Source organism: Mauremys reevesii, linkage group 8 (genome assembly GCF_016161935.1).
Source record: "Mauremys reevesii isolate NIE-2019 linkage group 8, ASM1616193v1, whole genome shotgun sequence".
NCBI classification, from domain to species: domain Eukaryota; kingdom Metazoa; phylum Chordata; order Testudines; family Geoemydidae; genus Mauremys; species Mauremys reevesii.
This window is the reverse complement of record NC_052630.1, coordinates 55,447,580-56,024,295: the sequence shown is the minus strand read 5'-3', so window position 1 is coordinate 56,024,295 and position 576,716 is coordinate 55,447,580. Positions and strand designations below refer to the sequence as shown.

Genomic DNA, 576,716 nt, shown 5'->3' with positions numbered 1-576,716 from the left:
CTTTAGAGTCTATAAATCCACTTAGTCCTACTTCTTGTTCAGTCAATTGCTAAGACAAACAAGTTTGTTTACATTTACGGGCGATACTGCTGCCCACTTCTTATTTACAATGTCACCTGAAAGTGAGACCAGGTGTTCGCATGGCACTTTTGTAACTGGCATTGCAAGGCATTTACGTGCCAGATATGCTAAACATTCGTATGCCCCTTCATGCTTTGGCCACCATTCCAGAGAACATGCTTCCAAGCTGATGATACTGGTTAAAAAAAGAATGTGTTAATTTAATTTGTGACTGAACTCCTTAGGGGAGAATTGTCCTGTTTTGTTTTACCCGCATTCTGCCATATATTTCATGTTATAGCCGTCTCAGATGATGACTCAGCACATGTTCATTTTAAGAACACTTTCACAGCAGATTTGACAAAATGCAAAGAAGGTACCAATGTGAGATTTCTAAAAATAGCTAAGCCACTTGACCCAAGGTTTAAGAATTTGAAGTGCCTTCCAAAATCTGAGAGGGACGAGGTGTGGAGCATGCTTTCAGAACTTCGATGCGGAAACTACAGAACCTGAACCATCAAAAAAGAAAATCAACCTTCTGCTGGTGGCTTCTGAGTCAGATGCCGACAATTAACATGCATCAGTCCGCACTGCTTTGGATCGTTATCGAGCAGAATCCATCATCAGCATGGACGCATGTCCTCTGAAATGCTGGTTGAAGCATGAAGGAACATATGAATCTTTGGTGCATCTTGCAACGCCGGCTACAACAGTTCTATGTGTACACCTGTTCTCACTTTCAGGTGACATCACAGGTGCTGACTCCGTGGGTGCTCCAGGGCTGGAGCACCCACAGGGAAAAATTGGTGGGTGCGCTGCTCTGCATGCCCGCTTTTTCCCCCTAGCTCCCAGCGCTTGTGCCACGAAACAGCTGTTTCGTGGCTGCAAGTGCTGGGAGGGAGGGGGGGAGGGCGAATGCAGAGCGCTTCTGGAAGAGGCGGGGCTGGGGCAGGAATTTGGGGAAGAGGTCCAATAGGGGCAGGGAGGAGGTGGAGTTGGGGCGAGGACTTTGGGAAAAGGGTTGGAATGGGGGTGGGACAGGGGTGGGGAAAGGGTAGAGTCGGAACGGGGCCGGGGCAGGGGGGCACGAGCACCCACCGGCACCAGGGAAAGTTGGCGCCTATGGGTGACATTGTAAACAAGAAGTGGGCAGCATCATATCCTGCAAATTGTAACCAAACTTGTTTGTCACAGTGATTGGATGAAGTAGGACTGAGTGAACTTGTAGACTCTAAAGTCTGACATTGTTTTATTTTTTAATGCAGTTATTTTTTTGTACCTAATTCTACATTTGTAAGTTTAACTTTCATGATAAAGAGATTGCACTACAGTACTTGTATTAGGTGAATTGAAAAATACTATTTCTTTTGTTTTTTACAGTGTAAATATTTTTACTAAAAATAAATATAAATTTTAATTTATAATCAAAGTGTTGTAATTTAAATGAATATATTTGAAAATGTAGAAAACATTCAAATATTTAAATAAATGGTATTATATTATTAACAGCACAATTGAGTTTTTTTTATCACACAATTAATCGCGATAATTTTTTTTAATTGCTTGACAGCCCTAGAAATTTCTTAACCTGCTTTTGATGATGAAATAGCAATATATAAAATTGTTGAGGTATCAAATGCATTAATACAGTTGGTGGAACAAAAGTAGGCTTAATTTGTTCAAACAAAATTGGAGCTTGTGATCAATGTAGAATGGTTAAAACAAATGTATTCAAATGTCTAAAATATGCAATTTTCAGTTACTGGAAATGTGCAATACATAATTAGTTTCTGTTCAAAGGAACTCACTTCATATAAAATTATACACTTTATACACAGAATTAAGGTGAATTAATTGAAATAGTGTGTTCCCCCCCCAAATTCCTTGGAACGTGTGCGGGGGCTTTTCCTCTGATACCGCCTGTGTGGGGAACATATAGTGTTTGGAGGAGCTTCAGTCACCACGCAGCCTGGGTCTGCAAGCCGCACGCCTGCCGGTTACTGTGAGGGCTGCAGCCAGGCTGCCTTGGGGGCGCGCCTGCGGGAGGTCCGCCGATCCGAATTCAGGGGCAATTCGGTGGCAGTACCCCGAATCCGCGGGACCCGTGGACCTCCCGCAGGCGCCGCCGAAGGCGCGGGACCCCCGCAGTCCCCGGGAAGGCAGCCTCACTGCCATGCTTGGGGCGGCAGAAAAGCTAGAGCTGCCCCTGCCACGCAGGAGAAGCTTCACCTGGTGCAAGCGGGTCTCCCGAGTGACATTATCGTTGGGTTTCCCCTTGTTCTGACCCAGGCAGCGTGTGACGGGGGTGGCGGGAGCGGGAGGCCACAGCTGCTTGTGGCTGCGCTGTGCGGCTTCACACGGGCTAAGGCCCCGCTACCTGGCGCCGGGCGGCAGTTGTTTCCCCCTTAGCGGGCTCCGCTCCGAGGCTCGCTAAGGGGCTGGCCCCGGAGAGGGGGACCCCCGAGCTCCCTGGGGGGGGCAGTGGCGCTGAACTGTGACAGCCCCAGGCGGGGGAAGCCGCAGGAGGGGCGGGGGAGCAGGAACCGTGAAGCCTGAAGGGGCAGCAAGAAATGGAGGGCGGGAGAAGGGCGGGAGCAGCCCGCTGCGGGAACAGGGCTGAGTGAGGACTGGGGGGAGCCAGCCCAGGGGCGAGCGGAGCTCCCCCGCCCCGCCCGGGGAGCGGAGGAGGCGGTGCCTTTCGGAGGAAGTTTGCGCTGCGACTGAAGAGGAGGGAGAGAGAAAAACACCCCCCCGATCCGAAGCGGCCAGCCCGGCTGAGCGGCTCTTGCGAAGCGGCGCGCAGCTCCCCCACGCCAGCCGCCTCTCCTGCAGACCGGCCCCGGGAGCGCTCGGAGCCGCTCTCGCCCTCCCGCAGCCCGTGTCCGGCGCTGTAGCCCCTGCCCGCGCCATGGGCGGCTCTGCCTCCAGCCAGCTGGACGAGAGCAAATGCAGCTACATCCGAGGTACCGTACGGCGCTGCTGCCTGCCGGCCCGCAGACAGTCGGTACAAGTTAGGCAGGGGGACGCGGCGATTCGTGGGCGGTTCTGAAGTTGCAAAGTATTTGGCGGGTGGCTGCCTCCCAGGCTGGATGCTCCCTGAGACCCAGTGACAGGAGGCAGGCAGCGGCCACCACCACGTTTGCATCTGAATTTTAATCCGGGGAGGGAGGAGAAGGGGAGGGGGAGAAGCTGGCTGCTTTGCGGAGAAACGATGCTGCTTAAAAGTCTAGCAGTGTTCGGGATTTGTAGAAAGTGAAGGCAGCGGGCAGACAGGACAGTGACCACTGGAGAGATCTGAGAGGTAGGCAGGAGAAGTTGATATTTCTGGGTAACTTATTGTAATGAGCACCGACCCTGCTGTATCTGCCGGCCAACGAATCAGGCAAAGCCTGTTCTCAGGAGCCTCCAGGACCAGACGTGCAGAAAGCAGAACAGCTAGAGTGGCAGGTCACTGCATGACAGAGTGTCTCCCAGACCTTTCTGCCTGGCAATGGGACAGGGGACTGAATGAGTGGGTTTGTGTGCTAGTGCCCTTTTACAGAGGGACTCCCAGTAAACTAGAGTCTCAGCCTGAAGTTAGTGTATAAATTAGGCAAACTCGGCAAGGGGGAGCGAAGCAGGGCAGGAAATTTACCCGGTGGAGGCAAATATTTTTGTTTTTGAAAAGTAAATACATCTGCTTGCATCGCCCTCTCCAGATGGAGGCTTTTCAATTTTAGGGGTAACCCAATAAAACCAGGCAGTTGAGACTGGATAATTATCAGTTATACATTGAAAGTATGTGAACTATACCATCTTCCCATTGTTGAAAATATCTTCCATGCTGTCTGGGTCCCATTAAAGTTGTGGGACTTCAGCAAAGCATTTAACCATGTGCTGAATTGAGGAACGGGGCAGATCACTTCAGAGAGGGCCAACATGATTCAAAGCAAATGATTTTTCACATGTCAATAATAATGCTTTTTTACTCTTAATGATTGGCCATGCTTTGCCTAAAAATAAACACATGAAATCAGAGAGGGCCAAAATTCCCTGAAACTGGAAAGAGTGTCCACCTGATGTCAATACCTCAACTCTGTGGTCCTATAAATGGCACTATCAGCTTTGTATGCTGGCCCTAAGAGCCCAATTTTACAAAGTCCTTTGAAGCCAATAAAGTTTCCTCTGGGTTTTGGATTAGATAGATAATCCAGAAAGGACTTGAGTTACCCAGACCAGTAAGGGGTTCTGTCACCACCTGCCTTGTAATGTTGGATACCTTAATACTATGCCTATGTGGCTCAGAGTTCTGACACCAGTAGCCAGCCTACAAGCATAAAGGGCTCAACTCTGCCTTCCTCCAACCTAATTATTCCTTGCAGAATGACTTCAACAACTCCTGTTCTGGTCCAGAGTTCCCCCAAATCTGTTTCCCTGAGTTCTTAATGACCAGACATTCAGACTTTTCCACTTCGGCTCATCATCCCTCAAGGAATGAAACCTCTCCCCACCTATCAGTCCACTTTGGCAAACACACGCCCCACAGTTTGCACAGCAGAGGTCAGTTTGGGGTAAAATAAAAGTTTGTTTAATAGAGAAATCATAGACTCAAAGGTGAAACAGTAAGGAAAAGCAAACAGACAAGTTACACAGAAAATAAACATAAAGATGCAGTCTCAGGCTTTACACTTCTATATTATCTAAATTCCCCTTTCGCCTTTCAGACTATGGTAATTTGTGTTTATACAGAGCAGGGGAAACTCCCTCCTTCCTTAGTTATCCAAGACTGGGATTTTCTTTTCCATTTCAATGTCTTTCAATTAACTTTAATAGTCCACTATTGTCTTCCCCTGTGTTGTGCCATAATAGGTTGTTGGAAGGGAAGCAACTAGCCTGTGAGATGTCCCTCCTTGCCTGATTACTTCCCAACACTGAAGTGATGTGGCAGTTGCACCCAAGTTACCATTAGTGTTCTACGCAAAGGGCTAGTCTGCACTAGAAGCACCACATGGGTGCTCTATATTGACAGGAGAGAGCGCTCTGGTGGGCATAATAAATCCATTCTGTGAGAGGCAGTAGCTATTCACACCTGCTTTTAGTTTGATGTAACTTATGTTGCTGAGAGGGGTGGCTTATTCACACCCCTGAGCAATGTCAGTTATACTGAAGTAAGTAGCCGTGTAGACCTGGCCATTTATGCAAGCATACATTCATAGCCATAGTCTGTAAACATGTTTCCCCAATGACCAAGTTTTTATTAAAAGACCTTACTTGAGGTATATTTATACACAATAACATTGTATACAACCAGTTGATTCAACTGCTTATTCTTGGGGTTCAACCCCTCTTGTTCTCCACTTAGAGTGTCTGGACCTGGATTGTCACACCTGCTACAAAACTTGTGTTTATATGCTTATTGTTAAAGTGATAAAGAAAATGACAGCTTAATTTTCCAGAATATATATATTTGCTTGTAAAGGGAAACAGATAAAAAGGTGTCAAACCCTTTGTTACTATCTGTCTAGATATATATATGCCCCCTCACTGTAGTAACAGCTGATGTTTATGTGACCAATTTAATGTCTGAAAATCTGTTTTTGCTAAACAAAATGTGTATAAAAAGGTGGTGGGGGGGATCATATAGTCAGTACTGAGATAAAATTTCTATTGAGGCTAGTATGAGTCCTACTGGTTCAGGGCCAACTGAGTCGAAACCTTTTTGGTACAAAATGCAGTCTGACTGCTCAGTGATGTTTACTATTTTAGTTGGCATTCACTGCATTATTTTGTTTGTGGTGTGATCTGTGCTGGAGTAAGAATGTAGAACTGCCACTCCTTTAGGAACCTCATGGAAAATGAATGAGGAACTATGTCTTTCATGAGTCTGCCCAAATTAGAAAGATTTAAAATGAAAAAATCACTATCAGATGAAGAATGATGGGCCAAATTGTGGAGCCTACATGGGAGATCTGTATGCTGTTAGTTTCCTTCAGACTGTGGAGGATAGACTCAGCACAGGACAGAACCAGGAGAAACATGTCAATAGGCTCCACCTCCTTGGCTCCCCTTCCTGCCATTCATACAGTGGGGAAGGACAAGAGGGCAAGATTTGTCCCAGTATAATTTTCAACTTCAAGCCAGTATCTCAGCTTCTTGGTCATTGAAATCTGATGATGAGAGTTGAGAGTCTCTTAAAGGACCAATACCTAGTTACTGCAGATACTAAGACGACTGTTTTATACTAGCCCTTTAGATGCATGAAAGCAAAAACTTTTGCAATTTCCTGCTCTTGGCACTCTTGTCTGTGAGGGGAATGGAGAGAGCCATTGCCAGACAGTTAAGAAGTAAATATTTATTTAGAATGTGTCGGGCCATAATCCATTCAGTCTGTGTACTGTGATCTATTGGAAAGGGTCTTTGTGTAACTAAACAGTCCCTGCTTCAAACGCCTGCTACGAATAATGGTTGATTTTTATTTTTTATTTGTTTTAATTTTGGGAAGAAAGCAGCCTACAGTACTATTTTTAGTGGGAGAGGGGAGGAAGATGGAAGAGTGTCTTTAATTCTTGATACCTATTTAGGACCCAGTCCAACAAGTGCACCCCAAACAATACTCCAGTTGGCTTTGGTGAGGGTTTGCAAGATTCAGACCTTGTTTATCAATGGCTATCTTTTGGTAGAGGTCATGAGACAAGTTCTTCTAGAAACCAGAGAGGATGTGACAATGCTTCTCTTTCGAAAAGGGAGGAGGATAAATTAGTGTTTATGTTAGAAAGGCAAGCAATTAAAACAATCTTGCTTAATTTTAGAAAGTCAGTTGAATGTTTTTCACAACAAGGGTAATGGAGGGCTTTAGAAATAACAGCAAAATGAGAAGAGACAGCTGTTTTTCCCCTTTTTTGTTGTTGTTTCTTTTTTGTCAGTAAAACTATATGCCAGTAGCATGTGAATTTCTAAATAACAATAAACCCAAACACTTATTCATGTTACCTCAGTGGAACTATTCACATGAGTAGTCTTGCAGGATCAGGCATAACAATAGTACTTCATATTTCTTATTTTATTTAGAAAATGCATTCAGCTACATATCTTAGATTGCATGGGAATAACTTAGAAAGGGGGAAACATTGCATTGGGGTAAAGCCCCAGTGTCTGGTGCTCTGTGTAGATGGAGTGTACCATGTTCAATAATTATGAATGTCATTTCCACAACTGCCCAAATTGGTGTCAGGGAGCTAGGCTACAATTCCAGCTTGCAGGCCTAATTAGTATCTGCAGCTCCTGACCTTCCATACCAGCCCCATAAATTTCTGTGCAGAGATCAGTTTAGTATTTTGAGGTGGTTCATCGGTACCCTGATGTAGCAGCTCCACTCATCTGTCACTCATACAACTCCTATGTTGTATGAGTGACAGATGGCAAATTCATGGTGGCTAAGTCCATAAATGGCTATTATGGGTGGGATGGTGAATGGGTGTCCCCTAGCCTCTGTTCGTCAGAGGGATGGAGATGGATGGCAGAGAGAGATCATCATTCATAGCCTGTTAGTTTCACCCTCAGGGGCACCTGGCATTGGCCACTGTCGGAGACTGGGCTAGATGCTGGAGCTAGATGGACCTGACCTGACCTTTCTTATGTTCTTATATTCTATGTGAGGTTAAACCAGTGCACGGGGCTTTGCCAGACCTTTGCACCAGTAGTGAATTTGGCCCATAATGGGCAAATGTGCGTGGTTCTCGACAGATAAAAGATGAAGTCTCAGCTTTGAGGAGTTTAAAACCTAAAGACAAAATCCTGAGGTTCTTATCCATTTTTATTGCATCCCTTTTAAAGTCAGTGGCAGTTTGACTAAGTAAAGATTTGTCTACATGGACAGTCAGGAAACTTAATCCAAATTAACTGCAAGTGTAAATTTGAAGTGGATTAGTAAAACTGCATTATACCCTTCTGTGGACACTCTCGTTCAGAATTAAAGTGGCCTTAATTTAGTTTACTTAATTCACAGTGAATTAAGATAAACTGAATTAAGACCACTTTAATTCTGAATGAGAGAGTCCTCAGAGGGGTTTAATGCAGTTTAACTAATCCACTTTAAATTCACACCTTTAGTTAATTTGGATTAATTTTTCTGAGTGTCTTCATTTAGAGGAGCCCCTAAGTAAAGACTTTGGGATCTGACTCTAAGGGCTTATCTACACTGCTTTGTGTTCAAACATGGTAATAAGATAACCCCGTCTCACATTTTTACTTGATATGATGTGTGGTAAGGATGAATGAGATATGCAGTAACATCATGTGGTTACTTTGCTTACAAATATACACATCTGGTAGATTCCACGGTTCCGGGCTTTGTTTGTTCCTTGTGTATTTGAGGGGCGTACTAGAGTATAGCAACTTCCAGGAAGAAGAATATTTTAAGGAGAGTTTGGCTATGTCTATGCTATCACTTTTGTCGGTAAATCTTATGTCGTTCAGAGGCGTGAAAAAAACACACCCCTGACTGACGTAAGTTATACGGACAGAAGTGCTGGTATGACAGTGCTATGTCGGCGGGAGATACTCTCCCGCTGACATTGCTACTGCTACTCATTGGAGGTGCTTTAATTATGTAATCAGGAGAGCTCTCTCATCTCAATTGATTGGACTCTTACAGTTGGTATGCGTACTTCCACCTTTTCATGTTCTCTGTATGTATAAATATCTTCTGTCTGTGTGTTCCACTCTATGCTTCTGAAGAAGTGAGCTGTAGCCCATGAAAGCTTATGCTGAAATAAATTTGTTAGTCTCTAAGGTGCCACAAGTACTCCTGTTCTTCATAAAACCATGAGGGCCTGGATCACCATGCTGAAGTCTGGGTCAGGGAAAGAAGGTCACAAATGTCTAACAAGATGCATATGGAAAAAATATATGTATAGGGCCTTTCATGTGAGGATCTCAGTATTTTGCTTCATGCAGTAATGACTTCACTCACCAGGATTTTGTGAGGGTAAAGTAACAGAAGTGTATAGAGTAGAGTTTTCAATGCCACTTCAGAGATCCGGCTGTTCAGTTTCCATTTGAAATTGATGAGAATAGGGTATTCTTACAGGGCAACTGGCTCTCTTAAAGGGTTTGGGCTCAGCTACACTTGCCCAGCTGTAGTCTGACACCCCAGGGAAAGGGAATGAGTCCAGGATGAATATGATGGGAGCATGTGAGTCAGAGCCAGGCCTTCAGGGAGATGAAAAGGTCAACTTGAGTTTGGTGAGGGAGACCCCAGAGAGAGTGAACCTGGAAGGGGATGCTCTGTTAAAGAGCAGGAGGATAGGCAGGAAAGGGTCAGTAAGAAGGCCAGGCTGAGCATATAGGAAAAGGCCAGGGAAGAAAAGACAGGGCAGCTTGCAGTACAGGGGTGGATATCCCAGTTGTCTAGGGACACCGAGTTAGGAACCCACAATAGAAGGTGAGGTCCCTTATGTTGCCATGTTCTGAGGGGGGTACATTTATTCCCATCAACAATGGGGGAAAAGAGACTGATTCCAGCCCAGGAGGACTGAAAGCTGAGCCGAAAAGATGGGCTAAGGACTGTTGAAGAAGAGGCAGACCCTAAAAAGAAGAGGGGCTGTATCTGGCAGTTGTCTAGTGTAGAAGATTTATTTTATTTATTCTGTTATTTACATTTCCTTTGGATTAACTCTGGACTGTTGTGATTTAGCCAGATAAGTTGTCTCAGAAACCTAATTGCTGGGAGCCCCAGAATCACCTGAGTGGTAGTGGATGACCTGAAACCAGAGTGGGTTAGTCCCTGGTGCAGGCATCCAAATCCCCTAGGTGATTTTGAAAATCTCTCTCCAAAGGAATATTTTTCTCACTGAAAAGTAGTAATCTCTGGGCTGAAAAGCAGCAGCTGTATAATAGCATACAGCAACACTTGATAGTGGGTTAGGGCTGTGTATCACAGCCAATTATGACTGCAGGTGGAACGTATGTATGCATGTGTATTGCCCTATTTGGAATTTGGACAAGACATCAAGGTTAACACCAATGTTAATCTTACAAAAAGTGGCATAGGATCCTTAATGAACACAACCATCTAAAACATGGCACCTCCAGCAGCACAGTGTCTATTGACGTATTAGATCAGTACTGACTCAGAAGGAAGAGTGCAACACCGCTGAGCTGCCAACACCACTTCCTGTACACATGTACACTTAAGAGATTATATGAACTGAGAGTGGAATTAGGTATTTATCTCTCTTCACTTACCTGTTCACTTCGATATTTTTAAGGGTTTAGGGCTTTAATACTGTAAGATTTTTTTGTTGAAAATATGTAGTTGCAACCTCTGTGTAAAGGCTTTGTCCATTTTGTTGTTTCTTAAACTCTGTATTTTTGGGCCTTTCTTTGTTAGTAGCTCACTGGGGTCCTGACTTCCCCTTACCTTGTAGAATGTTGGAGATCTACAGGTTTCCTTGAATCCAGCTCCCCCATACCTCACACTGCTCTGCTGAGTTTGGGCACTACCATGGCTTACAGTCTTGGGAATTGGTAGGGTTTTCTTGTTACTTCCACACAGGAAGGGGGTATTTAATTTACTATAGGTTTAAAAGAGTTGATTTTTAAAAATTCAATAAAGCTTTAAGTTCCCCAGGATGTCAGAATGACAAATATATAAGAAATGTAAATGCTAAGGGCTTAACCTAAAACCTGCCGAAGTTAAAGTCTTTCTATTGACTTCAATGGATCTTGGATCAGGCCCTAAAAGAAGGAATTGCAGATTGTTGTCAACAAGCTGGAGGTAGTTTAGAAAAGAGTGACAATGATAAGTAGGAAGCTGGAGGGATTGATTTATGTGGAAAAATTATAACATTTTATAAATCTAACTTGACTAAGCATGAACTACATTTGTAGTGGTGGCTGGGTGTGTGTAACATAATTTGTCTAATAGTGCGTGCAACACCCAACAGGGAAAGGCATTATTTAGGGTGATACTAGGGAGTATAACTAGAAGTAATGTGGTGACATTAAGGAAAAATTTCTTGATAGCAAGATCTAATAGACCATGCCATAGATTTCAAAGGAAAGTAGCAGAAGCCTTATTGTTTGAGACATTTAATATTAACAAGGAAAAAATACTTGTGTCATGTCTAGGAAACAATTCTACATAGCTGGAGGATGCACAAGATGACCGGGCAAGTCTTACCAGTTTCCCAATTTAGAGTTAATGGGCCAAATTCTGCTCAGTAATCCATATGCAGCTTTATAGGGCCAGATTTTTGAAAGGGTTTAAGAGCAGACTTCAAGTACCCAGCCCCCTATTGGGGCTAGACTTTCAAAGTAGTTCAGCACCCAGAGCTGACTCTAAATGTAAGCTGAGCTCTTCTTAAAATTTACCACCAATTGTTAGTACCAGCAAAGCTGGTAAAAAATGACAGATGGTCATTTTTATGAAACTTTTTGCAAAATACTTTTTTATGTATTTTTAAAAAAGAATTTTTTTAAACAGCTCTAGTGCTAAGCCCTTCTGAAAATTCTGTCCGTGGAATGAAGTGTGGGTGCACAGTTGTAACTGAGTAGAATCTGGCATGAAGTAATGAACCATATAGAATACCACATTTTTGACTCTTCACTATCAAATCTTCCCTATAATGCTAATTATCTTTCAGCTGTGAAAACTATTAGTTATTTCTGTTTGTAATGGGCTCCTAGTAATTGTTTTTGTCTATAAGGTTAGTATGTAACTAATAAAAGTGTAATTTACAATTGATGATTAATTAATCATTAAATGATTAATTAAACACAATTAACTTCTGAGGGTTGTTGGACACCCTCAACTTCCAAATAGAACTATGTTCTGTGTGTGAGGGTTTTAGAGACTAGATGGGGCCTATTTTCCTCTTTACTCACAAGGAAGAAATAGGGAAATCAGTCATTTATTGAAGGGGGAAAATAAACAACGAGGAGTCTTTGTGGCACCTTAGAGACTAACAAATTTATTTGGGCGTATATTGGACCTGAGTGTAGGGTCACTACAAAAAGTAATTTTCCCTCTGCTGATACTCATACTTTCTCGTAAGCTGTTGGAAAATGGGCCACCTTGATTGCATTGGCCTCGTTAGCACTACAAAAGTAATTTTTTGTCCTTTGGTAATCACCCCTTCTTGTCAACTATTGAGAATAGGCCACTTCCACCTTAATTGAATTGACTTGTTAGCACTGACCTCCCACTTGGTAAGGCAACTTCTATCTTTGCATGTTCTGTAATATATATTATGCTTACTGTATTTTTCCCTCCATGCATCTGATGAAGTGGGCTTTAGCCCATGAAAGCTTATGCCCAAATAAATGTGTTAGTCTCTAAGGTGCCACAAAGACTCCTCGTTGTTTTTGCTGATACAGACTAACACGGCTACCACTCTGAAATTTATTTATTGAAGTTATACTCTCAAATCCCCTAGGTATCGAGGAGAGAAGTTGGTCCTTGCAACTTGAAGAAAGGCTGCTTTTGCAGGGTGAACACAGGCAGCTGTGGAATTCAGCTGTAAGAAGTGCAGGAGCCAGTTTGAATTTAATCATTAACAGGGACACTGGAGAACTGGAATAGATTATGAAAAATTTGGCCTTTTTGGTGGGAGGGGATTACAGGGTAGCTCTCAGACTGTACATCTGACTTTCTGTTAAACTGTAATACATACTTTCAGTTTCTAACTTGCTGTATGTCTGCAAGTAGAACAGAATTTTGCAAAAGACTGGCAAATTCTGATGAGATTTTTTTCTCTTAATCTGTACAAATTATGCATTGCAGTGTTTAGGGAATCAGTCGTCTTGAATTTTTGCAAGTGAGCTGGGTTGTAACTGAGGATATAGTATAAAATGTGACATATGTGGAGCTGTCTATGTATATTTATTTCCTATATAGCGCTTTTCATCTGTAGCTCTCTCTTTTTCTTTCAGGACGGCATCAGGAAGATGCACTTGAGTTTGGGCCCTGGACACTGCAAAGATATCAGTGTCCAGTGGCAAAGTGTATGCTTTGTTACACCAAAGCAATCCACATCTTCTCATGTTTATGCAAAAATTAAACAAAGAACAGTAAAATGCCCATTCTTCTCTGGGAAGAAAAGAGGTGCTAATTTGGAAGTTGCTACAGAGGTTGAGTTTGGAAAATAAAATGGAAGATTTAAAGGAATATTCGATAGGCAGGAGCATCCTAGAAAACACTTGAGTATTGCCTCCTAGGCAATGGATGAGGAAAGAGAAAATATAAACAGAGACAATGGACCCACAACTGCAATTGCTGCATGGGAGTTGCACTGAGTGTCTATAGATCTGCACCCAAAGTTCTTAAAATTTCCAGATTAATTTTGTTTTTGAGTTTAACCTTCGCTGCTATGTTCTGCTGTATGCTATTTGCTAGGAAGTAATAGGTAATAAGGTAATAAAAAATTACCTTAGTAAATCCAGGCACAGGAACACATCCAATACTGCCTTACAGGCTTGACTCCACCAGTAGGCTTTACACTCAGTAAGAAGTTCTGCATGCTGATTGACTTTGCCAGCAGTCCTGGGGTTCATGTATACAGATGTATGGTGGTGTCACAGGGTGGCTGGCCCCTTTAAATGAAGCAGGTCCATCACCCCTGTGCTAGAACAGGTGCTCCCAGTTTGGCCAGTTAAGATGGTGGGCCAGCATCTGGGGCTATAAAGAGCCAGGCTGCCAATAAGGTTGGTGGGCTAAGAGTGGGAATGGGTTGCTTGGGAGTGGCTGCTGGCCTTCCCCTATCTCTGGGAGGGAAGGTAGTGGGAAAAGGGCCTATTGGGAGAAAGTGCATTGTTAAAAGGGCATGGAAGAATCCTGCAGTGAGCTCTTAAACAGGAAGGACTGGGAGAGACAAGAGGGAAAATACTGTGGGACCTGTAGCTCAGGGTGGGCTGAGGAACTGTTTGTGATTTGCCTATGTTTAGAAAATACAATAATGCCTCAAAAGAGACTTTGAGTGTGGCAGTGGGCGCTTTGTGGGCTGGGGACAAGTCTGTGCCTTATGCATGGCTTAAAGGGATATATCCTTACATGCTGCATTTTGTGAAACTTTGGCTGTAGGCAGATATCCTGCAAAGTAGTGGCTATCTTGCAACTTGTCTTTGTAAAATTTGTGGCATGGGAGCTTAGTGGAAGAATCTGTAATCCAGTTTCTAACTTTCTTTAAGAGTATTTCTAACTGATATTTTACAAAGTACATAAAGTTTACATAATACATGGAGGTTACAGTATTTAAACGTAGTAGTATTATAAGAGAATGGGTGTACTGGTGTTTTGCAGGCTTCTGTGAAGATAGGGTTCCTGCCCACAAGAGTTTACAATCTGTATAAATAGCATAATAGTACACAATGTTTTAGCAGTTCACCAAATGAGGTAGATGTAAATGAGCCAAAGATTGAATCATAACTGCATGATTATGCTAATACTATATTACAATATATAAACCATATGGACAAAGTTCTTCTCTTGGATACACTGATAGAACCCCACTGACTTCAAAGGATCTATACTGGAGGAGAATTCAACCCTGTGATAATGTTAGCTGATGTTATGGGTAACCAAGACACCGGATCAAATTGAGCTCACAGCTACACTGGTGCAACCCCTTTGGCTTCAAATGCCATTAACAACAAGATGGCTGTCTTCAGTTCAGAAGTGTCAGTTACAATTACATTTAAACCATGCTTTAGTATATTCATGGTGAGAAATATTTCTGGCCACTTACATTTTCAGATTATTGCTTGGAGCAAAATGGGTGCAGTTTTCCTTAAACACCACCTCACTTGAGTTAAAGGTAAGTTTGGGAGGAGGGTAATTAAATGATTCATACCTTTGCTGCTGCTATTTGGCTAGAGACTGCTTTATGTAAGGTGGAGTTAAGCATTGGTTACTATTGGGAAGACTTTACTGTCTATAGAGCAAGATTGTAAACTTTCATTTTTAAAAAAATCATTCAGCTGAAAACATGAACAATTGAGGGAAGGCCCTAAAAGTGGATTCTGTAATATTCTTGTACCTGACTTTCCTAGAGTCTCTACCAGGGTCATAAGTGGCTCTGGAATTGGTCTTGAGTGAGTGGAACTCAGCCACATCCATAACCTTAGCACCGGTTACCAGAGAAACAGTCTTTATCACTGGGCAGAGGAAGAGAATGTAAAATATTATGGAAGAAATAAAAATTGAGCAGTTAGTCAACGTTTTTGTGAAAACTGTATCCAGGTTTTTGACCACTACTGTACATAAAAAAACCCAGGCTTTGATTCTGCAAACAGCATGTGCTTAATTTTACACAAGGATTCCCAAGATCTCAGTAGGCTTGATTACCTGGTTAAGTCCTAAAAGATTTTTAAGACCTCAATCTCATTTTGTGACAAGGCGTCAGTTGTACCCTAGGCCTTAAGGATTGATCTTCAGCCATCACCAACAACAAAAATCTTCAAACCTGCGTAGTACTGGGCATTAGCAGTGCTTTGAAGGGCATAATTCAGTTTATATTTTTTGGTACTGGGAAAAGAATTACTTGAGGGACAGCTGGCACCTAAGAGGGAATATAGGAAGTTAAACAAGTCTGAATCCTTCTGGTATCTCTTGATTAGATAATAAAAACAAAAGATTATTTTTAAAAAGCACATTTGAAAATTGCTTTTATAAATGACTAGCCTAGTAACTTACAAAAAAATAAGTGCACACATATCAGTAGAGAATAAGAGGCTTTTCACCAGTCTATTTTCCTTTAAAATGAAAGATGCCAATATAATTTTTAAAAAAAATCTCTTTTCCATACTGTTTCCAATAATCCTACAAAGATTAGTCTATTTTGATGCCTTGAATTGAAAAATCTGAGATTCCTGAGGGTTACACTAGGTTTACAAAAGTCCCAGGACTGCCTTCTGTGGTTTGTGCACAATAAAGCACCAAGTGTGTTTTGTGCCTTAAGAAAATCCCAGTTCAGTGCCAAATAATTCAAGTGTTTTTCATGTAGCTACTACTTCCTTCTCAAACTACGGACCAGATTGAGTCATTAATGAACAGGCCTAAGTAGAGGGAAGGTTTAAAGCCACTGAGCTCCAGGCAGTGACTACTGGATCTTTTTGAAGCCTATCTCTGCACCCACAATAGGCAATGGGGAGTTGTTGCTGACTTTAATAGGGGCAAGAGCAAGCCCTCAGACAGCACAGGAACGGGCCAACCCTTTATGCAGGTGCATGTACAGTATGCACTCTACTCTGTGGCTGGCCCGTTTTGCTGCCTAGAGCAAGGTCAAAGCCCTGACTCCTCATCAGCCCTTTGGAGAAGCAAATGCCCATGTGTTTGGGGGTTTGCAGTTATGCCCTCACACAGGGGTCAGCCACGTTAGAGGAAGGCTCTTTGCATTCTCCCCATTTTGCACATACAGTACATGCAAGGGCAGGCCATGATCTGGCCTTATGAGTTTTTTTTCTTTTTAAGATTTGTACTGTAAGTGAAATCATTGGTTAACTGACAGCCTTGCAAATATAAGTGCTTTCTACAGCACTGGCAGGGACAGTGGTTTCCCTTCCTCTCCCCTCCCCCTCCAGTGTGGCCTCAGGCTGGACCTGGACAGATCACCTGTAAAAGACAGACAGTTCAGTCTCTGTTCATTCCATCTTTGGCTTCTCTGCTAAGAAAACTAAGGCCATGGCTACACTTGCAAATTTGCAGCACTGCAGCAGGGTGTGAAAACACACCCTCTCCAGCGCTGCAAATTGCGGCGCTACAAAGTGCCAGTGTGTTCAAAGCCCCAGCGCTGGGAGCATGGCTCCCAGCGCTGTACGTTATTCCCCACAGGGAGATGGAGTACGGACAGCGCTGGGAGAGCTCTCTCCCAGCGCTGGCGCTTTGACTACACTTAGCGCTTCAAAGCGCTGCCGCGGCAGCGCTTTGAAGTGCAAGTGTAGCCATAGCCTAAGAAGAGTGTGACCAATGCTAGCTGAGGTGGTAATGATGTTTACAGCGTGAACTCTTATCCATTTGAAATTGGGCTGACACCACAAACTCATTTTGCATAAACCTGACAGATGTCAGAGTAATAAATTTCAGGTACTCTGGCTTATATTCTAAATCAGTTATACAGTGCTTCTAAGGAGATTCAGATTTCTAACTTGATCCTCTTTCACTGCAACAAGAGCTCTTTTAGAAAGGGAAATTCAAAACTGGGTTTGATACCTAATGTCAAGCTGTCTGGAATGGCTCATGAGCATGAGTACCAACCTCAGGGCAGACTGTTAAGAAGCAGGGCACAAATCCCAAACTAGTTGTGAGTTCTATATTTAGATTTCACCAACCAGTATCGAGTGTGAACTTCTCAAGCACTAGAATAGCCAACCCTATAATAATTAACTAAAGATTTATTAACTAAGAAATAAGAATTATTTAGAAGGTTAAAGCAGGTAAGCATACACACACAAATGTACAGTCTTAGGTTCCAAAAGACAATTGACGCTTCTGTAATATGCAAGCTCTATACGTCCTCTAGTGCTAACCCAAGCTAAGCAGCTGGGGATCCCTTGCTTATGCTTGTGAATCTTTGCCCCTCACCGTTCAAGCAGCATAGAGATAATTTTTTCTTGACAAGGATTTTTATTCCCTTCCCCCAGAGTTCAAGCAGATGGGATGAGTACTTGTGCATGTATCCTCTTCATGGATGTGATGAAAATAATCCACAAAGTCTTTTGTTCACTGATGTTCCAAACTGGCTTGTCTGGTGTCTGTGGGCCTTTTTTTTCCCTGGAGAGGAGAGGACACCTCTGTGTAAACTAGATTTTTACACTTACTAATACTTCTCTCTGACTGTGTTTACAATTTCAGACCAAATACTTTGATGGTTACCCAGCAAATGCTTAAATGTTACATCCCAGCTACGCAGTTCTCTGTGGTCAGTGAGGACTAGTGGCCTTGATATGAGCTGGCGCTTGGTCTACCAGCATCACATCTATTTCTATGGTAGCACCTAAAAGCCCCTATAAAGACTAGAGCTTTATATTAAGCACTGCACAGAGTGAGACAGTCCATGATTTAATGAGCTTACAGTCTTAAGTAGAAAAGCCCTGACTCCTCATCATCCCTTTGGAGAAGCAAAACCCCGTGTTTGGGTGTTTGCAGTTATGCCCTCACACAGGGGTCAGCCACATTAGAGGAAGGCTCTTTGCATCCCCCCCACTTTGCACATACAGTACATGCAAGGGCAGGCCATGAACTGGCCCTATGAGTTTTTTCTTTTTAAGATTTGTACTGTAAGTGAAATCATTGGTTAACTGACAGCCTTGCAAATATAAGTGCTCTCTACAGCACTGGCAGGGACAGTGGTTTCCCTTCCTCTCCCCTCCCCCTCCAGTGTGGCCTCAGGCTGGACTGAACAGAGGTAAAGTAACTTGACTAAGGTGACCCAGTACCAGAACCAGGAATGGTACCCATATCTTCTGACTTTCAACCCAGTGCTTGATCCACCAAACCATTATGCTTGTCTGTAGTGTAGTATATACTCAGCTCAGTGACAACCTAGAAAGAGTTAATATCTTGTAATACGTGGTAGAGTTGAATCCAGCTGTTCTTTTAATTGCCGTGTGTCAATCCCCAGGTAAGTGTAGGCAAGCCCTCGGTGCATATGGGATTGTAAGGACCCCTTGCAGAGCATCTCAAATAACTTGTTTTTCTGAGCAGCACCAACACAGAATCTCTGCTACTTTTGAGACCTAAACACTAGCAAAATCCAGCCGAGGATTTGGCTTTATATGCATTAGCAATATTACAAGAAATGTAATCCCCATCAAAGAGTTATTCAGCATTCTCTTCAATGGCATGCAGGCATACCATCCTTTAAAAGGTAGAAAGGATAGCACTAACAAAAATTCTGGCTCAGAATACAGCCAATTCATCTGTGTCCCTTAAAGTAGCACTTCTTAAACCCATCTCATTGGTTATCTTTGTAAAGTTCTAAAATTTGTTTCGCAAGTGATCTCTCTCTTCCTATGTACGAAACCACAGTTGCTGTTTGTGATTCTAGAATGTGTTTCATAGTTACGCTGATGATGACTGAAGACCTAATTCTGCAAGCAGCTCTGCAGGTGCTGCCCACACAGCGCTCCTTGCTGGATCAGCCTCTAAATATATATATATGGAAATACAATTTTTTTTTCTCTTTTTTTGCTTTTGTTTTAACTCATAGCGGAACTTTAATTATTCTCACTTCGCTATTCTGTAAAGCTGACCATTCACACTAAAGGAAAAGGTAGCTTCATTCCACTTCAAGGAAAAAATGTAATAGCAAAGCTCTGTACTGAGGTTTCATATTCTTAAGACATCATTACTTTTACAAAATACACCACAGTATTTTTAAGCATATTCAATGAAGTATTATCATAAGTATTTTTCATAATAAGATATTCACTGATCCAGTATTATAGTTAGCACTGTGTATATTTTAGGTTGCTAGACACTTTCCATTGTAAGACCCTGTTTTTGGTTGCTGATAACTTTACCAAACTCTAACCATTTGGGCTGAAATTTTCTCTGTCGGGTGTCTGCCTCAAACTGAATTTTTTGGGGAAACATCAGCTAAAATGGCCTAGCAATTTGGAAAAAATACATTATGCCTAATTATTACACCAGTTCTGAGGATAAGCTCTAGTATCTCCGTTCTTTGGAGCGAGGACTTTAAATGTAGTGTTGGGAGGGCAGGACATGCTGATGTTAGGGTGTGTGTGTGTGTGTGTGTGGAGAATGTATAGGTCAGATTGGGAACTCTTTTGTGAGTGCTGTCTTGATTGTAACCTTCATTGTAACCTTCACCTTGTGTTGTAACCTACAAGAAGGCAGATTTTGTGCCAGTTTTGTGATGCAGGCCTCTATGCACCATGTTCTAAAACAAGACCACCAGTAGGCCACTGAGAAGCCACAAGATGGTAATAACTTTCAGTCCTTACTGAGATGGGCTTGATATGAACATATTAGCTAAAGATTAAAGGTGTTTATAATCTATTCTTGGTCCTTGAATCATCCAGGCCTCCATCAAAGCTTATTTACTAGAAGAATATGATTTTTAATCTGGTTTCCAGCATCTCAAATTGCATAAACAAATCACGTGTTAATGGGAAATCATACCATTAGGCACTTCCTCTCTTGATGCTCTGAAGTGATCTAGCACAGTATTCAGTGGCAATTATTTTAATCTTTAATAATGGAGAAGGATTATTAGTCACAACTCTCATATGGAAATATATGGGGAGGACACCATGTGCTTTAACAAATTTTTTGTTTGCAAAGTATTTGAAAACATATTAGAGTTGCCTAGATTATTGGATACATTCTTGGAGCCCAGTTCCAGTAAGTTACTGGTGTAAGTCAACCCAGTGCAAGTTCCATTTTACTCTAGTGCAGACCATTTACATTAGATGTGTGGGTACACAGTTGCAAATTCCTGTGTTCAGTCCTGTTGCTGTTAATGGGGTTGCACAGAGTATAACAAGGGCAAAATTTGGCTCTTAGATATTTTCAAATAACTGCCTAGATGTACATTTACACTAAAGACAGAGAAACTGCTAACACAGAGTAACCTTGACAGCATTTTACAAAGTCACTAGGTAAGCATGAAATACCTTGTGATGAAGGTGAGTGAGTGCTGTAATTTCTGCTTCATAGGAAAATGAAGGTGTGGGGCGGCTAAGTGACTTGCTTAGGGCGATTGAGGGTGTTAGGATTAAAACTCAAAAGTTTGGGGCTTTTAGAATGGTGTTCAGGCCACTAGACCAGACTTGGTTTGGGTAAAAATATGGCTGTAACTTTGTTAAAGATGTTTTTCCCTTGCTAAATCCTGAAAGCACAAGAGAATTAGGTACAAAATATTAGGCCAAATTCACCCCTAGTGCAACTCAGTTGTCATAAATGGAGTTAGAACAGGGATGAATCTAGTCCAGTTCTTTAATATTTGTGGCAGAATGGCTGATGTTGGTATGGTGGATCCCGTGCTTTTCTTGGTGGGGGCGGGGCTAGGACGCCACCCCTTGTCCCTGCTTTTGGGGTGCCAAGGGCCCTGCTAGTGGCCTGGGAAGGTGGTAGAGGAGGGAAGCAGGGAAGGGGTCTGAGTTTGCTCCTCACTGAGCACCTCACTCTCAAACCCTGTGGGTTTCTTACCCTCTTCCCCCTTGGGTAGGGTTACCCTTGGTCCTTGACACTGGAGCAGGGTCTCCCTTCCTCCAGTTCTCTGGTCTTTCAATTCTCAGCAACACACCTCCAAACTCCAGTCCTCTCTCCTTCCTCACACCACCCTGTCTGCATGAAGCAGGGTTTTTTTATTAGGTTCCTGACAGGGCCTTAACTGACTACAGGTGCTCCAATTAACCTGTAGAACCTTCCCAAGTCTACAGGGAACCATGCCTTAATTAGCCTAGGGCTTATATATCTCCCCTCTCCCACTGGTCCCTGGCCTTGCTGTATCACATATCATTCCCCACTCCCTTCCTGCCCCCCCTCCCTTAACCCCATGGGGTTGGGCTACTTGGGATGAGAGACAGTGTTGTCATGACAGGCCATCTGTGTTGCCGTGTTGACGTCCGGCTCTATGCTGTATCCAGAAATGGAAAGGTTGTAGAGATAGGAACCATCTAGTCACTCATGCATTCCTCTCTCTGTTTGTGTGTATCCATTGGAGTGGGGTGTGGTCTATCACAAGGGTCAACTGCTGCTCAGGTAGGTAGAACTGTAGAATGTCCATAGCCCATTTAACCGCAAGGCATTCCTTTTCTACTAAGGTGTACCATTGCTCCCTGGGCAGGAGCTTCCGGCTGAGGTAAAGGATCAGGTGCTTCTCATCCCCCAGCATCTGTGAAAGGAGAGTCCCAAGACCTACCTCCGAGGCGTCTGTTTGTAGAATGAATTCCTTCTTGAAATCTGGGGTGATGAGCACTGGATGATTGCAAAGGGCCATCCTCATGTCTGTGAAAGCTTCTTCTGCCGCCTCTGTCCACTTAACTATCTCTGGGCCCTGAGTTCTTATCAGGTCTGTCAGAGGTGCTGCTCTCAGGGGAAAGTGAGGGATGAACTGGTGATAGTACCCCACTATCCCTAAGAACGCTCTGACTTACTTCTTGCAGATCGGTCGGGGCCATTCATGTATTGCCTCCTCTTTGTTCCATTGAGGTTTCACTAGGCCCTTTCCGACTACATACCCGAGGTATCTGGCCTTGGCTAGCCCTATTGCACATTTGGATGGGTTAGCGGTGAGGCCGGCCTGTCTAAGAGCATCTACTACCACTTCCACTTTCCCAAGGTGCGTCTCCCAGTCAGGGCTCTGGATTACTACATCGTCTAAATAGGTGGCAGCATACTTGGCATGGGGTCGAAGTAATCTGTCCATCAACTGTTGGAAAGTCTCAGGAGCCCCATTGGAGCCTGAAAGGGAGGACGGTATATTGGAAGAGGCAGTCAGGTGTGGAGAAAGCAGTTTTTTTCCTTGGCGTCCTCAGCCAGGGGGATCTGCCAGTAGCCTTTTGTCAAGTCCAAGACGGTCAAGTATTGGGCCTTGCCTAACTGATCCACCAGCTCATTGATATGTGGTTTCGGGTAGGCATCGAATTGGGATACCTCGTTTAATTTCCAGAAGTCATTACAAAACCTCAGGGTGGTGTCAGGTTTGGAGGCCAAGATAATAGGTCAGGACCACGGGCTGTGGGATTCCTCAATCACCCAGAGTTCCAGCATCTTCAATACTTCCGCCATAATTTCTTCTCCTTTTGCCTCTGATATGCAGTATGGTTTTATCATCATCCTTGCTCTGGGACAGGTGATGATGTGGTGTTGGATCAGTGTCGTACAGCCTGGTTGTGTGGAGAACATGTCTTGCTTCCACTGGATCATCTCTGTTTGTTGTTCTAGGGCTAATTCGGGGGATATCCTTACCTGCCCCTTGTGGGCCATCTGCCTGGGGTGGAGCCGGCAGGATGTCCAGGCACATCTCCCGATTGAGCTAGGGTTTCAGTAAGTTGACGTGGTAGATCTGCTCTGGCCTTCGGGGGCCTGGCTCCTTCACCTTATAATTCACCTCCCCAATAGCTTCCACAATCTCATAGGGGCCACGCCAGCTGGACAGGAGCTTGCTTTCTGTTGCTGGTACCAGTACCAGCACCTGTTCTCCTGGTTGAAATTTCAGTGTTTTTGCCCAACGGTTGTAGTAGGTTTGCTAGGCTTCTTGTGCTTTCTCCAAATGCTTTTGTACTATGGTGGTCACTTGGGCCATTCATTCTCTCATCTGGGCCACATGTGTGATGAGATTCTTCCCTAGGTTGGGTTGTTCCTCCCATTCCTCCTTTATGATGTCTAATATGCCACGTGGGTGGTGTCTGTACATTAGCTCGAAGGGGGAGAATCCAATAGATGCCTGAGGAACTTCTCATATCGCAAATATCAGGTACGGTAGGAGGGTATCCCAGTCTTTTCCATCTTGGGCCACCACCTTTTGGATCATGCTCTTGAGAGTGCGGTTAAATCGCTTGACCAGACCATCTGTTTGGGGATGATAGACCGAGGTCTGCAAGGCTTGGATATGGAGCAGGATACATAAGTCTTTCGTTACTCTCGACATGAAGGGAGTCCCTTGGTCTGTCAGGATCTCCTTATGGATGCCTACCCTAGCAAAAACCTGGACCAGTTCTTTTGTGATTGCCTTGGACGTGGGGTTTCTGAGAGGAATGGCTTCGGGGTACCATGTAGCGTAGTCCAGGATGACGAGTATGCTTTGGTGGCCCCGGCCAATTTTTCTAGTGGGCCCACTAGATCCATGGCTAGCCTTTCAAAAGGGACTTCAGTTACAGGCAAGGGGACCAATGAGGCCCTTAACTGAGGCCAGAGCTATGTAGCTGGCACTGTGGGCAGAAGGTGCAATAGCGCTGGACTTCCGCCCATACCCCCAGCCAGTAGAACCTCCTTAGGACTCTATCTAGGGTCTTATCTGCTACTAAATGTCCCCCAAACAGATGACTGTGAGCTAACTCTAATATGGCCCTTGTGTGCATACGTGGCACCAAGAAGTAGTCTTCTATTTCCCTCCCGTATTGGCACTGTGATGGATTCGGTGACAGAGACCCCCTTGAGGCTGTCACCCTACGTGCTGGAATTGCCAGCTGTTTTCCACTGCCAGCTTGCCTTGTTGAGCCAGACATGCTAGTCTGCTTCAATACGGACCCAGGTCTGTCCACACCCCCAAAGCTGCAGACTTTAACCAAAAACTGCTCAGCAGGTCACCTATTTCCAGCACCCAGACACCCAGCTCCCAATGGGATCCAAACACCAAATAAATCAGTTTTACTCTGTATAAAGCTTATACAGGGTAAACCAGTAGTTCTCAAACTGGGGTTGGGACCCCTCAGGGGGTCGTGAGGTTATTACATGGGGGGAGGTAGCGAAATGTCAACCTCCAGCCCAAACTCCGCTTCACCTCCAGCATTTATAATGGTGTTAAATATATAAAAAATGTGTTTTTAATTTATAAGGGGGGGTCACACTCAGAGGCTTGCTATGTGAAAGGGGTCACCAATACAAAAGTTTGAGAACCACTGGGGTAAACTCATAAATTGTCCACCCTCTATAGCACTGGTAGAGAGAGATGCACAGCTATTTGCTCCCCCAGGTATTAATCATTTACTCTGGGATAATTAATAAACAAAAGTGATTTTATTAAGTATAAAAAGTAGGATTTAAGTGGTTTTAAGTAATAACAGACAGAACAAAGTAAATTACCAAGCAAAATAAAACACACGCAAGTCTAAGCCTAATACATTTAAGAAACTGAAGACAGGTAAAGCTCACTGTTCCAATAAGCTTCTTTCATAGACTAGGGGTATGGCTACACTTACAAATCTGCAGCGCTGGTAGTTGCAGCGCTGGTCGTCCAGCTGTGCAGGGCCAGCGCTGGTGTGTGTGGCACACACACAGCTAGCTGCGCAGTGTGGCCATTTGTAGCATTTGCAGCGCTGTTGGGAGATGTGATGAATGGAATGGGCTATCAGCAGCAGCATTCAGCAAACGTGGTTGTTTTCAAAGGGGGGGTGGGGGGGTGGGGAGGAGGGGAGGGGGAGAGAGAGAGAGGTTTTTTTTAAAAAAACAAAAATCAAAAAGAAATTACCTTTCCCTGCAACAACCTGCATCCAACATAACCCCCCCCCCCCTCTTCCCCCCCCCTCCCTCTCCCAAGCCTCAACTCAGCAGCAAAAGCAACACCCTTCCCTCATTACATGTCATCATTGTTAACAGTGACACAGACAGCAGCAGCAAGACAGAGCAGCTTAGTGCCTGGAGCTCCGGGAGAGAGCAGCTTGAGAACAAAACACAACAAAAAAAACAAAATAAAAAAAAAAAAAAATAATTTAGGGATACTCATTCTGATACCCTACATTACTGGAGCGCTGGTGAGTGGTGGGAGTGAGACCACCAGGATGACAGCCAGCGCAGCTGAACCAGCGCACCCAACCCACCCCCAGACCTGGGTGTACGGCCCAGCGCCAGGCAGTGGAGGTTGTGCAGTGCTGGTTGTGTGTAGCTGCAGTGGTGGATTGGTGCCTTTGCAGCGCTGGAAAAGCCGCTGCAGCGCTGCAACGCCTAGATTCCTTTTTAGTCTGGGCCCAATCCTTTCCCCTGGTACAGTTCTTGTTAATTCCAGCTGAGGTGGTAACTAGGGGATTTCTCATGACTGACAACCCTCTTTGTTCAGTTCCGCCCCCTTTTATATCTTTTTCAGAAGGCGAGAATCCTTTGTCTCTCTCTGGGTTCCCACCCTTCCTTCTAAATGGAAAAGCACCAAGTTTAAGATGGATTCCAGTATCATGTGACATGTTCACATGTCCTGTGAGACTGCATTACCCACTGGCTGCCACCCAAGTATAAAGGAAGACTTACAAGTAAACAGAGCCATTTACAACCAATTGTCCTAGTTAATGGGAGCCATCAAGATTCCAAGCCACCATTAATGGCCCACACTTTGCATAGTTACAATAAGACTTCAGAGTAATACTTCATATTTCTAGCTTCAGGTACAAGAATGATGCATTCATACAAATAGGATGAACACACTCAGTAGATTATAAGTTTTGTAATGATACCTTACAAGAGACCTTTTGCATAAAGCATATTCCAGTTACATTATATTTACACTCATAAGCATATTTCCATAAACACACAGAGTGCAACATCACAGGCACTACCTGGTAGAACAGATCATGTTTGATTATATAGCATGGCCCTGGGCCTTTGGTTTTCCCTTCTACTGGCATGCCATTTACCTCTACTACCTCATACCTCACGTTTGCATACAGTGGGTCATAGGCTTGGTCCTGCCCAAAACACTCATGTGTGGGACCAATCTGGCCTGATTATATTCGATCGGTCTCCCCTCTGTCCCTTAGGGTGCTTCCGCTCATGCTGGGGGCTGTCCCTTGGTCTCCACTGCTCCATGCTACCTTGTGGTTTCTCTGATGGGGCTGCCTCCCAACCAGGGCAGCTCTCTGGTTTGCTGCCAAAATTCTGGTTCCTAATCTTTTATCTGCTCTGCTTTCCTGTCTAAATTTCTGGGACTTTGCAGGGGTGAAAATAACTCTGGAGAAAACCCAGCAAAAATTTGGCCATCCATGGGCGCTTCAATTTCTGCCCGGGTTTACTGCCCTTCCCTAGCTCAATGTGTGGGGGAGTAGGCTTTCGAACCTGGGAAGGTCCCTGCCAATTAAGCTCGGGGACCACCCCTGCAGTCACCTTGGTAGTGTTCCCATGGATCTCAATCCATATTGGGATTTGAAACTGAAACCTACAATCATAAGCCACTTTTGAATATCTTGGCCTATTAAACTGATCTACATTGAATGGTTCTTATTTTTAAAAAATCATGTACTACTTTAATAGCATATTAATGGTTAAAAATAAATGACCTTCAAAATAATTATAAAAACCCAGGCATGGTAGACATGAAAATACAAAGTAATCTCAGGCAGCTGAGTTCCTTTTGCTGTATATTTAGCCTAAGTGCATAAACTTTTACTTTGATATATTCATCAGTCCACTACCTTTTGCACACATATCTTGGTGGTGGTGATTATTTTATTATTTGTATTTCCATAGTGAAAAGACTTTTGAGGTAAGTCTTTTAATTATATGGAATCTTCTGTTAAGGGATGGTTATCGTATCCATGCCTGTTTTCATGATAGCCAATTGCCATACTACCGGAAGGATGAGCATGGAATGTTCATCTGCACAGTAGTCTCCTTGACTGTTCCTCAAGTACCATTATTCCTAGATTTTTCATAAGTTGCAGAAGGAATACAAAGGCATGTTCTTCTGCAATTCATCTCTCTCAATGCCTGGCTTAATTCCCTTTCCTTGTCCTTGTCTTTCATGGTACCACTGTTTAGAAAAAAGCACATGGACGGTTCTGCATCAGGCTAGTTTTAAATGATGTGTCACCGAATCAATGATCTGCCACACCAGAGTGCCATGGAAATCAGGGTGTCTTGTACAGAATTTAGCCCCAGGTTGCTGCAGAGTATACAGGGGCATTGAGCATAAGGCTGTATAAATTACTTTTAAAAAAATTACATCACAATAGTAATAAGGTCTCTGCAGTGATTCTCTCCATCAAACAAGGATCAGCTGTTAGAAGTCCTCTTCCTTATTATGGAATCTCTGTCCTTAGTTGATTGATGAAAGGCAGCTACATTAGTCCTTTTGCCTGACCTGTTTATGCCACCTGGGATCCTAGTGCAGTACCCCTATGTTGTGCTTGGGATGTCTGTGCGTGAGAATCAAAGACAGGATATAGTCATTATGTGTACAGGAGAGATTTGTTCGAAGTTGTAGATGCTTTGGGTCAGATTTTCAAGTCATTTAACACCCACAATTAGGGCCAGAGTTTCAGAAGAACTTGGCACTCATTGTACTTTTAAAAATCTGGCCACTTAATTTTGTGCCTAAATGGGAGCTGAGCTCTTGAAAATCTGACCCAATAGGATTTATTCTCCCATTAATGAAGCCATGAGAGGCAATTACCTGCACAAGATACCACAAAATGGACAAAATGTAGGTTCTCTACCATGTGGAACCCCATCTTTATTACACTGTGACTGGTAGTCAAACATTTTGGGTGCTGTAGAGGTCTCTTTCCTCATGTTGGAGGATAGAATGCTTTGTCTTTAGAAGTGCGGGTTCAGTCAGTTAGCTTGATTGGTTTGTAGTAATCTCTTTTAATTATGACTGAGCTATGCAAGTCTGATCTGACTGTAATGGTGGCTGTCTGTCTGAGGCTTCACAGCTAAGGAAGGTGACTTAAAGTAACCACATGAGAGGCAGGTTTCAAATTTGGTGGAAGAAAGGATGGGTCCAGAGAGCGTGGGCAAAGAATACACTCAAACTGGTCTGAATTTGTCACTGATATCCCTTGTATATGGAAAAGCATGAAGTTACTTAGCATATATACCAGATTGGGGAGCCCTATAAGTGAGACCGCACTTGGATACCGAGGTGTTCCCAGCATAAACAAACGTAATAACAATGAGTCAGTATGGGTATAAAATACTACTACATGGTAACTTGAGCAAGAACTTGTGGTTTGTTAGTTATTAATCTTGCTACACAGTTTTTCCTTAGCGTGCCGTAAATATTTAGGCAGCAGGAAATGTGGTCAACTGAAATAAAATGTGTGCTTTTCTTGTACCAGTTGGCATTAGCAGGTGTTAGTTTCATTAATTTAAACAGAAAGCAAACACCTCTTTTTTAGAGGCTGTGCTTAGGGCCATGCGCTGCTAAGGAACTGGTGACTTTAGCCTCCAATGACCACAGTGCTCATCCCAGACACACCGTAGGGGTTATGCACTAGGATCCTGCATCATTATCATTCATGTAAGAGATGGCCTAAAAAAAATTCTAAATCCAACCACCCCTGACTGTTGTCATGCTTGGAATCTAAATTTTGAAAAGAGTCCTTTGTTTTGTAACAGACTGAACCAAATGTAGATTAATTGCTGAATTTGGGGACACTCTACAAAATACCCAGGTCCAAATTTTGCCAGTGACTCCTGTATTTAAAGTAATCTGATACCATAGATCTACCCTCCTCCCTAAGTCTTGTGAGGAGCTGAAATCCAGATTTTGAGATGTGGGGTCCATCTGTAGTCAGCGTTTTAACTTCTTTTGAAAGATAGGAACTGAGACATCTGTAAAAATTAATAAATCCCCTTCCAGAATAAGCCTATGACTTTTCCAGCTGTTGGCTGACAGACTTCCTGTTGAAATAACTCTTGTCTGATGTAAGTTTAAAACAATACAATTATGGTAACTGAAAATATTTTTTATCAGTTCTGTGCCATTTTTTGTTTTCTTCATAATTCCAGATATATCTATCTACTGTTGCATCTCTGGAAGGTCAGAAAATGTGTTATTAAATATTTAAAACTTTGACTCTTGACTATAAGAGATTACAGCTGATAAAATGGTATATTGATCATAGTCTGTAGCTCTTTTCTGCACTGTGTGGCTAGTTTTGCTTTATCCTTATAAGTGATCTAAGTACTGTTGATCCTGCTCCCCTTCAAAAACCCAGTTGACTTGAATGATGCAGAAACAAGCTCCATAATGTTGTCATGTTATACTTTATTGCACCCACAATAATATGCAATCTGGACATTGTATCATATTTGCCATGTATGTGAAGGAACCCAAGTCATGAAGGACCCATAAATCATGTCTTGAGTTCTCATTTATGACTGTAGGGCTATAGAATTCAATAGTTTAGTTCAGGCATCTCTTTGTGATACAGTTCATCTGAACAGAATAATATGCTAATAAAAAGTATGCAAGCTAACAGACTGTCAGACGGAGACTTAACTGGGTGATTTTCAGAATAGTTCTGCAGAAAATAATTTGTTCATTTTTAATAACATTCTTAAAAAGTCAAGCTTCTTTTTATAGCATATTTGAAGTTTAAGTGAGCTAGTTGTGAAGACAGGGCTACTGTTGCTTCTTTTTTTTTTCCAGGTGTGTGCTAGAATTTTATGTTGTAGCGTAACTTCAGAATACAACATTATAGAAGGAGTACAAACAAAACATATTAGAAATGTCAAAAAGTTAATAGGAAATTAAGGAAGGAAAAGACTTCTTAGATCATCTGCTCCATGTCAGAGTCAAGGCAGGATTGTTTCCTACAGCTCACTTTCCAATGCTTCCTGCTGGTCAGATTTAAATGACACAAGCAATAGGGCTTCCACCATTTCCCTTGGGAAACTATTCTGAAATCTATTAGATAGATTTTTTGTATTGTTTTGTTTCTATATTTGTATGGCAATTGTAAACCTGTTAATACTTCCTAAATAAATAAATGGTATATAAAAATATTTCCTACAACACATGGAACCTCATGGAACACTTTTTAAAATTAAGGCCTGATTTTCAGAGGTGCTGAGCACTGACAACTCATAGTAATTGTGGGTGCTCAGCAGTTCTGCAAAATCAGACCCAAGGTGCCTTCAAGTTAGGTTCCCTAAACTAGAGGCACCCAAATTCGTGGACACTTTTGAAAAATTTGGCCTTAATCTTTCAGGTATGTCTATTCCAGTCTTACTGAACACAGATGCTCCAGTTGATGGGACAGTTGCCCTATAAAGGCCTAAGCTTGTTAGTCCAGAAGATGTTTAAAAAGAATCATTTAACATCTCTAGAAATAGACAACCTAATTCTGTAACTACCATACCAGTCAGCACCAAAGACTGCAATATTTTGTGCCCACTTTTTTAGTCACTTATGAATGGGGCTGGGCAGGAAACAGTTTTCCCATCCCACAAGTATCTGATAATTAAAAATATATATACTTTTTTGAAATGGGACAAAAAATCAATATCAGATTTTTGCAAATTTGCAATCCAAAAAGCCTTCAGTTTGGGACAAAACAATTTGTTGTGATTTTGCCTTTTTGAAATCTTTTTTTAGTCTAATTTACTAAAATGTTGTCTCAGAAAATCTGCACTGTTTTGCTTATGAAGTCTCTCACTAATGTCCAAATCATGGACGACCCTCCACAGGAGTATGGGTGCTCAGTGCTGCTGAAAATCAGACCCTTATCTTTGATCTATGAGTCTCCATCTATGAATTAGAATAATACTCCCCTACCTTGCAGGGGTGTTGGAAAGATTAATGTTGGTGCAGTGCTTTGAAGATGTAAACCACTATATAGGTTCTAAATATGTTTAAATAAGAGCTACAAATATATATATAGAATATATACATTACATTAATACAGAAGGGGGGTTATTTTTGTGTTAATTGAATTCAAATTGAGCATTTGGTTTACATAATATTTCTAGAAAAATATTTTGTCAGACAGAAGAGAGAAATAAACAATGCTATACTAGTAGAATTATTTCTGAATACAATGTTTTCCATGAATCCTTAGCAGCTCTTTAATATTCTTAAATGCTTATATAGCACTGTAAATATAGAAGGCACTTTACAGAACATAGAGACCTGAAGAATTTACAATCTGATATGCAGAAAACAGAACACAAGACCACCTTTCAGAAAGGGAAATAAATATCAGTGCAGAAGTTAACATAGGACGGATTAATGGAAGTGGATTTTAAGGAACAGTTTAAAGACAGAAATGGGAGACACAATGTAGGGGCAGAATAAATGACAATATGAAGGCAAGGGTGGGAAAGAGGCTGATTGCTAATCTACTAATAAAGGATTGCAGTCAAGAAAAAATCTGTTTTTAAAAACATGCCAACTTTGGTGCCTTCTTTGACGTCCATGAAAGGGTTAAGCAGCTAAAAGTTGCATTGTTTCACACAGTATGTATATGCCAAGGAGTGTTCTCTGATGAGTGAGTTTTTGTAAATTAATACCCTCCTAGAGAGCTGTGGTGGCTGGAGTTACTTTGGAAGTAGTATGAGCTAAGAGGTGAAAACATTATCTAAAAGTTGGAGTTATCTTACCTGCTTATGTAGTTTCAGATAAGCTCAGTGGAATAAATTTCTTACTGTTAGTAAAGTCAGTTGTTATTTCACTAGGTACCCTCCCAATTTTTACTCCAAACACAATAGAAAAGTTGTTTAAAATAAATTAAATAAATATGGTACTTATTACTAGGACTTATCATGGTAAATGTGGAAGATTAATAAACAGGAAACGAGGCAAGCTATTTTAGAAAAGGAAGTAACATTGAAGTATTGAGACAGCAGCATTTGGTTGGACTGGGAAATTCTTAAAACATATGCAGTGATTAAGAAATACAATGGGTAACCAAGGACATCATCTTCTCATTAGAATGACAAAGCAATAACAAGCAGTACCTGTGGTCTTCTCAATGAAGCTTTGATGAACAGTTGAGAAGGGAAGTGAAGCACATCCCAGGGAGATAGAAATAATGTGGAGGAGCTGGCTGATTGTCAAGGTCTTTTGAGTGGATACAATAGCTCTCTGAAACTCCTTTCTCCTAATATAAACAAGGATATGATGAAATCAGGCCCATGGAGGACAGAGGATTTCAAAACCCCAGCCTAGTGATATTTGATGCCAACACCTTTATTTCATAGTGAGTTAAACTATAGTTGCATGTTGTACAGGAATCTCATTCAAATATTACTTAGTTCTGACAGTCCTGCTAATTAAAGTTAAAAACTATACAAGTTTGGGGAAAACCATGATCTTCCCCAGAAGAAATGCTTTTCTTGTTATGGCAAGGAGAACCTAATTATTAAAGTGCAATTGTATTAAAATAAGTGACTACAAAATGACAACATGCCCCATATTTATAGTTTTTTCCTCAGTGACTGTCATCAAATTCACTCTCTTAATTAAAAGTTGATTTTTCTAACTGTAAAAATCCCTGCAAACTCAACCTGGGATTAGAAAAATCTAGGTGTTTCTTTCTACCACTTTCACTGTAACTTGTAATAGAAATTCTACAATCGTAACTGACAGTTTTACAGATTATGCATGAGGCAGAATAGGTGTGAGCTCACTGGGCCATCCTGTATCCATGTTGACTTTGCAAGGCCAAGGTGTAAAATCCTTGTGTTTTCCCCCATAAAACAAACATAAATGACTCAAGCAGCAGATTTGCTGAGTAAGGAAGTGCCCTTTTCATCTTCACTCTTGTAATTGCAGAACTTTTTTGAAATACAAATCTAACTGCTTCCAGGATATAATTGTGGAGTATGGTATTAATTCTAAATTTGAACACTTCATACTAGCTTTTATACAACAGGTTCTCTCTGACCCAGAAGGAGTCAGCGAAGCAAAGCCTGCCAAGTATAGAGGGAGTGGTTAATTGGCTTTAATAGTCCCCGTTATCTTTGTGTAGAATGTTTAAAGGTGAAGTGCAAAGCAATAAATAAATAAATTTAAAAAAATTAACGTTTGCTTTTGGTGATTTGATTTAAAAAATAATTCTGCTTGGGTTTTTTAAGGCAGAAACACCAAGACCCTGATTCTGAGCTTGGCACATGGGTGGGGTATGTGTGTCAAAGAGGGACCAAAAAGTCATCTCTTGGCCTTCCAGTTTCTGAAGACAACTGGGGTGGGGGTATGTCTACACAGCAAAGAAAAACCTGCAGCTGGCCCATTCTAGCCAACAGGCTTGTGGGGCTGTTTCATTGCTGTGTAGACTTCCAGGCTCATGCTACAGTCCGAGCTTGGGACCCTCCCCAGAATCGTTCATGAGTGGGGATGGAATATTTAGTCAGACCATTTAAAACTAGGTTTTGAGAGGGGAGATTCTATTCCCATCTCACATTTAATTAAGAGTTGATGGGGTTTCCCTTCCAGTGATCTATCCAAAGCCCTTCAGGCTTGAATTTCCATTCACTTCAATGGGCTTTGGATCAGAGTCCAGCTTTCCTGTCTTCTGTGTCCTCCAGCTAAAACAGGGAGGTCAGGAACGGATATTAGGGCTCCTAGGTATTGTGCTAATATAAATAATTAGTATTTCTGTTATTTCTTATTTAACTTGGTTTTTACAGCTTATTTGATGCTGTCTGTACATATTCATAAAGAAGTATGTTTCCTTTGCAGTATGCAGGTACACTGTTGCCACCTGTCTTGCTATTACCAGGATCATCCCAAACAATCCACAAACAAGTAGCCATTGTAGTAGCTGTACCTTCACTTCCACAAAGGGGTTAGTCAGTGTATTTGCATAATCATAGGTCCACTGTACACACCTTTTTTACCACCAGTTGCTGCCCTCCCATAGTAGTGTAGAAGGAGCTCCCTTGCAGCACTGTTGAGGCTTAGACTTCCTTCTTTCTCTTCATAATATCAAACCCCTACCAGAACTGGATCAGTTCTCTGCCTAACGGAGGGTACATTCCCGTGAAGAGGCACGGGAGGATTTGCTCCTAAAATAGATTGACTAGTGTGACATACTACTTCCAAATATTTTTCAATTATAAACATATTTTGAATAAACAGAGCACTTTCTATCCGTTGATCTCTCAGGGTTTTACAAAGGTGGATAAACATATTACCCTTGTTTTTGTAAACATAGGAATGGAGAATTGGTTCAGATCAGGTAAATGACAGCCAGAGACATCGTTTGGTCTGGGCACGGTCACACATAGTAAGTTCCAGTGTGAGTCCACTAGGCCACAGCAGTCACCATACTATGCATTAATTATATGGATGTATAAAAATATGACATGATTGAAGTATCTTATCATTAGAGACAAACTGAACTTGCAGTTGTTATACAAAAAGACAAAACAAGGAGATTCAAAGTTATGGCTGTTACTATCCATAGTTCACACTATTATGTTTCTATACTTTTCAGAATTTCAGGTACCAGGTACACTGTTGCTATTACCAAATTGGGATCATCCCAGTTTTATCAGGGCAACTCTGCAAAATGACTCCTCAGGCTCATGAAATGTTATAACACGGGAATGTTATGACATTACATTGTTGTCCTGTGATATAGTGTTCCAATACAATGTAGTGATGTGGTGTTAAAATGTAATCACATTATGTCACAGGGCTTTGAAACAATAAAATTAAAAAGTATAATTAAATGGGCACCTTAATTTTAAACCCAAAATTTAGGTTTTGGAAAATCAAGGTTTTACAAACTCTAGGATCAATAGAAGTGTTTTCATAACTTCCCCCTTTTCTGCCTCCCTACTCCCCCAACTCTGGTAGAAACAGGTAAATATTATCCTGTGGTGTTTTTACTCAGGTATTCCAATATTATAATGAAATCCATGAAAACCTGAAAGTGAAAATGGCTGGAAACTGACTACAAATCAAAGTGAAACAAATTGGACAATGAAAATGCACTAAACTTAAGTGTATGTGTGTGTGTATGTATAGACACACACTGAAAAGTAAATTATATTTAAATATTTCACTTTTAAAATTATTTATTAGTACATAGGTGAAGATTTTTAAAATATGATTTTAAACTGCCAGTAATTAGTTTCCCTTTAAAATATGGAGAAGAGTGAGAAATAAAGTTCTTGATTTTTATTCAAAGGGTTACATGTTTACAATTTGAAAGCCTAGATTGTTCACCACATCTGCTTGGAGTACATATTTCTAACCTGTTCTTGCCATGCCACCTCCTCAACACTGGTACATAGAAGAAATTGGAACTTTTGAACATTAAAATCCCCACTTACATCTTTTCTTATTCCAGGATGCTTTTCTGTTTCCCAGATAACTAATCATAGTTTGAAAAACATTTTAAATACACTGGAACTGCCTATCTGTTTTTTATGCTTGTGAATAAAGCTTGCAGCATGGAGGTGACTTATTGTGGCTTGGGTTATTAGAGCTTCCTGGAATGATATAGCCAGAGACTTGATTTAGAAAATTAAGATTACCAAGAAAGAAATGAGTGAAACACAAGGGCAGTATAAGCAACCATAAGTCACAAAAGGCTTTCTTTTGCAACCTATCAAGCAAGCACAAACTGAAGTGGGAGATTGAATTCTAGGGAATCTTTGAGAGAGTTACTTCGCCACTCTTCTGTTGTGGTGATTGAGATTAATTGGGTTTACCTTGCTCTTTGTTCCAACTTTTCATCTCAATCAGGCTTTTTGTCGTGCTCTTTTTCTGAGATGCCCATACAGTAGGAATACCTGTGAAGCAATTTAAAGACTCTTACATACTTCCTATTTAGGTCCACCACCCCAGATTCTCAGTTTCCACCTACCTTCCTTGGAATTTAGGTTGGGAAGCATTTATTCTGAGATTTACAAGCACCCTGAATGCAGGTACAAAAAATATAAACCAAACCAGTTTATTGAAAAATGCAATGTGGATAAACTCCCACCTCAGAATGAAGCTCTCTACATTCCTCATGATCATCCCACCTAGGCCATTCTGTTTACTCAACCTGATTGTCCTGAAGGGTAACAAGACTAAGGGTGTCTACACTTAAACACTACAGCAGCACAGCTGTTCTGTGGTAGTGCTTCAGAGTAGACACTATGTACGCTGACAGGAAGGATTCTCCCATTGGTGTAGCTAATCCCCATCGACCTACTGCAGTTTACATGAGAGGCGGGGTGGGGGGAATAGGCTGGTATATCATTCACACTCTGAGAAATGTATCTATACTGATGTAAAAATTCCTAGTATAGACCAGACCTAAGCTCTGGACCAATGGAAGAAGCACAAGCTAAGGAAAAAGAATGGTCCTGGAGAGTGGAGACCAACTGATAGATGTACCAGTGGTATAGGGTCTTGCAGCATTGGAATACTACCTGTGGTGAGATGGCTATTTCGGTTAAATGTTGTCCTCTTAAGTAGACATTATGTCAGTCTTCTGAGTGCCTCCTGCTGCTATGTTTAAAAAACAGCAACACTGCATTAATGGAAAGCTAGTGTCCAGATGAAGCAGAGGTTGTCTGGCAAGTATAAAACAGTTTTAAAGTGAGCATAAATATAATCTGTGCCCACTTGAAGGTCATTTGGAAAGCAGTCTGAGTGTAAATGAGAATCAGGCCTAAGAGGTGTTATGGTGTCAAATCCTGCATCACTGTTCTGTGGAGATGACTATTTCTATTAATATCAAATCACTGATATGGAAGATTTTTGATTCATTCTGATTCATTCTATCTCATGGATATTGGTGCAGAAAAGTACATCTGCTTGCAGTTTCAACATTAAAGGGGAGGAGAGAAGACATGTAATTTAAGGGCTGTTGCAGTGTTGGCTCACATTTCTAGAACTTGATATCAACATCTCTTTACAATGTTTTTAGTACTTGCTACAACTTGGCAGTAATGAGCCTGACAGCCTGTTCACTTTCAATTAGAGTGAGCCACCACTGTATTGTAGAGCAAGCATAATCCGCTCTTGTTCCCCAGGAGTTGGACTGGATTAATTTATAGGTCTTTTTTTAATCTAAAAGTTTGCTGATGCCAGGAAATACCGTATATAAATTAAAGATTCTCAGACCCCATGCCTGTAGAATTTGATCTTGATTAGTTGTTTACAAGCAGAACATTGTGATTCTAACCCCGTTACCAATAAAGAACATACATTTCAACAACTTTCAAGACAGACTACCTCTTATACAGCTGTAATACACACATTGGGTTTAAGAGAAAGGGATGTTTTGCATGAATGAAAACTGCCAAATTTGGACAACCCATGAAGTGCTAGTCTACTCTGAACAGAAACTCAATGACAATGCTGTAGTGAGACTCTTTGTTCATGTCTGTCAATTATTTCCATATCATAAATTAATTTAATAAATAAAAAGCAGAGGGTTTTTTGAGTGCGAGTCTTGCAAACTCAACTAGGGATATGAAAGTTATTCTGCTCACATTTCATCACCACTACTAAAGGTTCTGCAAACCAACTTGCTCACTCTCTGGCAGCTTGCCTGTACAGTGCTAAAAGGAACAAAAAGTGACAAAACTTACTGTTCTCATTTTAATGAGCAGGAATGACTAAATGCACCCAAGAAGCAGATCTGCTGAGTAAAAAGGTGCCACTCTTATGCAGTCACTTGTCACTTTAAAGTGCAGTTCTGCTGTGCTAATGTTGAATTCCGTCCCCTAAGGGTTAACATTCAGATTTTTCCAATAGTTGCCTTCAGCTGTATGCCCCAGTCATACGTGCGTACAACTAGGGCAGTACAGCCAATACTTTTGCTTGTGTTTATTGGCTCTTTCCTGCTATAGATGAGGCAGAGTTATTGTTATGCTTTCAGAGCTATTTATACCCTTCTTTGTGTGTGTGTAATACTTATCTGGCAAGGGGGGCCACCTGTCTGCCTCTCACTGGACAAGGCTGCATAGATGCAGTGGGAAGAGAGTGACCCATATGGTGACAGTGTACATGAAGAGGTACATGTCTGAGAGAGTGCATGTATTAAGGGAGTAGATTAATCAACTGGAGATGAATGAGTCACAGAGAGGCATAATATATTGGTGTCCCAGATCTCTCACAAAAGTGGAGTGTGTAGGAAAGGGGACAAGTCACCAGCAGTACCCGCTTACCCCTTCAGTCTTGCTTTTATTAAGGGAGGAGGAAGGAAGACCCTAGTATATGCCCTTGGAATATGCCCTGGTTTGGAACCTGGTAGTGCATTTGACCTCCTGTGTATCTTTAAATGTATCATTTAGTGGGCTGTGGTCAGGACTAGTAGTCTGGAACTCCAGAGTTCTAATTCCAGCTCTCTTACATGGACTTTTTCTGTGACCTGGGGCAAATTATTTCACCCGTATGCACGAGTTTCCCCAAAACTGGAGTAGGGGAAATAATACTTATATTACATGTGTGACCAGATGAGTTGTGAAGGCTCATTCATTAAGTTTTCTTAGGGCTTGTCTACACTACAGGACTATTTCGAATCTACTTAAGTCGAATTTGTGGATTCGACCTTAATAAGTCGAATTTGTGTATCCATACTAAATACACAAATTCGAACTTCTGAGTCCACATTCACGGTGCCAGCTTCGACTTTGGAAGCGGTGCACTGTGGGAAGCTATCCCACAGTTCCCGCACTCCCCGCTGCCCATTGGAATTGTGGGATTTCCCCCCAATGCATGCTGGGGGGAAAAATGTGTCGTCATTGAACCGTCAATCCCGCCCTCCCTGTCTTCCTTGAAAGCGCCGGCGGGAAATCTGTTCGCGCCCTTGTCTGGTCGGTTACAGCGCGGACGCCACAGCACTGCGAGCATGGAGCCCGCTGCGATCATCGCTGCACTTATGGCCGTTGTCAACTCCTCGCACGTTATCGTCCACCTCTTCCACAGTCAGATGCTGAGAAACCGGGCGAGGAGGCTCCGGCAGCACGGTGAGGAGAGTGGCGCAGACCTCTCAGAAAGCAGGGTACGCCGGGCAGTGGAGATCATGGTGGCAATGGGTCAAGTTCATGGTGTGGAACGGCGATTCTGGGCCCGGGAAACAAGCACAGACTGGTGGGACCGCATAGTGCTGCAGGTCTGGGATGACACAGAGTGGCTGCGAAACTTCAGGATGCGTAAGGGCACTTTCCTTGAACTGTGTGACTTGCTGTCCCCTGCCCTGAAGCGCCAGGACACAAGGATGCGAGCAGCCCTGAGTGTGCAGAAGCGAGTGGCCATAGCCCTCTGGAAACTTGCCACGCCAGACAGCTACCGGTCAGTAGCGAACCACTTTGGCGTGGGCAAATCTACCGTGGGGATTGCTGTGATTCAAGTAGCCCACGCAATCGTTGAGCAACTGCTCTCAAAGGTAGTGACTCTCGGAAATGTCCAGGTCATCATAGATGGCTTCGCCGCGATGGGATTCCCAAACTGCGGTGGGGCTATAGATGGGACTCACATCCCTATCCTGGCACCAGCCCACCAGGCCAGCGAGTACATTAACCGAAAGGGCTACTTTTCAATGGTGCTGCAAGCTGTGGTGGACCATAGGGGACGTTTACCAACATCAACGTCGGGTGGGCGGGCAAGGTTCATGACGCGCGTGTGTTCAGGAACTCTGGTCTGTTTAGACGCCTCCAGGCAGGCACTTTCTTCCCGGACCACAAAATAACGGTTGGGGATGTGCAGATGCCTACAGTGATCCTCGGGGACCCGGCCTACCCGCTAATGCCCTGGCTCATGAAGCCCTATACAGGCGCCTTGGACAGTGAAAAGGAACTCTTCAACTACCGGCTGAGCAAGTGCAGAATGGTGGTGGAGTGTGCTTTCGGACGTCTCAAGGAGATGGCGGACCTTACTGACTCGCTCGGACATCAGCGAAAGAATATCCCGTAGTTATTGCTGCTTGCTGTGTGCTCCACAATCTCTGTGAGAGCAAGGGCGAGACCTTTTTGGCCGCTTGGGAGGTTGAGGCAAATCGCCTGGCTGCTGTTTACGATCAGCCAGACACCCGTGCTGAGAGAATATCCCAGCGGGAAGCGATATGCATCAGGGAGGCTTTGAAAGCGAGTTTCCTCGCAGAGCAGGGTAACCTGTGACTGTCCACTTGATTTTAAGAGAGCCTGATCATAAACCAAGTTTCCCCCACTTCCGAAGGACGTTTTAAAACTAAGGACATGTTTTAGTAATTAATAATAAATCTTTCGTTGACTTTGCATTTCTCTTTCTTCGTTGAAACATGGAAGCATTCTGTGCTGGTTAAGGTGTGCACTGATGGGTGGGTTTGCAGGAAGGGGCGAGGGGTGCCGTCTTTGGATAGGGGTTAACATGACGGCTGTGGGTTTGGGCGTTGGAAGGGGTGAGGGGTGTGGGGGAAGGGTGAGTATCTGCCCCTGGATGAGGTCTCTTTTTGGGGCTCAGGGCACCGGGGAGGATCGTGACTACGGTCCAAGTGCATGTGAAGGGAAGCCTGCCTTTACATTCTGGGATGTCAGGCACCAGGACCCTGCACAAGCATACACATCAAGGAAAGACCCGGGGCAGCATACAGCACACAGACTGTCCCTGGTGCCTATTGACTGCAGTCTGTGTGTGCCCTGCAGTTGACCCTGCAGCCAAGTCTGTAGCATGGCACTGTGGGCTATGCAGTGAAATTACAACCCCCCCCCCCCCCCGTACAGAACAACAGAAAGTCTTCTGACACCAGAAACGTGACGGAAACAGTCAGTAACACAAAACCGCTTTTAATAATGTAGTAAACAGTGGGGGGTTTGAACTTGGAGTTGGGACTGGTTGATGCTTTAAGGAAAGAGCTTGTACAAATTTACAGCGCGACAGTTGTCTCGAACATTATCGGTGTGCTGCGGTGCAGGGACAGTTCTCACGGCCCCTACCGCCCCTCCGTCTTGTCACTTTGGGTGAGGGGGGGACAGGACTTCTTGGCGTTGGAGGGCGGTTGCAGATGCACTGCAGGGGGGCTCTCTCCTCCTGACTGCGGTCTTGCAGAACATCTACAAGGCGCCGGAGCGTGTCCGTTTGCTCCCTCATTAGACCAAGCAGCGTTTGAGTCGCCTGCTGGTCTTCCTGCCGCCACCTATCCTCCCGTTCCATGTGTGTGCGATGCTGCTGACACAGGCTCTCCCTCGACTGTCTCTGCTCTGCCGCCTCCGCTCTGGAGCTGGCCATCAGTTCCTGGAACATGTCGTCCCTTGTCTTTTTCTTGCGGCGTCTAATCTGAGCCAGCCTCTGCGAGGGGGATGGCGGGGCAGTCCGGGAAGGAGCCGAAGCTGTGTGATGCGAAAAAGTAGGTGATTTCCTTGAACAAATACATGTTTGCCAACAGTAAACACATTCTATTCTGTTTCAGTTAAGTAGACCATTCAGGTAAACAAGTCTCAGGAGATCTCGGAACTAGTCCGATATTTGAATACGCTCTCATTGGCGGCGCGATTGCACTGGATAGCGCAGCGAGGAGAGACAGCTGCATCCCTCTTGCACAAAGTCCTGGTAAGCCTTACAGTACAGAGTGCTTATCAGTTAGTGCTTAGCTGTGCTCTCCTGCTGGAGGCAATGTGCAAAGCAGAAAAGATGAGCGTTATGCGGCACCTCCCGCCAGTGAGCAGGAAAGACCCTGTATGCTTTTCCTCTGTGGCCTGCAACACGTGGCTGTTAAGCGAGGTCATTCTTATGCAAAGTAAAACTCTGTTAGCGAGGGTCATTCTTATGCAAAGTAAAACTCTGTTAAGCGAGGGTCATTCTTATGCAAAGTAAAAGTCTACCATGCACAATAGTAACAGTACACTAATTCCACTAATTAGATGCAGCACTTCCACAACGACATCACCCTGAGGCGCGTCAGGCGCACACAGAGAGAGCGGATGCTAACAGAAGCCCTGCACAGACCAGGACCATACGCTGCCATGCTCGTAGGCGATGGTCCCCCTGTACCTGAGGATGGCCTGGCGCGGAAGAGTGTGCTTCAACGGAGCACCCAATAAAGCACCTCTCCCAAGAAACCTCCTGCTGAGGCTTTTCCAGCTGCTCTCTGAGAGCTTTTTTGAACTGTCCCCAGAGGACTATTGCTCCATTACTGTCTGTGTAGACCTACTTTTTGTATAGTTTGATATTTAAAAATTTTTATATAGTATTTCTATTTTTTATATATATCCCTGTTTCTTAAAAAAATAAATGTTTCCCTGTTTGTACCACTTACCGCCTGATCCTTCCCCTGATTCCGAGTCCGGGTTAACGGGCGGGGACGGTTGGTAGGGGATCTCTGTGAGGGTGATGAAGAGATCCTGGCTGTCAGGGAAAGCGGGAGTGGGTTCGATGTCGCCTGCACCGTCCTCCAAAGACCCTTCCTCATCTTCCCCATCGGCGAACAGGGAGGAGGAACTGTCCCGGTACACTATTCCGTCCTCGGAGTCCACCGTCACTGGTGGGGCACTGGTGGCAGACCCACCTAGAATGGCATGCAGTGCCTCGTAGAAGCGGCATGTCTGGGGCTGGGCTCCGGAGCGTCCGTTTGCCGCTCTGACTTTTTGATACCCTTGTCTTAGGTCCTTCACTTTCACGCGGCACTGCATCGCATCCCGGCTGTATCCTTTGTCTTTCATGGCTTTAGAGACCTTCTCGAAGGTCTTCGCGTTCCGCTTGTTGGAGCGCAGCTCTGAGAGCACAGACTCCTCGCCCCACACAGCGATCAGATCCTGGACTTCCCGGTCAGTCCATGCTGGGGACCTCTTTCTATTCTGGGATTGCCCGGACTCCTCTGCTGGAGAGCTCTGCATCGTTGCAGGTGCTGCGGAGCTCGCCCCGATGTGCAACCAGAACGTCAGATTCAAACCGCCCAGACAGGAAAATGAATTCAAATTTTCGCGGGTCATTTCCTGTGTGGCTGGCCAGAGAATCCAAGCTCGGACTGCTGTCCAGAGCGTCAACAGAGTGGTGCACTGTGGGATAGCTCCCGGAGCTGCTAAGTTCGATTAGCATCCACACCAAGCCTAATTCGAGCTAGCAAGTTCGAATTTAGCGTTACTCCACCTGCCGGGGTGGAGTACCAAATTCGAACTAAAGAGCCCTCTAGTTCGAATTAAATGGCTTCCTGGTATGGACGGTTGAGCGGTTAGTTCGAATTAACGCTGATAAATTCGAATTAAAGTCCTAGTGTAGACCAGGCCTTAGTGACCTCCAATACTCTCTCTCTTAATCTGAACTAAGATGCAGTACAACAAAAATCCTCTGACCCTATTTCATCAGCACTTTCATTTCTCGCTATGATGAGATCCAGATCAGCTAGTTGCTGCGATGTAAAGTTTGTTATCCATTCTGATTAAAGCGCTCATGATTCTGAACTATGCAGGAGGATGCAGGCATCAATAACAAAATAAGTGTCCCTCAAATTTCTTTCCAAATGTCTTCCTGCCTGCTACCACCTCATTGTTACAAAACTGACTGCCAATGTGCAAAAAGGGAGGCAGGCATGCTCTCCATCTCAATGACTTTGCTTGTGGCGCTGCTAATTTTGGATGATATTAAAATATATTACCCCAAGCACCCTAGATCTATGAAAGTTAGAATAAATAACTTGTGGATGAAGTTCAAGTGAATGTCAAGCTTCTTAACAAAGAGGTAACATGAAAGTATTTGGAGTTTTGTTGTTTTGATTTGATTGCTGATGAACCTATTCTCCAGAGCACTCACACATAGGTTTTAGTGGACATTACGAAAGAGAACTTTTGAGTTTCTGTTAACTTAATAATGACTAAGACTAGATCAAAGAACTGGCCTATCCTCTCTGTGGACTCCAGTGGGGAGTCCCCATGGTCCTTATGACTCCTGCATGAGGGAGATGGAGAAGAATGTGCCCCCAGGAATCAGGGCCGGCTCCCGCTTTTTTGCCGCTCCAAGCAGCGGGAAAAAAAAAAAAAGATAAAGCCGTGAGGGACCTGCCGCCAAATTGCCACCTCTTTCAATAGGCCGCCCCAAGCACCTGCTTCCTGTGTTGGAGCCTGGAGCCGGCCCTGCCAGGAATCACTCTAGGAGTTTGCTCCCAGAAGAACTCTAATCTAGGAAATATGTGAGCCAGTTTTGTGCCCCATAGATTTGGTCAAATTGGTCATATTCAGGCTTAATCTGCGACTTCAAGATCTACCTTTTAAATCACAGCCTGTTTTTGACCTTCATCCTCCTTAGAGTTAGAGAGGGGTCACTTACCCCAGCTGCAGTCTGTGCTCTCTAGTCTAGTGTTCATAGTGAAATGTGAACTGCTCAGGAAGTTATATGAAAAGGACATTAGGAGCAGATTCTACCTTTATTTCTGTTCCATGCAACCCTATTGAAACTCCCGTGATAACACAAGGGTGTAGCTCAATGTAAAATTTAGCCTATCACAAAATTATGAGTCCATTAAACAGACTCTTATGAAATATCTTCACATTGAAGTAAAATTGTAGAAATCACATAGGAATAGGTTAAATGGCAAATTTAGATGGAAAATTAAGAACTTGAACAGAAACTGTCATTTTCTTTCCCTCTCCCCTGCTGGACCAGAGGCATTAAAAGGGGGCATAAAAAGATCAAATTTACATAAACATTCCAAACTATTTTGCTTTGCATATGAAACCCAAAGAACAGATTTGCGTCTGGAGGAGCACAAATTCTATGTCAAAGTCTTAAAATAAATGGCAATATTTCACCAGAAATTCTGTTTCTGCACAGGAAACTGATGACTTTCACACAGTTCTAGTAGAGCACATTGGCTAACAGTCTCCAGGATTTCTTAATGTTTAGACATATGAAGAGAATGATTTGGGACCTATTTCAAATTACTCTCCCTCACATGGATTCTACTCTGCAGTGACTGATTGTAATTACATCAGTGCAAAACCCACATTAAGATTGATTTGGGCTACAGACTTTTTCTCTGATGTAACTATACTGTTGCAAATTCCTAACATGAACATTTGTGTTAATGCAAAACAGGGATTGCACTAGTGCAACTTGCCTTGGCAACTTACTGGGGGCGAGCCCCACTGTACACTGGATCAACACATCTCTATTGGGGGTTTGCACTAGTGTAGCTTTCCTGGTTTAGCTCCAGCTGTGGAAACAAATCTGCACAGGGATAGCTTCAGTGAGATCAGAACTATACCATTTCTCTCTGCCACCTCTTGTTCATAATAAAAGGTAAATTAGAATTAATTAGAGTGTTACAGGAATATTCTCTTTATAAACGAAGATGAGTTACTTTAAAACTAGGTCGTGTTTCTAATTATAACAAAAGGAAGAACTGTTTGTAGATGCGATAGGGAATGCTTAGGAAAAAGCACAGAGGCTTTCAGGCTTAAATAGACACCATTTCCAGATGACATCTTGTGTATATTACACTGCAAAATCCCCGTGGAAAATGGGAAAGCATGAGTAGACAGCTTTCAGCTTTTAGTGTAGGATTTATCTCAGAGGACCGGAAGAAGGCAGACATTACAAAAGCAGCTGACGATATCCTATGAATTAACTCCTTTCACAGATTTCCTGATTACCTTAAGGCAGGGGTCCCCAACACGGTGCCCGCAGGTGCCATGGCGCCTGCTGGGGCATCTAAGTGCGCCTGCGTACTGGCCGGCGGATAAGCATCTGCCGAAATGCCGCCAACAAGCTGTGTCATCCAGAGGCGTTGCCGCTGAAATGCTGCTGATTTTCTGCGGTATTTCGGTGGCGATGCCTCTGGATGATTCTGCTTGTTGGCGCATTTCAGCGGCGACGCCTATTGACGTTGCCGCTTGTTGGTGGAATTTCGGCAGATGCTCGTCCGCCACCACGGCACTCCGTGGCTCGTCGTCTGGCGCCTGCCAGACGAAAAAGGTTGGGACCACTGCCTTAAGGAATTCACTAGATGTGACATAGGAAAATCCTAGTGAACCTAAGTACAGTTCAAGTAATGTCAGTGTCTCTTCCCTGGAGAAGGTCCCTCCACATCAGGATTGGGTCATGCTGGCATGACAGTCAGGGGGAACTTGTACAGCTGTTGTCCATCCAGGCCCCACCACCACATCTTTGCCATGCTCCAGGAGTTTGGGATGCCAGAGAACTGTACGAGGGGTGCAGCACCACCATCCGATCGATCGAAGGGGAGACCGCCGAGATCCCGATCTGGAGCGGAGTAAAGCAGGGCTGTCCCCTCAGCCCCATCATCTTTAACTTCGCCATGGAGCCGTTGCTGCAAGCGATCTCCAACGGCCCAGATGGCTTCAACCTCCACGGTGAGAGGGTGAGCATCCTGGCTTACGCAGACAACCTGGTCCTGACCGCGTACGACCAGGTATGCTAGACGCCTCCAAGGTATGCTAGACGCCACCAGTCGAGCTGCCGACTGGATGGGGCTCCACTTCAATGCGAAGAACTGCACAACTCTGCACATGGACGGCTGGAAAAGGGACTCGGTGCAGGTGACAGGGTTCCAGATCCAGGGTGAGCCCATCATCCTCCTGGTAGAGGGGCAGGCATACCAGCACCTGGGCACGCTGACTGGTTTCCATGTCCGGCAGACACCCGAGGACACCATCCAGGAGATCCTGCAGGACGTCGCCAAGATTGACGCCTCCCTGCTGGCACTGTGGCAGAAGATAAACACCCTGCACCTTCCTGATCCTACCTGATCCTACGCATCTCGTTCATCCTAAGGCAATCCGCCATAGTGAAGGTGCCCCTCAACAAGGCAGACAAGATCATCCGGCAGCTGGTGAAGAAGTGGCTGTTCCTTCCCCAGAGAGCCAGCAACAAGCTGGTCTACATTTCCCACAGGCACGGAGGTGCCAACGTCCCCCGCATGGGTGACCTGTGCAACGTTGTGGTGATCACTCATGCTTTCCGCCTGCTGATATGTCCTGATGCCACAATAAGGAACATCATGGTGAACGCTCTGTGTGACGTGACAGAGAAGCGGATCAGCAGAGCCCCCTCCAGCCAAGACATCTCCACCTTCCTGAGCGGCTCCCCTGGATGGGGAATTCGGATGGGATGGGTGCAACATTGCTTCACTGTGCTCCCTCACTCGCAACGCCACGCGTCCCCTGGGGAAGCGCATTGGCTACCGCTGGGAGTGGTGCGAGGAGCGCCAGGAGCTGGGAGTCCTGGTGCCGCAGATCAGGTCAGACGACAACACCATCGTCACCCCGAGCACCAGGGGCTTGCTGGAGAGGATCCTGAAGGCCGCCATCCACTCGCTGTACATGGAAACCCTGAAGTGTAAACCGGACCAGGGTAAAGACTTCGATTTGACCAGCAAGTGGGACGCCAGCAACCACTTCCTCCCCAGGGGCAGCTTCACCCGTCTCGCTGACTGGCGGTTCATCCACCGTGCCCACTCAATGGAGCCATCCACCATGGGAACTGAGACAAGCGTTGCAAGAAGTATGGCAGTCCTGTGCAGCTGCAAACCCCACTCCGGAGCCTGGAAGCTGCGCCACAACGCCATCCTGAACTGCCTGGTGAAAGCCATTGCACCACACCTGGGGGAGATCTCAGTGAACTGTGCCATCCCTGGTATTGACAGCCAGCTACGACCTGACATCGTCGTCACCAACGAGGCCCCGAAAAAGATCATCCTCATCAATGTCACTGTCTCCTTTGAGAACAGGACCCTGGGGTTTTGCAAAGCCCAAGCTCGTAAGCTGGAAAAGTACGCCTCCCTGGCCGACACCCTGAGAGTGAAGAGCTACGAGGTGCAGATGGACACTCTGATCGTCGGAGCCCTGGGCGCCTGGGACCCCTGCAACGAGCGTGTGCTGAGGACCTGCAGGATCGGTTGATGCTACGCATGGTTCATGCGGTGCCTCATGGTCTCAGACACCATCCGATGGTCCAGGGACATCTACATCAAACACATCATCGGCCACCGACAGTACTAGGAGGCGTGAGCCGGAGTGACATCCTTCTTCAATTACGAGAAAGGGACCAAAAGACTTCCTCCGTTGGATCATATGAACTGGAACCATAAACTCCCTGAACATTAAATATCACCAAATGAGGGTCAATCCATCCTCATCATCATATCCACTCATTATACTCCACACTCAAACATAGCCACTTTATGAACTTCATACCCTCATATCTCAATGTCTGTACTTTGACCTATCAACCTTTTGCCCCCAATTGGGGATATTGTAGATTATGCCACCCGAATTTAAACCAAACTTCGCACCCCTCGATAATCTGTATGTTATTCCTTGATAACCAGAAACTTCTATGCTTAAACACTGCACAGTTCACTTTTTTTTAAATCATCATCTTAATAACATTTTTAATTGTGTGGATACAAGAGTTCTGCATGGGCCTAGTGCTCTCGGCCTGGTATCTTTCACAAGCACCAAATTCCTTTTTAAAGCCAAGAGGGACAAATCTCATTTACACTGGTTTAAAATCAGGGCATCTCTAGCAGTGTAAGTCAGATTCCCTAACTCCCAGGCACATTCTTTAGCCAGAAGACTATCTTCATCAAAGGCATTCTTTTGTGTTGTGGCTTTACCAAGAGTTATTCATTGACAGATAAGTAGATTTTTATCATTGGTGTTAAGAATTGAGTTTTACTAATATTGAACACTAGCATGTGCACTGAGAAATAGGAGCTCTTAACTCATAGTTTCAAGGGGATGGAAGTTCAGAAACCAATAAATCTGTCCAGATTGGAATGGAACTGTTAAGGGCTTTGTGATTAATTTAAAGGTAATTAAACTGATTAATATTGTGAAGAAGCGGGAAACAATTGGTATAAGTAAATGGAGTCTTTTAAGCTGGGAGAAACAAGTGCTATTAAAATACTAAATGGGTTGGTGCTGGTGTTAAGAATGGGCCAAAAGTTTTGGATTTAAATAAGAGCCATCCAAAGTTCAAGCCCAAACCAAAGTTTTTCTGACCTTCAAAAAAGTTTGGCTAATATTTGTTCTTTTCATGGACTTCCAAGTTATAGACAGAAATGGAAAGGCTGAAATAACAGGTTCTTGCAATATTTCTAGCTTAACTGGAAGAGACAAGTATTACCCAAAATATTGCAGCATAGCCTATTTTAATGAGATTTCTTTTCCAGTTTTGAAGACTCATGAGATTCAGGCAAGCATCCAATCTTTTGGATGTTTATCTGAACCTAGAACTAAATTCACCAGGGGCGTAGGGAGAATTTGACCCCTAATACAAGCTCTGAAATTAGAAAAGGAGGATATAAATCCATGGGTATAGGTAACATTAAAGCTCATCATTTGACCTCATCTGTATCACATTAGGGTCCTGTGGTGGTTTCAGAGCTTAGGTATTGTTTAAAAAATGTATTCCCAATGCTAGCTGTATTGATGGCAGGCAAATACTACACAGTTTTTAACTTTAACTTTTCCTATTCCTATTTTGTCAGCTTAGTTATCCTCTCTTAATTTTCTTTTATTGGTTATGACACTTTCATCATGGGAAACTGCTTCTTTCTCAACCTTTTACAGTGATAACTTTAGTGGCACTCAGAGTATGCTGTGCTCATTGTTTCAGACATGTATTTTTGTCTGGGATTTGCGTTGTTAAAGTAAACATTTTTCTCAGTTTTTTGCAGACTGAGAATCATATGAGGAATGAAGGAAGGGATTTTCAAAAGTGCCTAAGTGATTTAGGAGCTGACCTCAATGGGGGGTGCTTTAGAATATCCAGCCCAAAAGCTGCAATGTGTAAAGAAAGCTAATGACACTGGAGATTTCTCCAGTGAAGAGGAAGAATATTGGTAGCATCTTTAAATCCTAAAGACCAAGTTCTGGCTCTACTTACAAAATGCGTGTGTGTGTGTAGTGAGTCTCTGAATTTTTCTTTCTGTGCAAGGCAAATGCAGGCAGAACTGCCTGGATGGGAGAGCAGTGGGGGCTGCTACAGCTGGTGCTGAAAGGAGCAATATGTGTTACCAAGTTCCTGTTTGCAGGTGTCCTTAGCTTCCAAGCCACCTTACAGCACCTCTAAGGAGTGCTGCTAGGCATGCCAAGCCTTGATATAGCACTGCAGAGTAAAATCTGCCTGACCTACAGAAGTGCAACTGTGGCTGTGGGGAAAAGTTTACCTGCATCTCTTAGCACCCCTAACACATTTTTACTCAACATGAGACAAAATTTAGCCCTAACTATGGCAACTTATGATTTTTTAGGATATGCAAATTAGAGGGGAAACAATGGTGTGAAAGCTTCCAGGGTAGCCCAAGAGAGATTAATAGGGAAGCAATGAATTTCAGAGAACAAGCTGTGCTCTATTTAAAGTGCTGTATAACCTGTTTATCTTAATAAAAGCAAGTACGTTTAATTTGTCTTGGGGAATGAGTTTCAACTATTTGAGCACATAAGGACATGCTATATACCCTGGTTCAAATTACTCACAATTTTCATAAGAGTGTCCAGCACATGATTCACACTTAATATACCCCAAACACTCGTTTTAGCAAATATCCAAAACATAACTCCAAAGGAAGACAAGGTGTACAAGATGAGGTAGGGTGCTCTGTTAAAATGTGTTCAGCTAATAAATTAATAAATATGTAGAGTGAGTTCTCAAAGTGTCACGGTTTTGTTAAAGCACCATGGAGGGGATGGGGTGTCTTGGGTTTGAGGAGGAATTCTGATAACACAAAGGAGAACTCTTCTGCTTCCATTCCAACTTCCTGGATTTTGATGGTTCTTATTCTCTTGTTGGATTCTGAAATCCAAACCAATTAGCTGATGATGGATGGAAAGAAAAAGAAGGGTTTGGATTAAAAAAAATTCCAAGAACCCATAATCTGCTCCACTGAGAATAACAAACTGCAAATGTAAGGAATTTAAAAGAGCATATTTAAGAAAGAAAAGAAACCACCTTTCATTAGTTGGGAATTCTAGATCCGTCCCTGCCTCGAAGGGATCACCAGTATATGTTTCTAATACAGTGGCATTTGTTCTTGTTCTTAAAGATATATTGTTGTTTGCCTTTAAGGCTTTGCAACACAAAAGAGCAAATGCAGGCTTTCTTTTGTGAAGTGAATCCTGAAGACTTGTGCAACCTTAGCAGAGTTTATTCTCCATGATGTAAATCTTCAGTGAAGGAAAAACATCCATCTGTGCACAGTATTGGCATCCAAATTGTGTAGAAAATCCCTCAACCTCCATGGCTGACATTTGTTCTTGTTTGTAAATTCAGCTTTGATTAGTCTTCCATTGATTAGTCTTCCATATCACATTCTATTAGGATAAACATTATTCTAGAAGAGTTAGATTTTCAAAACACATTTCATTTGTAAAGGCTGGTGTTGCAGTGTAGCCAAACAAACCAAGTGGGAAACTTTGTTCTGCTTGATATAAACAACTCCAAAAGAGAAAGAAGCACTAAGGGTATGGCTACACTTGCAGCTGTACAGCGCTGTGAGTTAAACCTGTCTTCACACAGCTGAGTAGGGAAAGCGCTGCAATCTGTCCACACTGCCAGCTGCCAGCGCACTGTCGTGGGACATTTGCAGCAGCATTGGGAGCGGTGCATTATGGGCAGCTATCCTAGCATTCAAGTGGCTGCAACGTGCTTTTCAAAAGGGGGTGGGTGGGGTGGAGCGTGACAGGGAGCTTGTGGGGAGAGAGAGTGGATTTTTGGAGTGCGGACACTGTGTCAGCACCCTGCCTTGCAAGTTCTGACCCCCCTCCCTCCTCCACCCCTCTCTCACTCACTGAAAGCAAACAGCAGCTGTTTGTTTTTTTCTCACAGACCAGATAAGTAGCCCCTCACCAAAACGGACCCTTCCCCCCATCCACCCCCTGCGCACCACCTCTCTCTTCAAGCAAACATTAGCTGTGGGCTTTCCAAAGGAAGCCCCCCTGCCTGCCTCTGCTCATTCACAGCAAACAGTAGCTGTGTTTGTTTTTTTGATAAGCAGCTCCCGAGCCCGGAGTTCACAACAAAACAAAGAGAGGCATCACAACAAAACAAGGAGAGGAACCTTCACTTAAAAGGATTATGGGGAGTTTCTGGAGGTCAATCACTGCGTAATAAGATTACTCCCCATTTACACTGGAGCACCAGCGTCTCAGCCACTCCACAGCCGCTGTTAATCCTCTCGGGGAGGTGGAGTACCTGCAGCGCTGTAGCCACGGAAATACAGCGCTGTATGTGCCTTTTCAGTGTGGACGGGGAGTGAGTTACAGCGCTGTGGGCGGCTTTATTGCGCTGTAACTCTCAAGTGTAGCCAAGGCTTAAATTTGGGAAAGAACTTGGGGAACTCGTTCCTTAAGTGTTCTGATAATGCTGAGAAAACAAAGTGGCTTGATCTGTATTTATACCACAGTATCATTTCATAGGAAGGGTTACCCTTTACTTGTACTTCAATCATTTATATTTTCAGAAAGCACAGTCTTGTCGTGAACAAACTAAAAAAGTTAACATGAACAGTACATCAGGGGCTTACTCCTACTCCCACTGAAGCTGGTGTCAAGACTCCCATTCATTTGAGTGGTGCAGGATCAAGTTCTAATTTAGTTTGAGATTCTGAATGACACTTGAATATTCTCTTCTCTTTTATTATTATGAGGAGAATATTCTAGCATAATGACAACATACAACAAGTGGTGCAGAAGTGGAAATATGGTAATTGCTCATTGGTTAATGTTGCAATTGATTATATCATGCCTCATACATATCACAGACACAGAAGAAATATATGACATAATCTTTATATGATAAATTGAATTAATACTAGATTTTTGGCTACCTCACATGCACCTGGCCTACTAATTCATCTCTGCTTTGTATACACCAAACCTCTGAGCCACTTCAGTCACTGTTGAAAATATCTCCCAAACACAGCCTGTTGGAGGGAGATTTACTATTTTCTCCCCAGAGGTAGAACTTATTCCCTTACTTTCATATGTGCTGGAACTAGGGGTGCTGGGGGTGCTGCTTCATCCCCTAGCTTGAAGTGGTTTCCATCATATACAGGGTTTACAGTTTGATTCAATGGCTCTCAGCACCCCCACTATACAAATTGTTTCAGCACCTCTGCTTACTTTCCTCCCTCCCCCTGAAAAAATTACTAATCCAAGATGCAGACTGGTAGATTTAAGGTCCAGTATCTTAGACCCTCTGTGACAGAGCAACTTGACATTGGAAGTTTGGTGTCTCAGAGAAGAAAAAAATAAGTTTTTAGCAAGCAAGGCTTATTCCCCTATTTGTTTATTAGGCCTCTAGTCTAGGTGAGTCAGGGCTCTCCTTTCTTGCCAGTGTAACCAGGCTAAGACGGTACAGTTTCAGGAAAAAGACTATGAAGCAGTCTATGACTATGACTATGAACCCGCCCCCCCCTTAGCAGGAAGTTTTATGTGACTTGCAACTAGATGAAAATAAAATTGCCAAAGCAGGAGTGTTTGGGTTTTTTTTAGTCTGTACATGCTCCGAGAGAGAAAGAACTACCTTAGGTTCTATGCAAGAATCAAGAAATTAACTGGATCTAGGCATATAGGACAGAATTACTTCCATTTACTCTGGAAAGCCTTTCAGATGGGCTTCTGAGTCTAGAGATCTGCTGGCTCACAAATACATGAAGGATTAGAAAGGAAGTCAAGGTGGGCTTGCTGGATAATGGCTGCTAAATTCAAGTCAGCTCTCGATACCAAGCATCATGTTATAATAACAAAACATCTTTGTGGATGAGATTTTCAAAAGTGCTATGCCCTAGTTTAATTACACTTTCATTGCTGTGGAACTACCATTGACTTCAATGGGAGCAGACAAGACTGTAGTGTTGAACACTTTTGCAAGTTCCACCCACCTTGCAGCAGCAGTTTGCCCTGAGCCCCCAGCAGAGAAGCTGTTCTGTCCTACAGCAGTGTCAGCCATAGGGAGTTCGAAGATCCATTTACAGAAGGAAATAAAGTACTCACAAGTGCTAAAATATTAAATCTCACACTTTTAAACATCAAAATGTCCCTAACTCCGTCTCTGGAAAATACAGAGATTTTTTTCACTCAATTTATATTTTAAAAAAGTTTTGGATTATTTTAAACATCAAAATTAAGTGAAAAAATTCTAGGGAATGCGTTCATTTTTTAAAACTTTGTTCCCAACTACAGTAAGACTAAAATAGAGGATAGTGGATGAAGTTTTGTATGGTTATACATTTCCACTAACAACATATATGTCAAAACTTTTAGAGTACATCCAGTCTGCTATGGACTTGTGGCCTGTTCTATAAAATGCAAAGCTGGTAGGAAAAATTCTTATTAACGTTTTTTTATGTCAGAATTTGCCAATTTGTCAACATTGAAACCTTTTTGCAGAGATGGTTTGATTTTGAAAAAGTTCTGAGCGGGAACTTTGCCAGCCAATCCACCTGCTGGACTGCTTTTGGAGTCAGGGACCCCAGGGCTCCTAGAGTCTATGGTTCTGGGGCAGCCTGCCATGTGAATTACCCCAGAACCAGGGCTCTATTTCCTTTCATGGAGAATCTTGAAATTATTGGATTTTGTTCCAAATTGGAGCTAAACCAAAATTGCAAAATATCAAAATCCTTCACGAAAGGGAGTTAGTTACCTTTCTCCATCCAGCTCAAATAAATATCTTTGTAACTGAGCCTCCATCGTATCTCTAAAGAGGCATTGTTGTCTAGCATGCAGACTGAGAGACAGGAGTGCTAGGTTATGTTCCCAGTTCTGCAACTGCCCACTGAGTCATCTTGGGCAAATCATTTAACTTCTGTTTTAGTTTCCTTGTCTATGAAGTAGGATAATCTTATTTCCTTGCCTCACAGGATTGTTGAATTTTCATTTATTATTTGTAAAGAGCTTTGAGATTCTCATATAGGAGATTATAGAAGTACAACGTAGCAGTATTGGTGCTGATGATATCTGGAGTCCAAAAGTAACTTAAATCTGTTAAAAAAAAAAAAGTTTCCCCATAGAGGAAAATCTGTGTCGTGTTTATGAGAAGAGACCACAATGACCAAACCTATAAAGTGTCCTTTTTAAAGGGATTGGAGAAAGGTTTCTGAGCCAGCAATAAAATCTGTGACATGTGACATGTGACAAAGCTGGCTAATTTGCATGAACATCCCCCAGTATCTTGTGTATATCTTTTTTTTGGCTTGAAACCCTTATCTTCCTGCTATGTACATCGGCTGTTCTGAGACACTATGTCATGAGAATGGTAAGATAGCATCTTATGTTATAGGGAAATACATTTTAGTAAGTTTTAAGAAAAAGATTAGGTAGTTATAGTGTATGAATAAGAACAGCATTTGCAGTAGATTGTGTAAAATAACAGTTTGGGGCACAAATGGCTCACCAGCTGGAATCAAGAAGAAACTTCCATTGTGTTTACAGTATCACACAGTTGAGTACATTTATGGGTTTCTGGCTTTCTCTGAAGCAATGAGCATTGGCTTCTGTTAGACAGTATGTTGATATGGTTTGTACTGCTATTCCTAAAATGAATATAAATTAAATGTAATTATTCTCATATGTTCTGTTTCAGGGAAAACCGAGGCTGTAATAAAAAACTTCAGCCCACACTACCAACGCCAGTATGCTGTTGCTTTTTGTGAGCACATACAAAATGAACTGGAACAGCACCGAAACTTCCAGTCTCAATTCCTGAAAATGAAGGTAACAGGAAATCTTGGAGGAATCCTAGATGTTGCCTGATAGCTCTGCCCTGCTAGCACAGAAACAGCCATACCTTATTAGCATAACTATCTTAAATATACACAAAATGCACTCTGAAACTCAAGATTACATCTGTAACCAAAAGAGGCAGAATTTCAGAAGTGACGAACACCCGCAACTCCAGTTAAAGTCAGTGAGAACAGCAGATACTCAGGACCTCTGAAAATCAGAACCAAAGTATCCTAACTGTGACATATATATAAGAAATAAATAACGTATTTCCATTTTCCTTACTTATATTTTTGGCTATCTTTTTAATGGCCTGTAAATTTGGACACAAAACATCTTGAGTGCATCTCTTTTACAGTTAAACCCATGTATGTTTAAAGCTATGGTGTGTGCATGATTGGATAGGTCTGTAACAAACTTGCAAGTGCAGTTGCAGTTAGCATCCCAGAACTGTTTTCTTTTTGCACATGGTAAAAATGTTAAAGATGTGTATAAGTACGACTTCAATTGCTGTGTTTGAGGCCTTTTGAAAATTTGGCTGTGTTATGTGGTTTAGACATGAAGTAACTTGTATTACCTTTTTGGGGAAGAGAATATTTTGGAATAAGAAAAATACTGATATGAAACATACGTTTCAACAGGGATCAAATTTGGTGTGGAGGGGAGGAATAGTGGAGCTTTGATCACTTGCAAAGTTTTATAGATATCTGAGGATAAATTGATACGCAGTGGTTAAGGCTGCGAGTCTGTCACGGAAGTCACGGATTCCGTGACTTTCCTTGATCTCCATGACTTCTGCAGCTGGCAGGTGTGACTGACCCAAAGGCCAGCCGCACTCCTCCCCACCCCCCATAACAATGGTGGTTCCAGGCTGCCCCCCGCCAGCAGTGTCGGTGGCAGTCCTGGGCCTTTGGGGCTGTCCTCTGCCAGTAGCAGCAACGGCAGTCTTGGGCCGGTGGGGCCGTCCCCTGCCAGCAGTGGAGGTCCCATGCTGCCCCCATCCCAGCACCAGCAGGTACCCTGGAGCACCTCCTCCCAGCACCAGCGGGTGCCATGGAGCTTCTCCCCCCAGCACCAGCGGGCATGGGCGGCAGGTTATATATTTGTGCGGTGCCCGGGCTCCAGGAATATTCAGGGCCGGGTGCCCTGCTCCAGCTGGGTCTCTCCCCCGGCTCTGCCTGGATCGGGCCCCGGGCCCCGCGCCACCGCAACCCTGCCTGGAGCAGATCCCAGCCCCCGCCCGCCACCCCTCCCCATGTGTCCCCCCCCACCCCCCCGCCCCGCCGAGTCCCTGCCTGACAGAAAGCAGCCATGCTCTCCCCTGCCTGCTCTGTGCTGCTGGAGGGCTCCCGGCAGAACTGCTGTCTGCTGCCGCAGGGTCCTAGTGCCTGCCCTTCACTAATGGCAAGGCAGGCTGCCCTTACCCTGCCCTCGCCCTGAGCCTCCCCAACGCTCCAAACCCCTCATCCTCAGCCGGAGCCCTCATCCCCCCGCACCCTAATCCTCAGCCCCAGCCCTGAGCACCCCCACATCATGAACCCCTCATCCCCCTGCACCCTAATCCTCAGCCCCAGCCCTGAGCCCTCCCACAGCATGAACCCCTCATCCTCAGCCCCAACCCTCATCCCTCTGCACCCTAATCCTCTGCCCCAGTCCTGAGCCTCCCCCCACAGCATGAACCCCTCATCCCCAGCCAGAACCCTCATCCCCTCGCACCCTAATCCTCTGCCCCAGCCCTGAGCCCCCCCACATCATGAACCCCTCATCCTCACCCCACACCCCAAACCTCTGCCCTAGCCCTGAGCCCCCTCCTGCATCATGAACCCCTCATCCCCCAGCCAGAGTCCTCATCCCCCCACACCCTAATCCTCTGCCCCAGCCCTGAGCCTCCCCGCAGCATGAACCCTTCATCCCCAGCCCCACAGCCCTCACCCCACAGCCCAACCCTCTTCCCTAGCCCTGAGCCCCCCGCAGCATGAACCCCTCATCCTCAGCCCCACAGCCCTCACCCTGCACTCCCTCCTATCCCCAAACTCCCTCTCCAGAAGGTGCACCCCCCGCTTCCCACACACCCCTACCCAACCCCAAACTCCATCCCAAAGCCTGCACCCTTCACCCCCTCCTGCACATCCACCCCCTGCCCCAGCCCAGAGCCTGCACCCAGCACCCAAACTCCATCCCAAAGCCTGCACCCTGCACCTCTCCTGCACCCTAATCCCCAGCCCAGGATCTGCACCCCAGACCTCCCCCGCCGAGCCCCCTCCCAGAGCCTTAGGCAGGTGGGGGCGGAGTTTGGTGGGGCGGAGTTGGGGGGCAGGTTCTGGGCACCACCAAAATTTTTACAAACTTGCCACCCATGCCAGCGGGGGCCCTGGAGCCCCTCCCCCCAGCATCAGCGGGTGCTCTGGAGGCTCCCCCCAGCACCAACAGGCATCCCAGAGTCACCCCCCACCAGCACCAGCGGGTGCCCCAGATTCCCCCCTCCAGAGCTGCAGCTGTGCCCCCGGAGATCCCTAGAACACCAAAAATTTAGTCAGGGGTATAGTACAAGTCATGGCCAGGTCACAGGGCTGTGAATTTTTGTTTATTGCCTGTGACCTGCTCATGACTAAATCTGAGCCTTAATTATGGCGGAAGTTTCTGTGGGCGAGTTAACCAAATCTGTAAACCATGCCTGCATAATTCCATAGGAAAGGCCAACACTTGTCAAACTAATTCATGAAATAATCTAAAGAAGCATGCATGTACGGCTTTGATAAGGGAAGGAAATTCAGAGCAGTTGACCATAATTGAGAGATAGGTGCTAACCTAAGCATTTCACTAGGATTGGCCTGAAATCACAAGTCCTCGCCTTGAGAGGTGTGAAACCTCATAGTTTATACTGTTTATGTGGGTTGGCTAGACAAAGAGCCAGCACTCAAACACAAGCATTGCCCTTCGAAAAAATATATATGTAATAGGGACAGCAAAGCCAAAAAAAGTATAAATGAAAGAAACATGAAATATTTTATACCGATAGAATTGATTCTTTCAATCACAAAGTTAGTCTCCAAAATAAAATGGTCTTTTAACACGTAATGGAGAAGTACCTGGGAACAATGGGCCATCTCTGCTGCAGAACTGACATCTAAAACAAAAGATAATTAATGAACTTGCTAATATTACCACCATGAAAACTGAAAGGTTAATAAGAACTCCTCTGCCACAGAAATCTAGAAATAAGTTTGGAGAGAATTAGGCCCACTGGCGCCCAACTCTCTGAAGCCATATGAATTCAATCACCTGGGTCACATCTACTTGATTCAGACAGATGATCCTTACTCTGAATTTCAAGAGAAGGCCCAAAGAACCCCCAAATGGTCCTTGCTAATATGCCCTTTGGAAAATGTAGAAGGAAAACCTTCAAAATAGCCAGTATTTGTGCAAAATGCTTTCAAATCTGGTCACTTTCTTTTTAGCCCCCTGTGGAATCTGGGATGATCTTGTATGAAGCAGAGTTGTTGCATTTTGCTGAAGATCTGAAGAAATGGAAGGAGAGATATATTGTGATCAGAAACGACTATGCAGTGCAGAGCTTTGAGAGCAAAGAGGTAAAGCTGCTGTAGGGTGACCAGATGTCCCAGTTTTATAGGGACAGTCCCGATATTCGGGCTTTCTCTTATATAGTGTTACCCCTCCATCCTCTGTCCCAGTTTTTCACACTTGCTATCTGATCACTCTAAGCTTCACTCTCGCATGTTACTGCTTCCGTGTGGAGTTGGTAACATATGACTGGGTCTGTTGCACCTTATTCTTTCTGTTAGATTTAAAAAAATTGCTGAACTCAATATTCCCAAACTTATCGATAATCTGAATAGGAGTGGAATCTAGGCTAATGCAGATGCTGTTTTATTATGAATGGATCAAATTCTGTCCTCAGATAAGCAGGTGCAACATCCATTAAGCACTTTTCATCTATCAAACATTTTGCAAGTATTTACAATTAATCTTCACAACACTTCTGTCTTCCCCATATATATCCATCTATCAACATTTCTAAGGGGTCTATCACTGTAGTACCTAACCAGTGTTTCTGGAACTGGAATTTAACTAGCAATTTATCTGTTGATTCCCATATACCACCCTGCAGCTTTCTATTTAGCCGGAATGTTGGCCCTGCAATAGTGCCAATGTCCAAACTAGTTTTAGCCATCAAACTAAGTAGATATAGCTTGAAAGTTGCACAATACCAGCTAAGCAGTACCAGAGGGCCATTTTTGTACACATTTTGCTGACCTTTTTACACTTAAACATTATTCAGATTTGATGCTTTCAGGAAATAGATCTGAATTTAGCCCACCAAAACTGCTATCTTTAGGGAGGATCTATGTACTAGTTCCATGTAAATGAATTGGGGATATGTTATAGGCTGAGACTACTATTTTTAAAATCTTTATTTTGATTCTCTCTCTCTCATGTCCCTCCTCCCCCAGGCCTACCAGAAGGGGCTCAGCCCTAAATATCGTATTCTTCCTGTAGGAGGCAAAATACTGACCTCAGAAGAAGATTACAATTTGCTGTCTGATAAGCATTTTCCAGACCCAGTTGGTAAGCACTGTCAAAAACTGAAATGCCCAATCTCAACCTCTTTATCTACAGTCTTTTTTTAGACCTTGAGGCTATGTTTTAAGCAGTGTAACAGAAGATGAATGCTCCATGTTTTCCATTATCGAAACATAATTCCAGAAGACCACATACTACATGCTATTAATTAATGAATAAGTACTGGGTACTTGTTGTCATGCTGTCACTTCAGAATAGTTTTGCGAACTGCACAAAGCAAAACCACAAGCAGACTAGAAAACACCACTCCCATATTTTACTTATCCCATCGTTGGATGTCAGTTGTCTCCCTTTAAAGGCACTTGATTGGGTGTCCCACACACAAATAGAAGGGAAGTTGTTAATTGTAGATAATAGCTCCACATTACTTTGTATTGCTTATACACCACAATGATTTTTCCTCCCATGAAGAGGAAGAAAGCTCTAAATCTAGGGCCAGATGTGGATTTGGAATAGCGAAGGAGGGAGATAAGGGACACAGGTATCTTTCCATTGCCTTTCTGACCTGTAAGTCTTTTCAGTGCTGCTCTAACTTGTGATTGTTGGCAGGGCCGCCCAGAGGGTGGAGGGGCAAGTGGGGCAATTTGCCCCAGGCCCTGGGCCCACAGGGGCCCCCACGAGAGTTTTTCAGGGCCCCTGGAGCGGGGTCCTTCACTTGCTCCGAGGGCCCCAGAAAACTCTCACGGGGCCTGGGCCCCCGGAGCTTCTTCCGCTCCAGGTCTTCAGCAGCAATTTGGCGGCAGGGGGTCCTTCCGCCCTGGGACCCGCTGTCGAAGACCCCAGGCCTCCTGAATCCTCTGGGTGGCCCTGATTGTTGGCCCAGGATTGCCAGGGGCAGCATGCTTCAGTCATGCCCTGTCATGATCCTGGAACACCTGCTAATACAAATAAATAATAATAGTAATCATAAACCAGCTTTAGGCCATCTGGGGACTCTCCTATACAACGACTTCCTAGCTGCCTTTTTGTGGCAGCTCTGTCCCCTTTGTGCCAGCCAAAGATCTGGCTTTGTGAGTTTAACATCTTTACTCCAAGCAAAGTCTCTAAAGAGACCATAAATGGAATTGCCCATTGCACACTGCAAAGCATAGATACAATGACTTTTATTCTACTTAACTATAAATGGAGTTCTACAATATCTGTGTGTGGTCCAGATAGAAACATAAACTGATGTTTTTAGGGACTTTGGACCTTCTTTGATCTATCCAAGAGCACAGAATTGCACAGAGCTTTCCGAAGACAGTACATCTGGGCTTAAATGGAAGGAAAATTGGGGGTGAGGGAATGCACACTCTTCCTTTTTGCTTAAATATAATTTGCTCAATACATTATACAGAGGGGACAGTAGGGAAAGAAATGAAAATTCCCCATGCTTAATTTTTTTTACCATTAAAGCCCTGCTGACTAGCCTTTATAATCCATCAAAAATTATGGTTCTCCAAGGTGGCTAAACTTTGCCAATCTGAGGGCTGTATCTAACTTGAATACAAACATGTGCCGCTGTAACATGGAAGTGCCATCTGCAGAGATTGCAGGTCTCAAGCATGCAATACTGCAACATGATCTGAATGACCATTTGCTTGGATCAAGATGGACCATTTCATCCTGAGACCTGTACTTTTCCTAGGCCAGACCTCCATGATAAAGAAGTGTTGTTTGAGAACCTTAATGGATTTATTTCTCCTATAGCTTTAATCACAAGGTAAAAATGTTTGTTAAACTGGCCAGAAAAGCCCAGAAACTTGTTTTAAACCAGATATTTCTATTTATGTATGTATGTATTTATTTATTTAGCTTCTAATGAGAAGGAAAATGCCCAGGCATTTGTTCTCCTGCCAAAAGAGTTTCCAGTGTACCTGTGGCAGCCCTACCTCAGACACAGTTACTACTGTTTCGAGGATCCAGAAGCTCAGAAACAATTTAGTGCAGTGCTGAATGACTGTGTCAGACACTTAAACCAAGGTAAGTACAATAATGGCTTCCTGTTGTGCACCCGTTACCTGTGGTTAAGCCTGATTAGCCTGCTGTAAGATCCATCTTGTGGAAAAAAAAAATATTATGGGAGTCCCATTCTGTCTCGGAGATGCTTCCCTGTAAGTGCCTTGGGTAAAACCTATATTAATGTAGCTCATTTTCTTTCAGTGCTACAGCTAAATCTAGTTAAAGTTAAGCTATATTTTAGCAAGTGTGAGCACATTACATTTTAGTAGGATTCAAGCAGTTATTCAACATGGCTTTTAAAAGTTGTAGTGTGCTTGGATGCAAAACATGTTAGTCTCTTTGAAATGGTGTTCCAGTTCCTCATGGGAATTTAAAATCTTTACCATAAAGTAAAATCATCCAAAGAGTTTATTGGTCTCCTGCTATATTATGTATACATGGTCTACTGTACCATCTATGATGTATGCTGGCAGCAAGATGAGAATCTGATGCATGCTATTTAACAGTGTTTTAACACTATCAAATTTTTGGTCAAATGTTATAGAAATCATATGTTAGAGATCACATTGAGATCATGATGATGCATCAATGGTGGTGTTAGAATTAATGTTTTCTTTGGGGGAAGCTCACCCCTCTACTGATGGGAGCGCAAGGGCTATGCACCAGTTAAGGCCTCCCAGTAGAACCTGAGTGGTGCATTCACTCTGTGATTTTTCTCAGTATTTGGGACTAAAAGCCTTTTTTTAAACTATTAGTTCACTATGAGTATAATTGGTGGGAGTATTTTTTTACATTGACTTCAGTGGGAGCAGAATCAGTACCTGCATAAAAAGAAATGATTTAAAATCTTCGAGACAGCTGGGCTGAGGTGGGTATCCAAAGGGAGTGAGTGCCACAGCCAAAGGATTATTATATCAAATGCTTGTTTACTTGTTGTTCTAGCTTGTGAAGATAAAACCCCTGGAAGATGGCTGGGGCCAAATCACACATAATTGTCAGAGCAAGACTTAATGAATAATGATCAAATATAGCCAGATCCCTCACTGTCCAAAAACTAAACTGGATTACTTTAAAACATAGCAACTTCTCTCTTAAAATAAAGCAACCTCTCTATAGGCAGCCACTGAAGAGAATATAGGGTCCACAGATGTCTATAGTGCCTTTATTGCATCATGCCTGAAAGTTCTCTCTTGAAAGTTGTGCTTGCTTTGCAATTTCAACAAAAGTAAAATGTTGGCTGGTTTACAGTGAGGTGTCAGTTGAGGATACTTCTTAAAGGCTCTCCAAAAAGATGAAGAAGTCCTGACCTCACCAGTTTCATAAGGAGTTCTTAGAGCCGCTAATGGTTTTCATGGGACAGTATTAAGAGGTTACAATATAGTCACTACTGAAAAATTTCAGCATTTAACAGCTTCTATATAGTGCTATTGAAGACCTCAGTATTTCTATATATTTAAGATTAGAAATAGCTGCAGTATCTCAGCTACCATTGTTTGGTAATGGTAAATGTCTAAATTCTAGTGATGAATGTATGTGAAGTTTCCACTGCATAAACGTTGGCTGAAGGTACAATATTATTAATTTATTTTTTCTCCAGGAACCTTTCTGAAAATACTAGGGTATTGCATGTTAATGATCCAAAACACTGCAGCTTACAGGAACAATTATGCACTGGGTATTTTGGGGGGCCATTAGTGCACAATACTGCAGATATTTTCTTATAAGAAATACTTCCAACCTCCAGAGTAGAGGCTGTCTTTCCCTCTCAGAATGAGTTTTGACCATTAGTATCTTAAGAAATGACCAAGGGACAAAAATGTTCATTTAACAGCAAAAGACAGCTTCATTCCTGTCTTCATTCAGGGCTCAGTCCCACTTTTCACTTACTGAGATGCATATTGCAATATGTGTCTAACTGATTTTTTAAGGTATGCAACTGTTTGCACCCATGAACTCAATGGTGGTCATAGGCAGGTGCTACCTTTGCAGTCACATAAACCGATGAACTCCTGGGGGCTCTATGCCTCACCAGTAAACAGATGTCATGGACTCTCTCAAGGTCCTGCAGCTTTCCTCTAGGGACCAGGCATGGGTAGTCAGACCTAATGGTCAGAGTCAGGAGCATGGAACCGGAGCTGGGGTCAGACCCAGGTGCCAATCCAAGGGTCAGAGATGGAGACAGAGTCAGGTACCAAGCCAGGGGTCAGAGCTGAAGTCAGCATCCAATGTAGGTTATAGGATCAGGGACCTGGAGCAAGGCAGGAAAGCAGGAACCAGGAACAGACCAGGTCTGGGATTAGGAGGGCAGGAATGGACAGGAACAGGCTGGGAGTCAGGGCTGGGGAGTTAGGCAAGTAAGCAGGGTCCATAGCACCAGCTAGTCAGGGATTCACCTAGTTGCTCAGACAACTTCCTGTGCCTCTTTCCGGTTTTAAGTAGTGCATCTCAGCCAATCAATGGGACAGGGTTTCTCCCCCAATCAGGAGCTTTGTGGGTGGCGCCTTTTGTGAGCTAGAGCTTTGGTAGCCCCCTTTTTCCACTGGCTCAGGTGAGCTGCTGGGTGGCAGCCCCAGTCTGAACATTGTCTGGGGATCTAGGGTTCAAGGCCTGTGATCCCTCATACCTCCTTTCTGTTCCTTCCTTGCTCATTTGCAAGCTAGTACCAAATTTAATAAGACACCAGAAAGAGATTTTTCTCTATTCTCTGCTTACCTTGTACAAATCTAGGTAAGCTGTACTTTTCTACACAGTTGAAGCTATATTAGTGGCTAAAAGCCTAATGTAGACACAACCTCAGTCCCAAGAAGCATAAGATTTACCAAATTAGGGCTGGATTTATATATGTGAAAGGCCTCTGTTTAGGAGGAACACATATGCACTTAGCACTTTCAAATATCTTGAAACTATAAAGCTTCAACAAATATTCCATGTACAGCTGCCATCTGAAGCCAGTTTCCCACAGCATTCTTACAGGGAAAGTTTCCCCTTGTGGTTTATAATTCTGATTAGTCTGCTCTTTTAGCTGTGATCATACAGAACAAAAGTGCTCCAAACTAAAAAGCAATACTTTAGTTCTACAGCGAGTTACAGAATTCATAATAGGGATAGAATCATGTTTTCCTGGCACTGTGTAAATCTTCTGTGACTTGGATCGTTTGTAAGTTTTTGGATTTTGTTTTCCTTCTTATTAGACAAGTATTAACAGACTTGACAGGGCTTTTGGAAGCCTCCATTCTTAACTGAAGTTCATCACATACTCTAGGGGACAGTCCTGCACTGGCAGATGATGGGACTAGGTGACCTAATTGGTCTTTTCCATCTTAATGTGTGTGATTCAGTGTTTTACTATATTTCACACATTTCAGCTGTTGCTGATATATGTGCCTGTTCCAAGATTTCTTGCTCGCCTCTTTCCTGAAGTCAGACTTTTATTTGATACAAGATTTTTAATGAACTCTAAGGTATTTTTACCAAGGCACATTACATCTGGTATATTCCCACTCAAAAAACTTACTTGCTAAAAGCAAATCAGAATAAAACATAATTATTCCAGTAGAATAGCCTGCACATTAAAAGCTAAGGAAATTGTAAGCTAATGTTACATAATTCTTATAATCTTACATGCAGTTGCTTGTGAACACATCATTAACAGAAAATGTCGCACTGACCAGCACCCAAAGAACTGTAACTTTTCCCTTGGAGGAAATATTCCTAACAGTTATTTGAGGGAGTTAATATTGGTTTATGTGCTTTCTCTCATAACTGTGTGAAGTGCAGTCATTTTATTCATGTCAAAGTTTTATAAAGTCTGTGCTTTTTCTCAATCATATGTAGTCATATGCAACCAGACATTTTAACAATTCATGACTGCACAAATGGCCTATAAATAATGTTGTCCACTGATTAAAATAATTCCATATACCCATAACTAGACAAACACCATGAGACACAAAGCAACCGTAGGAACATATCCCAATTCTAATCCCATACAAGGCATAAAAGTGCTCTTCAGATGAAAACTGCAACTGTCAGTGTTGTAACAAACTATCACACTTAGTATACAGAACAAATACATGCATGATACCAGTTATACACACAATAGTTTGTAATTCACATTTTCAATTCAATCAATCACTCTGATTAATAGAAGTTATATTTCTTAATTTTGTGTGTGCCTTTTAAATATTGCATAGAGAACTACAGGGATTTGGTGCTGGTCAGGGAAGAGATTTTTGTTTGTTTGATGTATATGAGAACTGAGTGTTAAAGTTGTTGTCAGGATTGCATATGTAACCTTTACCTTGTGAGTTCCTTTGGTTTTAAATGTTTAGACTATTAGAGCTTGTCTACACTTAATACACTGCAGCAGAGCAACTGCTCTGCTACAGTTGTGCTGCTGTAGCGCATCAGTGAAGATGCCACCAACACTGATTGGAGAGGTTATCCTGGTGGCATAAGTACTCCACCTCCCCGAGAGGTGGTAAACTAGGTCAATGGGAGAATTCTCCCATCAACCTTGTGCTTTCTACACAGAGGTTAGGTCTGTTTAACTGCATCACTCAGGGATGTGCATTTTTCATGCTCCTGAGCGATGTAGTTATACTGACCTAATTTCCTAGCATAGACCAGGCCTTAGTGATGTGTGCAATAGTATGTCTTGTTGTTGAATTGCCTGTAACGACTTTAATGATACGTGAACAAAGCTTTTTGTATGTCAATTTCCTAGATTAAAATAGAAAAGAAACACTAAGAGTCATGAAAGTTATATATGCAATCAACAATGACTAAGGCTGAGATTTTGTCATGGACATTTTTAGTAAAAATCATGGACAGGTCATGGGCAATAATGAAAAATTCATGGAGAAACCTGGGCAGCTGCGAGTGGACTGGGAGCTCCAGGATCCTCTCCGCTGGTGGCTCCAAACTCCGGGGGTTCCCCCTGCTGCCATGGAGGCCAGAAGCTCTGGAGGTTCTGCCTGCCACCTGGGGAGGCGGAGAGCTGCGGGGATCCCTCCCTGCCTCCCACGGTGATGGGGAGCATTGGGGCCCCCCAGAGCTGCGGGGGTCCCCCCTGCCATCCCTGGTGGCCAGGAGATGCGGGAGGTCCATCTACCACCGGCAGCAGGGGACCCTACAGCTCCCAGCCAGGGATGGCTGAAGTCATTGAGGTCTTTGGAAGTCACGGAATCTGTGACTTCCATGACCTCCATGACTAGATTGCAGCCTTAACAATGACTCACTCAAAGTACTGGACATTAGAATGTCTTTTACTAAGATAAGGAGCATTAGTCAAGGCACCATTCTCCCCAAATCTTCTCAAAAAGTGCTAGGTAGCTTTAACTTTTGCCAGGAGAGTTGCTAGAAAATGGCACCAGGTATCTAGATGCAATGTGTTATCTGAAATTGCCAAGTTATTTTCCTTGAAAATGCCACTGGGAGTTCTAAGCTGAGTTTATAATGCTGTTTTATAGCTGAAAATTCTGTAGTTTGTTTTCTGAAATATTTGTTTTTTTCCAAGAGACAAAGTTAATTCCTTCATGCACGCTGATTGTTTCATGTAGAGTGTGGCGCTGCAGTGAGTCAGCATGTCATCTTGACAATGGAATGCTGATGGATTTTCCTTTTTCTAAACTGTTTTAACTGTTTCAGCTTTGTTTCATTTTTTTTGGTCAGAATTCATAGAGTCCAAGGAATAATTACTGTGGGATTTACTGATCACTGTTTCTAGATATGAATCAGCTCTCTTCCAAAAACCAATTCCGATTGGTGCTGGTGTGTTTGCCCTTCATTCATGCTGATCAATGAGGCTTTCGGGTTATAAGGATCAAGCCTGGTGTATACTAGGAAATTAGGTCAGTATCTACATCGCTCAGGGGTGTGAAAAATCCACGCTCGTGAGCAACACGGTTAAACTGACCTAACTCTGAGATAGACTGCACTAGGCTGGCTGGAGAATTCTCCCATCAACCTAGCTACAGTCTCTCAAGGACGTGGAGTACCTACACCAATGGGAGAACTTCTCCCATCGGCATAGGTAGCATCTTCACTGAAGCGCTACAGTAGCACAGCTGCAGTGGTGCAGCTGTGCCGGTGCAGCATTTTAAGTGTAGACAAGCCCTCAGATTTGAAGTTATCAGATTTTCTTCATTATCAGTGGTTTGGTTACAAATTTTGCACCTTTTCTGAGTCCAATTCAGCTGCAGTTAAAGAATATTTAAAAATTTTGGGAGGTACTGAGCCAGTCAGGACCAGCCATAGTACCAAAAAATTCCCCCACTTGCAGAACTTGCTGTATGCTTTGATTTTTTGAAGCAGTATCCTCTGGCAAATTCACTGTTTGATGAATATAAGTGTAGCAACCAGTCAGCTGTAAGGATCCAAATGGGAGTTGCCCAGCTAGATCTTTATAACACAGTTCTACTTTGTCAGCTTTCTGGATACATCAGGTTTTACTGTGAGGGCAAATCAAATGCAGCTTGATTTTAAACTATACTTGCATTCACTACTCTCTTTTTTTTGTTTGTTTGGTTTTTGGAGCCAATATATTTCAAAGCCAGTATTGTACTCTTTCTAGTTCTTTTTCACCGCTGCTAACTGAAGTCTCTGGCAAAAGTGACAAATGTCTGATTGGCTTCATTGGTGCAGAATAAATCTCTATAGCACCAGTTGGTGTGGGAGAGTAGTCAAGGTAAATATACATGGCTAGTACAAATTTGCTACTGTTGATCACTCACCAATGCCTCACCAGTAGTTTGAAAGAGGTGGTAGGCTGACTTTAAATTATATTGATATAGTGCCACCAACATCCAAAAAACTCCCTCTACTACCATATTTTCCTTGTTCCACCAACAGTTTAATAACTAAGGAATGCAGTGGCTTCTTGGGTAAGGTTGCCACCTTTCTAATGGCTGGTAACTGGACCCTTCATGTCTTGACCCATGCTTCACCTCTTCTCCCAAGGCCACACCCCTGTTCTGCTTCTTCCGCCAGGCCTTCCTCCTTCTCTACCTCTTCTCCCCAGGCCCTGCCATGCTCCACCTCTTCCTCCCCCCCAGATAAAAAAAACAGACATCAGGGCTTGTCAAATGGCATCCGGATGCACAAGCTGAAACCTGGACTATCCAGGTGAAAACTGGATGGGTGGCAACCTTGTACTCAGCATTGCAACACTTAACTGATTTAGGGGTTTAAATCTCATTTTCAAAAGGGATTTAGGCACTTAGGAGCCAAAATCCTATTGGCGGTTGACATTTCACAAACAAAACCTAGGCTTTAAATCAATTAGGTGTTGCAGTGATGAATGCAGCTTTAAAATACTTTTACAAATCTGGGCCTAAGGGCTTAATTGAAGCCCACTGAAATTAATGGGAGTCTTTCTGTTGACTTCAATGGGCACTGTTCAGGTGCTAAATTAATAATGTATCTGGATTAATTTCACCTTCAAAATATTCTCAAGGGAAACAAATGGCTTTGTGTATTATGAAAGAGAATTTCTAAAGGAGTTAACTAAACATGACGCACAGGTCAACCACAAAACATACTTTGCAAAGGAGGCTTTTTCAAAGCCAGCAAATTTATCAGAGTAATATTAGTGGAACAGAGTAAAATGGCATAATGATGAGTCTTGAGAAATTAAGACAGTAATTCTTGGCCTCCTGCCTTTTCTGAGATTTGGTGAATCAGATCAAATTTAACCTTAGAAGCTTTGTTCCTCAGTAATGAAGCATAAAAGTCAGTCAGTTGTTTCAGGGAAGGTATAGTCAAAATGCACTGGAGAAGATACGTTATTTTCTGATTGCAGTATTACACAATTATGTCTACTTCATTATTTTCATTCCTTATTTTATATGGCACTCAGAATATTTTCCCAGGGTCACTACATTTATTTTTTTCTTTAAGCAACATTGAAATTAAACACTATTTTTTTTTCTATATTGACATTCACATAAAGTTTTTGTTTTTGTTACAAAAGTACAAATGAGCTGGGCAAAAGATAGTAGTCGTGAGAGATTTGGATCACGAGTGACCTGGGGACTCTTACTCCTTGATCTAGTTGAGATTGGAGAATGTTAAGAATGCAGGCCTATAACAGTTCTAATTTTTAGTGAATGTATAGTTTCACTCAAGACTTGCAAAATCACCCACTTGAGAATTTGAGATTAATAACTGATTCAGAAATAAAATGATAGTATTGGTTAGTAAACTTGTGTCCTAATATGCAGTGGTGTTGTAGCCATGTTGGTCCCAGGCATTAAAAAGACAAAATAGGTGAGGCAAGATATTTTATTGGACCAACTTCTGTTGGTGAGAAAGACATGCTTTTGAGCTCACAGAGCTCTTACTTTTGAGCTTACGCAGAGCTCTTCTTCAGCCATGTGAAGAAGAGCTCTGTGTAAGCTCAAACACTTGTCTCTCACCAACAGAAGTTAGTCCATTAAAAAAATACTGTTTCACCCAGTTTGTCTCCCTTGTATCCTAATACTCATTTTTCATTGATTGGCCTGATACAACTGACAGCAGAAAGGCGAACTATTTGACTACTAATATGATGTTATGTGGTTTTAACTTTCCTGGTTTACATTTTGGATTGTAGGTGGAGGAAGACGTTGATAACCACCATTTACTAATTAAAAGCAAAATCCTTCCAAGGCTACATGGAACTTAGATCGGTAAATGGTTTTATATCACAGCTGCACCTTTTCCTTGCATTTTTGAAAGAGGCTGCTCTTCTGTTAAAACCACCATTTTACTAGCCCATTGCTCGCCCACCTTCTCTTCTGTGTGAAATCAGAATGGAATCAAAATGGAAAAAAACCTATACACTCAGTGCTGGTATCTAAAGAAGTCTGACTGAGGGGGAAAAAAGCTGTTAGTGTAATTCTGAGAGACTCAAAATTAGGGCAGACCCTGCAAGATTTAATATTCCCTTAGCAGACTTTCAAAAATGCATACCACTGTCTAGCATTTGATTCTATTTGACAAGATATAAATAGATATGATTGATAAGATTAAAGTGCAGTGGAGCTGAATGTACTCTGATTGCTGTGTAGGGAATGTTCGTGTACTGGCCAAAATTTGGGAGCAGGGGGAGGGGAGATAATATGATCTCAGATTTTTCCCATTAAAAATGTCTACAGTTCCCATATATTCGATCTATTTTTTCCTCTGAGTAATTACTCAGGCTGGCAGGTGTTTTTCCTCATTTATTTCTGCTTGTCTTAAGTTACATGTTTTTAATTCCTGTAATGTGTCTCAGCATCTCCTGGGACATAATACAAGATAATGATTTAAACTGTCACTTCAGTCAGAGTTGTAAACAGGAGATATTTAATGGCTGAGTTAAGTGATAAGTGGGCTAGGTCAGAAGAAATGCTGACATTTCCCAGACATTTTCTTCTCTTTCCCTACTGCTTTCTGCACATCTCAGACTTTCATCTCTTTCCTATCCCTTTCCTCAAAGAGCACGCTCCATCCTTCTCAGAAGCTTCTTATGTACCGCATATGCTCATCCATGTATAATGCAAAATAGTTAAGTGTCCAAAATGACTTTAGAAAGTATTTTGGAGTCCTTATGCTGCAAACAAGGCAATGTTTCCTGGCAAGAACAGCTGAAGAAAGGAATGCTTTCTGTTGCTTCTGTTAGGTGAAATGATCCAGAAGACATTAGTAAGGAAATTTTAAAAAGCCCATGGTGTGTTTAAAGCCACAATCTAGGATTCTGTGTGTGGATAAAGACCAAGAATAAGACTGATTTAATCTTCCTGCTGTTTTTATTGCTCTGCAACATCAATTCGTTCAAAGCACATTAGGATTTGTTTTTGCTTTCCCTCTGACTTTCCTGGTTAAGTGGGAGGGGTAGGTCTTTCATTCTGTAGGAGGTGTACTCCTTCTGAAAGGTCAAGACTATTAGCGTGCATAAAACTCACGTTGTGATTACATTCTGCCTACTTGACCCTAATATGTTGGCATTTATTCCTTCCATCTTCAAACTATTACGAGGTATGGTGCACTGCCAAAAAACTGCCATATTCCACCTGAGAGGTGGCTGTATTTCAGTGGCTGGTGAAATTATTCCCCTGTGTACATCTCTGGCTATATCCAGGCTAAAAATTCATAACTTTCAGTGAGAGCCATGTGCATATCTGTAACTGGAATATGGCAGCTAGGTAGTAAAAACATTTTGAGATCCTTTGGGATGAAAGGCATTGTGTAAATGTAAGACTTTATTCTATAGGTATATAACATATTGGTGTTTTTACTCTGAAACACAAGGGCAGTGCTCCCAAGTGATGGGAGTAACTTGGAATCTCGCTAGGATAGTGAAGTCCAATAAATGCGTGCTTTGCTGTTCTCTGCAGGAACTCACATTACAAGGCTTCATTTGCTATAAATACAGCATGTTATTGCAGGGCTGTATCCTGTTTGGAAGTGACCTCATCGAGTTTCTGTTAGTGGTTAGTGGTCTTCTACCACATGATCTATGAATAAACGTGATACTGTATTGCCATTAGAGAAACATCAGCATCAGCATTGTATTATTGATGCTTCAAGTATCCAAACCACTCTGCTTCATTACTGTTTCATGTACTATATACTGAGTAATAACATGAGAGTGAGAGAACTCAGTGTTTCTAAAACTAAACTCTTTATGAAGAGAAATATTTACAGAGATGCTGCAACTGCAACTAGTGTTAAAGCCATGTGCAAACAGACTGGCTTCCTGGTACTTCCTTAAAAATCTTTCCTCCTGCATATTGTGCTGCTCCTGCCAAGTTCCATACAGGTTGCTACATGTTTCCTTATAACAACTGTTGTTGTGTCTTTTGTCAAAGCATTTGCTGACCTGCTGGGGCCAGAAGTTACTAGTATGTAGCTCAGTGCAGGGACATGGTCTTTACCATAAGCCAGTTACAGCCTGTTAGGTCTTACAGTCTGTCAAGTGTTGGTCCCTGAGCCAGTCTCCCACTTCTTGTTTGTGTTTTTGCAGGTGATGGGGGACTTGCTTCAACCCTGTTGCTGCCTTTATTCTGTTGGATGGTTGTCATGGTCTGGGGAGTGCAATCCAGACCAGTAATGTGTTGTGTCACCACTTGCCCAGCAACCCTGGGTACCAAGTTACAATGCTTTGCTGCTGTAGCTCCCAGCCTGAGATGCTCCCAGCTAGCCTATAAGCATGTAGGTCACAACCTGAGTTACTCTGCTCCACTTCAGGTGCACATGTGCCTTTTGAGCCCTCGATCAGAGATTTTCAGTTACTGTCTGTTTGGCCTGTGCATGTACCCTGTGCCTCCTTGTGCCGGACATCAAGATTCTATATGGCTGAACAAGAGAACTTCCCTTAATTCCTTCTCGACCACCTTGGCCTGAGATGGAGCCCTGGCATGTCTGCCTTGAACATGCCTGGACTTTTCTATTTTTCTATAGTGGTTAAGATAGCTAGCTTCAAATGCTGCCTCTCCTGGCAAGAGGCTATACCTGTGAGCATGGCCACTCAAAGTGGGTCCATTGCCTGGGGGAATCCGACATCTCCCAGAATTGCAGTTTCTGCCTGGCCCTCAAATCCAGGACAAGGAAGAATAGGGAGATTAAACTCAGACTGTTGAAGATTAAATGCTTTGGTCAACTTCTGAGTCAGTGACTCTTTACCCCCCACCCCACCCCCGTATATCTATCTCTGGATAGATCCAACGCTCCTTCAACTTCAGTGCAATCTTCCCCTAAGAAAAGGAAGACTTTGGATGCTTCAGGAAAGGCTTCCAAAAAGAGAAGTATGGACTGTCACCTTAAGGAGCCAGCTCCAAAAAAGTCCAGGTCACCATTGAGATTTACAGTCTCCAAAGCCTCAACCTTTTAACTTGTTACCATTGAGTTGAAGGACTCCTCTGCTAGTACCGGTGGGGGCGCAAAGTTCTGGAGCTTTAAGTATCAGCAAAAAGGTCGAGCATAGGCATTTGAGACTGGTGCCGGTGAGCTCAGCCCTGCTGTTGGTACCTGTGCATTCAGTCCAGCCATTGGTACCTATGCCTTCAGCACCCTTGGCACCCAGCAAGCAATGGTGCTGGACATCAATGATACTGTCGGCTTCTGCAACCATGTCCTCAGTTTCTCTGTCAGTACCAATCCCCTTCTTGGTACCATAAGAATTTAGATATACAAAAGACCTCTCAATAATGGATGAAATGGAGTCCCCTCTCATGGGTACCAAGCATCTCTCGATACTGACACCCTGATCTCTGGGGTATGGGGAGCCCACCTCAGTGCCCTCATGATTCAGGTGTAGATGTACAACTCAGGAAACTAGTCTCTGCATCTATCTGTTGGAGCTCAAGGCTGACAGGAACACTTGCCTTCATTACTACCTCTCATTCAGGCAAATCAATCAGGGTCATGATGGATAAGCTATCCTGCATGTTCTGTATCAACAAGCAGGGAGAAGCAAGATCCCCCTCCCTGTGTGCCGAAGTCATGAAACTATGGAACTGGTGCATAGCTCATCAGATCCAAATTTCAGCAGCTTACCTCCTGTCAGGTTATTGATTTGAACTGGGACTGTATAGAATATGGTTGCAACCAAAGTCCTGTAGTGGCACTAACTCTTGTATAAAGGGGGTCAAATGAGGTGTCTAAGACAGGGTTATGGTTTGCTGGTTATAATTATGCTGTCTGTATGTGTGTATCTGTTTTGTAGTTGAAGTTATGAATATTGGCTCTATACTGTCTGTATTTCAGACTTATGTTATGCTTCTGAGAAACATTCCAGACTAGTTGGTGTTAGCTCTGCCTAGCCTGCTTGATGGTCCATTAAAGACCATCAGCTATACATTGACCCATTGAGAGAAGGCAGATATGCCTTGTAACTCAGCAAAGGATGCAGGAACTTGCCCATGTGACTCCAGACTCCATTTTGCTGTAATTTTCCACAGTAAGAACAAAGAGGTTCTTACACCTGGAAAAGACTATAAAAGGCTGATGCCTCATCTCCATCTTGTCTTCAATCCTGCTTCTTACCTCTGGAGGGACTTTGCTTTGAAGCTTTGAACAAAGGACTGAATGACCCATCCAGCTGTGGATGTACTCCAGAGACTTGATTTTGAACCTGCAGTTTATTCTATTACTGCTACAAGCCTGAACCAAGAACCTTGCCATTACTGTATGTAATTGATTCCATTTAACCAATTCTAGCTCTCATCTATATCTTTTTCCTTTTATAATAAACCTTTAGATTTTAGATTCTAAAGGACTGGCAACAGCGTGATTTGTGGGTAAGATCTAATTTGTATATTGACCTGGGTCTGGGGCTTGGTTCTTTGGGATCAGGAGAACCGTTTTTCTTTTACTGGGGTGTTCGTTTTCATAACCATTCATTCCCATGACGAGTGGCAATGGTGGTGATACTGGGAAACTGGAGTGTCTAAGGGAATTGCTTGTGTAACTTGTGGTTAGCCAGTGGGGTGAAACCAAAGTCCTCTTGGTCTGGCTGGTTTGGTTTGCCTTAGAGGTTGAAAAAACCCAGCCTTGGGCTGTGACTACCCTGTTTTAAGCAATTTGTCCTGAATTGGCACTCTCAGTTGGGTCTCGCCAGAACCAGCATCGTTACACCTCCCAGGCATTCAGAACACTACAGCTGATGCCTTCAACAGGCAATTCTCACAGGGCTATGAATGGGAGCTAGACTCTCAAATTCTCCACAGTATATTCCAAAGATTGGGACTGACAGAGGTGGAGCTCTTTTCCACCTCCAGGAACAGGAAATGCCCTCTTTTCTGCTCAAAAGGGGGCCTGTGCCGCCACTCCTTCGTAGACGTCTTTCCTCCAATGCCTCTGATATTAAGGGTGATGAACAAGATCTGACAAAACAGGGCCAAAGTTATCCTTATAGTACCAGTCTGGCTGAGACAAGCCTGGTACCCTTACCTGCTTCACCTATTTATCCAACCTTAGCTCAAGCTCCCTATCATTCCCCATCTCCTGTCGTGTGCTTCATCCCAACCTAGTGATTATCCACCTAAGTGTTCCTTGATGATTCACAGGGTTAGAATCCTTCTGTTCTACGGAGGTACAACAGGTGTTACTGAATAGTAGAAAGAAGTGAAACCACAATACTTACCTGAAGAAATGGAAGAGATTCTTCCACTGGTGTTGTCATCGCTGCCTCCTGCCTGATTTGATGCCATTTTCAGTCATCCTGGATTATTTGTTCGAAATTGGGGTATTCAGTTGGTTCAATTAAGGTCCATTTGGCTGCAATATCCTTTCATCCTCTGGTAGAAGGATTCTTCATATATGCTCACCCAGTATTGTCTAGGTTTATTAAGGGTTTGGGGAATCTCTACCTGCAGATTAGATACTCCATCCCAATATGGGATCTTAATCTGGTACTCAGTTATCTTATGAGACCTCCATTTAAGCCAATGGCAACCTGTTCTCTGCTCCATATATCTATGAAGAAGGCCTTTGTAGTAGCCATCATGTTAGCCCATAGGTTCAGGGAGATTGGAGCCTTGATGGTAGATTTCCCACTTTATGGTATTCTACAAGGACAAGGTCTCTTTATGTCCCCACCCTAAATTCTTACCTAGAGTTTTATTGGAGTTCCACCATAATCAATCCATTAATCTACAAGTGTTTTTTCCCCCCAAGCCACATACTTCTTTGCAGGAGTTCTGTTTCCATACCCTGGATGTTTTAAGGTGTTTGCTTTCTACTTAGATGGGACCAAGCAACTTAGAAAGTCACCTAGGCTGTTCATCTCCTTTGCAGATAGATCCAAGATGTTCATGAACTCTGCTCTGAGATTATCAAGATAGATATCTGGGTGTATTATTGCTTGTTACGATACTGCAGGCATTCATTCCCTCAAGAGGGTGATAGCACATTTGACCAGATCACAGGCAACATCTACGGTGTTACTTAAGAGTGTGCTAGTATCCAAGATATATGCATTGCCATTACATGGGCTTCAATATACATTTTTTCTAAACATTACGCCCTGATCCATGCTGTCGGATCCAATTCAGCACTTTGTTGTGCAGCTCTATCTTCAGTTCTGGACTCTGTTCCAAAGCTCCCTCCTCCATTTGGAGATACTGCTTGGAAGTCACCTGAAGTGGACAATCCATAGGGACATGACTCAAAGAAGAAGAAGGGGTTACTCACTTTGTGCAGCAACTGCAGTTCTTTGAGATGTGTCCTCCTATGGGTGCACCACTATCCGTTGAGCGGGACGCAGTTGAGCCAGGCACGGTGGATGAACCGTCAGTCAGCGAAACGGGTGAAGCCACCCCCAGCGAGGAAGTGGTTGCTGGCGTCCCACTTGCTGGTCAACACAAAGGCTTTACCCTGGTCCGGTTTACGCTTCAGGGTTTCCATGTACAGCGAGTAGATGGCAGCCTTCAGGGTCCTCTCCAGCAAGCCCCTGGCGCTCGGGGTGACAATGGTGTTGTCGTCAGACCTGATCTGCGGCACCTGGGCTCCCAGTTCCTGGTGTCCCGCGCACCACTCCCAGCGGTAGCCAATGCGCTTCCCCAGGCGACGTGTGGCGTTGCAAGTGTTTGACCACAGTGTATTACATGAGTCCTTTTAGATACAGATTATAACCATAGTGAGGTGGGTGTAATGAGCATTTCAGTCCTGACGAGTTGTTGACACAGAGTAGTGAACCACTAATGGGCCTTTGTGTCACAATGGTGTCCTATTGATGCTCTGTATTGCTCATATACCTTGTTTCTTCTGACTCTCTTATATCAGGCAAGCTGAGGGCAGAAGCTCTATGTTCTCCTGGTCCTGGCCTTGGCCCCACATGTTTAGCTGTCCCATGGCCTGGGCCCCAAGTGTGCCAGCTGTCTGCGTCTACTCCGCAGTTGTCTTTGGTTTTGTCTCCACCACTGTCCTGAGTCTGTAGCTGCCGTGCGTGACCTGTGTCCTACTGCAACTTGGACTGTTGCCTTTTGCCATTGCTTTATTTGATGATCGAACCCAAACATGCTCACCTGTGTGTAATGGCCTTAGGTCGTTGACTCCTTTATAGTAGGCAGTCTGCCTAGCTTAATGGTCTCTTAATTGCCCATCATCCATGCACTGGTCTGAAGCATGGGAAGCAAAGTCTTGGACTCCTACCTATTCTCAGGCATGTCTCCTAACTTCTCTGGGCCTGTTTCCCTGTCAGTTAAACTTTTTTTTAAAACTTTCCTTAGAGATTTAGCTAACATTTGTAAAGCACTTTGAGATCGTTGAGCAAAAAGTACTAGAAGTGTAAAGCCTGTATTCAATTTAATTATAATTTTTATTTATTTATTTAATTTATATATTATATTATATTTATTAAACTTCTGTTATAAGGAAGGGCAACCCAGGGGGGTCTTTCTTTTCCATATTGGGGAATAGCATTTACAGTATTGCAAAAGAAATGGTCTGTTTGTTTTGATGAATAACATGTTCAGTTTTCACACATCCCAAAGTATCCTGAATACAAGGCTTGGCTAGCTGTACAGTTTAGCAAAGTAATGGTGCTTCCAAAGGGCATGAGTCAGTGAGTCTCAGCACTGCAGAATGAATGAAGATCCAAAACAAACCCACGAAGCTTTTTAGTCTCAGTAGACGAAACTGCCTAATATATTTGGAAAGGTGGAATTATATTGCTGTCTGGTTATCACATTTAATCAAAGTCCTGGCAAGAGCTGAGGAAACACTTCTAGTCCCTTAGGAGTTTACTCACCTCCCCAAACATAGGTTTTTCCATGCAGCTGCACACAAGTACAGAATGAAGAGTGAGTTCTGCTGATAGTTATATTGAGAAATTAGTTGTTGCCATTACATTTGTTAAATAGCCAAAAAAATCATTGGCTTTCTTCAAACTCCTACTTCCATTGCTGTGTTGTCTTATAACCAGGTTAACGGCTCCTTTGTTGGTGCAATGACTTAGCCTGGAATGGCCTTATATTCATACTAATCACTTAGAAAGACACGGTCGGGTACTTTAAACTGGATATAGAATTATTCACTTGTTCTAAACTGTGGTGTAGTGTTAGGTGGTATAAAGTAGGAGCCACACTTTGTTTCAGAGATGGCTGCATTTCTGTAATTCCTGTTTAAGAAAACCAGCATCTAAGCAAATCAAAACACCAATGCTTGTCTGAGCAGTCTGCCTCTGAACAATAGCCACAGAACCAAAATTGTGAGCATATAATCTGTTACAATACACACATAAATAGAAGCAGTTTGAACTGAATTGTTATGACACCTACAGGGACCTGATTTTTAGACATACTGAGTATCCCCATTTTCAACTAAAGTCAGTGGGAGCTATGGATGGGTACTTAGCACCTCTGATAGTCAAGCCCATGGAGTGCTCAGAAAAGTTTGTCATTATTTTGACTAGTATATGTGTACCCCTACATTTACAATGGAGTACCAAAGGATTCAGCCATGCAGTTCCCAATATTAATGGGTGTCCTCTGGCTAATCCCCCATGTACTATTTTGATTAATTTAGGGTTGAGTTTATGAATCTCTCTTCAGAGTTCTTAAAGGGATTTACATTGTAAGCTTGTTCTGTTCACCAGATACAAGATTCATTGCACGCACCTATCTGATGCTTTGAATGAACTTAAAAATGCCTTTGTGAGACATGCAAATTTCAGGAAAAATATGAGGTGTCATATTGCTAACAGATGGCTTTCCATCCCTTGAAAAGGAGCTTTATAGCAGATAATGTACTAATGAATTGCTTTCAGTTTAAGTTTATAAAGGGAAGTACCATTAGCAAGCACTCCATCTGCAATGGCTACTAAGAATCAGGGCTTGTCTATACTAGGAAATTTACTGAAATTGCTATTATGGATTAATTATTCTGAAATAATTATTTCAGTATAGGCCTCAATGTAGACACTTATTCTGCAATAAAAGGGCTCCCCCCCCCCTTAGCTTAATCTGTAATAGAAGGATACTATATTAATCATTCTAGAATTGCTATTTTGGTTAATTTCCAAGTGTAGAAAAATCCTTAGGTTTGAAGTATCTGTCTAAATACTTATATGACCCTTATCACCAGAGTATCTGAGTACATCACAGTGATTAATGAATTTATCTTCCGAGCACCACTGTGAAATATGGATGTATTAATATAGTGCCCATCTATAAAAAGGGAAATAAGGACAACCTGGGGAATTACACACTAGTCAGCTTAATTCAATATCTGGAAAAATAATGGCGCAAATAAGTAAGCAATCAATTTGGAAACACCTAGAAGATAATAAGGTGATAAGTAACAGTCACTATGGATTTGTCAAGAACAAATCATGTCAAACCAACCTAATAGCTTTCTTTGACAGGATAACAAGCTTTGAGGATAGTGGGAAGCAGTAGATGTGGAATATCTTGACTTTAGTAAGACTTTTGATACTGTCTTGCATGACTTTCTCATAAACAAACTAGGAAAATACAACCTAGATTGAGCTACTATAACGGGGTTGGCAAACTTTTTGACCTGAGGGCCACAGCAGGGTTCCAAAACTGTATGGAGGGCTGGGTAGGGAAGGCTGTGCCTCCCCAAACAGCCTGACCCCCACCCCGTATCCGCCCCCTCCCACTTCCCACCCCCTGACTGGCACCTCAAAACCCCCGACCCATCCAACCCCTCCTGCTTCTTGTCCCCTGACCGCCCCCTCCTGGGACCTCCCACCCCTAATCACCCCCCCAGGACTCCACCTCTATCGAACCCCCCCCTGCTCCCTATCCCCTGACTGCCCTCAGGACCCCCTGCCCCTTATCCAGCCCCCCCGCTTCCCACCCCCTTGCCGGTCAGAACAGCAGGACTGGCAGCTGTGCCACCCATCCAGAGCCAGCCACACTGCTGCGCTGCCCGGCAGGAGCTCGCAGCCCCGCCCCCAGAACGCTGGCAGCACGGCAAGCTGAGACTGTGGGGGAGGGAGGACAGCAGGGGAGGGGCTGGGGGCTAGCCTCCCCAGCCAGGAGCTTAAGGGCTGGGCAGGATGGTCCTGCAGGCTGGATGTGGTCCACGGGCTGTAGTTTGCCCACTTCTGTACTATAAGGTGGGTGCATAACTGGTTGGAAAACCATTCCCAGAGAGTAGTTATTACTGGTTCACAGTCAAGCTGGAAGGGTATATTGAGTGGGGTCACGCAGGAATCAGTTCTGGGTCCAGTTCTGTTCAATATCTTCATCAGGGATTTAGATAATGGCATAGAGAGTACACTTACAAAGTTTGCGGACAATATTATGTGGGGAGGGGTTGCAAGTGCTTTGGATGATAGGATTAAAATTCAAAATGATCTGGAAAAACAGGAGAAATGGTCTGAAGTAAATAGGATCAAGTTCAATAAGGACAAATGCAAAGTACTCTCCTTGGGAAGGAACAATCAGTAGCACACATACAAAATGGGGAATGACTACATAAGAAGGAGTACTGCAGAAAGGGATCTGGGGGTCATAGTTAAGGCTATGTTCTAGTCACAGGTATTTTTAGTAAAAGTCATGGACAGGTCATGGGCAATAAAAAATTTTTACGACTCGTGATCTGTCCATGACTTTTATTATATATCCCTAACTAAAACTTGAGCCAGGGGGCCGCGGGTGCTCTGGGGGAGTGGGCCGGAGGTGCCGCAGATGCAGGAGGAGGGAGGTGGCAGCATGCAGCCTGGGACCCCCGCTGGTAGTGATGGGTGCGGTCAGTGGCACACATTCCAGGACCCATGCTTGAGTGGGCTGGGGGGTGGCCCAGGACCCCCTGCTGTTGCTGGGGAGGGTTGGCGGGGCTGGCAGGCTCCCTACCTGGCTCCCATTGGCAGGTCCCTGTAGCTTCTAGGGGGAGGGGCAGCCAGGAGAAGCTCTGCGCGCTGCTCCCACCACAGGTGCTGGCTCCACATCTCCCATTGGCCGGGAACTGCAGCCAGTGGGAGCTGCAGGGGCAGTGCCTGCGGGTGCGGGCAGTGCACGGAGCCTCTTGGCCCCTCCGCCTAAGAGCTGCAGGGACCTGCCAATGGGAGCCCCCTTCCCCTGAGGTAAGCACTGCCCTGCTCCCAATCCCCTGCCCCAGCCCTGAGCCTCCTCCCACACACCCAAACTGCTGCTGCTGCCGGCCTAGGGACAACCTGGCTTAGGTAGCCCCTGAGCCAGCACCGTCCGCTGCAGAAGTAATGGAAAGTCACGGAATCCATGACTTCCATGACAGACACGCAGCCTTAGTCATAGTGGATCACAAGCTAAATATGAGTTTACAGTGTAACACTGTTGCAAAAAAAAGCAAACATCATTCTGGGCTGTAAGTGGGAATGCTTGCTTACAACAGCAGGAGTGTTGTAAGCAAGACACAAGAAGTAATTCTTCCGCTCCACTCTGGGCAGATTAGGCCTCAACTGGAGTATTGTGTACATTTCTGGGTGTCACATTTCAGGAAAAGTGTGGGCAAATTAGAGATAGTCCAGAGAAGAGCAACAAAAATGATTAAAGGTCTAGAAAATATGACCTATGAGGGAAGATTGCAAAAATTTTATTTGTTTAGTCTGGAGAAGACAAGACTGAGGGGGGACCTGGTAACAGTTTTCAAGTACATAAAAGGTTGTTACAAGGAGGAGGGAGAAAAATCATCCCCCTTAACCTCTGAGGATAGGACAAGAAGCAATGGGCTTAATTTGCAGCAAGAACGGTTTAGGTTGGACATTAGGAAAAACTTCATGTCAGGATGGTTAAGCACTGGAAGAAATTGCCTAGGGAGGTTGTGGAATATCCATCATTGCGGATTTTTAAGAACAGGTTAGACAAACACCTGTCAGGGATGGTCTACATAATATTTAGTCCTGTCATGGATGCAGGGGACTGGAGTAGATGACCTCTCTTGGTCCCTTCCAGTCCTACGATTCTATGATGTTTGCAGCTAGCTAGCCTAAGCACACTTGCCCACAGAAAAGTGCATGAGCATAGGTCCCTTACTGAAATCATGAGAGTCACACAGTGCAGCTCCTTCTGGGCTTGACCACACCTCAAAGGTTCTCAGACAATGCCCCCATTTCTGACAGTACCTGGGACCTGTGTGCCTCACTCCGACTGAATTTTGCACAGTACAGCACACACGAGTCCTGGTTCCCCAGTGCCTTCACTTTGAGCAGTCACTCACACCTATTCAAAGTGAATGTAAAACTGCACTGAATCAGAATGGTAGAGATTGCACACAATCTGCACAGGTGTAAATGACTGCATGAAGTGCAAGGCCCTGCAGAATCAAGCCCAAAAGGTGCGTAATAGCACTGCCTTTCCCTGTACTCTATGCAGCTTTTCATAGAGCTGGTGCAATTCCATTCTACTTCTCTACTGCCTAGTACACAAAGGACAGTATGATTGGGACAGTATTGTACTTGTTGCTTTATATATGTTTCCTGATTGAATTGTTATTTCCCCCCGCCAACCATCCCACCTTCCTTTTTTTCACTGGGGCAGAGAGACCTCTGGACAGAGAGTATAAATTATCTCGTTAAGTTAGGAAATGACAACGCTAAATTCTAGAGAGCAGAGTCCCATCACCATTAGCCTGTTGTCACATCTGCACCATCCAAGTACCATCCCTTTGGCTCATCCCTTTTTCCCTTTTGGTTGGAAATGAGCACAGCTGTTAAAAATGAAAACATGTGAGTCAGAATCCCAGCGTTGCAACAATTACAGTTCTGACTACTTCTAGCCAAATCCATCTAAAATACAAGCAGCAGCACAGTCTGGCCCCCTTGTGGTCAAAATGATTAATTTTTATACTAAAAAAAGCTTGTAGGTCGGACACGTGCTTAATTTTTCAGCCAACAAAATAGAATTAATTGTACCAAATGTATTGTTACCCTACAGTTTTAATATCTTGGTGTGTAAGCTGTGACAAAAAATGTTATAAGCCAAGGTTGTGGAAACAGAGAAATGGTTGGAATCTTGACTGGGACAGTGTTAAAGGTCATGTAGTTAGTTGCAGTCATGATTAGTGAATCATATAGGGGCTAGCACAGGTCTGGGGAAACCTGGGGTCTATTACCATTTCTGATACTGACCCACTGTATGACCTTGGCCACGTTGCTTGACCTTTCTGGGCCCCAGACTAATTGTAAAATAGGGATAATACTTCCGTACTCTCTCTCAGTGGTATTGTGAGGCTTTACTAATTAGAGCCAAAGCATGCAGAACTTACCCATGTGCAACTCCTGTTACTTTCAGTGAATGGTTTGAATGAATAAAGTCTGCAGAATTGGGCCATTAGTGCTCAATCCTCTGCCCCAGTTCTGGTACATGGCAAGGGCTACCCTTAAGGGATGGCCAAGGAGTCCCCCTGCTGCAGGGGAACCATTAGGTTGTACAGTGATGGCACAGCTGGTTCTATACTCTCTGCTCCCCATCTTGGTGTAGGGGACAGAGAGCTGGCATCTCAGATGTGGGCACATTGCAGCATGCCCCACCAGATTTGCTGCGGATGATGTAATTTAGAGCAGCTTAGAGCTGTTCTTCATTATGCCAGGGGCTGTTTCAGGCTGTATATGGCTCAGGTTCACAGATGTGGAAAGGTGGCTTAAACACTATTCCCACACCCTCTCCTTAGTTTTGCTGAGTGTAAACTTAACAGCTGTAAAGCTCTTTGCTCTTCCATAGTGGCTTTGATACAAGATCTCAAAGTATTATTATTGTTTATAGTGCAGTAATGGCAAGGTTCATGGCCCTGTTGTGCTAGGCACTGTACAGACATGACTGTGAATTACTATAAGGGGATTGCCAACCCCAGGTGGTTCAGAGTTCATGTTTAGTTTAGATTGGCATCCAAAAACTTAGCTGTTTGTCTGAACCTCATTGTCTGTGTAGTGGTCCGTGGCCGTCCCTCCCTGTCAGTCTTGGAAGGAGGCCATGCCCCCTCACAACAGTGTGCAAAACAGGGCTGGAAATAGTGTGAGAACAGTCTCGTTGTCATACCAGATCAGCACTTTCATTCTCCAACCTTAGATGAAAATGAGGAGTGAAGAGGAAATGTGAAAGTGAGAAGAAGCAATGGGAAAAGTTAACCAAATGTTTTAACACTCAAAAATAGTCCCATTCCAGTTTCGGGCAGTCTTCTCCAAACTGGTCAGGTTATTTCCATGATTAAGATGCACCAACAGGGGAAAAGAGCTTGCTCTCCTGGAATGGCTTCAACCCAGAGAGACACTTCAGGGTCTATAAGGACCTTTGCTGTGAATCTGCTGATTTTGGGGAACCTTTAAGTGTCATAGCTTAACTCTGGTTTCATTTTTAAAAAATCCTTAGGTTGTCCCTATTTCTTTTTTTTCCAAGCTCATTTGTATGAGCTATGTGGTCTGTCCTCGGTGCATGTGCAGAGCCCCCATTAATCCATAGAAGTTTCCTACAAAGATGAAAAGCAGCATACATTCATATGAGAGATTTTACAGACAAGACTCATGTATTCATTCCCTGGCCTTCCTCATAAAACTCATTTATAAATTGTCTTAAAAAAAAACCTAGCAAAACTAATTTCAGTGGAATAAACATTCTTCCCCTTCCTCTTATTCACGTCTCGTCCCCCACCCCTATATGCACATTATGATTAGAACTATTTATGCTGAAAGTATCTTGTCTTGAAAAGGGGGAACTAAGTAATGCAGCTTCATAATCTCCCCAAGATGGTAATACTCACAGAAGTGGTACTTATCCATTGTGAAGGCCACAGCTCTTCTGGTTCTCAAAGAATCTTGCAAAGTGCTGTCTTAGGCCCAGACCCCTATCCAAGCAGACAGCTCAAGCAGTTGGACCGTACTATGGGATTTCTCCAGGGCTAGAGAAGATGGAATGTTTCCCAGAGGTCCTGGAAAAAATACACCCACTAAATGGCTGCTACTCCAGTGAGAGAGCTGCACTATTTGCATCTCCCACGTGAAGGGAACAGCCAATGGACCTAAGTAACTGATGTATTCATGACAGAACAGTCCACTGCAGCTATCTTGAAAGTGGTTTGTGGGGTTGGACAGAGAGCAGAGAAAATGGCATGTGATGTAACTTGCACTCTGTGACAGATCATCTACCGTTTACAAAGAGCAAATACTCCAAACCAGTGGTTCTCAACCTTGTCCATATCGCAGCCCCCTTTTGTGCACTAGAACCTCCCCAGGACTCCTTCTCATGTAGCAATAGATGGAGGCCAGGGTGGCCAAGAACTGCCGGTTTAAGCAATAGTGGCAATGGATAGTTACCTGACAGGATATGTCTGTATAAAGTGTTCAGCAAATAACCTTGAATAATAGACTAGTTGTATAAAAATAGTCTTTGCAGGTAATGCATGAAAAAAGTCTAGTCCTTAGTTATTTAATTTGCCCATTTCTTTGTTATGATACATATAGGAAAAATTATCTTGACAAACTCCTAACTACTCTGCCTAGGATAAAAGGTATGTTAAAGTTAGCATGTGTTAGCTAGTGTAAACACATGCTAACTTTAACATACCTTTTATCCTAGGCAGAGTAGTTAGGAGTTTGTCAAGATAATTTTTCCTATATGTATCATAACAAAGAAATGGGCAAATTAAATAACTAAGGACTAGACTTTTTAAGTATGTTAGCATGCAAGACCTAACATTACACCTCTAAATTCTAGTCTAGACAAGGCCTGAAAGGAGATTGTGCCAGAGCATTCAGAAATTAGAGCTTGAGTAGAAATATATACAATAAAATCAGAAAGGATCTTTAAAAACAATCAGCACTCATTTACCAGTCAATTAACTTTATTTCTTTTTTCTTTAGATTTTCTCAAGCAGACCACGTTTGACGCGCAGGCATTTTTAGAAGCCGTCCAGTTCTTCCGTCAGGAGAAAGGCCACTATGGGTCTTGGGAAATGATAACTGGCAATGAAATTCAGGTACAATAGAATCTCCCTTTCTTTGTCCATGGTGGCTTTTGAGAATGGTGGAGGTAGTGAGAAAATGAAAGTTGTTTGAAAGAAACCTTGAGTAAAAAAAATCTCAGATATTTATATCTGTAAACAGACACAAAGCATGTACACCGAATTTATTCAATGTTCTATGCAGTGAATTTCCACTGCAAGTGAAAATAGTTTGCAATGTAGTTACAAAATGAGAGCCCAATCCTGCTAATGCCAGTCAATGAGCACAGGCCCCAATCCTGCAGAGATTTATGCTGGTGTTTTAACTTCATTCACTGTGAGCAATCCCACAGGACCACTTGCTGTGCATATAGTTAAGCACCTGTGTAAGTCTTTGCAAGATCTGGGGAGCATAGTGCTTACTGTTGTGAGTAGTTTCACTGAAGTCAGTGGGACTAAGTACAACCTACTCATTGGCTATGTCTACACTTACAGTGGCTGATGTACACTGCACATCACCCTAGCACAGGTGTAAATAGCTGTGTAGATAGTGAGGCACTGCTTTGGCAAGTAAAGACACATCACGTCAGACCCCTACACTGCTCTCTACATCTGTATATACACACTACTCAGCTCTTTACTTGCCTAAGCTGTGCCTCTCACATATGCACTGCCATTTTTAGAAGTGTAGGATCTTGCTGCTGGAACCTTTCCCCTCCAGCAGCAGAGCCTTTCCCCGCTGCCTCCCTGCCAGATCCTTTCACTGCTGTATGTAGCTACACCGCAGTGTGGATGCAGCCTGCTTTTCATTGCTGTACGTAGCTATACTGAACTCTACATGCTACCACCAGTGTAACAAGGCCCGTAACAAGTGTTTGCAGGAATGGGCTCTACAATGTTTCTGTCCCTTCCCATTGCAATGATTTTGCAGGTAAAATACCTTATTTTCCCTGTTGGTACTGACTACATTAATAACTGCACTAGTTTCCAATTGCATTCTATCAGTGCCTCCAGATCCCCTTGCAAAGGTTCATGCTGTCACACAATATATTTTATGGTGTTGAATTTTTTTAAATGTGCTATCTAGATTGCAGGAAATGAAATATCTGGCTAATTAAAAATTCCCCAGGGAGATGCCTACTAGGAGGTTTTCAGTTGCTATTGCTCAGTGAAACTTGAATTGCACCTGTTTCTTTCCATACTGTAGGGTAGGTGTTTTCAAAATGGGTAATTTACCATGAGAGGGAGCAGTTTGCAAGGCCTGGTCTACACCTGGGGGGGTGGGGGGGGATTGATTTTGTCAAACTAAGGTACGCAAGTTCAGCTACGCTCATCCAGACGCCGCGGGATCAAAGTCCGCGGCTCCCCCGTCGACTCCGCCACCGCCGTTCGCGGTGGTGGAGTTCCGGAGTCGACGGGAGCGCGTTCGGAGTTCGCTATATCGCGTCTAGATGAGACGCGATATATCGAACTCCGAGAAGTCGATCGCTACCCGCCGACCCGGGCGGGTAGTATGGACATACCCCAAGCTAGTAACAACTTCTCCAGTTGGGCCATTAGGAGGTGTTTGAAAAGAGGCTTAGATATAGGATATAAAAAACAGTGCAACAGTAGAGTGAAGTACTACAGTAGCCAATAGTAATACTTAGGCTTGGAAGTATTAGATTTTTATCATAAATGTCAATTTCACTGTACACTGAGAAAATATTTCCAGCAATAAGAATCAAAATTTACAGACAGGCAAGGTAAGAAACATACTACTTGAAAACTTAGTTTGATTTAAGGATATTTACTTTGTTTATTCTGATGTGTGATGTTGACAATTTGTGTTCTAACAGTTATATAGCTTCAGGTTTTTGAATCTTAACAGGTACTCATTAAATAATTATTGTCCAAATCCCACCTCCATAGTTTCCCACAATTGTGAAAAATTAAATAGATAAGAAAATGCTGAACAATAAATGTTGATATTATGTAAAAAACAAAAAAACAAAAACCAACTCTGCCAAGCCTAGTAATACTGCAATCATAAAAAAAATCTGTTGTGAAAGATATACAATTTTAATTTTGAAATGGGTAAAATGTTTTTTCTTATCCTCATTTATGCAACTTAAATCTGTTGAGCAATAAAGGATACTTGGGGGAAAACACGCTTATGTTTACAGCCTGTAATGAGCTACAAAGTGCTCTCACCCTCCATCTCCCCACCTGTCATCCAAAACCTCTGTTTTGGTTCTGAGCATAGCGCTAGCTCCCACTGGGCTTGCCATAGCCCTAGCTCAGTAAAACTACTGGTGGGCCAAATCCTGATATCCTTTACTCAGGAAAAGATGCCATTGTCAACAGTGGCAGTAAATACCGACTGTAGGGTTTGACTGGTTCCAAAACTTTCTATAGACCTTTGCATCTCATTGTATGCAATTTTATATTAAAAATGCTTTAATGTAAAATATAGGGAGTAGAGAGAGCACCTGTATTTCCAAATTATAATGACATAAATGGCTAGCCTAAGAATCAAAAGCCTAAAAGAAATTTTAGGTCTACTACTTGGTGCCAGCCACCCCTCTCCATGGCAAAGTGTGCACAGAAGAGCAAGGATTGAAACAAACATGGTGAGCTTCCCAGGAGCCTGCAGAAGCTCTGCCACAAGAACTTAGTGCATCTTGGGTATTGCAAGTTCCAGGGAAGAGATGAAGGTGAGGATCTGCCACTTTACATGTTGTGTTCCCCTCTGCGCAGAAATTCACATGGAAGGCATCATTGTCGTCCCCTTTCCAAAATGTGCACTGGCTCAGGTTTAGCAAAGGGATGCAAAAACACCACTGCCATTCTACTGGTGGGGAGGGGAGCCTAGAGAACAGCACAGAGGAGCAGGCCCACCTCCAGGATGCGTAAGGTTGGTGTCAGATTTCCGCAAGATTCCTTAGTCTCTGGGGCTTGAAAACCTTTTCCTTGTCCCACTGCAATGCTCCAAGCCCCCCCAGGAGAGAATGGAACACTAGCTACCTGAAACTCTTGGAGAATCTCTTTAGTATGCTTTGCCCCTCCTTCAGGAAGGAGCTTTTAGTCTTGGGTGGATAAACTAGTAGATACTGCAGTTACTGTGACAAATGGCGAAACAGAGCATTGCATAGCAACAACCACACTAGAACAAGCCAATGTGCTGCCTCATACAGCACTTAAAATGGATGGCTAAATTTAGGCTCCTAAGTCTATACTTGGGCATCTAAAATAAATGGCTTGGAACACTGGTGTGAGTTGCATAACTCGAATGAGTTCACTGGCATTATTCCAGATATATTTCAGTGTATCTAAGAATCTGCCCCCTGATTACCAGTACTTTCCTCCCTTAGAAATGCTGAGCTTTCAGCAGCTCATTGACTGTAATGCCTGCTGCTGGGTGTTCATCACCCTTGAAAATCATGCCACTCATAGGGAAAATGTAGGGGTCCATTGAGGAATTTGTGATTCAGGGTTTTGTCCTCACTAACCAGAATAATTCTGATAGGCTGCCATGGAAGATGTGGAAACTGGATGAAAATATATAGGTCGGGCTTAAATTCTTAGAATATTTCTTGGAGACCCCATACTCCCCCCCACCCCAACATCCTATTAAAAACTCCAGGGGGGTTGAAAATATTTACTGGAGCTCTTTGAGACAACTCCCCAAATTTAAGCCCTGTGTATAACCATTATCTACTCATGCTTTGCTGTCAGGAGTCAAGATTCCCTGATAACAACTAATAGGAAATCCCTTAGCATCAAGGAATCCCCATCCTGCCCACCAAAGGGTTAAGAGGACAGTATTCTCTGACAGGTTTGAAAAGTTTGTTTTGAGTCATGAAACTGTTACAATGTTAGTTTCATTATCTTTTCCTACTCATAACCCATATACCCCAAGAGAACCTTCATCAGAGGACTTCAGAATAGTTACTAAGAAGATGATAATGTAATGATGAATACTAGAAGCATACTGTGTTCTCAAAATAAGTGTTTTGACCAAGGATAGTTGTTTTTGGCAAATATCCAAGCTAGGTGAATGGTTTGGAACAACCAGACTACAAGTTTGTTGCTATTTAAAAACACAAAAAGCTGCAGAATGCTAGTTAATACATTCATTGACATCCTGATTACTTGTTATCACACACAGTATTGATCGAAGCAGTCCTTAACTTATCCTGTTCTGCTTAGGTATTGCAACATATATACATAGGCTTGGAAGGAATAGATTTTATCAGTAAATGTTATGTGACAAAGTCAGGCCAAACAGCAGCAGGGGGGTCTGGGAAAACAGGTATGTTAGCCCTAAAATGCTAAAGGCCCTTTTTCCTGTAAGCTGGGAAGGGGTTACTTCAGGTCAATTAGGGACACCTGAGTCCAATGAAAGACTGCCTGAAACCTGTTAAAATCTCTCTCTCCTGGTGAGAATGGGGGGGAGAGAGACAAACTGCTGCAATGCTGGAGGCAGCAGGGAGATGGGTTTCTCCAGTATGAGAAACTGCACTCCTCCCCATAGGGGAGACATCCTGTAGCAAGGTCAAGCACTCACCACTGTGGCACCTCCTGCTGGTCATCTTGGGAATTAGCTCTCCAGCATACCGAGCGCCTCCTACTGGCCAGTGTCTGGCCTGGTGCTGGCACCCCTCAATGTCCTTCCTGGACCCCCATCCCCCTTTACCCTGTGGTTCTGCCCCCCAGCAGTCCCCACACTCTGGATCTCCCCTCCCAGGGAAACTTCAACCTCCTATCCCCACCTTGCCTTAGTGGCTACTGCCAATCATCATCTAGCCCCCTTTCCCTGGGGCAGACTGCAGTCAATAATGGCCACTCATCATTGGCAAGGGGATAGGACCTGCTGCCTTTGCCTATCCCTGGGCTGTCCCTCTGCAGCCCCATTACCTTTGTAGGCCTTAACCAAGGCCTCAGCCTGAGGAGTTGCCAGGCTGGAGCTCCCCAGCTCCTTTACCCTTCCTCCTTAAGGCAGCTAGGTCCTTCTCTCTCCAACGAGAGAGAGTCCTTTTTAACCCAGAGCCCTTCTTATACTGGCCCACCCAGGCCCTGATTGGCTGCCTCAAATCTGCCCACAATTGGCTCTCCCAGGGCAGCTCTTTCCCAGGGCTGTTTTAACCCCTTCAGGGTCAGAGCTCTGCTACACACCCAAAATCCAGTGCCTGTTTAGGGGAAGGACTGACACCCTGGGGCCAGCGACAGGACAACACCTGCCTCAGTGAGGGGGCCAGGGAAAGGTATTCCTCTTTTGTTTTGGTGTGTTATAGACTTTTTCCCTTTGTTTGGCAGAGAAGCACTTCTCAGGTCTGCCCTGAGGCCTACCGGGAAGACTCTGAGAAACAAACCCCAAAGAGGGAAGACAGATATGCGCCAGAATTGGGGGCTGATTTACCCCAGGCCTTGTCCTTGCCAGAGGAGGGAGTGCTAAGTCTGGCGAGGCAGAAGGGGAGCCTTGCCACAGTTTATAAATATTGATTTCTCTGTATGTGCACAAACTGACAAAAAAAGATACTGCCATGGATGATCATCAAAATTTACAGATAGGCAAAGTAAGAAAAATGCTGTTTGAGAGCTTACTAGAGTTTCAATTCAGGATATTTACTGTGTTTTGACATGATGTTGACAATTTTTGTTTTAAAAGTTATAAAACTTTAACTTTTTAATCACAGCATTTTCTGTCATTAAATAATTGTCTGACCCTCCTCCCATAATTACCTGCAACTGTGAAAATTTAAGTAGATTAAAAATTAAAAATGCTTAAACATACCCATAATTTTATACAACTGTGAAAATTTAAATCAATAAAAATCTATACAGATGCTTAAAAATAAACATCAGTATCTGTTGAAATTAAAAAAAAAAAAAGATTAATTCTGCCAAGCCTATAATATACAGTAAAACAAATACTCAGCATCTCCCACTGACATATGAAATACTCTTGTGCACCCTTAAAATTCCCTGGTTAAGTTTTTGTTTTGTTGCTTACATCATTTTATAAAGATAAATGGGATTGATGACAAAACAAAATTATCTACTTAATAAGTATTAAAGCATGATAAATACAAAAGGTAAAGAAATACTTTGTGGGGTACTGGGTTGAGGGCTGTGGCAGTATAAGCTTGAGTTGATGTGGGTCTACATGTTAGATCTGATTCACCAGTGTGCTACTCTGTTTTTTACACTGGTGTAACTCCTCTAATCAATGATACATCAATGTAAAGTGGAGTCATATAATGGTGAACTAAGGCCATTGTTTTTATAAAAGTTAAATCAATGATTTGTCTTTGAGTGATTGCTCACATCGATTCCAATTAGGTGTGCTCTCGCCGCATGCACAGTTGTCGGTAAGTTTTTCCCCTAGCAGCACCCGAAAGAGCAGTGCTGGACTCAGTGCAGGCAAGAGCGTTTTTGTCAGAGACACGATTCCAAGCCATGTCGAACATCATTCAAGGCCTCAAGCGATTCCTGACCACTACTGCAAGGGTTTACCTATATCTCCTTGGCCACACAGCAGCCTGAACTTATGTGGTCCGGCATGCCAGGCTGAGGCTCAGACCCCTGAAGGTGTGGCTTGCGTCGGTCTATCGCCCAGGACGCGACAACCTGGACTTAGTAGTGACGGTATCAGAGCACGTACTTGAGTTCCTCCAATGGTCACTCGACCCTTAGATAGTGTGCAAGGGAGTCCCCTTCAACAGCCCCCAGCCCTCCTTGTCCCTGGTAATAGACACGTCAGCTCTGGGTTGGGGGGTGCACATTTGGGAGATCAACAAACGCAGGACTATGGTCTTGGGACAAGCTCTCCCTTCATATCAACATCAAGGAGCTCAGGGTGGTACGCCTAGCATGCCAAACATTTTGGGCCTGGCTGCAAGGCCAGTGCGTGGCAATGAGGACGGACAACACCACTGCCATGTTTTACATCAACAAGCAAGGTGGAGCCCATTCCTCCCCCGGACTTCAATAACTCAGACATAGGTTAGGGGTTTGCTACAGGAGTGGGTGGGTGAGATTCTGTGGCCTGCTTTGTGCAGGAGGTCAGACTAGATGATCATAATGGTCCCTTCTGACCTTAAAGTCTATGAGTCTATGTAAGCCCTCAAGCTCTGGGAGTTCTGCATAGCCCACTCCATTCACCTGGAAGCATCCTATCTCCCAGGGGCTCAGAACGACTTGGCAGACCACCTCAGCAGATCGTTCCGCAATCATAAGTGGTCCATCCATCCAGACGTCATACACTCCATCATCCAAAGGTGGGGGTTTCCCCAGGTCAACCTGTTTGCCCCCTGCAGCAACAGGACATGCCCAATGTTCTGCTCCTTCCAGAATCACAGCCTGAGCTTGGTCATAGACATGTTTCTGCTACCCTGGGGAGGCTGCCTGTTGTACACCTTTCCCTTGTTCCCTCTTGTGCACAAGGTCTGCAGGGACAGAGCAGAGGTAATCCTGGTGGCCCCAGCGTGGCCTCGACAACACTGGTACACCACACTCCTGGAACCATCGGTGGACGCCCTGATTGCATTGCCACTCCACCCCGACCTGATCACTCAGGAACACGGTCACCTGCTCCACCCAAACCTCAAGTCCCTCCATCTCATGGCTTGGAAGCTTCATGGTTAAATCCCATGGAACTTCTGTGCTCGGAACCTGTACGGGAGGTCCTACGTGGCAGCAGGAAACCATCCACCAGGGCCACTTATCTATCTAAGTGGAAAAGGTTCATTTGCTGGTGTGCCCAGCGTCACACACCTCCACTCCAGGTGCCTTTACCACTCATCCTAGAGTACCTCCTACACCTAAAACAACAAGGCCTGGCAGCGTCATCCATCAAGGTTCACCTCACTGCTATCTCGGCCTTCCACCCAGGAGTATCTGGACGCTCCATATTTGCCAACCCCCTGGTGGGACGTTTTCTCAAGGGCCTGGAACGCCTCCATCTGCAGATTAGACAGCCAATCCCTGCATGGGACCTTAACTTGGTCCTCTCCAAACTAATAGGGGGCCCCCATTTGAACAGCTAGCGACTTGCTCCCTTCTCTATCTATCGTACAAGGTAGCTTTTCTGGTTGCCATTATCTCAGCAAGGAGGGTGTCTGAGTTAAAGGCCCTCACCTCTGACCCACCTTACACAGTCTTCCACAAGGATAAGGTGCAACTTAGGCCTTACCCTGCCTTTCTTCCTAAGGTTGTATCAATTTTCATACGAGACAAGACATATACCTGCCTATTTTCTATTGTGATAAACTCAGGACAGACAGCTGCAAGGGAGGGGTAGAAATCAGTCTCAGAAGGTTAAAAGGCCCTCCTCCTTATCAGCTGGGGGGTAACTACGGGTCAATCAGGTTCAGTTGAGAAGGTGTTACCAAGGTATCAATTAGAATCAGCTGAGGGGGAGCTACCTGAGGTTAATTAGGATCAGCTGATCCCAACTAAGGGCTGCCTGAGACCTTTTTAAACCTTCCCCTGGGAGGAAGGGGAAGAGGAGAAAAGAGAGAGAAGGAGCCCTGCTGCCAGGAAGTTAGGAGCAGCAAGACAGTGACCCTCACCAGGAGGAGAGGCAGTATTCCCTCCCACAAGGGAGAAAAATACTCTAAAAAGGACTGGTGGAGAAAAGGAACAGACTTCCCCTGTGTCCCAAGGGGGCCACATTACCCAAGCCTGTCTCACCAGGGCTAAAAGCAGTGGAGGCTGAGAAGGCTGAGAAGGTGCCTTGCCACACTATCCTAAGCCTCATGCCAGTAACCACGAGCAGAGGCGTCGCTCTCTGGTTGTTAGACGGGTGCTGGTCTTCTACATCGAACGCACTAAGCCAGTCAGAAAGTTGAACCAGCTATTCATAGTGGTGGCTGACCGAATGAAAGGACTCCCAGTATCATCACAAAGAATATCTTCCTGGATCATGTCCTGAATCTGCAGGTGCTATGAGTTGGCCAAAATCCCAGCCTTGACGCTTACGGCATACTCCACAAGGGTACAGGCCTCATTGACGGCATTCCTGGCCCAGGTCCCCATCCAAGAAATCTGCAGGGCAGCGACTTGGTCCTCGGTGCATATGTTCACCTCTCATTACGCTATCATCCAGCATGCTAGAGATGATGCAGCTTTTGGCAGAGCAGTGCTCCAATGAGCGATTCCATAACTCTGACCCCACCACCTAGGTAAGGCTTGGGAGTCATCTAATTGGAATTGATATGAGCAAACACGTGAAGAGAGAACGGTTATTCACTTTCTCGTAACTATTATTCTTTGAGACCTGTTGCTCATATCCATTCCAAACCCACCCGCCTTCCCCTCTGTTGGAGTAACCGGCAAGAAGGAACTGAGGGGGCACCATGTCGGCAGGGTCATATATAGTGCACTATGGAGGTACCACTCCGGGGGCGCCACAGCTGACCCGACGGGTGCTGCTAAGGGAAAAACTTTCCAACAACTGTGCATGCAGCGCACAGAGACCTAATTGGAATGGATATGAGCAACACATCTTGAAGAACAACTACTATGAGAAGGTGAGTATTGATAGTGCAAGCACTGGGGTAGCATTAACTCATTCCAAGATTAGACCGAGTTTGTGGACTCTGTTTCCATTTACATCCTGCTCATATACCAGTTCTTCCTCCATTTTGACTTGCTGAGATAATGCTCACCAAAAACAGTCTTTGGATTCCCCACATTGGTGTATTTATATCTTCTTTTGTTGGGCTCAGCATCCCTTAGAAACACTTTTTAGTAGGGCTATCCAGCCTTAGGTGCACCCTTTAACCAGTAATTCTGTAGAATAGGCTCTCCACCACGGTGACCCCTGCAGGAGAAGCTAGCAGTGGCCGAGAATGCAGACAGCTTGGGGCAACGACAGCATGAGATCCAAGGCTTCCACTCTGAACCTTTATCAAAATGCACCACTTTCATCTTGTCAATATTTTAGTCCAGGTCTTCAGCTGATGTAAATCACAGTAGCTACAGTGACTTTCCCCAGCAGAGGATCCAGCCTTTTATCTTTAAAACCACATAGTAACTTTTAGGAAAGAGAATCATGATCTGTTGTATTTTAATAGATCCATGGCCCACATAGTCACATTTCTTGTCCCGTACTGTGGTTGATAGCAAATGCGTCAGAGGAAAGCATAAAGGTCCCGTTTCTCTCTTCTTCCCCCCGCCTCCCAGTGTAACTTAAGTGCCAAAAATGGTCTCTCAATATGAATGCAATCAATTAATCTTAACATTGTGAAAACTGTATTGTGAGAAGATGTCTTGGCTACCTGGGATAGTAAAATAGTTATGTAACATTTGAGGCTATCCACATTTGAAAATGTAGCACAAGTGCAGTGTTCAGCAGAAGGGTGAGGACTGAAAATATCATTTTTTTTTTAACCTTGTAGATCTTGAGCAACCTTGTGATGGAGGAGCTCCTGCCTAACCTTCAGACCATGCTCCTGCCTAAAATGAAAGGAAAGAGGAACGATAAGAAGAGGGTTTGGTTTGCAGTAAGTACTGTCCTTCGCACAACTCTTGTCTCGCATAGCAATTGTCCAATGTGCTAGTTCATGCATACTTCTATTTTTTGTTTTTAGATTGTAGAAGAAACATACAATCTGGTCCAGGAACAGGTTTCAGAAGGATTAAACACCTTGAAGGAAGAATGTAAAGATCTTACAAAGAATCTAGAAGGAACCATTCGTTCAGACATGGATCAGATTTTGAACTCAAAGAACTATTTAGCTGGAAAAATCAAAGGTTAGTGGGGATTTAAAAAAAAAAAAAAAAGCAACCTCCTCTCCCCATGTCTCACTATTCTGGAGCTGTTCTTCAGAATTACCCATTGCCCTCAGGTGCTTGAATTATCAAGTACCCACTGGTTTGGGTGCCCGACTTGAGATTCTGATTTACAGAAAGTGCTGAGCACCTGCAGCTTCCACAGTCTTCAGTGGGAATTGCAAATGCTTAGCCCTTCTCAATATCAGGGGCCAGGTATTTCAAACTGGATTCCCGGAAGTGGAGGCAACCCAAATCACCAGCCACTTTTGAAAATGTTGATTAGAATGGCTAATTCTGCTTTTAGTTTCACCTGTACAACATTATATGATGAAGATATAGGTTACACAAGCACAACCAAAAGCAGAATATGGCCTACATGCTCCACAGTGGAAGTTTTGATTAAGCGATAAATGTCTATAGTGCTGAAGCATATTTAAAACAAATGGCTTATTGAATAATTTAAAACTCATATGACGTGAGCGATTATAGTTTTGTAATGTATATGTAAATTAACATAAAAAGTAAACAAAACATTATTTTATGCTGCTGAAGCACTCTTTCTAGAAACCATAGATGATAAGAAATAGATGAAGATTTAGACAATTATTTTAAAAAAACTTGGAGCATTTCTCTTTAGGGCACTCTTTTGTGCAAGGAAGTGTAGATTGTTTTCCTTGCTGTGTAAAGTTCCCTGTTGAATTAACATGTAATGTGTGTACCTTAGGTCACAATGACCATGCTATTTACAAACATCCCAGTGCTTGCCAATGCCCGCCTATATTTCTTCTTCTTTGCTCACAATGCATCCAATCCACTATAATTTGGCAGGAAGGACTAGGAAATAATATCTTTAAATTGTCATTTAAACTCTACAAACTCTTCCCTTCCTTACCCAAGTCATATTTGAGGACAAGTGTCATAAATGGCTCTGGGAAAAGTATTCTGATAGAACTTATTCTACAGTCTGTAGCCCTTTCATTTAGATTCTTCAGTCTACTACCTGGTGGCCTAAAACACGTCTGTCTGATTCTTTAATATCTCAGCAACAGTCTCTGAGCCTGCTGAGAAGTGCTGCATGGAGAATATCCAGCCATTTTTGCCTTCCATATTGGAAGAGCTCATGGGCCCAGTGAGCTCTGGATTCAGTGAAGTCCGTTTGCTCTTTGAAAAAGAAGTTAATGAGATCAGCCAGGACTTCCAGAAGACAAATGATGCCACAAAGCTGAAGGAAGTAAGAGAAGAAGTCTCAGTCCTTTTTTACCCTCTCGCATGTTATAAAAATTCTCTATATAGATCTTACCTGGCAATAGCTATATTGGCTCTGCACAGCCAAACAGGTATAAATTCCTGATTTTCTCAGTTAAATAGTCCTCTGACTCAGACGCACGGAGTGCAATAGATTGAATAATGATTTGCCACAATCAGTTGTGTGACCATCACTAAATTTCTATATTAAGAATCCATCTCAGATTGCTTTCTTTGTAAAATATTTTTCCCACTGGGATACAGAATTTGGAGCAGCTGATGAACCTGCCATTCAACTCTGTGAAAATGGAACCTTGCTATCTGAAAGTCAATCTCCTCCAGGAACAACTCCAGGACCTCAAGAGCCGCTTCAAATTCTACCATCTTGATTCTGTGGTTCAGAGGACGCAGAACTTCATGCAGGAGGTACTGTAAGATCCATTTTTCCACTTTGGAAGAACAGATTAGGTTTGCCCATCTGCTCTGCTTCAAAGTAGTCTTGATAGGGAGTTATGCACATTCACAGAATGGTGAATAGACTAGAATGAAAATAGAGATGAAAAAATCCAGGAATATCACAGCTGACATGGGCGTGTCATCTTTAAATCAGTGTTTATTCCTTTTAAAGGCACAGTAGTTAGGAGCTAAAGGTTGATCATCTCTTCATCTGATCTTTGAATTTCTGAAATCTTAGCGTCTCAGAGTCTTAGGGCAAATTTCAGAGTGCCCTCAGCCTGGCCTCGAAATTTGTGTAGTAAAAATGCTGTCGATACACACAAATCAGGTGACGAAGAGTCTGCCTCATTTACGTACTCAAGCACTGTCTTTTATGAAAGATCATAAAAATGTATTTCTGGTATTTATGCAAGGGAATGGACTGGGTTCTTCTTTATAGTTCTAGTCTCTCATGATAGGCAGTAAGGCATTTCATTAGAAAAATAGGCAATTATTTCTATATTCATTTTTATCTCCGGGTATAAATGGATTTAGAGACTTAGATAGAATAACCATGGTGATTCTAGTTTCCATGCAGAGGGCTGAAATGCCTGCCTGATTCTTAATTAGAAAGGAATCCCACCCCCCTCCTACTTTCACAAATTATTGGCAGGGATATTTGGCTTTTTTACTTCAGGAGCATTAAACAGAGATCACTTATTAGGATCAAGTAGGCATATCCCACACAGATGTCTTGTGATTGCCAGAGCACAGGACAGGATAAGCTGTCATAGCCTTGTGTTGTCTTCTGTATTTTTAGTAATGTAGTCAATACGGTATCTAACCAGTTCAGTAGGGACCTATAAGCAGTGTAATTGGTACAGTTCTGTGGAGTGGGGCTCACCAGGCACCTGTTGTGTGACATGGAGCTGTATTCTGTTGCGACTCCAACTGCAGTAGAGCCAATGAGGTGGTGGTGCTTGACATAGCCAGTGGTATTGGTAGCTACATGGATTCATGTGCCACCTGTCCCTCTCCCCTCCCCTTAGTATTCCAGAAACTACTCTAACGCATTGTAAAATACAACCTCTTTCAAAATATTTCTGCCTGTATATCACACTTTCTTCCCGAGACTTTATCATTCAGGCACTTACTTATAAACAAGATCTGTGTTGATTATGATCTTGTTGGTTCCTGCTGCTTTTCCCCCACCTGAACTTAGAGGGCCAAATTCATACCCATTGAATAAAACCCAACTCCAGCAAAGTTGCTCCCTCACACAGCTGCACTGCATTTTCCTCTAAATGTTGTTTTTTGTGACACCATAATCTTTGTCAAAGCAACCAGCTGTGATGTCACAGAAGATTATGATAGCTCTTAGATACCATAGATGTCTTTAGGAAAACCTAAAATGAGGAATGATCAGCAGCCAAGGAATTTTTGAGAAACAAAATTCTGTTTTCACTCCCATGTTTCGAGTAGAGACTGCCTTGAACTCCTGCCCGGGCAAAACACCTGTCAAAGGAGGAAGTTCATAATGAAACAGGAGAAATAAGAGATAGATAGAAGAGAATGTTTTTCAAGGTTTCCCATAAGTTGCTTGAAAGGGAGAGTACAAGTTGTTCCAACAAGCTCGCTCATATTGCTTTTCTCTCTTAAAGAGGCCATTATTTTTCTCATGAGAAGTATAAAACAGTTTCACTTTGTGGTTGTGGGCATATAATATTTATTTTTATTAATAAGCCACTAGGCCAATATGTCTTCATTAACATTGTTTTAGTTTAAAAGAAACCTCTGGCTTAATTCCCACTAACTTTGTACAGGTGTAAATGACCTACACAAAGTGCCAGGCACTGGAGCATCAGGTCCCTACTCTTCAAAGTTGCCGAAAAAGTAGTATTTAAAGCCTGTGGGGTTATTGTCATCTTCTGGCTAATTTATGAAAACTAGCGCCACGTGCTCAGCTGATATAAATCAATGTAGCTCCATTGAAGTAAGAGGAGTATCTGGCCCAAGATCTGCAAATGCATAGAAAACATGAGTGGCTAAGCTTTCCAGCTGGTCTCTAAAACTATACCTGCAGTTTTAATGTCCAAGATTTTGCATGTTCATGCACTTGTATACATATATTGAGTAGACATGTGGGTACTTAATTTATATGTGCAAATGCAACTTGCGTGTTCTAATCTGAGTCTGGTGCAAACCTAATTCTAAAAACTACACTTCAAAACTTGACACAACCTATGTTTAACCATTAAAAAAAACAAAACCCTAGGTAAGGGCACTGCGTACAAGGCCATATCTTTTTGCAACAGGAAAATCGGTAGATATTACATGGATATCTATATACTAATTTGAAAGTTCCTATGTGAAGCAGAGGACATATGGAGTCATGGGCTGTTTTCCCTTAAAAATGAAGTTGAAAACATAAAGTACAAATAATTTCCACCTGTAAAATTGTTGCTAATGAAGTTACTCCAAACTAGGGTAATTTTTTAATGTGTCACTGGATGGTGTGAGAATTTCTCAAGCCCTGAAAACAGAGAATTCTGAATCTACTTTAATTTTCATCATATATAAGTTGGCACTAGGAGGGCTTCCCAGAAATAGCTATACCTTTATAGTTCTTCTGGCAAACCTTTTCTAGTGTAGACCTGTCCTTAGACTTGAATTAGAAATTGAAATAGTAAGTTCTATTTTCTTATTCTCTTGCAGTTGTGTTCTTTTCCTTTTCCAGTCCCCAAAGAGTGTTCAAATCCAATCTAAACTCCTTTTTTTCTACTGACATTTTAAATCTGGTTTTAAGAAGTCCTGAAAACATTTCTATTGATTTTTAGGGTTTGTACTCTTTCTTCCCCTCCCCCCGCCTCCACCTCCACCTCACAAGCACACTTAACAAACTATTAAGTTTACAATGTCTATTTGTGTCTGGAAAAGCTTGTAACTAGTAACGTTGTAATTCCGAAGTCTATCTAAAAATAGTAGGGGTCATAAACTGCACCTGATCTTGCTCAGTTTGAAGTCATGGGAATTTTGCCATGAACTTCAGCAGGAGTGGGCCCGGCAATAAGTATGGCAATATTAATCCTTTGCCTTGATCACATTTGTCTTTATTTCTAGCTTATGGAAAATGCAGTGTACACTTTTGAACAACTTCTCAGTCTGAGTAGCCAAGGAGATACAGTGAAAATTTCAGCTGCCATTGAAAAAGTCAAACTACGAGTACTAAAGGTAAAAATTATCTGACTCTTAAGTGTACTAGAAAACTGGGGGATCTGCTTAGGTGTTTTGTAATAAATTGAAGGCATTTTTTACATACATTATTTTAATAATGAGAAGAAATGTGTTTCATACCATCTAATGGGAAATATTTCAATGCATCCACTTGTTTTCAGTGACTGGAATGATTGGCCATATTCTTAACTGCCTTACACCTTATCTATCCCTGTGCAAAATTAGTGTAAAATGCTACATCTGGTGTAAGTGAGTGGAGAACGCTAATTTAGTAGCATTTTGCAAATGACTACTCCAGGTGCAATGCAGTGGAGAATTAGGTCCTTCCTAAATGGTCTGATGACTTCAAATAATAATTCTGTTTTTCTTACTCCTATACTCAAATCATTGGACCATGCTTTTCTCTAGTCTCATGGTATTCAAGTAGCTATGGACAAACCATATGGATAAAATTTGGCTTAAAATAATTTAGCTAATATTTAAAAAAAATATTTATGGCACACTTCATTTGCCTGCAACACTGCACTTTTAGGGACAGATCCTCAACTGGTGTAAATTTTCATAGATCCACTGACTTCAGTATAGTTATGACAATTTAGAGGATCTGCCCCCAAAATTCTAACTGGTCCCAGAAGTGAAAGTGCTGAAATACCATGAGAGAGGCAGTTCTCATGGAGAGTGCTCATCTGAATTCTCAGACTTTAAGGCCAGAAGGGACCATCGTGATCATCTAGTCTGACCTCCTGCACATTGCAGGCCACACAACCTCAGCTACCCACTCCTTTAATAGGCCCATAACTTCTGGCAGAATTACTGAAGTCCTCAAACCTTGATTTAAAGACACCAATTCATATGCTTTGGGTTGCCCACCAGCAGGAACAGGCCAACGGGAACAAACTACTTGTATGAATGATTAATTGTTCTAACTGTATTTTTTCTTTTGTCTGTTTTGACAGCAATATGATTATGACAGCAGTACTATACGGAAGAAAATATTTCAGGAAGCATTGGTACAGATCACATTGCCCACAATGCAGAAAACACTGGCTTCAGCTTGCAAACCAGTAGGTAACTTTATGGCTCCATGTGGAATAAAATTAAAGGGACGGTGGAATTAGCACACTGATGGCTATATCCTAAGCCACCTAATGCAAATTAGCTACAGGTGGTCATGTAAAGTGGCCGGTCACAGGGCCAACATGATCCTGAGGGTGGTCAGTTTGGGGCATCAGTGGTGGTGAAATGATAATGGATGTGGATCTGATTTGGGGTGGGGAGAGAATTCAAATAAATAAGTTCCCTTCTAAAATCTTTTGGCAGCCCTATGCAAATCCCGATCACCTCTTCTATGCAGTGGGGGTAAATGGGAATTATTCCATCCCTAGGGCTGCAATAACCCTCATGCTGCTCCAGCAGTTTATGGAGAGAGAGGAAGGGACCAGGGTCTTTATGCGTTTTTTGTTTTGTTTTTGTTTGGCAGGGAGACACTGGGGCAGTCTCTCGGGGAGACGCTTCCCCAGAAAATCTGATTACAAGGTCAGGGCAGATGTTTGACACCATCAAACCAATCTTCTCTCTCTGGCTGAAAGCTAAGGTTCTAAGTTCTGAGCCTGTAGTTCCATCTTCATGTTCTACAGCACCTCTGGGGGGCCACTGAGCTGAAAGTCTGTTCCTTGCAGTAGGACACTGGAGGAGCAGTCTGCATGCTCACTTCTTTTTCCCTGTTAACTACCTTCAACACCAACTGCCATGTAGGGGAAGGGAAGTGGAAGGAGTTGAGCAGATATATAACTACTGTGGGCTTATCTTCACTAAACTTTTGTATCTCATATTAATTGCCACCTAACAAGGGGTGCTTAAAACATTTGTCAAGCTTACTGTGGATACTCTTCTCATGTTTGTTCCAGGCAACAAATCTTTGCTGTTTATCCATTGGATAAATAAACATGAAACAAACATATCTCCTTATTAGTCTTTTTTACTTAGTATGTTTAATCAATTAACATGAGGTATAAAACTCTAGTGTAGACATAGCCCAGTGTGGCTGTCTCAGATTTCTTTTCCTCACCCCCACCCACAAATAAAAACAAAGTCCTCTCTGATTTGGTTGGGAGCACTAGTGGGCTGCATGCTTTCCGTGTCTTGCACCCCAGAATTACCAGGGCCCCTGAGTGAACAGTCTGAAATGGTCAACAGTCTCAAACCAGAATTGTTCTTTCTATAGTTAAAAGGAATAAGAAGGAATAGATTTGGAGCTGTTTAGGGCACCAATACATTTCAGTATTCTAAATTGCACTGCCATGTATTCGTTTGTCACATGGGATGATTTAGGAATAACCAGTATCTTTTTTCTGTGAGAACGTATGGCAGAAATAATGTGTGAAACATAACAGATGTAAGAAATTATAGTGGATAAGCTGTCAGTGTTAAATGAATTTTAGCATGTTATATTTGTAAGTCTGTGAATGTGAATCATCTGACCATTGAAATTCATGACATTTTAATATATTCAAAAGCACATGTGTACATTGTAGGGTATGCCTCTCTATTTGTTTTCAGATCCACAAATCTAATAGTCTTTTTACGGTTTGTAGACAATTGGCAATATATCCAGGACGTGGTATTTATTTGTAAATAAAGCATGAAATCAAAAACTTCTATCACATTTAATATTCTGGAGAATGGAGTCCTCTCATTTTCTCCACTGAACAGGGATAGGGAAGGCAGTGGTGGAGCAAACTTTCCCTGCGGTCACTCTGCTAGTGTACCTCCGTGTACTCAACTCTAGGAGTGAGAGAGTAATATAGTTCACATACCTCTCTGCTGGTAAGCCAACAAGGATGTCTATTAAGACCATTTGAGATGGTGGTTTTCGTGATGCAGATACCTTCCTAAGAACTTGACAGAGGCCTCTAGACTCCCTTCCTATATACCACCAAATAGCCATCCAGTGGTAATGAAGATTATCTCATGGAGGTCATGGAAGTCGCTGAATCTGTCACTTCCATGACATTCTCCGTTTCAACCCTGGAGTGATGGGGCTGGAGCTGTCACAGCTGGTGGGGGGCCCTGGAGCTCTGAGCTGCCATGGGTGGTGGGTGCCCCCGCAGCTGCCAGCCGCAGTGGGGGGACCCCAGAGCTCTGAGCTGTCACAGGCTCCCAGCTATTTCTGACACCAGGGGAACCCCAGAGCTCCTAGCCACCATGGAGGCAGGTGCTGTACCCTCTCTCTTCCTGCAGCAGGGCTGGGGCTCAGCCCCATTTTGTCACAGTTATTTTTAGTAAAAGTCAGGGACAGGTCATGGGCCTCCATGAATTTTTAGTTGTTGCCTGTGACCTGTCTGTGATTTTTACTAAAAATAACCATGATAAAATCTTAATCTTAGTAATGACTCAGTTGCTACCTAGCTGGGCTGTATATGAACCACTGAGCTACAGGTGCTATATCCCAGTAACAAATGCCGGAGTATCCCAATACTCTGATGAGGATGAATTTGCCTCAGAGGACAGGCATAGACTCAGTCACTTCCTCACCTTCTGCATTATTTAGAATATAAGAACTATTTATTTAGAGTGCTTAAGGTGATGCAATATAAAAAGTACTGGTAAACGTGAAAAATACTGTAAACATATGTAGCTCATTTAGACCTGGAGAGCTGTCATCATGAAAAGATCTCTCACATAGGAGCTGGTTCTTTTCTGGGCTGATGAACCCTTGAGGACCCCAGATTGCCACATTTTTATACTTTTATTCCTTCTTTGTGTCTCTGCACAGGAGTTGCAGAAATATGAACAGTACATCTTTGCTGATTACACCAGAGTGATACAAGTAGAGAATGTCTATGAAGAGATTTTATTTCAGACATTGCTTGATGAAACCCTAAAAGGTAGGAATGCTTCCGAGGTGATAGTAACAATGTTTAGAATGGAGTCTGTGAGGTCTTATTTCAGAGCTAGTGATAGATCGGAGCTGCCTTATTCAGCTCCAGGTCCCAATTTTCCCAGAGGTTGGAAGTGTTAAGAGTCTAAGGGTACGTCCATACTACCTGCCAGATCGGCGGGTAGCAATCGACTTATCGGAGTTCGATATATCGCGTCTCATCTAGACGCAATATATCGAACTCCGAACGCACTCCCGTCGACTCCGGAACTCCACCACTGCGAACGGCGGTGGCGGAGTCGACGGGGGAGCCGTGGACGTCGATCCCGCGCCGTGAGGACGGGTAAGTAGTTCGAACTAAGGTAGTTCGACTTCAGCTACGCTATTCGCATAGCTGAAGTCGCGTACCTTAGTTCAACCCCCGCCCCCCAGTGTAGACCAGGCCTAAGAGTTTTGATTCAGTTCACTAAAGAGATGAGGCAAGCCATGAAGTTTTGGATTCAGATCTGAACTTCCCCAAAGCCACTCTCAAAGCCCTGAACTTTCAAATAATTGATTACATCTAATGACATTCAGACTGAATGAAGTATGTTGCCAAAATATAATTGCCAATAGGTCACTGGTACTAAGAAGAGCAGTCTCCAAAGATTTATCTGTGTGGGCATCAGAGAACGAAAAAGTTCTCAGTCAATATGTATAGGTGATGATAGGGAAGTTGCTGTATTCCACAAGTTCTAAATGGTTTTCTGGTTGGACTTCTGGCCCAAAATTTAGGTTTTGCAATTTAAAAAAAATGAATAGAAATGTTTTTGATATTCAATTAAAAAAGCTCTCTAGTTCTAGATTTAAATATCCTCCTATAGTGTTGTGAACCCAAACAGAAGCAGTCTGTTAGTGCATGAGAAATGGGAAGTGTAACTTATTATTAACATTCCATTGTCCAAGCTGAGTGAAATGAAAAAAAGCACAGATAATTAAAATTAGGCCTTGTTAATAATCCATGATATTAGAAACATAGTAAAGGAGTATTTTTATTTTGAGTGTTCTTAAAATGTCAGTTTTTTTAGATCCATTTGATCTTTTTGTCCTACTTAGTAATAAAAGAAGCTGCCATTCTGAAGAAACACAACCTTTTTGAGGACAACGTAAACTTGCCTTATGAAAGTGTGTCCAGTTTAACTGACTTGAAGACCCCTTCAGGATCAGCACAAGCCAGTCCTGCTAAGCAACTATCCACCACTTTAACAGAAACATCAGATACTGAAACTCAAAGTAATCAACTGCTTGTTGTGTCAGAAAAAATGATCCAGGAGAAGTGTCATGATGCTACAAAGCCATCAGACAATGAAGAAGCAGTTTATGTCAATGTTTCTAGCAGTCCTGCAATTAGTAGAGAAAAGGTGATCATTACAGACATCACTGACAAACCGGCGTCTCATCCTTTTACTCCTAACGAAGAAAAGGATGTGGAGGAAATGATAACTTCCCAGAATGAAAATGCGGTGGAGACAGAGTTTGGAGGGAACACTGAAAAAGAAAATAAGGTACAAGGAGAGGAGAGAAGTCTTACAGTCCCTGGTACTCTGAATGAGATCAGAAGCTTGCTGATGGTGACAGTTGAATTACCAGCAGTTGCTCCATCTGAGAACAAAAAGGAAGTGGCAAATGAATATGAAATTTCGAAGTGGCAAGAACATAGTGAAGAGAGTGATGAAAACGGCAAAACTAATGCAGAAACCGGTCAAACAGACCAGGTAGTGAATAAAGAAGTAGAACATTCCGAGCTCAAGGTGGAGCAGCCACTTCCATCCAGTTTTGGTACAGGCAATATGAATTTAATGATCATTTCAGAGGCAGGCAACCATGCGACTCAAGCAGAATGTTTGGAGGTCTCTGAAGAACTGGATGTGTCTCAAGAGTCAAAGGCAGAAATGGAGACTAACCAAAGTGTCTGGTATACTGATCTGGAAAGCTGCAAAGGTCTTCATGACAAATCACAACCAGAGGCACACACTGAAAGCATAGTTGAAGACAGAAGATCTGATCTGGAGGAAGCAGGTGAAGATCACATTCATGCTGTCCCAATGGAAACAGAGGCTGAGAGCTTTTCTGGGTGTTCTGCTGAAAGTCCTGATGCAACACAAGTACCCATTCTGAGTATTGAAAACTTAAGAATAGAAACAACTGATGATTTTCAGGTTTCACTAGTGCTAGAGGAAAATGAGCTTAGAACGGAAGAGGTTACAGTGGATATTAAATCTGAAAGCTTTACTGTTACTGCAAGTGATGAGTGTCAGCCAGCAGGTGCACCTTCTCTATGTGCTGAAATCACAAGCTCAGTAGGAAGTGAAACCCTCACACAAGAAAACAGTGAGGAGAGTTGTACAGAGCAGCACTCTGAAGAGTAAAAAGTGTTCTTCAGAAATATACAGCCCAATCCTGCAGCCATTACTCTCTCCAGCAGTTCTCTTGAAGTCAGGAATATTCACACGAGTAAAGACTGCAGGAATGGGCCTAATTGCAGTGTTGCCAACTCTTGCAGTTTTATCACAAGTTTTGCAGTACTTGGAGGGTTTTGTTACAGGCCCAGTTGCTGGAATCAGGTTATTACCTGCAAATTTCAGCTTTCATTTAAAAAAAAAAAGTTAATTTCTAGTCCTCGTGGAGAAAAGCTTGAAAGCATGACTCCCTAAATGCTTGAACACCTCAAGGCAAATAAAAAGAACCAAAAATTTATTTTTAAATCTCACAAATGTTAAGATAATTTTGTTTTTTGGGGGGCCGACTCATGTTTTTTGGTTGGGACTGGCAGTAGTACAACAGGTCTTAGCTGAAATTAGTCAATCAAAATATTATTAAATGAATTCATTTAGGATCTGCATTCAGTGTGTTAGAAGGAAAACATTTAAATCTCTCAAGTAATTAAACAGGAAACAAATAATTAGTAGGTTGTTCAGCAGCCAAATTGCATGTAAATTTTGAATTTTGCAAGCCAACTGATTACTTAAGTATTCTAAAGTTTTGACATAGATTAAGACAATGAAATGTTCAGATTTTTTTTGCTATATTTAAAACTGGGAAAACACTGGGAGCAGGTTTCTCAATCCCACTCTGCACTTCTGGGTTACACAGCCTTTCAGAGCACTTTACAGCTATTTTCTTTCTTTTCTTTTTTTTAATCTAATGAGAATATTTACAATAAAACCAGCTAGCACCCTTATGCAGCACCTACCTACTGCACTTCCTAGTATACAGTACATTCACCCACAATCCAAAATACTAAGTTCTGAACTGCAGTACTGTCACATGCATAAGACTGTACCACCAAATCCCAAAAGCATGGGAAATCAGAATGAAGTATGAAAAGTCCCATATACCATAATCATACCATTTACTCTCCAATTTCTTGATGCAATGGAAGGGAAAGGAGCTAAGGAATAGCTAGTTGTGCTTAGGTTTTGGGAGACAAACTGGTCATATTTTCAAAAGCAGCTTCAAAAATTGGCAATGCACAAAAAATCATAGAAGTGAAAAATGGAGTTTTAGTATGTTGAGCATTAAAATTGTATCTGCAATTTTAGAGGTTGGTTTGAGATACCTTAAAAGTTTGTCGCAGGGAATAAGTACAATTTAGTGTGAGTAAGGGTTGCAGAATTGGACCCATAAAGAATAATACTGGAAAGTAATGTCCTTTTCAAGAGGTAATAAAGATCTGACAGCATAACCTCAGTCTTGTTGGCATTTAACTGTAGGAAATTTTGTAAGGTCCATAGCATGAGACAATCAAACTGTTATACAGTACTAACAGGGAAGTGACACTATCTGAACAGACAAACATCTGTTTGGAAATGCCGTGATATCGGTTAACTTGATCAAGTGGAAGGTTGCTGTTGTGAAATAAATGCTACTACAAGGTGTATTCATATATCATAATTATAGGAATAGAGTAAAATACAAGATTTTTTTGTGGGGGGGGGACTGGTCATGAATGTTTGTTTGTTTGCAGAAATGTTCATACTAAAGTCTCACACAACCAACTGTCAACTAATCGTCTTATGGATCATTCCTGTTTTTTTTTTAATTGATAGAGAACATTAAGGAGTGATTTCAGCTGTGCTTGACAGTTAATCAGTGCATGCCTCTTGTAACCATTTCTTTGGTGGAAAGACATATTTTCAGTATGGAATTCTGTGTGATAGAAGAATAGCAGGATAGTAGCAATTATCTCCTACATAAAAGACTGCATTTTACAACTAAAGCTATTTAGAAATGAAATTCTTTTGATGTACTTTCTATATCAGGGGTAGGCAACCTATGGCACGCGTGCCAAAGGCGGCATGCGAGCTGATTTTCAGTGGCACTCACACTGCCTGGGTCCTGGCCACTGGTTCTGGGGGGCTCTGCATTTTAATTTAATTTTAAATTAAGCTTCTTAAACATTTTAAAAACCTTATTTACTTTACATACAACAATAGTTTAGTTATATATTGTAGACTTATAGAAAGAGACCTTCTAAAACCATTAAAATGTATTACTGGCACACGAAACCTTAAATTACAGTGAATAAATGAAGACACGGCATACCACTTATGAAAGGTTGCCGACCCTTGTTCTATATGTACAGAACAAAAGAGAATTTAACATAAACGTTCTCCTCCAAAGTAATATTTAATCATTCACATTACAGGTTTAGATTTGGGGCAATACTTCTCTGTACACATTTGGTAATTCAGTGTTGACTACAAATGGTTAGTGTGGTTGGTATTTTTGTAAGTAGAATAGAGAAGAACTGAGAAGACTCATCTCGTATATTATCTTTTGTTCTACGGTTTTGAATTCAAGTTATTCATATCAGTAGGTGTTTGTTCTGTGTTTTTATTTACATTTTTCTTGGTTTCCTATGTACTAAGATTAAGGATAAACAGTTGCATACCCCAACTCAACATAGTCTTGGAACATTAAATGTATTTGCTTTATTCTGAATGAAGCAGCGCAAAGCAGACTATGGTGTCAAGGATCTGTCCCCTGGTATTTCCATCTTTGGAAGGTTGCTTTGGACCTTTGATCAATAGTAATAGTTTATTGATGAATCATAATTTTTTTTTTGCAATTTTCTTAGCATTTCCAGAAACATTATCCAGATTGAATTTTCTTAAAGTACGGCTAATAAGACTTATTCCTTTACTTCATAAATTGGGGGTGTAAGAATTAATTGGTTAAGAGTTCTAAAGTGCATTGAAGAGGGAAAGAGCTATATATGTATTAAGTATTGTTGTTATTATTATTATATTTCTATTGGCTACCAGCTTGAGTAGACAAAACAAGAAACACATTATAACTTGCTTATAACTTTGTAAAGTGCTTATAACTAAATAAAATATGGTCATCCCTTTCGTTGCTGGATGTCAGAGGTGGGTTTTTTAAGTGAATTTGATACTTGTGAGAAATACCAGATGCAGTTTACTTCAGATCTCATTCATGCTGGTCCATATTTTTATCAGAGGGGTCACTAGAGAAAAACCTCAGATTATTGCCAGCTGTAGATCTAAGCTCTGATGATCCTGGGTGGGGATATGTGATGCTGTCTCTAGAATAGATATTGTCTGTTTAACTGTTAGGCTTAAAAAACAGTTTCTTAAAGTGCTGAAATTCTGAATTCACTTTCACTTGTCATAAACCCAGGCTGTGAGTCCATGTACTTGAACTCTGGACACTGGTGAGAATAAGAGAGAAAAATGTCTATTGTAGCACTGTGGCTTTACTGTTTAAATTACAACAGAAAAGCTGGGACCAATATCAGTGCTGGGAGAGAGCCTTTCTTCTCCAGGCTGTTTACAACCATTCAAATGATACTTTTTAAATCCACTGTTAAATGCAACAAGCTAATGTCCCATAGAAAAATATTTTTGTTTACATTTTTTTTAAATTAGAGTCGGAATTGTTTCTAACTAAAATGTTTTAAGTCATATTTTCAGTTCCTTTACCCTATTTTTTGCTATTCAGGGCATTTGAAATAACGAGGTTTTCATTTAAAGTCACAAATCAGGTGACATTATAAGTACTTCCATAGTTTTGTGTTTGTACAGTGCCTAATACAGTAGGGTCCTGATCTAGGACTAGAGCTTCAAGGTGCTACAGTAATACAAATAATAGACAAGCCAGGATGTCACCAACGTGGAGGGACTGGGAATTTGGGTAGGGAATAAGCAGCAACTGGTACTCCAGATGCCATCATACAGACTCCCACATGAACTTGTAAAGTGGAAACCAACTAATGTGAGGAAACGAGGACACCCTTGAGAAAGCTAGGAGGGAGGGCAGAAGAGTCAATCTCAACCCCATAGAGCAAAATGGAAGCAGCAGTAAATGACAGAGAGGAATGGAAAAGACAGGTTTCTGTCCTGTGTGCCAACATTCGTACAGGAAGGATGTTGTTTTATAAAGCAACAAAACCAGAAGAGTTCCTAAAGAAGATAATCTTCCACTCATGCATGTCACTACAATACAGCCATACAAAATGTGCAATATAGTCAGAATTGATTTAAATGGAGTATGTTTAAATGTTTTATGGAGCACTTCCTTTTTGCATTCTAAGCAAGTGTAATAATTGCACACATTGCCTTCTTGGCGACTCTAATTTTTATTTTAAAGATATGATTGCTGCACTATTTCAAGATGAACTGACCAGATGCTCACTTATGCTCTCACCTTTCTTTGTCTCTTCTGGCTGGAAAATTCAACATCAATTGAAATGTAAAGGAAAAACTAAACTCTTATTTGACTCAATATTGTTCTTCAATGTAACTTTGTCAAAGCAGCCATACTTACCTTATGCCCCACAAATTTAATGTATAATGCCACATATACACTCAACAGCTTGCCACCCACAGCCACCTCCTGTTCCTCTGGTATGGCAGAGTTGACCCTATCCACATAGCAAAAAAATTATAGTAAATTTATATATAATGCTCGCCAAATGCCTGAACAATGAAAGTAGCCCGAATAACTTAGCCATATTTTCTTTCAGACTTTGCCCAATTTAGGGCTGTACTGTAATTTGCCAGGAGCCATAAGGCTGCCAATTTTTAGGTATTGTCCTCTGGGGCAGGTTCTCAGCATTGTAGTGTTGTGATGCTGTTCTGCTTCATCACCTTCTTCCCCCTCAAAAGAGATTTCTAGGTTTATTTTAATATAGGCTGCAAGGTGAGAAATACCTTTGTCAAAATTGACTGTCAGTCAAAAGAAAAGAGGCAGCTATGGCCCTCCAGGACTATAATGCATCTAACTGATGTAACATTACAATTATAATTGTGCTGTAGATTACTGGCTAGTATTTGTTGGCTACATCCCTCTAATGGATACAATCAGAAGTGCTTAATTTGGTGTCATGGGCTCTATACTGTTAACACCAAAAAGAGATTCCTCTTCAGCCAGTGGTTAATGTAGACTGCAACAGTTCTTAACACCAACCAAGATGGTAGAGGGAGCACTACTTAACCAAGCTGGAGAGAGGGGAGATATCTTTGCCTCTAGCTCCTCATTACATCAACCCCCTGCCTTTAGTTGCATTGGCAGTGGCCTATGCTTTGGTAGTGGGAGCATCTGGGTTTCATCTCTGTTGTCACAAAAATCTGAATGGCTGGGGATGACCATACATCCCTTATTTCAAAGGACCATCTCTTATTTCATTGATTTGTTGTATGAGTAAAGGAAGGTGTTGCAGAGCAGTACTTAAAGAATGAAACTGTTGATTAAATCTTGTTTTCAGTGTAGAAATCAACCTGAAGAAACCTAGTCCTTTTAACAAAAGGTTCTCCTTTTGTGTTCTAAGACTGCATTGAATTGCACATCTAAAATTAAAATCAAGGATGTGGCTTCGTGTTTGAGACTTTGCCTGTTAAAACATTCAGAAGTTTTTCTACCTAGCCCTCTGTTTTTGTACTTTTAAAAACTATTCTTATATGCACTTGTAACACAAGTAAGGAAATGCTAGGAACACTTTAGAAAATTTCTGGAAAGGTAAAGGTTCAATGGCTAAGTAAACAGAAAATGCTTGCCATATATGGAAACCAGTATGCTTTATTGCAAGGAAGGTACTGTGTGTAGGGGAAAAGGTGGAGCTGTGAAACATGGTATCCAGCTCCTCTTCCTCCCAATTTCTTAACACTGGTGGAAAACATATGTTCAGTCCTACCTCAAATGCAGCAGTGGAAAGAATATTTTCCTTGTGTAAACAGACTTGGGTTGCAGAAACCTACTACATTTTTTTTAAGGCTGCACTTCAAATTAAGTAAATATCCATTGTGCATGTAAAGAGTTTTATAAATTGGTTTAAAATGTATTGAAATGTATCAAAACTGATCATTAGTACCATTTTAAACATTAAATTGAAGTTTATGATAATTCCATTGTATACTTCAGGGCAGTAGAAAGGTATGCTTGAGAGAGAAATACATGATATGCTAAGGGAGAAATGGAGTTTCCCTAAAACATGCCTTAAAACAAAGCATTGTCCTGTATTTTTCATGTGATTTTCCATTATTTCCAGTCATCAAAGGTGGTCGCCCTAGAATCTGAGGCACGGAGCACTGAAGTGATTTGCTCAAGGTCACATTCAATGCTAATGCTGGGCAGTGTCCGCACAGGCTTCAAGAAAATATAGGACAACTGTGTAAGACACTCTTCACTGTTTTATTCATGGCAAAATCATTTCCCAGTAGGGCCAGTCTCAAGCTTAAAAAAAGTCAGGCCTCAAAAATCATATATTTATTTGCTGGGGGGGGGGGGAAAGACGTGGGTGGAAGGTCTATATTTGCCTTTTAATTTCTGAGCCTTTGGAGCTATATGCAGATGCTGGTTTCAAGCTTGTGCTGAATGCTGGAAACTTTTTTGTTTAAATGAAAGCTGTGGTTCTCACATAACCACGAGTCCAGCATCTGGGGCTTTTAGAAAAACGCCAAATAGCATGACACTGCTGCCAAAATTGTGATAGTGGGAAATCCCCCTTCCCTTAGGCAGTAAGTGCTCCTGTGTGGAGTGAATGCTGAGAAACAAGACATTTGCCTCATACTGAGTTGTTACATGCAGCAGGAGGAGTGGGGCTCTAGAGCCAGCAAGAAGCTCTCCCAAGCCACTGAATTGGCTTGTAAGACTGCAGCCCCCTCATTGTCTATAAGTAAGGCCCTTTATATAACGTCCTTTCAGGGCAACTCACAAACAACCGGTCCCAGGGTACAGAGAAGCCTAGCGGCTCAGACTCATCCAGACTACAGCTCCCAGAAGCCCGTGCTCCCTCCAGAATTTAGCGACCAGCTCGGGGTGGAGCGTTGCATGCTGGAACTTGCAGTCCCCGCGCGCCATCTCCCGAGCCAATAGCCGACCCCGCCTTTTGTCCACGTCTCACTCCACTAAAGTCTTTCACCGGAATCACGTGCCACAAGCGGACCCCCCCCCAACGCCTTCGGCTCCGATTGGTCCACAGCGACGCCACGTGACGGGCTGAACCCGGAAGCCGCGGAAGGAGATTGTTTCCTTGGCTACGCCACAGGAAAGCGAAGGGCCGGTTCTTTCCGTTTGCACGTCGGCGGCGCTGAGAGCGGCAGCAGCAGCAGCAGCCGCCGCCAGGGAGAGGGGCGGGCTGCGTGCGGCGAGGATGGGGCTGAGCCGGGCCTAGCGGGGCGGCGGGCAGCTGCTGCCATGAGCGGAGCTGCTAGTGGTGACGGGGGGAGCGGGGACCCCGCAGCCCGCTGGGGCAGATGGAAGCTGCTGGCCCTGGGCCTTCTCTCCGCCTCCTCGGTGCTGGCAGCCGCCCCGGCCGCCGGAGCCATGAGCAGGGAGGAAAAGCGCCGGCTCGGGTAAGCGGGGAGACGCGGCGGGGGGTTGCGGGAGGCGGGGTTGTGCGCAGCTGGCGAGCGCTTATCCTGGCCGGCTCTAGTCGTCGCTCTCCTTGGGGCGGGTGGAAGTGGCCACTGTCTGCTCTGGCATCCCTTTTCCCGGGGGGGTGACCGATGTGGCTGCCCTTGCGACAGCCCTCGCGCTGTCAGCTCCGTCTTCAGGGCTCAGCCTCTGCCCCCGTGGAAGGGGTGCGGGCGGAGCCTGTTGCTTGCCCTCCTCTGAGCGTGGGGAGCACTCCCCCATGGGGCCTGGCCATTCCCCCGGCTCCCACTGGGGTGTGGCTGAGCCCCACTCCGCCCACGCATGGATCTCTGCTGATCCCCAGCACCGTCAGCTAGCGACCTGTGTGACGTTCCCAGCCTGCATCAGAGTGGTGCCTAGCCCCTCAGAGATGTACTTTGATACTTCCCTGAATTTTTGGTATGATAGCCCCAGTCACATCTACCTGCCTATCAGGTCATCTCCCTCCTATCACCCCTACTATCTGTGTGGTCATGAAAATTTCAAGTCAGCCATTGTATATAATTATGGGTAAAAGTGGTCAAAGGTCAAAACCATACTCACTAGGTGTTTGGCATGTTGGTCTGATTATGACAGTGTTTCTGGAACAAGTCAAGGTTTTAGAGCAATAAGAGATCACATCTTTCATATTGATAAGAGTTGAAATCATCCCTGCCGAGTCACTGTGAGCAATCAAGTAGCTTGTTTAGGGAGCCCAATTTGCATGTGTGTATAAAGCTAATTATTTAAAGGATAAAGAGTACATCATCAGTGATGAGGTATGTATTCCAGTGCATAGAGTATGACTTTTTTAGAAAGCAGTTCTGCATTCTGATCATTATTGCCACATAATTCCTGTGTCACCTTGACAATTTCATTACCTCCTTTGTGCTTACTGTCATCTTCTGTAAAATGAAGATAGTAATATTTCACAGGGGTGTTGTGAAGCTTCATTAAGAGGTTTCATTATACAGTTATTTGATCATTAGGTAAAAGGCATTTAATTATAATATGTGCACTCATTGGATCTTTCATTCAAAGATCTCAAAGCACTTTGAGTACAGCACAAAGTCTTAAAAAATACCTTAGCTATGTGTTCCTCACATGGCTACCCAAGTGATTTAGACTCCTTTCCCTGGCCTGTTTACATTTTAGGTGCATTGATTAACTACTTATATTCTGTATGCACCATCACCATATATGTATTGGTGAGCTAGGATCTACCAGTACAGGCAGAAATGTGGACTGCTTCAGGTATTTGTTCAGCTTTTGCAATGCTGCAGAGGTGTAAAGAAGCCACCTTCCTTTCAGAGGTGTTTATTTACTAAGGGGTCTGGGTTGGAGCACCTATGCTAATAGGAGGTTATATGTATTTATATGGTAAGAATGTACTTTCCACAGAGTCCCTTCAGATAATGGTCTGGGAATACAGTCTGTTTCAAGGAGAAAAACTTTTAATGTGCTAAATCATTGTTGGACAATGTTTATAGGCTTTGACTCTGATCCTGAATCTGGTTCTGTATAGGTAGACCACATGGTCACGTTGAAGTAGATAGTGCTCTGTGTGGGCCTAGGATTTCACCTGCACAGCTAAATTGCAGAATTGAGGCCATCAAATGGTTATAATTGGTGAAATGACTGAAAAAGGCATCATTGGGGTCCATGTTTATTCTTTTTCCTATGTTGATAATAAACTTGTTTAGATGAGTTAAAATTTTTTTTTTTTAACTGCCAAGCCAGTAAACTCAGTTGGGTGTTTGAAAATCTAGCTGAGTTCTTCTTGCCTCTTATATCAGCTGCAATAGTAATAGATATTTTGTGAACACTGTTGATGATGTCCAAGTCAGAATAGAATCAAACTTGCTCTGTATTTGCATTACTAATAGTAGGGAAAAACCTATCTTTTATTAGTAAAATAGTCTTTGCTAAGACAGGAAGCAGCTATTGAGAGAGTGAGTGCCATTGAATATAGTGACATTTCAGATCATGACCACTATTTAGACATTACAAATATATACATTCATAAATAATATTGAAACCATTTTTTCTTTACTTACCAAGATTGTAATTCAGGGAAAATATGGAACCTGGTAACTTATGATTCCGTTAACATGTAAAATAGCTTTTGGTGTTCATGATATCAACTGTTGCCGAAGGAACACAGAACTATGTAGTGGGGTTTTTCTGAATGAGGAGTGTGCCTCCTGACTGGTTCTTAGATCGACAAGGTGGGTGCTTCTGTTGGTGAGAGAGAGAAAAGGGTTTCCAGCAATACAGCTCTTCTTCAGGTCTGAGAAAGAAACTCAGCGTGTCAGCTAAATACAAGACCAAACAGATTGTTTATCATAAGTAGTTATTACATATTCTAAGGGACCATTCAAGGTGACGTGGCCTGTTTACACCCCTGTAATCATAGGACAAAAGGGGGGGTTAGTGGCTTACAGATTGTTGGAATAAGCCATAAATCCATTGTCTTTATTATGGCTTTGTCTATACTGGGGGTATGTCTACACTGGCACTTCATCAGCAAATCTTTTGTCATTCAGGGGTGTTAAAAAAACATCCCCCTGAATGGTAAAAGTTTTATCGACTAAAAAGCAGTGTGAACAGCACCCACTGCTGCTTGTGGGGGGCGGAAGTTTTTTGTCAGCAGGAGAGCTCTCTCATGCCGACAAACAGTGGCTACAGTTGCTAAAAGCTGCATATTATAGACATAGCCTAAGACAATGATTTTTAGAGTCTAGCAAAGTATCTAGTAGCCTATTTGGTCTTTTCAGTATAATAATTGTGGTTAAAAAATGAAAATATACTGCACTGGAAAACTGGATTTTATGATTGGAAGTTCATTTCTCTTTGCAAGTGCAACGCTCCCAGAAACAAATCATTGCACAATAAATGTAGGGACTTGAAGAAGTTTTATTCAGAAGAAGCCCCAGTATTGGAATAGCAGTAGTGTTACAGGACTGGCCTGTTGGGGGTCAGTTTGCACACCACCTGCTACTCTTGGACTAGCTTTAGATAGTGTTCCATTCTCCTCTCTTTCATAAGGTCCAAACAGACCATAAAATATCTTGCCACTGGTTGTTTTACTTAATCAGCTCTACTTGGGCAAAGTTCCAGAGATGAAGTGAATGTTATGTATTTTTATGGGCATCTGATATTAATCTCCAGATATTAAACTACAGTACTTTTATTGTGTTAAAGTTTGACAAATAGAGGAAATATGAAACTGATACTTATTTCAACAAATTTTTTCCTGTTCCTTTTCTTAGGAATCAAGTGTTAGAAATGTTTGATCATGCTTATAGCAATTACATGGTAAGTAAACTACCAATTTCTTCAATTACGCTTACATTACATTACATTACATAAATTAAAGTTTGTTTTGCATTTGTCAGCAATCATCGACCTGGCAGATTTAAAAAAACTTGCTGAAACTCTGTTGGGGGGAAAACTGAAGTAGAAGTTCGTATGTGCAGCTTATATGATTTTCTTTTGAAATGTCTGCATATGAGAAATATGAATGTAGGGGGACAGTAATGTTTGATCACAGGAACAGTAGCTAGGAATTCCTGACAGGTTACTTAACTTATGCTTGATTTTTTTATTTTTTTCCCCCTAGATCTGAAATGCAGTAGTCTCTAAGAATTTAAGTGTTTGTAAAGATAATTGAAAATAAAAAGTGCTAAGTTATGGAATTTAAAAATATTTTAAAGGGAAGATGTTGCAATATAGTCTTAAAGTCCGATTTTTCCAGTTGGATCCTTACAGTTAGCCTATAAAGCTAAAAGCTAATGGGGCTCTGTACAGATAAACCTGCATTTCTCTCGTTGCAGGATCAGGACCTTTCTATGTAAACCTGCTTGCTATTCTTAATGTAGTTTGTCTCCTCTTATAAATTTCTTACTAAATCAATGTTCCCTTGACTTATTTGGTAGCATGAGACCTCTGAACAAAAATGTTGCAAAATACCTACAGACCAAGAACACTTGAAAAGATACGTGTCTGTAGTTATCAAATTCTAGTGAACACAATAATTGTTAATAATGTATTGGTTGTGCTAGTGAATATAAAAATGTTTATATATTCCTGCAGATAACTTTGTTTACACTTTGTTGGCCTAACATTAATTATGTAACCTCATATTTGCCTTGTGATGTTATATTTGCTGTAGATTTTGCAGCTTCTTTGCTCACAAACGTTCAATTTCACTTAAAAAAAATAATAATAAAAAACCTGTAGCATCAGACCCATATTACATAACCTGGTGCTAAATAGACAATTGTAAATTAAGTGGTCCACATTTGCTACTATTTATAAGATAGATATATATATGTGTGTGTGTGTGTGTGTGTGTTGTAATTTAGTGTTGTCAAAACAATTTTAAGTCTCTTTCAGTTGTCTTGGACATGAAACTGTTTTGTTGTTTAGTCAATCTTGTTATATCCTAATTTATTAGTTTGGTCCTGTTCCAGAATAAATATTTTTATTTAAACAGTAGAATTTTTCCATTTAAAATATAGTTATTGATGAGAATACAATACTATCAATACACTGAAATGGGAAATATTTAGGGGGAAACAGGTGACCCTTGTTAACTGTACATCTGAAAATCTAAGGCCATCTAAGGTTTTTTCCACAGCCCTGAACGACATAAGTTATACTGACAAAAGCGGTAGTGTAGACATGGCCTGAAATACCAGTCATTCTTATGATACCTTAGTTTAGTAAAGTATGTACTTTTAACAAAAACATTTTAATTGTTTTCATCTTTGTATTTTCTCTGCTGGGGATATACGTGTTCTTATTACAACACAGACCTTTCTTTCGTAAATTGCACCTGCTCACACATGGAAAACCACTGTCCCTTGAGAGTATGTTGACCGTATGGCTCAATATTATGCTGTAACCCTTTAACTTCCAAAGAGGTTAAAAGTTAATGAGACATGTAAATAGATAATGCATACAGTGAATGAGATTCTTTGCTGTTTATAAATACCAAAGGTATTAAAGCACAGAAGAGAAGCTATTGTGAGAACTGTTTTTTATTAAACATGTTCAGGTATGTAGGCTATGAAATAATTTCTAGAGTTACTTGAAACCCAACTACATACAAATGTCTGGCTTTCAATCTGCCTTGCTCTGTCTTTTCTGCTTTTAATTAGAGAACCTATCTTGCCTAACGTTGGACAAAACTCTTCAGTCAGCTGAGATATTTGTGCTTTACTTTGCATTACTGTAAATTTGAAGCTAATAGCTACCTTCTCTACATTTGTGGCAAGAAAATGTTGGGTTAAGAGGAAGTATGACTTCAGATATCCTGGAAGCATAAATGTCAAAAGGATATTTACTTGCCACGTATGCTAGAGCATTAAACAAACAAGTCACATTCTGTGTTTGTTTAACTTGAAGTAAAGACTGGAGTTTCAACCTTGACACTGATAGCAAGAAAATTAAGTTGTGTGGGGTTTTTTTTTTAAGCAGTTTTTGAGACAAGGAGCTGAAAATTGTTAATTTACTATTTCTGTGTTTTTGGACTTGAGTGGATTAGGCTCACATTTCATGTTTGCATGCAGTGGGTTATCTTTTATACTTTTTCATATGTCAATTGGGAGGGCAGATAGTAGCTTTTTATTCCCTCACTGACAAGTCTAATAACTAGGAGCATTTCTTCACACTCTCACAAAGGATACGTGAAAAACCAGTTGTTAGTCCCTTGGGTAAATAGACCTAATCATACAGCACTGGTAGCCGTGTGCATTTTTTGCAAGTGGAATGTAACAATGCTGTTCTTAATTTGGAGTCCTGACATAGACCAAACAGCCCTATTTGTCAATCAGGACATGTTCTTATAAATTTAAGACATACAGATGTTTAAACCTATGTAGTTTGTGTGCCAAATTTTGACCTTGATACATCTCTTTATCCACTGGTCTCAATTGAATTGGAAGGGGGTATAACTCAGGACAGCTTTTGGCCCAAAGCCTTAACCCATCTCTAGATAGATCTAGATAACTAACCTGTATTCCCTCATTTTTCAGAGTGTTTCCTGCTCTTCAGGATGTAGACTATTACTTTTGTTTTAGTGAGTAATGTTCCCTTTCTGTCTGTCTTGAAGGTAGCTTTATCAGAATTACCTGATTATTGGCTTTCTCCACAATTTTAGCTAGTGATCTCTTAATTTTGAATTTGCTTCTACTTCACAGGTTGTTAATCAGTTTTTCAGGATAGTTGTACAGAGCACGATATTCAAAATGAGAGCTATACCCCGGCTCTGTTACCTGAACTCAGGAAGAATAGAAGGTGGTGATCGGAGCAAGGTTTTCAAAGAACGATAGGTCCTCAATTGAAAAACAACCCATACTTTTTCTTCCCCACCCCATGTGTCTGGATAAACAGTCACACTAATCTGTCACAGCACATACTCATAAATGATATTGAATATGTTCCACTGCCTATATTCATTTGCTGCACGTTTGCTTCTGTTATGCTGCTCATTAGATTTCTACTCTCAAATTAGAATTAGATAGTATAATACAGCAACCAGTGGAACTGAGGTAGACATGTTCCATCACTAATTGTTCCCTCATACTACATGTCTTATAGGAAGTCAACACCTTGTACAACATTTATTTTAAGTATTTTTTGGTCTTTATAAAGCTTTATTTTCCTAATTCTATTAGTAATTCTCATAACTTGCCAAAAAACCTGGGTCTCTGTTCATAATTAAAATTTGTATATATGTTTTTATTTCTTTACATGTGTCATTCTGGTAGTGGTTTAAAAATAAAACTGTTTGGTGAAAAGCTTTGAATTTACTAGCCTAAGTACAAAACATACTTTCCTGCCTTTTCCTCTGTTGATTACTAAGAAAAAAGCTAGCACTTTATGTGCTTGTCAAAAAAGCCAGGAGCAAATAGAATTTTTGAAAAGCTATTTTAAAAAGAAACTTAAAAATCAAGTCTTACAACAAAATATTTCACCAGTCTCTGGTATCACTCTTATTTCAGTTTCTGACTCTCCAACTTTAGTTGCTTTTTATTTTGACAGTTACCAAACTCTGAACTAGGGCCTTAAGGCTTGATTTTGCTCACATTGAAGTCAGCTACAAAATTTGCATTGACTTCAGTGGGACCATAAACAGGTATTTTATTCAGCACACCTGAATTGGACTATACTGACGTTATTTCTGACTGACTGACTGAAGTACGTAGTGTTAGAGTAAAACTGTTTTGCTAGAGCAATGGAGAGTAATCCTTCTCCTCACCCCTGAAATGGCCATCATTTTCAAAAACTACTCCAAACTTGTCATGTTTTCTTTTGTTACACGTAGTCATTTGGTTGTATTTTATTTTATATTCTGACTGAGTTCTTTTCGCATCTTCACTGATTCTGTGACCTTGGACAAATCACAAAGGGTAAAATTTTCAAAGCATCTAGGTCCAGTTTTCAAAAGTGGCTTAGGAGTGTCTATCCCTTTGATTTTTTTTTCAGTGAGGCTTAGGCTCCTACGTCACTTAAGTGCTTTTTAAAATGTTATCCTTAACCTTTGAACTTCCTTGTCTCCTTTCTGTAAAATGGAGCTTATTTTCACATTTTTGTAAAACAAGCAAGTCTTCCACCCAGACTGTTTTTGCATTAACGTTGGATGATAGATCAGTTCTTTAATGGAGGAAAGAGACTGCTCGATTCACAGTGTAGATCATCTCCACTGCAGAAATGCAATCTACTGTGCATTTGTTGCAGGAAACACAAGATGGACCTCAAGTGTTCAAATTGAGCATTTATTTCAGAAATGCCATTAAATACTCCAAAACTATTGTTTCTCTGGGGTGGGGAGAAGGGGCATTGTACTGTATGGCCTGGCTGCTAGTATGTTTTATGTGGTTTAACGGTTGTCAGTCACTGACCATGAAGAGGAAGCTGCTGCTGTGTTATCTTGAGTTTGAGTTTAGCCAGATAGATGATACATAGATTTTCATAAGTTTACTACAATTCTGCTTCCTTTCAACAGGTTACAATGATTTAATTAAACTGTACTGTACTCTCTTTACCTTCTGGTTTTGTTCTTACAGGAACATGCCTACCCAGCTGATGAACTCATGCCTTTAACTTGCCGTGGACGGGTTCGGGGTCAGGAACCAAGTCGTGGGGATGTAGACGATGCCTTGGGAAAGTTAGTATTTGAAGCAGTGATTATCTTTTATGAACATGCAAATCTTAACAGATTTTTGCTGCTAATACTTCAGCTGATGCACACTCAAAACCCTTGTTTGATTTTCTAGATCGGGGTAGGCAAACTACGGCCTGTGGGCCGGATCCAGCCCATCAGGGCTTTGGATCTGGCCTGCAGGATTGCCAGCCCCGTGGCGCAGCGGGGCTAAGGCAGGCTCCCTGCCTGCCCTGGCCCCACGCCACTCCTGGAAGCGTCTGGCACTGTGTCCCTGCAGCCCCTGGGAGGAGGGGGGTGGGCAGAGGGCTCCAGGCGCTGCCATCACCTGCAGGCACTGCCCCTCACAGCTCCCATTGGCCGGGAACGGTGAACCGTGGCCAATGGGAGCTTCAGAGGAGGTACCCGCAGGTGAGGGCAGCACGCAGAGCCCTCTGCCCCCCCTCCCCACCCTCACACACAGGGGCCGCAGGCATGTGGTTCTGGCTGCTTCCGGGAGCAGTGTGCGGCCAGGGCATGCAGGGAGCCTGCCTTAGCCCCACTACGCATCGCTGCCACCCTGGAGCCGCTCAAAGTAAGCGACGCCGGGTTGGAGCCTGCACCCCAACCCCCTGCCCTGAGCCCCCTGCCACATCCCGCATCCCTCCTGCATCCCAGCTCCCTGTCCTGAGCCCCCTGTCACATCCCAGCTCCCTGTCCTGAGCCCCCTGCCACATCCCAGCTCCCTGCTCTGAGCCCCCTGTTGCATCCCCTGCACCCTAACTCCTTGCCCTGAACCCCTTCCTGCACATCGCACCCCCTCCCACACCCCATATTCCTTCCTGCACCCTTGCCCCAGCCCTACATTCATGGCCCTGCATGCAATTTCTCCACCCAGATGTGGCTCTCAGAACAAAAGTTTGTCCACCCCTGTTCTAGATGCACACAAATGCAGAATTGTGTCATATTATAAATGAGAGAAGTGGTGGGAACAAAACATAGTTTAGTAATTTCTATAGCCACTTTTCCTCTCTTCCCATGAGGTTAACTGATATGTAGTTATTCCTTTATCAAGAAAAATGGAATTGACCTCATCAAGTGAGATAAGAGTTTAGAATAATTTTGTATAGTACAATTTTTTTTCTTAGCGAAATCATCAATACATCAGTGCACACTTAAGGCCGCCAGTGAATTCAATGGCTGAAACGGGTGTGGCTGGGTTCATTATCAGCTCTTCAGAACAAGAGACTACTGGCCATTGTGCTAGTTTAATAAGCCACATTTTAAATGACAGAAAGCTTTCAAAGGTAACTAAAAACAAGAAGTCAAAATGACTCTTACCATCATAAGTGTAAACTATTCATTAGCTCCAATTCTGGTCAGTAGGAGTTGCTAATGTCTATTCAAAGAAGAATGGTCAGTATTTACACCTTTCTGTTTAAATATCCATCATTTAAAACTAGCATATTTTTTATCAACTGGCAATCTGTGATGATTGCGTCACATTATTTCTAAGATTTTTGGGTTAAAAATAACATCATAACATAATATCTACCAAAACCATACCGAATTTTAATTATATATCTGGTTTAAATGTTATTTCATAGGTTTTCACTGACACTGATTGATACCTTGGACACTCTTGTGGTAGGTTTGATCTGTTTTGCAATGTTTAATTGACGAATAAACTGTTTATCTACCTCTAGTCAGATTTCCAGGTTAGAATTCTGTTCTTTTGAAATAATGGTGAAGTGTTAAGTAAGGAAACTCAGTTAAGTCTCTTATTCCATCAAAAGGCAGCTACTCTGTTGTAAAGACCTGTAAACAATGGATACAATTGACAGTGATGTTACTTGGAATTTTTTTTTAAATATTAAAATACTTCCTTGGCCTTGTAGTTGATCCAAATGAATGCCCATTGTGTTGCTGTTACTTTTTTTTTTTAACTTACAACAGTAATATGCATTTGCTTCCCCTGCTAATGTAAGGGCTTTTCTACACTTAAAATGCTGCAGCAGCACAGCTGCATCGCTGTAGCACTTCAGTGTAGACACTACCTGTGCCAATGGGAAGGGTTTTGCTGTCAGTGTAGGTCAGGGGTGGCCAAACTTTTTGGCCCGAGGGCCACATCTGGGTATGGAAATTGTATGGCAGGCCATGAATGCTCACAAAATTGGGGGTTGGGATGCGGGAGAGGGTGAGGGCTCCGGCTCGGAGTGTGGGCTCGGGGGTGGGGCAGGGATGCAGAAGGGTGCTCTTGGCTGGGACTGAGGGGTTCAGAGGGCAGGAGGGGGATCAGGGATGGAGCAGGGGGGTTGGGGCACGGGAGGGGGTCAGTGGTGCAGGCTCCGGGGGGCACTTACCTCAAGCAGCTCCCAGAACCAGCAGCATGTCCCCCCTCCGGCTCCTATGTGGAGGCAGCAGACAGCTGCCCCGTTGCTTGGGGTAGGTGGAGCCCCCTGGCTGCCCCTATGTTTAGGAGCTGGAGAGGGGCAAGCCGCTGCTTCCAGGAGTTGTGCGGAGCAGGGCAAGTCCCCAACTCTGCTCCCCAGCGGGAGCTCGAGGGCTGGATTAAAATGTCTGGAGGGCCAGATGCGGCCCCTGGGCTGTAGTTTGCCTACCCCTGGTGTAGGTACTCTGCCTCCCTGCGAGGTGCTGTTTACACAGAGGGTTAGTTAGGTCCATTTAACTCTTGCTCGGTGGGGTGGATATTTCACACCCCTGAGTGATGTAGTTATACTGAGCTAAATTTCTAGTGTAGACCAGGCCCAAGTTAATCTGTTGACTTCCGGGACTTTTACTGCTGGGGGAATTCTATGCCAAAAAATTAAAAATTTTACACACAATTGTGATTATTTTTTGTCAAAATAACACAATATAATCATGCCAGTTTCAGTTATTTTGAGAATTAATTTCAAAATACTTATTAGCAACTATGTCTGTAACAATACAGACGACAAAAAGGATTCCCTCAGGAGTAAAGAGGAGTGAGTAAAGAAACCCCTACAAACCCCCAGTTCCTGTTTCTCTTCCCCTCCCCCCTCACAGAGCCCAGCCACAGGGCCCCCCAGCCCAGATAGTTGCACCCCCTCCCACCCAAAGCCCAGCTGCGGGGCACCCCTGGCCTACACACCCACGCTCGCTTTCCAGAGCTCAGCTTCGGGGTGCCCCACAGCCCAGACACCCGCACCCGCAGGGGCCTCTCTGGCCCAGACACCTGTGCCCCCTTCTCTTAGAACTTAGCCGGGAGAGCCCCCAGGCCAGAAACCTGCCTCACCCCCAAGAGCCCAACCGTGGGGTGCCTCCCCAGATCAGACACCCGCACCCCCTCCCTACCCTATAGACCAGCCGTGCTCACTCCCCACCCCAGAGCCCAGGGATCCAGAGGGAGAAAGAGGGTCCTTCCTTCAGGCATGCCAGGAACTGCAGCTGTGGGAAACTCTCCAGTTCCAATTCCTCCCTCCAGTAGTGTCTTCTATTTGTGAGCTGGGCTCTGCCAGGTCCAATGGCCCCTAGTGGCCACCAGGAGCTCTGCAGCACCAGTTCTGAAGGAAAAAAGTCCTTTGGTCTGACCCCAGTATGGCTGTTCTTATGTTTCTTAGGCAAAATTTACAGTATAGTACTTGTACTAGGTGAATTTAAAAATATTTATTTTGTTGTTTACCATGCAAATACCTGTAATCAAAAATAAAGTGAGCACTGTACACTTTGGATTTTATGTTGTAATTGAAATCAATATATTTTAAAATGTTGAAAACATCCAAAAATATTTAAATAAATGATATTCTATTATTGTTTAACAGTGCAGTAAAAACTATTACTTTTTTAATTGCATGATTAATCACGATTAATTTTTTAAATCGCTTGACTGTTCTATATTCAGACTTTATAGCAGGCATGAGCTTGAACTGTGGAGTTCAGTTCCAGATTTCGAGGAATAGAATATGTGGGTGCAGGCGGTAGAAAACACTGACTATAATGTACTATAGTGAAAGAAAGGCACAAAACTGGGTAATCGTCACACACATTTTCAGTGAATTATTCCCTGTTGAAAACTACTTTGTCATTCACGTATGTCACTATAGCAAACCAGACTAACACTGATACCTGTTCACATAATGTATCAGAATATGATATGGTCAGGCAGAAAAGCAATTTGAGCCATTTTGAGTATTTCCTGCTTTTTAACATAATGAACTTTATATCATACTTGAATGTCTGACTACACTAGCACTTTTTGAAGTAGATCATTTTTACAGCATCAGAACCTAAAATGACTAAAGTTATTTTTGTTTTCCAGGTGTTAAATAAAACCAAAGAGTTTGAAGATGCTGTAAAAAATGTGATAAAAGATGTTAATTTAGATAATGACATAGTTGTATCAGTGTTTGAAACTAACATAAGAGTCCTTGGGTAAGTAACTAGTTTTCTTCATTTTCAGTGCACTTAAGATGTGATCTCAAGCTTATGTCCTGTCAAACATTTCCTTCCACCTCAGCTGATGTTGAGAATGGTGGTTCCCCTGGATCAACAGAATTTAACTTCTGTTGTAGGAAGGAACTTATATAATAGATGTCAAATTCAGTTGGCTGACACCAGCAGGAGAGCTATTTTCAATACCAATTGAAAAAAGTGCCAGGATAGCAGTGGCTGACAACCTCATTTTCCTAGTGTAGACATGGCCTCAAAGCTAAGATTATGTTGTCAGACATTTGATATACACAATGTCAAATTTCTCTAGTTTATAAAATTCGACTTGTACAATCTCATGGGTTCTAGTTATTTATGTTTTGAGTCAAAAAGGAGTGTGCAGTATATTAGGTCTGTGGCTAAGGGATAATTCTGAAAGGTGATAATCACTCTTGAGGATGAAAAAGACAGACAACATCTATTTGTGTTTTTAAAACAAAAATCATCAAGGTGCTGACAGGTTTCTTCAAAGAAGCTTGTTTATAGATATTAAACAAGTATGCTCCTCAGAATTCAGATATCTTTACTACATTTTCAGAAAGTTTTCACATAGAAGTAAATGATAATCAGTATTTGATTACTAGGGGCTTATATAAACATCATAACTTTATTTAGCTCATGATAACCTTTAAGATACTGGCCTCTACCCCATCCATGTGCAGGATTAATCATCTAGTTCTCTTCAATAATCTACTACTTCAATGTGTTTTATATGTATTCAGTGAAATGCTATAGGGAACAATTTATTGTTAATGATCTGCTCATCACCACAGCTTCCATTGATTTCAGTTGGAATTGTATGTGCTCAGCACTTCTGAAACATACATCACAATTGTTTATACAGTGCTTGTCACAAATGATAGAAATTATTGCACTGCTGTGCCCTACTGATGTGAAATACACGTGGATATCTTTTCTTGTGTTTAGAGGTCTTTTAGGTGGGCACTCAGTGGCAATTATGCTGAAAGAAAAAGGTGAATACATGCAGTGGTACAGTGGTGAACTTCTGCACATGGCAAAACAACTGGGCTACAAACTTTTACCTGCTTTTAACACTACTAGTGGTCTCCCGTATCCAAGAGTAAGTGTTTTATAATTCAGATCACCCCACATGATAGGCAAAACTGTTAATATTTCAGCAAGTTATTTAGTAGAAAGGGAGAGAACCTTATTTGTGACAGATTATGCATTAATTTTCTTTGTATCTAGGATCAGAAAATAGTTCAGTTGTGAGTTAAAAAGAGGCTGAATGTCCTTGCTAACTAGGCTGTGGAGGCATTTGGCACAGAAATTATTTAAACTTTTTTATAAGCCCTTTTTTATTAGTGTCAGTTGTGGGTGTAAACATTTATCACAGATACTTATATTTTGCATATATCTAATTATTCAGATCAATTAATATTTTGTGACCAGTGCTAACTAATTTCTTTAATTTTGTTTTGGGCTGTCTAAGCTTGTTGCTTTTCCAGGTTTGCTGACAATGACCCAGAATGCATCATTCTGACTCATTAGAGATGGCAGAAATCTCATGAAACCCCTGTCTACTAGTATCTTGCACCTCTAGGCATGACTCAATAATCTGGAACAACAATGGCTTTTCAGTGTTACTTAAAATGTATTGATGTGCCTTCTACAGCCTGGTTAATTGGGAGTGTTCAGCATGCGCATTTGGATTCAACTCAAAATTCACCTAACTTTCAGTTTGCCTATTTAAAAAAAAAAAAAAAGTCTCCAGGTTTTTTTGTTTTGCGAAGGTTATTGCTGGGGTATAATTTGGAATTTTTCTTTATATTTGTAACTTTTCATTACATGAAGCTAAAGCATCGCACACTCTTAGCTTATTGGTTAATTATAATGTATCAGACAGAGCAGGGACTCGAACCTGAGTGTTCCACATCCTAGGCGAGTAGCCCTTACCACTGGGTTGTTGAATATATTGGATTCTCTCTCATTTTTCACAAATAATTTTGAAAGGTCTCTGTTTTGACCTGATGCAGAACAAGAAAAATTTTTTAAATCTTGAACTTTTTTTTTTTTGGTAGGATGAGAAACGGTTTCCATGCAGTTCTACTTCTAAGTGACATAGGCACTTCTGAAAATTTTACCCAACATACCTTTTTGTGGCTGCAGAGTTAAGAGTAGTTGTAGTGTCAGCTGAGACTAGATTAAGATTTTTGTTTTTTAATTAGAACAAATAAAGAACAGATAAAGTACAGTATCTAAGTTCTTATCTCTTTCCCATCATTGACATATATATATATTTGCAGCTAGTAAAAGATACAATCTCTACTTTCTTTTAGGTTAATTTAAAATTTGGTTTAAGAAGTCCAGAAGCTCGAACAGGAACAGAGACTGATACCTGTACAGCTTGTGCAGGTACCTTGATACTTGAGTTTGCTGCTCTAAGCCGATTCACAGGAACATCAATATTTGAGGTTTGCTTTCTATGGTCTCTTATTTATTGGGGTTAGGTTTTGAACTGCATGCTATTACATTATTGTAATTTTAATTCAAATCCATGGGTAAAGAGTGAAAGAATTTCTGATTAGTTGTATTTGTGACTGGTAATGGATTTTGCATCTTTTAGCTTTACTGTGCACAAGGATAAGTTGTGTTTTCAGAAATATACTAATATGGCATATCTAATTAAGTACTATTTTAATTTTTTTATTCAAAAAGTTCTAGAAGGTGATTTACAGTAAAAGTAGTAATATCAATACAAAACTAAGTAAACTTAATATATTGAAGAATCAGGTTAATAGACTCTTTCCGAGGTGCTTGGATAGAAAGGTTCTATTGATTTGTTTGACTAACATTGAAGAAGAGAATTGAGGCACATGGTATTTAAAGTGCATTTCTGTTCTGAAAAAAATCTACTACGAATAGCGAAGTGAACTTTGTTTTTTTTTTTTTCAAGGCAAAAGTTTGTTTTGTTCTCTCTCCCCCCCCCCACCCAAAAAAAAAAAAAAAAAAAAAAAGTTTTTTGCCAGCCCAGTATATATAAATAGGCCCTGACTCTGAGCTTTGTCTTTCCTTCTTCTTCCCCTTCATTTGCTAAAAATTCTGCAGACCAGATTAGGCCCTCAGTGACATCTGTGGTCTCCAAGTTATGCCCTAGTGATGTGTGCAACCCCCATTCTCTTTACTGGGGTTGTACAGATGTACTCATTGCCATGCAACACAGTTTTTTTGGTTTGTTTTTTTAACTTCATAAGGGGAAGTATAAGCCAATTTCTCTTAACTGTACTGGCTGTGCAAGGCTAATCGGAGTAAAAATGCAGGTACGATTCTGAATACATAGTTAACTTGAATAACAAGGTGCTAGTTTCACACTGCTACTTTTAAGAGTGGAACTGTTTTTGAAATGCATTTTCTTGTTCTGCTTCATTGAAAAGCAAAAAAGATATTAAAGTGAAAAAGTAAAACTAAGGGGTCTAACTTCTTTAAATAAGGCTTGTAACTTTACAGCAGTGTAAGTGTGGTGACTGCAATTTATTCACTAAAGATGTAATAATTTTCAAAAGTCTCTAAGTAACTATTCCCATTGGAAAGTCAAAAATATCTGACACATACTAATAGGGCTTTGTCAAATCCGAGTGCTGGACTAGAGATCTGAGACAGATTCTCTCCTTTGATGTAGTGTGTAAACAAATTAAACAGGCTCGACCAAGATTTATTCTGGGTTCAGCTGTAAAATATTTTTCATTCTTAATTTGATTAACCAAATATTTCAGAGTTAATTCCTGGAGCACACTGCTAGCTTTCTGTTTAGATTATTGTATCTGAATACATCTTAAATTATTCATGGTTTACTCCCTTTTAATACCAATCTATTCCCATTATGTAACATATTGCAATACAAACTGCCCAAGCATTTGGTTTGAAGCCTTTAGAATCAGAGACTTTTTGCATATTTTCAACAGCCTTCTGACTCTCACTGCTGTCTGCCGCTCTCTCTTCTTGTTTGTAGAAGGGAGTCACCATCCAAGAGACTCTTAAGTCAGCAGTGCCCTGTTTCAGCCAAGTGAGCAACCAACTCAGATTCACAGTAGTCTGTATGAAGAGTGCTGTATACATAGCTGTATTGTCTTCCGTTTGTAATGTTAAAGATAGAAATCCTCCATTGAGAGAGATGGGGTTGGATTTTTAAAAAACACTCAGTGTTGGCCTAACTCTGCTCTCATTAAAGTCAATGAGAACAGTTAGGCCAACACTGAGTACTTTTGATTATCTCACCCTTAAAACCTAGCATTCCAGGCTGGTTGTCTGTATCCTTTTTTGGCTTAGGTTGTCACCCCAGTTCATGCCTCCCTTTGTGTATTTACAGGGGGCTACTGCACATACTTAGCCTAACTGTTGGATAGAGCTACTGTGCCACCTAGAAACATCTGAAAAGATGTATGTGGCAGTGGGGATGGGGTAGGCATAATTTAGAAGGCAATCTGACTATATCCCATTGGATTAGAAGAAATTAGTTGTTGCACTATTTCATTGGAGGGCCTTGAAATGTTATATAAGGTTTTCGTTTTTAATTTTTGAAGGATTTTTTAATGGTTATAAACAAAAAGGGTCTTTATACCTATTTTGTCTGTTGGAAACAGAGGCACAGACAAGTTATGTGACTTGCCCAAAGCTATATAGTGTGTAGGTAACCGTTACAGATAGAATACAAATACTTTTAATTAGCAACAAAATGACTGGTTAAATGGAATAAGTGCTGCTTTTCAAGAGAATTCAATGCATTATTGAGCTTCGTAGTTCTACCTTTTCGACGTTCAATCTAAATATGAATCTATATATCTCTATATCTATATCTATACTACTTCAGAGCTCCATTATTTTAGTGGACAAAACCCCCAAAAGCTTGTATACCAGCACCTGATGCTTTTTCTTGCCTCCTGCATTGCCCTGTAATTACACTTAAATTAAAAATTTTTGTTGGTTGCAGGAATATGCACGGAAGGCGCTTGATTTTCTTTGGGAAAAAAGACAACGCAACAGTAATTTAGTGGGAGTTACTATTAATATACATACTGGAGACTGGGTCCGCAAAGGTATGTGGCTTTGACTCTAAGACCCATGATCACATGCAGCTCTTGGGAGTTTAAATTATTTTAAAATACCGTTAGGAAGGCAAGTGGACTTTCAGATCTGAAGAAACCAGGTATAATGAAGCCTAGTCTTTCTCTGCAAGAATATCTTGCCTGAGAACTCAGTTTTTGTTTCAAGGAAAACATTCCCTAATTCCCAGGATGCTGAGAGATTTCTTAGTGCCAAATTTTCAAAGAATCTACTTTAAGTGCACAGTAAAGTACAAATAAGAGTGTAATTGTGTATTCAGGGCAATAAAAATATTTTCGTACAAGAAAATTAAACACTTGACTTAATAGCATGCCTGAGCATACTCTTTTATGTTCAAATATACTAGAACACATTTTCAAAAAAGCAGGAAAATACTGCACACTACTCAGTGCAGCCCTTCATTAATCTACCTGCTCCTTTATTTGCACCATCAGTTGTCCTGAACATCCCCTCTTTTCTTTCATTCAAACAATAGCCATTGAAATGAAATTGAAAATTAGCAGTTGAAAACTTTTATCCATGTAACTATTTAAATTTAAAAATACAGTACTTTTGTATCTTGTGCTATTTCTAGATAGTGGAGTTGGAGCAGGAATAGACTCGTATTATGAATATTTATTAAAAGCCTATGTCTTGCTTGGAGATGACCGTTTCCTGGAAAGATTTAACACAGTAAGTTGATTTAACTTTTTGCTCAAGTATTTTCCCCATTTAAGAATAATTTTTAGTGTTGTCTGTTAGCTGTTAGATTCCTGCTTTGTACTTCATGGACTTTGCAAGGTTTTTCAGAATCTTGCAATGTCCATACTGCTCATTCTTTCTGTTATGTGTTGTAGCCAAACTTGAATTGACTACCGTACCCACGTATGTTCCTCTTCCCTGCCCAACAAGGTTGGAGACCTCCTATGTAGCTGTGGGACTGAAGGAGCTCCTATATATCTTTCCTTGTTTGCGTCCCACACCAGTATAACCATATCTTTCTAACCATGGAGGGCTGTATTGACACTTACTTTGGAGCTCAACAATGCTACTTTTACACTGTTGTACAGAAAACCCTATTAATGTAAGGCCTCTCTTATCGCAAAGTAAGCTGAAAGCTCCTGCTGGCTCTCAGAGCAACAGACAGAACCTGAAAATCAAATTCTGGGTTTCATCTATCGGAGCAGAGCCATGAGTACAGAGACACTAAGCCAGCCCAATGCTTGTATGAATATAACCTGCAAAAACGTGCCTTTGTTCATAGGTTTATTAGATTCATAAGACTGCTAAGTTTTCTGAAAATTATGAACTTTTTTCACTAGAATAATCATGGAATCATAGAATATCAGGGTTGGAAGGGACCTCAGGAGATCATCTAGTCCCCAGACTGATTTTTACCCCAGTTCCTTAAATGGCCCCCTCAAGGATTGAACTCACAACCCTGGGTTTAGCAGGCCAATGCTCAAACCACTGAGCTATGATACAGAACGGTGATGCACAAATGAAATGAATTTTCTTGATTCTTGCAAGCAATATAAAAGTCAGACAAATAATTTATATTGCTAATGTGTATAGCTGTCATTATAATAATTTAATTGGGTTTCCTATTTGTTCAGCCCATGATATAGTATTACCTCCTAAACTCCTCAACTGAAAGTTGAGGACTTTATATTAAAAACTGTGAGGCCTGCAATGCAAACACAAATAAGACTGCTGTCCTGGGGAAAAGAGGGGTTAGGAGTGGGTAAGCAGACAAGTTATTCAAAGGGTTTTTAAAACTCTTTACAGCAGTTATTCCCGTTTGGTGTTTTTCTTATACATGCATTTTAGAGTTCTCTGCTTCAGCCAAAGTAAGTGAGAAACTGCAGCCATCTTTATTGCTGTTAGCCAACTTAAAAACTATACCACAGGAGCCAGACAATGTAGATGAGGTATAGTAGCCAAACAGAGAAAAAACTTGGATATTCATGGCAATGGTTGCTGGATATATTTGTGAACATGTATATGTATATATTACTGTTTAGCTGTGCAATAATTATTCAGACTCTTACATTCTGATTTGCGTAACTAGGAACTGTGTTTTTATTTATGCATTACTAATTGCAGGGATGCACTTCCCTGAGACCATTACCTTACTGAAATGAAATATAGCAAACTACTGGGTTTTCATGTCCCTTTTGAAAGAGATGTGAGCTAATGATGTTTCTGTTTTTGTTAGCACTACGATGCCATAATGAGGTACATTAGTCAGCCACCTCTTCTGCTTGATGTTCATATTCACAAACCAATGCTAAATGCTCGGACCTGGATGGATTCTTTGCTTGCATTCTTCCCAGGCTTGCAGGTAAGGTTTCTAAAACCTCCAGTCCCCAGATCACATTAAATGGACTTACTAATAATTGTTCGTAAAAACAGATATGAAAAATACATAATATAGCTGTTGTCATTTAGGCTCAGTAATTTAACTTTTAAAAATGTTATCTGATGTGGAAGAGGGATTTGTTTGCCTTCGCTTTCTCTGCTGGTTATATTAAATCATGCAGCCATCAAATTATTTCCAAGTTTGTACTGGCTGTTAAGAGGGAAAACTGTCTGAACGTTCATACCCTTTCATTATCTACCTGGCTCTGCTTCTTTTACCTCTTAACTCCTTGAAGATCATGTAAAATGCTTGACTTAACTTCTGCAGACAACTATTAGAGTTTTTTTTTTAAATTCATATGCAAATCATTTTTAGGGGAGAAAAAACTAAACTCCTGCAAGAGTGGAGCAAGATAATTCTCTTCTCTCTCTCCCCCCCCTTTTCATTTAACTCTCAACTATAGAGATCCCTTTTCTTCTTAGGATATAGTTCTTAGTTGCCAAGCTCACAGTTTACTGATTTTGTTACCCAAATTCAAAGTGGTAACCAAAAGGTTTCAAGGCATATCAGATGCTCAACTTCCATTTCTAGCAGTCTAAAATATATACCTGGCCACCCTACTCATGGGTCTTAAGGCTTCCTGTTAATATTTCTGTCTTACCTTTGTCATTGGCTCCCTTCATTATATCTCCTCTCCTCCTCCCCACCCCGCATGTATATGCTACAGATGTTTGTCATTAGTTCCCTTGCCTGTCTTTCCTCCATGACCTACTGCATAGTCTTCCAGATTAAATGACTTTGCAACTGGTAGCAGTGTTGATTTTCAAAACAACCCCACTCCCATCTTTTTCAGATCGTTCTGAGTGTTCATTGTGGAATCTCTGAAACATAAGTTTCCTGCTTGTATTTCTTCCCTCTATTTAGAATAAATCTTTGTAAGAATACATTTTGTATGGATGAATAAAAAGAATAGTCTCTTGTTCCAGGATTTACTTACAACCAGACTCAGAAGGCTGGTATTATGATTGCATGAGAAGTTCATTCTGCAGCCCGCTAGGGCTTTACAATCATATGAGCCACTCTGAATTCCCAAGGGGCTTTAAATATCTGATTGAGAATCTGTCCTCAGAGCTTTCAAAAGCAATTCTGGTAGCAAAATTTGAACTGAAGGGAATGGGTCCATTCAAGTCCTGGGCTACAGATGCATTTTGTAACATCTGTCACAAACCTGGGCAAATTCCCTTTTAAACCAGGATTTCAGTCTGAGTATGATCCTGTCCTCTTTCCCGCAAGTCAGTTATGATTGCTGTGAAATAGTAGTCTCTTAAGGGTTGCAGTCACTCATATGTTTCCTATCCCATGCTAAATAGAAAAACATAAAGCAGATTATACACTGAAACAAAGGATCATGATTTACTATATTATTGTCTATGCTGGCAATGTATACAGTCTTGTACAGCTATCATGCCTGACTTTTATGTATTCATTGTTATTGTTCTTGATTTGTAGGTATTGAAAGGTGACATTAGACCTGCTATTGAAACTCATGAGATGTTATATCAGGTGATAAAAAAGCATAACTTTCTTCCTGAGGTAAGGTGGAAGGTTATGTAAACTAATTGTGATCTCAGTTCAAGTAATACTAGACATAATGTATAACTTAAAAAAAAAAAAAAGATGGTACAAACTCACATGCACAACAGGAGTGGTGTTCTGGATAAGAAACATTTTTCCCTGAGATATTGTAACTACCAATAGTGGGAAACAATTGTTATATAACAGATAAGTGATAATGAATAAATTTTATTTTTTAAACTGACCTTGGATCACTTCACACTAGTATATAAAGTTTACATAACATTGATATGAAACTATCTTCTTGGTGATGTAATGGCTTTATGCTATTAAATCACGCTGACTTTTCATTTCCTTCTGTTTCTTGGCCAAGTGAAGCCTGAATCCATTGGAGAAGTAACATGTTCAGGGCCATATTTGCATCGAGCCTCTGAAAACGTACCTACGGATATTGTGTTGAGCCTGAAAACAAGTTAATTGTGTACACAAAAGCCGGTTTGCCCGTGTACAGTCATTACTGCAACATTTGCATAGGAACTTAAAAATTTGGTCCTTGGTCTTCAGTGGACAGAGGCTATCTTGTTTTTCTGGTACTCATTCGATTGCTGACTAGTTGCTGTAGTATTCATACCATAGGTGGCTGCTTGCCTGTTCTAGCATTCAGAGATAAGTCGCAGTTTTGTTTTGTTTTTAACATAGTCAGACCTGCCTATTCTGGATTTATACCTTTGCTACACATGAAGGATGAATAACTTTGAATGTCTGACTTTATCCCAGCTACATGAATCCAGAATAGAGCAGAATAAATCAAATGGGTGCATAGGGCCTGATTTTGAACTCTGTCTTTACTCTGAAGTAACGCCATTGCCTGACTTATACTGGTGTATGTAAGATCAGAATCAGGCCTGTCATCAGAGAATATTTTTTTCAGAAAGTAATCTTCTAACTGTTGACAGGAATCCTAGAGCAAATTTGGATAGGGGCTTTTCATAATTAGAAATGGAAATAAATGAGAAAGGAGTAGAGCTTGTTGATCAGGACTTGCTCCCTTCTGCCTATTTGTTTTGAAATCTAAAATAATAATTCACTGTCTATATATTTTTATGCCTCCATTTATTTATCTCTATTCTTTCTTCCTCAGGCTTTCACAACAGACTTCAGGGTTCATTGGGCTCAGCACCCTTTAAGACCAGAATTTGCAGAAAGCACCTATTTCTTGTATAAAGTAAGACCCCTTTCTTCATCGCTTTGGCTTTTTGACACTTGGTACTAAGGTTTGGATTTTATTGGTGCTGTGTCCCAAACTGGACCCCAATTCGTCCATTGGTGCCAGAGTTAAATGCTTATGGCATGCAAGCCAGATGTAGGCACTCTTTGTTGTTGGGAAATGTCTTCAGAGTTTTGTTTTATAAGAGAAGGATTTTCAAAGGTACAAAGGAGCCCAGCCCCTTCAGATTCAGTAACAGTTGGGTGCCTGAGGCCCAGATTTGTAAAGGTATTTAGGCACTGCAAGGCCTAAGTCTTACTTTCAAATATCTTTAAAAATCTGGGCGTAACTCCCTTGTCTTCCTTTGATTGTCCCAGCATAGTATAGTTTGTCCATGTAGTGTAAATGGTAATGCACTATATTTGAAAGGAACTTTCTCTTCTGCATATGGCTCTTCTCTTTTGAAACAATGACACTACATTTAATGGATGTGTAAAAAAAGGCAACATACCAGAAACTAATGCATAGCAAGTAGTTCTAAAAAACCAGCTATACATTTTACATGACATCTAAGTATTGTGCAACTTTTCTAAAAATAGGCTACTGGGGACCCTTACTACCTAGAAGTAGGAAAAACGCTCATTGAAAATTTAAACAAATATGCTAGAGTACCTTGTGGATTTGCTGCAATGAAGGATGTTCGTACTGGAAGCCATGAGGACAGGTAAGTGTGTAGTGATTTTTAAGTTTATTAGAAAATATAAAAGGAGTCTGATTAACTTATTTTTATGTGTATTGAGATTAATTGAATTTTGGATAGGTGCTGATGGTGTATTCTGTGTTCATCTAAATAAACCAACCCTCAGATTATGCATATTTGATTTGATGTTAATGGAATATCTGTAGTCTAATTGGCCTTAAACACTTTTAAAATTCATAGCCTTAAATTATAACCTTTCTGTATTAAAGTGAAGACAGCCTATTCTGATATTTTCTGTATAGATCTTTTTAATAAAACTTGACAATGGTTAAGTAGATTAAATTTGAAGCATATTTCATATTTGAAAAATGTTGACTTTGGAATTCTCAAGCAGTATATTATTATTGTAACACCACTTTTCCATTGAACTTCTTGAACTGTTATTTCCCTCTGTAAACACAGAGGGAAATATCCTCCTATTGGAATTCTGCAGTAGTTGCAGCACTCAAGCAGGGCTAATAAGCTCAAAAGTTATCATTAAGGCTGCAGATTTGTCACAGCCTTTTTTTTAATTAAACACAGAGCAGCCTCGGTAAATTTTAGAACAGCTTGTAAAAGCTGCGTCCCCTACCTGAGCCCTGACACTGTGGGTTGTGAAGGGAGGACCCTGTCACTTTCTTGAGCCCCCTTCCCAGGATGGATCATCATTGGGAAGGTGGAATGCAGCCTGGATGTTGGAGCTTCCCCTAAGGAGAGCAGCCACAGGGGACACGCAGGGCTGAACGGTACCTCCCCCTGCCCTCTCTGGGCTCTGCTCTATGCCCAGGCTCAGGTTTAGCACAACCCAGTGCTGCTATTCAGCTCAGTCAAATGCGGCCTGGCCGCCCTGCTTCCCTCCTTTCTCTTCATCATGACATAAAGGCAGCTGAGCTAAACCTGAGCAGTGCTGGGACTGCGTGTGCCAGGTTACAATGCAGAGTGGGGAGCTGAGCCCAGCCACCCCAGGGCAGGATCTCTAGCTGTGGGGAAGTCACAGAAAAACAGGAATATGACCCTGTTTGACTTTTTTCCCCACCATGACAAACCTGCAATGCTAAGTATCATTAACTGTTTGGAAATGGAGTATCCTGAGCATTTGTTTTACTGCCACTCTGGGAAATTGTACTGTTCTTAAGGCTATCTTCTCTCTCTCCCCCCTCCTTTGCCCCATAGAATGGATTCTTTCTTCCTGGCTGAGATGTTTAAATACCTTTACCTGCTCTTTGCTGATAAGGAAGACATGGTTTTCGATATAGAAGATTATATCTTCACTACAGAGGCTCATCTATTGCCTCTTTGGCTCTCTACTACAAACCAAACAATGTCTAAGAAAAATACAGTGAGTGACCTTTTTAAACTTCAGTCTATTTTTAATACCACTTTAATTGAAGTGTTTTTAGATGGAAAAATCAGGGTAAATGGTAAGTTTCAAAAATCTGACATTGCTTACAGATTTTAATACAAACTGTTTTATCATGACAGTAATTAGTGGCACCCATGAATATTGTCAGTTTTTTCCATGACCAAACCTGTTTTTAAGGTATTTATAACTCAACCATAAAACCTTGCTCCAGGCTGGAACTTGGCAGAAAGGTCACAGAACACACTTGCTTACAAAAAACAAACCAATAAAACCCTAATCGTCAAATAAATTAAATAAATAAATACATTTTCTTGTTTTGTGGAGCTCAGATTTATTTCCTCTTTAAAAATACTTTAACTGTTAGATTAAATTTGCCAAGTCATTTTTTATATTAAGGGAAAAGTAAAATGCAGAGTGAGCAAGTCTGCTGATCTAGGGTTTAGTACCTGGGAGGAAACCCAAGTTAGCTTTCCAGCTCTAGGGCCAGATCCTCAGCTGGTGTGAAATGTTGAAATCAGTAGAGCTATAGTTGAGCTCACTCAGGCTCTTAGAGCAGGGCTTCACTACCCGCTGATCCGGTGGGTAGTGATCGATGTATCAGGGGTCAATTTTATCACGTCTAGTGTAGCCATGATAAAATCGATCCCTGATTGCGCTCCCTGTCAACTCCGGAACTCCATCTTGCAAGAGGCGGAAGCGGAGTTGACGGGAGTGGCAACAGTCGACTCAGACTCTACTGGAAGTGGTCATGGTGATGTAGTCTAAACAGTACTTTTTCTTGCTGCTTTCCTTCTGAGAGACTGGTATTTCCAGTATCAGTAGCTCATCTGACAGGCTAAATAAACAGATGAGAAAGTGAACAGAGGATTATTTATCACCTAGGGATTCCCCCAATGTTAATCTGCCATTATTTTGACTTGAAGTGTGCTCACTCTTGGATAATTCTTAGTTAATCCATTACTTAGCATTTTCTTACTTATTTACACAGCAAGGCAATATGCACTATAAGGGTGAGACTTCTAAAGCACTCCAGGGTGTTGCGCACTAACTGGCCCAAGTGTGCATTAACGTAGTGCTGTTTGAAAGAGCACTATATTCATGTGTAATAGGGAAACTGTAGTTCATGACAGCAGACCAGTTAGTGTGCAACACATTGATGTGCTTTAGAAATCACACTCGCCCGCTGTGCATTGTAGACAAGACACTCAAGGTATGTTTATAATAAACATAATAAAAAACCCATGGCTGGCCTGGAGCCTGAACCACTACATTGCAATTTTATAGCCTGGCAGTCCAAGCCCCAAAAGTCTGTCTGAGGTTACCCAGGCTCTGAGACTTGGTGCCATGGGTTTTTTATCCCAGTAGAGATGTGTGTCAGATCAGTTGTGGGAAACTGAGGTCACAGACTTTTTTTGGCTGAGGGCTTTCTTCCTGGAGAACTTAGTAAATTCAAGAGAAGCTTCACAGCTATATTGAGTGAATTCAACATTGAAAATAAAGGAAATACTGCTCTAGGAACCTGAAGACCAATAATTTTGAGATTAGACTTGTAAAATAATTTGTAGTGTGCTATACAGAATTCATTAACGCCATTGCATGTTAACCTTCATTAACAAAAATTGGTCATGTTCCCTGATAGCTATCTGTGCTATTCATTGCTCCGCTGTCCTTTCCCTGGAAGTGCTGGCTGTCTCCAAAACCTTTCAGAAAAACAGGATAGTACCAATAAAAGATAAGCATGGATTTAAAAGGCACAGATCTTGTACAGGCAAGTCTCATCTTATGCGAGGGTTCCGTTCCGCGGTTAGCGCGTAAAGCGAAAACCATGTATAGTGAAACACTCATTGAGTTGAATGGTGGGCGGAATTGCCTGCACTACAGATGCAGTTTTTATATTATTGTTGTTCGTTTTTTTTCCCCCCTGTTTTTGCCGCCATGCAAAGCTGACTTCGCGCATGTTAAATGTGCCTAAGATGTGACTTGCCTGTATTATTAAAGCAAAACTTTTAAAATGAAGTTTATACTAATATTTGTAGAAACTCGAAGTTCTGTATAGTGAGTATATTGTGTCCTGTATAGAAGGCAGAATATTTCCTTGATGGTAGCTATGTCCAGCTGTTGGGGAGTATGAAGCCGGGCCTCCTAAAAATCAGTAAAAACTCTGAGGAAAATCAGGTCTAAGATGTGAAAGTAAATTCAATATAAGCACTGTTTTAAATTACTAAATACTGATAAAGTAGGGTTTCATTGAAACATCTCCATCAGTCTGAGTTACTAATATCTGACTAAGGCAAAGATAGAAAAAGATCCCATTTAAAGCAGATGTCAGGAGCTTTTCTATCAAGGAAGAAATTGTAAAATAGACACAAGGTTATTGAAACCAAAACACTGATCATTTTAGAATCAGTTTGATTGCAATGACTGGGAGGGGAAAAAGGAACATGTCTTAATGGGCTGCATTGCTTATCTTTATTCTAAGTACCATGCCACCACTTGAAATATCTGTGCCCTAGTGCATGATTAGCAAGGTGGCCTCCTCCTGTTTCACTATTTGATTTGATAGAAGACAGTGGGGGAACAGTTTTACTGGACCTTAGTTTGCAGACTTTTTTCCCTGTAGGTCATACTTCTAAGATATTACTCACTCAATTACTTAGTATGTAGCAACTTCTTCCAATAAAATAAGTAACAACTTTGTTATGCTATAGCAACTTGAATTTTTGTGGGTTTTTTTGGGGGGTGGGGGAGCCTTTTTATATGCCTTTAAATACTGGATCTTAGAGAATTATTAATTGTTGATAAATCTTAAATTACTTTTCTCACAAGTGTGTTGTAAATAGATAAGTATTATACTCATTTTACAGATGGGGAAACTGGGCTGTAGTGAAGTTAAATGACTTGCCTGGGATCACCCACCAAGTCATTTGCAGAGCCAGGAACAGATATCAAACTATTATGCACTTCTTATGCTATAGTAAAACAGCGGTATTTGCAAATAACCAGTCTCTTCCTTTCAAAGGAAAACAAATGTCATTTGATTTACAGTTAAGGTCTGATTTGAAATTAGTTGATATAGTTTTGCCACCCATAGCTTTACTTGACTGTTGCTATATGGATTGTGAGGAAGAGACTCTGGGGATTGTTCATATTGAAATCCATGAACAGGATGCTATATGTGGCAAAGTAACCTTATTTATTAATGTTTAGTTTTATGGTTTCTTTGTGTCAAGTCATCTTAGGCAGCTCAGAAATCAATAGAAGATATTTAACTGAACTGAGATGATCTCATGGAATATTCTTAAAAAATAAAAAAAAATCTGAGGCATGTCTATTGACATAAGACAGGAAATCCTAATAGCCTGGAGCTGCCACAGCAAAAATATAGACACTATTAACTTTACACCTAAAGCAAAAAACACAGTTTTCTCCTGTCAGAGAACAAGAAGTTACATAGGGTACCAGATGTTTGGTACGGTACGGCTTGAAATCACCACTTACCAGTAGAGGGCCTAATCCTTCAATTTCTGTAACTAGGGTTTGGGTTTTTTTATTTTATTTTTTTTTAATTCTGGACATTGTGGATGCAAAGATAACCTTCCAAATAGGAACCAAGGCAGGACTGCATTTGAGTCTTCAGCTACACACCTCTGGCGTCTTTGCTGCTGTTCATGTCTTTACCAAATTGCAGCAAAATAGAATCATGACCAGCATCATTTGTTCCATTCTGATTGGGAATGCTATGAAGACAGACAGGAGAGCTATTCAGAAAGAAAAATAATATAAAAATGGAGACTAGGGGACACTTGGAATGCTAAAGGCTTCAAACATTAACACTTAACATTTTATGCACATGCCAAGAAGCTAGCAAAAAAGCAGACAAGTCAAAGTCCTACTACTCCTCGCTAGTAATTGTAGTTATATGATATCTTCCTACCTTCAATGGTTATATGGTTTGTATGTATACAAGTAACCTTTGATGATGCAGTCTACTGTTTGATATTTTCTTTTGATAAGCAATTTAGAGTAATTGGGTTTCTTAATAGATAATCTGCTTTGTACATTATAGACAACAGAATACACGGAGCTGGATGACAGTAACTTTGAGTGGACATGTCCGAACACCCAGATTCTCTTCCCAAATGACCCTATGTATGCTCAGAGTATCCGTGAACCTTTGAAAAATGTGGTGGATAAGAGCTGTCCTAGGGGCGTTGCAAGAGTGTAAGATACATGTTTTATATCCTCCATCACTAGGAATGGCCAGAATATTGTCTGTCATTCAATTTATTAAAAAAAAAAGCCTTCCAATCCCCTCTGCATATGTTAGTCAGATATGCTTACTTTGTTCACAAGATAGTATTCCTTTTGGCCCTGCATAGGCAGTAAAGCTAGCTGCATTTCCTACCAGTGTTCAGCTAACTTCCAGCTGCAGTCGATTATGTAAGAGTAGAATGAGCTCAGCACGAGTTGCAGATCCTAAATTAGGATTGCAGTAGTGCCAATTAGGAAAAAAAATCAATTTGTAAACAGAGCAAAGAGGATCTGAAACCACTGAGAATAAATAAGAAAATTAACAGTTTCATTTCTATAGTTAACTGACTTTAAAGTCTTGTACTTTATTTTAGGTTGTTCTGTAAAATTTGGAAAAATCTGCCTTTATATGACTACTGTAATATTTATGCAGGTGAAAATTAAGGGCCGAGTAACAGTTGCATTATATGCATCTGATGCTCAGTCTGTTAGGAAAACTGGCTTTTCTGGTTTTATTAAAATTCATTACCAAGATGCTGAACATTTAGAAATGATATTGAAGGGTGCTGGCTCATACTTTAACCAGATTGCTGATGTATCAGTTTTACATTATCAGCATTGCACTGGAAAATGGTTGGGGGAGTTCTCAGCTTTTTAAAACAATTATAATTTTAGGGTAACATTTTACCAAGAGCTTTGTTTGCTAGAACTTTAATTTTCAGCTTGAGATAGTCCAGTGGAATGTTCATGCAGTGGAGGATAGGAATGGGTTCTGATGGCTGTGTATATATTATGTCTGTAGCTTTGTACACCTCTCATGTGTAAAACTGTTAGATAATTTTTTAACAAATGTTACCAGTATGAAATTTTGGTCATTACCATCTTTGGCAGAGAAGAGAGTTTTGGGAGTGGACCAAAACCGCCACTGAGAGCCAGGGATTTCATGGCCAGTAACCCTGAGCATTTGGAGATACTGAAGAAGATGGGAGTCAGTTTGATTCACCTCAAAGATGGAAGAGTACAATTAGTGCAGCACGCAATTCAGGTAAGACCCACATATATTTTGTAGAAATCTTGGCCCATTGAAATCAGTAGAAAAATTCCTAATGACTGCACTAGGAGCAGATTTCATCCCTTGGTTTCACTCTGCTTCCACAGTTTGGGTTGCTTAGCTTTAAAAAGGGACCTGCTGAAGCTTTCAGCATACCTTTTTGCCTTTCCTTTGTTGCTACGTGTGATAAATAATATTTTTTAATTGGTTTAATTTTTTTTGCCTCTTTTTCTTCAACTTTGTCTTGCAACTACGTGCCATTATCTCTACTTGTTACAACCAAGGCCCTATTTACGTTGCAGCGAAAGACTTGGATTGTGCAACACCTGCAGAAATTGAACTAAACATGAAAATGAATAATAAAATACAAATTCACATTTTAATCAGTAATCCTTGCATTTGTTTAATTGGGTATTACATGCAGTTTTTTGCTGTCTGAAAACTTAATTTTCAGTGTGCTACAGTTTTGCACTAAACTCATAACAGTATAATAGATTTTTTGGGGGGGGAGGGAAAGCTGCAGATTTTGGCAGCTTGGACATTTGTAGGGTGACCAGATGTCCCGATTTTATAGGGACAGTCCTGATATTTGGGGCTTTTTTTTTATATGGGCTTCTATTACCCCCCCAACCCTGTCCCGATTTCTCACACTTGCTATCTGGCCACCCTAGACATTTGGCACCTGAAGAATGTGGGAGAAGCATCTAAGCTTTACCAGCATAATCAGAGGTGCAGTTAAGTGTTATCAGCTATAGATTCAAAGTTAACCAGCCCTCCAGCAAAATTAAACAATTGTTTCAGGCTGTCTGCAGATTCAAGCTGACATCACTGCAAGAATTTGCATACATCACATTTGGAAAGTTTTCTTTGCTGCCATTAAGAATTAAAAACTTCATTTTAAAAATGAATAGGCAGGAGGGATAGCTCAGTGGGTTGAGCATTGGCCTGCTAAACCCAGGGTTGTGAGCTCAAGCCTTGAGGGGGCCATTTAGGGATCTGGGGTAAAAATCTGTCTGGGGATTGGTCCTGCTTTGAGCAGGGGGTTGGACTAGATGACCTCCTGAGGTCCTTTCCAACCCTGACAGTCTATGATTGTGAGGCACAATTTTGTGTTGGTTTCCTCAGCAGATTTGGCAGTCCCTGAATTGTAGAAGATATAGTGCCCTAATTAAAAGCTCATTGTAAGGTGAAGCTGGACTGAAAGAGAGAGCACTTGTTCTAACAAATCTAAAAATAGCACAGACAAGGGAAAAAATGAGTCATTTAGTTTTAAAAAAATCAATGTTTTGTTCAAACATGCTTTAGAGTAAAAAATGACTCCTTCAAACAGCATGATCATAAAATAATTACTAAATCATTTTAAATGTGCATTTCTAAAGCTCTAGTGTTTTATTTAGATTGGCATCAAGCTCTAAATAAAGCATAGTTCTTTATAATAGAACAAAAGTATCTTTTTCAAACAGTACAGTCTTGGTACTACATATGTATGTGACTGGATTTTTTTCATTTTAGTAAGAGGATGTAATATTTAAGACAACTATGAAGTGATCAAACTAATATTTAAGTCTCACAGCATCCCAGACCTGGATCACTATTTAATATAGTATTGGCACATTTGTAGAAGTGATGTAAATGCCATCAATAAATTGATATTTAAAAGAAGATTAATTTGATGTCTATTTAAGTCGGTGCACCTAATGTATCATAGTAGCCCAAGGCTACATTGAGGTGGATGGTTTCAAATACATTTTGAAATACTTTGCACTTGCTGTGTCATGGATTTAGAGTTTATAATCTTATACTTGGCTTTGGCAAAATTCACACAAGCCCCTAGTTTGGAGCATAAAAATTGTCAGGATTAGAGAAAGAAACCAGAATGCTATCAAAATAATTACCCACTTTTGTACAGTGAAAAATGTTAAAGGACACATGAAAGGTGCTGTACAAATACACAAGTATTGTAATTATCAGATGATATTCTTTGGAAATACTCTAGCAGTATGACAAATCCTAATGTTGGTCTACAGTGTCATCCAGAAATTTCTAATTGGTGGTGTTTCTAGTATGATTGTTTGACCAACTGTGCGACAGAGAAATAATTCTAACTTATTTCTACCTTTCACATTTTTATTTGATAAAGTATCAACAGTTTGACTCTCTCTGCAAACCATATTTTGTTTGAAGACTGCTTTAAAAGTAAGGATTTACCACTAATTCCAGATCAGCAAAATAGCACATTCATGTATTTTACACAATTAGGGTGACCAGATGTCCCGATTTTGGGGTCTTTTTCTTATATAGGCTCCTATTATCCTCCCCACCCCCATCCTGATTTTTCATACTTGCTGTCTGATCACCCTATACAAAAAAGTCAGTCAACTTGACCACCTATAAGAAGTAATAAAGGTAATAAAAGGTAATAATTGGAGATATACCAATCTCCTAGAGCTGGAAGGGACCTTGAAAAGTCATTGAGTTGAGTCCAGCCTCCTGCCTTCGCTAGCAGGACCAATTTTTGCCCCAGATCCCTAAATGGCCCCCTCAAGGATATTGAACTCACAACCCTGGGTTTAGCAGGCCAATGCTCAAACCACTGAGCTATCCCTCCCTGCTAAGTGTCTATTGCATTAGTGTTTGACACATGTTCTTTACAATAAGATAACTTTCTTTAGTTTAAATTTTAAACATAATTCTGTGTTACTGATAAAGAAAAATTAGATTTTTTTTTTTTAAAGAATTTTTGGTTTTAATAGTCTGTGCTGTTTAACTTTGGCATTTCTCAGATTGGACAATGAGAATCAAGTCGGTTCCCATTTTGTTTAGATTTGGCTTCAGGTTTTCTGCTGTAATACTTGGAAATAGACATAGCAGGAAAAGGTTTATTAGTTTAAAAACAACTATTTCCATTGCAATTTAAAAATAATCAAACTTGTATAAACTGGAGATTTGGAAAAAATGAAACTTGTGACAAATTTGATAGATGCTTAAAGTATAATTGTTACCAAAGAATTACATATAAAACAGCTGATGGACAGGTCATGGGCCTGTGGGAGCTAGACTTTAGAATGTAGTGCTCTCAATTGCTTTTTCCTTCTCAGCCTGGTTGATTGGCGGCAGTACTGACAGATTCTGGAAGAAGTCAGCTCTTTTTCCAGGAGGTGGGCTATAACACTGACCTTGGAGGAATTCACCAGTAACAGTAAAATTTTGGTTCTGCAAAATATTTAAGAAGCCACTTACCCTAATATCTTTACTCCTTAGGCAGCAAGTTCACTTGATGCTGAAGATGGTTTGCGATTCATGCAGGAAATGATTGAACTATCCAGTCAGCAACAAAAAGAGCAGCAGCTACCCCCTCGTGCTGTTCAAATTGTTTCCCACCCATTCTTTGGCAGGGTGGTATTGACAGCCGGGCCAGCACAATTTGGAATGGACCTATCCAAACACAACGTAGGGGTGTGTATAATGTGAAAATCTTTAGAACATATGATTTGCTCTTGAATTTTTTTTATTTGTGCTTTTTCTCTGTTGCATTGGTCTTAATTTTCTAGTATTACATTTATTTCAAAATACTCAGCTAGCTCTTTAATATAAATCTAATAGCTAGAAACACACAATCTAAAATTCTTTCTTCTGACTCAGACACTCTAGAGTTCAGTCTTTTTCTCCTTTGGCACCAGTCATGATTCAGACTCCACACATAGGTGCTCCAGTTGTTTTCTGAATGCTATATGTGGAATATCCCTCTTGCATCCTAGAGGGAGGGGCCAGTGTAAGGGAAGAGAGCTTGTCAAGCAGCTAGGATTCAGCATGGCTGCCACTCAGTTGTGAATTTACAACATTTTAAAAGTTTAATGAGGATTAGGCTCTCCTTAGCCCATCAGAAGTACAGAGAAAGCGGGGACAAATTACTTGTCCCCTTTGAAGTCAATGGCAAAACTCCTATTAACTTTAAGGGGGGCAGGATTTCAGCCCACAGAGTATGCTCTAGCTCTAAAACAAGTTCTAAGGATATCTGTGTTCTCACATGGTTTGTGGTGATATAATCTTAACCATAATTATTCCATATTTTGTTGACTATACTTAAAGGCTATTATAAGATGTTAGTACAAACATAAAAGGTTACAGATGTTGGCCCATGTGAAAACTAAATCAGTCCAAAAATTGTTGATTAGACAACTTTTTTGAGACTCTGTCATAATAAAGACTAGGATAAAGGTCCTGTAGTATGCTGAGAAACACTGGATGACTTTTTGGAATGACTGGAAAAATTATAAAAGGTAGGAAACATTTACAGGCTTTACTCCAGTATTTTAAATCATTACATCTCTCAAACAGACAAGAGGATTTGTTGCAACCAGTAAACCTTACAATGGATGCTCGGAGATCACTAATCCTGAAGCAGTGAAGGAGAAAATTGCTTTGATGCAGAGAGGCCAGTGCATGTTTGCTGAAAAGGCACGAAACATCCAAAAAGCTGGAGCAATAGGGGGCATTGTTATTGGTAAATAAAACTATCCTTATTGTTTTGTACAAATGTAACCTGTTTTTTCTCCCAGGATTATTTAGATTATATATAAGCATATTTTCAAGGCTGGCAGGCATCTGTTACATTCTTGTGAGCAGTCAGTACAACAAGGTACAGAAATCCTGTTATTGGAACAAATGAGGTGTGTATACTTACTATCCTGCTTGCACACAAGAATGGAGCCAGACAGAAACCTACTAGTGGAAAAATTCAGTGTGGGGGTTTGTTCTGACAAATTGGAATTTACAAATTAACTTTTGTTTGTAGCTCAGTGTTGTGAAATGAAAGAGAATGGTGGTTCTATTCGCAGGGGTGGGCAAACTTTTTGGCCTGAGGGCCACATCGGGTTTTAGAAATTGTATGGAGGGCCAGTTTGGAGGTGTGTGTGGGGGGGAGGGGGGGCGTGGCCCACCCCTGGGACCCCGGCCCATCCAACCCCTCCTCTGACTGCTCCCTATGCTCCTTGGAGCACCGGTGGCTGGCGACACTGCAGACACGCCACCCGGCTGGAGCCAGCCACGTGCAGCACAGAGTACTGGGTCAGGCTGGGCTCTGCAGCTGCGCTGCCCCTGGAGCTTGCAGCCCTGCTGCCCGGAGCATTGCGGTGGCAGTGGAGCGAGCTGAGTCTGCGGGGGAAGGGGCAGGGGTGAGCCTCCCGAGCCAGGAACTCAGGGGCTGGGCAGGAAGGTCCCACGGGCCGGATATGGCCCGCAGGCCGTAGTTTGCCTACCTCTGTTCTATCAGCTTCATTCCCTCACCTATGCTTTCCCAACTAAGTTAGTAGTTCTAGAGAGAAATGTACCATTTACATTCCTTATTAAAAGTTGAGTAACTATTCTTTCAGTATTGAAAATAGATAATGGATTAGTAGCAATCCTGAAATGATGTACATTGAGACCTTTTACATTCAGGAATGCATCTGCTCGTGAAATAGCTTTTTCCTTCTAGGTCCAGCACTATTCTTGACTTTCCACAGCCAGGCAGGCATCCATCAGCTATTGAGCCTTTTGAGGCAAGTTGAAAATACAGAATTAAAGATGCTGGAGATGCCTAAGAATATGCCCTCCCACCCACAAATTCTCATCACCATTTTAGGCGAGCAAATAGAATTGAAATACATTCCACCTTTCAACTTAACTTGCTTCTGTCCACTCAGAAACCTCTTGTCTCCAACAGGAAATAAGGTTAGAAAACTGTAAATCTGGGGAATTCTAATTAAACTGTAGCACATTCTCTGAAATTCCCACACCAGCTATTCAAGCTACCATTATCCTGTGAAATGGGAGAGCATCAATCTGAACTATATACAGAATGGAAAAGCCTGCTTACTCTGACTTTCTATTGGCTAGATGACAATGAGGGAAGCAGCAGCGACACTGCTCCTCTATTCCAAATGGCTGGTGATGGAAAGAATACAGATGACATCAAAATCCCCATGCTCTTCCTGTTCAACAAAGAAGGAAATATTATACTTGATGCAATCAGAGAATATGAGTCTGTAGAAGTGCTTCTCTCTGATAAAGCAAAAGACAGAGGTAAGGGCAAAGCCATGTGTGTCTTAATATTACTTATCTTTATCTGTTGGCATAATGTGAAATATAAAATGAATAATGGCTTTTACTTTCTACCTGAAAAAATAAGTGGATTGAGATAGAATTTTCATCTCAATCTGACCTCCATAATTCTAGTTTGTTGAATTAGTTTCATTCAAACTAACAATCTCTTAGAATTTTCCAATACATGTCCAAATTATTTAACTTGAAACACTTTAAACAATAGAAAAAGTGAACATTATAATTTTGGTGTAACAAATTTGACTAGTAGTGCTATAGCATTTTTTTTTAAAGCCTCTTAAACCCTTTTTTCTTGGAAGAGGTTTTCATATTCTGCTTTGATATCAAGACAGGAATAGGCTGTGTATGTTTCAGGATCCTGACTTGTAGATGCTTCTCAGTTCCAAGTGATTTTCTTCATATCTGTAAAGATAGACCTGATTTTTCTCACTGCAAAGACTAGGCAAATGTGGTTCTCATTGAGCATTTAATTTCAGAAAGGGGATCAACACAAAAATGAGGAAGTCAGTTAAACAGAAATTAAAAGGTACAGCACCAAAAGTAAAATCCCTACAAGCTGCATGGAAACTTTTTAAAGACTCCATAATAAAGGCTCAACTTAAATGTATATCCCAAATTAAGAGAACCAAAAAAGAGCCACCATAGCTAAAACAATGAAGAAGTAAAAGAAAAAGTGAGAGGCAAAAAGGCATCCTTTAAAAAGTGGAAGTTAAATCCTAGTGAGGAAAATAGAATAAAATAGAATGACCACATTATCAATTTGTTCCCAAACCTCCTCTAAACTAAACAGTAATAAGTTACCAGGACCAGATAGTATTCACCCAGGAGTTCTGAAGGAACTTAAATGTGAAATGACAGGACTACTAACTGTAGTCTGTAAATCAGCTTCTGTACCAAATGACTGGAGGATAGCTAATGTGATACCAATTTTTAAAAAGGGCTCCAGAGGTGACCCCAGCAATTACATGCCGGTAAGCCTTCAGTACTGGGCAGACTGGTTGAAACTATAGTAAAGAACAAAATTGTCAGACACATAGATGAACATAATTTGTTGGGGAAGTGTCAACATGGTTTTTATAAAGGGAAATCATGCCTCACCGATCTACTAGAATTCTTTGAGGGGGTCAACAAGCATGTGCACAAGGGGGATACAGTGGATCTAGTGTATTTATATTTTCAGAAAGCCTTTGACAAGGCCCAATCACCAAAGGCTCTTAAGCAAAGTAAGCAGTTCTGGGATAAGAGGGAAGTTTCCTATCTTTTAACCGGTTACCAAAGGGTAGGAATAAATGGTCAGTTTTCATAGTAGAGAGAGCTAAATAGTGGTGTCCTCCAGGGGTCTGTACTATAATGGGCCAGGTCCTATTTAACATATTCATAAATAAGCTGGAAAAAGGGGTAAACAGTGAGGTGTTTACCGCATTTGCAGCTGATACAAAACTACTCAAGATGGTCTGACTGGGACTTAACTGTGAAGAGCTACAAAAGGATCTCTCAAAACTGGGTGACTGGGCAACAAAATGGCAGATGAAGTTCAGTGTTGATAAATGCAAAGTAATGCACATTGAAAAACATAAACCCACCTATACATATAAAATAATGGGATCTAAATTAGCCGTTACCACTCAAGAAAGAGATCTTGGATTCACTGGGGATAGTTCTCTGAAAACATCCACTCAATGTGCAGCGGCAGTCAAAAATGCAAACAATGTTGGGAATCATTAAGAAGGATAGATAAGAAGACAGAAAATATCATATTGCCTCTATGTAAATCCATGATACGCCCACATCTTAAATACTGCATTCAGATGTGGTCATCCCATCTCAAAAAAGATATATTGGAATTGGAAAAAGTTCAGAAAAAGGCAACAAAAATGATTAGGGGTATGGAATATCTTCCGTATGAGGAGAGATTAATAAGATAGACTTTTCAGATGAGAAAAGAAACAACTAAGGGGGGGAGATGATCAAGGTCTATAAAATCATGACTGGTGTGGAGAAAGTAAATAAGGAAGTGTTACTTAGTCCTCAGAACAGAAGAACTAGGGGTCACCAAATGAAATTAAAAGGCAGGAGGTTTAAAACAAACAAAAGGCAGTATTTTTTCACACTACGCACAGTCAACCTGTGGAACTCCTTGCCAGAGGATGTTGTGAAGGCCAAGGCTATAACAGGGTTCAAAAGAGAACTAGATAAGTTCATGGAGGATAGGTCCATCAATGACTATTAGTCAGAATGGTAGGGATGATGTCCGTAGCCTCTGTTTGCCGGAAACTGGGAATGGGCAACGGGATGGATCACTTGATGATAACCTGTTCTGTTCATTCCCTTTGGGGCACCTGGCATTGGCCACTGTCAGAAGACAGGATACTGGACTAGATGGATCTTTGGTGTGATCCAGTATGGCTGTTCTTATGAGATTAAAGTTGTCAGTACCAGTAATTTTACATTATATTAATTATCCTGCTTATGTGGCAGTATCCATTCCATCAGCATAGATAGCGGATATATTTTCAGTGAAAATGCACAGCTAGGAGATTATTTCTAGACTCTATTCTAGCAAACTTCCCCCAGATAGAATTTAAATTCCAGTAATACTGCTTTTTTTTCAAACAGGCTATTTTGGGGAGCAGCATATGAACTTTAACTTCTCTAGTAAACTAACATCAGCCCATTCATTTTTCCCCACCGTATATACAAAGCTGAAACACAAAGTTACAGCACTTCTGGATTCCTCACATGGAATCTTGATGTCCACCTATTTATACCAATGGGTGAGCTGTTCAGAGTAGTTCTTCGCTATTAAATCCTTTCTAGGGCAACAGCAGTATAAACAAACCAATCCTTCGCTTCCACCAAACACAAGAGGATATTGTGTGTTATGGATTTTTAATGCATATGTGCTTTCTCCCCTCCTTGTGCTACCATTGGAATTTCAGCAACAATATTTAAAGGTAAAATGATTCCAAACTACATTATTGATAGCAGTAAGTATCTTATATTAATAATCAAGTTATATACAGTTGGACTACCTAGAATTCTTGAAAACAGTTTCCTTTATTTAGCAGTGTCAGTTTTTTAGTTTTGAACATTTACGTAATTGAACCAGAACCACCGTCTAACATTAACATAATGGGGAGCCAAGGTAGGGTGCAGTTTTATGTACTAGTATGTCTGAATTTAAATTTAAAAGAATAGATCATAGCTTTGCGAGTTTATCAAATGAAGACCTTGTGGTTGTACCCACTACCTTCCATGGCTCTTTGGGCTGCAATAAACTCCAGTCTCATAATTCAAGAGCCATGGTGGGCTGGAGTGTACACTCATCATTAAGAAGCAGACAGCAGTGACATAAGAGCATTGCTAGCTAAGTGTGAAGAACCACTACAGATGCTAGTATCCTGAATTGACTAAACTTATGAGCAAATGATAAATTAACTTTATAATTAAAGAACAGTATTTGCAAAAGGCTTAATATACAGCACTCAAAAGGGACTAAGATTCTCCATACTAATAAAAATCTGAACCTTCATGAGGTCTGGAATAAGATCAAGGGAGACAATTGAAAATAAAATGTAAGTGTTCATTTTCCAGTGTATTTCAGTTGCCTTTTGAAAGTACTTACAATTTTTTTTTAAATAAAGATCTAGAAATGGAAAACATGGACCAGAAGTCATCTGAAAATGATTCACATAAGCAGAGACCAGAAGAGACTTCAGCATCTCAGGACCTCAGCTTGGTCAGTCAAGAGCCTGAAGGAGAAGAAAGTTCTGATGTTACTCACCTTGATTCATTATCTCCTGTTGATGCAGACAGTGATAGCATTTCCATTTCAAACCAGGAGTCCTGTATCACAGAAATCCATGAGGCTAATGTTCAAGAGACAGAAAGTACAGAATTAGATAACCAGCCTCAGGAACAATCTCAGACTGAGACAGATTCCAGCTCCAATGTGAATTGGGATAATAAAGTCCAGCCTATGGAATCCATATTAGCAGATTGGAATGAAGATATAGAAGCATTTGAAATGATGGAAAAGGATGAACTATGACTTCTAATAACTTATTTGTGGATAAACAAAACGGTAAATTTGTTGGGTAAAAGAGGCCCTAATATCTAAGAATTAGAAATTGTTCAGTATTGTGATGAGCAACCAGGTTTCACCTGGATAATATAATAGAAACCCAGCACATGTTATAATTTATATAGTTTTAATTTTTCCTGTTTTGAAATGGGAATGTGCAATTGAACTGTTTGTATGGCTCTGTTGCATGGTGCTGTAATACAGGAGGTTTCATTCAGGGAATTAATCAGATTTCTGCATTCCAGGCTTCTGGAGAGCAGATTGCCTTGGCCTCTGGAAAGGTAGAAGTTGAATGTAATGGGATTAATGCACCACTTGTTGGCTGGTTATGGCACTTGAAGGCAATAGTCAGAGGCTATTCTAGTTGAAGGTGCAGTTTCACTGATAAAGGCCTTTATGGAGAGAGAGAGGTGAAATGGTGAGACATTTCCAGCTGTAAGGTCTTTAAGACACAGCTAGAAACAGCTCAATTTGTCCTGACATTTATATCCCAATAAGATATAGCAGTGTTGCTCATCACTCCTTCCATCTGTTGTTTTGAAGAATGACCAAGATGACTTGGATTTTTCCTCTTATTTCAACTAGAGTGGCTGTATAAACCAAAGGTAACATGCTCTACTAGGAAGCTCTTTTAGGAAAATTAAGAAAGCTTTGCTAATTAGAGGACTAGTACATAAAGGTTCACAGTGATTATGAGGATTGTTACTTGAATTAAGGTAAATTGGGCAAAACACATTTTAATACAATTTTTCCTTTTTGGCCTTCCGTGCTTAAAGTTATCAAGCTTAAAACTACTCTAAGACACAGAACTTAGCATTATTATTATTCTCTGAAAATAGATACTCAATAGATGAGAATTTCAGTGACAATTTCTGTTTTCTCTAGAAGAAATACATCTGTCAGCCTTACATTTGTAACACTTGGGCAAGAAGGCCAGTATCAATAGTGAAGCACAACTGTTTACCTTTAGCTGTTGGGTCCATAATTCAAAATTTAGTGGTGTGAAGTCAAAGAATAATTGATATGATACTTCTGGGAGGGGGGTGGTGTTAATACGGGTAAGCATGGTTCCTAATTTATCATGTTTTTGGAAGTATCCTCTAATTAAACCACAAGTCTGTTTAAGCAAACAAGAAGCAGTTAGCTTAACTGTGTCCAAATTAAAACTGCCAAAATTCTAGTTTAAGTTGATATATAAACACAGGTTTTAGTTAATTATGGTTCAATTCAGTATTTAATCTGTTTTTTCCTTTTCAGAGAGAGACTTAACACTGCCTACATCATGCACCAGACTAAAACTGAAAGTTTTAATATTTATATATAGTCTTTATACTGGCAGACAGATGTATCCCTGTCTGAAGTGCACCTTTCATTTTACTGGTGAGATTAAAATGTGCCGAATATGCAAATACCAATCAGTACAGCCATACTGTATTGTACTTATGTATATTCATATACAGTTTCAAGTCCCAGACAAATGTTGTATACATGTAATCCGACAATGACACTTGCTCTCAAGGGTATCAAAATGCACAAGTACCTTTGAGAGCATGTTAGTCAATCATAATACTATACAGAAATTGAATGACAATTTAACTGAATAGAGGTGTAGTTAACTTTGAGATAGTGAAGCAGTAGGGAACTAGTGAATAAGTGTCCTTTTAAAACGTAGTTTTAATTTCTTTGCACAAATAACTATGGAGGTTTGGGCTTAATATATTGGTACAGTGCTGAAGCTTAATACTTTGTCATTTTAGACTGAGGGATTGATTTTAAAGGATGGGATTATTCCTCAAAATCTTTGAAGTGTCCTTTGTAACTTGGGTGCCCAGCTCATGCAATTGAGGCATGCCTGGTATGGCCACAGAATCCATTGACTTCAGTGCGTGTTTTACTGGGCAAAAGGTGATGTGGCTGCAAGTGGCCAGTTGCACCATAGGGTGATGTAGTTCAGAAATCCTAACTCTAAAAAGGAGTTAAATATTTCCAAACATCAGAACCTAGTGCCACTAATGAAGGTTTTTATTCTAACGCTACTGGATGTAGGCTACGCTAGTAAAAGCTGCACAGCTTCTGTCTTGCTCCATTTAGGTATTTTTAAGGATTGTAAGTAAAGTGGTTCTCTGGTCATTACATTAGCAAAAGGTTTGTCAAATTAAATTTTAATATGACAGCTCAAGTTTTCAGTTCCTTCCTGCAGAAGGTGATTTAGTTTTTAAGTCTAAAATTTGTCTTTAGAAACATTATTAGAAGTTGATGCTCTAATTCTCCCTGTCACCACAAGGTAATCTTTTATGACTGACTAACCTTACATTAAGTGTAAACACCGGCACGACAGTTCTGACACAAGCACATTCCATCCTTTGAAGTGAGGGCTTGTTAAGAGAATCCCTTGATATAATTTTTGAAGCATCTAGAGAGTGGTGGTCTACCTCAGATAAATGTCCCCTTTTTTGAGATAATTTAACTTTACCTTTTTAAGTGATTATGACCGCCGTAGATCCATGATTTACAGAACTGAATCAGGTAAAGTTGACCTTTTGGGAAAGAAAAGGATAAATTAGGGGACAATTTTATTCAGGTTTTTTTCACTGTGTCTTTCCTAATAAAGATGGAAATAGACTTTAGTTTTAACCTCTTCATATCACTCTAAAAATACAACAACATTTTCTGTAACATGTCTATGCCATTTTAAAAAGAAAAAGGAATGTATGATTGAACAGAAGATAATTTTGGAGAGGGGAGTAGGGTGTACTTTGCAAATTTTTAAAAACTTTCATTGTGCTTAGAGAATATTGCTCTTGCATCACGGTAAGTCAATATCATGTGTATGATTGTGCTATTTGATTAACTAGAACACTGAAGAGTTTAGGATTCTTATTTAGAACTAGTACATCTTATTCCCTCATGTAATTCAAAGAAGCCAATTTAATAGTTCCTTTGATGTTAAAGGAATATTCTCTATTTACACTTACTGTTTCATAATCTATGAAGTTTTAAAATAAGATGAGCATTGTTTCTCCTCCTCCCGCCGTGGTTTTAGCTGAAGGCTTGTCTTTAGTCAGTGAAACCATGTGTGTCGAGATTGTAGTAAATGTTAACAGGACACCTTATGCAAAGGCTTCAGTCAGAACATAGAAAAAACATTCTGTGAATGAAATATTGTATGTTCAGATTTTATAGGATTTTTTACCAGCCCGATTTACATCTGTATATTTTCTTATGATGTAACTTATGAAATATCTAATAACAGGTGCTGTAATACTACTGTTGGGTTTTACTGTCTGGTGATAAGTGTATACAATATTTCTAAGAGCAACTATGTACTGTGATGTAAAGTCTGGGCTAAAATGTATATAATCCTTGTATATAATTGTGTACTGGATTATAATGGTTGATTGTAAAGACTTAATAAAATATGTAAATATCCTTTGAGAATTGCCTGCATGATCCACATCATCCCCTTCTGGAAAGCTTTACCATCATCCCTCACAGTATCAGAGGCTATAGGAGGAGTCCTGGCCCCTCACTCATTTCCTTCCAGCAGCCAAAGAATCTAATCACAACCTCCTCTAGTGCCATTGAGCTGTACATCTTCCAGTTTAAATAACTGCTTTAGTCTCAGTTGAGGGGGACTAACACTCGTTACCTTATTAGCCACCCTGGTACTATGTTGCACATGGTACCCTTCTATGGTGGACACACACATACAGAGCTTCACTTGTCCCAGGGAGATGCTCGGCAAAGGGCCTTGTGTTTTGTTGGTATAGACAAGAGCAGGGACTCACCCCACCTCCCAAACCCAGGTCTCTTGCAAGGCTCTACAAAGGATAGATAGCCTCAGATCTAGCCTGATTTGAGCAATGTGGGTAATTAAAACATTGGAACAACAGATGGTGGGGTCTCCATTGCATGAAGACTTTAAATCAAGATTGGATGTCTTTTTGGAAAGTAAGCTTTAGGTCAACCACAGCCAATGGGCTTGATGTAGGAAATACAGACCATAGACTTTTACCTAGTAGTATACAGACAGTAAGATCAATGCTCATAATAGTCCATTCTGGCTAACGGTGGTAATAGGCCCTGCACTACTTTCTGAACACTGAATGTTCAGCTCTGTGGATGTACTATTTCTGGATTTTAGCAAAGCTTTTGATACAGTCTCCCACAGTATTCTTGCCAGCAAGTTAAAGAAGTCTGGGCTGGATGAATGGACGGTAAGGTGGATAGAAAACTGGCTAGATGGTCAGGCTCAACGGGTAGTGATCAATGGTTCCATGTCTAGTTGGCAGCCGGTATCAAGTGGAGTGCCCCAAGGGTCGGTGCTGGGGCCGGTTTTGTTCAATATCTTCATTAACGATCTGGAGGATGGTGTGGACTGCACCCTGAGCAAGTTTGCAGATGACACTAAACTGGGAGGAGTGGTTGATACGCTGGAGGGTAGGGATAGGATACAGAGGGACCCAGACAAATTAGAGGATTGGGCCAAAAGAAATATGATGAGGTTCAAGGACAAGTGCAGAATCCTGCACTTAGGACGGAAGAATCCCATGCACTGCTACAGACTAGGGACCGAATGGCTGGGTAGCAGTTCTGCAGAAAAGGACCTATGGGTTACGGTGGACGAAAAGCTGAATATGAGTCAACAGTGTGCCCTTGTTGCCAAGAAGGCTAATGGCATTTTGGGTTGTATAAGTAGGGGCATTTCCAGCAGATCGAGGGATGTGATCATTCCCCTCTACTCAGCACTGGTGAGGCCTCATTTGGAGTACTGTGTCCAGTTTTGGGCCCCACACTACAAGAAGGATGTGGATAAATTGGAGAGAGTCCAGCAGAGGGCAACAAAAATGATTAGGGGGCTGGAGCACATGACTTATGAGGAGAGGCTGAGGGAACTGGGATTGTTTAGTCTGCAGAAGAGAAGAATGAGGGGGGATTTGATAGCTGCTTTCAACTACCTGAAAGGGGGTTCCAAAGAGGATGGATCTAGACTGTTCTCAGTGGTAGAAGATGACAGAACAAGGAGTAATGGTCTCAAGTTGCAGAGGGGGAGGTTTAGGTTGGATATTAGGAAAAACTTTTTCACTAGTAGGGTGGTGAAGAACTGGAATGGGTTACCTAGGGAGGTAGTGGAATCTCCTTCCTTAGAGGTTTTTAAGGTCAGGCTTGACAAAGCCCTGGCTGGAATGATTTAGTTGGGTTTGGTCCTGCTTTGAGCAGGGGGTTGGACTAGATGACCTCCTGAGGTCCCTTCCAACCCTGAGATTCTATGAATCCTCAAGAGAGTAGGAACCTATTCCTCCTTCTTGCAGGATGCAGTGACCTCAGCAACTATCTCCTCTCTTAACTAGCCCTGAAAGATGTTAAAATCCTTAACCCTGCCTATCTACAGCATTATGCTTCAAACTGACAGCTGTTGAGAGAAAACTCAGCCTGTTTGGGTGACTGCTGTGACCCCAATCCTTCATTGAACAGTACCTTATTGTAATAGTCTATGATTCTATGATAATCAGGGTTGGAAGGGACCTCAGGAGGTCATCTAGTCGAACCCCCAACTAAATCATCCCAGCCAGGGCTTTGTCAAGCCTGACCGTGAAGGAGATTCCACCACCTCCCTAGGTAACCCATTCCAGTGCTTCACCACCCTCCTAGTGAAAGTTTTTCCTAATATCTAAACCTCCCTCACTGCAACTTGAGACCATTACTCCTTGTTCTGTCACCTGCTACCACTGGTAGCCTTCTTGGCAACAAGAGCACACTGTCGACTCATATCCAGCTTCTCATCCACAGTAACCCAGAGGTCTTTTTCTGCAGAACTGCTGCCTAGCCATTCAGGCCTTAGTCTGTAGCAGTCCATGGATTCTTCCGTCCTAAGTGCAGGATTCTGCACTTGTCCTTGTTGAACCTCATCAGGTTTCTTTTGGCCCAATCCTCTAATTTGTCTAAACTGGCCAAAGACTTAATAGATTTGGAATGCCCCATGCATCCATGACCCACAAGTCTACTCATAGCAAGAATAGTTTCTAGGTAGAAAGGCTTATTCTTAAGCTATTAGTGCATAGCATATTCCTAGCCTACTCATTTTTAAAAGGGAAGCATTCTACACTTGGACCTGAAATCCCTGCAACTGTTTGAAGCCTTAACATGGCAGGTTTGTAAGTGCAAGAGTTACCAAGAAGCTGTAATGCTTCTCCTCGGTCAGTCATTCCCAAACTGGGGTTTGTGAAATGTTACGGGGGTTCTCAGGGAAAAAATTCCTGAATGGCAGACAGAGCTGTCCCTAGGGACCCCAGGCAGCATGGGGCCAGAAGCCTCCAGAGCCCCTAGACTTCCAAGAGCCACGCAGATCAAACCAAGCATGTTTATCACACTGAGGAGATTTAAATTTCAAGACTCTTTATAAGAAGTGGAAAGGGAGGTGGATTTTTTTTTGCTGTTTTTAAAATTAAATAGGCAGCTAGTATTGTTTTCAAAATTATTATGAAGAACAAGTTTAAGCTTTGTTGTAATGTGCGTTGTTTGCCTGGACTGCTCAAGACCTGAACGCTTGTGTAGGAGGAACTCTTTGAGTTGGTTTCTTAAATATCTTCATGCTGTTCCACATCTGATACTCCTTGATAAAACATAGGAGCCTTGTCTTATAACAGGTTTATTCAAAGTGATACAAGCTACAAAAGTGAGATCTTGGTAGAGAGTTGCTGTTTTCATAATGTAATAAAATAGTGTAATAAGCATGTAATTAAAAAAATTTTATATTTCCAAGATCACTGCTTTTATAATTTATACTCGGGTAAAGGAAACAATCCCTGGAAATATTCATTTTTAGGAGGGGGTTTGCAAGACTTGACATTTTAGTGAAAGGGGTTCACAAGTTTGAAAGCCACTGTCCTAGATAAACCCATGCTGCAAAATGAAAAATATTCTCTACTGGGGCAATCTGCAACCAGACTGAGCTTGGGTCTGCTGTTGTTCCATCTCCTACTACTGACAGAGTCCATCCTACTACAGCTTCCCTGTCAAGACTCCACTCTGCTCAGTCATTTTTCAGTGAAGAGATTTCTCAAGAGGCTATGACATGCCATTCCATCTGTTCATAGACCCACACCTATGAGATTTAAACCTACCTCTCAACACTGATGAAACAAACCTTTTTCAGATAGCTCTCCTTCCTCCTTGTTTTATTGACATCAGAAAGGAGGATTATTAAATTGGTGGGTGTTCTCATATACAATTTTCCCTGAGGATAGCGTGACCTTCCAGCCGCACTTGAAGTTTTTATCTAACAGTCTCCACTTCCCAGCCAAACCACAAGAATTACCAACAAAGACTAAGGCCAGGTCTACACTACTGACATATATATATATATGTGTTACACCTATATAAATGAAAAATCCACAGCCCCGAGCAATATAGTCACACCAAGCTAACACACAGTGCTGTCAGTGGGAGGGCATCTCCTGTCAACATAGTTACTCTCATGCAGGTGGAATAACTATGCCACTGGGAGAAGCTCTCCCATCAGCATTGGAGCATCTTCACTTAAAACGCTGCATTGGTTCAGCAGTAGCACTTAAGTGTAGACCTGCCCTAAACTACATAGCCTGTATGTCAAGAGTGCACTGAGCTATTATCTTAGTAGATTTTATTCAGTTGAAATGTCCCTTCATTTATTTGTAGCTTATGGGCATAAACCCACAGCTATGTAACAAATTGTAACATGTCTTGATGCAAAGTAAGGGGCTGGTTAAGTGTCTCAGTTCTCAAACCACTGAGCCAAAGCAATCACCACTAGAACCGGGCAAATAATTTTTAGGTTTAAGGGACCAACCAAAAGATCCCTTCCAAAAAAATCTGTTTAAAACCAAAACTTATTTTTTTTCTTACCAAGACAGAGCTGAAAAATTCATTTCAGATCAAAACACACTAGAAATGGAAAAAACTGAAATAAAACAAAATTAAGGTTTTTTGTTTCTCTTTGGGTGTTCATGTTTGTTTAAATATAGCTAATTTTCAAAATGAAAAGTGAAATGAAGGATTGAAATGTTTCTAAATGGTCAAACGAAACAGTTTAGACTTTTGCAAAGAAAATTTTTTTGGCCCAAACTGCCACATTTGACCTGAAGTCACAGTTTCAGAGCTCCCCGCAAAATGCATTTTCCAGCTACTGTACTATTCACTGAATTTTTTTTACCAAGCTCTAATCACCACTGCTTGTCTCAAATATTGAAATGCACAGCTGCTACACAGAGTATCATCCATTCTTTCACACACAGTTACTCCCTAGGTACAGCCTCAGAATCTGATGTTCTATGTGGCTGTTTGTCTTTATTTAATTAGATCTTCTACAAGGATGATTGCTAGTAAAACTTTCAGGAATGACACTCTATATATGTAGGCAATACTCAGAGTGAACCATGTACTCTGTTGTAACGAGTTCTTTAATTTGATTCCCTGTACAGCTCCACATGACCCAGCTTCACTTCTTTTAAGTCCAAGTGATGGAGTTTTAATTAAAAGAATTAAAGAGCAGCCCATGACTCCTGTAGAACATTGGGTCTTAACATTCAGTATCACAAGGAGTTTGTATGCCCAGAGCTCTAACAGCCAAAGGTCAGACAGGAGTTCCAGCTCAGAGATGGATCGTATAGGCCTATCCCAAGCGTGTGGTCTTTCAGTTTGAGGCAAATATCCTGTTTAAGTGACTGTCTCGACTATAATAGGCAATCTTCCTATTTAAAGTAGCCCTGTTATGGCTCTGCCATATTTCTGTAAAAACTCCCCCAATATCAGCAACAGTGTAACTTAAAAAAAAAATTCTGACCTAACCTGGAGCTGGGGGCAAGTTTCATTTTAACTGGGTTCAGGTACGTGTTAGGGATAAAGTATTTTCATCCCTATTCCAGATGTTTAATAAGCCATTTACTTACTGAAAAATGAAATGGTGCAGGTACTCTGAATGTGTCTTGGGCTTGTTGTGGAAAATTGACCACACGATTGATTTTGGATCAGACAGCCTGAGGCTCCTTTATTTTATACGAGCATATATGCAAGGAGAGTCAGCATGGCCCCATGAAAGGTGGCAAGCTACTCTGCCTTCCGTATATTTCTAGCCAGCTTATAAAGGTTAAAACCACAGACAAATTACACACACATTGTACATTAATTACCTTATTTGGAATATATTGCAAAATTAATATAGGACAAAAGCAAAAACAAGCGTCTCGCCCAGTAGGCCCCCCCCCCCCCCCGTTACTCACTGTCTGTTCTTTTGCGGTTAGCGACCTAACACAACTGTTGTGGTTATATATTTCATAAGCCTGGTTATTGCAAATTATGCTACTTGAGGACTTTATTGCTCTGCCCCCTCATGCCCTTTATACACACAAAGCCATTGTTCCATTTTGGGAACTTTCCACTGTGACTCCTTTTACCTCTTGACACACAAAAGCAACTTTCCATCACTCTTTCATCACTCTGTCCCACTCCTCTCTGCCCCTTATACACAGAGACAAGCTGAACCAAAGTTCAGCACAGCCTAGAAACAAGCTTATCCAAAGTTTAGGCCTAAAAGCCTGGCCAAAGTTGTAAGCCCACCATATTTTCCCTCACAGGCTGCTGAGGGACCAGTCTGCAGGCCAGTCCTAGCTAATGTCTTCATTTAGGATGAGACAGAAGAAAACGGCAGTTTGAGGCCTGGTCTACACTACGATTTTAGGTTGAATTTAGCAGCGTTCTCTCGATTTAACCCTGGACCCGTCCACACGACGAAGCCCTTTTTTTCCAACTTAAAGGGCTCTTTAAATCAATTTCTTTACTCCACCTCCGACGAGGGGATTAGTGCTGAAATCGGCATTGCTGGGTTGAATCTGGGGTAGTGTGGACGCAATTCGACGGTATTGGCCTCCGGGAGCTATCCCAGAGTGCTCCATTGTGACTGCTCTGGACAGCACTCTCAACTCAGAAGCACTGGCCAAGTAGACAGGAAAAAGCCCATGAACTTTTGAATTTCATTTCCTGTTTGGCCACTGTGGCGAGCTGATCAGCACAGGTGACCATGCAGACCTCATCAGCAGAGGTGACCATGGAGTCCCAGAATCGCAAAAGAGCTCCAGCATGGACCGAACGGGAGGTACGGGATCTGATCGCTGTATGGGGAGATGAATCCGTGCTAGCTGAACTCCGTTCCAGTAAACGAAATGCCAAAACATTTGAAAAAGTCTCGAAGCACATGAAGGACAGAGGCTATAACAGGGACTCGCGGCAGTGCCACGTGAAAAATAAGGCGCTCAGGCAAGCCTACCAAAAAAACAGAGAGGCAAACGGCCCCAAACATGCTGCTTCTATGATGCCATTCTAGGGGTTGCAGCCACCAGTACCCCAACCCTGTGCTTTGACTCCGTCAATGGAGTAGGACACAACACGGAAGTGGGTTTGGGGGACGAGGAAGATGATGAGGAGGAGGTTGAAGATAGCTCACAGCAAGGAAGCAGAGAAACCGGTTTCCCCAACAGCCAGGATCTGTTTCTCACCCTGGGCCTGGAGCCAGTAACCCCCAAACCCACCCAAGGCTGCCTCCCGGACCTGCCCGGAGGAGAAGGGACCTCTGGTGAGTGTATCTTTGTAAATATTAGACAGTTTAAAAGCAACTGTGTTTAATGATTAATTTGCCCTGGCATTTGCAGCCAGTACAGCTACTGGAAAAGTCTGCTAACGTGTCTGGGGATGGAGCGGAAATCCTCCAGGGACATCTCCATGAAGCTCTCCTGGAGGTACTCCAAAAGCCTTTGCAAAAGGTTTCTGGGGAGGGGAACCTTATTCCATCCTCCATGGTAGGACACTTTACCATGCCAGGCCAGCAGCACGTAGTCAGGAATCATTGCAGAACAATGCATTGCAGTGTATGGTCCCGGTGTTTGCTGGCGTTCAAACAACATCTGTTCTTTATCTCTCTGTTATCCTCAGGAGAGTAACATCATTCATGGTCACCTGGTTGAAATAGGGTGATTTTCTTAAGCGAACATTCAGAGGTTCCCGTTCCTGCTGGTCAGTTTGCCTGTGGCTGAACAGAAATGTTCCCCGCTGTTAGCCACGCGGTGGGGGGAGGGGTGAAGCCATCAAAATGCGACCTTGTAACGAAAGCACATGTGCTATGTAATGTTAACAGCAAGGTTTACCGTGAAAGAGTGTACCCGTTGTTCTATAAAATGTGTCTTTTTAACTACCACTCAACCTTTTTTTCCTCCACCAGCTTCATATGCTTCTCCTTCCCAGAGGCTAGCGAAGATTAGAAGGCGAAAAAAACCACACTCACGATTAAATGTTCTCTAAGCTCATGCTGTCTTCCCACACTGACAGAGCACAGCAAAATGCATGGAGGCAGACAATGTCAGAGTGCAAGAAAGCACAATATGAACGTGAGGAGAGGTGGCAGGCTGAAGAGAGTAAGTGGCGGGCTGAAGACGATAGGTGGCGTCAGCTTGCTGACAGAAGGCAACGCTCAGGCTGCTGGAGCATCAAACTCATGGTCCAGCGTATGGTTGAGCTGCAGGAAAGGCAGCAGGAGCACAGACACAGCTGCAGCCCGTGTGACCAACCACCCTCCTCCCCAAGTTCCATAGCCTCCTCACCCAGATGCCCAAGAACGCGGGAGGGAGGGGTCTAGCCACTCCACCCCAGAGGATTGCCCAAGCAACAGAAGGCTGGCATTCAATAAGTTTTAAAGATTTTAAGTTTTAAAGTGCAGTGGGGCCTTGTCCTCCCCTCCTCCCCCACCCCACCCCACCCCATGCTTCCCTCCTCCTCCACCCCTTCCGAGCTACCTTGGCAGTTATCCCTCTATTTGTGTGATGAATTAATAAAGAATGCATGAACGTGAAGCATTGACTTTATTGCGTCTGCAAGCGGTGATCAAAGGGGGGAAGGGAGGGTGTTTAGCTTACAGGGAAGTACAGTGAACCAAGGGGCGGGGTGTTCATCAAGGAGAAACAAACAGAACTTTCACACCGTAGCCTGGCCAGTCATGAAACTGGTTTTCAAAGCTTCTCTGATGCGCACCGCGCCCTCCTGTACTCTGCTAACTGCCCTGGTGTCTGGCTGCATGTAATCAGCAGCCAGGTGATTTGCCTCAACCTCCCACCCCACCATAAACGTCTCCCCCTTACTCTCACAGATATTGTGGAGCGCACAGCAAGCGGTAATAACAATAGGAATATTGGTTTAGCTGAGGTCTGTCTGAGTCAGTAAAGCGCGCTTTTAAACGTACAAATACACATTCTACCACCATTCTGCACTTGCTCAGCCTATAGTTGAACAGCTCCTGATTACTGTCCAGGCTGCCTGTGTACAGCTTCATAAGCCATGGCATTAAGGGGTAGGCTGGGTCCCCAAGGATAACTATAGGCATTTCAACATCCCCAATGGTTATTTTCTGGTCTGGGAAGAAAGTCCCTTACTGCAGCTTTTGAAACAGACCAGAGTTCCTGAAGATGCGAGCGTCATGCACCTTTCCCGGCCATCCCATGTTGATGTTGGTGAAACGTCCCTTGTGATCCACCAGTGCTTGCAGCACCACTGAAAAGTACCCCTTGAGGTTTATGTACTCGCTGGCTTAGTGCTCTGGTGCCACGATAGGGATATGGGTTCCGTCTATCGCCTCACCACAGTTAGGGAATCCCATTGCAGCAAAGCCATCCACTATGACCTGCACATTTCCCAGAGTCACTACCCTTGATATCAGCAGCTATTTGATTGCATTGGCTACTTGGATCACAGCAGCCCCACAGTAGATTTGCTCACTCTAAATTGATGCCCGACTGACCGGTAGCTGTCTGGCGTTGCAAGCTTCCACAGGGCTATTGCCACTCGCTTCTCAACTGTGAGGGCTGCTCTCATCTTGGTATTCTGGCGGTTCAGGGCAGGGGAAAGCAAGTCACAAAGTTCCATGAAAGTGCCCTTACACATGCAAAAGTTTTGCAGCCACTGGGAATCATCCCACAGCTGCAACACTATGCGGTCCCACCAGTCTGTGCTTGTTTCCCGGACCCAGAATCGGCATTCCATGGCATGAACCTGCCCCATTAACCAGGGCCGCCCGGGGGGGGGGCAAGAGGGGCAATTTGCCCCAGGCCCCGAGCCCCACAGGGGCCCCCACCAGAGTTTTTTGGGGCCCCCGGAGCGGGGTCCTTCACTCCCTCCGGGGGGCCTGGAAAACTCTTGCGGGGCCGGGCGCAGGAGCTTCTTCTGCTTCCGGTCTTCGCCGGCGGGGGGGTCCTTCCACTCCAGGGCGGAAGGACTCCCCCGCCAGCGAATTACCGCCGAAGACGGAGCAGGACCCGCCGCCGAAGTTCAGCTCGGTCTTTGGCGGTAATTCGGCGGCGGGGGGCCCTTCCATTCCGGGACCCGCCGCCGAAGTGCCCTGAAGACCCGTGGCGGGGGCCCCCCTCCGCCAAATTACCGCCGAGACCGGGCTGCACTTCGGCGGCGGGTCCGGCTTCGGCGATAATTCGGCGGCGGGGGGCCCTTCCGTTCTGGGACCCGCCGCCGAAGACCCCGGGCCCCCGGAATCCTCTGGGCGGCCCTGCCATTAACACCATGATGTGCATATTGCCGGGGCCCATACTTTGTGAGAAGTCTATGTCCATCTCTATGTCCTCATCACTCTTGTCACCGCGCTGCCGTTGCCTCCTCGCCTGGTTTTGCTTTGGCAGATTCTGATTCTGCATAAACTGCAGGATAATGGACATGGTGTTTACAGTGCTCATAATTGGTGCAGTGGATCTGAGCGGGCTCCATGTTCCCAGTGCTATGGTCTCTGCACTGAAAAAAGGTGTGAGATGATTGTCTGCCATTGCTCTGATGGAGGAAGGAGCGACTGATGACATGCCTTACAAGGAATTAAAATCAACAAAGGAGGTGGCTTTGCATCAAGGAGAAACACAAACTGTCACACAGAATGGCCCCCTCAAGGATTGAACTCAAACCCCTGGGGTTTAGCAGGCTCTTGATTTCATGGAAGGAGGGACGGGGGGAGCAAATGAATACAAAACAAATCGGGTCTATTTCTTGTTTTGATCCACTTCAGCTATCTTTTACATCTTAGGCTGGCAGCAGATGTTGCAGTACGACTGCTAGCCATCGTCATCTCCTGGGTGCTCGGCAGAAGATGCTGCATTATGACTGCTAGCCATCATCATCTCCTGGGTGCTTGGCAGAAGATGGGAATGACCTGGCTGGGTCACTCCCATGTCTGCCCAGGTGCCCCTGACCGACCTCACCGAGGTCGGCTAAAAGAGCACCCAGGAGTACGATGACGATGGATACCAGTCATAATGCACCGTCTGCTGCCAAAAGGCAATGAGCTGCTGCTGTATAGCAATGCAGTCCCATGTCTGCCAGCACCCAGGAGACGTACAGTGATGGTGAACTGAGCGGGCTCCAATGCTTGCCATGGTATGGCGTCTGCACAGGTAACCCAGGAAAAAAGGTGCGAAAATTGTCTGTCGTTGCTTTCACGGGGTGAGGGCGGCCTGGCAATATGTACCCAGAACCACTCACGACACTGTTTTTGCCCCACCAGGCATTGGGATCTCAACCCAGAATTCCAATGGGCGGTGGAGACTGTGGGATAGCTACCCACAGCTACCCACAGTGCAACGCTGCAGAAGTTGACGCTAGCCTCAGTACTGTGGACGCAGTCCGCCGACTTAATGCACTTAGAGCATTTTGTGCGGGGACATGCACAATCAACTGTATAAAAACAATTTCTAAAAAACCAACTTCTATAAATTTGACCTAATTTCGTAGCATAGACATACCCTAAGTGCACACATACTTAACTGTCACAACGCTTCTCAATTTATCTTAACAAAAATTAATTGTAAATTACTTACCATAGTAATGGTGGCTCTTTGGGATGACTGCCTGCCTAGATCACTGCAAACAACGGCTGCTTGGGCTCAGAGCCTTCGAATAGCAGTGTCTGGTGGGGCTGCACATACACCCTGCCCAGCAAGGAGTAGCTCAAGTGACATACTGTAGGGCAGTGGTCTCCAACCTTTTTACACCAAGATTACTTTCTGGGTTGCCCTTAAATTCAAAATCTACCCCGCCCTTTCCTTGAGGCCCTATCCCTTCCCCAAAGCCCTGCCCCACTCACTCTATCCCCCACCCATCACTCGTTCTCCCCCCCACACACACTCATTTTCACCAGGCTAGGGCTGGGGTTGGGGGTGTGTGTGGGAGCTCGGGGCTGAGCCTGGGGCAGGGTGTTAGGGTGCAGAAGGGGATGAGGGGTGCAAGCTCTAGGAGACAGTTTGGGTGCAGGGGGGGCTCTGGACTGAGGCAGAGTGTTGGGGTGCAGGAGGGGGTATAAGATGCTGGCTCTGGGACCAGAGTCAGGGTTTCGGCAGAGGGTTGGGGTGCAGGTGCTGGCTCTGGAAGGGGCTCAGGGCTGGTTTGGGGTGGTGACTCCGGGAGGGGGCTCAGAGCTGGGGTGTGGCCTCCCACCAGCAGCATTTACCTCCAGTCAACAAGCATGGGGATCAGGGGTATCCAGTGGATATAGTGTATTTAGATTTTCAGAAAGCCTTTGACATGGTCCCTCGCCAAAGGCTCTTACACACAGTAAGCTGCCATGGGATAAGAGTGAAGGTTCTCTCATGGACTGGTAACTGGTTAAAAGATAGGAAACAAAGGGTAGGAATAAATGGTCAGTTTTCAGAATGGAGAGAGGTAAATAGTGGTCTGTGCTGGGCCCAGTCCTATTCAACATATTCATAAATGAGCTGGAAAAGGAGGTAAACAGTAAGGTGGCAAAATTTGCAGATGATACAAAATTACTAAAGATAGTTAAGTCCCAGGCAGATTGCAAAGACCTACAAAAGGATCTCTCAAAACTGGGTAACAAAATGGCAGATGAAATTTAATGTTGATAAATGCAAAGTAATGCACATTGGAAAGCATAATCCCAACTATACATATAAAATGATGGTCTAAATTAGCTGTTACCATTCAAGAAAGAGATCATGGAGTCACTGTGGATAGTTCTCTGACATCATCCACTCAATGTGCAGCAGCAGTCAAAAAAGCTAACAGAATGCTGGGAATAATTAAGAAAGGGATAGATAATAGGACAGAAAATATCATGTTGCCTCTATATAAACCCATGGTACGCTCACATCTTGAATACTGTGTGCACATGTGGTTGCCCATCTCAAAAAAGATATATTGGCACTGGAAAAGGTTCAGAAAAGGGCAACAACAAATATTAGGGGTATGGAACAGCTTCCTTTTGAGGAGAGATTAATAACACTGGGACTTTTCAGCTTGGAAAAAAGATGGCTTAGGGGAGATATGATTGAGGTTTATAAAATCATGACTAGTGTAGAGAAAGTAGATAAGGAAGTGTTTACTACTTCTCAAAACACAAGAACTAGGGATCACCAAATAAAATTAATAGGCAGCAGGTTTAAAACAAATAAAAGGAAGTATTTCTTCAAACAATGCACAGTGAACCTGTGAAACTCCTTGCCAGAAGATGTTGTGAAGGCCAAGACCATAACAGGGTTCAAAAAAAGAACTAGATAAATTCATAGAGGATAGGACCATCAATGGCTATTAGCCAGGATGGGCAGAAATGGTGTCCCTGTCCTCTGTTTGCCAGAAGCTGGGAATGAGTGATGGGGATGGATCATGTGATGATTACCTGTTCTGCTCATTCCCCCTGGGCCACCTGGCATTGGCCACTGTCAGAAGACAGGATACTGAGCTAGATGGACCTTTGGTCTGACCCAGTAGGGCCATTCTTATGTTCTTAGTGGTTCCCGAACCAGGGGTATGCATAGCCCTGGGGGTACGCAGAGGTCTTCCAGGAGGTACATCCACCCATCTAGATATTTGCCTTGTTTTACAATAGGCTATATAAAAAGCACAAACCAAGTCAGTACAAAGTAAAATTTCATACAATGACTTATTTATGCTGCTGTAAATACTATACACTGAAATGTAAGTACAATATTTATATCCAATCGGTTTATTTTATAATTATATGGTAAGAATGAGAACGCAAGCAATGTGCGCTGTGACACTTCTGTATTTTTATGTCTGATTTTGTAAGCAAGTCATTTTAAAGTGAGGTGAAACTTGGAGTGCGCAAGACAAATCAGACTCCTGAAAGGGGTACAGTAGTCTGGAAAGGTTGAGAGCAACTGAGCCAGAACATCTTGCATGTCTCATCAGCTACAATATCTTAATTTGACTTAATTGATTGGTTTTTTGTTTGTTTGCTTTTTTAAAAAAAGCTGGGTAATGACAAGCAGTTCCTTAAACACATGCAGTGAGTAATTGTTGCCCATTGTATAAATATTAACACTGCATAAAGAGAATAAAGAGACAGTAACTTTTTAAACTAGTCATTCTTCTGTATAACTAGATACGATGGGCTAATTCCCTAATGGCAGGCAGAGCTGTCCCTAGGGACCCTGGACAGCACGGGGCCAGAAGCCTCCAGAGCCCCTGGACTTCCAAGAGCTAAGCAGATCAAACCAAGCATGTTTATCACACTGAGGAGATTTAAATTTCAAGACTCCTTATAAGAAGTGGAAAGGGAGGTGGATATTTTTTGCTGTTTTTAAAATTAAATAGGCAGCTAGTATTGTTTTCAAAATTATTACGAAGAACAAGTTTAAGCTTTGTCGTAACATGCGTTGTTTGCCTGGACTGCTCAAGACCTGAATGCTTGTGTAGGAGGAACTCTTTGAGTTGGCTTCTTAAATACCTTCATACTGTTTCACATCTGATACTTCTTTATGAAACATAGGAGCCTTGTCTTATAACAGGCTTATTCAAAGTGATACAAGCTATGAAGGTGAGATCTTGGAAGAGTGTTGCTGTTTTCAAAATGTAATAGAATACTGTAATGATTAATAATAATTAATAATAAATAGTGTGTAATAAGCATGTAATTAAAAACAAATTTTATATTTCCAAGATCACTGCTTTTATAATTTATACACAGGTAAAGGAGAAAATCCCTGGAAATATTTTTAGAAGGGGGTTTGTGAGACTTGACATTTTAGTGAAAGGGGTTCACAGGTTGTTAAAGATTGGGAACCACAGCTCTAGTCTACTGAAAGCAATAGCAACTGCCGCAGATTTGATATTTCCTCCAGTAGAGGGCAGGTGTTCTGCACAAACCAGCCCATTCATTTCATTACCAAGTGAGATGTAGTTGACTCCTTATTGCCAAGGCTCTGTAGGCTGAACTGCGGGTAATAGCCATGGAAGTTATTGTCAGGTCCTTTATTTTTATTGTGTAATAATAAAAATGCAAAGTTCTCACTCGGACGAGAGCCAGGAGAGAGTTAAAGAGAACATTAGGGGCCACAGCCACAGAATGGTGAGGAGTTTTTTGTTTTCATAAAACAAATCTACTTTTGACACTGAGCACATAATTCTGGTGATAACTTCCAAAGGCCCAGTCCTGCAGCCTGTACTCCCTGCAGAATATCAGTGACTTCAGTGAGACCTCTCGCCCAACTCAGGGCTGTACGATCTGTGTACAATATTGATAGAAACCAGGATTTCATAAATACTAAGTGGCTCTATTTACAGGCACATTGTGTCTCGCACATCACTTACCTCTTAACAGATGGACAGCCACAATTCCAACAGTTAAAATGTTTATCATTTTAAGTCAGATGTTTAGATTACTTAGGGATAATTTTCTGTATTTCATCTAGAATATACCCTTTAGCTTGCACTAAACTTTCATACATTTGAATTCAAAAATAAGGACCAACTCTAAAATTCCTTATAAAATGCAGTCTACAAAAATCATACTTCATTAGCACTTGATGTATGGCCAGCTCATGGAATGTGCTAGGAGCCCTCAACATGCATTTTCTTCAATGCGAGTTGAAGGTGCCCAGCAGCTTGCTGGATCTCAGGCCTTTAGAACGGTCAGGCTGTTGAGATCTGTAAGTTTCAACCTACCTATTTAACAGATGGGTATGCTGGCAGAGATGAGTTAGCGCCAAATATCATGCAGCATGTTGTGGTGGGAATGGGAGGCAGACTTCCCAATTCCCCATGCTCTGTTTTAACTACTAGCCACACTTCTCCTCTGAAAGGAGACGTCATTTTGTAATTTTAGAATACTAACACTAGGAAGATAGTATAAGAGTGCAGCTTAATATAGTTAGTTCTACTACAGGTACAAAATGGTGCTGAAGGAGACGTATAGTTGTTTGAATATCAGTAACCAATTGCCCCAAGATTGGCTGAAACACCTGCAACTTTTGGAGATTATTACACAAGACCTAGGACAACATGATGGCTTTCACAGCCAGTGAACAGCCACTAATGCATAGTCATGTGGAATTTGTGGCACTAGTTTGATTCTGCACTGAAGGCATTTTTCTAATCATCAGTTCCAAATTCTCTACAGTCTGTTCAGTCTTGCATGGGGATTTAACAAACTGAACATCCTGTAAAGAAACAAGGGGTGCATTCTCAAGGATTCAGCTGGAGAATTTGTGAGGAAGTCAGTTAGAAGTCTAGGCACAAAGGCTCAAACCCTCTCCCCTGCACAAAGCCTGAGTTAAACAAGCTTTGTGCAGATGGGTTACACAAGGGTTGGAAGAGAATTAATCTTTCCCCTTTCCTCTCTCCACAGTGCATTTTGGCTGCTGATCCAAACATGCTCTGGTAGAGATTGTGCCCACACCCCACCCTGCTCCCAAAACAAGCCTTCATGCTACTGGGGATGGCAGTGCCACAAAGGAAAGACTATGGAATACAAGGCTGTAGCTCCCCACTCCTGCATGAGCTCCCCACTAGCCAGCAACACCTCACCTATTCCACTACCTTATTGGGAAGGGGGTTTACAACAATTACATGGGCCTGATTTAATCCGCCTATGGCAGGAACAATTAACTCTATCACTAGTGCCCAGACTCCTCACAAAAGCACTTCTCCAAGAATCAATATGGCAAGACTCATCCCTGATAAATTCTATCCCTTAACTCCAATAAATGGAGGACTAAGGCCCAGGCATCTCACTGGGGCCAAGGGAATCTCTTCTGGCTAGAAGAGGAGGAGGTTTCTCCTGTGTGGCCCATTACTAACCAGGAGGATTGTGGAATTCTTCCCATCAATCTACAATTCCTGGCAAGGAGATTTTCCCATAAGCATAAAATTCATTTATTTAAAGGCCCATTAGCCATCAGGTACGAAACAGAGAGAAGAAAAACAATTCTCTAAATGCCAAATACCCCTTCAGAGGATAGCTATCCACCTAGCCTGGTAAGACACACACAAGGAAAAGAGCCATTGCATTTTATTCAGATCCTGCCAGATGTTCATTGACCTCAGCAGAGTGGAGGGTGCTCAGTGCCTTCCAAGCCCACAGTGAGAATTCTCCTTCTAGAGCGACCTGATGTTTATGGAGAGGAAAACGTACTATTCAGAAGGAAAGGCAGCTCAGAAATGCCTCCTCATGTCATTATATGGGTTATAGGGATAAGAGCGCCCGCCAAGAACCCATCAGATGACCAGTGGAGGCTTACTGCTATTATTACACAGCAACAATCGACCACCTAAAGCTGTATGCAGTTTGGTTGTAGCCATGTCAATCCCAGTGTGTTAGAGAGCCATGGTGCGTGAAATAATATCTTTTATTGGACCAACTTCTGTTGGTGAGAGAGACAAGCTTTTGAGCCACACACAGCTCTTCTTTAGGTCCTGGAAAGGTACTTTCAGTATCTCAGCTAAATGCAAAGTGGAACAGGTTGTTTAGCATAAGCCAGGGGTAGGCAACCTATGGCACACGTGCTGAAGGTGGCACGCGAGCTGATTTTCTGTGGCACTTACACTGCCCGGGTCCTGGCCACCAGTCCGGGGGGCTCTGCATTTTAATTTAATTTTAAATGACGCTTCTTAAACATTTTAAAAGCCTTATTTACTTTACATACAAAAATAGTTTAGTTATACATTATAGACTTGTAGAAAGAGACCTTCTAAAATCGTTAAAATGTATTACTGGCACACAAAACCTTAAATTAGAGTGAATAAATAAAGACTCGGCACATCACTTCTGAAAGGTTGCCAACTCCTGGCATAAGCAGTTAACACATATTTTAAGGCAGTGGTTCTCAACCAGGGGGCTGCACGCAGGTTTGAGGGGGTCTGCCAAGCAGGACCAGTGTTAGACTTGCTGAGGCCCAGGGCAGAAAGCCGAAGCCCCACTGCCTGGGAATGAAGCCCAGGGCCCTGAGCCCCGCCACCTGGGGCTGAAGCAGTAGCCTGAGCAACTTAGCCCCACACCACAGGGGCCCCTGCCAATTGCCCTGCTTGCTACCCCCTAACACCGGCCCTGGCTTTTATATGCAGAAAACCCTTTATTGTGGCACAGGTGGGCCAGGGAGTTTTTATGGCATGTCGGAGAGGTGAGGTGCGGGGGGCTCAGAAAGAAAACGGTTGAGAACCCCCTGTTCTAAGGGACCATTCAAGATAGAGTTAACACCTCTGCAGTCATAGGACAAAAATGGGAGTTTGTGGGTTATAGACTGTTGTAATAAGCCATAAATCCACTGTCTCTGTTCAGTCCATGATTTGTGGTGTCCAACAGAGTTATGAATTTAAGCTTCCAGGCTCATCTATTGAGTGTTGTGCAGGTTTCCTTTGAGGATGAGGACTCATAGGTCAAACAGAAAGAGCGCTTTGTGAAAAGTGTTCACTCACAGGTGATACAGTGTTTTTGTCTTTGATCATTGTCCTGTGGAAGTTCATTTGACAGCGTAGTAATTGTCTGGTTTCACCCATATAGTTGTTACTGGGGCATTTAGTGCACTGGATGAGGTACACCACATGTTGTGATAGGCATGTGTAGGACCCATGGATCTTGAAAGGTGTGGGGGGTGTTGACCATTGTAGCAGTGGAGATACATCTGCAGGTTTTGTATCTGTTGTTCTGCCAGGATCTGGTGCCGCTCTAGGTTGGTGTATCCTGGTCTGTGGGGAGCTTGCTTCTGATGATGAACTTGGGGGGTTGTTTGAAGGCCAGAAGAGGGGAATCAGGAAAGATTTCATTCAGGATGGGCTCCCCATCAAGTATTGGTTGTAGTTGTTTGATGATACCCCATATGGATTCCAGTGTGGGGTGGTAGGTGACAACTAGGGGCGTGAGGTCAGAGGGGGCGTTATTTATATAATGAATCAGGTTTTCTTGGGGTATTTGGATGGGCTGATCCATGATGTGATCTACTTTTCTGGTGGAGTGTCCTTATTTGGTGAAGATGGTTTTGTGTGTTAAGGTGTGTAACCCAAACTCTCTCCTTGGAGAATATTTTTGGTATCTGAATGCCTGGCCATAGATAACAGATTTCTTGGTGTGTCTGGGGTGGTTACTGGATCTGTGAAGGCAGGTGTGGTGATCCATGGGTTTCTTGTATATGGTTGTCTGTAGGATTTCATTGCTGAAGCTGACTGTGGTGTCCAGGAAGTAGGTGCCGGTGTGCGAGTGTTCCAGAGAGAGTTTAATGGAAATCTATGATGGCGTTTAAGCCGTCTGTCCAGAGCATGAAAAGATCAGTGATGCATCTCAGGTACATCATTGGTTTTGTGGTGCTGAAGCTGGACTTCAGATAAAGTAGTAGTATCAAACTTATTAGAACAACTAGTGCATGGAGAAAAGCAAACTGCACACATGGGGATAATGTGTAGTAAAGAGAGGCTGCACTAGGAAGATTATGTAAAGAAACCAGCGATCAGAAATAGCTCAAAGTAACGTAGTCACAGACAGAGTTAATACGCCAATGTGGGGGAGACAGTGAAACTGCTTCAACATAAACAGCCTTTTTGAAAGCCTGACAGCCCAGAGTTTTATCAGGGATGGACAGAAATGGAAATAAAGCAACATGCCAAAGTAAGATAGGAAGAAAAATATTCAGAGGCCCTCAAATTAAGAAATCTGCCCAAGATTCGTACACAAACCTGTGCTTCTCAGAAAGAGAGGGCGGATTAAAATTAGTTAAAAAAATTTACCCAAAGGGGAGAGAAAGAGGAGTGAGGAGGGGTATGTGACAGAGATGGGGCTAGGGGATTATTTCTTCAGAAACAGTGGGGAAAAGTTTGCAGTCTGATAAACAGCCAGAGCATGAGGAGTCCGTAACATTTTCAAAACAACTAACCCCAGTGTTAAGAGGATGTTTCTTTTCAGAGAATTTGGAAATAGCAACAAGCCACTATTCCATTATGCTACATGGGCGGGTGGGGAGCCTAACAGGCAAGCACACAGCCTTCTGCTCAGTCTCACTCTGGAATCAAGATATGAAAATGCTGGCAGGGCATTGGCCACAAAACTTGATGGAACAATAGGGAGATGAATAGAGATGAAACAGCAGCACAACAGTGGGTCAGTCGGGGTGAATGTTAACTAGATACACTCAGCCTACTTACTCCACACAAGGAGAGAAGATTCTGTGGGTGAAATAGCCACACTGAAGGGCTAAACAAGGACGTTCACACTAAACAAGTCACCTGCAGAGGCGGGCACTAGCAGAGCAGCCATTCAGCGGTCCTCTGTGCCCTCTGCATATTACTTTGGGAGATGGGGATCTGCAGGAACCCAAAACAGGCTGGTGTAGAGGGGCTATTTGGGAGCAGAGCCATGTTTACACAGATCTAATGGCCCCAAACTCTAGCAAAGTGGCAGCTGATGCTATTCTAGCCCAGGTACCCAGATAGAACAGTGATGGGAATAGCGTGCTTGCCTAGCTACTTTAGATCAGGGTGTCAAACTCATTCTGTCCCAAGGACTGAATTCCATTTCTAATTATGGTTCATTGGTCCAGGGTATAAATTTAGGACTATGCATCTACAGTGGCTCTCCCGCAGATGTCAAGGGGAAGTTTTCACAAAGATGAAGGCTGAAATAACTGAACTTTCCATTATTACTTATTCGTTCACTGGTTTATGTCACTGAATAGGAAAATACGCTTGCTTTTAGGAGCCTCATTGTCTCTCTCTTCATTTTTTAGTCTCCCCTCTGCTCTTCTTTCCCTGGAACAATTGCCACTCCCTTTTCCATTTCATCCCCTAAAATGACCCATAATGCAACAGTCAAATGTTGACATTAAAGTATTGTTGTTGGGCGGCACAATTTACATCCCAGTGTGACTGAAAGAGACAGAGGAGTCCCCACCTCTCAGAGCCATTTTTTTCAGGCTGTCAGCAGACTCAGGCAGACATCACTCCCTCAGTTACATTCAGTTCATAGTTGGCAGGTTCTCTTTGCACTTGTGAGGGGCAGAAACATGCATTTTTTAAAAAAAAGTTTAGATTGTGCACAATCTGATTGTCTCACACAGGTGACAAATTCATCATGTAGGCCAGGGGTTTGACACCCGTGAAGGGAACCCTGCCCACAAAATAGGGTGAGATGCTTCACTTCCCGCCCCCCAGCCATGCTGAGCTGCCCATCAAAAAGCTGGTGATTTGGGCTGTATTTCACCCTGACACTGCCCTCTCCTTCCCCACTTAATACTGAGGCACCTCTGATTGTTCACTGCTTATAGAGCGGGACAGGCTTAAATCCACTCCCTCCAAGAAGAGTGTTCTGTGTACTAAAAACCTTCTTCAGCAGCTGAAGTCAGAACAGTGTGGGGGACAGCGTAGCACTGGGAAACCAGCTTCAGAGCTCTGTTTGGGGGTTCTAGCCAGCAGATGGTGAAACTAGACCAGAGGTTTGAATCAGAACATTCAAAAAAAAATTCCACTGAAAATACAAAGCAAAACAGAGGCAGCTGCATCCTCATCCCTTACTCTCCTCCATTACCCTGCTTCAGCTTCACAGACTGAGTCAAAGCACTGCTCACTCCCCTCCTCCCCCTCAAGATGCTGCAATGTGTCAATTCCATCTCCCTGCAGTTACGTTAAGGTCCTGCTGAATGAGCTAATCGCACGAGACAAGCAATGCTAATGTGGAATATGGACGTTTCAATCTAATCTCTAGTCTGATTTTTTCTTATCTGAAAAATTACAAACCCTTGTAATTCAATCAGACACAATCCTGGGCATAAGGGTGTGGGAATCTAGCTCACCTGGGAAAGATTAGTAGCTTTTCTTAATTACAAGAGTATCTTAATATACTGAAAACTGCCATAAAGTTCTTCCAGCTGAGAGGATCTCTCATGCTCGGAGATTGGTGCATTTCCCAGCACCCATACAAGCTATTTTGTCAAATATCACAAGATACGCAGGGCCAGTCTTATTCATTATTTGGACAGGAGACTAAAGGAAAGCTCAAAGTGGCGAAAAAGGTGGTGATGACGACTCAGTGTGTTACGCCTTTCTAATGAACCAATGCCCAAAGGGGCCATTGTTCAGCTGGAAACACAAACACATGGAAAGTGAATATCTAGTCAAAACAAAACCTTCCATTCTAACTCTAGTGGGAGGCAGAGTATGAATAGGGTGATCATATTTCCCAAAGGGGACTACCCCAAGGCCCACCGGCACAGGGATGGCCTCAGTCGCTTGCCCTAGCCCCACTCCCACTTCCCCTTGCGCGGGGATGGCTCCAGTCACTCGCCCAAGCTCGTGTGGGGCTGGCCTAAGCTGCTTGCACAAGGTCCCATTCCAGGGGGCTGGCATTGCTGCTCGCCTGAGCCCTGCCTGCATCCTGTGTGAGCCTGGGGTTGTCGTTGTCGCTGCTTGCCCAAGCCCTGCCTCCCCCTCTGTGCAGGGCTGGTGTCACCGCTTGCCTCCTCACGTCCCTCTAGTCTTCACCCTACTTTTTGATCAGTTGGCAAAAGCAAATGCGACAAATGGCCATCTTGCCAAAAAAGTTAGGACAGTCGGGACAGGGCTTAAAAAAGGGACTGCCCCAGCCAAAACGGGACATATGGTCACCCTAAGTATGAATATTTATAATCCCTGCCAACATTCCCTCTAATATTTGACAGGCTTTGTGCGCAAAAAATTTCTTGTGTGCAAATTTTTGTGTGCATGGTTTTTTGCCATGTGCGCGGGGTTTAGGATGTGTGCGCGCACACACGCACACAGCTTAGAGGGAACAGTGATCCCTGCCTCCATTTCCTTTTCTGTATAGGGAGGCAGCAAGGGCACTGGACTGGGATTCAGTCCTGTTACTGGCTCTTCCACCAACCTGCTGTGGCCAAATCACTTCACCACTGTGTGTATGTTCACCCTTCATCTTCTCCATTGAGATTGTAAGTTTTCCAAGGCAATGTTATCTCTTGCTGTGTGTCCCACACAGAGCCTAGCCAAACGAGGCCCTGATCTCAGCTGCGATCTGTAGGTGTTACCATAATTCAGATCATAAATACACTAGTGATGTCTGGGACAAAGGGCCTGATCTAAAGCCCAATGAAGTCAATGGGAGTTTTTTCCTGGACTTCAGAGTATGTGGGATCAAGGCCCAGGAGTCCTAGGAGCAGCACCAGCAACACCTCTCCTGAACTTCATCTCCCTTACAAATATCTTCTTTCTTCCCTCAATCCTTGTCTCTGTGATCCTCTCTCTTTCCTTCATTCTTGCAGTTCAGCAACTTATCAGTAGGTCACCCTTACAGGGAAATCACCAGCTTTGATTTGTGATGTATAAAGTCCTATGGCAAATTGCTTTCTGTTTCAGTTTTCACTCCCCAGTTCTGATACTGTACAAAAGTTTATTTAACAATAGCAGCAAGCAGAGAATTGGACTTTATGTTATCGGGGTTGGTAAGAGAGCACTTTAAGTCAATATGGAGCAAGCTCCAGTTCTTCCCCCTACAAAAAATTAGTAATAAAAGCTCCCAAAGATCTGAAGCCTGTAAGAGAGATGGAGTGTAGTAACGGCCTCCCTTAGCCCTTTGAGAATTCAGATTTGCAAAGGGAAGTAGCTTTCTGTGTTTTCAGGTTTGTTTGTTTTTTAAATAATTCTCTATTACATCTTTATCCATTATGTCTAGATAATATCTAGTCCTGCCATATGTGCAGGGGACTGGACTAGATGATCTCTCAAGGTCCCTTCCAGTCCTATGATTCTATATTATTTAACTAAGAGGTTTCTGCTCCTGTCACAAATTGCCCATTCTTCTCTGCCATTACAATAACTTGATCTGCTATAGAAGAGGCAGCTGTATTTCTGTTTGCCCAAAACAACTGAAATTGTAGAGGCTCCAGGGCCAGATTGTAAACCCCTCCAGTGGGACTCCTCAGTCTGGCCGCCAGTGTGTGATTTCATTCTCTGTTTTGGGATGACCACCACACACAAGGTCAGACACCTGAAAATATAAGGTAGCCAATTATTTTTATGTGGCATCCACTTAGCCGCAGGGTTGTCTGTCTACTTCACAGAGTACCACACCATTCCCAAAGTAATCAGACATCAGCCAGTAAAGACCAAAACAAATTCTTTTCCAGTCAAAATCCTAGGAAAACATCTGAGTCCTCAAGGAAACCCTGAACTTGATCACAGTGACAGGAGAACATTAATAAGGCAGCAGATCTAGTGATTAAAGCACAGAACTAGGAGCCAGGAATTCTGGATCCCAGCTTTGCCACTGACTGCCTGTGAGATCATAGGTAACTCACCTGAACTCTTTATACTTTAATGTACGCATCCATAAGATGGGAACAATAATATTTATTTACGCCACGTGTTACAAGCTTAAATTAATGCCGGAAAAGTGGTTTGAGGTCCATAGATGAAAGGTGCTATAGAAGAGAACAGATAATAATTTTTAATGGCAAAACAGCCAGTTTCGAGATGTATCAATCAGTACAGTACAGTTGATAACTGATAAGGGATTCACTCTAGGATATTAGTTCACCAAGCTACAAATAAATGGGAACCTGGCCATGGTGGAACTTCGCTTCAGAAGAAATGTTGGGGTCAGTAACTGAGGTTAATCAGTGGTGTTTCACAAAGCACTTGCTACTCTAGCCCTCTTCCTCACTTTCAGACACTAGATTGCTTTCAAATTCATTCCCACTATTACTTTTGCCATGTAAACAAGTGCTGTAGCTGCCACACGGCTGCTGTATGAATGGACAGGGAGGTGAAGCTGGGTGATAAACAGGAAGGGAGATTGTGACACAGAGGGAAAGGGTCCCCTGTTCTTTGCAAACAACTCTCACCTCAGATGCTACAAACTCACTATACCAAACTTATGGGATATTTATGCATAAAGAGTATCATGTAAGGTAGCTACAGAAAGCTCATAACTTGTCAAGATTTGTAATCATTGTGAGATGCATGTGTGGGTAATATTTAAGGAACAATTTAGTTATATTGAAAGAATGCTGTATGGATTTGGAGTAAACATTAGTCACTAGAGGGGTAATATGTCTTGTTGGTGGCATATGCAAGTAGGAGGGAGTTGTCATCAGTCCTGTATAACTGGCCATGCAATGCAAGGCTCAACTATTTAGCATTGCTAAGTTTCAAAACTTTCAATGGAAAACCATCAGAGACAACAGCAAACAATTGAATCCTCTTGAGGATAAAAGAGGAATATTACAACAACAACAACAAGACGACAGGGTTTTGCCCTGTCTATGAATAGAAACAAAAGATTACTTCAGTACAACACAGAGAAGGGAGAGGCACTCTGAATTCTTTCACTGTGGACAAATCTTGCGGAACGAGGTGGTCTCATGAAAAATCGGATCCTGGTTCCCGTGAAGCCAGTCAGCTAGCTCTGCAATAGACTGAACTTTGGGAGGAAACCTAGCCAGGCTTTGATGGTGCAAGAGTCCTATTGCCATGCTAAGCCCTATATATAAAAAAATAATGTTAATAAATGTGTCATGCTCAAATGGTCTCTGTAAAACAGATGGTTACAGAAAGGTTCAATCAAGATATTAAACACTGATGTAGGATAATTCATCTTTATTAACCTTTGGATGCTGGGAAATATGCAATAGGAAGGCTAACAAAGGCACTAATACATAAGGGTTCGTTCCAGCCTCAGTTCAGCAAATCATGTAAGCACGTATTTAAGTGCTTCGCTGAATTGGGACCTTAAGGCTCAAGGAAGGCTGTACATTAAGAAGATTAACAAAGGCTAAACAATGTGTTTGTGTGGGTGTGTTTACACACATATATATCTAGACCTACATACACACATGTACATATACATACTCCACACACACAACAACAAATTCTGTATAACAGATGATTGCATACATGTTTTAGCAGGGAGAGTTTGGAGCAGTGGAAAGACGCATGAGGCAAAGCCACAAGTGAATTATGCAGGCCATCCCAAACGAGTGCTAACACAACCTTTACTCCACATCCTCATATGTTCTGAATACAACATTTTATAGAAAGACCTTTTCAAATGTTTTACAGTGGTTTAACAGTTTTGGTAATGAGTTTCATGTCCCACTGTCTGGAAAATTAGGTTCTCTGAGTATCAGGAGTCCAACTGTACAGGCCAGAGAAGAAGAAAATTATAATCAATAACACTTTTAAAATCTAAAAAATAAATAAATTACCAAATAGCTTGTCTCTATATATACTGTGATTTTGTTTTTGTTTTTAAGGTCAACACTTTGGAACCTTCCAGGGTTAGAAGCAAGTGCTGTCTCTCTCGTTAGGGAACTAGGAATGTTCAGCTCTTCCATGGCATAAATCAACCATTTCTAGCCCTAATGGGTCACAGGATATCAGAACTTGAACCAGTCCCTGCTCCAGTACTGAATTTTGCCAGCCTCAATTGTTGTATTTTGGGTTGTGTGTTGAGATAAAATTAAATTTTTCATAATGTGCATTGAGGTAAAATTAAAATTTCTTTGGGACAAAAGATCATCATTTGTGGCTTTTATTTAAACGACAGCTGTTTGAAGCTCTGCAGAGGTTTGCAATACTAGAAGCAACACTAGGTAAAAATAAATTAGTGGGCAGAGTGCAGGAGAGGTGCTTAAAGGTAGATACTGTACTGTTTAATATATGGTTCTGTGATTTTTTTCATGTGGCCCTCTTCTTCACATTGGTGGCATCTATATAATAGACAATACTGAGGTATTTTGGAGATTTTTATACATCCTTTCCACATGTAAAGCTGAGTTTTGGAAAATTAGAAAAAAGGCTTCAAGAAACATTTTGTCTAGGTAAGAAAATAAAATAGAGAAGGCGCTATGGGAAAAATGGAAGGCGATACAAGGGACAGGAGATATTTCCATAAATATTTTATATAACAGAGTAGGTTTGGCATTAATTATACTAAGTTTGGCAATAATGTATCTCTGTAAAATGATGTCACTGGCATTACAGCATCATAAAAAATTACATAGCAGCTATTTTAGGTAGCTGCTCTCTTCAGCTCAGTGAATAAATATATCTCCATATGACTCATTCAGACAGGCTATTAATAGATGCAATATCAGAATGCTAGAAACTGAAAATTTCATTCAGTCGCCATGTATTTATCTAGGCTTTAACCACGATCTCATTTTAAACCTATGTGTTTCAAGATGTTTTGAACAGAAAGGACATATTTTCTATTCAACACAGAGCTATACACGTTCAAACCTTTGAAGGAAAAAAGCTTGATAGTGATTCAAGATGCTAATTATTAGTCTTAAACATTCATTTGTATTACATTCAACCACTGCCTAGCACAGTGGACTAAAATAGATTCAGGAAAATGCTTCATGTTAATGGACCAGTTAAGGTGAAACGGTCACTATTATCAATCTTAAAATAAACTCGTGTCTCCTTCACTATTAATTTCAGGATTTTAAAGAGCTACGAGCCCAGAATGAGATCACACAACACCACAGAGGAATGAAGTCAATCCGACAGAGTAAGGAAAGAGACAGCAGGATTCTTACCTTGTTACATAGCAACCTGCCACTAAATCAGAAATAGACAATGACAACTGGATATAGCCAATATGCAAATCAGGCTTGTATGTTTCTTGAACCACCCAGCATGCATTTAGTAACATTTCACCTCCGATATTTCACTCAAGACTCTATGTATCACTTAAGCCCCTCCTGCTCCTTAAGTGATGCATATGTCCTCTTATGCTGGGATGAGTTTCACTCTTAACTACAGTTATCTTTACAATTTAGCTAATTTTTTCTTACAAAAGTTATATGGCATTTGTTGTGTTCCCTAGACTTAGCATAGGCAGTATCTATACTACTTCAGCTACTGAGGTTCATGTTACTTAGTTTTCCAAGGCAACTGGCTAGTTTAAGGAGGACCACTGCAGTTGCTTCCAACTAACTAGTATGTCTCTCCTGGACCGTGCACCTGACAACTTACCACACCCTTCACCTGTGTTAAATAGGTGATTTTCAAACTGCTATAAGGCAGCTAAGTCAAAAAGAGAATTTTTTCATTGTTAGCAGCAATTCAGAACACAGGTCGCTAATGGAAACCACCCTTAAAGTCATGATTAAGGCTAAGATTTTATCATGGATATTTTTAGTAAAAGTCAGGGACAGGTCATGGGCAATAAAGAAAAATTCACAGAAGCCCATGACCTGTCCCTGACTTTTACTAAAAATATCTGTGACAAAATGGGAAGAGATTGGGTAGCTGTGGGGTGGCTGAGAGCTCTGGGGCCCCCACCACCCATGGGGGCTCAGAGCTGCAGGGTCCTCCTACCCCAGCAGTGAGGTGATGCGGGAATCCCCCCGCCACTGCTAGAGTGGGGAGCTGCAGGGATCCCCAAACCACGCCACGGCAGGGGAGCTGCCATGGCTGGTGGGGAGCTGCAGTGGTCCCCCTGACCCACAGTGGCAGCCAGGGAGCTGCCAGGGTCCCCCAGCCACCGTGGCTGGGGATCCTATGCCTGTGGCAGCTGAGAGCTGCAGGGTACCCCCACTGCCTGCGGTGGCTTGGATCTTGGGGGCCTGCTGCCTCAGGCGGTGGGGGTACCTCACAGTTCCTTGCCACTGTGGGAGGCAGCGGGACCCTGCAGCTCCCAGCCACAGGGGCTGAAGTCACAGAGGTCTTTGGAAGCCATGGATTCAGTGACCTCCATGCCAAAATCATATCCTTAGTCATGATCAATGGGCCTCTTCTAGAAGGCAGGCAGCTAGATGGATCCTTGTTGTCTCCACGTTGGGGTGAAGTTGAGTGTTTCTCACTGTAGGTGTTTTTATTGCATAATAAGATGGTTTGACAGACCGAGCTTTTGGCTTCCATAAAGGCTGAGCAAATGCAGAGTTGTTCACTGAGATTTGGTCTGCATCACTCAATAAGGCTCTGATGGAGCTTCAGGCTACTATTCAAGAGTGAGATGGACCCTTGTCCTTGGTGGCTGGTAAAATGTAATGAAGAGACAATGGGTCCATGATTGTGGAGGACTGACAGTGACTTCCCTTCAGGAGGGAATATTGGAACCGTTCCTGAAACAAGTGATTGCTTCGTCTTTGCTCAGGAAACCATTCCTTGACACTGATAATCTCTCCAATTGTCACCCTGTCTCCAATCTTCCTTTTTAATAGAACAGTTGTATACGCAGAGAGGGCAGTGTCATCTGACTTCCTTAATCCTGCTCCTTTTGGTTTAACCCTGAGAATGGTAGCGTAAGCACTTTGGTTTGGCTGGCTGGTGATCTTTAGCTGAGGATGAAAACCAAGCTGATTTTTATTTTACTGACACAGTGTTGTTGACCTGTGCTAGGAAGGATATAGGACTTTGTATGACTCTCTTCTATCCTTGCTGAGATGTCCCAGAGGGTAATATAGTGTAATTGCTCATCTGCTCCTTGAAGGGCCGCCTTCTATTCAGTCATGTCACCTGTGTAACATCTGTGAGGCTGTTGGGGGAGGCAGAGTGCTGTGGCATCTCCAAAACGTGGGTGGCATTTCCTGGTTAGTAGGTCTTACTCAGTCTGATGCCTGGATTGAGACTTGGATAAAGGTAAAAAAGCCAAATTTAATTTAGAACAGACTAAAGTTATGCTGGCAGCCTGGGGTGGGGACATTGGAAGAAACATCAAGAGTGACATCAGCTCCCTCAATTGAGAAAGTTTAGCTTAGCAAGCTGGGGCTCATGTCAGAGCCTCAGCTGTTTCTGGATGCCCTGGCTATGGCAGCAGCCAAGAGCACAGTGTATCATTTAATCTTGGCCAGAAAAGTTAGTACCTTTTCTTTCAGATATGAACTTTGCCATAGAGACCCGCTCCTCTGTCATCTGCAAGATTGAAATACTGCAGTGCTCCCTATATGGGGGCTACTCAAACTTTCACCCATTTGTTAAAGGGATTTCTTACTAGAAACAAGCTGTGGCTCTGCTCAGAGATCTATTCTGGTTTGCAGATGCAATTCAAGGTGTTGGTTTTAATCTTTAAAACCATTGTTGAGTCAGATACTGAATATCTCAGACTATTTATTTCCTTGTAAGATCCCAAACAATGGGGATCAGCTGACAAGCTGACTAGCAGCCCCTTGATTTAATTGTGAAGGGCCTAAAACTGTGGTTCCCAAATTTTATGGGTTCACATACCACCTTCTTAATGTTTGAAGCATTAGATGCAAATTTCTCCTTTTGTGGCCTAAATAGGCAATCTTAAGTATTTAGAGACTCACTGTAAAACTAATTTTGAATTAGGCTGATGGAGGGCAGCTTGAGGGAAATTAGAAGGGAAGGGAGTTTGGCAGGGGGAAATCTGGGTGCAAGGATTAGAGAACATAATGTTTAGATATAGTTGGGAATTTTTCAGCTAAACAAGTTTTGGTCAGAAAATGCCGATTTGTCAAAACCAATTTTTGCGGGGGCACTTTGTGGGAAAGTTTTCATTAGAAAATGTTTCTCTGGTCTAGGATACAATTTCTGGTCAAAATCACAAAGAGAAAAGGACCCACTCCAGCACTGCCTAGTGGTCAGGGCACTTAGGATGTGAGAGACCAAGGCTCAAGTACCAGGTCTGAGTCACTGATTCAGAGGAGTACCTTGATGACCAGGCTATTGGCTATGAGTGGGTGTCTCTCTTTTTCACTGTTTTTGTGTGTGTATGTGAGTGTGTGAGAGAGAAAAACTTCAAAAGATCTCAAGTTCATCCCAATGCAGAATGGGAAAAATTTAGAAATCATAAAAAGTTTCACAAGACAGGAAAACCATTTCCTGCCAAGCTCTAACAGGTTAGACTTAGGGTAGGGCTTCTGGCTGGAGTACAGGGAGGGCCCTGGTGGGGTGAAAGAGAGAGGAAAAAAGGACAGGGAGGGCTCTGGTGGTGGGTAAGTGTTGGGGGAAAGGGCAGCAAGGCCTCTGGCAGTGGGACAGTATGTCTCTCCTGCAGCTGGGTGCATGCTGGGTGCAGGTCAAAGCCCGGGTAGACAAACACATGCCCTCTCCCTCTTAATCTTCCTGGAAGTGTCACCTAGCAGCTCGGTTTTATCACCTTAAAGAAGTAGCTATCTTCCTCAGCTGGTCTGCTGCTCTCTTGAATACCTGTTTCCTTAAAGGGATCATGTCTGGAGCAGGCCCACTACCTCTTACAGGAGTCAGACCACCATGTTACAGTGTATCACTTTAAACAAGCTCACACACCACCAGTGGTACAGATACCACAGTTGGGGAACCTTTGGCCCAGAGGTAGGGCACTTTCAGAGAAGGGGCCTTGATTGTTGTATCCACTTCACCTTTGGTCTGTCAAAGCTCAGGTTTGCTGGTGTTCAAATTATTCTGCAAAGACTAACTGCATGCCCAGGGAGTCTCAGGTTTAGAGAGGGTGGGGAAAATAGTCATTATGGGGATACACACCATAGAAATGTGTATTATGCATATAAAATGTGCACATGAAACACAAACACACACAGTCTACACGAAAGCCTCACTGACTGGTGAGACCACAGCATTATTATTATTGGCCTCTTAAAGTGGTGTCCATGTTACAAATGCTATAGAACAGATTGGTCCTCTAAGAGAGCAGGAAAAATAACCTTTTGGGCCCCGTGATCTGAGAAGAAGCAGAGCTAACTGATGCTGTTAGGAAGACAGGAAAAGCTCAAAAGCATTTGGGCATCAGGCTTCTTTTAAACTTACATTTAATTCACTCCTTGGTAACCGTGTATATTAAGCAGTAGGAAGCTTTCCTTATTGTAAAGGCCCACTGTGTCAACCAAGCAGATTGAGATGAATCATCTCTCTCTAACTCCAAATCAAAATGACAGATAATTATTGTTTTATAAACTTGCTAAAATTAAAATATAAGATGAGCTTTGAATGTTTATCATAAAACTAATTTTTATATTATAACCGCGACAGATTTTGGAGCTCAAATTTGCCTTTTTAGTGCTCAACTTCTCAGCTCATTCTTATTTATAGCAGGGACTATAACTCAGATTCTAAAATATTTATTTTATTTTGTAACAAGTGTCCATCCATTACTTTGGGCACTTTTACAATGACTAAAAATGCGCACTCTAAAAAATCCCGAACCCATTATGTGTAATATTAAAGACTGCCTACATTTCCTTATAACAAATTATTGTTTTTTTAATTAAAGTAGTATCTAGTGGCCCCACATGATATCAGTGGCCAATTGTGCTGGTCAACATACACAGTCCCTGCCTCAAAGAGTTTATATTATCTAAACAAAGAAGTGCTTTTATCCCCATTTTGCAGATGGGGAACTGAGGCACAGCAAGATTACTAGGCTTTGGCTCAAAGACAAGCAGTCAGTCTATGACAAAGCCAGGGACTAGACTCAGACCTTCTACATTTCAGTCTGGTGCTGTGACTGGGTGGACTAGGTCCAGAGGACCCCTGCTAGAAGGCCTCATGGCCCTGCCTAACCCTGCCCCAGAAAAAAACAGAGAAGTCCTCAAGGTGGCCTAGAGTAGAAGCAGCCAATCAGGGGCCAGGAGGGCCATAGGAAAAGAAGCAACAGAGATAGAGCAGTCAGTTGCTGCCTGGAGCTGGAAGAGAGGACCAGATTCCTGGCTGGTTGGAAGAGCAGCAGGACCATGGATAGCTCAGTGTGGCAGGGCTGAGGCAGGGACATGCCACTGGCTGGGGGCCACCCGCAAGACATGGATACCACCCCGTTCCAAAAGCTAAGAAACGGCAGGCTCACACCCGACCAGAAGGGGACTTTCGCGAGGGGTGGGTGCCACCTCCATTACAAGTGCCTTAACCACAAGATGATGATTCTTCTCTGAAAGGAATCAGAAACCATGTTTAGTTTCTGGATAGTCTCAAGATATAACTGCATATTGACCACATGGCGGTATTTTAGTCTTAAGGTGGCAATGGCATGGCTTGTTATAACGAGATCCACATCCAAAAGAAACTGTCGCACTTGTCTTGCCAGGTGGGGAAAAGGGGGATAAAAATAAAAAAGGTTCCAGCTGCTTCTGGAACAGCAAGTAGCTACCTTGGATTTAACAAGACCACAAAATTACAAACCAGCATCATATAATGGTGGCTTCTTAGCCTTAATTAGGGTTGTCAATATAATCCTCACCAATTCTTTCCAGTTGCATCCCACCAACCCACCTCACCTTGGTCATATCTAGATTGAGCCTTTGCCACCCTCATCTAATGCCAAATCTCAGATACATATTGATACATTTGAAAATTCAAACACTACTGAAAATATTTGCAGAAGTGGGGGGAAGACAGGATAAGACAGACCAGATATTATATTAAAAGCAAAGACAGATGGACTCTCTTCTCTTCCTGCAAAAAACAGATTCTTCTTCCATATAAACCTGGATTTTTAAAGCAGGAGTATTTACCAAACTGAAATGAGAAGCAGCGAAGACTATCAAAACATTCCCCATCAAGAATGCTATGTGCATGGCCAAAAATTATTACATCCCTGGACATCCTCCCAAGTCACCTTTCTAAAGTTAAGTTCTTTATAAAGGGCCTGATCCAAAACCCACTGAAATCAATGAGACTTCCCACTGGATCAAGCCCCAATAGACTAATCCTGCAAGGTTTACACACATGCAAATAAACTCAGTGGACATGAAGAGGGCATGTGGGATCGATTCCCATTTCATAGTTCCTTGGGCCTAAAATTCTGTACATTGGAACCAGAGCAGCAATATTACTAGCACATTATTAGCCAATTGTTTTTATGTTCCAGTTTCTAATATAAGCTGCTTTGGCCAAAAGCTGTAAACTACTCGCGGTTTTCAGTAAAATCTGTTCACCCACCATCCAACCATCTGTCCTAGATGTTTCAAAAGCACTGCACAAGTGCTGCACAAGACTGCCCTGCAATGAAACATTCAAAGCTAATTGCAAAAAGTGAATCCTTCTGACAGATTTTTATGGCATTGCATAACCATTCATCTCCACACAGGATTGTCTGGAGAAAGGACATTTGCCAAATAGTCAACATTCCCTGTAAGTCTGGGGAAACCTACCACACTACAGGGAACACACTGTCACCAGCCTAGTACTTCTGGCATCCTCTCCTTCCTCTGCAAAATATAGAGCTTCCCATTAATCTTTACCAAGTTTCAAAGGTAGCCCAGATATATCAATATAAACTCTACACCATTGCAGTTCCCAATGGGATTCCTAGAAAACACTGTATTTGGGCATCAGCCTCAGTGGGGATGGGGTACAGGATAAATGGGAGTGCACAATATGCCTGTTATGGATAGTTCAACAGCCAAGTAACCAGTTCAGTTTGAGGGTAAGGCTGATCTGACTAAGATGGAAGATTGCTGAAGTCCCTCTGCAGAATTATTTGTTGCAGATTAGTTCCATGGTTATATTTTTGTACTTGTGTACACACCCTATATTCAACATCTGGAAGGAAATGGATGTGTTCTCTTGGGGGGTTATCAGAACCATCAGCTGTTTTCAAAAATATCTATATTTAAATGTGTGTTTTTACTGATTTTAATGCTCGCAGAGAGTATTAGACAGAGAGTGCTAGACAATGAGGATTACTACATAGAACAGGTACACAGCACTGGCATGGCACTATGTATGGACACAAGGTTCCCAAACATGACCCTACTCATCCTGTTTGCCTCAATCAGTATTTCAGACTAGTTCAGTTCATGGCCTCTTTGCTTAAAGTACGACACAGAGACAGCAGCAGTGACAGCACTGGATCTTGTGATGTGCACCTCTCTCTCTTAGGGAACTGAATTGAGATTGAGCTTATTTTCACCACTAAACATCTATCAGATGGAAACAACTTTGGGGGCATTTGAGCCAATGACTTAGATGTGAGACTCCATGTTCTGTGACCAATACCTGCGCCATAGTGTTCCACAAGGGGTCATTTACCTGGTGTAACAAGGGCCCAGACGGTGCTGGTGCATGAACAGGTGAGGGCCTGCCTCCCAATTTCCAAATCTAAAATGTTGCTTACCTTACAGAGAGAAGAAATTGATTCTGATCAGAAGCCACTCAGCAAAGTGCCATACATATCCCAGAATGCCCCTCTTTACCACCCCACAAACACAGACCCCTGAATGAACCTCCAACCCCACATATACCCTTCCTCCACCAGCCCTCACTTATACTGACAGTTCCCTCCCACCTCCCAGCAGCCCTGACACATCCCACTCACTGCAGCCCCAAACACCTTAGCCCTATCAACCACAGTTCCCAACATCCCCCACTCACCCCAACACCCCACATTCTCCCACCTTTAAACAAGTACCCTCACTTGCCCCCAACCCTTCACCAAAAAGCCTTCTGACACTCCCCAACTCACCCCATAGCCCACTAACAACTCACCCCCCAGACTCTCACCTATTGTCCCTGGGGCCTCCTGGCTACTCACCATTCCCATCCTGGGTTAAGGTGGCTCCTCTTGATCCCAGTGCTCCAATTGGCCAACCCACACTCACATGGCATGGGCAAATTTGAGTGACGAATAGCATTGCATGCCTGGCACATAGGGTCAAAGCGCCACTCTGGTTTGGCCTGGCTGCCCCCTCTCTCATGACAGGGGAGCAGCCAGGCCAAACCCGAGTGGGTGCTGCAACCCCTGCACGCCTGGTCACAACACTACTCAAATTTGGCCCAGCCACTCCTTCACCTGACAGAGGAGCAGCAAGGCCAAATTTGAGTAGTGTTGTGACCCCATGCATGAGATGAAGGGCTGGAGCGCCACTCTGTCTGCTTGGGCCCTGGCACAGTTGCACCTCTATAGCTATGCAAAGTGTCTATCCACCCTCCCTCCTTGTATAAATTATTTCTTCCTCGGAAACAACAGAGTTAATAATACATATTCCACAACGTGTTTGCATTTTTTATGGCAACAAGTAGCAAATGCAAGCAGAGTAGGACATATTCATTTAACAGTAGCTCAGTTTCTTGTGTGATTAGAACACACAGAGAAGCCAGGTATGCTGGGTCCCTTCCTGGTATTTCTTGCATGACACAAACGGAATACTCTGAACTGTTCTGGGGAAAAGACTCGCCCTAACTTTCTGGGGGGCACTAGGACCCAGGTGGTATCTTCTCCCATATCCCCTATGCCATACTGGCTTGGCAGCCAGCTGGAAGGAGGAGCCAGCCAGTAGGACCAGAAGCAGCCAAAGCAGGGACTGGAGGGGCATGGGGAAAAAGGGGCCCAGCCAGGGCCACTCTTTCTCTCGATCCCACTCTGACTCTGGGAACACAAGGACCCAGGGTGGTATCTCTCACCACCAACACACGGGCTTGGGAGACAGCTGCAAAGAGAAGCCAGCCATGGAGTCCAGCAGCCAAAGCAGGAACTTTTGGTCCACTCCTTTGAGTTTTGAAAGCAGCTGGATGTCAACAGAAATGACGGTGTCTGTTTGGGGAGGAGGTCTATGTGGGATGTCTCTGGCTACGGGCCTAGGTCCCTTTACTAGTGGGAGTACTTTCCTAGGTTTGTGTTACCTCATCTTCTTACCTCTGCTGCCTTCAGACTCTTGATGCTAGAATTTGTATATCTATTTTTAACATATCCCCCATTATTGTAGCATCCAGGCACTGCCATACTAGTTAGGTACTCCCCTATCCAGTTTACTAGCTCTATACAATGGCATTGAAGTTACAGGAACACTTCTGTAACACTGTGATCCCTCAGTCAAGGTGAGATGCTACCTGAAGAGTCATTTGCAATCTCCCTTCAAGAGCACTACAGTTCAGAGCAGCTGGAAGAGTATTACCACACAGAAACAAAGGCCTGGGAACGAGCTTGATGAGTTTTCAGCTCCAGCACAGGAGGAGGCTGGAGCAAATATGAGACCTGCAGCCCAGAACCAAGGAAACTGACAGCAGGCTACACAATGGAAACAACAACAACAGTAATCAAGGGTGCTGAGCTGTGGCATTTGACATCTGTTTTTGCAGGATTTTAAAATCCTTTGACATGCTCAGTCACTACAACCTGTGCCAGCAACTGGATTATGCTTCCAGGTTTCTAGAGAAACCTAGTCAATGTGCCCAGTGTTTGAATGAGTTGAATGATCACCGTTCTCCTGTCCTTTGAGAAGAAAGAAAAGTGCTGACCTAAAGTGTATTTTTTAAACTAGATTTTCATGACTTGAGACAGAGCTTGTGTCAAATTCTGTTCTCAGTTATATGACGTAAAAGCGCATGTAAAAGCGGAGTAACTTCTCTGGAATCAATGTGATTGAAATTTACTTGAATGTGAAAGAACAGAATTTGTTTCTGTGACTCTGGGCTAGAACAGAATTTTCCTCCATTAAAGCTTGGGCTATTGACATTTTCAGCATCCTACAACTGTCAGTATCACAGAATAACACAAAAACATCACACACAAGACTCAGGCTTCCCTTGAGATAGAACAGTTACTACAGAAGAACATTAGTAAGTCTTAATGAAAAAGCAACACTATGTATATTCAAAGTTAAGCATGAGATGCTTGATTGACTTCATTCAAGTGTTAAGACAAAAATGTACACCTGGGGTTGTTGGCTTTGTCTGCTGTGACCTCACCATGCAATCTACATGTTTTGAATTGTTGTAGTCAGCACTGCAAAGATCTGGTGATGTCAAACACATACAGAAATAACCTCATGCCATTCATTTGAAAAAAGCAGTTATGGGCCTTACCAGGGTTTCTCATAAGATTCTGTTTAAAAGCTTTAGCACTGGATTGGGACTCGGGAGACCTGTATTCTATTGTCGACTCCGCCACTCGACTGCTAGGTGACCTTAGATAAGTCACTTCACCGCCTAGTACCTCAGTTTCCCCATCTGTAAAACAAGGGTAATGACACTGACCTACTTTGTAAAGTGCTTTGAGATCTACAGACGAAAAGCATGATAGAAGAGCACTATATATAAGGTATTATTATTAATATATAATGATTTTGCATGGGGGAGCAAATGCAGTACTTCTTGCTTCAGGGGCTTAGAATGCCACAGCTAAATTTATTATAAGCTGAGAGGAACCAGTGCCATTTGACATTGTGTGCTGATTAGAGAATACATCCAGGTAACAAACAAACAAAGAGCAACTGGACAGCAAATCTTTTTCTCATGTTATTTTCTCAACATTCAAAATCTAGAGGCTTTAATATTAGGCAACATAAGAGATACAAAGAACAAAGTTGTCTATTCTGTTTTTTTAACAGGATCCTGTTAAGATCCAGCTTTCTTCTCTCCATCTCTCACTAACTCATGCGCTCTAACATGACAAAGGTCACTGAAATTCTGTAGCCCTTGTAAGCCTGGTTCTGTAGCCACAAGAACACTACTGCAGCCATCTCAAGAATGCTAGCTGGAGTACTCTGACAAGGAGATCACAGAAGTTAGCGACTGAAATGACTCATAATACCACCCCCATCACAAGTGTAGCATACAGTCAGATCCCCCCCATCAGCTATTAGACATATGTAAGAAAGCGCTGAGGTTTTCCCACCTTTCCACTTAGCCACAAGGCCACAATCCTACTAAGAAAGCAACTGTGGAAACTATCTTGTTAGCACCTTTAATTGGTTGAGGGGTCAGTGAAGACCAACACATGACATTCCTGATGCTCAGAGAGTGAAAAAGCTGATCCTGCAATGCCCCTTAGAACTCACTGGCTTGGGCAATGAGTCTAGATCCTAAAGCTAGATTTTCTCCACATGGCAGTACAAAGCAGCAACACTAAGGCTGGGCCAAAGTTTACCTTTTAATATACACCTCTACCTCGCTATAACGCTTTCCTCGGGAGCCAAAAAATCTTACCGTGTTATAGGTGAAACTGCGTTATATCGAACTTGCTTTGATCCAGCGGAGGGCACAGCCCCACCCCCCGGAGCACTGCTTTATCACATTATATCAGAATTCGTGTTATATTGGGTAACATTATATCGGGGTAGAGGTGTACCTACATATATTGCACGAGATACAGAAACTGAGACGGAACATTGGCAGAAGCGAAGATTGAGAAAGCCTCACAAGACAAGCACACATGCAGCATTCCCATGTCTCTAGTCCCTCCCACACCCCGATGTAAGTGGCAGATGTATTAAAATAATATGTTAGGGTCCCCAATTCTCCACGATTGTCCTGGAGTCTCCAGGAATTAAAGATTAACCTTGAATTAAAGATTATGTAATGTGATGAAACATCCAGGAATACATCTCTACCCTGATATAATGCGACCCAATATAACATGAATTTGGATATAACGTGGTAAAGCAACGCTCCAGGGGGGGTGGGGCTACACACTCCAGTGAATCAAAGCAAGTTCGATATAACACAGTTTCACCTATGACGTGGTAAGATTTTTTCGCTCCTGAGGATAGTGTTATATTGGGGTAGAGGTGTACATCCAACCAAAATTGGCAACCCCAGTGCCAGATGTCCACAAAACAGAGCTGATCCAGGATTCCCTTCAATGACCAATTCAAGACAATACCCAAGATTAAGGTTTTAGAAGTGTGATACTCTCCTGCCAGTCACGTACCTTTAGTTTAACATTCAGCAATACCCTGATTTCAGAGATCAACTTATATGCACATTGTATTAAGTGTTTACTTCACAAGGATACTTGTTAAATCAAGACATGAGGATATTGCTGGAAGAAAATATTTCACTTAAACAGAAATACATACATAAAAATCCTGACTTGCAGCTTCTTGTCCATGTTCTCAGTGCAGCCCCAGGCAATTTATTTCTTCAGCTTCAATGGCATATTTCCTGTACAAAGCACAGTGCCATCTTGTTCACACTGAAAAGTTCCTTCTGTTCTGGAGATGCAAGTAAATACCTATTTCCCAAAATTCTGCATGAGAGCAAAGGCTACAGGTGGGGGGTTGTTGCCATGTGGAGGCCTAAAGAGAGCTGAATCCCTGGAAAAAATGGGTCATGGCTTAGTCTCAGGAGATAGAGAGAACAACTTCAATGGTTAAATAAAAATAAAACCTTTTAATCAGCACTATAAAAAGAGTCCTGTGGGCAAAGCAGCCCTGCCCTCCATGAGACATTCTCAGCAGGAAAGTGCAGCTTCCTCAGACCTCCCTTGGAGAGGGTTATCTGCTTGATAAGAAACCATCCCCAGCTGCAGTCTGCCTCATTTATTCAGTGACTCTCAACAGCTGGAGACCTTCTCTTGCCTAGGAAGAGAAATTTAACCCTTTCACTTCTCAGCACATGTTATCAAATATCCCCCTTCTAGATCCTTTGAAGATTGAGCTTTGCCTTTGCCAAACACTTTCCCACCTCCACCCCCACCCCTCCTTTGTGTCTGAATCAAGTACAGTAATGGTGAAATTCTCACCACAACCAAAGGGGGCTTTGAAATGGACAAACCCATCCCATCATTCCCTCCTGTTCTCTGGCAGTATCCACTAGTGGCCCTCTGCCTTTGTGCTAACACTACTACACAGAGAACTCAGCACAGTTCTACCAGATGTTAGGTAGTGAACACACTCCAATGGTGCCAGACTGTCTTTTCAGTGTCTCTTAATGCTCTTCAGAAGTTTGGTATTTTATTTACCTAAGGATCCAGAGTATAGAAATAAATGCCCTTATAAAAATGCTAATGAATTTTAGTAACCAGCCCAAATGCTTAGCACAGTGATACTGTTTTCTATTAATAGATTATGAAATTCTTCCCTCACCCCACACATTGCACAAACCTGCAGGATGCCTGTGGGGTTATGGCCAGGATTTGGTCCTTAATGCAGATAAATTATGACAATATATGTGAGCATTTACCAGGGCTCTGTGGGTGGAAAAGAAAATTCAAATGGTGCAGATTCAAACACAAAGCCCTTTAATTCAGGCTCTGTACAGAGAACCAGAATTTCACCCTAAGCTTCCAGGGTAAAGGCACCTTATTAACAATACACTTTGGTCTAGAATCACTTTCTTGGTGCTTCTTGCATCACATGTCTTAAAAATAATCAGCAGCACATATGGTGTGTAAAGTTAAATTCCCCCTCCCCCAAAATGTATTTGATCGTGTAAAAGTATCTTTGAGGTACAACTTGAGAAGAGATGCATTTTAAATCTACAGTAATCTGCTTATATTATTATAGACTTTTAGCAGAGGAGGACTGGCACTATATGTTTAGATTTCTAGCAAAATATGATATGTCTTTGTCAAAGGAAACAAAATAGACCTGATTAAAAATATAATTTATATGAAGAGCTTAACACTTCTGCTTTTGGTACCTTCAAGTTCTCTCTCTTACAAAAAACAATAAATAAATTAAATACTATTTTTCACCAATGGCAAAATAGAACAGGCATTTAGTTAAGATCTCACTCCTATGCATTTTCAACTTAAAGGAGGTCCAGTTTTTCATTGCCCACTTTCCAGCATATTACTTCCAGCCAGCTGTATGCACTCTCTCCACTTGTTCTGCTGAAGTTCTCTCAGTACCTCACTGATCAAATCTTCAAGAAACATTCCAATGGAGTCCTCTTGCTTTGCCAAACAAAGCAGACAGCTTTCAGTGGTCCAGGTGTAGAGAGAAGGATGTCAAAACAGAGCCTTAAATGTTCAGAAGCCATCTTATTTCACAGAACTCTGTCTGACACTGGAGATTAGAAAAAAAAGAGACTTTTGCTATGTTTTTTTGTTGTTTCAGAAAACAGAGTTTCTTTCCTTTTATCACAACTGCAGAATACTGCTTTTTTCATGTAAAAAAGAGTAAGACAGCTAGTTAAATAATCAGGCAATAGCCAAAGAGAGAGCACAGAAAACTGTCAATGCAAAATTCTCTTTTTTGCATGGTGGCCGTCAATGATAACAAATATTGTGATGGTCCAGGATTTGTCGACTAGATGTCAACAACAGGAATAATAAAATTCTCAATTCTATTCACACTTACCACACAATAAAATTGGTAAAGTAATTATGAATCTTGTTGACAATCCCTCCACACCCATTGGCAGTCTGCTGCAGTCTTGAATTCCACAAAGAGCAACTGGCAGCTATTAATTTCCCTCCAAATTTTCCTCCCAACACTTCCTTCCCCTCACCATTGCAGCCACCAATACAACCGCCCACCCAAGCATTTGCTGCTTTTGTCACTTGAAGGCAGCAATACGCAAGTCAGGTTATAATTTACACAAAGGCTTAAAACACTAGCTGCTTAACAGTACAGTCACATTAGACACATGAGAAGGGTCAGGTATGTTTTTTTCTTCCTTCATAAGACTTACAACAGTATACAACAGCAACCAACTTTGTTTTTAGCATTATAAACAACTATACATTTTTATTTACATTTAGTATTAGCACGCTGAAAGTAACTCCATACTGACGGAGGCTGATGTATTTAAGGATGGCTGTACATGTGTTTTTCAACACAGAACTTGCATGGCAAGAAACATTTATCACATGGAAACTATTAACTATATTTGAAAAGAAAGGGCTCAATCCTGCAACCCTTCATAATTCTCTTGAAGCCAGTGAGGTTTAATTTTGTAAGGATTGCTCCCATGAGTAGGGCTTGCAAAACCAGGCCCCAAGTTATTTTAATTCCTTAAACGAGTGTTCCTGATGCTCCTTCTGGTGATGGCTACCTTACTGAGAGATGACACCACTCATGAAACAAGTTCAGTACTACAGAGGCACAGTCACAGTGTAGGAGAACACAAAACCGTTTCTATCGTGCTTCAACTCCAGGAGAAACCAGGACAATCCTGATAAAAATGATGTGACACCTGGACCACAGATGAGAAAATGTAGCTTCTGGTCAGCTTGGGATATGCTATACCACAAAATAAAGACTGAATTGTTAAAATCAGTTGATAAAACTGAATGAAGATCTGGGAAACTGGAATTCTCCTGCAATTTTCAGCCACAAACAGGATAAAAATCCACGCAATCTGGTAGAATCCCTGTCTGTTAGGACAGTTGTTCCTGGAATCTTACCCTGAAAAATATTAGCTGCTTATTGGTAACTTCGTGCCCTAATCTGTGATGTACTGAGCACTTAACTCTCAGTACTGTTGATGGCAGGTTGAGATGCCTTCATCAGATGGCAGGATTTAGGACTCTTTTGATATAGCAGTCTTGCTAAAGCCTCCTGACATATTACTCTTGCTATAGAACCAGTCCTGTGTGAAGATGAAATGTAACAAGTATTAATATACTATGTTGACTATTCAAGAGTGCGCATGTGGTGGAATATGTGATTCTACCTCATTGCTTTCTATCTCTGCCCTCTGGTCAGAAAAAGGAAAAAGTCTGGCGGGAAAAATGAGGAAGTGGGGGGAGGGGGAGAGAGAGAGAGAAGGGAAAAGTTTGAGGGTCGTGTTGTACACCATTCAAGCAACAGTATAGCATCAATTGCTCCACTATGACAACTTCAAAACAGTACAAAGCCTTTTCATACTGATTGTTAACTCTACCCTTAGCATCACTGCATTCTGTTGCTGGAGACCTCTTTAATCATTGGCCCTCCACAACTCCCAATACTCAGGGATTCATTACTTTAGACAAGATTTTCAAATGTGACTAGTTGAAAATAATGGCCCTTTAAGATGCCTCAAATTAGGCACCAAAAAATGGAAGCACCTAAAATCAGGAGTCATTGGAAAATCTTGTCTTGAATGTATTTCAAAATCCCCAGTATGTTCCACATATATAATCCAACAAAACAGCACTGAAACAAACTTAATACAGAAACCTCTGTGTCCTGGTATCACATTGACAAAAACAGAATCTCTTCTTCGTGTGGTCATCTTTTGGGGTTACACACTATCATATAAAGATAAAGACAGGCACAGTTACCTAACTACTTAAAAAGAATAAATACAAAAGGTGTCTCTTCCCCCCTCCCGCCACCCCTTTAGGATTATTTTTACTCATGACAATATTTGTTAAAAATATTACATCTGCCCCGTAAGAAGATAATATCCTCCTTTGCATAATACGGAAAAATAAAACTCTACAGAACACACAACAGACATTCCAAATTGGCACAGGTGCTTTAAAGTGTTAGCATCTTGGAGTTGTAGCTGTAGAGGGCTGCCTTTGCCTTCCCAAGTCCCCCAGACTCATAAAGGGTGGAACTGTATGAATGGTAAAAGACAAGAATACATAAAAACAGTAAATGTTTATTTTCTTAGAAAAAAGGGATTCAAATGATTGTGATCACACTTCCATTCGCGTTCAGAAAAGCCAATACGGTAAGCTTAGTCCTTGATTAAGATACCTATTAAATGAAAATTTTTCCCTTTAAAATACAAATTTCTGCTCCTGCATCACTTCCAGTATTTGTGTGATAACATGCTTTTAACGGACAATAATTTCTCAACTTCTTCCCAGTAGAGAAACAAGGCCTGTTATGGCAAACACATCCCATCTCCAAAGGCTGAAATCACCAGTAATACTAAGCACTCCAGCCCATCTGTGGACTGACAAACAGCTCGAGGATTTCTTAGAAGCTTGACTGTTCAGTTATGGAAGTTTTGTATAACACTACCTCATCCGATAGAAAATAGGCCAGCAACCTTAGTAAAATCAACAGTGTCTTTCAGATTAAATGTAAAGATTTCCTGCATACCTGGACACAGAAAAGTGAAAAGTTGCAACAAGTTTTAACTAGCAGCAACAAACACAGTTCCATATGAGTTCTTAGCAATATTCCTTGTCTGTTTTTTTTTAAGAAACGCTGTAACTGAATGGAGCATACAATGTGGAAATGATCTTCTTTTGCTATGTAGTGCTGCTCACTCTAGAAGACTTCCAAAAGATTTTGACCGGGTTGTAATCTATTTACACAGTAGTATTCCTGTTTTGATTGGCAGAATTGGCACTATGTGATATCCTCCTCTTCTGAACAATAATCACGACCCTTTAAAAAGAAACACACACAAATGAACAATTCAAGAGAGAGAGAATGAAAAGTAAATAAGTAAATGGAAACATTGGGTAGCATGACTGAGGTTTACAGGATAATACACACATCTTTCATCCACATATCCCAGTGGATTCTATACATTGATTTACAAAGATACTTTACACGTAGATGCATCTAAATAGACGCAGAGATGTAGATCCACCACTAGAATGCAGCAACCTATGGAGTGCAAGGCAGCAGCCATTATAATAGTGTTAGCAAAATAAGACAACCATTTTGGGAACAGAAAAATAAAAGGAATACTTTATCCATTAAAAGCAACAAGGGATTCTTATATAAGCAAAATACATCCATATTGAAATTAAACCAGGACAACGAGGCTAATACTTGTGAAAAAGTTTCAGGGAATCCTTAGTGACCAGGTGTGTTATGTTTTATGTCTCATCTCAAATATGAAACTTCCAGTAGTACAGTTCCCCTGCTCATCAAGCTTTTCTACATCACCAATACTTGAGGAGATTCCACTTAGCAGTATTATTAAACTCTTCAATGTAACTAAAAGCCTGCTGAGCAACACAGACACTTTCCAAACTGCACTGCATAGCAGAGACTGCCATTCTATTTTGCCCATATAAATGCCGAAAGATTTATACATGCTATAAAACATTTCTAATGCCACAAAACTACTCTACATCAAGGGCCAGACGGTGCCAGGCCCTGCATGGGTGCATCAAGGATGCAAAGAGCCTCACTCAATCTGGTGCCACCATGAAGGCGTTAGACACAACGTATTCCCCTGAATGCAAGGTCTATGCAATGCCAGTACCCTCAGCTCCACTAGCCTCTCCAAAGGGGCTGGACAGGAAGAGACCAGGCCTCCTGTTCAAAGCACAGTGAATACCAAAGCTCGTGCTAGGACCTTGGTCCTCCATGCTACAAACGCAAACCCCAAATGTCCACAGGCAAGATTAATCCTTGAAACCTAGTCCAAGTATTAAAAGCCTATCTGCACTACTTCCTGCTGTTCCTATGTGCAGGCTACTCAGCAAACACAAGCACAAACACACAGGTAAAAATTATTGGCTGAAGCATGTCAAAGAACTAGTTACTAGGGGCAAGGAACAGGAGGAAAAACAGAGGAAGCTCATGTCTCTGGAGAAGTCTGGGGTAGAGAGGGCCCCGGCTGGAATACAAGCCTGATAGTATTCTGAAAGCACAGAGGGACAATTCAATCCTCCTGCAAAGCTTGAATAGAGTTGTGCCCAAACCCCACAACTGAAATTGGGCCAGTCTTGCCAGGTCTTTATGCTCAGGAAGAGATTTTTAAGAGTAAATTGTTTAAAAATGGCAAAGAATAAAGGCATATCTGGGCAATAATTCCGGTGTGTGTGTGTGTGCGCACGCACACACACACGTTCAAAGCCATCTTGTTTCATTTTCTGCCGCTGCTTAAAAGTTATTTGATGCACATGACACACGCACTGTACATTGGCTAGGAATAGAAGCTATAAAGTGGCTCTGGGTTTGTTGCTCAAACCCATTGAGCTGCCATGGGATAACCATGTCCACTTTGGTTTGGTGGTGTTTCCTTGCACTAGTCCTCCCCCAGTCTAAACCCTAGGGCCAGCAGTGCTTTGTTGGCTGAAGATGGAAATTTGTGGGTTTTGTTAGTAGATTAAAAAAAGATTAGCACTCAACAACCATATATTTAGTCCCACCTTTCTGGTCATCAGAAAAGCTAAAAAAATCACTTGGTTTTAATATATGTGATTTTTGGGGGGAGGATGGGGAGGGGACAGACAGGGCAACATTTTACAGAAAGGCCAAAACCACCTGGTTTCCTTTATTTCAGAGACCGACAATTCCTAAACTCTTAACAAAACTATCTGATTAAGCACTGATGAAGTACTTGTCAACATGGGCCAACATACTGTATAGCTGTGAAAATCACCCTTAAAGAACAATAACCGAGGCCCAAGATATTTCCTGGTGATAAGTGGAAACACTAGCTGGTCATTTATTCCATGGGAAATGCTCTGCCCTGAGCATCATTATTACTGTTAGAGGCTGTTTAATGTTAACTAGCATCTCCCCTCTTCTTCCTTCCATTTTTCTTTTTTTCCCACTGTATTTTTGAAAGTGAAGCAGAAAGATGGAAGGAAAATGTTTTTGAAGACATACATAGAATAAATCTTAGCAGCATTATGGACATACACCCTCATTGCCCCAGCCTTGAATTTAAATTGAAGTTGGGGTACTGTCATCAGACATTTTGTTTATCTGCTTCACTGCATAAAGGATTGCTCACTTCTGTGCCTAAAAGGTGGGGCAGTTCCATGTTTGCTTCCCTTGTGATGACCATTTTAAAGTAATTATTGCCTGGTTTGGCAGTCGGCTCAGATGCCTGATCTACTTTTTAAGCATTCTATCAGCTTTCTGATTCCAATTAGCTTGCGTAGGCAGCAACTGCACTTGAAAGAGAAAGAGTGAAAGCGCTGGGTGAAATACCCGGGATACTGCCCACATTTTCCTGAAGCATGACATGTAGATCTTTTACACACGATCCCTTAAAGCAACTAGCAGGAGAAGAGACTTCAGCCAAACATACTAATTGAATTACAAAGTGAAAACAGGGCCCTATTTGAATTAATACAAACAGCCATCTCAGCACTGTACCGCATCCTCACATCAGTGCTTACACACTAAAAAGCTTCAAGTCGCAATATGGATTCATTTCTCACTTTAACTTCAAATGGAGCAGTGAGGAGGAATGGCATTGAACAGATCCACCAGCTCTCAAGAAGAAGAGGGAGCAGTCTAGTTTGAAGACAACCAGCAGTTTTATTTACTTAAGTTTGTAATAGGCTCCCTCCCCATCCCCATAACTTTAGGGTGGGATAAAACTGAATTCTTTGTAATAAAGGTTTCCACTAAAGACAAACCAGTTTGTAGTTTTCACACAAGTTAGAAGGAACAGTCAAAGACTAGGTTTTTAACCCAATACTAGACTGAAAACTGCCTGGTCTGTGCCAATATTCACGCACTTGAGTTAACACCACACCTTTTTTCCCTAATGAAGAAACAGCCTACGACTAAGGCCAGGTCTCTGTTACAGAATACTGTTGGTTGGGGTGTGAAGAGTTGCAATCCTTGACTGATGAGGCTGGGGTGGCATCAGTGTAAATCAGGGGTCGGCAACCTTTCAGCAGTGCTGTGCCGAGTCTTCATTTAGTCACTCTAATTTAAGGTTTCGTGTGCCAGTGATACATTTTAATGTTTTTAGAAGGTCTCTTTTTATGTCTATAATATATAACTAAACTATTGTTGTATGTAAAGTAAATAAGGTTTTTAAAATGTTTAAGAAGCTTCATTTAAAATTAAATTAAAATGCAGAGCACCCCAGCCTGGTGGCCAGGACCCAAGCAGTGTGACTGTCACTGAAAATCAGCTCGGCACGCGTGCCATAGGTTGCCTACCCTTGGTGTAGATATTGCATTTTTATTGGTAACTTGTTTTACTTTAGGGGGCTGGAATAAGCCACACCAGCAAAAGCATGGTTTTGCCAGCATAAGATATATCCACATGAGCAGTGCTTTGCTGATATACTATACCGGTATAGCTATACCATTATAGTGACCACTCCAAGGGTAGACATGACCTAAGGCAATTCATATGTGACTCTTTGCTTGTACAAACCACACAGGGCTCAGCCCTGCAAGGCACTGAGCACTCTGTCGCTGATGCAGCAAAACATGCACATGCTTAACTTTAAGCAAGTGAGTGGTCCCACTTAAGTCAATGGTATTACTCATGTTAAAATTTAGCATGTGCTTAAGTACATTTGTGAGTGTGTAAGCAGTCCTAATGGGCCTAGAAAGGACCCACTGTGCTCAGTGCTTTGGAAAGATCAAGTCCACAGTCAGATAGTTACTTGTTACATTTAAAATGAAAAACTACAGACATACCGGGCGGGAGGTGACTCCCCCTTGAGGCTGGTGTGTGTGACAGCCACCCTTCATTCAGGACGAATGCAAGAAGCAGATATGCTGCCTTTGGAGTAAGATAGATGAAACACTAAGAGCCACCACCCAAAGTGCCAGGCCACATGTGAGGCTGGTCAGGAGTTGAGCTATACAGACAGTGGGATTTCACTAGTGTCTGAATGCAAATGCAGAGAGCTAGGTACTGTTTGATGAAAGTGTGTGAGATTGTGAGAGAAGCTGACAGAAAGATCACCGAAGCAGCCAGAGACGATAACAGAAAGCCAAGAGCAGCCAGAGAAGCACCTGCAGTGTGACCCTGGGAGAAAACTAAGGATATTTCTACACAGCAAAGGATGGTGTGATTATAGCACAGGTGGGCTTGCTGCCTGACTATATACCCAGGGTCTCCAGCAAGCTCGTACTCAGGTAACTAGCCTGCACTGCCTACCCACTCTACAATCACACCTTCATTTTCTGTGTAGAAATAGACTGAGACACAGAGTTTTCTGGTCAGAGTGTTGGCTAGAAAAAGGCTTGGAATAGTTTCCTGACACAATATCTCGGTTCCTACTGTACTCAGGGAAACAGAACTTTGTGTACATTATTTGTAAATAAACAGGATGGTATCAAACTGTCTTTCTAAAGGGAACAACCCACAAGACCCTGAACATTGGCTAACTGCTTGGGTCAAAAGGGGTAACATTCTTATAAATATGATAGCCAGTTCAATATAATAAGCACAAGTTTTAAAATGCTCCCACTAATCAAGTTATCAATATAACTAATCAGTTACCAAGATCAAGTAAAAATATAAAAGGAGGGAAAAAACAGTCCAGGTAATTTCCAGCACACACCACTTTTTTGGCCTCTCAGTTCTTATTTTTGTAGGATTATCTGTACCACAAAAATACTTTAATACAAGTCTGTGAGTGTAAGGGGGGAAAAAGATGGTATGCAGCTCTCTTCAACAGCTCACACACTGGGGATAATAAAAAGTTAGTAGGTGGGTTCCCCTTCCCCCATTTTTGTTGCATCTAGAAACGGCAAGTGTTCTGTATGTTTTATGATATCCTTTATACACAAAAAAATTCATTCTGTTTTTCTAGATGACAGACGGATAAATAAACTCTCATGGCAGGAACACTGAAGCCTTCCCAGTTAAACGGCTTTTTGTGCAGCTGACAGAATTCTACGCAGAAAAAAGAAAAAAAAAAAAGGTATCTAAGGAGACACTGCTTCCACTATCGCTCCAAAGTTTGGCACCAGAATCCTTTAGCTGGAACCCAAAGCAAATAAAGGGGAAGGAGGAAGAGGATTGCTGGCCTGATGGGGTAAAATGAATTGCACCAAACAGTCCTTTCTTCTGCTATCGCTAAAAGGGCTGACGCTACACAGTGGCCTCTTTCAGAATAGATCCCAAAGCTGGGAAACATTAAAGTAGTTCTTACGGTGGGAACTCTTTTCATCAATCTGTTTTTGTTTACAGTGTTCACAGAAGGGGTGGGAAGAAATTGCTAAGAGGAGGCACAAAATAACTGTACACTGAGTTAATTTTTAATTTCTTATTCTGTAAGGTAAATCAAAGGCTGCATTAAGAACAGTCCACTTTACTAATGAGTTTTAGTCTAAAACTCCTGCATTCGCATATGTTTCAGTTAGCAAATTACTTATTTCTAACGGCACGCTTTACACACTGTACAAGAGTCTGCTTTGTGTTGCTGATTGGGTCTCACGCCCACAGTTTTACTAATGAGATCTACTGAGTCATTACCATAGGATGACTATTTGGTGGCCTATGCCAATGGAAGTTGATGATCTTAAATCCAATTCTCAATGCACAGGTATAAACATAAAAGAACACTATTGTGAACAGTTCCGTTGTGAGCAGTTTTCAGCAGAAAAGACAGATTGAATTCTTAGAGAGACCTAGCTTCTCTCGAATCCCAGAGGTGATCCCTCTAGATCAGGGTGAAGCACATTGCTGTAGCACTGTGCAGAAGTCTGCCTTGTAAATGTGTTTTGTGGAGAGAGGTCTTCAATGTCTAGGGCTGTCAATCTGGCATTTCTTAAGAGCAACAAAGTCACTTATAAAATACTTGTTTAAGTGGAAAGAGAACAAAAGAGTCACATGTATAAATAAATGTGTGTGCTCAGAAGATATTAAGAGATTCAGGAACAGGATGTTAACTCCTTTTGGAGTCAGGGTTTGCCAAAGTCAAGTGGCAACAGAAAATGCATCATCATTTAATCAGTTATATACCAAAATGAGGGAACAAAAGCTTTAAAAATATTGTGGAACTTCAAAATCCTCTACTGCTTCTCTCTAGAAGGTTAGGTCTTCCGTGAAAAAGTCAGCTCTAGAAATTGTTTACACTCTTACGTTTTCTGAACGAGAGTAGCTACACTGACATAAATATGTAGTGTAGGTATTTCACACTGGTATAAGAAGTGATTTGCCCTAGTCTGCACTAGGGTTTTATATTGATGAAACTACAATTGATGAAAAAAATCCCCAGCACAGACCAGACATTAATTGTTAGGTATGTAATTATATCTCATAGCTTTGATGTTTTTGCTCTAAGAGTATGTTAAATGTGCCTACAGATTGAGACAGAGACAATAATTTATAAATAAAATATTGACTATAATGAAGATAATTTCATTTCTCCTTTTAATATTATGCTTCATACTTGTGATGCTAAGGTAAAACAATCATTTTTCAGAATCTGGTTAAAATAGTAATGCTTGGTGGCCATTTGTCAGGATTATTCTTTTTCCACCAAACACTTTAATTAGGGCAATTTTGCATATATTCCACTTCCCCACTTCAGATCCCTTTTTAAAATCATGATCATCATTACATAATAATTGCACTGTGGTAGCACCTATGAACCCCAGATAAGGATCAGGGCCCCATTGTACTCGAAGCATATGCACATCCATAATCCCCCCCCCCCAAATTGCAAAATAAAGCCCAGAGCCTGCAAAGACTTGCATCACATGGTTAACTTTGTACTCTGACTAGTCCTATTGGAGCTAAAGGGATTACTCAGTAAAGGTAAACACGTGCCATAAAACCTTTGTAGGAACAGGGCCCAAGTAAATTTTGGGTTTCTCTTTCCTGTTCAGTTATTTGCTGGATTATGGGGGAAGCACAGATTGGAATATTTTTTTAAGCAGGACATGAAAATTCTTTTCTTCTTCATCACCAGCTCTGAGTGATCTTGATTATCATGTTGTGCTTCATAGCAATTTTGTTAATTCAGATATAATTTTGCTCCTTGCATTGCTCCATCACGTGCATTATTACATCTCTGATTCATCTCAGAACAGCATGAGCTGAGGTACCTGCTTCATTATTCTGAGCAACACTTGAAGATGCCAATCTTTGTATTCTGCACCAAAATTGTGTGTCTGTACAGGGAGTCTCTACCTCCTCCAAGAATACATCTCTATTTTCCTTGGAGGTTTTACAGTGGGTGCCATTTAAAAAATGGCCATTTAACATCCTCAACAATAACACTATGTTACAGTCAATGCCCATTTCTGTGACAATTATTTAAATTCCCCCTCTCCCCACTCCTCTTCAGGCATATGTTACAAATTGCTCTGGTTGATTCTGTTGCATTCTCTCTCTGGCAAAATTAATCAGCTTCAGAGACCATCATCTATCTATGATGACTCTGAGAATTACTCTTCTTCGTTTTATTCTCTTCTCTTTTGTTGCTTTCCCTATCTAGAGTTTCTGAAGATAATATTTGTGCCTTGATTTCTAAGGTCAAGCTAATTACTTGTCCCTCTGACCCAATTCTCTTTAATTTACTCCAGGGGCTCTTTCCTCAGGCTTAATTGATGCTATTATAAATTCTTCACTCTCCACTGGGAAGTTTTTATGTGATTTCAGGCATGCTTTGGTGAGCACTTTTAACAAGTGCTGTCACTGGATTAAGCTACTGTTAACTATCTGCCTCTCATTCTCTCTCATTTCTTCCCTTTATTTTTGAACTCCTTGTATGCGTGTGTCATATTTTAAAGCCTGTGACTATGTTCACAGTAGTTCCATGCCAGCATGAAAATTTCATGAGACTGGGACTGTAGCTACTAGCAGCCAGTAGGAGTATTTCTGACCCAACCTCCTCTCAGGCCTTGCTTTGCTGCAGGGAGGGAGACACCCTCAGACTCCCTATTCCTCTTACTGTTCTTCCTCACTAGCTACTTTATATATCTAATATTTGCATCAAGCAGGAACTGAAGCCACTATCTTGTGTACCTGCTCTACGGTGGTCCAACCAGCAGTACCACAGGGCTAAGCACATCCCATGGCACTATTGCTTTCTCTAGATTTCTATGCTAACAGCAGGGGAAACCATTGTCATGGAATCCCCAGAACTCTATTTACTAAATATTTAAAATTAACTTCTACTGCATGAGCTGAGGGACCTTTTTCATTCTGGGTATAAGCTGCTGCTCTACTAAAAAAGCACCACTAGAATTGCTTAGTGATCTTTTGGCAGTTAAACTGTTTCTAATACTATGGACCATTCAACACTACTTCAGTGCTGATCATCCTGAAGTTTCCACATGGCTTAATGCTTATTTGATTCCCATTGTATGCCTTTCATTTTTTTCTGAATCAAGAACCAAATTCTGATGCCACTGAAGTTACTGGAAAAACTTCCACTGAACCTAGTGAGACCCAGGATGCAGCCACAACAAATGGCTCAGGCTTTTCATGTTATGCTCTAAATGTATTGGTATAATTCAGAATTCAGTACTGGGTCCTTAGCTTTCTTCATTTTATATTTACTTACTCCTCGGGTGTTCTGAGTCATATGGTTTTCATCATCATAATTATGCTGATATCCATTTATATTATTCCTTTTCAGTCTTCTACCAAGGACAGATACTCAAAGAAAAATAACAGATGTCTCCATCTGGATGCCTCACAATGGTTTTTGGTTTTTTTTACAGTAAGTTCTGACAGAAACTTTCTCAGTTGGGAATGACATTCTGTGTTCTACCCTTGGATCACATTTTATGGAAGTTAATTCAGCTCTACTGTCCCAGTACCAAGTATAGCTCTACTGGCCTAGTGTTCCCCCAGATCTTGGGTATTGGTTTTTTGACACTGACTTCCCTCACTCCATCTTATACTAGTTCTCTAAGTTATATCACTGTCGTTTATTTGATCTCAAGGATTGATAACTACTTAATATTTTCAGCTGCTAAAACATCAGTTCTTGTTCTTATAATTTCATGTTTGGATTGCAGCATTACTATTTTAACCAGTCTTCCTACCCATTCAGTTGTCATCGTTTTTCTTTTTTTCTTTCCCAATCAGTTTAAAATACATTTAACTTTCTCCATTCTTCATAGTGTTCACATTATAATGTCTGGGTTATTTACTCAACTGCACTAGCTGATTAACAGCCTGAGGGGTTTAAATTTAAATTCAGAGGTATTATCTTATTTAAAATTATTCACTTTATAGCTTCGATATACCAGCTTTAGATAATGCCAGTCTCCATCCCTATCTCCACTACAAATACAAGTGTGTCTGTGGATGCAGTTACATCATGACTCGATTTCAACACAGTTCTGTTTTGTAGTGGAGACGGCACGTTCACAGCATTTTGTGACCAGACTGACCGCCCTGCACCTTTAAGCGGGGGGAGGGGGAAGAGATTTGGCTGGCTGGCCAAACGAAGGGAACTGTGCGCTTTATGGCGTGTGCGTGTGCATGTGCGTGTGTGTGTGTGTGAGACAACTACTGAGAAAGAGTCAGCGTGGTTGCCCTGTGCCTTAACCCTCCCTTTTGCACGGAGCAGGCTGCCCACGGGGTTATTTTCTGCAGCCCGCAAGCTCCTCGCGGCCCCCTCCACTCCCCACAGCATTTACCTAGAGTGGCTCCGGCCCAACGTGCACTGGGGGGCAGGGCAGGCTCCACTTCAAACAAAGTCAAGTAATTCACTCAGTATTTTTGAAATCAGATTTATAACTTTTTTCAGTTCCTTTTAATTGCATGTTTTATTATTGTCCTGTATTTTCCTTTAAAATGGACTGAAAGCATTATATAAAAAAATCAAATAATATCTTATTTTCCCATCCATTTTGTGATGTTGGCAGATACTCCGAAAACTACATTTCTGACAAATATTTACTAAAAAAAAAAACACTTTTAAAGAAGAGTAAAAATTGAGAGAGCATTTCCTCAAACAAATGAACCCCTCAAATACCACAAATATAGGATTCTGCTGTACAGTAATCCCTGCCAGTCTTCTTGAGTTGTCACTGGTTTGAAAAGCAAGAGAGAATCTTCTTTATTCAGTTTTACCAATTGTAACTTTTGTGCCTATAAATGATTTCCTGGCCCTTGGGATAATAAATTACTATCAGGAGCACTGGAGAAAGTATGAGAAAGTGATTCTGCCCATCAGTGAGAACAAGGAGTCAACCCCCTTCTTAGTTCTTTGTCTGGTGAATTGTGTCTATTGTTCTCCTGAAACAAATCCAGAAAATGAAGGACAACATGAACCCACACCACAGACAAACTCATTGGAATGAGTTCACTCTTTAGGGAAGATACACCTTTTAAAATGTCCTTTACTACAGTATCTACTGTTTAACTGACATTTTAATATTATGAAGGATGATAAACTACAAGCAATAAGTGTTAAATATTTATTAGGTCAACATACTTATCAGGGCTAGAAGCAGCTGCAATGTGGATGGACAGTTTATTTTTTAATCCTTGATGGGGTATGTCACAGATTAAAATAAAACCACGCTCCTTGTTTGATTAAATATTCAGGAAACAGTAGAGTACTGAGATGGGAAAGCTCTTATAATGAACCTATAAACACTTCTTTGTTCAGAGAACTCTTCTGCCAAACAGTCCAGTCACAAACATTGCACCTTTTCTGGTGTAACACTTTACCTGTCATCCTCCCAAACCAGAAGAATAAAGAGAGAGACTTCAGGCTGGACTATTGCATTTAAGGAAATAATCCTCCAACTAAATTAAAAAGATGAAGAATTGTCACTGTGGAATCATTTGGCATAAAGGGAGCATAGAGTGAATTCTACTCAGCTGAAATACCTTATGTTGCTTCTATCAAGGCCAAACATTTTTTCCCCTTCCAAATTAACAATTCAGCTCTAAGTATTTAAAAAAGGCCCTTTAATTCATAGTAATGTCTATTTGTTGGTGTCACAGAGTGAAATACTTGCAGCTCCTCTAGATTTTCCCTTTCACCAAAATAAAATGTGATTTTTCAGGGAATAAAAAACACTTTAGTTGCCTGAGACAAATATGTGATTTGCTTAGTGAGGCATGTTGCCAGTTTTCAAAAGTACTGTGATCACTGGCAGAAATGGCAGAAGCTCACAATCAACCAATCTGCCAGTTCTTGTAAAAACTCAGAATGTTTTCTATATATGAAAAGTTGCAGAGCAAAAACTGGTGTCTGTAAGCTGTATTCAATACCCTCCCATTCTCTAACTCATCACCACAATTTTTAAGTATACTTAATTCTGTTTCAGCTGGCTTCTGAAAATAGAAAGATTATATTATATGATGCACCTCATCCCAAATTAAGCCTAAAATGCACATTCATGAGAGAGTATCAGGTAGTGATTATAGTAGGGGAAGGGGAAAGGGAAAGAGGACTTCTGGGTCCTGGCTTCTGAACTCGTCACTGACTTGCTAGGTGTCCTGCATAAGTCATTTAGCTTCTAATGCCTCGGTTTCCCACTGGTAATAATACATTACAGCGGTGAGATTTTGTTAATAAAGGTGTGTAAAGTGCTCTGAGAGTCTAAAATGAAAGTTGCTATAAAAATATTCTTTGAGATTTGCAAAACAGGCTAGGAGGATCAACGTGCCTAAATCTCCCACACTGTTCTGAAAAATCTCTAGTGTTATCATCTCTATTCAGTGAAGGTCTGTTGCAGAGATGCTTATAACTGCAGTCTGTATTCATGGCTTTTTGCAAGGCTGGTTAATTTGAAAAGGCTTGTCAATAAATAAAATGAGACCATCAGCATTATTTCAAGAAAAATCTGTAAATGACAGTTGATAATTCTGACAGTAGGATTAAATTTCAACACCCCTCCCCCCAAAAAAAGATGAAACAAAACTTCAATACTAGAGAGTATAAAATCATAGGAGGTATAAAAACCTGCTTTGCTATTCTGTTTATTAATTGATCCACGCTCTCCTTTAATGCTTGGGCTAACTTTTTTCTTTGCCATTCATGACAGGTTTGGATACTTTCCCAAAATTAGGTTTCCTTCCCAAACTGTTCTCACTCTGTAACCTCTTGCCCTACCCTTTTCTCATCTCTCCTGCACACAAAAGCGTCATTGAGACAACTAACTCCCATAATGGTTTATGCCAACAAGTGGCTGCTTCAAGTCGAAACTGATGTATCTTCTAGGACTGGTAAAGCATAGAATATTAAATATACTGTAGCTGAATTCCTCCTTTCATGTGGCTAGGATACCTGTATGTCAGTCATCTACTGTACTCTCTGTAGTTATCACACAAAAACATTTATTTATTTGATTCTTACCTTTTCAATTTTCTCATCTAGCATTCTGAAGAATTCCTGTTGGCTTTCAGAGATGTGCATGCTGAAAGACATGAGGGAAGAGTGTCTATGTAGGCAGAGATTTATCTATTTTCAAATTAACACAGTATTCCAAAATTATTTAGAGAGCCAATCTCAGACTCTGGATTACCACTTGGAAAGAGATGTACTTTGTGCTCATGCCAACAATGACATCATCATCAAATGTCATATGTAACACTGGAAAGCTCCCCACTCCGAAGCTGTACAGGATTCTGTCAGAAGCGGTCTAAGGGCCCAGTAGTGCAAGGTACTGAGTCAGTGAGAGTTCTTTAGACAGGCTGAACTCCCATTAACTGATAGGAAGTTTTGTCTATATTAGGACTGGAAGATTTGGCTGAATGTATGCATGTTACTCCCATTAATGCTATTAGGAATTGTGTGCATATCAAGAGGAGACTGAACTCCTTCAGCATCTTTTCTTTTTCTCAGACAGACTGCAGGAACTTAATATTCAGCTACATACTCCAGAGGCGGAGGCTGAGCTAGCCAAGTACTGACAGATCCCTCTGTGTTGAAACTGAAGATTTCTAAGATTGTAGAGTGCACCATCACACCAATCAGAGGCCTACAATGTGAAACTAAAGCCCATTTTATAACCTTACCCTGAAAGGTCCTTTTGTAGAGCACAGTCTTACCACAGTCAAGCTCCATGTTAAATAGTTGGGAATCTGTTGCACAACTCTCTTTTTTTATCCCCAGACAAGAGTTTCACTGCTCTCAGACACTCAGATCATTTACTTCCATTAGCTCCGCGGCACCAGGAGGCTCATGTTTTAGTGAAACTGTGTTTTGCATTAGTGTGCAGCACTGGAAAATACTATTATTAGTTATCTGTAAAGCGCTGACAGCATGCTTGTATGGAACAAGACTCAAAAGACAACAGACAGGCCTTGCCCGAAAGGGAGCTTACAATCTGAAAATACAGAAAGGTCACACACAAAAAAAGGACAGGGACATTCAGAGGATGGTGCTTAGAGGGGTCTTTTTAAAAAAACAACAATAAAGTATTGGGTGATGAGAGCATTTTTAGTGATGTGGGTAAGCCTATTTGCGGAGCTCACAGGAAAGTGAGTTTTCAGGTGGAATTTGAATGAAAAGAGGGTCTGGTGGGGTGTCTGGCACATTAGGATAGGGCAGGAATGCCAAGCACTGAACAAAGCATAAAGGAAGAGTGAGAAATGGAAGAGGGGTGCAGATCTTAACAATGCTGTCAGACAGTTAAAGAGAAATTGCAGTTTGATAATGCCACTATTTAACTAATATGAAAAGTTGATCCAGCTTGTTAAATTCAACTCCCAGATTGTCCCGAGGTTTGACTTTTTCAGTATGATCCTTTGAGCTGTAACAAGTTAATAACCCACTCAAATGCCCAATGACATGGTCTAACAAAGCCACGCACGTATGCTGTATCTGCTATGAGGATGAGCATACACAGCGCTCTGCTCATGTTGTGACCTTGAATGAAAAATAGGTTTGAAAGAGAAGTTCTTAGAGGGAAGCTGGAAGTTAAATTACAATCTAGGTCAATTTATTAAGCAAGAAAGAATTTTAAAGAGTGGATTAAAAAAAGTGAATAAGATTGAAGTTTTAGAACCAAAGAAAACAGTTTGTTCATGTCATTACTTCAAATCTGCTTTCTAACACTATTAGGCTTACTACATTGCCAACCAGTTTTCAGTAAGGGCATATATAGGTCACAAACTAATTTCTCCATTTGAGTTACAGTACACACCCTGTGTTGGTGTGGACAGAAACATAACTCTGATACATCATTTATAAGATAACGTAGCAATTTAGCTCCAGCAGATAACCCAATTGACATGCAAAGTATGACAGTGACAACCAGAATGAGCAAACACCCACGACAGCCTAGTTATCATACTACATTTTCTTAGGAGGAAAGAGCATTTGAAATTCATGTCTGCCTCCACAGCTCTCAAAGTGCCAGCTTCCAACACAATAATAAGAGACTTTCAGGGCCTACCAAAGATATAATTTTCAGGAAGACTATTTAATTACAGGAAAAAAATTATCTACTGCTATGTGGGTAAAAAGATCATTCAAAATAGTTTATTAGAATACTTCTATCATTAAAAGTCTGTATAAACTGTCACTGTAATAAACCGTTATCTTCAGAAGTGCATAACTTGGCAGTAAAATTGCCATCATGTTGGAGATGCAATACAGAAAATGCTGACTTAATAGATACTCTCTGGAATTGTGTAAAATTACAATAATACTGGGAATATATAAAATAAAGAGTGAATGAACTACTGGAAGAGAATGAAAACTACCCAAGGATATAAGATGGTACTCTGGGGTATTCCTCTTCAAGAAAATGCTTTTGACAAACAGAAATGTCTGAATAATCTTTTTTCTTGTGATAGTTTCAGATTTCTCTTGCTGTCTAACACATAAAATATCTTGATGTGTATGCATTTTATAAGTTTCATAGTGTGCCACCAGTTAAGAATGAGTTGATACAGGAAGAAATAATGTTTTACAAAAATCTGGATTCCATGGCTAGATACAATGGTACAAAATAGATTATTTCTTTCATTATACTTCCTAAAGTCCCCATCCTGAAGTTTATGCACGCGAGTAGTTCCAATTACTTAATGGGATTAATCACATATGTAGAAGATAATTATGTGAGTAAGTCTTTGCAAGATTTGGCTTTGATTTGTAAAATCCAAATTCTGCTAGATGTAGCAGGAATCTCCATGATTGTACTTGTACACTTAATTCAACAAATAATTTTAAAAAATCCTCAATTTATGCTTCAATTTATAACATTTGGTCCAAGTTTGGCTTTTTTTTTTAAACAAACAACATTTTACAAAAAATATTTAACTATTTTTGAATATTCAAGTGTAACAGCCCTCTCCATCCAATACACCAACACCCAATTGTAATCCAAAATTAGGTATTTTAAGGTTTTATTTCTGCTTCTAAATCTCTAAATTAAAAAAAACAAAAACAAAAACAAAGATATTTAACAAGTGATTAGCTGGTAAGTTGGTACCCAGACCTGCAAAGATGTTTGTGTAAATGTATACATGAATTCAGTGGAAATACTTCTGTAAGTAAAGCCAGTCAGTGGGTAAGTGTTGGCAGGATCAGGTCATGTTGGATAAATAGTGCAGGTTTTACAGAACAAACTTATATTATAAGAGATAACAGTATATTTATTTTTGTAGAAAGACAACAGAACTTGTCTATCATCTTATCTAGGTGCATTTCTGTAGGAACTTTTTAAACTCCTGCTTGAAAACAAAAAAGGATCAACCAAATTACATAGAAAATAAATCGTTAATCTCTTCCTTCCTCAGATGCAGCTGAACAGATGGCTGACTAAAGTAATTTTTTCCCCTTAACCCAATCTGATAGTCACCCAGCTAGCAGTGGCAGCTACAGAGGAAGAGCTACATTGTGCTTCTGTACCAAAGCATGTCTTTACATCCATGAACATGCTTTGAGTGAAGTAAAATACTGCAGTACTTACTGCCTTGTTGAAGGGTACAAATTGTCCCTCTCACCCAAATGAATTTCTTTCCATTTATATCTGTTTTCTAGACTTAAAAAAAAAAAAAGGACTCTCTTGAAAGATATATGATGTGACAATTTGCACAATGTACTTTGAATGCAGCAAGTTTAAGTTTATACTGTGCCTTCAGGGCTCTTATCTCTAGTAAAGAACAGTGTCTCCTTTATTGCCTAGAATGCAACAATGCTGCTTTATCATTTCACTATTAAGTACCAAATCTATGCTACCATGAAATCTCTTATTTTCAATTCAGTTGGTGATTAAAATGTACTGGTGATTGAGATATGAAACAAGTAATTAATACTGGCACTAGTACTGTCACAAGAGGTAAATATGGTGTCATAAGGGTGGAGGGAGAAAACTTGTTCATCTTAGCCTCTAAGGATAGAACAAGAAGGAATGGGCTTAAACTGCAGCAAGGGCGGTTTAGGTTGGACATTAGGAAAAAGTTCCTAACTGTCAGGGTGGTTAAACACTGGAATGGATTGCCTAGGGAGGTTGTGGAATCTCCATCTCTGGAGATATTTAAGAGTAGGTTAGATAAATGTCTATCAGGGATGGTCTAGACAGTATTTGGTCCTGCCATAAGGACAGGGGACTGGACTCGACCTCTTGAGGTCCCTTCCAGTCCTAGAATCTATGAATATGGCATGGCAGTGCTGTGTTTAATACTGACTGATTTCAAAAGGAAATAGCAAGAGAACTTTAAGGGTTGCATAAACTGACTGCCACATAGCACACCATCAGCACATAACAAACACCATCATCATCTTAAATGGAAGTAGTTTAGTCTAATTCCCAAATTTGTTATGCTGTTTATCTACCAAAGTAAGCCTAAACATTGGAAAGAATCTTTGTAAATAACATCTGGTTGGGATGTGGGTGACGGTGTATTTATTTATGTGTATAAACAAATGTATCATATGAGAACTATAATGTTGTGAGGTACCCTGGGAAGGTGTGGCAGGGTAAATCTATTCAACAAGAAAAAAAAGTTTTGCATCTTTGAAAATCAAGCCAAGAACAAGGTATTGCAAGGATGGCTGAAGTTCAGCCTCTGACCCATCTACTACCTATGGAATTGTACCGCATGTCTCAAGGGTACTTCCGTCATGAATACAACCACGCACAGAGACTAAACATCCTGGCATGCAATGCCCCAGCTTGATCTGAGCAGTTCTCAATAGGCCATCCATCTGTAACAAAAATGTGAGGATGGCTGCATTCTTCTCTGTTTTATTTAAGCTAGGTGTGACCCTTCGGTTGTTAGGGAGCTCCCAATGCAGCCTTTACTTGGGCAAAGTTTGGGTATTTTGCAGGTATTGTTTTAATTCAATAAGCATTCATTTCTATTAAAATTATGGAGTGTAACTTACTTTGCTCTGGGTTGATGTACTAATCCTGGGACCTCTTTGTTAGATTTAAGTCTTACATTTGAACTGGCACTTTTTTCCTGAAACACACAAAAACACATAAATAATCAGCATTTATTAAACATACTTTCTGTATATTTGTCCTCAGAATGTTACTCTCTAGTACAGAGAAACCAGCCTCTGCAAATGGATTTGTAAAAATTCAGGTATTTATAAACATAAAGCATTAACCATGAGGAAACCAAATAAAATCTTTAAGGAAACCTAGAACAGTTCTGTAATAGTACAGCTAGCAGCCTACAGATACTCTTGTTAAAAATGACAAATGTGGACCTCATGGCTCAGAGGATTTGTAATAGGATACAAAACCTTGGGTCTCCAGGTCACTGGTTCAAATCCAACACAATCTGGTAGTGATCAAAGTTGTTATTATCAGATGACTGTCTAGTGGCCTGTGCAAATCTGACTCTAGTACTCATAGACAGGTTACATGACAAGTGCCACTAATTGGCACCTTTAATGAGGTGGTGAGGCAAAATACTGAATGGTCACAGAGACTGAACTAACCTCTTACCTATAGAGTTGGCTCTCTCAAAACAGGGCTGGAGTTAAAGACTTCCCTCTCCCAGGCTGTCAATTCAGCACTTTGTTGAAAGTGCTAAGATCACACTCACACACTTACCAGTGATTATCTCACCATTATTCAATGGTACAATGCTGAAGCATCAGGATAAAGAGTGCATCCCACACCTTCTGAATTCATTTGCTTTCATAGCATTTTTTAATCTTGCTTCAACAGTTTTTGTCGATGACTTTTTTTTGCACATGTGCATGTAAGATAAGCCAATAAAATTGTCAAGTGAAAGAGAAGAGGAGTAGATTTCAATGCTAATCAGAGGGAAAGAGAGATGCTAGGCTGGTAACATATCAGAAACAGAGGTACAAGATCAACTTCCAGTCTCATATACATGGCATGTCTTGCTGTTGTATCCCAAAATATCTGCTGTTGTGCTAGCCAGCATGTGATAATGGATATTGGAGACATACCGTGATGTGTATCACATATCTGGATTTAGAATACAGCGAAAAGTATGCAAGTTCAGTGGCTATTGGTGCATGCCTGTAATGAAAATAGAAGTTGAATTCTGTGATCCCCACTTTCTCAACACTCATATGCCACACCTCATTTCATACCACTTCTTGCACTCCTCCCAAAGATACACACCATGTCTCTGCCAATTCCTATTGCCAGTGCAAAGTAAAAGAAAAGAGAGCTGTGATTTACACCTTACTCTGGTTTCAAGCAGAGCTAAACTACATCAGTGTAAATCACAACTTTTGGGGTTTGCACTAGACAAGGAAAGTAGTTTAGCTACATGGGTGGCTGGAATCAGGACAATCCTCACTATTGACAAGGCCTTGGTTGGTTTCTGAGGAGAAACTTTTGTCAATCAAGAGCAATTAAAAGACCAAAGAAAAAATAATCTGCCTTTATATAGAGACTTCTGTTCATAGATCTCAAAGAAGCATAGAAAAAATTAATTAACGTAGCCCCCACTGCCCAGGTCATAGTTTTATACTCGTACTACAGATGACAGAACAGGTGCAGAAAGATTACCAAGGTCACTCTGGAAAAATTCATGGCAGAGCTGGGAACAGATTCCCATCTTGACTCCCAGTCCTGTGTTTTTGTGACAATTTCTATTACCCTACGAAATGGGCATCAATAATTAATACATTTAAATTATTTTATCTAATCAGAGTATGTTTCTTCTCCCCTCCATTCTCCATCTGTTGTTCAGCTGAAGTAATGGGCAGAATAAAAGGAATAAAAAAAAATCCAAGACAAATAAAAACTGTGCCCAAATCATTCTTGTAAGGTTCTGTCTTAAGCTGGCTCATCACTATGTTTATAGCTATTATTTACCTGCAATATTTTGTAACATAGGACAAATATTTGCTCTGATAAAAATAGATTTCCAGAAATACTTCTCCAAAGTATAAACAAAATAAATCAAATATTTCCCAAAATTTGGAAGACAAATTAATTCAGTAATAATTAATTGTCTGAATTCTTAGATCAAATAATACCAACAAAAACTTACAAATAATTTGGAACAAACTTGTTATTATTTAAGTGTTGCTTTTTTCAGTTTAACTTAAACCTGTTCACACACAACAAATTAAACTGAAATAAGCTACTTTTAAACTGAAATAAGAATGGCTTTCCATTGGTTCAGCTATACTGGTTTAAAAACTGATTTAAGTTAAATCGGTACAATTTTCCTGTGTGGACAGGCCTAATCAAAATAAACTAAATCAAAATGAGTCTGGATTAAACCAAAATAGGGGTTTCCACACAGCCTCTTGCAATTGTTTAACTGAATCAGCTTAAAAATCAAACCTTAAATTAAACCAGTGCAACTCTGCATACAGGCAAGCCCTACAGCTTTGAAGAACTGGAATCCCAAATTATAAACTCTTTAGGGTAGGCACTGTGTATTTTTACATGTTTGTACAGGGCCTAGCACAATGGGTCCATCCTCATCGGAGCCTTTGGGCATTACCACAAAATGAAAAACAGCAACAATAGAAGAAAGGAATGTAATAACAGTACTCAACAGCATGTAAGCATGTCAAGCCTGTCATTCCTGTGAAATCTCCCACAGAAACTAGCAAAAGGCCAACTACAAGCTCTGCTAACTAAAGCCAACATTCTAGAACCAGCACAATCTGGATTAGGCCAGGACACAGAACTGAATCTGATTCAGTGGCACTGATGGATGATCTCCTCCTGCCAATAGGCAGAGAACCATTCTAATCCTCCTGAACCACTCTGCAATGTTCAACACTATTGATCATGAGATACTGCAACCTTACCTGTGAGAGGTGGTTTGAGTCCTTCCTAGAGAGAGACTCAAAGAGTAGTGATGGGAAATTGTACATCATTCCATTAGAGCCCTCACTTGTGGGGTTCTGCAAGGGTCAATGCTCTCTCCAGTCCTATTCATATCTACATGCAAGCATTAGGTGAAATGGTCAGAGGACATGGACTCAAGTACCAGCAATATGCAGAGGATACACAGCTTTGCCTATCCTTCACCTCATATGACCACACCACTACCACCAATATGGCCCTATGGTGGAATGAACTTTTCTAGGAACTAGGGACTATCACAAACCTCACCACTTTCTGCTCTTTGCGAGGTGCATTTCTTTGACTCTGGCTTCTGTAATATAAACACTAACAGGCATATTTATCAGATAATAAGAATCTAAGATGTTCCATTCCACATGCTCCTCCCTTGGGAGAAAGGATGAGTACAAACAACACGACAGATGTGTAATCACAACGCACTATTTATTGGAAGGCACTCAAACACCATAGTGATGAGCATGGCATAAAAATATATAGAGAACACAACAGAACCTGTATAGCTGTCCCACGCCATAAAATGCTTAAAAAAATATATAGATGTACGCTTCACTCTTTTTCATTTTTCTTTAGATTAAAAAAGCAACCTGTTTTAGTGATGCCTTGCTCTCTAGTGATTGTCTACAAAAGATTCTTTCATAAACGTGTTTTGGAAAACCAGTACAAACAGAAAAGTTATTTTTCTTTAAATGGTATGTAGGATGTGTGTATGTGTGAGTGAACAATTTAAAGCCATGATGTTGTGCTCCATGTCCTGCTGATGCAGCTATATAATTCATAAGTTTAAAATATTCTTCCACTAACAAGAACTGAATATGACATATTTGAATGCAATAGAAATGAACACACTTTTTACAAATTTAAACTAAACTTTAAAAGAGACCTTGGTTCCTTTCACCCCCTCTGTAAGGATGTGGCAAATTCACAACATTGTAGCTATTTCCACACTGCCCCTTACAACATATATATTTTTAAAAGCAGAGTTTGATGCCTGAATATTTGTACTGAATATTCAACAACAAAAAGGAGGTCAGGTCTTATAACAACCATGGATATTTTGTGTTGTACTTCAAAGATGTATCTCCCCATTATGTTGCACCTTATCACAATCAAGGTGAAGCAGTCATCAAATTAAGATGATTTCATTTGATAGATTTCTTAATTATTGATAGCTCCACCAAAAAGGACATGCTATACCAGAATTTCTGGGTATTAACAGATGGCAATGACTGTACTGCCAGATGCTATTAGCACTGCAGCAACCACTAGTGCCACATTAATTAAATGTCTGTCAGTGTTTCCATTCAAACCAATTTCCAAGAGGTTTATTAACTTAATTTTAAATATTCTCTCCGCAGAACCTTGGCATAGAAAGACTCAGATTAGAAGCAGATTCTTATTGCCCTCCATACCAAGGTTTGTAAAAGTTCCTTTGGTTCATAATGTTTTTAAGGAAATGTATAAGAAAAATAAATAGAAAGTTGAACTTCAAACTCAGAAACATTAACTAAGGACCCATCCTGCTAACACTTACCGCTGAGCGGCATAGTGCTTACTAATGTGAGTTGTCCCATTGACTAACATGGGACTGTTCCTGAGAGTAAAGGTGCTCAACATGCACGTCTGCAGATCTTTATCTTGCAAAACCTTAAGCACATGCACGACATCAATCCTGTAACTAGATACAAATTCCATCTTTAAAAGAACTTAAAATTGTTGATAAGGTGGATTGATTTTTAAAAGGACATGGTTTCCAAAGCAGAGAATGTACTAAAATATTTAGTTACCAGATTGCAGATAATAGCTCTGAGGTAAGTTACATATTATTGTATGTATATGATTTTTTTAAATGGACATGGTCCACAAGACGTGTAGTTAGCTTGTTAAAAAACTAGTTTAAAATCAGTTTCAGATACTAACAAATGCAAATTTTTGTGGACCTAGAGTCACATTTTCCTATTCTTTGAGATTTTTTTTCCCTGTTGGAGAACAACTGTATAAAATCTGTTTTGCTAATTCTTCAAAGTGTCGTCAAAATACACTAAGCGAACAGACTGAGAAAAAAAGAGGATTTTTTCCACTTTTAGCTTTTAGTTATAATGATCTTAGGCCTTGGATGTTATTTGTAACAACAGCAGGTAACATATTCTCAGAAAGAAGTTTGATTTTTTAAGATGACTGTGCCTCATTAGCACATGAGCCAAAATACATTTGTTTCAACATAAATCTGAAAGGTAGCTTCAGAATGCCTTACAGCTTAATATCAATTAAGTCTTTCACAACTATTTAAATATTTTAAAATGTTTTTAAATGATTGATATTTATATACCACTCATCATTTTGTAGGATCCCAAAACACTTCTCAAACAAACTATATGCTGGGATCACTTCATTCACTACTGAAATGCAGCAGCTTTTTAACAGCACAACAACAGTAATTATTACTGAAGGTCAAATATTTACACTTTTATATGCATGATAGTATTTAAAATAAATGACTGCTAGGCCATGTCTACACAGAGAGCTTACAGGGCACAGCTGTACCGATGCAGCTGTGCCGCTGTAAGATCGCTCGTGTAGCCACTATGCCAATGGGAGAGGGCTCTACTGTCGACAGAATTAAACCTACCTCCAACGAGCGGCAGTAAACAGCATAGCATTGTCCACACCGATGCTTCTGTCAGTGTAATTTATGTTGCTCCAAAGGGTGTTTGTTTCACAACTCTGAGAGACATAAGTTATACTGACAAAAGTGCTAGTGTAGACACAGCCTTAAAAGAAAACCTAAATAAACTGACCTGAAATACCATTAAAAGTTAGCCCAGGTCTACACTACAAACTTGTGTTGGTATAACTATATCACTCAGGGGTATGGAAAATCCACATCCTTGAGTGACATAGTTATACCTACCTAACCCCATACTACCATTGTGTAGACAGCACTATATCGATGGGAGGGATTCTCCCGTCAACATAGCTACTACCTTTCAGGGAGTGGAGTATCTACACCGACCAGAGAAGCTCTCCCATCAGCATATGTAGTGTCTTCACTAATCACTGCAACTGTGCCGCTACAGCAGTGTAAGTGTAGACAAGTCCTCAGACTTAAAAACTTCAGTAACGTCAGACCAGAATTCTTTTACCTCCTCTAGTAAGTCAAAGCCAACTGCAGTTGATATTACATTAGAGATGTACTGTTTCACCTAGTTACATCACGATGTATTCAAGAGAGAATTGCTGGCTTAGATAGGATTGCTAACTTTCTAATTGCACAAAACCGAACACCCTTGGCCCGCCCCTTCCCTGAGGCCCCGCCTCTTCTCCAAGGCCCCACTCTTTGCTCACTCCATTCCCCCCTCCTTCTGTCACTCGCTCTCCCTCACCCTCACTCACTTTCACCGGGTTGGGGCAGGAGGTTGGGGTGCAGGAGGGGGCAAGAGCTCCGACTAAGGGTGCGGGCTCTGGGATGGGACCAGAAATTAGGGGTTCAGGGTGTGGGAGGGGACTCTGGGCTGTGGCAGGGGGTTGGGGTGTGGGCGGGGGTGAGGGTTCTGGTGCGGGCCTGGGGATGAGGGGTTTGGGGTACCAGAGGAGGTTCAGCACTGAGGGTTGGGATACTGGAGTGGATGAGGGGTGCAGGCTCTGGGAGGGAGTTAGGGTGCGGGAGAGGGTTCCAAACTGGGGTAGGGGATTGGCATGCAGGAGGGAGTTCAGGGTGTGGGCTCTGTCTGGGAAGCACTTACCTCAGGTGGTTCCCGGAAGTGGCCGGCACATCTGGCTCCTGGGCAGAGGGGCCAGGGGGCTCTGGCACTGCCTGCCCCTACAGGTGCTGCCCCCCGCAGCTCCTGGCCAAAGGGAGCTGCGGAGCTGGCGCTCAGGGCGGGGGCAGCATGTGGAGCCTCCCTGGCCGCCCCTATGCCTACGAGCCGGACATGCTGGCCGCTTCTGGGAGCCGCGCAGAGCAGGACAGGCAGAGTCTTCCTTAGCCCCGCTGTGCCACTGACTAGACTTTTAGTGGCCTGGTCAGCACTGCTGACCAGAGCTGCCAGGGTCCCTTTTCAACCAGGCATTCTGGTAAAAAACCGGACACCTGGCAACCCTATTATTAGATTCCACCTGAATTCCTTTAATATTTATATGAACAATTATTTGTTCTTCTAATTAAGTTAACATTTTGCTAGAAGTTTACCCAGAGTAAACAGGACCACATTCTTCATTTCCTAGAATCATGACAACACACAGCAGTTTGAAACTGTTAATTATGTCAGCTGGTTATGGGGCTATAACTTTACAGTGAAGAGTGGAACATGTGACTGCTTTGGCAGTTAGTCAAAGGTACACAATAAAAGCAGTTTATCATATGGTTTCTACAATTTACCAGAAGAAATCACATGACATCACCACTACATGTGGCATATGTACACACACAATATTATACTGTGCATACTTGATGGCTTCCATCTTGCCCAACATCAGAGACTGAACCCCAGAGATGAAAGTACACGTCTACAGCTTGAGCTAAACAACCAGGCTCTGCAGCTGGAAGCTGTAACAAACCCATATCCTCTGTGGATCAGACACAGAGGAGGAATATATAACACACACTGACCCATGGGATACACAGACCACCAGCTACGCTTCTTTTTAAGTAAGGACATCCTTCTATCAACAGCCAAAGCTAATGAAAAACGCCAACAACATTACAAAGTCCCCAGCCTCCCTTATACACACACTAGGCTATGGTAATTTGCATGACTGAATACACATTGTAAGACTCCTGTATACACAACCATGACAAAGTCAATAGATTGGCACTGTTCCATTACTGACTCACATTTTGCCCCAGGTTGCTAGAAAATACGGCTCGCGACCTGCCACTAGAGCAAAATTTTAAAGAGTACTCATAATTGAGGCACTTGAAGCAACAATGGTGTCTGGCCGATTCATTTCACTGTGTGTTTTAACATTGCTGCATGGAGCACCTTGGTCCTTCAAAAAAAAAAAAACAACAACAAAAAAACACAACACTTTTTAAAATACAGCTTATATTCATGTACTACGTGTTAAAAAAACACACACGGTACTGGGCAGAAGTTTGTATTACAAGCAAAGAATGAGCCATCTACTGATTGAACAAACAGGAAACAGATTGATAATGTTTGTTAGACCATGGCCTTGTGTGTCTTTTATCCACCTGAAATACAAGAACATGCTGAACACATTAAAAACAAAAACTGAAAATCTCTCTGGTAAAGAGCCAGGAAATCAGACTAAAGCAGACTCTTCTTGAGAAAGGTAGGAAGCAACTCTAAGTTATTATTTGGTAACTTCAAGCTTTAATCAAACATATTCAAAATAAAAGCTGCTTAACATTTATTGGTCCATTTTGGTAAATAATAAATGACACTGTAGAACCAAATGTTTGAGTCCTTATTTAGTCTTAAAGAGGGAAGGGTTATCGGGGGGGGGGAGGGGGGGCATGGAACCATGAGAATTTTCCATGAGCAAAGAAAGCAGGATGTTAAGAGACTGGTCTTTTGAGCACACAAATATGCAGTTTCCTTGCAAAATCATGGTAAAAATCCATGCACAGCTATAGGTTTGGGGGTTTTTTGGTTTTGTTTTTGGAAAATCAGGTCCCAGCCACCCAAGATCACACAGCAAGTCTGTGCAAACGCTGGAAACAGAACCCAGATTTCCCAATGGCGAGTCCTGTGCTTTAACCACTAAGTCTCTAGGCATGATTTTTAGGAAATTCTGAGCCCCCACACCTCCAATTCCAGTCAGTAAGAGCAGCAGGTACTCAGCTCTTCTAATAATAAGGCCCTATATTTTTATTTATTGAAGTCTTTTAAAAATTGAAAATAAACACTAGCTTCTGCTTAGCTTCAGCTTGCTGCTTTCAGGCAAAAACAAACAGCTGAGGCAGTGGAAAGCTGGCCAGGTGGTAATCTTAACAGAAACTAAATAACCTCAGATCAGATGTCACTGAAGAGGACATTGGAAGATCGATACAGGGAAGAGAGGAGGGTGGCAGTCTGCATGGTGCCAAACCTGCAGATGAAACAAGTTTATTACTGTGACTACAAGAGCCAAGCTGCATATGTTTAAAAAAGGTCAAATAAAACTCCCTAAATCAGTCTGAAATAAAATTTGGTGTGTGACCTTGTGAGAGATATGGTTTGTAAGCATGGTTTGCCCAGGCATAAACAGCCAGCCAAACTGTATTCAAACCATTAACCTTGTTTTCAAACACCATTCCAAACTGAAACACAGGCTAGCTCAGGGGTATCTAACAGGCGGCCCGCGGGCCACATGCAGGCATGGAATCACTTCTGTTGTGTTTTAAGAGCATGATCCAAAGTCCATTAAGTCAAAAGGAAAGACACTTCCTGAGATACGCAGAGATGACAGTCTTAGTCAAAGTTAGGATGGTGGGTTACTTGAACCTGATTTTTTAAATTAACACAAATTATGCACCTATTCTTACCATGCAAACTGCATTTTTGCGTGCTCAAATTACCAATTCTTAACATCTCCATGCTACAGTTTCCTCATTTGTTACACGGAAATTATAAAAGAAGGCAGAAGTATCTGCACCAACTAAAAATTCCAGGAACCTACCCCCCCCCACCCCTTCCAAAAGCTTGTTCAACAGACAGTAATACTTAGTACAGTTAACACCCTAAATTTTTTAAAATTTCCCTATCAAGCACATAATTCATCCCTAATAACTCTGGAGTGCACAGTCATGGTATCCAGAGAATTCCCTACTTCCATGGAGATGTTCCAGTTGGGGACAGAAATCTGGTACTACCCCAAAGAGCTTATAGTTTAAGAAAAATAAACAATACATTCAGAATGGGGGAAGAGGGAGATTGTCTTGTATACACAATTTTTAAATTTTTTATATTAATGGAAGTCATGAAAGATAGGAGAGACTTCAGAGGATTGGAAAAGGGCAAATATAGTGCCAATCTATGAAAAGGGGAATAAGGAGAACTCGAGGAATTACAGACCAGTCAGCTTAACTTCAGTACCTGGAAAGATAATGGAGCAAATAATTAAGCAATCAATTTGCAAAGATAATAAGGTGATAAGTAACAGTCAGTATGGATTTGTCAAGAACAAATCATATCAAACCAACCTAATAGCTTTCTTTGACAGGCCTTGTGAACAGGGGGGTAGTGGCAGATGTGGTATATCTTGACTTTAGTAAGGCTTTTGATACTGTCTCGTATGACCGTCTCATTAATAAACTAGGGAAATACAACCTAGGTGGAGCTACTATAAGGTGGGTGCATAACTGGTTGGAAAACCATTCCAAGAGAGTAGTTATCACTGGTTCTGTGAAGCTGGAAGGGCATATCAAGTGAAGTCCTGCAGGATCAGTTGTGGGACAGGTTATGTTCTTATGTTCAATATCTTCATCAGTGATTTAGATAATGGCATAGAGAGTATATATCATACAGACTTATAAAGTCTGTGGACAATACCAAGCTGGGAGGGGTTGCAAGTGCTTTGGAGGATAGTATAATAATTTAAAATGATCTGGATAAGCTGGAGAAGTGGTCTGAATTAAACAGGATGAAATTCAATAAGGACAAATGCAAAGTACTCCACTTAGGAAGGTACAGTCAGTTGCACATATACAAAATGGGAAATGACTGCTCAGGAAGGAGTACTGTAGAAAGTAGTCTGGGGGGTCACAGTGGATCATAAGCTAAATAGGAGTCAACAATATAACACTGTTGCAAAAAAAAGCAAACATCATTCTGGGATGTATTAGCAGGAGTGTTGTAAGCAAGACATGAGAAGTAATTCTTCCGTTCTACTCCGTGATTAGGCCTGAACTGGAGTATTGTGTCCAGTTCTGGGAGCCATATTTCAGGAAAGATGTGGAAAAATTGGAGAAAGTCCAGAAAAGAGCAACAAAAATGATTAAAGGTCTAGAAAACATGACCTATGAGGGAAGACTGAAAAAATTACGTTTGTTTAGTCTGGAAAAGAGAGAACTGAGAAAGGAAATAACAGTTTTCAAATACATAAAAGGTTGTTACAAGGAGGAGGGAGAAAAATTGCTCTCCTTAATCTCTGCGGATAGGACAAGAAGCAATGGGATTAAATTGCAGCAAGAGTGGTTTAGGTTTGACATTAGGAAAAAAACTTCCTAACTGTCAGGGTAGTTAAGCACTGGAATAAACTGCCTAGGGAGGTTGTTGAATCTCCTTCATTGGAGGTTTTTGAGAGCAGATTAGACAAACACCCGCCAGGGATGGTCTAGAGATAATACTTAGTCCTGCCATGAGTGCAGGAGATTGGACTGGATGACCTCTCAAGGTCCCTTCTAGTCCTATGATTCTACGATTTGCTATTTGTGATTTTGTGTAGTGATTACATCCAGTACAAACCTTCCGCAACTATTCCTCAGCCTATACCTCATGACTGGCTGATGCCTTACAGGCTGCATAGCACAGGAGAAGGACTTTGGAATAGGAGGAGGAGAAGATAGCAAAAGTCTAACAGATCAGATCAAGGAGGGATCCAAGAATAGGAACGGCACACAAGAAAGCACAAAGATGAGGTGGAAGGAGTGAAATAAGTGGGTGGTTGAAGCTGCTATCGCTTGCAGAGGGGAGGAAGAACATGATGTAATAAGATACAAGAAAAGAAATGGGGGGAGGTAGAATGGTGAAGGGCAATGAGAATTAGAACCAGAAGCTTGAGCCTGACATAGTGGAAGAGGAGAGCCAAATGAGGAATAGAAAAAAAGGTGAAGTGTTCAAAGTGATGGGCAAGGAAAAAATGTGCTGAATTTTGTACAGATTGAAGAAGGGTGCCTGAGAAGCTACAGAGGAGAAGCAAGTTGCAATAATGGGGCTATTGAGGGCCTGGACAAGAGTTTTAGCTGAATGGATAGAACACATAAGTTAGATTTCAGGAGTGTTACAGGGGAGGAAGTGGTATGATTTGGACACCCTGGTTATATGAGGCAAGACAAACAGGAAGGAGTTTAAGGTAAGTCTGTGTGACGAGAAGGATAGGATGGTGGAACTGTCAGCTGTAACAGAGATTGGTAGGAGAAGAGTGGGAAGATCTGGAGTTCATTTTGATGGTGAGACATCCAGGAAATGTCAGAGACACAGGTTGAGATGCAATATTGAATCGATGTGGACAAGATGAGCAGAGAGGTAGACTTGTGAGTAATTGGCATGAAGATGGTAACTGAGACATGTGAGCAGATGAACTTACCCAGAGGGAATATAAATGCCATCGAGGAGGGGGCCAAGGACACACTCCTGTGGAAGCTTGTATTTGCACCTACCCATCCTATCCCCTTTAGTATCTGGAAGAACCCCAAACGTATCCTTGATTCTTTACCAGTGATTATATTGCTAGTTTTTCTACCCACTGTAGTAGGTATGATACAAGGGCCAGGAAGGTTAGCGGTCTTATCGCCTTTGTACCATTTCTGTCTCAAAAGTCCTTTCTGTAATCAGATTCCCAAATTTTAATAATTCAGCTAGTCCCTTATAGAGCACTGGAAATATCCTGATTCAGAAACCTCCCCAGTTACACAATATTGGTTCACATTGTTTGCAGGATCAGGGTTTTCTGGTTTCCAAGGCTTCTGCAATACTTAAAAATAACACACCGAGTAAGGAAATAAACAATGTAGACTAAAATGAGGGGTCATAACCCAAACAACTGTAGTCATGTCTTTTATCAAAGTTTATTTTCATTGTGTTTCTTCAACATTGTCCTCATTTTATTTTTTCACAAAGCCAACTGCTGCACCTGATGAAGGAAAGAGAATCAAAATTCGGAAGGTAGGAGATGTGCTTAGGAAATTTCTATCTTAAACAATAGTTCACAACATGAAGATGTCTGAGAACCTTTGGTATACAACATGATTTTGCAATGGGACTCCGTGGTTTACTTTTCCAAGTTGAAAAATGTTCCTAATAATCTCTCTCTCACACACACACACGTACGTGTGATATGAGTTGCTTCAGGGAACTAAAAGCTCAAGAAGAGTTTTCTGTAGTAAAAAAATACCCAGACAAGACTAAAAGGAAATTCTGAGTGGTATCAAGTAGAATATGTTATCTAATTCTCATTAATATACCAGACCCTAGATGGCTTTTTGAACATCGAAACAAGTTACAGTTTTACCTAGCAAATTAAATATAGATGGACAAAAGCTGAAAACTGCATCACTAACAAGTCATAAAAGGTTGCACTGACTCTCAGGGCAATTTTATAGGTTTCAAACCAATTAGAAGCAAAAGCTCAACACATCTTGCTTTATTTGTGTGCATCTCGGTGGTTGTATACTACAAACATTCTGGGTAAAAAACCCAACTCAAAACGAATTAATCCACTTGCTAATCCCACATTGTTACAGTTAATATGCATTTCTCAACAAACCAATAACTGAAAGAATTTTATAATTAACATATATATTATTCATACTCTCAATTTTTTCATGTGTGTCTCCTGAAGTCAATGTTCCACTAAATGCAGAAATGTGTTCAAAGTTGGCATTAAACATGAAACAACATTATTACATGAAACTCCTAAAACATTTATATTCAGGCATAAGCTATGCAGACAGTCTTAACAGTAAATTGGTATATCAAACAGCCCATTTATAATAGTGACATGCCTCCATTAGATTCCCCTCAAGAGCATATTGTGCTAGAATGGTAAGCAGGCTATGGCTGCTAAGATTTGTTGATTTTTTAATGGTTTTTCAAGCAACTTAGATGCCTCCAAAAATGCCCAGTAGACGTGAATCTCTAGTACTATATATTATTGCACCACTTCTTAAATACTTAGGCTTACATTTTCTGAAGTGACTAGGGATTTCAGGTGCTTCAGATGCCCCATCTGAGACACTATAAGGTGCTTGATTTTTCAGAACATGCTCAACACATGCTCTCTGAAAATCATGGCAAATTCTTCACAAATATAGCCCCGCGTACACAGTCCTTATTCTGATGACCAATGTGTCTAATTAAACATGGTGTTTTACTGCTCTGCTTTGCATTATGTTGTGGCTTGAACCAGTTGGAAGAATGCATTCTCCAGCTACAGCCATGTTGTGGAGGCAGTGAGAGGAACACAATTTCTTTCTTTTGCAAAATGGCAATAGTGTCACTTTTCCTAAGGGCTGCAATTATATTGGTTGGAGTAATTTACCCCCAAATAAAATGTTTTATTAAGTGGGTGGAAAATAACAAATTCACATACACTTCCCAGTTCCATCAAAGCAGTTTCATAAAGTGGTTAGAGGTTTTTTTTTAAAATGTATTAAGTAAATGGCCTATTAATCCAATTTTAGTGGGATATGCAGCGTCCGATATTTCATACAGGACACAATGCTTTCATTTTCCCTGTGTTCATGACTAAGGCCCATAATGGACAGAAAAATAAGAGAAATCAGTGAGGGAAGCAGCCCTTGCTGGCAGCTTGTTAACAGGTAGGAACCCTACAGTATGCTCTATGTATGAATTAGAAAACACAGCACCCTGGAAAAGATGCCCCATATGAATGACTAAGCAACATGCAAACAAAGCAAAACATATGACAGTTTTCCTAGGAAAACAGTGACAGCAGTGAGAGGGTAATAGACAGAGAAAACTGACAACCCTTTTAAACATCAGTATGAATTTAGTTCTGTAGCTGGAAGATTTTGGTCATTCACTGCCTGCAGGGATCATTCACACGTATAAAGCAATAACATAAACATCAAAAAGAATATCAATTATGTGAATCTATTACTAATAATCAAATGCGCATTCTTGCAACTGACAACAATTATCGCCACAATGTGCTTCCAGTACCCACATATTTACTTCACATGAAGCTTTTGAACATGTAGAATAATGTATTCTCTTCCGTGTGCTCACACAGAATAGATACAGTTGGTAACCCACATTTCCCACTTGCAGTCTTTTGTAGCCAGACTTCCCATATAATAAGTGCTCATTTTTGCAGTACCATGCACAAGACTAAATTATGCAAATGCCATCACAGTAACATATCTTTTCAATTCCTATGATTTGTTTCTCTCATCTTTCATTTTATTCTCCCCATTCAACCCACAGTTGTGCTGGAGGATTAGGCCCCAGAAACCTGGCTTCATAAGAACATAAGAACGGCCGTACCGGGTCAGACCAAAGGTCCATCTAGCCCAGTATCTGTCTACCGACAGCGGCCAATGCCAGGTGCCCCAGAGGGAGAGAACCTAACAGGCAATGATCAAGTGATCACTCTCCTGCCATCCATCTCCATCCTCTGACAAACAGAGGCTAGGGACACCATTCCTTACCCATCCTGGCTAATAGCCATTTATGGACTTCACCACCATGAATTTATCCAGTTCTCTTTTAAACGCTGTTATAGTCCTAGCCTTCACAACCTCCTCAGGCAAGGAGTTCCACAAGTTGACTGTGCGCTGCGTGAAGAACTTCCTTTTATTTGTTTAAAACCTGCTGCCCATTCATTTCATTTGATGACCCCTAGTTCTTGTATTATGGGAATAAGTAAATAAATTTTCCTTATCCACTTTCTCCACACCACTCATGATTTTATAAACCTCTATCATATCCCCCCCTTAGTCTCCTCTTTTCCAAGCTGAAGAGTCCTAGCCTATTTAATCTTTCCTCATATGGGACCCTCTCCAAACCCCTACTCATTTTAGTTGCCCTTTTCTGAACCTTTTCTAGTGCCAGTATATCTTTTTTGAGGCGAGGAGACCACATCTGTACACAGTATTCGAGATATGGGTGTACCATGGATTAATATAAGGGCAATAATATATTCTCAGTCTTATTCTCTATCCCCTTTTTAATGATTCCTAACATCCTGTTTGCTTTTTTGACCGCCTCTGCACACTGCGTGGACATCTTCAGAGAATTGTCCACGATGACTCCAAGATCTTTTTCCTGACTCGTTGTAGCTAAAATAGCCCCCATCATATTGTATGTATAGTTGGGATTATTTTTTCCAATGTGCATTACACTTTACATTTATCCACATTAAATTTCATTTGCCATTTTGTTGCTCAATCACTTAGTTTTGTGAGATCTTTTTGAAGTCCTTCACAATCTGCTTTGGTCTTAACTATCTTGACCAGTTTAGTATCATCTGCAAACTTTGCCACCTCACTGTTTACCCCTTTCTCCAGATCATTTATGAATAAACTGAATAGGATTCTCTTTGCTGTACTGCAAACTTCAATGTGAATATGCACAAGTCATAGATTTTAAAGGAAGGAACTGTGACAGATATAGCGATTTCCTACAGTTTCCTGGAAAAGCCTTACTGAATTAAATTTAAGTATCTTTGGAGTCCATTGTATTAAATGCAAAGGTTATATATGTATTATTGTAAGGCATGGATGATCAAAGGACTATTTTGAACAATGTGGCAGACAAGAATGGACTTCTGAGACAATATGTGTGAAGTGGATTTTGCAAATTCTCTGCCTTTGGTTATGCTAAAACTACACCCTGAGGAGATGGCCTTTATCTGCTAATCACCTGGTACATGAGGCCAAGATCAAAAGACCCAAGCTGTATAAACAGAAAGACTGTACTATTCATGCTTGTTTTGATTCTGAAGCAGACTTGTTAACCACAGAAAACCCCTTTATGGGGTTAGAAGGACTGACTCCTTGTTGGAGGGGGAGGATGATCTGTGGAAAGCTTATTAGCATATGCGTAGGTTCTTTCATTGTTTTTAATATGTCTTCTCTGTAATGCTTTCATCTACGAATAAATATGCTTGCTTAGAAAGGGCTGAATGGTAACTTATAACTGCTGGCAATTATACTCTTTATAGCCTTCGAAGAGAAAGCAAAGTGCAGACACTGGCCTGCTTAGGCAGTCTGGCTTGCTGGGGATATCACAGTGTAGGCAGGGAACTGTGAAAAACCCTGATCAGGAGAGTGACAGATGTGGGTCCCTGCCGAAGAGAAGTAATGGCTGGGAGCCAAGAGGCTAAAGGTGGGTGCCCTTGGTGGGCCGAGAAGGGGATATACAGGTGCAGTTGAGCTGAGCTGTGACAAGAACATAATGATCATTTAGATTTAACTTCTGCATAACACAGAACATAGAATTTCCCTCAGTAATTCCTGCACCTAGCCCAACAAATGGCATCTGAAACACAATGTAATCTGTGTCTTAAATTACTCATTTGGAAAATGGGGATAATAAGAAGGGACTGATAAACATCCACTGCTTTTAACAAAGATAGAAGATTCTTCTCAATACAGGTGGGATACTCTGGGGTGGTTTCTTAAGAAACGGTATTGTCTAGTAAGGGTGTACTCTTAGGCAGGTTCAGTGAAGCCTATTTGTCTTACAGGAAAATAGGGAGGGAGGGGTACTAGCCTACATTAAAATTCATAAAGCACTTTGAGATTCTTGGATTGAAAGAGCTGTAAAATTAAAGTGCAAAGTACACAATTATTAGCTACTGCAGATGAAGCACTGCATGTGTACTATAACTATTATACACAAAGGGCAGAATTAAGGTTACTGTGAGAATCTTAACTCTGATTTATTTCTCTTTTGTGCAATCATTTCATTGTTTTGATATAGATTTTGCATTTGAGTTCTTTAAGTCAGAAAATAATCACTTAGTATTGCACCAAGAACACACATTTGTCTTTATCTGAACCTCCAATCCCCAGACATATAAACATGGATTTGTCTACGCTCCCAACAAATTACTCTGAGCTGAGAATATCCATGAGAAATACTAGACTGAAAGATAAATGTCTGATGGTTTTAAAGCATCACAAACCACTGAAACCAGAAATACTTTCAGTGGGAGATGAGCCCCTAACTCTCTTGGGATTTTCCAGAGAGCCTAGGTATAGAATGAATGTGCCTCCTCAGCATAGCAAAAATAAGAACTACTAACAAAATAGTGTATTTCAGAAAGAATAAATAAAAAACGCTATGGCTGCTGGGTACAGTGCAGAATACAGGAAGGTATCCAACATGAGCAAACATGAAATGAAGGACTATCTTCGTTTGAGATAAATCCAAATAATTCCAGGAACTTCTGTATCTAAAAACATTAGGATTAACCTATTGTGTTAGAGCAGAAACTGCATTTTCTTGTCAGCTGAAGTCCCGTTTGAGGCTTGTAATCTAATGTGTGATGTACAGGAAGTACAGGTTGTTCCATAGACTCCTTTTTAACTTGAAGTTTTCCTGTCCAAGTACTTATCCTAAACCCAAACATTCTTCATTTTGAAAAACACATCAAGCATATTCAGATCAACAGAACCCCACTCTTTCAATCACCCAGCTCCTGCCTCTTCAAATATCTGGGTCTCCTAGAGAATGTCTTCCTAAGATGTCCTTATTCTGCTACCGTAAATCATTATTTGGGTTTGTTATGCCAAAATCATCATCTATTCAGCTGCCAGTGATAGCTGAAAAGATGAGATGAGTTAATGGTGAAGAAAAGGAAAACCGGTCAGTAAAATGGTCAAGCTTTTTAGCAGGAATATAAATTTGTGGTTATGATACTCAAGAACCTTCTCTAGAGCTGAAAGACTGTTAGGCCCAGAACAGTCTTCATATCCCTGACACCCAATTGCTAAATCAACTAATTACTGGAGCTATGAAAATGGGCAGGCAATAAAAGACCTGCACCTCCAAACAGTCCATGTATCACAGTTGGGTGGGTCTTTCTGAAGACAAGAAACATAATGTCACACAAACAAAATGTGTCATTTTCAAGCAGCTTATTCCTAAACCAAAATTTCTTTTAGTGTTAGAGGTACCAGTTCATTTCAGTCCTATATAGATGACTATTTAGTTTTAACTTATACTCTCTCTTTTTTTTTTTTTAGTTGAGTGAAAAAGAAAAGCATCTGTAAACTTTAATGGGGTTCTCCACAACAGGAACTCTCAAAATATGGCTGGTCTTTCATTAAATGCTAATATTATTGATGTCTGGGCAGAGACCAACATTAGATTTTTCTGCATGACTCATTTACTTTTAGGAAGAATGTGTGAGTGGAAGGGCACTTATAACTAAAAGAAAATAGGGATTTAGAAAGGAAGTATTATCTCAGTATTAACTGTTGTGCTGCAATACTATAATCAGATTACTCCCTTAAACTTAATTAGCTCGTTGTTTATTCTTAATAGGATTATAAAAACCTTGCCTAACATTATCTACCACGACAATGTTGTCAATACTCAAGGTAGGTTCAAGTTGTTAAATATGTCCAAGTTTGTGTATCACAGTCCTCTGCCCTATTACAACAATCCAAACTAAAATAAAATAATCAGAACTAGCAAGAGACAAGAGCTTTTCCTGATTGCTTTTAAGGAATTTTAGTATCCAAAACTATTTTGATAATCACAGAATCATAGAAATGTAGGACTGGAAGGGACCTCAATATGTCATATAGTCCAGTCCCCTGCATTGAGGCAGGACTAAGTATTACCTAGATCAGACGTGGGCAAACTACGGCCCATGGGCCAGTCCTGCCCGGCCCCTGAGCTCCCAGCCGGGGAGCCTAGTCCCCGGCCGCTCCCCTGCAGCCACGCCGCCGCGCAGGCTGCGCTCTGGCCTGCCACTCCTGCCGGGCAGCATGGGGAGCACAGCTGGCTCTGGCCAGGTGTCGTGGCTGCGAGCTCCTGCTGCTGGTAAGGGGACAGGGAGCAGGGGGTTGGGTAAGGGAATGGGGTGGGTCCTGGGGGGCAGTCAAGGAGGACGGGGCGGTTGGATGGGGCGGAGGTTCTGGGGGGGCAGTCAGGGGATGGGGAACAGGGAGAGTTGGGAGTGGGAGTCCCAGGGGGCTTGTCAGGGGGCAGGGATGTGGATATGGGTTGGGAGGGCAGTCAGGGGACAGGGAGATTGGATAAGGGGGTGGGATCCCGGGGGGGAGTTCGGGGCGGGGGGTCCCAGGAGGGCTGTCAGGGGGCGGGGGTGTGTGTTACCCGGGGTTCTTTCAACCCAAAGCTCTTAATAACTTTACTCTGTGCAAGGTGGTGTCAGGAAATAAATCAGGGGAGACACGGCCGTCCAACCGATAGATGGCTGGCACAAACAGGACAACACAAGACTGCTTTCACTTAAAGCTAAACTTTACTAGTCTCAAGCACTTACACACATCTGCAACAAGTTAGTAAAACACCCCCAACCCTTGATAATCACCAAAGCTGAGTGTGGCTCTCAAGTGACACAGCGGCAGGCTTCCGGTGGCCAAATCTTCCATCTGCCGATGGGGACTGCAAGATGTATCCAGAGGGAGAGTCCAAAAGAGTCCCCAAACGAGTCCCCTTATTTATACACTAGTAATAGAATGACATGTCCCTTAAAGAAACCTTGTTAAAAGCAGTTTCAAGCAAGAGGTTCCTTCTGATTATTGATTAACCAGGTGTGGGTTTTTCCAGAACTTGCAGCCTTGAGACCGCAATAGACATTCCTGGGGCATATCCTAGTCTTTTAAAACGCATATATCAGCAACTTCAACACAATTCTTATCAGGAAGGATGCGGGGTAAAGCTGCCCTTTTGGTGGCACCCTAAACCCCCCTCCACTCCGGCCTTGGTCAAGCTGAGACTTGCTTTTAACAGCTTGCTGACTAGTCTGTCTTTAGCAATAAGCCATAGTGGTTTCAGGCACTTTACTGGTTTGCCAAAGTCTCCCTGCACAGTGTGGATAGGGGTTGGGGCAGTCAGGGGACAAGGAGCAGGGGGGTTGGATGGGGGTGGGGTCCCGGGAGGGGGCAGTCAGGGGACAAGGAGCAGGGGGGCTTGATGGGTTGGGGATTCTGAGGGGGCAGTCAGGGGGTGGGAAGTGGGAGGGGGCAAATAGGGGTGGGCACCAGGCTGTTTGGGGGGCACAGCCTTCCCTGCCTGGCCCTCCATACAGTCACGCAACCCCGATGTGGCCCTCGGGCCAAAATGTTTGCACACCCCTGATCTAGATCATCCCTAACAGGTGTTTGTCTAACCTATTCTTAACAGTCTTCAGTGTCGGAGATTCCACAATCTCCACAGGTAACTTGTTCCAGTGCTTAACTACCCTTATAGTTAGGAATTTTTCCTAATGTCTAAACGAAGGCTATGTCTACACTAGAGACCTTAGAGCAGCACAGCTGTACCAATTGAGCTGCATGGCCATAAGGTCTCCCGTGTAGCTATTCTATGCTGACGGGAGAGAGTTCTCACATTGGCATAATTAAACCACCTCCAACGAGTGGTGGTAGCTATGTTGGCGAGAGAGCATTTCCTGCTGATGTAGTGCTGTCCACACCGATGCTTCTGGCAGTGTAACCTATGTTGGTCAGGGTGTGGTTTTTTCACACCCTGACAGACAAAAGTGATTGCCTAGACAAAGCTAAATCTCTGTTGCTACAATTTAATCACATTACTTGTCCTGTCCTCAGTAGCTAATGAGCACATTTATCACCCTCCTCTTTATAACAACCTATTACTTACTTGAACACTTATGTCCTCCCTCAGTTTTCTCTTCTCCAGACTAAAAAAAACCCAGGTTTTTTTATCCTTCCACATAGGTCATGTTTTGTAGACCTTTAATCATTTGTTTTACTCTTCTCTGGACATTCTACTATTTGTCCACATCTTTCCTGAAGCGTGGTGCACAAAACTGGACACAATGCTCCAGTTGAGGCCTAATCAGAGCAGAGTAGAGCGGAAGAATTACTTCTTGTGTCCTGCTTACAACACTCCTGCTAATGCAACCTTAATTATGTTAATTTTTTTTCAACAGTATTACATTGTTGACCCATATTTACTTTGTGAGCCTCTTCCTGATCCTTTTCTTCAGCATCATTCCAAGAAAGTAATTTCCTGTTTTTTATCTGTGCAATTGATTATTCCTTCCTAAGTATACTGCTTTGCATTTGTCTTTATTGAATTTCATCCTATTTAATTCAGACCATTTCTCCAGTATGTCATAATCATTTTGAACTTCCTGTCCTCCCAAGCACTTGCAACCCTTCCCAGCTCACTATCGTCCACATACTTTATAAGTGTATTCTCTATGTCATTATCCAATGGATTTATGAAGATATCGAATAGAACCCAACCCAGGACAGATCCCTGCAGGCCCCCACTCGACATGGTGGGGAGGACTTCCAGCTCGATTGTGAGCCATTGATAACTACTCTCTGAGTATGGTTTTCCAGTCAGTTGTGAACCCACCACATAGTAGTTTGTCTAGGCTACATTTCTCCAATTTGCTTATGAGAAGGTCATGTGAGACAGTATCTAAAGCCTTTCAAAAGTCAAGGTATATGACATCTAATGCTTTGCCCCTATCCGCAAGAATTAGGGTCAAAGAAGGATATTGTCATGCTCTCTGGAGTGGCTCATGACTATGAGTACCTATATCAAGGCAGACTATCAAAACCAGGGCAGACACTCCAAACTGGTAGTGAGTTCTATAATTAGATTTCACCATGCCAATAACAAACATGAACTCCTGGATCACTATAACAGACTTACTATGGAGTCAGAGAGTGTCCTCTTAGACTCTCCAGTCTATCTTGCCACCCAGACAAACTTGACTTAGTGATAAATGGTCACTTATACCAAAATCACACCACATTCAGATTGTTTCTAGTCCCAAGAGACCAGTCACTTACTACAGATCAATTGGTACTCTAGATCTTACACCAGAGACAATGCCTGTAGCCAATCCTGTAACAAACTATCTAAAGGTTTATAAACTAGGAAAAAAGAATAAGAGTTATGTACAAGTTAAAGCAAGCAAACGTATACACAAAAATGAGTTACCATCTAAATCCTAAGAATGACAGTGTTGTACTGATCTGTCGATTCAAAGTGTCTTTCGGGGTGGACCTAGGAGGCAGCCCCTGGAGATCTCTGGCAGTTTAGAATCTCTGGCCCTTCAGAGTTCAAACAACCAAAAAGATGGAAATTTTCCTGTGGCTTTGTTTAATTCCTTCATTCAGCTTCCAAGCCCACAGCTTCCTTGCATGGATCATTTCCCAAGCCTGATAGGGCCATTAACCAATCCTTTGTATTGCAATGTTTCTTGATAGTACTTCTGGATCGGGGCAGGGAGGGGTGACAATTCCCATGCCTTAGTTAACTGGTTCCGAGCAAACATTTTCAATGTTATAAAGCAAAATTTACATATTTTCTTGTAGCATGGAATACAGATATTGTAAGTGAGATTAATGCATGCAGCAACTTACAACTATTTCATAGAGTCTAAACACTAAATACATTCTTATAAGACTAATAAGCCTGCATGGAATACTGAGTAATTACTTGAACACAGCTGAGGCTTCATTGCTACCAACACCCTAGCTAGCTAGATTAAAACTAGCTCAGGAATGGCTACATGATCTGCCCTCCCATTGTGATCACAGTGTAGATCAGTGGTGGGCAACCTGTGGCCCATCCTGGTAATCTGACTGCAGGCCGCGAGACATTTTGCTGATGTTGACTGTCTGCAGGCATGGCTCCTCGCAGCTCCCAGTGGCTGGGAATGGCGAGCTGCGGCCACTGGGAGCTGTAGGGGGCCGTGCCTGCGGACGGTCAACATAAACCAAACATCTCGCAGACCGCGATCAGATTACCCTGATGGACCGCAGGTTGCCCCAAACCTTTGCGACCAGGGGCTGCTAACAGGGAGCTTCGCAAGGGAGTTCTCCAGGTGAAGGAGGAGCAAATACAGCATCTGTGGGGTAAGTGACGGTCTGTAGTGTGTGTTTGTTTGTGTTTGGGGGTTACTTGCTGTGTGCTGAGCTTGTGTTTGTCAGTCTGTTTGTTTGAAGGACCGTGTGCTCTGGCTGGCAGTTGGAGGCCGTGAGCTTCAAAGGAAAGTTTGAAAGCTCGAAGCCTCTGGTAATTGGCTGAGCCTTAATCAGTGGGCGGGGCATTCACTCAGGCCAGGGCTTTATAAAGCTGTGCACAAGCGACCAGGGAGCTGCTAACAGGGAGTTTCACAAGGGGAGTGGGAAGGGAGTGGGAGTCCCTTGCCGGCCCTAACCCCTTCCCCGTAGGCCCCTTAAAACCTATTAACCAAACTACATTCCAAAACCTCTTTCTGTAAACCACCCTTCCATTAACTAGGAGATAATGCAGGCAGAAGCCCAGCAGCAGAGTGGGGGCTATCCAGTTTATTGCGCTGAATGTTGCATGTATGATTAGCTGCCCCGTGGGCAGGTGGCGTATGTGTGCAGTCGGTGCAAGGAGCTCCTGGCCCTCAGAGACCATGTACAGACTTTGGAGGCCAGGGTGGTGGAACTGGAGGAGCTAAGAGAGGCAGAGAAGTATGTTGATGAGGCTTTCCGGGACACTGTAGAATTGTCCCACCTCCGCTCAGACAGCCCCTGCGCTGTTGAGGAGGAAGAAAGGCCAAGGGAAGCAGAGCAGTCAATGGGAGCAGAGGGAAACCTTCCCGTAGTTGGGACCCTCCTTCCAGAGGGTGCTGGGGTTGCCTCTCACACTGAGGTTGCCTCTCCGGGGGAGGGAACTCCAGTTTCTAGGAAAAGGCAGGTGTTAGTAATGGGAGATTCGATTATTAGAAACGTAGATAGCTGGGTTTGTGATGACCGGGAGAACCATATGGTGACTTGCCTGCCTGGTGCGAAGGTTGCGGATCTCTTGAGGCATCTAGACAGACTTATGTGTAGTGCTGGGGAGGAGCCGGTGGTCATGGTACATGTAGGTACCAATGACATAGGGAAGGGTAGGAGAGATGTCCTGGAAGCCAAATTTAGGCTGCTAGGGAAGAGACTGAAATCCAGGACCTCTATGGTGGCACTCTCAGAAATGCTCCCAGTTCCATGTGCAGGGCCAGGTAGGCAGGCAGAGCTTCAGAGTCTCAATGCGTGGATGAGACGATGGTGTAGAAAGGAGGGGTTCACGTTCATTAGGAACTGGGGAAACTTCTGGGATGGAAGGAGCCTATACAGGAGAGATGGGCTCCACCTAAACCAAAGTGGAACCAGACTGCTGGCACTAAACATTAAAAAGGTTGTAGAGCAGTTTTTAAACTAGGAGATGGGGGAAAGCTGACCGCTGCAGAGGAGCATGTGGATCGGACACAGACTTTTCTTAGGGGAGACTCTGATGATAGAGAATCTCCAGGTTATAGTCAGGAGCAGAGGATGGAAGAGGATAATGTAAGGGCCGGATCAGATGATAAACAGTCACATAAAAAAGAATCTGGCACATCAGAAAAAGGGAGGCTAATAAACAGGGACAAGTTTTTAAAGTGCTTGTACACAAATGCCAGAAGTCTAAATAATAAGATGGGTGAACTAGAGTGCCTTGTGATAAAGGAGGATATTGATATAATAGGCATCACAGAAACCTGGTGGACTGAGAGCAATCAATGGGACACAATCATTCCGGGGTACAAAATATATCGGAAGGACAGAACAGGTTGTGCAGGGGGAGGAGTGGCACTATATGTGAAAGAAAGTGTAGATTCAAATGAAGTAAAAATCTTAAGCAAATCCACATGTTCCATAGAATCTCTATGGATAGAAATTTCATGCTCTAGTAAAAATATAACATTAGGGATCTATTATCGACCACCTGACCAGGACAGTAATAGCGATGATGAAATGCTAAGGGAAATTAGAGAGGCTATCAAAATTAAGAACACAATAATAGTGGGGGATTTCAATTATCCCCATATTGATTGGGAACATTTCACTTCAGGACGAAATGCAGAGATAAAATTTCTCGATACTTTAAATGACTGCTTCATGGAGCAGCTGGTACGGGAACCCACAAGGGGAGAGGAGACTCTAGATTTAATCCTGAGTGGAGCGCAGGAGCTGGTCCAAGAGGTAACTATAGCAGGACCGCTTGGAAATAGTGACCATAATACAATAGCATTCAACATCCCTGTGGTGGAAAGAACACCTCAACTACCCAACACTGTGGCATTTAATTTCAAAAGGGGGAAACTATACAAAAATGAGGGGGTTAGTTAGACAAAAGTTAAAAGGTACAGTGACTAAAGTGAAATCCCTGCAAGTTGCATGGGCCCTTTTTAAAGGCACCATAATAGAGGCCCAACTTCAATGTATAACCCAAATTAAGAAAAACAGTAAAAGAACTAAAAAAGAGCCACCGTGGCTTAACAACCATGTAAAAGAAGCAGTGAGACATAAAAAGACTTCCTTTAAAAAGTGGAAGTCAAATCCTAGTGAGGCAAATAGAAAGGAGCACAAACACTGCCAACTTAAGTGCAAGAGTGTAATAAGAAAAGCCAAAGAGGAGTTTGAAGAACAGCTAGCCAAAAACTCCAAAGGTAATAACAAAATGTTTTTTAAGTACATCAGAAGCAGGAAGCCTGCTAAACAACCAGTGGGGCCCCTTGACGATCGAAATACAAAAGGAGCGCTTAAAGACGATAAAGTCATTGTGGAGAAACTAAATGGATTCTTTGCTTCAGTCTTCACGGCTGAGGATGTTAGGGAGATTCCCAAACCTGAGCTGGCTTTTGTAGGTGACAAATCTGAGGAACTGTCACAGATTGAAGTGTCACTAGAGGAGGTTTTGGAATTAATTGATAAACTCAACATTAACAAGTCACCGGGACCAGATGGCATTCACCCAAGAGTTCTGAAAGAACTCAAATGTGAAGTTGCGGAACTATTAACTAAGGTTTGTAACCTGTCTTTTAAATCGGCATCGGTACCCAATGACTAGAAGTTAGCTAATGTAACGCCAATATTTAAAAAGGGCTCTAGAGGTGATCCCAGCAATTACAGACCGGTAAGTCTAACGTCGGTACTGGGCAAATTAGTCGAAACAATAGTTAAGAATAAAATTGTCAGACACATAGAAAAACAAACTGTTGAGCAATAGTCAACATGGTTTCTGTAAAGGGAAATCGTGTCTTACTAATCTATTAGAGTTCTTTGAAGGGGTCAACAAACATGTGGACAAGGGGGATCCGGTGGACATAGTGTACTTAGATTTCCAGAAAGCCTTTGACAAGGTCCCTCACCAAAGGCTCTTATGTAAATTAAGCTGTCATGGGATAAAAGGGAAGGTCCTTTCATGGATTGAGAACTGGTTAAAGGACAGGGAACAAAGGGTAGGAATTAATGGTAAATTCTCAGAATGGAGAGGGGTAACTAGTGATGTTCCCCAAGGGTCAGTCCTAGGACCAATCCTATTCAATTTATTCATAAATGATCTGGAGAAAGGGGTAAACAGTGAGGTGGCAAAGTTTGCAGATGATACTAAACTACTCAAGATAGTTAAGACCAAAGCAGATTGTGAAGAACTTCAAAAAGATCTCACAAAACTGTGAGTGATTGGGCAACAAAATGGCAAATGAAATTTAATGTGGATAAATGTAAAGTGTAATGCACATTGGAAAAAATAACCCCAACTATACATACAACATGATGGGGGCTAATTTAGCTACAACGAGTCAGGAAAAAGATCTTGGAGTCATTGTGGATAGTTCTCTGAAGATGTCCACGCAGTGTGCAGAGGCAGTCAAAAAAGCAAACAGGATGTTAGGAATCATTAAAAAGGGGATAGAGAATAAGACTGAGAATATATTATTGCCCTTATATAAATCCATGGTACACCCATATCTCGAATACTGTGTACAGATGTGGTCTCCTCACCTCAAAAAAGATATTCTAGCACTAGAAAAGGTTCAGAAAAGGGCAACTAAACTGATTAGGGGTTTAGAGAGGGTCCCATACGAGGAAAGATTAAAGAGGCTAGGACTCTTCAGCTTGGAAAAAAGAAGACTAAGGAGGGATATGATAGAGGTACATAAAATCATGAGTGATGTTGAGAAAGTGGATAAGGAAAAGTTATTTACTTATTCCCATAATACAAGAACTAGGGGTCACCAAATGAAATTAAGAGGCAGCAGGTTTAAAACAAATAAAAGGAAGTTCTTCTTCACGCAGTGCACAGTCAACTTGTGGAACTCCTTACCTGAGGAGGTTGTGAAGGCTAGGACTATAACAATGTTTAAAAGGGGACTGGATAAATTCATGGTGGCTAATCCATAAATGGCTATTAGCTAGGATGGGTAAGAATGGTGTCCCTAGCCTCTGTTCGTCAGAGGATGGAGATGGATGGCAGGAGAGAGATCACTTGATCATTGCCTGTTAGGTTCATTCCCTCTGGGGCACCTGGCATTGGCCACTGTCGGTGGACAGATACTGGGCTAGATGGACCTTTGGTCTGACCCGGTACGGCCGTTCTTATGTTCTTATGTGTAGGTATACCCTAAGGAGTTGAGTTGCTGGGGGTGGACTATATTGAATTGACTGGTGCACTTTTGTTCCATACAATGTATTTTGAATTTATGCCAAGGATGCCTACGACACATTAATAGGTGCTCTTTTTAGCATTTTAACGACTCTAACAACAAAAAATAAGCAAATAACCATTTAAGATTAAACCCCCAAATCTGGAGCATATTGAGAAAGAGCATGTACATGTAGGAAGGGAGATACAAATAAGGACTGCCATCGCATTGTACAGATTAATAACCACATCAACTACATCCCTTCAAATTACTATTTCTTGTTTACATTTTTATGCAAGTTGAAAACCCAATTGAAAATGCAGAGCATCCTCCTCCTTTCTTCTAAAGACAATTTTTTTTTGAAGAAAAACTACTACTAGAACCCTTCACCCCTGCAGCTGCATGGTGGGTACTTCTCTCAATAGAACTGATTTAATTAACTTAGCGCTATCAAGCACAATGTCTGGTCCAATCTACGATACTTTTAACCATAATGATTTAGATCGGTGAAATTTTCTATTATATTCTAAAATTATAAAAATTTGCTTTAAAATATGCAATCATTTAATCATATACCAAGCCGCAGCAGCCCCACTGAGACCTTGGAATATTTTTTTTTCTCATTTGAAGAGACATGCAACAGACACAGTAACTTAAACTTTTAATTTAATTATCTGTATAGACTGGAACATTGATTCAGTAAAGCATGTAAGCACTTGCTTAACTTTAAGCATGTGCTTAGGTCCATAATGGAATTTAAGCACATATTTAAGTGCTTTCCTGAATTGTGGCCCTAATGCATGTTACATTGTAAGACAATAGTTTTGTTGAGGGTTAATTTTACAGCTAACAAAGTGCCATAATTGTGTCACTAACCATGAATCTATGCTAATAGCTAAAAGTTGTGAGCCTGTAATCGCATTGTTATAGGTTTATTGTTGTATCATTAAATAATTTTTTTAATGGGCTGAATGTGTATGCACTGCATAATTAAAGGAAAGTCTACACAGAAGGTGGAGGAACAGGTGGCTACAGGGAAGGAACAAAACAGAAGGCCAGGATGAGATGCCAGGGCTGCGTGCAGGGAGATGATAATTAAATAATTTTCATACGACAATTGCTAGAAGAATGCTAGAGGGGAGAACACATTGGGCAGGTCTTGTGATGTTTAAACTCTGCTCAAACATCACCAAATGACTCAGTCTACAATAATAGTTGTTCTTAGATGAAAATCACCTAATCACTTTTTTCCCTCTAACAAAATATAAAGAATTATATATCAACTTAAATTTCAAGCTACAAATAAAAACTGGCAGTACCATAGCATTACCCTATTTTTCTACGGTTATTACAGATTTTGTTACTATATACATGTCACCCTCACTATTTCCGTGGTTGGCTCTCTTCTTCCAGCACATATCGGATGTCCTCACTGTGCTATGCCCATCATATCCCTTTACAAAAGGATTAGCTATACAGATGTGACAACTGTATGAACAGGCATATTCACACTACTTCACTGTGCCTCCTTTCTGCCAAGCCTATCTATCTACACACATATCCTTTGTTCAGACAGGCACTTCACAGACAATGCCAACTTCTGGCCTCTCTTTTGAAGTTGAGATGGCACTGCATAGCTATTTCCCCCGTCACTTAAGCTTCTGAAGTTGGCAATTTAGGCAACTGTCTAACCTATAATAGGTACCAAGTGAGCCCAACAGATAGACCATTACAGACGTTATCTCAGAAAGATGATGATTTAGCTATAGATACACATGTACTAAGAACATAGGAATTGCCAGACTTGATCAGACCTGAAGTTCATCTAGTCCAGAATCCCATCTCTGACAATGATCAGCAACAGATGATTCGGAGGCAAGTGGAAGAACCCTTTAGTAGCTGATGAGGGATAAAATGTCCCCCACCCCACCATTAGATCCCCTTCTAATCCCTAACAGAGATTCTCTTAAAATCCAGAATCATGAGGTTTAAAATCTCTTCCAAAATTTATAGCATGCTATAGATTATAAACATGTTAGGAAGAGGACTTTCTGCAGAAGACACAAATATCAAGAACATGGCTTTTCAAAGGAGTTAAACATTCAAACTGCGCCCCAAACTCCCTTTGAAAATCTCAGCCAACAAAAGTAACAATAATAATTAATAACTTACAATAAGGTTCATAGCACGACAGGAAAATAAATGGAAAAAAAGAAAAAGAAAGAAAAATACAGAAAGGCAAAGATAAGCATAATTCTCTTGGTAGGATAAGCATAATCCCTTGCCCTTCACCCTGTTCCCTACACCGAGTATACTCAATCATCTCTATCCAATCCCACTGCAGAACTCATTTCTTTAGGCAAGCCTTGCACCATGAACTGTCACCCTTTTACTTATTTTCACCTCATAATCCTTTGTTTATGGCTCACAGTACAATTCACACAAAATTAAATTAAGAGAAAAATTAACAAATTGTATGTCTCACCACTAATAAATGGTTTTCCATTCATGTTATATTTGTTCCTCTCACCTCCAGTTCATTTTCTATTTGGATTGTAAAGCTTTTGGGTAGGGAACTTGTCTCCTTTCATGTCTGAAAAGTGCCATACACACCAGAGATGCTAAATAAATACAGTTGCATAAAAGAAACTATAAAACCAGGAACAAGTTCCAGCTCAAAGTCATGTAATGAAATGACTCCCAGGGTGAGTTAGAGATGGTAAATTTCACTATGTAGATAAATGACAAAAGGATCTCTTTCAAATATTTTGTTTTAAAATGTCAGAGTGTCTACACATATTTATTAGGGACTGCAAGTGATTTACAAAAATTTAGAAAGACTTCACAGTTCATCTATTAGTACAAAAAGCAAACAGAATGTTTATTAATCCCAAAAGAGAAAGAAAAAAGTGGGAAAGTTCTACATATTGTACTATACTTTTTGCTATATTTGATGTAAGCTATCATCCATGCCTACCTATAAAGGCTGCAAAGAACTTTTCAACTCTGCCAGAGCTAGTAATACAGGCCAGAAATGTGTGTCATGTCTCAGCTCAGTTTCCAAAAAATAAGATAGGAGTCTTACAGAGCCAGGAAAAAAAAGTGCAAAGGACAATAAAAACAAATACTGGCAACTTAATATTGTTGGAATATATCAGATCAAATGAATCCAAGTGCTATTAATCCTATAGGACTGCAGCATGACAAATACGCTTCATTTAGATTTTAGTGGCCCTATGAGTCGCACACTGCTTAGGAATTACAGCTGGGCTACTACTGGATATTACCCAATTAACATGAGGCAATGATTTCCAGTTCTCAGCTACACACACGGTAGCATTCTACTTTACAGAACTAGAAAATTTTACCTTGGAATGAATCTACTGATGTTTCCACTGCATATATACTGCAATATCAGACTTAAGGTGAGTCAGCCCTCAGCCATACTAATAGCTTTCGCTGATTTTTCTAAATACTCATAAAACAGAGAACAAAATTGTCCTGCGACCAGGTGTAACTGGAGAGGCAACCTTGTAAAATAAATAAAAATCCATACACCACAGGTACTATGTTGACACAAATATCCCCTTGCAAGTACTTAATACAGAGTATGGTGCTGACAACCATAGATAATGCTATTGCTTTCAGTGAGCTTACTCCTCTGGTAGTAAATCCTATGCCCGCTATGGGGTGTTCGCAGGAATGGGCCCAAAGTCAGGACTTGGCAATCTGTGCTATTTTGGACAGACCTAAGAGTTTTTTTAAATTATAACCAAGCTAAGGCCTTGTGTAAACTAGGGATCTGACCCAATTTCACCCACTGGAATAGCTGTACCACCACAGACAAGGTAAACTGCTAAGAGTCACAACTTTTACCAGTGCATCTTACCTCAATTTCAAGCAGAAATAACTACCAGTTCAAATGGCAGATTTGCTTGCCTACACTAGAAACCTGCAGTAGTGGCTGACTACCCCACAGCTGGAATCAGGGCAAATCCACAATGCAGATAAATCCTAAATATTTTTAATATGCTAATTGGACTCTGGTTCTGGAGGAAGGACTCTATGCTCCTTCTGTAGAAGGTCTTCTTAGGGTATGTCTACACTACAAGAGTAGTTCGATTTAACTTAGGTCGAATTGGTGGATTCGACCTTATGAAGTCGAATTTGTGTATCCACACTAAGGACACTAATTCGACTTTGTGAGTCCACACTAACGGGGCAAGCGTCGACATTGGAAGCGGTGCATTCTGGGCAGCTATCCCACAGTTCCCAAGTCCCCGCTTCCCATTGGAATGCTGGGTAGAGCCCCCAATGCCTGCTGGGGGAAAAATGTGTCGAGGGTGGTTTTAGGTAACTGTCGTCATTCAACCGTCACTCCCGCCCTCCCTCCCTGAAAGCGCCGGCGGGAAATCTGTTACCGCACTTTTCTGGTCAGTGACAGCGCGGACGCCACAGCACTGCGAGCATGGAGCCCGCTGCGATCATCGCTGCACTTATGGCCGTTGTCAACTCCTCGCACCTTATCGTCCACCTCTTCCACAGTCAGCTGCTGAGAAATCGGGCGAGGAGGCTCCGGCAGCGCGGTGAGGACATGAAGTGTGAGAGTGGCACAGACCTCTCACAAAGCACGGGATCCCGCGCCGCGGAGATCATGGTGGCAATGGGTCACGTTCATGCTATGGGGCGGCGATTCTGGGCCCGGGAAACAAGCACGGACTGGTGGGACCGCATAGTGCTGCAGGTCTGGGATGAATCACAGTGGCTGCGAAACTTCAGGATGCGTAAGGGCACTTTCCTTGAACTGTGTGACTTGCTGGCCCCTGCCCTGAAGCGCCAGGACACCCGGATGCGAGCAGCCCTGACTGTGCAGAAGCGAGTGGCCATAGCCCTCTGGAAACTTGCCACGCCAGACAGCTACCGGTCAGTAGTGAACCACTTTGGCGTGGGCAAATCTACCGTGGGGGTTGCTGTGATGCAAGTAGCCAACGCAATCGTTGAACTCCTGCTCTCAAAGGTAGTGACCCTGGGAAACGTCCAGGTCGTCATAGATGGCTTTGCCACGATGGGATTCCCAAACTGCGGTGGGGCTATAGATGGCACTCACATCCCTATCCTGGGACCGTCCCACCAGGCCAGCCAGTATATTAAGCGAAAGGGCTACTTTTCAATGGTGCTGCAAGCACTGGTGGACCATAGGGGACGTTTTACAAACATCTACGTCGGGTGGCCGGGCAAGGCTCATGACACGCGTGTTTTCAGGAACTCGTCTGTTTAGACGCCTGCAGGATGGTAGTTTCTTCCCAGACCACAAAATAACTGTTGGGGATGTGGAGATGCCTACAGTGATCCTCGGGGACCCAGCCTACCCGCTAATGCCCTGGCTCATGAAGCCCTATACAGGCACCCTGGACAGTGACAAGGAGCTCTTCAACTACCGGCTGAGCAAGTGCAGAATGGTGGTGGAGTGTGCTTTCGGACGTCTCAAGGGGAGATGGAGGAGCTTACTCACTCGCTCGGATCTCAGCGAAACCAATATCCCCATTGTTATTGCAGCTTGCTGTGTGCTCCACAATCTCTGTGAGAGCAAGGGGGAGACCTTTATGGCAGGATGGGAGGTTGAGGCAAATCGCCTGGCTGCTGATTACGCTCAGCCAGACACCCGTGCGATTAGAAGAGCCCAGCGGGAAGCGCTGTGCATCCGGGAGGCTTTGAAAGCTAGGTTCCTCAGAGAGCAGGGTAACCTATGACTGTCCAGTCTCTTTACAGAGAAGCTGAACCTGCCCCTGTTTCAGTTACTATTGACTTTTTTCAGCGGTTACATACCCCGTTCACCAGGTTTCCCCCCTTCCAACAGACGTTTAAAAATAAAGTTATTGGAACATTTTTAATTCACAAAGTTTTCTTTACTAACGAATTCGCGTTAAAGGGTTCAAACAGGGACGCAGACTGTGGTGGGTACGGTGTGCAGTGATGTACAGACCGCTTCTACACTCGAGGACTGACAGGCTCCTGCTCCGACAGCAGTCTCTGGGGGGAGGACGGTTACAGGAGGGTGTGCAGGAAGGGGTGGGTTTGCAGGAAGGGGTGAGGGGTGTGTGGGAAGGGTGAGTAGGTGTAGGGGGATGATGGCTCTGGCTGGGGCTCAGGGCATCGGAGAGGTTCATGGCTAGGGTGGAAGGGCATGGTAAGGGCAGCCTGCCTTGCCATTTGTGGATGCCAGGCGCTCAGACCCTGGGGCAGCATACACCTCCCAGACTGACCCGGGGCAGCAGACACCTCTCAGAGTGACCCGGGTGCCTAGTGACTGCACTCTGTGTGTGACCTGCTGTTGATCCTGCCCCCATGTCTGTACCCTGGTAAAGGTGGCTGTCCTATGCAATTAACAAACCCGTATCTCCCCTTCACACAAAGTCTTCTGCAAAGAAACATGACGGAAACAGTAATGAACAGCAAACTATTTTTAATACTCAACTACACAGTTGGGGGATGAAACTGGGATTTTGGATCCGGTGAGCCAGGAAGGGAAGCAATTCTCATACTTTAGGGAATGGGAGCTGTTTGGTACATGAGCGCTCTGCTGGGGTGGAGTGACAGTTTTCACGGCCCCTAGCGCCCCTCCTTCTTGTGATTTTGGGTGAGGGGGGGACAGGACTTTGTGGCGGGGGAGGGCGGTTGCAGATACAGTTCAGGGGGGCTCTCTGCTCCTGCCTGCGGTCCTGCAGAACATCCACAAGGCGCCGGAGCGTGTCCGTTTGCTCCCTCATTAGTCCAAGCAGCGTTTGAGTCGCCTGCTGGTCTTCCTGCCGCCACCTGTCCTCCCATTCACTGTGTGAGCGCTGCTGCTGAGAGAGGGTCTCCCTCCACTGGCTCTGCTGGGCCGCCTCGGCTCTGGAGCAGGCCATCAGTTCAGCGAACATCTCGTCCCGAGTCTTTTTCTTTCGCCGCCTAATGTGCGCCAGCCTCTGTGAGGGGGATGCCGGGGCAGTTCGGGAAAGAGCCACAGCTGTGTGATGGGAAAAAGGAAGTGATTTCCTTGCAAAGATACATGTTTGCGAACACTGAACACAGTCTACTCAGTTTCTGTGAACAAGCCCATACAGGGCACCTATCTCATGTGCTCTCAGGACAAGTTCGAATTTTCGGCATTCGCTTTCATTGCCTGGGGTCTTGCACTGGAGATCGGACAAGCGGGGCAGGACAGCAGAATCCGTGTAGCAGCCAGGCCTGGTAAGCCGTAAACTTTAGGCTGCTTAACAGTTAATGGATAGCAGTGCCCTCCTGCTGCAGGCAATCTGGAAAGCATAAAGTCTGACCCTGTTCCAGCCCCTCACGGCTGTCCCCGGGAAAGATCCCTGTATGCTTTTCCTCTGCAGCCTCCACCACGTGGCTGTTAAATGACGGTCATTGTTATGCAAAGGAAAAGTCAAGCATTCACAATAGTAACATTACAGTAATTCCCCTAATTAGATGCAGCAGTCGCCGAGCGAGATCACCCTGAGGCGGGTCACTAGGAGAGACAGAGAGCGCATGCTGCGTGAATCCCTGCACAGACCAGGGCCCTATGCTGCCATGCTGGTCGAGGCAATGCTCCCACTGTACCTCAGGATGGCCTGGCGCGGAAAAGTGTGCTTCCACGGAGCACCCAATAAGGCACCTCTCCCCAGGAACCTCCTGCGGAGGCTTTTCGAGTACCTCTACGAGAGCTTCGTGGAACTGTCCCAAGAGGATTTTTGTTCGATCCCTATATGTATTGACCTTCTTTTCATATAGTTTTTATTCCTGTTTTTAAAAAAATAAATGTTTACATGTTTATAGCACTTACCGACTGATCCTTCCCCTGATTCAGAGTCCGGGTTAACGGCCGGGGAGGGTTGGTAGGGGATCTCTGTGAGGCTGATGAAGAGATCCTGGCTGTCGGGGAAAGCAGTATTGTAAGGGCTGTCGCCTGCCTCGTCCTCCACAAACCCTTCCTCATCTTCCCCATACGCGAACATCGCCGAGAAACTGCCCGTCGACACTATCCCATCCTCAGAGTCCACGGTCACTGGTGGGGCAGTGGTGGCAGACCCACCGAGAATGGCATGCAGTGCCTCGTAGAAGCGGCATGTCTGGGGCTGGGCTCCGGAGCGTCCGTTTGCTGCTTTGATTTTTTGGTAGCCTTGTCTCAGGTCCTTGATTTTCACGCGGCACTGCGTTGCATCCCGGCTGTATCCTCTGAGTGCCATGGCTTTGGAGACCTTCTTGTAGGTCTCTGCATTCCGTTTTTTGGAGCGCAGCTCCGAAAGCACAGACTCATCGCCCCACACAGCGATCAGATCCAAGACTTCCCGGTCAGTCCATGCTGGGGCCCTCATCAGGGAACATCCTTCCAAATAGACCAGTGGCTCTCAAACTTTTGTACTGGTGACCCCTTTCAGGGGACCTCTCGCAGACGTGCCTGTGGAGGGTCCACTGGTCCCGCGGCTCCGGTGGACCTCCCGCAGGCATGCCTGCGGATGCTCCACCGGCGCTGCGGTACCAGCTGACCTTCTGCAGGCATGCCTGCGGGAGGTCCGCCGGAGCCGCCTGCCGCCCTCCCGCGGGACGCCACCCCAAGCGCGCGTTTGGTGCGCTGGGGTCTGGAGCCGGCCCTGCTGGAGGCAAAGCGGGGTTTGGGGTGGAGGTTGACAGCTCGCAACCCCCCATGTAATAACTTCACGACCCCCTGAGTGGTCCTGACCCCCAGTTTGAGAACCCCTGACATAGACTGTCTCCTGGGCGTCAACTGGAAATGCTTTTCAAGAAAGGGACTGAAACTGTAAAAAAGGAGGGACAAACACCCCAATGCCCCTCTACTCCCCTTCCCCCCCCCCCCCCGCCTCACCCACTTCATTCTATGCACCTGAGAAGACACACAGAAACAGTCATTGGACTCTGAGGAAGGGATCCTGATCCGAAGAGTTTGGTCAGTAACCTTGCTCGAAACATTTGATGAGAAAGTTTGCTTTGCAACAAAGTTAGTTTCTTAAATAGATACTAGTAAGCATTTTATCTTTATTTTACCTTTATCTAAATCTCTCTCTTTGTAGTTAATATACTTGTTTTACTGTTTCATCTAATCCAGTGTGTTTAAGTTGAAATGTCTGGGTAACTATCTAAAATAATAAACTGTCATATTTACTCGCTTAAAGGAATCATGGACTTAATATATTTGTATTGTCCAGTGTGGGCTGGGCATTACAGGACATACATTTCTCGGGGAAGATCCAGGTCAGGGGGTGGTGTGGGGTGGGGTGGTGTGTCACTCTGCAGTATAATCAAGGCTGATGAGAATCAGGGTGTGGCTTGCATGCTGAAAGGCTGTGAGCTGCCCAAGTGGGAGCTACTACAGCAAGGCATTGTAAGGCATGCAAGGCTGCAGGGCAGGGGTGATACAGCCCCCCACTAGTCTGGATTGTGCCCTGGTATGTTACAGACAATGTCCTGAAAGCTAAATATACTTATACAGCAAGGTTAATTATTCAGACTGAATATATGCTTCACTATTTATGATTGAGTTGTATAACCAAGGCATTGCATTTCCATAATGCTACGGTCACAGAATTTGCTAGCAGAATCCATTCCATGGCTCTGAATTATGCTCCAGAATCTAAGCTTTTGTTTTAAAGAAAGATTCCCTTCCTAGCCCTAATGTTTGCCAAGAAAACCATAAAAATGCAAACCCAGTGTGAACTAACAGTGTTGGAGGCTCTGCCTACATCAATTTAGTTATTCTAGAGCAAACCCTCAAGGTAAGAACACCACAACTGCACAAAGCAGGGCTTACACTAGTGCAGCTTACTTCAATATGCATTTCCTGAGGACATGTCCACAGCTCTGCCGGCATAACTCCATAGCATAGATGCAGCCTACAGTGATGGAAGGGGTTTATCAAGGTCTGAGAGACGATAGCTAGATTGATGGAAGCCCTTAGTCTATACTTAACATCTATGTCGACCTAGCTACATCGCTCAGGGATGCAATGTAGTTAGAGCAACCTAATCTGCATTGTAGCCACAGGTAGGTTGACAGAAGAATTCTCCTGTTGATCTAGCTACTGCCCCTCCCGGGAGTGGATTTACTGTCTACAGCAATGGAAACCCCCCTTCCATAGTCTACACTGCAGCGCAGCTGTGCTGCTGTAGAGCTACTAGTGCAGACATACTCTAAGTATACACCAGGCCTTGATGTAGACCATTCAGCTGTCTTCAGACAATCCTACAATAACTCTGAAAAATGTGAACTACTCCATTAATCTCAGTGGGGTAAATCTGAAACCTTTTTGACAATTTGCAAGTCAATACTGCTAACTACTTCACTGATCATAATTTTAACAGGAGAATCTAACTAATGTGCTTATTCTACAACTTCAGACTGCCTTCCACTCCTCCTAGGTACTGAAAGATCCCACTGGTCTCTACGTGACTGCCACAACTTTCAGATTCCCTCCTGGCAACTTTAACAGTGAAGTTTTAGAATGAGTTTCAAGCAAGAAAAGAAGACTTATCCAGAGTAAAATTGTAGACTGCCCTATCTCCCACACCAAGGCTAAATTCTTTAGTCAAGAAAAGAGAATGCAATTAATCACACAGATCCTCTGGTAACTCACCATTTGCCAGAGAGATATGCCAAAGTAATACAGAAACCAGTTTCTACTCTTGAAGTCAGGCTATTAAATTCACATACTGTACTATTTTAATCAATAGTAGTTATTTAAGCTATTCCTTTGATACAGGTTTTTTCATTTTGCCCCAGATGTATGTCACTTTTAGACAATTCAGACTGGCTGTGACACACATATGTAATCCGTCCTTTCAGGCTAAACCTTCAGCATTTGTAAACTTACAAATGTTATTTCATTGATACATGGCCCAGAAGTTATGAGACATTTAAGACTTAATGGTCAATAGCTCCATCATGGTTTTCCAACAAAGAACTGAAACACTAAATTACAAATCCCACTTTGATTGATAATGAAACAATACATATCATGCAGAATTATTTGCCATGTTTTGTATTTATATTACATTTGTTTCTTTAACTTAATTTAGCTGTTTGGCCTCCGCTATTATCATAAAATGAATCCAATAAATAACAGAAAGATATGTAATCTAACCCCCATAAATACAAATACTAAAACCAGAAACATCTACAAAGATAGCTAATTAAAAGTATTACAATACAATAAAACTTAGTTGTGTCCTCTTCAGATAACAATAAAAAAAGCCTCAACAATTTTACATAAAAATGAATGAGCCTAAGAGACTGACGTGATACTTTTTAAAGGAAATACTCAAGCTTTGTGGTCAAAATAAATGTGAAAGATTGCTGGTTGACTTATGTACAGGATTTGTTTATTTTAAAACATTTGTGGAAGTGTAATTTGAGAACTTAATGTGATTGTGTCAGTTCACCATAAGAAAAACAGTTCTAAAAAAAGGGAAAGTAAAACATTGGCCAAATGTTCTAAACCTGGTGCCTAAAGTTAGGCTCCTAAACTTATATTTAGGCACTTACACAGGAATAGCCTGATTTTCCAAGGTGGTGTGCATCTGTAAGTCTCACCAAAACCCATGTGAGCTGCAGATTCCTACCACCTTTGAAAATTAGGTCATTTCTATTTAGTTTCCCAAATATAGATTTGGGAGGTTAATGTTAAGTATCCATGTTTGAAAATTTTGGGCATTGTCTGAAACAATCTCCCCTCCTCCCTCCACAAGGGAATATTTGCCATGGTGTAATAATATTCATATTCAGTAGCTGCAGACCTCATTTTGCAGATGGCGATGCAGGCACAGAAGCTAAGCGACTTTCACAAGGCCATACAGTGAGTCAGTGGCAGTGATGTGATTAGAACACAGGACTACTTGGGATCCCGGTCTCATGCTCAGTCTGCTAGTAGACCTCACTGTTTCTCTGGAAGAGAATATGTGTGTGTAAATAACAGGAGGAGCAAATGTGGGCCCTTTATACAACAGTTTATTTTAAAAATGAAAACAGAGGATTTAATCTTTTGGTTTTTATTTTAATCGTCAAGTGACTAGTCAAAAACAGTGATGTAGGGCTTCCAAATCAACATGGTTATAGAGGCACTTCTTTAGAGTTTGCTTGAGTACTGTCACCTCTACAAATGTAACTGCAGTCAACATTAATTGGTGACGCCAGGAGGCATAAGCCCGGAGTAAGATTCAAGTCCAATTGATGAGTACATTTTAATTTGTTGATAGTATAAGGAGTGGTTCTCAACCTGTGGCCCAATCAGCACACAGCTGCGGCCCATGAGACATCCTCAGGGCTATATAGGTTGTATTGGATGTGACCCACAATGATAAATAATTGAGAATCACTGATATAAGGACATTCACATATCTTTACCATTTCATAGTCTAGTTTGTTTTGACAGATTCACAAATGCAGTTTTAAATATATGATGACATATTTAGTGATTGAAAATGAGACTTTTTTCATGCTAATCTTAAAACGAAGTGTCAATGTACGCTGTTAGAGAAAAATTTCAACGTTAAGTCTGAAGAAACTTTCAGATAATCAGCATTAATTTAAAAACAAACAAAACAACAACAAAAAAAAAAAAAAACCCTGACCATGTTTCTGGACTCCCTGAAACAAGACACTTAGGCCTGGCCTACACTGGGGGTGTGTGTGGGGGGAGAGATCGATTTAAGATATGCAACTTCAGCTATGAGAATAGCATACCTGAAGTCGACACATCTTAGATCGACTTACCTCCCGTCCTCAGGGCACGGGATCGACGGCCGTGGCTCCCCCGTCGACTCCTCTTGCCCTGGTGGAGTTCTGGAGTCGATGGGGAGCACGTTCGGGGATCGATTTATCGTGTCTAGATGAGACATGATAAATCAATCCCTGATAGATCGATCACTACCTGCTGATCCAGCAGGTAGTGTGGACATACCCTTAGAAAGAGAAAATATGTATCCTTTTATCTTATGATCAAGTTATGCTTCTGTACTGATCCACTGCAATAAAGCCAAAAACATTTATTAGAATAGCGATACCTTGTTTCAGATGTAAGTTAATGAAGAGGCATTACTGTGAAAACACTAGAAACAAAAAGCCCACCCTCTTACTAGCGACATCCACTGTTTAGATGAGATTGGGTATGTTTCTAACATCTAAAAGAGTAAGCAAAGGGGGTTATTCTTAGAGTAGTTGTCTTATGTAGGATATAGCTTGCAAATGCATTGGAAGTCAGCCAGCACTGGAGGACTTCAGCTACAAGGCCTCCTTCCATGGCAGAGCAAAGCTATCAAAAGTTTGTTCTAGAGTGCAAACCCAGTGAAAAGTTTTGTTTTGTTTTGCAAAAAAGGATATGGCAAATATACTCGAGTACATGAAATAGTATGAATTGTATGTGTCCTGGAAGGATGCACCACTATACCCCATTCCTGCAGTCCTAAACTCCACAGGAACCATGAACTCCATGTCAGTCACAGACCTGCACGTTAGCAGTGATATGCTGTTCAGGAGATTAACTGTCCAAATAAAGCAAGCAATGATTGAAAGATTTTCCAAAAATATATGCAGCCTAGATCAGGGGTTTTTAACCTTCTTCTTTCTGAGCCGCCCCCCCCCCCGCTATAAAAACTCCAGGGCCCAGTGGGGACTCGGGGCCAGGGGTGGGATCCTTGGGCATAGGCATGCATAGTTTGACTTCTATTTTGGGGCAGTAAGGGTTGGCAGGGCTCAAGCCAGCTCTGCACAGCAGGGTCCAGGAAGGGAGCACCACCTCCACCCCCTCACCTCAGCAGGCCATCCGCCTGGGTGGGGCTGTGTGCCAGTGGCTGCTCCCCAAGGGCTCTACTAGCACCGGAGCCAGGTCCTCGCCTGGACAGCTCTGACCAGCTGCATGGGCAGTCAAAGGGGGCTAGGAGCTGCTTCTTCTTTCGTATGGCTGGTGTAAAGCAGCAACTACAATTTCACCTGAAGTTGATCCAAGGCCGTCTAGAGGCGGGGGGCAAGTGGGGCAATTTGCCCCAGGCCCCGCAGGAGCCCCCACGAGAATCTCTGAGGCTCCCCCCCCGCCTCCGCCTTCCCCATCCACTGGCGCCTCAGTGCGCCGTGCCCAGGAGCAGCCCTGGACAGAGCTAAAGCGGCGTGGCTCCGGCAGGACCTGAGCTCCTGCTGTGCAAAGCCGCATGGTAAGGGGGCGGAGCTGCAAGCTGCAGCCGAGCGGTGGGAGCTGAGGTCCCGCTGGAGCCACGCCGCTGCAGTACTATCCAGGGCCGCTCCTGAATGCGGCTCGCTGAGGCTCCGGGAAAGGGGGGAGGCGGGGGTAAGCGGCAGGGTAAGGGGGCCGGGGGGTTGGATAAGGGGCAGGGAGTCCCGGGGACAGTCAGGGGACAGAGATTTTTGGGGAGTCAGGGAAGGGGAACAGGGGTTGGATCGTGGGCATTCCGGGGTCTGTCAGGACTCAGCAGGGGTGGATAGGGGTCAGGGCAGTCAGGGGACAGGGAGGCGGGGTTCATGGCGGGTGGGGTCCTGGGGTGGTGGTTGGGGGTCTTGGGAGGTGGTCAGGGGACAAGGAGCAGGATGGGTTGGAGATTCTGAGGGGGCAGTCAGGGGGCAGGAAGTGGGTGGGGGTTGGACAGGAGGCAGGGCCAGGTTGTTTGGGGGGGGCACAGCTTTCCCTACCCTAAAGCTCATTCAGCAGTTTGAGGCTTGCAGACAGCTATTTAACACAAACAGCCAAGCTGTTAATCTTTTCCCTTAGGGCTACCATCCCTTTCACTTCTCAAATGCCAAATTATAGTCTATATTTAATTTCAGTGCCATAGGGATATTCATGTCAGGGGAGGGCAGCTTCATTTAAAATTAGCCACTTTAGATTAACAGTGATAGAGCCAAGAGAGCCATAGGGGAGGGATCACATGAGAAGAGCAATATCCTACACCACCTACCTCCTTCCCAACCCTACCAAGGGAGACCCCCCCCCGCATTCCCCGAGGCTCCAGAGGGGTTAATTCAGTGGTTCTCAAACTTTTGTACTGGTGACCCCTTTCACATAGAAAACCTCTGAGTGCAACCCCCCCTTATGAATTAAAAACAGTTTTGTATATATTTAACACTATTATAAATGCTGGAGGCAAAGCGGGGTTTGAAGTGGAGGCTGACAGCTCGCAACCCCCAGTAATAACCCCATGACCCCCCTGAGGGGTCCCGAACCCCAGTTTGAGACCCCCCTGGGTTAATTTAATTTTAGCACGCTGTGTCCATTCACATGCATGTGCTATTTTGAGCATTTCTGTTTTCACAACATAGGCTCATCCCAGATTCTGGAACAAGCTCAAATGCTCAGTTCGTGGAGTATGTACATAAGCTATTCTAAAGACAAACCCACAGTAACCGTCTCCAGTTTGTGAGGAAACAGATAAATTCATGGAGGTTAAGTCCATCAATGGCTATTAGCCAGGATGGGTAAGGAATGGTGTCCCTAGCCTCTGTTTGTCAGAGGGTGGAGATGGATGGCAGGAGAGAGATCACTTGATCATTACCTGCTAGGTTCACTCTCTCTGGGGCACTTGGCACTGGCCATTGTTGGTAGACAGGATACTGGGCTGGGATGGACCTTTGGTCTGACCTAGTATGGCCATTCTTATGTTCTAACCTAAATGAACCCAAAGTTATGCAGACAGATGAGAGTCAAGGAAGCCAGCAGAGTATCAGAAAACTGGAAAAATCTCTGACTGGATGGGCTCAGGCATTTGGTCTCAAGCTAAGATGGCTCAAAAGTTTTGGATTTTTTTAAGCAGAATTTTTTTTACTGTTTCTTTAAACAATCAACACAGCAAGCAGCAAATATTTGGCCACACACTTCTGAAACCCCAAACTATATTCAGGTTTTGGCAGACTAATTTCAGCTTTTCAATTTAAAAAAAAACAAAAACAAATTTTGAAGGAAAGCAGACATTGTCCGTGATTTTTTTCTGCTTTTTAAAAACCCCTAGTTTTTTATCCAAAAAACATTTTGATGTAAAATATTTGTCCAACCCTTTTAATGAGCTTTAGTGCCTTTTAGCACTAGCTGATGCTGAGAACCAGTGATGCCTTGTAAAGGTGACTTGAAAAGAAGTTCTCTCAAAACTGGGTTTGTGCCGAGATGCGGAAGGTTTTTAAATGTTTATTTTTCCCAGAGCCGCGGGGGGGGGGGGGGGAGTCGGAGTGGGCGCACAAGTGGGGCAATTTGCCCTGGGCCCCGCAGGGCCCCCCACGAGAATATAGTATTCTATAGTATTGCAACTTCTTTTACGGAAGGGGCCCTCAAAATTGCTTTGCCCCAGACCCCCTGAATCCTCTGGGAGGCCCTGAGTTGATCGAGCCAAATGGCTACATCAGGAGTAGCATCAGCATCTGATCAGAAGGAGGCTTAGAAAGCAGATTGGGCTAACCAAGACTTAAAAAATAAGCACCTTGTGCCAGATCCCACACACAAGGTTCCTAGGTTTGACCTTCCATGATCATCTGAACCAAATTCGAACCAACTGTGGTAGATGCTGATATCTAATGCACAAATGGAAAATCAAGGACTCCCTGGTGTGCGAGTGTGGTTCCCCACGACAGACCATCGAACATGTCACTACCTACTGTCCAATTTATAAATATGAAGGCGGCATTACTGAAATAAATTCTGCTATCCCTGATGTAGCCAGCACAAGGTAACAATGAGACTATTATCCATCCGTCCAAACATGTGGACCCACAACTCTGGGTATCAGGGACACTTTGGGCAGCGGACGGAGCATGCTTCAGAGCTTCCCGTTTCCCCTTTGACTGCAGATATGCTTGGCTATCATGAGCAAACGAGAAACTACTGTGAAGGTATCAAGGGAACAGATTTCATGTTCAAGCCTCAGAGGTGTTCTTATAAAGACCAAAGATGAAAGGGAATGGGGGCATGATTTAAAAACATACAAAAAATGCCAGGACATTGTGTTGCTTCTGGTGAAATGCTGGCATATGTACCAAGTTTCTCTATTTTCAGATTTAGATGACACAAGTAGTGAATCACTCCCTCACTCATCTGGATTGCCTGAGTTATGTGTAGCCGGTCTTCAGATCTCTGTTTCAGATGACTTGTGGGACTCTCATGTAACTAGCTTCAAAGCGGTTGCTTGAAGTCCTACATCTTAAAGATCAAGAACACGTTTTATTTTTGAAAAGGAGTTGACATGATGCAGAATATTTAGTTGCAAAAATAGCTTGTGGATTTATGGTTTTATTTCTGCTCCTGGTCTTCTGGTGTTTGTAAATTGATCTAGACCCACAGTTCTCAACTGGGGGTATGCGGACCCCCCTGAGGGCCCCACCGCTGAAACCCCAAGCCCCATCGCCTCCCCCCCCCGTGGGGCTCAAACCTGGAGTGGTGCAGGACTGAAAGCCCCATCCCTGATGCTCCCCTGCAGGTGCTGAAGCCAGGAGCAGCGTGGGGCTGAAGCCCCATTCCTGATGCAGCCCCTCTTCCATGGGGCTGAAACCCCAAACTCCCCTTCCCCCTCCCCCCTGAAGCCAGGAGCAGCACGGGGCTGAAGCCCCAAATTCCCCACCCCCGCTGAAGCTGGAAGCAGCATGGGTCTGAAACCCCAAGCTCCTTTCTCCCCCGAAGCCGGGAGCAGCACAGGTCTGAAACCCCAAGGTCCCCTCTCTCCCTTTCTCCCCCGAAGCCGGGAGCAGCACAGGTCTGAAACCCCAAGGTCCCCTCTCTCCCTTTCTCCCCCGAAGCCGGGAGCAGTGCAGGGCTGAAACTCTGACCTCCCCTCCCCCCTGTCTCCCAAAGTCAGAGAGTCAGGGAGCTGAAACCCCGAGTTCCCCCCACTGAGTCCATGGGCAGAGGTGAGGGGGCATTAGGGTGTTGCCCCCCACCAAACTGCAGTGCCTTACTCAGAGTGGAGCAGTCATGAGGACAGCTCCAAACCCCCTTCCTCTTCTCCCTCATCACCCCTCAGGGATCAACCTTTGGCCAGATCCTAGGCAGGAAGCTGGAGCCAGGCAGTGCGGGGCAGCTGCTCCTCTGGCTGGTGGTGCCCTGGAGTGGGCAGCCGTGGCATTCCCCTGATACTGTGTGAATTAAGGGTCTGATGCTGAAACTTTCTAAAATTATACCTTGCTACCAAACACTTCTCCTGCTGTAGACCATGGTGAGTAACAGACGCCTACAAGTGTACCTGGGTAACAAGACCAGCTCACCCCGTATCAAACAACGGGATACCACAAGGCTCTGTACTTGTGCCAACCTTTTTAAATATTTACATAAGTGACATGCCTCCAACTGAATCACGAAAATTTGGATATGCAGATGATCTTGCCATGACAATCCAAGCATCAAACCTCCATAACATTGAGAAAGCATTAACTGAGGACCTCCAAAATATGGAACAATATTTCCAGAAATGGAGGCTCAAACCAAACCCTGGAAAAACAACAGTAAGCGCATTTCATCTTGATAAAAAGAATGCCAAAAACACACAAAGTAGCTTTCTGTGGTAAAAATGTGCAACATGATTAAACTCCAAGTGACACTCGACCGCACTCTCTCCTTCCATGATCATCTTGAGAAGGTAGCTGCAAAGATAAAAATGAGAGCCAACATAATCCAGAAACTAGCAAACAACCTGGGGTGCATCAGCATCAGTGTTGCGAACATCTGCAATAAACACTTGTATATTCAGTAGCTGAATGTTGTGCACCATATAGAGCAGATGCAGACACACACGACTTCTGGATAGCCCAACTAAATACAGTGATGTAGTGCATCCTGGAAACCCTCAAGTCGACTCCAACACCATGGCTACCTGTCCTGTCTAACACCGCCCCCCCGCTGATACGCCAAACTGCTGCAACATTCCGCAAAACGCAGCAAATCCAGGAAAACAGATGTCTTCCTATTCACTGAGGCCTTGACAAAGCCCCCTCCCCCAAATGTCTTAAGTCCCGCAAGCCTTTCTTCCTAATTTTTTAAAAAAGGAATCTGAAGAAACAAATTTCATCAGGTGGAATCATACTGACTTCTACATAGTTAATCAGCAGGTTTGGAACCTTTAGATCCACTGCACAGACCTCTGTCACATGAGCTAATGGGATAATTGATAGTATCAGTAGGTTGTAGTCCCCTAACTGAACCACCACTGGCAGGTCATACACTGCCAGATAGTTGCTAATATTCTGAGATTTAGCAATCTTGGGTTCAATTCCAGCTTCTAGAGGAGAGTATGTCTATTGGTCCCAGACCCCATTGCCTCCCAGTCCTTGTGACTGTCCTTTTTATCCCAACCCAACCCAGTTCCTCATCCCAGTCTCCACTCACTCCCAGCTCTTTGTCCAGCTAGTCCCAGTCTCTCCTCCAGGCTCCTCCTCAGAGTCCCAGTCTTCCTTCCATCCCAGCTCCCATGCCCAGGCTCTTTACCCATGCTCATCATACCAATCTCTCAACAAGCCAGTCCCAGTAGCTCTCCCACCTGCAGCCCAGCTCCCAGGCTCCCCCACCAGGCTCCTTGTGCAATCTACTGTCTTCTCTCCTCAACCCCCTCTGGACCCAGTCCCTCATGCTTCTGCATTTCAGTCAGTCTGTTTTTTTCCTATTCATCCATGCTGTCAGGACCCCAGCAGTAGGAGCATTAAGAGCACAGGAGAGAGAGAGGGTCTCTCTGCTCCCTTGTCAAGTGCCCTGCAGCAACTAGATCAGGGGTCGGCAACCTTTCAGAAGTGGTGTGCTCAGTCTTCATTTATTCATTCTAATTTAAGGTTTTGCGTGCCAGTAATATAGAAAGAGATCTTCTATTACTGTAAGTCTATAATATTATAATTAAACTATTGTTGTATGCAAAGTAAATAAGGTTTTTAAAATGTTTAAGAAGCTTCTTTTAAAATTAAATTAAAATGCAGAGTCCCCCAGACCGGTGGCCAGGACAGGGGCAGTGTGAGTGCCACTGAAAATCAGCTTGCGTGCCGCCTTTGGCACACGTGTCTTAGGTTGCCTACCCCGAACTAGATCATGCTCAGTGCAGATGGAATCTTGGGACAGCTTAGCTGCCAGACTCTAACAAGACTCTACTGAAGATGTATGAATTGAGATATTTCAAAGACTTATAACTGGCCAAATTTGGATATTTTTTTCACAGGGACAGCAAAAAGCACACCCCTGACACCAGAGCCAATCCCTCTCCTGCTCCAAAACATGGAGGTGCTAAACAAAACAATCATACGAGTTCCTTTTAACATGGGAAAAACAATGCATTTTCCCCTGATTTTGTCCTTGGAAATGGCTGAACTATTTTTGCTGAAACTATATATACAATTTCAACCTGAGGCAGACACATGACATGGAAAATTTCAGCCATAATGGCTGGAGTTTTACACAGTTATACGCAACTGAAAAACAAAAAAAGTGTTATAATGGGAAATATCAGGCAATCATAACTATAGGCAGTGCTACTAGCTCAGCCTATGATCACCTGGATTCCAAACATGCACGCAGCTTTCTTCCACTTCTCAGTAGGTGTTCTCTTTGGAATAATTTAAAAGTAAAGACATTTCAGATATTCAAATCAACATCTCTAACTGCAGAAGAACCCCCAAATTAAATTCTCTCTATATATCAAGTGCCTAGCCACAGGTCTAGGCACCTTACATAATTAATAAAATGTACAAATGATAACACTTTATATCCAAATATTCCTCTCATCAAAAAACTCTTCCCATTATTTCACTCAACATCCCAAGAGCTGCTTGTACATATTAAATTAAATACACAGAAGATTCTACAGTTTTGATATATTCTGCTAGGGTGAAAGATATTCTCTCTATAGAATCAGTAATATTTCAAAATGGAAGAAATTTTTGACATCTACACTGTTTGCATGCGATATATATTATACCATCACCACCTGCAATCTATTATTAGGAGTCAAACAAACTCCCTTTCATTCATTTGGATTCACAAGGGTGGCATTCATTTTACCCAACTGTCACTATTTTTCAGTGGGCAGGTACATCCAGGACTGGGAATTTGCAAAGGCAATTCTCAAAGGAGATGTATTATTATTGCTATTTACTTAGCTTACATATTTCCAAGGTACCTATTACTAGCGCTGCTTGGAAATGATTTAAAATTTTTAAACAAAAAATTTGGAAAGCTTATTTTTCAAAAGTAAAAAAATTTCCAGCAAAAAGTTTTCCAACCAGCACTATTACTATGGCATCTAAATGCTGAAAGTAATACTTAGCATTTACATATCTTTTTACACATTTAAACACTGGACAAACACGACTAATTATTCCTTACCACATTCTTGTGAAGTAGGTAAACCGATCCCATGATTATCCCTATATTACAGATGCGGAGAAAGGAGCAGAGAAGCTAGAGTTTCGCCCAAGATCAATCGGCTAGTCAGTGGCAGAACCATGGTTAGCATTTAGGACTTCTTGACTCCCAGTCCTGTTCTCATTTCAGAGTACTCTGCTAATACAAGTCCCTATACTGTAATTACTACTCTACTCTGCAAGCTCCTTTCATTCCTATTCAGCAGATCACTTTGAACTATTCCTGCACTGCTTACCACAAACACAGTTAGCTATTCTTAACAATGTAGAGATTCTGAGATATTTTTACTTTCCTTGTGGTCTTAAAAAATGTTTTACTGCATGATCACAAATAAGACAATGCATCACGAGTTCACCCCAAGTGTCAGGGAGAATTCTACTTGCAAAGCATAGCATTCTAAATGTACATTAATTGAAACTACAGAGCTATGGCCTATCATGAGCAAGTTTAAGTTAATACAGCCAATGAGCTTCCCTAGTAGCAATTTCCATCTTTCTCTGACCCTCTCCTGAGAAGACAAATGGTATCAAACCAGGAGGAGGTTTTTGCCAACATGAACACAAATGTCACTTCACCTATAGTGTTGTTTCAATAAGCCTAAGGAGATAAAATTCCTGTACACACATTCCTGTATACAAATACCATGCTTGCTGACTAGGCCACAAAAAATCCACCTACACTATGGTTTCAATTCATTTGTTTTATGATGTCTTCATTTTCTGCCCAGTAAATACTAATGTATATTTTAAATGTGATTCATCTGTTAACCTACGCATCAGTCTTATAAGCCTTTTGGAAGCAGTAGGGAAATATGAAACAACTGCAACAAAAGTTAAAAGATGTACACAATTAGGATACTTATACAAAAATGGCCTTATGTTAAAGAACATTCACTGTAGAATTCCAGCAAGAACAAAATTCTGAAGAAGTCCTTTTCTACCTCTTAACTGTGGCTGGGATACTGTGCTGCTCAATGATCCTTAAAATATATTTTTAAATAAAAAGGGCATCAGAACACATTATAGGTCTCCTAGTGAAAAAACCACTGAGTATTATAGCAGGTAAGTACAGTAATGTAAGTATAGTATAGTATTCATTCTGTGCCAGACACATTACTGTTTCTGATGGCTTGTTGAATAATTTGGGATTTTTTTCTCTTGCAACTCTTACTCCTGCAAGTAGTCTTTACTTTAACATTTCTATTGTAAGTATCTTATAGCTGATAACTTATGTACATATATGACAAGAGAGAGTTCAGAGAAAGGGAATAAGAACAATATGGGGAATGGAAAAAACTTTCATATGAAGGCATATCAACAAGGTTGGGATTGTTTACCTTAGAAAGGAGACAGTACAGAAGTAAATAAAATAATAAATGGTCTAGAGAAAGTAGATCAGGAGCATCTGTTCTTCCTGTCTCATAACACAAGAATAAGGGGACATTCAATGATATTGAAAAGTAGCAAATTCGAAACCAATAAAAGGAAATACTTTTTCACACAGCATGGAATCAGACTGTGAAACCCACTGCACATATTATATTTGTTTCTGTAAATATTGTTAAATACACAAACACACCCCTATATACTGGACCCTCCATATATAACAAAAAGTCTCTTTAAAATTGACACTTCCAAGCCTCTATAGGAAGTCACCAGGCTTCTATGTGAATAACTTTAATGCAGACCTGTTACACAAAACAAAGAAATATTTTCATTTACAGGACCATTAAGAAGAAAGTTTACATTCAACCAGCTGTTGATTTTACCGACTCTGCAAAGGCGATCTCCTTTAGTTTAACTTTGAAAACACTGGTTATATAAACTCACAAGGAAAACGATTTTGCAACTGAAAGAGGACAATGCCCTCCCCAAGTTACAACAAAGGTGCACTGAGAAGTCCAAAAGACTGAACTTTGTACAGGAAGAATTTGCCTGAGAGCAAGAAAGAAAATCCTCTCAGCATTAGTAAATTCAACAGTTGTGAACTATAAGATGGCTTATCCCTTCTGTCAGCACCCTGACAAACTTCACACCCCAGGAGCAGCACTGTATTCTATTCCATACAAAAACCACATCAACAGATGGTTATGGAATCACTGTTAAGCACTCAAAACACTGGAGTGAAGGACAGTTGCCCTTGCAACTTTAACTGCCCCCACATGCATGTACATTAGGATACAATATTTACTGACCTGATGATATACCATTTCTCATCAATATAATATATACAGTCTTCTGTAACTGCCTCAGCTGTAGAGCTTCTAAAGCACAAGAAAGGAATGCTCAGTCTGACTGTGTGTGTCTCTGCATACTTTACAAATTGCACAGAGGTCAAGGGAAGGCTAAGGCTACTCAGCCCCTGAATCAGGAAAGCAGCCCTATTTAGTACAGCATTTAAGCCCGTGCTAAACTTTAAGAACAAGCTGAAGTCCTACTAAAGTCAAAAGGAACTGCATGTCATAGAATCATAGAATATCAGGGTTGGAAGGGACCTCAGGAGGTCTTCTAGTCCAACCTCATGCTCAAAGCAGGACCAATCCCCAACTAAATCATCCCAGCCAGGACTTTGTCAAGCCGGGCCTTAAAAACCTCTAAGGATGGAGAATCCACCACCTCCCTAGGTAACCCATTCAGTGCTTCACCACCCTCTTAGTGAAAAAGTTTTTCCTAAAATCCAACCTAAACCTCCCCCACTGCAACTTGAGACCACTACCCCTTGTTCTGTCATCTGCTACCACTGAGAACAGTCTAGATCCATCCTCATTGGAACCCCCTTTCAGGTAGTTGAAAGCAGCTATCAAATCTCCCCTCATTCTTCTCTTCTGCAGACTAAACAATCCCAGTTCCCTCAGCCTCTCTTCATAAGTCATGTGCTCCAGCCTCCGAATCATTTTTGTTGCCCTCCTCTGGATTCTTTCCAATTTTTCCACATCCTTCTTGTAGTGTGGGGCCCAAAACTGGACACAGTACTCCAGAAGAGGCCTCACCAATGTCAAATAGAGGGGAATGATCACGTCCCTCGATCTGCTGGCAATGCCCCTACTCATACAGCCCAAAATGCCGTTAGCCTTCTTGGCAACAAGGGCACACTGTTGACTCATATCCAGCTTGTCATCCACTGTAACTCCTAGGTCTTTTTCTGCAGAATTGCTGCCTAGCCATTCAGTTCTTAGTCTGTAGCAGTGCATGGGATTCTTCCGTCCTAAGTGCAGGACTCTGCACTTGTCCTTGTTGAACCTCATCAGATTTCTTTTGGCCCAATCCTCTAATTTGTCTAGGTCCCTCTGTATCCTATCCCTACCCTCCAGTGTATCTACCACTCCTCCAAGTTTAGAGTCATCTGTAAACTTGCTGAGGGTGCAGTCCACACCATCCTCCAGATCATTAATGAAGATATTGAACAAAACCAGCCCCAGGACTGACCCTTGGGGCACTCTGCTTGATACCGGCTGCCAACTAGACATGGAGCCATTGATCACTACCCATTGAGCCCAACAATCTAACCAGCTTTCTATCCCCTTATAGTCCATTCATCCAGCCCATACTACTTTAACTTGCCGGCAAGAATACTGTGGGCGACCGTATCAAAAGCTTTGCTAAAGTCAAGGAATAACATGTCCACTGCTTTCCCCTCATCCACAGAGCCAGTTATCTCATCACAGAAGGCTATTAGGTTAGTCAGGTATGACTTGCCCTTGGTGAATCCATGTTGACTGTTCCTGATCGCTTTCCTCTCCTCAAAGTGCTTCAGAATTGATTCCTGGAGGACCTGCTCCATGATTTTTCCAGGGACATAGGTGAGGCTGATTGGCCTGTAGTTCCCCGGATTCTCCTTCTTCCCTTTTTTAACGATGGGCACTACATTAGCCTTTTTCCAGTCATCCGGGACCTCCCCCGGTCGCCATGAGTTTTCAAAGATAATGGCCAATGGCTCCGTAGTCACATTCGCCAACTCCTTTAGCACCCTCAGATGCAGCACATCCGGCCCCATGGACTTGTGCTTATCCAGCTTTTCTAAATAGTCCTGAACCATTTCTTTTCCCACAGAGGTCTGGTCACCTCCTCACCAGGCTGTGCTGCCCAGTGCAGCAGTCTGTGCATAAATGCTGTCATGAATAAGGATGGACTTAAGCCTGTGTTTCAAGTGATTTTCTGAACTGGGGCAGGAGCAAAGAGAGCAGTGACTAAAACAAAGCACACCAAGAATCTTACGGTTCTCCACGTGAACTGAAGGGAGCTTTGCATCATTAAAAACTTCATGCATGTAGAAGACTCCTCCTCACCTCCTACACAGTGACACACATATATTTTAGATAATAAACATTATTTAGGGGACAAGTGAGGTGTCTTTGCTATCCCCAAGCTTGCTACGAAAGAAGTGGGTTTCTCTCCATGTCATGAGGTACAAAGGATCAAGGATTTAGGGGACGCCTCTTCTTGCAGCTACATGAGAGGATGGGGTGAATCGGGGCTTACTGCACAGGGGAAGGGGAGATGATCAAGAGAGAAGCCTGACAGAGCTAGCAGCAGTTGTGCTGCTATTCAAGGAGTTCCATGCTAGTAACAGGGACAGCTGCTAACACTTACTGTAACTTCAGAGACTGCAGTTGCAGCTTTCTTCTTTTAATGGTGACTTCACATTGTTTTAGGCATTTCTGCATGTATTCACTCTTCCCTGTTCTTGCCTCACCTCCTGTTCCAGAAAAATTAACTATCAAATGCTTATCACATGACTCACAGAAAAGGTAGTGGATGCACACTGTGACAGGAAATGGAAGACATAATGTGCTACCAACCCTCATGATTGTATTGTAAGTCTTGCACTACTGGTTGTTTTTATTAAAGTCCCAACTCCTGGAACCATGTTATTATGTAAGACACTCAGGTTTTTGTTTGTTTTTGTAAGTTTTTCGCTCTTTTGATTGCGGAGGAAAGCTTGAAAACAAGAACATATAGGGCTCCAACATCAGAATGCACATAACAGGAGCCCCAAATAATATATTTTTAAGTTCATGATTTTGGGGCCTGATTCATGATTTGTGAATGCCCTAGAGTTGCAACATTAGAATATACACTGCACACTAAGTTTGTGGGAAAGAGCAGGAGGAATGTATTCCCCCTCCCCCAGCAAAAATCAATTTTAAAAAAGGCATATACAGAAACATACATAAGTGTAATGTTTACATATATGTGTAATACTTCAGGCCCTGATTCAGTAGGTATATAAACGTGTGTCTAACAAATACATGGTTAATCCCACTGAAGTAAATGGGGATTACTCATGTCCTTATAGCTAGTCACAGTTTAAGAACCTTATTGAATAAAGGCCTGAAGTAATAGGGCCAACAGCTACTGAGACCAGTAAATTTTGTGGCCTATCAGCCTTAACAGGATAACCCAAATTTTCTAATGGCTGCACACAAAAAATACATGTGCACTTTAACACACACCAGTTAGATGTGTAAATCCATCATGCACACATTAAAACTGAGATTGCACGCGCATGCACAGAGTATACACAAACATGCAGCTCCAACTTGTATGTACGTAGAATTTGTGCCTACGAGGTAGGGGCATCTGGACTTTTACATGTAGCTGTTTGTTCTGATATTACTACTTCTTCCTGAATATATGCCATAATATTTTCACTTTTTAAAAAAGAAAAACATCCCGTGATTATAGATGGAAAAAAGCTAAGAACTTGCTCTTGGTAGTTCTAAATTAGTACTCCCATTTCCATTTTTCAGTTTTGAAGTGACAATCAATTTAGGTTTCACATTTTATAAATACAGTTCAGAGTTACAAACACCAGTGTTACAAACTGACCAGTCAACCAAACACCTTATTTGGAACCAGAAGTACGCAATCAGGCAGTGGCAGAGACCAAAAAAAAAAAAAAAGAAAGAAAAGAAAAAGAGCAAATACAGTACAGTACAGTACCAAACCTAAACTACTACAGAAATAAAGGGAAAGTTTAAAAAAAGATTTGACAAGGTAAGGAAACTGTTTCTATGCTTGTTTCATTTAAATTAAGATGGTTAAAAGCAGCATTTTTCTTCTGCATTGTAAAGTTTCAAAGCTGTATTAAGTCAATGTTCAGTTGTAAATTTCTGAAAGAACAACAACATTTTGTTCAGTTACGAACATTTCAGAGTTTTGAACAATCTCCATTCCCAAGGTGTTGTAACTCTGAGGCTCTGTTGTATTGTATGCAGAATACTGAAGTGATCTGACACATTTTTAGTCAGAGCTACAATGTTTAAACTCATCAATTTATTCTCAGGGTAGGATTTCTAGAAAAAACTGGATTTTCTCTGCAGAAATTACCAATGAATTTCTGGTGGGATTTATCACACCTGAATTTAGATCAATGACTGACACAGAAAGAGTTATTGGGCCAGATCCTCAAGTGGACTTCAATGGAACTACGCTAGTGTACACCATCAGAGTATCTAGCCCATCATATCAAAAACACCCAGAGTCAAGGGCACTGGCAGGCAAGGATTAGGAATCGTTAGAAATTAAAAAATGGTACATAGTATCGTATATTTTATTGTCCATTATTGACAGTAAATGAAGTTTATTTTCCTGTTTCACAAATGAATTTTTGTCCTCTCTCTCCAAGGCATCAACTTTTCCAGAGTGAAAACTGGGTGGATACAAACATAGAATGGTCATTGCAACAAAGAAAAAAAACAGTTAAAAATCGACCCCACATGTAAGTGATCAGCTTCCTGAAGTAAACTAGATGTCTCTTCATTCAGGGTCTAAACAGAAAAACTGTTATATTGTCATACAGCTGTCCCTGAAAATGCGCCTTTTCTAAAACCTTACACGAGACTTAGGTGAATGCAAATTTCCCATGACAGCAGTAACATTCTCTAGAGAAGCTGCCTAATCAAAGTGACAGTTTGGACACACACTGTATTTGCATTTAAAGAAACTGAGCACTTCAGAAACATTTACTGTGTTTCATAACAGCAAAGTATATAAACAAAAAGCGTTAAAAGCTTTACTGGAAAATTAGTTGTTCTTTTCTTAAATAAAAGGTTAATCTGAAATGGAATGAGCTAAAATGCTGCAAGGGCTAAAAGCATAACAATTATTAAAATACTCCTAACTGTTTATTTTAAATTATTTTACCAGATACAAAGTTAAATAAAGTATATGAGTAGCAGAAAATAATGGCACAAAAATCATAGATATACTCCTAGATACATGAGTTTGACCAAAACACATTCGATGGCCTTAATTACTTCAAAACCCCAGAATAATAGGCTTTTCTAACAAATGCTGGCAGACCTATAACTGCATGTGGCTACTGGATGTCCCCATAAAAATGCATTTTCAAGGCTACAGAGAAATATCACTTTATTTTTTAATACTTCCTACTTTAAAAATGAGTGTGCACTGAGATCACAATAAAAACTACCATTCTAAGATGTGAACAAATCAACAGTATTTTATACAATGCAAGGTTTTTCATAATAAAGTGTGAAGATTTAAATCAATACTAATTTTAAATCAAGATATCTAGGTCATAAAAATGCATTTGTTCTCATATCCATATATAATTTTCTGCCCTGTCAAAATATCCAGTTATACCATGAATGTATTTTGCTTCAAATGCTAGTCACTAAAGAGAACACATTAACCTCCCTCACCTAAAACTGTTTTATAGGAATTGGGAGGAAAAAAAGAACAGTAATACTTAATATAATAATTTGCTTTGATCTTTAAGTAATATGCAGTGACCCATAACTGAAATGAGTTAAACTGACATAAGCTCATTAGGGGAAATCATCTTTTAAAGAGCATCATAGCAGTTCTAAAATAAAATAGATTATTTAAATAAGGAAATAAGAAATAGCATGATGTATTTAAAATAGACACATTCATAACAGTGTTCTTTCCCTGCATTTCTACTTCACTCCAAGTGCATCTCTTTCCATTCAGAGACACAAGCTTAACAGAATAGTTTATAATATCTGATATATTGCACTGCTACTTAATTTTAATGTCTATGCCGCTGCTGTATCTAATACATCTGTAAATGGTGTCTAAACCCCAAATAAGACAAACTGAGCTAAAAATCTGATACATGGTTTTTCATCTCCTGAGGAAAACTCAAAGCCAAACATGCAAAGGGTGGGGCAGGGGACCAAACTGGGGGAAGGGAGAGAATGAAGGACACCAACCCAGCGTGTGTACCAATAAAGACTACAGGCAAATATATCTGCTGTACTATGGGCAACAGGATCACCTGATGATTACCTGTTCTGTTCTTTCCCTCTGAAGCACTGGGCACTGTCGGAAGACAGGTTACCGGGCTAGATGAACCATTGGCCTGACCCAGTTTGGACATTCTTATGTTCTCATGTACTTCCAAAAAGCACATCTTTGGCCTAATCCCATAGAAGTCAATGGCAAAGTTCATTTAAGGTGCTTCTGACCTTTTCTTTTTTTCACCAAGCAGGTGATTTAAAAACAAAACAAAACAAACAGGATCTCAGAGGATGGTGGGGAAATCTGTCCCTTTCCGCATGTAGGTCACGAATGGCAGCCCTGCTGATGATGAGAAGACTATGCAGCAACTGAATCATTACAAAATGGCACTCTATTTTTGGATTTTAACTCCTATGAGCCCCAGACACTTGTGGATGAGCTTTGCTTGATGGTGAGGAGTTCAGCATGATTATGTCATGTACCATCTAGCATATATTGCATGTACACATGTATACACAGACATAGGGTGACCAGATGTCCCAATTTTATAGGGACAGTCCCGATATTTGGGGCTTTGTCTTATGTAGGCACCTATTACCCCCACCCAGTCCCGATTTTTCACACTTGCTGTCTGGTCACCCCTCCCCCCCCCGCACACACACACACCTTTGGTGCACTGAATGGTCCCCATCCTCAAATGCATGCACTTGTACACAGTGCCCTCTAATGGCTGCTTTACAGAGGATATAAAGCCCTATTACACACCTAACCGAATATGTCTACACTAGTGAACTGCACCATTGTCACTTGCACTGATGTGATTGTACTGGTATAAGCTGTAATGGTGTGATATGTTCACTGCGGATTTCCCATTTCAAGTGCATACAGTGCACTCATGGCTACACAGAGCACCCCCTCTAAATCAGTGGCTCTGAACCTTTCCAGACTACTATACCCCCTTCAGAAGACTGATTTGTCTTGTGTACCCCCAAGTTTCACCTCATTTAAAAATTACTTGCTTACAAAATCAGACATAAAAATACAAAAGTGTCATAGCACACTATTACTGAAAAAATGCTTTTTTCCCTTCATTTTTACCATATAATTACAAAATTAATCAATTGGAATATAAATATTGTACTTACATGTCAGTGTATAGACTAGAGCAGTATGAACAAGTCATTGTCTGTATGAAATTTTAGTTGTACTGACTTCACTGTTGCTTTTTTATGTAGCCTGTTGTAAAACTAGGCAAATATCTAGATGAGTTGATGTACCCCCTGGAAGACCTCTCCATACCCCCAGGGGTACGTGTACCCCTGGTTGAGTACCACTGCTCTAAATGTTGCAGGGCCTGTGGATTGCTACACCTATCTCACATTGCTCAGCCCGGTTCCCAGGTCCATGTGCAATATGTCTAGGATATGTTCAGGCTGTTCCCAAATACTTTAAATGGTTTTGCCTTGAAGAGGCTCTGACCTGGCACTCGCAAATATCATGGATGGAGAGTAAGCAGTTCTCACTGTGGCTACTGCCAGACTGATTCTAAGGGCTTGTCTACACTACTGCACAGGGTCGATCTAAGATACGCAACTTCAGCTACATCAATAGAGTAGCTGAAGTCGACGTACTTAGATTTACTTACCGCGGTATCTTCATTGCAGTAAGTCAACAGCTGACACTCTCCCGTCGACTCCGCTTGCGCTTTTCATTCTGGTGGAGTACCGAAGTTGACGGGAGAGCACTCAGCAATTGATTTATCGCATCTATACTAGACGTGATAAATCAACCCCCACTGGATCGATCGCTGCCCCCTGATCCTGCAAGTAGTGTAGACCCGTGGTTCTCAAACTTGGGCCGCCACTTGCTCAGGGAAAGCCCCTGACGGGCCGGGCAAGTTTGTTAACCTGCTGCGTGCACAGGTTCGGCCGATCGCACTCCCACTGGTCGCGGTTCGCCGCTTCAGGCCAATGGGGGCTGCAGGAAGCAGCATGGGTCGAGGGACGTGCTGGCCACCCTTCCCGCAGCCCCCATTGGCCTGGGACGGCGAACTGCGGCCAGTGGGAGTCACAATCAGCCAAACATGCACACACGACAGGTAAACAAACCCGCCTGGCCCACCAGGGGCTTTCCCTGAACAAGCAGCGGCCCAAGTTTGAGAACCACTTGTGTAGACAAGCCCTGAGGCATGGAGGCCCAGTACATATAGTAGGACGAGCCCTGTCACCTTAGGGTTTTTGAGGGGGTAAGAAGCTTGATTATTTTAATTCATTTCTTCTATTTTTTAATTTTAAATGTTCATTCCTGTTTTTCTTCTTTTCTCATTTTGTAGCTGAATGAAGGATTCTTCTATTTTGTGGTTTCTTTCCATAAGCCCAAGATAGGAGCAGTCCAGAGGAAGGACATCCCTCCAAGTTGCTCTGTGTAGCTCAGTGAGATCCCTCCTTCCTTCTTCTTCTCCTCCTACTGCACTGGAGCCCCCAGGGGACGCAGGTTTGTGCATCAGGGACAAATGGGTGCTGGAGCACATGGGAGAGGCATGTGGCTTTACTTGGGGGGAAGATGGAATTCATTTTGCTGTGCGTCTGTTAGCTAATGACTCTGTTCTCTTCTCTTTTTTAGATCTCAGGAGTACAGTAGAGCTGATGAGGTAGTGGGTGGACAGCGTGGCAGCCCACCAGTAAAGTATGTACATTATTGAGTGTTTGAATGCTTCTGTGGGTGTCTATATGTCTGCACTGATTTTGTCCCTTTTTGTTACTCCTGAGGAACAAAGCAAAAGTGTTTTTTTAAATTCATTTTATTAGTTTTATTTTTATTAAGCTTGTGTGTCCTCCTTTAGGAATCAATTCAAGCAAGCACTGAAGCATGTGCTTAAGTCCCAATAAAATCAATGACAGATAAGCATGTGCTTTGATGAATTGAGGTCTAAAACTGGAAATCGGAGATGGTGAGAGTCAGGAACAGGCAGAGCTGACAGCAGCCAAAATCTGCATGCAGCCACCTTCAGAGGATCATAGAAATGTAAGACTGAAACAGACATTGAGGGGTCATCTATCTCAGTCCCATGCACTAAGGCAGGACCAAGTTCACCTGTCAGGGATGGTCTAGGTTTTTGTCTACATGTTATTTAAAACCTCCAATGATGGGGATTCCACAACCTCCCTTGGAAGCCTATTCCAGAGCTTAACTACCCTTAGGGCTAGTCTACACTTACCAGCCGGGTCGACGCGGTGAGTTCGACTTCTCGGAGTTCGAACTATCGCGTCTAATCTGGACGCGATAGTTCAAACTCTGGAAGCGCCGCGGTCGACTCCGGTACTCCACCAGTGCAAACGGCGGTGGCGGAGTCGACCTTGGAGCCGTGGACTTCGATTCCGCGGCGTCTGGACAGGTGAGTAGTTCGAACTAGGGTACTTCGAATTCAGCTACGCTATTCACGTAGCTGAACTTGCGTACCCTAGTTCGACCCCCACCCTTAGTGTAGACCTGCCCTTAGAGTTAGAAAGTTTTTCCTAATAGCTACTCTAAATCTCCTTTGTGGAAGATTAAGCCCACTGCTTCTTTTCCTACCTTCGGTAGGCAAAGAGAATAATTGATCGCACACCTCTTTATAACAGCCCTTAAAATAGCTGAAGACTGTTATTGGCCCCCCCCCATGATGAATAACAAGCATGCTAAGGGGCTGATACGGTAAAGCATGCCAAATTCTTCCAGGTGGAGAAGGCCAAAGAGTTTTCTTTAGTTCAAGTGGTAGAGGATTGTGATTTTGAAGTGGAAGTTCCTGGGTACCATGATACATCCTGTGTTTGTGTGTGTGCACTCTATTGTATCTTGTAATAAGCTCTTCTGGAACAGTATTGTTGTAAAGTTTAAAAAAATTATGTAAGAACGCACATGCTAAACTCTTCGTATAATTCCATTTAGCATTTATACAATACCAACATTTGTACAGCGCTGTACATTACCAATGCACTGTATGAGTGCATGAAACTATGAAAACTATAGAGCAATACATTAAACATAAATAGCCATTCAATGCATACCTAAAAATAGTAATCAAGGGAAGCTTCAGACAATGGACATTATTAAAAAACCCAAACAGACAACATTTACTGCACTGTGGCTTTTGAATTTGCAGATGCATTTGCAGTCTTCCCCATATTTAGAATGGAAAATACCACAAATGCCACAATAAACTTCACTACCATGAGTGGCACTGTAACTTATTTACTGTTTTAAATGACACCCATTGTAGATAATTTAGTAATCTTTTTAAAAATGGTATTTTAAAAAATTATTTCATAATACAGAAATGTAAATATCAGTATTTTTGTAATCTATATAAACAATTATACTGATATATATAATACAAGATATACATATATTTAAATATTTATAATTATAAATATATAGATATTTAATAATATAATATTAAAGGTACCAAATAAACCTTTGAAGTATCATTTCCTACTGGGTTTTTAACTTGATACAATCATTTATTTGCTAGCTATTAGTTATTTTTTTAAAAAAGCATATAACTGATTACGGTGATGACAATGATCAACTACAGAAGAGTGAAAACTGAAGTTCTGAAATACTAAGCATCAATTAAGTAAATGATTGCATGAATCCAACTGAGACTAGAATCTGGTTTGAGTTCAAAACATAACCTAAAAGTAACTGCATAGGTATGGGTGGCACAAATTACATTCTCAAATAACTGCTGTGGAAACTAATACATCTTGAAAGAAAAATAAGTGATTTCCCCCCCCCCACCCCCATGAAACTGAGTGAGATATTGGCAACAATCAGGTATATAAGTGATTCTCATTCAATTGTCTACAAACTCCTCTGTGAATTTGTCTTAGCCCTGACCTGTAACTTCCCTGCTATTCCAGTACTTAGCTTCTCCCAACTCAAGATGCGTAGTTGTGTCAAACTGCTTGGTAGGTTTAGCTGATAATGTGTGCAAATCCTAGCATATAGCCCTTATAGATTATTTATCTATATATATAGCAAGTAGAGATTTTGACAAGTAGAAGTTGCAAAAAAAGCTAAGAAGTAACCCTCCCCCCCAAGAATTAAGTTAAATGTTTGAAAACATAAGATGATTATAGAAAGAAGAATCTGTACCGTAGCAAACTGTTTCAAATTAAAACCAATATAGCTCACTACATTTTGGTAAAAGAAGGCCAAGCTGCATGAATAGAAAGTACTTTACCTTTAAGGTATTTTAAGGCATTTTACCTTATCCAGTAGTGTAATTTCACAATGAAATGCCATTAGCACTCCATGAGTATGTAAATGAGGACAATTAAATTAGTCCTATTATGAATGTTAATTAGTCTGTTATGATGGTACTTTTGTATACCTAATATGATGCTGTCAAGCTAAACAATGAGTTCTAAAGAAAAGATTAATGGGTCTTTAAAGCTGGCAAACTTGTGTTATTTATTCCAGTAAGACCCGCATGTACTAGAGATGTCTTCAACCAAGACTTTGTTTGGCTTTTAAAATATTAGTTTGTCCCAGTTTTATTATTTAGCCATGCCTTTTTTAAGTACAAATAAACTGGTACATTACGCATGCTGACTACACACCACTGGCTTTTGCTTCTAGTTAGATCCATTAGCTAAATCTATTGAGTAGCAACTGATAAAAACTATTTCCATTTGGGGTTACAGCTGGTATGGCATAAAAACCTTAGTCCTGTGAAGATAATTAATTGATTTAATAAAAGACTAATTCATTTAATAACAGGTGACTGAAATTATGGGCCAGAGTTTATAAATTAGGTGCAACAGCCTTGCACTGCTCATTTGTGTGTATGTACAAATCATGTATTTGCACGCACAAATAGCCATTTTAGGTACCAAGAGGGCTGCGTGTTTGCATACATTATGCTCGCACAAATGTAGGCACACAATTGCACCTGAACATTGAAAAGCTGGCACTATATTTTTTATTTTGTTGTGGCATAACAGTGGAGTGGAGGGGGACTGAATAAATTGCAGTAAGCATTCACCTGCACCAGCCACTTTCATAGGTAACTAAGAGTAAATAGGAAATTCAAGCAGAACTACTTCAGGCAAAGGTAACAGAGTCAGTTACCCTAGAAAGTGATTGAAGCAGAATACAATTGAATCCAAGCTACACACCTCACTTTAACTCCTTTTCCATGGGAGGTGGAGTCTGGGGAGCATAGTGACAAGGCAGAAATGTGGGATTAAGAAAAAGGGTTGGGATGTGGGCTTCGTGATTCTCCCAGAGCTTTTTCTTGTTCCTAAGGGTATGTCTACACTGGCACTTAGTTGGCAAAACTTTTGTCATTCAGGAGTATTTAAAAAAACAAAACAAAACACTTTTCTGCAAACAAAGCTGCTGCCACTAATGGGAGGTGGAAGTTTTTTTTGTCAGCAGGAGACCTCTCTCCTGCTGACAAACAGTAGCTGCACGGTGCGGCTTTTAGTGGCACGCAAAGCTGCATAGTGTAGCCATAGCCTAAAACTTCAGTTGCCTAGAAGTGCCTGATGAAGGGTCAAGATTAAATAACTGACGATTGTCAACTTTACAACCATTAGGAAAACTAAAGCCTTAGTGATACATGACAAACTATCTTCTAAGTTGTGAACTTAACAAGTTTACTAGAGCGAATCTTCAGCTTTAAAAATCTAAAATGTCAGTGATTTGTCAATTCCTAGGATTAACAAACTGTACGCATTTACAGACAGAGATGCTGTATCTTTATAATGGAACTAAGATGAGAAGAAAGTGAAAAACCAACTGTCTGGATGTCTAAGATATGTTTTTTATCTTTTAAAAAACCTATATCTAGTATATACATCCTCTCTGATTAAAGGGTTTCACTTTGTTTTTGTAGATTTCTATAGATAGGGAGTGGTATCATTATCCCCAATCCTCATATTAAAAACTTTTTCCCCCAAGGAAACTGCGATCCCCGCTCAAAAACAACCTGTCAATACATTATATACATAAAATTCAACTTTTCTACAGAAATGTCTCTTTTAATAAATATAACCAATACAAAAATTAAATGTTACAACAAGAAAGAAGGGACTAATAAAGCACAAGATCATCAATCCTGTTTCTAAATGTCACCTAGACTTCTAAAAGTGACTCAAGCCTTCTGAATTCTTCCTGGTTGTCATTTAAATGGAATCTTATTCTTCTCTAAATTATGCTGTATCACTTAAGGCTGGCAGCCAATCTACAACCACACTGATCTGCATCTTTCCATTTATCAGAAAACTAGTAGCAGCTCTCAATTCCTCTTCCATTGCACTCACCAATGCAGCATCTCTGACTCCAAAATTACTGATAATTTCTGCAGCAGCATTTCTTAAAAGTAGTTAAGCAAAAACAAACACGCTTACATTTGCGATAACGCTGAAGACACTGCAGATACTGCTAGAAAAAGTGATGTTCTCAGCAATGTTTCTTAGGCACACTAAAAACATCCTGCTGCAAGCTAAATTTGTGCTGTCCAATGGAGCATCACCAATGCAAAACTGCAAACTGGAAATCATATATTTAGAGTAGAGACTGAGGAAAATCATATTCTGTGCTGTTTAGTGGCCTTCAACCACAATCTGAAATGTCAGGCTGGAATAGCACACAAGGTGCTAAACAGGGCTATTTACCTACAGTAATGTACTGCAGTTTTGTACTGCAATCTCCAGAATACACACCTAGGAGAGAAATGTACAGTAGGTGGGATTGCCTGAAGCACCAGTGATGAAAAAAATATTAAAATGGTGTCATTCCCAAGAGTCAGAGTAACTATAGATGACAGGCAGATTCCCCAGCTGTTATTAATGGTCATAGCTCCATTGAAGTTAACGGATGATCTTCCCCTCAGTATACCCGAACGGAAAAAACTGTATGAAAAAAGCTCAGTGGAAGAAATAGGCCCAGAAATCTGAAATGTTACACAGACAAAATACAGCATTTTAAAATGTCTTTGAAAGTAGTAACTATATCAATCCTCCAGACCCCTCTATTTCGAGCTTAAGAAGAAAAATAAACTTCCACATGAAAGTCAAGCCTGACTTGATTCATCTAACCTGTTTTTTCCCCCTAAGGATAAACAACAGTAACATAATTAAAACTCGCCTACATAGGGAAGTTAGTGTGGAGTTAGCGAGGGTGTGAATTTAAATTACAGCAAATTACCTACTCCATACTAGCTCCCTCTTTGTCTGCACTAAGAGTGCCTTGTGTGCTTTACCTGAATACACTTTGGAAGTGTATTCAGCTAGAGCGCACAAAGGCACTTTCACTGCAGAGTAAATGTCCACATAAGGAGCTGGTGCAGAGTAGTTAATGTACACTAACTACGTTGTACCAGCTACTCTGCACTTCTCCCCCAGGTAGACAAGCCCTCAGAAGTAATAACAGTAATGATGATTTCAGATAGAAATTCTCTCAACTTACAGTGTGAGACAAAGTTCCTCCTCTATGTTGGTGGGTCCTGCGCTTATTGGTGGATTTGCTCGCCTCAGAGATTCACCATGTGGGTCAGAAAACAGCCTAGAGACCTTCCCTTCTGGTAGAAGCCACAGTCCAGGTCAATTCCTCCTGTGTCTGATCAAGAGTTGGGAGGTTTGGGGGGAACCCAGGCCTGTCCTCTATCCAGGTTCCAGCCTTGGGCCCTGTGGACTGCAGCTGTCTAGAGTGTCTCCTGGTACAGTTGCGCGACAGCTACAACTCCTTGGGCTACTTCCCCATTGCCTCCTCCTAACACCTTCTTTATCCTCACCACAGGACCTTTCTCCTGGTGTCTGATAATGCTTGTACTCCTTAGTCTTCCAGCAATATGTCTTCTCACTGTCCGCTTCTAGTGCCTCTTGCTCCCAGCTCCTTGCATGCACACTACAAACTGAAGTGAGGTCCTTTTTAAACTCAGGTGCCCCGATTAGCCAGCCTGTCCTAATTGATTCTAGCAGTTTCTTCTTAATTGGCTACAGGTATCCTAATCAGCCTGCCTGCCTTAGTTGGTTCCAGCAAGTTCCTCCTTGTTCTGGAACTGCCCCTGTTACCTTACCCAGGGAAAAGAGATCTATTTAATCTGGGACTAATATATCTGTCTTCTAACACTCTCCTGTAGCCATCTGGCCTGACCCTGTCACAAGGGAACAAATACACCTCTACCCTGATATAACCCGACCCGATAGAACACAAATTTGAATATAACGCGGTAAAGAAGTGCTCGGGGGGGGGGGCGCACTCCAGTGGATCAAAACAAGTTGGATAGAACACAGTTTCACCTATAAAGCAGTAAGATTATTTGGCTCCCGAGGACAGTGTTGTATTGGGGTAGAGGTGTAATAGATATGCTCAATGAGCAACAAAAGGAAACAAATCTTGAGTTCTATATAAGGGTAAATCTTGAGGATAATACTAATTTGATGATAAACAAGAAAATAACTGATCTCCAATCAAATTACTGAACACTGATTGTTGACAACCCCGTGTTATAGGTACATTACTTATTCTGAGCATCTGATTTTGCAAATTTTAAAATTCACAGTAGGGAAGCACAGAGTAAATTATAGATGTGTTCCTAAAGTAGATAGTTTTCTTCTGATCAGCCGTGAATTTAAGTATTTTTAAGAACTCCTTTGCACACAGATACATTCATCATGACCTGCATATATTTATATTTGCAAAGGAGTTGAACACAAATACTACTTCCACTGAAGCACTCTCCACAAAATCAAGTACAGGCTAATTCATAAAGACAAGCAGGAAAAGGTAATATTTGCATCTTCCATGCAAGCTATATATAGTTATGGCATTTTCAAGAAAATCCTTTTGCAGCATGTAAGTTGTAATATAAACATACTTCACATTGCATATTTCATTACAAAGACAGAATCATGTTCATGTTAATTTTGTTAAATAAGTGATAAGTTCAGTCCTTACCAAATTTTCCTGGTTCCTGGCAGCTATTTTCTGATCATCTTCTCCCTCATTTTTCATGTATTTGACCTCTTCCACTGGTTTGATCCTATACTCATCTGAGTACCAAGAAAGAAAGAAAGAAAGAAAAAAGTTTTGTACCAGTGTACTTTCAGTAAATGGAAAAACAGCCGACTGGAAAAAAAACACATTGCTTAGTATCAATCAAGCCCTAAATGGTATAGACCCTAGTAATCTTAGAGTCTGCTCTCTTCCTAACACCCACCATGGAAACAAGTCTATAAAAGAACACTTCAAAAAAGTGACTCAAAAATCTCATGGGGAATCACAGGCAAAAAATTCTCAGTTGTCTCTGGAATTTGATCCAAACAGACATGCATCTTGGACTCCGATCTACAGCAATGCGTAAGGCACATCTCTTTGTTTAGGTTTTCCAGTAACTTCAGGCATTGAAATTTTCTATCTAAGTCACTATTGCCATCATGGATCCCCTCAGGGAAGATGGGTCTGCTGCTCTGAAAGTTTGCATGCTCCCTATTTGTGGGAAGATATTGTTTGATACAGTTCTAACCTACGCCAAGTGTGCCCAAGGTAACTTAAATGCTTATTACTACGACAGAAAGAAAAAGTGAAGCAATTTTAAAATACAGAAACAGAGCATAAGATTAGTATTACAGAACTAAAGAGAACTTAGAGCTAACAAAAATCCTATGGCAGTGTAGTGTTTCATGGGATAGGGAAGGAAAACTGAGGACTTGTGTGATACTGGAGTAAAGTCTATGCTTGCACTGAGGGGAGGAGGAAATGATTCATGTAAGCATCACTCACATGTCTAAGGCTAACATATCCTCATTTAAGCCCAAATCATGAGAGCTTTACATAAACTCTGACCATAGGCATCGCAATCTTTATAGAAGTGGGAGGGGAGGGTGGCCAAGGTCAAAGTGGCAGGGGAATTAAAATACTATTTAAATATCCCGCAGAGCGCAACTGTAACCTAAGTGACCAGAATAGAAAAGAAAGCCATATTATAACATTTAAGGTATAATTATAGTATGCACAAATGAAAAAAATAAGACCTCTAATTCTAAACATCAGGACTTCATTTTATTTTTGCACTTCTTTTATTGTACTTCACTTGCATTTATCATTTTACTACGTACATTCCACTGTTCATACTGCACTAATTAACATTATTGAACTGTAACTTGCAATTCTGTAACATTACAACCAAATCATCCTTGTTTATATAGAATGAATAACTTTAAAATTGTAACCTTAAATTGTAAATCTCCTTCGAAAAAGGCATCAGCCAAATAAATAACAAGAAACAGCTTTGAAGGGAGGTAAATATGTCCCCATATGAGAACTACCATAAAAATGTTTTCTTTCTAGTGTTTTATAAAAAACCAAATCAAAAATATATTTTTAGAAAACCTAACAAACACCATCAAAAGGCTGTAGAGATAGAAGGGATATTCTATTAAGCAAAAAAAGTAAACAATGCAATTTTGATCACGCGATTATCTAGGATTGCAGTGGATATCTAGGAATGCATCTGATCCAATCTCATAGTGCATCTTGGCCATTAGCAGTATGATCATTTCCCCCTCCCCCCCGTGCATGTTTCTTTTTGTTTAAAAAAAAAAAGTTGGGGGGGCATGGCCCCTGGGCCCCCCTGGTTCCAGCATATGACCCTAATTCAGCAAAGCAAATATAAGGGCATGCTTAACTTTAAACGTGTGTAAACTCCACTGAAGTCAAAAGGAAGTTTAGTCTGATTAATACGAAAGTAAAGATGACAGGATTTGGCCTTTATAAATGGTTCAATACCTACTCCATCACAGTACTATGAATGGGCATTATACATGTGGAGGAATGGAATTACAATGCATAGGCTCCTTTGTTTTCTATGTGATGTGTCCCACTATGAATGAGTTCTATAGTCCTTGCAATCTCTGTATCATCTTTGGCATGCAAACAAGTTATGCATAGTAGCTATTATATATGAGTTTACCTACTGTGACAAAGTTCCTCCTCTACCTTGGTGGGTCCTGCGCTTATTGGTGTATTTGCTCCTCACAGATTCACCCTGTGGGTCGGAAAACAGCCCAGAGACCTTCCCCTCTGGTAAAAGCCACAGTCCAGGTCGATTCCTCCTGTGTTTGATCAGGAGTTGGGAGGTTTGGGGGGAACTGATAAGCGTTTTCTGATAACGCTTGTACTTCTTAGTTCTCCAGCAGTATGCCTACTTACTCTCAGCTTCTTGTTTGCCTCTTGCTCCCAGTTCCTCGCACACACTTCCTCTCCCCTGGCTCCCTCTGGCCTGACTGGAGTGAGCCCTTTTATAGCATCAAGGGGCCTTAATTAGAGTCAGGTGCTTAACAGTCTAACCTGACCCTTAGCAGGTTAATTGGAGTCAGGTGTTCTTATTAGCCTGGAGCAGCCCCTGCTCTGGTCACTCAGGGAACAGAAAACTGCTTATCCAGTGGTCAGTATATCTCCCTTCTACTACTCTGCTGTCCCCAACTGGCCTGGGTCTATCACACTATATACTGTCTGGATTGATAAAAAATGTTACAGATTCACAGTTCAATTGAAGTTGCAAATTTACCCAAATTCCAGTGAACTTTTATACTTTTTCTGTATTTCCTTTTCCAGTATTGCTGATTATTGAGATGCATGTCTAATATCCCCTGTTGGACCACAAAAAGCCTTTTTAGTTCCATGGCACCACAAAATAATAAGACAAGCTGTTTTTTCAACAACTAATTTGAAATGACAGTGCTGTAATGTTTTAACAGGCTGGAGCAAAGGTAACACAAAGTGCAGTTATGCTGAACTCTGAGGGAAAAAGCAACAAAAAACCTTTCCCTTTCAAAGGATATTCTTTCTTGAAAGTGAAATTTAAAGACAGACAGACCTACAGGGCTGAGAAAAAAGAAACCTCATTCTGCTATTACTTAATAAGTTTAATACTTTTCAACTGCACATTTCCCAGGGGAACTGATTTTTAAATAATGAATGCCTATTCAAGAGTCATTAGTCAATTATCCAGAACTCAAAGCTCACATCTTATCAACATTCTATTACATGTTCGTGCTATAATACAGTGAGAAATGTGAACAGCCTCCTTCAAAGCCTGAGTAAGTGGATCGTGTGCAGGAGACAATGCAGGGGTTGGGAGAAGTAATCCTCCTCCTTGTCCCCAGCTAAGAGGCAGTGCCCTGGGTACCTGTACAGTGAGGGTACATCAACACTGCAAAAACAGAAACAAAACCAAAATGCAACAGCAAGTCTCAGAGCTCAGGTCAGCTCACCTGGGCTCCTGGGTCTCATGCTATGGGACTAAATATAGCAGTGCAGACATTCCTGCTCAGGCTCTGAGACCTACCCCCTTGCTGGGTTTCAGAGCCCAAGTTCCAGCCAGAGCGTGAATATCTACACTGCTATTTCTAGCTCCATTTGTGAGTCCTGTGAGACTGAGTCAGTTGAGCCTGGCTCTAAAACTTGCGTCAGTGTTATTGTTTTTTCCAGTGTAGCACTCCTCAGTTGCTACTATGATCCTGTACCATGTAGTGCATGTAGCCAGTGGATCCACAGGAGATGAAACTAGGGCTCTGCAAAGATCATCCCCCAGCCACATCATCAGGGTGGATTGATTTAAAAGAAAGCTATTTAAATCAGTAAGCAGAAAATCTTCATTTAAATTGATTTTAACTGTGTTTTGCATTTGAACTTTTAAGTTATTTTTGTAAACAGATTGATTCACATTGGTTGGTAACCATTAAAACATGTTGATTTGCAACTAAATATAGCCTTTCCACTAAATTTGGTGCTCCTTTTTGCTAACCAGGAGGATAGACTATATCTATACATATTCATTTAAGTAATTATATAGCTTAATTTACATTTGTTTAGATTATTACACTTTACTCTTTTTTATAATGTTAGAAAGTGTTGATTGATGCATTTCCTAGATGATTAATATTTTAGTTGCGATTTGTGTCAAGCTCTAGTTGTATGGAAATTCAAATTCAGTTAAAGGTGCACAAAACCAGACTATTATTTTTTTATTAACTAAAACTACCTTAAATGTGCTGGACACAAAATAAGTTTTACCAAAACATGTTTTATGGCTAAAACTAATTGATTTGTGAAACAAAGGAAGTATTATTTGTAGTCAGTGAATGAACTGATTGTTTCCTGTCCTCATGACCTTCAAGATTTTAGAACTAGCACATCTCCTCCTCTCACACCTAGTTTTTATTCATAGATTGGCAGAGGAACACATGCTTTCCTGCTTTTTCAACTCCCAATCAGTTTCTTAACTTTGAATGAACCAGTCATTGAACTGAAATGGGTGAATAAACTGAAATGAAGAAAATATTCTCTCTGCACCTGCAAAAGAGGCTACTTATGTCAAAAGCTGGTTTAGCACTTCTACAAATGTTGGTTCCAGATGCTTAGCCAGTGACTTCCACTAGTTCAGTGGTTTGACATTCTTTAAAACTTTGCAGCAAAAATGTACTGCTTATTTTTTGTATTTACACCATTTTCATAGATTATAGTATGGTTAGGCCTTATACCATAGGTTGTCATTTTCAAATTTAATTTTAAATAGCTTTATTAAAAACAAAACAAAAACACAACCACCTTGTATTTAATTTACATCAAAAATCCAGCTCAAATTCAAACACTGTTTTGGTTGTTTTTTTTTTAATTATCCCTTTTTATTTACCCTATACAGCATACCTCCTCCATGGGCATCTACAGAGAAAGTCTCTCTCTGCTGTTCCTGGACTCCTGCATGCTGCAGAACAGCAGCATTCCCAGTTGCAGGCAGAGATTAGGATTTTACAGCAGACACAATAATAAAATGTTAACAGAGAATGAAACAGGATAAAATACACTGGGGTATAAGGCGGCACAACACAGGCAGGTAAAATAGACAGGGCAAACCCTTCTGTTTTACTATTGGGCTTTCATACAGTTTATTTCCCTTGCTAAGGGTTAAGGATCAAAACAAAACAAATTAGTTTTCCTGGTTCTATTGCAACAGAAAGTAAAGAAATGAAATGAAGCTACTCATTATACCAGCCGTTATTTGACAGCAAGAAATTCAGCCCCCAAACAGCTCCCTTTTAAAAAGGGTAGTTTTAAACGGACAATAATTGGTTTTTAATTTACTTGGTGGTTTTGTATTTGGTCTAGTCCATACATGTTTCTAACCAACATAAATAAAACTAAGATGGCTATAAAAATGTGCGAAACAGCAGCATTTCAGTCAGGGCTGGCTCCAGGGTTTCTGCTGCCCCAAGCGGCAGAAGGAAAAAAACAAACAAACAAACAAACAAAAAGAAAGGCGATCAGAGGCACTTCGGCAGCAGCTCAATCGCGCTGCTCCATTCTTTGGCAGCAGTTCGGCGGCGAGTCCTTCGCTCCCTCTCTTTCTCTTCAGCAGCACTTTGGTGGCAGCTCAAAGAGGAGAGGGACTGAGTGACCCGCCACCAAATTCCCGCCGAAGACCTGGACGTGCCGTCCCAATAGCGGACGGAGTGTCGCCCCTTTGTATTGGCCACCCCAAGCACCTGCTTCCTTAGCTGGTGCCTGGAGCGGCCCTCATTTCAGTAAGACAGAGCTAATATTGAAAATAGATATGGACTGATAATTTAAAGCAGTATTACTATACCAGCAAATATAAACCAAGTCCTATTTCTGAATTCCATCAAAAAGGGAAGTTAAGAAATTAGAAAATTATGGTGCTTAGGGCTTTTTGAATGGCAAAGACTGGAAATACTGAGTTAAGATTGCAATATCAACCTTCCTTTTGCACCTCACCTTCAATGATTTTCTCGATCCTCTTGAGCGCGCCATAGTAGATTCCGCATGAAAAAAACTCAAGGTTCCCTTATTGCATATATGAATTAAAAGAGCAGAAGACAGAATAGAATAGAATAGAAAAGATTTTATATGCTTCATATAACCTGCAACAATTCCTATATCACTGATGGAGTATAGAGAGACTCTCAGGCCAGACTGTAAGGGCCAGTAGGGTATCAAGTGCTTGTGGCCCATATGTTCAGCGTGGACATGAAAAAATTAATCTCTGAGCTGTATCTGGAGCCTAATATTCCTGACGAATACTGGGAAAAAGGGGAGGATAAATCGAAGAGAGGTGGATATCCAGCCTACATTGGGGTAGTGGACAAGGGCAGGGACTTCTATGGACCGTACACAGAGGGTCATGAGAGATGATGTGGACATGGGGAGAACTCCCTTATTAGTGAATTTACAGATTACAAGTCAGTATGAGAAAGTTACTCACCTTGCAGTAACTGAGGTTCTTTGAGATGGGTGCTCCACTCCAGGTGATGGTGCGTCCCGGCACTGTTGATCGGAGACCTTCAGTAGCAGTGCCTGGTAGGGACGCACATGCTCAGCTGCTGTCTCACGGTCTTGTTAGAGTCTGCCTGAGTGCGTGTGTCTCGCACCCCCCTCAGTTCCTTCTCTATCGTGGAGAAGTCAGAATAGTACTCCAAAGTAGAGGGGAGGAGGGGAGTACCCATAGGGACACACATCTCGAAGAACCTTAGTTACTGCAAGGTGAGTAACCTTCTCTTCTTCTTCGAGTGCTGTCCCTGTGGGTGCTTAACTCCAGGTGAATGTGAAGCAGTACCCACTATAGCTGGTGGGACTTTGGAGTTGTGGCAGTGACGACTGTAGACAGTACTGTGTGGCCTACTATGGTGTCTGCTGTGGTATCCTGCGTGATAGCATAATGTTTGGTAAATGTGCATTCAGATGTCCACCTGGCCACCTTACAGATATCAGGAATAGGTACGTTATGGAGGAAGGCAACGGATGTTGACTTAGCTCGAGTAGAATGAGTTTGGATGCCTTTGGGTGGTTGGGCATTCTGATTGAGCTAACAGGATCTGATGCAGTCAGAGATCCACTTGGAAAGGCGTTGCTTACAGATAGCCGTACCCTTTGATCTCTCAGTAGTGGAGATAAATAGCCACAGGGACTTACGAAATGGTTTAATCCTGTCTAGATAAAAAGCGATTGCTCGTCTGATGTTGAGGGTATGTAGAGCTGCTTCGTGCAGAGTCTCATGAGATTTGGGTTTGCAGGTAAAGTATATTAATTGGTTAAGGTGGAAGGTGGACACCATCTTAGGGAGAAATTTAGGGTGGGGTCGCAGGGTAACTTAATCTTTAGAGAAGGTTGGGTAGGGAGGATAGGCCATCAGGGCGCTTATTTCCCCTAATCTCCTTGCTGATGATATAACAACCAAGAAAGCTACCTTCATAGACATGTGGAGAAGAGATGAGATAGCTAAGGGCTCGAAGGAAGGTTTCATAAGACCGCGAAGAACTAGGTTGAGATTCCAGGCAGCTGCCGATGGATAAATCTCAGGGAAGAGATTTTGCAGGCCTGTGAGAAAGCGTTTTATTGTGGGGTGGGCAAAGAGTGAATATCCGTCCAGCAAATCATGGAAGGTGGTGAGGACCACGAGGTGTACTCTGATGGAGCTGAGCAAGAGCCCATCCTGTTCTAATTTCAAAAGATAGTGTAGGATGTTAGGGAGGGTCACGGTATGGGGTGCCAAGGGTTTATGGGAGCACCACACGGAAAAGCATTTCCACTTTTGCAGGTAAGTCTTATGAGTGGCGTCTTTTCTACTATGCAGGAGGACATACCAGACTTGCTCAGAATAGGCTAATTCACGGGTTTGGAACCATGAAGGAACCACGTCGTCAGGTGGAGTTTCTGGAGCTGCAGGTGAAGAAGCCGGACGTTGTCCTGAGAAAGCAGATCTGGTCTGTTGGGGAGAGTCCGTGGAGGACGGATGGACATGCAGAGCAGGTAAGGATACCATGTCTGTCTTGGCCAAGCCGGGGAAATAAGTATGACCCGGGCCTTGTCGTCTCTGATCTTGTGTAGAATCCTGCGTATCAGAGGGATCAGTGGAAAGGCGTACATGAGAGAGTTGTTCTATGGGATGAGGAACGTGTCTCTTACGGATGCAGTCCTAAATCCTGCTCTGGAGCAAAATAGGTGGCATTTGCGATTCTGGGTTGTGGCAAAGAGGTCTATTGACGGGGTGCCCAGTGGGAGAAGAGCTGTTGTATCATGAGATGTAATTCCCATTCGTGTTCTTTGGAGAAATGTCTGCTAAGTGTGTCGGCGGTAGCGCTGTGACATCCGGGTAGGTGTGAAGCGGTAATTTCTATGTGGTGTTGTATGCACCAATTCCATAACTGGATGGCCTCCATGCATAGAGAGTGAGACTGTGCTCCCCATCTGTTGATGTAAAACATACATGCTATATTGTCCGTTAGGACCCGGATAGATTTGTTCTTTATGAGGGGGAGAAAGTGAAGGCAGCTTGTCTCACTACTCTGAGCTCTAGGAGATTTATGTGCAGATGCGTCTCTGGCAGGGACCAGTGGCCCTGTGCCATGTGTCCCCCCAGGTGCGCTCCCCAACCAATCAGGGAAGCGTCCGTGGTGAGCATGAGTGCTGGGGAGCATTGCTGGAAGGGAACGCCGATGCAGAGATTCTCTGGTCTTGTCCACCATTATAGGGAAGCTAGTATATTCACTGGAGGCATTGGCATCATGCAGAAGCTGTGTCTGCTGGGTTTGTAGCTGGAGTTGAGCCAACCCTGAAGACATCTCATGTGCAGCCTGGCATACTTGACTACAAAGGTGGTGGCTGCCATGTGACCAAGGAGCTGTAGGCAAATTCTTGCCTGTATCCTGGGATGAATGGAGAGCGTGCTTATAAGATGTGCAATAGCGAGGAATCTGTTGTGTGGGATTGAGGCTCTGGTTCGGATTGAGTCCAGGTGAGCTCCGATGAATTTGATCCACTGTGTAGGTGTCAGGGTGGATTTTTGGAAGTTTAGTTGCAGACCTAAGCTGTGGAAGAGGGAGATGGAGAAATGGGTAGCTCAAAATGTCTCATCATATTAGTTGTCTTTGATGAGGCAATTGGCTAGGTACGGGAAAAGTCTGATCCTGTGTCTGCGGAGGTGGGCCATGACTACGGCTAGGGTCTTGGAGAATACTCTCGGTGCTGTGGAGAGTCCGAAAGGGAGTACCCTGTATTGAAAATGGTCATATCCAAGTGTGAATCACAGGAAGCGTCTGCTGGCTGGATGAATGGTTATGTGAAAATAGGCGCCTTATAGGTTGAGGGCTGTGAACCAGTCCCCTTGTTCCAGTGCGGGTATTATTGTGCCCAGTGTGACCATCTTGAATCTCTGTACACATATGAATTTGTTCAGTCAGTGTAGGTCTAGTATAGGCCTCCATCCCCGGCTCTTCTTTTCGGTTAGAAAGTAGTGGGAGTAGAACCCTTTTCCTCGATGTTGTGTTGGCACAGGTTCCACTGCACCTAGCTGTAGAAGATAAGCCACTTCTACGCGAAGTAGGTGCTTGTGAGAGGGGTCCCTGAAGAGGGACAAGGAAGGGTAGAATATAAAAGGGATGGAGTAACCAGACTGAACTATTTCCAAAACCCAACGGTCCTGTGTGATCTGCTACCAAGCGTGGTGGAAAACCTGGAGGCGGTGACCAAATGGGCAAATAGGCGGTTGTAGTCAAGAGGTGGTCATGCAGACCCTCGACCAATGCTTCAAAATTGTTGTTTGTTTCCCCAATGGGTGGAGGTGGCTGGTTGCGCTTGGTTTTGTCTGCACTAGGAGGTCTAGTGCGATTCCTGGCTATATCGTATGGTCTGGGCTGGGACTGGTGATACTGATGTGTGAATGACCTCTGATAAGGTTGATACCGTTGTCTCCTGGGAAGGGATGGGTAAATGCCCAGGGTGCGCAGGGTTGCTCTAGAGTCTTTCATAGTGTGAAGGACTTTGTTGGGTTTTTATCAAAAGGGAGGTCCTCCACTTTGGTCTGCAGGTCTTTGGGGATACCAGATGCAGACAGCCAGGAAGATCTGTGGATAACCACCGCAGTTGCAGTAGTGAAGGCTGCTGGGTCCACCATGTCCAGAGATGCTTGTAGGGCCATTCTGGAGACCAATTGGCCCTCAACAAGGACTGACTTAAAGTCTGCTCTCCTGTCCCCCGGGATATGGGAGGTAAAATCAAAGAGTTTATTGTAATTGTTGAAGTCATCGCTTGCAAGTAGGACAGAATAGTTTGCAATTCTGAATTGCAGAGTAGAGGAGGTATAGACCTTGCGACCCAAGAGGTCAAGGCATTTGAGGCTCTTGTCTTGTGGGGTAGGCTGGTAGTGCGGCTGTTTTGTCCTGTGTGTCGCTGCATCCACTACAAGAGAATTCGGTTGTGGATGGGAAAATAAGAACTCTACATTCTTGGCAGGAACATAATATTTACATTCAGCCTTTTTGCAAGTTGGTTGGGATAGAGGCTGGAGTCTGCCAGAGGCTGGAGTCTGTCAGCTGGTTCTAGGAGTGCTTCATTTATGGGGAGCCCGATCTTTGAGGGTGCAGAGGGTTGGAGGATTTTGAGGAGTCTGTTGTGTCTTCTGGACCTCCTCTAAAGGAATGTCCTGGCTGAGTGCCATCCTCTTGAAAACTTCTTGGAATTGTTTAAAGTCGTCCACATTCTCTGGAGGCGGAGGCATGAGGGCTCCGTCTGGAGTGATGGAGAGTTAGGAGTCGGTGAATCAGGGTACAGTCCACAGCCCACCTCTTCAGGAGGAGAGTTCAGGCGTTCTAGAAGTAGACAGAGCTGGAGATAGAGGCGCAGAAGCTTGTGGTCTGGTGGAAGAAGCATAAGGATGAGTGGCAGCAGGAGCTGGCCAAGGGTACCACTGAGGCGAAGGCATGGATAAGATAAGTTAGGTGCCGCCCCCAGGGGGTTGGGGGGGGGGTAGCGCAAAGTAGGGAAACTGAGGCTGGTGGTTGTGAGCCGTGACCTGAGGGGCAAAAGGTTCCAGTGGAGGAGGAGAGGCAGGTGGGGAGAACTCCATCTGCTGCTGCATATCAGGCTCGCTGTCAGTGATGGTAGCCAGGTCAGGTGGGGAGAGCGGCTGGTCAGAGAGTAAGCACTGTGTGTCAAGGAGCGGAGAGTCAGGCTGAGGGGCCACTGAGATTCGTCCTGACTTAAGAATTGCTGCTGCTGCTCCCTGAGCTGTGATCCTGCTGAGTGTGATCTGTGCTCAGAAGCGTGCACTGACTTCTGTTTTGCTTTCCCCAGTGCCACGGGCCATTTGTAGGCTCCCTGTGGGAGGTCCGCCGCTGCTGCTGGAATGGCAGCCAGGGCAGAATGCGCTGTCGGCACCGGGTCTATTTTCGGTTCCGAGGGGACCGGTGCCAAGGAGACATTCCTGGTAGGAGCTGTGGCTGAAGTGCTGGGACCTTCGGAGGCGCCTGCCTTCGGTGCTGCCAGCACTGAGAGTAAGGATCTCGCAGGAGACCCTTTATCCTTTTGAAAGTCTCCGGACGGAGACAGTTGGGCTTCCTGCCTCTTCGCATGAGAGGGTGAAGCCACACTCCCTATCGGTTCGGATCGGGCCAGGGAGCATGAAGGAAAGGGTTTGCTATTGCCCATCTCCGTAAGTGGCTGTAGGGATTTCTCCATCAGGAGCATTTTCAGCTGCAGGTCCCTGTCACGACAAGCCCTGGTTTTGAGGCTAGTACAATGGGCACACTTGGCAGGGACGTGTGTCTCGCCGAGGCACTTCACAACAGCGTGAGTGTCCGTCGGACCGTGGTATAGAGTCTCGACAGGAAGCACATTTCTTAAATCCTGAAGACCCTGGCATTATTGCACTAGGAATGCCGGGGAGAGTGTCTCAAAGGGAGACGAACTTGAGGAAAAAGAAGGTTTTTTGTTTGTTTTTTAAACTAGGTAACTATTCTAAAGGAAGGGAAATAACTGGGATGTTACTAACTATTTCTATGTCTTTGTACTTGTTTCTTTCAGAGACCAGGGAAGAGGATCAGCACTGCCCCGAGTCTCATCTTCAGCCAAGGACGGCTGAGAAGAAACAGAGGGGGATGCAGGACGCGTGCGCTCAGGCAGACTTTAACGAGACTGCGAGACAGCAGCTGAGCATGTGCATCCCGACCAGGCACTGCTTCCGAAGATCTCTGATCAACAGTGCTGGGACGCACTGTCACCTGGAGTGGAGCACCCACAGGGACAGCACTCGAAGTAGTAGTATTGTTTTCCATGGGACAGTAGGTGGGCTGTGGTTTGCTGATAAAGGTTTGATAAAGGCAGGATAGGGTGGGGGTAAGAGAGTGGAGATAAAGATGGTGTTGGGACCTTAAGTAAAGGTCATACCTTGTGCCTCTGACATTTGAACTAAAAACTTCCAGTTACCTAATTTCAAATGTTTATAGTTATAACCACATTCTAATAATTATTATGGCATTAATATTTATAGCATAGGCAGCCTTAATTGCTCCAGTAATTTTGTGTATTTGGGAATTTCCTTAGTTATGTAAATTTTGCATAGATCTTGGATACGTGAGAGCTTGATGCTGAAGAGTCACACAACAAGTTGGAACAGAGGGTACGTCTACACTAGCCGCCAAATCAGTGGGTAGCGATCAATCTATCAGGGATCGATTTATCGCGTGAAGTGTAGACACGATAAATTGATCCCCGATCGCTCTCCCGTTGACTGCTGATCTCCAGCTCGGCAAGAGGCGGAAGCAAAGTCAATGGGGGAGCTGCGCCCATCGATCCCACGCCGCAAGGACGCGAAGTAAGTGATTCTAAGTCGATCTAAGATGCGTCGACTTCAGCTACGCTATTCTCGTAGTTGAAGTTGCGTATCTTAGATCGATTCCCTCCCCCACCCCCTCAGTGTAGACCAGGCCAGAGAGTTGGAGCCAGGATGTCTATAGAGTTTAGAAGCTCCACAGGAATCCTGCCCTTGTCCTGCTCACTCTTTATGGAATTTACAAGCAGCACAAAAGTCCTGGTCCCAGCTCTTTTTCTGCTTGTTTAAGTTCTGCAGGAGTCTCCTCTTCAGAGATTATAAACAACATAGGTTTCTCAACCAGGTGTTTTAAATTCACTTTGAACTTGGGCACTGATCCTAGAAATATTCCATACCTTGAAATGATGCACAGCACTTAGAAATAATTGTTAGAGGACTTTTCCAAAAACGAAACAGTCATTTTTACATCACATCTCTCAAACAGGTTGAATAATTCATCTCAACTAGGAAGTCAAATATCAGACAGGATGGATACAAATCAATTTTAAAAAAAACAGATTTTTAAAATTTAAATTGGATTTTTTTCTTTAAATTAAATACAGGCTTATTTTAAAAAAAATAATTTATTTAAAAATAAATCAGAAATTTACAACTTATGTTAAGGCCTCAAGGTATTATAAACTATTAAAATCCTTAAAATTAAACATAAAAATAATATTAAACTTTAAAATTGACACGTTTTAAAGAAGTTTAAATCACTGAACTCGTGGAAGTCACTGGATAAAGCACCTGGAACCAGTTTTCTGACATACTAAACCAGCCTTTGATTGTAGAAGCTGAGAGAATATTTTCTTCATTTCCAGTTTATTCAACTATTTCAGTTCAATGACCAGTTCAAAGTTAAGAAACCAATTCAGAGTTGAAAAAGCAGAAAAGCTTGTTTTACTCTCCCACATCTATGCAAAAACACTGGGAGTGAGATGGTGAGATGTACTTGTTCTAACATCTTTAAAGGACCTGGTAACCAGAAACAAACAGTTCAATTCACTGACTACAGAAAGTACTTCCTTTGTTTAATAAATCAGTTAGTTTTGATAACCTTTTTGATAAACCTTTTTTTCTTATGTATTCAACACATTTAAGGTAGAGAGTTTTTCTAAATGCTGTTTTTATGCATTTTTAATTGAATTTTAATTGCCATTTAAATAGAGCTTGACACAAATCACACCTAAAATGTTTATCATTACCTAGTAAATAAGGAATATATCATTTACCATTTTCTAGCATAATATAATGTAAAAATTAAGAAGAGGAATACATATAAATTAAGCCATATAATTGGTTAAATAAAGGTACATAGACAGGGCACTACCAATTTCATGGCAGTGAAAAACATGTCATGGATCGTGAGCTAACCCCTTCCCCGTGAAATCTGATCTCCCACATGCTGCTGGGAGGCTCCTAGCTGTGAGTCCCGACCTGGCACAGGAGGGATAGCATTTGTCCTTCCCCTGCACAGTCACTCTTAGGGGGAGATCAGACCCACCTCTGGTGCCCGCCCTGCTGCAGGAAGCTCTGGGGCTTGGCAATAGCCCCGGAGGTGGCTTGTGGAGGTGGGTCCCATCTCCCCCTGCTGCTGGGAGTGCCCCAGCTGGGGAGGGACAGGATTTGTCCTTCTCCTGCATGGCTGCTCTGGGGTGGGGACGGGGGGGGGGAAAGGGGAAGGGGAGAGATCAGACCCACCTCTGGGCATCTTTTTGGGTTGTAACCCCTATGGTTACACCACCATGAAATTTCAGATGAAAACATTTGAAAACATGAAATGGACCAACTTTAAAACCTTCTTGCCGAGAAACTGATCAAAATGGACCATGAACTTGGTAGGGCCCTATATATATATATATATGAGTGTATTTTCCTGGCTAGCAAAAAGTAGTACCAAATTTAGTGCAAAGCCTATATTTAGTTGTAAACAAACATGTTTCAATGGTTACCAACCAATGAGAAGCAAAACATGATTAAAACAGATGATTTAGATAAAGGTTTCCTACTTGCTGATTTAAATCGTGCTTAAAGTCAATGATTTAAATCAATCCACCCCGATTTCAGAGAAGTCAAAATTCTCCTCTGGCAAAAGACTACATATTCAAAAATTCACATAGAAGGAATTAGAAGTTGCACAGTTTGAGAGTGTAAACAAATAAACCGTCTAATGGAAACTGTCTTACCTCCCTAATTTTGTATGGCTGTCATGGCTCCATAATATACTATTTGCTCATGCATGAGAAAATCTATATTTGTTCTCTCAAAAGTCATTGTGCATTTGGTAAAAAATAAAGTTGACAATCTACCTTGAATGTAAAATGACTACTTAGGAAGATAAACCTATCAGTCAAGATGTGGACTAGATGCCTAAAATCCATATGAAGGTGCCTGAACAGATGGCCTGGTTTTCAAAAGTGTTGAGCAGCAACTCCCATTGATGTGTGTGTGTAATATACATATTACACACAGAGATTGATGCACAGTAATGGAATATATCAGGACCATTTTTTGAGAAATGTCAATTATTGATATGCTGTCATAAGTAACCAGTTTTCCTGTTATACACAAACACTTCTTCCTAGAATAATACACAAAAATACAGTAAAAATATATATGATGCCAACATATTGAAGAATCACTTGCTACAGGTAGGTAAAAATGAATATAATTTCCAGAAAGATAAATATATCTTTCTAGGTAATTATAGTGTCATCAGAAGAAAAGAAAAGAAAATATGTTACCAATTACGAGCCTTGCAGCCTCCACACTAGCACAGGCAGTTGTAGGATAGCTTGAAGTATAACTGGAAATATCCACTTTGAAACTACTGACACCCATAGAAAAACAACTCTTATTGACTTCAGTGGACATTGGATCAGGCCCTTTATGATTCAGAGAGAGGATAATGTTTAGAGTTAAGAGTTTTATATTTGGTGCCTTTCCTGGTTGCTGAATATTACAAACCAGTAAGTCCAAAATCCAAACTGCATATTAAAATACTACATTTTTCTCACTTGTTGGCAGGCACAATAAAAACACACGAATAAAAGGCTTAAGAAAAATGCAGCCTCTTCATCTTCCCTGCTCTTACGAAGTAAAGCTATACTGATGTATCCACTATGATGGGCCTGTGCTGTATTTTTCTAAGAATAGGTCTCACCCTAAGAAGTGCACAGCACCTGTGACTACTGACCTCAGTAAGAGTTATGGATAGTTGGCACTTCTTAGGGTGAGACCTTTAAACTATAAGGCAGAGGTTTCCAAAGTTTTCTTATTGCATACCCCTTCCCAGATCTACCAGCTGCCCGCATACCTATACCCTTCTCATCACCGTTACTTGTGTGTTCTTCTTAACACTACCTGTTTTCAGCCATCTGTCCATATTTCACTGTTACATACAGATATAGTTATAGTGTGAAGTAAACAAAGGAAAAAAACTCTTAAGTTCTGAGCTCAGTTAGACTGGACAGTTGCGTGGCAACTGAACCCACGCTGTACAGTGATTGGAGGTGAGGTCTCTGTATGTAAGCGTCTCTGTTTATCTATGTTCTCACTTGTACATCTTGAAGTAAATTAACTACAGTATTTTATATAACAAATTCCCACAGAGTTTTAAAGTTTCATCTGAGTAGCCTATTATGAAAATGCAATAAACAAAACAATTAATAAATAAAATTCACCATTACACAATATCTCCTGTGTATCCTCAGAGATGTCTCACATAACCCCAAGGGTACGTGTACCAGAGTTTGGGAATCCCAGCTATAAGGTGGTCAAGGAAAGGATATGTGTGATACCTAAAGCTCTATCTACATTTATTTTGCTATACAAATTAATACTAAATAGTAACATATTTTACACACACACCTTATGACAAAAATAGATAAAAAGTCAAATCTTTAAGTACCTTTTCTTTTTACATGGTAAAAAAAATCAAGTATTGGACAGAATCACAGTTGTAGGATATTGTCATGCACAGTGCGGAATATTCTATATGAAGAGAAAGCCACAAACAATGAAAAAGGAAGAGGAAAGGCTTTGCAGGATGTACTTTGCCACTATTACAAACGTACTGAAGAAACACAACGTAATTGGATACGAAGAGGCAAAAAGCAAACAAGCTGAAAAGAAAAGCTAGACAAATCATTGTACTTGTACAACAAATTCCCCAAAATCCAGCACGATACAAAAAGGAAGGCAGCAACAGCCCTAAACAGAAAACAATTTGGGGGGTGGGGAAGAAAGCATTTTCAAAGAAAATATGCCGTTGGCATGCTTAAAAGGCAAATATTCTGAATGAAGTTCTCCATCTGGAAACAGATAATTCTGCTCAAATGTGTCACAGTTACCATGGCAATGTAATGAAGAAAAACAGCGCTCATTAATAATGGTTGGGATAATAAATGAGCATATCAACTTATAATATTGAAACAATTATAACCGGGGGAAAAAAAGTATAGGAAAACTGTGGAGAACTGCTTTAAGACTCTCAGATTCCTGTGACCATAGTGACCATAAGGGAGACAACTAGCACAACTATAGCGCTACAAGAGTATTTCCGGTGATGATGACACTACATTCTGGCTCAGTCAATAAAGGGCAGGAATCCCTTACCCCGCAAAAACACCTGTGCATGCTGTTACTTTCAATAATGTCTCTTATTTATTAAGCCCTGAAATAGAGCAGTGAGAACTACTGCATATTATCAAGAATTCAGCTGGCTCTTGGTGCAGTCGCAACCGAATAAGCTTGACTGAGCCCAACAAACCCTCATTAAGTGACTGTGCTCTCTGAATGGATTGAAGGGACAACAGCTTACCATTTAAGCCTTGTACCAAGAGCAGCACAGTGGCTGCTCAACGTGTTCCACATCTGCAGCTGTGCCAGAGCTGGTTCCTGCTCTGGCCCTTGCTCCTACCCGTACCTGCTTCTGCTCCACCCTTAGTCCCAACCTTCCTCAGAACTCCTGACTCCTGGCTCTGACAACTGGCTTGACCCTGACCATGACTCTGGCTCTGCATCTATGGTTGTTCTAGCTCCTGCCTCTGACCACTGGCTTGTCTTCTGACCATGACTCCAGTTCTGCCCTCTGATTCTGCTCCGACAACTAGGCTAGATTCCTGTTCCAACCACTAAGTAACTCCGCCTACACCCTGGTGTATGACACATACACTACAATGCATTTCCATTTTAGACATGTACAGAATGGCAGGTTTGCCTGTATCCTAAAAAAAAATTGACGTGGGTTAAGATAAGCCTTTGTTCTTTATTTTTAGTGATGTACCGTGCATTAGACACGAGGCATGTGGTTCTATATTCACAGCACTGAGGAGAAAGTTTCTCAATCACACTCATTTTTCTGAACTTCAAATTTTCCTTAATGTCTCTTGCATTTAGATCAGATGACATTTAAGTTTATCCTTCACCCCTTATAACACACATTACTGCTCTGTAAAATATGAACCTCTTGTCCAACACACTTAGGCAAATTTCTCTGTACTGTAATTATTCCTACTGGGTGCAGCTGTGTTCAAGATACACACATAAAAACATAAGAACGGTCATACTAGGTCAGACCAAAGGTCCATCTTGCCCAGTATCCTGTCTTCTGACAGTGGCCAATGCCAGATGCCCCAGAAGGAATGAACAGAACAGGTGATCATCAAGTGATCCATCCCCTGTTGCCCATTCCCAGCTTCTGACAAACAGAGGCTAGGGACACCATCCCTGCCCATCCTGACTAACAGCCATTGATGGACCTATCCTCCATGAACTTATCTAGTTCTTTCTTGAACCCTGTTACTGTCTTGGCCTTCACAACATTCTCTGGCAAGGAGTTTCACAGGTTGACTGTGTGTTGTGTGAAAAAATACTTCCTTTTGTATGTTTTAAACCTGCTGCCTATTTGGTGACCTCTAGTTCTTGTGTTACACTTCCTTATTTACTTTCTCCACACCCATCATGATTTTATAGACCTCTATCATATCCCCCCTTATTCATCTCTTTTCCAAACTGAAAAGTCCCAGTCTTATTAAACTACCTCATATGGACGCAGTTCCATACCCCTAATCATTTTTGTTGCCCTTTTCTGAACCTTTTCCAAGTGCAATATATCTTTTTTGAGATGGGGTGACCACATCTGCACACAGTTTTCAAGATGTGGGCGTACCATGGATTTATATAGAGGCAATATGGTATTTTCTGTCTTCTTATCTATCCCTTTCTTAATGATTCCCAACATTGTTTGCTTTTTGAATTGCTGCTGCACACTGAGTGGATGTTTTCAGAGAACTATCCACAATGACTCCAAGATCTCTTTCCTTAGTTGTAACGGCTAAATTAGACCCCATCATTTTATATGTATGGTTGGGATCATGTTTTCCAAAGTGCATTACTTTGCATTTATGAACACTGAATTTCATCTGCCATTTTGTTGACCAGTCACCCAGTTTTGAGAGATCTTTTTGTAACTTTTCGCAGTCTGCTTGGGACTTAACTATCTTGAGAAGTTTTGTAACATCCGAACATTTTGCCACCTCACTGTTTAGCCCTTTTTCTAGATCATTTATGAGTACGTTGAATAGGGCTGGGCCCAGTACAGATCCCTGGGGGACACCACTATTTACCTCTCTCCATTCTGAAAACTGACCATTTATTCCTACCCTTTGTTTCCTATCTTCTAACCAGTTACCAATCCATGAGAAGACCTTCCCTCTTATCCCGAGGCAGCTTACTTTGCTTAAGAGCCTTTGGCGAGGGACCGTGTCAAAGGCTTTCTGAAAATCTAAGTACACTATATCCACTGGATCCCCCTTGTCCACATGCTTGTTGACGCCCTCAAAGAATTCTAGTAGATTGGTGAAGTATGATTTCCCTTTATAGAAACCCCTTAAAATCCTTTTAAAGGCACCCTCTCTTCTTCCCCTTTTGCTGTTGTGGACATTTGAAGCCTTTGGACAGTATCTAGTCCAGCATTTGAGGCTGAACTTTGCAGAGTCCTTGCTGGTAGTGGATGAAGAGTTGGCAGATTACATTGGTGATGGCACCCTCTCCTTGCTTCCAGCTACTTCTACAAAGCATTTAAGCTCTTCATTGTAATTGGAGTTGAAGAAGGGGAGGAGGAGGAGCCGGTTTAGCTGCCTCCTCTAAGAGTCATTGGAGAGGAGCCAGGAGCTGCTCTTGGATCCTGGATTTCCAGGTACCAGTGGGCAATCTCCAGCAATAGAAGAGTCAGGAGCTGCCAATGGGACCAGAGCTGCCAGTGCAGGAGGATTGTCCAGGAAAACAGGAAACTAAGCATCTGGGCAGAATATGCAGAGGCAAAGGATAACCAGGTGGCAGAGAAGCACGTGCAGAGGCACAAATCAGAGAATCCAGAATATTCCATAGTTCCTTGGCTGTGGAATTTGCTGCCCAATTGTGCAGTAGTCTTGGGTTTTCTTTTAAGTTTTTTTAAATCTTATTTCTAGCCCTTCCTGGCTGTGAAGAAAAACTTCCTGTCACAACCCTAAATTACTGTGACAACTCCAACCACTGTTTGTCAGCGTACCAAAGACCTTCCACACCAAACCACAAGCCTCTACCACTTGACCTAAAAGAGTAACTCCAATAACCGCTCATGGGAATGGGGAAGACAGTACATTTACTTGGTTAAAGCAACAGAGAGTCCTGTGGCACCTTTAAGACTAACAGATGTATTGGAGCATAAGCTTTCGTGGGTGAATACCCACTTCGTCAGACGCATGTGCCACAGGACTCTCTGTTGCTTTTTACAGATCCAGACTAACACAGCTACCCCTCTGATACTTGGTTAAAGTAGTAACCGGTCATAGATCTGGCCACATTCTGCCTTTGTGGCAGATCACCAAAGTGCAGGGGGGGGTGGGCAGGGAATCCAACTACTGGATCCTCAGATGTTTTACGATTCCTTGGGTTTCAACATGTTGCAGCACTGTTTCCTTCCTTGGCTCTCTGGTACATTCCCTGGGCAACAAGTCTATCTGCTACTCCCTCATGGGAATGGAGTGCCTCACCCCACACTAGGAATCAAAGATTCACAATTTCTCACCTATAGAACATTTGAAAGCTAGAGCCCTATTTTGACAAATGATTGTATTGCTCATTTTAACAATAAATGGCAAATATCAGGGAAGCTTTTAGCAAATCTTAACTACTTTAAACATACTTACTAGTAAAGTGAGCCTCTCAGCTGCTAAAATAAATATGTCGGTCTAATATGTGAATGTCAATGGAATGACAACACCACAGTAGATGCCATGGAAGATCAGCAGTAGAAGAGTTAAACACTCTCCAAGGTCCGTTTACAAAGTAAAGATTTTCCGGTAAAATGTTGCCAACCTGGCAATGGTCCTCTCATTTTTTAGCAAATGTGTGACAGGCCACCAAAGCAACTGATCTCAACTCTGACCTTTGGAATAATTCAATGTTGATGGCTTGTTCAATGTTGACTTCATTGCGAAGAGTAGAGTAAAAACTGGGTTGGTGGATTTCACAATGTGGACAAATATCTACTAGGAAACTAACCATATCATGAACTCTCATTACACAGGCCAACAAATCAGCCCTCTGATGACCAACCTTGTCCATATTTGAACAGTGACCAATTCTGATCAGTCGTCTAGTCCCTTGGCAATTCTACATCACAATTATTATTGACTATTCTAACTATATGGGTTTTTTCAGTACTGTGGGTTACTTACTGAATCTAAAATGTGTTCATTGCCAAGAGCCAAGGGTACTGTTGAAGTCAAGTTGGTGAGCAGCACTAGATTTTTAAGAGTACAGTTGCACAAATAATATACAAATATTGCGAACAAATTAAAAAGTGATCAGTGATAAACATTGCTTGGAAAACTGTAAACAAGTATAGATTTCAGATTATAAACAAGTTTCTGGGAAGACTACTATGTGGTGTTTTGATTTCTACAAAGTTCAGACAGGGATCTCAAGAGAACTTGGTACTGCACATTTGACTAGTAACGCTAATTATTATTTTTATTTTGCAGGTCTTGGCAGAAAAAAGATCAGTCATTGGCTAGTCAGCATGGAGGAGGGTTACAGGATTAGATGGAGCATGGTCTGGTCCAGTTTGGCAATTCCTATTTTTCTGGTATGAATTAAAGTGAACAGCTGGTAGGACCAGCTATTTTTAAGTTTGCAAAGTAGTTTCCATTACAACTCCATTTTCACACGCACTACTTTTTGAAACATTCACCAAAAATTTCCATGTTTGATCTCTGTCTAAAATTGGATTTGGAAAGTTTGAGCAAAATTCCTTTGGCTATATTGCGTTCTACTTTTCCTGTTTTAGGAGCACACAGGGTATAGAGAAAAAATAAGAATTACCCAAAAGGCCATTTTAATACAGCACAAAGAATCAATAAAAGACACAATCACAATGTGTAAAAATCTTTGGCGGTCACCACTGAATACTAAACTAAACTTCTCTTTCATGGTACAATCTTTAATTACAAGTTCTCCAGGCTTCTTAGATATACATTTGTGTTTAAGGAAACATTGTATTATATATTACATTTCATTACATTATTGGAGAAACAGTCCTGTGATCACATAATTAAAGACTGTCAATGAATGCTTATGAAGCGAAGGAACACACAGAGTTGAGGCTGTTCCTTCAGAATTACCTTTCATATACAGTAATTCCTCACTTAAACGTTACAGTTATGTTCCTGAAAAATACGACTTTAAGTGAAACGATCTTAAGTGAAAGCAGCAAAGAGTCTTGTGGCACCTTATAGACTAACAGACGTTTTGGTGCATGAGCTTTCGTGGATGAATACCCACTTCGTCGGATGCATGTCATTCTTAAGTGAATCCAATTTCTCCATAAGAATTAATGTAAATGAGGGGGTTAGGTTCCAGGGAAATTTTTTTCACCAGACAAAAGACCACACACACACACACAAAGTTTTAAACAAACAATTTAATACAGGTACACAGTGATGATGATTGTGAAGCTTAGTTGAGGTGGAGGAGTCAGAGGGTAGGCTATTTCCCAGGGAATGCCTTACTGCTAAATGATGAACTAGCAATTGGCTGAGCCATCAAGGGTTAACTCTCACACTCTACAAGGCAGCAGGAATGGAGGGAGGGGAGACAGCATCGCAGACAGAGACACACACAGTGTGTGTGAGAGAGAGAGAGATGCGCATATCCCCTTTAAGTATGCTGATCCTACTCTTAAGTACACTGCCTTGTTAATTAGATCAGCTTGCTGAGACCACAGCTGCTGCCAGCAAGTTCCCTCCGTCCTGAGCCCGGCCCTGTGTCCCCCCTGCTCTATGGAAGATGGGGTAAGCGGGGTGCAGGAGCAGAGGGGAACACCCTGACAGCCCCCCTTTTCCTTCCTTCCCCCCCCCACACAGCAAGCAGGAGTCTTGGGGAGCAGCTCCAAGGCAGAGGGCAAGAGCAGCACATGGCAGTGGGGGGAGGGATAGCTGAACTGCCGGCAATTGATAACCTGCTGGGTAGCTGCTGCACAGGGAACTTAGACAAGCGGGGAGCTGATAGAGGGGGCTGCCGGTCCACCCTGGTTCCAAGCCCCCACCAGCTAGCTGAAACGGGCTGCTCTTCCTGCAAGCAGTGAACAAAGCAGACGGCTGCCAAATGACATTAGAAGGGAGCATTGCACAACTTTAAACAAGCATGTTCCCTAACTGATCAGCAATGTAACAACGAAACAACGTTAACAGGGACAACTTTAAGTGAGGAGTTACTGTATTCTGACATTTTGGTGCCTAAACCATGAAACTTAACATTACATGAATGTCCAGGTTTTTTTTTTGTTTTTTTCCATTTAATTAACATGTACCTCCAAGTCTGCTACCACATTTTTTAAAGGAAGCCATTCCTCAGGTGGAGGAGATTACTGACATTGGTGCTGGGCAGGAAGGATATTCCGTAAATGTGATTATCTACAGCCCACTAAAAAGATCAAGTCAAAAAATGAAAACAGAAAAGGAAACAAGAAGAAGGTATTAAAAGGAACAGAGAGAAGAGAAGGGATAGTCTGTGGCTTTGAAAATATTGCCAGTCAGATGTAATATCCAGGTAAGCTGGGGCGAGGACACTGGGGCACCGTGACAGTGTTACTAGACATATATGTTCAATAACAGCATGCTGTTCAGTACTGGACTGTCCACGGAGAGGGTGTTACAATAGATCCTAGAGTGGCATAAAGTTCATAAACACCTTTCTAGTCATTTGTTACATTTATAATGTTACAGATGTGTCTGGACGTTTATAAGTACAAATAAAGACAGTGACTCTATCCCAAAGAAAACCTTGCATCATTCAGGAACTATAAAAACAGAGAACAAGGAGCAGACCTTACACAGATAAATCTCTTACGTAGGGTGTGACTACACAGTAGCTGGGAGGGTGCTTCACAGCATAGGTAAACAGACAAGTTTTTTTCTGCTTGAGCTAGTGTGTTAAAAAATAGTGTGGCAGCAGCAGAATGGGCATCAGCTCAGGCTAACTGCCCAAGTACCACCCTGCCCAATCCTATGGGTACAGACTCAGGTGGCTAGCCCAAGCCCCTCTCTGTGCTGCTGCAGACAAACTTATTTTTAGCATACCAGCTCAAGCAGAGCTAGCATGTGTCTGTCTGCCCACTCTGGGAAACATCCTACCAGCTGCTGTGTAGACATCCCTTTATTCAGGGCCGCCCAGAGGGGGGGGCAAGAGGGGCAATTTGCCCCAGGCCCCGAGCCCCACGGGGGCCCCCACCAGAGTTTTTCGGGGCCCCTGGAGCGGGGTCCCTCACTCGCTCCGGGGGGCCCAGCAAACTCTTGTGCGGCCGGGCGCAGGAGCTTCTGCCGCTCCCGGTCTTCGCTGGCAGGGGGTCCTTCCGCTCCGGGGCGGAACGACCCCCCGCTGGCGACTTACTGCCGAAGCGCAGCCCGGTCTTTGGCGGTAATTCGGCGGCGAGGGGGCCCTTCCATTCCGGGACCCGCCACCGAAGTGCCCCGAAGACCCGCAGCAGGGCCCCCCTCCGCCGAATTACCGCCGAAGACCGGGCTGCGCTTCGGCGGCGGGTCCCGCTTCGGTGGTAATTCGGCGGGGGGGGGCCCCGCCACGGGTCTTTGGGGCACTTCGGCGGCGGGTCCAGGAACGGAAGGGCCCCCCGCCGCCGAAGACCCCGGGCCCCCGGAATCCTCTGGGCGGCCCTGCCTTTATTTATAAGCTAGTGGCATAGGAATAGGACTGGGGAAGAGAACTGGCAAATGAGTAGTCTTGAAAGGCAAAGCAAATAAATCAAGGTGTAAAACCTACCCTTCGTCAACAGTAGGTCAATGTTTTTACTAATAAGTGAAACACCACTTTCTATTGCACCTAAAAAGCTACTTTAAATATATATTTATCCTATATGCTAGGAGTCCTGTGAAATGTTTGTTTTTTTTCATAAACACACAAAAGACCTGCCCAATTACATATTTCTGTAAGAGTCCGAACCATTCTGTTTTTTTTTAGGGTATGCAATATTTTATACATTACAAGAACTGAAAATTACACTGGTTTGATGAGGTTCCCAAAAAATTGCTACATTCGGGGACCAGTGAAACTTTACCGTGTGATATTTCATGAACCATCAGGGCTATAAAAACAAAATGCTAAATGCTGCTGGGTGGAAGGGATCTTGCAATGCCACACAGCTTTCATTTCTAGCCATGAGACAGTGGACTCGGAAATCAAAATGAGGTGACTTTTAATCATCTCTTTCTTCTCCCCTTTTTAGCAGCCAATATTATAACAACATTGTCAGAAAAGAGCTTGGAATCTCAGTTGACAAATGGGGTATAAATGTTTCTAGCTCTTCTCATGATTCTGGCAGCTAAAGTTTCAGAATTCTTCTGGGCATTTAAAAAATAAAAATGAAGAATTAGGTAGGCTATTTATAGCATAGAATTCACCTAAATTAACATTCAGAACAGGGACTTGAACAGGGTTTTACCATGTCTTACGTGAGTGCTTGAACTATTGGAGGGTGGTTGGTTGCTTGCATGCGCTCTCTCTCATTTTTGTGAAAATTTTTGAAAGCTCTGTTTTGTTTCGATGCCAAATGAAACTAAATGTCAAAACCTCAATTTTTTTTCACTAAATGGAACTTTTGTTTTTTAGGCCAGCCATACTAGAAACACTGGGCCAATCAGAGTAAATACTATTGGGACCAGCCATTTTTTTCACTTGTGTGTGCGTGCATGCATATATAAATATATATACATATAAACTGTACATACATCTCCCACACCTTTCATATGTTGCATTCTTTGGGAAGGAGTGTGGAGAGGAAATCAATATGCCTAGCATCTGTGCCCTCACTACCTACCTGATTAGAGGAAGCTGTGATTTGATTGAAAGGATACAGGGAGTGTAGACAGTAAACAAAATTGTCAGAAGTACTAGAGGTTCCAGAGGATTGTATGTGGGATAGACTGGGGAGGACAGAGTAACAACTATGCTGGGGTAGGAGAGCACTGTATAAAATGCGTAGCAAGAACTGCTTGCCTATGTGCTTTCCTCAGTGTCACCGGTTGTTTAGATGGTGTGCCTGCTGCTCAGTGCACTACTGTCCTGTAGGAAGCATAATTGTGTCTGTAGTGTCTTTGAAAGAAGATTTGTAAAATGGGTGCTCCTGTAGAGAGTAGGTGGCTCTCAAAGGTAATGCAATAACTCACAGTTTTGTGGCGGCTCATTGATGCCTACAGGAGAGAAATGTTATGCTGTGTGCTAAAGTGAGTTAACTTTGCAGCTATTTATGTGGCCCATAACTAAAGACATTTTATTAACTAGTATATCTTTTATGTCTGGAAGATTTGTGCTGTGTGTTATAAGTTTCAATTACTCTTTTTTGGCTTTGGTTTACTGAAGAGAAATGTTAGCAGTAACGAGCTGCTTCAACTTCTCATGAGACTTAAATGATTAATTATTCTATCCATTAAAATGAACAGATTGCAATTAATAAAATTAAATCGCTGGTGAGAAGGGGTGTTCTTTTCCATGCTGCATGAACAATATGTCCTGATAGATTAATATTACATTAATAGGAGGAAGCTCTATAACAGGAAGAATATGAAAGTACATTTTTAAATTCACATTTTGTGGGCTGACAGTCTTCCTTAACAATTGACTCATTAAGAATACAGCCTAATTACTTGCCAGATAAAGAGGTATCAGGTATTTATTTACAAAGCACCAGAGTATATCTTGTTAGGTAAATCTGGGGGTGGAAGTTAACAATTCTTACCTCATATGGGTTAGTGGTAGGGCTGCATGACCATGGGAGATCTTGCTATCTTGACATCTTGTCCAGCTGGCAGTCTCACTGTATGCGCAAGGTTAATGTATGTCCCTTATGCTGCTCAGTAGTGGCAGCACTGAAAAAAAGTGGCTTCAACTGGTGTCTGAAAGAAGTCCCTGTCCAGCTCTCTGATGGAATGATGAATGCTGCAATGTAGCAGTGGAGAGGGCCATTGCTAGTGTGGGATGGGAGGCGAAGAACGGCAGAGATCCAACAGGGACTCAGAGCTCTTTACTCATGAGGATTTAAAACACATACACCCCTCTGTCTATTAATTTAGTAAGCCAGCTTTCCTGAAGGAAAATGTGAAGCTTCAGCAGCCAAATACAATTGAAATAACCTTTCCACTCTAGCTGTACTGTGTCCTCTAGATTGTTTTAGTTGGTACCCTTCTGTTTGGTACCAAAAAGAGATGGATTCCTGGCATATAGGGTAAATGTATATTTAAAGCATTATATAGTGGACAGGCTGCAAAGACACTTTGGTTGCGCACACATCAGTTTGTGCAAATGTCTATCAGCTGGGTCTATTTTCCTTATATTTTTATTTATACATCAATAAATATTTCTACTACAAAATTAGAATAGCATATTGATGTAATAAGTTTCAAAAGACTTAACCTTGCATCCTGTTCTGAGAAAACTGAGTTTGTCTTAAATTTAAGATAAAAGGACTCCCTTAGGCATAAAGACTGCCATGAACATTTCCTGGTTTCTCCCAGCAAATGGGGACAAACAGATCTGGCCCTGATAGATGCTAATGTAATATACTTTTGACATGCACACAAAAGGATGCTCTTTAAAGAGCTCAGTCAAAGACAATTGAAAATATAGGACTAGGAGTGGGACGCTTGCTGGGAGGAGGGATCCAACAACTCAGAATGCTTGCACCCCTCCTCCTCTGCCTCTGGGGTGGTACTTTTAGTCAGTACAGGAGCCTTCACCAGGAATGCATTGATCTAATATATTCCCTCCTGGAGCTCCTGCAGAGCCATGACTGCAAATTAAAGCTGCCCTCCCTTGGCCCAACTGCAAGGAGAACAAATGCTGCCTGTCCTCATCCACATATACATCTCTTTGGGATACTGGAGCAGAGAGAGGTTCAGGCTGAGTTTATATCATTTATCAACTTGCAGGGCAGTCACTTAATCAACATGCCTTAGCTCCTCATCTATAAAATGGGGATACCACCACCTCTTCCCCCCACTCTGTGTCTTCTGTATTTAGATTGTAGGCTGCTTAGAGCAGAGACGGTCTCTTATTACAAATGTATAATCATTACAATGGGATCTTGATATCACATGGGAAGTCTATGCACTATTGTAATACAGATAATTATATTAGAAGCTTCTTATAGGTATTTATACATATTTATTTACTTACGTATTATGATCTGTGGCACCTTATAGACTAATAAACGTATTGGAGCATGAGCTTTCATGGGTTCACCCAATACGTTTATTAGTCTATAAGGTGCCACAGAACTCGTTGCTGCTTTTACAGATCCAGACTAACACGGCTACCCCTCTGATATTTTACGTATTATGACAGTGCAGTATCATTTACTCATTTAACATCACAATGAGGAGATGAAAACATTTCAAGGTGATTAACTGGTCCTGCAGGACATCTACTAAGTCTTTGGCCTATATGGTTAATATATGGACACCTGATCTGCTTCATATCCAATTGTTTTCAAAACATTTGACATTTTAAACATGCTCCTGAGCAATTTAGAAATGTGAGGTTTCAAAAATGTTGGAAAAAATAATTTTCCTGCTTTGTAACTAATCATAACACGTTTTCAAACTCCTCCTGAGCTAAAAGTAAACACATTTTTAGATTAAGCATTTGATGTTTTAAACTCTGTACCAGCGCCAATGGAAAAAAAACAAAAAACCTTTCAGCAGATACTTAACTTTCAAATCCTCTGGCTGGATACCAAAATTTTCTTTTTACAGTTGTAAGAAATATATTTGAAGCTGAAGAACAGACACTATTTATCAATGTGATTTTGATGGAATAAACATAATAAGCCACAACACAAAATAAAAAACCTATTTCATACACATTTGGCAATTTGTTCTTAGGATTACAGATAAAAACATCAACAATGACTTTTATACAGCCAAACACTACTTTCTGTTTGGGAAAGGGAATCTTATTTGGTTCGTCTCGGATGCCTTTTTTAATGAGACGACATGAAACAACAAGGAAAGAGCTAGCTTTGAGTATGCATTTTTTCTTTATTGATCACCTTTTGGATTGGTGGCCAAAAACTGGAAGACATGATAAGGTGAACCAGCTATTATCCACTCTGATTCATATATAGTAAATGAAGTACTTCTCAGGAAGAGCATTACAACATAGCTGGACAGTAGTGATGGGATCCTACAAATTGCCAGCAACTGAGAACATTTCTGTAACACAGAGTAGTTCTGACTTGTTTCAGTGCATCTTCTCAGATAACCTACTAACTAGAACGTGGGCCCTCAATCGAGGTGGACATGAATAGGTTCTGAGAGTCGCAATTATTTCCCCTTTCTTTATGGCTAGATGGGAGTGTGGTCCTGTCATAACATGGGGGCTATGCTATAAAAAAGTTGGCAACCACTGAATTAGATATTAAGAGGGTAGGGAAGTCATCTCTTCATTTGTGTTCATACAATTCCTAACACAATCGGGCTCCAACCCTGACTGGGGCCTATGGGAGCTTCCATAATATAAATTATCATTATTAATATATAAAGCACACTGGAGAAAGTGAGTATTACTACCTCTGCCCTGGATATGCATAGGGTTATCATATTTCAGGTTCCCAAAAGGAGGACACTGCCGGAGGGGGAGGGAGAGTTGAAGGGGGGGTGTTACTGTTTGGCGATGCTGGAGGGGGTAGTTGGGGAGTGCAGGAAGGGTGTGGGTGGGTGTGCTGGAGGGGGTAGTTGGGAGTGCTAAAGAGGGTACATGAGCCTCACTCTCAAGGTGGGGGGCAGTGTCGTGCTCCCTGTTCTGGTGGCAAGGTGGCTTGCACAGGCCCAGGACACAGCACCAGCCCAACAGTCAGCACCTCCCTATGGGTCTCTCTCCCATCCCAGGGATGGGAGCTGGTGCCTGGGTGGGTGGGTGACTGCAGGGGAGGGCATGTAGACAGCTCTTTCTGAGCCACAATGTCTGCGCCACAAAAATCCAGGACATTGCCTCTTATTTGAAAAATACACCCAGGCAGAGGATCACAAAAGAGGTCATTGTCCAGGAAAACCAGGACATATGGTAACCCTAGAAGTGCGCATGTATATCCTATTACTATTATTTACTCAGATCACTCATGGGGGCGGGGGAGGGGGGAACAAGAGTACTGCACCCATTTAGGGATGGGATTAATCTTCAAACATGGTGATCTGACATGGATGGAGCATCTCAGGACAGTAGGAAAAATTCAGAACTAAATAAGATCATCTCATATTCCAATAACTCTTCTAAGAACGAACCATTCTACCACTAACTTGGAACTAATTTTCCTTCATAGGGGTATCAGTGAAGCCACACGCTGAAAAGTGATGCTGTTAAAGTGGCGGCACATCTTATGTTTATTGTTTCCTGAAGCCTGATACAAAACCCAGTGAAGTCAACAAGATCCTTTCCACTGACTGCACTGGGTTTTGGATCAGGCCTTTAGTGACTACCAGCTCAAAATTGCTCTACTTGGAAGTAAGTAGAAAAAAAAAATGAGGAGGGGAAGAGAAAGGACAATTTTACTACTATCACTACACAAAAGTCATGATTAATGTAAAGAAATTGGCCTGTTATGTCTGGTATGAAAGGATCTTATTGATTCTGTTTCCTACTATATATTTACTTGCTGTAGTATCATGAACAGTCTATTTTGTTGCTATTCTGTACGTACCTTTTCATATTTAATAATCCATTGAAATATATACATATTCTGGGAGTGTTTTAAACTTATAAAGAGGCATTATATTGGGCCACTTTTCAGAAAAAAAGTTGGAAAATGCAAAGTAGTCTGAATTCATGAGGAAGGTGTTTACTTTGCCTACACTAATCACCAGTAAATATCTAAATTGGATTTGATTTTTTTAATTTTAAGTTCAGCAGCTTCCTTGTTAGATCTCCACGTAAATAAATGATTTGTCAAGGGCATTCTCCTGGTTAAACAAATAAACCATAAACTTAGATAACTCTAATTTTATTACAGTATTGGGGGGGTGGAGGATGTTCTCTTCCTGGACAATGTGTCTTCAGTATCAAACTGTGTTGAGAGGAAAATAAGGGAAAATCTAATCAAAAAGAAAAAAGAAGGGTATAAATTGTTTGGCTGATAAATCTCATTTTGTTCTAATAAGAGCAGCGCCGTATCATTCTTCTAGATTTTCCCTGTTTTGACTCTTGTGGTTTCCCTCCCCCCATTTTATTGTGTGATCATAAAATTTTATGATTTAGTGCTCATGAAAAGTGAGGGATTTTAAAGCCTGTCATCAATGTTAGAAGGTGCTGTACAAACTCCTCCCACATAGTTACCAATATATTTCAGTCTCGTCCAGCAACACACTTGCATCCTTGCAAAGAACCTCTCAATCTCTCCAATGGACCTAAGTATGGCTTAAGTGCTCTGCTAAATACAGTAGAACCTCAGAGTTACAAACTCCTCGGGAATGGAGGTTGTTCATAACTCTGAACAAAACATTATGGTTGTTCTTTCAAAAGTTTACAACTGAACATTGACTTAACACAACTTTGAAACTTTACTATACAGAAGAAATATGCTGCTTTCCCCTTATTTTTAAGTAGTTTACATTTAACGCAGTACTGTACTATATTTGTTTAGGGGTTTTTTTTGTCTCTGCTGCTGCCTGATTGCATACTTCTGGTTCCAACTGAGGTGTGTGGTTGACTGGTTAGTTCATAACTCTGGTATTCTTAACTCTGTGGTTCTACTATACTGGCCAAAGATAAGAGGAAATGAAGTAATCTCTGGATGCAGAGAAACACCCATGGGCTCCTGGTGCTACATTTGAGGTGGAGAGAAGAGCAAATAACTTGGTTTACAGATGACTTTCAACAAATGGAGTGTGAGGGAAGAAGGTTGGAATCCTGGTTTTGAAAGTCCCATGAGAGGGCCTACTACTTGCATCCAAAAGATTTATTTATTTTCATTTCTATGTCTTGGTTGAGCAAGATCCAAATAAATATTTCTTTGTGGCTGCTCTAGTTGAACCAAAGTCTCAAATCAGCAGACTTGTTTTTGATGGTTAATCTGAACTGACTTCATTTGGTGGTTAAAGCGAGCCCCTCCTGTTGTGGGGAGATATTTGGTAATTTTGTTAAAAAAAACAATCAGATTTGTACCAAACTGTTTGGAACCATGGAATCAGGTCAATATTTGAAGAGGGAGAAATGCTAGGTTTTTCTGCAGAAGTTGCACACAGCATTACAAAGGTTCAGGGTAAAGATGGTGAACACAGAGAAAAATGCTGAAGAAAAGAAGAAGAGAGTAAGGATAGGCCCCTGGTTAGGGTGCTAGTGTGGAATATGTGAGATCCACATACAATTCCCTGCTCTGCTAGAGACTACGTGTGTTACCTTGGGCAAGTCACTTAACCTCACTGGGCCTCAGTTGTCCTCTGTAAAACAAATGCTGTCCTATCTCTCAGGGGTGTTGTGAAAATGAATACACCAGAGACTGTGAAGCACTGGGATACTATGTTAATGAGGATGATATAAGATTGACAGAAATACAAGTTATAAGCATAACTATAAAGATTTCCAGTTCTAGTACTCTCGCAATTGTTCTAAATGAGAGAACTTTGTTAAGAAATTAGCTTTGTGCTGAATTTTACTGCGACTGGTTTAATAACTGGAGTTGATATTTAAAAAAAGAAATTGCATCATATGTTGTAGCACAAATTTTCATATTTGATGAAAAATATTAATATTGTAGGTGCCTAGGTAGCATAGAGAAGAGCTTGATATAAACACCTAAATTAGACAGATTAATAGACTGAAACTAAAACCATTTCCTTTGTTCTTTCTGTAATAAACATGGTTATTTATTACACATACTAAATGGTTTGATAACTCTAGTAGGTCAATATGCCCCCAAAGATTAACATGATTTCTTCTATGAAAAAACAACAGATTCACTCCCTCTGGGGCACCTGGCATTGGCCACTGTGGGGTAGACAGATACTGGGCTAGATGGACCTTTGGTCTGACCCGGTACGGCCTTTCTTATGTTCTTCTTATGTTCTAACACTTATGACAGATGTTACACAATGAAACAATATGTTGAACATGACAACGTTCAAGCCTCCACTATAGCATTTTGCTCTTTGTTGCTATTTACATTATTATAGTACTTATGTATGGCACTGACAATAAGCTTTGAAATTAAATGTTGAATACAGGAAGATTTATTGTTACTATCCTTAACAGAGGGATTTTAAAATCGTTCGAGTCCAGCAAGGCATAATCATATTATACTCAGGTCTTTTTTAAAACATCTGTTTGATTGCCTTGTTAACTCAATTATTTCAATTATATATATTGCAGCAGGAGCAGGAGGGACTGCCGTAGTTAAGGATAAGATATAAATTCCATAATGACTCTCTTTTTCAGTTTATCATAACTTTCTCAAGCAAAATTCCTATGGGATGAACTCTGTATATTGCTCTCTGCCTAGAGCATTCATTTATTTTTATATTTTAAGAAAAATCCACCAGATCTTTTTGAGTTCTGTGTATGATTGTCTTATATGTCGTTAATGCTTAAATAATACAGCAATGGGCACTACAACAAAACCTTATATAGATGTTCCCTATCAGAAATTTTGCACACACACAGACAGGGAAAAAATATTGGTTAAATCAACCTTGTTTGTAGAAATCAATGAGACCTAAGGAACAGGCTTAGCTTAAGGGAAATTGATTCCCTAGTTCTGTGCACTGAAGTTTCTCTAAAACAGACACAGAAGTTCTGGTTTGCTTTCTTGATTTCATCTAATCCTTCGAAAACTGCGATGCAAGTGCACAGTAAACCTTGCAGTTCAGTTTCTCTGCTTAATTAAAAACAGCTTCAAAAGTTGAAGAGCATGGGGGTTAATAAGGCACTTCTTCTAGTGTTTGCAGTGCTTTCTGAGCCACCTGACAGCAGCTTCATCAGCAGAATGAAGGGCCCTAAGGCTACCTTGAAATCTAGACAGTTGACACTTAACAAGAACCATTGACAGATGGAGACCACATTGACGAAGTGGGTTGTCGCACAGACGCCATGTGGCACACATTCGTTGGCCAGTGGGAATCTGTTCAGTGGAGCCCAAAGATGATATGGCAGGTCAAATCCCGGAGGTCGAACGGTCGGATCAGTGATGAGGAAACCATTCCAAACATCTTTAGCCACAAGCTTGCTGCTGACAGATTCTGATCTGGCAGTTGAAACCACAATGGATGCTTTGATGTAAGTCATCCTCTGGGGTGACTGAAAATGTCCACGTACAGTGGAACATCTTGATTGGCACATAGCTTTTCTACCAGTCTGGCTGCAGACTCTCTGCGATGAATGTGTGGAGGGGCTATGCTGCTCAGAACTGGTAGCCATGGGTGGCTGTGATGATACAATAGTCAAGTTCAATTCGACGTCGACCATTTTAGTGTGAGGTGAACACCACCACACAGGGGCACAGTATTCTGCTGAAGAGTAGCACAGTGCCAGATCCAGTGTGCGGTGTCTGTGCGCCTGTGCCACATGTCAAACTGGCTAATTTGCTGGTTAGATTATTCCTGGCCCTGACTTTGGTATCAGCCTTTTTAAAAAAGTCATGGAAAGTCAAAGAGTGGTCCAGCGTGACATCAAGGTAGACCGGTGTTGCCTTGTGTTTCACTCGTTTTCCATTGAGGAGGACACCTAACTTACATTTAGCACTTGTATTGTGGAGTGGAAGACGCTCAAAACTGTCTTAGTCACACTTGGTTGGAGGCACCAACTGCTACACCAGGCTGCCATCTTGGCCAGGGTGGCATTCAAGATGTTCTCCAATTTGGCGAAAGAGCGTGACTGGGTACCACAGCAGATGTCATTTACATAGATCGGGGTAGGTAATCTATGGCACGCATGCCAAAGGTGGCACATAAGCTGATTTTCAGTGGCACTCACACTGGCCAGGTCCTGGCCACCAGTCCAGGGGGCTCTGCATTTTAATTTAATTTTAAATGAAGCTTCTTAAACCTTATTTACTTTACATACAACAATAGTTTAGTTATATATTATAGGCTTATAGAAAGAGACCCTCTAAAACCATTAAAATGTATTACTGGCACACAAAACCTTAAATTAGAGTGAATAAAGGAAGACTCGGCACACCACTTCTGAAAGGTAAACATAGATAAACTTGCATGACTGAATTAGTGGCAGGTCGTTTGTGTACAGATTAAACAGGGTGAACATAAGCACAAAGTCTCAGGCAAGCCACTGAATCGTCTTCTCCATTAGCTTGTTCTGTTTCTCATATGTATGTGAAAACAGCTGTCATGAAGTGGAAGTTCAACAGTGTCCACCACCCATGCGGGGAAAGCTCTTGACAGTTTTACCAGAAGATAAGTGTGCCACACTGTATCGTAGCCCGCTGTCAGTCCAAGAAAACAGCTCCTGTCTTCAAGTTCTGTTGAAACCTGCTTTCTATATATTTGTAAGGTCTAGGACTCAGTCACATGTGCTTTGATCCTTCCAGAAGCCAGCTTAGTCAAACAGATTTGTACCAAATGTGGTCTACAGATATATGCTGGAGGATAAGATGCTTAAAATAATAAGGCACTTAAGAGGAATCTTAACTTGCAATGATTTTAAAAGTCCAGCAAACCTTACCTACATATTATGATGTCTGGAACATTTTAAAATGTCACAAGAAGGTGGTGGGCCTAACTAGTAACCACATTATCTTGAGAAATGACCATCTACCATGAGGTAAGCATGGGAAATTATTGGAAAACTGTGATGAAGGGGGACAGAGGAAAGCTGGGTAATTCTGGATGATCCAGGCAATGGTCTGTAGATGTGTCTCTCCTAGAAGTGGGGCTTGATCTACACTGGATGAGAAGCAAAAACATCCAGACATCTTATTCCTGGAAACTGTTTTCTTTTTCTTCTTCTTCCTGCTGAGGGTGAGGAGGGAGCCTAAGCGAGACCTCCTGCTCCCTCGGAGAGGTCTGATTTCCCTCTGCTCCTGATCAATCCACAGTCACCTACTAAGGGTGAAAAGGGGATCTGCACAGATGGGAACATGGTGCACTGTATGCATACAGATACACAACAAAGGGCTAAAGCTTGTTGTTTCTGGATGGCTTCTTTGCCTGCTTCTCCAGCCTAAAGAGCAATAAGGCATCGCAGCCTGAGGGAGCAGCTGTTTGCTCATGGGAGGTAAGAGGAAACTGGGGACTCTGCCTGCACAGAGCTCAGCAGTGGGTGGAGCCTGACAAGGAAATTCCTGCATCCTGATTGGACAGAGTACAGGAAAACACCTATTCATGCCAACAGAATGTATGCCAGGGGAACAGAATTATTTTCCTGATGCCCTAAGTGTAAACAGTTTGAATTTTATTACTTTCTCTTTACGCATTAATTAAGCCTTCTGCCATGGGTTTAAACTCATCCCAAAACAAAAGCTTGAAGCAGTTCTTCATTTATAGTTCTGGGACCAGCAAAATTTGGATATCTCCCAGGCCTTCAACCCAGAAATCTGCATGCAGTTCCTCTGCCTCCGCTTTAGGCAGAGAAGTCCTTCACCCCAGCAAGCACCTATTTTTAATTGTAACCAGGCAGGGTGGATGTGTTTTTTAAATTCATTCCTGTTACAGCTCTTTTCTATCGATTGCTGCCAGGAACCTTATTGCCCTGCGCTGTGCCTATATTGCATTCCCACCACACCTTAAATTTCCCACTATTACCACCACTAGGGCTCTCAAGCAGCAGAGCTGTAACTAGCTATTTTTGTGCCCGAGGCAAGAATATAAAATTGCGCCCTACCCACTCCATATAATTTCATAGTAGTTACTTTGTAAAAAAAAAAATAAAAAAAAAAAAATATGTAAATAAGAATAATGATAATAGAACGTTTATTTATTTTAATCATAAGATCCGCGTACAAAATCAACTAATATATATAAGGTGTGCATCATAATGCATCATGAACTGTGGGGGTCGGGGCTCGCAGCCCGGCGCAGGGTTCAGGGTCGGGGCTTGCAGTTGCATGTCCCTGTCGGGGTCAGAGCTTACAGCCCGGCACAGCGGTCAGGGCTCGTAGCCCCGCAGCTCCACACAGGGGTCAGGGTCGGGGCTTACAGCTTACAGCAGCGTACCTGGATTGGGGCTTGTAGCCCCGCAGATCCACACGGGGTCAGGGTTGGGACTCGCAGCCATGAGTCGCGATCAGGGTTCACAGCCTGGCGCAGGGGTCGGGGCTTGCAATTGCAGCCTGGCGCAGGGGTCGGGGCTCGCTACCCCCTGCATAACTGGGTCGCGACCCCCAGTTTGAGAACCAATGCTTTATAATTACTGTAGGGTGTATTCTATTTATTTTCCATTTACATTGTACATTTATCATGATGCAATGTGCATATTATATTATAATTTTTCATAAAATAATAATTAAACTTAATCTATCTTTTTCTGCGCCCCTCAGTTTTGCGCACCCAAGGCAAGTAGCTCACTCACCTTGCCCTTGTTACAGCAATTTAAAAAATTAATTGTGATTAATAGTACTGCTAAATAATAGAATACCATTTATTTAAATATTTTTTGATGTTTTCTACATTTTCAAATATATTGATTTAAATTACAAAACAGAACACAGAGTACAATGCTCACTTTATATTTATTTTTTATTACAAAGATTTGTGCTGTAAAAAGCAAAAGAAATAGTATTTTTCAATTCACCTCACACAATTCCAATCTCTTTATCATGAAAGTTGAACTTACAAATGTAGAATTATGTACAAAAAAAAACTACATTCAAAAATAAAATAATGTAAAACTTTAGAGCCTACAAGTCCACTCAGTCCTACTTCTTGTTGAGCCAGTCACTCAGACAAATAAGTTTGTTTACATTTGCAGAAGATAATGCTGCCTGCTTCTTGTTTACAATGTTACCTGAAAGTGAGAACAGGCATTCGCATGGCACTGTTGTAGCCGGCGTCGCAGGATACTTACGTGCCAGATGCATTAAAGATTCAAATGTCCCTTCATCTTCAACCACCATTCTGGAGGACACATGCCCATGCTGATGACGGGTTCTGCTTGATACGATCCAAAGCAGTGCAGACTGACGCATGTTCACTTTCATCGCCTGAGTCAGATGCTGGGTGGATTTGATTTAAATTGATTTAAATCACTAGTCAGGAAGACTCGATTTAATCATGGATTTCTACCTAAAAGTACATTCTTCTTGGTTGTTATAACCTTAACACATATTCTTCACAACTCAAAGATAGAAGTAGGTTTCATTTTTAGAAGGTACTGTGACAAAGTTCCTCCTCTACCTTGGCGGGTCCTGCACATATTGGCAGATTTGCTCGCCTCACAGATTCATCCTGTGGGTCGGGAAAGAAGCCCAGAGACCTTCCCCTCTGGTAGAAGCCACAGTCCAGGTCAATTCCTCCTGTGTTTGATCAGGAGTTAGGAGGTTTGGGGGGAACCCAGGCCTGCCCTCTACTCTGGGTTCCAGCTCAGGGCCCTGTGGACTGCAGCTGTCTGGAGTGCCTCCTGGAACAGCTGCGTGACAGCTACAACTCCCTGGGCTACTTCCCCATGGCCTCCTCCCAACACCTTCTTTGTCCTCTCCACAGGACCGTCCTCCTGATGTCTGATAACACTTGTACTTCTCAGTTCTCCAGCAGTATGCCTACTCACTCTCAGCTTTTTGCATGCCTCTTGCTCCCTGTTCCTGGCGCACACTTCCTCTCCTCTGGCTCCCTTTGGCCTGACTGGAGTGAGCGCTTTTATAGCATCAGGTGCTTAACAGCCTCACCTGACTCTTAGCAGGTTAACTGGAGTCGATGTTCTCATTAGCCTGGAGCAGCCCCTGCTCTGGTCACTCAGGGAATAGAAAACTGCTTATCCAGTGGCCAGTATATCTCCCTTCTATTACTCTGCTGTCCCCAACTGGCCTGGGTCTATCAGAGTACACACTATACATTTTTAAGTGATTTATTTTGAAAAAAACTTTAGATTAGTTTTTCAGCTATATCAGAAAATGAATGATTGTTTGGTTATTTCATTTACCAAAGGTAATTGAAGCAGATATTTATGAAGTCATTGGGAGTGAACCATCTCCAATTCAACAGGTTAATCATTAATATTTGGAGGATTTTCTTGCCATGCTGTATTAGGAGAACATCGCCAGACAGACATTTAAATTGTTTTATTTAACTAAAACAACATTATGTATTCTGGACTTTTTTCTTCAACAGCAAACATATAATATTTTAACAAAACAAGCATATGAATTTTTGAATTTAGTTAAGCATTCAAGTTTTTCTTTGTTCCACTGTTTGCATTTTGCATGCATGCCTGTCTTATCCACAGGTAGAGGAACTTCATTAAAATATTCCCAAACTGGGTCTCTTTTACAGCCTGCTGCCATTATAGGTTCTCCCTTCTAGTGAGAGAATGTACGGTAGATCTCAAATCAATGAAGGCTACACTCAGAAAGACCTAAAAAGACTTCTGGTATATGTTGCTCAAACAGTTTCACTTCTGTTTCTACTGCCTGTCCCTCCCTTCTCACATTTATCTCCAGACTTCTGTTAACAAGCATGTTATCTCTGGACACACAAATCCACAGTCTGAGAACTGCAAAACTAAGCATCTCTGATGATATCTTCTAGACCAGGGGTCTCAAACATGCGGCCCGCGGGCCGCATGCGGCCCGCGGAGCTCTTCCCTGCGGCCCGCGGAGCTCCCCAGGGCCGCCCAGAGGGGGGGGCAAAGGGGGCAATTTGCCCCGGGCCCCGGGCTCCGCAGGGGCCCCCAAGAGAAAAGCGGAGGCTCCCGCCTCCGCCCCTCTCCTGGAGCCTTGGTGCATAGAGCGCCGAATCTCCGTCCGAGCGCCTGAGCCCCGCCACGATCCGAGCCGCGTGGGGAGGGGGCGGGGCTGGGAGCTCTGGGCTGAGCGCTGCGCTCGGCATGGAGCTCACAGCCCCGCCCCCTCACCACGCAGCTCTGAGCGGGACGAAGCTCAGGCCTCGCCGGAGTCGCGCTCGGGTAAGGGGAAGCGGAGCCGGGCCGGGCCGTGGGGAGGGAGCGAGACCCGCCGGGCCGGGCGGTGGGGAGGGAAGCGACCCGGGCCGGGCCGGGGGAAGGGAAGCGACCCGCTGGCCGCCGGGCCGGGCCGGGGGAAGGGAAGCGAGACCCGCCGTGGCCGGGTCCGGGCCGGGCGTGGGGAAGGGCAGCGAGACCCGCCGGGGCCGGGCCGTGGGGGAGGGAAGCGGGACCAGCCGGGGCGGGAAGCGGGACCGGCCGGGGTGGGGAAAAGAGGGACCCGCCGCCGCCGAAGCGCAGCCCGGTCTTCGGCGGTGGGTGGCCCCTTCTGTTCCGGGACCCGCCGCCTAAGTGCCCCGCCGCCAAGCCACCAAACAGCTGTTGGTGGCGCTTAGCACTTTCCAGGAGGGAGGGGGGAGGAGCGGGGAGCCGCGCGCTTAGGGGAGGAGGTGGAGAAGAGACAGGGCAGGGGCGGGGCCTCATGGAAGGGGTGGATTGGGGGTGGGGCCAGAGGCAGCAAGGGGGCATGTCAGTGATCCAGCCCTCGGGCCAATGCACTAGTCCTCATGCGGCCCTCGGGGTCATTTGAGTTTGAGACCCCTGTTCTAGACTGAGCACTGAGTCCCATTGGTTAGATAGAAAGATTAACCTAAATCTATACAGAAGCCACTGGAACCCCGTAAAATTGGGTCCCTAATCCATGAACGATTGGAACTCATTTACAAAACTTTTCTTAAATATTCCATGAATATATTGTCTCATACTATAGAATTAGTATTTATAATCCCTATTCCATGATGAGAATATAATGAGCTATAATGTATCTTAATTAAAACTATCTTTAGATAGGTTTTTTTCCTCAAAACACATTTTATCAAAAATCTGATTTAATTAAAAAAATCAATTTTTTTTAAATCATTGATTTTTATCAATCAGCAGAAGGTTGGTTTTCTTTTTTGGTGGCTTGGGATCTCTAGTTTACGCATCAGAGTGTTGCTCTTTTAAGACTTTTGAAATCATGCTCCATACCTCGTCCCTCTCAGATTTTGGAAGGCATTTCAGATTCCTAAACCTTGGGTCAAGTGCTGTAGCTATCTTTAGAACTCTCACATTGGTACCTTTTGTCTTTGTCTTTGCCTTTTGTCAAATCTGCAGTGAAAGTCTTCTTAAAATGAACAACATGTGCTGGGTCATCATCCAAGACTGCTAGAACATGAAATATATGGCAGAATGCGGGTAAAACAGAGCAGGAGACATACTATTCTCCCCCAAGGCGTTCAGTTAAAAATTAATGCATTTTTTTTAACAAGCATCTTCAGCATGGAAGCATGTCTTCTGGAATGGTGGCTCAAGCATGAACAGGCATATGAATGTTTAGCATATCTGGCACGTAAATACCTTACAATGTCAGCTACAGAAGTGCCATGTGACGCTTGTTGTCACTAACAGGTGACATTGTAAATAAGAAGCCAGGAGCAGTATCTCCCACAAATGTAAACAAACTTGTTTGTCTTAGTGATTGGCTGAACAAGAAGTAGGCCTGAGTGGACTTGTAGGCTCTAAAGTTTTACATTATTTTGTTTTTGAGTCCAGTTATATAACAAAAAAAAAAATCTACATTTGTAAGTTGCATTTTCATGATAAAGAGATTGCATTATGGTACTTGTATGAGGTGAATTGAAAAATTATTATTTCTTTAGTTTATCATTTTTACAGTGCAAATATTTGTAATAAAAATAATGTAAAGTGAGCACTATACACTTTGTATTCTGTGTTGTAATTTAAATCAATATATTTGAAAACGTAGAAAAACATCCAAAATATTTAATAAATTTCAATTGGTATTTTGTTTAACAGTGCGATTAAAACTGCAATTAATCACAGTTAATTTTTTGAGTTAATCGTGTGAGTTAACTATGATTAATAATCAACAGCCCTAATTACCACTGATAATAGAGTTAGTGTGAAGCATCCAGATGGTTTTAAACCACCACTTTTATCTAAACCTGCTCTGAGCGAGTCTAGATGACATGTGGTTAGCACATTAGCAACCAATGACACCTTGTTTACACTAGCACTCCAACCATTGATACCTACCCAGTTTTAGTTACAACAACAAGAACACTTAGCTCTGATATAATGTTTTCCATCTGCAGATCTCAAAGTGCTTAATGCTAGCAATAGTTTAGGTACCAGTCTAGACTGGCACATACCTTTTTCCAAAGCATTATGGATTAGATGGCATAGTGGGGATAACAGCTCTGCCTAGTTTATTCTAGTGTTTCCCTGGTTGTGATTGGTGGGGCTGTACTAAGTGCTAGACCAAAAGTAGAATTGCTAAAAATTCTCAGTGCAGACAGAGGTCAGAGCAAGAACAACCAGAACAGCAGTGAAAGTGTTGTGCACTGTTGCCAGCATTTTCATTTGTGGACAGGCATTGCATTACAAGTGTGGGATGGGTTTGCATCACCAAATTACTCCAGTGTTGACAAGGCTCAGAACCCCTCTAAAAATTCTCTAAGGCTAAACCAAGCAGGCTTAGTTGAGTAAAGCTGAGCAGACTACAGCCAAGTGAAAGATTGTACTGCCTCTCCTTGGTCACTCAGCATCACCATTTTTTGTAAAAACAGTCATACTGGTTGTACCCTACAAGCTCTCAACATTGAAGGCACTTACTACTGGGCCCCAGTCACGGGGCTCTACTCTACGAAGAAAGTCTTAGGGGGAAGTCACCTGCTTTCCAGAGTCCAGCTGAGCAACGAGGGGCAAAATATTGCATGTCATGTGCATTCAAATTAGACTCAACACCAAGAGAAGAATAGCACTAACAATGAGTTAGGCCTGTCTTCCTCATCACCACCTAACATGGCCGTTCAAGTTCGCTCAGGAGCATCTATCAGAGAACCTGAAATGGAAATCAAGCACAGCTTGTTATCCGGAACAGATTTCTCAAATTTCTCCTTCTTTCACCTGTCCGAGGAAGGAACAGAACATACAAATAATAATAAAAAAAACAAAAGGCACCTAAAAGGAAGGAATATGACTGAGGGATCTGAGCAAACAAACTTTTTAAACCTAAGGAACTTTGTATTTAGAGCTTATATATAGCTTTTTACATCTTCAAGGCACTGTACCAGTGCTGACAATCTAATCCTCAGAACCCCTCTGTGAGGTAGGTAAGTGTATCCTAGAATAACTTGTAGGAACATCCAGCAGAATGAAATTCAAAATCCCCTCTCCCCAGAGAATATTCCTCAGACATCCCAGCACCAAAAGATATAGCATTTCCCTAAATTTGCATCCCATTGGGGATGTTGAAATGCCTATAGTTATCCTTGGGGACCCAGCCTACCCCTTAATGCCATGGCTCATGAAGCCATACACAGGCAGCCTGGACAGTAGTCAAGAGCTGTTCAACTATAGGCTGAGCAAGTGCAGAATGGTGGAAGAATGTGCATTTGGAAGTTTAAAAATGCACTGGCACAGTTTACTGACTCGGAAAGACCTCAGCTAAACCAATATTCCCATTGTTATTACCGTTTGCTGTGCACTCCACAATATCTGTGAGAGTAAGGGGGAGACGTTTATGGCGGGGTGGGAGGTTGAGGCAAATCGCCTGGCAGCTGATTACGCACAGCCAGACATCAGGGCGGGTAGCAGAGTACAGGAGGGCGCGGTGAGCATCAGAGAAGCTTTAAAAACTAGTTTCATGACTGGTCAGGGGGCTACGGTGTGAAAGTTCTGTTTGTTTCTCCTTGATGACCTTCCCCCACCCTTGGTTCACTCTACTTCCCTGTAAGCTAACCACCCTCCCCTCCCCACTTCGATCACCACTTGCTGAGGCAATAAAGTCATTGTTGCTTCACATTCATGCATTCTTTATTAATTCATCACACAAATAGGGGGATAACTGCCAAGGCAGCCTGGGAGGGGTGGGGGAGGAGGGAAGGACAAGGCCACACTGCACTTTAAAACCTATTGAATGCAAGCTTTCTGTTGCTTGGGCAGTCCTCTAGGGTGGAGTGGTTGGGTTTCCGGAGGGCCCCCACACCGCGTTCTCGGGTGTCTGGGTGAGGAGGCTATGGAACTTGGGGAGGAAGGCGGTTGGTTACACAGGGGCTGTAGTGGCGGTCTGTGCTCAAGCTGCCTTTCCTGAACCTCAACCATACGCAGGAGCATATCAGTTTGTTCCTTCAGTAGTCTCAGCATTGCCTCTGGCCTTCTGTCACCAAGCTGACGCCACCTATCGTCTTCAGCCTGCCACTTATCTTCAGCCCAACACCTGTCCTCGCATTCATATTGTGCTTTCCTGGACTCTGACATTGTTTGCCTCCACGCATTCTGCTGGGCTCTTTCAGTGTGGGAGGACTGCATGAGCTCAGAGAACAATTCATTGCGAGTGCATTTTTTTCACCTTCTAATCTTCGCTAGCCTTTGGGAAGGAGAAGATACTGTGAGTGTTGAAACATTTGCAGCTGGTGGAGGGAAAAAAGGGGAGAGTGGTAGTTAAAAAGACACATTTTAGACAACAATGGGTGTAGACTTTCACGGTAAACCTTGCTGTTAACATTACATAGCACATGTACTTTCGGTACAAGGTCGCATTTTGCCTCTTATTGAGGGTATGCCGGTTTGGTGTGAGAGATCTTTCACGCAGGGCCGGGCAACAGAATTTGGCTTGCAGGCAGCCATGGTAAGAGACAGGCCTGGTTTCTTTAACCTTCATAACAATGGGAATGGTTTCAAACAGCAGCACCCTCATTTCCCATACCAAGCAGCCGTTGGGTTGGCCATTTAAAATGGGTTGGCCATTTAAAAGGAGGAGGGGATGCGGTTTTCGGGTTATCGTGCAGCACAAACCCAACTAACCCCCCCCCGGGCCCACCCACCCAATTCTCTGGGATGATCGCTTCACTCCTCCCCCCACCACTTGCCTAAAAGTGCGGAACATTTCTTTTCAGCCACAGGCAAACAGCCCAGCAAGAATGGGCACCTCTGAATGTCCCCTTAATAAAATCACCCTATTTCAACCAGGTGACCAGGAATGATATCACTCTGCTGAGGATAACACAGAGAGATTGTAGCAGGTTGGTTACCCTCTCCTGCCCCGAGGGGTTTAAAAAGCAGCCTGGCAGGGCTTGAGAGCTGCTGCTCTAAAAGCTGGGCTGATTGGGGAAGTGGCCGCAGCTGGGCCACACCGCAATCAGGCCACAGCCAGGAGCCCAGGCAGTCTCCCTCTGGGAGTAGAGGGAGAAGGACCTAGCTGCAGGGAGCTAGACAAGGTACCTATGGTGAAGCAGGGCTGAGGAAAGGCAGAGGAGCTGGGGAGATCCTGCCTGGAAAGCCCCAGGCTGCAGCCTAGCATTAGGCCAAGAGGTACTGGGAGTTGCAGGGGGCAGCCCAGGGGTAGGCAAAGGCAGCAGGTCCAAACCCCTTTGCCTATGATGAGTGGCTGACACTGCAGTCTGCCCCAGGGCATGGGGGCTAGATGGAGACTGAGCAGTAGCCAATACTGAGGCAAAGTGGGGATAGTGGGGTGGGGGTTTCCCGGGGGGGGGGGGCAGACCCAGTTAAAAGAGGCACCAGGGTCCTGGGAGGGACACGGGGGCCAGTAGCTAGAAGGTGAATCACTGGCCTGCAGAGGGCGCTCCAGGCTGGATTGAGCTAATTCCCTGGAAGACACCAGCAGGAGGCGCCGCAGGGGTGAGTCTGGACATCTACAGAGATAAAGAACAAATGTTGTTTGAATGCCAGCAAACACCGGGACCATACACTGCAATGCTTTGTTATGCAATGATTCCAGACTATGTGCTGCTGGCCTGGCGTGGTAAAGTGTTCTACCATGGAGGACGGAATAAGGCTGCCCTCCCCAGAAACCTTTTGCAAAGGCTTTGGGAGTACATCCAAGAGAGCTTTATGGAGATGTCCCTGGAGGATTTCCGCTCCATCCCCAGACACGTTAACAGACTTTTCCAGTAGCTGTACTGGCCGCAAATGCCAGGGCAAATTAATCATTAAACACGATTGCTTTTAAACCATGTATAATATTTACAAAGGTATACTCACCAGACGTCCCTTCTCCGCCTTCAGGGTCCAGGAGCCTGCCTTGGTTGGGTTCGGGGAGTACTGATTCCAGGTCCAGGGTGAGAAACAGTTCCTGGCTGTTGGGGAAAACGGTTTCTCCACTTCCTTGCTGTGAGCTGTCTTCAATCTCCTCCTCCTCCTCTTCCTTGTCCCCCAAACCCACTTCCCTGTTGCATGCTACTCCACTGACAGAGTCAAAGCACAGCAGTGGGGTAGTGGTGGTGGCACTACCTAGAATGGCATGTAGCTCAGCATAGAAGCAACATGTCTGGGGCTCTGACCCGGAGCAGCCGTTTGCCTCTCTGGTTTTTTGGTAGGCTTGCCTCAGCTCCTTAAGTTTCACACGGCGGATCCCTGTTATAGCCTCTGTCCCTCATGCCCTTTGAGATTTTTTCAAATGTTTGGGCAATTTGTCTTTTTGAACGGAGTTCTGATAGCACAGATTCATCTCCCCATACAGCGATCAGATCTCGTACCTCCCGTTCGGTCTCTTTTGCGATTCTGGGACTCCATCATGGTCACCTCTGCTGATGAGATCTGCACTCACCTGCAGATCGCTACACTGGCCAAACAGGAAATGAGATTCAAAAGTTCGCGGGCCTTTTCCTATCTACCTGGCCAGTGCATCTGAGTTGAGAGCGCTCTGCACACTACCCCAAATTCAACCCGGCAAGGTCGATTTCAGCGCTAATCCCCTCGTACAGAAATAGATTTTAACAGCCCTTTAAGTCGAAAATAATGGCTTCGTCGTGTGGACGGGTGCAGGGTTAAATCGATCTAACGCTGCTAAATTCGACCTAAACTCAGCCCTGGTCTACACTAGGCGTTTAAATCGGTTTTAGGAGCTTAAAACCGATTTAACGCCAAAAAATGGAGGCACCTTATATCGATTTTAATGGCTCCTGAACTCGGATGCAGTGGTCAGGTAAACAGGAAAAGCCCCGCGACTTTTGAATATTTCCTGTTTGCCCAGCGTAATCAAACTAGAAGATGAAATTCAGAATCCTTTTTAAAAATCTCCAGACAGGGACTCAGCGCACTGCAGCGTGACAAGTGTAACGGAAAGCCAAAGAATCAAATGGCATGGACTGGAGGACTGAAGCTATCCCACAGTTCCTGCAGCCTCTGAAAATTATTTGCATTCTTGGCTGAGCTCCAAATGCTTCTAGGGTCAAACACAGTGTAAACAATCCTCTGACTCTTTTACATGTCACCCTATCTTTACTGAATGCTGCAGAGAGTGCAGCAGTCAACACCAACATCCTTGAATATGATGGAAATCCATCCTCATCATCAGCATCAGCTGATCATGCAAAAAGCTGGAAATCCATCCTCATGATCAGCTTCAGCTGATGGTACAAAAGGACTGGTAACATCAGCCTATTGGCCCTAATTTTTCTGGTGGATGGATGGTGCAATATGGCTGGTAACCATCCTCATCATAGCAACAGGGGCTGAGCTCCATCAGCCCCACCCTTCATGTGTAAAGAAAAGATTCAGTTGCCCCTGACTAGCAGGGATGCTGGGCTTCTCTCCTACACACTGCTTAATGTCCTGTCTGGACTATCATAGCAGCTGGAGGCTGCCTTCCGCTCATTTCTCACTAACAAGTCAGTGTGTCTTATTCCTGCATTCTTTATTAATTCATCACACAAGTGGGGACAATGCTAAGGCTGGGGAAGAACGGAATCAACAGGTGGGGTTGTTACAGGAGCACCCCTGTGAATAGCATACAGATACTGACACAGAGCAGGTGGTTCTCTAGCACACTTGCCTATATTAGGCAGCACAGATTCTATTTTTAGATAAAGGAGGGATTGACTCAGGAGTCATTCCAGCCAATGGTGATGGAAGGTGCAATATGGCTTTTGCACCCTGGCTGATTGACCAGGGGCACTAGCACAAATGGTACAAAAGGACTGGTAGCCATGATCATCCTCAGTTCCAATTTATGGAAGGGTTTGGATGGTGCAATATGGCTAGTAACCATCTCTGCTGTCATGCAAAAGCAAAAGCATGCTTCTGTGTAGCGCTGCTGAGTCGCCTCTGTGAAACAAGCTCCATGGTTGCCATGCTATGGCATCTGCCAGGGCAATCCAGGAAAAAACATTTACCCAGAACCACCGCGACAATGATTTTTTGCCCCATCAGGCACTGGGATCTCAAGAACTATGGGATAGCTAGGAATAGCTACCCACAGTGCAACGCTCAGAAATCATTTAATGTGTTTAGTGTGGTTTTATAAAATCTGTTTTACAAAACCGGTTTATGCAAATTCGGAATAGTCCCGTAGTGTAGACGTACCCTCATAGTGTAGACCAGGGCTCAGAGTCTCATTCTAGTTCAGATGTATGCTCCCCAGTCTCTCTCCTCCATCCAACCCTGGTCTTACTTTGCCTAGTTCATCCTGAAGATAAGCTTAGCTCCCAATGGTCTGCAGAAATGCCCTGCCCATAGCTATTGGCTGGATCAGATGTACTGCTGCTTTTATGGCTCTCAGCTGTTGACAGGGGAACATGCAGCAGTTTTTCGGCAGCTGGCAGAAGGAGGGAGAGGCTGAGCACTGGCAATGCTGTGGCTTCCTTGAGTGCTATGAAGCACCGTTAACAATCAGTGGTGGCTGTGACACCATGGACCACCAACATCCCTTGAAGCTACATTTAAGATTCATTGCCCTAGGTGACATCCTACAGTAAAATCTAGCATTGCTAATCTCTATGTTTGTAATGGATTGGTTGTGACAGCTCTCTGATACAGTGCTTACGTATTTCTTTTTGCCTTTACTGAAAGAATAACTCTACAGATGTGTCAGATGGAATTTTGTTTTGGATTAACAACATAAATGTTTAATAGGAAATTTAAAAAACCTTGCAATGTCAGATCCAATTCATCTTACACAATGCAACTGCCCCGTATAATTTAAAACATGAAAGGAGGAGTGAAGCAAGAGGTTCAGTCTATTATGAAACAGACTTAGAAACCTAGGGAATTCTGATTGGTTGATGATGAGGTTGCACAAACTCTATGCTCAGGTGTAAACTTCTCCCTCTCTTTTTTATATTAAAAATTGTGCAAGACACATTTTACATGCCATGCACACGGAAGTACAGCACATTGCCAAACCTGGAGACCAATGAGTTCCGTTGACCCACAGAACAGATGCAACAAGGGCAGCAAAAAGGCAAGGCTCCCCCGCCATACTGCCATTCCAAAATGTCTCAAACCTAATCTGGAGGGCCCACTTCTCAAAATAAGAGGATAGCTTCACCTATAGGTGCATTCCAGCCCCAATCCAGCAAAGCATTTATGCATGTGCTGAAGTGCCACCGAATTCAACAGGACCTAAGTACGTGTTTGAAGAGCTTTGGAGAGAAGGGATGGATTGCTGAATTGGGGCCCCAAATCATAGACTGCCTTCCTAGACTGACAACAAAGATGGTATGGGAAACTCTTTATAGGAAGATGGAAAAGGAAATAAATTTGAAACAGTCCCCTGAACATCTGATGGTGATAACCTTCAGTAGTTTCATATCTATCCCAGGGTGGCAAAGATTATACATCCTATTACAATCCCTTGTGCCCTGAAATTCCTCTTACCTTTTAAACATAATTTAGGTTCTCATGTGACTGAAGTTATGGTATATGACCTTGTGTTACTGTGTACTAAAGACATGCAATGAAAAAAAATCTCCCAGAAATACATTGTCCGACTAGTCTTACTGCTTAAATATCAGTTAACATCTATCTTAATATTCCTTTCATAACAAAAGAGGATATTTTGCTCTTAATATCCATCAAGTCTGTATTATATAAAAGTTCAAATACTGAAATCAGAATTCCAAATGTATCATCTTACAAGATATTAAAGGAAAGCATGAACAAAAAAAAACAAAACAAAACACCCTCATGATAGAGCTTCACATTTTTTAAGACCCTCAATTCAGATTACAGATATAATTTGAGGTAGTTTTACTTTGTGTCTGCTGCTGGGAATAAACATACCCTCAACAGACAGGTTGAAGTGAAGCTCCGCCTCCTTACTTACTTCAATAGCAGTGATAGCTTTGCTACTGCAGCATGGTATTGTTAATTCTGCACAAATAATTGCTATAACAACCACCACAGAAGAGAAGCTTGGCATTCTAAATAGCAGTGCAACTATTATAAGAATATTGAATCCAAGGAGTTTATAAGCAATACCAGATCACCTTGTTAGTATGAAACAGTTTCCTTATAATGTCTGGACAGGCCTGGAAACCTCACATTGTGTACATTTTTCTATAATCATTCTTAACACATTTCATAATCTACTCCTCATCAATTACAAAAATAGTTAAACATATGCTAATAGAGTCTGAAAAAAAATCACAATCTTGACCATAATTAGCATTTAAGTACCATGGCAAAACTCTGATTTCAAAACAATCTTCTTTCCAACTACACAGATTAGCTTTATGTTACCATGCCATGTTCAAAATCTTCCTCTACCACCCCAATCTTCACAGGTTATTTAAATATTATTGATAACTTCTCACTTCTAATTTTACAGTACTTTCATATTCTGCTCTCTAGAAGACTTAGGGTTTGACATTTTTCTCCTCTTATAGAGGGATGGAGGGGATTGGGGGATTTATTTTGCTTACATAGTAGAGGTTTTAAAGCAAATTTTACATTTGGCACCTGATAGCAGAAATATAAAATGTATAACTTGGGAATTTGAAGTGAATGGTTGCTCTTAGATTTCCCTACACTGCGTGGAGCTGAAGATGATACCATACTTCAGATCACTGGAAGCAGAATGTTCCATAGATCTGCAATAAGCTCTCTGATTTCACATCTGAACCGAACAACAACATAATTTCAACACTCTTCCGATACTATCCCTTAGATATGATAACTCCACTAGTATTGTCATGATTCATTTCAACTTTCTTTTTCATTCTTAGTTCATAAGAAGGGTGAGACTCACAATTAGAATTTCAAAAACATTAATGATGTGTAAGCAAGATAAGATCCCACAACACTCACCACCAAATACATCTCCATTCTGGTAGTTCTTCCCCTTCTGAGCTTCCTCTTCATTTTGAACAGTAGAAACATGCTTGGCTGATGCACAGCCCATAGCTTCATTCAGTCAGCTCCAGCTGGACTGAACCACAAATCATCTCTACAGATGCCTAAGCATTGTTTTAAAAATAATCCACCTTCTTGCTTGGTTGTCAAGACACTTCTACCTGCAGATATAAAAGAGAAGAAAAATATTTCTAAGCATATTGACAGAAAGCCATCATTAAAAGGTTGCGCTTTTTGGCAATCAGGAAAATATCACGATGGTATTTCGGGGAGAGAAGTGCAGGAAAAACACCGTCTCAAAGAATACATACACGTTTTTTTTCCCCCTGAAGCACATATGAGAAATCAGAGACATTTGCTTCTCTTGCTACTTTTCACGATCTGTCCATCAAGCTAATTTTCTTAGAAAGCTTATTAGTGCTTGGGAACTGATACATGCAAGTGTCGAACACTGGGTCAGACAAAAAGAAAAGTCAATTAAGATCTTATGTCTCTGTACGCAAAAGATGAAAGTAAATGGCATTAATCCTTTGCCTGTTTAAGTGTTTATTGCACTAAATTAGGGGTGGCCAACCTGTGGCTCCGGAGCCACATGCGGCTCTTCAGAAGTTAATATGCGGCTCCTTGTATAGGCACCGACTCCAGGGCTGGAGCTACAGGCGCCAACTTTTCAATATACCGGAAAAGGGGGGGGCCTCACTGCTTAACCCCTGGCTCTGCCACAGGCCTTGTCCCCATTTCACCCCTTCCTGCCCCCTCCCCTGAGCCTGCCATGCCCTCACTCCTCCCCCCACAGAGCCTCCTGCACACCACAAAACAGCTGATCGGGAGGTGCGGGGAGGAAGAGAGTAGGAGGCACTGATCAACGGAGCTGCTGGTGGGTGGGAGGCGCTGGGAGCTGATGGGGGGCTGCTGCCATATTACTGTGGCTCTTTGGCAATGTACATTGGTAAATTCTTGCTCCTTCTCAGGCTCAGGTTGGCCACCCTGCACTAAATGATCTCTACAAAAGTAGAGCACTCATAAAAAGAGTATTCCAGCAGTCCATGTGCCTGATAAATTTGACACAAAAACAAAACAAAAAACAATACCAGAACAGGACTTTACACCATACCACATCTTGAAAATTTTAGTGATACTTTTACTGACACTTTTCTGATCTACAAGTACTATGCCAATATTCTGAATTCAAAACTCTCTCTCCTCTTTCCACTAAACAGACTAATTTCATGCCTGAGGACTGAGCCTACTATCCAGGGTGGAAAAATAGCTGTGCCATCAAATCCCCCCAAAGGCAACCCTCTCTCCCAATTTAATGGCTAAGGGCCTTGATTTAGCAAATCATCTAAATACACACTGAAATCCCATCCCAAACAATGTCTGTTTCCCATCCCTCCATATACACACACTTTCTGTTCATGGTATCCTCTACCTAACCCCATATATTTTTTGCATTCTTTCTCCTTCCTCCCTGTGACGTTATTGATATAATCTGGGACCATATAGAACATGGTTGCAACCAAGGTCCTGTAGTGGCACCAAATCTTACGTAAAGGGGGGTCATAAGGTGTTTAAGACCAGATTATGGGTTGCTGGTTATGATTATGCTGTCTGTATGCATGTGTCATTTTGTAGTTGAAGTTATGAATATTGGCTCTATACTGTCTGTACTTCAAACTTATGCTATGCTTCTGGGAAACATCCCAGACAAGTTGGTGTTAGCTCTGCCTAGCCTGCTTGATGGCCCATTAAGGACCCTCAGCTATACAACTGACACACTGAGAGAAGGCAGATACGCCTTGTAACTCAGCAAAGTATGCAGAAACTTGCCCATGTAACCCCAGACTCCATTTTGCTGTAATTTTCCACAGTAAGGACAAATTAGTTCTTACACCTGGAAAAGACTATAAAAGGCTGATGCCTCATCTCCATCTTGTCTTCAATCCAGCTTCTTACCTCTGGAGGGACTTTGCTACAAACTGAAGCTCTGAACAAAGGACTGAATGACCCATCCCTGCGGGGGATGTACTCCAGAGACTTGATTTGAACCTGCAGTTTACTCCATCACTGCTACAAGCCTGAACTAAGAATTCTGCTATTACTGTATGTAATTGATTCCATTTACCCAATTCTAGCTCTGATCTATATCTTTTTCCTTTTATGAATAAACTTTTAAATTCTAAAGGACTGGCAACAGCGTGATTTGTGGGTAAGATCTGATTTGTATATTGACCTGGGTCTGGGGCTTGATTCTTAGGGATTGAGAGAACCTTTTTCCTTTATTGGGGTGTTGGTTTTCATAACCATTCATCCCCATAACGAGTGGCACTGGTGGTAATACTGGGAAACTGCAGTGTCTAAGGGAATTGCTTGTGTGACTTGTGGTTAGCCAGTGGAGTGAAACCAAAGTCCTCTTTGTCTGGCTGGTTTGGTTTGCCTTAGCAGGGCCGCCCAGAAAATTCCGGGGGCCCGGGGTCTTCGGCGGCGGGGGGCCCCCGCTCAGGGGCGGCTCTAGACCCCAGCGCGCCGAAGACCTGGGGGGCGGCATTTGGCTCCGGTTGAGCTCCCGCAGACATGCCTGCGGCAGGTCGACCGGAGCCCGGGACGAGTGACTGCGGCGGGTGCCGTGGTCCCGCGGCTCCGCTTGACCTGCCGCAGTCATACCTGCGGGAGGTCCAGCCGAGCCGCGGGACGAGCGCCCCCTCCGCAGTCATGCCTGCGGCAGGTCCACTCGTCCCGGGCTCCGCTTGACCTGCCGCAGTCATGCCTGCGGGAGCTCAACCGGAACCGCAGGGGCCCCAGAAAACACTCATGGGGGCCCCTGCAGGACACGGGGCCTGGGGCAAATTGCCCCTCTTGCCCCCCCCTCTGGGCGGCCCTGTGCCTTAGAGGTGGAAAAACCCCAGCCTTGGGCTGTAACTGACCTGTTTTAAGCGATTTGTCCTGAATTGGCACTCTCAGTTGGGTCCTGCCAGAACTGCATCGTCACACTCCCCAAAAGGCCCCCCCCAACAGATTTCTAACTTATTAAATCAATTTGTTCTCCTCTTACACCCAACCACCCTCTCATAGGATAGGAAATTTTACCAGACTCTTAGTAGCCGGAGAACTAATGTACTAGCTGTAGACGGAGATAGGGACCCACTGTTCAGAAGAAATGCAACTCCAACCTTCCCTCATTTTCCAGTTGCTACAAGAGAGATAATTTCCACTACTGTACAATATCACCTAGCTTTCAGTTTTAGGTTCCCTCTCCAGTAAAGCTCTAATACCCACCTTTGCTATAGCTCATTGCTTTCCCAAGAAGCAGTAGAATGAAATGGACCTGATCCCCATGCTAAACAGTGTTCTAAATAGTGGCCGTGAAAATGACAAGAGTGTTCAAATTTTCACTCTGCAGTATCCTAGGCAAGCTTTGAGCAGCAGAGGCACTGGAGTTGTCAGTCTGTGGACTAAGGAAGACAGCACATCCTCAGTTAATCTTCCTTATGCAAAATATATTATTTGTTCCCATGAGGACTGGAAACTTACTAATTTTTAAAAGGAAGTTTAAATTTTGTAATAGATGATGGCCATTGCCTGGAAAAGCTTCCTACTTGCCTTGGGCAAGTGCCTGAGGCGATTTTTCAAGCTCTGATTTTATCAGTCAGCTCATTAAACAACATTTCGATATTACCAGTTAGTATGCAAAAAAGCACCACGTTAATTCCATTCATATACATTGTAAGTATTTAAATAAGAACCACAGAAATGAAGATGCAGCAATTTTATTTAAATCATCTTAACTGATCTTACATTCCTATAACAGAGTGAAAGTAATTGCTTATAACAATGTGTATCTGCATTAGTGTGCCCTAATAACATAAGTGTCAGAATGTTATTTTAGATGAATAGCTTCAAACCCATACATTAGCAGGTCTGGCTCCTAGGTGGAAGCGCGCAAGTTCTCCGTGCAGCTCCCGGTCAATGGGAATGCGGAGCTGGTGCTTGGGGTAGGGGCAGCGCGCGGAGCCCTGTGGCCCCCCTGCCTAGGAGCCGGACCTGCTGCTGGCTGCTTCTAGGGCACAATGCAGTGTCAGAACAGGTAGGAACTAGCCCGCCATAGCCGGGCTGCACCGCCGACGAGACTTTTAATAGCCCGGTCGGCAGTACCGACCATAGCCGCCACGACCGAGTGCCTTACATTCCACGACCAAGTACTGGGTCACAACCACAGTTTGAAAACCACTGACTTAGAGTCTGCCATGAGGCAGGTATAGTTGAGCTGTCCTATAGGTATGCTGACTGTCAGGGATCAGTCCAGATGGGTTGAGTTGGTTTCATTTTCCTATGGCAAGTAGAAAGAGCGATGAAGAGTTTAGCAAGAGCTAAAGACTAGAGGGCTGGATACTCACTGGGTCCCATCTCACTGCCATGGACAATAAGAGGGAATTGAGGGACAGCTATAGGCATCCTACCCTTTATGATCTCATACAGAAGCATGAGGCGGTACAGGGCACATGTGCCCCCTCAAGGAACACAGCTATTCAAAAGACTAGTCTCACGCACAAGCGCCCATACATCTATAGAGGGATCCACGATGACACATAGTCAAAGGATACAACCTTTCCCCCCCCTTATGACAGAGCCAAAGGGTGAGATTTTCCAATAGTTGAGTCTGTAAGAGAACAGAATGGCTATCCTGCCTCCAAATTTGGATTTCATCGTTCTGAACCTGTGGTTACTAGAGTATCCTTGGGAGAAGAGAGATGGAGAACCAGGCCTGTGATGTCAGTCAGCCAAATTGCTGCAAGGCAGATCAGGTGAAGTGCCTTGTCAGCAATAGGATCATGGATGGTGAAGGGCTCATTGACTACAAATAACATGTTATCAAAAGGAAGCTATGGTCGTGGTGCTTTCTCGTGGGCTCATATAGCTGACTGCAGAGGACAGGTGGCAGCTATCAAGGGTTCATCTTTATAGGCACAGACTGATGTTTTATCTATTTCTTCCTGGCATGACTTGTATCAAGGAGTCATGAAGGTATGTGGTTGGTGTAATTGGCAATAGTAATGATCCAGTAGTATGCCTGATGGATTCCCTAAATGGTCTGAGTTAGACAAACTGTTGATGAAAGTCAGGGTGGGGGTGACCCACACACAGGCTAGGGAAATACGTTTGACAACCCTGGGCATTGGTAAATGGGAATGAGAAAAATGGCAAAGCTCTTCTCCCAGAAATATCTTCTGTCAATCAGCAACAATACCTCTGGCTTGTCCAGGACCAGCTTCTATGAGTTCTGGAAAATGGTCTGATCATCCATGACCAGAATGTTAGTGAACGTAATCTGCTACCTCAAGGGTGACTAGGATGAAACAATGGAAACCCCAGAATCTCAGGAAGTATGTAGTGTTTGCAGTATGCAGAGAAGAGAACCACAACGGAGTTTTATTCTTTTTATGCTCAAGTAGCATACACCAACCTTATTAACGAGAAGGGCTGTGCACAAAAGCACACAATAGTTAAACAGTAACTAGAACACGAACTAGAATTTGGCATTTTTTTAGATTAGAGGAAAGGACAATAAGTGTAATGGTACCTATAAATAAAAATACATATAGATAATCATTGGTCTGCGTGTCCATCTGCTCTGGTAAGCAATAAAGTGAGTTAATAAAAAAGTACACAGAAAAATTTACTATTAAGACTGGAAATATTAAATATTTCCTAAATCTTTAGTAACCTTGGAGTGTTAACATGATTACAGAGTGGTAAAATGCTCAGAGAACAGATACCTACTGTGACACAGATAGTATGGAAAAAACAAGGATGGCAAGTATTGCCCCAAGCATTAATTTTGCAGAACAAACATAATCCATGATACATGACACCTTGCAATGATCAAGCCTTCTTGATACTGCCTCCATTATTGAGGGAACCTTTATTGCCTCACTGTACAGAAGTCCATGGTGGTGATGTTCAGGCACTGTTGAGGATTACTACATGTGGTATGTCTCCCTCACATGGATGTTTCTCAGGATTAGTTAATGAATGCATGGTGTTTTGAACCTGTAAAATGCACTACTGTACTTCAAGTGTTAAGAAACATTATTAGGACAGTATGGAAGTTTTCACCCAGTTTTGTTATAATTCTATTATTTAACTTGAAATATTCTTTAGTTGTTCTAGAGTGTTAGTGGCAAACATAGTCCAGTGGCCAAAAATAAACAGACTAGAAATCCCCGCTGAAGCCATTTGCAGTTATGTTCACCACCCACATTGCCAATTATCCAGATTCAAGACGCAATTTGCAGGTTTCAAACTATAAAATCTTAGTAAGAAAAATCTCCTGGGAAGCTCAAAAAAAAAGTCTACATTTCCCAGATTAAAACATAACAGTTTTGTGTGTAGGGCACCAGGAGAAATGGTAGAGGCTAGACATACACACTTCCAAATCGGAGGTGAAAGACTTTATTCCCAGAGCTCCTTCTGACTACCAGCAATTACCACCATTAAAAGTGGGAGCTGAGAAACCAGAGTACAGTCTCCACTCTAAATACACACAATTAATTTTTCTCCACTTTCCACTTCTCCCTGCCTTTCTCTCACCAACCCTTCTGCACTTTGTTTTTCTCCCTCATGTTTATTTCTTTTCTTTTTTCCCAATCTTTCTTCTCAATCTTTTTCTATCTGTGTCCTGGGATTCCTCTAATTCATTTCTTCTTTTAGTACCTCTCAAAGGCCCTGCATATAGAAGTGATCTTCCCTCTGGTCAAGGAAGGCTGGACAAACTTCTCTTTGAAGCCCAGAATGCTGCTCCTTCAGTTGGTCAAAGGGAATCCTTGATGAGCAGTGAAAGGCATTCTTGCCCTCCCAGGGGGTGGAGGTACAGACTGTTTTCACAGTGCTCTTAAAATCACTTTTCTAGTGATCTTTCTTGGGTTTCTCTATAGTGCTTATCACCATAGACTCGAAGTTCCTGCTGGCCTGGGAAAGGGAAGGGGCTTTAGGGGACGAGAGCTGAGGAAGTGTTGTTCTAAGTCAGCCATAAAAATGTTGGCATGTATGGCTGACTTAGAACAACGCTTCCTCAGCTCTCGTCCCCTAACGTCCCTACTCTACTTGAGCTACACTGACATCATCATCATCTGGACCCATGGAAAAGATGCCCTTGAGGAATTCCATCATGATTTCAACAATTTCCATCCCACCATCAGCCTCAGCCTGGACCAGTCCACACAAGAGATCCACTTCCTGGACACTACAGTGCTAATAACCGATGGTCACATAAACACTACCCTTTACCGGAAACCTACTGACCGCTATACTTACCTGCATGCCTCCAGCTTTCCTCCAGACCACACCACATGATCCATTGTCTACAGCCAAACTCTAAGATACAACTGCATTTGCTCCAACCCCTCAGACAGAAACAAACACCTTCAAGATCTCTATCAAGCGTTCTTACAACTACAATACCCACCTGCTTAAGTGAAGAAACAGACTGACAAAGCCAGAAGAGTACCCAGAAGTCACCTACTACAGGACAGGCCCAACAAAGAAAGTAACAGAACGCCACTAGCCATCACCTTCAACCCCCAACTAAAACATCTCCAGCGCATCATCAACCTATCCTGAAGGACAATTCCTCACTCTCACAGATCTTGGGAGATAGGCCAGTCCTCGCTTACAGACAGCCCCCAAACCTGAAGCAAATACTCACCAGCAACCACACACCACACAACAAAAACACTAACCCAGGAACCTATCCTTGCAACAAAGCCAGCTGCCCATTTCATTCTGCTGTGCCTGCTGGAGCATCTAAGCAAACACTATTGGCAGGATGGGAGTCCAAGGCACTATCCTACCCTAACGAATTCTCTTGCAGAGTAGTTTTTTTAAAATACCATGGTGGGTCCCACAAGTAAACTAGATTCCCATAATTCTGTACCAAAGTTGAAAGCTTTGCAAGGTATATCTTGTTTCCCATAACTTAGTAAGGGATAGGGTCTCTGGAGCCAGGGCCGGCTTTAGGAAGTGCGGGGCCCAATTCGAACAGTTTCGACAGGGCCCCGTCAGGGACGACTTAAAAAAAAACGTAAAAAAACACGTGGGGCTTGTACTCACCGGGCGGTGCTCCAAGTCTTCGGCGGCAGGTCCTTCACTCGCTCCAGGTCTTCAGTGGCACTAAAGGATCCGCCGCCAAAGTACCGCCAAAGACCCAGAGCGAGCGAAGGACCCGCCACCGAAGTCCCGAAGCGAGCGAAGAACTCGCCGCCGAAGTGCTGCCGAAGACCCAGAGCGCCACCAGGTGAGTAAAAATTTAAAAGGTGCCTCTAGCCAGAGAAGGGATTCTCACTGGGCGCGGGGCCCTCTTAGGCGCAGGGCCCGATTCAAGGGAATTGGTGGAAGAAGCCTAAAGCCGGCCCTGCATGCAGCAACTCTAAAGCTGAATACAAAATGCTTAACAGAAGAATTTACAGGTGCTTCTGTATTTGTTTTAGTCTTTGTTTACTGCACTGAGATAGCCAGATCTACATTTTATGGGGGTTGCAAACACACAAAGTTTCTTCCCATGTTGACCACTCAGGAAACCAGGTGATAATTTCACAAAGCTTTAGAGATCACATAGCAGTAAGTGCTGAACAAGTTTACAAGGAGGAAAAAAAAAAGTTAAAAGAGAGACCTAATGTGTAACAGCTCAGCCAGTGAAAAACCAAAGCATTTTACTTAGTGTTAATTAGATTTGTTCACTGCAAAACACAGACCAGTTTGATTTTAATTTTGAAGAAAATATTTTCAGAACTATAAAGCAACACATATTTCTGTGTTTGCATTGAATGAAGAACCTTGGAAGTCACAATGAGGGATCTTCCCCATTTCCCTATCCTTGATTAAAGTCTATCCCCCTTCCTAAGTTGCCCTAGACCAAGGGTTGGCAACCTTTCAGAAGTGGTGTGTCGAGTCTTCATTTATTCACTCTAATTTAAGGTTTTGCGTGCCAGTAATACATTTTAACGTTTTTAGAAGGTGTCTTTCGATAAGGCTATAATATATAACTAAACTATTGTAAGTAAAGTAAATAAGGTTTTTAAAACATTTAAGAAGCTTCATTTAAAATTAAATTAAAATGCAGGGTCCCCCGAACTGGTGGCCAGCACCTGGGCAGTATGAGTGCCACTGAAAATCAGCTCACATGCCGCCTTCAGCACATGTGCCATAGGTTGCCTATCCCTGCCCTAGACTGTCTGTGCCAGGAAAGATTTTTTAATTGACTAAAAGTTCTCTCTGAGGCAGACAACAATAATTTTTGTCTTTGGAATGCACCAAACGGCCTACGTTGCCTTTAAAAAACAACACCACCCTGTGTAAGGTCTGAGGCCTTTTTCTGCAGCCATATTAGGAAGGCAGCAGCCATGAGCCAAGAAGCAGAAAGTCACATCCTCTCATTCCATCTAAATTATATTAAAACAATGTAATATTGGGTTGTTAAGAAGGCGATCCTGTGCTAATAGTACCCACTGCGACCAGATAAAGAAAAAGATCTTCAGATGTTTAAAGAAAATTTTCTTTGATTGCATTTTGTCTGGCACGGAATAACTTATCAATAACGCTGTGAGTTTGTCACAGAGATCAGGGATTCCGTGACTTTCTGTGACTTCCGTGACTTCTGCAGCAGCCAGTGCGCCTGGCTCAGGGGCGGCTCAAGCAGCTGCTGGGGCAGTGTTGGGCCACCGCGCCCCCCTGCAGCAGAGTTTGGGTGTGGGAGGAGGCAGGGGTTGGGGCACGGGATGAGGTGAGGCAGGCTCTGAGCGGTGCTTACCTGGGGGCTCCCTGGAAGTGGCAACATCCCCCTCGCTCAGCTGCTAGGTGGAGGCGTGGCCAGGCAGCTCTGCACGCTGCCGCTGCCCAGAGTGCTGGCTTTGCAGCTCCCACTGGCTGGGATACTTTAGTAAAATGATTGGTTAAGGTATAGCTAAGCAGGAATCTAGTTTCACTATATAAACTGGAATCCAAAAGGAAGTTCTTTGGAACCAACTCCAGGACACAGCCCCAAGATCAGAGCTGCCAGACCTCAACACCCTGTCAACTATATTGTGCAGAAGTTGGAGCCTCTGGATGACCTGATCCTGACTGGCCAGCAGGGAAAAGTTTGTCTGTCTTATTGGGAGTGGGGAACATTGTGTGCTTAAGCATGTCAATTCCATTTTGGTGATTGTTAATAAATAGATGTTAAGAATATTATTGTGTAAGGCTCTTTCATGGGTAAATGATCCCGCAAACCCACAGAGTGTAAGGTTACACCTTAAGCTCACAGAAGGGTAAGGGTGGGTGCCTAAATTAACAGAGTTACACCATGAGCCTGAGGAACAGGGTAAAGGTGTGTGCCCTAGAGTGTAAGGTTATGCCCTGAGCCCTAGGAACTGGGTATAGATGGGTGCTCCTAGGGTGGGCAGGTAATACCTGGACTTTATTCCCTGCCTCCCTTTGCAAACTGTTCAAACTCACACTGTTAGCAGGCAACATAAAGCAATGCTGAAATTAACCAATTTATCTGCTAAATAAGCAGAAAAAAATGTTACAATGTAATCACATAGGTGGCAGGCATTTATTCTATTTCCTACATCGTGTCTTAAAAACACACTATGACCCGTTGTGCATTTAAATTAGTCTGTTAAAATAAACCATTAAACAAGTATTCTGTGCAATATATTTAAAGAAAATCCATTCTATGACATAAGCAGCAACACAAGGGGACAAAGAAAAGTCAAAGTGAATAATGGTGTTCTTTTCCTTTGAATGCAGAACCAAAATACGCTCGCCTTGACTTGTTCATGTTAATAGCCATGAAATGAAGCATCTTCTTCCTCTATGAAATCTAGTTGCTTCCATGATGCTATATTGCCATGTTTATTGCCACATTTCACTATCCTATTGCAAACACCATATTGTAGCCATGCTAGATGAATCTGGAAGGATGATCTAGCCAATTATACAAAGGAGAAAACTTTACCATACAAATACTATCAGCAATAATGTGAAAGGAAAATACAGTTTAATAGGATTTTGCTAAGATTGTATTAAAAACCATCCCCAGTATGGTGGGAGATTTTGGAAAGGCACTTTGCATTTACCCCATCAGCGAAACTATGCTCAGTGTAAAACACATCTCAAGAACATTATGATCTTAAAGTTAAGGAGAAAAAAGAAACAAAATACACAAGCAGGCTGGCTAAATTTTGTTAGCAGGGAGTGAACTGGCTTGATTTAGTGCCCCTAATTAGTACCTCTGTGTTATTTGTTATATTACTTGATGCAGTTGATACCATTGCCCCATGGAGGCCCATCATACTGTCTTTATGAGCAAAATGATTTGTCCCATTGTTTCATCTCATATCCTTGTTTCACAATAAACATTTCCTCAGTACATATTTTCGATCCATTAAGCTACAAATAATAATTTCTGAATATAAAGTATGTTGGCTGCAACTATGATATTATGTCAAGGGAACATTTTCTCCTTATTTAGTCCACTAAATATACCATATGTACTAATGATTCCTTCCATAAAAATTTTATTATGTCCACAATAAGATACAATTGAGAGGAGGATCTTCCTCTACCTATGTCATGATAATCCCACTATTTGCAAATTTAAGACTCACAAGCAAAAAACTCAAAATTCATGAGCATGAAAATAGATCATAAGACCAATGATTCCGGCAGTTTGCAAAAAAAAAAAAAAAAGCTATTATTTTATTTTAACTATTTATACAATAGCCAAGTGCTGGATGGGGTTGAAATGTTACAAAATAACTGAAAGTCAGTCAATCACTTACCTAAAGTCAAAGCAGATTTTTTTTTTTAAACATGACATGGCTTTTACAGCACATTCTCTCTTGAAAGTTTTTTTTTTTTTAAATTCCCAGAAAATTAATACATCAAGGAATTGGAAGACGGTGAAGATCTTACAGGATGATGAATTGGTGATACAACAGTAAATTTAGTTTGGTCTATGCAAACTGGAAATATGATGCTTTAGCAGTACCCTGAGAGAAACTAGAATATGACAACAGTATATTTCACCCATACTTCCCATTCCTCCTTACAATCATTGCATTTGGTATGGTATATCTGTATCATGTAAGAGGTGTTTATACTTCCAGACTTTCAAAAGGACTGGACATTTCTTACCCTGATTGAAAGAGGAAAAAAAAGGTATTTGGCGCCTTTGTCAATCTAAATTGCATGAAAAGAAACTAAAATACATTAAATACCTTCCTATCAGTTCTTTTCCACATAAGCAATTGCTGTAGCTATCACTGGATTTTATGGAATCATGAAACTCTTGGGGACATCTCCACTTGCTATGAAAAAAACATTCGAGAACTTCTGTGTCAGAGGTAGCCAGTTACCAAGACACCTTCCACCCCACCACAGAACAGTTTCATGGAAGAAAGAGTCTTGTTTTGTTACTTGACTCCAAAGGATTGTTGGAGGCACACAGTATCTACAGTAGCTACTAGCTTGTGTAACCTGCTTAGGCCAGCAAGATAAAGCAAAACACACACATTATATTACACCAAAAGCTCTTGCTAATACTAATAGCAAATACAGGGCGTGGGCCATTTATAGCTGATAACGTTTTTCTAAGGTATGTTTCTAAAGGTCACTCATCTTTAACCAAACCAACAATTCAGTGGAACTTATTTTTTCCGAAGCTATCACTGTGCTACCTGGTACTTAGCTTATATGTGTAAACATTATGTGGTATCTCCTCATATTATTTCAAAGTTACAAGAAACCTTTCCACCCTACAGGAGAAATAAAAAGTGTAAATTCAGCTCAATGCTTATACAGAGCCTTTCAGATTTTTTAGTGCAGTCATAACGTGGATTATTATTTTGAGATGAAATGATCAGCGTATTCAGGAAAAGAAATAATTGTTATGCCCAGTCACACTGTCTGTCATTCAGATGGCTTAACCCGAAAACAAGACTGAACTGTGCAGTAATCTCAACAGTGTCACTAAGAAAAGTCCATTAACTATAGAAACAAATTTTGGGGGAAGATTAACATCAAGGTTGTGATAGAACAACTCTTCGCCCATCTGGCTCCACTATAACTGTGCTCTACAAACTGCATGTTGGCTTTTCATCTGCTTTCAGACTCAATTCAAGGTGTTGATTCTAACCTCTGAAGCCCTGTTTTTCCTTGGAGCTAATTACTTTAGGGATTGTTTCTCTTTTCATTAGGGTGACAAACTAACCATCATATGTCCCTATCAAATCAAAACAGGGCAAGCTTTTTCCCACATTTCGTCAGTAATCATGCAAAACACTATATACTCCAATGCACATGGTACAATTTTACAGTGTAACTGGGGTCTGTTCTTTTAAAATAATCGTTATACCAGGGGTGGCCAGCCTGTGGCTCCGGAGCCACATGTGGCTATTCAGAAGTTAATATGCGGCTCTTTGTATAGGCACCGACTCCGGGACTGGAGCTACAGGCGCCAACTTTCCAACGTGCTGGGGGTGGGGTGGGGTGGTGCTCACTGCTCAACCCCTGGCTCTGCCATAGGCCCTGCTCCCACTCCACCCCTTCCCGCACCCTCCCCTGAGCTTGCTGTGTCTTTGCTCCCTCTCCTCCCCCCCAGAGCCTCCTGTATGCCATGAAACAGCTGATTGGGAGGTGCGGGGAAGGAGGGGGAGGCGCTGATCAGCAGCCAGTGGGCAGGAGGCGCTGGGAGCAGGGAGCTGATGTGGGGCTGCTGACGTATTACCATGGCTCTTTAGCAATGTACATTGGTAAATTCTGGCTCCTTCTCAGGCTCAAGTTGGCCACCCCTGGTTATACTGTATTTTGTCCCCCATGCAGTTTTTTTTTTTTTAATTTCCTTGAAATGCAGTTGGTCATCCTCTTTTCCATGTACCACAATGATGGCTGAGATCAACATATGAATTGCTTTTTCTAACAGTTCCTAGATGTACACTCAGATGCAGGGCACGCTCTATGGAGAGTCTTTTGCCACGGCGGCACCTTCCTTCTAAATAACAGAGTTTGACTTTATCGACCATTGAAGAGCAATGAAAGAAATTTTTGGCCAGCCATTTCTTAACTATAGACCATAAGAAGGTTCTTTAGGGTTAGATGCAGCCAGTATAAGGAAGAAGGTTGTTTATGCAGCCTATTGCAGATAATTCCATTTAACATCTGTTTGTATTTAATCTATGTCATTCGTCTAGATACTATGTGTACAGAACAAATAAAATCAATAAGATGAAATAAAAATTGTCAGACAGACTTGCATAGCTCATATATACCAACTGATCTATGGTTTCAGGTGCCAAGAAAAATTAAATGTCTCCTAGCCGCAACGGTCTGAACATACCCCATATGTTAATCAATCACTGAGGACAGGCTGGGCAGTAGCACTGATTAATGAATACCTCAGGTGCGTAGTGATGCATGGGCTCTAGTACAGTGCCTCCAAGGCACCCAAGGTATGCATTAATCAACACTGCACCACCATCTGAAGGGTCTCATTGTGATCACAATTTGAGCCTTTTCATTACCAAATTATGGCAAGTTTAAAATAGTTTCCGAACACCCTCGTGCCATGTAAAATAATTCCTATGGACTTTTAAAAAGCCAAATAATGGTATTTAAAAGTAAATTTAACAGTTTCTAAATGGAATTATTTTTATTACAGATTTCCAGGATCAGGTTTCTCTTCTTCCTCTGGCCCCACTTACCTATTTGGACTTTTACTGCTCTACAATAAAACAGTACCACCTCCCCAGCCCCATCTAGCCCTTTGGGTGCCCCAAAAAGCTTTTAAAGTAAGTGAATACAGAAACAAACTTGCCAGTTACCCCAATAATCAAATTACCCCAATTACAGAAACAAAAATTAACTAACCTCCCAACTCAATCCCTACCACCATCCTTTGTTCAGCATCATTTCACCTTGTCTTGGGAATGGCCTTTAGTCCCTCTCACTGGCTTTGCAACCCAAGCCCCTGTACATCTGTTCTTCAGTTACACTGTTTTCAGGACTCACCTGGGAACAGCTTCATGCTCCCTAATGACTGTCACAATACAATGCAAGATACCAACCAGTCAGAACACGGGAATGAGGTGGAAGCTGCAAATAAAAATGGAGCTGTTCCTCTCTACAGCAATGCTGAGCAGCAATATCAAGTCGCAGGTTGCCCCAAGGCTGCCTCCTATGCATTTGTGATAAGAGCTACACCACGAACTGCTATAATGCTCTACTTAAGTTAAAACTAAAACAAAACAATTCAACTGTGCATAAGCAGTCAGGAGAGATGAGTGGGGGCAGGATAACAGGCGACCTGCTGTAAGTGTGTCAGAGAGGCAACACTTTTCTGCCATATGCCCCTCTAATGCTGCTCTTCTGGGTACAAGCAGACAGCAATTTAATGGGGCTCTCTTCTTGGTGCGATATCTGGGGAACCAGAAATCCCTTCTCTCTGGACTGACAAAATTAAGGCTACAGAGACAGGCTCTGGCTGACACTCAGAAAATTATTTATTGGCTCATCCTAGTTTGTGAGGAGATCTGCTCTTGCTACAGCTCCCTCGACTCCTCCAACAAGTTCCGAAACCTGTTAAATGACAGACAACAGCAATCCACCCACAGGATGAGGAGTTGGAGACCTGGTGAATCATTACTATTCTAAACTAGCCTTGCCCATTGACACACTGGGCCCCAAATGGCCCCTTCCTCCCCACTGCCAACACAGATCTCCTTGGTTTTCTGATACCCTAGGTTGGATGAATAGAGAGGAATGGAAACTTGAACACTGATAGCAGAAAACAATGGCTGATTCAGACAGGTTAAAACAAATTCCTCAAAGCCTATGCTGAGACTGTATTAAGGGCCAAGAGGACCTTCCTGACCACCTTTACTGAGGTTGCCAAATCCCTCCATAAGCAGTTATCCAGGGTGGCTGCCCGCTTCATTCATCCTGAATGCCTATAGCACCAAGCTCTGAGAAGAGCTATCATCCTACTTAGTTGGAACAATCATTCACATTTGGGAATGCTTCTCAAACAGCATGGATCCACTCTGCCTTTATCAATCAAGCAACAGCCTGCCTGCAGTCAGTACACTCACTCATCATGCATCCTAAAAGAGTTTTGAGCCAAGACTTGTGAATCCAACCCATGCTCTTCCTGGAGCGTGAAAGAGAGTCATGAACAGCTGGCACCACTCCTGACTGAAATAGCCAATGTCATTCAGAGAAGGAATCTTCCTTTCCTCCTTCAGACGAGCAATAGTCCGACAAACCCTGACAAAACCCACCCTGGATACTTCAGTCCAAACCAACTACCACCAGTGACAAACCTCCCACTCCTGAGCAAGCTCACAGAGAAGCTAGCAAAAGGTCAACCTACAAGCTCATATAACAGAAACTAAAATTCTAGATCTGGCTCAATCTAGACTCAGGACACGGAATGGAAACCACTTCAGTGGCACTGATGGATGATCTCCTGTCAATGGATAGAGAACAGACATCTATTCTCATCCTCCTGAACCTCTCCACAGCATTCAACACTGTTGACCATGAGATACTGCTGCCTCACCTGAGAGAGGTGGCAGGAGTCCAGTTTAATGCACTAACATGGTTTGAGTCCTTCCTGGAGGGATGCACCCAAAGAGTACTGTTGGAAACTGCATCGCTACCACTAGCCCCCTCATTTGTGGGGTTCAATTTTCACCAGGGTCCTTTTCAACATCTACATGCAACCACTTGACCAATTGACCAGGGTCAATTTTCACTCTGGTCCTTTTCAACATCTATGCAGTCACTAGGTGAAGTGGCCAGATGACATGGATTCAAGTGCCAGCAATATGCAGATGATGCACAGTTCTACCTATCTTTCCTCACTACCGCCAAGATGGCCCTTTGTTTAGCTGAACCTGAGCAAAACAGAGGTGATGCTGGTGGGCAGAGGAAAGTATTTTGAGGAGTTTACAGCCACAGTTCAGTACATAGTTTAGGAGTATTCTTGGATTCCTCACTGATGCTGAGCTCTCACTTTGCAACAGTCAGAAGTAATGCTTTCGACCAGGTCCGGTTGGCTAGGAGAATCTGTTCCATCCTGGAGGACTTCGTCTTGCCTTGGTTATTCATGCCTTTGTCACCATTTGGCTGGATTATAGCAATGCAATGTACCTGGGAATGTAGCTTTCAGCACTTGGGAAACTTTAACTAGTTCCGAACACAGCAGCATTTCTCCTCAGCAACACAGGCTACTGTGAACATATCAGACTTGTCTTCCACTCTCTGCATGGGCTCCCTGCAGAATTCTGAATCAAGTTCGAGGTCTCAAGTCCTTATCTTCACTCTGGGCCCAGAATATCTAAAAGATCATTTAAAGCTCCAGGACAAAGACCATAGTTGACAACTATGCTTCTCTGACACAGCTGAACTGTCAACAGTAAAACCTGTCTGTGTGGGAGACAGAACCTTCTACTGGACTGGTCTGAGACTGTAGAATGAACTCCCCCAAGTACTAAGACCCTCACAAACCTCACCACTTTGTACTCCAAGTGCAAGACATTTCTTTGACCTTGCCATTTCTAATATAAAGACATAGCAGTGAAAGTGAAAGAGTGAGAGTATGCAACACATTTATGTGTGTGAGAGAGAGCACACAACGTGTGTGTGTGCGTGTGCGTGTGTGAGAGAGAGAGAGAATATATATATTTAAAAAAACCCACAACACACTTACCAAAACAAGAACTCCACAGCACACATTTCACTCTGGGTAGAGGATGAGAAAACAAAACACATGACAGATGTGTAATCTTGTTGCTTGATGCACTACTGAGAGGCGCTTATAACTACAGTGATAAGCACAGTTCAAAAACCTGTGTAGAACTGAACAGAATAATATTCTATGCACTTCAGTCTAATTTCCCTCTCCAGAAGGAGCATGCAGGTTCACTTTTGGTTCATAATGGAGTCAATTTCATTTTCAGCTTCTCTCACACTAGCACAGCGATGTTGAGCTTTAACTCATAATACTGCAGAGATGTATTCAAACCCAGAAAAATATTTTCATTGACTTTAAAAAATATTGTGGGAACATTTCTATTCACAAAGTTTGGTGAAAATATTTTTAGAAACTTTTTTAATTTTGGAGTCTAAACAACCTCACAATGTCTCTTTGACAATGCACTAGTTCACTTTAAATGACTGCTTAGGTCTTGTCTGCTCACAAACTTGCACTGGTTTAGTTAAAATCAGGGCAAACCCTGTGCAGACACTTATTTCAGTTTAGAAGTGGCTTATGCTGGTTTAGCTCAAACCTGATCCCGATCTACTTAAACTACAATGAAAGTTACTCTTAAACCGATATATGAAGGTCCACACAGCCTTTTGCACCAGTTTAAACACAAATGATTTAAACTCACCTCTTTAGTTAAACTGGCACAATTCTCCTTTTGGACAACTCATTAGTTAAGTACATATGCTACCAGATGTCATGCAGATTTTGTGAGTGCAAAAGCTATGAGACGTTAAAAAAAGATCAGGCAATTTAAGTTCTCCTGTAAGAGGGTGAGTGTGGGCATTCTAATTAATCTGTTAATTACTCTTCTACAACCTTCAGAATGGTAAATTATTAACCAGTGCTGCTCACTATTCAAAATGAAATTGAAAATGACAGGGTCCCAAGACCAAGAAACGTTTAGAAACTTTTAGTGAGCTATTTAATTCCTGCCATAATGTTCCTATGTGTCATCAAGGAATATCAAGCACAGCTCCTCTAAGGGGAGGTGTCGTAGTACAAGAGGAGTGGGAGGGCTAATGCCAGCCAGGATGTATATGTCATGCCGGAATTCCAAAATCACAGACAAGAGTAGATCAGTTTTAGTTGAGAGGAAGTCATGAATCTAATGGGGCATCCAGCTGAAATCTTGTATGTTTTGTTTGCACTCTGCATCAGCACACCCTTGGCAAAAAGCCACAAGGAAAAAAACAAATGGAATGTATGGACCATCTAGAAAGTCTACAGATTCATTTGAGGACAAAGCACAGAAAGACACATGAAGCAGAAAAAACACATGAACTCCACTGAAACACCAGCCAAGAGAGAAAATTTGTACTAAATAATTTCAACGAGTTCAAACTGCTAATACAGTAAGAAGCAGCTGAAATAAGATGGGAACTTCCGGAGAATCAACAGTGCTGCTAAAACCTCCTGACTGGGAAAAAGTGACTGGCTGACATCTTTGCAGCCAGCTAGTTTTTCAAAAAATTAAATTGGGAGATGGAGGACAACCCTATACACTGTATGTTGCATGCAACACTGTTCCCTCAACTAGGCAGAAAAGGCAGAACTGATTAACATTAAAATTTACGTGACTGTTTAATTCACAAAAACAGAATACAGTAGTCAGCTGAAGAGAAAAACCTTCATGCTGGATCCATATCCAAGCTCTGAATTCTTATTTCTACCTCAGCCCTGAAACCCAGGGAAAACATGAGTAAGAAAAGTTTGAGAAGATTTTCAAAGGCACAAATGGAAGTAAGACATGCAACTCCCATTGACTTTCAAATGACAGCTGGATACCTAACTGTCCTGTACCTGAATACATCATCTGTGACAGTCTTCTGCCTTTGTCAGACTCAGAATGTTATGAAACGTACACTTATATGCAAGGAGTGAAAAGGCAGCACAACAATTCTGGGGATATATGCAAAGTGAGAATGTGGAAATTTCATGTACTCCACTGTTTTAAATCTGTTTACTACCAAACAATGGGCTGGATTCACCAGAATACTCTAGCTGCTTTGTATCACGCCAACAACACAAATCAGCCATTCTAACCGGTTGGCACTGGTGAATCTGGCCCCATATTAGCTATTTTGATTCAGGTTCCGTTCTGCCAGTAATAAAAACTTTTGTTAGAATGATTTTATTACAACAAATACTAAATATTCTCCCTCTTCCAACACAGCCACCACTGTGTAAGCTCTTCAGGGGAGGAGCTATGTCTAATATATTTGCACAGCACTAAAGTACAATGAGGCCCCCCTACATGTTATCCATAACAGAAGTAAAAATAATAATAAATCACTAAAATTATCTGACCTGGTTTTGGTACTAAAATAAAAATGTTTTCTTTTTCCTCATATTGTTCAGATTCATAGCTGAAACAACACAGAAGTTGTTGCTTTAGCAGTGCTGTGTGTATTGTAATATAAGCTCTATGCAGTGCTATATGTCACGCCAATACCTTCCTTATGGGTCTACCTCAAAATGTACATTTCCTGGCACATTGATAAGATTTTCAAGAAATGGTAGATTTTCATTTAAAGCTTTGATCCTTGTTCACTAATTCAATGTGCATTATTATTGCTGATCCCCCTGGCTATGTCCTACAAGAATTAATTACAGAAGCTTTTCTGACTGAATAGTCTATGGCCCCAACCCTGTGCCCACTGGGAGTTCCACTGACTTTAATAACGGGGCTCGGTATGGGCTCAGACCACATGAAACATCTTGCAGGATCGGGGTCTATGAGTCTGAGACTGTGTGTGACAGTGAAATGTCAAAGCAGCTGCATCCAACCGTAAAACATAGCCAGCAAACAGCTGTAAAATGTCAGACATATTGGCCCTTTACTCCTGCAGTTAGCTTTTCACACGTGAAAAAGAGCAGCTGTTTTCTTGAGAGCAAGCCCTGCAATATATTTATAACTTCTCTCCCCCTTAAATTTCAAGTCTGAGGAGGATTTCTTTTAAGGATACAAAACCATAATTTATGAATTTAAGCAACAGGCAGGCTCTCTTAGATAAGATTTTATTGTATTAGTAAAGCAATACCAACTCTTGATTTAAAATAAATCACATCTGAGAGTTTAAATAAAGAAGTCAAAGAATTTTGTATCCCAGCACTTTTCTAAACATTAACACTGAAGAGTCCTTAGAAAGCTCACAAGAAGCAAAATATTTCCAGGATGACAGAACTGCAATAAGTGAAACGTACAGTGAACCTCTCTTTTCCAAAGTGCAATCTAGAAAAAGAGAAAAGTTTGTACTTTACCTGAAGCTCAATTCCCTTTTTAGAGTGATTTCCACAATCACCCGGGATCTCCCAGCTGTGGAGTTCACAATCAGTACATTTCACCAACTCGGGTCCTAGATCTCAAGCCCATTTTTCTAGCCCCTCTCTCTTCAAGAGGATGATAGCTGTGCTTCTCAGCAGTTAGGAACATTTCACTAAGCTGCTCAGAAAAAGGCTAGAGCACCCAGCTGCCTGACTGCTTGTTTACAAGAGAAGAACTGCCATAGCAAAACATAATTCACCTGTCCTTGATATACAGCAATCCTCCCTGCAGACAAAAATGATTTGATAGTTTTTGACTAAAAACTGAAGCAAAGCAATTAAATCAGCAACCTTGTGCCCTTCTAATGTGCTTCTCTCTGCTTTCCTGCTTATAATACTGTAAAAACTGCTCACGCTACTACTTATCTATAAAAAGACCATTTTTTTTAAATGCAAGTGCACCACACAAAATGGCTTCTAAACAGGGCAGCCACATTCCCACAAGTATAAATTAGTGCTGTACAATAGCTTACAAAGATTGTGTGTTCTTAATCACAAATGGCTGAATGATGATGATTACGACTGAATAAGGATGGCATAACCTGGGAGCTAATTCTGTTTTATTTATAAAGCAGTAACCTACAAACTGAGTCCAATTTATAGCAATTGCTTTTAACTTCTGTCAGTTTCAGCAGAACAATATAACTGCAACTGATGGCATCATTTATAGTTGCTATAAATTGCACAACTCCAAACAACTGATAAATATAGCATAATGGAAATCAGTCTACTCTAAAAAACAAAAGAAACACCCCAGCAAATTAATTCTTCAGTCAATATCAGTGTCAATATTCTGTATTTTTCAACCACATACTATATGTAAGTTTTGTGCATTTGAATTAATGTACAGCAGCAGAGAGTTTATATTTTAATCACCTTGTTACACAGGTGTATATTTCACTATTAAACTGTAATCAGGTCTGGAACTATGCATACAATATCATGCAGGAGATAAACTAACAACAGGCATTTTCTGCATGGATGTTTCTTGCTACTTATGTCTTGAATCACATTTTTCAAAGTTAAAATGTTATATGTCTATGAACATAGCCAAAATATACAAATATTGTTTCACCATATATAGTAGTTCAATACACACTTTTTGTGCTCATAAATCAAACACTTCATTACGGGATGTTAGAAACTCTAGAGGGTAAATCTAGGGCCTCCAACATTAATACTTTAGGATAAAAGGAGGGCAAGGAAGAAGATGATCCTTCTATTTCTCTGTAAGGGCTGACTGAGGAACAATGTGGGGAAAATTCAATACTGAACACAAACTCTGAACAGGCTTTTCAACTGCCCCCTTCTCATACTATAGTATGACAAGAAGGGACATCAAGGACAGAACTTTATAGAATCCCATTAATTACATTTAACTTCTTGGGTGATTGAGACAAAATTTTCTCAAAGTGTTAGAGAGAAGGTTAACTACTGGGATGGTAAGCTAATTTTTCTGGATGTCACAACAGAAACAAGTCTGCAGGTTGAGGCTTCAAACAACATACTTTTTTTGGGGGGGGGGAGGGGTTAAGTTATACTTCTAACTGAAAATATAGTACCTGCTATTGTATAGCCTTTATTACATTATTCTATTCTTCCATATGTAGAAACTTTTCTTTTCTATGTAAGAAATAGCCACCACAGTTTTCACAGAAGAGCTTCCAAAGTATTGAATAGCTTTAATCACAATGATCCTGCAATGAGCTCCCTGAAAACTCACAAATTCACCCATTCAAAGCTCTTGGCATGACTAGGGCTTATATATGCAAGCTGGGCATTCTGAAAATATTGAAGATCAGCTCAAACCTCTCTAACTACTAGGAGGTGTAAGTCATGCACATGTCATTTGCAAGGTAATTTCCCTTTTGATTTATCATAAGGGATTTGATTTTACCTTGAATTTTACCTCTGTAAAAACAGAGTGATCTCCAGACAGCAAAAGTATAACTTGTTAGAACTGCATTAAGTTCATGGATAAACTTGAATCCATTAATTTCTGAAATGTAAGCTTATTCACAATGATTATATCTATTCCTCAGCCAAGTAACTCTACTAAGAAACTTACAGATATCCAAAGTATAATCCTCCTGGTTATGTATCAGAGGGGTAGCTGTGTTAGTCTGGATCTGTAAAAAGCGACAGAGTCCTGTGGCACCTTATAGACTAACAGATGTATTGGAGCGACTTTGTCAGATGCATGTCACCTACAAAAGCTTATGCTCCAATATGTCTGTTAGTCTATAAGGTGCCAGAGGACTCTGTCTCCCTCCTAATTATGTTATTCCTGCATGCTTTCTTCTGCTGGGAACTAAGCAAAATAATTGAAAGAGACAAGGACATTTTTATATAGATCTATCTTGGGGTTTGAAACCCCCCAAAATGTTAATCTTACTTTAACTATGGACACTGATGAACGAAATTCAACGTTTTATTTCCCAGGAACAATCTGCAAGGTCTATTCCTTAGAGAAATCTAGAAATGTGAACAGCAAGTCTGGTAAGTATTTGGTAGAAAGATCCCCGTGCATTCAGATCCAATTAACATGGTCACATCTCACCAAACAGCAGCGACCATACATAGTGAGGTTCTATAAAGTATTAACTGGTTCATGACAAGGAGAAGGCCCTCTCCACCAGTACTGAAACATGAAAAAAGGAGAAGCGCCACAGCAGCAAGGAAAAGAGGGGGAAGATGTTGCTAAGCAACTAGATGGTTCTGACAGCTGAGTTGGGAGGGAGAGAAACAGAACTAAAGGGGAGGAGGGAGTCAACTGAAAAACATTTTGTTTATGAGCAGTAAGGAGGGGATTGAGAGCCAGACCCTCAGCTGATGTAAATCAGCATAGCTCAAGTGACTTTGATGGAGTTAGGTCAGTCTACACCAGCTGAGGATTTGGACTAAAACCTACAAGGATTGATAGATTAGATAGTGAAAACATGAAGCAGCAAAGAAAATGGGAAAAGAAGCAACAAAAGCACCCACTTGAATTTCATTAACTAAATGCCCAAACACCTCCCTTCTCTCTCCTAGGTGCCAGCTAGAACATGAGCTGCAGCAATGTATCATCTTGGCTCCAAGAGACTTCTAGGCAACAGAAAGACAACTGACATGGATTCCTCCTGAAGTCCATGTACATACAGTCTAAAATAATTCACTTTTATATATATGGATTTATTCAGTGTGGTGAAGAACTTTATCCAACAAAGGGCATATCATTTTAAAGGAATAAAAATCTTGCCTGACATAAGAGGAGGAGGCAGTTTCGAATAAAAGAGACAGCAGCTAAGATTAAAACCAAACCACATATGAAGAACAACGGTGTCTACTGGATAGAAGTCACGACTGTAGGTTCTACTCTGGGTTTACCACTGTCTCACTGTGTTACTCTTTATTGCTATGTGCCTCCTTTTATCTATCTGTAAAAGAGGCATAACAGCTACACCATGGGACTGATGAAGCATAATGAATGAATGTTTTTAACATGTTTCAATATTCTTTGGTGAACAGTATTATATAAAAACAACAAGGAGTCTGGTGGCACTTTAAAGACTAACAGATTTATTTGGGCATAAGCTTTCATGGGTAAAAAACCTCACTCTTCAGATGCCTGGAGTGAAAGTTACAGATGCAGGCATTATACAATGACACATGAAGAGAAGGGAATACTTCACCAGTGGAGAACCAGTGTTGACAGGGCCAATTTGATCAGGATGGATGTAGTCCACTCCCAATAATAGATGAGGAGGTGTCAATTCCAGGAGAGGCAAAGCTGTTTTTGTAATGAGCCAGCCACTCCCAGTCCCTATTTCAAGCCCAAATTAATGGTGTTAAATTTGCAAATGAATTTTAGTTCTGCTGTTTCTCTTTGAAGTCTGTTTCCGAAGTTTTTTTGTTCAAGAATAGTTGCTTTTAAATCTGTTATAGAATGTCCAGGGAGGTTGAAGTGTTCACCTACTGGCTTTTTGGCAATAAGAAAATGCTAGCTTTCATTAAAATCAGCCACTATGCTGGAGAACTAGAGAGTAGCAAATGTTGTAACTATCTTTAAAAAAAGCCTTGGAATTACAGAGCAGTAGGTCTTGCTTCTGTACCAGACATGTCAGTTAAAACTAGAATTAAAAGCAGAGTTATACAACTTCTAGAGGAACAAGATATAACTGGGACAAATCTACACAGCTTCAGTAAATGAAAAATGGTGCCTCTATAATTTACCAGGATTCTTTGTGTCAAAAATAGTGGATAAAAGTGGTTGTACATAAGACTGGCCATACTGGGTTAGACCAATGGTCCATCTAGCTCAGTAACCTGTCTTCTGACATTGGTCAATGCCAGGTGCTTCAGAGGGAATGAACCGATTAGGTAATCATCAAGTGATCCACCCTGTTGCCCATTCCCAGCTTCTGGTAAATAGAGGCTAGGACACTTTGTCACTGTCTTAAATAAAGTCAAAGTCCCTCAACAAGAGACTATTAAGAAAACTAAGGACCCTAACTCCCCTTGACTTCAGTGGGAGTTGGATTGTGCCTTATGTAATGAAATATTGACTGAAAAATATTTGATATGGAGATGACAATAAGAGAGAATATGATAGATATATAAAATAGCAACTGGAGGAGAGAAAGTCAACCAGGCACACCCTTTAGCTTAGTTTGCAGCAAGGGAGATTTAGACTGGATATTAGGACAAACTTTCTAACTATAAAGATAGTTAAGCACTGAAATAGATTACACAGGGAAGCTGTGGAATCCCAGTCATTGGAGGTTTTTAAGATCAGGTTAGACAAACACCTGTCAGGGATGGTCTAGATATAGTTAATATATTTAATTTAATAGATTTAATTCAGCATAGGGGGATGGACTAGAGAACCACTTTATGTCCCTTCCAGCCCTGTATTTCTATGATTTACCCCCTCTGATAAAAAAAAAAAAGAGAACGTGCAATGAAAATGAAAGGCACCAGTTTTCTAATTAAACGGCATATTTAACTAGTGAAATTTACTGCCATAAAACGTAACAGTAATTAAAGACCCTCTCCTGTAAATATTTATGCACATGTTTAACTTACCTACATGAGAAATCCCACTGAAATCCTTACTACCAGAGAGCCTCAGACCCAAATATTCTGTAATTATTGAGTAGATACTCTTACAAACAGATTTTGTTCTTTAGAGTAACTATTTTTCAAAAATATCCTCTTCAAGGATTAGCATCATCTTACAGCACAACTTGAGCCTAAATACAACACTGGGAAGGCCTGATATATTGAGACATACCAATAAGATGAGGTAGTGCTTCAAAACGCCATCATCTCAAATTTTGTTACTGCCAAAGGACTGTTGCCTTGGTACACTATTAAAGGCCAAGAGTTGTATCTACTGAATCAGTCTTCCAAGAACTGGAGATTCTCAGGTTTATATTAAGGTATCTAATCTACCAGAACTGCCAGGCACAAACTCCATTCTGCACTTACCGATTCATTTCTTAAAACCTGATAGAAAAGTTAACAATTTGGTTTCTATATTTTCCAACAAGAACCCAATCAGCTTACACTACTACAGAGTGCTTCAAAAATATTCACTGATTAAGTCTCAAGTCACCTGTAAATAGCAACTTATCCCCATTTTACATATAGGGAAATCATGGCACTTTCTGGGAAGTGGCTTGCCCAAAGCAATACAGCAAGTAAAGGTAGATCCTGATGCTTGGAATCCTTGATAATTTCATCATCTTGGCTTAAATTCCTTCCTAATATATAAACAGACTCTAATGTCCAATACTTATGAGAGAGCATACTCTAATTGGTCTTTCCTATTTTCAACTACAGTGATCCTATTGCTGAATAACGAATAGCTGCTGCGTTTGCCTACACAGTTGCTGTGCTATTAGTAACTAACTCATTATTGAGAAATGCTTTAAAATAGTCTGAGTGTGACAAGTTGTCAGAGAAAATAACTTCTATTGTACCAGAAGAATAGCATCAAAAATTAAACTTTTCAGTAGCATCAGGACTTGGGGGTGATGGGAGGGTGAAGGGAAAGGTTTAAAAGCTTTAAAACTAATCCATTCAACTCAGGTTTCAGTTCCAGAACAACCCACCCTACTTTGGAATATATCTGCAGGTAGGGGAAGGTATCTCTTCCACCTGCAGTGTTCTTACAGTCTCTACCAGACTCTCGATGCAACATACCAAAAGGCAATCTTTCAGTTTCCTGGATACACACAGTGTAAACCTTTGTTATCTCCAAGCTCTTTACCTTTCAAATTAGCACAATCCATGATACCTAGTGTTACCACACATACCACACAGGGTTTCCATAAGTCATGTAATGGTAGGTGCCAATTTTGGTATTTCTGACACAAGAGAAAAATCGATCCACATAGCAGTGTTTGCTGAAAATTACTCTCTGCAGGGAGTAGCATATTGTAGTGAAGACTTCCCATGAGCCTATGTAGGTTCTCCCACATCCCTCCCCGAAAAGATTTCACCACAACTAACTCCAATGTACAGATTCTAACCATTGTCCCCATTATCTTTATTTTAACTTTGCAGATCACCTTTTATTTTACCAGTAAGCATCGCCAAATGTGACCCAGCCACTACTATGGAACATATCTAAGCACCCACTGTACCACCACTTCCTGCTTTACCTGAAGAGGGGCAAGAGCCACCATGAACATGATGTAGCACTCATCCACTAGCTGCATCTGCCAGTGCTGAGGGACTCCTGGGTTTCCCCACAAATCTGCTTCCACTGGTTGTGGGTGGATAAGGCAGAATCTCAGTTCCTTGTCCCACAGTCACCTGTTGTGGGAAAAGGAATAGACCCAGGGTTTCCCTGAATGGCTTCTACACTCTGTCAACACAGGAGCAGAGCTAGCTAGCTGCAGCAGTATTCCAAATAGGGTTGTAGCTAGTAACCTTTCCGAATGCACTGTGACAAGTTTATTTTTAAAGAATCACTACAGGAATCATGCTACAGAGATTACCCCTCTCCGTAGCACTTTTTCTGCTAGCGTGGTTGTAACACTGTCGGTAGTACAGTGCATTTTCACACATCTCGGAATATATAACAGTTCTTCTTTATACATACTTGCTCCTTCCCTTAAGGGTAAATGGCAGTGAATAGTTATAAATGCCTCATATGGCTAAACAAAATGTTTACTAACTACAAATGTACAGTAACACTGTATTTCCAAAACAGTTTTTCAAAATACCTGTCCAAAAACTTCACTGCTTCTGGAACTGGAGGATGCTAGTCTCTCTTGGTTCAAACAGATTTTAATGATTCTCCAAACAAGAACTTCTGCTGACAAATTAAGATACAGGAGCTACATTTCACTAACTGGAAGCAAAGGCCTTGATTTTCAAAGTTATTGTACAGCAAATTATTTCAAAAACTTTTTTGTTAATTTATCACTGTAAAATTAACCAAAAAAGTTGTTTAAAACAAAAATATATATATTAAAATTACTTTGAAAATAATTCCATGTCCATTCAAATAGCTAGAGGCATTTCTTACATCCCAATCTATCTCAGACTCTTAAGGTGGTGAATATGTTTGATCAATCTTTTATTAAGTTAAGACCTGGTTTTTAAGACCAAGCAAAGATCTTTTCAGTTTTTAATAATAATGTACTGTGTTTTGAAATTAAAGTTAGTAATTAGAATTTTCCATTAAAGAAAGAGTCCACAAAAGCTTGCAGTTCCATGAAAGAGCATGAAAAGATCCCAGTTAGAACTGTGGAAAACTTTCAAATCAAAACCCAAAAGCAGCTCAAACTTTGGTGAATCCAAGCTAAACTTCGGTGAATATGTATAATTTGCTTTCTGATTAAAATCATGAAAAATTTAGTAGACTTGCATAGTTTCTACCTGACCCAGACAACAACCACTGACTTCCACTGAGTTTTGGTTTTAAATTTTGGGTAAATTAAAACCCAAAAAATTCAGGGCAAAATTCAGGACCTCAAACCAAAGAGTAGTTTCATATGATCAGAGGTGTGCTCTCCGCACCATTTTCATGCAGCAGCTAAAATGTTGTCAGTCTACTGCACATAGCTTACTCAACATCAGATTCAAGCGGCAAGACATTCTTGGAAATAGACCAAGAAGACACTGTTGCAGCGAAAGACCTAACCGGCACCTGTGTTTCAATTATTTAAATTAGGGTTTTAAGAACCTCAACTTCAGAGCTAAGAAGAATGCTGCTTTCCTGGAGCTGGTTACATTGCTGTTTTGAGATCTAGAACATTACTACTGAAAATATTGAAATATTTGAAAATATTTTCTAAGTAAAAGTTAAACATTTTTATTTGTTATTCAATAATAATATGTTTGTGCTGTACAAAACTTTCACATATTCCATACCATAAAGAGCTTACAACTAGGAGGCAGATGTAGAAAGAAAACATACTTGGAAACCCAAAGCAAGGAATCACTTTAGAGAATCTTAAGGTGTGTTTTATATTTTTATTCTAGTAGGGTTTGGGGTTTTGGGGGGGCTTTTTTTACATTTATACTTAAAGAAATAAAAAAGGCTTGTGATCCATCAGTACAAACAAAGCCCTCTACTCTTTCACAAATATTACCCACCCTGCTCTCCACAAAAAACAAAACATCAAACTGCATGTGGCAAAATAGTGAGAGTAATTATACTTGAAAATAATTCATAAAGTGTTCCTGGTAAAAAAAAATAATAATTTTTAAATATTGCTTTAAGGTTGCCCATGTCTGCTTAACAGAATGACTCCCATGTATGGATATGTTGTTTTAGACCAGTGATACTCAGACTAAAGCTTGCAAGCCCAAGTGGCTCTTTAATGAGTCTCCTGCTCTTTGCAGCGCAAGACTAATGGCATTTAATAGGAAGTTCTTGTGTACTCTCTTCATACATATTCTTTATACTACTTGTTTTTTTAAATGTATTTTACAATCTGGACCCCTCTCCTTTGTGATTGACCCATCATCTTTTCTATCTACCAGCAATGTTCTTTCCAGAGACATTTAATTAACAGCAGAGGTACTGATCAGGGACCACCTTGATCCTTATTTGTGGGCATGATGCTGCAGCCACTCAGTTTAGGTAACAGCAATCTGGCTACCGGTGCACAACATTCAATGATTCTAATCAATCTTACTGTTTATTCAGAAATCCCAATGAGATGGAAAATAATATTTATTTTACTGCATTGAATTATTTCAAATTAAAATGCTGTAACTTTTTAGAGTGGTTCTAGGGATACTGTCCTTAGCTCCAGCAGATTACATCCATGTTATTCCTAGCTCTAAAACTCTTGAGGGATGCTTAGAAATAGCCTGAGATTTTTCTGACCTGCCATGCTGCTCTGCCAGTTTCTCTCTTTATTTGGCTATTTGCTTTTGCTAGATATTATTTCTTTTAAATTAAAAATAGTTCCTGCTTGAGAGTAATCTTTTTGGAATCCCTCTAGGGATTCTCCATACAGCTGATTCGTGATTCTGTTTAATTTGATTTTTGAGCTTCGTGATTATTACCAGAAGAGACAGTAAAAGCATAATATTTATGTTGGCTAATATGAATTTAAATTGTTAGCTTAAACTGATGATCTGAATAGATCCTGTGCTTAAATGCAGACCTAAAATGTCATTGGTTTAGAAAGAGTCAACCTTTCACCCCTCTAAATACCACTGACATTATCCCCCTTTTCATCTAGCATTAGGTTTTTCCCATTACGAAAGAATGTTCCCTTCTCACTGTTACTTTATATGCCTTCCCTTGCCTGAACCTTTATATTATTTTGATTATAACTAAAGTGTTATTATGGAAAAGCCCAGCATCAGAAACCAACAAAGTTTCCAAACTATAGGTAAACAGGATTACAAAAAAAGTATAGTTTTTCTGTGAAACATTATACTGTGTAAAAATCACCCCATTTTCTTTTGGGATTAATTGAGGGGGAAGAGGACCTTGATAAAAGCCAGTTCTACATTTGCTTACAAAGTAGAACTCTATTAAAATTCCTTTCTCCCCTTTGCAGTAACAACACAGGTAGGGGAATACAAAACTTCATCATGAGTTTAGAGATTCTGCCTGCAACTATTTATAATGGCTTCTCCCACAGAAAATTGGTCAGAGACCTGCCAGTTATCACATATGTCCTTGTCCCGCTAAACCAGTGGTGCCCAAATTTTACCTATTGCACCGCCCCCCTTACCAGTAATTGAATCTGTCTGCGTCTCCCCTCCATTACTGTCTGGTTGACTCAACAGAGGAGCTTGGACTGGAGGCAGAGCTGGGAGTTAAACTGGGCATGGGGGTGGAGCTGGGGCTATGAAAAGGAGTTGGTCTAAGGATGGAGAGGGAATGACAGCAGAGCTGTGGCTGGAGGCAGAGTGAAGCGGTGGCTGGGGACACAGTGAGGCTGGAGGGTGCTCCCTCCCCGACCCCTGTAGAGGCTGGCCCAGGTCCTCCTGCCCCTCCCCTCAAAAAAAACAAAAAACAAAACCAAAACATTCCTCCTGCCATCCTAGAGGATAGGGTTGCCAACTGTCTAATCACACAAACCCAAACATCCTTGCCCTGCCCACCGCTCCTGTCCCTGCCCCTTCTACGAGGCCCCACCCCGTTCATTCCATCCCCTCTCCCTCCACTGCTGGCTCTACCGCACCCTCACTCACTTTCACTGGGCTCCGACAGGGGATTGGGATGCGGGAGGGTGTGTGGGGTGCAGGCTCTGGGAGGGAGTTTGGGTGCTGGAGGGGGCTCTGAGCTGGGGCAGGGGATTGGGATGCAGGAGGGGGTGTGGGCTCTGGGAGGGAGTTTGGGTGCTGGAGGGGGCTCTGAGCTGGGACAGGGGATTGGGATGCAGGAGGGGGTGTGGGCTCTGGGAGGGAGTTTGGGTGCTGGAGGGGGCTCTGAGCTGGGGCAGGGGATTGGGATGCAGGAGGGGGTGTGGGCTCTGGGAGGGAGTTTGGGTGCTGGAGGACGCTCAGGACTAGTGCAGGGGGTGGGGTGCAGGAGGAGGTTCAGGACTAGTGCAGGGGGTGGGGTGCAGGAGGGGGTAATGGGTGCAGGCTCCGGCCAGGAGGTGCTTACCTCGGGTGGCTCTTGCAGGCACCACCCCCACAGATCCCAGCCAATGGGAGCTACGGAGTCAGTGCTCGGGATGGGGGGCAGTATGTGGAGACTCCTTGGACTCCCCTCAGGAGCCGCAGGGATGTGCCAGTTGTTTCTGGAAGCGGCGCGGGGCCAGGGCAAGCAGGGAGCCTGCCTTAGCCCTGCTTCGCCGCCGGACTTTTAGCAGCTTCAGATCTCCCAGTTTGGCTTCAATAGCCTCCAGGAGATAAAGCCCAATTCTGGGAGATTCCCAGAGAAACCTACCTGAGGTGCCCTACGTGCTTCACAGAAGATGGAGAGAGACAGGCCTTGCCTCAGAGAGTTTGCAATCTAAACCCTATGCCAGATGATATATAGTTTTTGCTTGTACAAACCAAGGACATATCCCCACAAATGTCCATTTTATTAGCACAGAACCTGATATGTGGCTTTATTATAAGTCATCTACATTAAAAAATTTTGTTCCAACTGTTAGTTTGGACTAAGAATGATCAGACTGAGATAAAGTTGGAGTGGCTTTTTTCTGGCTTCTATATCAACTAAAGAAAGACGATGTTCCCAGAACCGCTTCTATAAATTTATAAAGTGGGACTAATGTTTAAACTAGGGCTGTCAAGAGATTAAAAATTAATAGCGATTAATCGCACTGTTAAACAATAATAGGATACCATTTATTTAAATATTGTGGATGTTTTCTACATTTTCAAATATTTTTTTTCAAATATATTTATTTCAGTTATAACACAGAATACAAAGTGTACAGTGCTCACTTTATATTTATTTTTATTACAAATATTTGCCCTGTAAAAAAACAAAAGAAATAGTATTTTTCAACTCACCATATATAAGAACTGTAATGCAATATCTTTATAATGAAAACTGAACTTACAAATGTAGAATTATGTACAAAAATAACTGCATTTAAAAATAAAACAATGTAAAACTTTAGAACCTACAAGTCCACTCAGTCCTACTTCTTGTTCAGCCAATTGCTCAGACAAACATTTGTTTACATTTACAGGAGGTAATGCCTCCCATTTCTTGTTCACGTTACCTGAAAGTGAGAACAGATGTTCTCATGGCACTGTTGTAGCTGGCGTCATAAGATATTCACATGCTAGATGCTCTCAAGATTCATATGTCCCTTCATGCTTCATCCACCATTCCAGAAGACACGCATCCATGCTGATGATGGGTTCTGCTCAATAACAATCCAAAGCAGTGTAGACCAACGCATGTTCATTTTAATTATCTGAGTCAGATGCCTCCAGCAGAAGGCTGATTTTCTTTTTTGGTGGCTCAGGTTCTGTATTTTTCACACTGGAGTGTTGCTTTTAAGACATCTGAAAGCATTCTCCACACCTTGTCCCTCTTAGATTTTGGAAGGCATTTCAGATTCTTAAACCTTGGGTTGAGTGCTGTAGCTATCTTTAGAAATCTCACATTGGTACCTTCTTTGCGTTTTGTCATATCTGCAGTGAAAGTGTTCTTAAAATGAACAATATGTGCTGAGACATTATCCGAGACTATTATAACATGAAATATGGGGCAGAATGCGGGTAAAATAGAGCCGGAGACATACAATTCTCCCCAAGGAGTTCAGTCACAAATTTAATTAATGCATTATTTTTTTAACGAGTGTCATCAGCATGGAAGCATGTCCTCTGGAACGACTGCCAAAGCATGAAGGGGCATACGAATGTTTAGCATATCTGGCACATAAATACCTTGTAATGCCGGCTACAAAGGTCCCATGCAAATGCCTGTTCTCACTTTCTTGTGATATTGTAAATAACAAGTGGGCAACATTATCTCCCATAAATGTAAACAAAATGTGTTTGTCTTAGCGACTGGCTCAATGAGAAGTAGGACTGAGTGGACTTATAGGCTCTAAAGTTTTGCGTTGTTTTGTTTTTGAGTGCAGTTATGTAACAAAAAATATTCTAGATTTGTAAATTGCACTTTCACGATAAAGGGATTGCATTACAGTACTTGTATGAGGTGAACTGAAAAATACTGTTTCTTTTATCATTTTTACAGTGCAAATATTTGTAATAAAAATAATAATATAAAGTGAGCAGTGTACACTTTGTATTCTGTGTTGTAACTGAAATCAATATATTTGAAAATGTAGAAAACATCCAAAAGTATTTAATAAATTTCAATTGGTAGTCTATTGTTTAACAATGCAACTAAAACTGCGCTTAATCGTGAATAACTTTTTTAATCATGATTAATTTTTTTGAGTTAATCACGTGAGTTAACTGCGATAATTGACAGCCCTAGTTTAAACTAAAGGTCCTGTACAGGGATCCTCTAACATAGACCAATACAGTCTCTTGTGCTTGGGGGGTGGGGCTTAGGTCAGGATTAGGAGCTACTGTATAGTTCTTGTGTATAATACTACATCTGCAGAAACATTATTTCTCCAGGAATCTCTAACAGCCAAAAAATTAACCATGCAAAAATTGAAATCTCCACTAATCCCTTAGAGCAGGAAGTGACTTAAGAGGTTTAGGAGATGAGGCCATCTTTTGGGTGAGTTCCTTATAGTATCCTATGGAAATTAGACCCTTTCAACCATACTCAGATATTGTCCTTTGATAATTTTAACTTTACTTCAAATGTACACTGCATTCTTTATTACAATTTGTAACATACTGTGTTGTTTAATATCTGAAACTCATTTAGATGATAAAAATACACCCAACCATTATGTAGTTGTACCAAAAAAAACCCACACATTTTAAAACCTGTCATGTTTAATTTTTTCCAACAACAGCTGGAGTTTCTGTCAATTAGCGGAAACCCTAATGGAGTAGGAACTCTTTTAGGAAGGCAGCATGTCTTCAAATGTGTTTATAAAACCCCTAGCGCTAAGAGGGCTCAAATAGGGCTTCTGGATTCTACTGTCACATAAATATTAAAAGCAGCAAAGAATCCTGTGGCACCTTATAGACTAACAGAAGTTTTGCAGCATGAGCTTTCGTGGGTGAATACCCACTTCTTCGGATGCAAGCAGTGGAAATTTCCAGGGACAGGTGTGTATATATAAGCAAGCAAGAAGCAAGCTAGAGATAACGAGGTTAGATCAATCAGGGAGGATGGGGCCCTGTTCCAGCAGCTGAGGTGTGAAAGCCAAGGGAGGAGAAACTGGTTCTGTAATTGGCAAGCCATTCACAGTCTTTGTTTAGTCCTAAGCTGATGGTGTTAAATTTGCAGATGAACTGGAGCTCAGCAGTTTCTCTTTGAAGTCTGGTCCTAAAGTTTTTTTGTTGTAGGATGGCCACCTTAACATCTGCTATTGTGTGGCCAGGGAGGTTGAAGTGTTCTCCTACAGGTTTTTGTATATTGCCATTCCTAATGTCTGATTTGTGTCCATTTATCCTTTTCCTTAGAGACTGTCCAGTTTGGCCGATGTACATAGCAGATGGGCATTGCTGGAATATGATGGCATATATTACATTGGTGGACGTGCAGGTGAATGAACCGGTGATGGTGTGGCTGATCTGGTTAGGTCCTGTGATGGTGTTGCTGGTGTAGATATGTGGGCAGAGTTGGCATCGAGGTTTGTTGCATGGGTTGGTTCCTGAGCTAGAGTTACTATGGTGCGGTGTGCAGTTGTTGGTGAGAATATGCTTCAGGTTGGCAGGTTGTCTGTGGGCGAGGACTGGCCTGCCACCCAAGGCCTGTGAAAGTGTGGGATCATTGTCCAGGATGGGTTGTAGATCCCTGATGATGCGTTGGAGGGGTTTGAGCTGGGGACTGTATGTGATGGCCAGTGGAGTCCTGTTGGTTTCTTTCTTGGGTTTGTCTTGCAGAAGGAGGTTTCTGGGTACACATCTGGCTCTGTTGATCTGTTTCCTTATTTCCTCGTGTGGGTACTGTAGTCTTGAGAATGCTTGGTGGAGATTTTCTAGGTGTTGGTCTCTGTCTGCGGGGTTAGAGCAGATACGGTTGTACCTCAGTGCTTGGCTGTAGACAATGGATCTTGTGGTGTGCCCGGGATGGAAGCTGGAGGCATGAAGGTAGGCATAGCGGTCGGTAGGTTTTTGATATAGGGTGGTGTTAATGTGACCACCACTTATTTGCACCGTGGTGTCTAGGAAGTGGACCTCCCGTGTAGATAGGTCCAGGCTGAGGTTGATGGAGGGGTGGAAGCTGTTGAAATCATGGTGGAATTTTTCCAGAGTCTCCTTCCCATGGGTCCAGATGATGAAGATGTCATCAATGTAGCGTAGGTAGAGAAGGGGCGTGAGTGGACGGGAGCTGAGGAAGCGTTGTTCCAGGTCGGCCATAAAAATATTGGCATATTGTGGGGCCATGCGGGTGCCCATAGCAGTGCCACTGATCTGGAGATATATATTGTCATTAATTTGAAATAGTTGTGTGTGAGGATAAAGGCACAGAGCTCAGCAACCAGTTGTGCTGTGGCATCATCAGGGATACTGTTCCTGATAGCTTGTATTCCATCAGTGTGTGGGATGTTTGTGTAGAGAGCCTCTACATCCATGGTGGCTAGGATGGTGTTTTCTGGAAGGTCACCAATGCATTGTAGTTTCCTCAGGAAATCAGTGGTGTCACGGAGATAGCTGGGAGTGCTGGTAACATAGGGTCTGAGTAGAGAGTCCACATATCCAGACAGTCCTTCAGTGAGAGTTCCAATGCCAGAGATGATGGGGCATCCAGGATTTCCAGGTTTGTGGATCTTGGGTAGTAGATAGAATAACCCTGGTCGGGATTCTAAGGGTACGTTGATTTGTTCCGGTGCTAGTGTAGGGAGTGTCCTGAGTAGATGGTGCAGTTTCTTAGTGTATTCCTCAGTGGGATCTGAGGGAAGTATCCTGTAAAATTTGGTATTGGAGAGTTGTCTGGCGGCCTCCTTTTGGTAGTCAGACCTGTTCATGATGACAACAGCACCTCCTTTATCAGCCTCTTTGATTATAATGTCAGGATGGTTTCTGAGGCTGTGGATGGCATTGCGTTCTGCACGACTTAGGTTGTGAGGCAAGCGATGTTGTTTTTCCACAATTTCTGCCTGTGCACGTCGGCGGAAGCATTCAATGTATAGGTCCAGACTGTCATTTCGACCCTCAGGAGGAGTCCATGTGGAGTTCTTCTTCTTGTGCTGTTGGTGGGAGGGTAACTGTGTATCAGTGCGCTGTTCAGTGTTGTCCTGAAAGTATTCTTTGAGTCGGAGACGGCGAAAGTAGGCTTCCAGATCGCCGCAGAACTGTATCATGTTGGTGGGGGTGGCAGGGCAGAAGGAGAGTCCCCGAGATAGGACAGACTGTTCTTCTGGGCTGAGTGTGTGGCTGGATAGATTGACGATATTGCTGGGTGGGTTAGGGGTATCACGGTTGTGGCCCCATGTGGCAGGTAGGAGTTTAGACAGCTTACAGTCCTTTTTCCTTTTTAGAGGAAAACGCATCATCCAACGCATCCCTCCAACGCATCATCAGGGATCTACAACCCATCCTGGACAATGATCCCACACTTTCACAGGCCTTGGGTGGCAGGCCAGTCCTCGCCCACAGACAACCTGCCAACCTGAAGCATATTCTCACCAACAACTGCACACCGCACCATAGTAACTCTAGCTCAGGAACCAACCCATGCAACAAACCTCGATGCCAACTCTGCCCACATATCTACACCAGCAACACCATCACAGGACCTAACCAGATCAGCCACACCATCACCGGTTCATTCACCTGCACGTCCACCAATGTAATATATGCCATCATATGCCAGCAATGCCCCTCTGCTATGTACATTGGCCAAACTGGACAGTCTCTAAGGAAAAGGATAAATGGACACAAATCAGACATTAGGAATGGCAATATACAAAAACCTGTAGGAGAACACTTCAACCTCCCTGGCCACACAATAGCAGATGTTAAGGTGGCCATCCTGCAGCAAAAAAACTTCAGGACCAGACTTCAAAGAGAAACTGCTGAGCTCCAGTTCATCTGCAAATTTAACACCATCAGTTTAGGACTAAACAAAGACTGTGAATGGCTTGCCAATTACAGAACCAGTTTCTCCTCCCTTGGCTTTCACACCTCAGCTGCTGGAACAGGGCCCCATCCTCCCTGATTGATCTAACCTCGTTATCTCTAGCTTGCTTCTTGCTTGCTTATATATACACACCTGTCCCTGGAAATTTCCACTGCTTGCATCCGAAGAAGTGGGTATTCACCCACGAAAGCTCATGCTGCAAAACTTCTGTTAGTCTATAAGGTGCCACAGGATTCTTTGCTGCTTCTACAGAACCAGACTAACACGGCTACCCCTCTGATACATAAATATTAAAGTCCTAATTAAAATGGAGGTTAACTGATTGTCCTAAATATATCCTTTAAACATCAGCTAAAAAGGTATCTACTCTCATAATAAGTGTCACAATAACACAGCATATCTTTGTGCTCTATAAATTACATCTTGTGAGACAAAAATAAAAGATCACATGATCAACAGGTTCCATGTACACAACTCCAGTTTCTGCTGCTAACCTATACACCAAATTACAGTTTGATGCAGTCAAAGCAGTCTAACAATGTTTTCCCTGGAAATAATAGCTATAGTTCTGGATCTGATATAAGCAGCAGCCTCATTCACTAGCTGCATAAAAGAACTTTTTAAATAAACACATTATAGATTTTTACATACATTATGTATTTATTTAAAGAAAACACTGAATATAATTAAACTACAAAATAACCACATTACCAATAGGATAGCCATAAGATTCATGAGCTTTGAAAAATAAAGATATACACAGAGACAGACCAAGGAGTAGAAGCTCTGAGTGAATGCTAAGAACAATTTGTAAATCAAAATGGGTGAGTGCCTAAAATAAAACCCAGAGCTTCCCCAAATTCCTGAAGTGTTCTCAAATTCTAATGCACAAGTGCATTCAGTCACTGAGACAATTAAATTAGAATTCTTAGCACAAGAAAGAGGCTGCTTACCATTCACACCAACACAAGTGGGTGGTAAAGAGATTAAAAGAAGTAAAAAGAAACTGACTTGCTAGCCTTATACTACTTCAACACTTTTGGTTGGATGTGCTCACAACAAAATGTCAGTCTTAATACCACTCAGAAACGTACCAGATTTGCCTAGAAATGCCAAAGGTTATGGGAAACAGAGAAGAGTAGGATAAAAATCTGGAAATTCTTAGTCTACAATTTATTGGTCTCTTAAATGTTTATTTTGCAACACAGGAAACACTGAGAAATACAAAGTGAAAAAAATATCTTTATGTTTACAAACAACTCAAAAATTGTTGCACGAGATCTATAAATACTTCTATTCAACTCATCAAAGGATAATCTTGGTTTTCTGCCGTGTGCAACATTACTGAAGTAGCATAATCATATTTGGAAGAATCCTAGGATATGTATGTGTTTTCCCTACCATTTTCCAAAATTATCCCCTAGAGATCAGGACTTTAGTTTTAACGGATGAAATGTTTAATTCTTGCAAGTCCCACAATCAGCTCAGTGAAATAACACTCCCACAGGAAAACAGTCAAATGACCTATTCTGAACCGAAAAACCCGCCTGCAATTGTTTAACATGACCTTGTGTTTCTTTTGCAAAACACAGGACATAATTCAATATTTATAGAGCACATGTTCTAATACACTGAAATTATGTTGCTGGTACAGACAAACAGTAGCATTTTGAAACAAAGTCTAACCACTTTTATAAACTAAAACTGCAAGCGAAGAGACTCAAGATACCAGTAAGAATGATGTTACATTTACAAATATCCTCCATGTATGGAATTCCACTAATGAAAAGAAGCTAAAAATTTATGTTTAAAAATCCATGCCTTTATCACATAGCATCATTAAAGCACGATTTGACTGTAGTAAGTAACTGAGGGGAAAAGACACCTCCTTATTGAACAATCTGCTTCCTGTATAATTTACAAAGAATAAAACATAGGTTTTACTAAACCGTACTCCTGTTAGAAATGGTGACCTCAACAGACAAGCTTATATTTTTTTTTCTTGGTTTCTTTACAATATTTAATGAAGGCCTACTGGATCTTTCCAGCATTTGTTGGCTTATCTTAGAATTATCTGGAGTAATAAGTCTTATCTTCCTTTTTTTTGTTGGACAACACTTTGGAAAAAAACAAGGAACTGAGGATGCTCTCTCTGCAGAGAGAGAAAGAACAAACCACACATGACAGGTGTTAGTCATGTTGCTTAGTACACTACTGGAAGGTGCACAAATACTATGGTGATAAGCTCTGTAGAAGAATCTATATAGCACAGAAGAGAATAGTGCATATAGAATAGAATAACTTTCAGTTAGAGGAGCTGGGATGTTGAAATGTATATAGTCTTTCATCCCAGATATTTATCAGGGATTTGAGATAGTACCACCTACCTTTCATACAGCACTTTTAATCTGTAGATCTCAACGTACTTTACAAAGGAGACTGGTACAATTATCCCCATTTTACAGACGAAAAACTGAGACACAGAGAGGCAAGGTGACTTGTCCGTGGTTAGTGGCAGAGCTAGGAATAGAACCCAGGTCCCGTGAGTCCCGGGTTCAGTCTTCAATCCACTTGGTCACACTATACATAGGTGTTAACAAAAATGAAAAAAACAAAAAACAATAATATTCTGACCAAAAATCTTTTCACTTTCCCAACTGCCCAACAACAAGTATTCACTTCCTTGATACTTGTTATGTCATATTCAAAATATGTCTCCAGTTACCTGTAAAGTCTTTAAAAAAAATGCCACAGGACAGACACTACCTGAATTACTATTATAAAAAAAGAAAAGGAAAAAACACATCCTTGTTTTCCTTTGCGGGTCCCCAGAGCCAAGGGAGGCAGCTGGATTCTATTTGATCACACAAAGTTGGTAATGTTTCATTAGCCAGCCCAAAATCTGCCCTCAGTTACACTTGGGCAAGCCCACATATGAGGTGAATAGGCTTGCACAGCTAGAACCAGGCACAGAATTTACCTGTGGAATCTTCAATATTGGTGATGAGGAACAACACCAAAATAACAGTTTGTCTTTCAGATCCAAAAATAGTTTACAGGTCGTAGTTGATCTGGGAGGCACTGAAATGCAATAAAACATGGAATACCTATAATACTAGTCTCACAATCACTTTCCAGAGTAAAAACACCCTTTACTGTTTTGAAAAAGGTTTTTTTTTTAAATCACATACCTGTATCCGGCCTGAAATTCCAAATAGCTAGGTGCCTCTCTGGGCAAGTACACACTTTACAGGGTGTCACAGTTACTGGACTTAACTGCATTTCTGACCCCTCCTAGTCTCTGAGTGCACGCCCATTAGGTCTCAGGCCTCAAGTCACCAGTCTCTCAGAGTGGCATCATGTGATTTTCCCACTCTCAGACTGGGCTCTGGGTTGAAGTCCCCTGTCTATCAGCTGTGATTTACCTCAGCAGGCCTGACTTATGTTCAGACCTTACAATTCTGCTCTCTTCAGAGTCATTTCAGGGATACATGGTGCCCAAACAGCCTCCTTAAGGCAAACCATTTATTAAGAAAAGCAGCATTTCACAGAAAATATACCGCAAAAGCAGTAACACATGCAGTACTCGTAGCTAGCTTCTCCCTACATGTACATTTCCTGGCTCCGGTAAAGCCCAACTTCCTAGACTCCCTCTGCAGTGTCTCTCCATCTGCATCAGCCTGTGTCCCTTCAAAATGCCACAGGACAGACATCACCTGAATTACTATTATTAAAAAAGTGGCAGCTTCTGACAACTGATCCTCCCCTTCTCCCTCTAAGAAGCACTTTTTAGTTCTTTAGTATTTTGATCTCCAGGCTCCTAGCTCTGGCAAAATATGGCTTCAAATGCATGAGAGAGAGGATTCCTGAAGCTAACAGGTTGCCCCATTATCTTCCAAGTGTGTGTTGGGTTGTCCATATATAGATTTATTGTGTTACATTCCTGTTTGCTCTTCCCATAGACCCCCTCTATTAAGTTAGCTGAATATAGTCATACAGGACATTCTAATAGTCTAATACACCATAACTTCCCCTTGCTGACCAGGTCACATACAGTGTTCATAAAATAGTTACATCTCAGTGTTCATTACATTATTACACATCAGCTCCACATCTGTCACACAGGGTATCATTAGTTTTTGAGAAGTTGCCTTCCACAGGACAGCTAACTCAGTTGTAACTATATTTAGCCTCCTTTTCCTATCTACCTTTGTGGAGCTCTTCCATGCCAGTCCCTTTAGGCTCCCTATCATTCCTTGGTTGATTATTCCTTATCCATCAGTTCTGCGTTAGCTGCAGGGAAGTTTCACTTGCAATAGGTAGCTCATAAAACAGAGTAGCATTGGGAAAATTAAGTCTTGTCTGCACTTGAAACACCACAGGGCTGTCTGGCACAGTTAGGCCTCCCTATTAAAACAACTGGCTTTTGTGTTTCAAGTATGAACAGAACTAACAGACAATTATAGAACCATGCAGGGAATCGTGACACAGGCTAGTAATCCAAATTCTATTCTGCCACTCAAACCTAGGGTCATGGTTCTATGCCCATGTTGTCCTGTCTATAGTACAAACAGAAAACTGCTAATACTGACCAAATGTACAAGACAGCCGTGGCTGGGACAATTAGCGTAGACAAGACTTTGGGTAAAGAATGCAGGCAAACTATGAGAGAGACAATGGAATGGGGGGGGGGAACGACAGCCAAGGATGGTGTAAAAAAGATAAAACATCCAAACTACAGGGAAGACTGCTCTTGGGTCGAGCGGGAAGGATGACATTTAATTTTAGGAAGAAAATCTGAGTTCTGGTTACCCATCACAGGAAAAAAAATGATAACCCAAGTCAACTCCTAGTCATTGATTTGATTGGCAGCCGAATCAAACAACTAAAGCCTACCTTCGTAAAAATGAGGTTTCCACATAGGAAGGAACTGGAAGACACTTCCTCAAAAAAGAAAAATGTACATTTAATTCCCAATTTCAAACCTCATCAAGTTCAGCCAACCATGAAAACCAAGATCTGATGTGATTCAAATGGATTGGCAATGGAAGACCACATATTTCTGATTCTAAAGCATTACTAATCAGGTTAGGAATATCTGAGATTATGCAAGCATCATCACGATGTGCATGGCAGCATGCTGCACTTTGCAGCACTCATTCATCAAAAGGTAAGAATTTACAAGCAAGAATGGGAAACTGAGTCAGTAGTACTGTGCAGGCTTGTTCTGTTGGTTTAACTCAGAAGCATATTGCTAGCATTGACAGATTGCTACTGAAACAAAATCTGAAGTATTTGCTTAGTTTTTACTTTAAAGCAATAGCTACACATGATATAGCAAAGAAGAACTGAGGGCTTGAAATACAGAATGTGGGAATTTATTGAAGGATAATTTTAATGCAAAATCATTAATTAAAGATGCTGAACACTTATGCTAGGAACAGATCAACCAGATACACAATAATCAAATGATGCATCTATTGTAATCAGCTGCCAACACAGAATATAAATATATCCACCTCACACATAGGTATTTGACTTGCTAATCACTAGCTAAACACTTTGTATTAGTATCTTTCCCCCATGTGTGTGCTCTGCTAAGAATGTTTCTGGCAGATTAAAGAACAAAAATAAGTATTGTAATATTCTGAAAAGGGAAAATATTTTTTGTCATTCATGTGTTTTTGGAGTCTCTAGTTTGTGTGTGCATGGGTGTTTCTGTTTAATGTGCAGAAGTGTTTTGGTTTACAAATATATAAGTAAAGGTAGCACCTCTGTTAAAAAATGGGCTGCAGTAAGAGTTCCAATTAGCTCAGAAAAATGCCAAGCACAATTCACAGGGCCTCAAAAGCAGACTGATGTAAGAGTAGACCAGAGTGTACATCAGAGGTGAGGGTGGGGAGAAGTTAGTTCTATGCAATTAAATAACTATTTTCACTTCTATAGCACCTACCAAAAGTACTCAAATAGTATTACAAGCATCACCAAATATAATTTAAACAGCTCTGTGAAGTCAGCAAAAGTTGTGGGCATTCTATACCTCTGAAAACAATTAGGCATGGGCATCTCAAACTGAAGCACCCCAAATTAAAAGGGAAGCTAATCCGTGGCAAAGCCAAAAATACAACCGTAGTCTCCTCACCAATCTTGTGCGCTAAATGAGCAGCTTCAAGAGCACAAGTTTAATTCTGGTAAATGCAGGTGCATAAGGCAAGAAGTTCAGGGAGGCACGGGAAGGAGAGGTGACTGCACACAAAGCAATGCCAGACATTTATCGACAAGGAGAGACGCACAGTGACTGATATCACATATAATAAACAGAATCAGTAACAGAATCTAGACAAGCTTTCTGCAGGTAAATGTGAACCATACAGTGATGTGAAATGTTCTAGAGGGGACTTGCAGGAGTCACTTATTAAAAATTCTGCCACAGAATTGAAGGACAGGTTGGGATGACTTCCCTGCCTCTGATAGTGCCCGCCCATATAGATAGAGCTGAAGCACCCCTGGAAGAAAGGATCTCTCTCTGTGGGTCATAAAAAAGTTTCTGCAGAACACAATGTTTTGCCTTTAGAAGAATATTTCAAATGGCTAAAAATATTTGAGGGAGGAGAGTTGTTAGCCCCCACAACAACTTCTCTTCATATACACGCTGATTTCAAACTGCACAAGTAAAACCCTGTGCTACAGTATCAAACTCCACATACTTTTCAAGAACTAAGTGAAAACACTGTCTCCCTCCTTAGCAGTTTCAAAATATTTTTGCTTGAACAGGAAAACACATGATTTGCTGCTGCAGTCTTTCACCCCTCCACTTTGTAAACACACTTCCTGAAAGCAAGTCTGAAACCTCAATGTATTCTGATCCTTATTTTCAATAGCACTTGGAAAATATCAATAACCTCAATATTATTCCATTTGTGTACATGCCTTTGGGAGTAATAATGTTCTGATCAAACAAGAAGGCTTGTGTTATGTAGAAAGCATCCGAGGAAAGCGTCTAAGACTTCTGGGTGTGAAATTCAGGGTTTTAGTCTTTCGTTGATTGAAATTACCTTGAAAACTGATGCAATTTGTACTGAATATAGTCAGAAAAACTTCAGAGTACTGACCACTAGCCACACACACATAGAACTGAAATTCTAGGATTAGGAGACAGATCATTCCCATCAGGTACAAAGATAAACAAACACTTTTTGGTTTGAGCTTATATTAAACTCCCCTGTTAAAACAAACTGTTTGCAGCTCTGATCACGGGAAGCATTGTCAGGAATGGGACAGAAACTGGATACTTTCCCATTTGCAGCACTTGAAAGTGGGGAGAGTTCAGAGTTTGGGTTTATTACACTTGGCCCCATTTCCCCCTCTCCAAACTCCCTCTCTTTCCTTTCTCTGCTGATAACAAATACATTAATAGAACACATTAGTCTCAAAATTCTAGAATCATTGCAGAGGATTCTTTGATAGCAAAGCCTCTGCATGGCTAGTGACAGTTCTCATCAATGAAAAAGATTTTTTTTTTAAATCCTACTAAGGATCATCATGCTTTAAGAAAATTTTAAGATTTTCAGTCTCTTAATCACTTAGGCTTCAATTCAGCAAAGCATGTAAACGTGTGCTTAAGTCCCACTGACTTCAAGGCTTAAAGTTAAGCATATGCTTAAGTGCTTTGCTGCAATAGGCCAAACTGACAACCCAAGACAGCCTAAACTACAGGCTCACCAGCTGCGTATCCATGCAGTCAGCTCACAATTTAGGACTGGAAGTTGTGTGTGTTTATTTAATTAAAAAGCAAGTCAGGTCACCTTCAAATATGTTTGGCATCATCATCATTCAACATAATATGCCATATTCTAGACTTGTGTTTTTTCCAGGAAATTATGATTAGACCTTCAGTTTTCCAGTAAAATAATTACATTTGGCAGGCATTTTTCAGCACTGGTTTTGAATCCAAAAGCAAAACAAAATCAAATCAAACATTACTATACTTTTCTGTGAAATTTACGTGTTCCATACCATAAATCAATTTTTTAAGAAGTATTTTCTTTTCGAGGACTAGTTTAACTTACTGTGAAAGCTACATGAAAAAATTTGTTAACCACTAGGCCACATGATTCCTTTCATAAGAAAAGCAGTGAAGACCTAAAGATCTACTACAAAAATATGCTGCAAAAACTATTATGTATTGTGACATCCAGTCATGAGAAAAACTGCTCATAACAACTAGCAGTGGACATGGTTAGAAATAACCAGATATTCATCGAGGTCACAGAACGACTCCCATTGTCTTCCTTGGGAGAAGGATTGGTCCCCAAGAGATTCTTTCACACAAACCTGTAGACACAGTGGTTGGGAAGGTAAAGAGAAGGGACTCTGCTGCTTCCAGACCAGGAACAGGACATCCTTAGTGATAAGACAATGTTTTGCAGCTGCCTTCAACCTACAACACTCACTTTTCTCTAACCCCCTCTACTGGCTCTCATACCTCCTCTGCACAACATGATGAAAGTTGCAGGGGGAGAGAAGAGATGAAGGTATAGGAATAAAGGCATCACTGTCCCCTCAGGCTGAAAGGGACAGAGTTGTGAGGGAGAGTGGGTCTCTCATCCCCATGCCATAATTACCTCTCTGGACTACAGAAATGTGAAAGAGGCTTTTCTGAACTCTTTGGCTTTCCTCCTAGAATGCATGTACTCACTCCATTTTCACATGGATCCTATATATGCTTAGTTCTCCAATGAAATAGTTATACTTTTTCAAACTATGGTGTAGATTTCTGAGAAGAATCGGTTTTGTTGTTGAAACCTAGGGCTCAGTCCTGCAAGCTTTACCAGATAATGAACGGACTTACTAATGTGAATACTCCCATTTATTTAAATGAAACTACACCCTTTAGCAAGCCCAACAGCCAGAAGTGTTTGCAGGATTGGGCACCTCTATTGTTTTTTCCAAGGCAATATACGTAGAATTTGTGCTTTACCCTGAATCGTCCCACGTTGCTTCAGACGACACTCTATGTATCAGTTTGTAGGTGTTTAGAAGATCAGTACCAGTCTCCTGTTGCAAGTTAGAACAGAAACATACCAAGTAGTGGTTTCAGCTTGTGAGTAGAATTTTGAAGGTTTGTAACCAGCTGAGCTTGAGCACACAATTCTGAAGCTTTGTAGTAAGTCTCTATGCTTTTTTGGCACACAAACCATGGGAGCACCGTAGCCTATTATTCCCTAAATGATTTCTGAATTCTCAGGCTTCCACAACACAGGTACTCATGTTTTCATGGGGCTCTCCTGTGCTGGAAACAAACCAAAAAGGCTAACCACATTAGTGATGCTAATTCTCAAACACTGAATAGGCCTACAGCTGTCAGCTTACCTTGGCAGCATTACTAGGAAACTTCCTTTACATGGAGGGATTCTCTTATTGCACTCTCTTCCCATGAAAACAATGAGGAGTCTGGTGGCACCTTAAAGACCAATAGATTAATTTGGGCATAAGCTTTCGTGGGTAAAACACTCACTTCTTCAGGTGCAAAAACCAACAGACAGACACCTTCACAACTGACTTTTCCCCTGCCCACATTTTCTTTTAGTGGAAATCTGAAGCCAGATTATTAAGCCATCAATTGTTTCAGTTCCCCGAGAGTCTCAACAGGCACTGATAATATGCAGCATCTTCCTCATCTGCCTTCTTTGGCCGACTCTCCCTTTAATGAACCCACACAGTATGGTGGTGGTGGTGAGTGAACATATGCCCAAGTAGCTTAGTCACTTGAAGAATTTAAACTGGGTTTTCTCTGAGTATGAAGAGCCAGAGGATGCCCTTTGACCCATCTTTTAAGAACAAGCACTGTATCAACAGCAAATGATATATTGCAGAAGGAGTTACAGCCTGTGTTGAGTCAACGCTATGCTACAGTGTCATGAAATAGAGCTGTGTTGGCTGCAATGCACACACCAGGAAGAAGGGCATTAGGATGTTGATGAATCAAGTAGCATAGGATATAAAACCCATGCTGAGGGTTGTAAAATCAAGAAGGCAGTAACTCAATGCCATTTTCCCCCCAAATCCACATTTGGCTAACTTTTGTCCAAATTTCTGTACACAGCTACATTTTTCCAGCAATACTGATTATAAAAACTATGCAGAAAGACTGCTCCTTCAACCTGTGAAGTAACCAGAAAAATCTTTGTGGGGAAAGAGAGAGGAAGTTTTCATCTGAAGAAGTATATCTTGTATGAAATTATTCCTTCCATGAAACTTTTGGGAAGCTTTGATGATCCTGATCATCATCTTTTCTTTATACAATTCAGATATTTTCACAATATATTAGATCATTAGCCTAGACCATGCAATGCAGAATGGTTCCGTAGAGCACATTTGCCACTGTTTTGTCCAGTCTTTTGTAATACTTATAACTTAAAGGGGTTGCCATCCTCCATTTCCTAGAGAAGTCTATTTAATAATTTCATTGTTCTCATCATGCCTATACAATTTGCAAACTCATCAGTCCTAGTGCTCTTTCTACTCTAATGTATTATGGTTTATGGGCTCTGAAAACAGGTTCTAGACACAAATCATAAACAGAGAGAATACTTTAAAAAGAAAAGGTATGTCAGTACTGGTTTCAGCCTCATTCACCTCTGACTTATTTTACAGCAAGCAATACTTCAATCAGAGAAATGTTTCTTTTCTGTCATCACCCACCACTTCTAAATTACAAACACTCTTTGGTTATTCTCATTCCTTGATCTTGTACCTGTCACTATCTTCTGGGGATGAAGGGTTGGAGTGAGGGAAAAAGGAAGATGGAGCCATTTCAGAATGCTTATTCCAGAAAGCAAAATATTTAACAGATGTACTAAAAGTCTGACCTTTAAATTTCAAGTCAGGCAGCCATTAAACCTAAATACATCAAAAAGCAAAAGCTGAAGTTCTAACAACAACTGCTCCTAAGTTCTGCATTAATGACCCTGTCAACAGTCTTTGGTGAAATGGATGACAGAATGACACTAGAAGGGAGGGAAAAAAAATCAACAAGCTGTGTTTTTCCTTTTTAAATAAGACATGCAATGTGGAATTGGAACAGAAAAGGAGCAAACTTCAATTTGCCATTAACAACAGAAGAGTTTTAAAAACTCTCCAAGTGCTACAATTGAGTTTCAAAGCTACCTAAGGGACTTAGATGCTTAATTCTCATTAAAATTCATGGGAATTGGGCACCCAATTCTCGTAAGTGGCTTTGAAGTCTCAGCCTATCTGATCAGATTTTTTCCATGTACAGATACAGAGTCAGGAGACGGATACATCGTAATTGAGATGACTCACTGTTGAAACAACAAAATAAACTCTGATAAAATGCTATGTAGTGCTTAACATTCTTTGGTTCCTTGTTCTGGTATCTTGCTAGACCCAGCAAATCCTAATCCCATATAAATTAAGTAGCTATTTTCTTAGACAAGGAAATAAATCATAAAATGTTAAAGTACTTATGGTTTAACCAAAGTTTGCCCTTTCATTTTGTCTCAAGTCTCCAACCCGTCCCCGCCCTCCTTCGCACCAATGCGGACAAACAAGAGAAACAGAAATGAATACCCACTAAAATGAGACGATTACTGCCACTAAAACACAACCAGAGACCTTCAGAAATTCAAATTACATGAGAAAGTAGGAGCGCACAGATGGAAATGTTGACATTACTATTATTCATTTCCACAGATCACCCCAGACCCTGCATAAAATGATGTCTAACTAGATACAGGTTGCTAAGTTTAGAGTGGTTTTGAATTTTAAAATGCTTGGCAGCAGTCTGTTGCTTTGATTTCACTAAAAGCCAATTAGCACACTTAGAACCTCCACCATCCTTTTTGTTTTTAAGTGAGCAAGAAGCAGATATTTAGTACCCATTCCAAATATAATGAAGCCAGTAGAGATAAAGACAAAGCCTTGTGCCCAGGATGGTCGTGATCTGACATGCACCTTGCCCATCTACTTCTCTCACATTTTTTTGAAGTAGTTTATGTGAACACATTTTTGCTTTTGTTTTTTTCAAGATGTACCAGTAATCATTTCAATCCAATTTAATTTGCATATGAACTTGTTACTAACTCAAAATTATAAAAGCAGAAGGTACTACGAGGTGTCAATGTTCTCTATTTTCTTCTGGCATCCAGAAAAGGAGGGGTCAGAGTTAGTAGCCCTGACTGCCACTGATATGTCAATGACTACTACTACTTGTGTGAATGGGCTGAATTCTTGGAAGGAGGATGTTGCATTTCTGATCTCTCTCTCAGACTGTTGGTTTAGGAGGTCAACCCACATGCAAGTTCTCCTCAGTGAAAGAAAAGGAGAATTCTAGAAAGGAAGGATAGTATTGTGGTTAAGACACTACACTGGAACTCAGCAGACTTGCGTTCACTTTCTGGCTCTGACCATGTGATCTAGGGCAGGTCATTCAATCTTCATTTCATTTTCCTACTACTTTTTCTTCCTTCCACCCTTTGCCTCATTTATTTTGATTGAAAGCTATTCAGCATTTGTAGCAAGAGGCATGAGGAAGGGCATAGGAAATCTGGTTGCTGGTCCTGAAAACTCTTGTGGATGCTTTCAATTAGTTTCATTTTTATTTAAAGCAAAGGTATATCTTTGTGCAACAGGATTATGAGTAAAAGCGACACAGCTTTGTAAATAACAGCTGCAAAACTAACTACAGCAGCAGTCAGTAGAAGATGTGCCAAATATTTACTGACGTCTCAACAGGATTACAGGCCAAAAAACTGACACTTGTGTATCCACGGGTAAGCACCTAAATTAAGTTGGCCTGATATTCATGGGAGTGGAAAGATGGTGGCATACCATTTTTATATGATTGTATTTTTTTTGTTTACATATTGCATATCAATACTGAAGATACATGTGATACTGTCTTTTTGTATGTTGATAAAAATTACTGTATATTTCCATTACAATTTCCCAAATATGGTCACTGTTAAAATATATCTTTCCTCAGTGTGAATTTTTATCACCTCAGCATATCTTATATTTGTATTTATTTTTTATTACGTATTTTTACTACATTCATCATAAAAATCAATAAAAAGATTTAATTCAAATCCCCCAAGTCAGTTTCCTTAACTTATGGAACATGTTGTCAATATGAAACTATCCGGAAAGTGCATATAAAACTGCAGATTCATTACAAATCTACAATTCTATTCAAGCACTATAGTAATGCCAACTCAGACACACACGAGCATAAGAGACAGAACCTAAAACCTTCAGCTCCAAAACATGCCTCTGTCACATAAGCTGAAAGGGAAGCTGCAGTGGCTGTGGTAGTATTAAAACTTAGTGAAAGCTATAAGCGGGTGACATTCACGTACAATAAGCAGGCGTGTAATTGTTCTATCCAGTAGAAGGCAATGATAAACATGCTCACTCCAGTCCATTTCAGCAGGATTAGCTGGTTTCCCATATTACCAGCCGTTTATGTTTAAAAGGCTTGAAATTTATACTGTACAGTACTGTGATAAGGAGGGAAGAATAAAGCATGAAAATGAAACTTGTGCAGGCCGGGTTAGGTGGGTGGGTGGGGAGTGGAAGCACCTGTCTGCATTTTATGGGGAAGGGTGGAGGGGGAGGAAATCTGAAAAAAAAGTTATTTGCAATCTTCAGAAAATAATGTATAACCTTATTTTACACTTCATTTTTACTGTAGTTTTTTTTTAAGACTGTTTTAAGCATGAGAAAAAGTTACGAACTTTCCAAATAAATAAAAGTTGAATAAAACAAAGTGTTAAATGTATAAACATGACAATGACATTTCACTCTAGCAAGCATTCATGTGCCATGTTAGTTGAACACTAACTAACAACCAAGGAGCAGACAAACACATACACAGCCCAGGATACATTTTAAAAGGGATACAGTATTGAGGACTAAAATTTGCCTGTCCTTTTGAGACTACAAGTATATTAAACACACCCTTCGCATTCATGAAACTGGCACACTGAAAAATGTTGTTAGTAGCTTCAGGCCTCAGACTAGGCCTCTGATACAAGAGTTTATGTTTCAGGGCCTCATCTTACTACAAAAAATACCATAAGAAGTTTTAAAAGAGAGGTAAAACCTATGCAGCATTCTAGAAGATATATATAACAGAGAAAATAATGATACTTCATACTTTCCCCTGTAGATCTCAAAGCATGTTACTGGGACCAATTTTTTTTCATTAATGACCTTGGCACAAAAAAGGGAGAGTGTGCTAATAAAACCTGCAGATGACACAAAGATGGGAGGTCCATAGAAAGGAGGACCAGAATATCACACAAGAAGATTTGGGTAAACTTAAAAACAAGAGTAAAAGAAATGGGATGAAATCTAATAGTCCCTAAATGCATGACCTTGCACTAACAACAAGAATTTTTGTTCTAAGCTGGGGATGTATCAGAGGAAGCAACAGAGAAGGAGCAAGACCTGGGCACATTGGTAAATCTCAGAATGACTATGAACCGCCAAGGTGATGTAGTCAAGAAAAAAGGCTAATGCAATTCTAGGACACATCAGGAGAGGTATTTCCAGGAGAGATAGGGAAGTGTTATAACCATTATAAAAGGCACTGGTGAGACCTCATCTGGAATTCTGTGTGCAATTCTGGTCTTCCATGTTTAAGGAAGATGAATTCAAATTGGAATAGGTGGAAAGAACAGCTACGAGGATGATCAGAGGAATGGAGAATCTACCCTATCAGAGGAGAGTTAAGGAGCCTGGCTTGTTTAGTCTAACAAAACAAAAGGATGAGAAGAGAGATGATTGTTCTCTATAAAAACATCAGATGGATAACCGCAAGGAAGGGAGAAAAGTTATTTAAATTAAGGGCCAATGTTGGCACAAAACAAATGGATATAAATTGGCCATCAATAAGTTAAGGCTTGAAATTAGACAAAGGTTACTAACCCTCAGAGGAGTGAAGTTCTGGAACACCCTTTTACGGGAAGTAGTAGAGCCAAAAAAACTAACTTAAAACTTGTTTTAAGACTGCTTGATAAGTTTATGTCGGGGGTAGTATGATGAGATTGCCTATTGGCCTGGAGCAGCGAACCACGGCCAGTGGGAGCCGCAATCGGCTGAACCTGCGGACGCGGCAGATAAACAAACCAGCCCGGTCTGCCGGGGCTTTCCCTGCCCAAGCAGCGGAACAAGTTTGGGAACCACTGGTCTAGATGATTGTCCCTTTTGGCCTCAAAGACTGCAAGTCTACGAGATGGATATGCATTATTAATGCCATTTCACAGACTGGGAAATCAAGTGCAGAGAAGTTAAGTGACACAGCATGTCAGTGGTAGAGCTGGGAATACCACCTGGGTCTCTTGACTCCCAATTCTGTGTTGTTCTCTGCTGGGAAGAGAAACTATTTTTTTAAAGATGCAATTTTTAACCTGCCAGTGCCCTTCTTATTTTCCTTTATCAATATTATTTATTACTCCATTAGGCACACATGGCAATGGACAGACAAATGGATAAATGAAGAGAAGACCCCATTCTCAAAGAGTTTGCAGTCTGATGCCATCATCCTTTAATTTGTTCCATGAAGGCAGATTCTGTGTCCACTGGTCTCTCAGTGCCTTGTATAATGTTAATAACACTTCCCTAGCTCTACTGGAAATACCTCGCCTGATGCCTCCTAGGATTGCACTGGCCTTTTTCTCAACCACATCACATTGCCTTTAATGGGTGCCCAACCATGCAGAACGATGGACTAAGGGCTTTGTTTATGTGAGTATTGCTATTTCAATCAATGGGCCTACTTGCATGAGTATGGCAAATTAGGATTTGGCCTTAAATTAGACAACAGAGAACATCAAGGCAGCATGGACCTAGTGGGGCTGCGAATCAGGAGACCTAGGTTCTATTCCCAGCTCAGCCATTGATCTACTTTGAGACCTTGGGCATCACTTAATCTCTGTGCCTCTCTCCCCCCAAACACTCTTTTGTTTGTGTTGTCTATTTAGATTGTAAACTCTTTAGAGCAGGAATTGTTTCTTACTAGGCACTGGTAGAGTGCCTAACACAATGGAGTTCTGATCTCTGTTGGGGTTTCAATGCACTCCTGTAATATAATTAATAATATAGAGAGGGATTGGGGATGGGGGCCGAGAATCCAGGGAAAGTAATGGAAAGGCCAAGGGATAAAAAGTCTCATCATATGGAAAGTTATTATTCTGAGCCACAAGGAAGATAATCTAAGAAGGTTTTTATATGTAACAAACATTCTTAATTTAATATTCAGCATGGTGTGCCATATGGAGATATCATGAAAAAAACTGTTTTGTTGCACTTTAGATTTAACAGTACTTTTAAAATTACACTCTCAGGTTCACAGATCCAAAATGTTACACTTTTTCCTCTTGCATTTGCTACTTCTGTATGTATATTTCACACACACACACATACCCCTTTCAAAAAAAAAATTCTTAAGTGCTTTGACAACAGTCTAGGGTACCGAGCCCTATTACAGCAGACATAGTGCCTTGCCTGCACCACAGCTCCCTGGCCTGCAAGACAGCTCTTGTTCTTTGGTGCCCTGACAGTATTTCAGATACTGCTCCAGTCAGATGCACCAAGACAGACTGCAAGATACCAATACTGCTAACATACACATCAGTAACTTTACTCACAAGTAGCTCCACTGAAATCATGACAGTAAAGTTACTCACATATAAAGTGTTCACAGGATCAGGTCTCAAGGTCTTGTATCACAGTCAACACTGTTGTATCATCTGCACGCCTTCTTTCACACAGCCCCGTTCCACATTTACATCCCTCTTAAAGACTCATTTCTGCCAAACTGCTTGTAGTGAATAAAGTTGACTTGTACTTGCATTGCATACAATTTGCCTCTTGTTCCTGTTCTACTCCTCCTAACCCCTGTCTACTTGCCTGTCTTTAGATTGCAACCTTCTTGGAGCAGGAAACCATCTTCCATGAGCATTTGGAAAGTGTCTACCCACACATAGCAAGCAGGCACTATGGTAAAATAAAAATAATCTAAGCATCTAAGGGAAGAATACCAGACAGAAGAAGAGAGAGGAAACAAACACTGGGGAACAAATGAAGAATGAAGACAAGAGAACAGAGAGGAAACATAGCTCCAGCATGATATAAATGGAATATTAATGTTTCAGAGACTTGAAAAGTAGACAGAACAAGAATCAATAGGATACCATGTTGAACAAAAACACTGCAGTTCACAGTTGGAACATTTACAATCTTTTTAATTTTGATTCTTAACCTATAAGGATTATGGAAAACCCCTGTCCTACACTGAGTTTTTGATTTTCCTTCTCTTCTTCCTGGTTCAAAGTCAATCATATTGCCCATTATTGGGTATGAGATCTGCCCTCATTACTCCCTGGGCAGATTGCTACTTTGATGCTCTCTTTTGGAAAGGAAAAAAAAAGGGCAAAAGCCAGTGGATAGCCCTAATATAATTAGTATTAGTTGTAGTATTTATATAGCACCAAAATATGCTAGGTACTTCAGAGACAGAGTAAAACAAGTCCCTCACCCAGAGAGCTCCAGGAAAAGAAGGAAGCATTTTATCTTTATTATTTTAAGTATCTGCCTTTCCTCCCTCACCTTTAAATTAACTCTTAACTACGTCTTGTGATATCCATGTCAGCCACACCTGTCTGCCGATATACAAACCTTATCCTTTCATTTTTATCAGTATTTTCTAGTTTTGTTTTTTGACACCACATTTTCTCTTTAGATCTCACCTATTCATTCACCACCTCATAGCACCTATCAACTGTTTAACACTTTACTGTTGACCGACAGCTAACCCAATACCTTCCCTTCTTCTCATTTAATAAGCTCACAACCAGCTACACCCACCCTCTGCCTTACTACACTGCAACCTGCCTCTCAAATCCCTTTGCACACTGCCAACCCCTGGGGCCAGCTTGGTAAAGATGGGGTGGCTGTAGCTGCTCCATCATCAATCCTTGCTCAAGGGTGGAGGAATAGTTAGCTGTTCTGGTCCACATGATAGTGCTGGGAGAATGCGTTTCAGGAGGCCTGATGCCCACAACATTTTGTTCTGCTGAGCACCCTGCTGGCTTACCGTCCCCAACCACAGCTCTGAATCCCTTCTCCCATGGGGCACCAGGGAAACACATCAACTCCCCTCCCTCGCTAATCTAAATGGTGTGGGCTCCTGCCCATACTGTGGAATAAGGTAGGGGTATGACAGCAGGTCTGGAGCCATTATGTCAGGTACCACAACCCACATGGGAGCATATGAACACCTACACCACCTGAACAGCATGCCCACAAGACTGAGGGGAAGTATTTTTGGTAAAGAAACATATTTTCCCCCTTCTAAGATATTGTTATAGAACAGGGTTTTGTTTTTAAAAGGCTTTTAAAGCTATAGCAAATCCCTCAAGCACCCCTTTTAATATACAATTAGGGTTACTCAAAATTATTGTTTTTCCAAATTGCCTTTAAACATAAGGAAGTCAAATCCTAGGCCTATTAACCTCAGTGACAAAGCTGCCACTGACTTCAGCAGCACCAAAATCTGGCTCCAAGGTATCCATTCAAACATAGGAACACAGACGGTAGAACCAAATTTGCATTGATAATTACATAGCTTGTTTACATAAAACTAGATTAACACACCCATAATACTGTATCCAAGACAAGACAAATTAACAGGAATTGCTTGTTTGTGGTTGTTAACAATAAAAACCTACAATCAATCAGCTTTGTCTTCACCAGGCCATGACAGGGACAGAGTGGCTGTGAGCAACATTATTAGTAAACTCCACCGGACACGCTGGGTCCTGGGGTTGCATTTTAGGTATTTATACTTACTACACTGTGACACATAACACAAACACATAAATTATTCAGTGAAATAGATTAGGGTTGGGGGGGGGGGAAGGAGAGGAGTCACAGAACATTCTTCCAAAATTTGGATGCATTTTAAATGAAAGCAAATTTGCTGCTTCAGCAGAATTACGCTGCCAGGGTTTATTCTGACAAAGGAGTTTAGAAAGCCTTGACATCATCACTGTAAAACACTCAGGCAGCTTAGGTTAAGATGGGGATCCAGAACTGGACAGAAAACTAAATTAATACTATCTTTCAATTCAAAATTGCTTTCTTCTCAGAACTTCTTTCAACAAGCTAGATGCTGTAAAATTACTACTAAGCAGAGCTGGCCAAAAAATGAAAAACTCATTCTATGGAAAATTCTGAAGTATTTTTTCTCAAAAAAGTTTCTAAATTGGCCTGTTTTTCACAAAAAAAAATTTGCAAAATATTTTAACCTTTTTGTCACGAACATCTAAAACATTATCAAAACTGTGATAGGTTCTTTATTCAAAACCCAATTTTGATAAAACAAACTTTTTCACTTACCAAAACACTGGTTTTGGGGTGACAAAAAATTTCTATATACATTTACATAAAGAATTCTATTAAGAGTCATTTTTTGCAAAAAAAATTTAAAAAGGCTGTTTTCCAATTTTTCATTCAAAAATTTTCAACTAGCTGTACCGCTAGAGACCATTCTAGATTTGCTCTTCTATGTTCACCAACCAGTCACGCTGCTCTGTAAAAGTTATTTTTAAACGGATGACCAGAACAATGTTTTTACAGTAGAATGATTTTTACAGTATCTTTCTTATTGTTTTCCAAAATATTTCTGCTATATTTGTAAGTATCATGTTTTTCCTTCTATTATTTCCCTCCCTACCATATGATTCTAAGCTATTTCAGTCTTACCTCCTTTCCTTTTCCTTTTTTGCTTGCTCTTCCTACTCTACTTTCTCCTCCCTTCCCCTCCAAATTCACTTTGTAAAATTGTATTCCTCCTTAGTATTTCTGGTATAGATCTAACACAATGTCAGTTGGTGTACAGGATAAACAACAGAAGGACTGTTAAAGATAGCTGCATGCAGCATAACTGGACATTACATAACAGTAAGTAAAGGAAAAGACGAAAAATGTAGAACCCCAGATGGCCACCATATTCCTTTTTTATTCCTCCACCATAACCCACTAATATAACTCCCATTAACATTACTGTAAAGGGAATTCTACAGCAACAAAGGGAGAAATGATTCTCCTCTATCACAGCAGTGACTGGCATAAAGGAAAACTGCACCTGTTAGAGCCTCAATTTTGTAAATATACATATGCTTAATTTTAAGCACACTGTTACTCCAGAGGGAATTCTGCGCCACTGCGCATGCGCAGAATTTATTTCCCCCGTAGATTTCTTTGCTTCCCCACAGAAAAATGATTTTCTAACAGGGAAGCAAAGAGAAGCCACAAGAGCGGTCATGCGACCCCCCACCAGCAGTATGTTTTGGGTGCCCAAGACAGGTGGCAGAGAGGCAAATCACTGTGGGGCAGGGGCTGGGACTGGGGAAGACCCAGCTGGTGGCTCCTACTCTGCACCACCTCAGCTGCTAGTCCCAGCTGGGCTTCGGAGGATGGGACTTCCTCTTCCCCTGCACAGCATCCAGGGCAGGTCAGACCCACCCCCAGATTTCTCCCCAGGCTTCAGGAAGATCTGAAAATTCCACTCCTCCCCCACTTCCTGCACCCATTGCTCCTCAGCTGCAGGGTGAGGGATCACTGTACAGGGAGATGCTCCGCCATCCGCCCAACCCCCGTGCATCCAGACCCCCTCATACCCAGACCTTCCCACCGAGCCTCACCCCTCCCCGCCAGCATCCAGAACCGCCCCCTTCCAAGCCCCACTCCCCTGCACCTGGACCACCCTGACGAGTCACCCACAGCCAGCTCTCCACCCCACCGAGCTCCAACCAACTGCACCTGGATCCCCACCCCACTGCGCCCCACTCCACCAGCATCAGGACCCCTCCCACTGAACCCTCCATACCCAGACCCGCCTGCCAAGCTCTACTCCCACACACACCCCCAGACACCCCGCCCTGTTGCTGAGCTCCAACCACCTTCACCTGGAACCCCCTGCAGAGTCCCATTACTGTTGCACCCAGACCCCCTGCCCCCAACAAACCCTTGGGCATCCAGATTCCCTCGCACCTGGATTTGCCACTAAGCTGCCCACACCCAGATTGCCCCACACAGAACCCTCTCAACCCACACTTGGATCCCCCCACACTAAGCCCCTCCATACTCGGATCCTGCTGGACTGAGCCTGCGTACCCACACCTGGTGCATCCGACACAGAGGGGCAGGACCCTGGAATGTTTCTGGGGCAAACCCAGTCCTTGCACTATCTCATGGTTGGGTGCAGCCTCACCACTGAGTCCGTGTCCGAGGGGAGCTGCAGAGTGATCTCCTACCTCTGTGCAGCCAGTGGCCTGTGCTCCCCAATGCCATGCTAGAGTCTCCACATTTATTTGACAAATAAAATTTGCAGAATTTTTAATTTTTTGGCACAGAATACCCTCAGGAGCAGCACATGTGTTTGCAGAGTCAAGACAGACTGCTAATTCCCATTTGTGCCCTATAATATACCCTAAACCTTTTTACAGAGAGGGGAAGAGAGGGAGAGGAGATAATACATTTGTTCAACAAATATCTGCCATTCTCCAATTAACCTTCAATAATCATGGGGAGCCCAGAGTTCCTTCTCCCTAGCCTCCAAGCTGAACAAATAGACTGTAATCAATCTTTTCTCTAGATTATCAACCTATGAATTTATTGTCTCCCAAAATGATCCAAGCCTACGTTAGACACTAAGGGCCAAATCCTGCAAACCTTGCTAAGGCAAAATGTCCACTGACTCAACAAGAGCTTTGCCTGAGGACTATATTGTGCCTTGGCCTGGACAAAGCACTGAGGATCCTCTCGCGTAGCCTTTCATGGACCACCTGGTTTTAGGTCAAGTCACATAGGAGTGAGCCGGGCTATTCATCTGTTTACTCCCTTCATACAGCAGGTGGGTGAGGAGTCATCCAGGAGGGGCAGAGAATGGGCAAAGCCTGAGTTCCACTCCTTTAACTACTCTGGTCAGAGCAGATGAGCCAGCATGGCATAGGTAATAATTTACTGCTACTACCGACCAGGAATAAATTACTAGCTCCCAGAAGCAAAGAGGAAATTGGAGGAGTGTCTCTGAATCATCATGCCTCCTGACGTTATTCCTGGGTGGTACAATGCACGTTCTATTTCTTGCCCAGAGTTGTGCCTAAGATCCACAATAAGGTCTGAGCCAAATCCTACAGTTGTATTCACGGCTGAAATATTTTATTTACTCTGAACAAGAGCTTGTGTATGTTCCTGAACTATGATAAGTGTAACTGTCCTTTGAATTATTTGATTAACTCATGAGTCTATTTAACTACAAGAGTTACATAGCCTATGCAATGTTTTCTGACTTCTACAGAAGCTAGTAATTTGCAGCTGGTAGAATCACTGTGCATGGACACCCACTCTTAATGGACAACAACACACATCATGTCAATTAATAATTGGAAAGCATTGTTATCTGTGTTACCTTAAACTCAAGATCCTTTACAAATAGTAGAAATTTAACATCACAAGCCACCTCCTGAAAAACTGTGAACCTCATCAATTGTTGTAAGGAGTGAGTCCACAATTCTCCCAACAGTTACCCATAAGCAAATTGAAATAATATTGATAACTAGCCACACTCTACGGAATAAGGCTAGGCAAGATGTAAACTTTGGAAAGTCAACCTCACCCTGGACCACTGCTGAATAGGCAGTTTCCTGCTTTGTGAAACCATCCACAGAATAAGATGTGCAGCCCACTTCCCCAGTCATCTGCCCTTCAACTTTTTAATCACACCAGCAACAAATATCTACGCCTGTCTGCCCTGGTGCCAAACTGTCTTGATTCATCCACTCCCTGTACCTAGTGACAAGCTCCTAGCCTCCCAACCCCCTTTATAGTTACAACTTCCTTTCTTCCCACTAGCCACATACACACACAAGTCCATTGCCTATATGTTCTATCTAGGTATTTAAATTAACCTGGGGCATCTGAGCACCTGTTGAGGATCAGCAGGGGCACAGAGCCTATATCAAGACTAACAAGGACTCCGGTGGCACGTTAAAGACTAACAGATTGCCATCGGACTCCTTGTTGTTTTTGTGGATACAGACTAACACAGCTACCCCCGATACTTGACACAGTTACCCAATCAAGACTGGTTTTGGAACCATAATTGAGAATTTCCTTACATTTACGTGATGAAGGCTGGGATTTCCAAAGGGATTTAGGAAAGCTAGGTGACCAAATTCCATTGCAAGTCAATTGAGATTGGGTGCTTAATTCCCTGATGCAATTTTTAAAACCCCAGCCTAAATTCACAGATGTGCATGCAAGTGAATTTAACTTCACAGGAGAGGAATACATTCTCAACTTTAATTGTGCATTAAAGTTCTTGCTGTTTTTAAACTTGAGGAATATTACCCTCTATGGGCAGGATACATCCTTGTGACAGTGTTTTGAGTCTGTCAAATGTTACAGTTACAGGAAGTATACACCAAAGTCGTCATCTGTCATCGAGAGAAAAAATCATAATCTACCCATTAGTCATGTGTCAGTCTTCACTGCTCTGTGACACTGACAGAGTATGACCGTTCACATTAGTTGCAACAGATTCACTCCCTGTTGCTGATGTCTTCACCCAGTGCTGCACCATGGTCGTCTGCTAGAGCAAGCTATTCCAGAACACTCAGACTGACTGTTTCGCTTTTAAAAGCTTTCTGAGGATATTTCTGCAGACTGAAACATGATGATTTGAGGCAGGAATCTGAAGCTTCCAGGATGGGGTGGGGGAATAGGGAAGGACTATCACGACACGAACATCATTCCAAGTAAACTACTTTAATTAGAGTGAGAAAGGAAAACTCCCCAAACATCAATTTGAGGGTTACTTAGTTTATCCCCTAAAGAATTTGAAACACAAAGAGAAAGATGGGAAGCACCCAAAAATCAGGAAGAGCTTTTTATCTTGAAGATCTCGCTCTTTCGACACAACTGAGACAGAGGGGATGCAGTTTGAGCTATTAGGTTTTTTGAATACTGGAAAAACAATGCTTTTGAACTACTTGTTCATTGGGAGATTTTCAGGTTGGTTTCAGTAGCACTAGAGTCAACTTTGATTTATAGGTACCCACACCCAGAGGCTATGCAATAAACTAAAAATACATGTTGTAAGAAACAGGCAACATGCACAATTTGATCCCAGAGTGGAAACAAAGCCTGAAGGGGAAAAAATAATGCAGATAATACAAAAAAATTCCCCTAAAACTATGACAAGTCCTGAGCCTACCACTAAAGAATACACCTTAATGTACTTTCATGATAATTGAGGGGGTAAGATTGCCATAGCTTCATGCCTGAACAAGGAAGGCCCTGCACTTCATCTACTCAACATGATCTCTTTTGGAAGACTCATAGCTCCAATTTGCCATTTGAGACTGCCACAGAAATAAAGAATCACATAAGAGAAAGCTGGTCCCAGCTGCTATTATGGATGCCAGAGTCTGACGAATCTCCAATATCCACCAGACCTCAGCTACTGAGTTGTGCCTATCTACCAAGAGCAGTGTCAATGGAGGAGAAAGAACACCGCCCTCAAGAATAGCACCGAGAGCTCTCCTGAGTCATTTGATTCCACTCAAAACCACAACACAAACTAAGGGTCGCTGTCCATTCCTACTTCACAGGACTCCATGGAACTGAAGATGTCCACCAAGTGAAGCAGACACACCCAAATCTACTTTCAACGTAAGACTGAGCCATGGCAAACTTTGCTGGCACATCAATGCTGTACAGCACCTGTACTTACGCTAACAGGCAGGTAAACACCAGATCCTACTGGGGTATCATCAGAAGGGAGAAGAAGCCTAGCTTGTTCCCCTAATGGATATCAAGGATGGAGTGGCTGTTCAGCAAACCTTCAGGACATTTACATTCGTCTTATTTTACCCAAATTTCACCCATCTGCATTTTCTCCATTACTTTTATAGGTAGAGGTATCCAAAAAGTCATTATCTGATATTTAGAACTTTTTCTAGCTGTTCATAGCGGTTAAAAAAAATTCTTATTATAGAAGAGTGAACTATGACAGGCACAAATCCCCACTGGCTACACATCAACTTTCACATACCATCTAGAAGCACTGGAATCACTGCAAAGGCTGATGCTCCCATGAGAAAGGCAGGAAGGACGCTCTGCTTCTTTCCTCTATCTCACTACTCGGTGTCCTTACATGTGCACCCCAAATCCTGATTAGTGAGCAAGTCTAAAATTCAGAGGCCTGTTTGCCAAACATGCATCACTACTAAGAATTAAAAAATTGTTTTCATTTTATTATAAGGGACTTGGACGGAGGCAGGGGTAGAAACCCAAGAATGAAAGTCCATGAGTTAAGGCCCTCCCCACTGATTTTCAGTGCACAGATCTGGAAAATTTGGGTAAATGTTCCCATTTATTTATACAGCATAAGTTGTCCAGAATCTTTTTATATTCTGATGCATAGTTGGAATATAGTTATGCCTCATTTACTGGAATCGAGTGAATGAGGCTATGGTATTTATGTCATGTTTACAGATATGTTAAAGGGCTAAAATGCTGGTTAGTAGCAAAGTGGTTCTGGCTCCTAACACTATTTTGGAAAAGTGCCCACTCATATGTACAGATCCTGCAGCATTTTGCCCATTAAATATATACTTCATAAACCTCAGTGCTCTACACCTCAATCCTGGAATTTTTTATTACTTCTTGTAATTGATGGAATAAATGATAGGCGGCAACCAAACCTAAGACTGCTCACGGTAAGACATCAGAGGTCCTGATGTCTTCTATGCTCTCTGAGGACTTTTTCCAATATATTATTTGTTTTACAGGAGAATCTGGAGTCCCCCACCAAGAACAGGGCCCCATTCTGCTAGGTACTGTATAGAACACATAGTAGGAGATAATTCCTGCCACAAAGAGCTTACAATTGAAACAAATAAGGGAGATAAAGGTGGGAGGGGAAACAGAGGCACAGAGAGGTGCAGTGACTTTTCCAAGGTCACATAGCAGATCAGTAGCCAAAATGGGATTAGAACCCACATCTCCTTACTTCTACTCCACTGCCCCATCCACTGAACCATGCTGCCTCCTCATCAGGCCATCAATATTCAGGTGAAACTATTTTGTAGCATCTTATCTTTATTCCGGAATTACTTTTCCTTAAGGAGAACTACACTAGGCACACATGAGATAACAGATGCTGTTGGATTATTATTCTGTTTTACTGGAATCCATTAGATTTTAACCATGTTTATGTATCGTTTCATCTGGCATCATTAATTAAGCTTCCCTACTTTAATAACAAAGTAGAATATGCTTGCCCAAGCCTGGAAAATGCCTCTCACTTTAAATGTAATTTTAAGGAATTGCCACACACATTTGGGAAGCAGCAATACTTTAAAGCACAGTCATTAAGAAGTTTCGGGAGAAGGGGTGTTAAGTCATCCTATACAACTACTGCAGTTGGCACCAATTCCGAAGTCTAATTTAAACATTCTCTGTCACCCAAGTGACCACTAAGACTCGCACAGTACTCCTCAATCATCAATAGGGAAACCTCTTCAGTGGAAATTCTTCAAACCACAATTCCAAGGAATTGTTTTCAGAGGAATGTGGAATGTAAAATGAAACTTAGTAAGATGCACATCTTCTCAGTATGATTTGAACATTAAGTTGAAACCTAAGCCAAAGAATAATTTCAGGCACCATGCTGTTGGTTTTATTTGAAGGATGCTCTCCTTATTTGATTCTATGGTTCTTAACACAAAGCTCCTTAATGCAACTTTTCAATTCCATTCCCCACCCTCCTCAGACATACATCGCTCAAGCTGTTACACCAGATACCTTACTAAAACATACTTTGGCAGAAACTTCAAACAAAAACTGGTCAAGTCCCTCTTTGGCATACAGCAGTTCTTGTGTACGCTGGTTTTCGGTAAAAACCCACTGAAATCTATGTACAGGAGAAACATGTTGCTATAGAAAACTCATTCCTTTATTTTTAGCATTTGTACCTTTTCACTGAATAAAATAAGCCACGTACAATGCCTGTAATTGAGTGTATCTTTGGTATTTGATTGTAAGTGTAGTGAAGAAAATACTGTAGTACAAGTACTGTATATCAAAGTGACTAAGTTAGCTTTTTTACATAAATGCTAAGGCTTGTAATTTTCTGTCCAAGATTTATCACTAAGTATTGTACTACTGATCATATTACTGCTCTGTATAGAGATAAGAGGGAAAGTATTCTCCCAGCCCTCCGATACCACAGTGACAGACACTTAAACTAGAAAGACAGAGTTTTGTACAGCAAATGAGATTGTAACACATTTTTAAGACAGCAAAACAAGAAAAATACTATGTTAGTATAATACAGTTGACACAGATCCACACCTTCAAGAAAATTTGCTTTTAAAATTATTTGCTTTTAAAATTACAACTGTATTACAGGGCTTTGGTATTGCACTACACATTGTCCCCTCTCAGAGGGTCCTACATCACGGGACAATATCCTCTAACCCAGACAGTCCTCATCTATATTGCAATCTATTTATAAAGGGCACCTGGTACACCACATAATCTTAACTGCACACATGACAACCCAATAATGCTCTAATATATTTGCATGAATATTGTGGCACCCATTTATGTAGGACCACGCATGCTGCATAGATGAGACACAACCAGAGAAGAATGAGGGGTCAGCCTTATTTGAATGCATAGTTGCTTTGGTGGGTTTATGTCCAAAACTTAATGCTGTTCCATTAATTTCTGATAAAGGATGTTCAGGGGCATGGAGACAGTGACTACATGGGCTCTATCCTACCTCCACCAAAGCCAATTGCCAAACTCCCATTAACTTCTATGGGAGCAGACTGAGCCCCATGTCAAGATGAAAATCAAAATGAAACTATAACTTGCATTGGCAACAATAAAATCATCCCATTCTCCCTGAAAAAGAAATGACACTATCACATAGGATAATAAGATCTTTGGAACAAGGCCTATGTTTACCTTTAAATTTGTACAGCACCTAATGCAACAGGGCCCCCAAACCCAACTGGATGTTACTTAGCATATAGAAGCCACAATCATGGATCATGACTCCACTGTGCTAGACACTGTACAAACACAGGGGGAAAAAAAACATTCATTCCTCTGAACTACTGTAATGCCCATAAGATAATTCATATTAAATAATTATAACTCCCCTCTTTTCCATTACATTAAGTTCAAGCTTCTTGGCCCCACCTTCCAGGCCTTTCACAATTCTGTTCTTCCCTTCTTATCTGTTCTTGTCTCTTATCAATTCCCAAACTCAGCTCCACCAATGATGCCAGGTTTGAATGTCTACTTCTCCCACAGCCATCTTCACATCTTTCACCCTGCTCCCAGGCATGGACCTTCCTCCCTGAACTGATCCATAAGACCACTCCTTCAAATAGCTCCTCCAACCACACTTCTTCTGTGACAGCTACAAGAAACTGGCTAATTCATAATGTTGCGGGGTTGCCAAGTACAGCTGATGTATATTAATTTTAAACAAAACCACACCTTTGATTGTATGCTGCTTGTCATCTTAGGCCCTGATCCTTCACTGTGATCAGTATGTGCCCACATGGAGCCCCACTCAAGGCAATCAGACTCCACACAATTTCAGGGATCTGCTCACATGCAATAGCTTACATGGTTGGGGCTTTTGGAGCAGGCACTAACTCTACCTGTGAGCGTGGACGGTGCCAACACATGATTGGTGCTACTGGAATACATATAATCAGTAACACTACAGAATGATAAAGACATAGAAGTTTGTTCTAAATGTTATTTTTAATATGCAACAATGTCCTTTTAAACATGTTTTTGTAAAAGTATTTTCAACAATAAAGTACAGCACACACCTCAACTGTATTAATATTAATTCTAATCTATTGTGTTATGCTGAATTTGTTTACCTAAAGTTGAACAATCATGTCAACCTTTGTTAGCGTGATTGCACAACAAACTACATTAGACTTGAACAACTAAGCTGCTCTCTCTCCAGGAAAGATATATAGAAGTTGCTCACTTTTAGTAACACCATTCTTTTAAATTCAGTATGCAACACATAATGATATTATGCAGAACAAAAGCAAAATTTTAGTACCAGGTAAATGCTTTCTTAACTATGTACTGTACAAAACATGACACAGTGTGCAGATGCTGTGTAATATTCTCACACCCAGTGTACGCTGTAAGGCACAAGATAAAGCAGAATGTTTTCAACCACTGAACATTATTGCATAATAAAAGCACATCCTGTTGTATCTTGTTCCAACTATAATATTAAAGTCAACTATACAACAAGGATTTTCAAAATAAATGATTGCACATATAAAAATAAAAGCCATAATTTACACATCATGTCAGCTAAAAATGTATCATTCAAGTGTTTGACATCACAGGTGTAAATTACAGCTTTAACCATACCCATGCAAAATTCCTTTGGCTTTCCCACCCCAGAATGAGCATGACTGCCATTTCTGACACTTTTCATCCATGTCTGTGCCTTTTGTAAATAAACAGACACAGTAAATACCTCCCAAGATATACTCTTTGTTTAAATGCTGTTCAATCAATGGCAGAGCAGTGAAAAGGTTTTTTTAATATCATAATGAAGTACTAATTAAAATAAACACCAAAGCCAAAGCCAAACATAATTTGGCATCCCGTAACATAAGGAAGGGCAATAGCAAGGCTACAGTGCTCTGAGCTTCTAGTTACCCCTAGTTCACCAGTCCACATCCAGGTCAGTAGAAGCCAAGAGTCATTACAGGGGGTCTATACAAAACCAGCTGTTTGCCTCAGTCTAGTTTCTAATGCACAGACATTCACATAACAAAAGTCATCATCACGACTGACACCCCTTACTGGCAGCCTCAGCAGAGAAGCAAAGGACTGGACACACATAAACAAACTACCCTCTAACCCAGTGGTTTACAACCTATTTACCATTGTAAGCCACAAATGCAGCGCTCTGTGTGTTATGTGGGCTACATCCACATAAATATATTTACTACCTGTATGGCCCTGAGGATGTCACACAGGCCGCAGTTGTATGCTGATTGGGACACAAGCAGCCCACGGGTTGAGAACTACTGCTCTAACCTGTATAGGTGATCCGTTTAAGTATTGTTGGGGCTCCAAAGGAAAGGTGGCCAACTCTAGCTCTGCCCCAGGCAAACTGGCAAATATCCACTCCTACCAGCCTGCAGTCACCCTTGCAGATAGTTACTGATTATTCTGCTGCCCCCAAGGCAACTGCCTTCTCTGCCTCTCTAGCAGAACTAACTCTATGGGAGGGAATAAGGGGGAGGCTGCATTACTTCTGTCCATGTTGATCCCACTCTGCAAATCAACAGAAAACTGTCTCCAGAATCGTTAGCCAGCGCTAAAGTGACCATTGCAATGTATATTAGGAGTCTGACATCACATGAGGGTAAGCACAGTCTGACATCTACAGTTAAGTCAGTGATGGTGTAAGTGCTGGCTGCGTTACAGCCGTTGGATGTTGCAATGCATTTTCTGTTAAACATTAAAAATGATATTTAAAAAAATCGTTATGGAGGTCCTCTCCCTGGACATCCATTCCTTATGAGGATAAGAAATCTCCAGCCAATTATTTATATTGTCTAACTCCTGTGATCTGAGAACAATCCACAGAACATTAGTGTCTTACTTAAGATATTAATGTACACTTCAGCTACACATGCTATGGCCAGATCCTTTAAGAATGGGTTGTAAAGCAATCTAGATTAAAAACGGACACAAAACCAGCAACATGCAGAGGAGAGGAACACCCAAACCCCCGAATCATCTCTCTGGTCCAGGGGCACTTTGCAAACTGCAGAGGAGGAATGAAATCTGTTCCAGCCAGCCTACCTATCACGGATATGAATAATACATGGGGGGAAGAGGAATCGCAGAGGCACAGAAATGAGCACATAATAGGTCAGCCTTTGGGGGGAGGATAAGGCAAAGGGGGATCCCCCAGCTCCTGCACCCACAGGCGGCTGCAGGGAGCGGAATCGCCCTGGAAACTCGGCTTGGGGAGGTGGGCGGGTTCCACCGCTTCAGCTCGCAAAGGGCAGCGGCAAATGCGATGGCCAGGCCTCCGAGGGGCTGCAGGAGGCGGCGGAGGCAGCATCTCTGCCCCCTTCCCCAGCAGCTCGGCACCCGCTCCAGCGCCTCCCCGCTCCCCACCGTGCAGGCCTCCCCACCAGGCCCCCGGGGGAGGCTTCGCCGCAACTAGCTCCCGACGCAGGGGAGCGGGGAGACGGGGCAACACTCACCTCAGGGGCCGCCGAGCCCCTCCGCCTCCTGCCGGGTCGGCTGGGGCAGGTCCCCCAGTCCCGGGGCGGCGGGAGGGCCGGGCCGGGAGACGAGCAGCTCCAACTCCGTGAGACGGCTCCGTGGGGCGCTCCCGGCGGCGGCAGCGGAGCGGCCTCTCCGGGCAGCAGGGGGCGGGACCGACCGGGGAAGGGGAGGGGCAGCGAGGGCGCGCTCCGCCCGGTCAGGCAGGGCGGGGAGAGGGAGGGAATTAAGAGACAGGGATGGAGGGAGAGGGAAGGGGCAGGAAGAGGCCTGGCTGAAGGGGGGGAGCGAAACGGGGGGACATGTGCTGTCCCCGCCCCTCTTCCCCCTCCCTGGCTCCCTCCTTTCCCGCCCAATAGCTCCTCATGCCCCCGGCCCTGGCTCTGCCCTGGGGCAGCACTAGGGGAAATGGGATGAACGAGGAACAAAGGCAGAGAACGCTCCAGGAGAACGTTCCCCCCCGACGGGGGCAGATGGACGAGGCTGTAGCATGATCTCCCGAGGGGAATGGAAGGGGCCCCAGTGTCTGGGGTGTTTAAAAGTAGAAGGGACTCTGGAAAGCCCACGGTAAGCGCCAGTCTACACTGGCTGCAAAGAGCTGAAACGACCTGAAAGGCAGTGTGGTCTAGTGACTAGGGCACTGAAGTAGGACTCAGGAGATGGGGTGCTGGAACGAGGGGCGCTGGGAGTGCAGTAGCACCCTCTGACTTTAAGTGGTTTCCATCATGTACTGGGTTTACAGTTTTGTTCAATGGCTTTCAGCACCCCCACTATAAACTTGTTCCAATGCCGCTGAAACTGGGGATTTAGTCCCAGCTTCATTGGATGACCTTGGGCAAGTCACCTCATCTCTCTGTGCCTTGGGTTTCCTTCCCACCCTTTATCTGTTTTGTGTCCTTCCACTGTAAACTTTTCAAGGGAGGGCCCCTCTTATTATATATATGTGCAGTGGCTTTCTACCTGTCCAGACTGCTGTACCCCTTTCAGGAGTCTGATTTGTCTTGCATACCTGAAGTGTCAACTCACTTTAAAATGACTTGCTTACAAAATAAGACATAAAAAGACAAAAGTGTCACAGCAGACTACTATTGAAAAATTGCTTACTTTCTCATTTTTACCATATAATTATAAAATAAATTGATTGGCATATAAATATCATACTTACATGTATATTACATACATAGTATATAGAGCAGTATAAACAAGTCATTGTCTGTATGAAATTTTAGATTGTACTGCGTTGGCTAGTGCTTTTTAATGTAGCCTGTTGTAAAACTAGGCAAATATCTAGATGAGTTGATGTACCCCTTGGAAGACATCTGCATACCCCCTGGTTGAGAACCAGTGGCCTAGCACACTGAGGCCTTGATCTCTGTTGGAAGGTGTCTAGGTGATCATGAAATATAAACATTGCAGTAATGGACAAATAATGCTTCTTAGCCTTTGTAACTGGATAATACCAAAATTAGAGGAAGGAGAACATCAGCTGGATGTTGCTACTAAAATGATCAGCAGTGAATTACTATTAATAATTCTCAGTGCTTTTAATCGTTAGATCTCAAAGCTCTCAGAAAGTGATGAAATTTCTACATGCAGTTGTCCTCTTCCTGAGTGGGGTAAACTTTAAAGAATACATGAGTGTGCTATGCCCTCTACACCATTAGATACCAGGACCAATTCACAGTCCATGTCATAGTCTTTAAAGCTCTTATTATGGGCCTGAACCAGGTTACTTCAATGACTGCCTTGTCATTTGCAAGCTCTCCTCCCTGAGACAACTGTGATCATCAGGGACAGAGATATTCCATTTGCCCACTGTGAGACTGTCAGGAGCTGGAAGCAATGCATATATAGTGGGAGGTCTCTCTTTATGTAATCCACCCTGAATCTTTCACAGCTGGGGTCCTATTGCAATTAAATCACCAGATCAAGGGGTGGGGGAGGCAGGAGAGGAATATCTCCTATGTCACAAGCAACTCTGAGCCCAACTTCCATTAAAGGGCCAGATAGCCTCTGACAGGGCCCTTCTGCAGTAAAACTCAGAAATAGAACCCTCCATGAGACTTTCCATAAGAACTCACCATCTTCACAGAGATCCCCTTTCCCCTCACATTGCCCTGTTGGGTTGGAGTAGGGTTTGCCACCCTCCTGTATAAAAGTCCATGAGGCCTGCCCCCTAACTTATTGATCAGAATGCTAGGCCATCCACATGGCATCTCTGTGCCTCTGTCCAGGTTCTGGCCCTTGGCAGTTCAGTGCCACTGGCTTTGGCTATCCCTGGGGGATTCTAGAGTAAAGATAATATAGCTTGGGCCATGTTTGTCATCTGTTCTGAGTAAACTCCATTGGTCTGTAGAAAGAAGAAAGTGCATCCCCATAGGCTCTATCCACAGGGCCATCTCCAGGGGAGTGTGGGGCCCGGGACAAATCAGATCCCGACCGCTTGAGGGTGCTGGTTGCATCGGCGGCTGGGCTGGTGGGACGGATCTGGCCTGGTGCTGGGCTGCCTGCTGCTGCTGGCAGTTGCCAGCGCCTATCGCGGGGCTATTGTTGGTCACAGTGCCACAGTGGCTCAGAACTCCAGCCAAGGCGGGGGCCTTGCTGCACCGAAACGTGGGCAGCAGAACCCCAGTTGTGTGGGGCAGCAGCCAGGACCCTGGTCGCAGGACAGCAGCAGAGATCCAGGGTGTGAGGCAGCAGCCGGGACCCCAGGCACGGGGCTGTCAGCCGGGAGCCCAGGGGTGCTGCAGCACCCTTCACACCCCTAGTTCCCTCACCTATGTCTTCCGGAACCAACCAGGCTGGCCAGTCGCACCGGCCCATGGGGCCCCCCAAAGCGCGGGGCCTGGAGCAGACACCCCAATAGCAGACACTCTGTCTATCCAGGCCAGCCCACCCGTCACTCCAGCACATCCAGTTCTCCCACCATTCACGCACTGTGGACCCTGGATACAGAGAACACCCTCTGCAGGGCCAGGACTCTGGGGATGGCACTGTAGAAGTGGCTGAGCTTCCTTTCTTCGTGGGGGGTGAAATCTGCATGTGAAAGGGTTCCCTGAAGTCACAGATCTTGGGGGGATAACCTGGGCCTCTATCTTTTGTGCACAGAATTGCCCTTGTAAGTGACCAAACTGCACACACAAATGCTGGTGCATGCAAAATCAGAGACCAAGTAATGACATTTTGGCCTGATGTGATCCCATTGCTGAGCTGCTTTTATCCCTGATGCACAAACCTAGCTGCCTTGGCACACCGTAAGACACAGTGTGAATGAAGTAGTTAAAAACCAAAGTGCCAATGTTAATTTCAATTTCATTTTAAAAAGTCAAGAGAAAAGGACAAATTAATTAGTGGGAACATATTTTCAGAAGCTGCTATAAAAACTGCACAATTACTTTACAAGATCCTTTTAAATTACTTTTGCATGGAACAAAAAAGTAGGAAGGGTGTGTTTTTAGAAACAACTTTACTATTGTTTAATGGGTGGTTATTGAGGCTTTTCATTTTTAATTAAGGATCCACTCTTAATTAAATCATCTCTTTCAGCATCCTGTGATGTGACTATTTCAAAATGTCAGCATCATATAAGCAGAATATGTTGTGTAGTCAGTCTGCAGTATTCAGATGCCTCTGGGTTAGAGCATTTTGTAAGTAAAAATATATTATTATGCCATCTAACTATTACCTATCACCAGTGATTTATTTGTGAAATTCCTAGAGGGAGGAAGCCGCATAGAAATGTCTCAAAGCTGTGGACCGAGGTAAATAATGTGTCATAATATATGTAGCAAACAGTAATGCAAACCACATAATATATGCAGAAAGGAGTGGAGGAAATACAGTCCCCTTGCAGGCTAGAAAGTTACCCAACATCTAGAGCCATGGGATAGATAGTTTAGAGGGGTGAGAGCCTAGAGGAGGATTTTTTTTGGCTTCCCCCTCTTACAACTAAAGCACTGCCTGTCCCTGTCAAGATGCCTCCTTTACAACACAAGCTTCACTATGCATAAATGTGGGGATGCATTTATTCCTCAAATGGCAGCCCTGTGCCTCCCTTGCCAATCCTGTCTCAGAAGGAGACAATCTCACTCTCTCACTTCTGGATGATTCATTCACTGTGCAGACAGTGCTGATAGAGAGGAGACAGGCTTGTTTGTAATGCCTGAACTGGGCAGTAGCCAGAGGCAGCTCCAGCAGCACAGCTGTGCCTTTGCTGCCTGTTATCCAGGTCAGGCTGTGTGTGCCAGTCAGTCACTCAGTCTGTCTTGTCTCTCCCACCACAAGCAGTGACTAAGCAGAGAAAGGTCTGTATCCTTCTCTCCCCAGCCCCTTTAGTGTGTGAGTGATTGAGAAACCAGTCAGTCTCTTTCCATGCCATCCTGAGTGTCTGGCTGAGCAGAGTGATATCCCCTGCCTGTTCTTGGCTGTTCTTCCCTTCTAACCCAGGGATGGAAATGAGCAGGATCAGGTCACTTTGGTGTTCCAGTGCTTCTCTGGTGGCCCCCAGCAGTTTCTGCAGAATTTGTTGTCATTTAAAAATCACTAAATCCGTAGCCCTTCTTGCTATAAAGAAAACCCTCCAAGCGTGAATCAATGCCATTCAGTCTTGTTGGGCCTGTTTACATTAGGCAAGTGTATCACTGCAGGGACAGTAATTACATTAAATTGCTGGTTGTGCTGCTTGTATGTGCAGTAACACAGGTTTTGGAACACCCATATTGGCATGTCCATGCTCAGTGCACTCTAGACACCATTATTCTACCAGGGAGTGCAGCACTCTGAAAGGAACCTGGGAGGACTGGTTGTACAGGTGCAACTACAGTGCCTGTGACTTTCTGTCCACACTGGAGGGAAAAAACAATACACTGTTGCAGCTGAGTATGAGCTAATGATTTTCTCTGTGGTGATGCAACTAATCAGTGTTCTAACATATTTACTGCTCTGTGCAGTATTTTGAAGGTATTGCACCCTACATTTGATAGCAATTACTTTTTACCTATTGTAGGTAGGCCTGTATGTCTATAAAAATTCTAATGTTTAAATCTGAGAGTCATTAATTGCTCTCTTCATCTCAATAGAACCTTGACTCTGAAACATAATAGTGCCATTTTCCCATCTGAGCTGTTTATAGAGAACCAATCACTGTAGTATATAAACACTGAACATAGTCAAATAAGAGTTGATAAGAACTCTGATTTCCCATTTCTGGAGATTCATCATTTGGATTTTGCTCTATGTTTCATGTGGGAGATTTTTTACTGAATTTCCATCACCCCTCTTATTGCTGGCTGGCTTTTGCAAATGAAAAAAGATGGGTTTGGCATTGGACTGTGGAAATGGTTAAATCAGTGTGCACTCGCCGAAAGAGCATTCCACTATGTAGGTCACTATAACTGTCGCTCTGTAAAAAATTCACACCCCTGAATGGCACAGTTAAACTGACCTAACCCCCCTCCCCCCCAATGTAGATTGCACTAGGTTGACCAGAGAATTTTAAGTGTAGACAAGTCCTTTGTTTCAGAAGGACTGACGTAAAAACAGGGAAGCTACTCCAAGAGTACAAACGTTCTCTGCTTTGCCAGGGAGGTTCCATTTTACAAAAAAAGTGATGATTACGCTGTCTGGTGCATATTACTAACCCTTTTCAAATGGTATTTTGCTCTTGCAGGGTGGATAAGATATGATTGCTACATAGCTATACATCAGGGGTCGGCAACCTTTCAGAAGTGGTGTGCCAAATCTTCACTTATTCACTTTAACTTAAGGTTTCGTGTGCTGGTAATACATTTTAACGTTTTTTAGAAGGTCTCGCTCTATAAGTCTATTTTATGTAACTAAACTATTATTGTTTGTAAAGTAAACAAGGTTTTCAAAATGTTTAAGAAGCTTCATTTAAAATTAAATTAAAACCCCTGCTGCTGGCCTGGGGTTCCATTCATCTAGTTCGGCAGCAGGCTGAGCAGGGTCTGCGGGACCCCGGCTGGCAAGAGGTCAGCCCCGGTCTGGGGTTCTGTCTGCCGGCTCCTGCCAGCCGGAGTCCTGGCTGCTGGCCCCGCTCAGCCCGCTGCTGGTGTGGGGTCCCAGCCCTGCTCACATAGAGTGGGTACCTACCTTCTCCCTAGTTCAAGCCCATTCTCTTCCTCTCTCTCTGCACTGAGCTGAGGGTGAGAGTGCACTGAGCACAGGGTAGGGGGTGAAGGAGCAGGCTGAGGGTTGGGGTGCAGGGTCTGGCCAGGAGATAGAATGAGGGAGGGGGCTCAGGGTTGGGGCAGGAGGTTTGGTTGTGGAGCGCTTACCTGGGACAGCTCCCATTTGGTGCGAGGGGTGCAGGTGGGAATGTGGGGGGGGGGTGCAAGAGTCAGGGCATGGGGTATGGGGGAGCTGGGTATGTGTGGGGGGTGCAGGAGTCAGAACAGGGGCTGGAGGTGCATGAGGGGGTGCAGAAGTCAGGGCTGGGGTTGTGGAGGGTGCAGGGGTCAGGGTAGAGGACTGTGTGTGTGTGAGAGGGTGCAGGGGTCAGGGCAGAGGGCTGGGTGTGTGAGGGGGGTCAGGACAGAGGGCTGGGTGTGTGTGTGGAGGGTGCAGGGGTCAGGGCAGAGGGCTGGGTGGGGAGGGTGCAGGGGTCAGGGCAGAGGGCTGTGTGTGTGTGGAGGGTGCAGGGGTCAGGGCAGAGGGCTGGGTGTGGGGGGGCGGTTCAGGAGTCAGGGCAGAGGGCTGGGTGTGTGGGGGGGTTCAGGGGTCAGGGCAGAGGGCTGGGGTGCTTGGCTCATGGGGGTGCTCCCAGCCCCCTACTGTGAGTGGCTCATGGCGGGGGGCTGGAGGGGACATGCCCCATCCCCATCCTTTCCCCAAGGCTCTATCCCACCTCTTCTCTGCCTCCTCCCCGGAGCAGCAAACATGCTGTGGCTCTGCTTCTCCCCCTCCCCCTCCCCCTCCCCAGGGTGATCAGCTGATCGGCACAGGGAAGGAGAGGAGGGGGGCAGGAAAGTAGCATGCTGGGGAAAGAAGCGGGGCAGGTGGGAGCTTGGCTGCTGGCAGGACCAAGCTTCGGCCGCCAGCCCGCTGCCATTCTGGGGTTTCGGCCGCCAGCTTCTGCCAGCCTGGGGTTCCTTCCCTCAGGCCAGCAGCAGGCGCTGAGTGGGACCGGCGGCGGGACCCCAGCTGGCATGGGCCAGCAGCGGGAACCCCAGAGCGGCGGTGGGCTGAGCCATTCCCATCCAAAATCGGCTCACGTGCCACCTTTGGTGTGCATGCTGTAGGTTGCCGACCCCTGCTATGCATTGTTTCAGATATTACTGACCATATAAGAGCAGCATAAACTAAACATATTTTGTTTAGTCTCCGAGACCAAACTTCTGGGTTTTTTTTAATCCTGATGCTATTGGAGCAGCTAGTTAATCTTTATGCAAATTATTTACATGTAAATCAATGTTCTCACCCACACATGCTTGTTTTTTAATGTTTGTTGAGTGGACTAGTACAATAACCGCTTCACAGTCTTTTCTAAAAGCAGAAAGGAACAAATCCTCTATTTTTAGTGGTCTTTCTTAGTCACTTCTTAGCTGAGGCACTGAATCTGATGCATCTTTTAGAGGAAATTGGAAAATGATAAAATGTGGATCAAAGTTATAGTGTTATGTACATATTTAACACTAACGTAACCCCCCACTCCCTCACTGTGATGCTCTGTCCCCCTATAGTGGTAAACCACATGATCATGCTATAGTCTTAGCTAATAGACCTGGGTCAGAATAATTAAACAGAGACCTATAGCATGGCTGCTCCAGGAACTGCAGAGAAGCAATTTCCTATTGACTTGTACTGTAGGAAGTAGACTAGGTTGAATGCCAGACTTAATTTCTCCCATGTAAAGCTGCAGGGGCTCTAAGCGCTGCAAGGGTGATGTCTTATCTCTTGTGAGGTGAATGGGAAGAAATCTGCCATTGTTCTCAATGGTACAGGACCAAGAGGCCCTCATCAAACAAAACTCCTATTGAAGTCAGTGAAAGTTCAGCTCATTTAGGCCCAGAGCCAGCACAAACTTCAAGGGAACTTAGCACATGCTTGAACGTAAGTGCTTTCCTGACTTGGTACCTTATGGACCATGGAATCTTGCTTTGAGTTATTGTTAGGCCTGGTCTAAACACAGTTTGTGTACCATATAGCTATTTTAATTAGGGGGGTGATTTTTACAGATATAGCTATATTGTTACAATCCTTAATGTGAATGATAAGAATAAAGGTGTTTATTCTAATGTAGTTTATTCCTATAAGGGAGGGGAATGAGCTATACTGTTATAGAGCACCTTTATAACAATATAACTGCATCCCAACTAAGATTTGTACCATCGTGGATCTGCCCATCAGAGCCATTCGCGGAGCAGCCGCTACAGACAGTACTCCCACTCCTCCATGCCAAGATCACGGTCTCATGTTCAGCACCACTCCCGATGCCATCACTCGTCCCTGTCCCGGGATAGCGGCTGATTGTATGCCAGCCCAGCCTCCCTTCGAAGTCAATAGTTGATAGGCCAGACAAGTCAGGCGGGGCAGTCTGCTCCAACGGTGCCACAACTGGTGCCATGGTACCAGTGGCCCCAGGGGCCCCGACACAGCCCCCAGTGGTGGCTTGCTTGGTGGCCCAGCCTCCCAGAAAAGGGTCAGCGGAGTGCTCATCCCCAGTCCCACACTCAGAAGGGGACCAAGTGGTGGGACCTGTGGCACCGGTGGGGACGCAGAGCACTGCACTCCCATCCTCATCCTCCCCTGATGAGGTGATCACAGCCCCTCCTCCACCCATCCCGCAGGAGGACACAAAAGCCCACCAGGAACTGTTGAAAAGGGTGGCATTAAACCTCAACCTACAAGCTGAAGAGGTGGAGGAACCCTCGGACTCACTCTTCAATGTCCTCTCGGCCTCACCACTGGCCAGGATGGCTCTCCCACTCCATGAAGAGGTGGCAAAGATCTCGAATGCTCTGTGGCAAACCCCGGCTTCCTTGCCCCCCGTCTCTAAGAAGGCAAAACAGAAGTATTTTGTGCCTGCCAAGGGGCATGAGTACCTGAATACCCATCCTGCCCCCAACTCTCTAGTGGTCTAGTCGGTCAACCATAGGGAGTGTCAAGGTCAACCCACGCCTATTCCTAAAAATAGGGACTCGAGGAGGCTAGATCTTTTTGGTAGAAAGATTTATTCATCTTCAAGCTTCCAACTGAGGGTGGCAAAACACCAAGTCCTACTGGGTAGATATGATTTCAATTTGTGGAGCTCAATACCCAAATTTGCAGATTCTCTCCAGGAGCAGGATAAGAATGAGTTCAAGGCTCTGGTTGAGGAAGGCTTGGCTGTCGCCAGGGTGGCCCTTCAGGCAGCCTTGGACGCTGCGGATACGGCTGCAAGATCTATGGCCTCCGTGGTGTCCATGAGGAGAGCATCGTGGCTCCTGCTGTCTGGATTGTCCAGCACAGCACTTCCGTACGATGGCAAGGCCCTGTTTGCGGAACAAACATACGTGAAGTTACATGGTATGAAGGACTCTTATACAACATTAAAGACCCTCAGCCTCCATGTCCCGGCCTCAGCCAGGACCAAGTTCAAACTGCAGCAGGCTCCCAGTCAGGCCACTCAGTCCAGATATGAGCCCGCTTATAAAAAAATCAAGGGACTATAAAAAGTGCCCTCAAAGGCAATCCCGGCCTGTGCCCCAGCCTGGGCCCTCTAAGGGCAAGCAGGCAGGTAAGCGCCAAACTTGACAGGACACCCGTGGGCATCTTACCAGTTCGTACCAGGGATCCACCCGACCTTCCCTTCTCCAACCGGTTATGTACTTTCCTCCCGGAGTGGTCACAACTGACCTCAGACCGATGGGTCCTCAACACCATCTCCCGGGGCTACACCCTCCAGTTTCTTTCTACCCCACTCACTCCCCTCCCTCCTTGTCCCTCTTCAGGGACCCCTCTCACGAGAGCTTACTCAAGCAGGAGGTGGGGCATCTCCTTGGCTTAGGAGCGGTGGAGGTGGTGCCAGCAGAGTTCAGATGCAAGAGATACTACTCCCACTATTTCCTTATCCCGAAGGCCAAATGGGGGCTCAGGCTCATCCTGGACCTGCAAGGCCTGAACCAGTACATGATAAAGCTCAAGTTTTGCATGGTGTCTCTGGCCTCCATCATCCCTTCCCTGGATCCTGGAGATTGGTACGCCACCCTTGATCTACAGGACACATACTTCCACATTCATATATGCGAGGGCCACAGGCGTTTTCTCCGCTTCACGGTAGGGCAGGAGCACTACCTGTTCACTGTCCTCCTGTCTGGCCTGTCGACAGCTCCCAGAGTCTTCACAAAGTGTATGTCTGTGGTAGCAGCCTACCTCAGGCATCGGGGGGTCCAGATCTTTCCCTACCTGAACGACTGATTGGGCACAGGCAGCTCCAGGTCACAGATACAGGATCACATAACACTCCTCCTGTCTATGTGCACCACACTGGGGCTGCTGGTAAACAACACCAGGTCCACATTGGTACCGGTGTAACGGATAGAGTTCATTGGGGTGATTCTGAGTGTGACGTCGGCCAGAATGTGCCTCCAACTCCTGGGTCATATGTCGGCGTGCACTTCCGTGATTCATCACCCCAGACTCAGGATGCAGCCCCTTCAGCTCTGGTTGGCCTCGGTATTCTCCCAGTCCAGAGATAGGATGGACATGGTCCTTACTGTGCCTGAACCGGTAATAGCCTCCCTACACTGGTGGTCCTCCCCGGGGAACATGCTCCAAGGGGTCCCATTCAGGGCCTGGTCCCCGACTGTGGAGTTGGTGTCCGATGTGTGGGACTTGGGGTGGGGAGCCCACGTGGGAAACCTCCAGACCCAAGGTCTGTGGTCCCTGTAGGACCTTGCCCTAAACATAAATGTCAAGGAGCTCAGGGCAGTCCGTCTAGCCTTCGTGGCCTTCCGCTCATGCCTAGTGGGCAGAGTGGGCAGGGTCCTCACAGATAACACAGCCTCGATGTTCTACATCAACAGGCAAGGCAGGGTCCGCTCCTCAGCCCTTTGCCAGGAAGCCCTCAGGCTGTGGGACGTCTGCATAGCCCACGATATCTACTTGAAAGCCAACCACTTACCGGCTGTCTGGAACTCTGGGGAGGACCAGCTGAGCCGGGATTTCTCCTCTCATCACGAGTGGTCGCTGCACCCAGAGGTGGTGCACATGATTTTCCAAACGTGGGGCACTCCCCTGTGTGGACCTTTTCATGACCTGGCAGAACCACCGGTGTCCCCGCTTCTGCTCCAGGGGAGGGTTGGGTGTGTGTGCGATCTCTGAAGCCTTCCTCCTGTCCTGGGTGGGTCAGCTTTTCTATGCCTTTCCTTCAATCCCACTGATCGGCAAGGTCTTGGAAAAGATAAAAACGGACAGGACCCGTGTCCTCCTGATCGCCCCGGCATGGCCCAGACAACATTGCTACGGGACTGTCACGAGCTTGGCAGTCACCCTGCCGTGGCCGTTGCCAACCCGTCCAGACCTGCTCTCCCAGGACCAAGGTCATCTCCTCCACCCAAACCTAGCAGCTCTCCACCTCATGGCGTGGCTGCTCAATGGTTAGGCTGCGAAGAGAGGACTTGCTCGGAAGGAGTTCAGCATATCCTTCTGGAGAGCAGGAGGCCCTCCACGTGTCAGGCCTACCTGGCGAAGTGGTCTCAGTTTTCCTGGTGGGCCGCTGATCGGGGCATCTCCCCTATGGCTGCTCCGATCCAGCTTATACTAGACTACCTCCTTTATCTTAGAGTCCAGGGCCTAGCGCCCTCATCCGTCAAGGTGCACCTGGCAGCCACATCGGCCTTCCACCCGCCAGTGCAGGGCCACACGATATTCTCTCATGCCACGACAGGTCGATTCCTTAAGGGCTTGGATCACCTCTTTCAGTATGTTAGACACCCAGTCCTCCAGTGGGACCTGAACTTGGTGCTGGCCAGGTTAACTGGACCTCCATTTGAGCCGCTTGCTATGTGCTCCTGGTCACATCTCTTGTGGAAAGTAGCCTTTCTGGTGGTGATCACGTCCACTAGACGGGTCTGTAAACGGGTCAGACTCACCCCTGTGGCGCCTCCTGCTGGTGACTCCGGGAATTAGCTCTGTCCAGTGCTGGAGCGCCCTCTGCAGGCCGGTGATCCGCCTGTCTTCTGGTCCCCGTGTCCCTCCCTGGACCTGGTGCCCTTTCACATGGGGTGCTGCCCCTGGCAGTAACCCCTTTCTCTCTGGGTCTCCCCTCCTTGGGGAACCCCCACCCTCTAGCCCCACCTTGCCTCAGTATTGGCTACTGCCAGTCATTGTCTAGCCCCACACTCTGGGGCAGACTGCAGTATCAGCCTACTCATCACAGGCAAAGGGGTTTGGACCTGCTGCCTTGGCCTACCCCTGGGCTGCCCTCTGCAACCCCCAGTACCAGTTGGCCCTCTGCTAGGCCACAGCCTGGGGCTTTCTAGGCTGGAGCTCTCCAGCTCCTCAGCCTTTCCCCAGCCCTGCTTCACCCTAGGTACCTTGCCTATAGCCCTTGCAGCCAGGCCCTTCTTCCTCTTCAGGCAGAGGAAGACTGTCTGGGCTTCTGGCTTCCCTGGCCTTTTATAGGGGCCAGCTGTTGCTCAGCTTGGGGCGCGGCCTCACCTGCAGCCACTCCCTCAATCAGCCCAGCCTTGAGAGCAGCCGCTCTCAAGCCCTGCCAGGCCACTTTTAAACCCCTCACAGCAGGAGCAGGTCCATCCTGCTACAGGGTCTCGGAGCTCCGGGACCTGACCTCCGAACCCCGATACATGGTGTTCCATAAGGATAAGGTCCAGCTCCGCCCACACCCTTCGTTCCTCCCTAAAGTGGTCTCCACCTATCATATGGACCAGGACATTTTCCTGCTGGTGCTCTGTCCCAAACCCCATGCATCCAGTGAGGAGCACTGTCTCCACATGCTGGATGTAAGACAGGCTTTGGCTTTTTACCTGGAACATACAAAATCGTTCAGGAAGTCTTCGCAACTACTGTTCATTGCCATGGCTGAATACATGAAAGGTCGGCCGATCTCTAGTCAGCGGCTCTCCAACTAGATCACCTTGTGTATCCGTACTTGTTATGACCTGGCAAGAGTTCCCCCGCCACCGATTGTGAGGGCGCACTCGAATAGGACATAGGCCTAGTTAGCTGCCTTTCTGGCCCATGTCCCTATTCAGGACATTTGTAGGGCTGCCACATGGTCATCGGTTCACATGTTCACCTCGCATTATGCAATAGCTCCCAAACGAGGGAGGACGCTGGGTTTAGCAGGGCAGTGCTCTGCTCTGAGTGTCTGTGAACTCCTACTCACCTCCAACAGATAAAGCTTGGAATCACCTATCGTGGAATGCACATGAGCAATCACTCGAAGAAGAAAAGACAGTTTCCTTTCCGTAACTGGTATTCTTCGAGATGTGTTGCTCATGTCCATTCCACATCCCGCCCTCCTTCCCCTCCGTCAGAGTTGTCTGGCAAGAAGGAACTGAGGATGGGGGGAGCACGCAGCACCCCTTATACTGCACCATAGCTGCGCCACTCCAGGGGTTGCTAGGGGCGCTCCCCTACGGGTACTGCTAAGGGAAAAACTTCCAGCACCGGTGCACGTGGTGAGCATGCGCACCTATTGTGGAATGGACATGAGCAACACATCTCGAAGAACACTAGTTACGGAAAGGTAACTGTCTTTTCACGCATATCCAGTTATAAGCAGAATTTGCTCCTTGTAGTTTTGTGCTGAAGCCAAACCAGCAGGGACAAGTTTGGAGCTGGAGATTCAAATTCAGCCTTCAGCCCCAAAATTCAAAGCATTCAGGTGAAATGTCATGGTTTTGGCTCATCCCTCCTTAAACACCATGTTGAAATCACGCTGAAAAGTCAGTAACTAACAAAAGACAATACCAAACAGTAGCCCTATATTCTCAAAGTAAATAAGCCAGCATTGCACAGCAATGGTCTGACACAGCCCAGCTTTCAGTATTGTTGCTAGTGTTCTGATTCATCAGCACTACAGAATACCGGAGTAATTTTAGTATGGTACCAATGATCAAACAATCTACTAAAACTTAAGGCCAGACAACACACTTCCAATCTGGCCCACTTTGGGGGTGGTGCTGAACTCCAGGGGCACAATCATTTCCCTAGCTTTGTAGTGGAATGGGGGCAGAGGGGCTCAGGGGAGTGTACTGATAAGCTTCTGTTCCCCAGGGTTTCCTAGTCAGCTCTACAGACTGGTGTGGAGAAGGCTGTATTATGACTCCAATCTTCCCTGTTCCCTAGTGCATGCATAGAAGGCCCCTGGAGCACAGGGAGTACCAGTGTGCTTCCCTAGCCCATGTGGAGAGTGCCAGATGTGAGCAGGTGCCTTTCTACCCTCCTCTCATGCAAGGGCTAGGAAAAAGCTGGACATCTGTGAGGGGGAGGGATCCAGCTCTAAATGTAATTAGATGCACATTGCAATGAACTAACCACTGGGCAAAGGATGGCGTACGCACACACGAATGTATGTCACCAGAGGGTGTACGGAATGGAAAGGCATCTGACCTAGAAAACAAATGAGACATTTCAGCAACTGTCTTAGCAGGTGACAAAGTGGCCATCATCATCCCTCTGAACCGCACTGTTGCTAGTAGCTTTCTCAAGACAGTGATCCACAATAGAAGTAGGTGATGAACACATTATTGCATAAAGAGTATAACATTAAACACCCAGCCAGAGGATCAAGCCAAGTAAAGAGGGAATGCAGACTTTACTCAGCAGGAGGTGAGGAGATGAAAGCCTTGCTGATAGTAGTAGGGGAAAAGAAAGCAGCTGACCTTTCTGCATCAGCTCCAGCTGTTGGGGCCTGATCATGTGATGAGATGCCCAAAAGCATCCCTGGCAGTGAACCAAGTGGAGGCACCTACCACCGGGGTGGTTTGAAAAAACAAGTGGGATTCTCTCCTAGAGTGAATGCTGCCCTGGGAATTTGAAGAAGCGACAAGCAAAACTAAATATTAACCTACCCCCAAGTACTGCATCAATGTAAAACATTTTCTGACTTAGGAAGCCTGCTAAGCTGCAAACAGCTGTTAATGGGTTTCTTGGTGGTTCACTTTTCTGTCAGATGTCAGCCTGTGAGGCTTACTGTGATTCAGAATTAAAAAATCCAGGTGAAATTAGGCACAACACTAATTGTGGGATTTATGAAGATGCAAAGACATATGATGCAACAGCTGTGCAAAATTCTACATTCACATAGTGAGTTAGTTTTTCAATGGGCATGTAAAATATCAGTTTTGTTCATTGTCCTTGTCTTTATAAGGGGGAGGAGGATAAACCATGTATGTGCTACTCAAGTCCCTGACAATTTTGCAAGGCTGTGATTAAAAAAAACCAAACATCCATTCTCTCATTCATATGTGGTGGGGGCCAGCAGGGAGTATTTTCCCATGTGAGTTGATGCCTGCACAACAGTTGTAAGATGTGAAGCTAAGCCCTGGTCTACACTGGGGGGGAGGGGGCGGTGTCGACCTAAGATACGCAACTTCAGCTATGCGAATAGTGTAACTGAAGTTAGCGTATTTTAGGTCAACTTACTTGGCTGTGAAGAGGGCGGCGAGTCGACTGCTGCCCCTCCCCCGTCAACTCCGCTTCTGCCTCTCGCGAGCTGGAGTTCCAGAGTCGATGGGGAGCGCTTTCGGGGATCTATTTATCCACGTCTAGACGAGACGTGATAAATCAATCCCCGATAGATTGATTTCTACCCGCTGATCCGGCAGGTAGTCAAGACCTGCCCTAAAAGACAAGCCTTTTATAAACTGTTATTTGTCAGTCCTGTAACCTATCAGCTCCGTGTTCTTAGGGAACCAAAGTGCAGCATCCAGCCTGTCTGACTCACAAAAGACCTCTCCCTGCCTCTGCTTGAACCAAAGCCGATCGGAAGAAAGACTTACAAAAAGCAATGAAAAGGCAGTGGAAGACACACCTAAATCCCTCCGGACAAGGTTGACAGGATTAAGGAAACTCCCCTAGCCTCATTTGTATCAAATATGGGACAGGGAGGCATCTCCATTAGCATACATAATGGAGAACAGAGATTCCAAGGCAAGAACCGCACTGAACTCTGGGACCAGAAAAGCAGGGAAGCACTGCATGATGGGGAATCTCTGCTCCAGATGTTAATGAATCCACGCCTGCACACCCCAGCTCTATAGTTATCAGACCAATTCTAGTAATGAATCCTTTATTGGTATCCAAAATACTGAAGCTGCCTAGTTGCATTGTGAGCTCCCTCGAAGGAACACCACCCATAGCCAGGAATGATCCGTTCCTATTGTCTAGCCTGAACAAAACAACTTTGGTATATCCCTGGAGCCATCAGTTTACCCATGAACAAATCTAATGTTCTCCCTTGAACCATTGTTCTTTCCCTAAAAAAAAAAAACCCTACCCATGCTCAAGTAAGTGTTCTGATGCCTGGATCCAAAATCTGCATCAGCTCCATTGGAACTTCTTCTCCTGACTGATCATGGTGGGGGCTCTGCCAGTCTCCAGCACTCCAGACCCTCAGCTACCACCATCACCTGGGAACCCTTATCGATTCAAGCTTCACGGAGTGGTGAGAACCTAATTCTCTCTCTCACTCTCTCTCTCTCTAGGTCTAGCCTTCTGACCCTCACTTGTATGATCAGTTTCAGTTTTCTAAACCTGATTTTTATAATCAGATTTAAGCTACATTGAATATTAAAACTGTTTTGTTTGTTTGGCTCCCTTTGTATGGTTATTACCTGGCAATAAATAACTTTCATGGTTAAGCTGGTTGCTTCTCTCTCTCTTTCTACAGCAACGCTCCCAGGGGCGGCTCTACAAATTTGGCCGCCCCAAGCAATCATGCCCGGGAGGCGCCCCCGAGCCGCGGGAGCAGCGGACCTGCCGCGGGCTTGACTGCGGAGGGTCCGCTGATCGCGCGGCTCAGCTGGACCTCCCGCAGCTGCGGACGGTTCGCTGGTCCGGCGGCTCCGGTTAAGCTGCCGCAGTCATGCCTGCGGGAGGTCCAGCCGAGCCGCGGGACCAGCGAACCGTCCGCAGTCATGCCTGCGGCAGGTCCGGTCCTCCCGGGGCTCCGGTGGATCTCCCGGCCCAGCCTGCCGCCCCCCTGGGAAAGGGCCGCCCCAGGCGGGTGCTTGCCCCGCTGGGCTCTAGAGCCGCCCCTGAACGCTCCTCATACCTAAGCTAAAGATCCCTGCAGCGCCCAAAAACCTTGTGAGGTTTGCTCATCAAGTGGGTTACTACCAGAACAATTGTAACATGAAAGTGGGGATAGGAATATGCTGAACCTCAGGCATATGAGGATGACAGCTTGTTTTTGCCACCACCCCCCCCAAAAAACCCTCCGAGAGTGAAGTGCCGAAGTAAAAAAAAAAAAGAGAGCGAAGTGCCGCCCCTGGAATGCCACCTCTAGAGTTGTGCTGCCCCAAGCACGTGCTTGGTTTGCTGATGCCTAGAGCCGGCCCTGATCATACACTTTATCCTGCATTCAGGACTGCCTGTGTTTCTCAGTGCAATATCAGGGCCCTCTCTTGCAACTGATGGGACTGACAGTGCACAACTTACTAAAGGCTTATATCTATTCCACTTCATAGGACTGTTATGCAGAAATGATCATACAACTAAAAGCCAGGAACACCTGGGTTCTGCTCCTGGTTCTGCCACTGACTAAGGCCTGGTCTACACTAGGACTTTAATTCGAATTTAGCAGCATTAATTCGAATTAACCGCACACCCGTCCACACCAGGAAGCCATTTAATTCGACATAGAGGGCTCTTTAGTTCGAATTCTGTACTCCTCCCCGACAAGGGGAGTAGCGCTAAATTCGACATGGCTATGTCGAATTAGGCTAGGTGTGGATGCAAATCGAACTTAGTAGCTCCGGGAGCTATCCCACACTGCACCACTCTGTTAACGCTCTGGACAGCAATCCGAGCTTGGATGCTCTTACCAGCCACACAGGAAAAGTCCCGGGAAAATTTGAATTCCTTTTCCTGTCTGGACAGTTAGAATCTCATTTCGTGGTTGGACATCGGGGCGAGCTCAGCAGCACTGGCAGCAATGCAGAGCTCTCCAGCAGAGGAGTTCATGTAATCTCTGAATAGAAAGAGGGACCCAGCATGGACTGACCGGGAAGTCTTGGATCTGATCGGTGTGTGGGGTGAGGAGTCTGTGCTTTCGAAGCTGCGCTCCAACAAACGGAATGCAAAGACCTACGGGAATGTCTCCAAAGCCATGAGAGACAGAGGATACAGCCGGGATGCAACGCAGCGCCGCGTGAAAATCAAGGACCTCAGACAAGGCTACCAAAAAATCAAAGCGGCAAACGGACACTACGGAGCCTGCCACCACTGCCCCACCAGTGACCGTGGACTCTGACGATGGGACAGTGTCGACGGCCAGTTCCTCAGCGATGTTCGCGGACGGGGAAGATGAGGAAGGGTTTGTGGAGGACGAGGCAGGCGACAGCGCTTACAACGCTGGTTTCCCCAACAGCCAGGATCTCTTCAGCACCCTCACGGAGATCCCCCAACAACCCTCCCCGGCCGTTAACCCGGACCCTGAATCAGGGGAAGGAGTAGTCGGTAAGTGCTTTAAACATGTAAACTTTTATTATTAATGGAACAGGAATCTGAACTATGTGTAAAGGAGGTCTCTATATATATGGGGATAGAACAGAAATCCTCCTGGGAGATCTCCACGAAGCTCTCCTGGAGGTAATCGAAAAGCCTCCGCAGGAGGTTCCTGGGGAGAGCTGCCTTATTGGGTGCTCCGTGGTAGCACACCTTTCCGTGCCAGGCTTTCATGAGGTACTCAGGGAGCATTGCCTCCCCGAGCACAGCTGCATAGGCCCCTGGTTTGTGCTGGCTTTCACGCAGCATGCGCTCTCTATCTCCTTCAGTGACCCTCCTCAGGGCGATCTCGCTCTGCGACTCCTGCATCTAATTAGGAAAATTACCGTAATGTTACGCCTGGTCCAAAGTATTTTTAAAAAATCTCCGGACAGACGGCGTAGCAGAGACTCAGCACGCTGCTGCGTGACAAGCGTAACGGAAAGCCAAAGAATCAAATGGACGCTCATGGAGGGAGGGGGGGGGAATGAGGATGCAAGCTATCCCACAGTTCCCGCTGTGTCCGAAAATCATTTGCATTCTTGGCTGAGCTCCAAATGCTTCTAGGGTCAAACACAGTGTCCGCGGTGGTTCAGGGCATAGCTCCTCAATGTACAGCCACCCCCCACCCCCAGAAGGAAAAGGGAAAGAAATCGTCTCTTGACTCTTGTAAATGTCATCCTATGTGTACTGAATGCTGCTGGTAAACGCGATGCTGCGGCACGCTATGGTAGCATCCTCGCCCCCCCTCCCCTGCCTCATGGGTGACTGACGGTGCAAAATGACTGGTACCCGTCCTCATCATCAGCCTTGCGATAGATGGTGTAGTGCAATAGGACTGCTACCTGTCCTCGTCATCAGCCCATAAGTAGACGGCCTGCTAACCGTCTTCATCATAGCAACAGGGGGCTGGGCTCCATCAGCCCCCACCCTTCATGTGTAAAGAAAAGATTCTGTACTGCCTGGACTATCATAGCAGCTGGAGGCTGCCTTACCCTCATTTCATTTCCCCAACAAGTCACTGTTTCTTATTCCTGCATTCCTTATTACTTCAGCATACAAACGGGGGGACACTACAACGGGAGCCCAGGAAGGCTGGAGGAGGAGGGAAGCAACAGGTAGGGTTGTTACAGGGGCACCCCCTGTGAATGGCACGCAGCTCGTCATTCCTGCGGGATCTGACACAGAGCGGCTGTGCTCTGTAGTTCTCTGATACACTGCAACCCTAGTACAGTTGCCCCATATTCTAGGCGGGACTGTTTCTATTTTTAGATACCATAAAGGAGGGATTGACTCAGGGAGTCATTCCCAGTTTTGTCTTTTGCGCCCCCGGCTGATCTCGGCCAGGGGCACCTATGACAGCAGCAGAAGGTGTAGTGCAATAGGACAGCTACCCGTCATCACCTTGCCAATTTACATTGGCGTGGTTGATGGTGCAGTATGGCTGATAACCATCTCTGCTGTCATGCAAAAGCAAATGAATGCTGCTGTGTAGCACTGCTGAATCGCCTCTGTCCACGGCATCTAGTACACATATGGTGACAGTGACAAAAGGCAAAACAGGCTCCATGGTTGCCACGCTATGGCGTATGCCAGGGCAATCTAGGGAAAACGGGCTTGAAATGATTGTCTGGCGTTGCTTTCCCGGAGGAAGGAATGACTGACTACATTTACCCAGAACCACCTGCGACAATGAAATTTGCACCATCAGGCACTGGGATCTCAACCCAGAAGTGCAAGGGTCGGGGGACACTGCGATGGGGTGGAACAGGGGCAGAGTTTATGCTTTCAGGATTGCCTGCTGCAGGAGTGCGGACGAGATAGGTGCTGTGCATGGTGTTGTTCACAGACACAGACTAGACTGTGTTCATTGTTTGGAAAAATGTATCTTTGCAAGGAATTCACTCCCTTTTTCCCATCACACAGCTTCGACTGTCTCCAGACCTGCCACAGCATCCCCCTCACAGAGGCTGGCAAAGATTAGGCGGCGAAAGAGAAAGACACGGGACGAGTTGATCGCTGAAGTTATGGGGTGCTCCTGAGCCGAGGCGGACCAGCAGAGCCAGTGGAGGGAGAACCTCTCTCTGTACCAGCGCTCACACAGCGAACGGGAGGAGAGGTGGCGTGAGGAAGACAAGCAGGCGACTCAAACGCTGCTTGGACTAATGAGGGAGCAAACGGACACGCTCCAGCGCCTTGTCGATGTTCTGCAGGACCGCAGCCAGGAGGACAGAGCCCCCCCACAGTGTATCTGCAACCGCCCTCCCCTGCCACAAAGTCCCATACCTCCCGTCACCCAAAGTAACCAGAAGGAGGGGCGCCAGGGGCCGTGAAAACTGTCACTGCACCCCAGCAGAGTGCTCAAGTACCCAAAAGCTCTCATACCCTAAATTTTGAGAAATCCTTCCCTTCCTGACTCACCCTAGCCCCAATCCCAGTTTCATCCCCTGACTGTCTGGTTAATTATTAAAAATACTTTGCTGTTAATTACTGTTTCCGTCATGCTTTTTTACACAACACTGCGTTTGAAGGGGGGGGGGGTTGGGTGGGGAAGGGGGTAGGGTATTGCATAGGACAGTCACCTTTAGCAGGGTACAGAGATGGGGGCAGGATCAGCAGCAGGTCACACACACAGTGCAGTCAGTAGGCACCCTGGTTAGTATGGGAGGTGGTTTGCAGGTTCTGTGTGGGTGGGTGGGTACGTGACTTTGTAGCGGGGGAGGGTACGTGACTTTGTAGCGGGGGATCTCATGCAACGGTCCCTGTCCTGGACCACAGAGCCACGCAGCAGAGGAATCTGTATCCGTCCTCCCCTGCCACAAGGCCACATAGCCCCCGCACACAGAGTCCCAAAAAGGAGGGATGGCAGGCTCCGTTGAAATATCCAGTCCGGCACTGCAGACCGCTCTGGGAGCAGGAGCCTGTCATTCCTCGAGTTTACAGGCGGTCTTTACATCACTGCACACCCTACCCAGCACAGTCCGTGTCCCAGTTTCAACCATTTAATGCAAAGTCATCAATAAAGAAACCTTTGTAAAGTTACAGTGGAACATGTATTTTATTTTTAAACGTGTGTTGGAAGTGGGGGAAGCGGGGTGGACGGGGTATGTAACTGCAGATGCTAGTCAACAGTAACTTGGTAAAGAAACGGGGCAGGTTCAGCTTCTCTGTAAAGAAACTGAACAGTCACAGGTCTCGCTGCTCGCTGGTACTTGAAGAGTTCCTTGTCGCTGTGCAAGGCGCCTGTATAGGGCTTCACGAGCCAGGGCATTAGCGGGTAGGCTGGGTCCCCGAGGATCACTGTAGGCATCTGCACATCCCCAAGAGTTATTTTGTGGTCCGGGAAGAAACTACCTTCCTGCAGGCGTCTAAACAGACCACAGTTCCTGAAAACACGCGCGTCATGAACTTTGCCTGGCCACCCGACGTTGATGTTGGTAAAACGTCCCCCATGGTCCACCAGTGCTCGCAGCACCATTGAAAAGTAGCCCTATTTCTCAGCAGCTGACTGTGGAAGAGGTGGACGATAAGGTGCGAGGAGTTGACAACGGCCATAACTGCAGCGGGCTCTGTGCTCGCAGTGCTGTGGCGCCCGCGCTGTCTCTGAGCAGAAAAGTGCATGAACAGATTGCCCGCAGGCGCTTTCGGGGAGGGAGGGAGGGCGTGATTGACGGTTCAATGATGACAGTTACCCAAAACCACCCTCGACACAGTTTTCCCCCCCAGCATGCATTGGGGGGAAATCCCAGAATTCCAATGGGCAGCGGGGAGTGCGGGAACTGTGGGATAGCTTCCCACAGTGCACCGCTTCCAAAGTCGACGCTGGCCCCGTTACTGTGGACTCACACAGTCGAATTAGTGTATTTAGTGTGGATACACAAATTCGACTTCATAAGGTCAATTCCACAAATTCGACTTAAGTTGATTTGAAATAGTCTTGTAGTGTAGACATACCCTAAGATGTTCATGCATGGAATTCTTAACTGTAGTGACTCATTTTACCATTCCTCAATAAAAGGGGATAATACTATTTGCCTAGCTCACAGGGGTGTTGCCAGGATTAATATACTGTATCTATGTTTGAACAGCTCTTGAAAGATATAAATCCTTAACATTATGATTTGTTTCAGAGTGCATCCTACTACTAATATATGGCATTAGTGGCAAATTCTGATCTCTATCAGACTGGTATAAATCTGAAGTAACCCCACTGATTTTAGAGCAGTGAGCAGTATTTGGCCTTTATGATAGATCAGACAAGACAGACAAACAAATAAAGCCTGTGTACCTTGAAAGTACTAGAAAACCCCAACCTCATAAAATACATGCAGAACCTTACTCCTATTGAAACCAAAGTTGTAATAATGTACTTTGACAGAAAATAATATTTAAATTATAAAATCTCTTTGGAGATGGTCTATCGATAATCTCCAAGTTGTCTCTTAGCTTCACAAAGTTGTTACCCAATCCTCCCTGGAGGCTGTCTTAGAAGCAGATCTGCAGTTGGGAGAAAATACAATCTTCCAGAGCTCATGGTCTGTAAAAAAATTTTCATCTTCAGAAAAGGAGTATAATGTGTGTGTAGGCTTGGGTCCACTTCATCTTACCTACATTTGTATTTCTTTGATTTTATTTTTAAAGGACCATTGGAGCTGGAAGGGAATTCAAGTGTCTTTTAGTTCATTCTCCTGCATCATTGCAAGATTGATTTCTCTATATTCCTAAGTCATCTACTTTGAGAAGCCTACAGTGTTCTTACACTTTTGGTTGAACTCTGGTGAGTGATACATTCTTTTAATCTTACACCTCCAGTTAAAGACATTTATTCACTTAGGACTATACAGTAGAATGTGTAGTTATCACATGCAATTACGGTATACTACACGCAGCATTTTTCTACTGTTGGTTTTGAGAAACTTAGAATTTTATAGAATATCAGGGTTGGAAGGGACCTCTGGAGATTATCTAGTCCCACTCCCTGCTCAAAGCAGGACCAACCCCCAGACAGATTTTTACCCCAGATCCCTAAGTGGCCCCCTCAAGGGTTGAACTCACAACCCTGGGTTTAGCAGGCCAATGCTCAAACCACTGAGCTATCCCTCCTCTCTGTATAGAACACACTGTATCAGTTTCAAATGAATATGTAATTTGGGCTGCAAGCAGTACTTAAGAATTACGGACATTTTCCATTATTCATATTCTCCAAGTCTCTTTAGAAACAGACCTAACACTTGTTCCTTTGCATTTCAAATGAAGGGGTGTCTGTGTCATGACACTAGCAATTCGGTTAATATTGACACTGTCCAAATGCCATTTGGAAAATGAGAATATTTTCATTATCTTCAGCATACTATGAAATACTGTAGCTTATCTCAAATACTGTGTGGTTTCTGTCACGATGGTATGACAACACTTCCCTACCCAACTAACCATGTTTTAGGAATGGGATGTACAAAAATACACAACACTAGACAGATTTTACTATTTTTATAATATTTATTTATTGCTCTTCTTTGTACTGTACACGATGATTTATACTATTGTATGATTTTCTGTTGCTCTCATCACAGTAGTATTTGAGCACCTCACAAACATTGATAGCCAGGGAGACTATGTACAGGAAACTTTCTCAGGGGGTTATGTAAGGCTTCTTTGCACTGCCACAGTGATGTAAAGGGGCCTTGGTAGACTTTAGATTCAAGGTCAAAGTCTTGACTCTAACAATCACACAAACTGGTCTTTTCTGCCATTCTCTGCTATGCATGCTGTATGTGCTTGTTTGCTTCCTTAGCACAGGGCCGTAACCAGGGTGGGGCGAGTGAAGCAGCCACCAAGGGTGCAACGCTACAGAGGCAGAAAAATTGGGCCAGAGGTGACACATGAGGGGGGCATGTGGGGGTCATGTGGCCCCCAGATTTTTTGGTTGCACCCCCCAACCCAGACAGGCTAGGTGACCTGTTGAGGTGAGTCGGGTGGAGGTGGTGCTCCCTTCCCGAGCCCCGCCTCCTTAGGGGGCTCACCTTGCAGTTTGAAAACCTCTGTGGGGCGGTCACATGCCTCCTCAAACCTTTATATTGTGTTCCTCCCACTATCAACATTTATGAGTCACCAATGAATGGGGTGGAAAAATGACAACAAACAAAACAAAACAAAACAAAAAAAACCCTGGTAGGGGGCACAAATATGCTTGCTTTCCTCTGGCACTAAAATGCCTAGTTACATTACGACTCTGTCTTAGCCTTTCTTCTCTCTACGGTGTAGCCTTGCTTTGCAGTTTCTAAAGGCTGGTGTTTGTTTTGTTCTAGCTTCCAATCCCCGGTCTCTGGAACTCTCCTTAGCTCTCTCCATTTTTCTGACACTCTTCATCATTTGAAAATCCCACTTCAACACCTCTCTCCTCTTCCTGGCGCTGTATTGTTGAAGGATTTTGCATCTCTTCTTTGTAAGTCCAGTAGCTTGCTTTTCTTGGTGGCTATCGGTTAGTGGCCTGTTTTTTAGTGTCCCTCAGTAACCCTTACTGTTTCTATTTGATGTGAAGCAGCTATCGTTTATAAGCTGTGCATCTTTGATAGGTTTGCTGTTTTTATGAACAAAAATAACTCCTTTTGCACTCGGCTTCAGTCCCCTCGCCCCCTGCTACAAATTTCCCTCTGGCAATTATAAGGAGGTGAAGTAATGTTTGGGGAGTAAATATCCTTTACTTAGCTAGCCCAGTAAAATGTGGATCTAAAGAATGGAAATATTTCAAATTAAAGCCATCCTCCAAAGTGGTGTGATGCATAGAGAACACCAGGCCTTTGAAGTTGGCAAGTAAACTAGTTAGTCACAGAGTTGAGATAACTGAACATCTCCCTTTGAAACACGATTGATGAGGCAGAAACTGATGCTTGGCAAAGATAAAATTTCTCAGTTGCGAAGGAAAGATGGACTGGCAGACAAACATTTCAGACCTAAAGAAAGGATCTCTCCTGAAAATTCCAGGTTTAAATTGCTTCACTATAGCAGAATGCTAAAAAAGGTCTGGATTGATGTTACTGTATAAGTGTCACTAAATTTGCAGTCCATCACTAAACTATTTATGGAGTTAATTGCAAGTCCATTACCCAACTGAAATGTTTTAATACAGTTGAGTACTTGACTTCCTTCAGACAACAACAAACAAGCCCCAAGTACACTCATTATCCTGAAAAGTTGTTCACAACATCGTGAAATTAATTTACAACAAACAACCAGTTAAAAATAAATGACAAGTGCGTGACAAAATGCTTGTATTTTCCTATCTATAGATCAGGTGTAATTCCCACTTTCTTGCACTGACATTACATCAGTGCTAAATGATCTAAATGAGCTAAATGCTCTCAATGTTCATAGCACACAGGATGGACTTTAGTTCTTTTTGTTGGCGGGGCATTGTATAGAGAGAGGTGAGTTGTGTTTGGAAAAAGATACAGCACCAACCATGGCAGAGTGGATATGGGGATTTTAGGTCAGCTGTTCACCTGTATACAAATATGGCACAATCCCAAGATAATGCAGATGGTTTTGAAGAGATGAGTGGTGAGAAGAGGGAGGAGTCAAAGAAGATTCTGAAATACAGGTTGTAACATCAATTGCAAAAAGTATTTCATTGACTAAGGAAGAATGGTCTGTGATGAAAGCCTGGAAATTGGAATTAGCAGATTCCTGGCTATGCACCAGGTTTCATGGGTAACGTTGGGAAGTCAGATATGACCTGATATTTAGAGAGGTTGAGTGCCTGCAGCTCCCATTTACTTCAGTGGGAATTGTGGGTGCTCTGTACTGTACCTCTGAAAGGTCAGTCTGTTAACCTTTCTGTGCCTCACTTTTACAATCTGTAAGGGGAAATAATTTTGACCTATCTTGTTATGTCAAACTGATGTTTGTGAAGTACCGTACTTTGAGACCCTTGCATGAAAGGCACTAGGCAAGTGCCAAGCAATAATATGACTAATTAATTAGGGGTTAAAGCTGTGCTAAGAGTTGCTTCTGAGCAGCATTTCCTGGCAGCTATCTGTGGTGTGACTTCTTTCACTCTCTGGTCAATCTTTCTGTTTAATAAAAATTAACCATTTGGCTGAGAAACTCTAAGTGTGTGCTTTGATTCTTAAATACAAAAAAATGTACAGGCTGTGATGGGTTCAGTCACAGAGACCCCCTTGGGACTGTCACTTGATGTGCTGAGACTACCACTGAGCCTGTTTTCTCTGCCAGTTTGGGCCTCCAGAACCCTGCCTTGTTGAACCAGACACACAAGCCTGCTGCAACACAGACCAGGTCTGGTCCATGCCCCCAAAGCTGCAGACTTAATTGAAAACAGCTTAAGAAGTGCTCCTGTCTCCAGCACCCAGACACCCAGCTCTCAATGGGATCCAAATCCCAAATAAATCCGTTTTGCTCTGTATAAAGCTTATACAGGATAAACTCAAAAATTGTTCGTCCTCTATAACACTGATAGAGAGATGCACAGCTGTTTACTCCCCCAGGTATTAATCACTTACTCTGGGTTAATTAATAAACAAAAGTGATTTTATTAAGTATAAAAAGTAGGATTTAAGTGGTTTCAAGTAATAACAGACAGAACAAGGTAAATTACTATGTAAAATAAATCAAAATATGCAAGGCTAACTTAATACACTAAGGATCTAGTTACAAATACTAACTTCTCACCCTAGATCAGGGATCAGCAACCTTTGGCACGCAGCCCACCACGGTAAGCACCCTGGTGGGCTGGGCCGGTTTGTTTACCTGCTGGGTGCGCAGGTTTGGCCAATTGCGGCTCCCACTGGCCACGGTTCGCCACTCCAGCCCAATGGGGGCTGCGGGAAGCAGTAGCCAGCACATCCCTCAGCCTGTGTTGCTTCCCACAGCCCCCATTGGCCTGGAGCGGCGAACTGCAGCCAGTGGGAGCCACGATTGGCCGAACCTGCAGACGTGGCAGGTAAACAAACCAGCCTGGCCCACCAGGGTGCTTACCCTGGTGGGCCGCAGGCCAACGGTTGCCGATCCCTGCTCTAGTTGTTATCTCAGGCACAATCCTTTTCAGACCAACGTTGTAGTTTATGGCTTGGGTCCAGCAATCACTCACACCGCCACCGTTATAGTCCTTTGTTCCTGTTTCTTTCCGGCATCTCTTTGGGGTGAAGAGGCCATCCCTTGAGCCAGCTGAAGACAAAAATGGAGAGGCTTCCAGGGCCTTTTATATTCTCTCTCTTGTGGGCAGAAACCCCTTTGTTCTTCTGTGCAAAATCACAGCAACAAGATGGAGTTTGTAACCACCTGAGCAAGTCACATGTCCATGAATGCTTCAGCTTTTGCAGGCTGACACCATTGTTTACATGTTAGTTTGAAAATTCCCAGGAAATCTCCAATGTGGATTGGCATCTCCCAAAGTCCATTGTTAGTTAAGTACTCCCAATTACTTGAATAAACCCTTCCCTTATGTTTTTCCTACAGCAAACACTTCAAATACAAGCATAGAGCCAACGCGCATAACTTCAGACATAAAAATAATACATGCCTACAAATAGGATGAATATATGCAGTAGATTATAACCTTTGCAAAGCTATGTTACATGGCATATCTAACATAAAGCATATTCCAGTTATGTCATATTTACACTCATAAGCATATTTCCATAAACGTATAGAGTGCAACATCAAACAGGCCTTAACACCTGATTTTTCTCTTTCTGTCATGGTGTTTCAGCACTTCCGGTCCTCATAAAAAATGAGTCCAAAAAGATAAAGGGAAGCTAACTAGAAAAGTGGACGCTTCCAAACCAAAGGTGTGAATTCTAAAAAAAACAGCTAATGGTTGAAGGACTGTGTCTTTTTTTTTTTAAATTGTTTTTCTTCATGGGTCTTAACACCTAGTTTTAAAGCAAATATGCCAATTTCCTGTGTTTTAGACTCAGTTATTAGCCATCTCTGACTCAGATTGCTTTTTAGAATTTAGAATTCCATAGTCTCACTTCATGTAAGAGTGAGAGTTCCTATTGTAAGCTGGATAGAGGAATTTAATACATTACAGTGAAGCTTATTTCAATCTTAGCTCCCCACCCCCCAGTCAAATACTATGGCAATTTTATTAGCAGGGAGATATGAAAGTTGGTGGAGAAAAATGTTTTTTTTTACTGTAGCTTTTTAATGTAATATAATATCTGTGAATGGAATCTTATTAGATGCACAGGAGAAAATGCACCTAATACTTCAACCCTCTATTTTCAGAGGTAAGAAGGAGGTAATGTGGGGGAAAGTGTTGAGAAAAGGGGATTAACATATTAGACATCCTAGAAATAACAATGAAAGTGTTCTTAAACTAGAAATTACAGGTTCTTAGTCAGCATCCAACTTTTATATTTAAAATCATGTTATCAGTCCACCAGGAAGAAGGGTTATAAGTTTGGCTGCAACTACAATAGGGATGATGGTATACCCCAATCTGCTTCTGAGAGCTGGAAAGATAACTACAGATAGTCACTACCTTGTCTTCATGAGAGTCTTCCTGGAACCAGAGCTCTGTTTTGGTTTCAGGAGCGGGTCATATGTACAGAAGCACCTCTGTTGCTACCTACTCCTGCACTAGAATAACTGAAGGTATCTCTAGTCATGACTGCAGCTTAAGCTGACATACCTGAGCTAGAACAGTGAAGCTGTGAACAGTAAAGCCATAGCAGTGTGAGATAAAGCACAGCTAACCCTCCAAACAATTACCCAGGGTTCTAGTGGGTTTGTATAGCCCACACTGAAACTCACATTGCTGCGGCTTTGCTGTTTTGGGACCTGAGCTAGAGTCATACCTTGTAATTGTGGTCTAGACATACAGAGAGGAAGGGAACTTAGGGTAACTGGTTCAATGGAGGGGCAAAGTTATGAGAGCCATCTTGGTGTTGGCACTAATGTTATAGAGGAATTATGTATGTGCATACTTGAGGTGGTGTGGGTTCCAAGGTTAACGTCTGCAATGCTAACACCAGCTCTAGTATAACAGCAGGTGTATTCTGTGCTATGATCAGCACAGTGGTAATCTTATAGGAAGTCGTGTAAAAATAGACACAGCCATAAACATACAAGTAAATTAGATTTGGGCAGGAAGTGGGGTGACAGTCAAAGCAGTTACACTTTAGGCCTTTTCTAAACACACAAGTTGTACTGCTTTCATTATACTAGTATAATACAAAGCCCCTAGTGTGGATGCTGTTACATTAATGTAAAAGTGCTTCTCCTGGCATAGTTTATGCCTATACTGGAAGGGGAATAATCTAAACTAGTATAAGCACATTTATTAGTTAAACGATACCCACATTAAGAGTTATACCAGTATAACTATACCAGTTTAAAAAAAACATCCCCTAACCAATGTAGTTACACCAGAAGAAAAACTGTACATAGTAGACAGGCCTTAGACTCAGTAGCAGAAAGAATGAAAGGATGGTATCAGTGAGGTACAAAACCAAAAGCACTATTTGCTACAAATAGCATCTTGTGAGATTTGGATATGGTTTGCATGTTTCATTGCTTTCTTTACATAAGCTTTCCACCTTACGTCTGTTTAAAGAAATGTATTATAAGTAACCAATGACTACATTACAGAACAGAGCTAATTCATAGAAAATAGAATGTTTCCAATTGCATAACAGTATTCGGTAGCTTAAAAGTGCACAGTGTTAAAAATAATGACAACCTGAGATGCTTACTAACAGAGAAGGAATTTAAGTGAACATTCAGTGCTAATAATAATGCTTTATATTTATTAGCGTGGAACAACATTTTTTTTTTAGTTTTTTAAAATGAAAAATGCCTCTGTGACCAAAATGAAAATTTTTATCGTTTTCCCAATTTTCCTTTTGGTTGAAATTTTCTGATTTTTTCCCCCACTGAAAAACCAGAAACCAAACCTGAAATTTGCACTCAAAAATTTTGTGATTTGGTTTTCAAAAACTGAATTTATTAACCATCCCCCCTCCCCAAAATAAACAAAATGTGTTTTGTTTTTTGAAACCCAATAAACTTTTATGGGATTTTTTAAAAAATGTTTTGTTTAAAAAATGTCTTGCAAAAATGACTGGCATTTTTAACCAGCTCTAATGTTTATAGAAATTTTCATTTGAACTTTTTATTTTCAAGCTTATACATACACTGAGCAGCTACCTCTGGGATAAAATGTAGCAGCTCTTTAACAGTATTGAGCAACATTATCCAAAAGTTTAGTATGGGCACTGTAGAAATATACCATATCCAATTATGGCCCTCAAATGCCAGATATAAGCACTTTCTGAATAAGATTAGATAGACATGCGTCACTCAACTATGAGAACAGGAAAAGTTGGGGAATCCCCTATATAAGGGGTGCATACAACTCAACTGTGTTCGGGAGCATCTAAGAAGACTGAATAATGTGGGACATTTATAATACTGTAGCTAGAAGCTGCTAGTAGAATAAATCTGACAATCAAGAACGTGCCAAAAGCCTCACTGAGACACATTCAGGATTGTTAATTCTTACAATCATGTCAAGTTATTCACCTCTTGTCAAGTCAAATGAATCTCCTTCTGGGGACAGCCTGTCACTCCGCTGACATCTGAAGTGTATAGCAGCATCACTGCATCTCAGAATGAAATAAAGGTACAGTAAATTTGGTGAGGCATCAGAAAGATGTTGCTGCAGTGTCAATTGTCAGCAATAAGATCTGCTGTAATGCTTACAGCCAAAAAGGTGAAAGACTTAAGAGAGAGCTGAAAGCTGAGAATACTGGTAACAGCCCCCTTCCTCACAATGTTTCACAGTAGAATGCTAGGCACCAGAAGTATTCTTAAGATGAATCTTGGTCCCTTTACAAATTCAAGGCTGAGTCCTTAAACTGATACCTTCATGAAAACATCAAGAGGACTTTGGTCAAGAGCACCAATAAATTAAAAATGATTATTAATAATGCACAACCTTGGCAGGTCTTTGTACACAGGTGGTATAGCTGGACTCTTGAGTGGAGTGAGGAAGGATGTAATTCTATTTGGAATAGGGAGCAAACTTGATATCTGTGTTGGGAAAATACTAAAGAAGAAGGGAGGGGTAGCAACATTATAGGGCTGGGCAAATTATTCCAGAAGTCTGTGCACTCTCTTGAACAGGCTATATCTGGATAACTTGTCTCTTTTTGACTGTCACCTCATCTTCAGATCTAACAAGCTAAGAGAATCTGGTCACATGAGTTATGTATTTGGTACATAATTAAGAAGTTCAGTCCAGGCCCCCTGTAAAGCTACTACCACATTCTGCACTTCAGAGAATCTACAACTTGACAATTAATGCCATACTTCGACTGCCTCATAGCTCTGAGCACACACATCTCTTCCTTATTTAAAAAAATTGTGTGTGTGAGAGAGAGAGAGAGACACATTCTAAGTGAGTTAGCAATCCAAAACCCAATGACTTTCAGTGGGAGTTGGGGTATGTAATTGCATTAGTCTCATTTAAAAATATGCTTGCCACAGAAGCAGTACAAAAAAAAAAGTAGAAAGGAACAGATTCACTCAAAAATTGGTAATGTTACCTGTTAATGTCACTTGTGAAAAGCTTTCAGTAAGCTCTTCCAACAAATTCTCTTTTAAAGAAGCCTTACAATAAGGGAAGACACCAGTATATATTGGTTTGGTATACATTATTAACTTCAAGCCCAAATCTGAGTTCTTGCACCACTTATAGTCTGAAGTCTGGTAACCGGAGGTACAGCTACTTGGATTTGAGTCCTCAGCTGAATTCAGAAAATGTAACCCATGCTATATAAATACAGTAGATGTCAGCTTATTTGGAGGGATGTCAGTTTATCGCATATAATAAACAAATGAGGCATGTTAATGATAAAGAGTTATATTTATATAGTGCTCTTCACATAGAAGGATCCCCAAGTGCATCACAAATGATGTGTATCTACAATATATGAATCATTTTACTCACAGGGGTTGGAATGTGACAATAGCAGGGCCACCCGGGGGGGGGGGCAAGAGGGGCAATTTGCCCCAGGCCCTGAGCCCCGCAGGGGCCCCCACGAGAGTTTTTCGGAGCCCCTGGAATGGGGTCCTTCACTTGCTCCGGGGGCCCCGGAAAACTCTCGTGGGGCCCGGGCCCTCGGAGCATCTTCCGCTCCCGGTCTTCGCCGGTGGGGCGTCCTTCCACTCCGGGGCGGAAGGACCCCCCGCCAGCGAATTACTGCCGAAGCGGAACCTGCCACCGAAGTGCAGCCGGGTCTTTGGCGGTAATTTGGCGGCGGGGGGCCCTTCCATTCCGGGACCCGCCGCCGAATTACCACCGAAGACCCGGCTGCACTTCAGTGGTGGGTCCTGCTTTGGTGGTAATTCGGTGGGGTCCTAGAATGGAAGGGCCCCTCGCCACCGAATTACCGCCAAAGCGGGGGCCCCCCGCTGCCAAAGACCCCAGGCGCCCGGAATCCTCTGGGCGGCCCTGGACAATAGTTTAACACCATCCAGCAATGCTACATAACACTTAGGGCTGGGGGTGGGTTTTTTTGTTGCTTTTTTAAAATCTAGTTAGGATGTAATTATACAGATTGGAATCTGACCATGACACTTGGACTAGCGGAGTTAAGTTATGGGATCTCTTTTAAGCACCTTCAGAAGGGTCTTTGGTTTTACAAAAATTCCTGAGATTCCTAAACTTAGTCCATCCTTTTGGAAGTTAGCTGGCTCTCTAATTTAGTTCACTAGTTACTGCATTTCATAGACCTTTATCTACTTAGGACTTGTCCAAGTTCTCATTAAGCATAAAGTCAAACTGGCTTCTGTGGGAATGACAGCTCAGATGTGAGTGAAGAGCCAAGTGAAAATTATGTAGTGATTTCACATGACAAGGCCATTTCAGACAAAAAAAAAAAACATTAAGCACATAAAGTTACACAATAGGAAATCTTGAACTTTTGCTGACCCCTGCTGATGGCAGTTTGCCAAGGGAAAGTTTTGAAGCTACCCTAATGCTCTGTTTTGGAAATCTTTCTGATTCTAATTCCCAGTGCTTGTATACTATTTTAAGAAAATGAAAAGTGCTTAATTATGTTTCCAGGGTACCATAGCTAATAAACTAAAATGCCTACCTAGAGCTGCTGTACTTACAGCCTGGAAATCCTGTATATTGGTAATTACCCAAACAATATAAACTTATGCAATATTAAACCACAAATGAAAAACAGATAAGAGAAGAAGGTTTTGCAAAGTAACAGCAGTGTCATCCTGGAAAGAGAATGGGAAAGTGGATGCATATATATCAACTTTGATGAGTATTATACCTTTAGACTGCAATGTGCAATTATCATGACAACAGCCATGATGGCCTGAAATAGCTGGTCAGCCTCACCTGTTTGGTTATACAATAGCATTGCAATCCCCCATCTAGTGTAAACCAAATCTTGGCTAGGAACATGAAATCAAGTTGCCAAAAGGAGCGCCTGGCATTCCACTACCTTACTCATGGCCTTAGTATCTGATAACCAATAGAGAATTTCCTCCTGTTCAAGAAAAACTGCCCTCTAATTACTCAGTATTCTAATCACTACTATCTGCAGTAATTGCAAAGGAGAGGAAATCACTAAAATAAATCTATGTCTCTTAAAGTATAATTAACAATTAAAATAGAAAGGTGCCATCCTGACACTCTGATGTAGATTAAAGACTCAGAAAATGCAGCTCAGCATTTGAGGGCAAAGCGAAAAGGCTGGACACTTGCAAAGTAGCTCTAATGTAAATTCTATTAATTATCCTTTTTAACTGCAGATTGGTTTGTGTTTGAAAGGTGACATGTGCAGCTTTGAATGTCTAGGAGGTATTTGGATTCATGGTTTTGATTCCAGCCCATCTCTACTCTTAGCAGGATTCTTTCATTCTTCTGGTGGAAGAGTCAGGGATAGTTAAACCTCAAAGGGTTTGAAGGTTTGGTTCTGATGTAGTTGGTTGGAGAATTTCCAAAACTTTAAAGTTTTGATGAAAAATGTACACGTCTCTCCTTCCCTCTGCTACAATGTCTACAAAGCACAGGACAAAGTCCAGGGAGCTGGTGCACTGTGTCCACTGCTTGTTCAGTAATCAGTATTGTCTCAGTGTTGCCTTGGGCTCCCTCCAGCTGTTTGCTGTATCTGTCTCTAAGGGCTTGGCTACACTTGCAGGTGTGCAGCGCTGGGAGTTACAGCTGTCTTCGTACAGCTGTGTAGGGAAAGCGCTGGAGTGTGGCCACACTGACAGCTACCAGCGCTGCAGTGCGGCCACATTTACAGCATTTGCAGCGGTGTTGGGAGTGGTGCATTATGGGCAGCTATCCCAGCGTTCAAGTGGCTGCAACGTGCTTTTCAAAAGAGGAGGGTGGGGTGGAGTGTGACAGGGAGCGTGGGGGAGAGAGAGAGAGTGGATTTTTGGAGCCGACACTGTCAGCTCCCTGCCTTGCAAATTCTGACCACTTCCCTGACCCCTCATTCACTCTTAAATGCAAATAGCCTGCAGACCAGATAAGCAGCTGCTCTGACGGACTCCCTTCCCCCGCCACCCGCCGTGCTGTTTCTCTCCTCAAGCAAACACTAGCTGTGGACATTCATCCCCCTGCCTGCCTCATTCACAGCAAACAGGAGTTGTGTTTGTTTTTTAGATAAGCAGCTCCGGGAGCCCCGAGTTCACAACAAAACAAAGAGAGGCATCATAAGAAAACAAAGGGAGTTCTTTAGTTAAAAGCATTATGGGAAAATTCTGGAGGTCAGTTACAGCATAGTAAGATTAATCACTGTTTACACTGGCACTCCAGCGCTGCAGCACCAGCGCTGCAGTTGTTATTCCCCAGGCAGACATGGAGTACAGCCAGCGCTGTAGCCAGGGAGATACAGCGCTGTATGTGCCTTGCAAGTGTGGACGTTGAGTGAGTTGCAGCGCTGTAAAGCCACCACCAGCGCTGCAACTCTCCAGTGTAACCAAGCCCTCAGACTGTAAGCTCTTTCGGGTGGGGACCATCTTTTTGTTATGTGTGTGTACAATGCTGAGTATAATGCTACTAATAAAACACAATCTTGGATTGTGTTCTGTTTTTGACCAGCTCTTCCTGGATGTGTGACTGTTTATCAGAACCACTCCCCTGCTCTGTGGTATTCAGCATGGTTCAATAGATAGGACACCTCAGAAGTTAGGTGCTTTGTTCTGTTCTTCATAGGTTCTTATACTATGCTTATCACCGTAGTAACTGAGTACCTTCCAGTCATGCATTAAGCCAGCTGACTACTCATCTGTCACGTGTTGTTTGTTCTCATCTTCTTCCCAGAGGGTGCAGAGAAGTGTCTTTTTTTAGTGAGGTTTTTTTACATTTATTTATACAACTTCAGTATACCTGTTGGCATGTGTTTTTACTGGAGAAGGCTGGGTCAAAGAAATGCATCTTGCTCTTGGAGTGGAAAGTTGTGAGGTCTTTAGTTCCTTAGGGAACCTCATTCTACAGTCTTGGACCCTCCCCCCCACCCCCTTCAGAGATGGTTCTGTCTTCTGCACAGACAAGTTTTACTCTTCTAGTCTCTAAAGTGCCACAAGGACTCCTAGTTGTTTCAACTAACACATTTATTTGGGCATAAGCTTCCGTGGGCTATAACCCACTTCATCAGATGCATGGAGTGAAAAATACAGTAGGCAGGTATAAATATACAGCACATGAAAAGAAGGGAGTTGCCGTACCAAGATGGGGATCAGTGCTAACTTATAGTTGAGAGTTCCAAAGGAGCATAATTGTTTGCTGTGGTCTTTGTCCTGCATCTTGAAATGGTCTTTTAGCTACCCTGGGCCCAAGATAAGCATTGAAACCTGGAACTTGATTAGAAATTCTATGGAGAGCCAGCATAGAGAGTGGAGGTGTGATATGCCCATGGTAGCCTGCATTGCTGAGAAGACACACTGCAATGTTCTGTACTAGTTGGAGTTTTCTAGATGCTGAAGGCTTCATGCCCAGGTATGCTGCATTGCTGTAACTCAGCCAAGAGGTGATGGAGGCATGAATAACTGAGGCCAAGTCTTCCTCTGTCATGAGTATTCTAGCCAACCAGCAATGTAGAAAGCATTATTCGCTGCCATTGTGACATGAGAGCTCAGTATTAGTGAGGAATCCAAGAGTACTCCTAAACTATGGACTGAATTGACCAATTGTTGATATGTATCTTCGACTAGACCATAGCTACAAACCCCTGAAAATACTTTCCTCTGTCCTCCAGCATCTCCAGTCATTTGTCTATTTATACCGATCAACAGATGTGACCTGGGCAGGGGCGGCTCTATGTTTTTTGCCGCCCCAAGCATGGCAGTCAGGCGGCTTTCGGCAGCACGCCTGCGGACGGTCTGCTGGTCACAGGGATTCGGCGGAATGCCTGCAGGAGGTCCGCCGGTGCCACGCCTTTGGCATCCCCGCTGCTGACTTGCCGCGGGACCAGCCGACCTCCCGCAGGCATTCCGCTGAAGGCAGCCTGACTGCTGCCCTCACAGCGACTGGCAGTCTGCCCCCTGCGGCTTGCCGCCCAAGGCACGCGTTTTCTGCGCTGGTGCCTGGAGCCGCCCCTGGACCTGGGATCTTCCCACATTTTTTCCATGATGCCTGTCATTGGCAGTTAAATCTCAACAATAGCTTGTAAGAGCAGAAACAAAACAGCATTTAAAAACATGTCCAGAAGCCTTGGGGATCAGTTTTCCAAAGGTCTTCAAATAAATCCTTAAAACTTCTGTGAGGTTTTGACATTTCACTGTCTGAAGCTGGGACTGTAATGGAAACAGCACAGAAAATTTGGCTGTAGTCTGACTTAGAATGAAGTAAAATGAAAGCCCCAAATTGTTTCACTCCATTACCGTGTGCGAGTATAGCAACCCTCTGCTTAGAATGAAGTTCTGTAAAGAGCAGGATCTGAGTAGAAGAAAGTTCTTCTCTGTTGATTTGTGTCCATCCCTCTGCATGTGTAGATATGTTGTTTTTCTTTAGCAAATCCATTGCTCGGTATGAGATTTATAACTACAGTAATTCATTCTTTAAAGGCAAATATTAAATTAAACAGCATGGTTTATCTTTAAAAAATGTAAATGTGGAGAAGTGGCTATTCCTCCCACCTATGCCCTTTACCATCTGAAAGTGCCTGAGTAACATAGAAAGCTGAGGTCTTAGGTTGTATAGTGCAGGAGACAGAGTGAAAAAGCCTCTAACAATCTACCCATAACTGCCATGACCTCACCTCTGGCCTGCACAAGCACCGTCTGACAGGGTAAGAGGAGAGACATGGTGAGCACTTTAGATCAGTTAGGTTCTCTGGGAGTTATCCTGGACCTGAACAGTTACTGACAAGAGAGAGAGATTCTGCTGAATTATTCAGAAGGGCAAGCTAGAATCTAGACTAGGATGAGACCGCAAAACTCATTTCAATTTAGAATAGACTGAGACCAAATTCTTGGTAGATTAGGCCAGTGTTTTATCCACTGAACCTATTACAGCTCTTCTGACATGTCTCGATTTTTGGATTCATCAACTGCAGATACCCTCTGTCAAAAACTTTGACAAAATATTATACTAAAAATCTTATCACACTAGCATGTACTTTTATGTGCGTTTTCATGTCTATCCACGCTGGTCATCTAGTAATGTGTGTACAAAACTGCTTCACAATCCACTTTCTTTTCTTTCTCAATTCACCAGTTTTTATGATATCAAAGCCTCTTCTGTGGTGACAAACTGTCAAAAATTGTTACATTTTGAAAGCAAGGGCTTAGGCAGAAGATGCTGGTTACAAAGCAGAACACTTCAGTTTGCACAAATATCCTGGGAAGCAGCAATAATAGGAAAAGGAATATAGAAAAAATTGCATGATTTCATGGGAGTTTTGAGCTCAGGATGGGTGTCAGAAGAACTGCATGCAGTGGAAGGCAGGTTAGGAGTTTAGGGAGGGGTAAATGTTCAAACTGCTGCAAAGGAAGGAGAGTACAAGGTGGTAGAGTTTCATAATTCCTCCCATTTATATCAAGAAGAGCCACAGAATTAAATCCACCTTTTCCTCTGCTCTTGGGATCCTCTGGATCAGTTAGTCAGTCTACATCTCCCTGTCATTCAACTTAATTTTTAAGGTATCACAAAGGGTCTAATCCTTATGCTGCACCAACCCCGGTGGAGGGTTCCGTTCTTCCCAGCTCTCCACTGAGTGGCCTTAGATTCACTCAACAACCTTTACTGTACAGCTCCTGTAGATGAACTAGTCCTGCCAGCTGCACCCCTGTTCTAGTGACTGCTGGTTTCTCACAGCAACAGCTCTACTACCCCCACCCTCAAACAGCAAAACTCCATCCATTCCATTGCAACTAGAGCTCTGATCAGCTATGGAGGAGGGCCAGGTTTATAAAGGTTTTAGGAGCAGTACCTTGAATGATACAGGTATTGTTTTTCTTGTGTCAAACTGTCCCACTATTAGAGCTGGATGAAACTTCTTTTTGCAAAAATGCAGATTGAGGTCAACCAAAACATTTTGCAAATTACTGTTAATTTTGCCAAATTTTGGGGGTAAAAAGCACACCAACCAAATCATTCCCCAAAATTAATATTTTATTTGGACATATTGAAATTAAACATTTTGATTTTTTATTTGAAATTACTTTTCTTTGAAATTTCCTTTAATTTTTCATAAAAATTATCCTAAAAATGCTTGAAATTCAAATGAAATTTTTTTGGAAAAATTTCCAGTTTTGTGTCAGTCTAAAGCATTTTTTAAAATTATTTTTCAGAATTGCCAGCAAATTGAAAAATCCATTATTTGCACAGCTCTACTCATGATCCACATCCCCACGGGGACATGACACGTTATTAAATATCAGGAGAAATTCCCGAAGCAACTGCAGTATAGAATATCAGTCTTGGACCGATACAGAACAAGCACTGGAGAACAGCAGCACTGTAAACAGAAGAGTCTGTGATTATCCCAGTTCCACTTTAACCCAGTGGGCCTTTGGGAAAGGCCATATTTCTTTATCTCATTTTGGGGGGGCCTGCATAGCCTTTTCTTTCTATTTACAGCTAAGTACAGCTCAGTGTGACACACGTACTGTACTATATTTGTCGTGTTGTCCCACTACACTCAGCATGCTTGAGACATTACAGTTAAGTATTAGATCTGTCCAGCATGACAAGATTTTTCCAAGGAAAAAGAAAAGTATGTCTTCACATTTTGTAGGCCCTGGGACAAAGCTAAGATGCATGTCTGTGTGAATAAGACTTTAGCAATTAGCAGCATGTCATGGGAGTCAACAGAGAAATATAACTGATGCTGATCAAAGAGTATATGTAGAGCCCTGCAAATCTGCGGATATCTGTTTGCAAATCGCAGATCACATGCGGTTACAAATTTTGTATCCAGGCAGAGCGCTATATATTTGATTTTGTTATTCAATAGATGATATGATCACTTTTACTGAACCAAAACTGAAAACTAATCCCAACTATGTGTAGTGATTAGAGCAGCGCATTGAACAGCACTTGCTATTTATTAGTGGAGAAGTTCAAGTTGGACTCCCCCTGGCTTAAATGGGAAGGATTTGCTACTAGGAAATTCTCAGTGAGAGACTGTCACCTGTGCAACCCAAATTCCAGGGGTATGGCAAGGCCTTCCTTTTTGCTTAGGGTGGGATTTTCAAACACACTCAGCACCATCTTAACTCTGCTTCCACTACAGTCAATGAAAAAGCTCCCATGAACTCCAGTGGGAGCAATGAAAATCCAACCCTGTAGCTTTGGGGGAAGGAATGGGAGAGGCTGGGTCATGATTGCTGCTGTTATTTAGAGAAATAAAGTTTTATTGGGGATTGGTGTCTACTTGTGATTGGCTAGATTTGTGGCTGAAGGTGTGTGAAAGCTGCCAGATTTCCCTTTCATTCTAATTGTATTTTTAACTTTTGGTAGAACCCTGGCACCTAGAACCCTGGGTAGCGCTTTGTGGGTTTTTTTTTATGAGATCCATTATACATCTAAACACAATGTAGTGTGTGTGTGTGTATATATATATATATATACACACATATACACACACACACACAGACTACATATGTGAATGTGCAAATAATAGCCCAAAGAGGACAAAGCATACATAATTTGCACCAGGCTGGACGTTATGTATATCTAAAGATGGTCCCCAAACATGGTGGATCCCATGAGATTTGTGGGAGGAGGTTATCTCTATTGAGGTTCTGCAGGGATTCTGGACACTTATTGCTCTCCTTTGCCCACCTGTCTGGCTGTGCAATGCCAATGGATCTGCAGCTTTGGGTTTTCCTGCAGATCCCTATTCAGCTTTCTCCAGTCACTGGTCACATGTGGAGGAAGGGCTGCTGCATCAGAACCAGAGCTCCTAAAGCCCCACTTGTATTTTCATAAAGTATTCTGTGTCCTTGTATATGTTAGGGGACCACGGAAATCTTAATTATCTAAGAAAATAAGAGGAGCGAGTCAAATTGGTTTAATGAAGGAACACCCATTGACTCTGCCCTTGCTTGGAAGAGTGAACATCCAAACTTCCAGCACGTTGCTGATGCCTGCAACATACAAGAGTTTATATGTTGCAGTAAACCCAGAAAACATTGGATGGACCAGCTCCTAGGGAGGTGGAAAATTACATCACAAGGGAGAGCCTTTTCAGCATTAATCTATTTGAACATTCAGTGAAATAGGTCATTTGGAGAGAGATTTTCAAAGGCACCAATGGCTCCTGGAAGTTAGGTGCTGAGCTGCCATTTGCAGCTTAGAAAATCTCTCCCATATTTTTCAACTGTGAAAGCTGTTCTCATTATCATAAAGAAACAAATCAAGATGCATGTTCGAATCCTTGGTTTTTTGTTTTTTTTTAAAGTCACTTGCTCTACAAATAAACAAGCTTTATATGAAATATTAACCTTCTTCCAATGGGCTACATAAATATTTTTAAGCATAGCACAAATCTCAGCAAGTTCCACATGATTTGCAGAGAAATTTCTTCAGGATATCCTAACACTGTCCACTGGGAATCCTACAATAGCTATACTTTGTTATGCATCTGTATTAAAGAATAAAATCTATATAAGAGTGATGTAGAACTTCCAGACTCATTTTACTCTTTGAGATCATCTGGATTCTCTGGGTCTCATATAGCATAAATATTGTATTGATTCACACATTTGAGGGGATCTCACATGTATACTGGGCATATCAACTGTATTCCTCTTATCCTTAGCCAGTACGGTAGAACCTCAGAGTTATGAACACCAGAGTTATGAACTGACTAGTCAACCACACACCTCATTTGGAACTGAAAGTATGCAATCAGGCAGCAGCAGAGACCTAAAAAAAAAAAGGCAAAGCAAATACAGTACAGTACTGTCTTAAATGTAAACTACTAAAAAAATAAAGGGAAAGTTAAAAAAAAGATTTGTCAAGGTAAGGTGACTATTTCTGTGCTTGTTTTATTTAAATTAAGATGGTTAAAAGCGGCATTTTTCTTCTACATGGTAAAATTTCAAAGTTGTATTAAGTCAGTGTTCACTTGTAAACTTCTGAAAGAACAACCATAATGTTTTGTTCAGAGTTACGAACAACCTTCATTCCCAAGATGTTCATAATGTTGAGGTTCTGCTGTATAATGTATTTAATAGGGCATTCAGACTTGACAGTAAGGAAAATTAATTATTAAACTATTTGTACTAAACTGTTATTTGTTGCAACATCTGAGATTCTTATGGCTGGTCTTTATTGCAAAGTTACATCGGCATAAAGACATCTCTAACACTCCTGAGAGACTTAATTGACCTGACCTAACCACCAGTGCAGACAGCGGTAGGTCAATGAAATAATTTTTCTGTTGGCCTAGCTACTGACTCTTGAGGAGGTGGATTATGTACAGCAACATGAGAACCCCTCCAGATGCTGTAGTAATTATCTACACTGAAGCGCTACAGCAGCAGAGTTGCAGCACTACAGATGTGCCACTGTAGTGTTTAAAGTGTAGACATAGCCTTAGATTCACTGGACAAATAATCAAGAAGCTAGAACACAATAATCTTACTTTGACTAACGTCTCATTGGTGATTTGTATTCAAAAATTGACACTGCCCTTGCCCCTAAAGGTTTCAGATGAAGATTATATATTTCATTTGTTGACCTGGACTGTGCTTAATGCAACTGCATGCTGTTTAAAATCCGCTGCCTTCTACATCAGAGGTGTGTGCATTTCAGTGACAGATGTAGTGATCCCAATGTATAGAATCAATTTAAACTACTCAAGGGGTCAGCAAAATCAGATTCCTAGAATGGTGATCTCTAAGTGTCAGCCAAAGTTGTATTGGAATCTGTGAGCATACTTTAAAGTGGGTGTTTAAGGGAGAAGGATAATTGTTGGATGAGGCCTTAATGCTAGTTTCTGTGTAGTTTGTCATCCTATTTGGAATGTTTGCATGAAAGATGCTCTAATATGTTAAATATACATAAGCTGTTTATGGGAGTCATAAGATGACATTGACCAAAGGAATAAATCAGCCTGAATATAAAGAAAAATGCCCCAAGAATGAGATCTGCAGGACTGTGGAAGAGCCTCTCAAGAGAAGTGTTTTCTAAGTCTAACAGACCCTGGTATCAAGCTCACTGTTAGAAGGGTGTATCAGGGAGCTCTAGATAAAAATATTTAAAATAAACAATCAAGAAGCCAAAAATCCCACCCCAAACCTGCCCTCTTGGCTAAACTAAAATGAGCCTTCCTACCTCATTATAACAGACTCTCTTTTCTATTAAACTTGAGCTAATTCAATGATACTCTCTCTGTCCTGGGCAGCTATTTTATACAGCTCCTTAGTTTAAACAATTAGATCTTGATTATGGTGTAAAGCCCAAATCTTCAATGTTAGCCTAAATACCTTTGAATATCTGGGCCTAAGTGTGGAACACTGCCTCATCATCCCAACCCTTTCCAGCTGTTGGTATTGGGCAGCAGGAAATTTAGTCTGAGGTGAACTCCCCTGTCTGGCAGTGTAAGGAGTAGACCTCTGCCTTCTGTCTTATTGAGTAATGAAGAGTAGTTGGGGAAACACTACAAAGAATGAGGAAACACAACCATGTCACTTGCATCTTTTGATAGGGGCCTATATGCACTTTGAAGACTAATCGTGACCAATGTATTTCAGCCAAGACTCAGTTCTTGGTTGTACGAAAGCAGCTGTCACTAAAGTCAAAGATGAATAGAAGTTAGAACACAGGATTGTTCCTATAGTCAAGAGGCCAGTTGCAGGTAGGAAACCTATTCCTCTTTCACCCACACAACTTAAAAAAAAAAAAAAAAACGCTGGTCCCAGATGAACATTCCCCCTCACTCAAAGTCTGCATTTGTCCCTTACTTACACTGTATTATTTTCACTAACATTGCAGAATTAGCATCTGATGTATATGAACTGTATCATCACTGCCCAGCTGGTTATATTATATCTTAACTAGGGACAGGATAGTTTCTAAAATCTCAACTCTGCATCATACATTTCTCCTGGGGAGAAGAGGAGGAATGTATGGGACGGTGGGGGCAGGGCCGCCCAGAGGATTCAGGGGGCCTGGGGCAAAGCAATTTCAGAGGCCCCTTCCATAAAAAAATGTTGCAATACTATAGAATACTATAGTCTTATGTGGGGCCCTGTGGGGCCTGGGGCAAATTGTCCCACTTGTTCCACTCCCCCCCCCCCCCGGGGTGGCCCTGGGAAAAATAAACATTTAAAAACCTTCCACATCTCAGCACAAACCCAGTTTTGAGAGAACTTCTTTTCAAGTCACCTTTACAAGGTATCTCTGGTTCTCAGCATCAGCTACTGCTAAAAGGCACTAAAGCTCATTAAAAGGGTTGGACAAATATTTTCCATCAAAACTTTTTCTGGATCGAAAACTAGGGGTTTTTAAAAAGCAGAAAAAATCACGGACAGTGTCTGTTTTCCTTCAAAATTTGTTGTGGTTTTTTTTTAATTGAAAAGCTGAAATTAGTCTGCCAAAACTTGAACATGGTTTGGGGTTTCAGAAGTGTGTAGTCAAATATTTGCTGCTTACTGTGTTTGATTGTTTACAGAAACAATAAAAAAAATTCTGCTTAAAAAAAAATCCAAAACTTTTGAACCACCTCAGCTTATGATCAAACACCTGAGCCCATCCAGTCAGAGATTTTTCCAGGTTTCTGATACTCTTCTGGCTTCCTTGATTCATATCTGTCTCCATAACTTTGGGTTCATTTAGGTTAGAACATAAGAATGGCCATACTAGGTCAGACCAAAGGTCCATCCAGCCCAGTATCCTGTCTACTGACAGTGGCTAATGCCAAGTGCCCCAGAGGGAGTGAACCTAACAGGTAATGATCAAGTGATCTCTCTCCTACCATCCATCTCCACCCTCTGACAAACAGAGGCTAGGGACACCATTCCTTACCCATCCTGGCTAATAGCCATTAGTGGACTTGACCTCAATTAATTTATCTGTTTCCTAGAGACTGGCTCCATTGGGTCCCTCACAAACTGGAGACGGTTACTGTGGGTTTGTCTTTAGTATAGCTTATGTACATACTCCACAAACTGAGCATTTGAGCTTGTTCCAGAATCTGGGATGAGCCTATGTTGTGAAAACTGAAATGCTCAAAATAGCACATGCATGTGAGTGGACACAGGGTGCTAAAATTAAATTAATCCAGGGGGTCTCAAACTGGGGGTCAGGACCCCTCAGGGGGTCACCAGGTTATTACTGGGGGTCGTGAGCTGTCAGCCTCCACCTCAAACCCTGCTTTGCCTCCAGCATTTATAATAGTGTTAAATATATAAAAAAGTGTTTTTAATTTATAATGGGGGGGTTGCACTCAGAGGTTTGCTATGTGAAAGGGGTCACCAGTACAAAAGTTTGAGAACCACTGAATTAACTCCTCTGGCGCCTCGGGAAATGCAGGGGAGTGGGGGGGGGTCTCCCTTGGTAGGGTTGGGAAGGAGGTAGGTGGTATAGGATATTGCTCTTCTCATGTGATCCCTCCCCCATGGCTCTCTTGGCTCTATCACTGTTAATCTAAAGTGGCTAATTTTAAATGAAGCTGCCCTCCCCTGACATGAATCTCCCTATGGCACTGAAATTAAACATAGGGTATGTCTACACTACCAGATTAGTTCGATTTAAGTTAAATCGAATTTTTGAAATCGACCTTACAAAGTCAAATTTGTGTGTCCACACTAAGGACACTAATTCGACTTTGTGAGTCCACACTAACGGGGCAAGCGTCGACATTGGAAGTGGTGCACTGTGGGAAGCTATCCCACAGTTCCCGCACTCCCCGCTGCCCATTTGAATTCTGGGATTTCCCCCCAATGCATGCTGCGGGGAAAACTGTGTCGAGGGTGGCCTTGGGTAACTGTCAGAATTCAACAGTCCCTCCCGCCGGCGGGAAATCAGATCGCGCACTTTTTCTGATCAGTGACAGCGCGGACGCCACAGCACTGCAGTACGACCATGGAGCCCGCTGCGATCATCGCTGCACTTATGGCCGTTGTCAACTCCTCGCACCTTATCGTCCACCTCTTCCACAGTCAGATGCTGAGAAATCGGGCGAGGAGGCTCCGGCAGCGCGGTGAGGACATGAAGTCAGAGAGTGGCTCAGACCTCTCACAAAGCACGGTACGCCGCGCCGTGGAGATCATGGTGGCAATGGGTCATGTTCATGCTATGGGACGGCGATTCTGGGCCCAGGAAACAAGCACGGATTGGTGGGACCGCATAGTGCTGCAGGTCTGGGATTAATCACAGTGGCTGCGAAACTTCAGGATGCGTAAGGGCACTTTCCTTGAACTGTGTGACTTGCTGTCCCCTGCCCTGAAGCGCAAGGACACCAGGATGCGAGCAGCCCTGACTGTGCAGAAGCGAGTGGCCATAGCCCTCTGGAAACTTGCCACGCCAGACAGCTACCGGTCAGTAGCGAACCACTTTGGCATGGGCAAATCTACCGTGGGGGTAGCTGTGATGCAAGTTGCCAACACAATCGTGGAGCTCCTGCTCTCAAAGGTAGTGACCCTGGGAAACGTCCAGGTCGTCATAGATGGCTTCGCCGCGATGGGATTCCCAAACTGCGGTGGGGCTATAGATGGGACTCACATCCCTATCCTGGGACCGGCCCACCAGGACAGCCAGTATATTAACCGAAAGGGTTACTTTTCAATGGTGCTGCAAGCACTGGTGGACCACAGGGGACGCTTTACCAACATCAACGTCGGGTGGCCGGGCAAGGTTCATGACGCGCGTGTTTTCAGGAACTCTGGTCTGTTTAAACGCCTGCAGGAAGGTAGTTTCTTCCCGGACTACAAATAAATGTTGAGGATGTGCAGATGCCTACAGTGATCCTCGGGGACCCAGCCTACCCACTCATGCCCTGGCTCATGAAGCCCTATACTGGTGTCTTGGACACTGACAAGGAGCTCTTCAACTACCGGCTGAGCAAGTGCAGAATGGTGGTGGAGTGTGCTTTCGGACATCTCAAGGGGAGATGGAGGAGCTTACTGACTCACTCGGATCTCAGCGAAACCAATATCCCCATTGCTCGTGCAGCTTGCTGTGTGCTCCACAATCTCTGTGAGAGCAAGGGGGAGACCTTTATGGTGGGATGGGAGGTTGAGGCAAATCGCCTGGCTGCTGATTATGCTCAGCCAGACACCCGTGCAATTAGAAGAGCCGAGCAGGAAGCGCTGTGCATCCGGGAGGCTTTGAAATCTAGGTTCCTCAGCGAGCAGGGTAACCTGTGACAGTTCTGTTTCTTTACAGAGAAGCTGAACCTGCCCCTGTTTCACTTACTGTTGACTTTTTTCTATGCTTACATACCCCGTTCACCACGTTTCCCCGCTTCCAACACCCGTGTAAAAATAAAGGTAATGGAGCATTTTTAATTAACAACCTTGTCTTTACTAATGACTTCGCGTTAAAGGGTTGAAACAGGGACGCAGACTGTGGTGGGTAGGGTGTGCAGTGATGTACAGACCGCTTCTAGACTCCAGGAATGATAGGCTACTGCTCCTACAGCGATCTCTGGGGGGAGGACGGTTACAGGTGGGTGTGCAGGAAGGGGTGAGGGGTGCAGGGTTTGGGACGGAGTTTGGGTGCAGGCTCTGGGCTGGGGGTGGGGGCGTAGTAAGGGGTGAGGGGTGTGTGGGAAGGGGGAGGAGGTGTAGGGGGATGAGGGCTCTGGCTGGGGCTGAGGGTTTGGGGCATTGTAGAGGCTCAGGGCTGTGGTGGAAGGGCAGGGTAAGGGCAGCCTGCCTTGCCATTTGTGGATGGCAGGCGCTAGGACCCTGGGGCAGCAGACAGAGACCCACCTCCAAATATACCTTGAGCAGGGCACCTGCCGCCTATGAACAGAACATTAAAAACACCTCACAGACTGACCAGGGTGCCTAGTGACTGCACTCTGTGTGTGACCTGTTGTTGATCCTGCCCCCATGTCTGTACCCTGGTAATGGTGAATGTCCTACGCAATTACAAATCCCCACCCCCCTTCACACAAAGTCTTCTGCAAAGAAACATGGCGGAAACAGTAATTAACAGCAAACTACTTTTAATACTCAACAACACAATTGGGGGATGAAACTGGGATTTGGGCTTGGGTGAGCCAGAAAGGTAGGGACTTTTCAAAATGTATGGACTGAGAGCTTTGGGGTAATTGAGCTCTCTGCTGGGGTGCAGTGACAGTTTTCACGGCCCCTCGCTCCCCTCCTTCTGGTTATTTTGGGTGAGGGGGGTATTGGACTTTGTGGCGGGGGAAGGCGGTTGCAGACACAGTGCAGGGGGGCTCTGTCCTCCTGCCTGCGGTCCTGCAGAACATCGACAAGGCGCCTGAGCGTGTCCGTTTGCTCCCTCATTATAGGGTGACCAGATGTCCCGATTTTATCGGGACTGTCCCGATATTTGCTTGTTTGTCCCGCGTCCCGACCAATGTTCGGTCGGGACACTGGACAAACAAACAATTTTGCCCTCCGCTCCCGTGCACAGGCGGAGCCCGGAGGGGCTCTTGCCCCCTTGCCCGACTCCGCCCCCTCCTTCCTCCATTGGATCCCTCACCAAATCCCTGCCCCCAGCCCCGCCCCCTCACTGCCCCATTGGATCCCGAGTTGAACCTGGGGAGGAGACGCCCCTGTGCAGCAGTCTGGGCACACAGGCCATGGCTGGCTGGGGCCGGGAGTGCTGCAGTGCAGCGTGAAGGCTGCTCCAGCCCTGCAGTCCACGGGGCAGCATGGTGGGTCCAGGGGCAGCGCGGAGCAGGCAGGGCCCGGGTGAGCGGCGTGGCCCGGGGGCGTGGGCTGCCCGCCGGAGACATGTGGTGGAGAGGGGCTGCGGGGGCGAGATTTGTCCCAGGCAGGGCGGCTGGCGCGAGGAGCCGGCCAGGATCCCCCGAACCGATAAACTTCCCCGACGCTGCTGGGGAATCCTGCGCCTCTCCTGCTCGGCTGCGCTCCAGCATCTTGCCCTGCCGGGAAGGAGCTGCTAGAGTGCAGCTGAGCGGGAGAGGTGCGGGGCTCCCCGCCTGCGGTGGGACGAGTCTCATGTGCCCGGGGTGGGAGGCTCCGCGGGGAATGCAGTGTGCACGGCTGGGGCGCTGTGTGCGATCCGGCGGCGCGGCTGGGTCCTGCTAATGCCCCCGGCCCCTGCAAAACTGCCTTTTTTTTTTTGCTCTGCCGCCATTTTTTTTGCTCCGCCCCCCCCCATGTCCCGATATTTCATCCCTGTGATCTGGTCACCCTACCTCATTAGTCTAAGCAGCGTTTGAGTTGCCTGCTGGTCCTCCTGACGCCATCTGTCCTCCCATTCGCTGTGTGAGCGCTGCTGCTGAGTGAGGTTCTCCCTCCACTGGCTCTGCTGGTCCGCCTCGGCTCGGGAGCAGCCCATAAGTTCAGCAAACATCTCGTCCCGTGTCCTTTTCTTGCGCCGCCTAATCTGCGCCAGCCTCTGTGAGGGGCATGCTGGAGCAGGTCGGGATACAGTTGCAGCTGTGTGATGGGAAAAAGGGAGTGAATTCCTTACAAAGATACATGTTTGTGAACAAGGAACATAGTCTAATCAGTGTCTGTTAACAAGACCATGCACAGCACCTATCTCATGCGAACTCACTCAGGGAAGTTTGATTTTTCTGAATTCGCTTTCATTGCCTGGGGTATCGCACTGCAGATCAGAGAAGCGGGGCAGGACAGCAGAATCCGTGGAGCAGCCAGGCATGGTAAGCCAAAGACTTTTGGCTGCTTAAAAGTGAATGTATAGCTCTGACCTCTTGCTGCAGGCAATCCTGAAAGCATAAACTCTGCCCCTGTTCCACCCCCTCACGGCTCTTCCCTGGGAAAGATCCCTGTATGCTGCCACTCTGCAATCTCCACCACGTGGCTGTAAAGTGACGCTTCTTGTTGTGCAAAGGAACAGTGAAGCACTACCAGTACTAATAGTACACAAATCACTCTACTTAAATGCAGGAGTCTGCGGGCGAGATCACCCTGAGGAGGGTCAGTGAGGCAGACAGAGAGCGCATGCTGCATGAAAGCCAGCACAAACCAGGGGCCTTTGCTGCCATGCTCGTGAAGGCAATGGTCCCGGAGTACCAGATGAGAGCCTGGCGTGGAAAAGTGTGCTACCACGGATCACCCAATAAGCCAGCTCTCCCCAGGAACCTCCTGCAGAGGCTTTTCGATTACCTCCAGGACAGCTTCCTGGAGATCTCCGAAGAAGATGCCTGTTCCGTCCCCCTATATATAGACCTTCTTTTCGCCTAGCTTATATTCCTGTTTTGTTAAAAAATAAATGTTAACATGTTTAAATCACTTACCGACTGATCCTTCTCCTGATTCAGGGTCCGTGGTAACGGCTGGGGAGGGTTGGTAGGGGATCTCAGTGAGGGTGATGAAGAGATCCTGGCTGTCGGGGAAATCAGCGTTGTAAGCGCTGTCGTCTGCCTCGTCCTCCTCAAACCCTTCCTCATCTTCCCCGTCCGCGAACATCGCCGAGGAACTGGCCATCGACAGTATCCCATCGTCAGAGTCCACGGACACTGGTGGGGCGGTTGTGGCAGACCCACCGAGAATGGCATGCAGTGCCTCGTAGAAGCGGCATGTCTGGGGCTGGGCTCCGGAGCGTCTGTTTGCTGCTTTGATTTTTTGGTAGCCTTGTCTCAGGTCCTTGACTTTCACGCGGCACTGCATTGCATCCCGGCTGTATCCTCTGAGTGCCATGGCTTTGGAGACCTTCTCGTAGGTCTTTGCATTCCGTTTGTTGGTGCGCAGCTCCGAAAGCACAGACTCATCGCCCCACACAGCAATCAGATCCAAGACTGGGGCCCTCTTTCTATTCTGAGATTGCCTGGACTCCTCTGCTGGAGAGCTCTGCATCGTTGCCAGTGCTGCTGAGCTCGCCCCGATGTCCAACCAGGAAATGAGATTCAAACTGGCCAGACAGGAAAAGGAATTCAAATTTTCCCGGGGCATTTCCTGTGTGGCTGGTCAGAGCATCCGAGCTTGGACTGCTGTCAGAGTGTCAACAGAGTGGTGCAGTGTGGGATAGCTCCCGGAGCTACTAAGGTCGATTTCCGTCCACACCTAGCCTGGCCATGTCGAATTTAGTGGTACTCCCCTCGTCGGGGAGGAGTACAGAATTTGAACTAAAGAGCCCTCTATGTCGAATTAAATGGCTTCCTGGTGTGGACGGGTGCACGGTTAATTCGAATTAACGCTGCTAAATTCGAATTAAAGTCCTAGTGTAGACCAGGCCATAGATTATAATTTGACATTTGAGAAGTGAAAGGGATGGTAGCCCTAAGGGAAAAGATAACAGCTTGGCTCTTTGTGTTAAATAGCTGTCTGCAAGCCTCAAACTGCTGAATGAACTTTAGGGTAGGGAAGGCTGTGCATCCCCAAACAGCCTGGCCCTGCCCCCTATCCAGCCCCCACCCACTTCCTGCCCCCCTCAGAATCCCCAACCCATCCTGCTCCTTGTCCCCTGGCCTCCCCCCCAAGACCTCCCCAACCACCATCCTGGGATCCCACCCTCCATTAACCCTCCCTGCTCCCTGTCCCCTGATGCCCTGACCCCTATCCACCTCCCCAGTCCTGACAGACCCCAGGAATGCCCATGATCCAACCCCATTCCCCATCCCCCGACCGCCCCCCCGATCCTCTGACCCCTCCCTGTCCCCTGACTGTCCCTGGGACTCCCTGCCCCTTATCCAACTCCCCCGGCCCCCTTACCATGCTGCTTCCCCCGGCTTCCCCCGTCTCCTGGAGTCTCAGCGTGCCGCGTCCAGGAGCAGCCCTGCCCCCTTACCATGCAGCTCTGAGCAGCAGGAGCTCAGGCCCTGCTGGAGCCATGCCACATTAGCTCTGTCCAGGGCTACTCCTGGATGTGGCACACTGAGGCGCCGGGGGATGGGGGAAGGCGGAGGGGAGCCTCCGACATTCTCATGGGGGCCCCTGTGGGGCCCGGGGACAATTGCCGCACTTGCCCCCCCCCCCGGGCAGCCCTGGGTGGGGGTGTGGAGAAATTAGATGAGGGATAGAAGAGATTAGAGGAAAGGTTTATCCTCAAAACTTTGCAAGAATTTGTCCACAAGCTGGAACCATTATTAGCACTGGCAGGGTTAAGTATAGCCAGCACCAAACAAGAATATGCTGGAGACAGACTACCAAAACAGCATAAGTGTGAATTCCCTTCAATATGCATACAGCTCCCATCATTGCTAATAATAGGAGTTAAGTTGTGAACAGAGGTCAGAATAGATCCCCTGTAGGGAAACGATTTAAATTATAGTTCACGTATTTGCTACAGATACTAGCTTCTTAGATCAGTTAAATATTGGGAAGTGTGACAAATGTTGTCTTCTAGACAAGCCTCTGAGTCACGTCCAAGTTTCGTGTCTCTGTTCCCCAAGGACTCTGGAAACAAATGGTATTTTTCTCCTGATGTTTTTTAAATTTCATATGCCAGGAAATGACGAGAAAGACTGAGCACATTGTTTTTAATTTGTTGTTATTAATTTTTTTTTAAGGAACTGTGTCTACAACTGGGAAACAGCTCAGGACATGAGAAAAATACTGTTTGCTAGCCCATTCGGCACAGCGTATCAGAGCATGACTGCTGCCAACATTGTAAGGGTGATTATTTGTGCTCTGAGGAACCACTAATATTGCTGGATTCCTCCTACTCTTGCCAATGCCAGTCATGATTCTGACCTTATGTTCCAGTTTGAGGGCAAAAGGCCCTATTTTTTCCTTTCTGTTAATTGTCAAGTTATAAATATAGCTAGTAAAGTGACCTTCTACTCCCATAAAAATCTACTAAAGTTTAAAGCCCAGAATATGAAATTTAGCAGTGCTATCTCTGTAATTGTGGATCAGCCTATCCCTTAGCCTGCAGTTATATTATGGCAGTGTCAACTATCTTTTAAGAGCAACAGCAGATTTTTTTAAATTTAAAACTTTATCAGCAGTAGATTAAAAATATTTAGTCTTAAATAGACATTTATTAAATATCAAGGATGAAATTCTATCCCCCCTGAAGCCAATGGGAATTTTGTTATTGACCTTAATTGGCCCAGAATTTTACCCTGAATACTAAGAGCCAGATTCTCAGCTGGTATAAATTACTTCAATGGAGCTATGCTGATTTGCACCAACTGAGAATCTGGCCCTTAGTATTTGGGGTAAAGGGACAGATCCTCAAATATATTTAGGCTCCAAATTTCTACTGAAATCAATGGAGGTTAGAAGCCTAAATACCTTAGAGGGTCTGACCCAAAATGAATAAAAACCAGGTAAGAATTCTATAACAGGGATGTGCTGTCACAGGGTAAGCTGGTCCTTTAAGAGGGTTGGGGCTCAGCTACATCTGTGCCACACTTCTACACCTGGGGAGGTGAAGTGAAATGAGCAATGTAATGTAGCAGGTGGATCATGTGATTAACCTAGGCCTGCTGCGGGGGTGGGGAGACATAAGAACAGTCTGTGGGGGGCCTAGTGAAGAGCAACTTCTGAGGGGTCTGAATGAAGATGGATTTCAGGGAGAGCAGCCTTGGAAAGTCAGTGTTCTATAAGAGTGGAAGGGCTGGGAGTGTAGGAAGAGTTCCTGGGAAGAAAAGATGAGACAGCTGAGGCTCTCGAGGTGTGGCTGGACTAGTTGTTTAGGGTTCTGAGGACTGGGATTCCATCATAGGTGCTGGAACAGAGGGGTGCTGTTGCAACCTCTGGCTTGCAGTGGTTTCTCTGCTATACAGGGTTTACAGTTTAGTTCAATGGCTCTCAGCATCCCCACTATGCACATTGTTCCAGCACTCCAGGAACCTATATAAAAAAATGGATGTGACTTTGCCCTGTAATGCTACCTAGGCTTAGTGAAGTAAGGTAGTGACCCTTGCAAACAAGAGGCAGATGGAAATACTGCGTCTAACCTAGCAGAGGCTAAAGCTGAACTCAGGGAACAGTATTGTGGAAGAGAAACAAGACCCTTGGGAAGCAATAACTGTGCCCAGTTAAAGATGAGTAAAAAAACTCCTCCTCCCACCTCTTAACAATCCAGAAAGGAAGGACTTCTCTACTTCAGCTGGAAGATTGAGAGCACTCTCCTGTGTGAGGAGAAACTAAGGCAAAAGATAGATCCAAAGCTAAACCGGTACGTCCTTGTACTAAACACTGGAACATGGATTTTAAGTGTCAGGGGGATTTTAAATATCTATAGTATGTAAAATGTAAGTAATTTAACCTGCAGAGTGAGAGCTAATCCGGATGCCTGTTTGAGCATTCATTTATTTTTAAAAGTTATATTGAGAATTCCTAATCCAGGAAGAAAACTTTGGTTGCAAGCTTTTTGAGCAAGGTCTATCTCTTCACTGTGGTGTATGGTGCCTAGCACACTGGGGCCTTGATTGGGGTGTGTAGGTCCTAATGTAATAAAAATCATCTTAAGAATGAAAAAGCAGGTGTAGGTGAAATGGAATTTGGGGGTGACAAGTTGCCCTATAACATGGGGCTGAGCTGGTAGGCAATGAGAAGAAATAGAGCCTTGTGTGTACCAAATAGATGCTTGGTTTGTGTCCTGGCATGTGTTTAATATGAGACTTTCCCAGAGCCATAATTTTGGGAGGGGGAAGAATGAGTTATCCACTCAAGATTAGATGGCAACATACAAATGGAAAGATACCAGTCTGAAAGATATGATGGCTTGTCTTTTTTCTCCTGTGGTGTCTATAATATTGATAAAACAAGTTTTTTACTTATTATTTTGCATGACACTACTCTAGAGCATCATCTGGTATACTCTACTCTGTGTTGTCAAATGTAGCCATGGCTCCTCCTAGATAATAACAGTATTAGTATTATCACATTGTTAGTGATGCTGTAGTTAAAACTGTTGTGAGGTTCATGTCTTCAAAAGGGCATAACTCAGCCATTAAAATTCCCTCCAGCTTGACTTTCCTTAAAGGATTTCAACAGAGGCAGAGTCAGTTAAAGGATGCTCTAAGATTTGTAAGAAAAAAGCTAGAAGCTGCTGCAAATAATTTCTGACCAGCTGCCTTTAAAAACTTTGTTACTTACTGCAGACTGATGTCTTTGATTATTTTGGAGAACACTTTTTTTTTAATTAAAGGAAAGCAGCAACTTTTTTCCAGCTAAAATTCTCTACAGATTTTTGGTATGTAAGCTATGTGGCAGTCACATTGAGAAAGTTGTAATGACTCCAAAGTAGCCTTCATATTGGTCCAATATTTTGTTTTTAGTCATCTTTGTGACTTCCACCATCTTTGATCTATCTATGTTATACCATTAATTTTACAGAAGAGTAAAACAAGTCAGGGAAAACTGATTTGAGGACAATATTAAAAGCTATAGCTAGGCTGAGTGCTAACTTTATTCTTTATTCAGGAAAGCACTTCAGCATGTGATTAAGGCTAAACATGCACTTACTGTGCTCTCGAAGAGGGATACCATTAAGCATATGCTTGAATCAAAGTCTAAGGACATTATAAACATAACTGAAGGGTGTTAATACCAAGGAAGGAGGAGAATTATCTAGGGTGATACAAAGAGAATTTCATCCTTTTACTCCTAGTTAAGAAAGGGTTAATCTAGGCTAACTGTCAGGAAGTTTTTCCTGATTGTATGTAAATAACTGGAGACCTACCACTAGACAAGACAAAGGACTAGAAGGTGGTACTGCATCTGGAAGACCTAAAGTCTTTCCTCCTCTATGATTCTAGAAGAAAGACCAATTTCAATGTTTTCCCACAACTTCTGCCCAGGAATAACTTGCTAATATGAAACTGTTATAGATCAGACTCGTTTTGTCCCCCTCAAATATTTAGATTTTTCAAAAATCTAATATAGCAATAGCTTCACCTTCCGGTCCTTAATCCTCAGTGACTCCTTACTTGTAAGTTGGTTGCTTTTATAATATGCACTATTACTTCAGAACTTCCTTACTGTTTCTGTTCTTTACTGAATCTACCTTAGTCTTTAGTTCTCACTTCCTTAAAATAGACACTGTAATTGAAGCGTAGATACATCACAATTACACTGCAGTTTTGCTTTTAGTATATAATTACTGCTAATTCATATAACCAAAAAGTCAACTCTATGACTAAATTTTTACTACTGATTTTCCCCTTTTAGGTAACTCCTGATAAGTGCTGTGGGTAGTGCTGCAGGCTAGCTTGCCTGCTGCAGTATCCAGAAGCTGTTGTTTCTGTACTATGCGGTAATATCCAGAATCTTTAACTTCAAGTTCTTGTGGAGTCACAGATTGTACTCTCCTGTGTCAAGGAGAAAAAACAAAACCTGTTTGTTCTGCCAGATCCTCTGAACTGATTATACAGTCGAGGCTGAAATCTGCTTTTGTTTATATTGGTATAAACCCAGAGTCAGGTGAAGCTGCTCTGGAATTACACTAGGGTGAACAGAACTTGACCCACATTTATGCAATTCCATATTTTGACAGGACATAATGGCCCTTTAAGAAAGGCTGTACTAGGTTTGTAGCTTGTTCTCTCTCCCACCTGAGAACAAGGGGATTCTAGGAGTTTTTTCCCAAGGGCTGTTGAGAGTTGTGGATGTGCAGCAGTGTGTTCTAGGAAAGGGTAAGCATATAAGACACAAAGTGGGTATACCTGTTAGGTGACTCTTCTCACACATGTGGTGAGAGTACTAGCTGCTTGGGTGTGTGGAGTCCTCTCCAGAATGGACCTTGGAAGGAGCCTGGATAGTACTAAAGGTGCCTTAAAGCTGAGAGTAGGGAAGGAGAAATGTTGGGCAAAAGAGTTTATTTAGGGGTGTGTGTCTGTCTAAGGGCTTTGTCTGAAGAGTGTTCTGGGTAGACTCTGTAGTAGCATGTGGAAAGCCCAGGGCAAGTATCTGCTTGCTTTCCAGAGTCCAGGCTTCCAAAGGGAGAAAAGATGTCCCCGGGAAGCTGGTTATAGTCCTGATGAAGAGCCTATGATGGTTCTTGGAGTACCCCACTCCCCAGCCCCAGAAAGAGAGAGACTTGCTGGTGCATAACTGGGGCCCAGCTCCCAGACACCTCCAATCTGTTGGCTACCCAACCAGTCTTCTCTGGAATATGCCAGCCCTTACTTTTCCTTGCAGGCTAACAATAGGTGCACCCTAGTCCTCGAGCTCCTTTGAAGCATTCCCCTGGTAGTGTTCAACTTACCTTCTGAAGAGTGTTATCCACTGAACATTCAGTAATACCAGGTCTATGGCCCTAACAGAACAGTGAACACACCAGCTTGAATGAGTCAACCCAGGATCAACTCCTTGAGCACTGAGTGTAAAGCAACCACAGATTTATTCTCAAAGGTTACAATTTGAGATGGCTGGTAAGAATAATGGAAACAAAAGGATTACATAGAAAACAGAAACATAACATGCTTTTTAGAGCTTTAACTTAACAGGCTAACCACATCTAGAGCAGTTTTATCAGTCTTTTGCAGCATTTCCAACCAAGGCTAGTTGTGATCCTGTTTTCATGAATGTGGATGCAGTTTGTTTACTTCCTAGGTGTAGGATAATATGGGTGCTTTCCTTGTCCTCCAGTTATTGTCCAGTAAACCTGTGAAGTGCATTCCCAGATAAGGCTCTTCTCCTCCCGATCCCCTGCCACTGCTCTTCTCTTCCTGTTAAATCTCTCAATCCTTCAACTGCCTTTCAATCTGACTGGTGATTGTGATAATACTCAATTCACATTTCTACAGATAAATGGATAAACAACTCTGGTCTGGCAGGAACTCAGTTCTTCACCTTTGCTGAGAATTAACTCCTTGATACAAACTATAAGAGCATACTTCCATTATGTATATGAAATGCCTTATAGTATCAGTACATAGATTTTTACAAAGATATTCATAAGCAGTATGACTTGGCTTTCCTTTGTCCTGATTCTGGTATCTACATCCTGGTTCAATCTATTTACCCCCTTGCCAGTTGGCATTGAGGGGTTTTTAGGGTCACAGTTCAGGACCAGATGTGGTTGGATACTGTTTATTTGGACCCTTTTGTCTAGTTACCTTTGAGCATTGTGCCACAGCCATGAGTCAGGCCTCAGGAGAAACAATTGGGAAGGAAGAACTCCACGAGGAAGTAGTTTATTTGGTTGGACTCTTGTGGCCAGGCTAGCCATTAGTTTTAGATCTCCAATACCCTGGAAGGAGTGGTGCTCAATTTGGCTGGAGGGTTTAACAGTTTCTTATTTGAAAGAAACGGAGGTACCTGCTGATCACTTTAGGTTGAGGTAAGAGATCTGAGACACTGATATGTGCCATAACAGCCATCTAGTGAAGCAACATATTGTAGGGGAAAAGTGCTCACTCCTGTAGACCCTCACCTAAAGGGGGGTGGGAGACTATAATCCATAGCTTTTTTCCCGATAGAACAATCAATTCCCTTTCTACTATGATCTCTTGGAATTCCAGACTTGCAAGGCACAGTGTAGACATTTGATGTCTTCAAGAGCATTTGAGGTTGCAAAGCACTTCATAAGACAAGACAAGACAACTTTAGCACCTCCAGAGAGGTAGTGTCACATCACAGGATCAAACTCTGAGTAAGTGCAGCAGGACTGCACTCCTAGACTGAATTACTTGGTTCAAGCTACACCTCAGATGGTGTAAATCAGTATAGCTTCATTGAAGTCAATGGAGCTTTGGTGACTTACAAAAGATAAAGGGCACACTGTCAGCTGATGTTACAGGCTCCAGAGGAAGAGGCATGCTAATCAAACAAAACAGTGTAAGCAGGTGAATGTTATAATCCTGGAGAAGCAGGAAGTGGGTAAAATGGTCCATGTATTAATGTCTTTTCAGAAGACCCCTTCAGTAAGGTGAAAAGCTAGTTAAGCAGGCTTCATAGGTCTGCTCATGCTTTCCGTAGTGTTGAAGGAAACCAAGTATCCATGGACCAAATTCTGCCCTCAGATAAGCATGTTCAATTCCTGTTGAGATCAACTGAAACTAAGCCCTGATCTACACTGCAGAGGTAGGTTGAATTTAGCCGCATTAAGTCGACTTTTATAATGAATGAGTCTACACAAGCAACTCCGTTCCATCGACCTAAAGGGCCCTTTAAAATTGATTTCTGTACTCCTCCCCAGCAAGGGGAGTAGCGCTAAAATCAACCTTGCTGGGTCAATTTTGGGGTAGTGTGGCTGCAAATCAACGTTATTGGCCTCTGGGAGCTATCCCAGGGTGCTCCAATGTGACCACTCTGGACAGCACTTTCAACTCCAATGCACTAGCCAGGAACACAGGAAAAGCCCTGGGAAATTTTGAATTTCATTTCCTGTTTGGTCAGTGTGGCAAGCTCAGCAGCACAGGTGACCATGCAGTCCCCCCAGAATCACAAACAAGCTCCAGCATGGAGCAAACAGGAGACACTGGATTTGATTGCTGTATGGGGAGAAGGATCTCTGCAGGCAGAACTCTGATCAAAAAGAAGAAATGCTAATATAGATGCCAAAATTGCACATGGCATGATGGACAGAGGTCTACAACCGGGACACACAGCAGTGCTGCGTGAAAGTCAAGGAGCTCAGGCAAGCTTTCCAAAAGACACAGGAGGCAAATGGTTGCCTACTGGGTCAGAGCCCCTTACATGCCGCTTCTATGATCAGCTGCATGGTATTCTGTGGGGGGAGGACACTACCACTACCCCACCACTGTCCATGGACACCTGCAAGGGGGGAGTGTCATGCAACACAGAGGAGGATTTTGTGGATGAGGAAGAGGAGGAGAATCCATTCTCTCCAGCAGCCAGGACCTTTTCATCACCCTGGAGCAATACCCTCCCAAGGAGGGATCCCCAACCCTGAAGGCGGAGAAGACCCCTCTGGTGAGTGCACATCTGTAACTACAGTACAGGGTTTACAAGCAATAGTGTTTAATGTTTGATTTGCCCTGAAGACTAGGGATGCATTCATGGCCAGTACAGCTACTGGAAAAGTCTGTTAACATATCAGAGGATGGAGCAGGAATCCTCCAGGGACATCTCCATGAAGCTCTCCTGGAGGTACTCTGAAAGCCTTTGCAGAAGGTTTCTGTGGAGGGCTGCCTTATTTTGTCCTCCACTATAGGACACTTTACCACATCAAGCCAGTAGCAAGTAGTCTGGAATCGTTGCAGCACAAAGCATGGCAGTGAATGGTCCTGAGTTTTGGTCGCATTCAAGCAGCATTTGGTTTATAGCTTTCTGTGTTAGCCTCAGAATGATGATATGCATGGTCACCTGGTTGAAATAGGGGAATTTTTGTAAGGGAACAGTAAAAAGACCCCATTCATGCTGGGCTGTTTGCACTTGTCTAAAAGGGATCATCCCTGAGAATAGCCACATGGTGGGGGGAGGGGTAAAGGGATCATCCCAAATAGCCACACGGAGGGGTGGGGGGAGATGTGTGCTTCACATCCACCCGAAAACCACAGCCCCTCCTTTTAAATGGCAAGCCCAACCAGCATTGCTTGCTATGGGAAAGGAGGGCGCTGCAGTTTGAAAACATTCCCACATGTTATCAAGGTGTTAGAAGCCAACCCTGCATACCCTTTGGCTTACCATGGCTGCCTGGAAACCAAATTCTGTTGCCCAGTGTAGCAGGCCTGGTACTGCAGCGCCCCTTTGTGGCAGGTGCCGGAAGGGTGCCAGGGCCTCACCTCTCTCTAGTCTCGGTGTTTGCTTCTCTACGGGCCATCTGTTACTGTCACTCAGTCATACGCTCTTCTCTGCCCCGGTAGGCACGGTAGCACGACTGGGTGAGCGGAGTCTATATAACCCCTCTTACGGGTGGGGTGGCGCGACCTAGTGGCTGGAGTCCATATAATCCCCCTTCGTGGCAGGGTTGCGTGGCCTAGTGGCCAAAGTCCATATAATACCCCTTACAGGCAGGGTAGCACAGCCTAGCATCCAGAGTCTATATAATCCCCCCCCCTTGCAGGCAGGGCAGCGCAGCCAGAGTCTATATAATCCTTCACAGTTCAGGGTGAGGGGGTAGGGGGACTCAGGCCCACCCTCTCCACTGAGTCCCAGCCCAGGGCCCTGGTAGCAGCAAGCTCTACTTGCCGCCCGCTCGGTGGGGATCCGCCCGCAACACACCAAGCGGTAATACAGCTTTAACACCGTTTACCTCTACTTTTCCCCTGGGTCACTTCCTTCCGGGAATAGCAGTGCTTCTGCAGCAAGGGGTCCTCCAGTCTGTTCCTCTCCTGGGTCGTCCTCCATCAGGGTCTCCAGTGGTGCCTCGGCAGAGCTGACTCCTGGATCCTGGCTTGCAGGCCCTCTCTACAGGAGCTAGCAGCATATGTCCTTCCCCTCCGGCAGTCAGCCCAGACTGCGCTGATCTGCAGGCTTTTATATCTGAGCTCCAGTTGGAGCATGCCCAGCAGAACTTCCGGGGCGGGGCTTCCTCTGCCAGGAAGGAAGGGTTAACCCCTGCTATACCAGTGTGGGGCCACTCTGCCCCATCACACCCAGCCATGTGTGATGTGTCACCATACTGGCAGGTGCTCAATATAAAGGCAAAATGTGACCTTGTACCTAAAACACATGTGCTTTCTGCTATGAATTGCTTGATTCACTGCAAAAGAGTTGCCCTTTTGTTCTCAAATGTATCATCTTAAATTTTACACTCCCTTTTTATCCCCCCGCAGGTGCACTGTTCCTATGCTCCCCCTATCATTTCCGTCCCTGCAGTTATCACAGATTAGAAGGCCAAAAAACCCCACACTTGCAATGACATGTTTTCTGAGCTCAAGCAGTCCTCCTGCACTGATAGGGTACAGCTGAATGCATGGAAGCATTCAGTGGCAGAGTCCAGGAAAGCATTAAGTGACCACAATAAGAGGCAGGGTGCAATGCTGAGGCTAATTGGGGAGCAAACGGACATGCTCAGGTGTCTGGTGGAGCAGCAGGAAAGCCAACAAGAGCACAGACCGTTGCTGCATCCACTGTACAACCACCTGCCATCCTCCCCAAGTTCCATATCCTCCTCACCCAGATGCCCAAAAACGCAGGGAGGGGGAGGCTCCAGACACCCAGCCACTCCACTCCAGAGGATGGCCCAAGCAACAGAAGGGTGTCATTCAAACAGTTTGCTTATTGTAGCCACGCTATAAATCAAATGTGGCCTTGTCCTTCCCTCCTCCCCTACCCCACCCAAGCTACCCTGTCAGTTATCTCACTTTTTTTTAATAAAGGAAGAATGCATGGTTTCAAAACAACAGTAACTTTGTTTCCTTTGCCAGTGTGATCAAACTGGGGAGGGTGGTTGGCTTACAGGGAGTTAAAAATCAACAAAGGGGGCGGGTTTGCATCAAGGAGAAACACATACAACTGACACACTGTAGCCTGGCCAGTCATAAAACTGGTTTTCAAAGCCTCTCTGATGCGCAGCACACCTACCTGTGCTCTTCTAATCGCCCTGGTGTCTTGCTGTTCAAAATTGGCAGCCAGGCGATTTGCCTCAACCTCCCACCCCATTATAAACATCTCCCCTTTACTCTCACAGATATTATGGAGCACACAGCAAGCAGTAATACCAATGGGAATATTGGTTGCGCTGAGGTCTAACCTAGTCAGCAAACAGCGCCAGCAAGCCTTTAAATGTCGGCACATTCTACCACCATCCTGCACTTGCTCAACCTATAGTTGAACTGCTCCTTACTACTGTCCAGACTGCCTGTGTATGGCTTCATGAGCCATGGGAGCAAGGGGTAGGCTGGGCCTCTAAGGATAACGATTGGCATTTCAACATCCTCAACAGTAATTTTCTGTTATGGGAAGTAAATCCCTTCTTGCAGCTGCTCAAACAGCCAGGAGTTCCTAAAGATGCAAGTGTCATGCACCTTTCCTGGCCATTCCACACTGATGTCAGTGAAAAGTCCTCCAGTGCTTGCAGCACCATTGAGAAGTACCCCTTGCGGTTTATGTACTGGTTGACAAGGTGGTCCGGTGCCAAGATAGGGATATGGGTTCTGTCTATCACCCCACCACAGTTAGGGAAACCCATTGTGGGAAAGCCATCCACTATGACCTGCACACTTCCTGGGATCACTACCCTTGATAGCAGAACGTCAGTGATTGCATTGGCTACTTGAGTCACAGCAGTCTCCACAGTAGATTTGCCCACTCCAAATTGATTCCTGACTGACTGGTAGCAGTCAGGCATTGCAAGCTTCCACAGTGCTATCGTCACTCACTTCTCAACAGTCAGGGAAGCTCTCATCTTGGAATTCCTGTGCTTTAGGGTGGGGGAAAGCAACTCAGAGTTCCAGGAAAGTGGCCTTACGCATGTGAAAGTTTCGCTGCCACTGGCAATCGTCCCATACCCGCAACACTATGCGGTCCCACCAGTCTGTGCTTGTTTGCTGGGCCCAGAATCAGCATTCCACTGTATCAACCAGCCCCACTGTTGCCATGTCATCCCAATTGCCACAGCCTGTGCTTTCAGGAACATCTGTGTCCATGTCCTCATCAATTGTCCTTGTGCTGCTGTCTCTTAGCCAGGTTCTGCACATACTGCAGAATAATGTGCGAGGTGTTTACAATGCTGACAACAGCAGCAGTGAGCTGAGCGGGCGCCATGCTTGCCGTGCTATGGTGTCTGCACAGGTAACCCAGGCAAAAAGGCATGAAATGATTGTCTGCAGTTGCTTTCATGGAGGTTAGGGAGGGGAGAGTGGTGATGTACCCAAAACCACCTGCGACAATGTTTTTCCCCATCAGGCATTGGGAGCTTAACCCATAATGCCAATGGGCAGGCGAGACTGCAGGAACTGTGGGATAGCTTCCCACAGTGCACCGCTCCTAGTCAATGCTAGCCATGGTAGTGAGGACGCACTCTGCTGAGTTAATGTGCTTAGTGGAGACATACACAATCAACTGTATAAAATTGATTTCTAAAAATTTACTTCTATAAAATTGACCTAATTTCATAGTGTAGACATACCCTAAGTCAATGTGGACAGTGGCAGAACTTGAACTCAGTACTAGTTACAAATGCCCTTTGTGAAGCTCTTGATTTTCCCTGTATCACCAGAACTTGTAATGTTTAGTAACTACCTGCAGTGCCTGGTTATTAAAGAGGGCCAGATCATCTCTGTCACTTCCATGAGTGGAGGGGACTCTGCTTCCTGTTTCGCTCCTCTCCGCCCTCAGAGATCAATGTCTTTACAGCATTGTCCCCATTTCCTAACCCCAGAGAAGCTCCTGTGAGGGTGTTGTGCTGGGATTGGGCCAGAGGCAGCAGGAATGGCTGCACCCTGTCTTATTTCTCCATAGCCTTCCCCACCTCTCACATATTGGCAGGAAATACCCAAGCGAGATAATAATGACTCTGCATTCCCCCACCCTCTTCAAGGGGGTGGAGCAACCAGCAAGGGAGCCTATGATATTGTAGCTGCTGGAACCTTGCTGCTCTGGGGCTCAGTGGGATGTGGATGGGCTGAGAGCATAGGCCAGGGCCATCCAGGCAGAACTCTGAGTTCATACAATTGCCGTCAGTGGCGGCTCCAGGCACCAGCGCTCCAAGCCCATGCCTGGGGCAGCAAGCCGCAGGGGGTGCCCTGCTTGTCGCTGTGAGGGTGGCAGTGAGACCGCCTTCGGTGGCTTGCCTGTGGGAGGTCCGCCAGTCCCGCGGATTCGGCGGCAGGTATGCCGAAGCCATGGGACCAGCGGACCTCCCTCAGGTGCGCCGCCAAAGGCAGCCTTCCTGCCGTGCTTGGGGCGGCAAAAAAGCTAAAGCTGCTCCTGATTGCCATTCCTCTGTATGGGGAAAATCCTACAGGGGAGTTGGGCTGGCTCATACTGAATGAATTCACATATTGAGTCCTGTCTTGGCTCAATGACACTCTTGGGCAGTCTCTCCGACTTTCATTTAAGACTTAATGTACTACACTATTTCCAAAAATATTTGATATTTAAGTATTTCTCAGTAAACAATATTAACTTTTGGACTAATAATTAAAAGCTACTGAGCAATGTCTCATCCATACTCCCTCTGTCCCCTACCATCCACCCCATGCAAAGTAAATCTGGGAGCTGTAGACAAGTCACATGGGTCTTATTAAAATGAGCAGCATGCTATGAGACCCTGAAAGTTCAAGTGGGTTTGAAACTCTCTCCAAAAGACAAGCTACAAACATGAAAGCACAGAATGTACCAGCTTGGGAAGCACCAAAGCAGATCTGCTTCTGAAAAATATACCAGTTGCTTCTATGACAACACTAGAAATATACAAGAAATAATACTATGCCTCCCACAGAGAGAGAGAGAAAGCTGCCTGCTGGCCCTGCAGTGGTGCACATAAAGTTTCCTGCACTTCAAAGTCTGGGGTCCAAATCCTGTATTTCCTGTCTATGTACTTACTACAATGATGAGGTATATATCTAAATACTCACGGGAGCTTTGCGGAGGCCTGGTTCCTCTTTAGAACATCGTGGTATGGAGCGCAAACTTCTCAGCATCTTCATGGTCAGGACCTCTAGCAGTGTGGGTCTGTCACTCTTTCAGTACATATCCTACCATCCCTGCCCTCAATCGCTTCATGGGGAGTCCTGCACTGGCTGTAGCCCTAGTGTAATCACCTGTGAATCTAAAGAGGGGAGCTACTTGAGGCTGCTCAGGCAGAGCCTGTAAAACACTATCTGGTGGCTGAGGAAGGCTGAAGGGTGTGGGGAGAAGAGAAATTCAGTGCATCCAGAGAGAGAGAATATTATGGTTGGGGGACTGGCCTGAGTCTAAAGACGTCTAGGTTGAAATCCCAGTTGCCACAAACTGGGTGGCCTTGGGTAAGTCACTTAGTGTCTCTGCCGCTATTCCCCACATGTAAAATGGGGATACCTCATGGGAATGTTGTGCTGATAAAGGCATTAATGTGTTCTTAGCACTCCAATACTATGGTGTATATGGGGATATAGACAACGGGGGAAGGGCTTGCTTGCTGAAAGCTTTGTTCTGGGTCTATATCCTGGATTTGGCTCAAGGGCTGCATAGCTTCCTCCAGGTCTCCAGGCTGTCACTCAGTTGAGGAGACATCGCCCTCACGCAGAGGTAATGGTAGAGGCAGTCCCTCTCCCATGTCACCTCCGTCACCTTAACAGCCACAGAGGTCTGTACCCTAAAATTCCACCTGACCTGCTGAATACATCTTGCAGGGCAGGAAGCCTCCCATTCGCATTTGGTTCCTGCACCAAAGATGTTGTCCCCCTGGACACCAAGTGGGATTGTGAGGCTCCAGAAGCTAAGGCAGGGCTTGGATGGCTATGAAGCAGTTCATCGGGGGCCTCTCACTTATAGATCAGACTAGCACCCACTGGCACAGTGGTGTGGCCAGGCTCCTAAACCACAGAAAAAGTGAGTCAGGATTTGGTCCCAAGATTGTTTTGTGTCTAATTACTTGAATACCATTGGTGTGCATGGATGATGGGGGGGGGATGGGGGGGAGTTGGGAATCCTGAATTCCCTTTGCTGCTCTGATAGTGACCAGGGACAAGGTACAATCTCTCCGGCCTCTGTTTATCCCTCTCTAGAATAGATGTACTAATACAGTACTCAGAAGGATGTTAAGACTTGTGTAGAGACAATAGAATAAACAGACTGCAAGGTAGCTGCAAAGTATTAAATTACTGTAGTACATACAGCATATTTCATCCAGCTGTGAACACCCCTCTTCTCAAATATTTCATTAAATGAGTGATGTGATAGCTTCACTCGCTGCAACGTTAAAAAATCCTTTGAGTGCTCTGAATTCTCTGAATTATGAATCTGGCAACTTGTTCTTGTCTGCAAAAGACTGCCCCCACAAGTGGTATGGAAGAGATGAGCTAATCACAACCAAATATCTTGGATTGTAAAGCTCCCCACAATCCCCCTGGTACAGTGATCCATGCTCCAGATAGCTCAGCAGTGAGGGGGGAAAAGAAGATGGCAAACAGCACAAGTTTCAATAACTCCAGTTGAGCAGAGATGAGGAGGAAAGGGAGACTGATGCATTCCTAATTCCTCCATTTCTCCCGATACCCAGCTTCACAGTTCAGAGCATCTGCACTGTTTCCCTTCTGTAGTCTAGCAAGAGCACCTGTTCTCAGGCTTCTAGCTCCCTCAGCTGTCACCTTTCTTGGGTGAAGGGCTGCATTTCTCTCCCTTTTGACCTAGGTATCTCCAGGCTGCATAGTTCCATGTCTTCACTGTGTATTTCCCAACACAGATAGGATACCTGGGGACAGGGCCGGCTCTAGGTTTTCTGCCATCCCAAGTGGCAGGAAAAAAAAAAAGCTGATTGGCAGCACTTCGGCAGCAGCTCAATCATGCCACTCCATTCTCTGGCGGCAGTTCGGTGGCAGCTCAAAGAGGAAGAGAGGGACTGAGGAACCTGCTGTCAAATTCCCACCGAAGACCCAGACATGCTGCCCCTTTGTATTGGCCGTCCCAAGCACCTGCTTCCTCCACTAGTGCCTGGAGCTGGCCCTGCCTAAGGACATCTGCTTGCTTTCACTTCAGAGATAGTTAACAGGTGTAATTGCCATAGTTATAAGCTACCACACAGTACTTCTTATGCAAGCTTCCTTTATTCTTAAGGTAAAAAGTGTTACAGAGAAAACATAGTAAAAGAATCTAGGTGCATGCTAATCTTGATAGAATCCACATTAGGGTTTAGGTTAATTCTGGTAAGAGCAGTCCTTCAAAGTCCCACTCAAGGGCGATTTCTTGTGGTTACAAGTTCTGAGCTGAAGTTGTGAAGAACAAGCACCCAGTCTTAGGGGCCTAAGTAGGCCCAGTCCTTCCAATCCTTCCTTAAGGACTGGGGCCCTCCATGGACTAGGGATCTCAACTGTTTGCTGAATCAAGAAGGTGGCTGTGAGCTAGTTTAAAATCAGTCTGTTTATCCAAAACCCCTTTCTTTGTCTCCTGGTCCCTGGAGAATCCAGGTTGAACTGGTCTATGCGTATCTCTTTGGGTGGGGTGGCTTCAAGTGTTGATAATGGAGGTACATTTGCATCTGCCTCCCTACTAGAGAAGGTACATACAATGCCACAACTACACATACAGAACTGTTTTTAATACAAGGTGCCCCAAAGGTGTTAATCCTGATAGATAATCTTTACTGATTTAAGTTAAACCTTATCTTGATTCCATAAGGCTTCTTGGTATCAGCAAATTCCATCACTGATTATCATGAGGAAAGATCTTTCAAACAAGCCATTCTGTAATGAGTTGCGTGGTTCAGATGGTTACTGGAGATTGTATAGTCCCCATTTAACACTATCTAGAGTAATAGATTAATCTTGGAGTACATGTTTTATTGCCTTCCTAAAATTATGATCACCAGATAAATGAAGTCCTGAATATATGGTACATGTAGTCACTTCCCACTAAGCATACTATTGTGGATATTTGTTCTTCTAGGAATGGAAAGACCCCAAAATTTCTGTGTCTGGGGGGGGAAGAGGGGTTGTCTTGTTTTTTCTTCCTCCCTTGTCCACTCATTGTAACCTGGGCTACCTAAAATGGGTGGGGAGGGGGGAAGGGAGAGGGGAGGGAGAAGAGTCTGTAAAGCTAGTCTTTCCTATATTAGCATTAAGAGCCTTTGAGCCTTTGGCTTAACTGTAGTATCACAGTTGTAATAGAAAAATCTGGCCCTTTGTGTGCTTGTCCATATTAGAATGAAGGGCTAGATTCTGCTTTCAGAACTTTGATTTACACTGATGTAACTGAACAGGTTGTGACCATAAGTACAAGTGAAGTCTAGATGGGCATGGTAAATTCCTATGTCTTTTGGTTGTAGATTGAACCTGTAGGAAAACTACAAAATGTATTATTCAGGATACTCTTATAAAATTACCAGATAAGGCTCTCCTGGAGTATATTGAATGAAATTACGACTTTAATATAGCCTAGTTTCTGAAGTGAGGGACTGGGAAAATAAAACTTGTATCAGACTTTTGCTAAGATATATGCAAGTCCTTAAACCTCAAGAGACCACAGAGTTACTCAGTTTGCCAGTCCCAAGTGTCCAAAAACCATGAGTCAGGCCTCAAAGTCAGAGATTGTTTTTTAAATCCAACTGTTTCTTTGCCTTCTGCCTCTGAACTTTCATGGTTCTCATTTCCAAGTTTTTCCCCCCTCAAACCATGAGGACTAGAAATGTTATTTCTAAATGAAATTCTCATGAATAGCATAATTCCAGGAGCTGGGCCTCTCAGAAAGGTCACCAAATCATAGTACCTGCAATTAAATCATGAGCATTGGAGACACCACCTTAGCTTAATGCTAACATCTAAGTGTGAATAAATTAATTCAGATTTATATTCCATATATCGCTGATTTGAGGTGATAAACTGGGTTATCCCAGTTTTAAAAGTACTTTGTCTACTGATTCCAACTTAAGCAGGCAGTTACTCCTGAGTGAAACACTAGATACCAGACAAAAGTCACCAAATGGTCCCAATGGAACAGGCTGTGCCCTGCAGGATACTGCTTTTTTTAAAAGGAGCCAGAGTTCTGACTCCACACAAACCTGGCTTGTAACTAACAGAGCTCTACATTAGAGGGCAAGGCTCCCTTCTTCCTGGGGAAGACACAAAGTGACTATTCTAATTCTAGGTCAACACTGCTGCCAAGCTAACTCTACAAAAGCTAGAATCCAAACTATCTGGAAATTTCTTCGGGGTACTAACCACTTAAGCAATGATGCATGTATCCCCCCCCCTTTTTTTTTTTAAATGAGTAGTGCTCTTGACTTACTTCTCCCAGAGCAAGGCTTTATCAAAAGGAAAAAAATACAGCAATGTTATTAAATGATGCGAATTCTGAATGATCTGGTTCTGTTGCTCTGTCAGCAAGGGACATCTGTGTACCAATGACACAGGGCAAAGCAGCTGTCAAAGCATAAGGAAGCTTGAAGACTGTTTGAAGTTAACAATCTAACAGGAGGCAATACCTGATTGAGGGTTCTTCACTTTATCCTGGAAAAAAAACTTCTGCAAATGAAACTTAAAATGATATGCTTTATGCAATTACCTTCAAAAAGGAACAAATGGGTAACTTACAGCATTAATTACATTGTAGCAAAATTGTGTACAGCTCAGCAAACTGGATCTCTGGGAATGGGGTTGTGTTAATCTAAATCTCACTGTTGGTTTAGCTCCACATAGTGATATCTACTAGTCTCATGTTCAAATGAAACCTCACAAGTTGTACCTGGTTCTGGTTTGACTGAGATCCAAATTCTTTCACTTCAAAACAATCTCTTGAAGCTGGGCCTGTATTTCCTTGAAAGGCATGAAACCTTTAAACAAACCTGGGTTCAGCTTCATGTCTGCAGCGAAACTCAACACCAGGTGAACCTTGCTTGGTTTCAGGTTTCATTGAAAATATTTTACACAGCTCGGCACAGCAGCCTTTTCCCCCCCCAACAGCTAATCTCTTTCACTGGCAACTGTTACTGTTTATCCGTCTGAACTATCAGTTCCTGGGCTGTCCTACTGCTAGACCAAGCTCTTTGACAGGAAGAAGTACAGCTAATTGACTCCAGTTACTGAGGTTATATTAAGGCATTTAAATATCTCTCTGCTGAACACTAATCATGTTATGTTCTAACAAGTGTCTAACTGTACAAGACAGCAACCACCTTGTCAATGTTCAGAAGCTGCATTCAACTCCATCTAGAATTAAACCCCACTAAAGTTCAGCTTTAGAACTCTTGCCTGAGGACTTTGAGGTAGCTGGGTAACTTCTAGCCAAATTGGAGATACAGTAACTCCTCACTTAAAGTTGTAGTTATGTTCCTGAAAAATGCGACTTTAAGCGAAACGATGTTAAGCGAATCCACTTTCCCCATAAGAATTAACGTAAATGGGGGGGTTAAGTTCCAGGGAAATTTTTTTCACCAGACCAAAAACCCTATATATATATATATATATATATATATATATAAAATAAAACAATTTAATACTGTTCACAGCTATGATGATTGTGAAGCTTGGTGGAGGTGGTGAAGTTAGAGGGTGGGATATTTCCCAGGGAATGCCTTACTGCTAAATCAGTGATTGTCAAACTTTCATACTGGTGACCCCTTTCACATAGCAAGCCTCTGAATGCGACCCCCCCATATAAATTAAAATACTTTTTTATATATTTACCACCATTATAAATGCTGAAGGCAAAGCAGGGATTGGGGTGGAGGCTGACAGCTTGTAATAACCTTATGACCTCCTGAGGGGTCCCGACCCCCAGTTTGAGAACCCCTGTGCTAAATGATGAACTAGCACTCAGCTGAGCCCTCAAGGGTTAACACGTTGTTAATGTAGCCTCTCACACGTGGCAGCACAAACACTAGGGAGGGGAGACAGCATAGCAGACAGACAGATATACACCTTGTGTGTGGGAGAGAGATGCACATTGCCCCGTTAAGTAAGCTGACCCACTCTTAAGTGCATTGTCTTTTTAAGTGGATCAGGAAGTTGAGACCAGCAGCTGCTGCCCATGTCCCCACCCTGCTCTATATGGAGAAGATGGGGTAAGCAGGGTGTAGGAGCAGGGGGGAGGAGGACACCCTGACATTAGCTCCCCTCTCCTGGAAGCAGGAGGGTGGGGAGCAGCTCCCAGGCAGAGGGCAGGAGCAGCACATAGCAGTGTGGGGAGGGATAGCTGCAATTGCTAGCCTGCTGGCAGCTGCTGCACAGGGAATTTAGGGGAGCGGGGAACTGATAGGGGGGCTGCCAGTCCACCCTGGTTCCAAGACCCCACCAGCTAGCTGCAACGGGCTACAAGCAGTGGACAAAGCAGGCGGCTGCCAAAGGCGTTAGAAGGGAGCATTGCACAACTTTAAACGAGCATGTTCCCTAATTGATCAGCAATGTAACAATGTTAACCGGGATGACTTTAAGTGAGGAGTTACTGTACAGCAGGGGTCGGCAACCTATGGCACGCATGCCAAAGGTGGCACGTGAGCCGATTTTTCATGGCATGCAGGGCAGGCTGAGCTGCTCAGCCCACCGCCGCTCTGGGGTTCCAGCTGCTGGCCCCTTACCAGCCGGGGTCCCCCCCGCTGCAGCCCCACTCAGCACCCGCTGCTGGCCTGGGGGAAGGAACCCCAGGCTGGCAGCGGGCTGAGACCCCAGCTGGCAAGGAGCCAGCAGCCGAAACCCCAGAGCGGGGGCAGGCTGAGCTGCTCAGCCCGCCGCCGCTCGGGGTTTCCACCGCCGGCTCCTGCCGCTGGTCCCACTCAGCGCCAGCTGCTGGCCTGGGGGATGGAACCCTAGGCTGGCAGTGGGCTGAGACCCCTGCTGGCAAGGAGCTGGTGGTGGAAACCCCAGAGCAGTGGCGGGCTGAGCTGCTCAGCCCGCCGCCACTCGGGGTTCCCGCTGCTGGCCCCTTGCCAGCCGGGGTCCCCCCCGCTGCAGCCCCACTCAGTACCCGCTGCTGGCCTGGGGGAAGGAACCCCGGGCTGGCAGGAGCCGGTGGTGGAAACCGCAGAGCGGTGGCGGTCAGCCCCCCACTGCTCTGGGGTTCTGGCTGCTGGCCCCATGCCAGCCGGGGTCCCCACAGCCCCACTCACCTTGCTTCCAGCTGGAGTTCCAGCGCAGGCCCCCTGCCAGACGAGGTCCAGGCTTCTGGCCCTGCTCAGCCCTACCAGCCGTCAGCTCCACTCACCTCAGCTGCCAATCTGGAGTTCCAGCTGCTGACCTCCTGCCAGCCGGTTATCAACTTATAACTCAGAAGCCTGTGTGCAGCTTAAAGTATCTAAATAGGTGCCACCAGACATTGGAAAACTAAGCAAGGAAAAGCAAGGGCAAGGATCACACTAAACTAATAAAATCTGCATTTCAATTTAATTTTAAATAAAGCTTCTGAAACATTTTGAAAACCTTGTTTACCTTACATATAACAGTAGTTTGGTTATATATTAGACTTAGAGAGAGACCTTCTAAAAAACGTTCAATTACCGGCACGCAAAGTCTTAAATTAGAGTGTATACATGAAAACGGCACACCACTGCTGAAAGGTTGCTGACCTCTGCTGTACAGAGAAGGAGTGAGAGAGGATAGGGAGAGTTAACTTTCACTGCTGATCTTCTGTGCTTATTTGGCAACTGCTGTTGCTCATTAATACTGCATTGAAATTCCTATGATTGGATACACAGTATCTCTAATAAATTCAACAGCACAGGAGATATGCTATTCCTGGTGTCTTCAGAAATAATAAAGTAAACTAAGTGACTTACATAAAGTGGCCTGCATCCATGCCAACAGCCAATGATCCTGTAAGATCACAAACTAGGAAGGAATAGGCTTGGAAAAAAACATGTTCTATTGGGGTTAGTGATACAGTAGGCTGTCCTTAATTGTTGCTGAACTAACATATGATATTGCCTTGCATGCTGGTTGTCAGATGGGACATCAAACCAAGGACTGAGTGGTGGTGTGTGTGTTTGTTTTGTTTTTTTGCGGGTGGCGTGGAAGGGCAGAGGAGGAAGGGATACTCACAGTATAGTCTGGCCACTTGAGGCACCACAACTCTGCAGATGATCAAAAATGTGATCACGTGCTGTCAGGTCTCTGCTTGGCTCCCCTTTACTGAAGTTTGACTACACCCAGGGGTTCAGATGCAATTGTTTAGCTTTCCCCTTGGTGGGGGTCAAATGGCCTGCCAGCTACTTGAGTTTGACTCTTTCTTGATGTGATGGGAGGGGACTAGAAATGGAGCCTTGGAGATGCCATGCATTTTGTGACATCCAAACGAGCTGTCAGTTGGAATAGATTGTGTAGATCTTTATAATATGACACTCTCATCTTTCTTACGTACCTTGAGCAGTGAAATGCTTAGCAATGTTGACATCTAAAGCATAATTGGCATTTAATGCCCATTTGAAAGTGGCGTTCACAGTTCTCAGCTGCTTCAGACTCTCTGCAGACTCAAACAGATAGCCATAAAAAATTAAACCAAATATTTCTTTGGAACCATAATAGCTAGAGAGTTAGTTTTCTTTTCTCTTTTAATTAAGACTTTCTGGAAAACAGTAAGGCAGCTCGAGAGAGGAACTGGTATGCCAACCCCTCTGTATTGGCTCAAATCAAGCTTTCATGAAATCAAGTCCTGAACTGCAAAGAGTTGACATATGGTACTTAAGATCTCCTAGCCAAATTTCAATTGAGTAATTATCATTAATTGACTTTAAATTCCCTCTGTAGCTTCAAATGGATATAGTATTCTTCACTTTCTGCCCTGAACAGTTGTATATTGTTGGTGGATACCGATCAGTTGCTGGGTGCTAACTTCCACTGCAGAGGTAGGGGAAATTATTTGTGCATGTGCAGTGTGTGGTTTCTGAAGCTTGAGCAGTCTGGGCTTATTTGGCTGAAAGGCACTATATACACATGTCAATTATTAGCTGTAGGAAAATTGCTATTTAGATAGCAAACTAGTTGCATTTTTTCCTCAAGTACAAAATGAGCCACTGGGGGGGAAATTGCCAAGAGTGTAATTGAATGGGTTCTGATTGTGTTTGAAACCTCAATAAACTTCCCAGTGTTCTGGGAAGAGTTTACTATAGTGCAGATGTGTAGGAACTTGTCAACACTGAGAAACTTACTACTATAATTGTACTGGTAAATTTCCCTGTGTAGACAAGTTCTAAGTAGAGCTGATAGAATTTCCCATGGAATGGAAGTTCTGAGTTTCAGAGACATGACAACTTTTTTCATTCCAATTCAGCACAAAATCTAAACATTTCTAAAATTTCACTCAGAACAATTGAAATATTCTTGGTTCTCCCCCCCACCCTACATTCCCCCAAATAAGGAATCTGGCTTCCCCAACTCAGGAGGTGAGGGTTGTGGCTCCCTTATCTTGCTATGGAGTGGGAAGCCTGGCTAGAACTGGGACTTCCAGGGTCCTGGCTCTGTGGCAGGAAGTCTGAGGGCCCCAACAACAGGGTTGCCCACATGGTGGGGCTGCTGCAGATCTGGAAGCATGAGCTCTCCAGCAGCCCACCAGGCAAGCTGGCAGGTTAGCCAGTCAGAACCCTGCCTGTCTTTGGCAGATGTTCTCAAAATTCAAACACTTCCACAATGTTTCAATGACAAATTGGCATTTCCTGAGCCATCCCTTCCCCTAACATTTTTGTTGAAATGATCAGGAGTTTTCCTAGTGCTAAGAGCCCTGAGGCAGATTCTCAGTGTTGCATATTCATTTTCTTTACTCAGTTTACTCCTTCTGCAGGACAAAGAAAGGAGAACTGGGATTGTATAACAAGATTCATAAGTTAGTACCCTGTACACAACTGGTAGGGACTCCACAAGTGTGACTGAAGTAACTGTGTTGTAATGGAGTTCTAGATGGGTGTGTGTGCTCCTATAATACAACGGGTTGTACTGGGGGAAAATTCAAATAAGCTTGTTCTTCACCCTCTCCCCCCATCCCCCCAGCCATCCCAGAGTCTCTTAAACACCAAGTCTGTTTAACAAAACATTGCTTAGTAATAAAAATTGGCCCACGTACACAAGCTTTGGCTGGGCATGGGGCATTCAAGAGTTTAATTGTTACAACTACCTGAGAAGAAAAATCACTTCTGTGCAACTTGCATGAAGAACCACGTAGAAAGAGTTTATAATCCAAGAAATCTAGCTTCTCAGCACTGACATGTTTGTTTAAATTATAGTGACCCCAACTAAGATTAGGCCACTGTGTTCAGTACAGACACATGATCAGATACAGTCCCTGCCCCAATGAGCTTAGAGTAAAAGTAGTTAAGACAAAGCGTGGAAGGGAAATGGAGGTAGAGGGGTCAATTGGCTTGTCCAAGCATAGGCACCACTCTGTCGGTGCTCCAGGGCTGGAGCACCCATGGGGGGGGAAAATGGTGGGTGCTGAGCACCCACTGGCAGCCCCCCCAGCACCTCCCACCCACCGGCAGGCCCCACAGATCAGCATTTCCCGCTTCCTCACAGTGCCTCCCGCCTGCTGCAATACAGCTATTTCGCAGTGTGCGGGAGACTGGGGGAAGGAGAAGCAGGGATGCAGCGTGCTTGGGGTGGAGGCAGGAAGAGTCAGGGTGGAGCAGGGGCAGGAAGAGGTGGGATGTGAGTGGGGCCTTGGGGGAAAGGGTGGAATGGAGGTGGGGCCTAGGGCAGAGCTGGGGGTCGAGCACGTCCCCTCCCCCCGCACTTTGAAAAGTCAGCACCTGTGTGTCCAAGTGTGATGTCTTGCTGTGGACCAGAACTTAAGCCACTGTTACCACTCTGTCTCAGCAGGAGTGAGGTCTGCTGCTGCTTAGCTGTGTGTTGGTTCTGTGACACCCCAGCATGCTTGCCTTGCCAGCAAACTCTTCAAGACTCTGTCAGTTAAACCTTGCCTTGCAGGTAACAATCAGTGAACCCCAATTTGCAAGTTCCCCAGCGATGTCTCCCTGCAGTGTCAAGTCCCTTCAATTAGACACTCTCAAAAGTTCTTAGCTGCCTCCTAAGAGACAGTGTACACACCATCCCGTTAGTAGTGGAGGGTGAGCCCACAGCTCAACTAATACACAGTACTGAGGGATTCTTTTTATTACAAAGCTAAGTTTTTATTTCCAAAGAATGGAGATTTAAGTGATACTAAAGAAGAATAAAAGACAACTATGGTTACAAGTAAACAAAACAAGTTTTCTAGTGACTAAAACTTAATTTTAACAAGTTACAATCTTTGCCTAAGCAGTTCTCTTATTAGGGTATATCTATACTGCAAAGTTGTCGACAAAACTTTTGTCTTTCATTGGTACTGAAAGCCCCTCTGCGAAAGACAAGTTTTGCCGATGCAAGTGGCAGTGTGAATGCAGCTTTGTGGGCAGGAGTGGTCTCCTGCTGACAAAGCTAATGCAGGGCTGGAAGTATTTTGTCACCAAAAGTATCGACAAAGTACTGACAGAGCAGAGCGTTTACACACGCTGACTTTTAGCAATAAGGCTGTGTTGACACAGCCCTGTCACTAAAAGCTGCATGGTGTAGACAAGCCCTTATTTACATCAAGTTACCAACATCTTACCTTTCAGGTCAAAAGCTTTCATAAGTGTCACACTGTCCGGAGTGGCTCACAACTGAGTGTGCCTCCCTCAGGGCAGACTGTCAGAACACAAGGCAGACACCCAAATTGGTGGTGTGTTCTAGAATTAGATTTCACCAAGCCAGAAACAAATGTGAACTCCTGGATCACTATACCAGTGTTACTGGCATCACAGACAGCCCCTTTAACACTCCAGTCTATCTGACCACCCAGACAAATTGGAGTGTTTGATTAAAAAGTCACTTACACCAAAAAAAAAAAAATCACACCACATTCAGGTTGCCCCCAGTCCCAAGAGATCAATCAATCACTTACCCCAGATCAGCTGGTACTCTAAATCTCACCCCAAAAACGATGCTGGTAGCCAATGCTGTAGGCTTATTAGCTAAGAAAAGGAAGTGAGTTATTGAGAGATTCAAGTAGGTAAAATATATGTACAGGTGAATAACAGTCTATAATTCCAAATGGTGGCAGAAATGTAAGTCATCTGTCAGTTTCCCAAAAGTCTCCCAGGGCTACCCAGAGTAACTCGGGGGACTGGTCGTCTTGTTCAGTTATTCTGCACTATTCAAATCCAAGCAGTACAGAGATGAAGGATCTCTCCCTGAATCCATACGTATAGTTTCTTCTCAGAGAAAACAAGCTGCCAGGGTCACTACCACCTCCCCCTCCCGCTCCCCCATCAGCTCTTCCTCTGGTGATAGAGAGTGAGGAATGCTTTTTGAGTCTTTGACCCCCGATCATCACACGCAATGACTACTTGCTTTGAAATTAACACTTTTCTGTTAGTTCTTCATTTGCATTTTGCTAGGCTTCTTGCTCATTTGGTGGGTTATTTAGTTACAGGGGTATACATAATGTAAATGTTTGTACTAATTATAGGGGGATAAAGATAAGTGAAAACTATGCAAATAACATCCAATTAGTTTTCATGAAGTTTAAATACCAAATACTTGTTCATTTAACAATCACTAATCTATACTAATACACAAGTAAATCAGCCTGGAGCTCTGGCATGAGCTGGCACCTAGTCTACCAGTGTCATAAGTAGTTCAAAGGCTGCTATACAGTATTGTCCCCTCAGTGATGAATCAATATTTTTTTTGCCACCTTATTATGCAAAATGGACTGTCTGTTTCAAGAGCCAGGAAGGCTTCTGAGGGGGGCGGGGAGGAAGATTCGGTCTCCCGGTGTGACTGTTAAGCAGCCTTCTCCCCTGCTTGTCTAGCTTGAGGGCTTTGTTTACCTTCTGCGTAAATGTACTTCTGTTGCTCTCTGCCTATGACCAAGCCAGTCAGACAGGTAAATATGCACATTCCTTTGTCCCTGGCTCTGCCTCCCAATCACATTTTAAGAACACATTTCCAACACACAACATTTTGTATACAGTCCATACATACACTGTACAATGTTTTTTTCAGGACCAGCATGTTACCTGTTTACATATGATACTTATACATCCCAAAGGTATCAAGTATTATGACAACAGTGCAGTGTGGGGGACTGTCAGGCATGATGAGTTATGGTATGGGGGCCCTCTGCCAGTTGGCATTGAGGGAATCCAGGGCTCACAGCAAGGTCACAGAGCAGATCAGTGCCAGTGCTGGGAACAGAATCCAAGTCTTCTAGTGAATGCTCTTTCAATAAATAGACCATGTACATTCCTAGTTCATAATATTTGTCTCTGTACAAGGTACATCAGTGTGTATAATGTAGCCAGCAGCACATATTACTTAGAATCAGCTTGGCCTTCCCATCTTGTTAGTTCACAGAAGCAGGTTTGATCACATGGCACCAGAACTTCCAGCTGATCAGAACAAAGAAGTGATGAGCTGGGATGGGTAACCATTCCTCTGCCTCCAGAACGTTTGCCTGTGGAATCCAATGCGGTTTTTCAGTCCTTTAAAATAGCTACATAAAGCATCTGGAGAACTGACACAATGGTCTCTGCCAGCAGCATATAGACTTCATGCAGTTCTAAAGTTTCACCTCCTGTGCGAACAGCACCAACTCCCTGTTGCTTTGGACTGGCCATCCAATATACCATCTCTGCTTATCTCGACTGGAAAGAATTATACATTCAGGGAATATCTATATCCTATTAATGGGTTAATAGCCTCCCACAGGGATCAAGAACATGAGTTGCTATAGTGTAGCTATTACAGGAAAAAACAAGCCATGTGCCAAACATGAAAGTTTGATGTAAAGATTCTCTCACCCCTGCCAAAAAGACACAATCCCCATCCATCCCCCCATTCCGAAAAGGAAAGTGTTAAACTGCATCACAAGAAGCCCAAAGAAAAGATATCTCCTCTCTTCTAAAGCTGGAACTGGAGAATGATGGGGAAGTGGATTAAATTCTTTTGTCAATCTTGCTGTGGTCACTTATTTCTGGAGGCCACTCATTTCAGTGGTCTCAACCTTAAATAAGATGTTTCAGCTGAGGTCAATTGTTCAGTTTGTTATCCACTGGGAAAGTAATAGGATCAGATGAACAGTACTTTTCCATAAGCCTTTTTGTGAGCCTTTGTGTGAAGAAACTGCCTCTTCTTCTGTCAGATTCCCTTAATGACTTTTTATTAAACTAAGAAAACAAGATTTCTTGCATTCTGTCTTCAAGGCAGGATTTTATTTCAAAGATCAGCTGCTTATAAGAGCACTGCAAAGTTGGAACATTTCAACTGAAAGCTCAAATGTTCAGAGAAGAACCTATTTTGCGTCACACTTAAAAAAAAAAAAAAAGTATGAAAGCTGTCAGGCTCCCCCACCCCAGAAACCCCCCAGCAGTGCAACAGAAAGGTCTTTAGTTAAGATGTGGTAGGAGCCAAACTAAAGCAGTTGGCTTTAAGAGAGACAAACAGCTCCAATAAAGCACTTTTTTTTAAAGAAGAAAACACCACCCTGTCAAGCATTTCTAAGCTTCTCCAGCAGCTATGGCTTATTGTCATGTTCTGCATGTCCTTTGCTCTAGGGTCTACCACAAAGCCTGTTTCTTTTCCACATGACTGATGTGCGTACTCCAAGAGTTGTGGGCAGAGGCACCCGCGCTAGAGCACCATTGGTATTAAAAAGAGGGACAGCTGTGGGGGTGTTGTCAGTTTGGGCCCTTGCCTTTGGAACTCCTGTGCCCCCATTACCCTGTACCTAGTCCACCACATTCCAAACTTACTAACCTTCAGAGAACGGGAAGACATCTCTTCTCCCTGGCCCAGAGAGATGGGCATGGGTGAAGGGGGATTTTGGTGGTGCTTCTTTCAGTGGAATTTTTATCTGTTATTGCCAGGGTAGGATTATCTGCAGGTAAGAGAACTTTCCTGTCAGCATAATTAAACCACCCCAATGAGTGGCAGTAGCTATGTCACCAGGAGACCATCTCCCACTGACCTAGCACTATCCACACCAGCGCTTTTGTTGGTGAAACTTAGGTCAGTCAGGAGTGAGATTGTTTTTTTTCCCCCACTCCCCTGACTGACAAGTTTTACTGACAAAAGTGCTAGTGCAGACAAAGCCTAAGATAATGTCTGTGGCTATTATATGCATAGTCTCCTTGCCAATTTGGGGGCCATAGCAAAACATCTTTCATCAGCTTCCACAGAGGCAGAGTTTGGAACAGAGACTTCCTGCTTCACCTGTGCTTGAGGGACATACAGACTGTGGGGCCTCAACCAGGAGTCCCATAGAAAAGTAGAGCAATTACCTGCAGGCACCACAGAGCCTCCACACTGTGGGACTGCCCAGGCATGTGAGGTGACCCTGGGAGGGACCTTGTGACTAGAGAGCTGCTGCTGGTGGTCAGGTTAGAGCGCCAGAGAGGACATGACTCCTGAGCTACTCTGCCACACAGGACAAGAGTCCATTTCAGAACTGCCTGCTAGTAGCACCCTCTAGACCTCCCTGCATCAGGAGCCAGTGGATGGCCAGAGCTTGAGGCCACCAAGGACTCACTCCTGCTAAAAGGGAGAGTTGTTAGCTTCCAGCAAGGGACTCCAATTCAGTCACCCACATAAGGCCCATGAAATAACTCTGTGGGTGTGGGAGGCTCTTGTTATATTGACTTAGTCTGTGGGCTTCTAATGTCTGTGGCCACAGGATTGGTTGGGTCTTTGAAGGATATCAAACAAGCATTCTATTCCCCTTCTTGTAATTCACTTCTCTGTATTCCCAGAAAGCAGTGCAATTATTCTGATCCCTTGATTCCCTATTAGAACCCCCATGGATATTCTAGTTTGTTAGTTTATGCATCTGGCCATTAAGTGGAGGCACCACACTTGAACTCAGGACCTACTGGTCCTAAAGAGGGTGCAATGAAGGGATCTAGCACCCTTGGGGATCAGGGGGCCCCAGGAGAGTATTACATAATAGTGTTATTTCCCTTTGAGATAAATCTCAATCTTTCCTTTTCTGACCATGTGACTTTCCCTATGGAGCAACTTCACTATGGAGCAAATTGCACTGGTCTATTTTAATTTATAGTGACAAATGTACTAAGCACTCTCAAAGTATTCAAGAAGGGATGGTGCCTGCTTTGAGGAGCTCATGATCTCTATATTCTACTTTTAGTCTTTCCTAAAATACAAGTCAACAGGATTCCTGTAGGGAGCATAACAGTAGTGGATTTGTATGAGGGACTTAAATGTGGGCAGAGTAAGGGCTTTGGTGATTTAGTTCAGAAATTTATATATGGGAGAGAGGAGGGGGTGGCAGCAGCAGTGGCATGGAAGCAATTGTGTGAGAAGCTGACAAATGGGGAAACCCTACTCCTCCATTTATAGGAGATGACCTCTCCATATAATTGGCTTCTCCATCATCCAGCCTTGCCTGCCTGCTAAAGAGACCAGTATGCTCAAAGGCAGCATTGTCTGTTTTACCTTGCCATTTTATATCCACGATTGACCGAAGAGTGTGTCTACTCCACACAATAATGTGGGAAAGCTCTACTGCCCTGTAAAGTTTAATCTTTATATGAAGGTGAATGCAGTGTTGCTTTAACAATTGCATTTGGTTGTGTAGACATGTTACTTGTTGGATAAGTGATTTCTTATCCTCCTGAGAGCACAGTTAGGCCAATTGCACAGCAGGTAAATGTTGTCTCTCTGCATTACAGCTAATCCTGATATGTCTTGTTTGGGTCTGGTTGGTAAATCCATTTTTGAAAAGCTGACTGTCAAGTGCAGGTTTACAGAGGTAGTTGCAAAGCAAGATGTTATCAGGTCTTGCTCTGAGTGGGCTACAAGTGCACATTCTTCTGTAAAGAGTACTCTAATCTCGGCCACTTGCATATGTCAACAAAGGTGCTGGAAGCTCTCATTAAAGAGTTTGCCTGAGCAGAGTCTAATCAACTTTCCCACCTGCAGGCCACAAATTGCCTCATCTAAATTTGGCAAACAAGCTCAAACTAGTGATTAGGTAATGACACACCCTGCTTAATTCCATTTATAATACTCAAAGGGCTAGATACAATTTTAGCTGCCAGACTCTGCCGACCATGCCATCATGTAGGTACTGTTGGATAGGGGCCACTTTATCTTGGCATCTGAACGGTCTCAAGAGTCTCCAGAGACAAGGGTGGTTGCTAGTATTAGACTTTTTTTTTTATTAGGCCAAAACAGAAAAGGACTATTTGAAGGCCTCTATTGTGTTCCCTGGACATCTGCAGCTATTGAGAAGCAACTCATTAGTACGGTATTGTCATTCAAAACAGTGCAGCAACTAAACGAGTGTGGAAGCCACAAGGTTTTCTAGCAGCCAACTGAAAACTCATTGCTAATATTTGTATAATATATTCAGTGAAATAGAGGTGAGCAAACAATGAGAAAAAGCCAAGAGAAATGCCAAGTATTTCTACAGAGTTACAGGGTTTTCAGTGTGAGATTGTTTCTAATACTTAATTCCTGGTCAGTAACATAATATAGCACCAGATATACTTGATTTTAATGTAGATTTGTGCCCCATTACGACTCAAACTGATTACCAATGTCTAAAGCAACTAATTAGAAGAGCCATTTCTAGTATTATGGGGCTCTGGATTGTATAAATATGTCTCCAATACAATCTTTGATCATAACAACAGCCATACTGGGTCAGACCAAAGGTCCATATAGCCCAGTATCCTATCTTTCAACAGTGGCCAATGCCAGATGCCCCAGAAGGAATGAACAGACCAGGTAATCATCAAATGATCCATCCCCTGTTGCTCATTCCCAGCTTCTGGTAAACAGAGGCTAGGGACACCATCCCTGCCCATCCTGGCTAATAGCCATTGATGGACCTAGCCTCCATAAATTTATCTAGTTCTTTTTTGAACCCTCTTAGTCTTGGCCTTAACAACATCCTCTGGCAAGGAGTTCTACAGGTTGACTGTCCATTGTGTGAAGAAATACTGCCCTTTGTTAGTTTTTAAACCTGCTGCCTATTAATTTCATTTGGTGGCCCCTAGTTCTTGTGTTGTGAGAAGGAGTAAATAACACTTCCTTATTTACTTTCTCCACACCAGTCATGATTATAGACCTCTATCATATCCCCCCTTAGTCATCTCTTTTCCAAATTGAAAAGTCCCAGTCTTATTATTCCTCTCATATGGCAGCCGTTCCATACCCCTAATAATATTTGTTGCCCTTTTCTGAACCTTTTCCCATTCCTCTATCTTTTTTGAAATGGGGCAACCACATCTGCACAGTATTCAAGATGTGGGCATACCATGGATCTATATAGAGGCAATATGATATTTTCTGTCTTCTTATCTATCCTTCTTAATGATTCCCAACATTGTTTGCTTTTTTGACTGCCGCTGCACATTGAGTGGATGTTTTCAGAGAACTATCCACAATGACTCCAAGATCTTTCTTGAGTGGTAATGGCTAATTTAGACCCCATCATTTTATATGTATAGTTGGGATTGTTTCCTAATGTGCATTACTTTGCATTTATCAACATTGAATGTCATCTGCCATTTTATTGCTTAGTCACCCAGTTTTGAGATTCTTTTGTAGCTCTTCAGTCTGACTGGGACTTAACTATCTTGAGTAGTTTTTATCATCTGCAAATTTTGCCACCTCACTGTTTAGCCCTTTTTCCACATCATATATTAATATATTAAATAGGACTGGGCCCAGTACAGACCCCAGGGAGACACCACTATTTACCTCTCTCCATTTTGAAAACTGACCATTTATTCCTACCCTTTGTTTCCTATCTTTTTTTAAACCAGTTACCAATCCATGAGAGAACCTTCCCTCTTATCCCATGACTGCTTACTTTGCTTAAGAGCCTTTAGTGAGGACCTTGTCAAAGGCTTACTGGATCCCCCTTGTCCACATGCTTGTTGACCCCCCTCAAAGAATTCTAGTAGATTGATGAGGCGTGATTTCCCTTTACAAAAATCATGTTGACTATTCCCCAACAAATTATGTTCATCTATGTGTCTGACAATTTTGTTCTTTATTATAGTTTCAACTAGTTTGCCCAGTACTGATGTCAGGCTTACTGGCTTGTAATTGCCTGGGTCACCTCTAGAGTCCTTTTTAAAAATTGGCATGAAATTAGCTATCCTCCAGTCAATTAGTAAGAAGCTAATTTAAATGATAGTTTACAAACAGTTAGTAGTCTTGCCATTTCACATTTGAGTTCCTTCAGAACTCTTGGGTGAATACTATCTGGTCATGGTGACTTATTACTGTTTAGTTTATCAATTTGTTCCCAAACCTCCTCTAATGACACCTCAATCTGGAACAGTTCCTCAGATTTGTCACCTAAAAAGAAGGACTCGGGTTTGGGAATTTCCCTCACATCCTCAACCATGAAGACGGATGCAAAGAGTTTATTTAGTTTCTCTGCAATGGCCTTCTCATCCTTGAGTGCTCCTTTAGCTTCTCAATCATCCAGTGGCCCCACTGGTTGTATAGCAGGCTTCCTGCTTCTGATGTAATTAAAAAGTAATAACAAAAATTTGAGTCTTTGGCTAGCTGTTCAAATTCTTTTTTGGCCTTCCTAATTATATTTTTACACTTCATTTGCCAGCATTTATGCTCCTTTCTATTTTCCTCACTGGGATTTAATTTCCACTTTTTAAAGGATGCCTTTTTGCCTCTCACTGCTTTTTACTTTGTTTAGCCACGGTGGCTCCTTTTTGGTTCTACAGTACAAAGCACGAGATCTGCTATGTACTACATCAGCAGCCTTAGGGTGAATGTGTGGATTGGTCAGAAGTGTAACTTCTTTCTGCTTCATTCTTCTATCTATGGTTGCTATGAAACAATTAATCTCCCAATCCTTTTGTGTGCAAAAATTGAGCAATTCTGATACCAAAAAAATCTCTGCTATGAGCAAATGACTGAAAGGGGACATGTTTATATTATAGAGCTGAAACTGATTGGTAAGATGGCTTTTTATTTCCTGCTATGTGGATGTCAAAATGTTTTTCAAAACTGAAGATGTATTGCAAATTTATTGTGGAGGGTTTATGAACTGAACATGCACAGGAGACTTTTTTAGTAAAAGATGGTGCCAATAAGAAACTAAACTTTGTTTAATCATACACAATATTAAAATGTAGTTAACACAACTGAGAGGTCCCGAGTCAGTTGCTTTCTCCCTCCATCAGTTATTCAGTGCAAACAGTCAGTGTGAACTAGCACATTGAGATGAGCTAATTTCTAGCCTGCAGAAGCCCCTCTCTCAAGCATGAGCAGCATAAATCATTCTCATTGCTATTCCTCTCTTCTGATTTCTTTCTTACAGTGGCTAGGCTCTGGTAACTGACGAGACAATAGTCAAAATAAAAAAAATCCAAAGAGTCACAATAAAGCAAACTGGTACATATGAGGATCACAGGGTTGAAAGGCCAGTTACATACAGACCCTGACCTCTCATGCAGAGACTGTCACCTATTATATAAAGCCAATTTGCATACCAAAAAAAGTCTAAAACCAATGTTGTCACTGTCTTACTCAATGACAAGGTAAGATGCCACTTCTTACACTGGAGCAGCACATCTAGCAGGTTGATATTCGTTCAGCTATATCCGTGCCAAAATAAATAATAATTAAAAAAAACACCAAATACTCAGTGTAGACAAAAGCAAGGAACTCCATAAAATGTGATGTGAAATTGTTACTTTTATGGCTAGGAAGTATTTTTTGCTATCACATTTAGGGGAGAACAGATACTGGTTGGAAGATTTTATACTTAATAAAATCACTTTTGTTTGTTAATAAACCCAGAGAAAGTGATTGATACCTGGGGGAGCAAACAGCTGTGCATATCTCTCTGTCAGTGTTATAGAGGGCAGACAATTCATGAGTTTACCCTGTATAAGCTTTATACAGAGTAAAACGGATTTATTTGGGGTTTGAATCCCATTGGGAACTGGATGTCTGGGTGCTGGAGATAGGTAACCTGCTGAGTGGTTTTCAGTTAAAGTTTGCAGCTTTGGGGGCATGGTTCAGACCTGGGTCTCTGTTGCAGCATGCTAGCATATTTGGCTCAACAAGGCAGGGTTCTGGAGTCCCAAGCAATCAGGGAAAACAGGCTCAGAGGTAATTTCAGCACATCAGGTGACAGTCCGAAGGGGGTCTCATGGTGTAAGGCAATGGGAAATTGGGCCTGTAATCGCTAATGGAGTGTTAATGCAATATCTGTCCCAGCAAGCTAGAGGGGAAGCTGCTCTGAGGCACCAACTCCTCTAGGTCATTCTCTTCTCACTACCTTTCCCTCCTGCTGCCCTAGACAGTCATTGTCTTCCCACCTGCCCTCAAATCAACCATACAGAGCTGGTATTGATGGACCCAAAGCACAGTATGTTCAGTTACACAACTGAGGAAGGTGCTCAGCAGCCCAGTGAAATCAAAACTCATCCAGATTAGATTCTACTTGGCACTGAACTTCCATCTTAAAGGAGAGAGATGGGGAGGTGATGCTTCTTGTCAAGGCTGATTCCCCACTCTGGCACTTCGAGTGCAGAAGGTGGGGGCCCACAAGGATTTTAAAAATTAATACTGGCCACTCCAGGCTAGCATTAAACTCCCACGGTCACAGCTTCAATCTGACCTTGGGTGGGTAGATGCTGCTGCCACCCAAGTGCAAACCCCCTCCCTTTTTAGAGAACCCAGGAAGGCACACTTGGGAATTCCTCCCTGTGGGGTACCCTCAACCCCTTCTCCCCCTCCCCCCACCAGGAAGAGAGGAGAAAGAAAACAAAGGAAATCAGCTGTTGCCCCCACCTAATTAACCTCTCAGGACACCAAAAATCCAATCCTGTTCTTTAAAAAGGTAAATTTTATTAAACAAAAAGAACTTAGGCTTCTGCTAGATTTAAAAAAAACCCACTTACAAAATTTAAACATCAAGAATAACCTTCTTGAGGTCCAGCTTAAAGGTTACAAGCAAAACAAAAAGCATTTGGGGTTAGCACAGAGGAGTCCACAAGCCAATAAGAAATAAACAGAAATAAACCTAATCGTGTCATCTTAGACATTCCCTAATTTACTTACATTTCTGAGGTTTCATATAAGCAATCTTTAGGTATGATCTGATGGTTTTTCATACCTGGCTTTCAGCTTCTCACAGCATAACTATTCCCCTCTTTCCCAGAGAACAACACCACACAAAGGGAAGTTTTTTCCATTTAAAAAAAGTTCTAGCCCTCTCATTGGCTCTTTTGGGCAAGTGCCCACTCCTTTCCTTTTACGTGTGAGCTTGTTAAGCCTTTACAGGTAAAGCAAGTAGAGAACAGCTACTAACAGTGGTTTTATAGCTAGCTGGCTGGTTGGGTGTCCATAAAAGGGAACTCTTCTCTCCCCCCCCCCCATTCATTTATCACACCTGTCATGAGGGAGTGGGGAGGAAGGGTAAGAGGTCAGCATGTAAAGGATAGACAAGTGCTAAGAACTGGGAGGTAGGGAAAGGGGCTGCTGTCATGCTAAAAACACTCACTCCTATTTTAAGTGGACAAGGGCGTAAACTAAAAAAACTCCTGAACATACATCTTTGTCCTGCAAACGTGTGTCGCTGTATGTAGCCCCCTTGAATCCAAACCTGATGCCAACAGGACAATTAATGGTAATGTCATTGGGACTGGGTCCCAAGGCTAGGTTTGCAGAACAATTATCAAGGATTGAAAACAAGAGAGTTGGGAAAGGCTTTGAGAGGCAGCATGCCCTACTGGATAGGGACACTGGGTTGGGAACCACAATACCTGAGTGCTAGTCCTGGGTCTGCTTATGACCTTGGGCAAATTGGTTATCTCTGCTTGCCTTTTCACCTTCTCTTGCCAATTTAGACGGCAGTCTCTTTTGGGTAGGAACTGTCTGACAGACCCAACCAAAACACTGTATTAGTCAAGCCATTGGATGCTGCCCTAAATGTGTTGGCAGAGATTTTGAACACCTTAACAAAAAGAGCTGGAAACATTAAAAATAGCAGTTAGGTGTGGAGTCTAATAAAAGGACCATTTTAGGCGTTTAAACACCGTTTAAAAAGAGTAGCAGTTAAGGGGAGTACTGAGACACAACATGCAAATTGGACATTTGGGTAAAACCAATTTTAAAAAAATGCTTTTTAGCTGTCTCCTTTGTCTGTTTGAGATTGGAGTCTTTTTGGGATAAGAACGTGTCCTTGTTTCCCCCACTCACTAGTAGATGTCTACTCAACTTGTAGCTCTTTTCACACAAGCTAAACATCATGGGCCTGATCCTCATTTGATGTAAATTGTCAGAATTAAAGTCAACAGATCTCTACCCTTACGCAAGCAGTGACCGGGTCAGATTCTCAGCTTCAGACCTCCACAATCTGCCAGTTCTGTGAGCACATGTGAGTTTTCACATGTGTACGCACTGGTGGGCATTTCTGCACACATTCAGTTGTCTCAAATTATATTATGTTGAGGGCACAAATGTAGATTTTCTCCCACAAATGTTGCATCTTGTGCATGCAAATAGATGCACTAGCAAATTATGTAGGCACTTTAATGGGCACAGATTAAAAATTTGGTTCCATTCATCACCTGCTGGCAAAGTAGTATCTGCACATATTCCTCATAGTATCTGGCCAAATTCATGCCTGGTATAATTCCATTTAAGTTAATGGATTTACACCAGGGATGAGTTTGCTGCAGTATTACAAACAAGGAGGAGGATCCCAACACAGATACAAGAAATGACAGATAATGGGAAAATTACTGTCAAGCCACTCTAGACAGCTTACAAATGTGGATGCCGACATCAGGGCAGACTGTTACAAACCAGGGCACAAACTCCAAACTGGCTGTGTTCTATAAATACCAACCAAGTATCAAGTGTGAACTCCTCAAGCCTTAACATGGACACTCCTTTGGGCACTCTGGTCTATTTTGCCACCCAGGCAAGCCTGCCTTTTGTGATAGATGGTCCCCTACATAAAAAATCACAACAATAATCAGGTTACTCCCAGTCCCAAGGGACCAGTCACTTACCCCAGGTAAATTCCACTTTAGATCTCTCACCAAATATGCTTGCAGCCAATCCTGTAATTAACTAAAGATTTAACTAGGAAGAAAAGTTATTTACAAGGTTAAAGCAGGTAAACATATACACACCTGAGTTGCAGTCTTAGGTTTCAAAAGGTAATAGAAACTTCTGTAATATGCAAGTTCTATATATCCTCCAGGCCAGTGGTCCCCAACTTTTTCCGTGGGGTGGGCGTCGGACAGCTAGCCGCCGAGGACCATGGCCGCTGGACAAGCAGCCGCTGAAATGCCGCCAGGAAGCAGCAATGTCAAGAGGCATTGCCGCCAAAATGCTGCCGTGAAGGAGCGTCATCAAGAGGTGTTGCCGCTGAAGTTCAGCGGGATTTCGGCGGTAGCGCTTCTTGACATTGCTACTTCTCGGCAGCATTTCGGCGGCTGCTTGTCCGGCAGCCAGTAGGCAGGCACACATGGATGCCCCAGCGGGCTCCACGGTGTCCGTGGGCACCGCGTTGGGGACCCTTGCTCTAGGCTAACCCAAGCTAAGCAGCTTGGCCATCTCTTGCTTAAGCTTAGAAATATTGTCCTCTCCAAACTCCAAGTAGCATAGTGATACAGTTCCTTCTGGTCAGAGATTTTTATTCCCTTCCCCCAAACATCAAAGGGTTTGTGGACATCCCCTCCTTGTGTGCACGGGGGAAGCAATCAACAAAGTCTTTTGTCCACTGATGTTCCACAATGGTTCAGCTGGTGTCTATGGTCCTCCTTTTGTTGGGCAGGAGATGACACCACTTATGGTAATTATTACTATGGTAATAGTATTTCACACTTGGTAATGCTTCTCTCTTGACTGGGGAGGGCGGCGGGAAAGACAGTTCCAGTTTCATTGCAAACACTTTAATAGTTTCACAGCAAACACTTCAGTATTACGATATAGCATGGGATACAGATATTATAGGTGAGATTAATGCATGCAGCAACTCACAAGCATTTCATAAAGTCAAAACACGAAACATATTTTTATAAACTTAACATCTCTTTTAACAATATTAACACACAGGTGAGCCAGACTGGTTTCCAGCTATGCATTTGTCAGTGTTCAGTGAGGGCTAGGGGCCTTGACATGAGCTGACATCTGGTCTGTAAGCATTACAACTACCATGTGTAAAGAGGACATCCAACAGAAAGTTGTAAGGAGGACTTTATATTGGAGATCTGTCAGCAGGAAGGGAATGTAATTATATCTAGAACAACTTTCTGGGGAATGTATCAAATAGAACAGATTCAAGGGCTCAGAGCTGCATCTTTGACATAAAACTACACTCCCAGTCATGTATAATTCAGCAGAGGACTGTCAGGTTAGTTTGTAAGTGTGGCATTTCTTCATATTGTGCAGATATCCTTCTGGAAATGGTTATGAGGGAGAGACTGTTACACCAATACGTTAACTCCAGAGCCATAGCACTCTTTCATGTACTGGAAATGGACATTTTTGAAAGCTAATGTTTCCCTAAGAAGCTACCATTTTTCTCTTGTCATCTAAAAGGTTTTACATTGATAGAAAAGGTTCTATTAAAGAGCAGATACTAGCCTTCTGTAGATGTCAGTCATCTGGCTGACACAATTCCATCCTCCAAGCCCTGGGGAAAATATCAACTGTCTTTCTAAAGCCCGTGTCCCAATTCAGGAAAGCACTTAAGTCTGTACTGTCTTTCCTGAATTGGGCTCCAAATCTGGATGTATCACAGGCTACCCCTAACATCTTCACGCTTAACATCTATTGAGGATTCTGTAGCGATTCCCTTTTTGGCAGCAATTAGCCTTTCATTAGTTCATTGCTTGGAGGTGGCAATAGAAAGGCCAGTTCAATAATATCCCTGGTTATCTCAAATTGCCATTTGTCACTATCCCTGCATCCTCTTGCTGGTCAGCTCCCCAGTAACAGTAGGGGTAGCAGCAGAGAAAATAACAAGGTCCAGCCCCTTTAACTGAGGGTTCCGACCCTGTGGGAGCAGGAACCATGATAGTGCACACATGATCACTAATCCTCTTTTTGCATCAAGATTTTAAAGCTAGCCTTCAATTGCTGTGGTACTAGAACATGTGGGGAGAGAGACCCTTTTGCTTTACGTTCACTTAGCTTGTTAAGTATTAGTTTGCATTTTACCTTTTATTTCTTTGTAACCAGTTCTGACGTAATGCCTTGTTACCTGTAATTAAGGCTGCGTTTTCTATCACAGTGGTCATGGAAGTCACGGATTCTGTGACTTCTATAGAAGCCGATACAGCTGGCTCTCTGGGGCTGCCCAAGCAGCTTGGGCAGCCCGTGCCCAGCAGCAGCAACAGTTCAGGTGTGGGAAGAGGCTCAGGGCTGGGGCAGGAGGTTGGGGTGTGGGGTGGTGCCCCAGAATTGGCCAGCATGTCTCTGCTGCTCCTAGGTAGAGGGGTTAGGGGGCTCTGTGCACTGCTCCCACCTGCAGGCACTGCCCCCACAGTGCCCACTGGCTGCAGTTCCCAGCCAATGGGAGCTGCAGAGCTCGCACTCATTGCAGGGGCAACGCATGGAGCCCCCCTGGCCTTCCCTCCCCCTAGGAGCTGTAGGGACATGCTGGCTGCTTCTGTGGCGCTGTGCAGAGCCAGGTAGGGAGCCTGCCAGCCCCGCCAACTCTTCTCCTCCCCCAACCCCTCGAACCAGCTACACGCCACCCCCCGGGCCAAGTTTTAGTTAGGGGTATATAGTACAAGTCATGGACAGGTCATAAATTTTTGTTTAATGCCTATGACCTGTCCATGACTTTTACTAAAAATACCCATGATTAAAATGTATCCTTACTTGTAATCACTTAAAATCTATCTTTCTGTAGTTAATAAACTTGTTTTACCTAAACCAGTGTGTCTTTGGATTGAAGTATTTGGGAAACTTCATTTGAGATAACAGGATTTATGCATATCATTTTCTATTAATAAAATGACAGACTTTCTATGAGCTTGTATTGTCCAGAAGGGGAGAGCTGGGTAGTACAAGACACACATTTCTAGTGACAAGTCTGGGACTGGGAATTTGCTGGTGTTGCTTTATATCTCAGCCTGGTATGGTAGTAATTTACATGCTGGAGGCTGTGTATGGGCAGACCAGGAGTGGTTGCTCTCACAGCAAAGCAGTGAAAAAGACACCACAGGTTGGAGAATTGAGGGGACACAGCTGTACCACAGTCCAGATTGTATCCTGGGTAATGTCACAGCATACCTAAAATTAATTTGTGTAAGTTGCTCCCTGAATAGGGGCTGTTACAGCACATACACTATCTTGGCTGGTAAAATTGTAGAGAAGTGAAATTCCTGTACCAGTGTCACTTGCTGACATAGGATAGGACGCAAATGAGCTATCTGACAAATGGTTTAGTATTTTTTTAAATGGTTTAGGGACTTAGGACTCAGTTATATTCATAAATAAACATACTTGTGCTCACAATATATCTAGATGGCTAAGGATCTGGTTGTCATGGAGGTCACAGATTCCATGACTATAATGTACCTCCATGACTTCTTTGGCTTCAGTCTGCCGCAGCACCGGGAATGGAGCAGCTGTCAGCCCCTACTCAGGAGTAGCAGCCCACAGAGTCAGAGCAGCGAGCTAGCAGTCAGCCTCCAGAACCAGAGAAGTGGCCTGGGTCAGGAGAAGAGTCTAGCCGGGAGCAGGGGCCAACAGTCAGCTCCTGCTGAGGGAGCAGCTGTGGGGCTGGAGCAGCAGCTGGTGGTCAACCTCTGGCAGGGCTCTGATTATTAGTCTCCCTCCATGCCTGGGCTATTTTTAGTAAAACTCAAGAACAGGTCACGGGCTTCTGTGAATTTTGGCTTATTGCCCACAACCTGTCCATGACTTTTACTAAAAATACTCATGACACAATCTTAACCTTACAGATGACAAATGCTGACAAAGGGACAAACAGGAGCTGTTTATCCTCATTCTATCTCCTCTCTTCTCTGACTTTTGTGACATCTGGGTTTTTTTGTCCATAGGGCAGGGACTGTGTGTGTACAGTGCTGACGCCAATGGAGGCCCTTGGTGTCTCTTGGCATTGCTGTAATACAATAAGTAAAATATGGATAAACAATTCAACCGGAAGAGCCCATAACTATCTTAGTCAACCTCTTCTGTTGCCCTTAATCTTAGCTTAAATGATTTATACTAATGGATGTGTTGGATGAAGCTAGACTCCACGGAATTGCTGTAGCAAGCAGTGATTGTGCATAGTGTTTGTTTTCTCTGGCATGTAAGATGAAAAAACAAACTACTGCTCTAGCCTTGTGGGGCTGTTCTTTACATGCCACTGAAACTGTCAATTCCCCACGGCACAGCCACAAACCCCAGTGCAGTCAATTTTCTTTGTCTTGAGGAGAAATCTAACTTAAGTTATTTTTCTATCATAATGCAATGTTTCCTTCTGTGTCCTTATCTCTCTCACCTCCCACAAACCCACACCACTATAAATCCTTCCCCTTGTCTCATGTTCTTTGCTTATGCATGTTAGCAGGAGTGTTGGGGTGGGAGTTCTTTTTCTAAAGATTTTTTTTTAAAAAGTTTGTTCCCCAGCTTCTCCTTGCACAAATACAGTAGAGAATCTAGTGACACTTTTCCATCCTTAACTTCAACTGAAGTTCGGACATCTGAGAATTGTTTGTTCATCTATAGTAGTGCCACTGACTCTTGTAAGGCACTGTATTAAACAGTATGAAGAGGCAGCATGGTCTAGTTGTGAGGGTGCAAGAGATGCATAGAGATCTGGGTTGTATTCCTGATTGTGCCACGCATTTACTTTGTGACCTTCAGCAAGGTACATAACCCTTCTGCACCTCAGCTTCTCAATCTGTAAAACTGGGATAATGATACTTCATCTCCTCTTCTAAACTGTTTGCAGGACTAGGGAGGGAAGCCACCTAGGCAAGTTGGTTTTTTTTTTATTATTATTAGACAGTTTGTGCCCCACAATTTTTGCAACCTAAAGGCCAGATCCTGCAATATTTAGTTATTTGGATAGACTTTACACCGGTGGTGGGCAACCTGTGGGCCACATGTGGACCGTCGGGGTAAGCCACTGGTGGGACACGAGACAGTGTTTACATTGACCGTCCTCAGACACGGCTGCCCGCAGCTTCCAGTTCACCATTCCCGACCAATGGGAGCGGCTTCCCGCAGCTCCCGTTGGCCAGCAACAGCAAGCCACGGCCACTGGGAGCTGCGGACGGTCAATGTAAACACTGTCTTGCAGACCACTAGTGGATTACTCTGACAGGCCGCAGGTTGCCCACCACTGCTTTACATTGACTTCAATGAGATTACTTGCTTTAGTTAATGGTTGAAGGAGTAGAAGACAATCCCAACTCACGTGCACACCCAGACTGTATCTATTTTAATGCATCAAACGCTGCTCAAGTGTTAAAATTCCTAACCAAACACTGGTTTCAGAGTAGCAGCCGTGTTAGTCTGTATCCGCAAAAAGAACAGGAGTACTTGTGGTACCTTAGAGACTAACAAATTTATTTGAGCATAAGCTACAGCCTACTTCATCAGATGCATAGAATGGAACATATAATATATACACACACATATACAGACAACATGAAAAGGTGGAAGTTGCCATACCAACTCTAAGAGGCTAACTGTATCATGCATCTGACCATATCTACTAGAAGGATTGCTCAAATTGCTGTGGCCAATGCCTTGAATTTGCTAATGCACTTTCATAATACTACTTGGTTGAGGAGAATAAGACTTTTTTCCTTAATTCTTTGCCACTGTTAAATGAAGCCCTGACTCTTTTTGCCTCTTCTAGGCCTTTAGCTGAAAGCATAGCAACATCTCCTGGAGGGGGATGGCTATTACATGTTCAGTTATAAAAGTGTCTTCTTTAAATGCTGATTGACAAGTTCAGTTAATGCAACAGTTTTGCCAGTTGTGTAATCAGAATTAACTGCATACACAGCTACCTCAGTACTCTGTTCCCTTCCCCCAAAGTATAAAGCTATTGTAATAGTAAGTGATTAAAATATCTGTTCATGTTTGTGGACAATATGCATAAATTAAATCAGGTTGATCCTAGCAGTACAGATCACCAGATTACACCACTATGTATCATAGCAAAGGATACTAGAGAGAGAGTAAAAAACAAAGAACTGGACTGGTGATTTCAGACCAGGAGGGGAAAGAGCCAGGAGGCATTCAACCTAGCTAGAAGCATTGAATCCTCATTATCAGATACTTGGTGAGTCAATTATCAAGAAGGAACAGAACGGAAAGCTACAGGGGACATACCATTAAGGACGGCCATTAAGTATGAAGCAAGCGGCTACCAATAGAGGTTCTTCCTCCTAAGAAGGCAAACAATCATGATTGACTCAATGATAAGAGCAGACAGAGCATTTAGCAACAGATTCGAACACAACAGGACAGTGTGCTCTCTCCCTGGAGCAAAAATAAGAGATGTAACTGCAAGATTGGACAGCCTTATGAAATCATCTGGCGGTGATCCCCATAGGAACCAAAAACTTTCTGCATTACATGGAATTATGCAGATGATACAAGACTTCAGGGGATCTTGGAAGGGAGCTGAAGAAGAGGGAACTCCAAGGGTATGTCTACACTACGAAATTAGGTCGAATTTATAGAAGTTGTTTTTTTAGAAATCGTTTTTATACAGTTGATTGTGTGTGTCCCCACACAAAATGCTCCAAGTGCATTAAGTCAGCAGACTGTGTCCACAGTACCGAGGCTAGCGTCGACTTCCGAAGCGATGAACTGTGGGAAGCTGTGGGTAGCTATCTCACAGTTCCCGCAGTCTCCGCTGCCCATTGGAATTCTGGGTTGAGATCTCAATGCCTGATGGGGCAAAAACAGTGTCGCGGGTGGTTCTGGGTACATGTCGTCAGGCTCCCCTCTCCCTCCCTCTCTCTATGAAAGCAACGGCAGCCAATGGTTTCGCACCTTTTTTCCTGGGTTACCTGTGCAGACGCCATACCATGGCAAGCATTGGAGCCCGCTCAGCTCACCTTCACCGTACGTCTCCTGGGTGCTGGCAGACGTGGGACTGCATTGCTACACAGCAGCAGCTCATTGCCTTTTGGCAGCATTACAGTGCATTACGATTGGTAGCCATTGTCGTCGTACTCCTGGGTGCTCTTTTAGCCGACCTCGGTGAGGTCGGTCGGGGCACCTGGGCAGACATGGGAGTGACTCAGCCAGGTCATTCCCATTTTCTGCCGAGCACCCAGGAGATGACGATGGCTAGCAGTCGTACTGCACCGTCTGCTGCCAGCCTAAGATGTACAAGATAGATGGAGTGGATCAAAACAAGAAATTGACCCGATTTGTTTTGTGAAATCAACGGCCTGCTAAACCCAGGGTTTTGAGTTCAATCCTTGAGGGGGCCATTCTGTGTGACAGTTGTTTGTGTTTCTCCTTGATGCAAAGCCACCCCTTTTGCTGATTTTAATTCCCTGTGGCCTAATATTCCACAAAACCCTGGGGGAGGGGTGTTTGAGGGCAGGCCTGCGGATGGGGTAGTGGGGGTGGGGCAAAGGGGGCAATTGCCCAGAGGCCTGGGCCCTTTTAAATTACCTGGGTGGGCCTCTCCTTCCCAGAGCTTCCTGCCAGCGGCAGGCCCTGCCAGTCAGCTCGTTCCTGTCCACCCCCATAGTGCCTCCCGCCTGCCATTGTCAGCTGTTTGGCGGTGTGCCAGAGGTGCTGGGAGAGGGGGAGGAGCGGGGGGGTGGGAAGAGGTGGGGTGGGCCTGGGCGACGCATGGCCCAGATACTGGGAGTGGAAGGGGCAGGACCAGCCCATTGCTACCACTGAGATGCGGCTCTGCCTGGGAACCAGGGTCCCCAGCAGTCAAGCTGGGCAGGGAATGGAAGCCACCTCTTCCCCAGCCGGGCTCTCTCAGGCAGCTGCCAGGCAGGGCTGCAGAGCAGTGACTAGGAGGGGCAGGTGCAGCAGGAGAACAAAGCAGGTAACGTGGGGTGGGGAGAGCATGGTGGCCCTGGGCTGGGCACGGGGCGGGGAGGACATGTGACCTGGCCTTTAGATCGTGCCCCCCCCCGACTATAGGGAGGTACCAGTTGTATATGGGGCACCCTCGTGGGAGGGGGCAGAACAGGGGTGGGAAGAGGTGGGGCATTGGGGGAAGGGGCCTAAGATGAAGCAGGGGGAGGGGTCGAGCATTCTCCGGGAAATCTGGAAGTCGGCACCTTTGCTCCTAGGCGCATGTAGGGTGGTATTGGTACCGGCAGCAGCAAAGGCAGGCGGGCATGTTGAAGCCCTTGCCATGCCGGAAGAGCACGCCCAGCAGTGCAGTCAGCAGCTCGCTGGGCACCAGCGGGGGCCCATTGACTAGTCTGCCCTGGGGCCTGTTTGAGGGGGATGTCAAAGGAATCACCTGCATCTCACAGATTGGGGGGGTGGGGAAGGGAGGATTTCTGAGTCCGACTAGACAGAACAGCCAGATGCAAATAGCCAAAGGGAAAGGTTCTGAAGAGGCAAATGTGGCTCTTTCTGGAAGATACACTTTAGTCAAACAAGTTATTGGGCTCAATACAGGGGTAACAGGGCAAAATGTAATGGCCTGTGATACACGGGAGATCTCATGGTCCCTTTGGGCCATAAAGGCTCTGAATAATGGGCCTATAGGTAAGTAGTAACAGTAGTGGAAGCACTTGTATAGAGTCTTAAATTGGATAATTGCAAGCCACCTCAGCACTGAGGCTGGGATTTTCAATGGCGCCGAAGGGAGCTAGGTGAGTTAGGCATCCAACTCCCTCACACGTGTTTGAAAAATCCCAGTTCAGTTGAGACATCAGAATGCCTCTCGGATGTGAAGTACCGTTATCCCAGCTTGCAGCTGGCAGAACTGAGAAACTGAGATGAAGTCTGTATTGGACTTGAGCCTCATGACTCCCAAACCCTGTGCACTAAAAAAGCCACATGTTTAACATTTTTCTAGTCGTAATATTGTGCAGTTTTAAATGATCATTCTAATACAGGATAAATTGAACTGCGCTGGCTTTGCTGCAATGGGATGGGGAGTAGATAGAGGTCTGTATCCCTTGAAGCTCCTAGTGAACCCTACGTGGCAGGGTAGGATGGGGCAGACTGGTTGAAGGTTAGGGTTGGGGAAATCTGCAACCACACTTGCCCTTGTAACGCTGAGTGATGGGGACTACTGCACCCTAAGAGCTATAGGATTAGCCACAGAATAACCCTGTGCCACTTTGCAGCCTGGGGAGGAAGATTCTTTGGTCTCACAAGGTATCTTTCACTTTTGGCATGTCTCTAATCTTTCTCCTATGCACATGTGCCCAGCATTCAAACGGTATCCTTCACTCGTTAGCTTTCTAGTATGATTGGATTAGATTTCATTCATCTAATATAATATGTAATAAATGTTCCACTTGCCCTACTCACAACCTTTGCACTGTGTCTACCCTGGGCCTATTAGAGAGGCTGCATTAGTAATGACTGTTCTAATCAAGGCTGCAGAACAGTCTTGCAGGAACTTAAGAATTGCCCTACTGAATCACACCAATCAATGATCATTCAGTCTAGTATCCCGTCATTCATGGATGACAGTACCAGATGCTTCAGAGGAAGGTGCAAGAAGTCGTGCAGTGAGCAATTATGGAATAACATGAAGTTTTCTCCTAGCCAAAATTAGTGCGAGGCTAGTTTAAGCCCTGAAACAGGAGGGTTTATAGCACTCTTATTAATTTTTTTTGAAGTGGTCAAAGTGGTGGTGGGGATATTATGGAAACTTACTGTTTTTTTGTTCTGATTGTGGTTCCCCCCCCCCAAAAAAAACCCCAACAACTATACACACACTCCCCGAGTTATGTAAACCCGACGTATGCAAATCCAAGCTCATGGAAAAAGTTCTGTAAGCTAGAAATAGGAGTGGGTTTTGGGGTTTTTTTGTGTGTAATGGGCAGAGATATGTTTCCGACTTACGCAAAATTTGCATAAGTCAGGGAGTGTCTGTATTTAGAACAATTTTGTCATTTTAGCTTTGGGGTCCGTGCGTCTAAGGTGGAATATAAACTGGCCCACCGGGGTTCCCCACCCTCCACTGCTGGTAAAAGGTCCCGCCACTCAGTATCAGGGTGGGACATGACGTGGGGGTAATGGAGCATGTGCAGCATGAGCATGTATAGATGGTCCCTTGGTGTGGTGTGGAAATGAACCAGCTGCATAGCACGCAGGGGCAGCTCTAGCAATTGTGCCGCCCCAAGCAGCGCGGCATGCCGCGGGGGGGGGAGGGGGGGTCTGGCGGTCGCCAGTCCCACGGCTGCGGTGGACCTCCTGCAGACGTGCCTGCGGAGGGTCCGCTGGTCCCGCGGCTCCGGTGGAGCATCCACAGGCACGCCTGCGGGAGGTCCACCCAAGCCGCGGGACCAGTGCACCCTCCGCAGGCACGTCTGCGGCAGGTCCCCGGAGCCGCCGGACGACCGGACCCTCCGCAGGCATGCCTGCGGGAGGTCCACCGGAGCTGCCTGCCGCCCACCCGACAGCATGCCGCCCCAAGTGCGCGCTTGGCGCGCTGGGGTCTAGAGTTGGCCCTGATAGCACGCAGCCGACTCGAGGTACTAGGAAGGGGAGGCCAGGAAGGCTTATGGGCAGGGGGCTGAATGGAAAGATCTGGAGGGCCTGGAGTGAGGGGCAGGTGGGGCACACCCTCTCGCAGGACCCGCTCGAGGAAAGACCAAGCCACGAGAGGCAGGGCTAACTCCACCTCCTGGAGTACGTGCCGGGGATCATAAGGGTGGAGAGCCCCATGCACCGATCGAGCCCCTGGGGGTCCACCCAACCTCCAGGTCGTAGTCCAGGAGGTCTCCTATCTTGGTGACTCCCGCCAGGACCAACCTCCGGCACACCAAGGAGGACTCCGCCACCTGCACATGAAGATAGGGATTGTGTAGCAGGGGCTCCGCAAGGAGATCTACCCCCTCGGTGGCCACATTACGGAAGACCTCTCCGATAGAGGAAAAAGAGCTGCCAGTCATACTGGAGCCCACGCAGGTGGTGGAGGAAGGCATGTGCCAATATTCTCCACACCAAGCCACCTGCACTGTAAAGGAGTCTCTGCAGGGCGTGGAGGTGGAAGACGTGGACCTGCGTGTGCATACACGTCAGGCCCTGTCCTCCCTCCTTCATGGGGAGATGGAGAACCCCTGCAGAGACCCAGTGCAGTCCCGGCCAAAAAAACTCCAGCACCAGCTTCTGGAGATTGGTCAGAAACACCAGGGGCGGGCACAGGGTGTTGAGTCTATGCCAGGGCATGGACAGGACCAGTTGGTTAAGCACTGGAGGGAGAGGCACCGGAGCAGTCCCGTCCAGCCCCGCAACCACCCAGTCATCCTGCCCGCTAAACTGTGCCAGTTCTCCGGTTGAGAAGGATGTGTGGCAGAAAGGTAAACGCCAAGATAGAGCAGCGGACCAGTGCTCCACTGGATGGCCTGAAGCGCAGGTGGGAGGGAGCTTGCCTGCCACCCAGCCCCAACCACCAGGCGAGAGCTCTTGACCCAGTTGACCCTTTTAGGCTGCTGAATAAACAACTTGACAGGCCTCCACCCGCATCAGGTCGTCCGGGTCCTGGACCACGAGAAGCACGTCATCAGCATACGCTGCGAGGACCAGCCGCATCTCTGGCTCACTTAGCACCAACCCCATCAACCTCTTGCAAAGGAGACGAAGGAAGGGCTCAATGGCCAGAGTGTACAGCTGACTTGGCAGCCTTGATGCACCCCTCGCCCAAAGCTGACAGGTGCAGTCAGGGTCTGGATGAGCCTGACTAAACACTCTGCGGAGGCGTACAGACCTGGAGAAACCCCACAAACTGGGGCTTGAAGCCAAATGCCCACAGAGTGCCCAAGAGATACCCGTGGTCCATCCGGTCGAACGCCTTCTCCTGATCCAAGGACAGGAGGGTGAACGACAGACCATTCCTACATCCAAGCTGTAAGAGATCCCGGACCAGATAAAGATTATCGAAGATGGTACGGCCCGGGATGGTGTAGGTCTGGTCAGGAGGGACCACGTCCACAAGCATGGACTGCAGCTGCAGTAGATGGCCTTCGCCATGACCTTATAGTCCGTGCTGAGGAGCGAGATGGGACACCAATTCCGGAGATCGCGGAGGTCCCCCTTCTTCGGCAGCAAGGCAAGCACCGCACACCTGCACAACAGAGGGAGGACCCTGCTCTCCAAAGACTCAGCCCAGCTGGTGGCAAGGTCCGGGCCGAGGATGTCCCAAAACATGTAGTAGAACTCCACGGTCAGCCTGTCCACGCCCGGAGATTTATTGGTTGGCATGAGGCGGAGGGCTTCCAAGAACTCGGCCGGAGTGAGAGGCAGCTCCACCGGATCCATGAGGGGGGCGCCATCCTCCACCCAGAGGCAGAGGATGTGCTTTTTCACCCCACTCTTCTCCAGGGTGTAGAAGAAGCGGGAGCCTCAATCCATCTCCCACAGGAGACGGATGCGGGATTGAACAAAGGCACCCTGGGCCCGAAGATCGTTGAGGGCCTGGAACTCCTCCAGCTTCTCCTGGTATGCTTCACAGAGGGGTGAATCCTCTCCAGCTCCAAAACCTCCCCTCCAGCTGCTCTATCACTACATCCCTCCACTGGCTGGTGCCCCGGGTGTGGCTATGGCAGAAGAGCTTGCGCACCTTCCCCACATCCCACCACCGCCGCGCTGAGGAAAAGGCACGTCTCTGTTCCCGCCAGGCCAACCAGAACTCTCGGAAGGACACCACAAATCCCACATCCTCCAGCAGGCTGTTATTGAAATGCCAATAGGCCGGCCCCAGCCTCTCTGAAGAAAGAGAGGCCGTCACGGCCACCAAGTGGTGGTTAAGAATGGGGCCGGTCGAATGCTGGAGGAGGGGGCGTGTGAAAGATGACATCGAGAAAAGTAAATGTGATCCAACCAGGAATGGCTTGACCGTTGTTCCTCCACCCAGAGGAAAGTGAATGTAGAGTTGTCGTCCGGGTGGTGGTCGTGCCAGACGTCCACCAGGGAGGGATGGGCTATGCTCTCCCTAAGGACATCCATGGCAGCCAGGCTCAGCTTGATCCCCATGCAGTCTCGCTCCTCGAGGGTGCATTTGAAGTCTCCGCCCAGGACCAGGCACTCGCGAGGATCCAAAGAACTGAGTAAGGCGGACGCCTGCCGAAAGAAACATGCTCGCTCCGGGCCAGATGCCGGGGCATAGACATTGATGAGATGCAACATCAGCCCCTCCACCCAAACCTGGAGATGCAGCAGGCGACCCAGCATGACCCTGGTAATCCCCAGTGCCTCGAGCTATAGGTGCAGGGAGAACAGGGTCGCCACCCCGGCCTGATGGGCTGAAAGGTGGCTGAAGTAGACCCTGTCCCCCCACTCCAGCCGCTAGCTCGCTTCAGTGAATGGGTCCGTGTGGGTCTCCTGCAGGAAGATAACAGCGTACTCCCCCGCCCCCCCGAAGGAAGGAGAGCACCTGGCACCTGTGGAGACCCAACCTACAGCACCGGGAGTTTAAAATGGCAAAGATGGATGGCGACATAGGGAGGGCTGGAGATGATCCTCACGGACAAGGGCACTGATGGTTCCCATTGGACCCCACAGTAAACTGTGACTGACCCCAAAAGCCATCAGGGTGTCACAGAAGCTGCGGGTCTGCTGGTAAGCTGCAGCGTCCTGCTTCCTGGTCCCTTTGCCCTCCCCCATAATGGCCCTCACGGTCTGGAGAACAAGATGGAAATCACCCCAGCGCTGAAGAGCGAGATGCACTCTGTTTGTGAAGCCAGCAGAGTATCAGAAACCTGGAAAAATCTCTGACTGGATGGGCTCAGGCGTTTGGTCACAAGCTGAGGCGGTTCAAAAGTTTTGGATTTTTTTTAAGCAGAATTTTTTTATTGTTTCTTTAAACAATCAAACACAGCAAGCAGCAAATATTTGGCCACACTTCTGAAACCCCAAACCGTATTCAGGTTTTGGCAGACTAATTTCAGCTTTTCAATTAAAAAAACCACAACAAATTTTGAAGGAAAGCAGACATAGTCCGTGATTTTTTTCTGCTTTTTAAAAACCCCTAGTTTTCGATCCAAAAAGAGTTTTGACAGAAAATATGTGTCCAACCCTTTTAATGAGCTTTAGTGCCTTTTAGCACTAGCTGATGCTGAGAACCAGTGATACCTTGTAAAGAAGTTTTCTCAAAACTGGGTTTGTGCCAAGATGCGGAAGGTTTATTTTTCCCAGGGCCGCCCAGGGGGAGGGCGGGAGCAAGTGGGGCAATTTGCGCCGGGCCCCACAGGGGCCCCCACGAGAATATAGTATTGTATAGTATTATAATTTTTTTTATGGAAGGCGCCCCTGAAATTGCTTTGCCCCGGGCCCCCTGAATCCTCTGGGCGGCCCTGAAGCACCATCAACCAGCCACCCTTCTACAGCTACAGAAAGGAACTGAACTCCCTCTGGCCCTTCAGCTCTTCTTATATTCAGATGCTGGGCCCTGATTGGCTGTGTCCCACACAGACACTCTAGGCAGCTTGGAGGATCCTCTCCACTGACCTTTTCGGGGGCAGGGTGTGGCAGGGCCACAAGGCCTACAGCAGGGGGCCTCAGGAGGTATGGTATACACCCTGTGACAGGGTATGTTTGCTAACGGGAAATAAAGAGGTACAACTGTGGTCGATCTGAACAGCTGTTTAGAATTGTGTTCTTATACCACACTTCCAATAGTCAGCTGGCTCTGCACAGTAAATATCTAGAAATATTGCTACTTCAAACACATCTTGGAGCAAGTATAGCAAAACCAAAACTTCCCCCAAGCCCCGACATCTGATGTAATTTGCATACCAACATTTATAATGGACATTTAGATTAGAAATCTCAGTTCTAGGTTCAACTGGATTACATTAGGAAATTGCTGATTCTCTGCACTACAGTCATTGAAAGATCAACAGTATCTCAATCTACTAAAACCAGAAATGGATCTCTGGATAAATAAGCTATTTTATAATAGATGTGTAAAATTTTTTGTCACTTACAAAGCTGAACCATGATACATTGACTAAGTCAGTCACCAATGACGCTTGGTAGGCTCATCAGTCCATAGTGGAGAATAATTGGTCATATTGGGCCAGACCCTGAATTTGTGTAAAGTGTTGTCCTAGCTCCCTTGACTTCAATTGAGGTATGATAGCTTACACCAGCTGAGTATGTGACCCAATATTCCTTACAAATAGGATTTCTCGTGAATATAGCCTTTTTTGGTTTGTGAATATTTCAAACAGCTCCTTTGTTTTATTTGAATGTATTGTGCTCCCTAGCTATGCACTGAGATGCTTAGGAAAACAGTTTCCCATTTTTGTTATGTTTGAACGCTTCATTATTAATGAGGTCATTGGTCACTGAAGTCACCTAGCATTGTTTCTGCTCCCTGTTTAGAGAACTGAAACTCTTCAAACAGATGAGCAAATAACGTTCTGCATGCAAATACTCTTATTCACACACAGTTTTGGTATTTGTACCACATTTGTGTGAAGAATTTGGCACGAGTATTTACACATAAATTATGATAAATAAGGGGTTTGAATATGACTGAACTGATATTTGGATTTCAAACAGATGTTCATGGACACTGTGTTTCAATATTCAACCAGCTTTGGTTAGAAGACATGGAAATGAGAAATGTGATTGATTACGGCTACATCAGGCAAAGCAGTACTGACAGAAGGTGGTCTTAAGTGTTCTCTTATCTTGCTCTTTAACAGTTGTCTTTAATTGGCTTTCATAAGCCATATAAGTATTTCTAGGTTCTAGTCATGATCTCACTTTTGTTTTTATTTTGAGCTAAAATAGTTGCACAGTAAATGGAATGGAATCAGTCTCTATGCCATGTGTGGCTGTGATATTAGTTCATGTGATAAATAGCATTTACCATACACCTTTGACCCTCCCCACCATGTAATCTTCCTACTAATACATCTTCACTGGGGCTTCTTCTGACACTGCAAATCTCCTAGGAGTCTCAAATGGCTTTTTAAACTGCAGAAATATTGTTTTCCCTCAAACAAGAAATTTCCTTCAAAATCATACTGGCCCAAGGCCCAGGATTGGCAATACTCTGTCCTGAATGAGCTAAACATGTAGCAAATTTAAGGTCTAATATCTCTCAAACAATCAACTAATAAACTGGTGCTTCATTCCATGGTGGAGCTGGGGATATGCCATAGGGGCCATGAGCAATATGCTTCTAACTCACTAATTATCAGACCTTAAAACCACAACACTGTGGAAAACACAAATAATTGTTGAATTCCATCCCTGCTCCAATGTGGATTCCCAGTTGAATTTGTGAAGCCAGATTTTTTTCAAGAGACCTTGGCGCCTATTTAAAATCTGTTCACTTGATTAGGTTCCTAAACAGCAGCTGAGCCTTTAAATAATCTGGCCCCAGTTGTGGGTGCTGAGCCCTCTAAAATAATCAATCCATAGTTCATAGCCTGGCTTTATAGGAAGAGAGAAACTAGATAGTGTCAGTACAAAATGTTAAACGTTGTAATAACACATCTGAAATAGTTTCTCTACAGTAAATGTGGCATATATAGAATACTGGATGGTGGCTGTACTACAAAGCTTTTTATCAGCACTTATTGGCATGACTTCCTTTTAAATACGGGTTTGTCATTCATGATTAAAACATGTACCCCCAAACTCATGCTAACAATGTCCTGTGTCATTGGTATGTATTTCATATACAGCATATAACATAGCTCAGCAAATCCACCATGAAACTTTTTCTTTGGTTGTGCTAGTTTTTTATGGCAGTGGTGGTGATTTAACAGCAGACAAACATTTTTATAAACTGGTTCACTGCTGTCTGTCTTGAAGTGGCAGAATTCCAACTGGAATGTCAATAGGGTCTTTCTCTCTCCATGTGGTAAGAGATGTGCTTGATTGGCCCTTTTCTGTTCAAAGTCTATTAACTGTGCCATATTGGGTTATGGACAAAAGGTCCATCACTGGCTGAACTCCAGCTGCCCAACTAAGATCAACTGTGGATTCCCCCCCAAATGGAAGTCTTCTGTACTAACCTCTTCTGTCCCCCAAGAAAGGTTGTTTCTGTAGAATCACTGTTCTAGACTGTTTATGTAGATTTACAATTACAGTGTGTATGTCAAAATATAAAATATGGGTGCATCTATACCTTGCAATCTCTTTCCAGGCAGACTTTCTGCCACTGTGAGCCTTGGACCTGTGTCTCTCAGGGCTGAATCTAGGACACCATAGTTTAATTCTCTTTCTACCTGGTGGTGTCTTCTCAAAAGAGAACAGCAAGAATGTTTTTATTGTAGCCAATTGTAGACTTCATTTAAACGCATAAGAGGACTGCATATTTATTTTTCTTCGCTTTTATCCAGCTACAGCAGAGAACTGTGGCCTTGTAGAGCAAGAAAACCATTTTGGGCTGATGGGGACACCGCACCCCCCTCTTTATTTTTTAAATAATGCAGGCAAAACTGCCACTGATCCCAATGGGAGTTTCACTTGAATACCAATGTGACTGGGCCCTTAGCTGACTAGCCAGTCCTAGTGAGCCACAAACAGTGACACCCTAATATTCTATTGCAATGTCTGGATCAGACTGGACATTGTGTTATTGTGACAACAGTGTGTACATTGATCAGTGTTTGGATACCAACTGACATGCAGCTTACAAGCACCTGGGGATGGGGAGACGAAGTGTGATGGATCAAGTCATTCTACAATTGTTGGTTGGGTCCTTGTGACTCCATTTGATGCAACAATGTCTCCAGTTTATTCTGCTCCTGGTTGCAGGGAGACTATGTGGAGCACTGTTTCTCTCTCCATCCCTCTGAGCAGTCAAGAAAGGTAGTGGGGGAGAGACACATCCCAGTGATTTGGCCTATTTGCTCACCATTCCTTGTGCTGCTGGTGTGTGTGTGTGTGTGTGTGTGTGTGTGTGTGTGTGTGTGTGTGTGTGTGTGTGTGTGTGTACACAAGGCAATGTTGGGGAGTGCTTGTTTGACTGGTACTTCGCTTGCTCCGCCTGGTATCAGATCACGTCTTAGATGTAGACTTTATGAAGACCAGCTTGTGATTCTAAAGCCACATGTTGAAGGTTTCTGGACTAAATGCAAATTATTTGTCTTAATAGAAGGCTGATGTTTATCTGATATAAAGTCATGCCATGGATCAAAAGATGTGATTATTATGCATTTTTACAAAGATTAATAATGACATGTGGGGGTTGTAAAGTCAATTGCTTGGCAATGGTGAACTAACAACTTGTTTTCTGACAGTTTTTCTGTCAGGCCACATCACTAAGCCTGAGGAATGACAGAAGGGATTAGCATGCCAGAATAAGAAGATGAACACAAACATGTTGTATCTGTTGAATAAAATATCCCTGTCACAGCCATTTCCATGCCAATCCTTTGAAGAACATGGTTGAGTCTACACACTTACTTCCCTCTGCTCCCATTTCTTTAGGAAAGGTTTGATGTTCAGCAACTGGCCTTATCTAGGTTTTAGAGTTAGAGAACAGCTGGAATAGGGTATTAAGTGGTCAGGACTGCCTGGCTCTGATGATAGATCTGCAATTACCTCACTGTATGACTGTAGGTAAATTAACTTGATTGCTCTATGCTTCAGTTTACCCATCTGTGAAATTATGGATAATCCCTATTAAACTAAGGTGTTAGTGTTAATCAATAATGAATGTAAAGTCCATTAAAATAAGCACAAAGTATTAGTCTCAGTCCTAAACTCAGTGCCTATTCAATCAAAACTCCCACTAATGCAGCAGGAGTTGACTCACTATTGAATAAATACTGTAGGATTTTGCCCCTTTTTCCTTTACCGTCTCATTCCAATTTTGCACCAAATGTTTATTGAAATTACACTTTCATGTTCCAAGCATTACCTCTGATGATAAAGTATTGGCCAGACACGGCTGTCACTTACAGTGTAGGGTAACTCCATATCCTGCAATGGAGTTACTCTGAATTCATACCGATGTAACTGACATCTGAACTGGGCCCATTCTTTGCATCTGATGGGTATAAAGTCCTGTTGGTAATCTGGTTTAACTGAAAAGCCATGGCGGTGGTGGTATCCTAAACAATAGGTTCCACTAGAACAACCAGTTTCAGTGGGGAGAAGGTATTCTGTTGCAAATATTCTATCTACAAACCTCTTGCCTTATTGCCCCTTACCTAATCAGTGAGTAGAGCAGGAAGGCTGTGTCTGAATACTACTGTCAGTTTAAAATGCATTCTGAGTTTGCATTCACCTGTTATGCTCATGTATAAAAAGTGGCTGACAGTAAATCTGAACTACCCTGATTTAGTTGCCATATGCCACTCCCCAGAGCATTCTGTTTTCAGTGACAGACCCCAAGCTACTTAAGTAGCTCTATTGCTTCAAAAACCCACCCTTTCTGACCTTGCAGACCAGCCTTTCCGAACATGATTTGCCATACTGGGTCAGGCCATGGTCCATTTTGCCCAATATCCTGTCTCCAACAGTGGCCCATACCAGATCTTCACGGGGAGTATACAGAACAGGGCAACTATGGAGTGGTCTATCCCTGTCTTCCCCTCACAGCTTCTGGCAGTCAGTGGTTTAGGGTAGCATGGAGCATGGGTTTGCATCCTTTACCATCTTGGCTAATAGCGATTGATGAACTTATCTAAGTCTCTTTTTAACCCAGTTATACTTCTGACCTTCACAACATCCCGTGGCAATGAGTTCCACAGATTAGTTGTGCATTGTGTGGAAAAAACACTTCCTCTTGTTTGTAATAAACCTGCTGGTCATTAATTTAATTGGGTGATCCCTGGTCTTTGTATTGTGGGAAAAGATAAATAACACTTTTATAGACCTGTCATATCCTCCTTTAGTAGTCTCTTTTCTAAGAAGAACCACCCGAATCTTTTTAGTCTATCCTCCTATGGGAGCTGCTCCATACCCTGGATCATCTTTGTTGCCCTTCTTGGGAACTTTTCCATTTCACTAAATCCTTTTTGAGATGGGGTGACCAGAACTGGTCACAGTAAGGTGTAGGTGCACCATGGATTTATTTAGTGGCATTATGATATTCTGTCATCTTTTCTATCCCTTTCCTGATAGTTCCTAATATACCGTTAGCTTTTTTGACCTCTGCTGCATTGTGAACTGAAGTTTTCAAAACTATCCACGGTGACTCCAAGATCTTTTTTTGGGTGGCAATAGCTAATTTAGAACCCATCATTGTACATGTATAGTTGGGATTACTTTTTCCAATGAGCATTACTTTGCACTTACTTTCCTCTGTCATTTCGTTGTACAGTCACCCAGTTTTGTGAGATCCCTCTAACTCTTTGCAGTCTACTTTGGGCTTAACTAGCTTGAATATACTCTGCAAACTTTGGCACTTCATTGTTCACCCACTTTTCCAGATCATTAATGGATATGTTGAACAACACAGGTTCCAGTACAGACCCGTAGAGGACCCCATTGTTCATTTAGCTCCATTGTGAAAACTGACCACTTATTCCTGCCCTTTTGCTTCTTATCTTTCAGTTAGTTACTGATCCAAGAGAAGACCTTTTCCTCTTATCTCATGGCTACTTAGTTTAAGAAACTTTCATGAACCCTGTAGTAAAAACATTTATTAACTAGGAGTCAGGATTCCTGGGCTTTATTCTCTGTTATGTCTGTAAGAATCAGAGCTTCAGTCATGTTGTAATTTGAATTAGTTAATATGTTAAGGGACAATGAATTAACATAATTGTACAAACATTTGTAGAGCATCTTCACTAGCATTTACAGAGTCCTAGGTAAACAACAATCTAGAACAAATGTTAAGGAATGGCTATGTTAATATTTACAACTATTAATTAACTCATCTGGTAAGTAATTATCTTGAGTCACAACAGGACTAAAGCCTCTAATATAGACAAATAGACCAAATTCTGCTCATTTGCACCAATATAAATCTGCAGTAACTTCTGTGGTATAAAATCCACACATCATTTTATACTTTTCTAAATCGATTAGACTACTCACCTGTTGGGGGATGGAGGAGGCATGTCTCTAATAAATGGCTATTCTGTGCTAAGAAACCACAAACTTATCATACTTGGGACCAGATTCTCAGATGGTATATGTCTGTGTGGCTCCACTGAAGTCAGCATCTGAGGATCTGGCCTTTAATTCCTAATCCAATATAAGGCAAAACCATGAAATCTCAAATATTTTGTGATAACTGTTGGCAAAGGCTGTTTTTATAATGGCCACTATCATATTTTTCTGGGTGCTGTAAGGGTTAATTAATCAGTGTTTATAAAGTGTTCTGCAGGCCTTAACTAAAAGACAGATTGAAGCAGCATAGAACAGAAGTCATGCACTGGTAAGTATGTGCAAAACGTTGGTATTATATTGAAAGCAAAGACCAGCAAAAATGTCAAGTATCAGAGGGGTAGCCATGTTAGTCCGGATCTGTAAAATCAGCAAAGAGTCTTGTGGCACCTTATAGACTAACAGACATTTTGGAGCATGAGCTTTTGTGGGTAAATACCCACTTCGTCGGATGCATGTAGTGGAAATTTCCAGGGGCAGGTATATATAAGCAAGCAAGAAGCAGGCTAGAGATAACGAGGTTAGTTCAATCAGGGAGGATGAGGCCCTGTTCTAGCAGTTGAGGTGTGAAAACCAAGGGAGGAGAAACTGGTTTTGTAGTTGGCAAGTCATTCACAGTCTTTGTTTAATCCTGAGCTGATGGTGTCAAATTTGCAGATAAACTGAAGCTCAGCAGTTTCTCTTTGAAGTCTGGTCCTGAAGTTTTTTTGCTGCAGGATGGCCACCTTAAGATCTGCTATTGTGTGGCTAGGGAGGTTGAAGTGTTCTCCTACAGGTTTTTGTATACTGCCATTCCTAATATCTGATTTGTGTCCATTTATCCTTTTCCGTAGAGACTGTCCAGTTTGGCCGATGTACATAGCAGAGGGGCATTGCTGGCATATGATGGCGTATATTACGTTGGTGGACTTGCAGGTGAATGAATCAGTGATGGTGTGGCTGATCTGGTTAGGTCCAGTGATGGTGTCGCTGGTGTAGATATGTGGGCAGAGTTGGCATCGAGGTTTGTTGCATGGATTGGTTCCTGAGCTAGAGTTACTATGGTGCAGTGTGCAGTTACTGGTGAGAATATGCTTCAGTTTGGCAGGTTGTCTGTGGGCGAGGTCTGGGCTGCCACCCAAGGCCTGTGAAAGTGTGGGATCATTCTCCAGGATGGGTTGTAGATCCCTGATGATGCGTTGGAGGGGTTTTAGCTGGGGACTGTATGTGATGGCCAGTGGAGTCCTGTTGGTTTCTTTCTTGGGTCTGTCCTGCAGTAGGAGGCTTCTGGGTACACATCTGGCTCTGTTGATCTGTTTCCTTATTTCCTCGTGCGGGTATTGTAGTTTTGAGAATGCTTGATGCTGAGGGGTTAGAGCAGATGCGGTTGTACCTCAGTGCTTGGCTGTAGACAATGGATTGTGTGGTGTGCCCGGGATGGAAGCTAGAGGCATGAAGGTAGGCATAGCAGTCAGTAGGTTTTCGGTATAGGGTGGTGTTAATGTGACCATGACTTATTTGCACCGTGGTGTCTAGGAAGTGGACCTCCCATGTAGATTGGTCCAGGCTGAGGTTGATGGTGGGGTGGAAGCTGTTGAAATCGTGGTGGAATTTTTCCAGAGTCTCCTTCCCATGGGTCCAGATAATGAAGATATCATCAATGTAGTGTAGGTAGAGAAGGGGCGTGAGTGGACGAGAGCTGAGGAAGCGTTGTTCCAGGTCAGCCATAAAAATGTTGGCATATTGTGGGGCCATGCGGGTGCCCATAGTGGTGCCACTGATCTGGAGATATATATTGTCATCAAATTTGAAATAGTTGTGTGTGAGGATAAAGGCACAGAGCTCAGCAACCAGTTGTGCTGTGGCATCATCAGGGATACTGTTCCTGACAGCTTGTATTCCATCAGTGTGTGGGATGTTTGTATAGAGAGCCTCTACATCCATGGTGGCTAGGATGGTGTTTTCTGGAAGGTCACCAATGCATTGTAGTTTCCTCAGGAAATCAGTGGTGTCAGGAAGATAGCTGGGAGTGCTGGTGGCATAGGGTCTGAGTAGAGAGTCCACATATCCAGACAGTCCTTCAGTGAGAGTGCCAATGCCCGAGATGATGGGGCGTCCAGGATTTCCAGGTTTGTGGATCTTGGGTAATAGATAGAATAACCCTGGTCGGGGCTCTAAGGGTATGTTGATTTGTTCCAGTGTTAGTGTAGGGAGTGTCCTGAGTAGATGGTGCAGTTTCTTAGTGTATTCCTCAGTGGGATCTGATGGAAGTGGCCTGTAGAATTCGGTATTGGAGAGTTTTCTGGCATCTCCTTTTGGTAGTCAGACCTGTTCATGATGACAACAGCATCTCCTTTATCAGCCTCTTTGATTATAATGTCAGGGTGGTGTGATGGAATAGGGACTGTCTGTGTGCTTGGTAGGCAGAGACAGGTATGCAGCTGTAACATGAGCCTGGCCTGGGGGAGGGGAGGTCTCACCTCTAGCCGGTAGCTAGACAAAGGGAGGGGGGAAGTGGAATCAGTCTTCGGTTGGGAGCTGGGAGGTGGGTTTCAGGGGATCCTAGGCTGGGATCCAAGCACCCTGAACCCCCCAGAAAGGCCAGATTGAGGGGTCCTGGCTCTGAACCCAAGCTGGGCTGTATCCTGTGTTCCTGTTGTTCAATAAACCTTCTGTTTTACTCGCTGGCTGAGAGTCACTGTGAGACCGGGAAGAGGGGTGCAGGGCCGGACTCCCCCACACTCCGTGACAACTGGTGGCAGCGGTGGGATCGACTGCACCCCGCGGACGGCGCTCCCTGCAGTAAGTGACTGGGGAGCAGTAAAACGAAGGGGCGATCCACCCCTGGGCGAGTGTGGCCAGAGAGAAGGACTTGGCAGTAACAGGGTCCCCCGGGGGATCACAGCGAGCGATCCCCGGGGCGGAGGAGTCTGCAGCTCGACCCTGGCAGAGGGGTGGTGACCTCAAGGACTGGCACACTAGGGGTCCCCCTGGAACCCGTGGGGATCGGCGAGCACCCCGGCCTGCGAGCGGCCAGCCGGAAGATGTATGCCACGCAGCGCAAGTGCGAGCTGGTGGAGCAATGCAAGCAGAGGGGGCTGCACTATGGGAAGCTCACCAAGGCCCAGCTGATTGCCCGGCTGGAGGAGAGGGATCGAGTCAATGAACCGGACCCGGTCTCTGAGGGAAGCAGCCGGGCAGATGCAGCGCAGGCCCCAGTGTCTGGACTCGCTGGGAGTGGCCAGTCGGCGGATGAGGGCTCCTCGAGACCCCCCACCCCTAGGCCTAGGGGGAGGGGGAGGAGGAGCCCAGCTACCGAGGGCACCGTGACCCCCCCAGCCAGCAGAGGATCGTCCCGGCGACGCTCGGCCTCCGTGGAACTCAGGCGGCTGGAGTTGGAGAGAGAGATCAAACGGATGGAGATGGAGGAGCGTAAGGAGCTGAGGGCATATGAGGAAAGACAAAGCCAGCGTGAATACGAGGCGAGAGAGAAGGAGGAGCAGCGCAGACATGAGCTGGCCATGGCCCAACTGAACAACAGGGAGGCCCCGGCTGCGGTGAGTGAGGGGGGGCCCAAGCCTACAAAGAGCTTCGATACGAACTTCCTGGCCCCGCGTAAGGAGGGGGAGGACATAGACACCTTCCTGATGGCCTTTGAGAACGCCTGTGAGCTGCACCAGGTTGACCCCGCAGACAGGATCCGGTGCCTCACCCCCTTACTGGACTCCACCGCCGTGGAGGTGTACGGCCGAATGAAAGGGGCGGAGGCGCGGGACTACAACCTGTTCAAAGAGGCCCTGCTCCGCGAGTTTGGGCTGACCCCGGAGATGTACCGGAAGAAGTTCCGGAGTCAACGTAAGACCCGGGAGGGCACCTACCTGCAACTGGTCAACCGGGCGCAGGGGTATGCCCGCAAGTGGACAGCCGGGGCCCAAACCAGAGAGGACCTGCTTGACCTATTCGTACTGGAGCACCTGTATGCGCAGTGCCCATCCGACCTGAAGCGATGGTTGATGGACCAGAAGCCGGAGAACCCGCAGCATGCCGGCCAGCTGGCCGACCAATATGTGGACAGTCGGGCAGGGGATGGCAGGGAGGAGTCTCGAGGGGGCAGGTCTGCCTCAACGCAGAGAGAGAGTCACCACGGGAAGTCCCAGCGGTGCCCTACGGAGAACCCCCACAAAAGGGGAACGTCCAGCGTCAGATCCACCCGACCCCCTTGAGGGGACCCACGAGACATGGGCTGCTTTCACTGTGGCCAACAAGGCCACATACGGGCCCAGTGCCCCAAGCTCAGAGACAGACCGAGCAGACACAACCCGCCGAGGGTTGACTGGGTACAGACCCAATCGGAGGAGGGGCAACATGCCCAAGAGAGGGGGGCTGGCAGCGTCCCACCTGGGGAGGAGGGAGGAGGGCCCCCGATCAGCGCCTCTGGGGGGCTGGATGCTCCGGTCCCAAGGGGCTGCTACAGGGTGGCCACGGGGCTGCCCCTCCGGAGCGAGTGCCTTGTTCCCCTGGAGGTGGATGGGAAGAAGGTCACTGGGTACTGGGACACAGGCGCAGAGGTGACGCTGGCCCGGCCCGAGGTGGTGGGCCGAAATCGGATGGTGCCTGATACCTACCTGTCCCTGATGGGAGTGAGCGGGAACCCCTTCAAGGTGCACGTGGCGAGGGTGCACCTGAAGTGGGGGGTCAAGGAGGGCCCCAAGGATGTGGGAGTGCACCCCCATCTGCCCACAGAGGTGCTAATGGGGGGGGACCTCGAGACCTGGCCCGGCAATACCCGGGGTACCCTGATTGTGACCCGTAGTCAGAGTCGGCGCAGGGCTCTGCACCCTGACAACGGGGAAAGTACTCTGCCCGAGTGCCTGGTGGGGAGGGAATGCCCAGAGACACGACCCAGAGAGGCTGCGGCCTCAGACCCAGCCGGTGAGAGAGAGCAGGGCCCCTTCCCTGTCCCAGCTGCTGAGTTCCAGGCCGAGGTGCAGAAGGATCCTCCTGCAGAAGCCCAGGGACCGGGCTGACCTCAATGCAGCGCAGACCATGAGGAGAGGTTGCAAGGAGAGGTTCCTGTGGGAGAAGGGGTTCCTGTACCGGGAATGGGCTCCCCCCGGGGAGGTGGAGTCATGGGGGATTAGGAGGCAGCTGGTGGTTCCTCAGAAGTTTCGCCACAAGCTGCTGTACCTGGCCCATGACATCCCCCTCGCAGGGCACCAGGGAGTCCGGCGCACCAGGCAGAGGCTGCTACAGAACTTTTACTGGCCTGGGGTCTTTACCCACGTCCGGCAGTACTGCCAATCCTGTGACCCCTGCCAGCGGGTGGGGAAGGCCCGGGACAAGGGGAAAGCAGCTCTGAGGCCTTTGCCCATCATAGAAGAGCCTTTCCAGAAGGTGGCCATGGACATGGTGGGGCCTCTCAGCAAGGCGACCCGGTCAGGAAAGAAATACATCTTGGTGGTGGTAGATTTCGCCACTCGATACCCCGAGGCGGTGGCCTTGTCCTCTACCGAAGCAGCCACCGTGGCGGATGCGCTGATGACTATTTTCAGCCGGGTGGGGTTTCCCCAGGAAGTCTTAACGGACCAGGGGTCCAACTTCATGTCGGACCTGCTCCAGTCCCTGTGGGAGAAATGTGGGGTCCGACCCAGCTGGGCCTCAGCGTACCACCCCCAGACCAACGGGCTGGTGGAGAGGTTCAACGGGACGCTAAAGATGATGCTAAAAACATTCATGCACCAGCACCCACAGGACTGGGACAAGTACTTACCTCACCTGCTGTTTGCGTACAGGGAGGTACCCCAGGAGTCTACCGGGTTTTCGCCGTTCGAACTGTTATATGGAAGGCGGGTAAGGGGGCCCCTGGACCTGCTGAGAGACGAATGGGAGGGGAAGGCCGCTCCCGATGGCGAGTCAGTGGTGGAGTATGTCCTGACCTTCCGGGAAAGGCTTACTGAGCTCATGGGCCTGGCCAGGGAGAATCTGGCCCGAGCCCAGAGGAAGCAGAAGGTCTGGTACGACCGCACGGCGCGGGCCCGCGCCTTCGCCACCGGGGACCAAGTGATGGTTCTCATCCCCGTGAGGAAAAACAAACTCCAGGCTGCCTGGGAAGGGCCCTTCAAGGTTGTCCAGCAACTGAATGAGGTAAACTATGTGGTGGAGCTGTCGAACCGGGCGCACCACCGCCGGGTGTACCATGTGAATATGATGAAGCCATATTATGACCGGGGAAATATGGTGTTGGCCATGTGTGGCCACTGGGAGGAGCCGGGGGATGACCCTCTAGTGGATCTATTCCCAGGGACAAAGGCTGGTTTCCCCCTGGAGGCGATTCCCCTCTCAGATCAGCTGACCCCGGCTCAGCATGCGGAGATCCGAGGGGTGCTGCAACTGTACCGACCGTTGTTTTCCAACCAGCCTGGGCGCACTAATTTGACTGTCCACCGGGTGGAGACTGGGGCACACACCCCGATACGCTGCTCCCCTTTTCGGGTTACCGGGAAGACTGCCCAGGACCTGGAAAGGGAGGTCAGGGACATGCTGGCTTTAGGGGTGATCCAGCCGTCCGCCAGCCCCTGGGCCTCCCCAGTGGTGCTGGTCCCCAAGAAGGACGGGTCGATCCGGTTCTGCGTGGACTATCGAAAGCTCAATGCCATCACCGTATCAGATGCCTACCCCATGCCAAGGCCTGACGAGCTCCTAGACAAGCTGGGAGGCGCTCGGTACCTCACCACCATGGATCTTACAAAGGGCTACTGGCAAGTGCCGCTGGACGCAGATGCCCGGCTGAAATCGGCCTTCATCACTCCCCTGGGGCTCTATGAGTTTCTGACCCTGCCCTTCGGCCTCAAGGGAGCGCCGGCCACCTTCCAGCGCCTGGTGGATCAGCTACTGAGGGGGATGGAGAGTTTTGCTGTGGCGTATATTGATGACATCTGCGTCTTCAGCCAGACCTGGGAGGACCACGTGTCCCAGGTTAGACAAGTGCTGGACCGACTCCGGGAGGCGGGGTTAACCGTCAAGGCTGAGAAGTGTAAGGTGGGGATGGCTGAAGTATCTTACCTGGGCCATCGGGTGGGGAGCGGCTGCCTAAAGCCGGAACCAGCCAAGGTGGAGGCGATCAGAGACTGGCCCGCCCCCCAGACCAAAAAGCAGGTCCAGGCCTTTATCGGGATGGCGGGGTACTATCGAAGGTTCGTGCCCCACTTTAGTGCCATAGCCGCCCCATCACTGAGCTGTGCAAGAAGGGAAGCCGGACAAGGTGGTCTGGACCGAGCAGTGCCAGCAGGCTCTCCAGGCGCTGAAGGAGGCTCTGCTCAAAGGCCCAGTACTGGCAAACCCAAACTTTGACAAGCCCTTTATGGTGTTTACCGACGCCACCGACATGGCCCTGGGGGCGGAGATGATGCAGGAGGATGAAAAGGGGGAGAGACACCCCATCGTGTACCTGAGCAAGAAGTTGCTACCCCGGGAGCAGAACTACGCGGCCATCGAGAAGGAATGCCTGGCCATGGTGTGGGCCCTGAAGAAACTGGAGCCCTATCTCTTTGGGCGCCACTTCACCGTGTACACCGACCACTCTCCCCTGACCTGGCTGCACCAGATGAAAGGAGCCAACGCCAAGCTGCTGAGGTGGAGCCTGCTCCTGCAGGACTATGACATGGACGTGGTCCACGTGAAGGGAAGCGCCAACCTGATAGCGGACGCGCTGTCCCGGAGAGGAGGCCCTGAACTTCCCCAGGTCACTGGGCAGAGTGACCCCGCTCAGTTCAGTCTCGGAGGGGGGAGAGGTGTGATGGAATAGGGACTGTCTGTGTGCTTGGTAGGCAGAGACAGGTATGCAGCTGTAACATGAGCCTGGCCTGGGGGAGGGGAGGTCTCACCTCTAGCCGGTAGCTAGACAAAGGGAGGGGGGAAGTGGAATCAGTCTTCGGTTGGGAGCTGGGAGGTGGGTTTCAGGGGATCCTAGGCTGGGATCCAAGCACCCTGAACCCCCCAGAAAGGCCAGATTGAGGGGTCCTGGCTCTGAACCCAAGCTGGGCTGTATCCTGTGTTCCTGTTGTTCAATAAACCTTCTGCTTTACTCGCTGGCTGAGAGTCACTGTGAGACCGGGAAGAGGGGTGCAGGGCCGGACTCCCCCACACTCCGTGACAGGTGGTTTCTGAGGCTGTGGATGGCATTGTGTTCTGCACGACTTAGGTTATGAGGCAAGCGATGTTGTTTTTTCCACAATTTCTGCCTGTGCACGTTGGCGGAAGCATTCTATGTATAGGTCCAGACTGTCATTTCGACCCTCAGGAGGAGTCCATGTGGAGTTCTTCCTCTTGTGCTGTTGGTGGGAGGGTAACTGTGTATCAGTGGGCTGTTCAGTGTTATCCTGAAAGTATTCTTTGAGTCGGAGACGGCGAAAGTAGGCTTCCAGATCGCCGCAGAACTGTATCATGTTAGTGGGGGTGGCAGGGCAGAAAGAGTCCCCGAGATAGGACAGACTTTTCTTCTGGGCTGAGTGTGTGGTTGGATAGATTGACGATATTGCTGGGTGGGTTAGGGGTACCACGGTTGTGGCCCCATGTGGCAGGTAGGAGTTTAGACAGCTTACAGTCCTTTTTCCTTTGTAGAGAGGCGAAGTGAGTAACATAGATCTCGTGTCTTATTTTAGTGAAGTCCGTTTGTATGGAAGTTTGGTTATTGATGAGAGTCTCCAGGTTGGAGAGCTCTTTTTTGATGTTTTCCTGTTTGCTGTATAGGATGCTGATCAGGTGGTTCCTCAGTTTCTTTGATAGAGTATGGCATAGTCTCTCACTGTGGTCTGTGTAGTATGTAGATAGCAGTGGATTTTTTACCTTTAGTCCATTTGGTATGATGTCCATCTGTTTGCATTTGGAAAGGAAGATGATGTCTGTCTGTATTTGTGCAAGTTTCTTCATGAGGTTGATGGATTTCCACTCCATACGGCTAAATGCAGTGCCTTGCATGGTGTCAAGTATCAGAGGGGTAGCCATGTTCGTCTGGATCTGTAAAAGCAGCAAAGAGTCTTGTGGCACCTTATAGACTAACTAGCAGCAAAGGGACATCTATAACTTCCCCATGACAACTCTTTTCATTACTGCTTGAGGGAGAGGCTAGTTCAGCTTTAAGTACAGTTTTCCTTTTGTTATTCCAGTGGGCTACTGCTTACTGCCTCTGTAGCTTTAAATAAATATCAAAGGAGATCCATCTTTTCACTGTCTGAACAATCAGACCTGTTCTAATGCTGACAATCGATATTAATCTTTCTGGATAGAATTGCCATTAAAAATAAATTGTTGGTTAATCTACCACACTTCTAACCTCATTGATCATATAGCCATGACCTTAAGCAATTGTGACTGAATATAAACCACCAGGACAATGGAATTATAACTCAGTTCTATGCACTGCACAGGTGTTTTTCCCCCCAGATTGAAATCATGTCATCAGTTTTAGGACTGCTCATGCAAAATGACTGTGTGTCTGAACTAACTTATGTGGGCTATTCATCAGCAACACGCACAGAACTGAAAGTGAGGCTCAGCAATCCATGAACATAATGGTTTAGGAAAACTTAAGTCTTGATCTTTATAAAACGTTGCACTTGATTAGGAATTTCCTCTAAGGCTTGCAAAGCAATCTTAAACCACTAATGAACCTCATGTGAGAGAGGGAGGAATGATTCCCATTTGATTCAGCTTCCTCTTTTATAACAGATGACTCAGCTTGTTCAAAGTTGCACAATAAATCTGTGGCAGAGCTGAGAATCTAATTCAGATCTCATGTCTCCTAATCCTGTGATGTAACTGCTAGACAAGACTTCCTCTTATCTGCACTTGCCTACTTGAGAAAATTGCACTAGTTTAACAAAAAAACATTTTTTTATTGAACCAGTGCAAAATCCTGTGCCGATGCTCAAAAGAAGTGTCTACATAATGATTTTTGCACTGGTTTAACTAGACAAGTGTATCTATTGGGTTTCTGGGAAACTGGGCGGGCGGAAGCCCGCCCAATGCTAAAGGATCCACTCCCCCAGCCTAAGGGGAGGATCTACAGGACCTCAGAAACCCACTAATTTCAGGGGACAACTAATAAAAGAACAGGGATAGGAGTGCGGTCAAAGGGTCATAAGAAGGGAGCCTGACGGGGACACCGAGCAGAGAACCCCGGACAGCACCCACTGCTCCTCGAAGGCGTCAAGGGAGCAAGCGGACGCCGCCCAGAGGAACTCCGCCCGGAGACGTGAGTGGACGAGGGACCGGAAACAAGCCCCACAGTTGCAGGAGTCTCCATTGGCCAACCTCCTCTGTAGCAAGGCAGTAACCCCGCTCCTGCCTTGAAGGGCTTAAAACAGCCCTGCGAGAGGGCTGTGGTGGGGAACCATTAGCCTGGGCTGATTGGGGAAGCAGCCGCAGCTGGGCCACGCCCCAGTCGGGCTGCAGCTGGCCCTATAAAGGGGCTGTTAGCTCCAGCCTAAGTCAATCTGTCTCTAACCATTGAGAGGGATGGGCCTGGCTGCTGGGAGCTGAGCAGGGGATTGAGACTGGAGCAGGGCTGGGGAAAGGCCAGAGGAGCTGGGGAGCTCTGGCCTGGAAAACCCCCAGGCTGCAGGCCTTGCTAAAGGCTGGAAAAGGTACTGGGGTTGCAGAGGGCAGCCCAAGGGTAGGCAGAAGCAGCAGGTCCAAATCCTCCTTGCTGATGAGTGGCTCTGACACTGCAGCCTGCCCCAGTGAGCGGGGCTAGATGGTGACTGGCAGTAGCCAAAGACTGAGGCAAGGTGGGAATAGAGGGTTGGGGTTTCCCTGGAGAGACCCAGCAAGACTGTGGGGTACTGCAGGGAGCAGAACCCTGAGAAAAGAGGCACTTGGGTCTGAGAGGGACACTGGGGCCAGCAGCAAGGCAAGACACCAGCCTGCAGAGAGCACTCCTGAGTGGACAGAGCTAATTCCTGGATGACCATCAGGCGGCGCTGAAGTGGTGAGGCATTGCCCTGCTACACAATTTATTTATTTTTTTAAACCCATGTACTTGGGTGCAAGTTTGCATGTAGCTAAGTCCTAATTTTTATATGTATTTATTTAGGGGGGGTGTCTTTTCTCTCATTTTCTTAAACTTTAAGGCTGAAAAATTAAAGATTTTAAACAGATTTTACTGGCACAGATCAGGTCAATTAACATGGTTAATATTGTACCTAAAGCTGCTTTTTATGACCACTAGAAGGGCTAAGAAACAATCTGGTCACCTTTTCTACAAGTATTCTAGTCTGTGTAGTTTTTGGATACCTGGGGCTCTTGAAGAAAAACTGCCATTTTATTGCCATAAGTTGATTGAGTACACTTAAAAAAGAAAAACTTAATCATATGCCTCTTTTTATATAAATACCCATTAGTTTACTGATTGCAACACTAGCATTTGAGGAACATGTTTAACAAATCAATGGTGATAAGAGACTTCCAGTCTTGTGGCAGAACACATGCATGCCGACTAATGGCTTGACTCTACACTAGTTCTAAAGACACAGGTGTTCAGTGCTCATTAAGTACACTAGTGAAGTAACAATTTGATTTTTCACTTCTAGATACTAGCTTTTAAACAACTCTTGATAATGGCTCCAAAAATGGATAACTTCAATTCACTCTGTAGCAGACTCTGCTCCTTAGAACTGTTCATTGCACTCTGGCTAAAAGTATAGGGGGAGGAAATCCTAGAGTGTATTTGTTGCTGTTGGAAATGGACCAGGCAGGTTCAGATATTTCTACAACTAGATATGGTAGAATTCAGAAGCTTGATGGGATATGGAACAAATCCTTCAAGTCTTTGACATTATGCCAGATAACTTACAGACTGTCCCACCTAGAAATATGACAGTTCCCTCTGCTGTGTTCCCAGTGAAGAGAAGTGAGGTTTTGATACTCAATGGGTAATATGTTAAGTGGATCCCCGAAATGCCAAATTGTAACCAAATCCTACAATTTTTAGATCTCCAACAGGCATAATCCAGGAAGAAAACTCCCATGAGCTCAGTGAAGGGGTCTGCCTGAGTGAGGGGTCTTGGCTGTGGCCCTAACCTAGCTAAAAGCCAAATGCTGCTATAAGGGGCCTTGTAACATCTCATTGTGACCCTTCTCAACTGAGGGAAACAAGGAAACATGCACCCCAACAGCAAAGGTCAACAAGCTGCTCAGCCATCTACATCAGGGATGTAGGAAGCTACTGCCAGAGAGACTCCTCAGCAAAAACTGGAGGAAACATCTAGAGCACAGAAGAAAAATATCAGATGTAGTCCTCAGTCTAATCTCCAGGGTACAGTAGCTATCGTGGATGGCCAGCTAGAACATCTCACAACATACTTCTCTAATTTAGAGCAATATGGGGACTGTGTGGAGAACCAGCTGCTTAAAACACTCTCATATTGGTGAGGGGAAATAAAGCAACAGTCAAATGACAGAAAGCACTTCTGAGAGGCAACAGGGCTCTGAATAACAGGACTGATTTGAGTGACAAATAAGAGTGTAAAATATCCACCTTCTGGGGTTGAAGATGGAAATGCATCACAGTGTTTGTGTTCAAGCTTGCTTGTTTTTGGCTTTCTTCCCTCCATCCCCACACCCACTGCCACAAAGTGTCTCACCTGTATCCTGAAGGAATGTAAGTGGAGGGAAAGTCTCACTTTCTCACAGACCAACCACACCCAAATTTGGGCCAGATCCTCAAATGGTGTAAATCAGTGTTTGTTCCATTGATTTCAGTGGATTGGAACCAACTGGAAGACTGATAAATGTGAGAGACTAAGGCAGAGGTCGGCAGCCTTTCACAAGTGGTGTGCCATTACTACATTTTAATGTTTTTAGAAGGTCTCTTTCTATAACTATTGTTGTATGTAAAGTAAATAAGGTTTTTAAAATGTTTAAGAAGCTTCATTTAAAATTAAATTAAAATGCGGAGCCCTCCGGCCCGGTGGCCAGGACCCAGGCAGTGTGAGTGCCACTGAAAATCAGCTTGCATGCTGTCTTTGGCAGGCGTGCCATAGGTTGCCTACCCCTGGACTAAGAGCTTGTTTATGCAGTTCATCCACACCAGTGCATGTTAATATGGGGCTACCTTAATGCACCCTAGGGAGCTTTTAGTGTATGCAGTAGGGTCCATATAGGCCAGTTAGTATGCAACATGCTAGTGCACACTATAATTCACACCCCTCTAGTGCACATTAACATACCACGGAGAGAAGGCCAAAGTGTGTATGTGGGGGAAATGGGGGGAGAGAGAAAGAACTTGTACAGTGAAAACTGCAAAACAAGACACCCTAAACATAGTCCTCAGGTATCTAGCATATTTTTATTTGACCCATAGTCACAGCCCACTTTTACTAAGTAACCAATTTTAGACCTTGGATGGTGGCTTAAACAGCTTTTATTGTACATGAGAAGAAAATATTTGTGTTCTGGATCTGTGCCCATCATCACAATAGAAAAAGCTCCCTCTTCATCAGGTATTTAGATTAGAATACTGAAATGCCAGGAAAGAACTATGGGTCAGCTCCTCTGCTAGCACAAACAAACTTACAGTGGAGGAACGTCTTAAATATCTTGGGACCTAGATTCAACCAACACTTTTCAGATAACACTAGAAAGCAGCACCCCTGGGAAAATCACAGGGATACTGATTGTTAATCATTCTGAGCAGAGAAACATTCTTCCTGTGGAATGATGGAAACTGTTGTTATAGCTGAAGGTTGGCTGTCATTTTTTTTGAGATTTTCAGTGTCTGTCTTTGACAGGGCTTACTACTTAAGTTAAAATTTGGAGATGCTATAAACTATAGGGGACATATTGTGGCACTGGCTGAGTTATGCCAGGGACATGGATATATCACTAAGTCCATCTATATCCTCATTTGTCTAACTTAAAACTGGCTGGAGAGCTTCCTTGGCTTCCAAAAGTGGACACTCCTGTGTCACGTGGATTTGAGGTGTTAGAGCAGTAATAAGAAGCTGTTTTATCAGGTGCCAAGAGGTGCATACATGGGGCCTGATTCTACAGATGCTTATATATGTGTTATCTTAGTCACGTGAGTAGACCCATAAAGTCATTTGGAGGGCTTGGTTGGGACCTTTAGTATAGTGAGCATTAAGCGACAGAATAAATATTTGCAGAATCAGGCTCTTAATTATGCTGTGAACTGGAGCCAAATCATGTATGCCTTACTCTCACAAGCAATCTTATTGAATTCATTTGGGCAAGCAAAAATTGGCATTTAGCCCCCAGTCCTGCAGTTGCATCTACATGGATGAGCCCTTGTGAACACACATAACAATGAAACTTTGTGTAGGTGCAAGGATCTATTCAGGTGGATTCAGTTGTAGTAATAGGGCCTTAAAGTGTACAATGTCTGGAAATTTCATGCAAAAATGCAGTACCCTTGAATTGTATCACAACTCTTAAAGGATAAATCGGCAAGTCATACAGGGAAAACTCAGACTGTACCCATCTGTCTCGGCTCAACAACCTCTGAAAAACAAAAAGGTTCTACGCAAGCTTTTTTTTCCCACAGGAGTAAATTTGAATGTGTTTTTAAAACAATTAGCATTCCTGAGTCTGTCACTGGAAGCCATCTTGCTTAAAAACAAACAGGTCACTTGATAGTGGATCTGCAAGAGCATAACCATAACAATAAGTCTACACATGGTGCTTGCTATTGATTAAGCAACATAAAAATGAACTTTACTATGTGATAAACTTTCATGCTATATTTACTTGTGGTCTTGATCTTGGATTAATGCAGTCTGGCAAGTTCATCATAATCAAAATGGAAGCATGTTATCCAGGAGATCTATCAGCAACATTAACTGGTAACAACACAAATGTTTGTGGATTTCACCAAGGAGCAGTTGCTTGTGTATGTCTAGAGTAGCCTTGCATCTGGGTGCTGTAATTATAATCTGAAGAGAATTCCATTGTATGAAATTCCCCTATATGTACAATAAATCATTGTATGCACATGAAATGTACAAAACATGCCTTCAGGGAGCTTGAGAAACAAAGCAGAAAAACTAGGATGGAAAAGGAAAAATGCAAAGGGTGGGGTTTTAAACATTGTTCCCTTCAAGTAAATGGTAAAATGCCCATTAATTGCACTGTGAGCAGAGCTACCCTAAGGCTTTGATTAATCTGGAAAATGATTGGGATGTTGATGTACTAGTTAGTCCTTTCTCCCACAAGAATTGCATTTACAGTGGGGCGGTGTGTGTGAGGGAGAATGAAATCTGAAGGGGAAAAAAGACAGATGCAAACTTTACTCCACAGAGAACTGGATCAAGACAAAAATGAACTAAATAAACAAAGATCATACTCGTTCAGGACAGAATAAGGGAATATACATGCAGATAAGTGGAGTCTTCGAAAAGAGGTAGAACACTGATCTGTGAGGAATTAGATGTGGCAAATGAGTTGAAAATCAGTCATGGAATAACCCCAAGAAAAATTCAGGTTTTTTGAAGTGTTATAGGTCTGTTTTCTTACACTTTGTTGGTAAAGTAATAAGATCCAAAATTATTCTGGATTTAACCCCAAGAAATGAACCAACTCAGTTACCAGAAAGGAAAGTGGTAAAGCATAGACAATTGTTCATACAAATGAAAGGGTTAGAAAAGGGGTAAGAAACAAAATAACTGACAGTATTACATCTATTTGTGTTAAGGCAAATTACTATATGTGAGACATAAGACATCCAAAGATCCTTGAGACCATATGATTTACAATGAGCTGGGTGGGCTGAAAGAAATACAGCAAAGCAGGGACACACACACACGACTTTCTACCAAGTAAAATTCTTCTTGGGTATTTCTTTCAGCCTTTCAAAATCATACTCGCTAGCTCAGGGCAAGTGCTTTTGTTTTGAAATGCTAATAAAACAATCACTTTTAGCATTCTCTTCAATCGTGGATGATGGCAAGAGAGTAGATTTTTGTGGTGGGGCTATCATTAGGCAAGACTGCATGAACATCACACTGTAATATAAGCATACGCTAACTTAGCGATGGTGTTTATTGTGAGCGTGTCTAGGTGAGATTGTGCTTCACTTATCTTTTCTCTCCCTATTATAATTTGCCAATAAAATATGTCTTAATTTTAAACCAATCTCATTTAGACCTGGAGTGCTATTAATCTGGGGTCAGCTAGCGACAGGCACCTTAGAAACTCAACTTGCAACCAGGGATAAGTGACACGTGAAATTTAAATGGCAGCACACTTCAGCATGATAAAGGGCAGCTGTGGAACTCACTGGCATGAGATACCATTGAGGCCAGGAGTTTAGGGGGCATCTTGTGCTTTACTAATTCATAAGAGTAATAAAGAAACTTCCCCTATGGACAGCTAATTATTTATTGAACCTTTCTCTGAAGCAGTTAGGGCTGACCGCTGTCAGAGACTGGGTGCTAGATGGAACACTTAGGGTAAACAGATAGCAAGTGTGAAAAATCAGGACAGGAGGTAGCGGGTAATTGGCACCTATATAAGATAAAGCCCTGAATATCGGGACTGCCCCCTATAAAATCAGGACATCTGGTCACCCTAGGAACACTGCTCTGAGCAGGTCTGGCAGCATCTATGGTCTTGTGCAATTTTGGCCTAGGATAGAGAACAGGGAGTCAGTGGCATGCAGGAGGCTTTAATCTCCCTCCCTGAACAATGATGTAAAGAGAATTCCAAGGGCTGGTGTGGAGATGAGAAGAAACAAATGCCCTGAAAAGTTCTAGGTACTGTAACTAAGGTAAAGAAGTGTGTTTTAAGAACATGTTTCCCCAAAAATCGCACCTAGATTCAAAATACTGTAACATGCTCAGTCTATGTTCTTTAATAGCATTTTCTGTAGCTGTAGAACCTTGGATGGAATTCTCATCTTGAATCACTAAAAGAATGTCTACACTGTAGTGTAAGCCCAGGATTAATAGAACTCGAGTTAGCAGACTCTGGGGTTGTTAACCTAGGACTCGAGTGTCTATACTCATTTGTAACCCCAGGTTAGGAACTGTTGAACCCCCCAACCTGAGAATCCAGCATCTACGCTGCATTATGTGGGACTGAGTCCAATCACCCATGTCCCAGGCTTCTTAGCACCCTCCCAAAATGTGGCTGCTCTAGCCCTTTGTTTGTGGTGCACTGTGGGGGAAAACTTGACTGTTCACCAAACTCAACTATCCTGAGGACAAAGAAAGTCAGCCCTTGGGATTGTGGGATACTCTTGGCAGACTCAGAGCACGAATTCAGTGGAGCTGTCTATGCTGCAAAGCAATGGGGCTTGAACATTGGATCCCAGCTTGACTCAGGCTCGGCCCTTCCACCTTTGTGCAGTCCTGGACCCTGGGTTAGCATGATTTTTGTGTAGACAGAAGGGGGGTTAGGCTTGAGTCTGAGTTCGAACCCTGGGCTTACATTGCAGTGTAGACATAGCCTAAGTTAGCCAGATCTACTTAATGCATGTGCTGCAGACAAATGATGTAGGTAATCCTGTAGTGAGCCATTGCTGCAGCGTGATGCACAGGATTTCTGTGCTGCTGGAGGTGCAGTCTTTCAAGCTGTATGTAAATCCAGAGGCTCTGGACAAGTTTGGACATAAATAGCACCTTTTTATGCCAGCTCTGTTAGGATGAAAGACTACTTTGTCAAAAGCTATAGTGATGGCAATACTTGATATTCATTAAACTTAGCTCAGTGGTTTGCGCATTGGCCTGTTAAACCCAGGGTTGTGAGTGCAATCCTTAAGAGGGCCATTTAGGGAATCTGGGGCAAAAATCTGTCACGGATAGTACTTGGTCCTGCTAGTGAAGGCAGGGGACCAGACTCAATGACCTTTCAAGATCCCTTCTAGCATTATGAGATAGGTATATCTCCACAGTACTAGCAAATATGCCAGGGAAGAGGCTTTGGGAAGGTGGCCTTTGTGTACTGCTGTCTGCAGTGTACATGCCACACACTTTAGCCAGCAAACATCCACATCAACCCTGGAGATGTTTTGCCCTCATGCAAGCAGGAGAAGAGCACCCAAAAGTTCTACTTTAAACTCACTGCACTAGTACATCAATATTTTAGCTGCTTATTTCATTGCTCAAAACTAAGCAGGTGGGTATTCCATTTCTCTGAAAAGCAGAAATTTGGTCAGTGCAGCGTGACTGTCTCGTTATAGCATGTGCATGTTGCTCCAGTCTGAGTACTCAGGTTAGATCACAATGTTGTGTACATTAGCGCATGCCAGAGACCAGCCCAGGCAGCTGCTGTGGGTCAAGTGCACATGTGTTGATCAAAGGTGGTTATTTTGGAATATGTCTTGGATTTCCAGGATACATTTCTGAAACAGAGGAACACAGTGTCCAGACTACTATGTAATGCAGACTATTTTTGTGTAGCATCCTACATATAAAATGCCTCACTTGAGAGCCAGGTATAATGCATTCATAGAACTACATTCTGTGGGCCTGAGTTTATTCTCTCCTCTTTCCCCCCCGCCCCATTTCTGATGATGCATGTCAGGAGAAACTACACCAATGTCAATAGTTACAACATGTGAGAAGAAAATCATGTCCTTGACTTCTATACTGGTACAAAGGTGGGATTAAAAGCTCACAACAATAGGTGGAGTAGAGGTAAAATTAAAAGAAGGCCAAGTCTTAAGTCATTAAACATGCAAGCAAGGATTTCTTGCAGACCACTTACAATGGCAGTTGAATAGGAGGAAGCTGTATCAAGCAGCATTTGGAGCCCATCATGGGCTATTGTTTACAGGAAATATTAAGCAGAGATGGGGCTGATCCAAAGACCCTGAAACTAGGAAATGTTCAGATCCAAGCCCTTCTCTGAAATGGGCTGAAGCAAAACCCTGGTTCTGATCAGCCCCAAATTTGTGGAAAGTGAATTTGGATCTGAGCATGGAACTTACCTTAAAACGAGAGATGAAGCTAATATGGGAAGAGAGAAAGTGATTTAATAGCTCAAAAAGGGCTCCAGATTGGTCAGGTAGCACATATGAAAGAGCAACCTCTGAAATACACTTCCAACCAATGGATAAATTAGTGAAAATCTGTCTGTGGATAATTCACAACAGAAGACTGGATTAAGTTTACTGAATGAACCGTTTGCCTTCTCTAGTGAGCATAATGTATCCTATATGAAAAGCTTCAAAATGATGTTGTTGGGTTAGATTTCAGAAAAAAATGGTCCTTATATATAACAAACAAATGCCTTCGTCATTTCAGCTGCAATAATTGGATTTTTAAAAGTTATGTTAACTTATGGTGTTTTTCACTCGTTGGGGTTTTTTTTCCCCCTTGACTTGGACACTAATAATACACAAGTCAGCATTGAATTGCATTTCTAGTCAATCCTTCAGTCCCTACTCGGGCAATGGGGCTTTTCTCTGACTGCACTGTAGTATTATTATTTTATTTATTATCAACCTCATTTTTTTTCAGATTCTCATGCTATAGCCCAGCAGTATTTCACTCTCAGTTGCTTTTTATGAACCTTCTCAGCAAAATGCAATGATTTTGGTACAAGAGAATGGTTATTTTAAAAAAGGCATTAGACTTTCAAAAGCATTTTTTACAAAACTAAATTTTGACTCAAATTTGACATTCTAGTAGCACAACTACAATCTGAGGCTTCAGTGTCTTAAAAGCGCAAACCACCTTCCGTTATCTGAGAACTGCAAAACATCTACACAGACTGCAGCAATAAGGACCTAAAGACTCAAGTTTTGGATGGAAAAAGGCCATTTGCCCTCCATGCTAAACCCTGGCTCTGATTTGTTGATTCAAGTCGCTCTGTGTGTCTCTCAAAATGTCTAGTTGTCTTTTAAATTCCATCGCTTGCGCTATCTGCTTCAATGGCTTTTTACTTGGTAAATTATTCCATAGGTTTACTGTTCTTCCAGGGAAATATTTTAGCCCAAATTAAATAGTAACATTCAGAGATGGGAGCCAGCCTTGGAGCTGCATCTAATCCCTGGTGTGTGCACCCTGAAATGCAACTATGTTCTCATTTGCATAGTCCCGGCTGCAGCTTTTCTCATTCATGCAGACCTATCCACTCTCATACTTGTCTCATGCAGGACAGGCTGACTCATGATGAGACTGCATTATCTGACTATGGCTGTGGGCACTGGTTGTCCTAATTTATAATTTCTCTATCATGCTGTAAGTTTGCATGGCACTTTACTGAGAGAATAAAGACCTAGTCCCTACCCCAAGGATCTTACAATTTAGAGCCCTGAGTTTTTTGCAAAGATTTGTCACCTGTACTTAATTTGAAACATATGCATAATCCCATCTAACTCAATGGGTCTGGGTCTACTCATGTATAACTGTGACTGTTTGTTTGGGGGAACAGTCTATTTACAACTTATGATTTTAGGAACTCTGTGTAAGCCTCAGTGTGTACTGAATCAGTCATTTGGTGATAAGGGCCGTGTCACATATCTCACACCCTGTCTGGAAGCAGCAACAGGGAAATCAAAGAAGTTGTTGTATGCAGTGTTGTTATAGCCGTGTCAATCCCAGGCTATTAGAGAGACAAGGTGGGTGAGCTAATATCTCTTATTGGACCAACTCCTGTTTGGTGGGAGAGACAAGCTTTCAAGCTTACACTGAGGTCTTCTTCTGTGGAACCTCGAAAGCTTGTTTCTCTCACCAACAGAAGTAGGTTCAAATCAAAGAAGCTGTTAACCTGGAATGACTTTGTTTATTATTTGCATTGGCAAGGCAGATTGGCCAAGCCAAAGGAAAATGGCTCTTCTTCCCAGGTTTGTGTGTGGTTTTTTTGTTGTTGTTTTTTTTAAGGCAGAGGGATGAGAGCAGTGGAAATTCCCCAGAAGAAAAGGAACAAAGAATCAACGTGTTAGAACTGTTTTTTAGAAACAGACTCTGTGAGGTTTAGGGAACACAAAGGGACTGTTCTGTGAGCCAGGGGAACCTGCTGACTGCCTGGACTGAACAAACTATGGGAAGCTTGTTGCAGCGGCAGGGTAGGAGGAGAGGAGGGTCTTGGAATCTTGAAAATTACTGAATGAAATCCAGTGGGCTCTTGGAGTAGTGTGGACAGTGGCAGGAGGGTTTTGCATATAGGTTCTGTTATTTGTATGGCTCTGTAAGTCCCTCCCTGTGCTTGCTCTTGGAATAAAGTTGTATGTATTTTAACAAGTTACTCCCCAAAGTCTCTGAGTTCCTTCATGTAATTGCCATGTGTTCCCGAACAGTTAAATTGTAACCTGTAGTACCCATGAAGGTGGAGCTCTGGGAAAGGCTGTGCTTAAGCTGCTGGGGATTCAGACTTGGGAAAGGGAGTTCAGCACTGGTCTTGTGGCCCAGGACAGCTGTACCACAGGGTCCTGCTTCTGAGAAGGGGGTGCTAGACAGGAAATCTGGCCCCTGGGAGTGAGCCTGAGAGGCCAGAGCCAGTGCCTGGATACTGCTCAGACTCAGTGGGTGTAGAAGCATGCATGATGCAGGATTTAATGGTTGGGTCCCAATAGCATTAGCAGCCTTGCCAGCATCCAGCTTGGGGAGCTCCACTAGGTCTGTCACAGTCAATGACATGTATAATTTTTTGCAGGATAAGGGCATATACAATCCGATTGGTTGGTGCATCGCTCTGACCTCCTTAAGCTAAATAGGTGGATAAGGGTTTGGGAGTGGGGGTAGAAAAACAAAAACACTGTCTGGGTCAGGGCAGGGAGGGAAAGAGGGAGAGGCTGGAGAATAAGGTGGTGGGAGTTCAAAACAAACAACAAACTCCCAAAGGGCCCAATTGTGCAGCTACAGTAGAGGGCTGGAAGTCTGGTTGTTGACTTGAATGGGAGCAGAATTGGGCCTTAACATGGGAACTGCTCAGTATCACAAATTAGTACAAAATAGGTGCTGGGGCACAGTCCCCTGCAGAAAGGGCAGCTGAGCTTCTGGGGACTAGAAAGGGATAATCAGAAGATTGGGGGTGGGAGGGTGGAAGGAGAGACGGAATAAGTGAACTTCTCTTCTATCCTATTCTGAATATATTTCAGGGTTGTGGCCTTGGTTTTGGTATCTTCTCTTTTCACTAGGGGCTATTTTTCATAGCTCAAAACTCTATATGAGCCACACTCCTAGAGCAGTAAGCCACACAAGGGCTTCAGTTAATGTGCTGCTTGGGGGCCTGAACTCATTAGGCTGAACGCACCCGAGTAACATGCTAATATTAAGCCTGTTGAGGCTTATTGCTGTATTAGGATTTTAAATGACATTAATCTTTTATTCCAGTTCCTCTTTCTGCTTCATTTACTGTAGCAGTCTGCACAATAATCCTGCATTCAGCCCTCTAAAGTGTTCTCATTTTACCCCTCACCGTAAAACATTTGAAACGCTTTGTGTGGAAGATACTATGTTTTTAAAAAACTGAATATTGAGGTACCTGATAGGTATCCTCAGAGGATAGCCAAGTGTGTTGTGCTGATCTGTAATTCAGGGCTGTATAACCCTAACAAACTGCAGGCTTTTAAAAGGGCTCTTTCCTTCATACTACATAAAATTCTGTTGTCATAGTTACTGTCCTGGGAGAAAGATGTCGTGCCAAAGGCAAAATTGGCTTTGGTAAGTAGTGGGAACATGCCCAGAGGGTAGACAGATGCCTCACTATTGTACTTGATTAAGTTTTCTGAGTTGTGCCTTGATCTAGTGATGTCAGTGCTAGAAAAGTTGTTAATGTGTAGTAATCTCGAGGTGAATCCAATACTGATGGATGTTTTTTATGAATATGGGATATAACCACTCCCCCTCTCTGAGAGTCTCTGTCCATGGTCATCGTAATAGCAACTCCTCTACCCAAAACTGACTCATCTGATTTTCAGGAATCTGTTCCCTCTCTGTTTTCATGCTTATTATGGGGTATGCAAAGCCCTGCTTTTCATTTGCTCACTGCTGTGATGTCTGAGGCTACAGCCACCAAACAGATGAAAAACTGCTCATCTCCTCCAGTTACTGAGCAAACCGGGCCCAGGCTTGTCTTCCCAGAAAGCGCTGTAGACTCATTTTAATTGGGTGACAAGTCACCACACATATGGCAAAATCCTTATGATTCAAACCATTAATTAGGTGTCACACAATAGGTTGGGGGGCCAAGGAGAAATCTGGCCAATGAAGGCCCCCAAAGGACGCTTTTGCTGGATGTGTGGTAGCAATGTCAGGACATTCAGTGAAGAGTCTAGGATAAGTACTTCTGCCAACTGTCCAATATGGTGTCTCAAAATCCGTGGTTGAAGCCCCATTACTTGACATATTTAAGATAAGTCTGGACAAACCATTAGCAAATGTCCAACGGGGAACAAACCCTTCACTGACAGATGTTTAGATTTAGAGAAATACTAAAGCAGGACATCTATTGATAACTTTAAAATACATCCTAAATTATGCTGTTGCGCTTAACATAACTCGCTACCAGAAAGCCAGGTACCTCAAAATCTCAAAGCTCCAGCCATTCCCCACTTTTACAATCCCTTAACTCTTCCACTTTTCAAATGCACAGTGGCCTAACACGTCTCTTTCATATTTAGATTCTATTATCCCCATTGCTCTATCTAAAGTACTTACATGGACCTATTACTATCGTATCTGAGTGCCCTACAATCTCCAATGTATTTTGCCTCTTAGCATCCCCAGGGCAGTGCTATTATCCCCATTTTAGAGATGGGAAACTGAGGCATAAAGACACTCTGACTTGTCCGAGGACATATAGGAAGCCTGGGATGCAGCTGTGAAATGAATCCAGTTTTCCTGAGTCTCAGGCTAGCGCCCTAATCACTGAACTTCTTCTCCTCCTCCCAGTTGGAATTGTAAAGGCATGGAATGATAGGCCTTATGCATTTTAATAATGAATTTGAGGGAAAAGTTGACTGAAGTCCTGTCTTCCAAGCAACTACCATACTGACCGTCATCTGCTAGGAAAAGGCCACTACTGTAAGCAGAACACTGTATCCCTGGCAACTTAGAGTTCAGCTCTTAACACACAAAAAAGGCCATGCTCACAATCTACTTTCTGTAGGGCTAATTTTGTTTTGTACAACGTATGTTTAATTTTCTTATACACACTTATGGTTTTTAATGATTAATGTGGGTGGTGTTTCCAGGCAGTTAATAACCAAACTGAAGGGGCCCTGGTGTAAATGAGGGTCCTTAACCCAGCTGCTTATCACCTGACAGCATGCCATCTCCTTTGGTCATGGTTGCTTAAATATGCCTCTCTGTGTGCCTGAGGCATGGCCCCAGCACACTCTAGAAGGGATTGATCAACTCCCAGGGAAATGCAATGGAAAGAATCCCAGGGACTTCAATGGGAATTGGATCAAGTTCGTCCAGGGCACCTTGCTTATGCATGGGCTATCTGAATTCAAACAGGCAAGATCCAATGAACTGAGCATGGGACCAAGTGCTGAAACCTTCTGAGTTCTTATCCTAGCTCTGAAACCAATTAATCATCTCTGTTTCCATAGACAAGTCTCTGGCCCTCTGTGTCTGTTTTCCCATCTGTAAAATGGGACTGTTGTGAGGACTAATTAGATCATATGTGTAATGTGCTTTGAACATAAAAGCTATACACTTGCTAAGTAATCTCCTAACTAGGGTAATGCCACTATGCAAGAATGTAACTATCAGCAACACCACCAGGCACTGTAGCTGAAAATGAGGGATTGCCTGAGAGCATCATGGTGAATACTAATGATAGACTAAGGGCTGGTTTAAATAAAAACAAAGCAGAGCTCCTGCATCCAGTCAGGGGGTGTGTGTGTGTGTGCGCGCGCACATGTGGGAGTGTGTGAATCAAAATGTCATGGTTAGGGTAAACCCCTTTGATTGTATCTGTCTGGCAACATTGAGCAAGATGATAGAGTAGGGGTAGGCAACCTATGGCACACGTGCCGAAGGCGGCACGGCACGCAAGCTGATTTTCAGTGATAGTCACACTGCCTGGGTCCTGGCCACCAGTCTGGGGGCTCTGCATTTTAATTTAATTTTAAATGAAGTTTCTTAAACATTTTAAAAACCTTATTTACTTTACATACAACAATAGTTTAGTTATATATTATAGACTTATAGAAAGAGACCTTCTAAAAACATTAAAATGTATTACTGGCATGCGAAATCTTAAATTAGAGTGAATAAATGAAGACTCGGCACACCACTTCTGAAAGGTTGCCGACCCCTGTGATAGAGGATGGCCAGAGCAGGGGCGGCTCTAGCCATTTCGCCGCCCCAAGCACGGCGGCACGCCGCGGGGGGCGCTCTGCTGGTCGCCGGTCCCGCGGCTCCGGTGGACCCTCCGCAGGGACGTCTGCGGGATGTCCACCGGAGCCCTGCCTGCCGCCCTCCCGGCAACTGGCAGAGCGCCCCCCGCAGCGTGCCGCCCCAAGAATGCGCTTGGCGTGCTGGGGCTGGAGCCACCCCTGGGCCAGAGGGCCTTGACAAGTTTAATAGGGAGGAGGGTTGCAGTTATTGTATATCCATCTGAAGGGTGTAAACACAAAGGAGCTGCATGGGACTACACTAAGGAATCATGGGATGAAGTTAAGCAAAGGGAAATGGGAACCCATTGTTAGTCAAACTTAAAACCGGACTGGACAAAACACTATATTGAACAATCCTGCATTGACAAGGAGATAGTGTAAATAAGCAAATCAAAAGGTCCGAAGGATCACCCAATCCATCGAGGCTTATCTACACTGCTTGTCTACACTGCACTACACTACCAGGCTTATTCACACGAGGGTGTGACTAGCAGTGCTTACCAAAGTGCTACACTGTAAGTCCCCCATCCAGAGGCTGTGGGCTAGAACTGAAAGGTTCCTAGTTTGTGTTAACGTAGTTCTCTTCAAACAAGAATACATTTAGTGCAAACTAGGAACCTTTCAGTTCATGCCTACAGTGTCTGCACAGGGGAGTTGCAGTGCAGCACTTTTTGGTATGCACTGCTATTCACACCCATGTAGTTGAACTATGGGTGTAACAGAATGATTCGATAAATTCTGCTGAATACCTGCAATATCCAAACCACACAGAAGTCATACACTACTGACAGCAATTGACTATCCTGAGAAAATCTTTCAGTAGCATTTTGTGGCTTTTGAGTACATCTCACTTTTAAGCATAATGTTGGGTCTGATCCGGTTTCCTTTAAAATTGAGAAGTTTTGCAATGGAGTTGGGCTCCTTCTGATATCTCCTTGTTGACTTATTTTTTTAGACTGGACTGAAGTTAGGAAGAGTTGCCATCACTTCCAGATTAAGGCAGCATAGGGCTGTTTATCCATGTATTAGTAAAACAATGCTGTTGAAAACTGGAGGTAGATCAGCTTCATTAGCATGAAGTGCCATTTACAAAAATAGAAGTCTTTAAAGATCTCTGCAGAGGGAGCTAAATTCAGTAGTAACGACAGATTGGCCCCCACAAAGCACAGCAGTTCCTTTTCCAAGAAAAGAGAAAGTAAATGCAGCAAAAGCAGAGGATCAGTTCCTCAGTCAGGGCAATGCATTGCTACCTGGGTGTGAAAGTGAACAACACTGGGAACACTGCCCACATAGGGAATGGAGGGGAAACTGGATTTAGGCACTGCCAATGCCATTACCTGGAGAATGCTAGCTGCTAGCATGAATTATAGAAGTAGAAGATCTGGTCAAACAATGAAACCCTATTTCTGTCTCCCCTCCCCCAAAATATCTAAATTTCAATTTTTCATTTAACTCCCTTTTCCAAATCATTTCCCTAATTCCCACCACCCCAAATCTAATCAAATGCAATTGAAAACATTATGGATTTATTCTTCCTGAAAATCCAGTTTTTGTTAAACAAACTGAACTTTGATGCTTTTTTTAAAAGAAATGTACAATTTTTTATGAAACTTCACTTTTAAAAATGGTCAATTTTTATTCATTTAAAAAAAAACTAACTTGGAAAATTGTGACCAGCTTTAACAAACTATTAAGGGCCAATCCTACTCCCATTGACATCAGTGGATGTGAGTTTAGGTGGCAAGGGAGAGATGGTGTTATAAAGGGGAAAATGGCATGAAGAGAGGGAGGGGAATGGCTTGCAACATTGCCCCGAGTAGCGTATCGTTATATGCCCTTCACCAAAATGAGAGGGGCAAAGCAATTCAAATAATCAAGTTCCTCTCACAACGATAAGTCTGACTTGACCAAGGGTTTAATGCTAGGAGAAGAACTGAACTCTTCATCTAGCTTTACCCAAACAGGAAGTCTAATTTCGGTTACCAGACTGAAGACTTTCATCTGGTTGCATCGGGCACTTGATTATTTTAGTCTGGAGCAAAGTACATTATGAAAGATGACTAGATAATCATTTGTTTCAGCAATAATTTAGATGCTGACAAACTCTTCCATAATGTTGGAAGACTTTTGCTAATCACTCCTGTATTGAAATGGGAGACAACGCTAAATGGAGGAATAAAGGATTTCCTATCTTAACATTTTAAAGATAAGAATGTACTATGAGTTGGAATTCTGTAGCATCAGACTCTGGTTAAAAGAGACAAGAGAACAGTTATAAGGTTAAACAGTTTTATTATAGGCAGAGTTGGTATTGCTGCCCGTGGTAATGATTCCGCAGCACTTCCCATTATAGGACCCTGTTCAGCTGCATATAGCTTTGCCAGACATTAACTGATTGGACTGGAATGTCCCATGTCAGGTGTCTGCCTCAGGCTGAACTTTTTTGGCAAGCTTTTCAGCTAAAAAGGCTCAGATGTGTCTGAGAACAAGAGGAGGGAGAAAATAAGAGTTTTGGGGGGGGGGGGTTGGTCCATGTTAAATTCTTAAAACATTTGCATTTGGAAACTCTGAAGTGCCTCTAAGTTTTGGAGCAGGGACTTGAATTTTGGCAGGGAAGGGTCACGCTGGTATCAGCTGCCATATTTGAAAAATTCTCCTAAATGTGACCAGATTATAAGACACTCAAAAATCTCAATTTGTACATGCTAAGTGAAGAATTTGGCAGCTACATTATCAGAAGATTGAGCATGCCCCAACCTACTCCTGCCAGACCAGGTAGTACTTTTCCTGCAATGGCTCCTCTTGCCTGCCAGGTGCCACTCCCCTGTGGTTCTCAATGCCTTCCTGGTTGATGTCCAGGTAATGATGAGGAGAAAGCAGTCACAAATAATGCCAGGGGTGCGGTATGGAGGGTGAGAAGCCAGGAGCTGAGGGGAGGGGGTCGGGATGGAGGAGAGGGGGCTGGATTAAATCGGAGAGGAACAGTCAGGGTAGGAGCAGAAGGGTCTAAACACTTGGTTTCACAGCTCTTTGCTGTGTGTCTCATCCATCCCATCTCTAGTCCACACAGAGCATTACAGCCTACTACTGCTGCCAGGGACATCTTTAGTTTTTAGTGCTAGAGGTCAGTGCTGTGGCTCAAAAGGCTCTATACCTACTGATGATCCAAGTTTGTACTCAACATGGTTTCCATGTGATGGAATTTATTTTAGTTTGTTTTTTTGTTTTTTTATTTAGGAAATTACATCCAAAATAAACTACATTAAAATAAGGCTAAGGTTGCAAAGTCAAGCACTCAAAAGTCAGGGAATGCCAGAAGTAAGGTTGCCCATGTAACCTTAATCCAGCCCCCTTGTAATTAAAAGCTGTATGATAATGCATATGCACATGATCACATACTATTTTTTCCCAGGACCCAGGCCTCATTCAGTGAATGGATAAGTATTAAATATTTCTTGTTATTCTCCTCATTCTGTACCCCAATGCATTATTTACTGCACACCATCCAAACCCTGCACTGAATACAAAATTATTAATTTCTTCCTGGGTGTTTCTATGGTGCCTTCACCAGACTACCCAGCTGTTTCATAAACACTTAACTCCTATCTCCACAGCGGCACTGGGAGGTGGGATGATGATATTATCCACGTTTTACTTCTGGGGAAGTGAAGCACAGAGATTAAGGCCAAAAGCATTCATGAATTTTGGCCACCCAATTTGAGACTTCTCAAACTTGGCAATTAGGATCACTTTACTAGTTCAAAGTGCTGCAGAAAAACTACCTAAACTAAGCATATTAGCATCCCAATGAGTTAAGGAGTATTATTCCCAATTAAGAAGACAAAGTTGAGGAGGCTCAGCGAGGTCAAGTGACTTGTCCAAGGCTAATATACATTCCTACTCCATCTTCAAATTAAATGCACCGTATCATTAAAACCTTTTGCTTATATGTTTATTCACCAAGCCATCTTCAGAGCAAACAAAGTCCTCAGTCTGCTCAGAAGGGCATTTTGTTCCCTTCAGTTGCTCTCATTTGAGTAGAGTCCCCACATAACATACTTGAAAGTACGTGGGTTTTTTTGGTTGTTTGTTTGTGTCCCTTTAAAAAACATGAATAGACTGGCAATTGTACAGAGGAGTAACTGTTGTATCACAACTGGCATGGAGAAATAGCAGCTTTTGGAATACTATTCTATCATACAGCACGTTGTCAGTGGATCATCAGCAGGGATGGAACCCCCGATCTGCAGCTTCAAGGCACCTGTCTCTCCCACTTGAACTAAAGAAGTAATGCCAGTAGATTCTTATCCTGTATGGACTCAGAATCCCTCCCTGTTTTTATTTGAACAGAAATCTTTGTCCCCCAACTCACTTAGCTGGGGTGTTAAATTTCTGCTATAAATCACAACTCCCACCAGTGTCTTTATAAATATATATACTATCTCCATTTTGTTTTCTAATTCTCTGAAAAGTGAGGAAAGGGGAGAGTGTTTTGGCTGCTCAGGGCCACCCAGAGGATTCAGGGGGCCTGGGGCAAAGCAATTTTGGGGGCCACTTCCATAAAAAAAAAGTTGCAATACTATATCATACTATATTCTTGTGGAGGCCCCTATGGGGCCCAGGGCCTGGGGAAAATTGCCCCAATTGTCCCCGCCTCTGGGCATCCCTGTGGCTGTTTCTTTCCTTGCTGGTAAAAGTTTTATATTCCAAAAAACATTCTAACTTGCACCTTGTTCTCTGTATTGCTGGATGTCATTTTAAAGACCTTTCTAGTTAATTATTTTCAGTCTGACTCTGAGGGTACGTCTACACTACGGGACTATTCCGAATTTGCATAAACCGTTTTTAAAAGATTTTTTTAAAAAATCGTGTGTGCGTACACTACACATTAAATCGGTGGTGGTGGTGTCACGGTCCGGTCCTAGCGATGATTTCTGCATTTGCACTGACTGTGGCTGTGTAGCTCTATCCCAGCTTCCCCAGTTCCCCCGCGCCCCCGCCCTTGGCATTTCCGGTTGATGAGATCGGGGGAAAAAAAAAAAAAAAATCAGTGGGGTGTTCTGGTGGCCTCTCACTCCTCTCCTCCCTCCCCTGACAGACAAGTTTCAGCGCTTTTTTGCTTTTGCTTGGTGAACGCCAGGCGCAGCATAGCACAGCAAGCATGGACTCCTCTCCTCCTCCGCAACCGAATCGTGATACAACACGCACCGCGCACTCTCGCAGTATATGCTGAACCAGGACAGGACGAACCGAGCGGCGAAGAGGGCGGATACGCAGGCGCTGACAGAGATGACGACAACACGACATGATCTCAATTCAAACCGCTGGCCCCCCGCGCTGGAGATTGGGATGATAATGGGGCAGATTCTATCATTGAAACCCGAATTTTGGGGGGGGGGCAAGCTGGGAACAGTTGTGGGACTGTTGTGTGTGTGTGTGGCCGCAGACAGTTCGAACTTTCGGCTTGCGCAAACTTTGCTTTTTGTTGCTTTCTTTGCCCTTGCCCCTTGCTGCCCCTAATACCAGCCGCCAGCAGCCCTCACAGAGAGCAGCGAGCAGAGGCCCCTGCCAGCGCTTGCAACACCAACAGCTTACCGCACCAGACAGGGGGGGAATCAATTTGGAAATCACTGAGGGGCTGCTGGGGCTGTGATGCATCTAGCAACTGAGCTGCTAAAGCTGAAGAGGCTGGCTGGGGAAGGGCAGGACTGCTGGATGGGCTTGGGCAAATGGGATTGGCTTGGGATGGCTTTATGGGATTCCCTAACTGTGGGCCCCCCATGGGAACCCACCATCCCTAACAGCACCACCGCACCCAGTACTTTCAATGGTGCTTCAATCACTGGTGGATCACAAGGCGGCTCACAAGACAAACACTCAACATGACAGGAGATCACAGATGGGTCAGGAGGATGGATCAGAAGCACTACTCTGTTGGACTTACTCTGCACTGCAGACTTCAGCAGAAGGAGAGACAGCAAAGCCAAGATGCATTGTAAAAGCCTGGGGAATAACTGGATGCCATGTCTCCTTGCCCCCATGCCAGCCCTGATGGACAGGCACAGAGGCCAGCTCAGTGGTCAGGATGAACAGGTGCAGAGGTGCAGTGGTGCAGAATGGTGGTTGAATGCATTAGGCTGGAATGTGCCATTGGGTGCACAGGCTCAGACCTCAGCCAAACCATTGTCTCCTCCTGCAGACCGCTCGCTGTATTCTCCACAATCTCTGTGATATGTTGTTGCTGCTGTGGGGGAATCACTGGGGCTGAGAGGGGGCAAGGGGACTGGGCGAGGGGAGGCTGAGAGAGGCGCAGAGCCTGACCAGCAGATCACAGAGCAGACAGAGAGAGCACAGAGAAGAGCTGAAAACGAGCAGTGCGCATCAGAGAAGCAATGCGAGCTTGACTTGATGAAATGGTGAACCTGTCCTGTTGTTGATTCCAGACCCCCTCCCCTTGATCCCCTCCCCCTTCGAGTCCCTCCTACTTCCTAACAAAAGTATTTTTAAAAAGCATTAATTCTTTATTTTTTCATTATAAAAAGATTTATTAAGTTGAGGAAAAGGAGGAGTGAAGAGGAAGGAGGGAGGAGGAAGAAAGGGAGGGGAGGAAAGGAGGAAAAATGGAGGAGTGTGCGGCTGGTGGTGTGGGGGCTGGCACGAGAGGGTTGGGAGGCGGGCGGGCAGGAGCCCACGAGGCCGTTACTAGGAGGTGGTGAGGCTAAGGAACATGGGAGTGGCTGCGGATCATGCTGAGGGCGCTGCTGCTCCCTGCTGCCCTGCCTCGCAGCAGCTGCCCAGCTGCCATCCCGCAGTCGCCGATGATCATGCCCCAGCTGATTTTCCTGCCACCTTCCTGCCTGATCTTCCTGCGCCACCTGCCTCCTTCCCTGCCGTTCTCCCTCCTCCCTCCTTCCTCTCCTCCTCCTCCTCACCTCCTCTCCCCTCTCCTCCTCCTGTTCATTCCCACCTCTTCCTGTCTCATTTCAACATTCTCCTTCCACTCCTCTTTATTCATTTCCATCTCATCTCATCATTCTGTTCTCTTTATCTAGCCCTCTCTTTGGCTCTCTTTTCCTCCCTTTTTCTGGATACTTTTTGGGATGGAGGAGGAGGAGGAGAAAATTTGACAGAGGATAAATATTTATTAAGATAGAGAAAGATACATTTAGATAATACATTTTACATTGACTTCCCAAGTTTTCAGCACACAAAACTAGCATATGATTTTCATGATTAGGTTACATCTTTTTAATCTGATTTTGACTGCTTGCATCTCTGGGGTGCATGCATGGGGACACAGGTCCACAGGCATCAGGATTCAGGCTCACCCATCAGCAGCATTAGCCACTGATTGCTACTGTTCCCACCGCATCTCCTCCCAACCCCCCTCTCCCTCACCTCCCCAACCACCCTAGCTCCTGCTGCCCAACCTCCTTCCCCTCCCCCAATCCTTCGCCAACGTGACAAAACAGAAAGATCATCGGCATTTCCCCTTTCCCCCGCTTTTAAACTGCCAGGAAAGTTTTTTTTCCGTGCAGGAAAGTGTTTTACAGTAAAAAAAATGACCCCCTTCCCAGTTAACCAATTTTTGATTTTTTTATCCTGAACGATAACAGCTGCACTGATATAAACCAGCAGAACATAAAGAATATGCTTCTTGAATGCCAGCAGTTGCTTGCCATAGTTGCCCACCCTTTGCCACGCATGCATGGCATACTTGCTGCCATGCTGGCATGGATACATGGCTGGACTACCACAGAGGCAGGAAGCAGCAGAGGATGCCTTGGGGCCTATGCACCCAGCAACCCCTGAGAGCCTGCTGGAGTACCTACAATCGAGAAAATGTGTGCAAATTTCTCTAAATCCTCTTCAAACAAATCAACTTTTCCTAAAACTTAAAAAAAAATTAAAAAGGCAAAAAAGTCACACAAAAAATCAGGCCATAAAAAAACTTGCTTCAAAAAAAAAAAAAGTACAGGCACTTGCTCTCTGCAAAAGCCATTCTCAGGCTGGGAGCAGCTCTTCTCCTGGGGGCAGGCTGGTGGAGCAGGGTTGGTGCTCTGGTGATCTGCTTGCTCTTGCTGGGGTCTTCCTCTTCTTCTTCCTCTCTTTCTTCCTCTCTGTTCCTCTTCCTTCATTCTCTTTCATCTTCCCCTCTCCTGCATTGTCTCTCAGGGACACAGCCCCTCTCAGCCCCTGCACGCAGGCCTCCCTCATGTAGCCTGGCGGCATGCAGCTCATGTGTTTGCAGCCATGCAGCCATGTCCTCAGCATTTTTTCCTTTTGCTTTCTTTTTGCCTTTGCTGCTTTTTTTTTTCTGGTGTTGTCTGGTTTCCTTAACTTTCTGCTTTTCCTTGCCTCTTTGGCTCATTGTATTCTTTCTTCAACTGTTTTTCATTTTCATCTTTTCAGAAATTTTTCATTTGTTATTTTTTTCCATTTAGCCATGGCAGGATGATGCATTACCCCATGCAGCGATCACTGGGATGCAGCGTGAACTGTGCTGTGCATGGCTGCGTTTCGATTCTCAGGAGACTGCATCACCTGTGGGCTGAGCTGTGGCTGAACTTCACCTGTCAGCGAGGCCACCCTGTCTACCAGGCGGCCTTTTAAATGTGAAAGTTCCCAATGCTTGGTCCTACCCTGACAGTGCATCTGGAAGCGGTGCTGCTGTGTTCGAGGCCGCGTGTGGACTGTGGATATATCTCGGAGGAGGGCCACGATTAGGCCAATACCGCACCCTTACTATGAGAAACCCTTAATATATGTTTACCCCTCTGAGTTAGTATATAAATAGGTGATAACTAAAAAAAACCCAAAAAACATAAAAAAAATTAATCGCCTCCTGGTGGAATCCAGTTAAAACCTGAGAGAGTTAACATCATGCCTGTTTTCTTTGCAGGCTTAAAGATTTCGCTAGGATCCATTATCCCTCCCACTCTAAGAAATCTTCAGCAAGGTTACATCACTAAAGCCTTTTATGTCCCCACTGAGGCAAGCCCTAGTTCCTTTCATCTTTCCTTCTGTCAAAACTGTCCAGTGTAATATTCTGTTTCCCTGCCCTGTGCTCCTCCAAGGTATGTAAGATGCTCTAAAGGGAGGGGAAAGTACCACCTACTTTGAGATGGGCCCAAACCAAAACCCATATCTGAACAGTGAACACTCCCAAATCTAGGATTTATGGAAACAGAACTGGAACCAAAACTGAATTTTGCAAAGGATACGTGTGTTATTTTTTTGTATATATTCTAAAATAAACTGACCAAAAATCTGAATCCAAACCACGCTGAACCATGGAGAGCTTAATCTGATCTGATTTTTTGAGACTTGGACTCATCTCCAAAAAACTATGCAACTTGCTTTAATACCTCCTACAGTAGCAAGCTGTTTCTCTTTTTCCAGTGTCTCCAGATGGCATCAAAACCTTTAGGGATTGTTTTTTATTTGTTTGTTTATTTTTGAATGATTTCCCATGCTTCTTCCCTAATCAGTCTGTTTCTGTGTCTTTCCACTTAAAAATATGTTCTCTCTAGTTCTCATTTTTAGGCCTCGGTTCTGAATGTGCCTGTACTGGATTATGTGTGTCACTTATTATTAATGTCACTGCTGAAGTTATCTGAGGTTTTCTTGGTCTGTCGTCATTCCTCCTATTCCCAGTATAATTTTCAAATATGCAAAGTCTCTGAGTCGGTATTATGATCTCAGTTGCATGCAAGTAGGACCAACCCCAAGAATGGCTTATTTTAGTGCTAACCTCTTTCCTGTTGGAAAATATTTCATTGATTTATTTATCAATCTAATGCATTTCATGTGTATTTTTTTAGAATTTTTTATTCATTTTAGGCTCCTTATTCTTAAGATATATAATCCCATATCTTTGACAGATGGGTCCAATAGGGTTTGTCTCAACTAGATATGAGCTTGAATCAAAACCCAGATTCTAGCATTCTTGAAATTTAGGAAAAACAGGAGTCAGGCTGAACTCTGGGAGTTAGGGCAGTCTCTGATCTCTGCATCTGGTCCAGATGTGTTATTCATTGTGGAGCAGTGGTAACCATTCCATAGTTAAGGTTGAAGCTACCTTCCCATTTAAAAATCCATTTTTAAACCTCTTCCAAACAGAAATGTTCGTGAAATCTCTCACGCTACATTTCATTCAGGCTGGAAATGTTTTCAGAAGTTTGGTAAAAATAAGAAAAACCTTTTTTTCAAACGACCATAATTTTAAAATGTCTCTTTTCTGGTTTATCTCCTAAATGGCTTGGCCTAGAAACTCTCAACTTGTTGTTTTTTGGCCTTGTTGAGAAGTGCTTGTCAGTAATTTTAGGGTGTTAATGGAAAAATTACAAAGATTATTTGGCGAATCCAAATCTCTTGGTTCTGGAAAAAAAAATTGGGCTGGACATCTTGTAAGAATGGAGTTCATTGCAACATTTCAGATAATTCCTGCTTCTAGTATGACTGGAAATAGTGCAAGAACAACCTTCCTCATGGTATGTCAGTGCTTAGGGTCTGTTCCAGACAGTGTAAAGCCCGCAAGAAAAGGTAACGTTTCTCACAGGTGCTTGAACCTCCAAAATCTGATTAAGTTAGAGACTTTGGTTAAGGTTCAGGAACTGAGTCTTATTTGATCTGAACCACTTTGCTTCTCCCTGTTCCTTATTCATTTCATGAGCAAGACGTGCCTTCTAGCAGTTAAACCACAGGACTGAATATACGTTATTCTGGATTCTAATATCATCTGTCACTGAGGCACTGCATATCCTTGAGCAAGTCCTAATTTCTCTGTGTCTTGCTACCCATTTGTAGAGATGTAACAGGACAAAGTGCTTGCTCTTCTGAGGAGCACTTTGGGGTCCTTGGGTGGATGATACCTTAGCAGAATCAAGTATAACTTCCTAAGAAATTGGGGTGAAATCCTGGCCCTATTGAAGGTACTGGCAAAACTCCGACTGACTTTAATGGGGCCAGGATTTCACCCTTGGTTTTTATGTAGAACACCCCCCCCCTTCATTTGTAAAAGCAAGTATAAAAGAGTTACTCATAAATATCCTCCTTCCCTGCATACTCCACCTTCTGCTGTTTTGTGGCATGTTATCTATTTTAGGAGGGATAATCCTTTCCTGGAATAGCCCACTAATATATTTTTAAGCGCTGATTTGGCTCTGATTTTTTTGTATGGATATCTTGATTTTAGTATGGCTTTTGACACAGTTCCACTCTTGTAAGGAAACTAGAGTAATGTGGTCAAGATGAAACTACTATTTTTGTTGTCCCTGTGTGCGCCTGTTTGCTCTGCGTGCTGTATTGATGCCCAGTGGGGGGAAGGGGAATGTTTGCTCTCAGGGCAGGCTGGGAGACTTAGGAGTGGACATCACCTACCTGTGTCTGGGCCTCAAAATCCCATATCAGTGGACCATCTGAGAAGACATTGGCATCTAGCAACCAGTGACCCAGAGGGATAAAGACTTCCTCATCTCTCAGCAGGGAAGCTGAGCAACATCTCCTAGCTTGATAACAAAGGACTGGGAGGTGTGAGGTGGGGAATAAGTTTGCTGCTGGAAGGAGTCAGAGCTCTCACCTGGAATCTGGCAAAGGAGGTTGGTCAGAGAGAGACAGAGAGTCTGAATAATGGGGTTTAACTGGGCGGGCATATCTAGTGAAGTCCTTTAGGAGTCAGTCCTGGATCCAGTACTAGTCAATATTTAATTACGTGGATAATGGAGTAGAGAGTATGCTTATAAAATTTGCAGAAGACACTAAGCTGGGAGGGGTTGCTAGCACTTTGGAGGACAGAATTAGAATTCATATTGACCTTTACAAACTAGAGAATTTATTGAATTTCATGTTGTTAATTTCAGACCAGTTCAACAAAATGAAATTCAATAAAAACAAAGGCAAAGAACTTCACTTTGGAACGCAAAATCAAATGTACAACTACAAAATGTAGAATAACTGGCTAGGGGGCTGTATTGCTGAATAGGATATGAGGGTTTTAGTGGATCACAAATTGAATGAATCAACAATGTGATGCAGTTGCAAAAAAGGCTAATATTCTGGAGTGTATTAACAGGAGCATTTTATGTAAGACATGGGAGGCAATTGTCATGTTCTACTTGGCACTGGTCAGGCCTCAGCTGGAGTATTGTATCCAATTCTGAGTGCCACACTTTAGGAAAGATGTGGGCAATGGAGAGAGCTCAGGGAAGAGCAACAAAAATAATAAAGGTTTAGAAAGTCTGACCTATGAGGAAAAGTTTAAAAAAAAACCAAAACTGGGCATGTTTAGTCTTAAGAAGACTGAGTGGGGAACCTGATAAGTCTACAGATCTGTTAAGGGCTATTAGAAGGAGGATGATCAATTGTTCTCCATGTCCACTGAAGGCAGGACAAGAAGTAATGGGCTTAGTCTTTAGCAAGGGATAGTTAGGTTAAATATTAGGAAAAACTTTCTAACTAGAAGGGTCGTTAAGCCCTGGAATAGGCTTCCAAGAGCGGCTGCAGAATCCCCATCATTGGACGTTTAAGAACAGTTTGGACAAACACCTGTCAGGGTTAATCTAAGTTTACTTGGTTCTACCTTAGTGCAGGGGACTGGACTTGACTTCATGAGGTCCCTTCTAGCCCTACATTTCTATTATTTTATGCTTGATTTAGGGCTTTGGAGCTGCATGCATCTAATTCCTCCATATGCAGATCTTTAACTCATCAATGTATTTCTCTCTCCTTTTGCCATTCCTTACACATTTGCTAACATGAACTGTTTAAAGTAAGAGATTAAACTTTTCATAGAGTCAAATCAACCACTGCCTCTCTATGAAGGCATCCCTCCTTCTCCCTGCCTTTCTGCACCAACCCTCTGTTTGCTCCCTCATTGCTTGGGAACCTCCCAGAGCAGCTCTGCCAGAATTCTCTAGGGCTGGGGTTCCATGACTTTGGGGTGGAGCCAAGAAAAGCTGTTAACTGCATCATTGCGTCTGATGCATTAACTGCTGCTGAATCCCATCTGCATCTCTCCTAGCATAGCTGTAGGGCTTGGGGAGGTGAATGTCAGATGACAGTAAGGAAGCTTAATGCATAATTCATATATATACCATTGGGAATGAAGGCAGAGCCAAATCTCTCAAAGCCATAATGTTTGTTTCTTAGTTTTAAATACAATCAGCAGCTTGCAAGCCACTGTGTGGTGTCATGTTTCTATGGAGAAGTACAGAGGGACAGCCCCTTTGTGTTCCCTCTTCTGCAGATCCCAGGGATCTACCAAGGATGGCTGTCCTGTGGGCTCCATCACCCTTTTCAATCTGGGTAGAGTGTACAACAGGGGTAGGCAACCTATGGCACGCGTGCCAAAGAGGGCACGCAAGCTGATTTTCAGTGGCACTTACACTGCCCGGGTCCTGGCCACCAGTCTGGGGGGGGCTCTACATTTTAATTTAATTTTAAATGAAGCGTCTTAATCATTTTTAAAACCTTATTTACTTTACATACAACAATGGTTTAATTATATATTATAGAGTTATAGAAAGTGACTTTCTAAAAACATTAAAATGTATTACTGGCATGCAAAACCTTAAATTATAGTGAATAAATAAAGACTCGGCACACCACTTCTGAAAGGCTGCCGACCCTGGTGTACAAGGTTGCCTTTATAGCATTTGTACTTTTCTCATGAGCACCTCCCCAGGAGTGAGACCCTCTGACTGAGCAGTCCTAAACAATCTAGTCACCATGGAAAGTGTGTGTTTAAGGAGCGTATACTTCATGTATATTAAAAGTCAAATGCTTTTTCATGATGCAGTGCAGAGGTGGCATTCTCAGAACTGTTTGCAGCACTGTGCTGGGGACCAAGGAGAGGTGGGTTGGTAACCTGAATGTGTGGCTTAAGATTAAAAAAAATGAGTGGCTATTTTTTGGCTATTATTTAATAGATGTGGTCTAGCAAGTGCCAAATATTAGCATGCCCAAATGAAAGGAGATCAAGTGTATGGAGATAGGAATAAGTGTGAGTAAGGAAAACTACAAAGAAGCAGCTGTGAAGAGGCAAGTAAAATATAAGAGTTACTGTGGGAGTGGGGAGCTCCCAGCAAGAGGATTAAAACTCAGCAAACTAATCTTGGAAGCAGGGTAGAAAACTCAGAGTGATCAAATAGTGTGACTCCAAGGGATTCTGTGCAATGTCTCTGTGTAGGAGAAAAGAATGATTAATTATAATTCAAATGTTCCAGCAGTATAGGAATCAACAGGAGTTTTGCCTGAGAGAGGAATGCAGAATTTAACACACACAAATATCACTATCCCAAACAGAATTTCTATATTCCTAGAGGTGAGAAGAGCCAGAGTTCATGAGGGACCTCACTATTGCCAATTTGTTGTACATGGGAAGCCTCAGATTTTGTGATTTATTCATAGACTATAAACCCAGAAGGGACCGTTGTGATCATCTAGTCTGACCTCCTGTATAACACAAGCCATAGAACTTCCCCAAAATAATTCTGAGAGCACATCTTTTAGAAAAGCATCCAATCTTGATTTTAAAAAGTCAGTGATGGAGAATCCACCACAATTCTTGGTAAATTGTTCCAATGGTTAGTTACTCACCATTAAAAATGTACACTTTATTTCTATTCTGAATTTGTCTAACTTCCAGCCATTGGATCATGTTATACCTTTCTCTGCTAGATTTATTAAACATTTGTTCCGCACGTAGGTACTGAGAGACAGTAATAAAGTGACCCTTTCACCTTCTTAGATTGAGCTCCTTGAGTCTATCACTGTAAGGCAAGTTTTCTAACCCTTTAATCATTCTTTTGGCTCTTCTCTGAACCCTCTCCGGTTTATCAACAACATGCTTCTTGAATTGTGGGCAGCAGAACTGGACACAGTATTCCAGTAGCAATCATACCACTGCCAATTATTGAAGTAAAATAACCTCTCTCTACTTCTACTTGATATTCCCCAGTTTATACATCACAGGATTGCAACAGTTCTTTTGGCCACAGCTTCACACTGGAAGCTCATGTTCAACTGATTATCCACCACAGTTCCCCAAATCTTTTTCAGAGACACTGCTTCCCAGGATAAAGTTCCCCATCCTATAAGTATTGCCTATGATCTTTGTTCCCAGATGCATACATTTACATTCAGCCATCTCAAAATGCATATTGTTTGTTTGTACCAGGTTTACCAGGCAGTCTAGATCGTTCTGAATCAGTGACCTGTCCTCTTCATTATTTACCACTCCCCCAATTTCTGTGTCATCTGCAAACTTTATCAGTGATTTTTTTCTTTCAGGTTAAATAGCATAGGGCCAAGAATCAACCCCTGCATGATCCTACTGGAAACGCATCCACTCAGTGACTATTCCCTGTTTACAGTTAGCCGCTTTTTAAGCCATTTAATCTGTGCCATGTTAATTTTATATGCTTGTTTTTAATCAAAATGTCATGCGGCACCAAGTCAGATGCCTTACAGAACTCTACATCTATTACTCCAACAGTTACTTTTATCAACCAAACTTGTAACCTCGTCAATAAAAAAACATTCGAGTTAGTTTGACAGATCTATTTTCCATAAACTCATGTTGATTTGCATTAATGACATTACCCTCCTTTAATTCTTTATTAATTGAGTCCTGTATCAGCTGCTCCATTATCTCGCCCAGGATCAATGTCAGGCTGACAGTCTTATAAGTACCTGGGACATCCTATTTACCCTGTTTTAATATTTAGCACATTAGCTTTTTTTCAGGCTTCTGGAACTTCCCTTCTGCTCCAAGACTTATTGAAGATCAACATGAATGGTCCAGAAAGCTCCTCACCAAGCTCTTTTAAAACTTTTGCATGCAAGTTATCTGGACTTGCTGATTTTAAAGTGTCTAACTTTACTAGCTTCTGTTGAACATTCTCCAGAGATAGTAGTGGAATGGAAAGGGTGTTATCACATATTACATAGTTCTGGTCTGGGCTTTATTCTGCTTGCACACTATAAATGTGATGAAGTCTTGATCACTTGTACCTAAGCTACCATTAACTTTTTAGTTCTGTGATCAGTTCCTCTTTATCTGCTAGGACGAGGTCTAATATAGAATTCCCCCGGGTTGGCTGCAGCACTTTGAGTTAAGAAATTGTCATCTGTATTGTTTAGGAATTCCACTGATGCTTTAGTACTGGCAGCACGAGGCCTCCAGAATACATCACTCAAACTGAAGTCCCCCATGATCAGAGGGTTTTGTTGTTGTTTTGGTTCCTCCCACATTGTAGATAGGTGTGTAAGGAAGCAGTCATTTTGTTCCCTAGTGAGATTTGGTGCTCTGTAGCAGATACCAGCTAGTGTCCCATCCTATATTCTATCTGTTAGGACATTGATCGATAAGCATTCAGGATCACTTTCTTCCAAGTTATCAGTGACTTGGAAACAGGTAACACCATTTTTGACAAGAAGAGCCACTGGCTCTTCCCTTTTGCTCACTGATCCTTCCTAAATAAGTTATAACCATTGATTTTAACATTCCAGTTGTGTGAATCATCCCACCAGGTTTCAGAAGTACCAACTAGATTTGAATTTATGCTCATAAATGAGCAATGCCAGTTCCTCTCGTTTGTTACACCATGTTAGGAACCTGGGTATAGGCAATTCAAGAATTTCTTCTCCATGTCCTTTGGTTCCTTGATTTATTTTGTTTTCGACCTCTCAACTTTGTGCTAACTGAGCGCTCATATCTTCCATCATTTTACCCTCCTCTTCCGCTATTAGTTTAACCCTCTGCTGACCACTCTAGCCAGACTATCCCATGGAGATCAGCTCCCCTCCTACTGAGGAGGAGGCCATCCAAAGCATACTTCTGTCTCTCCCCAGAGAAGGTGGACCAAAACCAAAGCTCTACACCACTCACCTAGCCAGAATCTTCTGTCTTCCTTTGCTTGTGGGACAGGAAGCATCTCAGAGAAGATGGCTTGGATGAGCAGCAGTACAAGGCCCTACGATAGAGAGAAATGAATGTCTATGCATTCAGAGGAAATCTTTTCTTCCTCATATGGAGCACAAGCCCTTAAATTCACCAGAAGTAATGCAGTTCCACTGAATGGAAAAGTGGGGGCAACCACTGAGCAGTCAGGCAGGGGTGAGGACCTCCTCTGTGTACTGTGCCTCAGCATGGGTTGGGTATGGCTGTGAGTGGGCATGGCTAGTGAATCCATGGTGAGCACAATAGGAGGAGGCTGAGGCTACCGTATGACCAAGTAGTTGCTTATAGGTGCTCTGTAAGTTGGGAGCAGGATTCTGTCCTCCCCACTCACCTGCAGTCTGAAGGAATTATGCAAACAGCTAGTATCACTGCCACCAAGTGGTGCTGTGGGCTAGCTAGTACTGCTGGAGTAATCATTTCAAATCCTGCCTTAAAGAAAATGAGCTGGGTTCCATCCTAACCCTCTTTTTCCCCAGTTGATCTGTCTCACACATCTACCACATGACCTCAAAGTGGCAGTAGATGCACAAGGTATGTCCAGGGTTGGAATAACTGGAAGCATGGGAGCTCAGCCCTAGAATAGCAAGGGATGCTGTATGTAAAGCCTCTGGTTGACAGAACTGTGTGGACACATAGGCACAGATTAGAAGAAACTGCTGCAGATTTGGGTGGCTGTGCTCTTTCAAAGATGTGTGGGAATCCAGGCAGCCTGAATAGCACCAGACTACCTTTCTCTTGCTTAATTTTCTGCCAGCAAACTAACTCTCAATTTAAATTAGTCCCTTTATTATTTTATTCTTGCATACAGATGCTGCTAATTTGAGGGAAACTGTCCACCTGTGGTCACTGAATTGGACTTTGTGTAGCATTGGCAGTGCCAAAGGTTAATACTCTTAAGCATCACATGTGCTAATGGGAATAGGAAAACCCTTCTCTTGGCATTCCAGAATATTAATCTCTGAACTGTTTTGGTAATAGATGAACTGCTACATTCCAGTATCATCTGTGCTAGTGCTGAAATAACTCCAGACACTTTAGCCTAACAATAGAATGTTTATAGAATCATAAGACTGCAAGGGACCTTGAGAGGTCATCTAGTCCAGTCCCCTGCACTTATGGCAGGACTAAGTATTCTATAGACCACTCCTGACAGGTGTTTGTCTAACCTGCTCTTAAAAACTTCCAATGATGTTCCAAGATTCCACCACCTCCCTAGGCAATTTATTCTGGTGTTTAACCACCCTGTCAGGAAGTTTTTCCCTAATGTCCAACCTAAACCATCCTTGCTGCAATTTAAGCCCATTGCTTCTTGTCCTACTCTCAAAGTAAGAGTTGTTAAGAACAACAATTTTTCTCCCTCCTCCTTGTAACAACAGTATTCAAGTACATCAAAGGTTCTCATGTCCCCTCTCAGTCTTCTCTTTTCCAGACTAAACAAACCCATTTTTTTTTCCAATCTTCTCTCATAGGTCATGTTTTCTAGACCTTTAAATAAATCTCATCCTTTTCTGTGCTATTGTTTTATAATAATACGCCACAAATATGAAAAATGTCTTTAAAATTTCCTATTTGGAAGGGAAAAAGAAAGATGTTACTCTTTAAAACAAGATTCCTCCTATTTACATGTAACAAATGCAGAATCAAAGGACAAGCCTTCCATATTGTATCTGCAAAATATGCAGTCAAGTGTCAGAAGTATTTAGAACTATTTCATTGAGGGAGGAAGTATATACATGTAGACGTTTTTTTCATCCCAAGGCATTTCAAAAAGACTATGGGCTTGATTACTGTTGAGCACTGAGAGCACTGAAGTGGGAGTGCATCTGCCAAGCATCACTTGGAATAGCTTGTCAAATAGTTTTGGTTTGTTTTTAAACTTTTTGTCAAATAAAAAAAGTCATTGAAATCAAATTGTTGTTGCAAAAAAACATTTTTGCAACTACATTTGGGATGTACAATACCAGTCTCTCTCGCTTTCTACTTTCCATGTAGAACATAGGGCTTTTCCTTCCATCTTTACCGGTCTCCTGCTTTGATTTGTCCCATGTAATTTTGATCACTTTCTATTCTGGTTCTATTGTGTGTTTCCATGTTATCCTTGGCCTACCTTGTTCCCTCTTGCTGTGGGGGTTCCAGTCTAACTCTTGTCTTATGTTATTCATAAGCCCCTACCAAATTCACGGCCATGAAAAACACTTCACGGACCATGAAATCTGTTTTTTTGTGTGCTTTTACCCTATACTATACAGATTTCACAGCCAAGGCCAGCTTTTCTCAAATTGGGGGTCCTGACCCGAAAGAGTTACAAGGCTATTTTAGGGGATTGCGGTATTGCCACCCTACTTCTGGGCTGCCTTTAGAGCTGGGTGGCCAGAGAACAGGGGCGCTGGATTCAGATTTAAATAGCTGAACTCATGAAATCTATGATTTTTAAAATCCTATGACCGTGAAATTGACCAAAATGGAGCATGAATTTGGTAGGGCCCTAGTTATTCAGGACTTTCCTTCGTGTATATCCTAGCCAGCTCCATTTTTTAATCCATAATTTCCTGTCCTATTAGTACAATACCAATGGTGATATTTTAAAGCAAGCTACCCAGAAATGTAAAATTTCATGACTTCAATGTTCACAGCTGGGCCTTCAGTTTTAGCTCATCCACAACACTCCCACTTGTCATTCATGTAGAATTCTAAATGACAGGCACAAGTCAATAGCATAAACACCTGCCTGATTATTCACATACTTCAGCAATTCATCTCCCTGCAAAAACAACCCCATAATACCAACATACCTGCCTATAAGTGGGAACTTGATTCCTTCATCCTTGCCACCAAAAAAGAGGCGTGAGAGTGTGTGTGAAAGAGAGAGAGAGAGTGTACCACATTACCTCTACCCCAGTCGTAGAGGTCCCTCTGCAGAACTCGGAATTAAAAGTTGGCTGAATAGCCAATCACTGTTATGTTGCTATTTCAGGCTCTTCTTGTAAATCCAGGATGTATGACCTCTTTGCATCTTGATTTCCTTCATGGAGTCCAGAGAGAGATGGCTTTGACTGCCTGTTTAGTAAATGCTTTGGGGAAATGTTCTGTCTGTCAAGTGATTTAGTTGCTGGCGGATGCCCCTTTGGAGGAGTTTGTGCCTCTTCCGTCTCCTCTCATTCCAAGGATCTTAACAGTGGGAGTGGAAGCAATTGTAAAATTTTGGCCCAAAAGATGAAGTCAAACTTGGCCTTGAGGGTGAATTTTTCTGGAAAATCCAAGCAAATACAGTTTGTCTCCTTTTGAGAACAAGAAAGGGGTGGGGAGAAGTGGAATTACTTTTCCCCCTTTAAAAAAAGATCTTGTGGATTAAAAATTCAGTGCTGTAGTGGCTAGGAATATAAACATGATATTCTGCATGGAAATAATCCTAACAGAATGATTTTATGTGTTTCAGTGAAAATTGGTTTTGAGTTGACAATTAGAGCCTCTGAAAGAAAAAAAATCACTCTGCCTATGCATAGAACACATTTGCATGGAGTTCTCTCATTTGTGTGGTCAGAAGAGAGGATCTGCATGTGTGGACGGGGGATTTGAAGAACCCCACACTTACCCTCACAAGTTGTGGAGGGCGGGGGGAAGCAGAGAAGAGAGGAAGATGGCAAAATGGTACCTTGGAATGAAATGATATAGTTCCAATATCTGGAAACTGCCAGGAGTAGTGTTTAAAAAAACAAAATCCCTTCTACACACCACCGAAAAGTTTGGGAAGATGGATTACTTAGCTTTCCTATGTTGTAGATCACTAGTTTGTATCCCACAAGCTGTCATGTCTTAAAATGGACACTTGTTCTTTAGAATCCTCATTCATTCTCTTCCTATGTGCTTGAGTAATACTTGTAAAGCTGTGCAAAGTAAGTTTTGGATAGCATGAGTTTAGATATTTTTTTTCCCATTTCACATTATATGGGTTTGATTTTGAATATTACTTGGTTTGAGATCGCAGTTTAATCAAATTCAGCAAAACACTATTTTGTGCCACTGGTCCCATATTTTTCACTCCAAACCATAAATGGGTCCAGCTTTGTTTAAACCTTGGCTTAGGTTCCTTCAAATGAAACTTCCTGAAAAGGTAGGTGTGTTTTGTGTGTGTTTTTGGAACCTCTGCTAACCTGGCCTAGGTTCCAGGTTTATGAAAAGCTGAAACCAGGTCAGTTTTCTCTGGATTTGGATTTCATCCTGAGTTTTGCACAGCTTTCATCAAGATGTAAGTAAGCTTGCTAGTGGCCTTCCTGCTCCCTGATAGATACATTCTCCACATAGTTTGGCACAACTGGCCGTTCTTATGAAGAAAGAGCTAGGACTGCAAAAGCATTCATGTTGCCAGTAAAGACTGAAGTGTATTGATGGAGTTGTAAGAGGAAAGTTAGGGCCAGCTTCGTTTTTTTTATTATTTTATTTTTATTCTTGGGGGATATTTAGTGTAAATGAGAGCTTTCCGTTAAATGCATGTGTCTAGCAATCTTATTACGGACCAGAAAGATTCTATGCCAAAACCACATATGCTTTCTTCATATTATAGTCAACTCATCCTATAACACATTGCTCCCACAATTATTATATTGTGCTGGGGTTTAATGAAGATCTATAGAAATCATCCATACCTTGCCATAATAAATAGGGACCCCTCTGTGAACAACGGCACTGCCATTCACATGAATGGAATTGTGCTTGCTTATAACAAATGTGGAATTTGGCCCCAAACATCTATACACCCTCTTGCTTACAGCACATAAGTGGCTCTTTTTTGGGGGAGGAGGGTGCAAGATTTTTAAGGGAAGGAGGCACCTATTGGAAAGAAAAGAATGTACCATCTTGGCTATTTGTTTAGAAGATCCCACAGGATCAGAGAGGTGACGTGCTTACTGGATAAAAGGATCTTTTGTGGAGCTTAGCTGTAAAGCTTGCCAAGGTCTCCCTTGCTGCATACTCTCTATCCCTCGCGGAGGTGCTGCAATGGAAAAATCTACATGGGACAGTAGAGAGTTTGGAGGACTCTAAACATTACACAGGTTTGTTTTACACATTCTAAGACGTGGAGGAGTCTCCTGTACTCTGTGTGCTGAACACTGTGCTATTCAGCCTAAGTTAGGCATGTTCTGCTGTTCGAAGCTTCCACGAGGCTATGGTTCTTGAGATTACATGATTGTATTATTTAAAATTAAGCAGTGATTGGAAGTCACTACCCCAGTTACTCTGTGGGGGCATCTGTGAAATGGTAATATTAGTCCAGCTCTGAGGGGGAGAGACCCTCATTCATCACAGAAGTCAAGTAGTGCATGGCAAGCCAGTGTGTGCATGTCCGGTGCACTAAGTCAGCATGTGGACCTGGCTTGCCATGCACTAAGTCTCTGTGTGGACAAGCCCATAGACTCTGAACTACCCACTCTCAAATCTGGCCTCAATCAGGTTTGAGGCACATTAGCAAGGTGGGGGTGGGGAAGCTTACCATTCTGCTGCCCTTGTTGTATCTGTTCTGTGGATGAACGCAGGTTTTTTGTATGCTGGATTGTCAGTCTCTCGTGTATCAAAAGCAAACATCACTTAAAGCTGCAGATTTCAAAGTTCTAGGACCCTTACACTCATCTAGTCTGGCTTCCTGCATTACACAGGCTGTAGAATTTCCCCAGGGAGTCACCATTTCATCAGGATTGGGACTGATGGACAGACCCCTCATCCTGGTGTGTAGACCATGGCCAGACCACAGCACCTGAGCCTCCTCAGCCTCCAGCCAAAGCAGGATATATTGGAATCTATTGCGGATTTTAGAAGGCACAGGACTAAACATAAAACTAGGCTGTAGAATAAAGCAAACCCATTCCATTTTTAAAGCTAGAAACCGTGCCTCGACATCTTTTTAATACGAACAGGGACAGTAATTAAACAGTGACATTCCAACAACAGAGAAAGAAGGCATACATTCACCCCACAGCATTATACTGCTTTTTTCATTTGTGTGTGTGTGTGTATTGGAGATTCCAAAAAATTAAATTAGATTGGAAAATAGACTTTTTACAACATGCCAAAATCCCCACAAATTGGCTATTGTGCTGTGTTAGCTGAAAGCGCCCTCTGGTGTTGATATGGGGTCAGTACTGTGCAGTTTGATACCATGAGTTCTTGTTGCTCTGAAAAATCTCAGCAGGTATGTTTGAGTTGACTATTTGTAGACCGTGTAGTATTAGAACTACTATTTAGTATTAAAGCAAAAACTACCATGTACCATGCGTGGAATGACCTCCAATAGGGATAAGCAATCCTCTGAAGATAACAGACTGGCTTTCTACTCTTGGGTCTTTGGCTTCTAAGCCAAGTGCAAACTGTATTGAGGCGGCTGGCATTTTCAGTGGGGCCTCAAGGTGGTAGGCACCAACCCCTCTCTTGATTTCAATGGGAAATGACATCAGTCCAGGGCAATCCTGGTTTCAAGGAGGGCCCACAGTTGAAAGGAGCAGAAAATTGCAATATCCTGGGTGGTCGTGAATGGGCATTCCATAGGGAGCAGCAGAAGGGGAGGCGAGTTGGAAAGTAGGAGGCCTAAAGCGATATGATGGCTGGTGAGGAAAGGTGTGGTTAAAGATGGGGGAGGAGGTGAGTGGGAAGGGGAGGGAATGCAGAGAGGAACAGTGTTAAGGGGTGGGAGGGTGGGGAGGCAGGACCAAGAAGACAGGGAAATCTGGAGGGTTAGTGAGCTGAACACCATGACCAGATGAGCAGGGGAGAAGTAGGAGGCTGGCTGACTGATGATGGATGATTATGATGATTGATTAGGTGGCAAATGAAGAAGGCAATAAATTACATAAATTAACTGTAGAGCTCACACTAAGCAGCATGTAGATAACCAGGAGTTATGCAATTCATCCATTCAGCTGAGAAACACATGGGCTGTCATTTGGCATGGCTGAAGTTATCGTTTGCCATCTGCATTCCTCAGACATGGGCCAGCCCAGCCAAAGTGGAGAGGCTCTGAGAAATGGAAAAGACATTCTGGGGCTGGGAAACTTTGAAATACCAAGTGCAGTTATGTGTGTTTTAGAAGATGTAAGTAAATAAATCGCTGGCATTTTACCTGGGCTTCTGCACTCCGGTAACTCACCAGCATGGTGAAGGAGTTTGCTAAAATATCATTCAGGGGGCTCCCTTGCCCCTGCAATCCTGCTCCACACTGCTTCACCACTTGGGACCTTCTGTGGGTGATGAGGCAAGGCCAGGAGTTGCACCAAACTCATCTAACCAGAGAGGCCCCACCAGTGGCTGAGTACATCTCCTATTGGTGCTCATGGAGAGCCCAGGCACTCAGTGATTCTAGCTTTGACTAACCTAAAACACGTACCATAGGATATTTCCTTCCCTGTACACAGGAACAGCTGGCTCCCCTTTACAACTGGATTGGCCAGTCTGGAGACTCCTAAACCTCATTCCACAGAATCATGGGAGGGAATCCTGGCCCCATTGACATCAGTGGGGTCAGGCTTTCAAACCACATCTTCCCATAGAAAACTCCAAGAGGAGCTGTATGATGTCCTGGCCCCAACAACAAAAAACACACCAGCTCTGCTTGTGCTGCTTTCTTTCCTTTAGAGAACCGTAACCTCTTCCCTCCTCAAACTCTCCCATCATCTATCCTTGTTTCTCCTCTTCCTTCCTTTACTACCTCACTCCCTTTCCTTCCCCTTGGTCCTTATCAAATCTGAGACCCCACGAGTGTCTCAGTACATCTCCCATTGATGCCTATGGAAACACACACTACTTAAAAATAGTCCCCCACGTATGATCTTTGTTTCCCAGGTCTTCCTCTCTATTGAGGAGCTTCCTTTACAATTCCCTCCCCCTTTCCTAGGTCCTTCTCCTTCCTAATCACTTCCTGGCTGAATCCTTTGTATCCAGCATGGGTTAATGAGCTGCAGCTGCCACGCTGAGTTAGCAGGATTCCGGTAGCATCACTGCTAAATTCCAACAGCTGGCAACAGGGCAGGTCCGCAGAAAACTCCAGCAGCCCACAGTTCCCTATGGATCTTTGCCTCACAGGAGGGTGATGTGATGTTACTAGGCCATGTGTGCACCACCTCCTCTCTGCTCTGAGAGGGGGAAGGAGCAGGTAGCAGGGGAAGAAGCAAGGTTGGGGCTCATACTGAAAGCAGTGATGGGGAAGAAGCTACAGCTGTAAACACCCTCCCTAGTGGTTAAAGGCTACTGTTTGCTGGCTATGCTTCAATGGAATCTACACACCTCTTCCATGAAAGAAATGGCCACTAGGCAAAACTATCCATCTTTATGCTATAAATTGAGTAACTGGCTTTGGTTGTGGGCATGTGCACACAGAAAACATGATCTAGTTATGAGCCTGGGAGTCAGGATCTAGGTTCTATTCCAGCCTCTATCACAAACTTGCAATGAGATATCAGGCAATTCTTTTTGTTTGTGAGGTTTTTCCACACACCAATAGGGAAGAAAAACATACATTTTTTTAAAATAGGAAAATAAACTTGTAATATCACAAACTTGCAAGGGAGTCTCAAGGGGAGTTGTGAAATCTGCGATGACTTCAGTCTATTTAAAAAAAAAAAATTGCTTTCAAGTGGGTGTCACTTGAGTCATTATATCCTTATAACTTTGAGTCTTGACATGATGCGCACACACACTGACCATGGCATTACACTTCGGTGACTTCAAGGGAAGGAGCACAGATTACAAATCCACATGCAAACATTTTTGCTTGCTCAGCATCTAGAAGAGATTGTGTAGTAGTTATGCCCTGGAGCAGACAGCAAGCTGCCTATTTCTCAACCACATGTAGCAAGTGCAGCCCCCTCTTTGTGCATTTAAAAAAAAGTGTCTGCTTTCTGAATGGTAGAAAATAGGGCTGTCGATTAATTGCAGTTAACTCACGTGATTAACTAAAAAAAATTAACTGTGATTAAATAAACTAACCACGATTAATTGCAGTTGTAACTGCATATTAAAGAATAGAATGCCAATTTAAATTTATTAAATATTTTGGGATTTTTTCTATATCTTCAAATATATTGATTTCAATTACAATACAAAGTGTACACTGCTCACTTTATATTTTTTATTACAAATACTTGCACTGTAAAAATTATAAAAAAGTGTTTTTCAATGCATCTCATAAAGAGATTGCACTACAGTACTTGTATAGTGAAAGTGCAAATTACAAATATAGATTTTTTGTTGTTATATAAATGCACTCAAAAACAAAACAGTGCAAAACTTCAGCGCCTACAAGTCTACTCTGTCCTACTTTTCATTCAACCAATTGCTAAGACAACCAAGTTTGTTTACATTTACAGGAGATAATACAGCCCACTTATTTACAATGTCACTAGAAAGTGAGAACAGGCATTTGCAAGGGACTTTTGTAGCTAGCATCACAAGGTATTTACATGCCAGATATGCTAAACATTCGTGTGCCCCTTCAAGCTTTGGCTACCATTCCAGAGGACATGCTTCCTGCTCATAGTGCTTGTTTAAAAAATGTGTTAATTAAATTTGAGACTGAACTCCTTGGAGAATTGTATGTCTCTGGCTCTATTTTACCCTCATTCTGCTATATATTTCATGTTATAGTAGTCTCAGATGATGACTCAGTCAGTATATGTTCATTTTAAGAACACTTTCACTGCAGATTTGACAAAACGCAAAGAAGGTACCAATATGAGATTTCTAAAGATAGCTACAGCACTCGACCCAAGATTTAAGAATTGGAAGTGCCTTCCAAAATCTGAGAGGGATGAGGTGTGGAGTATGTTGTCATAAGTCTTAAAAGAGCAACACTCCAATGCGGAAAGTACAGAATCTAAACCACGAAAAAAAGAAAATCAACCTTCTGCTGTTGGCATTTGACACAGATGATAAAAATGAACATGTGTCGCTCTGCACTGCTTTGAACTGTTAGAGAGCAGAACTTGTCATCAGTATGGACGCATGTCCTCTGTTATGGTGACTGAAGCATGAAGGGACATATGAATCTTTAGCGCATCTGGCATGTAAATGTATTGTGATGCTGGCTGCAACAGTGCCATGAAAACACCTGTTCTCACTTTCAGGTGACATTGTGAACAAGAAGCAGGCAGCATTATCTCCTGAAAATGTACACAAACTTGTTTGTCTGAGTGACTGGCTGAACAAGAAGTAGGACTGAGTGGATTCATAGGCTCTAAAGTTTTACATTGTTTTGTTTTTTAGTGCAGTTATATTTTGTACATAATTCTACATTTGTAAGTTCAACTTTAATGATAAAGAGATTGCATTACAGTACTTAGGTGAATTGAAAAATATTTCTCTTTTACAGTGCAAATATTTGTAATCAATAATAAATATGAAGTGAGTACTGTACACTTTGTATTCAATATATTTGAAAATGTAGAAAACATCCAAAAATATTTAAATAAATGGTAATCTAGACAGCCCTAGTCAAAAACAAATAGCATTTTCGCATAAGTTGCTATACACAAGATGGCTGCATTACATAGTCATGTAAAGTACACAATTTGGGAGGCGAAGCCAACGACTCCTGAAAGAACTGGACACTCCATAAACCAGAATTGATATTTACATTAATGGATATCCAATTACAGTGACAAACCTGAGGAAAAACTGTAACATCATCTCACAGTTTTGAGTAGGCCTGAATACACACACCTCTCTGAAGAGAGGCATGAATTGATGCAATAATCTAGTGGAAAAAGTGTACTTTTGCTCCAGAACATCTCTATGTTAAAAGTAGCTGGTTAAACTACTTAGTGTATACAACTAGTCTTTAGGAGAGCAAGGTGTAGACTGCAAAACTTATCTTGATGCCTATTAAAGGTGAACTTGAAAAGCTGCTGACCCAGACTAGCGCTCAAGGTTCAGAGTTTCTTGTGCAACTGTAGATATTCTCTCAAACACTTACAATAAAGCAAGTAATGAAACATTTTAATGCAGCCTGTATAAACAATGTTCTGGGACCTTAATATACTAATGGCCCATCCTCAGCAACTGTCAGTCAATGTTGTTCGAGGGGCAGTCTTGTCCTTCTGTATTTGTACAGTACCAATGGGGTCCAGGTCTGCAACGGGGCTGTATATGACATCAAGACAGAGAGACTTCCAATGGCACTAAGCCAAATAAGGATCTAAACTTCATTTTTTCTAAATGCCCCTTTGTTTACCTTTAAGCCAGAGATGGGGAACCCTTTTTCTATGAGGGGCCACTGACCCAGAGAAAAAATCAGTCACAGGCCACACAAAGCCCTTGGGGGGAGAGGGTGCGGAGGCTCAGGGCTTCCCCCTGCAGCGGGGCAAGCCTGAGTGGAGACTCGAGGCTTCCTCTAGGCTCTGAGGTGGGGCCAGAAATGATGGATTCAGAGTGCGGGAGAGGGCTCCAGGCTGGGGCAGAGGGTTGGGGTGCAGGAGGTGAGGGGTCTGGCTGGGGGTGTGGGGCTGGGGATAGGGTTTTGGGGTGCAGGCGAGGGCTCCAGGCTGGGGCCAGGGGGTTTGGAGTGCAGGAGCAAGCTCAGGGTTGGGGCTGCAGGCGGAGGTTTGGGGTATAGGTTCCAGGAGACAGTTTGGGTGCGGGATGGGGCTCGGGTCTGGGAGG

General features: G+C 43.1%; 3 protein-coding genes and 2 long non-coding RNA genes across 12 annotated transcripts; 3 read left to right on the top strand and 2 right to left on the bottom strand.

Annotated features, from left to right (window-relative positions):
- Window positions 1-2,810: 2,810 nt before the first annotated feature.
- NIBAN1 (niban apoptosis regulator 1) lies at window positions 2,811-111,370 on the top strand. 2 transcript variants are annotated; one of them, XM_039484644.1, is made up of 14 exons: window positions 2,811-3,023; window positions 55,899-56,029; window positions 59,497-59,628; window positions 60,511-60,625; window positions 62,435-62,602; window positions 87,345-87,460; window positions 97,810-97,914; window positions 98,002-98,164; window positions 99,229-99,416; window positions 99,695-99,856; window positions 102,986-103,096; window positions 104,056-104,163; window positions 106,875-106,986; window positions 108,075-111,370. In XM_039484644.1, exons 1-14 carry the CDS (start codon window positions 2,969-2,971, stop codon window positions 109,385-109,387), a joined length of 2,979 nt encoding a protein of 992 aa, XP_039340578.1. In that variant the 5' UTR covers window positions 2,811-2,968; the 3' UTR covers window positions 109,388-111,370. The 2 variants fall into 2 exon arrangements, with proteins under 2 accessions (XP_039340578.1, XP_039340579.1); XM_039484645.1 differs by lacking the exon at window positions 2,811-3,023 and adding an exon at window positions 13,687-13,743.
- LOC120370258 lies at window positions 85,091-92,420 on the bottom strand. Its single transcript, XR_005583670.1, has 3 exons — window positions 92,324-92,420; window positions 86,246-86,413; window positions 85,091-85,954 (listed from the first exon to the last, which is right to left on the bottom strand). It is a non-coding gene; the product is annotated as an uncharacterized LOC120370258 (long non-coding RNA).
- Window positions 111,371-116,448: 5,078 nt separating the features above from the next.
- On the top strand, window positions 116,449-188,047 carry EDEM3 (ER degradation enhancing alpha-mannosidase like protein 3). 6 transcript variants are annotated; one of them, XM_039484648.1, is made up of 21 exons: window positions 116,449-116,833; window positions 120,146-120,191; window positions 124,949-125,049; window positions 126,630-126,669; window positions 129,323-129,435; window positions 130,420-130,573; window positions 131,793-131,927; window positions 134,441-134,546; window positions 135,149-135,246; window positions 136,772-136,897; window positions 138,425-138,508; window positions 139,632-139,715; window positions 140,297-140,421; window positions 141,610-141,775; window positions 145,866-146,020; window positions 146,942-147,095; window positions 150,363-150,557; window positions 151,440-151,605; window positions 152,979-153,164; window positions 156,848-157,287; window positions 188,029-188,047. In XM_039484648.1, the coding sequence occupies exons 1-20, from the start codon at window positions 116,676-116,678 to the stop codon at window positions 157,252-157,254; spliced, it is 2,799 nt and encodes a 932-aa protein (XP_039340582.1). In that variant the 5' UTR covers window positions 116,449-116,675; the 3' UTR covers window positions 157,255-157,287; window positions 188,029-188,047. The 6 variants fall into 6 exon arrangements, 5 of the variants coding, with proteins under 5 accessions (XP_039340582.1, XP_039340583.1, XP_039340581.1 ...); XM_039484649.1 differs by lacking the exon at window positions 188,029-188,047 and adding an exon at window positions 158,545-160,716; XR_005583668.1 differs by lacking the exon at window positions 188,029-188,047 and adding an exon at window positions 158,545-160,716 and having other exon boundaries at window positions 116,450-116,833; window positions 156,848-157,892.
- A 16,674-nt stretch (window positions 188,048-204,721) lies between these two features.
- C8H1orf21 (chromosome 8 C1orf21 homolog) lies at window positions 204,722-412,237 on the bottom strand. The gene is made up of 6 exons (XM_039484658.1): window positions 411,904-412,237; window positions 342,225-342,430; window positions 290,795-290,889; window positions 223,027-223,103; window positions 218,044-218,104; window positions 204,722-205,481 (listed from the first exon to the last, which is right to left on the bottom strand). Exons 2-6 carry the CDS (start codon window positions 342,316-342,318, stop codon window positions 205,443-205,445), a joined length of 366 nt encoding a protein of 121 aa, XP_039340592.1. The 5' UTR covers window positions 342,319-342,430; window positions 411,904-412,237; the 3' UTR covers window positions 204,722-205,442.
- A 52-nt stretch (window positions 412,238-412,289) lies between these two features.
- On the top strand, window positions 412,290-451,643 carry LOC120370259. Of its 2 annotated transcripts, none has more exons than XR_005583671.1 (3): window positions 412,290-412,492; window positions 435,242-435,377; window positions 451,394-451,643. It is a non-coding gene; the product is annotated as an uncharacterized LOC120370259 (long non-coding RNA). The 2 variants fall into 2 exon arrangements; XR_005583672.1 differs by lacking the exon at window positions 412,290-412,492 and adding an exon at window positions 415,471-415,572.
- Window positions 451,644-576,716: the final 125,073 nt, after the last annotated feature.

Excerpts from the sequence above, each read along its gene's own strand:
- C8H1orf21 (XM_039484658.1), bottom strand. The coding sequence starts at position 342,318 with ATGGGCTGTGCATCAGCCAAGCATGTTTCTACTGTTCAAAATGAAGAG. Across the intron at positions 223,104-290,794 it reads CCAGGAACCAGGAAAATTTG|GAAAAAAGTGCCAGTTCAAA; the intron begins GTAAGGACTGAA and ends TGTGTGTTTCAG. Across the intron at positions 205,482-218,043 it reads TAGATGAGAAAATTGAAAAG|GGTCGTGATTATTGTTCAGA; the intron begins GTAAGAATCAAA and ends TTCTTTTTAAAG.
- EDEM3 (XM_039484648.1), top strand. The coding sequence starts at position 116,676 with ATGAGCGGAGCTGCTAGTGGTGACGGGGGGAGCGGGGACCCCGCAGCC. Across the intron at positions 134,547-135,148 it reads TGGAGACTGGGTCCGCAAAG|ATAGTGGAGTTGGAGCAGGA; the intron begins GTATGTGGCTTT and ends TGCTATTTCTAG. Across the intron at positions 147,096-150,362 it reads TAGTGCAGCACGCAATTCAG|GCAGCAAGTTCACTTGATGC; the intron begins GTAAGACCCACA and ends TTTACTCCTTAG.
- NIBAN1 (XM_039484644.1), top strand. The coding sequence starts at position 2,969 with ATGGGCGGCTCTGCCTCCAGCCAGCTGGACGAGAGCAAATGCAGCTAC. Across the intron at positions 59,629-60,510 it reads AGAGCTTTGAGAGCAAAGAG|GCCTACCAGAAGGGGCTCAG; the intron begins GTAAAGCTGCTG and ends CTCCTCCCCCAG. Across the intron at positions 97,915-98,001 it reads AGAAGAGGGTTTGGTTTGCA|ATTGTAGAAGAAACATACAA; the intron begins GTAAGTACTGTC and ends TTTTGTTTTTAG.